The sequence below is a fragment of the Pelodiscus sinensis genome, chromosome 32, assembly GCF_052426305.1.
Source record: "Pelodiscus sinensis isolate ZL-2025 chromosome 32, ASM5242630v1, whole genome shotgun sequence".
NCBI lineage: Eukaryota > Metazoa > Chordata > Testudines > Trionychidae > Pelodiscus > Pelodiscus sinensis.
In genome coordinates this window covers 6,670,642-7,245,072 of record NC_143083.1, presented here as the reverse complement: position 1 = coordinate 7,245,072, position 574,431 = coordinate 6,670,642, and the positions used below count along the sequence as shown (strand labels likewise).

Sequence of the window (574,431 nt, the reverse complement as noted above, 5' to 3'; positions counted from 1 at the left end):
TGGGGTATATACCTGAGAATTCCCACAAGCCACCTTGTTCCAGCTAGCCACACCCCTCACCTGTGTCCCGCCTGTGTCCTGCCATTTTAGGGGGCACCTAGGGCATGGAACCATGGAACTGTGGCAAGGGTGGAATATGACGCTTCCACGGCTCATACATTACATCACCTCAACGTAGCTCATCAGTGTAGCTGAACCTCACAGCAGCTAACTGGTGGGAATGGGAGGTGGCGCGAGGTATATTTTTGCAAAGAATTTTATCAGAGGGATGTGATTACATGCCACGAGATTATACATTTCCTGGGGAGCAGTTCACTGGGTACATACGGGTTCATAGAAGGTCTTTCTCTATGTCCATGGTAGCTGTGACATATTAGGAGTATGGCTTGTATATAGGAGTACATGGATAGCTGTAGCCAGACAGCTGTGTAGCACTTTGTGGCTGTCACATATGAGGTATATGGCTAATATACATTAAGCAACTGCTATTATATGTTAAGGTGACTAATCTCACTCCTCTCACTGGCCAGAATTGCTGGCAATTTGCCGTACGAGTGACAGGGTAGACTCAACTTCACCATAGCCAAGTGTTAAGATCCCTGTTACCACAGACATGGCACTTAATGCAGTGCCGGAAGGCACCGAGATACTATGGTGGTGACGATGGTATAAGAACCAGAGCAGCCCAGTGCTCGGGGGAGTTTTTATTTCACTCTGTAAAGGCGTTTCCCTCCTTCCACTGTTCTTCAGCTTATTTAATTCCGCGCCCGGTGGTGAGCAGGGGCAGGCCCCACCCCACCCCTGCTGTTAGCCTGGCTGTCACACTTTCCATGGTCAAACACATTCAGAGCTGTCACCGGTACTCTAGCATGCCCCTGAATTCGGTGCCAGAGCGTAGGCCCCACTCGCTACTGAAGCCATAAGGCCCCGGCTATCACCACCCACCAACGAATGACAGTGAGGAATCTGGCCCCAGTCCTGCCGTTGAATGCAGCTTGTTCACACGTTGGGTATAAAAAGGCAATTTCATTAGTCTGCAGCCCTCCCTGGAAACCACAGTTGGCAGAAGCGACTGTTTTTATGAATAACACCCTGGCGCAATAAAGCCTGCAGCAGCCTGGGAGGGATGTGTCTATATATTTTTCAATTTGTCCCCTGTCATTCTTGGATTGGCAAGCTGGCAGCTTTCGGAATAGTTTGCATTTTGCACAGCATGTTCCATGACTCACCATCTAGCCTCTGCGTGCCTGGTGCATGGGCTGTGGCCAGAAACACAGTGTGTAGCGTACACCCACTGACTCACAAGTGACCCTCTGAGCGCCTGGCACACAGGCGGAGATCCGGATCATCTGTGCTGCACGCAGCATTGGTTCCCACTGCACCAGGCCCAATCTGACAGGGGCTCAGAGATTAAAATGCAGAAGAGAGATCTTTAAGAAACGGATCAGGCTGGATCAGCTTCCAACTGTCTTTATTTAATCCACACAGCTCCAGTTAGTTGGCTTGCTCGCGGCTTTTGTGGGGAGACAATGTGGCCTCTTTTAAAGTGCTTAATGAGAAACGGGAAAACAGGGAATGGAAAATGTTCACATGTGTTCCAATTCCCAGCACAGATTGTTTTGCTTCTCTAGAACCGTGTTTCTCAACCAGTGGTACAAGTGCCTTTAGGGGGACTCGAGAGAAGTCTGGGGAGTACGTCAACACCACTGAAATTTGGAGACAACAGAATTTTTGTTTTAAGTTTTACAGCGCTTTATTATTTTGTGCTTTTTACACCCAAAATGTCATTGCCCGCCTGGCTATGATTAAGTTATTTAAATAAATGGGTTGCAATGGCAGAAAAAAAATTGTGTGTCTGAAAGGTACTGAGGGTACTTATAATTTTTTTTAAAGAGGGTACTTTTTTTAAAGGGGTACGTTATTTAAAAAGTTTGGGAAACACTGTTCTAGATTAGACTACCCGCCAGTTTGCCTCTGGCATGGGCAGCCTGAAACTTCTTTGCCCTACGAAGCAAGAACTATCACTTGTTGCCATCGGTGGAGAGCCTACTTTCAAGTAGGAATAAGAGATTCTCCGGAAAAGGGCTTATTTTCCGGAGAATCTCATCTAGACTGGCGCTTTTCTCCGGCTTATCCCCAAGCCGGAAAAAAGCGGCAGCCATGTAAATGCAAATGCCGCGGGGGATATTTAAATCCCCCGCGGATTTGCAATTCCGACTGGTCTAATCTGCATCCCTTTTCTGGAAAAGGGGTGCAGTGTAGACACAGCCAGTATGTCTACACTGCATGGTTACTTTTGAATAGTTATTCTGAAATAATCTGCCTACACTGCATTCCTCTTTCGAGAGAGGAATGCAAATGCAGCTGAGCAAAATTGCAAATGAAGTGTAGATTTGAATTTCCTGTGCTTCATTTGCATAATTGCATCCAGGCACTATTTCGAAAAAAGAAACACAGTCTAGATGCATGATAGTGATAGAAATGTAGCCGTGTTAGTCTGAGGTAGCTGAAACAAAATACAGGACAATGTAGCACTTTAAAGACTAACAAGATGGTTTATTAGATGATGAGCTTTCGTGGGCCAGACCCACTTCCTCAGATCAAATAGTGGAAGAAAATAGTCACAACCTACATCTACCCTTCCCCACCTCTAATATCATTAACTCACAGGCATTCACCTTCCTTCCGCCCCCCTCCTCCCCGCATCCCCCTTCTGTTCTGAAATGTGATTTGTCCTTTTCATATTTGTTCATTTTTTTAATTGCATCCTTTGGTATATACGGTTGTGACTATTTTCTTCCACTATTTGATCTGAGGAAGTGGGTCTGGCCCACGAAAGCTCATCATCTAATAAACCATCTTGTTAGTCTTTAAAGTGCTACACAGTCCTGTTTTTTGTTTCAGTCTAGATGCAGTTATTCTGAAAGAAAACCCTTCTTTCAAAATTACCCTTAAACCTCATTTTATAAGAGTAAGGGTAATGTCGAAAGAAGGGTTTTCTTTCAAAATAACCGCGTCTAGACTGCGTTTCTTTTTTCGAAATAGGGTATTTTGAAATAGCGCCCAGGTGAGACATACCCTACTGCAGGGTAGCTTCCCTAATGTAGACATGCTATTTGGATTTAGAGCCCCAGGAGGCACTGCAGAGTAATTCGTTTGAATGGCCTGGAGGAGGAGCTATTTTGAAACAGCAGCAGCGGAGCATCTACACACACCTCATTCTGAAACAACAATTTCGGAGTAGGTGTTATTCTGTGTAGAATGAGGTTTACAGATTTCGGAATAAGCCGTCTGTTGTTTCGAAATAACGCTAGTTATAGACGCTCGCATTGTTATTTCAAAATAACGGTGCAGTGCAGGTGCACCCTAAGATCTCAAGCAAAAACATCCCTCCGTTACTTAGGCACTTTTACCTCTCACTGGCTCTCTTGAAAAGCAGGGCAGCATCACTGGCCTTCTGCAAGCCTGTACAGGGGGAAGCAGGTTTGGCCTAAGTTTGCTTCAGCGGAGCGAATGAGACTGCCTGAAAGAGCTCTGACTAGGCACCCTGAGCCTATCTTCTGGCTCTCGCCTTGCTCTCCTCCGCACTCCGCCCCATCTTTTCCCTGACAAAACAACCTGGAGCTGCTCCTGGGAACAGAATCCCCTCCTGGCTGGGCTAGCGCCCCCTGCTGGTGGATGCTGTGGCAGTTTCGCAGTCAAATGACCCTTCCAGCAGGGGTCGCAGTGTTTATTTCCCCACGCCGGGGGCACAGGAGTCCAGACTTGTCTTTAACAGAAAGAAAAAGCTTTCCGCCCCCCTGGGGCTCTTCTCCAGCCTGCCCTCAGTTGAGTCTGTTACCCTCTTGCTGGGCTCCCTACCCTTCTGAAGGGCTAGTAGGCCCCCTCCTTGTGACCCGTAAGGGAACCCCACCCACCCTCGACTCTGGATCCCAGCCCCAGGCCCTGTTCTGCACAGCTGAGGCAGGTCCTTTACCTGTGTTGCCTGGGCCACTTCTTGACTTGCCTCTTGACTTTCCCTCTGGGTCTCCCAGTTCCTTCCACAGGCTCCCCGCCTGGCTGCGGTTCTTAGCTTGCTTTCCGGCTCTGGCTCTCCCCTGATGAGTCAGGGCCCTTCAGGAGACTTCTTGCTCCCTTGGGTCTCTTTCCTCCAGCCCTTTCCCCAGCAGAGCCCCGTCACCACTTCCGCCTGGCTCCCTTTTATACTGGAACCACCTGGTTCCTTGGAGGGGAGGAAGGGCACGGGCTTGTTCTGTAATCAGGCTGGCCCCTCACGATGCTCCCTCCTTCTGGGCAGGCTCAGGTCCACTTTCTCCTCAGAGTAGGCCCTGGGGCTCTGTCCTGGGCCATTGGCCCTTGTTGCAGGTCCCATCCTCTCACTTGTGCTGTGCCCCTATCTAGTCCCACCCACCCCTTTGTAGGCCTTAGAGATGCCAAAGCAAAGAGCGCAACATTTATCATCTTCATATATTGCTGAAAAAGAGGAATGATGCTCCTGTCGTTAGGGGACCTGGGTGCAATCGTTGGCTTTGCCACAGGCTCCCTTGGGGAGCCTTTGCCAAGTCACTTCCTCTCTGTGTGCCTCCAGCCCCCATGTGTAGGGCTGATCCTCCTTGCCCCGTCTGCCTTTGTCAGTTCATTGCGGCAGGGACAGTCTCAGAATATGGAAACCACCAGGCCTAGCAGGGCAGTGGCTGAGCAGGCACTCCCAGAACACTGCTAATCAGTGCAAATTACTATGATTTCCAGCGCAGAAAGGGAGGCTGCTGGGTCCTTTGGGACTTGATCCTGCAAAGAGCCGAGCATGCTGCACTCCCATCACTTTCTGGACTCAGGCTGTTCCCGGGGACAAGGTATTTTACGAGCCCACTCGGTCGTCTTGAATAGGAGACAACTTTCCCCGTCAGCGCGCCGGAGAGACGTGCAAAGAGCAGCAGCCCTGCTGTAACTGTCTAGATGATCTCGCCAGACAGGAACAGCATCCAATTTCCTGAGCCTTTGTTTGAACAGCAAACAAATAAGATATGGGCCCTGCGGCTCCAGGAGCATCATCGTCATAAATATCGCCAGGCACAAGCGTCTCTGTTTCAAAAGCTAACTCTAAATAATGCCCCGAGCCTGAGCTGCACCCGCTGCCTGGGATACGGTCCCTCTCCATCAGCAAGTTAAAATGATAACAAATAAATTGCAAAATTATAGCTCCAGAATTAGCCTGTCACTTTGTGTCTAGGGCAGGCATCTATTGCAAAGCCTCGGAAGCAGATTCTGCTATTAGGAGATGGAAGTAGGGAAGATTAAAGAAGCACTTGCAGAAATATCTTTCCGTGTCCACATGTGTCTCATTGCTTGTAAAATGCAGCTTCTTTTCTTCTCTCCTTCCCATTTCTGTCTCCGTTTTCTGGCTTCGTGGTCCCCTTTGGCAACCCTGCACCTGCCTTGACTGCATAAAGGAGGAGGATGCTCCAACATTAAGGATGATCTACACTAGGGGCTGGAAGACTTGGGTGCAAGTCCCTACTCTGGCTCTGACATCTTGTGTGATCTTGGGCAAGTCACTTAAACCCAGATCCTCTGAGGTAGGTAGGCGCTTAACTCCCTTTGATTTCCGTGGGAGGTAGGTGCCTAAATTCCTTTGAGGAGCTGCACCTTAGCCTCTCCATTCCTCATTTGTAAGAGAGCAGGAGCGCTCTCGTACCAAGCGGGAGAGCGGTGGGGTAGGACCACGGGGGCCATGTCAGAACCGAAGGTCAGAGTCTCGCCGTGCCAGGTGCTGTACATACCTAGGGAAGGGCTGGGCCACGCACATAGAAATTGCAATGATTCAACTCAGTCAGTCCCAAATCCAGACACGCTGGCTGCATCTAGACTGGCCAGTTTTTCCAGAAAATCAGCCGCTTTTCCGGAAAAACTTGCCAGCTGTCTACACTGGCCGCTTGAATTTCTGCAAAAGCACTGACTTCCTACTGTAAGAAATCAGTGCTTCTTGCGGAAATACTATGCTGCTCCCATTCGGGCAAAAGTCCCTTTTGCACAAAACTTTTGCGCAAAAGAGCCAGTGTAGACAGCACAGTGCTGTTTTGCGCAAAAAAGTCCCGATGGCAAAAATGGTGATTGGGGCTTTTTTTGCGCAAAAGCACGTCTAGATTGGCACGGACGCTTTTCCGCAAAAAGTGCTTTTGCATTAAAGCGTCCGTGCCAATCTAGACGCTCTGTTCCGAAAATGCTTTTAATGGAAAACTTTTCTGTTAAAAGCATTTCTGGAAAATCATGTCAGTCTAGACATAGCCACTGGTAATAGCCACTCTGGGTTACGCGGGATACACCGATGAGACCACCTCATTCTGCCTGCAGAATGGGCCCAACAGCCCTCTCTCTTTCCAAACAGTAGGCAGGAAGGGCAGAAGGCTTCAGAGCCTGGAGCCAAAGCTCTCTGGAGTCAAAAGGCCCCGTCCATTGACGTCCGTGGCTTTGGATTCACTCCTATACAAGGATATTGCTTGGCAGAAGGACTTTCAGGCAAACCAGGCTTTAAACAAAATCCAACGTGAGAGGCAGCATGGTCTAGTGGAGAGGTGTAAAGGGCAGAGAGCTGGGGCCAGCCATCTCCATGTATTCCTCAGATGCACCTGAGGGAGAAGAGGACAGGTGTTTCCAAGAAGCTGCAGGAGGCAGGGAGGGAAGAGGTGTGCATGTGAGCATACATGAGCGCTTTGGGGTTCCTTGTGAGGAAGGCTGACAGCTTACAACAGGGGCTCAGTAATCCGTGTTCTAATCCCATGCCCAGCGGCGGATATAGGGCAGGGCGAGCGGGGCGGCTGCCCCGGGCATCGCGCTTCAATAGGCCCTGCACATGTGCCCCGCGCACGCTACTTCAGGTCGGCTGTTGCCGAGGTGCATGCGCAAAATGCTACTTCCAGTCAGCAGCTGCTGAGGTGCATGTGCAAAACGCTACTCCCGGTTGGCTGCTGCCAAGGCACATGTGCGAAACGCTACTCCCGGTTGGCTGCTGCCGAGGCACATGTGCGAAACACTACTTCTGGTTGGCTGCTGCCAAGGCACATGTGCGAAACGCTACTCCCGGTTGGCTGCTGCCGAGGCGCATGTGCGAAACGCTACTCCCGGTTGGCTGCTGCCGAGGCGCATGTGCGAAACGCTACTCCCGGTTGGCTGCTGCCGAGGCGCATGTGCGAAACGCTACTCCCGGTTGGCTGCTGCCGAGGCGCATGTGCAAAACGCTACTCCCGGTTGGCTGCTGCCGAGGCGCATGTGCAAAACGCTACTCCCGGTTGGCTGCTGCCGAGGCGCATGTGCGAAACGCTACTCCCGGTTGGCTGCTGTGGCGCATGTGCAAAACGCTACTCCGGGTTGGCTGCTGCCAAGGCGCATGTGCGAAACGCTACTCCCGGTTGGCTGCTGCCGAGGCGCATGTGCGAAACGCTACTCCCGGTTGGCTGCTGCGGCGCATGTGCAAAACGCTACTCCGGGTTGGCTGCTGCCAAGGCGCATGTGCGAAACGCTACTCCCGGTTGGCTGCTGCCGAGGCGCATGTGCGAAACGCTACTCCCGGTTGGCTGCTGCCGAGGCGCATGTGCAAAACGCTACTCCCGGTTGGCTGCTGCCGAGGCGCATGTGCGAAATTGTGCCGCCCTGGGCCCCGCAGCGCTGCCCTGGGCCCCGCAAAATTATCATCCACCCCTGCCCATGCTCATCTGCTGTGTGACCCTGGGAATGTCATTCCATTGCTCAAATGTCTGTTTTCCCCGCCCTCTGTCTGCAGGGGGATGGACCGTCCCCACCCCCCAAGTGCGCTAAGAAGAGCAGTGTGCGCAAAGGGCCAGGCGCCCCTTGGCGTGCAGTCCCATCGGAAACCCTAGCTGTGCACTCAGGCCTCTGCCGCTGCTAGTTTGGGCCTGCTCGCTGAGCCAGCTCCACCCCCCAGCCCTCAGCACCGCCTGGGGTGTGGTGCACAGCCTCCATTGGCGCTGCCCAGAGCACCACACAGCCCTCCAGCAGCGATTTAAGGGCCCTGGGTTCCAGGCGCTGCTGCAGTAGCAACAGTGGTGGCCACAGCACCAGGCCCTCCAGAATTGCAGGGCCCAGAGGCAATTCCCCCATTGCCCCCCTTGCACCACACCCTGATCTGGGCACTTGACTAAAGAAAATGACGGAGCAGGTTCCGTAAGGGGGAGACGCATCACCCCGGCGCCTCCTCCTGGGCACCTGGGAATTAGCTCCGTCCTGCTGAGGATAGCGCCTCCCGGTCGGCCACCTCACTCCCCGACCATGGCGTCCTCGTCTAGACACAGCCCTCTGGCCATGCCCCGCTCTTTCCCCTCCCTCTGGCAGGGCACCAGGCCTGGCCACGCGGGTTGGTGCAAACTGCAGTCCTGTCTAGCCATGCTGGCCGGCGGCTCGCTGCAGTTTGCACACTGGCCACGCCTCTCTGTGGCAACTGGGGCTGAGGGGATCCAGGCCAGTGCATGACTCTGGGTTCTGACTCAGGGACCCGAGAGCTGGCAGCCACCTATTGCTCCTCCTCCCCGTTCTGCTGCCTGTTTCTCTGGGCCACTTCGCCTGTAATCCCTGCCCTATTATCAGGGCCTCTGTCTAGCAGCCGATCAAGTTGGAGCTCCTTCTCTTTGCTCGCTCGCTCTCCAAGCAGCCAGTCCTTCTCCCTTGACCTCCAGGAAGTGACTGAGCTCTGCTCTGCTGAGCAGGCCTTTATATCTGGGCTGCTCCAGCAAGCCCTTTCCTCATTGGGTCTCTATGAGCTCTCTTCTCATTGGTCGGGTTCTGCACCACCTTTCCAAGGCTGCCTTAACCCCTCCTTTCCCTGGGTGGGGCAGCCAGCCCACCAGGGGTTCCCATTTGGCTTTATTTATTCGGGCTATTAATAAGCACGTGTAATCTAGTGGCTGTTCGGAATGGATGGGAGGGAGTGAAACTTATCAGAAGAGTGAAGCAGGCTGTAAAATAACGAGCGAAGGGCTCCCATCTCCATGAGTGACAGTAATTACCCCTCACTGCTGTGTGTGACGCTGAGTGGTACACGGTGGAATCAGCTGCTGAGATGCCGCACTCCTCAACAGTTTTGCCAATTTGAATTTCTTTTAAGAAATAAGCGCAGGATGTTTGCTTCCCCCCTTCCCCCCCATGCCTTGAAAGAGTTTTGTTTTAACTAAACAACATTTTACATTTCATGCAGCACCATCATGTAGCTCTCATTTGTTTTCCCTTTGCCGTGACAGCATGTGGCATTATTTTGATGAGAAGATTTTGCTGCCGTTAGAAACAGCTTTGTGCTTCCCCATCCCCACCCCTTTTTTTTAAATTTGTTGTTTCTTTGGAATGATCCCTTTTCTTGGGGAATGCTGAGGTTTTGGCACCTTACCCATCAGATCTCAAGGGACAGATCCTGACCTTTCTTATGGCCAAAGTAAATCTCAAGTAACTTCACTGGATGAAATTCACCAAAGCAAAGTGAATAGAAGGATGTGTCCACATAAGGAAATTGACCAACTTGGTATACCTGTACCAGAATAACTATTCTTCATGCATCTGACAAAGTGGTTTTCACCTATGAAAGCTTATGCCCTGTCAAGGGGGCAAGGCCCCCCCCATGCCTCAGTGCCCCCTGACTGTCCTCATCTAGCCCCTCTCAGGGCAAATTACAGTCTATATGGGTTGCTCATCATTGGCATCGGGGTTGTCTCTACTGCCCCGCTTACCTAAGCGGTCTCATGATCCGCCTCCAAACCAGGGTTTTGTCTCCAGCCCCTAGCCAAGGGGAGTCTTGGCTGGCTCTCTTCCAGCCTTTGCTGGCTATCCCCAGCTTGTCTCCCTCCTAGAGCTCCTGCTTCCTCTCCAGCCAGCCCTCCACTAGCTCTCCTCTAAGCAACCTGCCACTATTTGATCTGAGGAAGTGGGTCTGGCCCACGAAAGCTCATCATCTAATAAACCATCTTGTTAGTCTTTAAAGTGCTACATTGTCCTGCATTTTGCTTCAGCTACCCCAGACTAACACGGCTACATCTCTATCACTACTCTAAGCAACCTGTGCTTCTCTATTTATAGCTGTCAGCTGGGCTCTCACTTGCCCTAATGGCTTCAGCTGGGCTTTCCAAGCCACCCGGGCTTCTCTATGTAGCTGACAGCTGGGCTCTCATTAGTCCAACAGCTTCAGCTGGTCTCTCTGTTCCCAGCCCTGATTCAGGGCCTGAGTCCTGATCTTAAAGGGCCAGTGCAGGGCAGGCGCCCTGTCACATGCCCAAATAAATCTGTTAGGATACATCTTCCCAGCAGCGTTATTTCAGAATACACAGCAATTCTGTTATTTTGAAATAAACGCCTATTCCAAAATAGCTATTTCGGAAGAGCGGTAAGGTGGACGCTCCTCCCCCAGGCCAATCAAACTAATTGCTCATTACTAATTACTCTCCAGTGCCTCCTGGAGCTCTAAATCGAGGTAGCACGTCCACATTAGGGGAGCCCACCTTGGGCTAATTTTGAGACTTCCCTGTAGTGTAGCTATTTCAGAGTATTTCTTCCAGAATTGCTCATTTTTAAATAAGCGTGCAGTGTAGGCGTGCCCTTAGTCTTTAAGTAATTGCAGGACTCATTGTTTTTGAAGATACAACAAGTACGGCTCCCCCTCAGATTTATTCTTCCATAGCCGTTCTAGACTCATTTTCTATATGAATATTCTTACTGTGGAATAGCTACTGTGCTTGAAATTCACACCTTCCCTTATTCTGCTGCAACTTGCCTTTAGCGAAAACCCCTAACGCACTGAACCCTTCTCTCTAGCATTTTCTCTAGCAAGCAGACTTGCCTCCCAACACAGCACAGAAAGCCTGTGAATGCCATTGTTTATATCGCAACAGGACCTAGAGACCCCAACTGAAAATAGGCCCTCTCATTGCGGTAGGTGTTACACAAACACGCAGCAAGAGACAGCCCCCACCTCCAGAGTCTAAAGAAAGTGGGAAGTTGAACCAAAGGAAGAGAGGGAGTGTCTGTAATTGCAGACTCAGGAAGGTGCCAGCTTGGGAAGACACACCCACGTTGGCCATGCTAAGAATAGCAGTGTAGATGCAGGGGCATGTGCCCAGCAAGCTTGCCCGAATGCTGCCTGTCATAGTGCCTGGAGCGGTTCACGACCATGAGTGCCAGTCTCAGGGCAGCTGTCAAACAGCCCAGCAGATACCCCAGCTGGTGGTGTTTTCTATAATTAGATTTCACCAACCCCCATAACAAATGTCAACTCCTGGAGCACTGTAACAGTCCTGCCATGGAGACACAGGCCAGCTCTTGGGGCATTCCAGTCTAGCTACCACCCAGGCAAGCCGGGCTGAGTGATGGTTCAGGCTGCTCCCAGTCCCAAAAGCCCCGTCACTTTCCCCAGGTCAGTAACAAAAAGTGACCGACCTGTGGCAACTGGTCAGCTCTGAATGGCTTTTAGGGCCCTGAGGATCTCTGCTCCCATCCTTCCTTTCTGCTTTCTTTCATGGGATCAGCCCTTTGCACACGGCCTCTTCATGGGTGTGCAGGGGCAATTAGTAAAGTGTTTGTATTGCAATGTCCCACAATGGCCCATTTGGTTCTGTGAGTCCAGCCTGATGGGCAAGCGGTAACACCTTTCCTAGGGATTTAGCATTTTGCACTGGACAAAGTTTATTTCTGGTTTGATGACAGGGTGACATGTGAGGGGGGCTCGAGGGGCCATGTACCATGCGTAGGAGGGGCAAGGGCCAGAGCCTCTGGGCAGCCCAATGGACTAGCGGGGGCCGGATGCCTGCAGAAGGGGCACTCACCAGTGGTGGTGGGAAATGGAGTTCCACAGCTCTGTTCCCACAGCTGTCAGCTGCATCGCTGCGGGGAGGGGCGGGACCACACACTGCCCTCCCCGGAGCGAAGCAGAGTGGCACAGCCGGCAGCTGGGGGAGTTGAGCAGGCTGTGGCCATGTCACTCCACTTCACCCCCCCACCACTGCCAGGGAGTGCGGGGCCGCTGATCCCTGCTGCCGGCTCCTGGCCCCTGCTAGTCCCCGCATGGCATGGCGGGGCAGGTCCGGAGGAAGAGGAGGGGCGGGAGTGGAGCAGGGGCAGGGAGAGGCAGGGCCTGGGGCGGAGGGGAGTTTTCTCGGCTCTCCACTGTGCTAGATGTGACACAGGGAGAATCCCCATGGGGGCCCTTGTCATGTGGCCAATGCCCCCCCATGTCCTTCCCCACCAGCTGCCCCATTTGATGACTTCCATAGTTCAGGGCAAACGTTCTACAGCTCTTCGGCAGCACGTGAGTGTCACATCACCAGAAAGTCTAAACACTAAACACATCGGCTACGTCCAGACTGGCATGGTTTTCCGCAAATGCTTTTAACGGAAAAGTTTTCCGTTAAAAGCATTTGCGGAAAAGAGCGTCTAGATTGGCACAGACACTTTTCCGCAAAAAAGCCCCGATCGCCATTTTCACAAAACAAATCTGAGCTGTCTACACTGGCCCTTTTGCCCGAACGGGAGCAGCATAGTATTTCCGCAAGAAGCCCTGATTTCAGACAGTAGGAAGTCAGTGTTCTTGCGGAAATTCAAGCGGCCAGTGTAGACAGCTGGCAAGTTTTTCCACAAAAGCAGCTGTTTTTGCGGAAAAACTTGCCAGTCTAGATGCAGCCATTGTGAGAAGCTCAGGCCCCATCGTCCCCCGATACCGCAGGTGGAGCAGAACTTGCCAGTGCTTGGCTGAGCCCTCCAACCTTGGCAAGAGCTGGCGGCCGGTCTGCCTGCCTCACAGTGGGGACTTACCTGCGCAGCTGCACTAGCCTGGGTCACTCCACTGGAGCTGGATTGCTACAGAGACATTTCTGGAGGGAAGTGGCACAGGATCGAAAACCTAGACACCCAGAACTCGGATTCGGTGCCCTATTTACTAAACCACGTGGCGCTGCCTCTGAAGCACTGGGCCACTCATGTTAAGCACTTTCCCTAAATATTCTTTCAAGTTTCTGAACAAACTCTCTCTCGCTGACCTGGATCTAGTTGCCCTGCCCCATGCCCTGTCATTTGCACAAGTGCGATGGGGAGGTAAATGCTGCCCAATCAGAACAGCAGAGATTTACTCCAGGCATGGGCGGTGAGGCAAGGTAGAGCTGGGGGCGGGAAGCTCCCAGCCCCGCCCCCAACCCCACCCCTTCTGTCCAGGCCCTGCCCCCTCACTGGAGCCAAGCTGCCGCCCCAGCACCATAGTACCACAGGGCAATGGCGTGGCACACAGCCCCAGCCTCTTCGGCCCCAGAACACAGGGAGGGAGAAGGGCACTTCAGCCTCCCCAGCCCTGGAGGTCACAGGGAGGGCGGGTGCTCGGGGCAGCAACACTCTGCCCCCAGTGTGCCTACAGCAGGCGTTCTGGGGGCGAGTGTGGTTGGGGCCAGGCTGGTGATTTGGGGACGCAAAGCCTTCCCCCCACCTCGCGCACCCGCAGCCCATGACTCCAAGGCCCAGCTGAGTCTACCTGGAGGGCTTGTCGGTGTAGCTACATTGGCCAGAGGTGTGGTCTTTTCACACCCCACCTGATATCACTATGGTGATGACTTAGTAGTGTAGCCCAAGCCTCACCCACAGGGCTCTGCCCTGAGTGAAGGCTGTGAGCTTCCTTGCAGCAGTGCCCTGTCAGCATTGCTGTACTCCTGGCTAGACATGCAGCCCTAGCTGTATTCACCCAGCACTGCTTATGTTCCCAGGGTTCAGTTCTTCTCTTCCTTACCCCAGGGGCAAACTTGGGTCATTCCATTACCTTTGGGGCAAGTATTCCTGAACTACACCAGGGTGAACTGCAGAACCAGACCCCAAAGTCTGTCCCAGCAGCCATACGGGCCAACAGAAAATAAAACCCAGGGATGAGTTTCTATTAAATTGGTTGCTCCAAAGTCCTTTTTTGCCAGTTTTCTAGTGAACTGGTCTGCGGGCGGGAGATTCCAGTGAACCGGTCTGCGGGCGGGAGATTCCAGTGAACCGGTCTGCGGGCGGGAGATTCCAGTGAACCGGTTTGCGGGCGGAAGATTCCAGTGAACCGGTTTGCAGACAGGAGATTCCAGTGAACCGGTCTGCAAGCAGGAGATTCCAGTGAACCGGTCTGCGGGCGGGAGATTCCAGTGAACCAGTTTGCGGGCGGGAGATTCCAGTGAACCGGTTTGCAGACAGGAGATTCCAGTGAACCGGTTTGCGGGCGGGAGATTCCAGTGAACCAGTTTGCAGGCGGGAGATTCCAGTGAACCGGTTTGCAGACAGGAGATTCCAGTGAACCGGTTTGCGGGCGGGAGATTCCAGTAAACCGGTTTGCAGACAGGAGATTCCAGTGAACCGGTCTGTGGGCGGGAGATTCCAGTGAACCAGTTTGCGGGCGGGAGATTCCAGTGAACCGGTTTGCGGGCGGGAGATTCCAGTGAACCGGTTTGCAGGCGGGAGATTCCAGTGAACCGGTTTGCAGACAGGAGATTCCAGTGAACCGGTCTGCGGGTGGGAGATTCCTGTAAACCGGTTTGCAGGCGGGAGATTCCAGTGAACCGGTTTGCGGGCAGGAGATTCCAGTGAACCGGTCTGCGAGCAGAAGATTCCAGTGAACCCGTCTGCGAGCAGGAGATTCCAGTGAACTGGTCTGTGAGCAGGAGATTCCAGTGAACCGGTTTGCGGGCAGGAGATTCCAGTGAACCGGTTTGCAGGCGGGAGATTCCAGTGAACCGGTTTGCAGACAGGAGATTCCAGTGAACCGGTCTGCGAGCAGGAGATTCCAGTGAACCAGTCTGCGAGCGGGAGATTCCAGTGAATCAGTTTGTGGGCAGGAGATTCCAGTGAACCGGTTTGCAGACAGGAGATTCCAGTGAACCAGTCTGTGGGCGGGAGATTCCAGTGAACCGGTTTACGGGCGGGAGATTCCAGTGAACCGGTTTGCAGACAGGAGATTCCAGTGAACCGGTCTGCGGGCGTGAGATTCCAGTGAACCAGTCTGCGGGTGGGAGATTCCAGTGAACTGGTTTACATGCAGGAGATTCTAGTGAACCGGGATGTGCACCGGCCAATACAGCATCCATCTGCTCAGCTCCAGCTGAGCAAACACCCCCACCATGGGCCTGTGTCAATGTGAACTCAATTCTGAGGGCCTCGATAATGCTGAGGATAATGCTTCTCTTTTGGTGGGGAGAGATGTGGGGAAAGAGGTTGAAAATCAGCTCGGGTTTTTTCTATTTGAAATAGCAAGCCTTTAAATCCTTGCAAAGGAGCTTAGAGGAGGCCAAAGGTAGGATACGCGTTTTAAATTTTCTGGAGTCTCCTAATCATTAGCTGCATCCTCAGGGAATTAAATAACGTCAATCAACATGAATTATTCTTCACGGGAGCATCAGCAGTGCGGGCAATTTTCATTGTAACTTAAGCAGGAAATTGAAATATCAGCATCAGAGTGTGAAATGCGCCATTGCAATGAACTGTTCTTCATAAAGCAAGAGGAGAAATGTAAAGAAGATTACACACTATTAGTCCCAGTAGAATTTTGCTCCTAATCTGCCTTAAATTGAAAAATTGTTTGGACGAGTTAGCAGCTTTCCCCGGCTGTAAAATAAAGGGGGTGGTCGCAGCGAGATGAGAAGCAAGGGGATTTGAGATGTGTTGTGGCTGGCAGGATATATGAAAATAGTAAGCCTCATAATCGGCATCGTTAGGTACTTACCTGCACACCATGCCTGCAGCACCCTAGTATCCCAAACGCTTTCATGTATTTAGCCTTATAACAGTCATGTGAACTAGGGCATCCCATTTACTGGTGGGGAACTGAGGCCCAGAGAGACTAAATGGCTTGCCCAACATCTTACAGGAATTATGTGGCTGAGCAGGGACTGGACCCAAGTCCTAGAACAGTGCCCTCTTTCATTATTTTCCTTCTCTGGACCTGCCTATTTAAAAAATTTTAACTTTACTAGAAGCTATTTAACATCCACCGGAGTTACTGTTGGAAATGAAAATATTAAATCATTATGTGATAATGAAAACATCATCTGGCTATTTCCTAAATACAGAACGGGAATATTTGTTCAACATTTTTGCCTTTTTGTATTATTAGTGACAATTCTACCGTTTCTGTCTCATGATAGACCAGTACCATTGTTAGAATTCTTTTTGTTCCTACCATATTTGTAAAACTCCTTATTGTCCTTAATCCATTGGTCATAGATTTCTATGTCTTTTTGCTTCCCTTATCAATTCTCTATAATGTCTTGCTTCTAATTTATTTTCATTGCTGTCAGCTTCCCCTTCTTTTATCACATTTAAAAATATTATTTATAGTTTCTTTCACTTGCTCTCTAAACCAAGTTGGTTATCTATGTAGTGTGTCCTTCATTTTTGCTTTTGGGCATCTAGTACCATAGTGAACTAAAATGAATGACCAACCTGAGATGGCCTATGTTATTAAAATACCACAGCTCCGAATCATCCTCTGCCACTCAGGAGGAAAACTTTGCTACATCTGAGAAATACTAAGGGAAATTCACAGCATCCAGAGATCAGCTGGTCCATTTTCAGTTTGAGACACTAGAGATGGGCCATGAAGTGCAGATCCAGATCCCACCTCCCCCAAAGCCAGGGGAAGACACGCCTAAAATCATTCCCATCCAATCATTCCACATGCATCTGACGAAGTGGGTCTTTGCCCACAAAAGCTTATGCTCCAACACTTCGGTTAGTCTATAAGGTGCCACAGGACTCCTCGCCACTTTCCCATCCTTTTGTGACTCATCTCTATTTGGTCTCATCACTGTCTCGTCTTTTACGTTCTTCTGCCCGGGAACTGTCTTCCCATCCACATTTATTAGGATGCAATTGACTCAATTGACTTTGTTGAAGCATCTGTTTCTAGAAGGGCACTTTCCGGTGAGGACTCTGGGAACAGAGGTTACATCTTGTCTGCACAGGGAAAGTGGCATGTGCCATTTGGACAAGGAGGGGAACATAATGTTTGTGGGGCAAAATCCTCAGCTGGTGTAAATCGTGTAGCTCCATTGGCTTATCTCCATTGAACACTTCGAATTTTTAGTCACCATTTCCTCCAGTCAGAAGGGCCAACAGCTTCAGGGCAAGGTGAGGAGGAGGGCTTGGGCAGAAGTTGGGGGCTGGGCCTCGGCAGTCGTCAGTGCTGCCCGGAGTGCGCCACGCGTGCTCTGGCAGCAATTTAAAGGGTCCCAGGCTCCAGCCGCTGCTGCTGAAACAGTAGTCGTGGCGGCTGGGAGCTCTCAGCCCTTTCGTGTCGCTGAGCCCCAGGGAAGTGTCTCTCTTTGCCCCCCTGTCGGCAGGCCTGCTACCAGAGCAAAGGTGGGAGGGGGAATGTTGCCAAATAAGGAGTATAGCATATATCAAGATTGAATTTCATCTGCTGTTTTGTTGACCAGCCACCCTGTTTTGTGGATCCCTTGGGGTATGTCTACGCTGCCACCCTAGTTCGAACTGCAGGAGGAGTAAGGGTAGTTTGAATTAGGAGCTTTAATTCGAACTACCTAGTCCGTGCCGTGTGTAGTCGCGGGCAGGTAGTTCGAACTACGGGGCATTTAAAAATGCCGGTGCCCAGGAACATGCAAATAAAGCCCGGGATATTTAAATCCCAGGCTTCATTTGCAAGTTCGAATGCCTACATTAGCCACCCTTGTTCGAACTAGGATGGCAGTGTAGACATACCCTTGGTAACTTCGCAGTCTGCTCTGGGCTTAAGCAAAACGCCTTCTCATTTACGAACAGCCCTGGTCCCAGGATAAACCCCTGGGTAACCACAACTTCCCTCTCTCCATCCTGAATACTGGCTATGTATTCCTACCCTTCGTTTTCCGGTTGTTTAACCAATCCCTGATCCAGGAGAGGACCTTCCCTCTAGGGTGTGCCTAGACTACATGGCTTCGTCGACAGAGCCATGTAGATGAGTTTACTCGACAAAGGGAAATGAAGCGGCAATTTAAATAATCGCCACTTCATTTACATCAAAATGGCCACCGCGCTGTGCCGATCAGCTGATTGTCGGCACAGTGCAGTAGTCTAGATGGGGATCTGCCGACCCTAGAATCCTTTGTCATCAGATCCTGTAAGCCTCATTTCATGAGGCATAAACTCATCTTCATGGTTCCATTGACAGAGCCATGTAGTCTAGACACACCCTGAAAGTCTACGTACACTATTCCCACTAACTCAGCCTTGTCTGGGTGTTTGTTGACCACCTCACAGAATTCTACTAGATTGGCGAGGTGTGATTTCCATTTCCAAAAGCTGTGTTGACTCTTCTCCAACAAATCACGTTCATTTATGTGACTGATAATTTGTTAACCATCCATCTAATCTGCCATCATATTTATCTACCTGTCAATCACCTAAGCATTTATTCCACGATAACCAACAGAGGATGCCTTGGCATCTGTCTGTCTAGTGTGGTGACTTATATCCCACGTGTTCCTATAACACCCGAATGCCTTTCTCTCAATTGATTGCAAGTGCAGTGCGATATGCTGACAGGAATAAAGAATTGTGACCTTGCTGCTTCTGTCAATGAAATGACTCTTGAGCTTTAATTTTCCACCAAAGAGTCCCACAGAAACAACCATGCACCCATGGCACTGCCAGGCACAATGAAAAATGTCACCGAATTCAGAACTCACCGAGGAAAATCTCCATGCAGGGCTGGAGCGTATGTAATGCAGTATGACAGGACAAAAAAGGCGAGAGACAGAAAAGACTCAGGAGGAAGATTTTTATACTCTGTATTGAAAAAAGTGACTGAAACGCTGCAAGCACTCATCAGCTGATCATTTGTTATTGCTACACAATTGCCGCTACTTTTCTGCTTGCAAGACTACGAATGATTCCAACGCCTGTGCCTGTCTATCTGCTATCTGCTTATTAGACATGTTCATTCTGTTGCTCAAAACTTCAGTCTTCTCTTCCCAGGACTAAATATGCTCCATTGTGTTAACCTTTCCGCATAGGTCACGTTTTCTTAATCTTGTATCATTTTTGTTGATCTCTTCTGGACGCACTCCCATTTGTCCAACTCCTTCACAACAAGCGTGTTGTGATTTACCTCTTTAGACTTTGGTGTAAAGAGGTAAATCACAACACACTTGCCATGCTGATATTGATAACGGCACCGTGATACATACTGGAAAACAGAATCCCAACTATACATATAAAATGATGGGGTCTAAATTAGCTGTTGCTATTCAAGAAAGAGATCTTGGAGTCATTGTGGATAGTTCTCTGAAAACATCCACTCGATATGCAACGGCAGTCAAGAAAGTGAACAGAAAGGAATAGATAATAAGACAGCAAATATCATGTTACCTTTATATACATCCATGATAGGCCCACATCTTGAATGCTGCATGCAGATGTGGTTGCTCCATTTCAAAAAAGATATACTGGAGTTGGAAAAGGTTTAGTAAAGGGCAACAAAAACAACTTCCACATGAGAAAAGACCAGTAAGACTGAGACTCTTCAGCTTGGAAAAGAGATGTCAAAGGGGGGATGACAAAGGTTCATGAAATCATGACTGGTGCATGGAAAGTAAATAAGGAAGTGTTATTTACTTCTTCTCATAAGACAAAAATTAGGAGTCATCAAATGAAATTAATAGGTAGCAGGTTTAAACAAGTAAAAGGAAGAATTTCTTCACAGTCAACCTGTGGAACTCCCTGCCAGATGATGTTGTATGATGACCAGGACTTTCATAGACTCAGACTCATAGACTTTAAGGTCAAAAGGGACCATTATGATCATCCAGTCTGACCCCCTGCACGACGCAGGCCACAGAATCTCACCCACCCCTCCTAGAATAATCCTCTCACCTGTATCTCAGATATTGAAGCCTTCAAATACTTTGAAGACCACAAGATGCAGAGAATCCTCCAGCTGTGATCTGTACCCCATGCTACAGAGGAAGGCGAAAAACCTCCAGGGTCTCTGCCAATCTACCCTGGAGGAAAATTCCTTCCCGACCCCAAATATGGTGATCAGCTAAACCCTGAGCATGTGGGCAAGACTCACCAGCCAGACACCCAGAAAGTTCGCTATAGTAACTCCTATCATCCCTCCATTGACCTATTTCCCACTGATAATGAATGGTCAATTAGTTACCAAGATCAAACCATCCCCTTCATAAACCCATCTTGTTTAATCTTGAAACCAGATAGATCTTTTGCCCCCACTACTTCCCTTGGAAGGCCGTTCCAGAACCTCACTCCCCTAATGGTTAGAAACCTTCGTCTAATCTCAAGTCTAAACTTCCTACTAGCCAGCTTATATCCATTTGTTCTTGTGTCCACATTGGTATTAAGCTTAAATAATTCCTCTCCCTCCCTGGTATTTATCCCTCTAATATATTTAAAGAGTGCAATCATGTCCCCCCTCAGCCTTCTTTTGGTTAAGGTAAACAAGCCAAACTCCCTAAGTCTCCTTTCCTAAGACAGGTTTTCCATTCCTTGGATCATCCTAGTGGCCCTTCTTTGTACCTGTTCCAGTTTGAATTCATCCTTCTTAAACATGGGAGACCAGAACTGCACACAGTATTCCAAATGGGGTCTCACCAATGCCTTGTATAATGGCACTAACACCTCCTTATCTCTACAGGAAATACCTCGCCTAATACATCCCAAGACTGTATTAGCCTTTTTCACGGCCATGTCACAATGGCAGCTCATAGTCATCCTATAATCAACCAGGACTCCAAGGTCCTTCTCCTCCTCTGTTACTTCCAACTGATGTGTCCCCAGCTTATAACTAAAATTCTTGTTATTAATCCCTAAATGCATAACCTTACACTTCTCACTATTAAATTTCATCCTATTGCTATCACTCCAATTTACAAGATCATCCAGATATTCCTGTATGATATCCCGATCCTTTTCTGAATTGGCAATAGCTCCCAACATTATGTCATCCGCAAATGTTATCAGGACACTTCCACTTTTGGTGCCAAGGTCAGCGATAAAAAGATTAAATAAAATTGGCCCCAAAACTGATCCCTGAGGAACTCCGCTAGTAACCTTCCTCCAACCTGACAGTTCACCTTTCAATATAAGCCGCTGTAGTCTCCCCTTTAACCAGTTGCTTATCCACCTCTCAACTTCCATATTAATCCCTATCTTTTCCAATTTAACCAATAATTCTCCATGTGGTACTGTATCAAATGCCTTACTAAAGTCGAGGTAGATTAGATCCACTGCATTTCCTTTATCTAAAAAATCTGTTACTTTCTCAAAAAAGGAGATCAGGTTGGTTTGGCACGATCTATCTTTTGTAAAACCATGTTGTAATTTGTCCCAATTGCCATTAGCCTCAATGTCTCTAGCTACTTTCTCCTTCAAAATTTTTTCCATGATCTTGCATACTACAGATGTCAAACTAACAGGCCTATAGTTACCCGGGTCGCTTTTTTTCCCTTTCTTAAAAATAGGAACTATATTAGCAATTCTCCAGTCAAATGGTACAACCCCTGAGTTTAGAGATTTATTAAAAATTTTTGCTAATGGACTTGCAAGTTCATGTTCCAGTTCCTTTAATATTCTTGGATGAAGATTATCTGGGCCCCCCGATTTACTCCCATTAAGCTGTTCAAGTTTGGCTTTTACCTCGGATATGGTAATATCTACCTCCACATCCTTAGTCCCATTTGTTATGTTACCATTATCCCTAAGCTCTTCATTAGCCTCATTAAAGACTGAAGCAAAGTATTTGTTTAGATATTGGGCCATTCCAAGATTATCCTTAACCTCCACTCCATCCTTAGTAATTAGCAGTCCTAGTTCTTTTTTTGTTTTTTTCCTATTTATATGACTATAAAACCTTTTACTATTGGTTTTAATTTCCTTTGCAAGGTCCAACTCTACCTGACTTTTAGCCTCTCACTTTGTCCTTACATGCTCTAACCTCAATAAGGTAGTTTTCTTTACTGATCCCTCCCATTTTCCACTCCTTATATGCATTCTGCTTTTTCTTAATCACCTCTCTGAGATGCTTGCTCATCCAGCTTGGTCTAACACCTGCCTATAAATTTTTTCCCTTTTCTTGGGATACAGGCTTCTGACAGCTTCTGCAACTTTAACTTAAAATAATTCCAGGCCTCCTCCACCTCAAGATCCATAATTTCTTTAGTTCAATCAACTTCCCTAACTAATTTCCTTAATTTATTAAAGTTAGCCCTTTTGAAATCAAAAACCCTAGTCTCAGATTTAATTTTGTTTATCCTTCCATTTAATTTGAACTGAATTAGCTCATGAGCACTCGAGCCAAGGTTGTCCCCTACAACCATCTCATCTATGAGGTCCTCGCTACTCACCAAATCAAATCTAAAATATCATCCCCCCTTGTTGGTTCAGCAACTACTTGATGAAGGAATTCATCAGCTATCACATCTAGGAAAATCTGAGCCCTATTATTATTACTAGCACTTGTTCTCCACTCTATGTCTGGAAAGTTGAAATCTCCCGTGATTACGCAGTTTCCATGAGTATTTACTTCATTAAAAACATTAAAGAGGTCTCTATCCATATCCAAATTGGATCCTGGTGGTCTATAACACACCCCAAGCACTATCCCAAGGGAGGATCTGATAGTTTTCTTTCCCAATGTGATTTTTGCCCAAACAGACTCGCTCTTCTCTATTCCATCACTTTTTATTTCTTTACAATCTACCTCATCTTTGATGTACAATGCAACTCCACCACCTTTACCCTTATTTCTGTCTTTCCTAAACAGCACATACCCCTCAATACCTGTACTCCAGTCATGCCTAGTATTCCACCATGTTTTTGTTATTCCTATAATATCTGGTTTCACTTCCTGGACCAATATCTCTAGTTCCTCCTTTTTGTTACCTAGGCTCCTCGCATTGGTGTACAAACATCTTAATTTTTGCTGTTTGGCCTCATTCACATTCTTTACCCAATTTGGCACGGACATTGTACCTCCAATATGACCTATTAGACTAGTATTCACCCTACCCTTCCTCATGTACATTCTCCTACCCCCAGCTATATCCTTTCTTACTTCGTTTTCCTCCCTCTCAGTGTTAACATCCGGCGTAGAGATTACCTGGACATCTCCCAACCATCTCCCCCAAATTCCTAGTTTGAAGCTCTCAATCAGTTGAGCCAGCCTCCATCCTAGAAGTCTATTTCCCTCCCTACTTAGGTGAAGTCCATCCCGAGAGAACAGTCCTTTGTCCATAAATGCCTCCCAGTGACCATATATCCCAAAGCCCTCCTTATAGCACCACTGCCTAAGCCATCTATTGATCATCATAATCCTGTCACATCTTAGTTGCCCTTCTCTAGGAACAGGCAGAATCCCACTAAAGATCACCTGAGCCTCAATTTCCTTAAGCGTCCTCCCCAGCCTAGCATAGGCTCCCTTAATTCGTTCCAGCGAGAATCTAACCGTATCATTTGTTCCTACATGAAGGATGATCAATGGATTCCTTCCTGCTCCCTTAATAATCCTCTTCAACCTCAGTTCCACATCCTGTATCTTAGCACCTGGCAGACAGCACACCCTTCTATTCTCTGGATCAGCTCTGGTTACAGGCCTATCTATTCTTCTCAATAAGGAGTCCCCAATCACATAGACCTGCCTTTTCCTAGTGACAGTGCGATTCTCTGGTCTATCTCTTGGTTCCTCTGGCTACAAGTCATTGCTATTCTTATTTTCCCTTGGAATCCTCTTTAACCCATCCTGTATCCTCCTAATGCTCATTATTGGTGTTGTCTCCATTAACTCTTCCCCTTTATCTATGGGACTAGCCACTCTTCTCTTCTTCCTTACCCTTCCATCTTCATTATCTACCTGCTGTACCCCTTCTCCATTCTCCAGCTCCACATACCTGTTCTTGAGCTCTATTTTTCCTCCACTGACCCATCTTTTCCTCTGCCTGGTTCTCTGAGTCACATGCTTCCACTGTCCATTTTCTTCACCCAGCAGTCCCCCCTCTGAGGCCCTTGGTCCTGCTTTCATCTGCATATTTAAGCTTTCCCCTTCAGCCACGTCATGCCTTTGCTCCATCATCTGCTCAAACCCCCTTCTAAACTCGACTAGAGTTTCCACCTGCATCTCCAGTCCTCAGATCTTTTCTTCCATCAGCTCTAGCAGGCGGCACTTCATGCAAACAAAACTCCTTTCAGGTACCCCCTACAGAATCATGTACATACCGCAGCTACCACACCCAATCATCCTCCTTGTGTTCTCTACTACTTGGGCCATGGCCACTACTGCCTCTGGGTATGTCTACACTACCCCGCTAGTGCAAACTAGCGGGGTAATGTATGCATACCGAACGTGCAAATGAAGCCCGGGATTTGAATTTCCCGGGCTTTATTTGCATAAGCCGGCCGGCGCCATTTTTAAATGCCGGCTTGTTCAAACCCCGTGCCGCGCGGCTACACGCGGCTACACGCGGCACGGGCTAGATAGTTCGGACTAGCAAGCCATTCCGAACTATCTGTACGCCTCGTGGAATGACTTGCTAGTCCGAACTATCTAGCCCGTGCCGCGTGTAGCCGCGCGGCACGGGGTTCGAACAAGCCGGCATTTAAAAATGGCGCCGGCCAGCTTATGCAAATAAAGCCCAGGAAATTCAAATCCCGGGCTTCATTTGCACGTTCGGTATGCATACATTACCCCGCTAGTTCGCACTAGCGGGGTAGTGTAGACATACCCTCTGTGTTTTATCTACTTTCTCACCAAAATCCTATTAGTCTGGTGAACACCAAAACGGATCAAAACACCCCCTCCACAGCAAAAACAAACGCTAATCAAGTTCCAATATCCAAACTCCCTTTACAAACTCCCCTATTTACAGCTCTGTTTGCTGCTCCTGTGCTGCTGCAGCTATCTATGCCGCTGCCTGACTAGAAGGCTACCTTTATAGGACCCCTAATCAATTAAGCCCCGCCCCAATCAGGGCTCAGCTTCTCTCCCAGCACACTACCCCTATAAGCCTCTACACATACAAACCATACAAATACAAAACCAAATACAAACTTCTCCTCCAACAGAACTCCCACTCAATCTCCCCTGTTTACAGCTCTGTTTGCTGCTCCTGTGCCGCTGCAGCTATCTATCACATGGTTCAAAAAAGAACTAGACAAGTTCATGGAGGATAGGTCCATCAGTGGCTATTAGGGATGGTGTTCCTAGCTTCTGTTTGTCAGAAACTGGGAATGGGAGACAGAGGATGGATTACTTGATGATTCCCTGTTCTGTTCATCCCCTCTGGGGCATCCAGCAATGTAAGACAGGATACTGGGCTAGAGGGACCTTTGGTATTGCCCAGCCTGGGTCTTACTCAGTCTTACCCAGGCTTAGTGTGGAAGGAATTAGTGCATCAGATTTGTATAGCTATTTAGGTGCCCTCAGGTGCATATATGACTAGTGGGATTGTCAAATGTGCCTATGTGCCTAACTCCTGTGGTATTCAATAGCTTCTGACAATCCCACTTCATGATTGTCTCCAGCTCTAAACATTTTTTAAAAACTGATCCTTATACCTGTTGGGTTTCTAGTAAACAGCTGTTCTATTCCAACATCTAATGCACACTTGGGAGAATGGAAATCATTGTTAAAAATCACAAAATCTGAGCATGCCTGCCAACAAGCCCAAGAAAGATCAGATTTCACTTCATTACTGTTTCAAAAGAGAAAAAGTATTTTGGTTTGGTGTGGGAAAAAATAAACCTTCCAGTCTTACTTTGTGGTTTGTGAGGAAGCACAGAAGGTACAAATCCAATTTCTATAAAAGTCACCGGTGACCTTTAAGGGTAAAAGCTCTGAGAGAGGGAAATGATAAATTATGGCTATAGAGGACAACAATCGGGATGGTTTCAATTTCATTCTTAGTGGACACATGCCCACATTCCCAGACCCCCCACTGGTTCTGACTGCCTTCCAGGGGCTGACCAGTTCACCTGGCCTGTGCATTTCAGAAGTAAAGTAGCTGGCCCTGCTGCAGCCGTTGCTGTCTCTGTTCTGGAGACAGGAGCCTCGGCCCAGCTTCCCTGTTATCTGCACTTCAGTGCAATGAGGCTTGAAATTCCTGCCATGCTGAGCGGGTACCATTTTGCCCCCCTCTGCACGCTGCACGGGGCAAAGGACAGCTCTTCAGTGCTGAGGTCTGGCTCCCCCCTTATCAACTCTAGGTTCTCTTTTTAAATATTACCAAGCTCAAAATATCTTTGGACCGTAATGTTTAAAATCCAGCTGGAAAGGCAATATGGATGACTTGTGGCGAAGGGTCGTGATTTCCAGCACCATTTGGGGGCCATAGAATAAGCAAAGGTCCGAGACTACTTTTATTTTGTTTCTGTCTTTACTGTTAATAACCACGTTCATGTCAGGAGTAACAACATACCCAGGGATGCTTGAGTCTCTCTGGTTTAAACCTCATCCTGTGGCACCTTACAGACTAACCATCTGATGAAGTGGGTCTTTGCCCACGAAAGCTTATGCCCCTACACTTCAGTTAGTCTATAAGGTGCCACAGGACTCCTCACCGCTTTTGCAGATTCAGACTAACACAGCTACCCCTCTGATACTTGACACCAAAATATATAGAATCACGAGCTTTTGTGGGCAAAACCCACTTCATCAGATGAGTTGGATGTCTCCAATTCATCTGATAAAGTGGGTTTTGCCCATAAAAGCTCATGATTCTATATATTTTGGTTAGTTTTGGAGCCCTGGTCTGTACTAGGGAGTTATTTCGAAACAACAAGTGGAGTGTCCACACTACCAAACCCTTTATTTTGAAATAGGGGGCTGGTTATTTCGAAATAATAACTCCTGCTTTCCACAAGGACTAACTCAAAATAGTTATTTCAAAATAGTTATTTTGAAATAGTGTTAGTGTGGATGCTCCACTGCTGCTAGTTTGAAATAACTCCCCAGAGTCATTCAAAGTAATTACTCCCCAGTGCTTCCTGGGGCTCTAAGTCGAGGTAGTCCGTCCACATTAAGGATATGTCTACACAGCAGCAGGGGCGGCCCGTGAGCCTAGGTAGACCAGGAGGTCACGTAGGGCGCTGCTGGTCCGGGCGCCCCATGATTACGTCACGGCCATTGACGGCCATGCAAGTGGAGGTACCGATTGTGTCTTCTGCCTAGGGCGCCAGCTGCTACAGCTGGCCTCAGGCCTCTCCTGCACGGCAGCTTTATTTTGGAATAATGTCCATTATTGCAAAATAACTATGCGAGCAGCTACACAGCTAGCCCATTATTTCAAAACAATTGCAAAACAACGGGCAGCTTATTTTGGTGTTTGCACTAAGGATATTAAGGACTAGTTGACTATCGGATAGTCTGTCAACTAGTCGACTAGTTGATTCTTCTCTCCCCCTTGCTCCCTCTATGAGATAGAGATAGGTGGGGGGAAGGGGTACTTAAAAGCAGCAGTGAGGCACTGCTGAAATTCCATCAACTACTTGACTAGTCAATTAACTGCATTTTAACATTCCTAGTTTGTACACCTCATTCCGTGAGGAAAGATTAAAGAGACTGGGACTTTTCAGCTTGGAAAAGAGGAATCTAAGGGGGTATATGACAGAGGTATATAAAATCATGAGTGGTACGGAGAACGTGAATAAGGAAAAGTTATTTACTTGTTCCCATAATATAAGAACTAGGGGCCACCAGATGAAACTAATGGGCATCAGGTTTAAAACAAATTAAAGGAAGTTCTTCTTCACACAGCGCATAGTCAACCTGTGGAACTCCTTGCCTGAGGAGGTTGTGAAGGCTAGGACTAAAACAGGGTTTAAAAGAGAACTAGATAAATTCATGGAGATTAAGTCCATAAATGGCTATTAGCCAGTATGGGTAAGTAATGGGGTCCCCAGCCTCTGTTTGTCAGAGGGTAGAGATGGATGGCAAGAGAGAGATCACTTGATCATTACCTGTTCAATTCACTCCCTCTGGGGCACCTGGCTTTGGCCACTGTCAGCAGACAGGATACTGGGCTAGATGGACCTTTGGTCTGACCCAGTACGGCCATTCTTATGTTCTTACTGGGGAACCTGCATTGGACTCATTTCCAGGCTTCCCTGTAGTGTAGACGCGCTAGTTTGAAATAAGCTATTTTGGAGTATTTCTTCCGAAATAATCATGCAGTGTAGACAAAGCCTTAGGGAGCCTGCCTCCGACTAATTTCAAGGCTTCCCTGTAATGTGGACACGTTATTTCAAAATAGTTATTTTGGGAGTTATTATTTTGAAGTAAGTTATTTTGAAATAATTTCCTAGTGTAGACATGCCCTAAGGTGCCACAGGACTCCGCATTGCTTTTAAAATTACAGACTAACCTCTGAGATGGTTTAAACTTATGAGTTTTGAACTCGACCAAAAGGCCCTGCACTCACACGGTCTAACCTGGCAGAAGATTAATGGAGTAGTCGTGTCTAAAGAAATCGGCCTTTAACATTTCTGTGACACGGCAGGATTGTGGTCGTGGAGCCTCTATCTTACATTAACCTCTACCCTTGGCTTGAGTTTCCTAGTGCAGTACAGAGCCTGAAAATTGGTCTGAAATCTCCAATCAGTGCCGTGGAGCTTGGGGTCAAGGTCATTCTCAGGCCAGCACAAGCTCTGGAAGAGGCCAGGAGATACTCAGGGATGCATTTATGGTTTCTCTGAACTCGGATGCAGAATTAAACTCCTGCTGAGGGGGCTACTTTGAGCGAGGATTCCCATCTGACCTTTGCCCATGTTGGCATCTTCCGGCTGATGACTGGCAGCAGGGAAAAGCTCTGGAAAGTCTCTGAAGTATCACAGAAAAGCAAGTTTCTTTGAACTGGAGCAGCAACCTCTCCTAGCAGAGAGTTTCAGCAAAGCATGTAGGAGCGGTGTTCAGTAGAGTCCACTCCACTAGAACTCTGCTGAGGAAACTAGCACCAATTTAAATTGTGTCTCTTTCCTGCCTCTAGTCTACTCCCAGTTACATTGTGGCAGGCCAGGAGTAAGTCCACTAAGGCCATGTCTACACTGCGTGGGACGGTCACATTTATTATTTATTTAGCACCTGATTTTGTAAAGTCGAAGATGCACGTCCCCACTATGTATGAAGGCAGCTAATGTTGATTTTGATGGTGATGCATTGTGGGTAGCTTTCCCACAGGCCCTGTCACCAGTGTTCCCTCTAAGCTGGGGGCAGCACAGCTTTACAGGTGATTAATTAGCCCCGCCTAGTCAAGGCTCATGGCTCCATGCTTGGAGCTGACTGACTGGGCAGGGCTGATTAATTACCTTTGAAGCTGTGCTGCCACCCGTCTTAGAGGGAACGCTGCCTGTCACCCCTTTGCATTCTGGATTAGGCTCTCAGTGTCCAATGGGACCAAAACAGTGCAGCGGGTGTCCTTCTTCCACCATGCCCTGTGCATTCTTGGCATAGATATCAGCATTTCTTTTGCTGGTTCATAATTCTGCCTGAACAGATTTCTCTCCCCACACAGCAATCAGGTTCAGGATCTCCTGCATGCTCCATGATGAAACTCATTTGCAAGCCTGGGCATTCATAGTCAGGTGTGCTGCTGAGGTGTAGTGCCTGTGTGACGGCATGTCGGGGTTTTCCCGTCTCCTGCACCCCCGTAATGGCATGAACAGACTCTACCAGCCAGTAGAATAGAGGGAGTTTATTGCTTCTCCAGGATACAGCACAGCACAGATGTCATCTGGTTATAGGGCAGCCTAGGATGCCTCAGCCCCCCTCGAGATGGGGGAGACTGGGTCCCTAAATTCCAGCCCCTTTCCCTAGGCTGTCTCCTCCATGCTGCCAGACAGAAACTAACCAACTCACTTCCAGCCCTGCCCCCAGCCAGAGGCAGCATTCCCCCTTCCTTTGTTTCTCTCCCTGGGGGGTAGCTGGTCGGACAGGTTGAGAGACCCTTGCCTAGTGACTCATCCCCTGTCCTGCTGGGCCATGCTACAGACCAGTGGGGGTCACCCACAGCCCACTGCCCAGCATAGCAACCAGCAAGGTACCTCCCACTACGTCACAGCCTGCTATGAGGTCTGCTCCCCACGCTGGCCAAACAGGAAATGAAATTCAAACTTTCCGGGGCTTTTCCTGTTCACCTGGAGAGCCGCAGAGTTGAAAGTCCACTACCCTAAAGCCAACCATGCAGGAGCGGCCCGAGGCCGGCTGCAGCAGCTGGCGCCCTAAGCGGGGTGGCACAATCAGCACCCCTGCCTGCACTGCTGACAATGGCCGTGATGTCATCATCAGGTGCCCGGGCCAGTGGCACCCTAGGCAGCTGCCTAGCTCGCCTAGGCTCACAGGCTGCCGGTGCAACCATGTGAGATTGAATTTACCTTCACTCCTCGTGAAAAGCAGGAGTACCGAAATCGACTTTAATGGCCCTTAAAGGACAGACTTGCAGTGTGGACTCATTGTTTAGAAAATCGATCTCATGTGTCTACGTTCGACCTAAACGCCCAATGCAGACTAAGTCAGTTCCACATTTACACAGGTGCACCTGCAGATCAGAATTTAGCCCTGCGCTCTTGCTCTCGTTAATATCTCCTGTTCCCCATCACCAGCCCACCTGGGGTCCTGGTTCAGCCACCCTTATCCTACAATGCACTTATGAGGCCATGTGGAGCTTACAGCATGTGCTTGAGTCCAGCTAAAGCAGGCACTTTGGTGTTTTGTTGCACTAGGACTGACTTCGCACATGCCAGGTGGGGGACTTTATTTTCTCTCAGCAGAAACCTGTGCCATAATTTTCCAGGCAAGCCCTCCTGGAAACTGCAGTGCATCCACATGTGAGCCAAGAAGGAGACTGGTTCAGCTCCACCGCTGCCGTAAGGGGGTCACAGCCAAGCTGCCATGGGGCTGAGTACAGCGTGGTGCCTGCCATTCACACAGCCGCGGAGAAGAGAGGACTTTCCCAGCAGGGAGCTGTTTGGGGATGACCCCTGGATCCCTTTGCTGAGATTTAAGCCAGGCCCCATTGCTGGTGGCTGGAGCTGTGAGCCCAGGGAAGCGGAACTCACCACTCCGTGTTGCTGAAGTCGGCAGAGAGGGAGGTGTGGGAGAAACGAGGGCACAGGAGGGAGAAATTGTGCTGGCTGATGACTTGTGTCCTCCCCTTTCCACAAATGTGTTCAGTCAACATTGCTTCCCCCCCCCCCACCCCAACTTTCTGGAAGCTAAGCATATAGCATGGAAACCAGTGGAAATGCAGAAGCACTAAAAAGCCAGGCCCGTGGGTACCTGGTTCTTGCAAGGGAAGCAGGGAGGGGCACACAGAGGGGCAGGGAGGGGACACGTGGGGGGCACCCCATCTAGCCATTACAATTTTGGCAGGGATAGGAGGGTGCACCTCTCACATGCTGAGTTACCTGAGCCTACGATTACCCCTTCAACATGAGATGCCTGGATCAAGCCTCTGAGAACAACTGGCTTGGCGAGTGGAGGGGCCAAAGGATTCGCTGCTGCGAGGTTGGCACAAAGGATGGGGGGGGGGTGCCTTGATACAGGCCTTTCGTTGCAAGGCTCCTCTTTATTCTTGTAGCCACGACTCCTGGGTTATGTCTAGACTGCCCCCTCTTGCGCAAAAAAATATGCAAATGAGGCAAAGCGTGGAATTGCGCCGCGCCTCGGTTGCATAATTAATGAGGCTCCGTTGTGCAAAAAGGAGCCGTCTCTACACGGTTCCTTTTTGTGCAAAAAAACCCTCTTGTGCAAGAGCTGTTCTTCCTCTTTTTTTCAGGAAGAACGGCTCTTGCACAAGAGGGGTTTTTTTGCGCCAAAACGGAGCCTAATTAATTATGCAAATGAGATGTGGCAATATTCCACGCTTTGCCTCATTTGCATATTTTTGGCACAAGAGGGGGCAGTGTAGACATAGCCCTGGAGAAGTTACTGTGTGGGGACAGGTTGGCTGGCCAGAAACTTCCTGTTGACAGGTCTCTGGTCCCCACACTGCATTGATCTCATGGCCGCAGGCTCTCTGAAAGGAGAGGGCTAGAGGGACCCAGCCTGGCCCATGCAGCCTGCAGTGAAGGGGGATGAGTGGTACAGCTCCATAATGCAGCTCCTATCTATCACCAGTTACAGCTTGTTCCTGTGCAGCGGTTAATGAAATCAGCCAGACAGAGAGGAGGAAAGGAGGGAGCCTACAGATCTAGGCTTTAAGAAGCCCTTAGCACAGATCTTTGACAGAGATCCTGAATCCCAACGTTTCCATAGAGTGGATCACATCATAAAAGGATCACATTCTCTCGTCTATCTGCAGTCACTCGGCCTCCGTTTTCACCCCTCCTGTTCGCCATCACCTCACCTCCCAGCCACAGTCCCGGAATAGCCCTGGCGTTCTTCCATCAACAGGGCAGGGGCTTAAAGATAACCTCTGAGGGAACTCACACACACGAAGCCTGATGGGGCACTTGGAGAGGGTGCCCGAAGGCAGGCAGTCATCGCCTGTAAAATCCCTGGCTCGCCTGTACATCTCCCCCCCCCCCACCATCCATGAGTTCCTCCAGATCTGTGCAATCTTCAGCTGCACTTTCACTCTGTTTCAGAGGAAACTGCCTGCGCCTGGCAGATAATCCACGGACCTCACGCACCTGGGCCTTAGCTCCCAAGCTCCCCGCCACTCGCTCTTTCTGCACTAATTCCAACAGCTACACAGCTATGGGCGAAAGCCTGATGTCCTCAGACCAGCCGAGCTCCCCTGAGTTATGGAATCAAAGGGTACGGCTACACGCGGCACGGGGTTCGAACAAGCCGGCTTTTAAAAATGGCGGAGCCGGCTTTATGCTAACGAAGCCCGGGAAATTCAAATCCCGGGCTTCATTAGCAAGTGCGGTATGCATACATTACCCCGCTAGTTCGAACTAGCGGGGTAGTGTAGACGTACCCAAAGATCCTAGGTCAGACTCCCGGCTTTGTCCCTCAGTGAAAGTCGTGCAGTGGGATGTGCCCAGCCCAGGGAATAACATTTTGTGTCCTTAGGAATGGCTCTCTGCTCTTGAATCCCAGCCCTCGGTCTCATTGCTAGACTCCATGTCCCTTAACTACAGCATTGCCCCGGCAATTCAGGCTTCTCTTGCACGCCCAAAAGCTGGGTGTCCTGCCAAGGGGCATCATCGAAGGTTATGTCGGTTCCATAGTGCAGTTTGTTGAGGCTGCTTCTTTCTGTGGCAATGAATGCCAGTTCTGACAGCCGTCTCTCTGAGAGAAAGTAGAAGCCCATGGTTAGGTACTGGCCTCAGGATTAGGAAACCTGGCTTCGAGGCCTAGCTCTGCTACTGACTACCTGCATAGCTTTGGGTATGTCACTTAGCCTTTCAGCGTCTCAATTCCCCAGCTGGAAAATGGGGCTAATAGGCCTGTCTGGCCTCACAGGGATGTTGTGATTGGAGCGCCATATTAAAGATGGTGATAAATACATTAAAGACTGTGACATGCTCAGACACAACAGATGTGGGGCGGGGGCATAGATAACCTAGATGTACTGTGAGGGTATTTTTGCAGCATGGAAAGCTCCCTCATTCGCAACAGGACCGAGCCCCTACCCAACTCATTGCATGTACAAGTAGGAACTACCTAGCTGCCCACAACCGTTCCTGCTGCTTCTTGTTTGCCTAGACACCATGAAAGGGTTGGAGCCGGCTGCTGCTAACCAGAGATCCCCACGTCTCTAACACCAGAAATCCTGCCTGTTTATAATTAGCTTGCATGAATTATTCACCAGGGCCAGCGCGCCGTCAGCTCTGACAGTGGTAATCGTCCTGCCAGCAACATACGGGATTTGTCTTATTTGTGAAAATGATTCAGGCAGCATTTTCTTAAATAGAAAAAAATGACACACACAGTCTATGTCCACATACCAAGGGCCAAACAGAGCTGTGAGCTCACTCCAATGAAGCCAGGCATTCCAGCAATGCTGAATACATATCTCTGTCTGGGTTTTTTTTTTTTTTTTTTTGCTCTCATTCTACAAATACCTAGTGATACTGTTTGAGCTATTCCTTTGGTTCTGCTCTCAGATATTCCTTCTGCTTATCATAAGGGTCAAATCTACCCACGCCTGAGGGCCTGTCAATAGCATTTAAGTAAGACTTGATCAAGTATTTCTCTTGGAAGGACAATGCTTCCTCTTCTTTCATTCTTAAATACGGTGCGCGTGCCACCTTTATTCATTCATTGCAATAGCTGATGGTGTTTGGGAATGAGCAGGGCAGTGCAATATCTGACATAGCAATTAACACAGCTTCCACCCTCTGGCCTGGCTCTAGGTCATTACCGACCTGAGATAATTAGTTCCCTTAGAAAAAACAGCATAAGATGAACTGCATGTTCACCATTGTAAATCCACAGTCAATCAACTAACTTTGGTGGAGTCACCCCAGTTTGTAATCTGGTCCCATCAGCATATGCAAGAGGGTGGTATTTTTTGGCAGAGTTAATGATTTTTAGGCACCTAACTCGTAGTTGCCTTTGAAAAACCCGGCCTCCAGTGATGCTTTTAGGGCCAGATTCAGAATGAGTGCTGAGCTCTCTCTAATGATTTTTGTTTACAATAGCATGAACTGGGTCTGAATGCATCTTTGCAAATCAGTTTCTCCTGCTGCCCTTGGCTATGTCTAGACTGCAAGCGTCTTTCGAAAGCGGCTTTTTCGAAAGATACTTTCAAAAAAGCCTCTTTCGAAAAAAAGCATCTAGACTACAACAAGTCTTTTGAAAAAGCAAGTCATTTTTTCGAAAGAGTGCACCCTGGCAGTCTGGATGCTCTCTTTTGAAAAACCACGATTTGCATTACATAGCACCTTTTTTTGAAAGAGCACTTTTGAAAAAAGGCATTTTTCCTCGTAAAACAAGGTGTTCCGCGGTCGAAAAAACTGCTGCGTTCTTTTGATATACTTTCGAAAGAATGCGGTAGCCGTCTAGATGCAGGGGAAGTTTTTTCAAAAAAAAACCTGTAGTCTAAACACACCTGTACAGATGTCACCATGCCCCGAACAACAGCACAGCCAGCATCTGGCCCAATTGTGCACATGGGGTGAGAAATCACCATCACTAGCTCTGAATCCTAGATCTGAACAGATGGGATTAAGTACTCAGGTGGAAAACTCAACTCAGTGTCAGGCCAGAATAGCTTCTGACTAACAGTGTGGCCTAATAGGCAGACTACTAGACAGGGGATCAGAACACCTGAGTTCTTTCTAGCACTACATGGACCCACTTGACTTTGAGCAAATTACTGTTACTCTCTCTGCCTCAGTTTCCCCATTCATACAATGGGAGAATGATAGTAATCTCCTTCAGAATGGCATTTGTGATCTATGGAAGGTAAGAACGGGGCATGACTAGTATTAATATTGGTTTAAAATGACCTTGTTCTATTGAGCTCCAAGGAGGCACAGTGATTTCCTTCCACTGAGGATCTGGCCCAATGTTTTCAAAAAGGGCCTCTAATTTTGGGTGGCTTCAGTTTTGGGTGCCCCCATGTAGACAAGCTGGGTATCTCGGGGTGGATCCCTAAACTCTGAGGCACCCAAAATTAGTGGCCATTTTGAGCATATTATTTTTCCTTCCTCTCTCACCATGGCATCCATGTGTAGGGTTGCCAGGTGTCCAGTTTTTGCCCAGAAAGTCTGGTATTTGAGGCCTCCCTCCAGTAAAAAAAAAAAACCCAGAAAATACCAGACATGAAAAATGTCCGGTATTTTCTGTTTTTCTTGGACGGAAGGCTGGTGGGGACATTCTTTCCTTGCTGTGTTTGGCGTGGGGAGCAGGGGGATTTAAAGGTGCAGGCACTCTTTTTTTTTTCTCAATGACTTTGGTCCCCCGTTTTGTTTGGTTGGTTGGTTGGTTTGGTTTTTCTCAATCAATTTTATCCCTGCCATGTTCGGTATTTTCTGTGAAAGTATCTGGCAACCCCTATCCATATGCCATACAGTGAGGGAATGCTACACAGGGCTCCACACTCACAGAAACACAGTCCTGTACTTTAGACTCCGTGTGCATGCAGGTGAAGCTCCCATGGTCACCACTGGGCGTTTCGCCATAGTAGGCACAGAGTAAAAACTGAACGAGGGCCACCGAATGGGGCTGATGGATGACACATGGGGCCAGAGCCTCCGCTGTCCTAAATGACAGTAGCTCCGAGGCGCGAGGGCCCTGTGCTGATTTACACTAGCTGGCCATCGCAGAGCTAACGTCGGTCCTCAGCCGGATTCACACTGCTGTGGCTGAGAGCGGAGTTAGGGGGCGGAGACAAATGTCGGCAGGGCCCCAGGAGAACAGGGAAGAGCGGGAGGGTTCCTGGGGAGGGGGAGGAAAAGGTTTGCCTGGTTTGTAGGGGAGAGGCAGGGAGCAGCGAAGAAGGCGCCATGCAGGAGGTGAAGGGAGCGCAGCTGGCTGCTGAGTACTGGCGCTCAGAGATGCAGGAGAGGACCACGCGCCATAGAGCCATGAAGGGAACGGGATCTGCCCGCGGGGGAGTTATCGCTGCATGGGGGGAGCTGGGATATTTACAGGGTGGTTGTTTTCATCCAAGCGTTCAGGCTCCTGCAGCAGTTGCACCCCCAGATCACACAGCGAGCGCGGCTGGTTTTGCTGTTTTGATCCTCGCAGTGGTCCCGCCCCTGCCCGCCTGCTCTCTCTTTTGTATCGTTTAGTGCCTGGGAAGGTTGATTGTGTGAGGGGAGGGAAAGGGACTTTGATCAGCTCCTGAGATGTGGGCTCTGGGGGGTTTTCTGTATTCGCGAGCAGTCTGGGGGCGGGGTCTCTGGGGAGGAAAGGGGGAGTGTCATTAATTAGTTTTTCAGTAAAAGATTAGCCCAGGGCGACCTCTGGATTAGCAGTGATGAGCCTCTCAGCGAGCTGGCGGCTGTAGGTGGGGGTGGCATTTAAAAGCAGCGTTCTCTCGTGTTTGGAGCAGGGGACCGAGAATCAGGACTTGGGGGTTCCTGTCTTGACAGTCACTAACTCACCCCGGGGGCGGTGGGGAATGTAGTTTCCACCCTTCTCTGCTCTGTTGTTGCTTCCTCTATAAAACTGGGGTAGGGTCTTTGGACCCCACTGCTCTGAGATCCCTGGGTAGAAAGTGCACGGCGCCGCTCTAGGGTTAGCGGAATGTGCAGAGGGCGTCTCGGTGGCACTATAGGTCCTGGCACCCACATCCTCCCTCGTGCTGGCTGAGGGCCTTTGCCACCTATTGCTGAGCTGGGGGAGAAGTGGTAGCCTGGGTCTTCCCTGCAGCCTTGTGCTTTCTCGGGGTTAGTCTACACAGCTCTGCTAAACTTAACATAAGTTATTGTGTAGCATATGTCGAAAAAGCTTATTTCGAAATAGCTTATTTTTGGCACTGTCTACACAGCACTTATTTCAAGATAGAGCACTCTTCCCCTAACTTCCCTTACTGCTCAGGAAATGAGGTTTGCAGACGTCAGAGTAAGATGCCCATTATTTCAAAATAAATGTGAAATTTATTTTTAAATTTTAAATTTGTAGACATGCACTACATTATTTCAGCCTAACACGTTATTCCGAAATAACGCGGCTGTGTAGACACAGCCTTTATCTCTCTCCTTGACAGCGGGCGCTTGGTGGCCAGGCCCTGCTATGAGAAAACTGGCAAGCTCCTGGCACCATCTGCAGCTGCATGAGGTACAGCATTACTCACTGCTAGCAACCAGCATGCCCCGGACAGCCGCAGGTAACGGCAAAGCGGAACACACCTGTGCCACATGCAGATGCCGTGGCCGGTCGTGGAGTTAACGGGGTGCACATGAAGTGGCACATGAAGCTGAATGCAATGCACTGACAAACAGCAGCGAGGAAGAGCTGCTCTGAGAGGGACACGTCTGCTTCCCAACCCCCTCTGCTCCCTGACCCCTGTCCGAGGTCTGGCGCCGCTTGCTTGTACACAGCACAGGCTGACTGATGCTTCTGGCACCAGTTCGCGGCCTGGAAAGTCAGACTGAGTTCTCTAAAGTGCCCCACTGAAAAGGATCCAGGCTGGATTCTGGCCTCCACTCCAGCCCTTATGGGCTGCTCAGATTGCAGTGAGGTGGCAAAGCAATCCCCAGGTGCCGGTGCCAGGGACGGGTCAGGGTGGATGGGTGGAAGCAAGCTTGCTTGTCGCTCCCAAGAACTTGGGGGAGTCTGGTCTGCAGAGCATCTGAGGAGGTCCCTGGGCTGCTCCACTAACATTCAGGAATGGGGTGGGATGGGGGGGAGGGGAGCTGGTCTCTACAGTAGCCCAGAATCAGAACTGTGTGTAGTGCATGTGTAAATGGGGGGGACTGTAGGGGCTCTGGGAGTAGGAATGGGGATCGGTGTGTACAAGAAAGGGTCTGTGATGGGGTCTGTATGGGGTATGGATTCATGAGGGGTCTGTGAGGGATGTGGGGGTCAGTCAGGAGTGAGGCGTGTGTGAAGGAAGTGGGGGGTGAGTAAGGAGGGAGGGGTCTGTGAAGGATCTGGGGGTCAGTAAGGAGTGAGGGGTGTGTGAAGGAAGTGGGGGTTCAGTAAGGAGTGAGGGGTCTGTCAGGATGTGGGGGTCAGTAAGGAGGGAGGGGTGTGTGAAGGAAGTGGGGGGGTCAGTAAGGAGGGAGGGGTCTGTCAGGATATGGGGGTCAGTCTGGAGTGAGGAGTGTGTGAAGGAAGTGGGGGGTGAGTAAGGAGGGAGGAAGGGGTCTGTGAAGGATGTGGGGGTCAGTAAGGAGGGAGGGGTCTGTCAGGATGTGGGGGTCAGCAAGGAACTAAAGGCTTGGGTGGAGCATGGCAGGGTCTGTGAGGGCTGGGGAAGGTCAGTCCGTGTGGATGAGGGGTGTCTGTGTGCGATGTGTGGATGCGCCTGCATAGGCTGTGGGGTGGGACTCAACTTGCAGTGTGGGGGGGGGGGGCTGTGCAGCGTGGCTTCTCATGGCCCCAAGGCTCTCGGCCTCTCTCAGCCGCATGGAAATGCCAGCGCAATAGCAACAAGACGCGTTATTTAAAAACCTCCGCGCGTGACCCTGCAAGGAGCTCTGCACTCTGCAATGTCCCCCAGGAGGGCGTCACTGTTGCCGTGGTTGCTGGCGGGTTAACCTCCCTCTCACTGCAACACGACCCAAGCCAGGGACAAAGAGCAGCTGAGAAGGGGAGGAGGCGAAACCAGCACAGCACCCAGCTGAGAGCTGCCCCCATGGCAGCCTGGGGAACCAAAGCAGGGAGGGAGATCCAGTCAGTGCAGGATAAAGGGGGGAGCCACAGGTGGGGAGAAGCACCTAGGCCCAGGGTGGGGGGCCATTGACCCATGGAAAAATCAGTCAGGGGCCATACACGGGTGAGAAGCAAAAACAAAAAACAAAAAACCCAACTGAGAAGGAGAAAGACCCTCCCCACAATCCCCTCACACGCCAGAGCCTTGGAGAGGCCCAGGCTAATAGATTTTGTGTGTTCCAGCCCCATGCAGGTATGGGGAGGGTGGACCACCCGTGTGGGCTCCCCAGTGCTGGGGGGAAGGCCTGAGCCTTAGCGGCTGGATCCAGGCAAGCTGGGGGCCGCATCTGGCTCCCAGGCCTTAGGTTCCCCACCCCGATCTAGGGGCACTGCCTCTCAGCCTGCCTGGCCACTCTCCTAGCTTTTCCAGCCAGGTTAGTCTGTCGCCATGCCCACTGGTGGAGGGCACAGCATTTCAGACACAAGCCAGTGGGTGCATCTCTCCCTCTCTTGGAGCGTCTGGGGCAGACGTCACAAGCTGGGACGTTTGGGCCCCCAAGAGGGGACGGGGGTGCTGGGTCCCAGGCCAGTCCCTCTGCTCCACCATGCAGGTATCTGCCACCAAGGCTCCATGGAGCGAGGGACTTAGGATCTGCTGCATCTCTAGCCAGACACTTGGACGTGATCACAAAAGCCCGGTGCTTAGCCACCTCCCATTGGATTCCTAATGCCCGTATTGGGGTCTCAGTCAGAAGACAGCCCCATGCACCTTGCCAGGGTGTGGCATCAGCCCCATTCCCTGAAAGCAGGTCGATAATTCTTGTCGCGATCCAGGCACCGCGATGGGGGTGAATGCCAGTCAGACTGTACCTCCCGTCTACACAGACTCTTTGCTCCGGGCACCCCACCAGCAGCTCTAAGCATTCACGGCAATCACCACGCCACTGTCTCCAGTCCTAGCACTGGCCTGACCCAGCATCAGCTTCTCTTGGCCAGTGGCATCCCAGCTGGGGGTGCAAAGGCTGCACATTGTCCTCCAGGACACAGTAGGTGTCGCGACTTTATGGGTTCCCTGTCAGATTGCATAAAAGATTCCCTGGTCCTTGAAATATCAAGCGTGTGGACAGCCCAGGAAGACAGACATTGCTGAATCCAGACCAGGGCACAGGGACACCCTGTTCAGTAACATTAGGAGGAGCAAGCTGGGAGCTGGAGAACCAGAGGGTCTCTGAGTATCACATGGCAGCTGGGACTGACTCTCCCAGCCTGTGTAAGAGACACATGCTAGCTCTGCTCCTGGTAGTGCTCTCCATAGAGCTGCATGGACATTACAGGCAGGGCACACTGGTTAGTCACTCGCCCTTGGACCTGAGGAGAGGTGGGCAGGCTGGCCTTTGCCACAGCAGCCAACTCACTATATGACCTAGGAGGGTAGACAGAAAGAACTGGGCTTGTTTAGTATGGAAAGGAGAAGACTGAGGGTACGTCTACACTACAGCGCTAGTTCGAACTAACTTAGTTCGAATTAGTTAATTCGAACTAAGCTAGTTCGAACTAACGCATCTAGAACTAAAAACTAGTTCGAACTAGCGTTTTGCTAGTTCGAACTAGTAAGTCCACATTGAGTGGACTCTGAACAGGGCTTAAGAATGGCCGGAAGCAGTGCCGGCAGGGCATAAAAGGAGGACTTAGAGCATGGAGATGCTGTCTCAGGCTAGCCGAGGGCTGCGCTTAAAGGGTCCCGACCCCCACCCCGGACACACAGTTCTAAGGGGTGCCCCGCTTGCAAAGAAGTTCTGGCTTGGAGTGCCCTGAGTGCCCACACTGGGCACATCACACCACTCGGCCATCAGCCCGGCTGCACTTGCCGCAGGCTGCCATCTGGGGAGAGGGAGTAATTGGGGGGCTGCAGGAGAGCTTCCAGCCCCAGAAGCCCGCAGAGCCAGCCCAGTCCTCCCCATCGGGGGCTCGTACCCCATTCCTCCCTCACCTCCTTCCACTTACCCTTCCCTAGCCCCCCTTCTTATTGATGTACAAAATAAAGATAACGTTTCTTCCAACATTGACTCTGTCTTTATTGAACAAAACTGGGGGAGACTGGGAAAAGGAGGTGGGAGAGGGGAAGAGAAAGGCTGGGAGAGGGGAGGGCAACTAACATGATCAGGGGTTGGGAACCGGTCCCAGATGAAGAAAGGCTACAGAGACTGGGACTGTTCAGCTTAGAAAAGAGGAGACGGAGGGGGGACAGGATAGAGGTCTCTAAAAGCAGGGGTTGGGTGGAGAGGGTGCAGTCAGAAAAGTTCTTCATGAGTTCCCATCAAGAAGGACTAGAGGACACCAAAGGAAAGGAATGGGTATCAGGCTTCAAACTAGTAAGAGAAAGTTGTTCTTCTTCCCAAAAAAAAAAAAAAAAAAAAAAAAAAAAAGAGCAAATAGTTAACCTGTGGAACTCCTTGCTGCAGGAGGCTGTGAAGGCTACAACTAGAACAGAGTTTAAAGGGAAGTGAGATCAAGTCATGGAGGTTGGGTCCATGGAGTCCTATTAGCCAGAGGGTAGGAGTGGTGTCCCTGCCCAAAGTTTGTGGAAGGCTGGAGAGGGATGGCACGAGACAAATGGCTTGGTCACTGTCTTCGGTCCATCCCCTCCAGGGTCCCTCGTGTTGGCCGCTGTCGGCAGACAGGCTACTGGGCTAGATGGACCTTTGGACTGACCCAGGACGGCCATTGTAAGCTCACGGCTCAGAGTCGGGGGTCTCAGTGGACCCCCTTGATTTTCATGCACACCTGCTCCTGGGTGGCCAGGCTGGCAGCTCTCCTGCCCTAGACGGCCACTTTCCTGTGCCTAGTGCGGAGATCGTGGACGAGGTCCGCACTAGCCCAGGAAGGTGCCCGCCTCTTGCGGTCCAGGGCAAGCTCCCGGGAGCCGCCAGCCTGGTCCCGGCAAGAGGGGGTGGGCTGGGGGGCATCGGGTGGGTGGCTCTGTGCCGTGCCAGGTGCAGGGTCTGCTAGCTGGGTGCTGGCAGGCTTCCACCTGGCACGGGCACCGTAGCCAGACCGTGCCCCTTTAAGGGGTCCGGGGCCGGGAGGGGGGCATAGAGTTTCCCTGGTGTTGGCCAGAGTGGCCACCAGGGAAACCTGGGGAGGGCTAGCCTCCCACTAGTTCGAACTAAAGGGCTACACAGCCCTTAGTTCGAACTAGCTAGTTCGAACTAGGCGTTAGTCCTCGTAAAATGAGGTTTACCTAGTTCGAACTAAGCGCTCCGCTAGTTCGATTCAAATTCGAACTAGCGGAGCGCTAGTGTAGCACCTATTAAAGTTAGTTCGAACTAACGTCCGTTAGTTCGAACTAACTTTGTAGTGTAGACATACCCTGAGATGGGACATGATAGCTGCTTTCAAGTACCTAAGGGTATGTCTACACTACCCCCCTAGTTCGAACTGGGGGGGGGGGGTAATGTAGTCATACGGAGTTGTAAATGAAGCCTGGGATTTGAATTTCCCAGGCTTCATTTGCAAAAGCCGGCCGGCGCCATTTTTAAATGCCGGCTAGGTCGGACCCCGTGCCGCACGGCTACAAGCGGCACAGACTAGCTAGTTCGGATTAGGCTTCCTAATCCGAACTAGCTGTACACCTCATTCCACGAGGCATACAGCTAGTTCGGATAGGAAGCCTAATCCGAGCTAGCTAGTCCATGCCACGTGTAGCCGCGCGGCACGGGATCCAACCTAGCCGGCATTTAAAAATGGCGCCGGCCGGCTTTATGCAAATCAAGCCCGGGAAATTCAAATCCCGGGCTTCATTTGCAACTCCGTATGACTACATTACCCCCGCTAGTTCGAACTAGGGGGGGTAGTGTAGACATACCCTAAAAGGGTGACACAAAAAGGAGGGAGAAAAATTGTTCTCCTTGGCCTCTGATGACTGGACAAGAAGCAGTGGGCTTAAACTGCAGCAAGGGAGGTTTAGATTGGACATTAGGAAAAACTTCCTGTCGGGGTGGTTAAACACTGGAATAAATTGCCTAGAGAGGCTGTGGAATTTCCATCACTGGACATATTTAAGAGCTGGTTAAACAGACACCAGTCAGGGATGGTCTAGATGATGCTTGGTCCTGCCATGAGTGCAGTGGAATGGACTTGATGACCTCTCAAGGTGTCCTCCAGGTCTATGATCTTAGTTCTTTTCCTAGTGGACTGACATCCATATCACTGACATCCATATCACCAGTGGCACCATCAGAAGAGAGACTGAGGAGAAGGACCATAAAGAGTACGGGTGGGCCAACCAAGGCAGAGTTGAAGTACAGTGGCAGGGGAGGAAGTGGATGAGTTTCTGCTGTTGTTGCCTGTTCTGTCACTAGAAAAAGATCCAGATATTGCAGAAAGATCACTAGCCACTAGATAGGAATTTTTCAACAAAATGTTTTATGCTGCAAAAAATGTAGGTTTGTCAAAAGCAAAACTTTCAGAGGGAAAGGGGCCGTTCTGGCAAATTTCTCAACATGAAAATGTTTTTGGGGAAAAAAGGTTTTGTAATGGTCTAAACATCCCATCTTCCAGCTGCAACTCATCTTTTGTTTAGAAATGTAAGCTATATTAGAATGTTACTTTTTTAAAAAAGTTCAACATTAAAACAGCATGGTTTGAAATTATCAAAGTGAAACAGTTTGATTGACCTGAATCAAAATTCTATTAGATTTTTAGTTCATGAAACTTTGAGATTTCAATTGTACATCCCAATTTAAGATGGGGCAAAGTTTCAAAATTTTGCAGATTTTCACTGGATGGGACATCTCCCACCCAGCTCTCTTAGCCATGTCCACGCCTGCGTTTGCTAAAGCCACACACAGTGAGTAATATCACCCAGGCCTTGGTGTCACTGCACTCTCCGTTATTATCTCTGTCACTTTAATAATTGTACTTAGCACTAAGACACAGCTTCCCGAAGATGGACTGACTGAGCTTCTCAGTGCTGCTGTGAGGTGGGTGTATCATCCCCATTTAACAGACAGGAAACACTCAGGGAAAGGAATGAGGGAGCTGGCTCAGATTTTCAAAGGCTAACGGTGTTTTTGGGTGGCTCGACGTTGGGGTTCCCAATTTAAAACATCTGCAAAGGGCCTGGTCTCCAAGGGCAAGAGGGTGCCCTTCCTGGTAATCGATCCTATTGAGATGCCTCAGAGTAGGCACCTGAGCTCACCTTTGGCTCTACAGTGTAAGAACTTGGGAGCAGGGATCTTGCCTCAAAGGAATTTTAGGCTCTTAACATCCTCTGAAATGTGGGCCAATGGGGCCTTGCGCAGAACCCAGCCCAGTAGAATTGGTCCTGATTTGGAGCCTTTCTGCCTCTCTGTAAAGCAAATAATAAAACTGGGTAAAAAGGCCACAAGGCACATCAGTAATAGGGCTGGTCTAGAGCCAATGCATGCTGCTCGCTCTCAATCCACTGGGTCAGGCCACCCACTCCCATTCCTCCCTGCATTGTAGGTTGGTGCAGGCTTTCCCGAAACCGGACTCCAAGAGCCCGTGTAAACAAAAACACTCGATCTCTTTATAAACAACCCTTGGGAAATGTATCTTGCAAATGTTGTTTTGGAAATGAGAAGCGTTCAGCTGGAGCCAGCGATGGCATTTCATCCATCGTGCCCTCATTATATTTGTATCAGGAGTCACTAGCTCTTTGGTTAATTAACTTATTTATTTATTTTTAAATGACCATTATCTTTCCTTTCCAGCACAAAACAATTACCGGCACTGGATTGCTCTTTTCGGGGTGAGCTGCACGGCATTAAGTGGAGCGACGTTTAGCATTTAGACAGCACTTTTCATCTTCAAAACCCTTGACAGACGGTTAACTAGTCAAAGCGAGGTCCCAACCATTTGCGCTTGTTAAAGATTCCGGGGCACTTTTCGCTTGGAGCAGCTGTTAACTCCTGCGTCCTGGTCATATCCAGCTCCATTTATCGGAGCCTGACTCACAATCACCGTGTGCATCCCGGGCAGCATCAGCTGGATGTGTCATGATCAGGGGTTAGCATCACGTCAGTGGGGGTGCACATCCAAAGGACGGACTTAGCACTGTTGAGTGGAGGTAAGAGGGCGAAGGCTGGAATGCAGGTGAAAATACAAAGCCAGCTCCATAAGAGGGAATTAGGTGGCTAAGAAGCCCCCACGTTGTCAGAGAAATTGTTCCAGAATCTGCAGTAGGGCAGAGGGCCACAGGAGGAAGCTATGGAGCTGTGCGGCAGCAGGCATGCGTAGATTGCAATGCCCTAGGTCTGATCTCACTTTGGTCTGGGGCAAGCCAGGAGTAACTCCAGGGACAGCTGTGCAGTTGCAGCCCGTGTGGTCAGAATCAGGCCCCTCATGAGCAGGGAGATTCGCTCATTTCAGCCCTATTCTGCAGGGGAGAGAGAGGGCCAACAGAAAAACTCCAAAGCTGGAGTAAATTAGACAGTAAATGCAAATCTCCCAGTCTGACTCCCAGACAGAGCCAGGGAAGGCAAAGAACGGTTGATCTGATAGAGGCGTGGGAGTCTCTTTGGGCTCTTAGATTAACTGAACATTGCAGGTTCTATGCTGTGGCTAATGAGGGCTGAGTTATCCCAGAGTCAGTTGTTAATAACTGGAACTGTCTTGGTCGCAAGCTGGGTTTTTTTATTATTATTATTCGCTCCGGGGTGAGTTTCACTACCATTAAATTAAGTACTCAGTGGAGTTAGCTGCCACCAATGCGGTGTGCATGCCGGCAGGGGAGGTGGTGTTGGTCTTTGTAATATTGTTTCCTCATCCTGGGTCATTGGGAAATGTCTCCCTGGCAGCTGGAATTTTTAAAAAGCTGGTGCCCATATTGAACGGGCCCAAATGTGCCCCCAAGCCCTTGCGTTATTATTTATATATTGCGGTAGGACCTAGAGGCCCCAGCTGAGACCAGAGCTTTCCCGTGCTAGGTGCTGTACAGACATACCGTAATTCTATGGTATCTTGATTCTTATACCAGGCTCAGAGTAAGAGGCCTGCCTTCCCTGGGGAGCTCACAGAATGACCAGACAAGAGAAGGGACAGGAAGTTCTCATTCCTAGCCTCTGTACTTACAACTGGAGTTCAGTCTTATTGTCCCCGTCTATAGATGAGGAAACTGAGGCACGGAGAAGTGATGTGACTTGTCCAAGCTCTCCCAGAAGAGCAATGGCAAAGCAAAGACTAGAACCCAGGTGCCCTTGTGCAGCAGAACACCCTGCCTCTCATGCAAGCCTTCTAGTGGCTAGATGCTCTCTGCACAGGGGAAATGGCATGGGGAGGGGGGTTGTGCACATCACCCAAGGGATGCTACTGAGCGACAGCTTCCACTGCTTTAAGCATGGTGCTGCTATGTGCTGCTCCCACCCAAAATGCCTTCACCCCCTGTGCAAGTGGCTTGGGGCCGCAGACAGCCTGCAGGCTCAGGAGAAGGTACGCTTTCCTCTTCCTCCTTGGCTTCCCCCAGCATGCGGGGATGGAGCAGGCCAGCTGACGGAGGGGACAAAGTGGGCAACTGCCCTGGGGCCCAGCAATTCAAAAGGCCGCCAATGCCCCTACAGGAGCAGCAGTGGTGCCCGGAGCCGCTGGAGTGCTGTGCGTTGCGCTCCAGGCAGCGCTGAGGGCTGGGGGAGGGTGCCCTGTGGTCCAAGTGCTAAGAGCTGGCTGCCCCCGGTCTGCCCCTTCCACCGAAAGCCTCGCCCCTTCCGGGAGCAAGGAGCCGCCCCCACCCACCTTGCCTCGGGCCCCAGCCAGGCAGTTGGCTCCCCCAGTCGGGTGTATGGCCGGGGTTCTCCAGTGACCAGAGAGGTCCGGAACATGTTAGGCCTCAGTTCTGCAGCAGCAAGAGGCTTTCCTGCCCTGTGAGCCGGCCCTTCGCCTCCAAAAAGCCCTCCCAAGGCTTGTGGGGGCAGCGCTTCACTGCCCCGAGACTGAAAATGGGGAGGAAAGGCCACCTAGGCCCCTGGAGATCCAGGCTGGCAGCCAGCGGCCTTGGGATGGGAGAAGGGTGATAGCCACACTGCACTGTCAACCCAGGGCTTGTCCCTGAGTGCTTGCGGCCCAGTAGGGGCATTTCCCCCTCCCTCTGGGTTCCTCCCTCTTGCTCTCTCCATCAGTCCTCTCCCCTGTGTCTGCTTTCCCTGTGGGGCAGGGTTCCGGCCCACCCCTAGGGCTACAGGGTAGGGCAGCCCTTTAACTATCCCCACATGCTTCCTAGAAAATTTTCCCTAGACCTCCAGGGTTACCTGGGCCACAGGATAATAGCTCCTACTCCCCATGGCTGCAGCTAAGTGGCTTCCTTTCCCCAGAGATAAGCCAATGGGGCTTTACTAAATGTCTTTGCGCAAGGGAGTCAATAGGGTTACCAGGTAGCTTCAGAAAAAATACTGGACACTCTTGATGGGGGGAGGGAGGGAAGGGACAAGCTGGGAGAGGAGCGGGGTTGGCCAGGAGGAGGGGGGGACAGGAAACAGGGCTGGCGGGAGGGGGTCGGGGCAGCGGAGAGATCAGGGGGCCGGCAGGAAGCAGGGCTGGTCAGGTGGGGAGGGGCAGGGGCAGAGGGGTTGGCTGGGGAGATTGGAGGTGGGCAGCCCGTGGGAAGCAGGGCTGGTCGGAGGCATGGTCGGGGGCAGTGGGGCTGGCCGCGGGAGAACCAGCTGGCAGGAAGCAGGGCTGACTGGGAGGGGGCTGGGGGGAGTGGGGCTGGTCGGGAGGGATCGGGAGAAGCAGGGCTGGCCGGGAGGGGGCTGGGGGGAGCGGGGCTGGTCGGGAGAGATCGGGGGAAGCAGGGCTGGCCGGGAGGGGGCTGGGGGGAGCAGGGCTGGTCGGGAGGGATCAGGGGAAGCAGGGCTGGCCGGGAGGGGGCTGGGGGGAGCGGGGCTGGTCGGGAGGGATCGGGAGAAGCAGGGCTGGCCGGGAGGGGGCTGGGGGGAGCGGGGCTGGTCGGGAGGGGTCGGGGGCAGCGCGGCTGGCCGGGAGGGGGCTGGGGGGCAGCGGGGCTGGTCGGGAGGGGGGGGGGAGCGGGGCTGGTCGGGAGGGGTCGGGGGCAGCGCGGCTGGCCGGAAGGGGGGGGGAGCGGGGCTGGTCGGGAGGGGTCGGGGGCAGCGCGGCTGGCCGGAAGGGGGGGGGAGCGGGGCTGGTCGGGAGGGGTCGGGGGCAGCGCGGCTGGCCGGAAGGGGGGGGGAGTGGGGCTGGTCGGGAGGGATCGGGGGAGTGGGGCTGGTCGGAGGGGGTAATTGGGGGGACAGAATCGTCTGGCGGGGAGCGGGACTGACCTGGGCACATGCAGATCCGAGGGTGCGGCCTGTCCCACACATGGTCCCGGCAAAGCGCGAGCGAGTCCGGCTACGGCTCCACAATGTGCTTGACCAGCGCTCAGGAGCACGGGCAGGGCTTCTCCTCCTCCCCAAGGTGTCACTCCGACATCAGACACAACCAGAGGCTCCCAGCGCTGATCACGCTCCGCTTCCCAGCCTCTCCCCCCGCCCCCATCGGGCACCCAGCCGGAAAACCAGGAAATACCGGACATTGCGCATGTTCTGTATTTTCTGAATGTTTTTACAGGACAGAGGGCCCAAAAAACAGACTGTCCAGTTGAATACTGGACACCTGGCAACCCTCGGAGCCATCCACCAGCCTCCTCTGGACCTTTCTCCCCACCCACACGGGGAAGGTGGCTCACCCAGGCCTCTTTCTCCACTGCCCAGCCTCAGCCCATCTGCAAAACTGCAGCACCGCAGACCTCCACTGAACAGTCCTGGCTCTTGTGCCCAGTTACCCCCAGTGCCAGCTTATGAGTCATCCTTGGTGGCGAGGGGCTCCCTTGTGGTATTCATGTTACTTGTCTCCAGTGCTCCCAGAGGGCTATTCACAGAGTCTCTTCCCTCTCTCTGGGTCTCATGGGGTCCGAGGCTCCCTTGGAGGGGGGCTCATCCTCTGCAAAATCCTCAGTTAATTTGACTGCAGTCTCTACCATGCCATGCTGATGCCCCCGCATCCAAACCCCACATGCCATCTGGGAGGCCCTGCACAAGCTGCATGAGCGTCACTTGATCCATAATCTGCCCCGGCCTTTGGGGATCAGGCCTCACCCACCGCGTAGCCTTGTCTGTCCATTTCCATGTGCAGGCCCAGGGATTCACACGCCCTGTCCACCCGGACAAATCTGCAAACAATATTAAGCTTTTGGGTGTTCCAAACGGGTCTGGCAATGCCATCAAAATACACTGCCCCCTCCTTCGTCAGTCTGTTGTGTTCAAGCTGAATTTGATCTTTTGTCTCCTCTACCCTGTGCCATTTGCCAGCGTCTACCCCGTGCAAGGTGGGTGAAATACTCCACTCGGTCAGAACAATGGAGGTTTTGGGTGTGGTGTAAATCACAGCATGACGTGCAAGTCATTCAGCAATACTAGAATGGCCTGAACACAGCAGGTCTGTGTCTAGACTGGCTAGTTTTTCCGGAAAATCAGCCACTTTTCCGGAAAAACTTGCCAGCTGTCTACACTGGCCACTTGAATTTCCGCAAAAGCACTGACGATCTCATGTAAGATTGTCAGCGTTCTTGTGGAAATACTATGCTGCTCCCGTTCGGGCAAAAGTCCTTTTGCACAAAGCTTTTGCGCAAAGGGGCCAGTGTAGACAGCTCAGATTTGTTTTCCGCAAAAAAGCCCCGATCGTGAAAATGGCCATCGGGGCTTTTTTGCGCAAAAGCGCGTCTAGATTGGCCATGGACGCTTTTCCATAAAAAGTGTTTTTGCAGAAAAGCGTCCGTGCCAATCTAGACGCGTTTTTCCGAAAATGCTTTTAACAGAAAACTTTTCCGTTAAAAGCATTTCCGGAAAATCATGCCAGTCTAGATGTAGCCCAGCAGTAAGCATATTACCAGAGCCTTCACATAGCTTAGAGCAGTAGTCTGCGAACCGATCAACTTGCAGGTGGGCTGCAGGTTTGCCCCCCGTCCCTGCAGCGGGGAGCCCACGCTCAGGGGTGGCCCGTGGCTGTAGGCAACCTTGGCAGTTGCCTAGGATGCCGCTTTTAACACGGCGCCCAATGATGATGTCACGCCATTGAGGGCTATGGAGGCGGGGGCACCGACCACGCATTCCCCTAGGGCGCCAGTTGCCAGCAGCTCTCCTCGAGCCACTCCCGCCCACGCTGGTGCTCCAGCCCTGCCTTATGGGCTGGATCTGACTTACAGGGAAGGAAGTGGCTCTGCACTTCCCCGTCGGTTGAGGGAACAGCAGCGCAGGAAATTGCTTGCCTGGAGGCTTTCCCTGCTGCTCCCATTGGCTGGAATGATGGCCAATGGGAGCAGCAGTGGGCAGTACCTAGGATCAGAAAGAGAGCGTCATGGAGTCAGCTCCCCATTCCCTCATGCCCAGATCCCGCATCCCCATCCCCTTCATGCCCCCTCCTCTCGCTGAGACCCCAAATCTATATCCCATTCCTGAGCCCTCCCTCCCAGCCAGACCCTGCAGCTCCACCCCCTCCTGCCCTTTTGGTCATCATGGCTGGTGGTTTGTGGAAAATCTGTGTTGAGCAGGGTGGGCCGCAGGCCAAAAAGGTTGAGAACCACTGGATTAGAGGGTATGTCATGAGGCATAAGGGAGCAGTCGACAAAGGCTTCCCTTGTCGACCGATCCGCGTCTAGACTCCTGCACTGTGCCGGATCAGCTGGTTGTCGGCTCAGTGCGGCAGCCATTTTTATTTTAATGAAGTGGGGATTATTTAAATCCCTGCTTCATTGACTATGCCAGGTAAGCTAGTTTACATGGCTCTGTCGACAGAGCCATGTAGTCTAGACATACCCAGAGAGACCAGATTAGCTACTGGTAGAAGTGTCTTGATAGAATATTGAACAGCTGTGATAGCAATGAAAAAGATTAGAAATGCTCAAGAACGTACAAAATACAATAGCGGAAGGTAAATTTTCAAAAATGCCTGAGGGTATGTCTACACTACCATCCTAGTTCGAACTACGGTGGTTAATGTAGGCAACCAGAGTTGCAAATGAAGCCCGGGAATTTGCTGGAACGAGGTGTACCGGTAGTTCAGACTAGGAAGCCTAATCCGAACTACCTAGTTCGTGCCGCGTGTAGCTGCAGGCACAGAATCCAAACTAGCGGACATTTAAAAATGGTGGCGCCCGGCAATATGCAAATGAAGCCCGGGAAATTCAAATCCCGGGCTTCATTTGCAACTCCAGTTGCCTACATTAACCACCCTAGTTCGAACTAGGGTGGCTAGTGTAGACATACCCTAAGTGATTTAGGATCCTGTCTCACTGAAAAGTGGCTTAGCCACATTGGTGCCTAACTGGATGTTTTTGAACCTTACGCAGAATCCAGATACTGGAAGAAAAGATTAGCTAGAATGTCAAATTGATCTAACAGAATGAAGAGACTGCAAGATTTTTAGTTAAAATACATTAGCCAGAACAGCCCTTCTTCTGGTACAGTGGCTCGTCTGCTTATGGTTCTGGCCAAAACCAGCACATGTAGAGATGCTGGAAAATAGAACCACTTTTCCTCAAAGATCCTAAATCAGGCTGCTTTGGAATTTTGCCCTGGCATCCTTATTCCATCCAACCCTGTTTACTAATTTCAAGATGCAAAAAGAGAATGGGAAATGCTAGAAATTAGGAGTGACTATGCCTTAAGGGCTTTTCTAATCCAGACAGGGGGGTGTTCAGTTCTCAAATGCAGGCAGAGAGTGACCATGCAGTGCCAATTTTTTCCCCCTTCCTAAATTATCTGGCAAGTCAGCAGCTTGGCCGAGCTGACCCTTTAGGAGTATTGTTTCCAGAAGTGGTAATTTCCTCAAAGGAAGCTACAGTTAAACTTCTCGTAACAATTAACACCTGCTTTGGTTCGTGTTGCTGGATATTATCTTTAATTGAGAATGTAATTAAAATCAACAGTTTGCTTACACATATACATATATGAGAAGGATTTATTTTAAAATGGAAAATTGGGATGAGGATAGCTCGGTTGAGATGGGCCATAAAATGCTCAACTAACTGGAGTGAATGTAGTAGCTCTTGTAAATTCCACATGTAAACAGTTTAATCACCTTGTTAACACACTATTCAGCAATGACTTCCCTGAGTTGTGCTTTCCCAGAAATATTCATGCGCTCATGCATCACTTTAATAAACTTATCAACACATTCATAAGCCATTAATTAAACATTTATTAGTAATTATGCTTTGTTATCATTTAGTGTATAACTCCTTGTGTCATAAATTGAGCATCTCCCCCCCTTCCAACTCATTCCACTTCACCAGCCAACTCGACACTGATGGAACGGTACCATCTGCCCTTTGCCGATACACCAGCCTCGCGTTCCTCTCAAGTCTGACTCCACTCAGTGGGTGTAAAATAAGAGGGCATTAATTGGCAATGCATATTTCATCAGGAGGCCTTTGTGTAGCAATGTGCAAATGAGCTGATTGCAGTGAAAGGAAGAATTCTAATGGGTCACATTCACAGTTGATAGACGGATGTGTGTTGCGAGGTGGCAGACTCTGGCAAGACCACAGCAGCTCCTCTTTGCAAACGTTACGGGGTTTCCAGACGAGAATCATTGGCGAGGGTTGAAGAGAATATCATTAATATGACTATGTAGTATTTCTGTTAAATTAATGGAGATTGCTTATCTCCTAGAACTGGACGGGACCTTGAAAGGTCATTGAGTCCAGTCCCCTGCCTTCACAGCAGGACCAAGTACCATCCCTGACAAATTTTCGCCCCAAATCCCTAAATGGCCTCCACAAGGACTGAACTCACAGCCCTGGGTTTAGCAGGCCACTACTCAAACCACTGAGCTATCCCTCCCCCATGGGTGATGCTGTAGGTGCTTGGTGCATCAAATTAGTGTTTTGTCTTAATAGGGGACCGCAAGACTTTTGGGAGAGCGGCGTATTTTGGAGGGGGAGGGCTGAAGGTAAAAATGAGGAGCCTCGTTGCCATTTTCAAAAGTGACTTAGGACCCTGTGTATCACTGACCATCAATTAGAGGACTCAGATTGTCAAAGGGATTTAGGCACCAAATGCCTTCTGATTTCAATGGGAGTTAGAAGCTTAAATAGCATCGTGCAGCTGGGCCTCTGTGCCCGAGTCACTTTTGAAAATGGATCTGAGACCCAAATGAAAATGGTGCCTTCTGTGTGTACAGCACCTAGCACTATGTGGGCCCCCGTCTTGGATGGTGACCTCTCAGCACTACTGCGGTGCAAGTAACTGTGGTGCCTGAGGAGCTCATGCTGGGATCGGGGCCCCATTGTGCTGGGGGGGGGAGACAGGAGAGGGAATATAGTTCCCCTGAAATCATTGGCACTGCACCCATTTACACAAAGTGGGAATCCAGCCTTCCGAAGCGGAGGCAGCCAATGGCAGTAGGGCTGAGCAGAGAGTACAGGAACCCGGCGCATGCTCTGGGCGTGGATTCAGGTTTCAGTCTGATGGCAGTGACAACTCACAGGTTTTGCGTGGGAAATTCTGACGGCCCCGCAGCAGAAATCTCCCAAGGCCAACCGTTTGGGGGGAAGATTTCCAGGGTTTGCAAGTTTTTGCCTCCACCCAGACCACAGGCAGGCAATAGGTTTCTTCCCGTTTGAGAGCCAACCCGCAGTGCAAATGAGTCGCAGCGACAGGCAGAGATGGAGCAGAGGTTCAAATCCAACTTCTTTCCTTCCCTAAAGAGAAGGGCCAGCGTTTGGGGAGCGTTAGCCAAGCACCAGGTTCCAGGCATGACTGGGAGACTTAACCTCCGTGACTGATGAGAGGAATGCCACATTCAGAGCAGGCCCTTCCAGGCCAGAATTCAGGAATGCACTGGATGGGGACACCATGGATAATAAGGCCTAGCGGTTGTGCAGCACTTTCCACCTACAGGTCTCAACACACTTTACAAAGGGGGTTTGCACTGTGACTTTATTGGTGGGAGGGGACGTGACTCACCCAAGGTTCACTCTGTCCATTGGGCATCACTACTTCGCTTCATTGACTAAAACAACAGAGATAGGACGCTAGGGACCCAGCGGGAGTCAAAGAGTTTGTCCATATCCAACAGCCTTGAGAGGGAAAAAAATTCCTTTTCTGTCCATTACAACCTCACTCTGGCTTTTCTCCACCAGAAGGGACCCTACAAGGAATCCGAAAGTGGCCATGGCTTTGCTACTTATTCATGGTGCTTCAGATGAATTGGCAGGGAGCAGCCTGATGCTGCACTGGGTCGTGCGCTGTTTTATAAATTTTAATCCTCGCTTTGAATTTTCCAGCAGAATGGGTCTGCTCTACCTCTGGGCTGGAAGAAAGTTATTTTCGTTACCCTGGAAACATGGAGACGACAGCTCCATCATGCATCGGTGAGAAGGAAAGAAACAGGAGAGAAATGGATGATGGGAGAAAATATTAACAACGATAAACTCCATTTCTATACCAAAAAACCCACCTTCCTGCTGAGCAGCAAAGAGAGACTAGATCGGGAGACAGATCCTCTCTTCCAGAGATCAGGAGGTGGGGGTGTTTGGTACCTTCCCAGAGATGCTGGTTCTTCATATGATTGGGCCCACTGGGGCTACTTTGCTTGAGTTTGACGAGAAAGCCAGAGGTGCCAGATTAAATGTTAATAGTTCTTCCCTTCCCTGCAGCTGTGGCTTGTTATAAATATTTAATCTAGTGCCTTGTTTAAACCTGGGTGCTTTGCACACTGGGCACATCTGTGGATCAAAGATCCAGTCAAGGAAGAAGGGTCAAAGCTAGAAATCAAATTCACATGCCCCCTTTTGCCTTCTAGAGTAATTCAAGCAAGCCCTTACCTTGCCTCCCAACGATACCAGTGAGAGCTTCTGTCCTTAATAGAACAACCCGCCAGCTGGACCATCATCAGTAGGGAAAGAACCTGGGGTCTCTGGCTTGGCAGCCCAGGTGTCAACCACAGACAAACAGCCACCCCAATCTGGTATGTGGGTAACTTTCATCATATAAATAACCCCCAGTGAAGTCAAGAGGACTAGTCACATGCTCAGGCAGGTGCTTAGGTACCATACTGAATCGAGACCCTTATTAAGTGCAATTGACAGTAGCTGACTACCTCCCCCCCGAGCATGTCTCATGGACTCCAGGAGGAAGCAGGGTCCTCACTAGGGATGCAATAGTATAGTCAGTTAATCGATTAACTGATAAGCAAATGCGTATAGGTTAATGCTATAGACTACATGCACTTCCCCCCACCCCTTGCCAGTAAATTGGTTAGCAGGCTGGCCAGCAGCCCAGCTCAGTCCTGGCTTGCACTGGGTCCTGGACCTACCCCTGCTGTGGCTCTGCATTTGAAGTGTATTAGGAGCCAGGCAGGCAGGCAGCCCAGCTGTGTTCAGGCTTGTACCAGGTCTGGGAGCTCAGACCCCTCCCTCTTGGACAGGGGCTGCCCAGGGAATATAGAAGAGTAGACTAACCAATAAGAATTCATGAGGTTAATCGACTATTCAATTAACCGATATTTAACATCCCTAGTCCCCACAGGAAAAACACGGAAAAGCGTTGAGGTTAAGCTGCCAGTTCACTGCCCTGGCTTTCCGTCAGTGCACGAGGCACTCTCCAGAGAGGAGTCGTCACCTCCCCTGACCCATGGAGCCCAGAGTCACCTCTAGCATAGCCCTGTTCATTTAGGCTGTTTCCACTGATTCCCGTGGAGTTAGACTTGGCCCTCCTGGCTTTTGACCACAGCTTGGAAATGTGCATGGTGCACAGATGCAGCACGTGTACAATTGCTTCAAAGGCAAGAGGATGCTCTGTGAGTGACCTCCCCCCACCCGCCCCAGGCTCAGAGCTTCCCATCCACAAAGTCAATACATGTCCCACAGCTCAGTTCCTTCCAATTCTCCGGTGCACTTGCTCACACTAAATCCACTTTCCCTGCCTGTGATGGGAAAGCTCTTTAAAGACTGGGACCCTAGTTTCCCGCTTGTCTGTGAAGTCCCTGGCACTCCGCAAATAAACAAAGTAGAACTTCAAAGTTACAAACACCAGACGTACGAACGGACCTATCCACTACCCAGATCATTTGGACCCAGACGTATGCAATCGGGCCGTGTTAGGGCCTAGGCCTGTTCATTAGCCTGCCACAGAATTTGAGGGTTGACTTATATCTGAAACCACCATGCGCAAAGGCCAAAGACATGGTGATGTTGCTTCTGCCTAGTCAGATGAGTCCGTTAATACAATAATAACAGGTGAGAGCAGTTAGGGGAGAGCACACAATTGCACACAAAGGCAAAGTCAAGCAACAAGTTGGAGGCGGCAAATAGGCTTATGGGGAAGGGCTAAAACAGTGGACGGCCAAAGAAATACCTGTCTTTGGCAGTAGCATCCCTCACGTCTTATCCCTCCCGCCAGGTACCAGAGGCTGGAGGAAGAAAATGGAACCTGACTCTAAGTTGTAAGGGGGGAGGGGGCTGTGAACATGCATTTCAGGTATGGAGGGGGGAGGATGAGACTGTGAAACAAGGCTCTGCAGTGTCAGAGTTATGGGACACATTTGCTGGAAATCAACCCCAATACATATTGCAATGTCTGCACTTCAGACCTCTGGTCTTCTGCTTTCGGTCTGTGACAAGACCCAGGGGAGAGGGCATGGGAAAGCCCTCTACCAGGCAGCAGCAGAGACCAATGAGGGGGAAAAAAAAAAAAAAAAAAAAAGCAAATACTGTCCAGCCTGGTCCTGTGTTAAACATAAACTATTTTAAAAAAAAGAAACGTTTTACAAAAGATTCAGTGAGGTAAGGAAACTGTTGCTGTGCTTGCTTCATTTCAATTACGATGGCTAAAAGCAGCATTTTTCTTCTGCACAGGAAAGTTTCAAAGCTGTATTAAGTCAGGGTTTCAAAGAAGCGCCCTAATGTTTTGTTCAGAGTTAGGAACATTCAGTTACAAAAAGCCTCCGTTCCCACAGTGTTCATAATGCTGCAGTTCTGCTGCACACAGCAATAAGCTCCCCTCACAGAACTTCCTAACACAGAGTCTATGCCTCACTATCACGCCTCACTCCCCCCTGCAGCATCATTGCTTAGTCCTGCTCTTCTCTCTGCTCCCCATGTTTGCCCCCTCCCTCTCCTACTACCCCCTCTTATCCATGACTATTTTCTCCCTTCTCTTGCTCGGCTTTCCACTGCTCCAAGGAAAGCCCTGTCATCCTTTTCACAGTTTCAGCTCCCCTCTGAAGCAAGCGCAGGGTTTCATTTCCAGTGAGAAGATAACCACCCTACACCAAATACAAGTTGTTGGTTTTGTCGATATCCAAGGTGCTCAACACGCCAAGACACGTCCCTCTGACATGGAAGCCAGAGAGCAGCAGCAGACTGGATTTTAATTTGCCACTGCCATCTATGGGCTGTGTGGTTATTAGCAAAGCGATGCCGGCTCCTGAGCATATGAGCACATAGTTGTAAGTATTGCCCGCTCATTCCAAAAGGAAGCGTGCACGACCAGGACGGTTTGTTTTAACCCCGCAGCTATTGCTGGGTCAGCGTAGCTACTAAGCGGAGAAATGTAAGCAAGAGGCGCTGCTTTTTGGTCGTGTTTCAGGTGAACGCTGTTGGATTTTTGGCTGTCCCTGCCTTCCACAATCATGTTCATGCATCCAAATGTTATTACAGGATTAAAAGTTTGATAACTCTTTGCTTCACATGCCTCCTTGCCTGATTTTTTATGTGCCTCTCTCCCCACCTACTTTCCTTTTCTTCTCCTCCTGCACCTCTCCGTTCCGAATGTACCTTCTTTTTCCAGGGATATCTGCAGCCCGCTATGACATAGCATAGCTGGGAGGGCCCAACCCTGCTCACCATTACACCGGTGTGAATGAGCATTCTCTCCACTGGAGACAATGGACTGTGTTGGCCTGCACAAATCTTGGTCGTTCCATTGCAGACAGGGAAGCTATGCCAGTTTACACCAACTGTGGCTTGGGTCCAGTTGAGGTGTAAAATGGAGTGTGAATAAAAAGAGAATCAGACCCTTAAGAGTAGTTTCTGCTTTCTGTTACACTAGTGTTAATCTGGGGTCAGTCCACTGGAATCAGTGAAGTTACTCCAGATTAGAGATACAACCAATGAAAAGGAGAGGTGGCTTCCCCAATATCCATGAGCAGGCTGGAATGCCCCCCCTCTGGACATGGGCTGCTCTGACCGGGTTGGTGCTCCCCCCACCCCGATGACAGGCCCCATGGGGCTGGAGAAGTCCCCTGCCCATGGTGGGTGGGGCCCTGCTCCAGTCCCCATTGGTTAACTGGAATCGGCTTACCAATTCACCATTCTCATCCCTACTCCAGATTTACACCGATGTAATGGCGATCAGGATATGGCTGTTAGTGTCTAGCTAGTTGCACTGTTGCTATTGTGACCTGCAGTGTTTCAAACCCATGCTAGAGTGTAAGGGCCCTGAAGTCAAACTTCTCCCATCCTTTGGGACACAGGATTTGACCTCTGTATTTTCCAGACAGACATCAACCCAGTCAACACCCATCACAAGTAATTTTATGCCTTTTGCATGTCACTCTGTTCCACAAGGCTTGTGAAATAATGTATTTTATTGGACCAACTTCTCCTGGTGAGAGGGACAAGGCTGGAGCTTGAGCAGTCTTCTTCATTGGCAAGACATCAGCACCACATGGCGTGAATGTGGTCTTCCTGAGCCTAGAACACTTGTCCCTGTGGTGAGGGAAATGCCCAACACTGTAGCATTTAATTTCAGAAAGGGGAGCTACAAAAAACGGGGGGGAAGGTTAGTTGAACAGAAATGAAGAGGCACCGTGCCAAAAGTGAAATCCGTGCAAGCTGCATAGACAATTTTTAAAAACACCATCATAGAAGCTTAACTTAAAGATACGCCTCAAATTAAAAAGCGTATTAAGAGAATAAAAAACATGACACTATGGCAAACAACAAAGTAATAGAAGCAATGAGAGGCAAAAAGACATCCTTTAGAAAGTGGAAGTTAAATCCTACTGAGGACATTAGGGGTACGTCTAGACTACAGGCTTTTGTCAACAGAAGTTTTGTTGACAGATACTGGTGACAAAGCTTCTGTCAACAAAGAGCGTCTAGACTACATTCAGTTCTGTTGACAAAGCAAGCCGCTTTGTCGACATGACAGTGTAGACACAAAGGACAGTGTAGATGTAATAACACCTTCTGTCGACAGAATTCTGTCGACAAAAGGCGTTATTCCTCGTAGAATGAGGTTTACCACCGTCGACAAAACTGCCAAGTTATGTCGATGTTATGTCAACAGAACTCAGCGGCAGTGTAGATGCAGGTATAGTTTTGTTGACAAAAGTCCACTTTTGTCGCCAAAACCCTGTAGTCTAGACACACCCTAGGAGCATAAACCCTGGAAATGAAATGTAAAAATATCATTAGGAAGGCCAAAAAAGAATCTGAAAAACAGCTTGCCAAAGACTCAAAAAGTAATAGCAAAAAGTACATCGGAAGCAGGACATGTGCTAGACAATGGTATGGCCACTAGATGATCGAGATGCTAAAGGAGAACTCAAGGACAATAAGGACATTGCAGGAAAACTAAATGGATGCTTTGCATCGGTTGTCATGGCTGAGGATGTGAGCCAGTCTTTGTAGGTGACAAATTAGAGGAACTATTCCACATTGTACCAAATGACTGGAAGGTAGCTAATGTGATGCCAATTTTTAAAATGGGCTCCAGAGGTGATCCTGGCAATCATAGGATGGTACGCCTGACTTCAGTACTGGGCAAACTAGTTGAAATTATAGTAAAGAACAGAATTTTCAGACACATCGATGAACATAATTTGTGGGGGAAGAGTCAATATGGTTTTTGTAAAGGTATATCATGCCTCACCAATCCACTAGAATTCTCAGCAAGCATGTGGACAAGGGGGATCCAGTGGATCTAGTGTACTTAGATTTTCAGAAAGCCTTTGACAAGGTCCCTCACCAAAGGCAGGGGAGCCGACAGCCTCTGGGCCCCTAGGCAAGATGGACAAGAGGGGTCAGCTCTGCACTCCTAGAAGGGGAGGGGTCACAGGCAGAAGGGGCGGGGCCAGGACAGCCAGCCCTCCATGTCAATTGGAGCACCTCCTGAGCCCTCACAGCCTCCCCGAGTACATAGCATGGCACTCCAGTGGTGATTTAAAGGCCTAGGGCTCCAGTCATTCCTTCAGTAGCAGCAGCTAGGAGCCTCAAGCCCCTTTGAACTGCCAAACCCCAGGGCAACTGCCCCCTTTGCCACACACACACACACACACACACACCATCAGTGGGCCTGACAAAGTCTGTTAAGCAAAATAAGCTGTCATGGGATAAGAGGAAAGGTCATCTTATTAAATGGTAGCTGGTTAAAAGATAGGAAATAATGGGTAGGAATAAATGGTCATTTTTCAGAGGAGACCACTTCTATTCAATATATTCTTAAATGTTCTGGAAAAAGGGGTAAACAGTGGAGTGGCAAAATTTGCGGATAGCACAAAACTACTCAAGATAATTAAATCTCAGGCAGACTGCAAAGATCTACAAAAGGATCTCACCAAACTGGGTGTCTGGGCAACAAAATGGCAGATGAAAATTAATGTTGATAAATGCAAAGTAATTCTAACTATACGTATAAAATGATGGGGTCTAAATTAGCTGTTACCACTCAAGAAAGAGATCTTGGAGTCATTGTGGATAGTTCTCTGAAAACATCCACCCAATTTGCAGCGGCAGTCAAAAAAGTGAACAGAATGTTCGAAATCATTAGGAAAGGAATAGATAATAAGACAGAAAATATCAAATTGCCTGTATATAATCCATGGTACGCCCACATCTTGAATACTGTTTGCAGATTTGTTCACCCCGTCTCAAAAAACATATATTGGAATTGGAAAATGTTCAGAAAAGGACAACAAAAATGATTAGGGGTATGGAGCAGCTTCCATGTGAGGAGAAATTTTTCAGTTTAGAAAAGAGACAACTAAGGGGGATATGACTGAGGTGTATATAATCATGACAGGTGTGAAGAAAGTCAATAGGTAAGTGCTATTTACTCGTCATAAATCAAGACGTAGGGGTCACCAAATGAAATTAATAGACAGAAGGTTTAAAACAAACCAAAGGAAGTATTTCTTTATACGAAGCACAGTCAACCTGTGGAATTCCTTGTTATCATTCAAGACTACAACAGGGTTCAAAAAAGAGCTAGATAAATTCATGGAGGACAGGTCCATCAATGGCTCTTAGCCAATGGGCAGGGATGGTGTCCTTAGCTTCTGTTTGCCAGAAGCTGGGAATGGGCAACAGGGGATGGATCACTGGATGATTCTCTGGTCTACTCATTCCCTCTGGGGCATCTGGCATTGGATGCTGTTGGCAGTCAGGATACTGAACTAGATGGACCTTTGGACCGTTCTTATGTTCGTATGTCACCTGTTTTTCTAGAAACTTCTTTCTGGCATTAGCCTTGTCTAGGGGTCAAAGCAGGGAACAGAGGATCAGTGGGCGTGTTGTCTGACACCAAGACTATGTCTACTCTTGCGGTGTCTTGCGCAAGAACAGCCGTTCTTGCGCAAGAATCCGCAGAGCGTCTACACTGCCCATCCGCTCTTGCGCAAGTAAATGTACAGTACGGCGTGATAAGAGACAGCTCCTTGCGCAAGAGCTACGCAGTTTTCTATCAGGCTTAAGCTCTCTTGCGCAGGCGCTCTTGCGCAAGCGGGCAGTGTGGACGTTCGGCAAGTGCGTACTTGCATAAGAATTGGCCTCCACTGAAAAACACAGGTGGCCTCTCCGACACTCTGTTGGTTCCCCCTAATTGGCCCCCCCTTAAAGGCACAGGCACGGAGCACAGCCATTTGCCACATGCAGCCCGGGTAGCAGCCAGAGGGAGGAATGGCAGCTGCCCAGCCTCAGCCAGGTCCCTCAGACCCCACGGAGGAGCCACCCCAGAGCACCCAGCAGGTCCGAAGGGGCACCAAGCGGCAGGCTCCATGCTGGAGCACCGCTGAGGTGACTGCCCTCCTGGGCCTCTGGGGAAAGGAGGAGGCCCTTCGGGACCCCAAGTCCCAGAGGAGGAATGCGCACATTTTTGCCCAGATGGCCCAGGCGCTGGCCGCAAAGGGACACCTGGCCTGGACCCTGGAACAGGTCCGGGCCAAGGTGAAGAAACTGCGCCTCACCTACGTGTGGGGCAGCGAATGTAGGGGTGGCGGAGCCACTGCCTGTCCCCAGTATCACCACCTGCACCAGATCTTGGGGGACAAAGGGGCCAGTCCCCTGCTGGCCCAGGTGGACACGGCGGTGGCCACCCCAGTGGTCCAACCCAGGCCACCGGAGGAGGAGGAGGAGGAGGGAGACCGGTCCTCGGACGAGGAGGAGGAGGTGGCAGAGGACAGCAGCCAGACCTCACCATCCCGGCCCAGCACCAGTCAGGATGTGTCCCGGGCATCCTCAGAAGCTGGCGAGGGATTGTCTGGTGAGTGCAGTGACTACCATTCGCAAGTGTGCTGGAGAAGGGGGGGGGGGGAGGGCTACAGGGTAGAGGAGAGGTAGTGGCACGTGGCACAGCCTGGCCACATGCTGCGCAGAAGCATGCAGCACGTGCAACCTCGTACACCTAGGGTTGCCAGGTGTCCAGTTTTGAACCGGACAGTCCAGTCTTTGAGCTTTCTGTTTGGGAAACAAAATGAGAGGCTAAAAATGAGAAAATATACATGCCTGGGATTTTTTAACTAGGATGGAATGTCGATTGTGATGTAATGTCAAGTGTGTCCATCCAGCAACCCTACGTGCAGCCAGACCAAGTGGCACAGAGAAGCGGCAGCTCGCCCCAGCACGTGCCTGGGACCCCAGGGATTCCGCTCGACCAGATCGGGGGGAGGGGGAGGTTTGGCCAGGAGTAGGCCAGCCCCAAGGTTGCAGGCCTAACCCCACACAGCCTAAAGGGTGCTGCGCACAGCACACATCCATGGCCACCTCTGGGACACTGGAGCTTCCCCTGGGGAAGGCACAACAGGCCCCCCCAAGCACATGCAGCCCCCCGGGGGCTCCTGGGCCACCTTGGGACCCCCCCTCCTGCTGCCTCATTCCCCCTCACCAGCCACACCTGTCCCCGGGCATCGTGACGTGCTGGGAGGAGGGCACGGGGGCTCTGGAACACCATAGGGCAGGGCTCCCTGACCATGTTGCTCTCCTCTGCTTCTCCTGCAGTGGGACCCCCAGCCAGCGAGGGACCTTCCAGCCCCATCCCGCCAGCGCAAAGGATCCAGGGCCCATTTCAGTGCTCCCGGGACTGCCACCACCTGGTCCACTGCCCCGTCTGCGCGATTGAGCGCATGGAGCGCACTCTTACCCAGAAGATCCGCGCAGATGCGGAGTGGCAGGAGCGGGTGTGGGGCAGTACCTGGAGCACTGCGACCGTGTCTGCACTCTCCTGGGCACCATTACCTGCCGATTGGGCCCTGTGCAGCAGCCCAATGCTGCCAGGCCCCCCTCTGGTACCCCCAGCTCTCCGCCCACTTCTCCCCCTGCCTTGCCCATGCCCCCTCCTGAGGTCCCTCACCCTCGGCACCTCCTGGTGCAGCCTGCCCCAACCCGGCATGAGGGGCAGAGGCGCCCCCGCACCCATGGGGGTGGGAGAGGCCTCCATTCACAATCATGAGGCCCTCCCAGTTCAGGGTCCCCTCCTCCCTCCTCCTCCCAGTTCAGGGTCCCCTCCCCCCTCCCCACTCCCTTCCCCATGTAAATAAAAAAGTGCCTTATGTACAGCAAGTGCATTTTATTTATTGGGAGGCGAGGGAAGGGTGGCAGGAAGGGATGGTGATGGGAGCGGGAAGTGGGGGCACAAGGGCATCCCCCAAGCCTATTGTGGGTTGTGCAAGTCTGCCAGGCAGTGCTGAAAGGATGGAGAAGCTGACAGGCCACGTAGGCGGCGCTGTCAACCCAGCAGGACGCCTGCCTCAGCCTTCCGGAAATCAAACCACGGCAGGTTGGAGAAAGTGGACGGGGAAAGCGCCGCGGCGAGTCAATTACACGAAGGAAAACACGGCGTGAGAGGAAGGAACTTCTCTGCTCCGCCCTGTCAAAACAAACAGCAGACACCAGGAAGCTGACTTGAGCGGCAAAGCCAGGAATAGCAACCAGCTCTGTGAAGTGTGGCGGGAACTGCAGGGGCTGCAGCATGCTCTATGGCAGCTCAGCAGGGACAGCTAGGGGAAGAGCGAGGGAAAGGTGCCCAGTGATCAAGGCGCATCCATGAGGGATGGCGTTAGCTATCACCATGGGACATGGGATCCAGGATAGTATCACCCTGTGAGACCTGTCATCGGGGGATGCCGGAAGGAAACAGAAAGGGAGCGCACATCGGAGTCCAACGTGCATGAATAGAGGCCTCACTTAAATGTATATCCCAAATTAAAAAACACAGTAAAAGAACTAAAAAAGAGCCACCGTGGCTTAACAACCATGCATAAGAAGCAGAGAGAGATAAAAAGGCATCTTTTAAAAAGTGGAAGTCAAATCCTAGTGAGGACAATAGAAAGGAACATAAACACTGTCAAATGAAGTGTAAAAATGTAATAAGAAAAGCCAAAAAGGAGTTTGAAGAACAGCTAGCCAGAAACTCAAAAGGTAACAACAAACTGTTTTTTAAGTACATCAGAAGCAGGAAGCCAGCTAAACAGCCAGCGGGGCCCCATGACTATCAAGATACAAAAGGAGCACTTACAGACGATAAAGTCACTGCGGAGAAACTAAATGAAGTCTTTGCTTCAGTCTTCATGGCTGAGGATGTTAGGGAGATTCTCAGTACTAAGCCATCCTTTGTAGGTGACAAATCTGAGGACTTGTCACAGATTGAAGTGTCATTAAAGGAGGTTTTGGAATTAATTGATAAACTTAACGATAACAAGTCACCGGGACCAGATAACATTCACCCAAGAGTTCTGAAAGAACTCAAATGTGAAATTGCAGAACTATTAACTATATTTGTAACCTATCCTTTAAATCAGCTTCTGTACCTAATGACTGGAAGATAGCTAATGTAATGCCAATATTTATAAAGGGGTCTAGAGGCGACCCTAGTAATTACAGACCGGTAAGTCTAATGTCAGTACCAGGCAAATTAGTTGAAACAATAGTAAAGAATAAAATTGTCAGACACATAGAAGAACATAATTTATTGGGCAAAAGTCAACATGGTTTCTGTAAAGGGAAATCATGTCTTACTAGTCTATTAGAGTTCTTTGAAGGGGTCAACAAACATGTGAACAAGGGGGATCCAGTAGATGTAGTGTACTTAGATTTCCAGAAAGTCTTTGACAATATCCCTCACCAAAGGCTCTTATGTAAGTTAAGTTGTTATGGGATAAGAGGGAAGATCCTTTCATGGATTGAGAACTGGTTAAAAGACAGGAAATGAAGGGTAGGAATAAATGGTAAATTTTCAGAATGGAGAGGGGTAACTAGTGGTGTTCCCCAAGGATCAGTCCTAGGACCAATTCTATTTAACTTATTCATAAATGATCTGTTGAAAGAGGTAAACAGTGAGGTGGAAAAGTCTGCAGACGATACTAAACTGCTCAAGGTAGTTAAGACCAAAGCAGACTGTGAAGAACTTCAAAAAGATCTCACAAAACTAAATGACTGGGCAACAAAATGGCAAATGAAATTTAATGTGGATAAATGTAAAGTAATGCACATTAGAAAAAATAACCCCAACTATATATACAATATAATGGGGGCTAATTTAGCTACAACTAATTAGGAAAGAAATCTTGGAGTCATCGTGGATAGTTCTCTGAAGACATCCATGCAGTGTGCAGCGGCAGTCAAAAAAGCAAACAGGATGTTAGGAATCATTAAAAAAGGGATAGAGAATAAAACAGAAAATATCGTATTGCCCTTATATAATTCCATAGTACGCCCACATCTTGAATCCTGAGGTCTCCTCATCTCAAAAAAGATATACCGGCATTAGAAAAGGTTCAGAGAAGGGCAACTAAAATGATTAGGGGTTTGGAATGGATCCCATATGAGGAGACATTAAAGAGACTAGGACTTTTCAGCTTGGAAAAGAGGAGACTAAGGGAGGATACGATAGAGGTATATAAAATCCTGACTGGTGTGGAGAAAGTGAATAAAGAAAAGTTATTTACTTGTTCCCATAATGTAAGAACTAGAGGCCACCAAATGAAATTGATGGGCAGCAAGTTTAAAACAAATAAAAGGAAATTCTTCTTCCCACAGCGCACAACCTGTGGAACTCCTTGCCTGAGGAGGTCGTGAAGGCTAGGACTATAACCGGGTTTAAAAAAGAACTAGATAAATTCATGGAGGTTAAGTCTATTCATGGCTATTAGCCAGTATGGGTAAGGAATGGTGTCCGTAGCCTCTGTTTGTCAGAGGGTGGAGATGGATGGCAAGAGAGAGATCGCTTGATCATTACCTGTTCGATTTACTTCCTCTGGGGCACCTGGCATTGGCCACTGTCGGCAGACAGGGTACTGGGCTGGATGGACCTTTGGTCTGACTCAGTATGGCCATTCTTATGGTCTTATGAAGACAACCACAAGAATACACTCAGTCAGTGTGAGTCATTGGCTTCTCAGCCACTGGAGAATCATAAGAAAAGCATGAGGAGTGGAATCATAACGTTATCCACCCAACCATCCATCCGAGGGCCGAGAACCCTTTCTACCTGCCTGGGTGGTGGGTCTTGCTCACATGCTCAGCAGCTCATTGACTGGGAGTTGTGCGGTAAGGAAGCCATTTTCCCCCAGCTTAGTTGGTGGAGATCCTCTGCAGGGTGGGGTATGGATCACTACTGCCTTGGGGGCTGCAGGCAGCGTGGTCTGTCCTGCTCACTGCTTGTCGCACACTACAGGTTAGCCTCCCAAGGATTGAAATGTTTTAGTCTCAGGCTTCGTCTGAACTTTTGTGGTTCACAGGTGCTTAAGCCCTCCCATCAGGACAAAGGTTTTGCTGCCCCAAGGGGCAGTGCAAACGGCTCGGCTCGTGGTCAGCAGCTGCAGGCTCCTGCCAGCAATGTGATCCCCGCCCAGAGCAGCTTTGGTGAGGCCACATCTGGAGTATTGTGTCCAGTTCTGGGCCCCCCACTACAAAAAGGATGTGGACGCATTGGAGAGGGTCCAGCGGAGGGGGCTGGAGCATATGACTTATGAGGAGAGGCTGAGGGAGTTGGGTCTGTTTAGTCTGCAGAAGCGAAGAGTGAGGGGGGATTTGAGAGCAGCCTTCAACTTCCTGAAGGGAGGTTTCAAAGAGGATGGAGAGAGGCTGTTCTCAGTAGTGACAGATGGCAGAACAAGGAGCAATGGTCTCAAGTTGTGATGGGAGAGGTCCAGGTTGGATATTAGGAAAAACTATTTCACTAGGAGGGTGGTGAAGCACTGGAATGGGTCACCTAGGGAAGTAGTGGAGTCTCCATCCCTAGAGGTGTTTAAGTCTCGGCTTGACAAAGCCCTGGCCGGGTTGATTTAGTTGGGATTGGTCCTGCCTAGAGCAGGGGGCTGGACTTTATGATCTTCTGAGGTCTCTTCCAGCTCTATGGTTCTATGATTCTATGATAAGTGCCGACAAACACTGTTTGCTCTGCCTGACTCCTAGCGACACGGCCGTGTGGCCCAAAGCTGTGGTGTGTAGACAAAGCCGAACCGAAGTCATTGCGCTCAGGCGGGGTGTCTGGATGGAAGGTCATGGACACAAGTGGTCAGGCTAGAGCAGCGATGGGGAACCGTTTCTGGGTCGGGGGCCGCTGACCCTCAGAAAAATCAGTTGGGGGCCACACACCAGTGAGTAGCAAAAAAAACCCAAACAAACCCCCAAACCAGAAAACCAAAACCCTCACACTGACGTGGCCCCTGACTGAGGAGAAAGACCCTCCCCACATTCCCCTCACATACCAGAGCCTAGGGGGGCCCTGGCTAGTAGATTTTGTGTGCTCCAGCCCACGTGCAGTGCAGGCTCCACAATGCTGGGGGGAGCCCTGAGCCTCAGGGGCCACATCCTGCCCCCCGGGCCTTAGAGTCCCCCCTCCCCCCAGACTAGAGGATCTAATGACCCCTTGTGGCCTTACACTGTATGAAACCCTGAAATCAATAGTCTCCTCAAGTCCGTACACCAAGCTCAGGGAAAATAAGCTTTGTGCAGAGTATCTGAGAGCCAGTGGTGGAAGAGGAATTCTCACCACTCAAGAACCTGCTATCCAAGCCAGGTGGTCTGTGATTGATTTTATACCGCTCTCCTAGAGCCCTGCCCTACACGGATACAACATTTGTATCTGTATCCACAGACATGAGCTGTGGCTATCTGCAGTGACAGCCGCAGCTGCAGACACCCCTGGATATAAAGTGGATATCCACAAATTTGCCGGGATCATATAATCATAGAACCATAGAACTGGAAGAGACCTCAGGAGGTCATCAAGTCCAGCCCCCTGCCCAAGGCAGGACCAATCCCAAATTTGTATCCTTATCCACATCGATATCTGCAAAAATGATCTGTGGATATTTAGATCCACATCCACAGACCCGGATGCCCACGGACATGAAACCAATATGCACAGATTTGCAGGGCTCCACTCTCTCCCCCTGCAAACAGCTTGGCAGGGCTGGTCCAATCCAGAGAAAGAGGGAACGAAGTTGCCTGTTACTCCTGGGGACTTTCTCTGTGTTAGTCCGGCCCCTGCTGTTCATTCTTTGGGAAACCATCCAGGTCAACCAGCCACCACATGGGCAGCAGGTGTAAGAGGCTGGGGATGGCATAGCCCCGCCCACACTCTGCCCCCAGCCTCAGCCCAGTTCCCAGGTGGAGTCTGGGGCAGTGCGCCCTCCCCATGCTCTGGGGCCAGAGTGGATCATGTGGAAGCCTGGAGAGGGACCTATCCCTCTGATAAGGACTGGGCTTGGCTTCCCATGTGGGCAGGGTCTCCAGCATAAGGGGCAGAGCTAGGAGTTTGCCTCCCCCAGCCCTACATTCACCCACCACCCATGAGCGACCATCCAGCTTACACAGAGGACAGGACATTTACAGAGAAAACGTATAAAATAATACACGGGCTACCCACGTGCCAGGCTTGCCAGCTGCTGCCTGTCTTCCATTGGAGATCCTGGCAGGTCAGTGCATGCTGACACTTATTTAAAAAATAGTTTGGAGGCCAGACCTGAAACAGGTAAAATCCATCAATGCCCTGTTCCCCAGGGAGCAAAGCTTCAAAGGCTGGGAAACTGGCAAAGAGAGAGGGGGCAACTTTGCATGAATAATTCCAGGTGCTAACTCTGCAAATGAGAAGCACAACACTACATACCACATGGACTGATTTTTTAAAAGGCCCATTCATATTTCCTGTGCCTATGGGGTCTGGCACAGCACCGGAGACTAAGGCTTTTGACGAGTCCACACTTCTAAAAGCTCACATCTGTCCCCGGAGCCATTTGCTCTGCTGTCTGGCCACTGAGGCAGGGAAGCAGAGCGAGAGATATCCATCATGGCCTAGAAGCCGGGTTATATTTGGCAAAGAGATTGCTGCACGGAGAGTTTAAGGTGAGGCTGCAAGCCGGCTGCTAGAAAGATGATTGTTGAATCAAAGCCCCTCGTGTCAAAAAACACTGGCCCTTTATTAGAACAAGAGCCGCCGGTAATTAATAATCTCTTCCATTCATGCAGGGCCGTCTGTCCCCCAGGATTACACAGAGCAGTTAGGAGAATATTAACACCAGGCCTCCTTAGAGAACAGTAGCAGGGCAGCAGCTGCAGAAGCAAGGGGTGCGTAAGAAGAATGTCGGGTTAATCAGTCTCCTCCGAGCGGATGCCACAAGGTTCCACAAAGCCACGTGAGTGAATCTGAAGAGGAGCTTTCACATGCTGGCCACCACGTTTATTTGGACTGAAACAGTCTGTTCCCCAGCAGAACACAGCTCTTTAGACCCAGAAAACAGCAAAAACGGGGTTGAGACTTAGAACACACCATCCTTGAATGTGGTCCAGCCATTAGAGCCCCCAGCAGGGAGTTGGGAAGTCTGGTTTCTCTCCAGCCCCTTGCACTGGCACACAGTGTGACCCTGGGCAAGTCACTTCCCCGCTCTGAACCTCAGTTTCCCCACTGGAAACAATAATGCTCAACTGCTTAGGTCTATGGATGAAAATGCTACACATCATGAATGAAGGCCCAACTCCTGCCCCCCGTAAGTGGATAAGGCCCAAGTAATGGGCAGGAGGACTCCTGACCAGCACCCAGTGACTAAGGGGTTAAACTCAGCTAGCTAGCAAAGGTGTTGGCCAGGGGACCGGGAGAACCAATCGAGATAGAAGGTTGAAATTTGAATTGGATTTAGGTTCCCTGCCTGCCTTCTTTGGCTAGGTCTACACTGAAGCTTTTTCCGATTGCTATTCTGGAAGAGGCTTTTCCACCATTTGGCCCTGCCTAGATGGGGCCAAATGGCAGAAAAGCCTCCTCTTTTGGAGGAGCCCGTATTCCTCGTAGAATGAGGTATACAGGGCTCCCCGAAAGAGCGTGTTTGCTCTTCCGCTTTTTTTCGCAGAAGAGCCAACACATTCCTTGGACGCAGCAGAATTGCCTGCAGTATAGACGTACCCTTTGGCTATGTCTAGACTGGCCAGTTTTTCTGGAAAATCAGCTGCTTTTCCAGAAAAACTTGCCAGCTGTCTACACTGGCTGCTTGAATTTCCGCAAAAGCACTGACTTCCTACTGTCTGAAATCAGTGCTTCTTGCGGAAATACTATGCTGCTCCCATTCAGGCAAAAGTCCCTTTTGTGCAAAACTTTTGCGCAAAAGGGCCAGCGTAGACAGCTCAGATTTGTTTTCCGCAAAAAAGCCCCGATCGCAAAAATGGCGATCGGGGCTTTTTTGCGGAAAAGCGCGTCTAGATTGGCACGGACGCTTTTCCGCAAAAAGTGCTTTTGAGGAAAAGCGTCCGTGCCAATCTAGACGCTCTGTTCCGAAAATGCTTTTAACGGAAAACTTTTCCATTAAAAGCATTTCCAGAAAATCATGCCAGTCTAGACGTAGCCTTTGTGTGGGAAAGACAAAGCAGAAGTTGAGAGACAGAGAATGATTTAAACCCAGACAGGACTACCATGTTTCCAAAGAAGTTGGGGCATGGGAGTGGACTGAACAAAGAGAAATTTGTAAGTAAGTAAAGGGGAAAGTGACTCCAGTCATATTCAAGGTATTTTTTTCTTTGTTTTGTGGCATGGTTTGAACTGCTCTATGGCTGTGTCTAGACTGGCAAGTTTTTCCGCAAAATCATCTGCTTTTGCGGAAAAACTTGCCAGCTGTCTACACTGGCTGCTTGAATTTCCGGAAAAGCACTGAGGATCTCATGTAAGATCGTCAGTGCTTTTCTGGAAATACTATGCTGCTCCCGTTCAGGCAAAACGGGAAGTCTTTTTCTGAAAGACTTTTGCGCAAAAGGCTAGTGTAGACAGCACAGTACTGTTTTCCGCAAAAAAGCCCCGATCGCGGAAAAGCATCCTGCCAATCTAGACATGCTTTTCCGAAAATGCTTTTAACGGAAAACTTTTCCGTTAAAAGCATTTTCGGAAAATCATGCCAGTCTAGACATAGCCGATGTGACTTTCTGCCTACCCTCCCCATTTACTACCTTGCATTGTGCCCAGAGACTTTTTTCTGTGTTTTAGTCTAGCAACCAAGTCTGCTTTCTCGCGTTTATCTTTTGTAATAAAAATCATTTTTTTAAGGTGATGATTTGATTCTTGTGTCCTGGAAGGTCTGTCTGTTTGTGTGAGGGGTTAGCTACCAGAGACTGCAGCTTGTTTTTCTCTTTCCTTTTTCAAGCCTTTTTGGGGCAAAAGAGCTTGGGGTACCCGTGGGGATGATTTCAAGTGTTCACCCCTGGCTTTTAGGGATAAAAAAAACTATTGGTGGTGGCAGCGATTCCCCAAAATCTGTGTCTTAGGATTCTGGGGGAAAACATTTGGTAACCAGTGTCCATACAAGCAAGGTTGTGAAGCTCTCTTGCAGGCCCTCACCTTCTGCACTTGGCATGCCAGACTGAGGAACAGCCCAGACAGCCTGAAAGGCAACAGTGGGCTTCCACAGACCTGAAGGGATCATGGAGATCTCGCCAATACACACAAGGGACTGTGTTTTGTGTGGGCTCCATCTGAGAGTGCGGTGCCCAATCACTATGGTGGGTGGAGGTGTTATAAAATAATGTAGGTAATAAAATATAGATAGGTAATACAGGTAGGTAATAGAATAACTGACACTGAAACGGCCAGGTAAGATCACCTGCATCGGGCCTGGCAATTCGCTGAGCATTCTGGTGGTCACTAGCAAAATGAAATGTTGAGTCGCATTATCGTTTATCGCACTCACCCCTGCACCATCCGAACCTTTCCTCCCTTTGAACTGCAGTTGTACACAGCAACAAATCCACGCAGACGAAGTGGCCCAGCACCCCTTGCCTCGTTTCAAACATCCCAGCTTCCTCTTTGTCTTATGCACAAGCTGCAAAAATAGAGACCCATTTGATATCTATTTTAAGCTCGCTGCATCTCTGTAGCACTGCTTAGCAATTACATTTGCCGAAGTATTTCCCAATTAAGCCTCTGTGAAGTAAGTAGGCATTCCATTCCGCCCCACAGCGGGAGTGAAGCAACTTCTCTGAGGTCACACAGCAGGTCAGTGGCAGAGGCAGGACCAGATCTCAGACGCTCCTAGCTCCTCCACTTGGGTTTGGTCTACGCTACTGAGCTTTTAGACACAGCTCCAAGTCTGGCAGTAGAGGGCTGTTTTACAGACAAACCACCCCATGAGCAGAGTTTGCGTTGACTGGCCACCAACGAGCTGTTCACACTTTCACCCCTGGCCGCGGCAAAACTTCTGTCTATCGGGCGAGGGGAGACTTTGTCAAGTTTTGTCATTCAATTGGCTGTGGAGACATCTGGCATATTGTGTCCAGTTCTGGGCCCCCCACTATAGAAAGGATGTGGACGCATTGGAGCGGGTCCAGCGGAGGGTGACCCAAATGATTAGGGGGCTGGAGCACCTGATCTACGGGGAGAGATTTGGGCTTATTTAGTCTACAGAAGAGAAGAGCAAGGGGGGATTTGATAGCAGCCTTCAACTTCCTGAAAGGAAGTTCCAAAGAGGATGGAGAGAGGCTGTTCGCAGTAGTGACGGATGGCAGAACAAGGAGCAATGGTCTCAAGTTACAGCGGGGGAGGTCTAGGTTGGATAGTAGGAAAAACTATTTCACTAGGAGGGTGGAGAAGCACTGGAATAGGTTCCCTAGGGAAGTCTCGGCTTGACAAAGCCCTGGTGGGGTTGATTTAGTTGGGGTTGGTCCTGCCTTGGGCAGGGGGCTGGACTTGATGACTCCTGAAATCTCTTTCAGCTCTAGGATTCTATGACAAAGCGTCGGGCCCCATTTGCCAGACGTCACTCTAAAACTGTGTCTCATGGAGAAAGCTGAACGGGCGCTAACTGAACTTGTGTGAGAGCCACATGCCCCCACGACCCATTCAGTTTCCACTGGCAATTGTGCCCATGTCCCTAGTGGTGCGGCTGCCCAACACAGCTCACTGGGGGTATGTCTACACTACAAAGGCGCTACACTAGCAATCCGCTAGTTCGAACTTAATTCATTCTTCGAGGACTAATGCCTAGTTCGAATTAACTAGTTCGAATTAAGGGCTGTGTAGCCACTTAATTCGAACTAGCTGGAGGCTAGCCCTCCCCAGCTTTCCCTGGTGGCCTCTCTGGGCACAACCAGGAAAACTCCTCTCCTCTCCCCCAGCCCCGGGCCCTTAAAGGGGTAGACTCTGGCCAGACAGCACTTGACACAGCCAGCCCTGCCAGCGGTCTCTGCCCCGACCCAGTGGCCCCACAATGAGCCAGGGAGCCAGTGCCAGCGAGCCATCCCCTGCCCAGTCCCCCAGCACCCAGGGGCCATCCAGGGGCCGTAGACAGTGCACGCCCTCCTGGTCTAGTGCGGAGGTCATGGACCTCATTGAGGTTTGGGGGCAGGCCCCCAACCTCCATGATCTCCGCACTAGGTGAAGGAATGCGGCTGTCTATGGCCGCATAGCAGCCGCCATGGCCCGAAAGGGACACAGGTGCACCCAGGAGCAGGTGTGCCTGAAAGTAAAGCAGCTGCGTCAGGCGTACGCAAGGGCCACCAGGGGTGGCCCCGCAGCAGGGGCTGCCACCTGCCCCTACTTCCCCGCCCTCGACCGACTCTTGGGGGGCGGGGCGGTCCGTGCCAGCCCGGGGGACAGCAAGCCGCGACCAGAGGGACCTGACCCGGGCGCACCGGAGGGGCCACCGCAAGCAGTTCCAGCAGGGTCGTCCAGGGAGACCGTACCAGGTAAGTAGTTCAAATGAAGTAGTTTGGGGGGGAAGGCGGGAGGGAGACCAGAGACCATGCGCGTGGGCCATGCCTTCCATGGATCACGCAGACACCAGTGCATGTGCAAGCATGTGCCATGCCAACCTTGGGCAGGTGGCTCCAGCTGTGACACACCCAGGGGCCATGGCCCAATAGGCACATGCATGTGTGAAGAGACCTGACATGCTCCCAACCCCCGGGGTGGGACCCAGCAGGATGCTTTCCCTTCACATGTCCCCTCTACACGGAGGCAGGGGACATCTCCTCCCCCCACGCCGCCCCGGCCACACTATACATGGCACAGGGACATGGGTGCGGTCTTGGGGCAGCTCCCTGTCCCGGGGAGAGCCAGACATCCTGACCATGGCCTCTGTACAAGCACAGCAGCTCTGACGGTGCAGGGCATGGTCGCCCTCATGTCGTTGGAGGGTGGGGGGAGAGGGCTGGGCATCATCCGCTGCGTCCCCAGGGAGAACTGACCACTTCTCTTCTTTCTCTACAGCTGCACCAGCTGCTCATGCAGGGCGCACCATCCTGCCCAGGACATGCTCCCGCACCCGCGGCCTGCTCCGGCCTACCACCATGGAGCAGGAGTACTGGGACCAGCACCTGGGGTCCTTGCGAGCCCTGCACCGCACAGTGGAGGCCTGGATGCGGGCAGACCAGCAGCTCCGCTAGGAGCAGCTGGCTGAGGTCCGAGGGCTGAACTCAAACCTGCAGGCCCTGCTGCAGAGCATGGTGCCCCGTGCTGGTCCTGCGCCTGCTGCCCCCCCCAACTACTGTCCCTTCTCCCACTCCTGCCCCCCTCCCACCTCTTCCTCCTCAACCCCCACACCCTCTTCCTCAATGTCCACACACCCCCCCCCCCCCAACCTCCGCACCCTCCACCCCATCCCCCCGGGGACGCCGAGGCCCCCTCCCTCGCCATACTCGGAGGCTGTTGGCCCGGCGAGACCCCCACCCCAATCCCTGAGTTTCCCCTCCCCCTCCTTTCCCTTGCTTCCCCCTTCCAGCTCCCTCCTCCCAGTTTTCCCCCTCCCCTCTCCCACACTCTCTCCTGCCCTTTCCCACCTCCTTCCCCCCCCCCCCCCAGTTTTGTTAAATAAAGAGAGTTTCTATTTTTGAACGCATGTGTGCTTTATTTTGTACATCAGGAAGGGGGACTAGGGAGGGGTAAGTGGAAGGAGGTGAGGGAGGAATGGGGTACGAGCCCCCGATGGGGAGGACTGGGGTGGCTCTGCGGGCTCCTCAGGGTGGAAGTTCTCCTGCAGCCCCTCGATTGACCCTCCTCCCTGGGTGGCAGCCTGCGGCAAGTGCCACCGGGCTGATGGCCGAGTGCTGTGATGTGCCGAGTGTGGGCATTCAGGGCACTGCAAGCCAGGACTGCTTTGCTGTCCCTCATCAAGTTAGACAAGCGAGCGGGGAACCCCTGAGAACTGTCTGTCCGGGGTGGGGGTCGGGTCCCTTTAAGCACAGCCCTCGGCTAGCCTGAGACAGCAGCTCCACGCTCTAAGTCCTAATCTGATGCCCTGCTGGCACTGCTTCCGGCCATCCTTAACCTCGGTTCAGGGTCCACTCAGTGTGGACATGCTAGTTCGAATTAGCAAAACGCTAATTCGAACTAGTTTTTAGGTCTAGATGCACTAGTTCGAATTAGCTTAGTTCGAATTAACTAATTCGAATTAAGTTAGTTCTAATTAGTGTTGTAGTGTAGACATACCCTGGGTCTCCACAGTTCCCATTTCAGCTCTCTGAAGCTGTGGCTTGGGCGAGGTTGCACGTGGCCTCTGGACAGTCAATACTGAAGACGGTCTACAATTTAATCTTATTGAGTCAAAGCTTGGTCAACCAAAAGTTCCTGGACAGGTCATCATGTCCCACGCAGGAGGCAAAGTGCCATTTTGCCAATAAAGACTGGCTCCGTTCGGCCTCAGTGCGGGTAGAAAATACAAGATTGCCGACCCTGTAACCTGGTTCTCTGTTGCCCTACGGATTGGGCCTGACTCTTCATAGCCTTGCCCCTTGCCTCAGGGCAAAGCGACAGCACATGAGGAGAGTAGCACTTGACACACACGTCACACTCACTGCCCTGGGGTCAGAGCAGGGCAGCATCAGAGAATCCAACTCTGAAACAGGTGTAGCCAGACCAGCACCTCCTGCTCCCCCGCCCTCCAAGCCATCTGGCCACTCCTCTAGTTACTGGACCACCTCTGGGACTCAGAACCCGCAACAGAGGCAATTGAACTATTTCACTCCAGACGGTGTCAGGACTAAACCAAGGGGAACACAGCAACTCCATCTAATACAATTCATGCAAGTGAGCATGCTCTAGCTAGCACTGCAGTCTCTGAGAGATAAGCACACACAAACATAAGCAAGACGCAGCTTTTTCCCAACAGTTTCGAACATCACAGCTATTTACCCAACAGCTGGAATGGGACTGAGTAATTGACAACAGGTCCACAAGAGCTGTTGCTCTCCTTCCAAGGAGAAAGGGTGTCAGGAAAAACATCTCTCAAGATGGTTTCAGAGAACTGTGCCAAAGTACAGTCTATTCGCTAATCTTTTGTAACTAGCTGCTACAAAACACAGAGGTCGTAGTGACCCCTGCTGAATCATGACTTTTCCCAACTTTCAATAAATGTTCTAATACAAGAGGCATGGAGACCAAGGTTTTCTGTCTCCATTTTGTACTTGTCTGTCCCTTCCTCCCATTCTGATTAGCAGAAACTGTAGCCAGTTTTGACCTTGCTTCTGAAAGCCAGTCTCCAAGTTAACCCTTAGTTATGTGGTATGCTACTTTATTAATTCAGGGTGACTGAATGCACATAATATGGTGGCAGTTAGCTTGATTACATACACATCCCTCAAATACAGGGCAACACATGGTACAAGAGGAAGGTCTCCAATAGCCCATCTAGTGATCTGAAACTGCCAGAAAGGTGGCTAACTGCACCAATATGCTGGAACATTATCAACCAAACATTCAATGAAGGTGCCAACAGCTCTTTGTCTGTGTAGATTCCTGCGTTAGTACCCTTCCTCTCTAACTGCTAGCCTATGATACTTGTCTGCATCGTTTAACTATCTGATCTTTGGGTGCTTATAGATAACCAGTTCTGCCTGTTTGGTTTTCCCTTTGATATTCTCATACCCTCTGTTCCTTTTTTCTTGCCCCTTTCCATTTTTTCCTTCCCCTCCTCTCCCTTCTCCCCTATTTATTTTGGGTCTGCACATCCTAAACTCAATACTCCTGTCATCTGAAGAAGTGGGCTGTGCCCACGAAAGCTCATGATACCATCTACATTTGTCCTTTTCATATGTGTTTATTTTTTAAATTATATCCTTTGGTATATATGGTTGTGCCAATTTTCTTCCACTATTCAATCTGAGGAAGTGGGTCTGGCCCACGAAAGCTCGTCATCTAATAAACCATCTTGTTAGTCTTTAAAGTGCTACATAGTCCTGCATTTTGCTTCATCTACATGTTTTGTTAGTCTATAAAGTGCTACCAGACCATTTGTTGTTTTTTTAGGTGCACCAATAGGCTATGTCTACACAGCAGTGTTATTTCGGAATGACTGACAGAATGTCAAAATAATGCTGATCTGGAGGACTATTTACTCCGACTCCTGTAAACCTCGCTGTATAAACAGCGTCAAAAGTCAGAATAAGCTATTTCAACTAAAGCTACGCAATTAGGGTAGTTCAAGTTGCGTAACTTATTATGAGTTTAGCCCTGCTGTGTAGACATGCCCGTAGTGATGACTTTTAGGGGGACATGTGCCCACTGGAATTAGTCTGGGTTTTCCTTCATACCGGTCACCCATATGGCTATCAGACGGCAAAAAAACACTAGGCCCTATTCTCCTTCACTCTGCACCACCTGCAGTCATTCATACAATGCACAGCAGGTCTGAAGCGCTAATGCGCTGTTCCCTTTGCATTGGGGAATATGGTCGGACAAGGCACAGGACTATGGAGGTCTAGTATGACAAGGCATAAGGCTACGGAGAATGAGGCCTATTGAATCAGTCCTGGGACGGATCCCAAGGCCTTGTAGCCATCAGGCAATGCAACGCACGTACGCGTCAAGAGCTCTGAAATCCATCATATCACTCAAATGAAATACACTAAGCAACTTCTCCTGCCTATAAATACATGCACCACTGCTTCCCTGTCTTCACAATCCAGTGACACCCTTCCCCTCCATCAGCCCAGAAGCAAGGTACATTCCAGATGGCTCCCCCAGCCTAAAAAACTGCACTGCACAGCCGATTAAATTCTGCTTGTTGTAATTAAGCCCAACACAATTAGCTGTCAAGCAGGGCACTCATCTGTTTTATGTTGCAATCTCTTCACCAGGCCAGGCTGCTAGACAAGATTGTCACTTTTCTAAAAGATTTTCATTACTTATCCTGGGCTCCGTGTCAGACTATGAAATATAAAAGTGTACGCTGTAGCCAGCTCAGGGAAATTCTCATTTAATGTTCCACACAGTATTATGAAAGTAATGTACTCTGAAAATGAATGCATTTTGGAACATTTCGGAAGAAATGTAATTTGTCTGCTAAGTACTAACTGCATGTTCACGGATTTGCTGGGTTTTGCCCTCTTCCCCCCCTCCCCCATATGCCTTTCAGAAAGTTGGGGAGCTTTTCCTGCACTAAGGAAGAGAAACAGTTTGGCTCTTCTTTTGTTTTCCCCATCAATACCATGGCTGCAGAGCATTCTGTGTAAGAGCCAGGCACTGTCACATAAAAATCCCAACCTGCCAGAAAAGATATATACAGCTTGAAATGGAAAGGACAGAAAATAACTGAGGTCAGCGAGAAAAGAGAAACCTCTTTCTTTCCATGCCTTTAAGAATATAGACCAAGAAACCCTTTGCCACTACTCACAGCTAAACAACTGGCATCTATAGACAGAGAGGCAATTACAATTTCCCTACTTTGTTGAGACAATGAATTGTGCACATTACCAGTGTCAGAGACTAAGAGGGGTCAGACCCAGACAGTTGGCTAAGCTTCTCCCTGTCTGAAATTCAGATTTACAGTCAGGGAAAAGAACAACGGTTTCAAGGTCTAAAAAGCCTCTTCTCCTCCTCCCAAAATATATGACAGATTCTGGAGAGCCTCTGTATCCTATTCTAGTAAGGAGTGAGTCTATGTCTCCCTCTAGTGCCTGGTCCATGTAAGAGAATAAGAGCTTACTACTGCTGCTAGCTAATGGATTTGTTGCTTCACCTCAAGGACTAAATGCTTGTATTTTCAGCACTGAAAGTCTCAGGCTTCTAACCTCTCTGACGGCTCAAGCAAAAGAATGGTCGTGTGGTTAGACAAGAGGGTTGGAACAGAATCCAGAATGTTAAATGGTCTTTCAAAACCGAAGAGGAATGACTGCACATTCGTGGTAGGGTAGTAATTCGACATGACTGGGCATTTAGTTGGGACAAGAGAGCAAAGTGAAATACATGCAAATTGGGCTGACGCCAAAGGATTGGAAGGGAAGAGAATGAGGAAACAAACAGAGAATGACTATGAGAACTGGAGCCAGATCAGTCACAGATGCTCTGAGTGGACAGGGAGGGCAAATCTATCAACATCGACATTTATATCTCCTTTTAAATGATCAGAGCTAGGGCCACCAAATTTGGTATGCTTCTTCCTCTTCTCCTAGCTTAAAGCAAGGTCAGGGTTTGATTGTATGAGGACAAATGGAAGCCCCAGGAAAAGGACTGGGTTCCATAACATGCAAAGGGAGAGGCTGCTGTTCTGAGGAACTTGATACTGGGAGTGTCCACTGGGGACAGCCAGACCATCATGGGCATGGCCAACTGGTGCTCCGCCATCTTGTCTGCCAGCACACCTGGTACCCTCCCCCCTCCCTGGCCGGGAGACAGCCCACACCAGCCTCCCTGCCCTGGGAGGGACCAGGGGAGAGAGAAAGAGTCTCCACTATGCCTCCTACTCCAGGAGAGACACGGAGCCACCCCTCCACACCCCAGGAGGAACCAAGGGGAGGGACAGAGCTTTCCCCCAAATGCTAAGAGGGGCCGGGAGGAGAGAGCGAGCCCCCCTGTCTTAGGACAGACTAAGGGGAGGGAGAAAGCTTCCACTGGCCCCCGAGGACAAGCCAGCAGATTGAGTGCACAGTCCCCACAACTGTGGACCATCCCCGGGGAGAAGCCAGAGACCAGCCTTACTCCCTTCCCTCACTCCTGCACCCTCCATGCTCCCAGCCTCCTGCCCTGAGCCCCCCTCACAAACACACACATCTCCAAGGCCTGCCCTGACTTCTGCACCACCCCACACGCACACCACCAGCCCTCTGTCCTGAAGGATCAGGGCAACACTGGGTAAGTCTTCTGTGCTTTATACTCAGGGGGCAATTCTGATAGTTTTTTGAAACTTTGGGGAATTCAGGTGTGAACCCAGTCGTCACAGTTCGGGTCTATCCCAATATTGGGCTGAATCCCAAATCTCCCTTCGCCTCTATCCCCAAACACGAGGGTGCTGAGTTCACCACTGTCTCCACTGGGCCGTCTGCAACTCCCACTGACTTCATGTGGAGTCAAAGTGCTCAGTACCCTGGCCAGGTGGGCCCTTAGTGCCTACCCTCCCCGCGAATTAGTGCAACGCAGTAAAACAATTGAGCCTCGCGGGCCCCCATCTTTTCTGGCATTATCTGCGTCTACTGGCACTGCACAGGATGTGCTCTGCAAAGCCAAGGCATTTGGGGTGCTGCCCAGCTAATGCTAGAGAGGAAGCAGAGCCCAATGGTCAGGCCCTGCACTGAGAATCTGGACTCTCCTTGGCTGTTCTGCCAGACCCTGTTCTGTGGGGTTGTGTGTCTCCCTCTGTTCCCAAGACACAAAGGACGTGTGTCCGCTACGCTCCTCTGGCCCATTAGCTCAAGCTGTAGAGATTGGTGATTTTAGCTTCAGAGTCCCCCAGTTCATCCCCCGGTATCAGCTAACCGGGAGCGACTGCCACAACCGCTCCCCGTGCACAGGCATGATGGCAGGATCGGGGTGTTGTTTGAGGCCTCCGGCTGCAGTGGGCTAAGGACAAAAGGCATCCTCCAGGTGCCCATCCAGAGGCCTTCGGAGAGATCCCGGCATGCCTGAAATCAGACCACCGGTGGACACACAAAATCTACTAGGAGGGAAATTGGATTTTGTGTTACTCACCCATGCGGCGCTGTGTAGCGAGGCAGAATGGGCACCCTATGGGCAGTACTGAACCCGCCCCCCGCCCCTCACCACACATACCAGGGAGCACTCCCCCATGCTGGCATCACCAAACCCTTCCCTTCCCCACCCCCCTCACCAGACATACCAGGGTAGGACAAGGAGTCGAAAGGGAGGGCTCTGCAGCTCTTTTAAGCAGGAATCGGGGAAGGAGACAGACACCTCGCTCTCTGTGAGCTGAATCTGCCTCGCAACACCCTGCCCTGAAGGAGACAGCCGCAGAGGGAGAGTTGCTGGGATTTCCATCCAGGGTGGGCCCAGAGGATCTGTGGATCCCAGGGTACCGATCCCTGGGGATGCAGGAAGTAGCCCAGGGCAGCTGATGACTCTCCAGCTATGTGGCTGATGGCTTCTAGGTCAGCATGTTGCAGCTGGATCTCAGCTGACCCCACGGTGGACCATTCTACCCCCGGGAGAGCCCTGAGCTGGGATGCAGTGTTGTCAGATGTCCCCCTCCCCCTGCTGACTCCCCACCACAGGACAGGAGGCCTGTGAGAATCAACCAGCCATCAAGCTAGGATGCTAGACTTGGCTGGTGCCCCCTTCAGGAAGCCCCTAGATTGTGTGGGTGCCTATCCCTACCCGAACCCTGAACTGCATGCTTTATGGCAGCTGTAGCCCCAAGCTGCCCCACTCAAAGGGCAGAGTCCCACACCATGGCTGTGTCTACATTGGCGTGATTTTGCACAAAAGCAGCTGCTTTTGCACAAAAACATGCTGCCTGTCTACACTGGCGGGGAGTTCTCGCGCAAGAACCCTGACGCTCTAATGTGTGAAATCAGGGCTTCTTGTGCAAGAACTATGATGCTCCCGCTCAGGAATAAGCCCTTTTGCGCAAGTGTTCTTGTGCAAGAGGCCAGTGTAGACAGGCAACATGAATTTCTTGTGCAAGAAAGCCCGATGGCTAAAATGGCCGTCAGAGCTTTCTTGTGCAAGAGAGCGTCTACACTGGCACGGATGCTTTTGTGCAAAAGCACATCTCTTGCGCAAACGCGCATGCTAGTGTAGACGCTCCCTTGCGCAAATACTTTAATGCAAAAACTCTTGCGTCAAAAGTATTTGCGCAAAATCTTGCCAATGTAGACGTAGCCCATGTGTGTTAGCCGGCTTAAGCTACAGCCTGCTCTCTGCTCAGCACTCTCCCCCCCCCGCCCCTCCAAGGGCTATAGCTCCAGGTTGTGCAATGCTGCCAGCCCCAGCAAAGGGGCTGGGAGCTAAAGAGTACACGGTGCTCAGCCCTGCCCAAGGGCGGGCACCAGAGTTCCCTGCAAGCTGGGCATTTGTGCAGCCTCTCAAGGGAGAGTCCAGTGCCCCCCAGCAGATCAGCAGGGCACCCACAGCTCGATCTGCTGTTTCTCCTGGTGGTGCACATTCACACATGCTTCCGTGCATATCAAAAATGCATTCCACACATGGATAGGAAAAATGAGCACATGGATGGAAGAGATTAGAGGAACATTGGCGGGGACAAGAGCAACCAAGTATTATTTCTTGTTTGCCTCTGTTGGACGGGCCCAGACCTATGGACTACTTACGACAGCCCCCCAGCAGGGCCTGAACCAGAGGGTTACTGCCCAGTACATGAGGCAGGGCGGTCTCCCTCCCTCCTGCAAAGCGAGGGGTTACTGCAAGCACCCAGCACAAGGGTGCTCTGCCCAATGACCAGAGCTCCTAAGGGGGTTCGAATAACCAGCCCGTCAAGGCTCCGACCCCAGCGTGGCTGCAAAGCCGGGCTGCCCAAGGCATGCGCCCTCATTAGCATTCAACAGCACTGCCGGCGCACAGAAGGGAGGAGGAAAAACTCAGCAGAAGCATGAGACAGAGAGGAAATAAAAGCAGAGCAGGCGAGCCGGAAAATATGTTGTTCCTTAATTGAGCTGGGGAAGAAGGAGTGCAGGCGAACACAAGCCTGCGGGTCTCTGTTGATGAGAGCAGCCTTCCGGCGAGCTGGCTCAATTGGCCAGGAGCAACCCAGCTGCCCCCGGTCCACGTTCACCCAGCTGCCCCCCGGTCCACATTCACACTGAAGCAGAGCAGCTGTCGGCAAAACACGTGTGCACTCTCGGTGCTGCTGCCCGCCGCCGCTGCAAACAGCACCCGGCCCAGAGAGCGATGGGCCGAGAACTCTGCCACACAGGTGACCTCAGCTAGAGACGGACTCGCCCAGGGGCCTGGCTACAGGAGGGCAGATGCTCCTGTGGCTAAAGGAGCTCCGGAGCTCTGGAGTCCAATGCAGAGTCCCTGCTTAAATGTGGACAATTGAAATGGCTCTGTGCCTCAGTTTCCCCCACAGTAAAATGGGGATACTAGCAGTTCGAATTAGGATCTCTAATTTGAACTACTGGTACTCCTCGGTAGGATCAAATTAGAGATCCTAATTCAATCTACCTACTCCGTGCCGCGTGTAGCCGCGGGCACGGAGTTCGGACTAAGGGGGATTTAAAAATGGCGGCGCCCGAGAAGATGCTAATGAAGCCCGAGATATTTAAATCCCAGGCTTCATTTGCAACTCCGGTTGCCCTCATTTGCCTACCTAGCTCGAACTACCGAGCTAGTGTAGACATAACCATACAGACGCTGTGTGCAGGGATGAATTTCAACCACAATGGAGCTCTTAGCTCCTTTGATTGTAATAACCTTCAGCCACACAAGGCTCCGTGCTTGATCCTAAGCCCATACTGCCTTCTCCCCGCACGGCTCGGCATCCCACGAGAGTCCCCATCCACCGCCAGGCCTGGTGGCAGGTAACCCATAATCAGACTGGCTGTGGAAGGAATCGCCTGCTTTGCCTCCTGTAAGCTAGCTCTTGGCACCTGGAGCTGAGCTTGAGGGAGGATGCGCCAGCAGGAACCCCCCGTCGGTGGCGGTTTGTTGTTTTATTGCACGTAGCTTTGGACGGTTCTGCTGTGATCGCACTGACAAAAGTGCTCTATGCCTCAGATGGCCACGTGGGTCCGGCCTGCATAGGCGCGAGGGAATGCTCAGAGTATAGTGAAACTCTAGAGATGCAGAGATGCTCAATGACTTCTTTGTTTCGGTCTTCACCGAGAAGTCTGGAGGTGTGCCTAACGTAGTGAATACAAGCAGAGAGGGGGTAAGTTTAGAAGATAGGATACACAAAGAACAAGTTAAAAATCACTTAGGAAAGTTAGATGCCAGCAAGTCACCAGGACCTGATGAAATGCATCCCAGGATACTCAAGGAGCTGATAGAGGAGGTATCTGAGCCTTTAGCTATGATTTTTGAAAAATCATGGCAGACAGGGGAGATTCCAGAAGACTGGAAAAGGGCAAATATTGTGCCCATCTATAAAAAGGGGAATAAGAACAACCCAGGAAACTACACACCGGTCAGTTTAACGTCTGTCCCAGGGAAGATAATGGAGCAGGTAATTAAGGAAATCATATGCAAACACTTGGAAGGTAATAAAGTGATAGGGAATAGCCAGCATGGGTTTGTGAAGAACAAGTCATGCCAAACTAATCTGATAGCTTTCTTTGATAGGATAACGAGCCTTGTGGATAAGGGAGAAGCGGTAGATGTCATATACCTAGACTTTAGTAAGGCATTTGATACGGTCTTGCATGATATTCTTATTGATAAACTAGGCAAATATAACTTAGATAGGGCCACGATAAGGTGGGTGCATAATTGGCTGGATAACCGTAGTCAGAGAGTTGTTGTTAACGGTGCTAAATCCAGCTGGAAAGGGATAACAAGTAGAGTTCCTCAAAGGTCTGTTTTGGGACCCGTACTGTTCAATATCTTCATCAATGATGTAGATATTGGGATAGAGAGTACGCTTATTAAGTTTGCAGATGTTACCAAACTGGGTGGAGTTGCAACTTCTTTGGAGGATAGGGACATAATTCAAAATGACCGTAGCAAGTTAGAGAAATGGTCAGAGGTAAACAGGATGACGTTTAATAAAGAGAAATGCAAAGTGCTCCACTTAGTAAGGTACAATCAGTTCCATACATACAAGATGGGAAGCGACTGTCTAGGAAGGAGCATGGCGGAAAGGGATCTAGGGGTCATAGTGGACCACAAGTTGAATATGAGTCAACAGTGTGATGCTGTTGCAAAAAAAGCAAATATGATTCTAGGTTGTATCAACAGGTGTGTTGTAAGCAAAACTCGTGAAGTCATTCTGCCGCTCTACTCTGCACTAGTTAGGCCTCAGCTGGAGTACTGTGTCCAGTTCTGGGCGCCACATTTCAAGAAAGATATGGAGAAATTTGAAAGGGTACAGAGAAGAGCGACAAGAATGATTAAAGGTTTAGAGAACATGACCTATGAAGCCAGGCTTCATGAACTGGGCTTGTTTAGTTTGGAAAAAAGAAGATTAAGGGGGGACATGATAGCGGTTTTCAAATATCTAAGGGTACGTCTACACTACAACGTTAATTCGAACTAACTTAGTTCGAACTAAGCTAATTCGAACTAAGCTAATTCGAACTAACGCGTCTAGAACTAAAAACTAGTTCGAATTAGCGTTTTGCTAATTCGAACTAGCAAGTCCACATTGAGTGGACCCTGAACAGGGCTTAAGGATGGCCGGAAGCAGTGCCGGCAGGGCATCAGAGGAGGACTTAGAGCGTGGAGATGCTATCTCAGGCTAGCCAAGGGCTGCGCTTAAAGGGTCCCGATCCCCACCCCGGATAGACAGTTCTAAGGGGTGCCCCGCTTGCAAAGCAGTCCTGGCTTGGATTGCCCGGAGTACCCACACTGGGCACATCACACCACTCGGCCATCAGCCCGGTGGCACTTGCCACAGGCTGCCATCTGCGGAGAGGGGGCAATCGGGGGGCTGCAGGAGAGCTTCCACCCCCAGAAGCCCGCAGAGCCAGCCCAGTCCTCCCCATCGGGGGCTCGTACCCCATTCCTCCCTCACCTCCTTCCACTTACCCTTCCCTAGCCCCCCTTCTTATTGATGTACAAAATAAAGATAACGTTTCTTCCAACATTGACTCTGTCTTTATTGAACAAAACTGGGGGAGACTGGGAAAAGGAGGTGGGAGAGGGGAAGAGAAAGGCTGGGAGAGGGGAGGGCAACTAACATGATCAGGGGTTGGGAACAGGTCCCAGATGAAGAGAGGCTACAGAGACTGGGACTGTTCAGCTTAGAAAAGAGGAGATGGAGCGGGGACAGGATAGAAGTCTCTAAAAGCAGGGGTTGCGTGGAGAGGATGCACACAGAAAAGTTCTTCCTGAGTTCCCATAAAGAAGGACTAGAGGACACCAAAGGAAAGGAATGGGTAGCAGGCTTCAAACTAGTAAGAGAAAGTTGTTGTTCTTCCCAAAGCAAATAGTTAACCTGTGGAACTCCTTGCTGCAGGAGGCTGTGAAGGCTACAACTAGAACAGAGTTTAAAGGGAAGTGAGATCAAGTCATGGAGGTTGGGTCCATGGAGTAGTCTTAGCTAGAGGGTAGGAGTGGTGTCCCTGCCCAAAGTTTGTGGAAGGCTGGAGAGGGATAGCACGAGACAAATGGCTTGGTCACTGTCTTCAGTCCATCCCCTCCAGGGTCCCTAGGGTTGGCCGCTGTCGGCAGACAGGCTACTGGGCTAGATGGACCTTTGGTCTGACCCAGGATGGCCATTGTAATCTCAGGGCTCAGGGTCGGGGGTCTCAGTGGACCCCCTTGATTTTCATGCACACCTGCTCCTGGGTGGCCATGCTGGCAGCTCTCCTGCCCTAGCCGGCCACTTTCCTGTGCCTAGTGCGGAGATCGTGGACGAGGTCCACGATGTCCGCACTAGCCCAGGAAGGTGCCCGCCTCTTGCAGTCCAGGGCAAGCTCCCGGGAGCCGCCAGCCTGGTCCCGGGAAGAGGGGGTGGGCTGGGGGACATCGGGTGGGTGGCTCTGTGCCGTGCCAGGTGCAGGGTCTGCTGGCTGGGTGCTGGCAGGTTTGCACCTGGCACGGGCACCGTAGCCAGCCCGTGCCCCTTTAAGGGCTCCGGGGCCGGGAGGGGGGCATAGAGTTTCCCTGGTGTTGGCCAGAGTGGCCACCAGGGAAAGCTGGGGAGGGCTAGCCTCCCACTAGTTCGAATTAAGGGGCTACACACCCCTTAATTCGAACTAGTAAGTTCGAACTAGGCTTAGTCCTCGTAAAATGAGGTTTTCCTAGTTCGAACTAAGCGCTCCGCTAATTAGATTCAAATTCGAACTAGCGGAGCGCTAGTGTAGCGGCTATGAATGTTAGTTCGAACTAACGTCCGTTAGTTCGAACTAACATTGTAGTGTAGACATACCCTAAAAGGGTGTCACAAGGAGGAAGGAGAATATTTGTTCCTCTTGGTTTCTGAGGACAGGACAAGGAGTAATGGGCTTAAAGTGCAGCAGGGGAGGTTTAGATTGGACATTAGGAAAAAATTCCTAACTGTCAGGGTGGTCAAATATTGAAATAAATTGCCAAGAGAGGTGGTGGAATCTCCCTCTCTGGAGATATTTAAGAACAGGTTGGATAGACATCTGTCAGGGATGGTGTAGACGGAGCTTGGTCCTGCCTTGAGGGCGGGGGGCTGGACTCGATGACCTCTTGAGGTCCCTTCCAGTCCTATTATTCTATTCTATGATTCTATGAAACACAGGCTCTTTTAGGCAGTTCAACCCTTTCCTCCCTTCTCCTGATGGCACACGCCGGGATGAATGTCTGCCAGGCTGCTCTGGGGGATGGTTTCTATTTGCCTTTTAGTAAATTGTTGAGTGCTGGCATGAAGAGTCAGGGCCACGCGGCACAGTGATGAAGGACTCTAGCCCCAGAATAAACAGCAGAGCAAACATCCCTGCAAGCCCCCTGCCAATCTGACCTCACAAGTGGCGGCCGATGATGGCGGGGGAATTCCGTCTGCACGGCCTACTCACAAGACCACAATTCAGCACAGCGCATGCTTAGCTTTGGACACCTGTGGACTTCAATGGGGTTTATGCAGAAGCTTAAAGTTAAGAACATGCTTACGGGAACTTACTGCTGCTCTGGAAACCTGAAATACTGCTGTAATGAGGGTGATGCAAGAACCTGCATGGCACTGCCGCTCTTAATAGGGAGGGTTTCCTGGATTGGGGCCTTGGTCCTTAGCATCTCAGCTGAATGTTGCATTTGGTGCCTGTAGATCTTTTTTTTTCCAAGATGGTCCTCTTTTGACCAGGATCTGCATGGAGATGCCCTAAACTCATTTGACAGAGCCATCAGATGGGAATGATTTTTGATCCCCAACACTGACCGGTTAGTGGATTGGAGCTGATACTCTGCCAGCATCCTCAGCCACCAGCAGTTACAGCCACGATGGAAAATGTCCATGAAAGGGAGGCGGGGGAGGGGAAATGTTGGGCTAAACTGGAGGCGGGGGAGGGGAAATGTTGGGCTAAACTTTTCTGCCAAACCTTTCGACTTTCATGGGGAAGTATTTAGCTGAAAATAAAAAGGTTGGGTTTAAACAAACAAAAAAGAAAGTTAGAACTGTCCCTAGATAGCAGACACTTCCCCTGAAAACGTTTGCTGAGTCAAAAAATCTGATTTTCCCAGAAAACGTTCCACTCGTCCTACCTGAGCTGCCTTTTGCAGACTCTAAATCTAACTATTACTGCTCCTACCCCACCCAGGCAGCGCAGCAGGCCCAGACCTCTCCAGCAGCTCTCTTTGCAGCGTATTTGTCATTCAGGAGAGGAACCGGAGAAGGAAGAACGAGTCATCTGTCTTTGGTGGCAGCGAGCATGATTCTCTTCCCAGGCAGGTCCCCTCACCCACACTCTGACATTCTGCTGGCGATGTCCCTTGGGAAGCAGTACGCTCACTGACATGACCCGCAGCCGTGACCCAGCTACCTGCAGAGCTTGGGAGAGCAGGAGCCCTTGGAAACCAGCCAGGCCAGGCCAGACCTATTGTGGTTTCTTTGGTTGCATTTCGATTTGAGCTGCAGAGTGAGTCTTTGCCCAACGCCATGACTACAAGCCACCTGAGGGAGGTTAAAAAGCCCTCCCCCCCACACACACACATCCACACAAGTATGTCTACACTACAGAGTTTTTTCGGAAAAACGGACATTTTTCTGAAAAAACGTCAGTTACGTCCACACTGCCATCATGTTTTTTCAAAAGAAAATTGAAAGAACAGAGGGGTTTTTCCGATATTGGTAAACCTCTTCCTACGAGGAAGAAGCCTTTTTCTGAAAGAGCTCTTTCACAAAAAGGCGTGTGAGGCTGGGAAAGAAGGCGTTCTTTCGCGAGAAGGTGAAAGGAAAAAGCACAGGTGCCCTGGTGACCACTCCTTCCGTAGTAATCACAGCTTTCGTGCGAGAGGGGGTACATTCAGTGTGGACGCTATCTGTCTGACGCTTTGGCAGTGTGGATGCACTCTTTCAGAAGAAGCTTTTTGGAAGATCTCTTCCGAAAGAAGCATGCAGACTAGACATTGCCAAAGTGTATGACCAAGTATGACCAAGTTGCACAGCAGGATGATGGCCGCTGAGGTAGATCAGTTGCCCCCTAGGAACAAAGGAGTACAGACATTGCTGTATATTAGGTTTGTATGGGTGCAGAGTTAGAGACTGGCAGGCCAGTGTGCTGTAGAGGTACATCCCAGCTTTCAGTGCACTAACTGGACCTGCTACTATGCACTAAAAAGCCGGATTTAGGGATGTGCAAGCTTGAGGGGTGCCAGGCTTGGGATGCTGGTTTTGGTGTTAGCAGCAACAGGAGGAGAGGAAGAATATTTAAAATAACGTGTTTCAAGTATTCTGCATTTGCTTATAATTGGCATGAATAAATACAGATTTACAGATCCTTGCGTGCCAATTTATAGTCTGATATGACGGGGCAAATCATGCACGCAAATCATGCAGCAATGTCGTGAAATGTTACCTAGGGAGGGGGTAGAATCTCAAACCCTAGAGTTTAAGTCTCGGCTTGACAAAGCCCTGGCTGGGCTGATTTAGTTGGGGTTGGTCCTGCTTTTAGCAGGGGGTTGGACTCGATGACTCCTGAGGTCTCTTCCAGCCCTAGGGCTGCGTCTAGACTGTCATGATTTTGCGCAAAAGCAGATGCTTTTGCGCAAAATCTTGCCGCCTGTCTACACTGGCCGCGAGTATTTGCGCAAGAACACTGACCTTGTAATGTACAAAATCAGTGGTTCTTGCACAAATACTTGGACGCTCCTGCTCAGGGATAAGCCCTCTTGCGCAAGTATTCTTGCACAAGAGGGCCAGTGTAGACAGCCACATTAATTTCTTGCGCAAGAAAGCCTGATGGCTAAAATGGCCATTGGAGCTTTCTTGAGCAAGACAGCGTCTACACTGGCACGGATGCTTTTATGCAAAAGCAAATCTTTTGCGCAAAGGCACATGCCAGTATAGACGCTCCCTTGTGCAAATACTTTTAACGGAAAAACTTTTCCATTAAAAGTATTTACACAAAATCATGCCAGTCTAGACGCAGCCTAGGAGTCTATGATGCTATGAAATGGGCTACAAATGCAATGAAAAATAAAGTATTCAAAAGTTTAACAGGTGGGGAGAGAGCCAAAGATGCTTGATGCCTGGGGCACCTAGGGCCAGCCCTGAAAAAAGATACCTAGTGCACTGTGACCCACTCCTATAGGTCAATGAACAGGAGGGAATTTTTTGAACACATAGAAGGGACCACGTCCAGCTAGCACACAGCATGCTTGTGTGCCCTAGATCTACACTCCAGCTTGCCACGCACCAGCTCTCCATCTAGACAAGCCCTTAGATCATACGGGATGCTGGTTCATGACCGGGGCTCACGACCAGGGCTACTCCAATGCAAATAATAAAGTCATCAAGTTAAGGAGATTCCAAGATTATGGTTCCCCTGGGCTCCACTCCTTTGATCAGCACTCACCTCCAGAGCCTGCTCCCCCACTGGGGCTGACAGATTTGTCAAGTCCAGGGGTAAGGACAGGGGAGGGGAGCTGCGTGATCCCTACAAGGGGCAGTGAGTCAGGCAGAAGGGGCGGAGCTGGGACTTGCCTCTCCCAGGCAGCTCTCAATGCTGCTGGGAGTGCACCACATGGGGCTCTAGTGGCAATTTAAAAGTAGGCAACATCAGCCAGCCTGGCCCCACCCAACAGCCTCCTATGTCTTGCATGGCTCCACTCTTTACTGCCCTGCAGTCCCTCTCTGAATTCTTTCCCTCTCTCCCTGCAGCCCCCTTCCACTCTGGGCTTCCTCTCTTTCTAGTCCTGACATTCCTGTGAAGTTCTCACTCTACTCACTCCTCACTTTTGAAATGTTGCTGTGAAATTCTGGCCCAACTGTTGTAACCGGGGACTGGCCAGGGGAATTTTACTGCCTGATTCTCATCACACTGACACTTCTGTGAATCATGGGACAAAGCCACTAGTGTTACAAAAACAAGGCAAAATTTTGTGTGTGACTATTTTTTGGTGAAAAAACAGATTTGGCAACAGCGACATATTTCCCTATTTTACCAGATTTTTCATGTTGGTGGGGGGAGGGGGGGCGAGAGGATTCTGGAAAAGTTGAAAGTCTGTTTTCTTTTCTAGTTAAAGCACTAGGAACTTTTTCAGTTCAAAACAACTTTGATTTGGAGTCACCTTCAAATTGATTTTTAAAAATGCAAGCAAGGTAACAAGATGTTTAAATCTAAGTTAAAAATTAACTTTTATTTCCAACATTTTCAACAATAAAAAAGTTTTCAAGTCAACACAAAATCTATTATTTGTGCTGCTTGCGTAGTTACATCGGTTTTTACAACTGTGTATTTGCAATTATTTCAGCTGATCCATATGCTCTGGGCCATATAAGGTGTATTCAGAAGCGCCATTCATTGAAGGAGGCAAACTTTGTCTGACAATTTCCGTTTTTTAAAATCATAATATACGAGAGGCGGGAAAAGATGTATCAGAAAAGATCTATTTTATACTTCTCTTTGTGGTGAGGAGTTGGAGGGGAGACAACTCTTGAATGTTTTATTTATGGGAATGCTGCAAATTACCGTAATAAATTCCTTTACTAAGCTGTTTCAGCTACTAAAACAATGTTCTTTGTGGGTGAATAACTTTTAATTTGAATGTTCTAGTATTCAGCAGAGTGAGGTAATGGATTAGCAATTGCCTGAATTGCAAATGTCATCTTGGTATAATTAGGGTGATTATTGTTAACCAGTGGAGTTTAGTATTTATCTGTCACTGGGTGAGAGTGTATAACAAAGCCCCAATTAGTTATAAATGGTGGTGGGTGGTAGGAATAGAACACAGCCTCTGAATTGCTATTTTTGTTTTAAATTCATTTGACTGTTTATTTGATTTTAACCGTTCCCCGCGAGGGAGATCTCTTCTCAACAAAAGGGTGCGTGAATCAGGTGAAAACAGCAGACACGGTGTGTGCAAGGCTGTGAATTACACTGTCAGCGAGGTGGGTGCAAGCTGACATAGCAGTGGCTTCCCACTCGCAGAGAAAAGCAAAGATTTCTCCATCTAGAGCCGGCTGTTTCCGACTGGAGTGGTTCTCTCTTCCATTTCCGATTGTCTCAATGGGAGGATGAGAGAGACCCTTATCAATCTTCTCTGATATACTATCAAGATGACTCTCCACAGCTTCTGCTCCACTAATGACCCCAGCCTGTATCACTGATCAGCCCAATTATCTACTAAGTACCTTCCGGCTTTCTCCCTCATGGTGGAACTTACTGGCTAAGGCGATGAAAACAAAAGTAAGAACAAGCTGATTGCCCCCGCCCTGCCCCTTCCATCCAAACCCACGCACACGCACACACACACACGCATACACCCCTTGCCTGTGGGCCTGCAGTGGCTGTCAGCCCTGTAATGGACAATCCCCACAATGGACAATTATGGGCCAACCTGCCCATAGGGGAAATTTTCTCCTAACCCCAGGCAGTGCATGGCTAAAGCACGAGGGTTAGTATCTCTTATAAGTGCTCATGCAGCCTAATGTACCTGGACATCCTTATTACTCACGCACATTTCTAATCCTCTCTTTTAATCCCGGTAAACTCTTGGCTTGAATAACAAAGGGAGTTTTGCCAGAGCAAAGACAGATCAGATTCTCAGAAGTTACCAAGAGATTATTTTTTTTTAAAGAAGTAGACACAAAAAAAATGTCCCCAATGTTCCAGAGGCAAAAGCAGTCAGAGGAACATTGTAAGTTCAAGGTGAATACTTCTTCTTGGGGGTTTTAAGGATGTTCTTAACTGGAAACTGCTTTTTCCGATTATCTAAATGATGGATGAATCAAGTGTCCAGGGAAATGTTTCCGCAGCCAGGCACAAATGACAGAGGCAGCACTAAGCGAGGCCACCAAGGGGTGAGAAACAACAGAAAAAAAAAAAATCACAGAGCTGATAGGAAAATAAAAGACTCCATTCAACCGTCGTCTCTTTGGGCTGGATTAAGGAGGTTCCAGATCACACATTTTATTAAACTTAATTTAAGGCATTGATAAAGGGTTAATATCTTATTAATAGATGTTAATAATATGGTTAATCTAGGATCCAACAGATTGCAGTATTATACAGCAGTTGGGTTGTATCCCTTTAAATAATTTAGGAGCCTTCTACTGGGTCTCCTTGTTTTCTATTGCAGAAATCATCACTCCTTACTTCATTCATCTGAAGAAGTGTGTTATGCCCACAAAAGCTTATGATACCATTTACATTTTTTGTTAGTCTCTAAGGTGCTGCAAGACCATTTGTTGTTTTGTAAGTTTTTTCAATTAGTCTACATCTATACTGCAGTACTGTTTTGGGATATTGGAGATATCCTGAACTAGCTATTCTGCATCTTTTGAACGCGTCTGTTATTTCAAAATGTAACAGGCTTGCTATTCTGACATCCCTGTAAACCTCATTCCATGAGGAGTAAAGGATGTTTCAGACTAGAGATTTATTTCAAAATAAATGCTGTATAGACAGTGCCAAATTTAGAAATAAGCTATTTCTAAATACATTCAAAATAAGCTACGCAGTTTGTGTAGTGTAAATTGCGTAGCTTATTCCAAGATAAGGGTGCTGTCTAGACGCACCCTTAGGGTATGTCTACACTACCACCCTAGTTCAAACTAGGGTGGTTAATGTAGTCAATCGAAGTTGCAAATGAAGCCCGGGATTTAAATAACCCGGGCTTCATTTGCATCTTGCCGGGCGCCGCCATTTTTAAATCCCCGGTAGTTTGGACTCCGTGCCCGCGGCTTCATGCGGCACGGAGTAGGTAGTTCGAATTAGGCTAATTCGAACTACCATTACACCTCGTTCCATTACAAAGCCTAATTCGAACTACCTACTCCATGCCGCGTGTAGTCGCAGGCATGGAGTCCGAACTACCGGGGATTTAAAAATGGCGGCGCCCGGCAAGATGCAAATGAAGCCCGGGATATTTAAATCCTGGGCTTCATTTGCAACTTCGATTGACTACATAACCACCCTAGTTCAAACTAGGGTGGTAGTATAGACATACCCTTACAGACTAACACAGCTACCCCTCTGAGACTTCCTTAATAGAATAGCTATTAAGCATTTATTAATCCTTTATAAGAAACATGTAAAAGTATCCTTCCTGCAGTGTGTATTTGCTCTGGGCAAGGGGCAGACTCATGACAGAGGACTGCCAGCTCTATTATGGTTAAGATTAAAGTCCAGATTGCTGTTGAAATGCCAGAATGGGTTGGCTTTTCAGAATCATCCTCAGTCCAGACCAAGGCTCATGAATTCTCACCAGCCCCAGGGAGTTCAGCAAAGTCCCATTTCTCAGATACAAGCAGAAATCTCCAAGCAGAAATCTCCAAGCATCACCATGCAATTTCCTGATGGGCTGTCCCAGCAGGGCAGAGGAAGGAAACCCTGGAGAAAGTAGTAGTACTCAAGGGGCTTGTCCAGGCTGTTCCCCGCTTTGGCAATTTGAGTGCAGAAGGTGGAGGCCCACAAGAGACTTTAAAATACCCTGACACTAAAGGCTTGTGTTGAAACTCCACAAGGTCACACATTCCCTGGCCTTGGATTGTTATTGCTACCACCACCCAAGAGCAAAACCCTTTGAGAATTCGGGAAGGTACAGTTGGGAATTCTTTCCTGTGGGGTACCCTCAGCCTCTTTAACTCTCCCTCTGATGAGAGCTTGAATAAACTCTTAATATCTCCAAGCAGGTTAGCTTGCAGTCTTAGGCATGTGCACAGAGAAACTCCTGCCTTCTAGGACTCAGATCATGGAAAAGATTATTTTTATAAACAACAAAAACAGAAAACACACACAGTGAACCATTACGTGGCTGCTACAGAGAAACTAAAAAAAGAAGTATTCAAATACAGAGAATGACTTCCCTAGGATTCAGTTTGGAAAGCTACAGTGTAAGGGGGTAGTTATATGTGCTAAGCACAGAAAAGTCCAACAAACTCAAAATAAAGAAAATAACCTGATCGCATCTGACTAAACATTCCCTGTTCTACTCATATCTGTCGTTTCAACACTTAGTCCTTCCACAGATATGGACGGCACTGAATTCCCCATGCCTGGTTCCCTGGCTCAAGCATTAGCCCAAGTTGTGGGAAGTATCTTGGCACAGCACCTGGTTCCTAATGGGGGTAACTAGGTGCTCCCACAACACAAATAAAAAAAAAATCCATGTAATTTATTTGGACTGCTCCACTCCCCGGCCAGAGTGCTATTGCAGCAGGGTCAACCCCCAAGCCCAGCCTGCATGGGTAGGTGGTCCTGGAGGGAAAAAAAAAAAAAAAAAAAAAAAAAAAAAGGTGGGCCATGGCCACTGGGAAGAGGATTAGAACACGATCAAAGCAAAGCACAGGCAAGATCAAACAGGATTGCCTGGAGCTTGATGCAGGGTAGCAGCAAAGCAAGAGCAAAAGCTCTGCAGCTAACACATATGGACAGAAGCATTGAGTAGCAGTGACCAGCTGCTGAGTTTAAAAGTAGGCTGGCTGGCTCCTCTTAGCCAATCGGGCAGGCCTTCCACAGCCCAGCTGAGCCCTTATTAATCTGCCTGGGCTGGCTAGATCTCAGGTGAAGATCCCTATCCTGGAAGCCCCTATGTGAGGAGTCAGCTCTAGGCCCATTCACACCTCAGTCCCACATAGCCCCTATTTAAAGCCCAGTCTCTCTGGGTGTGTCTGCCTTGGGGCTGGGAGGTGTGATCCCAGTTCATGAACACACACCTGCCCTCACTGCACCCAAGCCAATGCCTCTAAAGAACAGTGCAGCTGCAGCAGCATGGCCAGCCTCTGAGTCTAGCAGGTACGTATTCAAGCCCCTGCTGCCATGGACACCCTGCTATTTGTAGGCACTAGCTCAAGAACAGCTAGAGCGGGCATGGCTGCTCCAGCTGGGAATCCTAGAATACTAGGACTGGAAGGGACCTCAAGAGGTCATCGAGTCCAGTCCCCTGCCCTCGTGGCAGGACCAAATACTGTCTAGACCATCCCTGACAGATGTCTATCTAACCTGCTCTTAAATATCTCCAGAGATGGGGATTCCACAGCCTCCCTGGGCAATTTATTCCAGTGTTTGACCACCTGACAGTTAGGAACTTTCCTAATGTCCAACCTAAACCTCCCTTGCTGCAGTTTAAGCCCATTGCTTCTTGTTCTATCCTCAGAGGCCAAGATGAACAAGTTTTCTCCCTCCTCCTTGTGACACCCTTTTAGATCCCACCTCAAACGCAGTGATTCCTTTCATCTTCATGTTACACACCATCCTCCCTGTGTAACAACCTACGTTGCCCCAGTGCCCTGTGCTGGGACCCAAGGCAGCAAAGCACCATCTATCCTCTCCCCATTGTGCAGAGCCAACCACAATCTCCTCCAAAGAGGGCTCTCGAAAGGTGGGTCTATTAAGGCGATTGTACCTTAAAACACCCAGCACAAATGGGAAGAGTGATGAGCAGCACACAGTCTGTTGCCGAGCATGGTATTGGCAACGGGAGCTTTACCAATAGAGTTAGACCTGTTCCTGACTGAATGCACCTCCAGCAAGACAGTGCAGGCCCTGCTTCCACTGTAAACATCTTAAAGCTTGTAAATGCTGCACCAGCCTACTGGGATCCCCATGACAGCTAAAACAAGCCCATAAACCCAGTGTAGTTCTGCAAATACATCCAAAGCTTTGCATTATTTACATGTATTCGGGGCTTACAATTTTGCAGAGATTTGCCTGTGCAAACAATTTTTTCCCCTCCCCCATAAACACTTTTCTGCTAGCCCTTCCAAGGAAGAACGCTCCCGACAGAGTAAGAAAAAAAAAAAAAAATCTATAAAATGTGTATGGAAATCGTCAACTAGAAGCATTTTGGTAGAAGAACAGGGCAGCTTTTTTCCCCTCTATTCGGCATCTATGGAAAGGTCAATACTGTCTCTATAAAACTTTCAGTGGTGGAGGTTTATTAACTATTATTCCAGTCAACTCAGATCCATTCCCTTTCCACGGAAAACCTGAGGTGTTTCTGAATAGGAAGGAGGCTTCATAAGGGGCCTTGTCAGAGCGAGACCCCAGTTGGGCTGATAGAACCCAGTTGTATTCCTGGTCATGGTAGTGTAAATCCAGTCTCGCCCTCTCTTGTGATTTTTATCCCCTGGCTCTTGAGATTTGGTGTTTTCCAGAGCCAGGACTCATGTGGTTATGTGAGATTTTCACAATACCCTAACTCCAGAGTGCTTCAATGGACTCATTGGTGGAAACTTAAGGTGGCTCCATTGAGTTCATTGGAGTTGCTCTGGATTTTTACACATGTAAATGGGAGCAGAATCTGGTTCTTTATCAGAATCTATAGGAGTCTGCTCCTGCTCCCATTGAGAGTTGGGCCATCGACTTCAACAGAAACAGGATCAGGCCCTCAGTGAGATACAAGCCAGAGCTTGGATATGGGCTCAGACACCTCAACGACACCAGCAATTAGGCCCAGCCTCTTCCTTGAGCCTGGAGAGGGAACAGAAGTGACGCTGATGAGCTGAGCGAGGGGGCTGACTCAGCAGTGGGAATCCCTTCGGTTTATTACACATCTCTGTGAATTAGGTGATAGAAACACCACGGCACCAAGAGGAGCCAGGCCTGCTTCTCCATTGATGGCCTGACCTTCCCTATTGACAGCAGCACAAACCAGGCCCAGGGAATTTGGAACTGGCCAACATCACACTAGGCAGCTCCTCTACCCACTACCTCAGCCTTGGAGCCCACAAAGGAGCACAGGATCTGGCCCCAGAAGTGAATACTGCTGGACCCCTTGGTCACAGGGACCATATTTGAACATCCCTGCGGGGTTGAGGGGGACACAACAGCAGCCCTACACTGTAGCATTTAATTTCCAAAAGAGGGAATACACAAACATGAGGAAGTTAGTTACACAGAAACGAAGAGGCACACAGCGCCAAAAGTGTCCCTGCAAGCTGCATGGACATTTTTTAAAGATACGATGCTAGACGCTCATCTTAAATATGTGCCCCACATTAAAAAACATAGTATGAGAACCCAAAAAGTGCCACTGTGGTTAAACAACAAAGTAAGAGACGCAACGAGAGACAGAAAGGCATCGTTTAAAACTGGTCACCAACCAGTCGATCGGGATCTCTGACAGGTGATCCTGACTGGTTTGGCTGGCTGTCCTTCCACCCACTCTCATGCTGCTCCTTCCCTCTGCCTTGGAACTGTCCCCTGGGAGCTTCCTGCTTGCTGTGCAGCGTGAGAGGGAGAAGAGGGGGGTGCTGATGTCAGGGTGTCCCTCCTTCCTCCCCTCCCCCCGTACCCTGTCTCCACACAGTGTGTGTGTGTGTGTGTGTGTGTCTGTCATTCTCACAAATACACACTGCCCTTCCTTCTCATCTCCCAACCCAACACATACATGGGGGTTGTTACTACTTTTACTGCTTGCAAAGTGGATTAGTTTTAGTTTGACTGGTCTGTGCATTTCATAACTTTCATTTCTCTCTTATGCTTACATTCAATTCTTTTGAGTAGTGAGTTCTAAAGTGCCTGACCTGTCATGTCTGGAGTCATTATCCCCTGGAGAGGGCTGGCATGTCCCTGAAGCCTCTGAGAAAGGCAGAGCAGGGGGTCTCCACTTGCTGTCCTTGCTTGCAGATGCTGCTCCTGCAATTCCCATTGTTCAATAATGGAGAACCGTGGCCAGTAGAGTTAGTGCCTTGTGGCGGGGCTCCTCCCCGTCCCCTTCTCCCTGAAATTAAAGCACTAGCAACTGGCCCAGAGGCCTAGTCTAGTAGCCGCAACAGGCCCGGAGGCCTAGTCCAGCAATTGCAGCAGGCCCTGAGGGGTTGGGGTAGGGGGTCCGGATCGGACCCCAACCCAGGGCCCTAATGATGGTGGGTGGTTCCCACCACTGGCTCAGCGGGGGGAGGGGTGGGGGAGTCCTCCCCAAAACGTGCTGAGCCCACCGGGGCTTTTCCTGCCCCGGGTTGCTTCCTACCCCAGCCTTGTGGCCGACGGAGGTCCCACCTGGCAATGCTGGGCTGGCGGCAGCGGCAACGTTAGCTGGTCCCGTCTCTGGGGCAGCAGCGCAGGGGGTGTCCCCTGCAGCGGGGTGGGCAGCCCCCTGGCATCGGCAGCATGTTCACCCCAGGGATGGTAGTAGCAATAGCGGTGGTCCCTCTGGCTCTGAGTCTGGCAGCCAGTCCAGCAGCAGGCCTGCAGCTTGGGCCAGAGCTCCTTCCTCCCCGGCAGTCTGCCCCAACTGAGCAGCCTGGCAGCCTTTTATAGTGAGGCTGCACTTCGAGCATGCCCAGTAGGGCTGTGGGGGAGGGGCGTGTTCTACCCAATAAAAGGGCTCCTCTCCCTCCTGCTCAGTGCGGGGCAGGTTAGCGCTGTCACATGCCTATAGAGGAGGGGAGGTACATGCCAGCTGCTTTCAGGAGTGATGCAGGGCGAGGGTAGGAGTGAGCCTGCCTTAACTCTGCTGCTCCATCTGCAGGACACCTGTCCTGCTACTCCCAGTGTTGGAGCTTGAACCCACAACCATAGGCTCCCCAGGCAAATGCCATGTCCCCTGGGCCACTCCAGACCCCACCCCATCAAAGGATCCCTTATCCTGTGTTGGCTGTCTGGTCATTCCCAGGGTGGGTGTGGGGGCAGTACCTGAGCTGCCAAGGTGGGACAGGACCCAAGTGAATGCTCTATCCCCTAAGCCACTCCTGAACCCACCCTACCTCCCCAGGGTCCCTTCTTCTGTGTTGTCTGCCTGGGTCACTCCAAGTGCAGGCAGGGGAGGGCTAGGTCTTGAGTTGCTGGACTTGAACATGCCATCTTGTGCTCCCCAGGCAAATCCCCTAAGCCACTGCAGAACCTACCCCCACCTCCCTACTTTCAGGGGTCCCTTATCCTGCTCCCATGCACAGGAGGCAGGTGCATCCCTGAGGAAGCCTTGGGGGGCAAAGGGGCAGCAGGACTTGAACTCACCACCCTGTGCTCCCCAGCTGTGAATATGCCCAAAACCTGGTCCATTCCAGGGCCCACCCCACTTCCCCTACCACTGTCAGCCAGTCTTCCTAATCTGGGAGCCAGCTCCATCCTCAGCCACTGCCTGAGTGGGCAGGAATCCAGCTCACCTCCCTGTGCTCCAGAGGCTGATGCCCTATCCCCTAGTATGCTCCAGAACCCACCCCACCTCCCTACTTTCAGGGGGTCCCTTATCCTCTTTTGGCTGTCTGGTCACTCCAAGGGGGGGGGGGACTTGAGCTGTATAGGGGAGATGCAACTGGAACCCACCACGCTGTACTCTGCAGGCAAATGCCTTAGCCCCTAACCCACTGCAGAACCCACCTCACCTCTCTACCTTCAGGTGGAGTCCCTTATCCTTCCTTCCTAATGCACAAGCCAGCTCCAGCCCTGAGGCAGCCTGTGTTGGCTGTCCAGCCGCTCCCAGGGTAGGAGGGACTTGAAAGCACCACCCTGCGCTCCCATATCCCTTAGGCCACTCCAGAACCCACCCCACCTCCCTACCTTCAGGAGTTCCCTCCCACATTCCGAACCCCTTGGCCCAAGACCAGAGCCTGCACCCCTACCCCGCCTGGTGAAGTGAATGAGATTCAGGGAGGAAGGGGGATGGAGTGAGCAGGGTGAGGCCTCGGAGAAGGAAGGAAGGAAGCCGAGCAAGGGTTTGAGGTAGATCTTACATTGCACTTACATTGAAAGAGTGATCTTGTGGTTAAAAAGTTTAGAGACTACTGGTTTAAGAAGTGGAAGTTAAATTCTTGTGAGGAAAAATAGAAAGGAGCATAAACTCGGGGCAAATGAAGTGTAAAAAATATCATTAGGAAAGCCAAAAAGGAGCTTGAGGAACAGCAACCGAAAACTCAAAAAGCAATAGCAAAGAAAGGTTTAAGTACATCAGAAACAAGAAGGCCACTAAACAACCAGTGGGATCATTATCCCCTATTCACATGTGGGAAACTGAGGCCCAAGAGAAACTAAGGCAAAAACCACCTAGCAGGTCTTAGGAGCACAGTTCCCAGTAAAAATAATAGGAATCAGATGGCCAAATCCTGGATTGAATCCAGACTACTACTTCAACACCGTTCTTCCTCTGTTGGACGCAACAGCCATGCTGAGGGAAAGGAGCATGGGGCAAGTTTAACCAGCAGGCAACAGGTTCTTCTGGGGTTCCTGTCAGAGCTGATTTGAGGGCTGACATCTCTGCAATATTTCAAAGGGACCGTGTAACACGCTGGAGATCCTGGGGCTAAGCCAGCCCCGACTGCAAAAGGAGACTCGCTTGAGAGGAATCGGAGGCACAGATATAAATGCTACAGGAGGGGCAGGCAGCCTGAGCCAGAAAGCTAGGCCTATGCAGTGGAATAAGCCCTCCATGGAGGCCTTGAACCAAGGGGCTATTATCATGGACCTTGTACGTGAGACACTGAGAACCGCTTTGGGCTACTGACCCCATTGTGAGGGAGAGCTGTCCCTCATTCTGAGAGAGATGACACCCCTCCCAAGGGCCCCTGAAAAGACAGAGCAGAGGGAGGGCCATTCAGAAAAATCATGAAGCGCATGGAGAGTGGCCACCCTGCTATAGGCCAGAATTAGAGCCACCAGATTCTCTCTGGTGCCGGTGAGACTGCTGGCCCCCTTGCACAAAGAGGGGGTGATGCAAATTATAATGGTGCCCAAATAAATACACAAGATATAGATCTTTCAGCAAACATTTGAGACTACATTGGAAGATTTGAAAAGTTTAAGCATTAGGTAGCTCCTCCAGTGGCCTAATGGATATTGTGTTAGCCTCCAGGTTGTGGGTTTAAGTCCTACAGTTACAAGTAGGGAGATGAGTTACCAGTTCCAGCAGAGGTGTGTAGCTGCTTGCAGCAACTAACGGGGGACCTGTGTGCAGAGCAAGAGGTGGCCCTGATGGAGAGGGGAGCTCTGCTGGTGCAACCTTTGAGTGGGCTAAACTTCAGTGTCTAAAATTGAGACAGACCCTCAACTCCCATAGAAAGTAACTGGAGGCCCAGGTTTCAGCCAGGATTGCTCAGTATCAGCCTCCCTACATTCAAGTACCTAAAGAAATGAATATAAATGACTTTCATAAAATCTTATGATGAAGAAACAAATCTAATTTTACAACATAACAGAACCATTTTATAACCCACAGCCATTGTCCTCACCGTTACAACGAACATAAAGAAAGAAAAGAAAACCCCAAAGTAAGATGTGAACAGTTCGGCTGCTGGCTCAGCCTCTCCCAGCTGACACAGGGCACCGGGCCCTTAGCAAAGCGGCTGCCCAGCCTGCTGGCTCATGGAGGTTCGACCCCAGCCACAGAGCCAGACCCTGTCGGAAAAGACCCTAGTTCCAGAAGCTTCTGGGTGCGGGGGGCGAAATCTGCCTAGCAGCAGTGACTCGAACACTACTCACTCCTCTCTCACACACACGCGGGTGAGAGTTGCTGGTATTTTTTTTGCTCAACAACGTTGGGAACTTTTATTTTTTGCTCAACCAATTTTTTGCCTGCTGTGTTCAGTATTTTTTGTGAAACTATCTTAAAGAGATGAAGCCCTCCTCCCCGCCCCCCCAGGCTGATCCCACTGGGGCAGAGCTCCAAACCCCAGCCCCAGTGTCTGTAACAGGGTTTGTTTATTGTAACAGCCTGCTGGCACCTGGATGACGGACTCCAGGGGTCCCCAGCACTCTCCGCCGGGTGGAGTGCATGGCACGCGAGGTGGGGGAGGAACGGGGGGACATGGCCATGGCAGCCCAGACACTGTTACAGACACTGGTACTGGGGTTTGGAGCTCTGCCCCAAGCGGGATCAGCCTTGGAGGGGAGGGCTGTGCGGCTCTCCTGTCCCTTGTGGCTTGGGCAAACTTGAGCCAACATTGCCCCCAGCCTGTAGGACAAGGTGTGGCTGGGGGCTGAGATCTGCCTGTTGGGAGGGTGATGGTGACTGGGAGGAGCTGTGCACTCAGGGGCTGTGTCTAGACTACATGCCTCTGTCGGCAGAGGCATGTAGATTAGACAGATCAGCAAAGGCAAATGAAGCCGCGATTTAAATGATCGCGGCTTCATTTACATTTACATGGCTGCCGCGCTGAGCCGACAAACAGCTGATCAGCTGTTTGTCGGCTCGCGCGCTAGTCTGGACGTTCCCCCTGTCGACATCAAAGCCCTTTGTCGGCAGCCCCGTTATTCCTCGTGGAATGAGGTTTACCGGGGCTGCCGACAAAGGGCTTTGATGTCGACAGCCATGTAAATGTAAATGAAGCCGCGATCATTTAAATCGCAGCTTCATTTGCCTTTGCTAAACAAACAAATCTACATGCCTCTGCGGACAGAGGCATGTAGTTTAGACGTACCCAGGGGTAGGGAGCTGGAGGGAGTTGTACTGCCTAGGGGGACAGGGAGCTGGGTGCTGCCGTGCAGGTGAGGTCCTTCATGGGTGAGATGGCAGCCAGGTGGCTTTTGCCCCCTGCACCAGGCTAATCTCAGCGTACCTCTATCTTCCCAACGGGATGGGGAATGCTAGTAATGATCATTAACGAGCCGGCCTGCTCAGGACTACAATTTACATAGCACCTCCAGCAATATAGCACCTCTTAGCACAATGCTGCTGCACGGGCACTGCACAGATCCGGGGAGTGAGGGGGGCAGAGGAAGTGAGCCCCCCAACACTGCCTCCCCACTGATAGGAAGGTGCCGCCTGGGTGACAGGAAGCATTGCCCGGCTGCATGTTTTTGAGGAGCTGTGTCTTCCGAAGCCCAGTGTGCACGACGCCGCTTGCATCTTGAGAAGCCAGACGGGACATTTTTTTCTCCTCCTGCTTTGCCTCTGCCACTCTGCTTTGATAATTTATTTTTAATAGTCCGGTTACAAATGAGATTGAAAAGGCAGCGCATTGCCCAAGTGCTGAGAACATGCATTTCTGAGTCATGTCGCTAGCTTCCCCTCATGCCTCCTAGGCCTCTAATAAACTACAAAGTAACATTAAGAAAACACTAAAAACTCTTTATCTGTTGAGATTCAGGAATCAGTAGAGTGAGCAGTCAATAATTAATTCTGCATATTTGCCATACATCACTGCAGGCAGGAGACAGGCAAGGGAGGCTGGGAGTTGAAACGCTCAGAATAAGGATTTCCAGATTCTGTCTGTTAATAAAGGAGGCAAAATAGACACATCCAGTGATACATGCAGTGTAAGGCCTATGCTGCCTTCCAAGTATGACATGGGGCAGCCAGAATTCCTGTGCTGCCCTTCAGGGCACCTGTAACTCCCAAACCTCTTTACTCTTTGCTGCCAGTTTCATACCCCTCAGCTCTTCACTGGGGAGGAGCCCTCTGGACACTTTCCCAATTCCAGTGCCCCAGCTGTCACATATTAAAAAACACACACACACAAAAACGCTTTAATGGTCCCTGGAAAACAATGGGCCTGATTCACTCTTGCCTCGCTCCGGTGTTACGCCAGCTTAGCTCCAGCTATTTCAAAGCTGAATGAACCCCTAGAACTTGACCTTGTAACCGGCTCTGGGCCTTTGACTCCCGATGGTGTTAGCAGGGAATAACTATACTCAGCACAGTAGCGATCAGAGACTGTCTCAAAGCCCATTACAGTTAATGGAATGACTTTCCTGGACTGGGTTGGGCTACGCAACAGAGGCAATTTGGCTTAGTGGGTGGAGTAATAGTCAGGGTCTTGGAAGACCTGGATTCTACTCTCTGCTCTGCTGAGTGACCTTAGGCAAGTGCCCTGTGCCTCAGTTTCCCCATCAATAAAGTGACCTCCTTTGTCAAGTTCCGTGAGAGCTATTCATGAAAAGTACTACATGAGAGCTTGATAATCATGAAAGCAAAATGGGGCCACCCCAGAGGTAATGCCAGAAAGGGAGGCATGCTTCTGGCCTCAAAGACTTATCGTCTGAAATATAGACATGGCATGAGGTCGGGCGAGAGAAGGGAGAGGAGTCAGAGATCCATGAGATGAGGTGGGTGCTTTGGTAGTTTCTGTACGAACACTCACTTGATGACGGGCCCTAGGCTGAGAACTGCCCACTGACCGTGGCAGAAAAAGAACCAAATCCAAGGGGGATCCACTTGTGAGCTGGATCCCAGCTGGGACCTGCGGTCTGAACCAAAGCAGAGGAGGGAAGCCGGGTTTGCAGTTAAGGCAATCACTGGTGACTCAGAAGACAGAGCTTTCACTCGGCCCTCGATTCTCTGTGTGACAAGGCACTTCAAGGCCAGACAGGTGCCTACTGGGATTTTCAAAAGCTCCTGTGCACCTAACTCCCATTGACACCAATGGGAAATGGGCAGCCAGATATCTTGGATGATTGGAGCCCTACTGCCCACAGAAAAGCATTGAGAAAATGTCTTTGACAATCTCCCCCATGGACCCTAAGGCCAAAAGGGTCCCATTGTAGTCATCCTGTGACTACACTGGAAAACCACAGCCATCAGCCCACCAAAGAATCGATTATGCACAATCAACTCGGGCCCCTCTGTCACACCCCCACCACCCTGCAATCCTCCCCTCTCCAGCTAGCCAGGTGTGGATGAGAAGTGACCCTGACCCAATGAAGATCAACCCAACGTGAAATGAAGACAGAAGTCAAGCCGGGGTTAAAAACACATACCTGGCGCTAATGACAGAGATGGTGCTCAGCTCTGTGGCTCTGAGTGGCTCTTGATGAAGGCAACAGCACCATCCAGGTAAATGGGGTAGTTAGCCTCAATGGCTTGGGCTAGGTATTCATGTATTAGCTTCCCCGTGTAGGTCAGATGTCTTCCCAAGGGGGTTTCTACTAATCTCCCGCTAAGGATCTCAATTATACACTCAACATAGATTAACAACAACAGGGAAAGCAAAAAGATAATAGAACAGTCAGAGCAAAAGGAAACCTCGGAGGAAAACACAGTGCACTTAGACCAGAACAAATAGCAGCGGATTCACAGGGAAAGAAAATCAATGCAGCTGATATTTATTACAGTCTTTATAGAGGGAGATGGGACTCCAAGCAGAGCCATTTAGAGTTCTGGTCCACTTGGGTCTAGTCATAAAAATAATGAGTGTGTGTTCAGCCTTTCATTATTGCTTCATGGCCACTACATTTTAATTAGGGTGAGAAAAAGAAACACCAGCTAATTCATAATTTAGTATCTGTTCTGCTGCAGGCGTCCGTTCAATCTTCCAAAGGCAACGGTCCCTTTCATTCAGATGGGATAGTTGTTGTTCAAACGGTCTTTTGATGCCACACATGAAGCGAAAACAAACAGCCCAGAGAAGGAGGGGGGAGGAAAGGAAGACAAACAACGCAATATGTAGAAAATCTAGCACAACATAACATCACGCAACAGGAGGCAAAGCCCAACATTAGTGGCTGTAATTCAACATAAGTTGGAGCAGACATCACAAAGGAAGAGCATTGCAACACGGTGTTCGGCACATTTGGTTCATCAAATCCATCCTGCCTCCATAAGCTGCCAATTCCTGAGTCTTCAAAGGAAAATGAACTCCCTCCCCACATTCACACATGCCTGCATGTGCAAATACACAAGCATGCACACGAATGCACATGCACAGATGTATGCCTCGGGTGCATTCAGGTACACACCTCTGCATATTAATGCATATGAAGAGATATATATGTGTGTGCACATGCATATACGTGTGTGCCGCTCCTTGCACACTCATACACATACACGGACACACATATGCAGGCACAAAGGCATGCATCCACATGCACACTAAAGCACGGATGATCAGCTTCTACCCGGAAACAGGAGATTTGATTGCCCTTATCTGCAAAAGCTATTATTGGTCATAAAATTATCCATTAGCCTGAATCTCTTGAAAGAGCTTGTGTCAGGGTCTTTGTCCCTGGGGATAGCATCTAGTACAATGCAGCTTTATTATGTAGCACATCCCTCATGCAAATAGTATTTCAAAATGCTGGATGGTATGAACATAAAACATCAGCAGGAGAGACGGCCGCTGCAGCTTACCCCTCTTCATCCACTAGCCTATGCTGGGCCCAACGTGAGGGGAGGGCAGGAAGGAAGGAAAGGAGGGATGTCCAGGAGGCTGAGGGGACATCATAACAATGTCATGCAGCAGAGCGGCAGCTTAATTCCTCCCCCAGGGTATGTCTACACTACAAAGTTAGTTCGAACTAACTTTGATAGGCGCTACACTAGCGCTCCGCTAGTTCGAATTTAATTCAAACTAATGGAGCGCTTCGTTCGAACTAGGTAATCCCCATTCCACGAGGATTAAGCCTAGTTCAAACTAGCTAGTTCGAATTAAGGGGTGTGTAGCCCCACTCTGGCCAACACCAGGGAAACTCGTCTGCCCCCCTCCCGGCCCCGGACCCTTTAAAGGGGCACGGGCTGGCTACGGTGCCTGTGCCAGGTGCAAGCCTGCCAGCACCCAGCCAGCAGACCCTGCACCTGGCACGGATCGAGCCACCCTGCCGATCCCCCCAGCCCTCCCCCTCTTCCCGGGACCAGGCTGGCGGCTCCCAGGAGCTTGCCCGGGACCGCAAGAGGCAGGCACCCTCCTGGGCTAGTGCAGACATCGTGGACCTTGTCCATGATCTCCGCAGTAGGCACAGGAAAGTGGCCAGCTTGGGCAGGAGAGCTGCCAGCCTGGCCACCCAGGAGCAGGTGTGCAAGAGAATCAAGGGGGTCCACTGAGACCCCCGACCCTGAGCCCTGAGCTTACAATGGCCGTCCTGGGTCAGACCAAAGGTCCATCTAGCCCAGTAGCCTGTCTGCCGACAGCGGCCAACCCTAGGGACCCTTGCAAGGCTGTGCTGGCGCATTCCCCAGGCTCCTCACCAGTGTTTCTATAGCTCCACAGAGACACCCAGGAGCAGATCGGGGTGCAATGGCACAAGCACAGAGCAGATATCTCCTTCTGCAGACTAGAGACCACTGCTAGGCCCCATCGCAGGCACAGATCTCTTACTGGTCTCTCCAGCCAGTTGGCTAATGGACTTCCATGCTGGCTGGACCCATTTTAAAGAGAAGGTAACTGAGGTCTAGAGAAAGGCAGCCCAAGACCACACAAGTCAGTGGCAGGGCAGGAATAAAACCCAGGACTCCTGCTCTAGTTCCATTCTTATGTTGCAGTCTCTGTGCCGACATTCCAGAGACAAGGAGCACTGAGGTCTGACTGATGCTGGATCAGGGATGTTTCCTATTCCCAGTACAGCCCAAAATCAAATTATTTTCATTAAGGCAGGGAGGGTAAGAAAAGCAGAACCGGAAAAGTCAATAGCTCCTGTCTGGCAAAGATAAGCCATGCAGGGCACGATATTACTTCTGATTCCGTTAACATGCCAAACAAAGAGAGCTGTAATTCCACCCCTTGTGCAAATCAGAGGAAATTACTCTTACCAGTGGTGCATAATTCAGGGGATATAAATCATTACAACCAGAGGGAACAGGTAACACCCAGTTATTCAATGCCATTTATAACGAGCCTGTTTGAAAGGTCCTCTGAGCTGGTCACTTCCATTCCCTTTTCCAGCGGAGACACAGAAAGGCTGTTTCTAAATTAATGGTAAGCCAGGAAAAGGTGCTGGGCTTTGCAGAGCCTTATACAAAATGCAGTGAACCAATATTTGCCCTTTCTCCTATTGTCACACCGGTGGCTGCAACCTGGCTAGACAGTGCGCCAGTGTGGCTGTGTGGTACCATTGGGCTAAGCCAGTGGTCCCCAACCTTTTGGGGCTGCCGGGTGCCCAAGGGCAGGGCCACTCACGCGCCGGGCACCTGGGGGCGTGGCCACTCATGCACCTGGGGGCGGTGCCGGCGCCACCCATGCGCTGCACTCCCGGGGCCAGTGCTGCTCCTGTGCACCCGCGGGCGCATGCCACAGGCCCGGGGATGGCGCCGCTCCTGTGCCACGTGCCCGGGGGTGGGACCGCCCATACGCCACACGCCCGGGGTCAGAACAGCCCATGTGCTGCATGTCTGGGGCCGGCGCTGTTCCTGTGCTGCGCACCCAGGAGCTGGCAGCACCCATACACCACATGCCCGGGGGCGGGGCTGCCCAAGTGCTGCACGCCTGGGGGCAGGGCTGCCCATACGCTGAGTGCCCAGGAGCCAGCACCGCCCATGCGCCACGTGCCCAGGGGTGGGGCTGGCCCCGATCACTCGGCGGGTGCACAGAAATGGCCCGGCGGGTGCCATGGCGCCTGCGGGCACCAAGATGGGGACCACTGGTCTAAACCTCATCAGTTGATGATGAGCTAAGTGGATTGCCCAAGGTAACACAGCAAACCAGTGGCAGAGCTGAGAATGGCACTGTGAAGTCCCGATGAACAGGTCTCTCTTCCATCTTCCCACAGTGCTCAGGAAAGACTCTGTAGAGTACAGAGAGGCACAAAACACTCTAAATATTTGCAAGAGTTTTGCTGAATAAATATTTCCCCTTCCCCTTCCTAAATAGTAGCAGATGCTACAGGGCATTGTTGTTGCCTTTGAATAGGCATGGCACAGCCATAGCTTCAGCCTTCCCCCCTCCCCACTCAAATTCATAGCCATGCCTGCACTGTCTCACAATGGAATTCTGAGTTACGTGGCACTATGGTCTAGGAGAGGGGTGGGCAATAATTTTTGATGTGGGCCACTCTAAGATTTCAGTAAGTGATCCAGTGCCAGACTTTTCAATGGAGGAGGTGCGGAGTCAGGGACAGAGCTTGGCTGCACAAGGGAGCTTTGGGTAAGGTTCTGGGGTGCAGGAGAGGGTGTGGGATTTGAGAGGGAGTTTGGGTGAAGGAGGAGTTTGTGACCTAGAGCAGGGGCTTCGGGTGCAGGGTCCAGGAAGGGGTGTGGATGCAGGAGGGAATACAGGATCTGGGAGGGAGTGGTGCAGAGGGTTTGGGTGGTGACCAGTGGCAGGAAGTTGTGGGGAGGAAGGAGCTGGAGTACCACAGGCAGGTTCTGCCTGGGAGGCATTTACCTAGGCAGCTCCCAGCCAGCAGCCCTGCATGACCCAGAGGCAGGCTCACTGCCTGCTGCAGTCTCAGACTGCTCAAAGTGGCTGGCTGCTCCCTGTGGCTCTCTGCTCTGGGAACCAGGGCAGAAGGGGAGGCTTCGCACACTGCCCCTATCTCCCAGCAAAATCTCTCAGCTCCTATTGGCCAGTTCCCAGTGAAGTGGCTGGCTGCTCTGTGCCTGCGGGGCAGCCTGTGAGCCAGATCTGGTGGCTTTGTCAGGATGAATCCAGTCCACAGGCCGTATCTTGCCACCCGTGGTCTAAGGCCTGGAGCAAGGGTATGCAAGCCACATAACCTGGGTTCTGGGCCCAGTTCTGCCATTGACCTGCTGTGTGTCTTTGGGCAAGTCACTACAACTCAGCTACTTCCCACTTGGTAACTAACGATACCTACAGGGCTGCTAATTAACAAGGAGGCAGTTATCGCTTCGTTACACCTGTGCAGCTTCACCGGGGTCACAAGAATTGTCTCATGGGATGAGAACAGCAGTCCATTGAGCCTGCCACACCACCTCTGACCAGAGCCAGAACCAGCCAATAGTGGGTGTTAACTGAAAGCAGAACTGGGCCCCATGTTTGCGAAGGGAGAACAAACCATTATTATTACAGAATTCTATTTGCTGCAAAAATCGGTCCATTTCCAAAGGGCCTCGGCTACTCTGTGGAATCTCTTCCAGTCTTCCATTTCCCCCTGCCGAGCCAATCATTTTGGGTTGCTCTGGAGGAGCTGTAAAGCAATCACAATGCCAGGCACCAAACAAAGAAGGAGAAATCTCCCAGCTTCGGGGAAGGAAGGGAAACCATGTCTCAAGCTGTTTCTCCATATGAGATGGAGAAAGCTGCAGCTCTCAGCAACCACCTGGTGCTTAATTGCCACTTAAAATAATTATCTTCAACCTTATCCCTAGGAGAAACAGCTATTCGCACAGAACAGACAGACAGAGAAGAGGGCCAGCAATTGCCTTCTTAAACCTCCTGCTGTGGCGAAAAAAAGAGAAAAAGATAACATCGGTCAATGCAACAGGTGAGTTACAGAGGCTGGGAAGAGACACAAACCGTCATACACGAGGTTACTGTATCAGTGCTTTTGAGGTGTATACGTGATGATGATGAAAGCTTTTCATTTGATGAGATGCATAGATTCCAAGGCCAGAAGGGACCATTTTGATTGTCTCATCTGACAAGAGCAGATCTTTTTTGAAAAACATCCAGTCTTGATAATTGGCTGAAGATCTACCCAGAAGAATATTTCTTATCCCTCCCTAGAAAAATAGGACAGCCGTACCAGCTTCCAGATAGACAAGGGAATGACTCTTGGCCAAGAGTGATACTGTTGTAAAGCCATTGGATCCGGGTCCTCAGTATGTGGGACTGAACCCACAGCCGTTGGAACATCAGTCTCTACCACATGAGGTAGAAAGCCAGCTAGCTCTTAGCTAAGGCAGTAGAGCCAATTTCACTCTCAGGGTGTGTCTAGACAGAGAGATGTAGATTAGGCATGTCGAAATTGCTAATGAAGCAGGGATTTAAATATTCCATGCCTCATTAGCATAAACAGGGCCACCACTTTTTTTTTAAACAGAGTTTTTTTGAAAAAAAAAAAGGCAGTCTAGTCGTGGATCTGTCGAAAATAAAGCCTTTTTCGACAGATCCTGTAAACTTCATTTTTTGAGGAATACAGGAGCTGTCGAAAAAGGATTTATTTTCAACAGATCTGTGTCTAGGCTGCCGGGGTTTTTTCAAAAAAACTCCATTTAAAAAAAACCGGCAGCCATGTTTATGCTAATGAGGCACGGGATATTTAAATCCTGGCTTCATTAGCGATTTCAACGTGCTTGATTTGCATCCCTGTGTCGACAGAGGGATGCAGTTCTAGACGTAGCCTCAGTGGTCTCCGTGCTTCTGGAGTCACAAGCTTGGAAAGTGACAATTTACTGCGACACAACAAAACAGGTACTTCTTCAGCAATGGCCCTGCAGGCTTAGCAATAGTAGACCATAGGACATGACACAACTGTCTAAGGATTGTCTATTCCTGCACCCTGTCTCCACCAATGGCCAGCACCATCTGCCAAGAGGAAAATGCAAGAACCACAGCAATGGGCAGTTTAATGAACCTAGAAGAAGCTACTCCTTAACCCCGGTTAATTGTCACCTTACTTACCCCTTGAATCATAAGAGTTTAACTCCTTCTGTGCTTCTTACTTCTTATGCCATGGCCCTGTGGATTGTCTCACCTCCCCGCTCACCTTTCCTTGGAACCCTTCCAAGTTCTTGGCTTCAAGGATGGCAGCCAATTCCACAGCCTTCCCCAAGCTGCTCTTCTCCCAGTGTGCTCCGCTCCAGAAGGAGCTTTCCAAAGGGAGAAAATCGAATTCTGTGCTCCAGCAGGATACTTTGGATTTCTGAGCTGTCACCTCACACGTACCTATCTTTTCTTTTTCCTTCTTTCTATTACCATAATCTAATCTAGCTATCATCACTGTCTCGTCGTCATGATACTCAAACACCTCTTTCCCCCAGCACTACATTCACTGTAATGTAATAAATACAGACTATCTTCCATGCTGGTGTATTGTAGGATTCACAATCAAGAACTGTCACCCTGGGCTTTATATTTAAAAAATTAAATTATTATGATTTCCGCAAGGAAATGCTTTAATTCACAGGTTGCCTGCACAGGCTTAGAAAGGCAGAGCAGATAATCAGAAAGTTTTCAATCATGCCGTCACTTTAAAAGAGGCTCTTTCAAGGGCAGCACTGGGTCACCAAGCCGTGTGCTCCAGACATTAATATCCCAAATGAACAGGATTGCCATTTTAAAAGAATCAATTTTTAGCAAATAACCTGTCACCCAGAGGAACCGCTTTCCTGGTCAGATGGTCTGTATCTAATAAGCTGTGGTCATTTTTTGGTTTGTTTCTCTCTTCTTCTTGGCCTAAATCCTCAGCGGTGAAAATCAGCATCCACCACCACTGATATCAATGGAGTGACAGCTATTTAAACAGCTGAGCACCAGCGCAGAATTCAGCCTTTGTTACAAATCAGGTTTAAAAAGATTCTTGGCAAAAAGAAGAAAACAAAAGTCTTCTTGCTCATTTAAATATCTCCAAGCAAGCACCAATGCATTGTGGGAATCATTCCAATGAGTTTTTAGAAGAGTAGAAACAATAACAATAATACAACAGTTAAACATGTTTAATGCATGGAGATAGTTAGGACACTGCTGGTTTATAGTTTGATTAACTGGTTCAGGGCTCATGCTGACTGGGTCTGATTCTGACTTCACTTCAGGTCCAATTCTGCCAGCATTTTGGGCCAGATACTGATCCCATTATTGGCAAGAATGGGATTATTTGTTGCTACCTGACTTAAGTGTGGTATGATATGGCCTCTAATCATGAAAGCCATTTGTACCATCTAAGTCCAAGGGACTTACACATGTGAAGTTACTCTATTTGAGGAGGTTTATTTGTCTGAAGGGGCTAATCAGCTGTCGGGATGCAGAGGCACTGCACTACGATAAATCAGGAGTAAATGCACTGAGGTCATTTGAATTATTAGAATGTGAAATCCAATAAGGACTACTAGATTAGGTTCTACACCCTTACTCACATTAAATACATGTTGAACTTCTGTGGTCTGGAACTCTCTGGTCTGGCAACATCCGTGGTCCAGAAGGACCACGGATGTTGCGGGACTAGAAAGCCCCAGCAGCAGAGGTTGCTGGGGGTTTGAAGCAGAGCCAGCTGGTGGATCCTATAAGGCAGCAGAACCCGCAGGGCACCAAAGCCTGCAGCTGGTGGGGCAGGGAAGCCAGAGAGGGTGGGAAGGTGGAGATAGTGGAGCAGCAGAGTCCACACCCAACGGGACTAGTGGGGCAGTGGAGCTGGGGAGAAGAGCCCTGATGGTTGGGGAGAGGAGCCCAATGGGGAGGTAACTGGCTCTGTGGACATGGGGAAGTCAGTGAATGCGATATACCTTGACTTTAGCAAAGCTTTTGATACGGTCTCCCACAATATCTTACCAGCAAGTTAAGGAAGTGTGGATTGGATAAATGGACTGTCAGATGGATAGAAAGCTGGCTAGACTGTTGGGCCAAGAGGTAGTGATCAAAGGCTCAATGTCAGGTTGGCCGTCGGTTTCTACTGGAGTGCCCCAAGAATCAGTTCTAGGGATGATTTTGTACATCTTCATTAATGACATCAGAACATAAGAACGGTTGTACTGGGTCAGACCAAAGGTCCATCTAGCCCAGTATCCTGTCTGCCGACAGTGGCCAACACCAGGTGCCCCAGAGAGGGTGGACCGAAGACAATGATCAAGTGATTTGTCTCCTGCCATCCTTCTCCAGCCTCTGACAAACAGAGGCCAGGGACACCATTTCTATCCCCTGGCTAATAGCCTTTTATGGACCTAACCTCCATGAAATTATCTAGCTTCTCTTTAAACTCTGTTATAGTCCTAAACCTTCACAGCCTCCTGTGGCAAGGAGTTCCACAGGTTGACTACACGCTGTGTGAAGAAGAACTTTCTTTCATTAGTTTTAAACCTGCTACCCATTAATTTCATTTGGTGTCCTCTAGATCTTCTATTATGGGAACTAATAAATAACTTTTCTTTATCCACCCTCTCCACACCACTCATGATTTTATAGACCTCTATCATATCCCCCCTCAGTCTCCTCTTTTCTAAACTGAAAAGTCCCAGTCGCTTTAACCTTTCTTCATATGGGACCCGTTCCAAACCCCTAATAATTTTAGTTGCCCTTTTCTGAACCCTTTCCAAGGCCAAAATATTTCTTTTGAGGTGAGGAGATCACATCTGTACACAGTATTCAAGATGTGAGCGTACCATAGTTTTATACGGGGGCAGTAAGATATTCTGTGTCTTATTTTCTATCCCTTTCTTAATAATTTCTAGCATCCTATTTGCCTTTTTGACCGCCACTGCACACTGTGTGGAAGTTTTCAGAGAACTGTCCACGATAACTCCAAGATTTCTTTCCTGATTTGTCATAGCCAAATTAGCCCCCATCATACTGTACATATAGTTGGGGTTATTTTTCCCGATGTGCATTACTTTACACTTATCCACATTAAATTTCATTTGCCATTTTGTTGCCCAATCACTCAGTTTGGTGAGATCTTTTTGGAGTCCCTCACGGTCTGCTTCTGTCTTGACTATCCTAAACAGTTTGGTATCATCCGCAAACTTTACCACCTCACTGCTTACCCCTTTCTCCAGATCATTTATGAATAAGTTGAAAAGGATTGGTCCCAGGACTGACCCTTGGGGGACACCACTAGTTACCCCTCTCCATTCTGAAAATTTACCATTTATTCCTACCCTTTGTTTCCTGTCTTTTAACCAGTTCTCAATCCAAGAAAGGACCTTCCCTCTTATCCCATGGCCATGTAATTTACACAAGAGCCTTTGGTGAGGGATCTTGTCAAAGGCTTTCTGAAAGTCTAAGTATACTATACCTACTGGATCCCCCTTGTCTGCATGTTTGTTAACCCCTTCAAAGAACTCTAATAGATTGGTAAGACATGATTTCCCTTTACAGAAACCATGTTGACTTTTGTCCAACAAATTACGTTCTTCTACATGCCTCACAATTTTATTCTTTACTATTGTTTCAACTAATTTGCCCGGTACTGAAGTTAGACTTACCGGTCTGTAATTGCCAGGATCGCCTCTAGAGCCCTTTTTAAATATTGGTGTCACGTTGGCTACCTTCCAGTCATTAGGTATGGAAGCCGATTTAAAGGATAGGTTACAAACCACAGATAATAGTTCAGCAATTTCCCATTTGAGTTCTTTTAGAACCCTTGGATGAATGCCATCCAGTCCTGGAGATTTGTTAACATTAAGTTTTTCTATTTGTTCCAAAACCTCCTCTAGCGGAGGACCTGGATGAGGGGATGGATTGCACCCTCAGCAAGTTTGCAGATGTCACTAAGATAAGGGGAGAGGTAGATACGCTGGAGGGCAGGGATAGGTTCCAGAGTGACCTGGACAGATTAAAGGATTGGACCAAAAGAAATCTGATGAGGTTCAACAAGGATAAGTGCAGAGTCCTGCACATGGGATGGAAGAATCCCAAGCTTTGCTACAGGCTGGAGACCGACAGGCTAAATAGCAGTTCAGCAGAAAAGGACCGGGGGCAGGGGGGGGGGGGGTTTACAGTGGATGAGAAGCTGAATATGAATCAACAGGGTGCCCTTGTAGCCAAGAAGGCTAATGGCATATTAGGTTGCATTAGGAGGAGCATTGCCAGAAGATCTAGAGAAGTGATAAGTCCCCTTTATTCAGCACTGGTGAGGCCACATCTGGAGTACTGCCTCCAGTTCTGGGCCCCCAACTATAGAAAGGATGTGGACACACTGGAGAGGGTCCAGAGGAGGGCGACCAAAATGATTAAGGTTCAGGAGCACATGACCTATATGGAGAGGCAGGGGGATTTGGGCTTACTTAGTCTGCAGAAGCGAAGTGTGAGGGGGGATTTGACAGCAACCTTCAACTTCCTGAAGGGAGATTCCAAAGAGGATGGAGAGAGGCTGTTCTCAGTAGTGACCGATGGCAGAACAAGGAGCAATGGTCTCAAGTTGCAGTGGGGGAGGACTAGGTTGGATATTAGGAAAAACTATTTCCCTAGGTGGGTGGTGAAGTACTGGGATGGGTTCCCTAGGGAGGGGGTGGAATCTTCATCCCTAGAGGTTTTTAAGTCTCAGCTTGACAAAGCCCTGGCTGGGATGATTTAGTTGGGGTTGGTCGTGCTTTGGGCAGGGGGCTGGACCCAGTGATCTGAGGTCTCTTCCAGCCCTAGGATTCTATGGTTATTCTCTGTCCTTTTCTTAATGATTCTCAACATTCTGTTTGCTTTCTTGACAGCTGCTGCTGCACATGGAATGGCTGTTTTCAGACAACTATCCACACTGACAGAATTCAGATCTCTAATTGCAGATGGAGGAGCTGAGACACAGAAGCTGACCTCAGGGAGCACGGTAGTGGTGTGACAGCAGCCCCATTTATGGCTTTCTCCAGAGCATTTCTGACCAGTGTCCTGATGGTAATATTAAAAACTATGATACACAGCAGTCAGATTCCTTACACCTTTCTCTAAAGCAGCTGGTACAGGCCACTTCAGGTGGTAGGACAGTGCATTAGATGGATCCCTGATGGGAAACAGCATGGAAGTTCCCATAACTCTATGGCTACATCTACACTGCACTGTTTGTGCAAAAAATATGCAAATGAGGCACAGCATGGAATAGCTCTGTGCCTCATTTGCATAATTAATGAGAGCTACTTTTTGTGCAAGAGGGGATTTTTGCGCAAAAAGGAGCCATGTAGACGGCTCCTTTTGGCACAAAAGCCTCTTGTGCAAAAAGCAGCCGCTCATTAATTATGCAAATGAGGCATCGCAATATTCCATGCTTCGCCTCATTTGCATATTTCTTGCGCAAAACAGTGCAGTGTAGACGCAGCCTCCGGGCTGATCTGTGGTGTGGAGAGAGATGGGAAGGACACAAACTTACATCTTAGGACAGCTCAGCTAAGCTTGTATCTGAAACCAAACTGAGTGCTTCAGATTAATCTCCCTAAGACTCTGAAAACACTTGCAATGCTACATCTACACTGCAGGCTTCTTGTGCAAGAACTGTTTGAGTTCTTGTGCAAAAGGTCTTGTGCAAGAGTGCATCCACACTGTCATGTGCTTTTGCTCAATAGATGTGCTTTTGCGCAAGAGCATCCATCCAGTGTGGACGCTCTCTTGCTCAAGAAAGCTCTGCTGACCATTTTAGCAAGAGCTCTTGCACAAGAGGGCTTATTCCTCATGGGGAGAGGAATAACTCTTGCACAAGACACCCTCTCTTCTGATGCTTTACTGTAAATTTACTTGTGCAAGAACAGTTGTGTAGTGTAGATGCTCCACAAGTTTTTGCATAAGAATGGCTGCTCTTGTGCAAAAAGCCTGCAGTGTAGATGTAACCCAGAGGTAACAGGGCTTATTTGCAGCTCTCAGTTTGGTGGGATTTATCTTCCTGAAAGGACTAATCAGCTGTCAGAATGCAGAGGCACTTGCTTACATGAAGGAAAAGTAAGAAATTGTTCAAATCTATTCAGATCAAGCAGCGTGATTTGCATTTCAGAGTCAGTGTCCACCAAACTAACAAATTCTGAGCGGGATCCTAAGCCTACATCCAGAGTCACTCCACCACAGTGAATGGAGTTGCTCCAGATTTATTCCAATGTAACTCAGAGTGACTATGGCCCTTTACATTTGGTGCAGAGGATGCCTTGATCTCCTATTTTCCATAATTCAGTCAGTTTTCATTGTGTACTGAAACAATCGAGACCAGATTCTGCTCTCATTTGCATTAGGTTAACTCCATTAATGTCGGGAGCATTACTCTCGATTTAAAAAGAAAAAATAGAACAGAATTTGATCCGCTCTAATTGAACATTTTTGTGGCTATTTCTGAGGTGAAATCCTGACCTCTCTTTTGCCATGGACTTCAATAGACCCAGAATTTCACACAGATTGCCAAGCTGCTCCTTAAACTGAGAGTTTAGATCCCTTCCTGGGGGTAAACAGCAGTAGTGGTGCTGTAGGGGTGAATTATTAGTACTTGCAAAGCTCCTTTGAAATTCTGAGACACGCAGGGCTAAAGAAATGCAAAATATTGTTTATAAATCTTTCTTCAGATAACAGATGATTATTATTTATGTCACACACCACCTAGAGAACCCGGCAGTGACTGAGGTCCCAGAGTGCCGGGTGCTGTACATATAGAGAACGAGATACCTGCCTGCCCTGAAAGCATTTACAACTTTAAAAGGGAGAGGGAAGTAATGGAAACAGAATGGAAGGTCACATAGCAAAGCTCAGTGGCAGTGCCAGGAACAAAATCCAGATTTGTTGATGCTTAATATAGGGCTCTGACCACTAGATCACATTGCCTTCTCATCTCTATGAATTGAAATATGGAGATGGGGCAAACTACACTCCTGAGGGCAAGGAAACCAAATGTTACAAACCTTGATCCCCTTTCCGCCACTTTGGCACAACAGGGCAGGCAGGTAAAATGGCCAGACCGTAAACAAGAATCAGGCTCTTCCTATTTAGGGTGAATCTCTCTAATGCAGCACCCCCAGGACCCTACGGGAGGCCAATATTGTCTAGCACCATCACCAACACTTCCACAGCTTATGAGGCACTGAGAAGACATTGAGGGGTAAATTAGAGCTAAATAACTGCACAGAACACAGAGAGCCAGGACTGGTGGCTGTCAACAAACTTTATGAGACTGCAGGAAACTTGGCCACACCCAGTGGACATCCAGCAACTAAAATCATGCCGGACCAAAGAGTGCCAGACTACAGAGGTTCAACCTATACTAAACTATTTTAAAAAGTCATTATAACGTCCAAGGGGCCTGGACTTTTAGCTCATGGCACATGCATTGTTTATAACCTAGATTACCGATGCTCCCTGTCACCTCTTACAAATCATTCTCCCTTGATGCCTTTTCCCTTCTTCCCGGCCCTTGTTCCGTTGTAACTGGAAATGTTTGGAGTGATATACTGATTCTTTGGTGGAGAAGGCTGGCTCTCTTTGTGTGGCAGCATTGCTGGGGATAGATTGGGTTATTACTTATAACTAGGTTAGCCCAGCAATGTTTCCAATCAAGTGGATTTACTCCTCTCCATTGAAGCTGCTTATTTCTCTGCTGGCGGGGAAAATAGGGCTATTTACAGGCATTTATGGCAGCTGTAAAGGCCTTTGCAAGCAGAAGTATGACTTACGGAGCTGTAGTTCTAGCAGGTCACTGAACCCGTCTCATCCATCTTGTTTCACGACCTCTTGCTCCTGTTCTCAGCACTCCTTTGCAAGCCACCATTTCAGCGGGATGCATACTGGGATTGCTTTCTACCGGAGGCTGACAAGAACTCTACAAGCCCAGCTAACCTTTAAACACTTGCTTCTGGCTGCCAGACATAATGAATGGGCCAAGAAACACAGGGCAGCCAATTTAGGCCCAAAGGAGGCTTTTACTGTGAAAATAACCTGCCTGATTTGCCAGAGCCTGCACCTTGCGCCCTCATGTAAGCCAATGCAAATCAGAGCCAATTCAGACACACTTTGCACTGATTTTGACCAGGTGTAAAGAGGGACATGGGATAACAGGGAAGAGCTGAAGAAATACTTCATCCATAGCCGTTCATTTTTGTTTCATTCCAATAAAGCAAGATTTGATTTTATTTATTACATCCATTTATTTATTAAAATATTCCTCCGCATATAAACATCTGAATTTAAACATTAGCACCACACATGTGAACACAGCAATGGAAATACAATAATATAATAATAACAAATGTAACAATAGCACTGATTAGGATATCAGAGAAAGGGTTCTATTGCGTACAAGAGAACTGTTGATAGATTCATTGAAAACATATCTCTCATATGACATAATTGGCATCACAGAGACTTGATGAGATAATACACATGATTGGAATATTGGTACTGAAGGGTACAGCTTGTTCAGGAAGGATTGGCAGGAAAAAAAAGGAGGTGGTGTTGTCTTGGACATTAAAAATGTATATATTTCGATTGAGGTTGAAATGGACATGGGAGACAAACTTGTTGAGAGAGGCTAAAAGGGGTAAAAAAAAAACCAAAGGTAATGTCATGGCAGGGTCTATTACAGACCACCTACCCAGAAAGAGGAGGTGGATTGGACTTTTTTTAAACAACTAAAAAATCATCCAAAGCACAGGAGTTGGTGATGGGGACTTCAATTACCCAGACATTTGGGGGAAAATAACACAGCAGGGCACAGATTATCCAACAAGTTCTGGGTATGTATTGCAGACAAAGTTTTTTATTTCAGAAGATGAAGAAAAGCTATTAGGGGGAAGCAGTTCTAGATTTGATTTTAACAAATAGGGAGGAACTGGTTGAGAATTTGAAAGTGGAAGGCAGCTTTGGTGAAAGTGATCATGAAATGATAGCATTCATGATTCTAAGGAATGGTAGAAGGGAGAACAACAAAACAGACAATGGATTTCAAGAAGGTAAAATTTAATAAACTCAGGGATCTGGTAGGTAGGTCTTGTGGGAAGCAAGACGAGTGTGAAGAAAAACAATTGAAGACACTTAGCAGTTTTTCAAAGGGACATTATTAATGGTGCAAGAACTAACACACTATTCCACTGCATAGAAAAGATAGGAAGAACAGCAAGAGATCACCCTTGTTCAACCAGCAGATCTTGAATGATCTAAAAATCAAAAAGGAGTCCTATAAAAAGTGGAAACTAGGTCAAAGTACAAGTATGTAGAGGCAAAATTAGAAAGGCAAAGGCACAAAATGAGCTCAAACTAGCTAGAGGGGAACAAAAAACATTCTACAAATATATTAGAAACAAGAGGAAGACCAAGGGCAGGGTAGGTCCATTGCTCAGTGAAGGTGGAAAAACAATAACAGAAAATGTAGAAATGGCAGAGGTGCTGAACAACTTTTTTGTGTCAGTTTTCACCAAGAAGTTTGGTGATGATTGGATTCTTACAACAGTGAATGCTGGAGAAAAGGAGTTAGATTCAGAAGTTAAAATAGGAACAGAGCAAGTTAAAATTACTTAGAAAAGTTAGATGCCTTCAAGTCACCAGGGCCTGATGAAACGTATCCTAGAATACTCCAGGAGCTCATTGAAGAGGTATCTGATCCGTCTTTGTATCTCTGAAAAGTCATGGAAGATGGGAGAGATCCCAGAAGACTGGAAAAGGGCAAATACAATGCCCATCTATAAAAAGGGAAATAAGGACAACACAGTGAACTACAGACCAGTCAGCGTAACTTTAGTACCAGGAATCATAATGGAGCAAATAATTAAGGAATCCATCTGCAAATATCTGGAAGATAATAAGGTGATAGGCAACAGCCAGCCTGGATTTGTCAAGAGCAAATCATGTCAAACCAATCTGGGTATGTCTTCACTACCCCGCTAGTTCAAACTAGCGGGGTAATGTAGGCATACCGCAATTGCAAATGAAGCCCGGGATTTGAATTTCCCGGGCTTCATTTGCATAAGCGGGGCGCCGCCATTTTTAAATCCCCACTCGTTCGAACCCCGTGCCGCGCGGCTACACGTGGCACAAACTAGGTAGTTCGAACTAGGCTTCCTAGTTCAAACTACCGTTACTCCTCGTGGAATGAACTAGCGGGGTAGTGTAGACATACCCCCTGATAGTTTTCTTTGATAGAATAACAAGCCTTGTGGATAAGGGGGAAGTGGTAGATGAGATATACCTAGACTTTAGTAAAGTATTTGCTACAGCCTCGCATAACCTACTTATCAATACTCTAGAGAAATACAATGTAGATGGGGCTATAAGGTGAGTACATAACTGTTTGGATAATTTCACAGGCCATGTCTACACTAGGAGATTATTTCAAATTTACTAAATTGAATTTCTGGGCACCCGGTATCACAAATTTGAAGTTCTGTGTCCTCACTATAGGGAAGAATCGAATGTAGTCCAAGGCAGGCTCCATTAATGTGGATGCACTACCTCAGACTCAGAGCCCCAGAAAGCACTCCAGAGAGCTGCAGGAGGCCTCCCAGAGGCCAATTCTAATTAGTTCTAATTAGTGGCACCGGAGCATCCACACTAATGTTTTGGACTTACAAGTTTGGGAATAGCATTATTCCTCGTGAAAAGCAGGACTAGAGGGTTTGAATTCCGTGGCCCCCTATTCTGGACTAACAGGCTTGTAGTGTGGATGACAAATTTGATCTTGGGGGTGTTATTTTGGACTAAGGTCCTAGTGTAGACCAGGACTCAGGTAATAGATATCAACAAATTCTGAGTCATGGGTAAGGTTTTGTAGGGGACAGTTTTGGAACTGGTTCTGTTCAGTATCTTCATCGATGATTTAGATAATTGCATAGAGAGTGCACTTATAAAGTTTGTGGATGTTACCAAGCTAGGAGGGGTTGCAAGTGCTTTGGAGGATAAGGTCACAATTCAAAATGATCTGGACAAACTGGAGAAATGGTCTGAGGTAAATAGGATGAAATTCAGTAAGGACAAATGCACATTACTCCACTTAGAGAAGAACAATCAGTTTCATGCATACAGAATGGGAAGGAACTATCTAGGAAGGAGTACTGCAGAAAAGGGTCTAAGGTTCACAGTGGACCACACTGCTGTGGGGGGGGGAAGCAAATATTCTGGGATGCATTAACAGGTGTGTTGTAAGCAAGACACGAGAAGTAATTCTTCCACTCTACTTTGCATTGATTAGGCCTCAGTTGGAGTATTATGTCCAGTTCCGGGCACCATATTTCTGGAAAGATGTGGAAAAACTGGAGAAAGTCCTGAGAAGAGCAAAAAAATAATTAAAGGTCTAGAAAACATGACCTGTGAGAGAAGACTGAAAAAATTGGGTTTGTTTAGTCTGGAAAAGAGAAGACTAAGAGACATTATGGCTTTCAAGAAGCTAAAAGGATGTTAAAAGAGGAGGGAGAAAAATTGTTCTCCTTAACCTCTGATAATAGGACAAGACGCAATGGGCTTAAATTGCAGTAAGGGAGGTTTAGGTTGGACATTAGGAAAAACTTCCTACCTGTCCGGGTGGTTAAGCACTTGCTTAGGGAGGTTATGGAATCATTGGAGATATTTAAGAGCAGGTTAGACAGACACCTGTGAGGGTGATCTAGATGGTGCTTGGTCCTGCCATCAGGGGCAGGGGTCTGGACTTGATGACCTCTCCAACTCCCTTCCATTTCTAGAGTTCTATGATTCTATCTGAGCATCACTGAGGTGCTGGTATTGTAGAGTGGTACCGGCAATTATACTATAGTATAGGTCTGCGACATACATGACAAAGCCCCGAAAAGCCACAACTATCTAATTTTTAGGAAGATAGCAATTTTGACCCAGGCCCACCTACATGTGTGGAGTGGGGGACAAAGAGGGCAATTGCCCATGGCCCTGGCCTCTGCAGGGGTAGCGGCAGCTGGGAACCGCACCAGGCTGAAATCGTCCAGGTGGGCCACAGGCATGGGTGCATGGGCAGTGGATGGAGCCCCTATGAATGATGCTGCACCCAACCCCACTCCTTCCACCCGCACCCTCCCTCTGTGGCCATAGTCACAAGATCTCCTCTTCCCCAGCCGGAGCCACACGCCCACCCCCATCTAGAGAATGTGAAGCATCCCTCCCTGCCCTAGCCAGAGAAGTCCCAGGTCAGCTGTAGGCTCCTCCACACAAAGAAGCCCTGAGCCCCTCCCCCGCAAGTCAGAGAAGTCCTGAAGCAGCTCTAGGCCTCCCTGCGTGGAGAAGCCCTGAGCACTACAAGCGGAGTCCTTGGCCAGCCATGGGGCCCCCTCCCTGGCCAGAGGAGCCCCAGGCCAGCCACTGCTGCACATCCCTTCCCTTCCACAGACCCAACCTGCTCGGGGGGAAAGTTTCCCTTCAAAGATGCTTTTGATATGCCCTATTCCAGTGCCAAGGCATCTGAACAGCAAGTATCACTGGGTTGGGTCTGGGGCAGGGAGGGGAGGGGTTTCCCTGGACAGGTGTGGGATAGGGCTGCAACCAGCCAGGAGGTCTTCTGATGAAGTGAGGGTCACTTGGGTTTTCTCTGGGGAGGGTCTGGCCAAGTGAGGGGAGTAAGGGGTCCATTGATTGTGCTGTCCTAGAGCCCAGAATTGCTGTTGATGGGCCTGTCTTGCTGGGTCTATTAAGTTTAGACCCACACACATTACTGAGGCACACAAGTACCTAAAGGCTGTCTTAAACAGCTCTACAACTCACTCCTGTAGACAGCAAGACACGCGGGCTTGGTTCTGTTTAACACTTCACAATGAGCAGCAGCTGAGTGGCACCCAAAAGCTAGCATAAATACTTATTTTTCATTGTTCTCCGCAAAGCTTTTATTCCACCATGCAAGTGCATTACTACTAGATCCTAGTTCTCCATTTCTGCAGGTAAAAGCAATCTGATGCAGATTATACTATGCAGGAGATACCAAAAGCCTTACAAAAGAAGGGCTGTCACCCAGAAGAACATCTACCCAGCCTCTGAGTGTTTTGGTCTCAGACGACTGAACGAACAAGCAGTGCTGCTCGGGGTGATCAACAGCACATAAAGTTGAGGATGGAGGAAATTTGGTCCACCACCAACAAAAATAGGTGACAGCCTTCCTGAGACAGCCTTACTGAGGTAACATGGCACAGCTGCCCTGAGTAAGACAGCACTTGTGAGGTAATGTGGCACAGCCCTGTGAGGTAATGTGGCACAGCTGCCCTTCAATGCCTGTGAGGCAACATGGGACAGATGCCTTGAGTGAGAGAGCCTCTGTGAGGTAATGCAGCACAGCTGCCCTCAGAAAGAGAGCCACTTTAAGGTAACATGGCATAGCCCTGTCAGGTAACATGGCACAGCCACCCTGGCTGACAGAGTGCCTATGAGGTAATGTGGCACAGCTGCCCTCAGCAAGAGGTAACTCTGAGGTAACATGGCATAGCCCTGTCAGGTAACATGGCACGGCCACCCTGGCTGACAGAGTGCCTGTGAGGTAATGTGGCACAGCTGCCCTCAGCAAGAGGTAACTCTGAGGTAACATGGCATAGCCCTGTCAGGTAACATGGCACGGCCACCCTGGCTGACAGAGTGCCTGTGAGGTAATGTGGCACAGCTGCCCTGAGTGAGATCCTGTGAACAAGCTAAGATGGCACAGGCACTGTGCTGTACTAAACAGTGCCTGTACGAGAAATTGCTGTATTCCCAGAGCCATCAATGCAATGTCACTGATTAGAAGGCAGGGTAGGAAATTAAACGAAGCAGATGAATTAAAGCCAAACTCTGCAGTCTGCATCTGTTCCTCCATTCCCTTTGGGTGCAACATTGATATGGCTTTAAAACGTAAATTTAGTGCTGAGGAAAGCTGCCAGGATGATGGACCTGGAGACTGGCCCTCAGTGTTTCCCTAACATGGGTAAAGCCCAGGCACGCAGCTGCAGTTCCAGCTTCCTAACAGCACAGCTCAGCCTGCCCTGGAACTGGGTGGGGCTGTCCTGCCTCGGCTTGTTCTCTCCCACACAGGGTTAGGGAGGGGGTTACCCAAGGCCGATGCTGCAGCTCAGAGCTGGAGGGCGTTGGACGCAGCAGCAGGATTCCCAATAACTCAATTGGTGATGTCGCAGCAACTGTCCAACCCCTGGTGACAAACACAATCCAGCACAAACATCCGTGGTGTACAGCGCAATCCGCCCAACACCTACAGCCCATGACGATACCGGCATGGAATGCAGATTGGAGCGTGCACACCCTCCAGCTCCTATCCTTTGCCTTGTTCACACCTGTAATTTACAAAGAACAAGGTGAAGATCTATTTCAAAGCCATTTACATAATAAGTATTTTTATGACATTAAGACATAATAACAATTTAACAAGCTAGTCTGAAGAGCCCAAACGGTTTCATAATGTATACAGAGGCACCATCCCCCGAATGAGAGCCATCTTGCCACCCAGGCAGAAAGGGGGAACTTAAACATACCTCTACATATTAATGAGGTCCTCCCTTATTAACTACCCCTGTATTTATAAACCCTTGGAGCCTAAAATATACAGATTATAAATAGTTGGATTGGCTGATTCTGTGAGCAGTTTCATGGTATGATCTCAAAATTTAGCAATGGTTGGGAGGGACAGGAGAGACTAGAAGCCAGAAGATGCAAAGAGGGAGGGAATGAATTAGTAGTAGGAGTGTCCTCCTGCCAGCTTTCCAGTCATCCAGCCAGTAGACGGCAATACAGTCTCTGTCCTCTAGCTTTTAAAAAACTCTCAAAGAGAAATGGCAACATGATAAGAACAAACGAACAAAAGAACGAAAGAAAGATCCTGTGCCTTAGCCAGCTATTTCCAAACACAGGTTACATGTGTTGCACCACAGGAAGGGGGAGGTTAATAGGCGTATCTCTCAGGCTACATCTACGCTGAAGGCTTCTTGCGCAAGAACGCATCCACACTGCCATGTGTTTTTGTGCAAGAGCACATCCACATTGCCACGGATGCTCTTGTGCAAGAAAGCTCTGCCATTCATGGACTGGCCATCAGAGCACCTGTGTTTTTTCTGATAGGGGTTTCTTGCACAAGAAACCCCTGGGCTGTGCCTAGACTGGCAAGTTTTTCCACAAAAAAAACTTGCCAGCTGTCTACACTGGCCGCTTGAATTTCCAGAAAAGCACTGATGATCTCCTGTAAAATCATCAGTGCTTTTCCAGAAATACTATGCTGCTCCCGTTCAGGCAAAAGTCTTTTTCTGAAAGACTTTTGCGCGAAAGGGCCAGTGTAGACAGCATAGTATTGTTTTCCGCAAAAAAGCCCTGATCGCGAAAATGGCAATCGGGGCTTTTTTGTGGAAAACCGCTTCTAGATTGGCCACAGACGCTTTTCTGCAAAAAGTGCTTTTGCAGAAAAGCGTCCGTGCCAATCTAGACATGCTTTTCCAAAAATGCTTTTAACGGAAAACTTTTCCGTTAAAAGCATTTTCGGAAATTCATGCCAGTCTAGACGTAGCTCTGGTGTCACGCCTTTTTTGCCCAAGAGCTCGTAGAAAGAGGAATAACTCTTGTGCAAAAAGCCCTGTCTTCTGACGATCTACTGTACTTTTTCTTGTGCAAAAACACGCTTGTGCAAAAACTCTGCAGTGTAGAGGTAGCCTAAGAAGCTTCACTGTTTTTCTTCCCATTCCATACTGTACCTTTCAGTGTTTCTGGATGGGTTTCACCCCGCCAGTGATCCAATCCATCTTTTGAAGGATGGCACCACACTGGTTCCTCCTGCTCTGAAGAAAGGCTGCAACTGCGTTTAAAACAAACTATTGTCAAACAGATCATAGATGTCATTCAAAGCCTAGCTCAGAAAACCATTAATACAGGCAGCTCCCTGCACCACCAGAGTTAATTCACTCCTTGCAGATATCCCCCGAGCTGCAAAAAGGCTTCCTGAGCCTGGTAATGCTGCCAGCTGTAGGCTCTGGGAATCTGAGCAGATCCCATAGCTAATTCAAGGCAGGTCCGTTTGGCTCCTACAGAGCAGAAGACTGTGGTTTAAAAGCCTGGGGAAGCAAAAATGCATCCTTTGCAATTCCAAACTTCAAAGCAACGGTAACATGAAACTAGGAGTCGATTTCTGAGTCAGGAAGGTCTCAGCCCTTTCCCCAATGAAAGTCTCTGTAGTATTATTTATGGTTGGACTTCTTGTGTGCTAGGCACTTTCCAGACATTGAAGATGGGGTTGGCACTGCTCCAAGAAGCTTACGATCTATGGCAGGGGTGTGGAAAATCAGCCAGAGGCCGCACACAAGTGAGAAGCAAAAAACCAAAACCAAAACCAAACCCTCACTGACGTGGCCCCTGCCTGAGAAGGAGAGACATGCCCCACATTCCCCTCACACACCAGGGCTTAGAGGGGCCCAGCCTAGTAGATTTTGTGTGCTCCAGCTCCGCTGGGGGTGGCAAGAGGGCTGGAGCACCAGTGCTGGGGAGGGGGCATGAGACTCAGGGGTCAGATCCAGGCAAGCCAGGGGCTGCATCCAGCCCCTGAGCCTGAGGTTCCCCACCCCTGGTCTACGGACAGTCACACATGTAGAGAGGCCACATGATGGAGTGGACAATGGTGAGACCAGCATTCTGTTCCTTGCTCTGTTGGACACATCTCTTACCCTTAACAGATGAGACAGTCAAAGAGTGGGAAGGGACTAGGCCGGAGCCGGGGAACATTTTTTGGGTAGCAGCTGCTGATCCACAGAAAAATCAGTCGGGGGCCATGCACAGGTGAGAAACAAAAACACAAAAACCAACCCTCACGGTCGTGGCCCCCAACTGAGAAGGAGAAAGACAGTCCCCATACTTCCAGGGTCTAGGGGGGTCCAGGCTAGTAGATTTTGTGTGCTCCAGCTCTGCGGTGGGCTGGTGAGGGGGCTGGATTGGCAGTGCAGGCTCCCCAGTGCTGGGGGAGGAGCCCTGAGCCTCAAGGGCCGGATCCAGGCAAGCCGAGGCCGGATGTGGCACCCGGACCTGAGGTTCCCCACTCCTGGATGAAACAGAGAAACAAGGTCTCACTACAGTACACAGCTATAGCAGTACAGGTACAGTGTTGCTCCTGTAGCGTACCACTTTCTACAGCAATGGAATGAGTTTTCCATTATTATAGGTAATTAACTCTCTGAGAGGCTGCAGCTAGCTCAGTGGAAGAATTCTTCCATCGACATAGCTGTGTCTTCGGTGGGGGCAGGTCAATCTAACCACATCACACTGGGCATGATATTTGTATGGACCTGAATAAAATAGCTAGGTCAACCTAAAGTTTAGGTGTAGACCATGCCTGAGTCTGGAAGCTGTTCAGTTCTGGGCAGTACGCCTGGCCAGTGCCTAGGAGGGCTGCTCAGGAAATGCTTTTTGCTCTGACAAAAAGAAATTCTGCCCCAAACAAACCGGGTATTTCTTTTTGTCTGGCCTTTGAGTCTTCACATTTTTGTTGATTTGGGGTCATCAAAAAAATAGAAAAAAAATCATTTGAGGTTGACAATAATAATTGGAAATTGACATTTCCTGCAAAAAAAATCCTCTTTTAGTTTTAGGAGTGGTTATGAATGAAAAGCTCTAGTGCCTGGCATCATAAGGCCTGGATCTGAGCTGGGCAGGGGGCAATGTAACACAGAGGAAAGTAGGTTTATGGGGGAAGAGAAACCAGAGTAGATTATACACAAAATATTCTCTCTTTATATGCGTTTATACCCACCTCACAAAAGCCATCTGCCCACCCTAGCTATGTGATTAGTCTCAGCATAGGTCAGGCAGAACTAATTCCCCGCCTCCCCCCCTCCCCCCCCCGAAGCCATCCCACTAGGTTGGACTTGAAACATGTTGGTAGGGCAACATGTGGGAAGTTTCCCTTTCAGAGCCCAGACTGGCACTGTCCTTTGGATAGATCAAGTCCATCAGGCTCCAGGGCTGTCAATCATTCACCTATCATCTACAGGTTGAACCTCTGTAGTCTGGCACCCTCGGGACCTGACCGGTGCCAAACCAGAGAATTTGCCAAACCACAGGAGGTCGATATTGTCTAGCAGCAATACCGACACTGCCACTGCTTGCTGGGCTCTTAGAAGACATTTCGGGGTAAATGAGAGCACAGAACACGGAGAGCCAGGGCTGTAAACAAACTGTATGGGACCGTGGAGAATTACAGAAAGGCAGAATTGTCATGAGCAGCAACTCACCAAGAGCTGGTCCTCAGGGCCAAGTCTCTTCCACCTGCTTCCCTTCCGCCTTCCTTACTTCCCCCATCTCTTCTTGCCTTGCCTCTGTTGCATGGCGTTATCTGAATAAGAAACAGGATGTTCCCAGCATGGCTCAATCAACAGCACGTTCCACAAAAATCAAGATGGTGGAGCCAGCCCAGCTAGCATGGGGAGAATTCAGAGGTAAGCCTCATTCTTTCACTGCTGATGGCAGGCTACTTGACTCTCTCTGCACTTGGCCTTCTCTCAACTGCCTTCCCCCGCTTCCCGTGGTGATGCCTCAAAGGGGCATGACCCCACTTCTGTCATCTCAGACTTGGTCCCCATTACCTTCCCCCTCACGACTAAGAAATTAATAGGCAGCAGGTTTAAAACAAACAAAAGGAAGATTTCTTCATTCAGCACACAGTCAACCTGTGAAACTCCTTGCCAGAGGATGTGGCGAAGACTAGGACTTTAACAGGGTTCAAAAAAGAGCTAAATAAATTCATGGAGGTTAGGTCCATCAATGGCTATTAGCCAGGATGGGTAGGAATGGTGTCCCTGGCCTCTGTTTGTCTGGAAATGGGTGACAAGAGAGGGATCACATGAGGATTCCCTGTTCTGTTCACTCCCTCTGGGGCATCTGGCATTGGCCACTGTCGGCCGACAGGATGCTGGGCTAGAGGGACCATTGGTCTGATGCAGTGTGGCTGTTCTTATGCCCAGCTGTGCGAGGGAGTGGTTCAGGGCAGTGAGAGAGGAGACCCCACACAGTCCTGAGGAGGGTGAGACTCACCCTGTGCAGAGAGCAGGACAAGATCTAGACACCAGAGAAGTCAACTCCACCCTAGTTTGAGAACTTCAGTGGAGCAGGGACCTAGGACTAGCCCACTGCACCGGAATTCCACCCACAGGCTGGTACTGCAACCTCGAGCCTGTCCTGGTTGTGGTGGAGAGGGGGAGGAAGGTGTGTGCATGCATGTGTGAGCAGTGGAGGAGGGGTGAATAGGATGGGTGATGAATATCCGTATCTGTGGCTCCACAGTCCCTGCCCTGCTACACCCTCAAATCACCCTCCATGCTGAGAGTCAGACAGCCCTGCACTGAGGCCCTGAGAGGCTACAGCTCTATCAAACTAGCAATCTGTGTCCATCCTGCTGTTCAGGTCCCTCTGCCCCCACAGGCCTTATCTTGCCACTGATTCATGGGCAAAACACTAGGTGACATCCCTGAGTGCCTGGCACTGCAGGGCCAGGACCCTGTGGGTTGCGTCTGCTGCAGTACTCTGAACCTCCAGTCAGATCTAGGAAAACTGCATGGACACGTGGAGTGCACAAAACGCAAGGGCCTTCCGAACCAGAGGCTGTTCCCATCTGGCAAAGCAAGATAGACGGATAGAAGAAAAAGCTCTAAAAGCAGATCTGTAGTTTGGCTCCAATATTATTGTTCTTGCTGTTGTTAGTGTGTGGAGGGTGGCAAAGCCAGTTTGAGAGAGGTAGCCGGGCGAGTCTATTTCAGCAAAAACAAGGAGGAGCCCTGTGGCACCTTAAAGACATTTATTAGGGAATGAGCTTTTGTGGATCAGAGCCCCCTTTGCCAGAGGCGTGACATGGAAACTTCACTGTGGCAGGGAGATACGCACATGCAAGGATGGGAGTGTTACATTGTTAGCGATGTGCTCCACAGAGCAATGTAACACTCACGTCTTTGCAGGTGTGCGTATCCTTGCCAACGTGAAGTTTCCATGTCATGCCTCTAACAAAGTGGGCTCCAGCCCACGAAAGCTGATGCCCAAGGAAATGTGTTAGACTGCCATAGGACTCCTCATTTTCTTGGCTTTTATGCAGAGACTGCTGTGGTGTACGGTGGGCATTTCATCGAACACGTAGGAAGAGAATTTTGCCTTACTGCATGGTGAAAGCCTTCCTATCTCCCCAGCTACCCCGGTGAAGTCTTACGAGGTCACAACTAGCAGAGAAAGTGGCCTGGAGCAGAGCCAGGAGCGGGGAAGCAGAGGAGGAGAATGATCATCGTCGAGATGGTTTTTTTTTTTTAATGAAATTCTGTGAGATTCCAGGGTTAAGTGGTTAGAGAGGAAATCCCTCCCTGTGCAGAGGCACCATGAGAACTGTGTGCTCCTTGAGCCTCAGTAAAATTACGCTCTGAACAGAGACGCAGTGTTCTCCAGCCGCCAGGGCCACTGGCCTCATAGTCCAGAAACTTGGATTCTCTTAGGTTCTACCAATGACCTACTTGGAGACTTCAGGCAAATTATTTCCCTTGGTGGTGCTTGTTTCTCCTTCCACTCTTGTCCAGGTAGCGCATTAGGGGCAAGATGCCTCTTGCCGTGTGTTTCTTCCCCTCCTCGCACAAGCAAGTCCTGATCTCAGTCATGTGACCATAGTGCAACTTGTGAGCATGCTGGCCCGCCCCATGGTAAATGAAGCTCTGGCTCCTCTGTGCATTGCTGGGGGAAGAGGCCCTATTGACTGAACCACAGAATGGCTTGGTCAAGCTTTTGAACACTACGGTCCAAACAAAGGTTCAATATCAGAGACCCAGCTGAGCCCTTTTCTGCCAAACTGCAGCCTTCTGTGAATGCTTATGGCTAAACACCCCCAGAAATCAGGAGCAGCCTGGGGGAAGTGCTGACTCAGCCATCTCTAAATGCCAGTTATCTACAAAAGTGTTAAAAGGGAGAGGATGAAAAACAGAGTCTTTTCCACTGTGCCACAAGTCCCTGGTGAAGGACACGCTGCTTGCAACATCCCCATTCATATTTATGGATATGAGACTGACTCACAAACCTGGCCATCAGAGCAACGCCACTTTGGGAAGTAATGTAGCTCTGCTTGGCTGGGGTCTCAGTACGTGGGGCAGGCAGGGGATGCTGGGATGTGCCGGGAGATCTGAAAAAAGTTGGGACTGATCTTTGGAGGGCAGGAACTCTATTAAACCAGCTCTGAATGCCTTGGGGTGGATGACAACCAGACTAAACTAGCCAAAGTCCCACACCAGGGCTACATCTACACTGATATGATTTTCCGAAAATGCTTTTAACGGAAAAGTTTTCCATTAAAAGCATTTTCGTAAAATCGCGTCTAGATTGGCAGGATGCTTTTCCCCAAAACACTTTTTGCAGAAAAGCATCTGTGGCCAATCTAGACACGGTTTTCTGCAAAAAAGCCCCGATCGCCATTTTCCCTATCTAACTGGCCCTTTTGCGCAAAAGTCTTTCAGAAAAAGACTTTTGCCCTAACGGGAGCAGCATAGTATTTCCTCAAGAACACTGACAATCTTACATGAGATCGTCAGTGTTCTTGCGGAAATTCAAGTGGCCAGTGTAGACAGCTGGCAAGTTTTTCTGCAAAAGCAGCTGATTTTGCGGAAAAACTTGCCAGTCTAGACACAGCCCAGGTGTTCTGTTATCCTGATATTCCACAGTTCCCAGGCAGACCCGGCTGCGTGTTCTTTATTCCCTGGTGCTCCCAGGGACCCAAGCCGGACCAATGCTGTAGCCGCCATCCCAGCGAAGCTGCCTGCTGTCCAGCACTGTCCCTGTATTCTCGGCTTGTTGCTTTGAGTGATACGGGGTTCATGAAAGATGGATTTACAAACCAGCCCGTCCCTGTTTGTACCCAAAACTCAGCCAAGCACTGACTCACAGAGGCTACAACCCAATGGATACTGAGTAAGAGCCTACACCCAGGACAATAATTACTGTTTATCCACACTGCGTGAACACCACCCGCAAATATCCACTGGCATCTCACAAATCTGTAGCTCAGAGTGACCCATGGATGGCATTAGCAGAACCCAATAGCCCTTCATGCTTGCTAGGAGTTCATGCCTAGGAGACCAGGGGTTACTGACTAACAGCTCTGATGCCCCTAAGATGGATACATAGCAAGGAGGGTTACAGATACTGATGACCCACCACGCTGTGCTTGCTTAGATCTCCAGGAGCTGGAAAATGATGATGAAATTCAAGGGACATAATATTATAAATGACCCCTTTTACAAAGAACTTTTAAAATTTGAGCCGTAACATGCCTCCGATAAGCATGAGGCCCAGTGGTGTGGGATGGCCAGTTAGAGGCACCACCTGAAAGGACGAGATCCTGGCTGCACTGCAGCACTGAATCTCAAACCCTCAACTGGTGCCAGGATTTCAAAGACAGGCAGCTCAGCCCTTTCTCACAATCAAGCCTCTTTGAAGAAGTCTCAGGCTGGACACTTCGGCAACCGAGTTATGCAAAACCACTGGACATTTTTGAAAGTTTTGGCTGAAATGTTCAAGAAAAAACAACCACCAGAAACCAAAAAAGGCTCTTAGGACTGGAGCTGAGGAGGAGGAAGAAGGGTACTGATCCAGATCAGCCTGAGTGCTCTGGGTCTGGAGATGAATCAAGGCTTTGAGGCAGGTTGGCACATGTTAAAATCTCATGAGTTTGCCTTAGCTCTGGCAGGAAATGGCTAAAATCTTGTGAGAGTGGCAGTTGTGGGATTTCAGGGGCTCTGACAGAGCAAACAGACCGATTCTGGCTGATCTCCAACCAGGCACCAAACTCTTAGTGGCAGGTGTGGCTCTGTGGATTTGAATCTCACCTTCTCTCACACCATTTAGTGAGGTTTGGATTCAAGGATCCGAGTGGGGAAGAGTGCGATTCAGCTCTGTTTTGTACAACACCTGCCCTACTATGTGCCAAAACGGTGATGGGCCAGTTCCGAAAAGATGCTGTTGTGGGGTATGAATTACACCTCCAACTGGGTGGTGGGAAAGTCTCTTTTCCACCGTGGCTCTCGAAAGAGCTGCCTTAGTGAGAGATGCTGAAAAGATTCTCTAATTCTACAGCACCCAGCATAGCCTTGTCTAATCTCACCGTGCTTCCTCACCAGTCCCGACATCTTAGCGCTGGCCCTTTCTGGTCTACATCCAGCTCCATAACACACTGGCAAGTGTGTAGGGCTGCACCCAACTTATATCATTGCAGGCTTGGCACCCTACTGACTTTCTGTTGCTGCGGACTTCAGACAAGACCTGTGCCAGCCTGGCGTACAGGCAGCTGGTAACTGGAGAAGGAAGGAGCGAGTTACTACAAAGTGGAATCATAGCTGGGCGGAGACGCAGCATTTCCTTGCTCTGCAAAACTTCCTTAGTCCAGCACGTTAATAGGATTCAAGAAGGGCTCTTTGCTCTCCCCTATTTAGAAGCTGGTCATGTTGTGAGGGATGGCAGAACCAGCTGGGCACAGGGATTGATTAGATCAGTAATTTCCACACACCCCTTCTCCCACTCCCCGCACAGAACCCGTGATTTTCAAAGAAGACTAAGGGATTTAGACACCGATTTTCCCATTGAAATTCCGGGGAAGCTGAGCTCTTTTTAGACCCCCTTTGCCAGTCTCAGAGTTCCAGCCAAGAATCACTTGAACATCCCTTTCTCCTCCATCCCCAGTTATCTCCCTGGAAACAGCACCCAGCTCCCTGCTTACCTCTCATGGCTGACAAGAAGCAGGACAGAGCCATTCTGGATTTTGGCCTCCCTGATGGTCTCCTGCTCCCCAAGCTGCCTGGAGTTATAGTAAAAAGTCTTCTTCCAGGAGGTGACGCCTTCCCGCACCAGATGAGCCCGCAAGTCCATGACTGTGTCAGTGGGCTTGACAGTCAGGGGCATCAGCAGGTCCTCATCGGCCAGGTGCACCTTGATGTGGTACCTCTTCCAGCGGGAAAGGCTCCTTCGCAGGGTTTCCATCCTCCCCGGCCTGGCAGGCTGGTCAGAAAAGCACAGAGGGACATCCAGCTGTGTTGGTAAAGGCTCTGAATGAGCTGCTTGCAGTCAACACCCTACACCTCTTGCCAAACCTGTTCTTCCCAGCCACCACGCTGCATGCTTCGCATTCCAGGGAAGAGCTCCTCGCAGAGACTGGCTTCCACAAAAACGTCCTGTCCAAAGCCTGCTGGCTCACGACCACTTGTCCGAATCATTTCCTGCACCACAAACGCCATCCAATTAACGTAACGCACCCTAAAGACTGACATTTGGAGACATGGGGTGGCTGGGTGCATTAAAGAGCTGGAGAGCTTTATAAGATCACGTCCACTAGTACTAAAATGCAGCCACCTCGAAGGTGGGATGCCGCAGCTGTTTAACAGTCACATTGCAACACTCCCTGGCTTAAATTAAGAAAAGACCCCTCCGATGGGGAGTAGATAGACAGGGTGTAATTAGACATGTGGAAATTTGGGCAGGACTTTAAAGCTAATACTTCATCCCATGTGAACAATGCAATGGAATCTTTAACCACCACCATGCTGTTTGCTTTACATCCCCCCTGAGACACTGCGTAGAACATGGATGTAGTAACATTCATCGGCTGCATAGGCTGTGCATTGCCCTGAGCTCCTATCACCACCATGTGGAATCAGCAAGATAAATAAGGTGATCATATTTCCCTACGTTGAATATGGGACACCTGATAAAATTACTCATATTTAAATTAATTCAACAGCAATCAACCAGAACTGAGCAGTACAAATGTGCAAATTAACGTCAAGTTGACTGAGTCCCCGTAAAACGTTAATACTGCACAGCGGGAGTCTCTTTATTTACCTGCTCTTTAAGGAAGGAAGAGGGGTTCCCCCTCCCCCCATACACCTCCCTCATGTGGGTGGGGAGACCAATCAGCCTGACTCTCCCTGACCAGCTCTCTCCACTGTCCTTGCTTGACTGCCCGCCAGGACATGCTGCCCTCTCCTGGGATTTGGAATCACGTCTTCCTGAGGCAACACATAGAAAGAGACGCACTCCACAGGAGGGATTTGGAGGAGTGGTGGGGCTGGGGTTCATGAAGAGGCATAGCAGGAAGAAGACCACAAGAGCAGGACTGATCGGTGGGCAGCAGAGGCAGCAAGTTGCCGGCTGGCACATGCTCACAATCCCCAGCCACTGCTGCTCACAGTGCACAGTCAGTGCCAGATGGAAACAGGACAGGGGCAGGACCCTGCTGGCTGAGAGCTAGCACACAGCAGAGGCTGTGCTGAGGGACAGTAGGAAGAGCAAATGGCCCCCCATGCTGCAGGTGTGCCGCACCACCAGCTTTGCACATCCACCATCATCATCAGGCACTGAATCCGCCACTCTCTGCTTATGGGTAGGTGCTGGCCAGCAGGGATCTAGCCAGCAGCAGGAGAAGAAAGAGAAAATAAGGGGCAATTTGTCCGTTTCTAAGAAAAAATCAGGACATCTTCAGGAGGGTTTAAATACAGGACTGTTTCTTTAAAAATGGGCTGTCTGGTCACCCTAAAGATAAACACCGCTTCCTGTTCCTTGCGGGTGCTCCCCTGAGTAATGATTTCCCTAAGTCCTGCTTAGCACGTGAGAAATGACAGCATCCCAAGGCTGCAGGAAAAAATGCACGTGAGTGCTGCAGGCAATACAGGCCACGTCTACACTAGACTTGGAAGGGCAGGTGAAAATAAGTAGCTGGAGTTGCCTTACCTTAAGCCAACTTTGGCGCCCTTTTCACAGAGGGGCCAATGGGAGCAAATGCTTCCGTCAGCTTTCCCTACTCCTCGTGACTGCCAGGAGTACCGGCACTGGACGGAGCTGCCCACAGCATTCAATTTAGTGGGACTTACCAAGACCCACTAAATCGAGCACCAGAAGATCAATCTCTGGCCCAGTAAGTATAGACATAGCCATATAGACCTAAACAAGAGGAAGGGGCGGGGAGGACATGCTGCCAAAACTATTTTGGCAGAAACACACACATTTGGCAACATCAAAACATTTTGCAAATTTATGTTAGTTTCACCAGATTGTTTCAAATATATATTTTTTTAATCCTAAAAAAATTCCAAACAAATGGAAACATTTTGATATTTTTGGTTTAAAACGACTTCCTCAATTACTGGCAAATTGAAAGATCCATTATTCATCCAGCTCTAATCTAAATACTGGTGGAAACAAACTGTTCCCTTCTATATCTAAATATATCACTGAGACAGAGGAAGTACAGTCAGCTATAGGAACCTATTATAATTGAATGATCATCAGGGCAGTTTGTGGCAGATATGGAGGCTAATGCTTTGAGAGCAAAGATCAGCTAGATAAGGAAGTCATGTATTTTCAAAAAGATCAGGTCATATTCTTATCTTATGTGCAATTTCCTGCAGCCATATTACATTAATTAATTCCTTGCGGCCATTCTTTTGTACGCAGAATAGTGTCTTTGGACCAAAGTACTGCAAGACTTTTACTTTCAAAGACTTTGCTTTATTGTACACAGCCAGCTTCTCTATGGAGCTTGGCTCCTGTTATATTCCTAAAGAATGGCCAAATATGGTCAGCACCCAGCATCTTCCATGGGAAACAATGGAGAATCTCCCTCTTCCTCTCTCTCTCACGCACCATCTCTCCCAATGAGCACACTGAAAATCCCAATTTCCTGATTAAGAACAATGGAGAATCACCTCCACCAGCACTATTGAGGATCATGGAAGTTGCTGAAAGACAGGCACTTTTGCCAATATAATTCAGGGACCGTGCTTTGATGGAAGCCAGGATGCCTGGGTCCGGTTGACAGCCATGCAACAGACTCACTGTGTATGCTTCAGTGTGTCACATCAGCACTCTGTGCCTCGGTTTCCCCATCCATAAAATGGGGGCAATGAAAACCTTCCTGGGAGCTGGGCAGTTCTTTTGATCACTTTGGATCAAATAGTAACAGCCCTTTTCACTTTAGCAGCCCTATAGGGCTGCTAAAGTGAAAAGGGCTGTTACTATTTGATCCAAGGTGCTCAAAAGAACTGCATCTTCCACTGGAAGGTTTCAAAGTGTTTACAATCATCAGGTTTTTAAAGCCCTAGCTGGGTTATTTAGTTGGGATTGGTCCTGCTTTGGGCAGGGGTTTGGACTAGATGGCCCCCTGAGGTCTCTTCCTACCCTGCTCTTCTATGGTTCTAAGATCATAAGCCTTAGAAACTGCCCCACAGCAGATCATTGAGTAAAGTCAGCATAAGATCACCAGTTCACAAAAGGGGAAACTGAGGCAGTGGGCAGTTAAAGCCATCTTTTCTAATTTGGGTGCCTCAAGCTAGGCAGCTCAACACTTACCTTGGCACCAGAACTAGGGGTCCAGGATTGGTTTGATTTGTAAAGACACCCCTGACATAACAGCTAAAATATGGATCTGGGATAAAATTCACCCCTGTGCAGAAAGTCCGGGGCCTCACCTCTGTAATGGGCGAGTTTTACCCTAGGGGCCAAATTCATCCTCGGTGTAAAGCCTTACACTCGGCTTGAGCCAGGACTGATCCACACCCCACTGGTGCCAAAGACAGACTCATTGACACGGATCAGGACTGGATCACTCCCCACACACCACCATGTCTGAACACTTTGGCCAGCACTATTTGCCCAGAAGGTGCCAAGGGAAGCACAAAGCTCTTTCATTTCCAAGGAGCCTGTCTGCTGTCAGCCACTTCATCCGATTCCTTCATCTAGCTACGTGGCAGCCTGACAACTGACAAATACCTTTCAGACAGCTCCGGTTTATTTTTAGAGCTGTTCTTTCCAATTGGGCTTTGGGTGTGTAGCATTAACTAGAAGGGGAAAGATCGCTGTGGAAGGAAAACACTCAATTACTATAGAGAACTTTCTGGGTATCTGGCTGGTGAGTCTTGCCCACATGCTCAGGGTTTAGCTGATCGCCATATTTGGGGTCAGGAAGGAATTTTCCTCCAGGGTAGATTGGCAGAGGCCCTGGAGGTTTTTCGCCTTCCTCTGTAGCATGGGGCACAGATCACAGCTAGAGGATTCTCTGCATCTTGGGGGCTTCAAACTATTTGAAGGCTTCAATATCTGAGATATAGGTGAGAGGATTATTCTGGGAGGGGTGGGTGAGATTCTGTGGCCTGCACTGTGCAGGGGGTCAGACTAGATAATCATAATGGTCCCTTCTGACCTTAAAGTCTATGAGTCAAGTCTATAATTCTAGTTGCTGGGGTTTATTTATTTCCACCTGCACGAAGTTTGTAAACTTCCCTAGGCTCCTTCACCAGCTCCTGCTATTGGGCATTTAATTTTGGGGAGAGGGCCAATATCCCAGCCTGTGAAAGCCGAGAGTGTGGCAGAGACATTGGGTGATGAAATATTTAAGCTCCGCAGCCCACGCTGGGCCATGTGAATGTCTAATGCCAGTTCCAATTAATTTTGAATTTTTCATTAAGCCATTATTAAAAGCAGAAGGACAGCAGAAATAAGGAGAATTGACTTGGGCAGTATATTAAGTACCTTAGTTTTGCCTGAGGATGTTTTATTATCTGTCTAAGGTAATTATTTCACAAGCTCCTGGTGGTTTGTGGGCTAAACAGAGGTACAGGATAAAGTTCTATGCTCTTCCCTCAAAGTTATTTAAATCTTCCTCCTCCACTCCCCCTGCTCGTGTCTGGCCTGTCACATCTGTCTGGAGGACAAGACAGGGAGTCAGAGCTCTGTGACTGTGTGGTAATACATAACCCCAGCGTTATTTACAAATCAAATCAAACCTTATTGACTTAAACTTTTTCCCATATTGAAGGCAAACAGAAGACGTGCAAACATCCAGAGAAACACACATTAGGAAAACAAGAAAAGCAATTTGAAAGCAGGCGGGCTATGAAATACAATATGTTTTTGAAATGAAACAAACCATCAATATTTGTGAAAGTCAGGCAGTCTCCTTGCTCCTGAAAGGAACTCATGCTCCTCTGTCATCATTTACAAAATGCCTAAAAAAGAAAAAATCCCCTGCAATTTGCAACTTCAACCAGAGTGAAGAATATGGCCTAGCTCTTCTACACTGTGGCAGTTTTTCGGAAGAGGAAATGCAAATGGAGCACTCATTTGCAAATCTCGCATTCTCATTTGCATATTCTCTTCCGATCCTTTTTGCGGAAGAGGTTTTTGCAATAAAAAGCTCTGTGAAGACAGGGCTATTTGTCGGAAAAACCCCGTTTTGTGCAAGGTCCCTTATTCTTCAAAAAATTAGGTTTACAAGATCTTGCGCAAAACGTGGGGTTTCCCTGGACAAAGCAGGCTCAGCATAAAAATGAATTTCAGACCATCTCCATAGCATTGGAAAGCCAGCAGCAAACCACCTGGGCATCAGTAAAGCAGGACCTAGTGAAGAGCATGACTAGCTAAAAAGCAAAGGGCCATATTCTCTGCTTTGTTATGGTGGTATAAATCCAGAGTAACTCCATCAGGTTCAGTGGATTATGCCAGATTTACACCCGTGGAATGTACAAGCAGAATTTGGCCATGCCAAGTCACTTATCTTGTTTCACCCCATGCAGAGGAAAAGCACAAGAACCATTCGCATCCTATTCAGACCTTTAGTGTTCGTGATACAGGGGAGTGTTTTATTCTTTCAGTTTAAAGTCATTCTTAAATGGTCACTAAACCTGAGCTGGCTCCTTGCACCAGGGTGAAATTCACCTTCAGAAATGTCATGAGAGGAATCACTGTATTGGATCCTTTGCCATCGGTGGCTGGAAAAACAAGAAGCTGCATGATACCCTAGTGATGCAATACTGTCCATAGTAGTGGTGATGGGGCCGGGAGAGGAGTCCCTATCTGACCCCTGTCGAGTTCAACCCTGAAGCATGACATCATGAGTATACCTACCTATGATGAGCTGTACAGGAATATCAGTATACAAATAGCATATTAGATGACGAAAACTTGGAACAAATGCAACCTCAGGCAGGTTGCCTGAAAGCAGGGCCTCCCCCCCCCCCCCCCACCCTGAGAGCAGAATTGGTCCCACTTTATGCTTTACAGAATAAAGCAAGAATAGAAAGTTACACTTCTACAGAGCTTTACGTATGAACATCTCGATATGCTTAACAAAGGCAGCTGAATATTGTAATCAGCTGGAAAATGTGCGCACAAACATGCATGTACGTGCCTATTGTCCTCTACTGCCCCCTACTGGATGGAATAAGAGTTTTCTTTAATAAGAGCGCTCAGTGCTGTGACCCTTGGAGGTATCAACAGGGGACTATCAAAAAGAAGTAGGAAAATGATCTTGCCTCCGTACACAGTAATGGAAAGACTGCCACTAAAATACGGTGCATGGCTTTGGTGTGCACGCTTTGCGAAGGTCGAGGAAATACTAGCGAATGTTGAAAGGGTGACTACAAAAATGATCCATGGGCTGTAAAACAAGCTGTGCCGTGCAAGGCTTAAGGAACTCAATTTATTCAGATTATTGACAAGAAAGTTGAGAGATTACATGACCATTGTATATTGGCACGTATACATGGACAAGGCATCTGATAGTGGAGGGCTTTTCAGCCTTGCTGACAAAGGCCCAACAAGGACCAACAGCTGGAAGTTGAAGTTGGATGAACTCAGACTTCAGATAAGAAGCAATGTCTAGCAGTGAGATAAATTACACACTAGGACGCCTTCCCATGGGAGGGGGAGACTTGTACTCCTGAACTCATGCTTCAGGGCTAATCTTTTCTCAAAGATATGCTTTCATTCAGCTTCTGGGAGAAATTCTGCAGCCTGTGTGGGAGGTGGGTCAGGATGGCTCATCACTATGCTCTCTTCTGGTCTGGTGAATCTACAGATCCCACTGTTCAAGTCCTTTCCTCGCACATCATAAAACCTGCAGCTCTGCATTAAGACAATAAATATTATGCATCAGGGCTTCAGGAAGCCACCCTAGGGGCCAGGAAGGACTTTTTTTCACCCCAATGCCTAAAGAATTCCAGGCTTCCCCCCCTCTCCCCACTTTCTCAGAAGCATCAGAGTTTGACCACAATTAGAAACAGGACCTAGGATGTGCTGGACTAGAGCTCCAGCACTTGTACAGAAAATGCCCCTTAGATGCTTGGATGATGGGCAGGGCTAAAAGTAACATATTTCTCATAAATGTGGCCTATTGCAACCCCTCCTTGTGGGGGGCTCAGAGCAGGAGTTAGAGGGGTTGTAACAGGACAGCACCTGTAAGAAAGTTAAGTATAGAGAGGGCTCAGGGCAGGGTGTGTGTGTGGGGAGGGGGATTAGGGCAGGAGACTGAGTGTGGGGGGGTGCAAGAGTCAGGAGAGGGGGATGGGAGGCGTGGAGGAGCTCAGGGCAGGAGGCTGAGTGTTTGGAGGGGTGGGAGTCAGAGGAGGGGGATGGGAGGCGTGGAGGAGCTCAGGGCAGGAGGCTGAGTGTTTGGGGGGGTGGGAGTCAGAGGAGGGGGATGGGAGGCTTGGAGGAGCTCAGGGCAGGAGGCTGAGTGTTTGGGGGGTGGGAGTCAGAGGAGGGGGATGGGAGGCGTGGAGGAGCTCAGGGAAGGAGGCTGAGTGTTTGGGGGGGGTGGGAGTCAGAGGAGGGGGATGGGAGGCGTGGAGGAGCTCAGGGCAGGAGGCTGAGTGCTTGGGAAGGTGCAGGAGTCAGGGAAGGGGGTTGGGAGCTCAGATCAGGGGATGGGGTGGAACTTGGGGCTAGGAGTGTGGCCACTGTGCGGCCAGCTGCCCGAGCACTGGGGCATGAGGGCTGGGGGTATTGTGGCTGTGCTGCCCAGAGTGTTGGCAGCATGAAAACGCCCCTCCCCCAGCCAGCTAACCTCTTACCAGTGTGCCACCCCGGCTTACTTTCACCTTTGCTGAGGAGTCTGACGCATGCTCAGGGTCTGAGTCTCTTGAAGACTGAGGGTATGTCTACACTACCCCGCTAGTTCGAACTAGGGGGGTAATGTATGCATACCGAACTTGCTAATGAAGCCCGGGATTTGAATTTCCCGGGCTTCATTAGCATAAAGCCGGCGCCGCCATTTTTAAAAGCTGGCTAGTGCGAACCCCGTGCCACGCGGCTACACGCGGCACGGACTAGATAGTTCGGATTAGGCTTCTAATGCAGCTTTATGCTAATGAAGCCCGGGAAATTCAAATCCCGGGCTTCATTAGCAAGTTCGGTATGCATACATTACCCCCCTAGTTCGAACTAGGGGGGTAGTGTAGACATACCCAGAAATAGGGTAAAGTCATTGAGCTCAATGGAGAAGGGGTGTACAGTGGCCTGTGGTATGCAGGAGGCCAGACTAGATGACCTTACAGTCCCTTCTGGCCTTAACCTCTGTGAAATGGGTCACAGGTCCCCTACGGCAAACCACTAACAGAGACTTTCCTTCAGCTCAATGGATAGGGACTTGGGCTTTGGGGTAGAAAGTTCTGAATCCAGCATAATGGCAAATAGGAAGCCAAAGAGAACGGTTCCTTACCTCGTAACTGTTGTTCTTCGAGACGTGTTGCTCATTTCCATTCCAATCAGGTGTGCACACACAGCATGCACGCGTTGTCGGAGATTTTCCCCCCAGCAGTACCCGTCGGGCCAGCAGGGAGCCCCCTGGAGTGGCGCCGGTATACCGGCCTCTGCCCACTCAGTTCCTTCTTACCGGAATACTCCGAAGAAGGGGAGGCGGGTGGGATTTGGAATGGACATGAGCAACACATCTCGAAGAGCAACAGTTCTGAGGTCAGGAACCGTTCTTTCTTCTTCGAGTGATTGCTCATGTGCATTCCAGTCAGCTGACCCCAAAGCAGGACCTGAGGAGGAGGGTCGGAGTCTCAAACTACCGCAGAATGGAGGACTGCCCTGCCCAGGGCGGCGTCCTCTCTGGCCTGATGTGACAGCGCATAAGGGTTGGCGAAGGTGTGGACTGAAGACCAAGTGGCAGCTCTGCAGATGTCCAGGATCGGGACCTGCACCGCGAAGGCTGTGGAGGAGGCCATGGCCCTTGTAGAGTGCGCTGTGAGGTGGGGGGCTGGAATCCCTGCCAGAACGTAGCACTTCCTAAGGCAAGCAGTGATCCAAGAAGAGACGGGCTGACCTCTTGCACGTTCCGCAATAGCCACGAAAAGTTGTGGAGATTTACGGAAGGGTTTTGTCCTATCTAAATAAAAGGCTAAAGCCCTCCTGACATCCAAGGTGTGCAGAACCTGCTCTTTCTCTGGTGCATGAGGCTTGGGGTAAAACACTGGTAGGAATATGTCTTGAGAGACGTGGAAAGACGACACCACCTTAGGCAAAAAGGCGGGGTGGGGACAGAATCTGTCTTTATCCTTGAACAAAACCATATGGGGGGATCTGACGTGAGCACTCTGAATTCGGACACCCGCCTGGAGGACGTGATTGCTACCAGGAGGGATACCTTGTAGGACAGGTGCAGGAGGGAACACGTTGCCAGGGGTTCATATGGGACCCCCATAAGCTTAGAGAGGACCAGGTTAAGATCCCACTGAGGGATGGGCTGTCGTACGTGTGGGTAAAGTCTATCCATCCCCTTGAGGAACCGGCTTATCATGGGATTCACAAACAGAGTCTTTCCCTTGTCTCCAGGATGGAAGGCGGCGATGGCCACCAAATGGACCTTAATGGAGGAAGAGGAGAGTCCCTGAAGTCTGAGATCCAATAGGTAGTCCAGGATCAGGGGAATAGGAGCCTTCCTCGGGGGAACCCCTCTGTGGGAAGCCCAGATGTAGAACCGCTTCCACTTGGCCAGGTATGTAGCCCTAGAGGAAGGTTTCCTACTACCCAACAGAACTTCCTGGACCCGAGCCAAACACTGGAGCTCTGCTGCTGTCAGCCACAGAGCTACCACGCTGTCAGGTGCAGCGAGTGCAGGTCCAGGTGACAGAGTCTGCTGGAGTCCTGGGGGATCAAGTCTGGGAGCCGTGGGAGGGTTATGGCTGGCTGAGAAGGGTTGAGAACCAATGCTGTCTGGGCCAAATTGGGGCAATGAGAATCACGGAATCCCTGAACTCCCACACTCTCAGGAGGACCCTGTGAACTAGCGGGAAGGTATACAGCAGGCCCTCGGGCCAGGGGTGGAGGAGTGCATCTCCTAGGGAGTCCCTGCCCAGACCCATGAAAGAGCAGAACCACGGGCACTTCTTGTTCTGCCTCGTGGCAAACAGATCCAGTTGGGGAAACCCCCACTCGCGGGCCACGTCCTTCCTGAGGGACCACGCGTGCCCAGAAAATGCCCTGCTTCGCCTGTCCGCTAGGACATTCTGAGAACCTGGGAGATACGGGGCCATCGGGTGGATATCCACCCCGATGCATAGGTCCCACAGGAAGATCACTTCCTGACACAGGTGGGGAGACCTGTTTGTTTATATACGACACCACCGTCATATTGTCTGACAGGATAAGGACTGACCTGCCCCTGAGGTGGGGAAGGAAAGCCGTACAGGCCAGTCTGACTGCTTGGAGTTCCCTGGCATTGATATGCAGGGAGAGGTTGTCCCTAGACCACAGACCTTGCATCTGCATGTCCCCGAGGTGCACACCCCAACCAGTGTCCTATGCGTCTGTGACAAGTCGGATGGTTGGTATCGGTCTGGAGAAGAGGACCCCTGTGCAGACCTCCCCCAATGAGTCCACCAGTCCAACGAGTGAAGGACAGTGTCGGGGACCGTTATTACTCTGTCCCACAGATGGAAAGTTGGGTTGTGGACTTGCGCCAGCCACATTTGTGGCTGAGAAGTCATTTGGGATGTGTGGGGGTCTCTGGGTGCGATCACCCCCTCTTGGTCCGAGAGGGGGGGTCAGCGAACCCTCACGCCCCCTCCTAGGGCTTGTTCAGTCCCTGGGGTCCCACTGAGGGAACCCCCGACAATGGGTGCGATCACCTCCTCCCAGTAGGGAGGAGGGGTCAGCGAACCCGGCGATAGTTACCCGCCTCTGCGGGACGGGGCGGCAGGCCCCCGGTTTAGAGTTTCCACTCGCTGGAGTTCCGCCTGGTGGCGTTCGTTCACTAAGGTCGGGGTAGGGGGATGTCCCCTTCGTGGAGGGAGGGGGACCCGGCCCCACCCTCTCTCCGGGTCCCAGTCTGGGGCCCTAAGCGACGGGGCTCGCTAGCGCCCCGACGCGGTGGACGAGGGGGGTAAATCCCTCCTCAACTCGTCCACCCAAGGTCGCCAGAAGCGCCCCGCCCCGGACTCCTTCCTCCCTCCGAGCGGTGCCCCCGAATCGTGCCCGCCGGCTTCGCACCTACCCTGGTTCGGGGTCCTGCGGTGGCTCACCTCCGGCAGCCGTCTCTGGGGAGCGCTCTGGGGTGTCGACTCGTCTCCGGCCGTCCCGCTCCCGCTGTGTGCGACGCGGTGGGGTACGCCCCTCGTCCGCCGTGGGGCTGAGGGACCGCCAAGGGCAGTGGCTGTCCCGAAGGCCTCGGGACCAGCGCCGGGCCGGCAGCCGCGGGGTATGTCGTCCGGGCTCCGTCCTGCCTCAAGGTCGGCCCCGGCGCTCCTGCCGGGAGCCTGCCGCCTTCTCCGGCGGCGGCCGGCCCTTTTGAGCCGGCCCGCCGCGGCAGCCACTCCCTGGGGCCCCGCCCCTTCCGGGCACGCCGCCGCGCGGCGCTCCGCCGCCCAGCTGGTCTGTTCCCCCCCGCCCCCGCCGTCCGGGGACGCGGGGAAGGAGTTAAAGCGGCGCAACCGGCGCAGGCGCGGGGGAAGTGCCCCCGCCCGCCGCCGCCTCCCGCTCGTACTGGGGGAGCGCCGGAGAGCCGGTTCCCCGGCGTCCGTCTCCGGGGGATCGGGGCTCTGGCCGCCCCGCCCCCCGACCAGTGACAGGCTGTCACACACACCCCCCCTTACCGCGGAGTCTCCCCCACCCTCCGTGGGTTCGAACACCCGCGAAAAAAAGTCAGCGTTTAGATGAGCTTTTCCCGCTCGATATTCTATGTCGAAGCGGTAGGGCTGTAATGCCATGTACCAGCGCGTTAGGCGCGGGTTCGAGTTTTTCATAGAATTTAACCACACAAGCGGGGCATGGTCCGTGATTAGTTTGAATTTATTGCCCCATAAATAATACCTTAGGGTCTCAATGGCCCATTTCACTGCCAGGGCCTCTTTCTCAATTGTGGCGTAGTTCCTTTCCCGTGGCAGGAGTTTCCGGCTCAAATAAAGGATTGGGTGTTCTTCTCCGTCGTAGTCCTGGGCCAGTACGGCTCCTACACCGCATTCGGATGCATCTGTATACAGAGAAAATGGTTTTTCAAAGTCAGGTTGCCTCAACACTGGGGCCTGGACTAACCTGCGTTTTAGCTCCTGAAAGGCCCGATCGGCTTGGGTCGTCCACTGGATCCTGTTGGGGTGTGCCTCTTTGGTCAGCTCCGTCAGGGGGGCTGCAATCGTGGCAAAGTCCGGTACGAATCGGCGGTAATATCCCGCCAGCCCTAGAAACCCACGTACCTGCCTCTTTGTTGATGGTGGTGGATAATTCCAAAGGGCTTCCACTTTGCCCAACAATGGTTTTAGGCGTCCCCCTCCCACGGTGTAGCTGAGGTATGACACCTCTCGTTGGGCGAAATGGCACTTTTTAGGGTTCGCCGTGAGGCCCGCCTCCTGTAGTCCCCGCATCACTGTTTCCAGGTGCTGGAGATGTTCTGGCCACGTCACACTATACACGGCGATGTCGTCAATATAAGCCGCTGCGTACCCCTTCATGGGCCTCAGCACCTGGTCCATCACCCGCTGGAAGGTCGCTGCTGCCCCGTGGAGTCCGAACGGCATGCGACGGAACTGGAACAGCCCGAAGGGGGTTGCGAACGCGGTCTTCTTTCTGTCCTGGGGGTTCAGCGGGATCTGCCAGTAGCCTTTGGACAAATCTAGTGTGGAAATATACTGAGCTCTCCCCAGGCACTCCAACAATTCCTCTACCCGCGGCATGGGGTACGCGTCGAATTGGGAGACACTGTTGACTTTCCGGAAGTCAATGCAAAACCTCACGCTCCCATCGCGCTTGGGGACTAATACGATGGGGCTGCGCCATTCGCTCCGTGACTCCTCTATTACTCCCCATTGCCTCATCATCTGTACCTCCTGCCGGACGGTGTCCCACACCTTCCGGGGGAGGGGCCTATGCGCTTCGCGGACCACCTGGTTCGGCTCGGTGTTGATGTGGTGCACTCCTACCTTGGCCGTCCCGGGGGTCGCCGTCAGCACGTGGCGGAAGCGGCACAGAAGTTCCTCTATCTGCGCCCGTTGATCTGCCGCGAGCTCTGGCCCTATTGACGGTGCCTCTCCCTCCGTCTGGTCCGCCGGGGAGGGGCCGAGATCTTCCTCCTGGTCCGCCGGTGCCACCAGGAGCCCTTCCTTGGCTACCCACTTTTTAAGAAGGTTTACGTGGTAGACCTGTGTGGCCCTCCGCCGCCCTGTCAGCCGTACCTCGTAATTCACGTCCCCCACCTTCCGCACTATTTCGTAGGGGCCCTGCCATGCTGCGAGGAGCTTGGATTCCCGGGTGGGGAGGAGCAGCAGCACCCGGTCCCCCGGCTCGAACTGACGAACCACGGCCGTGCGGTTGTAATACTGTGCTTGCCTTGTTTGGGCCCTCAGTAGATTCCACTTCGCATAGGCTCCGAGCCGTCGGAGTCTCTCCCGGAGCTGCAAAACGTACTGCACGGTTCCCTGACACCGGGACGACTGCGCCTCCCAGTCCTCCTTCAGGATGTCCAGAATCCCTCTGGGTTGGCGCCCGTACAGCAGTTCGAAGGGGGAGAACTCCGTGGAGGCCTGGGGCACCTCGCGGACGGCGAACATGAGCGCGGGCAACATCTGATCCCAGTCTCTCGGGCTGTCCTGTGCTACCCGGCGAAGCATTTCCGTCAGGGTGCGGTTAAACCGCTCCACCAAGCCGTCTGTTTGGGGGTGGTACACCGACGTCCGTAGGGTTTTAATTCTCAGGAGCGCGCACAGCTCCTTCATCAGCTGGGATGTCACGTTCGTCCCCTGGTCCGTCAGTATAGCCTGAGGGAACCCTACCCTCGCAAAAATCTTAATCAATTCGGTCGCCAAAGTCGGGGCCTTAATGTTGCGTAGTGGGATGGCCTCCGGGTACCGGGTGGCGTAGTCCACCACCACCAGGATGAATCGGTGCCCCGCCCTGGATGGTTCCAGCGGCCCCACCAAGTCCAGTGCCACCCTTTCAAAGGGGGTCCCCACTACTGGGAGGGGTATCAGGGGGGCCGCGGGGACGCGACCCGTGGCGACCTTCTGGCAATTAGGGCATGAGGCACAGAAGTCCCGGACCGCCCGGTACACTCCTGGCCAATAGAATCGGCGGAGCACCCGCGCCAAGGTCTTTTCCCGTCCCAGGTGCCCTGCCCAGGGGTTCGCATGGGCCAGGTCCAAGACCTCCCGTCGCCGGGGCTGCGGCACTACCAGTTGTCTGTGCTCCCCTTCCCCTTCCCCACCCGTTACCAGGCGGTACAGCCGGTCCTGGATTACCTGGAAGCGTGGGCCTTGCCGGCGTTCCTCGGCCTCCTCTGGAGCTCCGGCTTGCTCCCACGCGTACCGCAGGGTTTCGTCCTCTCGCTGCTCCTCGAGGAAGTCGGGGTCGGGGCCTCCGCCGCTCCCCGCGGGCGCCGTCCCGTCCAGGGCTCTGGGGTGCACGTAGGCCTCCTTCGTGGGGGCCCGTCCAGCTGGTGGGTCCATCCCCTTCCGAAGGAGCCCCGGGAATCCCGGCCAGTCTCGCCCTATTACTACGGGATGCGGTAGATTTGGCGCCTTCCCCACTCGCCAGACCCTGGCCGTCTGCCCATCTGCTAGGTGGACCCAGACCGTGGGGTAGGCCCGCACGTCCCCGTGCACGCACTTCATTTGGGTAGTCTCTCCCGTGGCCGGCGCCTCTGGGACGAGGTCTTCGCGAACCAAGGTAAGCGCCGACCCGGAATCCACCAGGGCCTGGAGGGGCTTCAGCCCCAACCAGATGGTCACCACCGGCCGGGACCGCCCTACCCGGGCCTCTGGTGGGACTGCTGATGACAGTGTGCAGTCCATCAGAGGGCAATCGCGTTTTATGTGCCCCTCCTGCCCGCACTGGTAACAGGCGGTGCGGCTTGCTGCCCTCCGGCCGTCACTCCCCAGCTCCTCACGGCCCCTTCTAACCTCCCCGGGAACCTCACCCGGCTTAGTGGGCCTCCCTCCACGAAGGGGACATCCCCCTACCCCGACCTTAGTGAACGAACGCCACCAGGCGGAACTCCAGCGAGTGGAAACTCTAAACCGGGGGCCTGCCGCCCCGTCCCGCAGAGGCGGGTAACTATCGCCGGGTTCGCTGACCCCTCCTCCCTACTGGGAGGAGGTGATCGCACCCATTGTCGGGGGTTCCCTCAGTGGGACCCCAGGGACTGAACAAGCCCTAGGAGGGGGCGTGAGGGTTCGCTGACCCCCCCTCTCGGACCAAGAGGGGGTGATTGCACCCAGAGACCCCCACAGGATGCATGAGAAGTCTGGTGTGTTGCACGACATACATGCACGCAGCCATTAGGCCCAGGAGACGCATACATGTCCTGGCCACGGTCACCAGAAAATTTCGGAGTCCCTGGATGGCGGATTCTATTACCAGAAAACAGAACCTGGGGAGCGAGGCCTTTGTTAAGTGGAGTCCAGGTTGGCGCCCACAAACTCTATTACCGGGGTTGGGGTTAGAGTCGATTTGTCCAAATTCAGGAGAAGTCCCAATTCCCCGAAGAGGTTTTGGACCACAGTGATGTGAGCCCGCACCTGGTTCTCGGACCATCCCCTTCGGAGCTGGTCATCAAAGTAGGGAAACACCTGAATGCCCCTTCTCCTTAGAGCGGTGGCCATGACTGCCATACATTTGGTAAAGACACAAGGGGCCATAGAGATACCAAAAGGGAGGGCTATGAATTGGTAGTGGCCATGCCCACAGTAAAGTGGAGGAACCTCCGATGGTGAGGGGCGATCGAAATGTGGAAGTAAGCATCCTTTAGATTGAGGGGCAGCGTACCAGTCTCCGGGGGCTAGCGAGGGGATTATAGATGCCAGGGTTACCATCTTGAACTTTGCTTTCGCAATGAAGGAGTTTAGGTCTCTGAGGTCCATTATGGGGCAAAAACCTCCCTTGGCTTTCGGGACCATGAAATAGCCCCTGCCCAGAAACCCGGTGGGAACCAGTTCTATGGCTCCCAGAGTGAGGAGATGGAGAACTTCCTCCCATAGGTCCCTGAAAAGGGATGGGGTTGGGGGGCAAAGAGGAGAGGGCTGAATGGAACGGGATGGCATATCCCCCTTCCACTATTTCCAGCACCCATCGGTCTGACATAATAGAATGCCAGGCCTGGAGAAAAGGGGATAAAGGATCCCAGAAGGTAAACAGGGAGACTGGTAAGTTGCCCTTGAGCATCCTGTCAAAATCCCTGGCGAGGGCCCGAGGGTTTGTTAGGGGGTCCCCGGCTCTTTTCCGGGGCGGGGCGGGGCGGGCCCGGCGCCTATTGTTCCTACCGTTGCCATTCCTGCTCCTGCGGTGGGAAAAGTCAGGACGTGGAGCTTGTGGAGGCGGTCTGGGGGCATTCCTGTCCGAGAACGAGTACCTCTGTGTGGCTGGTGTGTGCATGCCCAGGGATCTCAATGTGGCACACATGTCCTTAAGGCCATGGAGCCACTGGTCCATCTGTTCTGAGAACAGTGAGGGCCCCTCAAAGAGGAGGTCCTGGATGGAATCCTGGAGCTCCGGGGGCACCCCAGAGCCCTGTAACCAGGAGCTGCGGTGCAGAACTACTCCGGTGGCCATGGTGCGGGCAGCGGCGTCAGCCGTGTCGAGAGCTGCCTGGAGTGCTGCTCTGGAGATCGCTCTACCTTCCTCATGGAGGGCCTTGAACTCCAGACGGGAGTCCCTTGGGAGCAGGTCTGTAAATTTGTCCATGGAGACCCAAGTGTTGTACATGGTACCACAACAACAGGACCTGCTGGTTGGCAGGGTGGAGCTGAATGTCCCTGGATGTGTAGGCCTTCCTGCCCAAGAGGTCCATCTTTTTGGCCTCCCTGTTCTTGGGGGTGGCAGCCAGTTGCCCAGTTTCTCCCTCTGGTTGACCACTTGTACCACCAGCGATCCCGGAGGCAGGTGGGAGAACAGGTACTCGTTGCCCTCCTGAGGCATGAAGTATCTCCTCTCAGCCCATTTGTCAGTTAGGGGTATGGAGGCCGGGGTTTGCCAGAGGCCTTAGAGATCTTAGTCACCATCTTATTGATCGGAAGGGCCACTCTGGAGGGGGCATCGGACTGGAGGATATTGACTGTGGGGTCCGAATCCTTGGACACCTTCTCGGCCTGGACCCCCAGGCTGTGGGCCAGCCGGTGGAGGAGATCCTGGTGCGCCCTGGTGTCCATATAAGGCATCAATGGAAAGGTGTCCCCTAAGGTCTCGTATGGGGAGGATAACGATGACCCCTTCTGGGCCACCCCCACGGGGGCCTCCATCCATGATGGAGCTTGTGAAGACCCTGACACCAAAGGCAGTGGTGGCTGGCTCGGAGGGGCTCCGCTTCCCGATGGTCTTGGGGAGGCCTGACCAGGAAGTAGTGACTGTCCCAGGGTGGGGGATTGGACCGGGGGGGTCGCTGATGGAGGGGCTCGAGGACCCAAGATGACTTAGCACAGTCTGGAAGGATCCGCGTCCTGGCTCTGGTGATAGGCCCAGGGGGTCTAGAATGACCACTAGCCCAGAGCCTGCAGGGACCATGTTTGGTACAGCATCGGCACAGGGACTGGTTGTGCCCACTGTTGATGGTGGTGGGACAAGGAGCTGCGGTGCCACGAGTGTGACCGGTACCAAGAGCAGGATCTGAAGCCCCCTGATGACCAGGTTGACTCTGCCACTGACTCGGTCGAGTACCTGGAAGCCAACCAGGGTGGGGTCATCACAGGTTCCGATGAAATTGCTGGTGCCGGGACGTGTCTGGCTATCAATTCAGATTTGCCGCAGTGCCGAGAAGGAGGTGGTGGCATAGCTGGGCTCAGGGCCTGTGCAGAGGTAGGCGCCATGGAGCTGGGTGCCATGGATGGTGCTGCACAGTGGTACTGTGCTGATGCCAGGCCCAGTACCATGTCTCGTGCGGGATCCGGTGCCAGGACAGCTCCGAAGGTGGTGCCACGGTCAGTACTTGGGGCGGTGCCGAGGGTGCAGGCTGCGCCGGGTGGCATTTCCTGGCATCCAGCACCGCTGCCTCGAACGTCCTTGATGAAGGCCGGTGCCGGCCTTTCCCATGGCCTCTGGTAGGGGTCAGTGTCAGAGGGAGCAAGGGGGACAACTCAATCAGGACCCTGGCCATCTTGAAGGCCTCCTGAGTGAAGGGTTCTGGAAAGTCCTCAAGAGGGCTGGATTCAGTATGTGGGGATAAACGTCCACCCGACCGAGATGGTCCGGGTTTGGAGCTTGACGGTGCCACGTGCCCCACTGAACGATGCATGGAAGTCACGCACCTAGCAAGGGGATCTACCCATGTTGGGCCTTCTCTTCTTCTGCAGCACTGGGGACTGTGACAGGTGCCGAGGCCTGGGGTGCGTCGAAGCGTGCGGTGCGCTCTGGGAGACCGGTGCTGGGTCTGACGCTGGTGCTGGTCTTAGGGCTGCCTCCATAAGGGTAATCTTAAGGCGCGATTCTCTTTCGCGCTTCGTGCGGGGCTTAAAAACTTTGCAGATTTTGCAGGCTTCTGAAAGGTGGGCCTCTCCCGGCACTTTAGGCAGAATCAATGCGGATCACTGCAGGGCATAGGCCGGTGACACTTTTTCCAGGGCTTGAACCCTTGTGGTCTGGGCATGCCCCGCCATGGGTGTACGGCGCACGGTAGTGGCAAACGAACAACAGAACCAACAGTCTCTAACTCAATTTACAACTACTTAACGGTGGTTAACTGATAACAGGCAACAAATAACTGCTTTGCTTTAGCAGGAGCGGAGGGTTGTTCCAACCATTGTCTTGGTGGTAAGAAGGAACTGAGTGTGTGGAGGGCCAGCAGGGATATTTATCAACCGGTATACTGGCGCCACTCTAGGGGGCTCTCTGCTGGCCCGACGGGTACTGCTGAGGGAAAAATCTCCGACGCCATGTGCACGCTGCGCACGTACACCTAATTGGAATGCACATGAGAAATCCCTCAAAGAAGTTTTGTTTTAGGAGTAAGAGCCATGTTACATAGTGGGAAACTGAGGCACAGAAAGTGAGAGTGACTGGCCCAAAGTCTCTGGCAGACTGAGGCACAGGCTTGAAGTATCCTACTTCCTTCTCTTGCCAGAGTAGTAGATTCAGTTCCATAACATGTACAATGACAACATTCAGATGTTAGCCCAAAAGAAAATAAGCACTGGATTTATAATCCCTGCATTTTTACTGCACAAGGCCAAACTGGGGTAATAATGCAGATGAAATATCATTTGGTATGTTTATATCGTCATCTACTTCTTTGATTCCCCACCCTCAGCTCCACAGTGATGACAAACAAGCCAATGAGACCATCAAGCATACCAGGGTAGGGGAAGAAGAGAAGCCAGGGAAACAAATATAACAGCAATAATAATCCCTAGCCTTTAACTGGTGCTTTTCCTCAGTAGATCTCAAAGCACTTTACAAAGGAGGTTGGAATCATTATCCCCATAATAGATGGGCACAATTCTTAGCTTTTCAATAGCACCAACCACCATTCACCACCTGCCAGGCAGTTTTCCAGCTGCTGCTCTCTTGCTCTAGTATGATGTAAGAGCCAAGATGTTGCCACGGAGGGCAATCAGCTCTCTCTGGTTATTGACAGAGACCCTCGTCTGGGAAAGTCCAGCCAGATCATACAACTTTTCCGACCAAGCCCCTTTGTGGGTGATCATGTGGTTTGTCTGATTCCCAGAGCTTTGTAATCTCCTGCCTTGCCGTCAATAAAGCTGTAAGTAAGGATTTTCAGCAGTGTTTCTGGCTTGTGAGTTCATGGCTGGGAGCAGGCACACAGCAGGAATGAAGTTTGACATTCGATTGCCCTTATCTTGCTATGCATAACTACAAATGTTACTATCAATCCCAAAATTATCCAGTTCTTCCTCAAATCCAGACCCAGCATTTGATGCTGACCTGCTTCTGCAGCCAGTGCCAGAGCCAACAGCACTCCATGGGAAGATGCCCTTCCCTTTATTTCATCTAAAATGTAGCCTGCCAGCTACTGCATCAAATGCCCCCATCTCCTGTGCTATGGAGCAGCATAAATAATCATGACATGTAGTACAGTAGCAACTGCAGCCTCCAGATAGGATCACAGCCAGATTCTGCCTGGGGTTTTACACACAAATAAAACAGAAAGGTGTCTGCCCCAAACAATTTACAAACTTAACAACAGGCCTTGCTTTGTACAGTGTAATGCTCTCTTGGGACAGGGATCTGTTCATTACATAAACGGTCCCACATGTATTAGGGCTCCATTTACAAATATAAAGGACTAATAAAATATGAGTATTTTAATAAATAGTTAATTAACTGGTATAGATTTTTAGAGCCCAACAGAGTCAATAAACTACTGATAAGCACAGCTAATAGCCATCTGTTATACTTTTTACTAAACCTAGAGCAACTCAGGAAAAGTTCCATGAAAAATGACAAGTTTTCTGAATTTTTCTCCAGCCCAAATCAGGATGAAAAGCTAAATTCTCAACATGTTTCATGAACCAAAAATCCAGAAACATTTTTTACATCAATTGAAATGTTCCATGTCAATGAATTTGAAACATTTTGTTCAGCTGTAAAACATTCTTTTAAAAACACTATGGCAAAATAATGCACATTTCTAAATGAAAATTCATTGTGAGCTAAAAAACTGAAACATTTAATCCCAAAAATGTCAAAACAGGACAGTTTCAATTTTTTTTCCCCCAAAACAAAACCATTAATCAAAGCCAACATGCGCCTGTGCTAAGTTTTGATGTTGGCAAACTGGCATTTTCTGATGAAAAATGCTTTGTTGAAATATTTAATGATATTTAATGTTCTGTTCACGCCCTCTGGGGCACCTGGCATTGCCCAGTGTTGAAAGACAGGATACTGGGCTGGATAGGTTTTTGTTCTGATTCAGTGTAGCCGTTATGGTCTTAAAAATTCCCAACCAACTCTATTTCTAACTAACTAGGGCATGCACTGCTCATTTATGTAACATGCTTATAGCTGCTATTAACCACTTCTTAAAATTCATAAATCAGTAATAAATAGAACCTTAATATAAAGTGGGACTGAATAATCCCCCATGAGAATAGGTGGGTTTCCCTTTGCTTAGGACGTTTCAGGTCAGGAAGGGGAAGAATACTAGGAAATGCCCCACACAGGTCACAATGCTGCATTGCACATGATGCGCTCATTGTAAGTTCGATGAGAGAAGCAGATCACTAGGAAGAGATAAAGGCTAAAAGTCCCTGGCCGCGCTATAACATTGCTGAGTTAGTATGGATTTGGAGAGTGCTTGTCCCCCAGGGCTGCAGGAGTTTACTCTGCTTTAGTTTGGAAACTAATTCTCAGTGTGCCAACCTTCACTCCCCTTTGCACTTCCCCAAACAGACAAGTGATCAAGATCTCACCATCCCCAGCAAAAACAAACAAACATAGCATTCACTAAAAAGGAGGCCTCGTGCTGATCTTGTTCACCCTGATGCTGGTCAGGACTAGTTTTGCTGTAGTTGGTAGAGTTACAACCAAGGTGAACCTCAGTGTGAGATCAGAATCAAGCTCTGACCGTCCTCGCAACTTCCTTCGCCTGCTGCCTGGCATCAATATTGCATTGCGGGGGATTTGGGGAAATTGCACGTTGTGGGATTGAATTTAAAGCTAATAGCAGCAAAGGCAGAAAAAGGCCATTCCGAACCTGCTTTGAAAGAGCAAACTACTCTGTCTTCTGTGCACAGAGGACACCTGCAAGTTTACAGAGCAGGAGTTAGAGGATACTTGGTGGAATTTTCTGGTGTAGGGGTAAAAAGAAACAACCGTAGACTCAGAGGGGCTGGAGGAGACCTCAGGAGTTCAGCGAGTCCAGCCCCCTGCCCAAAGCTGAACCAGCTCCAATGAAATCATCCCAGCCAAGACATTGTCAAGCTGAGACTTAAACACCTGTAGGGATGGAGATTCCACCCCCTCCCTAGAGAACCCATCCCAGTGCTTCACCCTCTTAGTGAAATAGTTTTTCCAGCCTAGATCTACCCCACAGCATCTTGAGACCACTGCTCCTTGGTCTGCCATCTGTCACCACTTGAGAACAGCCTCTCTCCATCCTCTTTGGAACCCCCCTTCAGGTAGTTGAAGGCTGCTATCCAATCCCCCCTCACTCTTCTCTTCTGTAGACTAAACAAGCCCAAATCCCTCAGCCTCTTCTTGTAAGTCATGTGCTCCAGCCCCCTAATCATTTTGTTGCCACCCACATGTTAAATGATCTAGTCAAGCGCAGACAGTGACAAGGCTGAAAAATGGATCAGGGGGAAGTATTTTTCGCTGTTATTTGTTACTGTGGTTCTTTATAACTCTCTGGATTGGAGATTCATGAGCCTGACCAAGACAGAACCCCACACTCCATGGCTCAGCCAGCCGCAGCTACATGACTCACAGGCCTGCCAAGCCTGGGGGGTAGCTGAGAAACAAGGGGAACTGCAAAAGGTCTTGTAGTAACAACAGAAATATAAAGAAACAGTTCATCACTGGACAGTCTTGAAAATAACCTCCATGCCTGGAAATAACCTCCATACCAGGTGGAGAAGAAAGTTGCCCCAGCACCCAGGTCCCAAAGAATTTCTAGCATCTTGGGGTGGAAGGTTAAGGCTGTGCATTTCATCCACATGCATAACAGATTGAGAGATGCATTGGTCTTATAAGGTGAAGTGGGTTAAAGCATTTGCAGCTCTTCCAGCTATTCCACTGGCAGCAAACTGGTAATCGAGCAGTCCTGCTGCACAGGGAGGAAGTGGATCTGTTGAGCTGTGCTGCCATCCCATGGCCAGAAAGGAGCATAGCAGAAGTTCAGCCAATCTCAGAAATTAAGAACTGCGGCAGATTCATGAACAGGTTGCACCTCTATAAACCGGAACTCTCTAGTCTGACAACTTCCATGGTCCTGCCAGACCCCGGCTGCTCCAGGATCAGAGTCCTGGCACTGCAGGGGGCACAGGAGGACAGGGGACAGGAGCCAGGCACGTAGTTCAGCTGGACTGCAGGGAGGGAGGAGGGAGTCAGGAAGTCCATGGTGGGGGCAGATGTGACTTCCCATGGTCCAGCAAAATCCCTCCCTGGGAGCTGTCTGGACCATGGAGGTCGAGCCTGTACTCTACCCAAGGAAATCTTGCTCCCTGCAGTACTTTTCCGGGTGTTTTAGGACCTGACCCAAAGCCCCAGGGAAGTAATGGTCCTTCCTCTCTCAACAGGACTTTCTAGGGATTATGCAATGACAGTGTAAATCTTGGGCTCACACTGGAGCGTGGGCTCTGGGACCTTCCCCTCTCGCAGGAGTCCTAGATCCCCTCTCGCAGGAGTCCTAGCCCTGCAGCCCAAACCCTGCAAAGCTCAGTGAGCTGATCCAGGCCAGCCAGGGCTGTGCTGCCGTACACATCACAGCGCAGACGTACTCTCACAGCAGGGTAACAGAAGCCGCGTAAATACCATCGCTAGAAACAGAGGCAGCTAGCTGAGTACATGCCCAGGGAACTCCTCATGGCTAGATCTGGCTGTTGAGAGATTCCCTCTGCTAGTTAATCTATCATTCCTCCTCAGAAGATTCCCCTCTTGTCCCAGCCAAGAAAACCATATCCCTGCTTGCAGCACACACAATAGGCAACAGTCTGATCACAACATTTGGAGTCACTGAGAATCTCATTGTTTATATGACAGGTAGTGCCCAGAGACCTCACCCAAGATCACATCCCAATTATGCTAGGTCAGGGGTGGCCAACCAGTTTGACACTAAGGCTGTGTCTACACTGGCATGAATTTCCAGAAATGCTTAAAACAGAATAGTTTTCGTTATAAGTATTTCCGGAAAAAGAGCGTCTACATTGGCAGGCTACTTTTCCGGAAAAGCCCTTTTTCCGGAAAAGCATCTGTGGCCAATGTAGACGCGCTTTTCCGGAAAAAAGCCCCGATCGTCATTTTCGCAATCGGGGCTTTTTTCCGGAAAAGACTACTGGGCTGTCTACACTGGCCCTTTTCCGGAACAGTGTTCCGGAAGAAGAGGTTACTCACCTTTGGTGCAGTAACGATGGTTCTTCGAGGTGTGTCCCCGTGGGTGTTCCACGTCTGGTGTCGGGCTGGTCCCGGCGCCGCGAATCGGAAAGTGTCCGGAGCCGCGGTTTGAACCGCCGGTTTTAAAATTAATTACGCCCGGGTTACTTAGTTTTTCCTTTTTCGTAAATGGCAGATGTTAATTTATAATATTTTCTCAAGTTTCTCTGAGGTAGAGAGGAGAGAAGTAGAGCTCCGTCCGCGACCAGGGGCGGATGAGAGGAACTGGCGGAGACCGGGTCGCGGGTGGCTGTTCAAAGGCGCGAACGCTACTCGCGCATGCGCGACCCGGTCGGTTACAGCTATGGCAAGCTCCGATTCGCGGCACCGGGACCAGCCCGACACCAGACGTGGAGCACCCACGGGGACTACCCGAAGAAGAATAAGGACTTATGCCCGAGCGGCAGCAGCGTAGCTTTTCCGGAATAGCGGCTGATTTTGTACAGTAGAGCGTCATTGCTTTTTCGGAAATTCAAGGGCCAATGTAGACAGCTCGCAGCTTATTCCAGAAAAGCGGCTGATTTTCCAGAATAAGTGGCCCAGTGTAGACACAGCCTAAGAGTATGTCTAGACTACATAAACTAGTTTACCCGACAGTCAATAAAGCGTTCCACGAGGCATAAGGGAGCGGTCGACAAAGGCTTCTCTTGTCGACCGATCCGCGTCTAGACTGCCGCGCTGTGCCGGATCAGCTGATTGTCGGCACAACGCGGCGGCCATTTTTATTTTAATGAAGTGGGGATTATTTATATCCCCGCTTCATTGACTATGTCGGGTAAACTAGTTTACATGGCTGTCAATGGAGCCATGTAGTCTAGACATACCCTAAGAGCCAAAATAGCTGTGGATAGTAGTGCAAAGAGCTATGCATTCCTCCCCCAGTGCCAGACATCCCCCCCCGGTTCCAACCCAATGCACCCTCCCCTTCCCCAGAGCCAGGTACCCCCGCCCCCCTGCTCTAACCTAATGCACCCTCCCCTCCCCCAGAGCCAGGCACCCCCAGCCTGCTCTAACCCAATGATTTATTATTTTGATATTATGCCTCCTAGTTGCACAATTTTTACCTTTGAACTACTTCCACCACTTGAAATCATTGCCCTTCAAAATAATTAGCCATCAAGTGAAGCCAGTGGAAAAGAGAATCAGCGCCCCACATTTATCAAAGTACCACTCAGTTCACATTTTAGGACTCATGGGTGTTACGCAGAGAAGCCTATGTCATGGCAAACTCTCAGGCCGGTTCACTCTCAAGGGATGAGCGGTGGAGGATGGTTCAGGCTTGATTGAAATGTTTCATGCTCAACCGATCCTGTAGCTACAACACTCAATGGCGCAGGCATTTCCTGCCTTTCAGCAAGCATCGGAGGATCGCCTTGATCCCACTGGGAGTCCTAATAGGGCTTGCCGCAGCCATGGGTCCGTTTGTGCTTCAGGTTCTTTGGCTGATATTCATTCCCACGGGCCCTGGTGCGTATTTGCTGGTGGCTCTACGGTGACAGCTATGCAGGGCTGCTTTGGAAGATGCCTTCAGATCTAAGAGACAGGCTGGTGCTTGGAGGCCACCTCAAAGCATCCGAGAGGATGGAAATGGTCCTTGGCTGCAAGGGGCAGCCGGCGAGCAGCACCATGCTGGCACCCCGCAACATGCCTGAGTCTCACCAAAGCTGCCGCCACCGCAGCCATGCACTTCTCCCTCCAGGAGCTGGGGTGCATGCACAGAGCAGCCGTGAGCAGTCCGAGCGCACAGCTCTGAACAAGCCATAACCTTAAGAGTCGCATTTCGCTGAGCAAAAGAGCCACACGTGGCTGTGCTAGGTGATGTACAAACAGATTTCCTTTGCTCCCAGAGTTCACAGTCTAAAGACAAAGCAGAAAATGGAAGCCCATTGTTCTGGTGAGGTTGCAGTACAGAGATTAAAAGACTCACTAAAGATCACAAAGGGAGTCGGTGGCAGGTTCCATTCCTGGCTCTGAGTCCCAGTCCCTCAACCCCAAAATGAGTTAAAGTGATGGGCTAAATTCCCTGCACTGTATAGTATCTCCTGCTAAAATAAATCATGCCAGACACTCCAGCAGTGAAAAGAACAGGGTTGCACAACCACCTATAGGCAGGGCTGACCACTGGAGGCTGCCTAACCAGAGTATCACACTCCCTAGGGGAACTAGAGTTAAATCACAAGGGAGGATGGTGATGGAAACCCCACCTGTCCTTGCCATAAAGGCATGTCCCCTCTACTTGGGATATAAGCAGCATCTCTGACACAGCGGATGGAACCAGCTCAGTGATAAGGACACACAAAGTCCTGGACCCACAAGCTGATGACTGAGTCACTCCCAGCAGTCCTTCCCTCTCTCTGTACGGCATGGCTTGTTCTATTCATCAGGAGTATTGATGTGGGGGGGGGGGAGGGATTCGCTTTCCTGTGATGCATCAGATGTTGGCACTTACAGACAAGTTACCCAACCAGGTGGGCATCTCAGAAGATAAGTACGTGGGATTAACCACATCATGCCTTTTGAAACATCATCAGGAAGGCTTAAAGCCACAGGATCTCAGGGCCCTATTCAGAGGTACAGCGAGATTTCTGCTTGCTCACCAGATAAATCCCATTAGCTTCAGCCCAGGAGCATATAGGAAAAGGTCTGAACCAGATGTAGTGAGAGAGGTTTAGCAGGAAGAAGCCTAAGAATAAGCCAAGCCTAGATTTTATGTTTAGAGGAAATTACAGTTTTATGCTTTTGTTGTTTTTAATAGAACATTAGAGGTGGCAGAACTCAACCAATCAGAGTTTGGTGTTGGGATGTGTGAGCATGAATGAGAGAACTGATTATGAGAGGCACCATCTAAAACTAGGTATTCTTATATTGGGGAAACTGTCTTTATCTCCCTCTAATAGCTAGTACAGTTTAAATATTTATGATTGCTGCTGCCCCCATTAACCCACAGTATCTTTTAGTCTGTGCAATAAGGCTCAGACTGCTTTGAAGGTCTTAAGTTCAAATCTGTTTACTCCACTGGGGTTAAAGACTCATGCTATTTTGGAAGCAGGTTTGAATACCCAGCTACTAGAGGCCTAATTTTCGAGTGTGTAGTACACTGTGGCCTGAGTTTCTAACCAGTTCAGCACCTTTGAAAGCCAGACCTTAGCAGTGTTCACACAGTCAAACAGTCCTTAAGTGGCTGGGATTTGCTATGCCAGGAAAAACAAACCAAACCGTGAATGAAGGAATCATACAATAAAAGGCTATGGCTACACTGTAGCCTTCTTCTGGAAAAGCTTATGCAAATGAAGCATGGAGTGGAATATTGCCGTGCTTCATTTGCATAATTAAATTAGCAGCCACTTTTGCACAAGGGGCTATGTAGATGGCTCCTTTTTGCGTAAAACCCCCCTCTTGTGCAAGAGCCGTTCTTCCTGAAAAAGTGAGGAAGAACATCTCTTGCGCAAGAAGGGGTTTTGCACAAAAAGGTGCCATCTACACGGGTTTTTGCGCAAAAGCCTCTTGTGCAAAAGCAGCTGCTAATTATGCAAATGAAGTACTACGATATTCCATGCCATGCTTCATTTGCATAAACTTTTTCGGAAGAAGGCTACAATGTAGCCGTAGCCAAAGCTCTCCAATGCCACTGACTGCAAGCCAGGGAGGCTATATGTTTGCAAACGAAAACCCCATTTACTGAGTCCAGGTCACAGCAGGATGTAGCCCATCCATCCAAAACTCTAGGGCTACGTCTACACTGCTGGCTTCTTGCACAAGAACTTTTTGCACAAGAGCTGTGCTTTTGTGCAAGTGTCCATGGCTGTGTGGACGCTCTTGCACAAGAAAGCTCTGATGGCCATTTTAGCCATAGGGGTTTCTTGTGCAAGAGCTCTTGCGTAGTGGGAAAGAAACCCCTGTTGCCCATCCACACCTGCCTCTTTGTGCAAAAAGACTTATTCCTCATAGAAAGAAGAATAACTCTAGCACAAAAAGCCCTGTGTTCTTACAATTCACTGTACTTTTTCTTGCACAAGAACGCACTTGTAGTGTGGACGCACAGCAAGTTTTTGCATAAAACTGGCTGTTTTTACACACACAAAAGCAGTGTAGACGTAGACTAGAAGCATGGAAATAAGGGGAAAGATTTATGCATTCCTTTCCACCTTCAACACTGTGGTGAACTCATTGGTGAAATGTGGTGAAAGGCTCCCTAAGCCTTTCATTTCCAACAGATACTCAAAAAGCACTTCAACCTAGTAGAGGTGGTGTAACATGATTCACTGGCTGAAGTTGAAAATAGACAAATTGAGAGTGGAAATAAGGCATACATTTTAAATGGCAAGAGTAATTCATCACAAACAATTCACTAATTGTGGTCGACTCTCCATTTTTAAATCAAGATTGAATGTTTTTCTAAAAGATACTCTGAACCATTTTAAGGTGTGTTATACAGGTCAAAATAGATGATCACAAAGCTATCTTCTGGCCTCAGAATATATGAATGGTTCTATACTCCCTCCTACCTCCACCCCCTTTAGATACCAAAGTCTGAGTTGCTTAAACAGTTTCAAATCTATTCCCCCTGCATTCTTTTCAGCATTGCTAAAATTGTATATAGCCACATCTGTAAACTGATGTTTTTTAAATTTCTAAGTAAATTACATTATACCCACACTTACAGATCTGTTGTGCCAACTAGCTGAAGAAATCAATGGAGCCCTATATGGGATGAAATTGGATCACAGAGTTTAGAAAGATCTAACGACAGAGCAGGTATGTTAGGGAAGGGAAGGAAAGGGAAGGGAACCCCCCCTCCGGATTCATCAGTGAAAAATCAGTCTTCAAAATGGGGGTGATCAGTGGGTACACATTCAACCCCACCATTCAGCACCATCTGGAAACCCACTGCACTTCATTTATAAATGGAGCCACTTAACAGTGGGAGAAAGGTGGTTGTAGCATGTTATATGATTAATGCTTTCAGTTTGACTGGGTGAATTTAGTTTTTTTCCCCCCCCAGCTACATCAGAAACCTAAGAGCTAATCTTTTCTCCGTACTCTCGGTATCTAATTCACTCTACAAACTAATTTTGGGTAGATTTATAGAAGATTTTTCCCATTTAGATCTTCTCTGCTAACAGTGAAAAGGGCTAACGATAGTTAAGCTCTCCCTTCACCATGTGTCTTTACAAATTAGCAATATGCTCTGATCTTGCAACTAGCACTGCACAAGGTGCTCCTTGCACTCTCCGAGAACCCCATTGACTTCAAGGCGTGTTCAGGTGCCCACCTGTGCAGAACCAATTGTAGGAACAAGGCCTGGTTTTAACAATACATTCTTTCTTGCGCTCTGAACATCTATCTGTAGTCACGACTGCCATTCACTAGGGAAAAATCACAAGAGGAGCATGTCAATGGCCCTTTTCAATAGAGCCACTCATTTCTGCTTTTAATGAACTTGGTTTCCAGACCACGGAGAACTTGCTCAGCTATAAAGACTGGCTACTTCCTTTTCCTTCAAGGAAACTGAAAAGGGTTTTGCGGTGTTTGACTATGAGGAAATACTGGTAGACCGCTTATAACTCCTGCTAACTCAGTCATCCCGCAGGAGTGTCTCAATCCTAGCAAAATACACCAATTTTAAGGCTAGTGAGGCCTATGATCTATTCTGACCTATATAACACAAGCATGTTAGAGCAAAAGGCTTCAGAAATTAGAGCATGAGCTATGGCTCTAGCTTTTGTTTTTACTTGTAAGCACTTGGTGTTTTCCTCCTGCAGACACCTCGCATCAAAATAACAAGTTCCCTGCAGAACACATCAGCCTCCGATGTCAGTGATGACATGCCTGTTTATGGGAGTTTGGCCATTAGCATCGCCTCATCAGATCTCACTGCTGAGCAGGAGACCTGTTCAGTATTTGTCTGAGACACATCCAATAAAACCCAAAGGCAGATATTCAATCTGCAGAAGTCTCCAGGCCTCAATGCCTGACAGATATGCACCACTCCCAAAAGCTATGAGGGGGGCTGTGTATATGTAGTCAATACAGCCGTCAGCATAGGAACAAAGGCCTGTGGTTAGATATAGGGATGTTAAATATTGGTTAAATGAACAGTCAATTAACCTCATGAATTCTTATTGGTTACTCGACTATTCTATAGTACCCAGTGCACTCCAGCCCCACTCCTGAGAAACCCCCTGCCACGCAGCACTGCTGCCTCTGTATCATATCTGAAGGCCAGATGAAAAAAAAAATCCAGGAAGCTGAAATATATGGCAGGGACATTGTAAAGTACATTACATATTATTGGTAATAAAGGTTGTCTGTCAACTTTTAAGTTCAAAAAATATGAACAGGAACATAACACCAAGTATACATGTTGTGTCCAAATATATTTACAACTGATTTAGACCAACTGACATTAACTGAGATTTTACAATGTATTCATCGGGGGCCATAAAAGATAGATATTGCCAAATTACCTGTGGGGCCGTATTAAACTGGAACACAGGCCGCAATTGGCCCGCGGGCCGGACTTTGGACATGCCTGAACTACACTATTACATCCCTAGCTAGACAGCATGGTGTATTATCCTTCAAATTAAATAAAACAGGTGCCCTGCCTGCTTGTGGTTAAAGATGTCAGGGATTTTAAGAGCAGGAGTTATTCTTTACTTCAGTTAACGAAACTATACTGTTCACTGTGTACCAGTACACAGCTCTCTCAGGTACACACAATGTACAATTTCCTTTTGCTTTCAGAGAAATGGTTACTTCACAGTGGAGGTTTAAGGAAATTTGCATTTTTTATATTTCTCTTGTAATACAGAATGGTTGAAGACCATGAAAACAAAGAGCATTAGCTGTAAACTAATTTTATTTATGAAAAATGGAATGTTTCATTAACAGAAACTTAAGTGGTGTTTGAACAAGAACACATTTATTACAAAAAACAAACGAGTTCACATAGTTTAGAGTTACAATATGGCAGCAGATTTTTAATTACATAAACTCAAGGTGACCCTGGGTAATAGAATTCACCACTGTCACCATCTTGCATTCAGGAAAAGCTAAAATTTTTAGTAGCGGCGAGTGAAGCGAGGATCATTAGGTCTGTTTGTTCTGTCCTGGTCAGCAAAAGCTCCTTGCACTCCACTAGCCTGTATCACCTGGCTCTGGTTTCCACTTTGCACAAAGCCTCCACGCCTACGAACAAAGTCAAAAACTTTTTAAAATGTGTTTTAATCTTCATTGCAATTCTGAATTTGTAATATTGCTGTGATTCTGTAGTATTTACATTCTTAAAATTATTTTGTTCTTGAAACAAAATGCAACAAATAGAAACATGGAAACATTACTCAATTGATACAATTATGGCATGCATGCACACATGCAATTTAGAGAGAGGAAATAAAGGAAAGGGACCACAAATCTTTGATAAAGCTTTTTTACCCTGATATTCCTCCTCGATTTATCACATGGCCTGGTCCTGACTGACCAGGGATACCTCTATCACCACCTACAATTAAGGGAAAAGCATTTAAATATCCATACTTTTTAAAAAGCAACACCTTATTCCCAGAATTTTGCTTGCTTTCTTTGTAATGATTTTAAAGCTCAGCATGAATTTTAGCTAGCGCTGAAGTCCAACACCATGGAAAAAACACACATTGTTAAGCAGCAAGTGTACCTTGCCATCTCTCATGATCCCGTCCCATCAGTCCTCCATCCACACTGCCCTGCCATGAACGATCTTGATGCCCTTCTATCTTTCGACTATGATCTCTCCAGTCACGTCCATCTCTTTAAAAAAAATAAATAAATAAATTTGTAGGTGTGTCCTAAAGGTGACCAAAATAGAATACCCCATACACAAACTTATTAAAATCATTTACCAACCTATATCTACGCAAATTCTACATTTACAGTGGATAAAACAGAATGAGGAACTTGCTGAACAATCTTCATAACACAATAGGATTTTTTGTAATTACAATTTTTGTAATTGTTCTACAATCAGTTAATACCACTAACTATAGCACTCAATTCTTAATGACACAGAAGTACTAATAACATCACTTCAGCCAAGAGTAGCTGCATATCCACTATATATTCTAGAGAGCTTGTGCATGTATCTGTTCAAGAACTCCTCCTAAATGGAAAGAGGTAGGCCCACCAAGTTCGGTATACAGCTTCCTCTTATCATAATTTAAAGCAAGGTAAAGATCTGATTGTGCCAGGAAAATGGGATTGTTTCTCATAAAACCACAGAAGTGAGTCAGAATCACCAGGCGGGTGAAAGGGACTCGCTGGAGAGCCACACACACAAACGCCTGGACTGCCCTCAGCCCTGAGTCTCCTACCTCCTGGATACTCTCGAAGCCCAGCCCCGATTCATACAGGAACATGTTGCTAGCTGTTCCCCTTTGTCAGGAAGTGAGGAGAAAATGCAGATTCTGCTACATTCCTCAATCTGGCTGGGAAGTGCAGAGGGCAGATGAACCTAGACCTGCCCCAGATGGGGGACATGCACCCCTGCCACAGCTGTGCCTGCTGGAACACCAGCGGCTTGAGCAAGATGCTTCTCACCTGGTCCTAAGCAGCTGCGGTAAAGAGAGGGCTTGGGGTAGTCCTCTCTCTCCCGGGCAGCCTGAATACTGAACCCCTCAGCCTTTTCCAAAAAACAAAAACTGAGTTAGGTAAATCTTCTGGTTTTGCATTCAGAACAAAATAATGAAAAATCTGAATAGGTGGTATAAAAAAAATCTGGGATTTCAGATCAGTTCCATGTCCAGGTTTTCCACCAAGCTTCTAGCTTGCTTTCTATTTATACAACCTCAAATCCAGAACACCAGCCCTAAATTAGTCCTTTTTCAGGGAATTTCTGGAGCATGAGTAAAAAAACTGGATCTTATCTCTAGAAGAGAGAGTTTTCTCTCACAAGAAAACCACAATTACACTGTCAGAACAGCTTGCACAGCAGAGCTCTAGTCTCTTAATACCCAGAAGAACTGTGTGTAAAGTTCACTGCACATCCAGGAGAGAACAGACCTGTGATGAAACTATCTGGAGAGAGGATTTATACTTGTAAAACTGACTCCCACTGTGACCCTTCAGAAAGCTAATTTGAAGTTTCAAAGAGCACAATCACTGAGCACTGGTGAATGACTGTCCTCATTTACACATACTAACCGAGACTGTGGAGGTATCCCTCTCCCTTCGCTGATTCTTCTGTCAGACCCATAGCCACTCCAACTGTCCCGCGAGTCCCGCGAGTGACGTTCTGGTCCTCCATGGCGCTCGTCTGGATAATGCTGAAAAGAAAAACACATAGTAATGCTGTAATCTGACTCACAAATAGGTAAAGACTGGTCAACAGAATTTAGCCAGTGCCACAAACTAGAGTCAATAGAACAAGCATTTTTTACAGCACGATTCCATACAGTCTATCTACTACTGTGTACTCCTGTGAGCTCCTGGAACAGTATTTTTTCCTTCAAATAACCTTCAAACTCTTCACTGGTTCCCACCACTGTTCTAAGATTATTCTGTGTATTAATATTTCCGAGGAATGCAAATTTATTCCAATTCCTTTAATGATTTGCCTTTGCTTCAGTTCTCTCCCTCAGATTCAAATAACTTTGCGTGAACTATTCTTAGTTCAACTCTTCCACTATAGTGAAGTTTCAACAGAATTCTTAGATTTCCAACTTACCAATCCATCTTCTTCCTCCCCACTCTTTTTAAAAAAGATGAGATTTGTGGCATGGATATATTTGCCCCTCTGTATTATGTATATTTTTCATTTTCCACAGACCATTTTCCTATATTGCACACAATGAGTTCTTTGCTATTCGTGGACTAGGTGTCAGAATAATTACCATAACCATGTTACAATTACCAATAATGCATCTGACACCGATGACTAGAACATATCCCCTTTCACCAATTAGTCCCAACTTCAACTTAAATCATTTATACATGTGCTTTTTCCTAATTTAGGAAAACTACCATAGTTAACAACTGATTTATGCATTGCACATTCAGTGTTGGAAACTGGCTGTTTAATAAACAGCTGTTACATTTCATGCCAGTGGAAGCTGCATTTAAGCTCGTCACCTGCTGCTTAAATGAATCCTGGGATTGTGCCAAATGAAAGGAATTTGCACATTTTTATGAAGTAAACTTAACCCACCTGTCCATCTCGATCTGCCACTGCTCTTGAAACTTCTCTTCTGGGGAGGAAGAAAAAGAGCAATTCAGTAACAATGGATATATCTTCAAGTTAAATTATACTAGGGTTACCAATTAATCTGCAATAACATTTGGAATTTGTCACACTGAAGTATGAAAGTAGTCATACTTATTTTATTAGAAATATATTAGGAATTGAGAAACTGGTTTACCAAAGCAAACACATAACCAGGGCACTAAAATTACATGTGTCAATGCAACACAAGTGGCAATATCACTTAAGTCTGCCAAAGCGTCTGAGCAACAGTTCTGTATCAGATCTGATAGGAAAGAAGCGTTGGGACCAACAAGGATATAAAAACATGAAGAGCTGAAGAAATCACAGTGGCACAGATCCCATCAAAAACTCCTTCGTCAATTGCAGTTTTTAAAAAACCCTAACAGGAATATCTGGAGAACAACATTTTTACACTCCCCTTCCCCCACACCCACTTTTTTTTTTTTTTTTTTTTTTTAAAGGTGGGAGGAAGAGGTATACAAGTATTAGAGAGCCAATAAGGAGCCTGGCTCATGCTCTACCCTTCTATCGTTGACTTCAACAGTTTAAAAAAGAAAGCAGTGCCATTACTCTTGTGCCAAGAAGCTAGGATTTAGTTGTGATAATCCTGTACAGATGTTTTCTGGATTTCCACACACATTTTGTGAGATAGTACAGAAAATGGCTTTGTAGTGCTTATTCCCATGCCTTACACAAAGGTTCACTATGCTTTTCAAATCCACACTGGAAAACAATTTTTTCTGAAGTCTGACAATATTTGCAGAAGTAACATACACAAGTTTGTAGATACACATATAGCCATAAGAACACGCAAGTTCTAATGCTTACTGTTTTTGTACTATTTTATGAGGAAATAGCTAAAATATTTAATATCTTATCAGGTTTACTAATACAGGAGAGGAAAAAACCCACATTACTAACCTATCCACAGCATGATCTTGGTAGCGGCTACGATCCCTATGGTCATAATCATGGAAGCGGTCTTGGCGGCTGAAATCAGAACGGTATCTGTCATCCATCGCCATGCGCTTTGCCTCTGGCCAATAGGAGTCATCTCGTCTGTAAGAAAATGCATGTTTAATACAATTTGAAGCTATAATTTTTCCTTCTTGCTCTTTCTAAACCAGCTATCACTTAAATGTGGGTTAAGCTGAACATTCAACAGATTATTAAAATCCCTGAAATGCCAAACTGACTTCTCATTAGTTCCATCAATACTACACACATCTTAATCTCAGCATATGATGAAATGAGAGTAGAATGACTATTTAATCTTTCTGACATTTGTGTTTTATGATTCAGGTCCATAGTTACTACACTTCTTCACAATTTCCCTTGAGAGTCTAGTTTCTGTAGGAGTTAAAGGAATAACTAAGTGCTGTCATGTAATATTATGTACCTCATACCATAACTTCCAATTGGTTATTTTTTCATTTTTCCAGTAAAACTGGACTCAAAAGTAGGTGAACAAAGGGCAAAATTCACCCCTGGTATAGCCTCCCAGGAACACTTCACCAGAATTAAGACCAAGGCTGAGTTCGTCCCCAAATGACTAGATTTCAGGTATATCGTAAAAATCAGCTTTCAGAACACTTGAAATATGGGCAAAAGTATTTAAAAAACAATTTCCTCTGGTTCTTACCTAGAAAAGAGCGGCTTTAACGCCAATGGAGAAGATTCTCTCACCATTCTACAGGTTGAAGTAGATAAAAATGTGCATCACAGAATGGGGAGAAAGTTCCTTTTCCTCAAAAATCAGATGTAATTTTAATTTGTGTAGCTGCATTTAACACCCCATAGTAACAGATGCCTTAGAGAAGCATTAAATACATAATTGACTATGGCTGTTTGACTGCATTTTGTTTTATAATCTACTTTGAATGTGCATTTACTGCTTTTTGAGTTTATTAATACACATCTGGTATGTTTTGCTGATTGATGTTTTACATAAGCACAAATTAACCAGAATAAACAACCAAGCTACGAACAGTGGTGGTGCTCAGAAGTTTAACGTCTGTTCTAATAAAAGAATTTTCGCATAAAAAAAGTCTCTGATTATAGCAGGAATTTTAGGGCTGTAAACAAACACTACAATTTGGAATCTCAATGCAATCACTTACCTTCCATCAGTGTCGTATGGTCTTCTAATTGCTGATCGCCGTTCTTGCTCATAGCGCAGTTGTTCTTGCTGACGACGGAGCTCTTCTCTTTCTCGCTGTATGCGATCCTGTTCCCTCCTTCTTTCTTGTTCTATGTGCATCCGCTCTCTCTCCAGCCTCTCCCTCTCCAAACGCTCTCTCTCAAGCCGCTGTCTTTGAAATTCAAGTCGGTCACGCTCTCTCTGAAGCCTCTGTCTTTCATCCCGTTCATGAATGGCTTGAAGACGCTGCTCTCGCTCTCGCCGTTCTCTCTCTCTGAAATAGGGAAGTAGAGGTTTGTAATTTTAAAGGAGTACACCACATCTTGAAGTTAAATATTTTTTTTAAAGCTTCCCAGAACTGCTTCCACAACTAGCTCAATTTATTTCCTAAGCAAAAATCATGGACACTTACACACTTCTGGAAGAAAAGGTAGCAGGCATACAACACTCTGATAGAAGGAAAAGAGTAATTTTACTCTCCCTTCAAGATGAAAGTTCAATACAAAGATAAAACAAAGGTATTTTAGAAAAACTAAATGCAAAATTTCAGATTACCTGAGTATTACTTAATAACAAATAGATTCTACTTATGGGTCAAAAGATTTACTGCAGAATCCATTTATTGCTCATGAAATAAATAGCACTAGGAAAAAATATAGACCCAGAATAATGGAGAAAAATACAGGAGCCTAAATTTTGAAGTTGAATATAACAATGCATGAAGTGATAGCTCTAATATTAAGCTGTCATTTTCATAATAGACTGTGTCATCACACAATAATGATCTCTTGCTACTACATAAAATGCTGAGATTTTTCAAAGCAGGATAAATGACCCTGGGACAAGTTCTATGGCAATTTGTTCCTTGAATAGCAATAGGGATAAAAAGTGATTTTAACCAGAAAGGGAATTCATTTAATTTCTCCCTATTATACCAAATGATTCTCAGTGGTGCATTAGGGACAGTTCACTGCATCTACTGTATATTTGAGTGAGTTTGTTTGTTCAAGAACTCTCCCTAAATGTTAAGAGTTGGGGCCATGAAACTGGGTATTCAGCTAACTCTTACCATACTTAAAGCAACATATGGGTTTGGTTGTGCCAGGAAAATGGGATTGCTTCTCATAAAACAATACAGAAAAGAGGCAATCAATAGGCAGATTTGTCTGCCCCTTCCCCCACGTCTCCAAATCTGGGACTGCCCTAGCCCCAAGCCTCCCACCCCCTAGACACCCTTTAGGGAGGACAGGTGAGGGGCCTTGAAGCTCCCCGCCCCCAATTCATAGGAGAACACTGCTGGCCAGTCCCCTTCATCAAGGAGCAAGACGAAATTGCACAATTTTCTGCATTCCTCACTCTGACTGGGGAGTGCAGGGGGCTGACGAATCTGGACCTGCCCGAGATTTGGGGGGCGGGGGGGAAGGGGGGAATATGCACCCCTCCCCCGGCTGTGCCTGCTGAGACTGCAGCGGCCATGGAGAGGCCTCTCACCTGGCCCCAAACTGCTGAGGTGAGATCCTTTCTCCCCACAATAGCCTGCATACTGAAACCCTTATCTTCAGCCCCAACCTTCTTTTTATTTTCCAAAAAATAAAAATTAATTGAGCTAAGGACCCAAGCGAAGCCAGGTAAATCTTCTAGTTCTAAAAATTGAATACGCAATATAGTAGCCTCTACACTCAATTAAATAGTTAAACTGTACACTAAACCACTATGAACCACAAACCCATAAGGAGTCATTGTTTCTACAGACAATCTGTGATCAGAACAAGGAGCCAAATCTGAATTGCTTGAATTAATACTTAAATCAGTTTTAGTGACACATTTTACTCCTGAGGGAATGCACCTCTGAGCATGTGCAGAAACATGTCCCTTGAAGATTCTCTTTGCTTCCCAAAGAAAAGAAGCTAAGAGAAGCTGCACAAATGCTCACTCATCCCTCCACATCTGTTCAGGCATTCTGGAGAGAGATAAGCTATTAGGAGGGAAGGGGAGACAGGGAGATGGAGTTCTCCCTTTGCCTCCTCTTCATGGAACAGCTGGGGCTGGGTCATATCAATTCCCAAAAATCTCCCTTGGCTGCAGAACGCTCTGCACTGTGGGGAAGAGGGAGTCTAGGCACATGAGGTGAGGCTCGATGGGGTGGGGATTCCAGGTGCAGGAGACAGAGAAGGGGTCCTGAATGTTCAGTAGTCAGACAGGCAGAGTAGTTCCCTATGCAATGACTCTTCCCCCCACTTCCTGGCCCAAATGCTCCTCAGCCATATGGCCAGTTGGGGGGGAGGAGGGAGAGAATCACTGTATGGAAAGCTTAGTGAGGAATCCAGGCACTGGGGGGATATGGATGCATGCGGGTTAATTGAGCTGTTCTGGGTACAGGGAGAATGGGACTCTGCAGGGGACTCCAGGTGAGGTGGTTAGGGTTTAGCAGGGGAGCAGGAGTACGTGGGGCTCAGCGCAGGATCTAGATGCTAGGGGAATGGGGCTTGGTGAGTGTGTGTGTGTGTGGGGGGGGGTGGTCAGGGTGCAGTTTGTTGGAGCTCAGTAGGATAGGGAGGGCTCCCGATATTCAGGGTAGTGAAGACACTGAGCTCACCGGCGTCTCTCCGTTTCTCTGATTTCTCGTTCTCTCTGTCTCTGTCGCTCACGCTCTCGCTGTTCTTTGATTTTATCAAATGACAAAATATCTTGTTTCTCCTTGCTCTCTGACTTGCGATCCTGGCTCTTAGTACTCTGTGTTTAATCAAAGTAATACATGAACCAGAATATCAGTGTTTGGATTACATTTCCAGAGACCAGATAAGATAAATGCCCACAAAGACAACCACTATTATCCCCCCTTTCTTACCAGAGGGACAAATTAATTGTTGGCCCTTTGCAGGTGAACTAGATGGAAGAGAGCCATAGGAACTACCAATAATTTAGCTGCAATTTGGGGGGAGTAGGTCTGCTAGTTGGCATTGTCTCTGAAGCAACCCAAACCATACCATTTTAATGGTGTAGTGACGGACACTGCTCCCCACACTAAACGTCTAGGGCAGCAGGATGCCTTGTTTACACTAAATATGTACAACTGTCTGTAGCAGTAGGGAAGAAAGCTGTAGTATAAACAAGGCAAAAGCATTTACAGTTACAGTGTCAAATATCCTGGTTTACAAAGAACCACCACAGTTTTCAAAGTGCAAGTCAAATACTTTGCTGAGCTACAGGTTGGTTTAAATATTTTCAGAGATTTTTTTTAATTGAAATTGTACTTACTCTCTCTTTTGATGTAGTAGAGGTTTTCACACTAATAACTGGCTCTCCTTTAGATTTATCCATTATTACTGTTCTTTCAATTCCTCGACTTCCTAAATGAACCGAAAAAGACAAAAATTATTAAACTGTGCCAAGGACAACTTAGTACATCTTGGGGTCCTTATAAATATTACAAATGCAAAACTATGTTCATAGGGTTTTCTGAAGTGAGAAGCAAGAGGTTAACTTTCTTTAGTATAATATTTATATAAAGAAAATGGAGTATTAATAAAATTAGCACTTCAGAAAGCTTACTTTTGTTAACTTTGAGAAAAAATAGTAATGGAATATTACAGTAAGACTTCTGATGTTATCTGAAGAGGACAAGGATTTAAAACTGTGTATTTAAGTCCACTCAAGCCTCAAAATTCAGTTTTTTTCACACAATGTAAGTCACAAAACTAAGTTTCTCATTCAAAAGACACTCCATAAACTGCACCAGATTCTATACATATCAGTGAAACTAAACTAAAATTGCTTTCTGCTTATAACCAGAGGCAAGATTTTCACAGATCATAAAAAAAGATGAGGAAAAAAACCATACATTTTCATTTTCTTCACAAATTTTGTAGTTTTATAAATCTAAACCCTAAACCAAATTGCTACTCTGTGGAGAGTCTGACAAATAGCATGATGCTGTCTGAATTAGCTTAAACCATTCATCTTAATGGAGCATTAAATCTGTTGCTGAATATAATATTCTACATTGTAATAACTTCAGTAGAATTAATAAAGACTTCTTTAAACTAGCTGGGTCTTTTGCATTTTATACTACATGTGAGTTTTCTTACAATATACAAGTATAATAAATAAATCCTTTAAAAAAACCCTAAAGCATTTATCTACAGTAATCAAATTGCAAGTATTTTGAAGGACACTACACGTTTGCCACAAATATTTAGATTACAAGTTTAAATTACAAAGAGTCAGCAGTTCTCAAACATTTCCCTATTTGTACTCTTTTTAACACACAGGGTTTTGAGTACTCTGAAGACTTCTCCAGCACAGAGGAGAAAGAATTCTCCATGTTTTATCACTTTCCCTACACATTTCACTGGATATGGCATAATAATTTAATCTATGTTTTTTCACTTAGCTGTCCATATGAACCACATATGCAATATAGTTCTCTGCTTAAACAGCAGTTACTGTTACCTGATTTGCTAGTCCTAGAGCGACTGGAGGATGTAGTTCTCTGTTCATCTTTCTCTTTTCCTTCTTTTTCATCTTTTCCATCTCTCTCCGTTTTCTTAGTATCATCCTTTTTATCTGTCTTCTCATCCTTTTTAATACTGACAGACCTATAAATAAATTGAACTTTAATAGTACAGTATATAGGAACACAGTTATCTACACAAATCCACTTCCTGTGGATTTCTACACAAGCCATAAGAGCTATCCAAACACTGAAATTTTTTGCAGCATACAATTGCACATTTTCTGTCATTTAGCTCACTGAATATGAAAGCTAGAAAGAGCAAAGGAAATAAGAATGATAGGTGATTCTTTTTGAATGAATCTTTTCCAGATTGTTGTTAATTCCATTGCTACAACTCATACTTAGCCATTTAAAAAACAGACATCCATACAGATTGAAGTAGAATAGGATAGAAGGTTTTGCACACATTTTCTAACATAGAACACAGCTCAAGAAAGAGTCAGATAAGTAATAAGGATTTTGACAAGTAAATTAAATATAAAGTGTAGCACCTAAGAATACTGTGAACGGGAATGCCCTCAAATAATCATGCCCCTTGGAAAATAAATATTAGCAGACATCTCATGACCCATTCCAGCAGCCTTTTTTTAGAAACTGGGATTAATCTTTCAATGAAGCTGCCTAAATACAGGAAGATTTGAACGTTTAAAGAGCTGACCCAGTTCCATTAAGATTATAGGAAGACATTTTAATACCTCATTTGAGGACAAAAATACATTAAACCATGATAATTATGTTATCTATTCTAGTTTACATAAAAATGAACTCTATCTGGAGATACTACCAGTATAGGGCCCAAAACAATATGGTTACAAATAACTAGACTAAGCTAATATGAAAGAAAAACTACATTAGACAGTCTTTACTGCCATTGAGGATCCTTGGTCACCTTATCAGTCTCATGCACTCAGCATACAAACCCAGCACCTTCTTACAACATCCCAGAACACTACTTATCTCTATCTAGTATCCCTGATGGCCTGAATGATTTTGAAATGAAACAATCATTGTGATAATTGTGCAGTGTAGATGTAGCTTATTTCAGAATAAGTTTTCTGAAAGAAATACTCCAAAATAGCTTATTTTGAAATAGCACATCTACACTCCAAGAATGCCTGGACATTAATCTGAGACAGGCTCCCCTAATGTGGATGTGCTATCTTGATTTAGAGCCCCAGGAAGCACTGGAGAGTAATTACTTTGACTGGCCTGGGGAAGGAGCTATTTCCAAATAGCAGCAGCGGAGGCGTTAGTCATCATGGAATGAGGTTTACAAATACTGAAATCAGTCACATTCCACAAGTTCAGAAATTATCAAAGGCCTAAGAAAGGAAACGATCAGGAATTAGGGATGTTAAAATTAAATTAATCAACTAATAGAATAGTCAATGGAATTTCCATCGACTATTCAATTAGTAGATAAGGGAATGCTTCTACTTGGAAATATAGCAAGAGTCTACCCAGCTGTTGCTACATTTCCAAGCGGAAGTGCCACATGCAACCCCTGCAGGGACTCTTGTACATTTCAACGGTGGAACAATGCTGCTGCACCCCTGCTCCCTCCCACAGAACTGGAGCTGGGGGAAACTAGCTTTTCTGATAGAGGCAACTAGTATGTGGACTATCCAATAAGCTTTTGCTTATCAGATAGTCCATTGACTATTCTTGAAAGTAGGAATAAGAGATCCTCCAGAAAAGAGCTTATTTTCCGGAGGATCGCATCCAGACAGGCGCTTTTCTCCGGCTTATCTACAAGCCGGAAAAAAGCGGCAGCCATGTTAATGCAAATGCCGCGGGGGATATTTAAATCCCCCGCGGATTTGCCTATTCCAAAGTGCTACACTTGCATCCCTATTACGGAATAGGGGCCAATGTAGACACAGCCTTAATGTCTATCCACCTCTGTCTATACCTGTTCTGTGGCTCTGCTTCCTCTATAGGGCTGTCTAGACTGCAAGCCTCTTTCGAAAGAGAGCCTCTTTCGAAAGAGAGCGTCTAGACTGCACGCGGAACTTTCGAAAGAGCAAGCCGCTTTTTCGAAAGAAAGCACCCAGTGAGTCTGGATGTTCTCTTTCGAAGAAGCCCTATTTACATTCAAGAACGCCTTCTTTCGAAAGAAGCACTTTCGAAAGAAGGCGTTCTTCCTCATGAAATGAGGTTTACCGCCGTCGAAAGAAAAGCCGCGTTCTTTCGATTTAATTTCGAAAGAACGTGGCTGCAGTCTAGACGCAGGTGAAGTTTTTTCGGAAAAAGGCTACTTTTCCCGAAAAAACCCCTGAGTCTGGACACAGCCTAGGGGATCTAGTTAACTTAAAAAGTGAAAAAAATCTACCAGACCTATTAGCAAAACATTGAACCCATGAAAAGAGCCAGTCAACAAGTGGTAATGAAGCCATTTAACAGGCATTTGCCAACCACAAAATTTCATCAGTGTTTTGTTGAAGATTATAAAATCACATCATCTTCTCCCCTTCTACAAGTACCATTGGGCATGGGGCATCAATTTAATAATACTGCCTAGGGCCCCATAAATCCTAAGGATCTCTTTCTGCCTCAGGCTGCAGGTGAGCTTTTGTTTGTATGTGCAAAGGTTCATAAATCAGTTGTGTACACCTCAGGGAGTGCCTGTACTGAAGTAAAGCTTGAACCACTTTAAAAGAGTAAGCAAGTTGTAAGGATTTGTAAACAGAAGTATAACCTGCAACATCTAAGCAAGGCCAGATGAACTGGGATGTTAATTTAATATTTGGTGTGGTTACACAATTATTATCGGTTATAAGATTATTCGACAGTCCCAGAGTGCTCCCAGCCCCACTCCCAGGGAGGCCTCTGCCAGCCTACATTGCTGCCTCTGTATCAGAGGCAGCAGCATGGAGTGACAGGCGGGAGCTGGTCCATGAGGGGAGCAGACTGGCTCCAGCTTGGAGAAGTGGGAGAAGCAGCTCAGCTTCCCATATGTACCAGCTTGCACCTGTTCACCCTCCACACTACTGCCTCTCTATTAGAGGCAACAGCTCGGGGGAGGGGGGTGGAAAGGAAGGGGAGAGACAGCTCTGCAGGATCTGGTGCTTGTGGAGAGCTGGCTTATAATAATATAAGTTCATGGTAATTTTAATGACATTTTTATATTGGCAAAAGTCCTAGTGCTGATAGAGATGTACCAAAAAGCAAGCTTTTGCAAGTACAGTTTGTTTTATTTGAGAAACTGGTATAAGCTAAACTGGGAAAAGGACATTTCTGATAAAAGCTGCATTTACACTAGAAGGATTTAACAGCAGTTACATTAGCAAATCTTTTCCAATGTAGATTAGACATGAGACCCCTTTTCTGACATCAAAAAGATATCAGGGATGATCTTAAGACTGATTTAATGCCCCAACTTAAAAGTTAGCTGTATCATTAAGAGCAAGTTGTGTAACTAAGTCAGAAATATGTGGACCAGAATGACAAGACAGCTTTGAGGCCGTAAAAGCAAATGGAGAGTATTGAACTGAAGCAGACACACAAGTTTACATAAAGCAGAATCTATGAACTTTCAAATAAAGTAACTACTAGTTAAAAACTCTTGATATTTCCATTTCATGGACGAGGACTCCATGAAACAAGATTTACAGTGCAATAAAAATGCTTAATCTTCCTTGGTATCAATCAATACACACCTTCAATTGCAGATTGAAACATGTTTGGGTTGTTTATAAAAAAATAAACTAAATTGTTATTTTTTTGTTTGTTTTACAGTTGCATCCCACAAAAAGTTCTTTTAAAAAAAAACCTTTACTTTTCAGACTTGGAATCTGTTGAATGGTGTCTGTCTCTTTCCTTTTTCACTTCATTTTCTTTTTTATCTGAAGGTTTTTTCCCAGCTGGTTCATTTTTTGCCTGTAATTGCATGTGTCAAAAATATAAACAATTACAAATCTGAGGTCATTAATGTATACACATGAAAATTTTCATTATGATACCCATCTTGGAAAATTACCACTTACTTTTTCTACAGAGATCATTTTCCCATGTAACTCTGTTCTGTGGAGGTGACCAATACATTTGGTGGCTTCCTCAGATGTTGACATTGTAACAAAACCATAACAGCGAGCCCCAGGACTGCGAGCATTGGTCACCACTTTTGCACCAACCACCTTTAAGAAATGGTAATTTGTATTATTATTTCTGCAATATCTTCAACCATACAGTCTCTCATATTTAGACCCAGATTTTGCAATCAGAAGGGTCCACCATGATCACCTAGTCTGACCACATGCATATTGCAGGCCACAGAACCTCACCTACTCCAGTAACAAACCCTGTAACCCGGGGTAGAGAACCTAAGGCCCAGGGGCCACCTGGATCTGGTCCCCAGGGCTCAAGGTTCCCCCACAGCACTGGGGAGCCTGCGCTGGAGATCCAGCCCCACTGCCCTCCCGTGGGGTTGGAGGACACAAACATCTACTAGTCTCCCCTCCTCCGCCCCCAGGCTCTGCGGTGTGAGGGGAATGTGAGTAGTGTCTTTCTCCTGCTCAGTCAGTGGCCACATCAGTGTTTTTTTGCTTCTCACTTCTGTGCAGCCCCTGCTGATTGTTCTGTGCGTCAGCAACCCCCGACCCAAAAAAGGTTTCCCACCTCTGCCCTAACTTCTGCCCGAGTTAGTTAAATTATTTAAATTCTCAAATCGTGGATTAAAGATTTCAAGTTACAGGCTCCACCATTTACTTCACTGATACAATATACTTAGTACACAGAATAAAATGTCAATTATGCTACATGTACTAGGAACATTTGTTTTGCACTATTTCATTGAAACAAGATTTTCACTAGTTATTTGTATTATCAAAACATCTAGATGCTAAGAACCCAAGTGTGCCAGGTGCTATAGAGACATAAAAAGACAGTCCCAGCCCCAAAGAGCTTAGAGCATGTCCAAGAAACACATCTTCAATTGTCCAGATTTTGATAACATGTACATTTTAGGACAGAGGTGCACCCAATTTGGCCAGTAGTATTCTAAAAATGTTGGGCTAAGAAATATTTATCAAAGTGAAGTATAAATACTAACAATATTTCCCCACATTCCAATGAAAGTGCCATTGTTTCTGAAAAGACCAGACTTTAAAATTCTAGAGCGGTTTGTAGTACTGCTGAAAAAAGCAACCTTATGCTGGAGCTTCATCCTAGTGGCATCAAAATGAATACAAAGAATGCACTGTGCATAAAAACACTAAAATGTAGTGTGACATGATGACTGCAAAATGAACATCCTTTTTGTGGCACTGAGCAATATCAGTGCACTGCCTTAACACAACTATTAGCATGACATGGTTAATATACTTTACTTAAATAATATAAAAATTGTAAGGCATAAATCTCCACATGAACATAATAAATTTGTTTAATCCCATAACACAAGCCAACATAAAGATAACCTTTTCTGAAGAGATAAATGACACAAGTGTGAAAAATCTCAATGACTAATGCAAAAGGTAGGTCAAATAACTATGTTGCTCTGAGGTGTAAAAAATTTGCATCACTGAGAGATGTACTTAAGGCAACTTAACTTCCAGTATAGACCATGCTCGAGTCCCAGAAGAATTCTTCCATTGACCTAGTCACTGCATCTCATGGAGATGAATTAATCACTGCTGCTGGAGTCAGTATCTATACTGAAGCACTACAGCAGTAGTGTTTAAGTGTAGACACAGCTTTAGAGTTCCCCCTCATAGCAGTGGAGCCAAGAAATCCGTCAACTGACTTTTCAGAGCATCCCAGCTATTTTTTCCCTTTAAATGGGAAAAGCCATTTGGGCAGTGCCTGCTATTCCAGATTCTGCTTCCTTGCTGACATTAAAACATGTCAGGAGAAACCATGCTGTCAATGACTGTGTTTCTTATCGTGGCAACTGTGTAAGGGTCACCACCTAAGTGAATTCTCTGAGACAGCATTAATTTCCAGTAGAAGAACAAGGAAGTGAAGCAGTAACTATGATGTGGACTGTGGCAGATCTCTGGCTCCGGCCATTTCTATATTCGAACAGGCATGCCACCCTCTCATGGACATCTTCAGAGGGATCTATCATTACGACACCTTATTGTATATTTCTGAGAACATTTCAATACAGGACTGAACTCTCAGGGGAGATTTTTGAAGGCATACAAGGCAGCCAAGAGCCCATACAGAAGAACAGCCACACTGGGTCAGACAAAAGGCCATCTATCCCAGTATCCTGTTTTCCGACAATAACAAATGCCAGGTGCCCCAAATTGGCAATTCTATTTTCTAGCAGCTTAGCCTTGCAGCCACACAGACAGCTCACTCATTTTCCTCTTAAGATTTTATACAAGTAGGCAGAACACAGATTTTATCTCAACATGCTGTTTATTACGCAAACTATAGCTAGATTTTAAGTCACCATTTTCATTTGATTAAGTTGTTTAATTAAATGCAATTTTTTAACCTTTAAAAAGCACTCTATAAAAACCACATACCTTTCCATATTTGCTGAAAAGGTTCTTCAAGTCTGTAGCTCTTGTAGACGAGGCAAGTCCACTAACCCACAAATTTCTACCATAACTGCTACTTGTACGACCTAGTTCAAAAATAAATCACTATTGTATCAGAAAAACAGCACGGTGAAAAGCAATTGTTCCAGAAATTCCATTTCTTTTAGTCGAAGACCAATCTTAAAAATGCTAAGCTTTTAAATATATGCAATTTTACTTTTGCAGTTGAAACACTTGTTTTGACATGCAGAATAACAGAAGTACAAGAAATTTTCATCCACTGAGAGCCTGTTTGTACAGGCCAAACCTCTCTCTGCCAGACCACAGCTGTTGCTGAACCAGAAAGACCCAGTGGAGGGCCAGAGGCAGGTGCCCTGCGGGGGCTGGGAACCCTGCCAGGATGGCTGCAGAGAGAACAGCAGCTGGGAGCTCTGCCATGGAATTCCAGCTGAGCCAGCGGACAGGGCCTAGAGCACTGGCGGCAGGGCAATGATCTGCTGTGGCAGACTGGGAGCTCCAGAGATCGGGCTGTGGGCTGCTGTGGTGGGGCAGGCTGCACTGCTGCTGGGCTGCTTGCACATGCAGAGCTACCAGGAGGCTAGGCCAGGAGCAGAGCCTGGCTGGGAGGCTGGTGTCAGGGGGACAGAAATGACCTCTCTTGGTCTGGCAAAATCCCTCTTTCAGGACCACACAGGTTTTGAGGGTGCCAGACCAGGGAGATCCAACCTGTATTAGACAATGGAGAATACTGCTGGAGATAAATTTCTTTGAAGAATGCCAAAACTTTAGAAGTCTAAACATGAAGTATTACATAAAATTTCTATAAATCTTGTCTTTGTATTAACCAATAATCAAGAAGTTTGTATACATAATTACATTAAATCAAAATGGATACTAATATGAAATATACTACATTGTGTAAATAGCTTTAAATGGAATTAATGTTTGCCATGCACTAAAAGCTAATCTCAATTATCATAAAGCTCAAGAATTCATTTTATTGACAATCATGATTGGAAAATATCAGACGCTGAAGTAGGAAGCAACTTTTTACAGTCAGGATTATATCTTCAAAGATGCATCACAGTCCTATAATCACTTACACATGCACTGAATTTCACCTCTACAAGCAATCATTTTGATTTGAATAGGACTGCATTGTAGGAAAATTATGCCCACGCTAGGGATGTTAAAAAGCGGGGGAGGGGGAAGAGTTTATAAACGCATAACCACTGAAATGTGGGAAGTGCAGTTTTGCTGGTGCATGGAGCTGCCTGCTCCCAGCTTAAAAGCTGGTTCCCCGCCTTCTGCCCTGATACAGATGCAGCAGGGGTGTGGACCTGGTAACTGTGAGGGTTAACTGATGAGCTCATCAGTTAACCGTTTAAATAAACACATTATCACATCACTAGCACATGCCTGTTTGTAAAATCAGAGCTAAAAATGAAACTGAACTGTGTCCTCAATTACTTCCTTGGATCTTTGATGAATGTGGATGAAAAAGTAAGATGTAGCTTATAACATTTTTCCAAAATCAGTCTTAATTTCACATCATACCTTTCTCATCTTTTGAGATTGCCTTTGTGTCTGCATTCTCAACAGAGCTAAAGACAAAAAACAGTGTTATTCAAACAGGAAAAATAAAACGTGAAAATAACTCTTAATTGTGTGTGCTAGAATTCAATACCTACCAGAAAATTAGTTGTGAAATAAAAGACACCTTTGCAAACTTTTTCATATCTGATATTTGGGAAATCAGAGGTTTAAACAGACAATTAATTCTGTTTGCCAGAAGATAAAAATTAGGAAGAATTTAAGAAACCAACCTTTGAAGGTTGAGGAAAGGAAGGAAATCAAACCGTCAGTTAAAAATTGCACAAGAAGAAATAAAAGATTCTTTAGGAATAGACTACAATTTCATCAGTCTTGCTGGCCAATTGAAGGAAACAGCCTATTTGCATCACTTAATGACCAATAAAAAGATAGCATCTGGTCTAAAACTGAGAAAAAACAAACCTCTTTTTCAGATCACCGCCCTCATTGGCAGAGGACTCTTTAGTAGCTGATGATTCTTCTGAATTAGCTTTCTCTTCTGTTTTCTTGGCATCTTCTTTACTATCTTTGGTTTCAAGACCTGCATCTTTATCCGCTGTTTCCCCACTAGAGGCTTCCAGACCTTGTGATGGTTTGCTACTCTGATCACTTATGGTTTCTACTACTAAAGATTCAGAGTCCATTTTCTCTTCATCTATTGTCTGTTCACTTGTCTCCCCTTTTGCTACAACTACATGCTTTGCTTCCTTCCTTGAAAGAGCTTGTGCTGACTTGCTGTCCAAATCTAAAGCATCTTCTTCCGACTGACTGGCAGCAAGCGTGTCCTCTTCCTCTGCTAGCTTTTTGCCTGCCACGGCGTTACTTGCTTCTTGTGCATATGGCTGCTCCACTTCGGAAGTTTCTTCTGTAAGTGGTTCAGATTTACAAGTTTCCCCCAAAATGTCGAGTATTTTCTCATTTTCTACGGATTTAACAGGAATAGAATGGCACAAGATTTAATCACCAGGGAAATAATGCAATCACAAATGTGGAACTGGCATGGCTGCCACACTAACACCAAGAGAAGGTCTAAGCTACACAGAGATTGGAAAACCCTACTGTACACAATATTAAAAGTTCTAAACTATCTGCAGACTAACAAGCTAATATATTAAAGCCTGAAAGCTACATGGAAGAAAAATGCCCAATAAATTTAACACAAAACCTTCTGTCTGGTGCTTGACAGTCGTCTTCAAGTTGAGTTCTAGTTCTTCCTAAGTTAGCTTCCAAAGTCCAAGATGCTTAACTGACTGCATCATTTCTTTGATAGTTCAATTCCCAAATTCCTGTGAAATTCTTTTAGTAGAACAGTCCAACATGAAAACTGGAACATCTTCTGATGGTGCATGAGTATGTTGGCAGTCCAGAAAAGTGAATGATATCTGTATGGAATTTCCATGAAGAAACTCTGTCTTCCTTCTTCTGAAATCCAGGCCCTCTTAGCTCCCTACTATAGCATGACACTACCTACACTCCTCCACTGAAAATTACAGTTAATGTACTGTGTGATATCACAAGATCTGTTTTAGGTGCACAACCTTCAAGTTTTAATGCTTAGATTAATTAACAGTTATAGAGGTTTTAAAGCAACCATTTCATCACACTGAACATATTTCTCAAGCAAAGATGACACTGTCACAGATCTGGTGATATGACTGGGTTTCCAATCTCTATGATCCTTGTATGTTCTGCACTGTGCACCTTTAGAATAATGCACACTACAGTAATGCATTAAATAAAACAAACAGGGGCACAAAAGGAATTCGGTGCAAGAGTGAAACCATTTCAAAGCCTAGTTTTTTATTTTCTTTCCCCCAAAACAGTACCTGGCTCCAAAGGTAGTTCTTCAATTTCCTACAAGGAAAAATATATATATTACAAAACACTATTCTATATAAAGATGATGAACTTAGCTCAAATTATTTATGAAAGAAAACATGGAGAAAATTACTAACTTTTAACACTGTGAAGAGGTTAATTTTAAAACAATTCAATAAAATAATCATTTTTCAAGTAAGATTTTAAGGTAAATAATTGATATTTCATCAGTGGAAATTATAAATACAAACAGTGGTTTTGTGAGCATTCAAAGCATATTACAGTACAGACATGTCCATCATACAAATTATGGGGGAGGAGGAGAATCACAATAGCGCTATTGGTCAGCTGAAGTATACTGCAATGTTCACTCTAGCTCCTTTAAAATACAGGCAAACAAATCAGCAGACAACAGTTTTATAAATGCATGTACTTACTACAATTTTCCCAATACTATGTAACTATTACTAATTTGATTTGCCAAAGAACAAGGATCAAGACTTCGGAAAACCAGGCCCAGTGGTTCTGTTAATTTATAGGACATCCAATTATGGCAACAATTATCATTATATAAACTAGCTTATACAAAAGTCTGACAGTATATGAAATTTAGCCAAGTATATGACCTTTAAATAGACAGCAAATTATTTTGGAATACAGCATAAAAGTCTCAATTCTTCCAAACACCAAATGCAACATAGGGAAAGGCACTATACATGTTAACTGTGAATCACAAAAACAAATTCTAAGTTTTCTAAATATAAGAATTAGGTGTTTGTGTCCCCTCTCCCCTGAAACTAAGAGGTTTGTTTTTAAACACTTTATCCTGAATGTCATTACTGACATGAAATTTCAAATTAAAAAAAGAATTTACCTTCACTACGGTTAAATCAGATGAAGTAACATCTAAAATGTTAACAACGTCCTCGCTTTCTGCCTGAAAGAATAAATAGGAAATATACATCACTCTATGCAGAAGGCTCACCACATCTTTATTGATAATGAAACCTGAATGAGAAATTGTGAGGTTGGCAAAATATTTTATCTGATTTTTTTTCCAGATAACTGCTATTAAGCAAATATTTGTTAGCATCCCACAAAGCAACAAAGATGATGAAAATGATTAAGGATGACTGGATTTTTAAAAGAGGCAATGATCTCTCTCTTTTTTCCCCCCTCCAGACTCTGCTTAAGTCTGAGCTTTTTTAAAAAAAAATTTAAATGTCAACAAAAAATTCTATATGGCATTTTTCTTATTTGCCTTTCCTTTCAAACACAGATAAAGCAAGAAAGTCAACTTCTAAAGGAGGTGATCTAGTTAAATACTGCTTGGAAAATCTCAGTCTTCAGTTAGTTTTACCTTTGACAATATAATCAAATTGAACTAGTTTCTTATTTATTTCTGTTTCTAAAGTGAAACTCTCTGGATCCCCATAACTCAGTTTGGAGACAATGCATGTCAGAAATAACATCTGTACTTCCTATCTGAGGTTGGGAAATACAACAATACTTCATTGCTCCATTGTATGTTTCAAGTGAGTATTAACTTGAAGACTCATGAGAAAGTTTTATCTTCAACCACAAATGGACAAAGCTGAAATGGCAGTCCATTATCAGATAAGCACAGAAAGCCAGCATGAAAGCACTCCAAATGTCTGACTGCAATGCAAGCCCCAAAGCTAATAAAAAAAACCTTGAAATACATTGAATCAATGGGACACAATACACTGTGCAAATATGAAGTCAATCAACTACAGCATTTGGATCCCTCACTGCCATCCAAAACAAAGGAATAAAGAGAAAATGGGAATGTAAACTGAAGGCAAAATAGAGAATTCAAAGATTTAATAAAAATGATGCTTTTAGATTACTATCATCGTGGGTAGCAATGTGATGCATGCAAAAAAAAACCCTAAATATGTTTTAAAAATCAAGAATGCTCTTTCCAAAAACAGAAAAAACCCAATGTCCATACAAATTTAGATCCCCAAATTATTTTTACTATTATTTAGATAATGTGCACTATTTAATTTGAAAAAAGTTCTGATTTCACACATGTAAGAGATCCATACCATCACTACTGGTATTTCTCTTGATTCTTCTTTAATTTCTGACAACTGTGGAGATGCCTCCAAGATACCTACAGCATATTCTGTAGGCTGATCTGGAAGTTCTTTCATTTCTGCATCAGCATTTTCTTTACTATCAGACAGTGAGTCAAGAATATTATCAGCACTGTAATCCTCTCCGCAATCTACAGCACTGCCATTATCTATTTCAGCTTCATCTAACACACTAATATCCATCATGTCAATATCCTGCAAGTTATCCAAACTTGCTTCAATATCCTCCTGTAAAAAGAAAAAAAGTATATATAATAGTCATTGTGACTTGAATGCAGCACTATTATTTTTCACCTCATATGTGGTTTTACATACCTGCCCATCTCCAGAATCCTCTTCCAGTCCATTATCTTCAACTCCCTCCTCTTCTAGTCTACGTCCTAGTAACATTATCATTATTAGAATCATGAATTCATAAGTTGCCATTTTCAGACTCTGTCTTCCCAGAATAGGTACATAATCCAGTTTCTTACAGGCAAGATACATAGTTTATCTTATTTACAACGATTCTATAACTCTGAACACCACATTTTTGAAAATTACAATAAAAGGTCTGAATCTCTATATGAAGTAGTTTTTCCTGCAGGGTGACCAAATGACATCATCAGACTCTCAAGCCGCAAAAACAGCCAGAAAGAGGGGGGTTGGCAAGCATAACGAGCACAGTGCACAGCCTGCTGGTTTCACAAAATATAAGTTGTGTACCCTTACTACAATCATGCAGAGTCAAATAATGTGCTTAAATATCAAAGACCATTATTTATTTTCTAAAGTTCATTATAATGATCTGTCTAAATTTTCTATCAAAATTTCATTAACCATTTTGAATAATAGCATTAAAAGTAACACTCATTACAGAAACAACACTTCAGAACACATGAAAACAGACTGTAATAATTACTTACACATTTACAAGTGTATGTGTATTTTCCTCAAAGAATAAAAACACAGCAAAGAAAGGGAGAGAGGTTTTAGAAATAGCCTTTCGGCAAATTCTGCTCAAATATTTGTATCCTATTAACATATTGAAAGGTTGAAATCATGTCCTGTGTATATTCTGGGAAGGGAAATGTTATCTAAAATCTAAAATAAATGTATAAGTAAATTTAATGCAGCAAAGTGAAAAGTAACTCAAAGGATTGGCCTGAGCCAGGCACAGTATTGTTAGTTAGTAAAGGGTTAACCAGTTCATACTGTTGAAAGATCTCAGGAGGTCACTGAGTCCAAACAATCCCAACTAAATCTTCCTACCCAGGGCTATGTCAAGCTGGGACTTAAAACCTCTAGGGATGGAGATTCCACCACCTTCCTAAGTAACCCATTTCAGTGCTTCACCACCCTCCTAGTGAAACAGTTTTTCCTAATATCCAACTTAGACCTTCCCTGCTGCAACTTGAGAATTGCTCCTCATTTTGTCATCTGTTACCACTGAGAACAGCCTCTCTCCATCCTCCTTGGAACTCCCGTTCAGGTATCTGAAGGCTGTTACCAAATCCCCCTTCATTCTTCTATAGACTAAATAAGGCCAAATCCCTCAGCCTCCCCTCATAAGTCACATGCTTCAGCTCCTTAATCACTGCTCTCCGTTGGGCTCTCCAATGCATCCACATCCTTTCTGTAATGGAGGGCTCAGAATTGGATGTAATACTCTAGGTGTGGCCTCACCAGTGCTGAATAAAGAGAAATAATCACTTCTCTAGATCTGCTGGCAATGCTCCTTCTAATGTACCCCAACATGCCATTACCTTTCTTGGTTACAAAGGTACACCATTGACTCATATCCAGTTTCTCATCTACAGTAGTCCCCACGTCCTTTTCTGCTGAACTGATGCTTAGCCATTTGGTCCCCAGCCTGTAGCAGTACTTGGGATTCTTCCACCCAAAGTGGAGGGCTGCACCTGTCCTTGGTGAAACTCATGAGATTTCTTTTGGCACAATCCTCCAATTTGTCTAGGTCACTGGACCCTAACCCTCCACGACAGTAGATCTACCTCACCCCTTGCTTAGTGTCACCTGTGAACTTGCTGAAGGTGCAATCCATTCCCTCATACAGGTCATTAATAAAGATGCTTAACAAAACTGGCCACAGAACCAACTCTTGGGGCACTCTCCTTGATACCAACCACCAACCAGAGATCAAGCCATCGATCACTACCCACTGACCCCAATGATCTAGCCAACTTTATATCCACCTTATTGTTCATTTATCCATTCATATTCCTTAACTTGCTGGCAAGAATACTGTGGGAATCGTATCAAAAACTTTGCTGAAGTCAGAGTATATCGTATCCACAGTGCCTCCTATGATGAGGTAACTGGCTATTTGGTTGGTCAGGCATGACTTGCCCTTAGTGAATCCATGCTGACTATTCCTGATCACTTTTCTCTCCAAGTGCTTCAAAATGATTAAACCAGGGTTGGGCAAAAACATAGCAGTGGTTTGCCAAAGTTAGCCCCTGGTGAACCTTTCCTGGCCAATGGGAGTGGCAGGAAGTGGTGCGAAGACGAATACCGCTTCCTTCAGCTCCCATTGGCTGGGAATGATCTGCAGCCAATGGAAGCTGTGACTGTCAGTACCTTTCAGCCATGCAAGTAAATATAGCAGTGAGGGCCCGCCAGTAGCTAATGCTTGTGGATCATATCCACCCAAGACTGGTATTTGCTTACCCCTGAGTTAACCGGTCATCTGGTAAGCATCATCCTTACTAGGCAATGCTTACCGGGTAAGTGGTTAAGCAGTGGCCTCAAGGGGCTGCAGCAGCCCCTGCCTGCAGTGGGCCAACCCTCAGCAGGCCCTGCAGACTGCTCAGCCCAGACTCAGCATAGTCCAGCTGAAGCAACCCCGCAGCCTGGCCAGGGCTGATACGCTGAAGTGCAGACAGGGGCTGCAGGATCACAGTTAACCAGTTAAATTGTAATGTTTAACTTTTTAAATCAAATTTTACATCTCTAATTGTTGGGTGAGCCATTTGTATATCATTACCCACAACTCTACTTCTAATATTTTAACAATTTTATATGAGGCATTTAAATGGAAGATAGAAGTTTTGTAAAATCACCGTTGTATACAACGCTACTACTAAAACAGATGCTATCTTTATTATTTAAGCAGTAATAATGCCCACCCTTCATTTCAGAAATAAGAGACATTTATGTAACTAATCTCGCTATGTATTTAAAAAAAACTTCCTACAGGGCGACAGTGATGTCACGTCACATCGACCCAGCCCCCCGGCCTTAACAGAGTCCCCAGTAGGGGAAGAGGTGGTCGTGGCTCAGGATTCTCCTTCCCCCCAGGAAGCCTCTGGCTTCTCAGGCCGCTGACTGCCTGGAGCTCCAGCCTGGAATACCCCTCTCCCTCCGCACACAAAATTAGTGCACCAGCTTCCTGCGAGGCAGGGCAGAGAGGAGAAAACACTGAGACTCCGCACCAGATTCAGCTTGCAGAGAAGTGCACACACTTCTCCAAAAGCCGAATCCAGTGCAGAGAAGCCTCAGTCTTTTCTCCTCTCCCCACTGCCCCACAGGAAGCTGGCACTGGCATGCTAATCTGGCCGGGGGGTGGGTATGAGGTTCCCAGGCTGGAGCGCCAAGCATGGGTGGCCCCAGCATGCCTGCCCAAGGCAGCTGGAGACTGCAGCTCCCTGCTGGGTCCTGGAGCATCCGGGCCCCAAGCGCAGCGAGGAGCTGCTGCTGCCGCCCCTGGCTCAGCCCTTGCCTTCCTCTGGCAGCCAGAGGGGGGCCGAGGGGCCAGGGAGAGAGGATTAGGGGGAGGCCAGGGCTGGCTGATGGGGGGGTGGGGGGAGGGACTGGCAGGCAAGAGACCAGGAGGGAGGCTGGGGACGTGAGCCAAGTGGCCAAAGCTGTCTGCAGCCAGGCAGGGGAGGGGATGAGAGGCCAGGTTAGCACGGACCTGGCAGGGGTGGTAGAGAGGCAAGAAGCTGGCTGCGGCTGGGGGGGGGGGGGGGGGGGTGGCCAGGGCTGGCGTGTCTACCCCCATAGACTGGGGGTTGGAGAGTATGGTGAGTAGGGGGCACCGCCCCCTCGTATTTAATAAAATGTGCAATTTGTGAATGATGGATTTGGTATACCACACCACTTATTGTGTGAAACTCAGGCACATAATTATTGAAGAGGGTCAGCAACACAAGATTGAGCTACACTGGCATAAATAATACATTTGATCATACAGAGCTCCCATGTGCGCTATATTTAACTCAACCACATATTATTTAACCACAAATTCAGAAGTTATATAAACTCACAATGCCAAAATAAGGAGAAATATTTTTCAGAAGGAAAGCAGGGAAAGAAAAGATAGAAAAGCTAGACTTTGGTTTGTAGGTTCAAGATCAAAGAGGAAACCCCCCCCTCAACTCATTTGTACCTTTGCTGCTTCTCTTTGGTGTTTTCTTGATGGTTACCTCTGATATCACTGGAATTTCGTCAGGATTTCCCCCTTCATTCTCAATAGCCTATTGGAAACAGATATAAAGCCATTATTTTGTTTACAGAGCACTATTTTTCTTGGGTACTAAACTCACCAAGGAGAAAAATGCTATCATTATGCCTGGTAGAAACAGCTAGAACTAGATAAATTGGATGGGGAATATATAGATCAATGTTAATTAGCCTGGATAGGCAGAAATGGTGGCCTTAGCTTCTAGTAGTCAGAAGCTAGGAACCGGGTCACTTGATTTAAATCGCAATTTAAATCACCAAAAATTCAGACTTAAATTAAGTTTCCCACTGATATGTCTTCATGTGTTTTTTCAAACAGTGCAAATTGACAACTAAAACATGTTATTTACACCTCAGGACAGCATTTTACATCGTCTAAGATGTGTGTAATTTTTTTGGTAATTTAATTTAGGAAAAAGTACATAATATTCATTACCTTTGTCAAGCTGCACATGCAGCAGCAGTGTATTAGGAATGGTAAGAACTAAATCATACACCAAGGTGGGCAATAATTCTTGGGGGGAGGGGCACTTGCCAAATTTCTGAGGTGGCCCCGGGCCACCCCAGAAGGGGCAGGACCTCAGGCAGAACCAGGATACTCCCCATACTCCCCCACCCAGACTCTGATTGCCCTGAGGGTGGGGGACTGCGTGAATTCTTTGCACCCTGCCACATCTAGAGGGAACTGCCAGCTGTTCTGAACAGCGCTTCCCCATCCCCAGGTCTCGACTGGCCTGGGAGTTCCAGGGCGGGTCAAAGAGTAAATGTGAGCCCGGCTTTCTGGAATGCGAGCAACACCCCGTTCCCCCCTCCCGCAACCAGCCCATTGCCCACGTGGGCAGATGAATGACAGGGTCTCCGTTTCCAGGAAGTGAAGAACGAAAGCCACGAACGGCTTTTGTCCACCGAGCCCCAGCCGCCCCATCCCTACACAGCGCTGCGCGCACCCGGCTCCCCCCGCCCGGCCTCCTGTGAGGCATCGCGAACAATTCGCACCGCACAAGCCCCCGCGGAGGGCTGAGGCCAGACTCCGAGACCTCATTCAGGGGTTGCCACGAGCGGCGGCAGGAGCCCGGCAGCCCGAGTGCCGCCGCACGGAGACTCGAACACGAGGCCTGAGGCGGAGGTCGCCCGTGGCGCGAACCGAACGCGCCAGAAGCGCCGCAGGAGCCGCTTGCGCTGGGCTTGGAGTCACATGACTCCTCTCGCTCGCCGCTTGGCGCCATTTTGTCCACCCCGCCGCGGCCGGGCCCGAAAGAGCGCGCGCCGCCTCATCCCTAAGGAATGTCCCGCCCCCTCCCATACCCGCGCGCCCTGCCTCCCTCCCGCACCTTCCGCAGCCGCTCCATCAGGACGCTCTTGTTGCCGCCGCTGTCCAGGTTGCGGCGCTTGAGCTCGGCCCTCAGGTCGATCACCCGCAGCTCGCTCAGCCGCCGGGTATCGGGCTCCGAGCCGATAGGAGCCGCGCCACCCAGGGCAGACTCCCCCAGCCCGGCCGCTGACTGACCCTCCGCCATGACGCCGCTGCTCCGGTTCTCGCGCGGGACAGGAGCAGAGTGGAGCATCCAGAACAGCCGCGATTCCCGCACAAAATGGTGGGGATGAATCCCAGAGAGACACACGGAGGCCGCGGCGCAGGCGCACTAAGGACAGACTACCGGGCATGAGGGCTTCGCGCAATCGCCAAAGCTTCGACGGCCTGAAACGCCTCTCAACCTAGCGCATGCGCCCGAGCCTCCTCAGGGCCGCAGTAACTCGCATGCGCAGTCGGTATGCACAGAGATGGGCTGTAGGTACTGACCGTGAAGCGCCGCCCTTCTTTCTGGAAGCTACTGCGCCTGCGCGTACCCCCTTCCCTCCCGCCGCGCCTGCGCGCCGTGCCCCCTCCTTCCAGAGTGTTTCGGCCTCGCCATTTTGTGGTAGGACCGTAGCTCTTGCTTTCATTCCACTGAGGTTCGCGCGTGAGAGAACCGGAGCAGCGGCGTCATGGCGGAGGCTCAGTCAGCGGCCGGGCTGGGGGAGTCTGCCCTGGGCGGGGCCGCTCCCTCCGGCTCGGAGCCGGAGACCCGGCGGCTGAGCGAGCTGCGGGTGATCGACCTGAGGGCCGAGCTCAAGCGCCGCAACCTGGACAGCGGCGGCAACAAGAGCGTCCTGATGGAGCGGCTGCGGAAGGTGCGAGGCGAGGCTGCGGCGGGGGAGGGGGCGAGCTGGCGTAGTCCCTGTGGGTCCTTTGTTCCCCGGCTTGGGGCTTTGCTGGACGCATGCGCGGCCCGGGCCCGGCGGCGCTCTCCTCCCCTGGGAGGGAAAATGGCGCTAACGAGCTGCCCGGCTCCCCCGCCGAGCTGGGGCCTCCAAAGCGCGTCCCCCTCCCGTGCCCTCGTTCTGCCCCTGGGGCTGCCGACTGCCTCCGACGCCGTCCTCGGGTTTTGCCAGCTCCGACGCCAATACATTCCCTCGGGCTGGCGGCCTCCGACCTCCCTTCTCCGGGTCCCCTGCACCCACCCACCTCCGGCTTCTTTTCTCTGGCGTCGCTGCCGGGATCTGGGCTCCCCTGAGGCTGCGGGTGAGCGTTTGTATTCCAGTGGCACCTGTGCTGGGTTCTGTACGACCCATGGAGCGCGGGCCCTTGCCCCCAAAGTCTGACAGATTCAGTCACTTGATCTGTCTCCCTTTCCCCAATAGCATTTCATATACATGAGAAACAGACTCCTGAAAACAAGCCACAGCAAAAATGACTCTCTGTTTCCACTAGGCCATTGAGGAAGAAGGGGGAGATCCTGATGAAATGCCAATGGCTTCAGAAGTTAGTAATAAAAGAACACCAAAGAGAACTAGCAAAGGTACAGAACAGTCCAGGCTCTTCCTCCTGGTTCACAAGCATTTTCTGTTTAAAATGTAGTCTTGCTTTTCTTGCTTTTCCTAGTTTTCTGTAAGATTACTTGTTTTGTAATTTTGTTTTTTCATTCCAGAGTTTCTATTAGTTTGCAGCTGAAAGTATGCTGTCAACAACTGTTGTTACATGTTTAAGCTTAGCACTGTTTCCTCGTTCACTGATTGCATTATGAAGTTCAAATATGCCTCATGTTAGTAGGCCTTCAGTCATAAAGTGAACATGACCTTAAATTGCAAGTGTATTTTTGGTACTCATGACATGAACACAGGATTGCTTCAGACATAGGGCAAACAGCTGCTCTGAAAGCCTCCATGCTAAGATCTACTGGTCAGTCTTGATTTTTACTTACATCCTTGTTGTTAATTCCCTTTTCCCAATGATATTTGATGGTGGAGTTTTAATTTTTCAGAGAGGCGTTAAAGCCTGTATCATCGATTAATTGGAATTTTAAGTCAAACTATGGTTCTGGGCAGGGCTTTGGAGCGGAACGCAGAGCAGTGGAGCTGCAGGTTTTTGCCAAGAGCTGGAGCGGAGCCGGAGCACAGAAAATCTTGAATGCTCTAGGTTTTGTTTTGTTTTGTTTTCTCATTTTCAATCCAAAATGAATGATATTTTAGCAAGAAAGTCCTAAAGGCAGCAAAAAGTTTCAGATTGTATAACGATATTAACATCTACTTTGCATAACATGCTGCAGTTATTCTTGCTTCGGCTGAAATCAAAGTTTAATGTACAGATACAAAATTACAAAGTTTTTTGGCAAGTGCCGTGAAAAGTTTCAACCTTTGGCTGCATGTAAAACAACAATCCTGAAAAGTATGCAGCTCTGGTTACAAAAAAGGACCAGGAAGATGAGGCAAAAGAGAAAGCTGACACGGCTAAACGATGTTCATCTGGCTCTTGAAAAACTCCTGGAGAAAAAATTTTTTTGCGGACCTTCTTCTGAAAAGAAACCCAAAATTGAGCAAACAAAAATTGACTCGTATTTAAAGTCCTCAAAGGTTACAGTCACCATGGCTACCAATATTTTCTGTGAAGGGCTGATGGAAATGGTTTGCTTGAGGTCAACACCGCTCACTACCTTCAGGCTAAAGAAAAAAGGATTCCAAAAAATTGCAGGTGAAATGGGTCTGCAGCTTGGCGTTTCGACAGGGCACAATACGGTTTGTCATTTAGTTGTCAGCACAGCTGAGTCTGGTCACGAAGAGCTCAAGAAATCTTTGGAGCAAAAATTGTGCTACCTGAAAATGGATGCGGCAACCCATGGAAACAGAAATTTCCTTGCAATCCATGCTCAGTACTATGAAGAAAGAAAAGATAAAACTGTGGTAAAAACCTTGAACATAATCGACACTGAAGGGCATCACAATTCTACCTACGTGAAAAGTTAAGTAAAAGCTATTTTAGAAAAATTTGGGATCCGTGAAATGCAAGTGCTGAGCATCTGCGTTGACAATGGAGCAGGCATGACGTGTGCCATCAAAAATTTCGGTGAGGACAATGAAACCATTCCTACCTCTGAGAACAGGGATGTGGACAGCACTGAAGCTATTTTGCCTGAGGAAGGAACTAAAGGAATGGATGAAATCGAAGTCGTCATGGATGCTGCTGCGCAATGGGTTAATGACCCTAGCCTCATACTTCCAACATGGCTTCATGAGGACAACTCAAAAGTCCAACTGATGCGGTGTGGTATTCACATTCTTCAGTTGGCAATCTGGGATGGACTGAACAAAGAACATGTGAAGAAATTTCTGGCAAAAATTCAACAAGTCTTCAAACTACGAACCCCAAGTATTCAAAGTGTTCTGCTTGATCTACATGGAGTAACTCAATCATTGGATACTATGACTCACTGGGGTTCAACATTTGCGATGTTCAGAGCTTGACAGTTAGGGCACAGGTGAGTAGATTTTAGCCTGGTGCGGTCGCGCAGCACGGTCAGCGCATGCGCAGCGTGCCCAATCGCGCAGCTGGCGAGCAGGGCTCGCCGCCGCTTGTCAAGCCCTGATGATGTTGAACAACTAGCTGCTGCTGGAGGAAGAGAACTCAAATTAACAAAAGCTGAATGGGATGAAGTGAAGAACCTGACACACCTCTTGGCAAAACCAAACAACCGTGAGTCTTCAAGCTGTTGATATAACACCAGGAGTTTTAATGAAGGAATGGTGACAACTGTCAAAATTCTTGCAAGAAAATGGTGGACAAATTGCAGAAGGAATTTTATCCTTCATGCAGAAACTCAAAGAGAAGCTTTTTTACAATATTCATTTCCTTGCTGGAGTATGTTGACCCACGGGATCGGATGATTCTTACCTCAAAGGAAATACCAAAGGCAAAGGAAGGGCTCCTTGATATTGCTTGACGACTTGAAAAACAAAATCTATTGCTAGATTTGAACTCAGCAAAAGAGGTTGAATAAAATGAAACACAACGAAAGGGGGTCATCAGCAATCAAATTTGCGGTTTCGGAAGGTTCACCTCCTTCAGAAATAGCAGGCTGTTCTCAAACTTCCGTCTCCACTCTGAACTTGTTCAAGCATCCATCCCTGAGACGTCTTCAGCCATCACAGGGAAATAGAGATAATTCAAGCACCAATTCTTGAGAAGATGACAACTTCGAAAAGGAATCGGATAAACAAGAAAGGCGCTGACGAGTTTCTGTAATTCATAATATTAATGAAGCATTATTCGAGAGAAACTTTCAGGAAGATTGAGGTGATGGAGTCTATTGGTAGGCTAAAAGTTGTCTGTTTTTGAGGCCATTTACAGCTACCCACACCACATTCACGATGCCTGTAGAATTGGTTTGAGCATGCCAACAACTCAAGCTAATGTAGAGGGACTGTTTTTGGCTTTAAAGTTAATTTTATATGCTCTGCGGCAGGCTATGAAAGATGACTTGATTGCTGCAATAATTTTTTACAGATTAAATTATGAATTATTCTAGTTTGTATCATTATTGATGACATTTAAATTGTTTTAAAATGCTGAATAAAAATAATGTTTTTTCAAAATTACAGTGTGCGCTTTTTTATTTAGTTAAAAATTAATTTGAGTCGGAGAGTGGAGTCAGAGTGCAGAGCAGAGCTGGAGCAGTCACTATTGGTGCTGGAGTGGAGCAATTCATAAATTTGATTGCTCCAAATCCCTGGTTCTGGGAATAATCAGTCTGGGTATGTCTATACTCGCACCCTTTTTCGAGAGAGGGATGCAAATGCAGACGTTCAAAATTGCAAATGTAGCCAGGATTTAAATATCCCACATTTCATTTGCATATTTGTGTTATGGCGCTATTTCGAAATAACAGATGCTGTTAAGATGCGGTTATTTCGAGAGAAGGGTTTTCTCTCAAAACCACATCTTAACAGCATCAGTTATTTCGAAATAGCGCCATAATGCGAATATGCAAATGAAGCGCAGGATATTTAAATCCCGGCTACATTTGCAATTTGCAATTTCAAATGTCTGCATTTGCATTCCTCTCTCAAAAGAGGGTGCAAGCATAGGCATGCCCTACATAATTGTACAAATACAGGCAGATAAAATGGATCCTAAATGTAAAATTTATCTTAGTAGAGTTGATGTTTTAGAAATTCCTTCTTTTCTGAGAGGAGTTGGTTTACTCAATGGTATGTAGTTGCAAACCTCGGAAATTGGTTTTGGGGGGGACGGGTGTAATTTCTGAAATTGCTTACAGCTCATTTTAAAAGTTTGACTAGATTTCAAGTTGTTTTTGAGTTCATTTTGGGCCTCTTGCCTATGTAGCCATTGTGGTAGTACCAGAAAGTATAATTGACTATTTAACATTTATATTATCTCTAGAAGACTTACCCGGCATTGCTTGGGTCCTTTTGGTGGCTTTGGGAGTTGCAGGAGTCAGGGCAGGAAGTTTGGTGTGATGGGGGTACAGGAGTCAGGACAAGGGTTCAAGACAGGAGGCCGTGAGGAGTCAGGTGGTCACTGGGGTTCCTTCTGGGAGGGGGCTATGTGGCCCCTGCAGTGCTTTTGGGCAGGGGGGTGGAGTGCTGCCACTGCCTGATTCCCCTGGTTTGTGGCTTCTGCAGGGCAGTGGAACTGCTGGCTGGCAGAGTTCCTTCCACATCCCCCGTCTAGGGATGTAATGCTATAGTTGATTAATTGATTAAGCAAAAGCTTATAGGTTAATGCTATAGACGACACACATTTCCCTCTCCTTTCCCTGCCAGTAAATTTTTTAACAGGCTGGTTTGCGACAGGTCTGGGACCTAACCCTTCTGCAGCTCTGCATTTATAGAATCATAGAATACCAGGACTGGAAGGGACCTTGAGAGGTCATCGAGTCCAGTCCCCTGCCCTCATGGCAGGACCAAGTACTGTCTAGACCATCCCTGATAGACATTTATCTAACCTACTTTTTAATATCTCCAGAGATAAAGATTCCACAGCCTCCCTGGGCAATTTATTCCAGTGTTTACCCACCCTGACAGGAAGTTTTTCCTAATGTCCAACCTAAACCTCCTTTGCTGAAGTTTAAGCCCATTGCTTCTTGTCCTATCCTCAGAGGCCAAGATGAACAGGTTTTTCTCCCTCCTCCTTACGACATCCTTTTAGATACCTGAAAACTGCTATCATGGTCCGTCCGTCCCCCCCTCAATCTTCTCTCTTCTAAACTAAACAAACCCAGTTCTTTCAGCCTTCCTTCATAGGTCACGTTCTCTAGACCTTTAATCATTCTTGTTGCTCTTCTTTGGGCCCTCTCCAATTTCTCCATATCTTTCTTGAAATGTGGTGCCCAAAACTGGACACAATACTCCAAGAGTAGAGTAGAGCCGAAGAATTACTTCTTGTCTTGCTCATGAAGGGGGAAATCTCGCTCCCCTGGGGTACAGAGCCCCCAGAAGGGTCCGAGGCCGGAGGTCAAATCAGTGAGGCAGGAGAGAAACCTAGAAGAGAAAACTTTGATGCATGCATGCAAGCTGTCACTTCCAAGAGTGAAGCAGCAGCCCTGACAGACAGATTCAGGTATCCTATATACAGAATGCTTAGACAGTTCAGTTGTGGATTGTTCTTCTTTAACATATCAAAGTCTCAGCAGAAGTACTCTGAGACTTCTGATCACCCCAGGAGTGCTAGAAGTAAGTTTTTACAGTACACAAAGCCACATGAGAACTTGAGTGGAGGAGTCTACAAGGCAAACTGTGACAAAGATAAGGGTTTACATGACAAATTGTGACAGACTAGGAGTATCCATGAATTTGAGATAGTCATTTGTAAGGGTCTTTGATTAGAGTTAATTTGATTTCACTCTGATACAGGGAGAGAGATCTGGAAAACTTTTTAACCCTTACAGCAGTTTTCTTTCAGAGAGTTTTGATTTCTGCACAGTTCCCCCTTTGACACAATTGGAGTTATTTGATTTTCCCCACACTCACAACACACGTGTTAATGCATCCTAGCATCATGTTTGCTTTTTTGTAACAGCGTCACACTGTTGACTCGTATTTAGCTTTTGGTCCACTATAACCCGTTGATCCCTTTCTGCCGTACTCCTTCCTAGACAGTCGCTTCCCATTGTGTATGTGTATTTAAAGCGTATTAGGAGCCAGGCAGGCAGGCAGCCTGGCTCACGCTGGGTCCAGGATCTCTCTTCGTTTCAGGTCGGCATTTCAAGTGTATTAAGAGCCAGCCAGGCAACCCAGCTCAGTTCTGGCTCACGTTGGGTCCAGGAGCTCAGTCGTGTCCCGTCCCCCCGTTTCCCCAGACAGGAACTGCTGCTACCCTGCACTGCTGCCTCTTTCTCAGAAGCAGCAGCACAGGGTGACAGGCAGCTGGTCCATGAATTGAACTGGCTTTTAAACTGGCTACCCTCACAGACCAGCTCCCACTTGGCACCCAGTGCTGCTGCGTCTGATACAGTGGCTACTGGCCCTGCCCTCGGGAACTACAGAGTAGTCAACAAATGGATAAAATTTTATGAGGTTACTCGACTATTCAGTTAACCGATATTTAACATCCTACCTCCATCCAGTGCTGTGGCCAAGGGCAGGGGGGCAACTTACCTGGGCCAATGGCTGCAACATGGAGAATCTGGTCACTTTCTTTCTGGTGTTGCCTCCCCCCTGTGGTCACTCTGAAGCATAGCTGCTCCCCACACTTGTTGCCCCCTCTCTGTGTTACTCTTCAGTATAACTGTTGCCTATCATTTGCCTCCATTTCTGTGTTAGGGAAAACACTTTGATTCCTAGTACAGCCCGTTTTCCTGGCACAGCCAAAACCTTGACCTTTCTTTAATTTAGAGTAAGAGAAAGTTGCGTACCAAATTTGGTGGTTCTAGTTCTTACTGTTTAGGCGAAGTTCTTGAATAAACAGTGTCACTGATAGACTGACTGACACACACAAAGGCACAGACTCTAAAATGGGAGAGGAACCAAAGGCCCGGGCCTGCATGTAGCCTATGGCTTGCCAAGATCAGGGTTCCTTCCCAGCATTGGGGAGTCTGTACTGGTGCTTCTGCCGCACTGCACTCCTGAAGCACAAAAATCTACTAGTTTGGTGCCTCTCCTTCCCCCAAACTCTGGTGTGAGAGGGGAATGCGGGGAGTATCTTTTTCCTTCTCAGTCAGGGGCCATATGGGTGAAGGTTTGTTTTGGTTTTTTTGCTTCTTATTTATGTGCCCCCCCCCCCCCAACTGATTTTTCTGTGGTTCAGCACCCCCTGACCAAAAAAAGTTTCCCAACCCATGTTCTAAAAGATAGAAAGATTGATGTATTTGTGTAGTAACATAATTACACATGAATGGTGCCCTGAAGATCTTTAAATCAAAGGCTTTAAATCACTCTTTTAATCAATCTTTAAATCACTTCCACAAAGTGATCTCCTTGCAATAGTGGGATAGAAATTATAAACAGATAACGGACTAATCTGTTTCAGAGATGAAAAGGGCATAAACAGCGAAAGCTTAATTATTCATTAAGAATTTTAACTTTTGTAAAAAAGTTTATCTTTATAATGCCCTTTTATTGAGGTGTATTGGGATGAGAGAATGACGTAGAGAAATATAAAGGCACCTGGGATATGACTGTGCTACAGCAGCAGCTCATAGTAAGGATGAGCACATCATTAGATACATCATTAAAAGTGTTTTGTTTTTTTCCTGTTGATGCCGATCTCTCTCTCTCTCTGAGATGGTTGCTTGGTTAACCTCACCATGTCTGTATTGGGGGGTTAGGTCAGCCTACCTTCAGAGTTCATGGTATGAAGTCTTTAAAGCCCTGTATGACACAGCTAGGGCAGCCTAAGGTTTAGGTGTAGAACAGAAACTAAACACACTTCACTTCAAGTTGATGTCATGTAATGACATCGTAGAGATAAATACAGTCCAGGTTATCTGAAGCCCCAGAATCAGGGTCTTGAGTTTTTTCCAAAAATTAATCCTTAAGGTTGAATAGTCAGTTTAGCAAATAATGTGTGTATTCTGAAGAACATACTGCTTTTAATACTTAGAATATTGCTATTTTATAGGGCGAAAACCAGAAGAAGGAGTTGAAGACAATGGACTGGAGGAAAACTCTAGAGATGAACAGGTATGTGAAATCATGATGAAGATTAGAGTGCTGTTTTTTTAAGTCACAGTGAATATACCACTGTTCTTTTCTTTTTACAGGAGGATATTGAAGCAAGTTTGGATAACTTGCAGGATATTGATATGATGGATATTAGTGTTTTAGATGAAGCTGAAATAGATAATGGCAGTGCTGTAGACTGTGGAGAAGATTACAATGCTGACAATATTCTTGACTCGCTATCTGATGGTAAAGAGAATATTGATGCAGAAATGAAAGAACTTCCAGATCAACTTACAGAAAATGAGGTAAGTAACTGGCAAAATTATTTTTCACATATTTGAATTCTGAATGTTGTAGATGATATGTATCACTTCAGTGTCAGGAATAAAAAATTATACGTTCTCCACATCATCTCTGTAAATAATGTCGTTAAAATTACTTAGATTTTAAGTATTTGCTTATTCTACTTTATTCTAATTCTACATTCTCATTCTTGTAAATTACACTTTTGTATGACTGAGAGCTATATGAATGACTCAGATGTGCATTAATAAAATACAGGACTATGTAGCACTTTAAAGACTAACAAGATGGTTTATTAGATCGTGGGCCACGAAAGCTCATCATCTAATAAACCATCTTGTTAGTCTTTAAAGTGCTACATAGTCCTGTATTTTGTTTCAGCTACACCAGACTAACACGGCTACATTTCTATCACTTTTCAGATGTGCATTAATTGCACAGTATATTTTCACTGGGCTAACACAGAATTTTAAATATTTTGCTCACTTCAGGATTCTCCCAATATTACCTTTTGTCTATTTTAGGAATGCCAATTTGTAGTAACGTTACTACTCTTACATCTTAAATTCTACCAATTTGGCCTCAGCCCCTTAATCTGAAAGTCAAAATCTGTCAGACTTTTCCCTTTCAAAAAAGAAGTAAAGCAATGAGACATATCAGTGTTTAAAACAATCAAACAAATAAAGAAATTTTCTCCTCATATGAGTTTTGTGTGCAATTGTAAACTCATGTTTAAGTGCTAATGAAGAATTTCATTAAATTATTTTTAAAAATCCTGATGTTTTTCAGCATTCTTGCATAAAGTTTTACAGTTTGGGAGCAGAAGTTCCTCTGAATATTGGTGAATATTTATACAAATGCTACCTCCCTGGGAAAATCACATAAAAATAGTGTTGTTTCTTCTACCTTCCAGTCTTTTATTTATGTTTTTAATTTCTTAAATTTTTGTAAGGGGTGAAATAACTTCCATTTAATCTTTCAGGAAGACTGTGAAGAAATTGGAAATAATGTAGATGCTGCCTCATCTGATTTAAGTTTAATGAAGGTAAATTGAAAGTTTAGTTCTATTGAAGGTTATGTAGGCAATACTAGATAGAAAATTGCCAATTAATCTTTCAGCATAATAAAATTCAACTATTTTACTCCAACTGGAGTACTTGTTATAAAATATTGTAAATACTCAGTACAGTGGGGCCTCAGCAGGGCAGTGCCTACTTATTTTGAAGTCTGGAACACAATCTTTACTCGTATCTATAAACCTGAGAACATCTGCCAGTTGTGGTTGCTCACTTCCAGCAGTTATCATCCTCCACTATTTGACGTGAGTTGTAAATAAAAGTATTTTTATTTGGAAAAGCTTAACTTCCTTTTGTGAGAGCACCAAAAGAATTTAAATACCCCTGTTATGCATATTTTAAATAACTTTATTTTAGAGGAAAAAACCCCACCCCATTAATGCTAACATTACATCATCTGATTTTCATGTCACATCATTTCATTTTTTATCATTGTGAATTATAGTGGCCACTTTAGATTGAATTTCTATAATCTGGCACCATTGGGACCTAACTGGTTCTGAACCAGAAAATTTGTCAAACCATGGGAGGTCAATATTGTCTCGCAGCATTACCAATATTTCCACTGTTACCGAGCACTTAAACATTTAGGGATAAATTAGAGCTAAATAACAGCACAGTTAGAACCGTGAGAACACTGAGAGCTGGGACTGGTGGCTGTAAACAATCTGTTTGAGATCATGGGGAAATCGGCCACACTAGAGATGTTAGCGTGTTGTCGTTTACACAATTAACCAATACACCTGAGCTTATTAGTTAATCTTAACTACTACACACATTTCTCCCACACACACTTGCTGCCTCTGTATCAGAGGCAGGAGCATAGAAGGTGAGGGAAGTGGTACATGGGGGAAGCTGGCTTTCAAGCCGACTCCCTGTGAGTACCAGCTCCGCAGAGCTGCCACGAGCTAGTGGTTGCTCACCCACCCCTTGCGCAAGTTAAACATGTAAACACTGAAAAAATATCAGCAGTTACACGTTTACAAAAATAAAAATTTGCTAACATCCCTAGGCCACACACATAAGTGGATATCCAACTAACTAAAATGCTGGAACTAGGGATGTTAAATATTGGTTAATTGAATAGTTGATTAACCTCATGTATTTTTATCAGTTACTCGACTATTCTATAGTCCCCGGGGGTGGACCAGCAACCAGTGCACTCTGGCCCCATCCCAAGGACCCTCTGCCACTCGTTGCTGCTACCTCAGTTGTGGGGGCGCCAGATGGGAGCTGGTCCACAAGGGGAACCAGTTTAAAAAACAGCTCACGGTGCGGGGTGGCAGCAGCCCCTGTCCGGTGTGGGGGCAGTCTGAGCTCCCAGACCTGGTGCAAGCCAGAAATGAGTTGGGCTGGCTTCCCGCCTGGCTCCTAATACACTTTAAATGCAGAGCTGCAGCGAGGGCAGGTCCCAGACCCGGCGCAAGCCAGGACTGCTGGCCAGGCATGCTAAAAAATTTACTGGCAAGAAAGCGGGGGGAGGGAAATGCGTATAGTCTATAGCATGAACTGATACGCTTTTGCTTATCAGTGAATCGACTACACCAGAGCTACTCAACATGGAACCCTGTTTGTTTGCGGCCCGCAGTGGAGTTTGGATTTACGCGGGGCTCAACATGCGGCCTGCAGGTGGGAGTTCCCGGGGCTTCCAAAGCTGAGTAGCCTTGGGCTACACTGTTCCATCCCTAGCTGGAACATGGATGCTGCCGGATCAGTGTGTGCCAGACTAGAGAAGTTCAACTTGTACCTATGTGCAATGTTCTGCAGTGTCATTTTTGATGTAAACATTCTTTCTAACCTTTCATATTCTGAGGCTTTTAGCACTTTTGTGGATACAGTTTTTATCTGAGGGGTACAAAAAAAAGTATGCTCCTAACTGACAAGTTTCACTGACAAAAACCCCAGGTGTGGGAGAGGTGCGCTCCTACCAAGACAGCTACCACCACTAGTTAGAAATTGTTTAATTATACCAGCAAGACAGCTCTCCTACTGGCATGGAGCAGCTATACAAGATACCTTACAACAACAACATATCTGCTGTGGTACAGCTATGCAGTCATAAGGTCTATAGCATAGACATAGCCTAAGTTAGCTAGGAAGACGCAACAAATGTAGCTGAGCTCAGGCAGTTGTGGTTTATTTTGTTTTCATTTAAGCAAATACATATTATTTATATAAACATCCATGTGAAATGGTTCCAGGTAAGCCATTTGTCAATACAGTAACTGAATTGTTTAACTTGAAATAATCTTCTAAAATTCTAGTTTTGTTTGTAGTTTAGACTCAGTTTATAAGGTTTATAAAAAGTGTTTTGAATGTTTTCTTTTTCTTTACAGAAAATCGAGGCATTGCCGTTGGAGCCAGGTACTAGTAAAGACCAATATAATCCCATCTTTCCAACTAATACTTTTAAAAACACTAGTTACTTTAACAAAAAATGCAATGTTATAGTTTGCATTATTCCTGTGGTGGACAATACAGATCGTGCAAGGGTCATAGAGATTGGAAACCCAATCATATCCCCAGATCTGTGAAGTAATGTCTGTCATTTAAATATTGTCACTGACATAAAGCGATTATTTAAAAGTCTCCTAAATGGCTCTAGAAAAGTTAATTCCAGTTTAAAAGCCAAAGATTCTACATGTAAAACAGATCTTGTGATATCAGAAAGTACCTTAAATTCTTTAACAAGTAGAGCAGAAAAGGCAGTATAAAACCATATTAGGGATCTAAAATTTAAAAATTAGTAACTGGAAACAGAAGAAAGAAGACAGTTTCTTCATGGAAATTCCATACAGATTCTATTCACTGTCTGGACTGAAAATATACTCATGCACCATCAGAAGATGTCCCAGTTTTCATGTTGGAGTGTCTGCTAAAAGAATTTCACAGAAATTAGAAAATTGAACTTTCAGTGCATTGGTACATTCAGTTAAGCATCTTGGATTGTGGAACTTAAATTGAGAAGAACCAGAACTGAACGATTTGATGAAGAATGTCAAGGACCAGCCAGAAGGTTTTTGTTAAATCTGTGGGGGCTTTTTCTTCACTGTAACTTTTGGGCTTACTATAATTTGTTAGGCTGCAAATAGTTTAGAACTTTTAATATTGTGTATGTTAGGGTTTTCCAATCTCTGTGTAGCTTAGACCTTCTCTTGGTGTTAGTGTGGCAGCCATGCCAGTTCCACATTTGTGATTGCATTATTTCCCTGGTGATTAAATCTTGTGCCATTCTATTCCTGTTAAATCCGTAGAAAATGAGAAAATACTCGACATTTTGGGGGAAACTTGTAAATCTGAACCACTTACAGAAGAAACTTCCGAAGTGGAGCAGCCATATGCACAAGAAGCAAGTAACGCCGTGGCAGGCAAAAAGCTAGCAGAGGAAGAGGACACGCTTGCTGCCAGTCAGTCGGAAGAGGATGCTTTAGATTTGGACAGCAAGTCAGCACAAGCTCTTTCAAGGAAGGAAGCAAAGCATGTAGTTGTAGCAAAAGGGGAGACAAGTGAACAGACAATAGATGAAGAGAAAATGGACTCTGAATCTTTAGTAGTAGAAACCATAAGTGATCAGAGTAGCAAACCATCACAAGGTCTGGAAGCCTCTAGTGGGGAAACAGCGGATAAAGATGCAGGTCTTGAAACCAAAGATAGTAAAGAAGATGCCAAGAAAACAGAAGAGAAAGCTAATTCAGAAGAATCATCAGCTACTAAAGAGTCCTCTGCCAATGAGGGCGGTGATCAGAAAAAGAGGTTTGTTTTTTCTCAGTTTTAGACCAGATGCTATCTTTTTATTGGTCATTAAGTGATGCAAATAGGCTGTTTCCTTCAATTGGCCAGCAAGACTGATGAAATTGTAGTCTGTTCCTAAAGAATCTTTTATTTCTTCTTGTGCAATTTTTAACTGACGGTTTGATTTCCTTCCTTTCCTCAACCTTCAAAGGTTGGTTTATTAAATTATTATTTTTTTTTATCTTCTGGCAGACATAGTTTAAGAATCTGACTTCCTTTATTTCATGTCAGATTTCTTAATACAATTTTGCACAGGTGTCTTTTGTTTCTCAACTAGTTTCTGGTAGGTATTTTATTATAATTTAAAGTTAATTTTCCTTTTTTGTTTCCTCATTGAATAACACTAGTTTTTGTCTTTAGCCCTGAGGAGGACAGAGATACAAAGACAGTATCAAAAGATGAGAAAGGTATGTTAAAAAGGAGAATAATCTTCATTTTATGATTGATTTTGTAAAACCTGTATAATGTCTTTGCCTTTTTTTTTTTTTTTTTTTTTTTTTTTTTTTTTTGCAAAATAGATTATTGTAAACATGTATCATTAAAATCGGTGCCAGTGTTTTCATTGACTTAAATGATTGCAAGTTTTGCCTAATTGAGGCTGTCTGCAGTATGTAACCTTTTTTAAAAAACACTTAATGTGTACTATGGGAAAGCTTATTGTTCTAATTGTGTTCTAACAATATCAGTGACTGTATCCCACAAATTGTACCACTGACTTCAGAGAGAACCTTTAATATGTGACTCATTTATCCTTCAGATCAGTGATGGTGCATATGGACACCTCATTGAGCGAAGAGCCCTTTGTTATCTTCAGTTTGTTAATTTATTCCATATATTTATATATCTTCTACTTTGCTAAATAATAAGGGTTTTAGTAATTGCATATAAATATAAATTGCAATAAGTGTACATTTCCATGTCAGTCTTCAGATTTTGTTGCCCTCAAACATTCTTTTGTTTCTTCATGGAATTTCTTTGTGGATCCCTCTTACGTGGCATGTGTACACCATGTTCAAATGAAATTATGATCTTTCATCCAGGAGCTTCAGCAAGGCTCTATTGCCTGTTTTTATATCCTTATACTTCTATGTTACCTCCCCATTCAACGGTATATAGGGCACTTGCCTCTCCATTCAGTCTTGCCTCTCCAGCAATAAAACTGAACTGGGCAGTGTCTGCCCGCTGGCACCCTTTCTTCAAATCAGTTTTGTAAATAATAGTAAGTGCAGCAAGTTCTTTAAGGATACTTTTTTGTTCTATTGACAGTCTTAAGCATTTTCTTTACATTTTTTTCCTTCTGACTATTGCTTGCTCCCTCTTCACCAAATGGCTGAGCCTTAACCCTGTCATCAAATCAGATGGATTTACACCTAGAGCATCTGTCCATTAATAGAATATTTGTTTTATGAATAACATGTTCTGAACCATACGCTGACCTTTTTCTATGAGAACTCATCACTCCATACATATTTTTATCTTCTTGAAGAGTGTATGTAGGGAGCATTAAGAGCCTTTGATGTGGGATCTTTAAAGTAAGCTGTTTTGGGATAAAAAAGGAAATCCTCTCGTGGACTGGTAACTAGTTAGATAGGAAACAATGAGTAAGAATAAATGGTCTGTTTTCAGAATGGAGATGGTAAATATTGCTGTCCCGAGGGTCTGTCTTGAGTGCAGTCCTGTTCAACATATTCATAAATGATCTGGAATAAGGGATAAACAGTGAGGAGGCAAAATTTGCAGATGATGCAAAATTAATATAGTTGAGTCCTAAGCATACTGCGAAGAGCTACAAAGGGATCTCAAAAAACTGGGTGAGCGAGCCACAAAATGGCAGATGAAATTAAGTGTTAGTAAATGCAAAGTAATGCAAATTGGAAAACAACTCCAACTATACATATAAAATGATGGGGTCTAAATTAGCTGTTAGCACTCAAGATCTTGATATCATTATGGATAGTTCTCTGAAAACATCCACTCAATTTTCAGCAGCAGTCAAGCAAACAGGATGTTGGAAATCATTAGGAAGAGAACAGATAAGAAGACACTATACATTGCCTGTATATAAATCCATAAGATGCCCACTTCTTGAATATTGCATGTGGATGTGTCACTCATCTCAAAAAAATTGGAATTGGAAAACATTCAGAAAATGGCATCAGAATTATGAGAGGAGAGATTAATAAGCCTGCTTGAAAAGAGATGATAGATTCATTAAGGATGGGTCCATCGGTGGCTGAGAGCCAGGATGTGCAGAGATGGCATCCCTAGCCTCTGTTTGTCGGAAACTGGGAATGGGCGACGGGATGGGTTGCCTGGCAAAAGCCACTGTCAGAAGACAGGATGCTGAGCTAGATGAACCTTTGGTCTCACCCAGTATAACCATTCTTATGCCTTTTGTAAATAGGCACAGCACTAAATCTTATGAGAATGAGACAGCAAACTTTGTTCTGTACCTTCACTAGAGCCTCCAAATTGAGGTTAACCAATCCAGTCCATAGTATTTTATACGGGTTTTTTTTCTAGATTCCTATTCAGTAAAAGCATACCTTTTCCAGGCTGATTTGAGGCTGCCATGTCCCTCATCTTTAGTCTCGGGAAGTCATGCAACAACAGCAAGAATCTGATTAATTGTTAAGTCACCTGTCCTTATGCAACATTTCTTTCAAGGCTGGCTGAAGTCTTTTTTTTTTACCAACCTGTCAAATGCAAATGTTTTCCTCATGTTTCTAACTCATAGAGTAGTTTCCCTGGGCTGGTGGACCTATCCCTAGTTGATCTACAAAGGAGACACACTATTCTGCACTTCTCCCACAACAACAAAGATTACTAGTATCTCCATATCAGGTTTTTGGTCCGTTTAAACCACCTACAAATGCAAGCCATGTTGTCCTGGAAATACAGGCAGTCCCCGGATTACATGGATCTGACTTACATCGGATCCCTACTTACAAACGGGGTGAGGCAACCCCGCACTAGCTGCTTTCCCCCAGCAGACCAGGGAGACGCGAAGCTAGCGCCCTCCCCCCCGCCCCCCCCAGCAGACCAGGGAGTCGTGGAGCGGCTTTTCTCAGCAGACACGTCAGCTTGAGAATAAAGGACTGAGGGAAGTGAGGTGTGGGAGAATAAAACTGAGCTCTGGAGAAATGTTTGGCTAGAGTTTCCCCTACAGTATGTACCAGTTCCGACTTGCATACAAATTCAACTTAAGAACAAACCTACAGTCCCTATCTTGTACGTAACCCGGGGACTGCCTGTAGTCCTTACTTCATATCTGTGTTAAAACTCAAGGTGATTCGACAAGCTTATAGAACTTTTCTGCTGCTCCTAAAAAGAACCACAGTATGGTGGAAACTCTGTAAAGTAATATTTTATATCAGCAGGCAGGAGGGTGCCCAGTCATCCTCTCTTTGTCAAGAGAGAATCGAGCTATGGAAATTAGTGCCATCTTTACAAAATAACTACCACAGACAGACAAACATGCCTCAACATTCAGTACTCAGCCAATGACTAGTAGTTGCTGAAGGAAGCCATCCTCAATCCTCTATTCTGTAGATGCAGTCTCCCATGTTATGGGTGCTTGCCAACAAGAACATCAAATACTTATCTTTTTTTTCTCAGAGTGCATACTGCATGCAGATGTGTTATTCCATCTTAAAAAAGAGCTGAGGATCCTTCCAGTATTCTTTCCTCTGAAACTTAGAGACCCATGGTCAGTGGGACCCAAGATGTCCAGAAGATCATTGATAGATGTGCTCACTAGGTGTTTCTGAACCTTGCAGAAGTAGTGTTTATTTAGGGCGAGATCAGTCTTACAGGTCCCACCTATTCACCAGTTGAGAGTTGAGCCAATTACTGTTCGCATCAGGGAGGCTGTGGAAGCTAAAAATATAGGGGGGTTGTCTTCAGCTCAGTGAGGTGAAGGTTTGTAAATTCTTATCTGATTTAACTGGGTTTGTGGGGGGAAAGAGTGAATGCTTCAAAGAAATGCAGGGAATCGATATTTTAAGTGTTGATCCCAGTACTACTACTACTTTGGGTATAGTCTTCAGATTTCTCTTTCATCAACAACTGAGACCAGGAACCATTTAATCCTTTTATCTGTAAGGATTGCCTTACTATTGTTTGCTGACTAGGCTCTTGACTGGCAATATGTCTTTTCTTGTCCATTCTTCTCAAGCGCTGAAGAATCCACACTGTCTTAGGGCCGCACTCTAAAGACTGGAAAATCCTCTGAAATGAGATCAGTAGGGATTTTTTTATGTGTGCGTGAAGGTATAGAAGTGAACATAACATAAGAACATAAACCTTGCATTTAAATATTTACAACAACGATGAATTGGGACAGTCTATAAATCTACCAATGTTTCTATTGCATTCTAAAAGATTTTATTTTAAAAAATTAATGTGTTTCAAATATGATTTACAATATTTTTGTTTTAAATCTTTGAAAAAATATTGCACAGTCCTCTCTTTGAAGCAAGTGATAGTTAATAGATAACATTGAGGATTTTACATACAATAGTCATGAGGCTTAACTTTGCATAATTTATGAAGAGAGAACTCTGGCTTCTGCCTCAGTAAAATGTTATGTCAAGGAGCAGGACAAGCAGGAGTGTAATAGTTTTGTAATATTTCTTCACCTACCATCTTAACTGTTGCACAAATAGCACCCAACATGTAACTTTTATATGCTTTGTGAATTTACATATCCTGCCTTCATAATACAGAGCTACTTGATTTTGCTACTTGTATCCACTAGAGTGCTCACAGATGCCCAGAGTAGTGAGCATGCGGATCCTAAACATTCTAAGGGAGGCTCTGATACTGACTGACAGGCTATGTTTACCCATGTGGTTGACAGACTAGCCAGTTAACAGGTAGTTGCCCTACATGACTTATAGTCATTCGGGGAAGTATCTGTTGTGAATCTGTGTCTTGTTTACAGAAACAGGTTTTGAAATCTGCCAGTATGACAAAGAATGGCAGATGTTAAATTTAAACAGAAATGTTTTTGGGCAGTTCACCCAGACCCTGTGGAGAGGTTGATTATCCCACCAGAGAAGCTCAGACCAGAGAATTTATGGAAGATGATGAAATCTCTTGACAAGATAAAGAATATGGAAAAGTGGAGAGAGCATCAGAGCTTAAAGCTCAGGTGGTTGTGCGTGGTGGGTGGGTTTTTTGTTTTGTTTTAAACTTACCAACATACTGGAGAACAGCCTGTGTTCCGTGAGCAGATTACATGAAATAGTCCAAAAAATTCTTGGTGAAATGAAATATGCAGAATTAGATTCTTGTATGCAAAACCAGTTTTAGAAGGCTGTTGGCACGAAGCACTGCTAACCATACTGAGGATCGCAAGAGTATTAGTTGGATCAAGAAAAATGTTTCCCGTGCACAACTCTTGTTGGAAGTGAGAACCTATGGAGAAGAAATGCTGTGATTTGGAAAATAGAACTTTGTCAAGAGAAGAGGCTTTAGTAAAGCTAGCTGTCATTTGGTGAAGGAACTGGAACGAATATCAGCAGTTCTAAGAGACCAGAAGAAAAAATATCTCCAAACTGAGCAACTATTTGTTCATTTGTAGATAACTAGATCAAGATCTGCTCCCAGTTAAGGAGGACTCAGAAGGCTAAGGAAATTAAGCAAGTGGTACTAGGATTAATAAAAAGATAACATCAGTTATGGACAGCAAGGACATTTCATAGAGGGTGAAAACTTCCAAACCCAATTTAGTGCATTGACAGCTAATCCGATAATCAAAGCAAAGTAAACCTACACGTACATAGGGAAGAACAAGCGATCCCGTATGGCAGTAGCAGCCATGCAAGTCACTTAGTTTTCTAAGTCACTTTGACCCATAGTTTTAAAGACATTTAGGAATCTGGCAGTCAAAAATTCCACTTTCTCATAGCACAAATATTTCACAAATATAAGTGAGCTCCACAAGGACAAAATATCTCTAAGAGCTACAGTTACTTAAGGTGAGTAACCACCATTCTATTTAGTGAGTCTTCGTCTTTGTACTAAATTTTTATCATACATGTCAAAGCTTGTTATAACTGCAAATACTTTGAACTTCAAGGTACTATTCACTTTCAAGAAAGTCAGTGAAGGTAAATTTTACACTTTATATTTCAGTTGACAGTTTAAATGACTAAAGAATGTGAACCGGAATTGGTTTTTTAAATTATGGTGAAATAATGAGTTTTCTCTTTGAATTAGGTCGCACTAGTAGCAGTTCTGGTAGAAACTTTTGGGTCAGTGGACTTGCCTCCACTACTAGAGCTACAGACTTGAAGAATCTTTTTAGCAAATATGGAAAGGTAAGATTTTTGATCTTTTTACCCAGAACTGCCTAACAATATCTTCTCTTGGATTTTTCTATTTTAAAATATTTTAATTGAATACCAGTATCACAAATGACGTACAGATAATTGATAAGTAAATTATCAAAAATATTCTTGGTACACACAATAGAAAATAAAGTGTACTAATCTAAGCAATTTAAACTTTTGTATTTTATTCCTCACCCATACAAAAAATACGTTTTTTTCTTCTCCAGATCCTGGTTTGAATCAGTTAAGCTAATGGTTTTGTTACATATATTTCTATATTTTCTTTACTGTAGTGTCACCCTCATGGTCATTCAGCATGAACTTAATAATGCTAAGGGGATATATTTGAAATGGAATGAAATAATATTGGAATTTGCAGCCTTTTTTCTGGTGTGATGCATCAGAATGTCTCCAAATGTTCTTAAGTCCAAAGATTTTTTTGTCTAAAATTGACACTGATAACAAATAACACCCGAAAAAAGGTTTTATATGCTGCTGTTTAATGGTATGCTGAATTAAATTCTATGTTCCCCTGTTAAGAGAAATTGAAAGGGCTGATTTAATGGATGATGAATGCCAAAATTAGTGACTTCTCTCATTCTTGAGGGAATGTTTAAGTACTTTCTCAGAAATCCAGTATCATCTTTTAAAACAACATTGTCAGATACCGTGAGAGTATTTAAATGTTGTTTCACTGAAAGCAGAGGTAAGCACTTTCTGCAAATTTAACTTGAGGAGAAAACAAAACTTACGTTGTAGTCTTATGTTAAATCAAATTAAGCTGAGCTTGAGCAGCCCCCACTCACACTGCAGTGAGCCTGGCCTGACCGGAACAGCCTGCCGCACCACGTGAAGGGCCCTGCCCCACTCCTGCCTGTCCACATTTAAGTAGTTAACTGGTTAAACATAATGTTTAACTGATTAAATGGGATTTTTACATCTCTAGTATCAACATGGGTGGAAATTACACTTGCTTTCAACCATTGTTCCTCTTGTTGCTTGCCATCAGAACGATGCTGGTGACACCCAGAAGAACTAATTGATTGTACAAGATTATTTATAAATAGATTTCACTTTGCTTTTCACTAGTTGAACTTTTGCAACATTGTATTTAGAAAAATGGGTGCATGCTTGATTCCAAAAGATACTGGTTTTGTAATTTATTGCTTAAAAATAGATATTCAGGGTATGATAGGCTTCATTTTAATAGTTAAAACAGGTGAGGGAGAAAACAAACTAATTCTTTAAGTAAACTAAAGTAATACTTCAATAAACTAATACTTAAATGAACTCTGTGTTTTGTGTACTTGCATTAGAATGACTATATAATTGTCTTCTGTAAGGTTGTTGGTGCAAAGGTGGTGACCAATGCTCGCAGTCCTGGTTCTCGCTGCTATGGTTTTGTTACAATGTCTACAGCTGAAGAGGCAACAAAGTGTATTACGCATCTTCACAAAACAGAGTTACATGGGAAAATAATTTCTGTAGAAAAGGTAAGAGATAATTCTCTAAAAGATAGAATAACACCATTATGAATTCCTAAAATATTTCAATATTTCAACTGGTGTTTGCCAAATATAATTTCAGGCAAAAAATGAACCTGCTGGAAAGAAGCCTACAGAGAAAAAAGAGAATGAAGTAAAGAAGGATACAGTTATCAGTGAGAGGTATCATTCTATAGCTACTGAAAAATAGTTTGGTAGTTTTGAGACATTTTCTACTTTATATGGAAAAACAAAGCTATGTAATTGAGCATGGTGAATACACTGAGGTCTGGAGTGAGTCATGCAAAAATATTTTTCCATCAGAATTTATTAAAAAGCAATGAATGTCATTAAAATAGGAAAGGTACGATGATTTTTTTCTAAAAATTAAAATACTGTTTTGTTTCAGAATTTGTATTCTCAACATTATGTTGGATTCTGGTTTTCAGAAACAGCAACCAATGAAAACTTCGGCATTTGTAACTTCAAAAATCAATGTTAACAAAAATTGGCAGATGTTTTAGAGGTGTTTCAACAGAACTCAGTCCTGTTCTTGACAGATGTAAATTACTGTCCTCTTGTATTTTTGTTCTCATCTAGTCTGTTCTTGGTGTGTGTCTTAAATAATTTGAGGGGCAGTTTTTGGTTGGTTATTCTATATTGGAATATGTAAGATTTCTGGTCAACTGTATACAGTCAGAAATCAAACCTCTATATCTGATTATCTAGGAACTAATGAGACTTAAATAGCAAAAAAGAAACAGTTTTAAAAAAAAAACCCTGAAAATAAATTCCTGATTGAGCTACGTTGGACTTTCCTGATTAGACTTTGAAGTATCCTGATTAGTGTTGGGGTTGGGGAAAACCTTAAGAATTGGTTATTTTCATTGAATGCTAATTTTCCCTTCTATTCACTTAGAACTTTAGTCCCATTTCTTAATTCGATTTTCCAGTTCAGTGTTTTGACTCTCTGCTGTTCTACTGTAATGACTGTTCTTTCTGATCACTCACAGTAAGTGCAGATATTTCAGCTGTATGACTTGTTAGGCATATAAGGCCCATGTTTTGTCAGTCATAAATATTCTTATGCCAGCCTGCAAATGATAGCTTTTGCTACATGTCACTATTATAAACCTGTGGCTACTCCCCAGTTTGATCCATACATTAGTCTTTCCCAATTAGAGCTTTTTACACACAAGACATTCTCTCATGCCACAAGGCTACCTAGTGCAACTGTGATAACCGACAGTTGTAGATGAGATGTTCAAGTTTCTGTTCCCATGATTCATTCTCTTTAGTGCCACACTGCTTTTCATTTTAGGAATACTTAAGGAGCAAGAAGAGTTCAGTTGAGTCCTCGCCTTTAAATGTATTTTGAAGCATAACTCTCTTGTCAAATGCTGCTTAATAACTCGTTTTGGGTTTTGTTTAATTTAGCCCTCACTTCTGGAAGCTTTTAATTCCCTGTGAGACTTGCTTTTGTGTTCAGCAGCTGTGCTATAAAAATTCTATTAGATTTAACATTGGTTGCCATGTTTTCTCTCGGTATGTTTACACTTCCACAATAAGTTGACTTAAAGTGTGCAACTCCAGCTACATGAATAACATAGCTGGAGTCACTGTACCTTAGATCAAGTTACTGCAGAAGCTATGCTGCGGGGGGGTCAGTGAAAGAAACTCCCATCATAAGGTAGAGTACGAGGGTCAACTGGAGAGTGATCTTCAGTTGATTTGGCAGGGCTTCACTAGACATGCCAAATGGACTGCTGGTGGATTAATACCAGTGCACGAATCTTGGCTGTAGTGTGGATCTGACGTCTGGCGTTAGGCACTGTAGGGTGTATGTTTTCCTATTGTGTATAGTTCAGCTATCCTGATCTTATGGTAGGCCAAAATTCTTTGAAGTTGTATTGTTGGTGCTGATCTTTTTCACTCATGCCAACAAAAATTGGCATTTTCCAATATCAGTGTCATAGTACATACGCATCTATTCCAACTTAAACCAGTGCCTTATATGTAAAAGGATATTTACATCAGTCTGCTTTTTTGCTCAGACTTTCTGCACATTGATATTATTTGTCAGTGTGGTGTTGGCTTTTTCCCTTCACATTTAAATCTGTTTCTTTTGTATATACCTGGCAGTGTTAAAAAGGATGAAAAGGCTGACCAACAAGATGATGGTAAGAAAACAGAAGGAAAAGATGAAAAAGAAGAGAAGGATAAAGATGAGCTGATATCTGGATCATCAGATCAACTGAAGTCTACAAAATCAGGTAATTTGACTGCTGTTCTATTATACAACATTAAGCATGATTCATGTAGATGCTTACATTTGGGTCTTCCCAAAACAAATAATTTAAATGTTTTGTAAAATCTTTTGGGATTATAAAATGGAAGGCAGTGTTTTGTTTTACTGTTTTAACTTCTCTTATGTCTCCATGAACATGTACAGTGGGTAACTTAAACATATATATCTTAGCATATTAAATAGTAAATAAAATTTATCTGTAACTAGTTGGTAGAAATCTGATGGAAACTGCCAAAATCGCAAAACTTAATGGACATCTTGCTTATGGATTCTGTTTCTTTTTGGCATAAGAGTCATTATTGAATGATTCAGATTATTCTGACAAGTGCATTTTATATTTAGTATCTGTTGGTTTTAGAAATTGAAACATATATAATTAGGTATTTACTATATGCCTGATTATTTTCATGTCAGGTTGCATGTAAAAGTCTTATTAGGTATCTGCTCCTGGTGTTCCTCAGTTTATAAAGTAGCAAAGATAAACTAAAAATGTTACTTTATTTTATGGGAGTAAATTACACAACGTATTCATAAGTCACTTACGTGAAACCGCATTTTAAAAAGGGGGCTAATGTTTAATCATTACATTTTGAGGACTTCTAGCATTGAAAGTTGTAGTTTCCATTATAAGATGTAATCTGCCTTTTTGCGGTTTGTGTAGGAAGTAAAGGAGCAGAGAGGATAGTAGTAATGGACAAATCCAAAGGAGAACCTGTTATTAGCGTGAAAACATCAACTACATCAAAAGAGAGAGTAAGTACGTTCAAAATTCCCAGTAGTAAAATAGCTTTTAAAAGGCTGACATCACAAACCTCCAATACTGCTCTCAAGCTAAGACATGTTTCTTTTGTGAATTTAGTCTGCATTTATAAATTAATGCAGAGACTATAAATAAGCTCTCAGACATACCATTTGGACATTAGGAAAAGGTTCCTAACTGTCAGGATAGTCAAACACTGGAATAAGTTGCCCAGGGAGGTTGTAGAATCCCCATCTCTGGAGATATTTAAGAGTGGGTTAGATAAGTCTATCAGGGATGGTCTAGACAGCATTTGGTCCTGCCGTGAGGGCAGGGGACTGGACGCAACGACCTCTTGAGTTCCCTTCCAGTCCTAGTATTCTATGATTTGTGAAAGGAGGGGATGTTATGAGTGTTCTATTATATGAGTGTTGTTTGTGTTATCATAATTGTGTTCTTACAAATGCACTCCAGTTAGCCTTTATCGTGTTGTTTGTGTTATCATAATTGTGTTCTTACAAATGCACTCCAGTTAGCCTTTATCAACTTTTATATTTGCCATAGAGCCTTAAGAGCCAGGACCGTAAATCAGAAAGCAAAGAGAGACAAGGTATTGTGCCATTCGACAAAATCAAAGCACAGCGAAAAATTAGAGAGGCGGAACAACGCCGGTAAGTTCAATGGCAAAGTTGTTTGGAATTTTTTTCTTTGTAGAACTTTGGTGATTTACTCACTAGAGCTGGGTAAAAGAGATATAGTCCCTTCATCATTTGTATTTTAAGTATAGTTAATTTTTTTTATTTAGTTGAGCATTGCACATGCAGATATCTGCTATTAGATCACACACCGGGAAGCCACAAGCCACAGAAGAGACTGCAAAGCACTGAATGTTGGAATTATTTATATAATCTCTGGAGCTGAACATGCAGTGTGACATTGTGTGAAAACATTGCTTGAATTGTCCTCTTCTTCCTTTTCCATTTACTACCTCTGTTTAATGTTAAGTGTTCTCTGCTGTTTGGCTCAGGGTACACAGATTATCAGGCAAGAGCGAGGAAAATTCCCCAAAACAATTTCATCCTCAGAAGAAGAAACAATGAGGAGTCCTGTGGCACTTACAGACTAAACTGGGGTGGGCAAAAGGGCCACGTGCTCCTTACAGGGCCGGAGGAGGTTTTGCGCGCTCCCCTGCTCCCAGGCCAATCAGAGCCTGGGGGCGGAGGAGTGCGAGAAGCCTCCATCCTGGCCCTGCCCTATGAGGAGCATGCAGCACTTAGAAGTGCTGCCTGCTCCTGGCAGGGCAGGAGAAGACTTCACACACTCCCCTATCCCCAGGTCCTGATTGGCCTGGGGGCGGGGGAGCACACGAAGCCTCCTCCAACCCTGCCAGGAGCACGTGGCACTCTTACGTGCTGTGCAGGGTGGGGTCAGAGCAGAGGAAACTTTGTATGCGCTGTCTCCCCCAGGCCCTGATTGACCAGGAGGTGGGGGAGTGTGGGAAGTCTCCTCCCAGCCAGGGGCATGGACCCCTAACGGGAAGTGTGGGACAGGCAAAGGCACTCCCCACCCCCAGACCAATCGTGGTCTGGGGGTGGGGAACCCGGAAGTAACCTGGCCCTGCCCTTTCCACTCGAGGCCCCATCCCTTCCAGTGTTGCCCGGGGCTACTTCAGAAATTTTTGAAGTAGCCCCCAGGAAACAAATTATTGCCCACCCCTCGACTAAACAGATCTAAGGTGCCACAGGACTTATTTTTTTTGCAGATACAGACTAACCTGGGGTACCCCTCTGAGAACTGAGAAGGAAGATTTTGTCTCAAAATTATGCAGAGCTCCATACAGACCCATTCCATCCAGCAGCATGAACTTTTGGTTTCCTTTTAGATGACTCGCCTTGTCACAGCATTCAAAGTCTGCAAGTAATTTGAAATGTTAAAAAAGTTGGTTACGTGTGTATACAAAGTACAGTAAAACTCCAATACTCCGGCATCCTGTTGTCCAGCACTCCTGATACTCCGGCATCAAAATGTCAAGCTCTCCCATCCAGCTGATTAAAAAGCTGGCCGCTCAGTGCATATGCCAGCTGTACCGGGAAGGAACATAAGACTGGGGGGGAGGGGAGTGGGATCGGGTTACAACATGGAGAAGAGCGTTTTGCTTCAGCTAAGGGGAAAGGAGGGAGGGAGGGGGAGGAAAATTGGGTCCCGGCCAGCTGTTAAGCCGTGCAGCTGCCGATACTCCAGCATATTTGATAATCCAGCACCACCTAGGTTCCAAAGGTGCTGGATTATCAGAAGTCATCTGTATATGTTCATGTATACTACTACTAAACCCTTGTACTACAGTGGAGCATAGTTGTCTACAAGTCTCCTCCACTTGACTGTCTCTAGACAAAACTTCCAGCTAACTCCAGCTAGAAGTATCTGTATCATGTATTATATAAAAATGGTTTACTAACCATCCCTCAAAGTTGCTTTCTTTGTGTCCTTTCAATTCATAGAGGGACACAGTGCAGAAACTTATTTGTATGGTCCTTCTTTCATAGTGTTTTATAAAAGGATATAGGTCATACTTTGTCCATATTCTGAATTCGTCGATCTTTACTCCATCTTAATCCGTGCATCCATTTCCCACCCTTTGCAAACATCACAGCTAATCTGGGGAAGGATAGATCTGAGTAGGATTTAAAAAAACTCTTACATAATAGATTAGACTCTGAATTCAGTTTTAAACCTTCTTGATGGGAAAAGAGGGGGTTACCCACCTGTAAGGGGAGTTCTTAGCCTTTGCAGATTCACACTAACCAACCCTCCTTTCCTGCTTCTTCACAGTCCTGGGATATTTTGAGTTATAGGAATGAACTTAGGGCATTTAGGATCATGGTCCTTTGACCTCGCACCTAATGTTCAGATCTGTGAGGATGTGCATGCTTCTGCGGAGGTGATATAATTGAATTCCGGTTACAGGTGAGCATTAGTGCTGTTTACCTCATAGCCTGGTTAAAGGAAACTCACAACACAAATCTAGAATTACTGCAGTTCTTATTTTTAGGGTTCATTTTCAGTGTTGAAGGGTTAAACCTTTGGCCTTCTTTCATGCTATTTATATAGTACCCGTGAGCGTCGTGAGAGACAGCAGCATTTGCAAACCATACGGGAACGAGAAGAAAGAGATAGGCTTGAGATAGCTCGAGAGCGACTGCAAATTGAAAGAGAGCGTCTTGAACGAGAGCGGATGGAAAGAGAACGCCTGGAGAGAGAGCGGATGCACATAGAACATGAAAGGAGACGAGAACAGGATCGCATCCAACGAGAAAGAGAGGAGTTGCGTCGTCAGCATGAGCAGCTTCGCTATGAACAGGAACGAAGATCTTCATTGAGAAGACCGTATGACATAGATGGGAGGTAAAAACTACACAGACAGTGAGTTAATGATTTACCCTTTATTTATGCTAGCAGTCCTTAGATTCTCTCTTCCAGAAACAACCAAGAGAGCTGCATAGACAGACATTCATTAAAGGGCTTTTGTGTCAAATGTTCCATTAGATTCCATGCAAAACTGTTAGACTTAAACAGTTCAGACAGGAAACATTCTTTCAGTACATTAAATTGTTCATATAGTTACCTATAAGTGTTCACTCTGAATTGGAAAAAACCCTCCAAATATAGTAAATTAGAAGATCCATGTAGTCACATGAAATCTAGCTGAGTATGTATCTTCCTGTGTTGCTGATAGGAATCTCATTTTGACTGGAGTTAAAGCAGTCTGTTTTAGGGAAGTTAAATATCGAGTAATCGACTAAATGAATAGTCGATGCAGTTTGCATCGACTATTCGGTTAGTCAGTAGAGTGCTTCCACTTTTGCAGTATAGCAACAAACCTACAGCTGTTGCTACACTTCAAAGGCGAAAGAGCCACAACTCCCCTGCTGACTCTGGGCTCCATGCGGCACTGCCACTTTGAAATGCTGTCGGGAGCCTGTTGCACATGGTGTTTCAAAGTGGCAGCACCATGTGGAGCCCAGGTCAGCAGGGGAGTCCCCAGCTGATCCTGGGCTCCACACAGCACTACTGCTTTGAAGTACTTCCCCCGCTCCCACCACCACCACTGCCTCGTCTGTTTCATGAGGTCTTTGGGGAAGAAATAGACTGAGCATTTGTTCACAGCATGCTGTGGTGCAAAGCTACCTTGTGCTAGCCTGCCATGCAGCTGTCTCTCTGGACCCTGCTGCTGTCCACTAGGTTTCCTTGTAAGCTGCTAAAGGAGTAGATCAAAGCACAGTGGGAAACTTCTAGGGTGCAGCATCAGAATCTACATATCTAGTACGTGGCAGGTTAATTACCTGATAGATTTACATCCCAATGTGCCCTGCACCAATAGTTCACATTGGCTTTGTAACAGTTGGACTAATGACAGTAGAAAATCATAAAACAAGTGTAGATCTTGTTTCAGCACATGTAGAGATTAAGATAAAGATTGATATAGATTAAAGCAGTTTTTTTCTGAAACTCAAAGCAAAGATACCATTTTGGCAGATCAGACTTTAATGTAAATTATTAACCCACAGAATAGAAATTGGAATAATGTATTTCCTTAAAGTAGATTCAAAGCTGGCTCCCTGTGCATACCAGCTTCTGCATCCTTCTTTCCCCCTCACTCCCTCCTCCCCAGGGGCGAGGAGGGATGCATGTAATCACGGATGTTAACTAATGTGCCCAGACTCATTGGTTAACCATATAAATGGTTACAATTTCACATCCCTAGTTCACATATTGTAATTCATAACTTTCATTGCCTCAGTTGTGCTGTATTCCTTTCTTGTAGGGCAGGGGACTGGAGCTGATGACCTCTCGAGGTCCCTTCCAGTTCTATGATTTTATGTATGTCACCTTTCCTCATCTGTTAAGCTATGTCTGCACTACCAGGTTATTTTGTAATGAGCTCATTCCTCTTCACAAGCAGGAGTTATTTTGAAATAACAAGTTTGGTAGTGTGGATGCTCACGTTATTTCAAAATAAGGGGAGTTATTTTGAAATTACTCCCCAGTGTAGACATGCCCTAAGAAAATATCTTATCCTGTCACAATTATACTTATCTTAAAAAAAAAAAAAAAGTAGTAACTGAAAGAGAGAACGAACAGTAAAACCATTTTCTATTAACTCAATGCTGTATGAAATCTGTATTTTGTTGTAGACGAGATGACTCCTACTGGCCAGAGGCAAAGCGCATGGCGATGGACGACAGATACCATTCTGATTTCAGCCGCCAAGACCGCTTCCATGATTATGACCATAGGGATCGTGGCCGCTACCAAGACCATCCTATGGACAGGTTAGCGATTTGTTTTCCTACATTGTCTGAAATCAGGTAAAGGCAATACTATATGTTTAAATGTTCTGGACCATCAACTAAAAGCTTCCAGCAATCTTAGTTAAAATGCGGAGCATAGCATTACATGAAAAACTTAATGTAACAGGAATCATAAAGTCCCTGAAATAGCAGTGAGAGCACCCAGGATTTTTTTTCCCATGACTAATTGGTTTCTTTTGTATTTGTGTATTCCCAATGTTTCAAGTCAAAGTTGCAATGTTTTAAAAGCTTGTTTTAACAAGTAGACAAGATAAATGTCTTTATACAATGAATATTATGTTTACCTTCTTGTGTTGGGAGTGACTTCTTTTTAAACTGGCCAGAATGTTTCACAGTTTCCATGTTTGCATGTGGAATTTGATACTTTGTAAAGATTGAGAATCTGCAGTTACAACAGAAACTTGATCTCAGAAGCTGTGATAATATTGTTCTAAATACTTTGTATAAATTACAATTTAATAATGTTATTGCAAGACTCTGATGAGAATTGCTCCTTTTCAGGAGAGAAGGATCAAGAACAGCGATGGGGGATCGTGATGGGCAGGTGAGTTGTATGTGGATACTGGCCTAGAGTAGAATAAATAAACATAAAAGCACTTGAGTAATCTGATTACTGGTTCTATTTTGGCACACAGATACATCAGAGGTAATTTCACTGTCACTATGCTATACTGAGACACTAGTTAGTTGTGTTTAAAGTGTATCAAAAGGATGCATAGAAAATGCAAAGGCACAACACAGATAAAAGTGAGTAAGGAAGTAATTGGAAGACTTAATTCCACAAAGTAACATCCGAGTTAAACTAGGCCAGAATGAAATTGATAAAGTCTTGAAGTTGTTTAGAGGAAAATTTTTGCTCTGGTGTTGATGCTCCTTGATGGGTTTTCTGGGTACAGTTTATTGACCTGTGTGACGTAGTGGGGGGGAACTTGCTGGTTCTATGGGTTGGTGGTAACCCCACTAGCTGTAGGTCCTCCAGCTGACTGAGCACTCTGGCCGCCTCCTGGTTCAGTGCGGGGATGAGCTCCTGCAGCCAGTCAGCTGGGGGGACCCGTTGCAGTCCACAGGCCCTCTCAAAGGAGCTGAGGAACCCGTCTATCTCGCCCATGTCCTTCAGTTGGGCCACCACGAGCCTCTCCAAGCGTCTGGCAGTCCCAGGATCCTGGGGCCCATCCATTCTTGGCGCAGCCGGTGCCCCGCCGGTTCTCCGCTCTGCCATGGCCAACTCATGCTGTCGCTGCCTCTCTCGATCTTGGCGCTCCTTCTCTCGGTCCTGGCGGTCCCTCTCTCGGTCCTCTACTTCCAATTCCTTGATCCGCAGCTGGATCTCCAGCTGCCACAGCTCCGCTGGGCTGGCCCCTGCCCTAGATGGGCTACAGCTTGCAGGCCTCCTGGGGGAAGCTGTCTCATCTCTCCAGTGGGTTCCAGCACTTCTCCCCCTCTCTGAGCCTGACACACTCTCAGGAGGGGTCTGGCTGCTTCCCCTGGGGACAAGATCCTGACCCTGTGGCTGGTCATTCTCTTCCAGCTGGGCAATCAGCTGGGCCTTAGTTGCTTTCTGCACAGGCAAGCCCCTCTCTCTGCACAGCTTCACCAGCTCTGCCTTCAAGAGTTGGGCGTAGGCCATCTGCCCGCTGGTCCCCTCGGTGCAGACTCACCAGTCTAGTGCTGCAGCGCCCCACGATTCCCCGGAACCGCTTCGCTCTGTCTCCAGCATGCCTGGCTACCGGGCTCTTGCTTCTACTGCGCCTTGTTGCTCGCCGCTGGAAGCTTCATTCACGGGGTGCAGTGCATCCCACTTCTGACACCAGTGTGACGGCGCGATGGGGGTCCCCCGTCTCCTGCACCCCCGAAATGGCACGAACAGACTCCGCCAGCCAGTAGAATAGAGGTGGTTTATTGCTTCCCCAGTATACAGCGCAGCACAGATGTCATCAGGTTACAGAGCAGGCCTAGGATGCCTCAGCCCCCCTTGATATGGGGTAGGGGTCTCGGCTTCTAAACCCCCCAGCCTTTGCTGAGGCTGCTTCCTCCATGCTCCCAGACAGAAACTAACTCACTCTCCTCCAGCCCTGCCCCCCAGCCAGGGCAGCATTCACCTTCCTTTGTTCCTCTCCATGGGGGTTAGCTGGTCGGACCGGTTGAGAGGGCCTCTTTGCATAATGACCCATCCCTGTCCTTCTGGGCTGTGATACCGGCGGCAGCCAGTGGGGTTACCACCGACCCATAGAACCAGCAAGTTCCGCCCCCCCCCCCCCCCCCCCCACTATGTCACAACCTGCTCTTACCAACTTGAGGATCAGGTCCAATATGTCCCATTTGCCTTTCAGCATTATCCAGACGAGCGCCATGGAGGACCAGATCGTCATTCACGAGACTCACGGGATAGTTGGAGTGGCTATGGGTCTGACCGAAGAATGAGCGAAGGGAGAGGGATACCTCCACAGTCTCGGTTAGTATGTGTAAAGGAAGGCAGACATTCACTAGCACTTGAAACACTCATGCTTCTTTGAAACTTAGTCAACTTTTTGAAGGGTGATATTAGGGAAGCAGTTTTGACAGAGTATAAATCATCTCTCCAAATAGTTTCACTAATGGTCTCTTCTATCCTGAATGTACAATGGATTTACATAAGAACATAAGAACGGCCGTACTGGGTCAGACCAAAGGTCCATCTAGCCCAGTATCCTGTCTGCCGACAGTGGCCAGCACCAGGTGCCCTAGAGAGGGTGGACTGAAGACAATGATCAAGTGATTTGTCTCCTGCCACCCTTCTCCAGCCTCTAACAGAGGCCAGGGACACGGTTTCTATCCCCTGGCTAATAGCCTTTTATGGACCTAATCTCCATGAAATTATCTAGCTTCTCTTTAAACTCTTTATAGTCCTAGCCTTCACAGCCTTCTGTGGCAAGGAGTTCCACAGGTTGACTACACACTGTGTGAAGAACTTTCTTTTATTAGTTTTAAACCTGCTACCCATTAACTTAATTTGGTGTCCTCTAGATCTTCTATTATGGGAAGTAATAAATAACTTTTTTTTATTCGCCCTCTCCATACCTCTCATGATTTTATATACCTCTATCATATCGTTTTAACCGCTGTTTATATGGGACCCATTCCAAACCCCTAATTATTTTAGTTGCCCTTTTCTGAATCCTCTCCAAGGCCAAAATATCTTTTTTGAGGTGAGGAGACCACATCTGTACACAGTATTCAAGATGTGGGCGTACCACAGTTTTATACAGGGGCAGTAAGATATTCTGTGTCTTATTTTCTATCCCTTTCTTAATAATTCCTAGCACCCTATTTGCCTTTTTGACCGCCACAGCACACACTGTGGAAGTTTTCAGAGAACTATCCACGATAACTCGAAGATCTCTTTCCTGATTAGTCATAGCCAGATTAGCCCCCATCATACTGTACGTATAGTTGGGGTTATTTTTCCCGATGTGCATTACTTTACACTTATCCACATTAAATTTCATTTGCCATTTTGTTGCCCAATCACTCAGTTTGGTGAGATCTATTTGGAGTCCCTCGTAGTCTGCTTCTGTCTTGACTATCCTAAACAGTTAGGTATCATCCACAAACTTTACCACCTCACTGCTTACCCCTTTCTCCAGATCATTTCTGAATAAGTTGAACAGGATTGGTCCCAGGACTGACCCTTGGGGGACACCACTAGTTACCCCTCTCCATTCTGAAAATTTACCATTTATTCCTACCCTTTGTTTCCTGTCTTTTAACCAGTTCGCAATCCAAGAAAGGACTTTTCCTCTTATCCCATGTCAATGTAATTTACACAAGAGCCTTTGGTGAGGGACCTTGTCAAAGGCTTTCTGAAAATCTAAGTATACTATACCTACTGGATCCTCCTTGTCTGCATGTTTAACCCCTTCAAAGAACTCTAATAGATTAGTAAGACACAATTTCCCGTTACAGAAACCATGTTGACTTTTGTCCAACAAATTACGTTCTTCTACATGCCTCACAATTTTATTCTTTGCTATTGTTTCGACTAATTTTCCGGTACTGACGTTAGACTTACCAGTCTGTAATTGCCAGGATCGCCTCTAGAGCCCTTTTTAAATATTGGTGTCACGTTAGCTACCTTCCAGTCATTAGGTATGGAAGCCGATTTAAAGGATAGGTTACATACCACAAATAATAGTTCAGCAATTTCACATTTGAGTTCTTTTAGAACCCTTGGATGAATGCCATCCGGTCCTGGAGATTTGTTAACATTAAGTTTTCTATTTGTTCCAAAACATCCTCTAATGACACTTCAATCCGGGACAGTTCCTCAGATTCATCACCCACAAAGGACGGTGCAGATTTGGGAATCTCCCGAACGTCCTGAGCCTTGAAGACTGAAGCAAAGAAATCATTTAGTTTATCTGCAATGGCTTTATCGTCCTTGATTGCGCCTTTCATATCTCGATCGTCTTGGGGACCCACAGGTTTTTTAGCAGGCTTCCTGCTTCTAATGTACTCAAAAAACGTTTTATTTCTTTTTTTTTTGGCTACCTGTTCCTCAAACTCCTTTTTTTGCTTTTCTTATTACTTATTTACACTTGATTTGACAGTGTTTGTTTCTTTCTATTTATCTCACTAGGATTGGACTACTGCTTCTTAAAAGATGCCTTTTTGTCCCTCACTGCTTCTTTTACATAGTGGTTAATCCATGGTGACTCTTCTTTAGGTCTCTTGCTATGTTTTTTAATTGGGGGTAAACATTTAAGTTGGGCCTCTATTGTGGTGTCTTTAAAAAGTTTCCATGCAGCTTGCAGGGATTTGGCTCTAGTCACTGTGCCTTTTAATTTCTGTTTAATTAACCTCCTCGTTTTTGTGTAATTCCCCTTTTTGAAATTAAATGCCAGAGTGCTGGACTGCTGAGGTGTTCTTCCCACCACAGGAATGTTAAATGTTGTTATATTATGGTCACTATTCCCAAGCGGTCCTGTAACAGTTATCTTCTGGACCTGATCCTGAGTTCCACTCAGGAATAAATCGAGAATTGCCTCTCTCCTTGTGGGTTCCTGTACCAGCTGCTCCAAGAAGCAGTCATTTAAGCCACTGAGAAATTTTATCTCTGCTTCTCTTCCTAAGGTGACATATATCCAGTAAATATGGGGATAATTAAAATCCCCCATTATTATAGAGTTCTTTATTTTGGTAGCCTCTCTGATCTCCCTCAGCATTTCAATGTCAGTATTGCTGTCCTGGTCAGGTGGTTGATAATATATCCCTACTGCTAATTTCTTCTTATTGGAGCATGGAATTACTAACCATAGCGTTTCTGTTGAACTTGTTAATTCATTTACTATTTTTTATTTCATTTGATTCTACATTATCTTTCACGTACAGTGCCACTCTGCCACCCACCCGGCCTGCTCTATCCTTTCGATATATTTTATATCCCGGTATGTTTGTGTCCCACAGATTTTCCTCATTCCACCAGGTTTCAGTGATGCCTATTATGTCAATCTCCTCCTTTAATACGAGGTACTCTAGTTCACCCATCTTATTAATCAGACTCCTAGCATTTGTGTAGAAGCACTTTAAAAATTTGCCACTGCTTATTAGTCTGCCCTTCTCTGATGCATTGGATTCCTTTATATGCAGTTGTTTGTCTGCTCTGTCCCATGGTTTGTCCTTTCCCCTCCTTTCTTTCTGACTACAGCTTAGAGAATCTCTATCAATGGATTCTACTCTAAGAGAAAGTGACGAGGAGTCCTGTGGCACCTTATAGACTAACTGAAGTGTAGGAGCATAAGCTTTCGTGGGCAAAGACCCACTTCGTCAGATGCATGGGAATAATTTGAGAAAAATTTGCATAATTTGGGAAAAACATGCATCTGACGATGTGGGTCTTTGCCCACGAAAGCTTATGCTCCTACACTTCAGTTAGTCTATAAGGTGCCACAGGACTCCTCGTCGCTTTTGCAGATTCAGACGGCTACCCCTCTGATACTCTAAGAGAAGTCTCCATCCGATTTATGTGCCTCGAGATATCCGCAACCTTCACACCAGGCAGACAAGTGACCATATGGCTCTCCCGGTCATCACAAACCCAACTATCTATGTTTCTAACGATCAAATCACCCACTACTAACATCTGCCTCTTCCTAACAACTGGCGTTCTCTCCCCCTCAGAGGTATCCTCAGTGCGAGACGATACCGCAACATCCTCTGGAAGGAGGGTCCCATCTACAGGATGGTTTCCCTCTGTTCCCATTGACTGCTCTGTTCCCTTGAGACTTTCATTCTCTTAAGAGCACTGGGGCTCTGTGACGACGCGTCGGGATTTTCCCATCTCCTGCACCCTGAAATGGCATGAACAGACTTCACCAGCCAGTAGAATGGAGGTTGTTTATTGTTCCTCCAGCACAGCGCAGCACAGATGTAATCTGGTTACAGGAACTGAGGTTAAGAGGCCTCAGTGCCCCCCTTGAGATAGGGGAGTCCCAGCCCCTCTCCCCAGCTCCTTCTCCCCTGCTTTCCAGACAGGAACTCACTTCCCCTCTTCCAGCCCTGCCCACAGCCAGGGCAGCATTCCACCTCCCTTTGTTTCTCCCCATGGGGGGCCGCAGGTCAGACAGGTTTTTGAGTCACCTTTGCATAATTAGGTTTTCCCTGCTGGGTCTTGCTCCAGACAGCAGAGGTCACCACAGCCCAGCAAGTACCCCCACTACGTCACAGTTCTCCCCCCTCCGAGAGCGAACTGAGCAGGGTCACTCCGCTCGTGACCTAGGGAAGTTCGGGCCCCTCGCTACGGGACAGCGCGTCGGCGATGATGTTGGCGCTCCCCTTGACGTGGATCACTTCCATGTCGTAGTCCTGTAGGAGCAGGCTCCACCGCAGCAGCTTGGCGTTGGTCCCTTTCATCTGGTGTAGCCAGGTCAGGGGGCAGTGGTCGGTGAACACCGTGAAACGCCGGCCAAACAGGTACGGCTGCAGCTTTTGCAGGGCCCACACCATGGCCAGGCATTCCCTCTCTTCGGTCGCGTAGCTCCGCTCCCGGGGCAACAGCTTCCTGCTCAGGTACACGATGGGGTGACGTTCCCCTTTCTCGTCCGCCTGCATCAGCACCGCCCCCAGCCCGGTGTCCGAGGCGTCCGTAAACACGATAAAGGGCTTGTCAAAGTCCGGGTTTACCAACACTGGGGCCTTGGCCAGGGCTTCCTTCAGTGCACAGAGAGCCCTCTGGCACTGCTCCGTCCAGACCACCCTGTCTGGCCTCCCCTTCCTGCACAGCTCTGTGATCGGGGCAGCGATGGAGCTGAAGTTGGGCACAAACCTCCGGTAGTACTCCGCCATCCCAATGAAAGCCTGGACCTGCTTCTTGGTCTGGGGCACAGGCCAGTCCCGGATGGCCTCCACTTTGGCTGGCTCTGGCTTCAAGCAGCCACTCCCCACCTTATGGCCCAGGTAGGACACTTCGGCCATTCCAACCTTGCACTTCCCAGCCTTTACGGTCAGCCCAGCCTCCCTCAGCCGATCCAGTACCTGGCTGACCTGGGCCACGTGGTCCTCCCAGGACTGGCTGAAGACGCAGATGTCATCAATGTACGCTAGGGCACAGTTCTCCATTCCCCGCAGCAGTTGGTCCACCAGGCGCTGGAAGGTGGTAAGCGCCCCTTTGAGGCCGAAGGGCAGGACCAGGAACTCATAGAGCCCCAGCGGCGTGATGAAAGCCGATTTCAGACTGGCCTCCTGGACTAGCGGCACCTGCCAGTAGCCCTTGGTGAGGTCCAGGGTGGTGAGGTAGCGAGCTCCCCCCAGCTTGTCCAGGAGCTAGTTGGGCCTTGGCATCGGGTAGGCGTCGGACACCATGATGGCGTTGAGCTTCCGGTAGTCCACGCAGAACCGGATCGACCCATCCTTCTTGGGAACCAGCAACACGGGAGAGGCCCAGGGGCTGGAGGATGGCTGGATCACCCCCAGGGCCAACATGTCCTGGACCTCTCTCTCCAGGTCCTGGACTGTTTTCCCTGTGGACAAGATCCTGGCTCTGTGGCTGGTCATTATCTTCCAGCTGGGTAATCAGCTGGGCCTTGGTTGCTTTCTGCACAGGCAAGCCCCTCTCTCTGCACAGCCCCACCAGCTCTGCCTTCAAGAGTCGGGCGTAGGCCATCTGCCCGCTGGTCCCCTAGGTGCAGACTTACCAGTCTAGTGCTGCAGCACCCCACGATTCCCCGGAACCGCTTCGCTCTGCCTCCAGCATGCCTGGCTCCAGGGCTCTTGCTTCTACGGCGCCTTGTCGCTTGCCACTGGGAGCTTCATCCACGGGGTGCAGTGGATCCCGCTCCTGACACCAGTGTGACGACGCGTCGAGATTTTCCCATCTCCTGCACCCTGAAATGGCATGAACAGACTTCACCAGCCAGTAGAATGGAGGTTGTTTATTGTTCCTCCAGCACAGCGCAGCACAGATGTAATCTGGTTACAGGAACTGGGGTAGAGGCCTCAGTGCCCCCCTTGAGATAGGGGAGTCCCAGCCCCCCTCCCCAGCTCCTTCTCCCCTGCTTTCCAGACAGGAGCTCACTTCCCCTCTTCCAGCCCTGCCCACAGCCAGGGCAGCATTCCACCTCCCTTTGTTTCTCCCCATGGGGGGCCGCAGGTCAGACAGGTTTTTGAGTCACCTTTGCATAATGAGGTTTTCCCTGCTGGGTCTTGCTCCAGACAGCAGAGGTCACCACAGCCCAGCAAGTACCCCTACTACGTCACAGGCTCTCAGACTGGAGGTGGGACAGTACTACAGTGTCCCGGAAAGTCTCATCAGCATAGCTTTCTACCTACCTGAGCTCCTCCAGTTCAGCAGGGCAGGTAATCATACGTGTTACACTCGACGCAATAAACAGGCTAGCCTCCACTCTGCTGCTGGGCTTCTGTCTCCATATTTCTTATGAATAAGTTTAAGTATAAACTGAGCTTCTTATTAAATGTCTGGAATATAGATTATTATAAAATGTCTGGAATATAGATTATGTTTAAAGAAGGTCAGGAGTCATTAGCACCCTCTAACCTCCCTGTTAGCTGCTCCTATTCGCAAGCTTCCAGGTCACTGACTCACAGCTTATAAAGTCCTGATAGCCCCTCCCCCTAACTGAGGCTTAGCCAATTAACAGAGACTTCTAGATTTCAAACTTTTTGGAAGCTCCTTCAAACAAACCAGACAAACTCAAGCTTCTCTCGCTCGCTCTCTCTCTCCCCCTTCCCTTCCCTCCTCCCCCCCCCCTCCAGACAACCACTTACCACAAGGGTCCCATATTTACTCCTCCTTTACCTGGAGAACTCCCTGTTAGCTGCTCCTGTTCACAATGTGCACATGTACATTTCAGAGATCTCTAATAAGTAGTTGCTGTATACAGTGTTTTGCCTATATTCACAGTTCTCTTGTAAAGTTTCTTTTCAAGTTCAAATATGATTGACCCTGGTGCTCCTGAAATGTTTTGAAGAGGGAGTAAGCTACAGCAAGTGGACTGGATTTGGGACTGGTAAATGGAAGAGAAACCAAACTCTTAATGGAAAACACAGTATGGGACTAGGAATCTGACCCGTTTTGTTTAACTATCATGCCAATCTTAAGCATGAATTGAGATTTTCCAACTATATAATGGAGAACACTCAAAGGTAGTGAAATTATTCTTTTAATCTTTTATCACAGTATTAAGATTTACTGTGTATTTTACTTCTGTCTCATACATATTTATTCACCAGTTACACGGTGGGGTTTTACCTCTGATTTTCAGTTGAAATGGCAAGGACCAGCCTGGAAGGATATTTAGCTCCTTTCAGGGGAAAAAACAGTAAAAGTGCTTCCAAAGTTTTGTTAACTTTAAAATCAGATACTATTTGCTCTGAATAATCCCTCTGCAAAACACAGAATCCGAAGGCTGGAGGAGACCTTAAGAGGTCATCAAGTCCAGCCCCTTTCCCAAAGCAGGAACATCCCCAACTAAATCATCCCAGCCAGAACTTTGTAAAGCAGGGGCTTAAAAACCTCTAAGGATGGAGATTCCACCACCTCCCTAGGGAACCCATTCAAGTGCTTCACTACCTCCCTAGTCTAGTGAAATAGTTTTTCCTAATATCCAACCTAGACCTCCCCCACTGAAGCTTAAGACTATTTATTGCTCTTCATTCTGCCATCCGTCACAACGGAGAACAGCCTCTCTATATCCTTTTGGAATCCCCCTTCAGGTAGTTAAAGGCTGCTATCAAATCTCTCCTCTCTCTTCTGCAGACTAAATAAACCCAAGTCCCTGAGTCTCTCATACGTCCTGTGCTCCAGCCCTCTGCTGGACCCTCTCCAATGCCTCTACATCCTTTCTGTAGTGGGGGGCCCAGAACTGGACGCAATACTCCAGATGTGGCCTTACCAAAGCCGAATAAAGGGGAACAATCACTTCTCTAGATCTGCTGGCAGTGCTCCTAACGCATCCTAAAATGCCATTAGCTTTTTGGCTGCAAGGGCACACTTTTGACTTATATCCAGCGTCTCATCCACGGTAATCCTCAGGTCTTTTTCTGCTGAACTGCTGCTTAGCTGATCAGTCCCCAGCCTATAACAGTGCTTAGGATTCTTCCCCACTTGAAGCTGACAGCCAGCTAGACATGGAGCCATTGATCATTACCTTTTGAGCCAAACAATCTAGCCAGTTTTCCATCCATTTTACAGTCAATTTATTCAATCCATACTTCCTTAACTTGCTGGCAATAATATTGCGGGAGGCCATATCAAAAGCTTTGCTAAAGTTAAGGGATATTACATCCACTAACTTCCCCATGTCCACAGAGCCAGTTACCTCCTCATAGAAGTTAACGAGGTTGGTCAGGCGTGACTTGCCCTTGGTGAATCCATGCTGACTATTCCTGATCACTTTCTTCTCTTCCAAGTGCTTCAAAATGGATTCTTTGAGGATCCCCTCCATGATTTTTCTGGGGACTGAGGTGAGACTAAACAATCTGTAATTCCCTGGGCTGTCTTCCTTCCCTTTTTTTTAAAGATGGGCACTACATTTGCCTTTTTCCAATCATCCAGGACCTCCCCTGATTGCCACAAGTTTTCAAAGATAATGGCCAATGGCTCTACTTCAGCCCACTCCCTCAGCACACTCGGATGCATTAGATCCGCCCCTATGGATTTGTGTGTCCAGTTTTTCTAAATAGTTCTTAACCTGTTCTTTCTCCACCGAGGGCTGCCCACCTCCTTCCCATACTGTGTTGCCTAGTGTGTTAGTCTGGGAGCTGACCTTGTCTGTGAAGACAGAGGCAAAAAAAGCATTGAGTACTTCAGGATTTTCCAAGGTTCTCTGTCACTAGGTTACCTCCCTCATCTAGTAAGGGTCCCACATCCTCTTACTGCTAACATGCCTGTAGAAACTTTTCTTGTCTTTCACATCCCTTGCTAAGCTAGAATTCCAGTTGTGCTTTGGCATTCCTGATCACACCCCTGCATTGTTGAGCAATATATTTACACTCCTCCCTAGTCATCTGTCCAAATTTCCATTTCTTATAAGATTCCTCTTTGTGCTTAAGTTGGTCAAGGATTTCACTGCTAAGCCAAGCTGGTCACCAACCATATTTGCTTTTCTTACTGCGTATCGGGATGTTTGTGCTTGTGCTTTCAATGATGCTTCTTTAAAATGCTGCCTGCTCTCCTGGTCTCCTTTCCCCTTCATGATAGCATACCAGGGGTTCCTGCCCATCAGTTGTCTGAGGGAGTCAGTCTGTTTTTCTGGGGTGCAGAATCTGTATTTTGCTGCTCTTTCTTCCTTTGTCAGGATCCTGGAATCGACCATCTCATGATCACTACTTCACAGATTGTCACCCACCTCTACTTCCCTTATTAATTCCTCGCTGTTTGTGAGCAGCAGGTCAAGCTGCGCGTGTCCCCTGGTTGGTTCCTTCAGCACTTGTACCAGGAAGTTATCCCCAACATTCTCCAAAAACTTCCTGGATTGTCTGTGTATTAGTCTCCCAGCATGTCAGGGTGATTAAAGTCCTTCATGAGAACCAGGGCCTGTGATCTGGAAGCTTCTCTTAGTTGTCTGAAGAAAGTCTAGTCTACCTCCTCCACCTGATCTGGTGGTCTATAGCAGACACCAACTACAACATCACCTCTGTTGCTTCCGTCTTTAAGCTTAACCCAGAGACTCTCAATAGGCTTTTCACCTTCTATATACTGGAGCTCTAAGCAATCATACTGCTCTCTTACGTATAGTGTAACTCCTCTACCTTTTCTCTCCCACCTGTCCTTCCTGAACAGTGCTCCAGTCATGAGAGTCATCCCACCAAGTCTCCTTTATTCCAGTCCAATCATAGTTCTTTGACTGTGCCAGGACTTCTAATTCTTCCTGCTTGTTTCCCAGGCTTCTTGTGTTTGTGTGCAGACACCTTGGATAACTAGCTGATTGCCCTACATTCTCCATACGAATTGGGGGTCCTCCTCTGTTGCACCTTCCTCCTTGTGTTTTTTCCCAGTATCCCATTTCCCCACTTATCTCAGGGCTTAGGTCGCCATCCCGTGCCGAACCTAGTTCAAAGCTTTACTCGCTAAGTTTGCAAGCCTGCCCGCAAAGATGCTCTTCCCTCTCTTTGTTAGGTGGATCTCTTCCTAGCAATCTTTGTGCCAAGACATGACAACGTACGTTCAATTCTAATTACTGTATTGAGTTGGTCAGACTGGCCAGCCTGGATATTCGGAGAAGTCAATGGACATTAAGCTTTGTTGATTAAATAGGATTAAGGAAATCTTGTTTCCTCATTTGTAACATTAGGTGGCTTTTTCAGCAAGTTTATTACTACAGTATGGTGCAACAGATGATCATTGTGGATTCCAGATACGTTTGTGTCAATTATGTTAATATGTATATGTGCAGGGCTCAACAAACTGCGGCAAGAGCTATTCACCAGCCCCGAACCGCGCATGTGCCAGACCAGTACTGCGAATGTGCGCGGCGCCAGTAAATGGGGCACACAGAGCAACCAGCTGAAATCTACGCGCCACGGGCGAGTAGAAACAGCGGTTTGTCGAACCCTGTGTATATGAATGAGATGTTATGTTTGGCTTCATGTGCTGTTGAATTGGTAGGAAACATACCTAAATGATTTTTCTTTCTTTGACAGGGATGGACGTGACTGGGGAGATCATGGTCGGAAATTTGAGGGGCATAAAGATCGCTCTTGGCAGAGCAGCACGGATGGAGGAATGATGGGACGGGATCATGAGAGATGGCAAGGTACACTTCTTGCTTTGTCACTAATTGCTTCTACACTTCTGATGCTAAACATAGTGTTATTAACATTAAGAAAGCAAAACTGGATATAAGGAGAACTAGGGGGCTGTGCCCCCTGATCATTGCACTCGCCAACCCCCCTCGGCCACAGAGGCCCCGGGGCGGCTCTCTCCACTGGGTCGCCTGGCGGGTCTTGCCGGGCTGCAGCAGGCCCAGTTCTCTCTCCCAGGGGGGTTGGCTGAAGGCCACGGAGCTCTACCCCACCCATCCACCCACCCCGAGCATGGGTGAGGGGGGAAGCCACATGGCTTGCGGCTACCTGGAGTGCGGGGGAGGAAGGGGGTGTGGGTGTAAAGGAGGCTGCAGGATGCAGAGTGACTCATGACGTCACTCTGTCGTGCAGGAAAAGGTTTTTTTTTTTATATAGAGATGGAGATAATAAAAGGAAATGCTTGAACTTTTTTTTATTTCTAGGTAGTAGTAGAGGCAGACCAAGCCATGCCATGCATCGTGGAGGCCTGTCAGGGTAAGCAGCTTTATCCCCAAGGGTAATTGGGACTTGTACCTCCTATTCCAATTCCCTTCCCTCTGTAGCAGTCATTCCTTAGAATGTTTAAATTAATCAGTGAAATCTTTTGAGAGAATAAATATAATTTAGTGATACAAAGTATAATAATTCAAGAATGTTTTTGTCATTGATATAATGACAATGAATAATAAATCTTCTCATTTTATCTTCGTATGAATGAAAGTCCTACAAGAAAGAGTTGCAGTGAAAACATAAACACTCAGAAGAAAAATTAGTGTATGAATCTCTTTGTAGGCGTGGAGGCTTCATGCAGAGTGGCAACCAAGGCCAGATGATGCATGGTGGAGGGATGCAAGGGGAAGGATTTGCAGGCCAGGAAAGAGCAAACAGACCCAATGACCCTCGTTTCAACCGTCGCTACTGAATGTGTTTTAATTTTTTAATGTGAGATGGCAACAGAGCTGAATTCTCTCTTACCCCAGGTTACCTTAACTGTAACTGATGGGTTACCATAAATGTGTAATTTTTTTAAGCTGCTGCCACATTATATAACTCAATGCAATGTGAACTCCTTTGTTTTTGTAATGTGTTGTTCATATCCCCATCTAAAATGTTTGACAATGAAGCATTCCATTTTCCATTAAAAAAAAAGTTTACAGTTAACTGTCTTCTGTCTCACTGCTTCTGCAAATGCCAGAGTTAGAATTGTATCAAGATGTTGAAACTGACTGTGAGGTCACATGACAAAGGGGACTACAAATTTAAAAGGATTCTCTCACCAGCCATTTTAGGTAGCAAGAGAAACAGACTAGAGGGAAAAGAAAAAGTACTGGCTCTGAGGACACGGAGAAGACACTATAACCAAATTCCATGTCTCTTGGGATGGAGAGGAAATGGACAAGGATTTATTTGCAGTGTTTTGTTTTTCCACTAGATCTCTCCAAATCCCCTTGTGAGAATTGTACTGGAAAGAAGGCACTTTCATTCTGGAGGGAACACTGGATGTGGTGTCCCAAAGCAAGACACAGGACTTGTTTTCATAGGTTCGTCTGCACTGAAAAGTTAAGTCGCAGTAGCTCAGAAGTGGGGAAAAAACCCACATTCTAACAGCTGTGCTGACAGCTCTGTCAGTGGACGAGAGCTTGATCGTTGGAAGCACAATTGTTCATGGAGATGTTTCTTCGTCAGTAGAAAAACTTCTTCCATAGGGATAGGCTGCATCTATGCTATGAGATTATGGCCACACATCTGTCAATATAGTTGTGCCCATAGCCTCTGTAGTGTAGCAATCCTTACTCAAGGGATGCTCTCGTGACAGCTGGAATCCAGAGTTGGTCAGAAATCTGAGGAAATGAGCCCTAAGCTTAGCAGCTGAAATTGGAAAATGAGGGTAACAAAGGGGATTGCAAATAGTGGTTTTAATAGAAGAGAGAGGATCGCATAAGGGGGGAGGGAGTTGGGTTTCAAAGGTTGACTTGGGAAGGTTAAAATTTCTTTAAAATACCAATTTCCTTCTGTGCCACTAATAATCCCTGAGACAACTAACATGGAAATGTTGCTTATTTTCACAATACTACCTGCTAGGGATGGGAATGGTTTACTGCTTTTGATTAACTGATAGGCCTGGAGCAGCTCCCTGCCTGTTGCAGGCAGTGGCAGGGACCAGAGCAGCACCAGTCTGTGGGGGGCCCTAACACATTGAGGCCTTTTTGATTTTGTGTTTTTAGTGGCCAGAAGAATAACCTGTCTGCTGCAAACACCCAATCACAGAGTGACTGACTCAGTCCTGTGCACCTAGGATTTGTCAGCTGCCTCCCAGCTGGACTTGAGAAGGCACCTAGACCATATAAATGAGAGATCTAAAGGGGCAAAAGAGAGCGGGAGTTGTAAGGCAGGGAAGCTTGGGTGTCCTTGTTCCCAGTGCATGTCGAGATGGCAGGTGCCACCCCACACTCCCGTGGCAGTGTTGGACATGGGAGCTACACACCATTGGGATGAGGTGCACTGTACATCTGAGCTCTAGGATCGATAAATGAGGATACTGCAGTGTGGATGTCTCATCACGGTTGCAGTTACTGACAGCTTCCAAGAACTGGGAATCTGACATTGACATTTGCCCTGGACAGCACCTCACACCAGTGTGATCTCAGGACCTTTCTCTTGGGTCAGCAGGGGACTAACACCCACCCCATTTGCCCGCAGAGCCTGGCCAGCCCAATAGGGTCCCTCGCCTTCACTCCTGCCACGTCCCTTCTGCTGCCTTCTCTCCAGCTTTGTTCATAACCTTCTGCCACATCTCCCAGTGCCTTTTATGGAGCTCCCCTGCCTGGATGGTATCTTCAGCAGTATTCCCCTCTCTAACCATCTGGTGTCTTCCTACCCCTTAGCAAGCAGACTGGGATCCAGATAACCCTCTGTCTTTCCTGTCTGAGCCCCTGCCCTCACAGGGTTTCTTGTGATGCACCTCTCTGCCACCTTCCCTTAGTGGGATGGGGAGGGTCTTGTCTGTGCACAAGGCTCAGCTCCCTGGCTCACCAGCCATGACAACACCAGAGGCCGCCTCTGAGCCCATGCTCGCCTTGTGGTGTCTACAGGTCAGTGATAGGCACTATCCAGGCATGTCCATGAGCATCCAGCTGCTGTGCAGCTGGAAACTTGTGTTCATGGCTTCACTGCTTCAAAAGAAGCAGCCCTCCCTGGCTCTACCAGGTCACAGGCAGCATGTAGATGTGTTTACTGTTTGTTTAATGAAGTACGGAGATACTAGTGATAGTAAGTAGAAGCACTGGGGACAAATGGTCACGTAGTTTTCTATGTAAAATCAAAGCACGCATTCTAGAAGCTAGACTTGCTGAACGACAGAGCCCTGGGTGGATTTCGCATCCATATCTGCAAAACTGAACTGCCATTCATTGTTTTTTTTTTTTTTGTTTTTTTTTGAGTGCTTGCTCATCTGTATTCCAATTGAGGGGTGTGTGGGCTGCATGCATAATTGCCAGAAAGTTTTTATCCTAGCTTGGGGGTGGCCCGTTGGCCAAATCTGGCCCACCTAGCCGCTGGATCCAGTCTGCCAGCAGTCTGGAGCCTCAGGGAGGCTCCCTGTGTGCCCCACCCCCACCAGGCTGAGTAAAGTCAGCTGTGGGGCCCTGTTTCTCTTTGAACAGCTGAAAGCGGGGGGGGGGGGGGGGGGGGGTGACCACTCCCATTGGTCACTTTCTTCGCACACTGTCCTTCTCCACACCATTCCCCCGCTTCCCCCCCAATCTGGCTTGCAGTTGTTCATAGAAGCACATGGCCCTGCAGCAGGGGCATGGAAGGCAGGGAGTCTGCCCAAGAAACCTGCTGAGCTGCTAGCCAGGAGTCACCCAGGTATGTCTGACCAGTCTCTGCCTCTGGCACCCCAGACCCACCCTCCCCTCAATGCTCTTCCCCTTGTATCCCCTACCCCACATAATCCAAACCATGCCTCTCATCCTGCACCCATATCCCCTCCCAGATCCTGCATCCCAATTCCTTGCCCTGGGTCACAATCCAGGTCATGTACCTTAACCCCCTGCTCCAGGTCGCAAAGTGCTTTTGCGGAAAAGCATCCTGCCAATCTAGATGAGCTTTTGCGGAAAAGCATCCTGCCAATCTAGATGTGCTTTTCCGAAAATGCTTTTAACAGAAAACTTCCGTTAAAAGCATTTCCGGAAAATCATGCCAGTGTAGACGTAGCCCTTGTGTCTTACCTAACAGCCCTTCTTCACACTTCTAAGTCATGTCACAACTTATTCACATTTTACTGATGCACAATTGTGATTGCCTAGTGAATGGATCACTGAAGCTGTGTGTTGTATTCCTAGTGCAACCACTGGTCTGATGAGTGACCTTGAACAAGTCATGTCCTGCTCCATGCCTCAGTTTCCTGATTTGTAAAATAGGGCTAGTGATACTTCCTTTGTAAGCACTTTATGATCTACTGCTAAAAAGTCCTATCAAGAGCTGGGTGTTTGTAGAGTGTAGCACTTTGGTGTTTTTTAAGTCCTGCAGTTGAAGGTGAGAGGCATCCTTTTGTAATCAGGTGTTGGACACAGTCCAGAGTTCCTCAGGCACATCAGTGGACTTTATAGTTTATCTCCAACAGGAGAGTGGACACTGAGCATAATAAAATCAACGTACTCTAAATTGTTCCATGGGGTGGTTGATTTTATTATTTATACTGTTCACAGTCAGAAAAGAGTTACCCGTGTGTTTGCGATCTCAGCTGCACCCAAAGGTGGCGTGGTCAGAAGTCCCTGGTGCAGTGTCCTGACTGTTATCTTGATCTGTTCAATGATTATAACAATTTGGCTGCATGTATCTGCTCCCCTCGTATGTTGCACTGGCTTTGCACAGAGAGCCAACACAGCAGACTCCAAGAGAACCCCCGAAGACACACAATCAGATAAGAGATGAAGGCATCAGGCCAGGTTTATTGTAAATGAAGCGCAGGAATAGCTCCCTGGAGCAGATGCCTACAGTGATGCTAAGAATGTGTGCCGTGACAATGGACTCTGATCAGTCAGTGGTGGGATCTCTGCTGTCCCATCGGCTGCACAAGGACAACCTCCTTAAGGTGCATTTTTGTACATGGGTGCAAAAAAGTGACACATCACACCTGACACATCAGGTTGCTACCCTTGCACGTTACCAAGATACTGTTCCTTAGCTTGTACAAGGTGGGCCAATCAAAATATTGCTATTTCATCATGTTGTTTTAGAACCTGTGGTAAACCTGGGTCAGTATGTGCCTGTTATCTATGGGGAGTGTATTGGGAGCAAGATGTTTAACAAGGTGGTGTTCTGTTACCATCTCCCTGGCCTGTGCTTAGTACCTCTTAGTGCAGAAACACTCAGACCTATCAGCCCTATTCTTGCCAACTTCTGTGAGCAGGACCTGCCTTTAGCTCACAGCTTAACTTGGCTTTATATTAGCAAAGTCTTGACCATTGTGTAGGTCTCAGACATCACACCAGGCCTGTGGCTTATCTTTTAGGCCCTCATCTTACTACAGGTGAATCTCCAAAAGCCACTGCCATTTATAATTCTATTGAGCGTTTAATGCAGCTGGAAACAAGGAGTTAAATTCAAGATGAGAGCTTAGCTTAGTTTGTGTCCCAGATAGGGTTACTGGATGGTTTCAACAAAAATACCGGACACACCTGACATTATATCACAATCTACATTACATCTTATTTAGAAAATACCAGATATTTATATTTTCTCATTTATATTTTCTCAATTTGTTTCTCAAACAGAAAGCTCAAATACTGGACTGTCCGGTTCAAAACCGGACACCTGGCAACCCTAGTCCCAGAAGTTTGAGTAGACAAGTTGCATTTTCCGCCCGGTTCCATTTAATGGCCATTTTAGACTGGATACACACAAGTTATCTTTTACTTGGTCATAGTATCATAGAGCTGGAAGAGACCTCAGAAGGTCATCAAGGCCAGCTGCTCTAGGCAGGACCAAACCCAACTAAATCAACCCAGCCAGGACTTTGTCAAGCCAAGACTTAAACACCTCTAGGGATGGAGACTCCACTACTTCCCTAGGTAACCCATTCCAGTGCTTCACCACTCTCCCAGTGAAATAGTTTTTCCTAATATCCAACCTAGACCTCTCCCACCACAACTTGAGACCATTGCTCCTTGTTCTGCCATCTGTCACTACTGAGAACAGCCTCTCGCCATCCTCTTTGGAACCTCCCTTCAGGAAGTTGAAGGCTTCTATCAAATCTCCCCTCACTCTTCGCCCCTGCAGACTAAACAGACCTAACTCCCTCAGCCTCTCCTCAGAGGTCATATACTCCAGCCCCCTAATCATTTTGGTTGCCCTCCGCTGGACCCTCTCCAATGCATCCACATCCTTTTTGTAGTGGGGGCCCGGAACTGGATACAATTGTGACGTAGTGGGGGTATCTGGCTGGTTTCTATGCTGCTGGCTCTGGGGTAACCCCCACTGGCTGCCGTGGGTACCACGACCCAGCAAAACAGGATGAGTCACTATGCAAACGAGTATGGCCAGCCACCCCCCATGGAGAGGAACAAAGGAAGGTGGAATGCTGCCCTGGCTGGGGGGCAGGGCTGGAAGAGAGTTCGTGAGTTCCTGTCTGGAAAGCAGGGGAGAAGGAGCTGGGGAGGGGGACTGGGACTCCCCTATCTCAAGGGGGGCACTGAGGCCTCTTAGCCCCAGTTCCTGTAACCAGATTACATCTGTGCTGCGCTGTGCTGGAGGAACAATAAACAACCTCCATTCTACTGGCTGGTGAAGTCTGTTCATGCCATTTCGGGGTGCAGGAGACGGGGGACCCCCAACGCGCCGTCACAACAATACTCCAGATGTGGCCTCACCAGAGCCAAATAAAGGGGAATAATGACATCTCTGGATCTTCTGGCAATGCTCCGCCTAATGCAGCCTAATATGCCATTCTTCTTCTGGTAGTCCCCGTGGGTGCTCCACTTCTGGTGTCGGGCTGGTCCCGGCGCCGCAAATCGGAGCTTTACAGAGCTGTGTGGCCGGACCACGCGCGTGCACTCTCGTTTCGCACCTTTCATCTGCTGCGCGCTGTCCGGCTCCCGCCAGTTCTTCTCATCCGCCTTGGGTCACAGACGGAGCTTCTCCCCTTTCTCCTCAAAGTTTCCCCCTTCTCCCCTTCGGTTGCTTGCCGTGGGGAAAGTTCATAACTTTAAAACTTTAAAATATATAGCGCGTTTAGCCCCGTTGGCAGACACGGTGAAAAAAAAAGAAGAAACCGAGAAAGAGCAGTGCTATTTCATACAGTGTTGGCGTTTTTCTGTTGCCTGCTCTGGTTACCTGAAAAAATAAATAAATAAATAAATAAATAAAATATAAAGAAAGTAAAAGAGAACAAGAAGAAGAAAAGTGAGAGAGAGAAACCGGGGACGCATACAAGCGGCTGCACTTAGCCTGCGGTAACGTTCAGTCCCCAGAACTCAAAATGCCGGGCTCCCCTGGTTTCAAAAAGTGTGAAGGTTGTGCTGAGCCAATGCCGGTGTCAGACGGGCACTCGGCTTGTATCCGCTGCCTTGGGGAGACTCACATCCCCCAAAAGTGCACCCACTGTGCCAGCCTAACGACTAGAGCCCGCAAGGAGCGGGAACGTCTTTAAAAGAGATCCTGTTTGATAAGGCTCTCATGCCTTCCACTGCCTCAGGATCCTCTGCCTCGGACCCCACGGCTGATAAGCGGAAGGCTCCTTCTGAGGCTATGCCCTCATCAAAAAAGAGGAAAGCCTCTCCTGCTCATTCCCTGCCAGCTGCTCCGCAGTCGCGGGTAAGCGCAGGTGACAAGCCGGGTACTTCTCGTTCGAGGGTAACCCGTGCTCCATCAGTAAATAAGCCGGCCGGCACTTCAGAATCTCGACAGCCCCCGGCACGGGAACCTCACCCGGCACCGGAGCTTCTTAAAGAGACTGACGCAGCGGCACCAGCTTTATCGATGCCGGCTGCTGAAGTGCCTTTAACCACGGCCCCTCACAGGGAGCTGTCCTCAGCACCGGCAGGGGATCAGCGTGCCCCTCCTCAGGTGCCTGCTTCACAGCCCTTAACCCTTCACTCTCCAGGCTCTACACAGCCAGCAGCATCAACACATAAATCAAATACCCAGGGAATCTCCCGGTGTACCTCGCCAAGGTCTTATCACGAACCATCCCCTCACCGTTGTGCTTCTACGCACCACGCAAGAGATCATAGGCGTTATTATCACCGCAGTCTCTCATCTCGTCACTATTATGATAGAGAGCGTAGCTGTTCACACCAGAGATATTCTAGATCTTCTCCTGCGAGACGCTCACGATCACCAACTCATTCACCAAGAAGTACATATTATGTCAGGTATGACAGTACTTGATCTTCTAGACGCTTGTCCCCTGCAAGGTCTGACCGGCACTATACCCATCGTTATAGACCGGACTATGTTGAATCATCTCATCGCAGTCACTCTCGATCTCATCGCAGGTCTCCATGTTCCTGTAGGTCAGTTAGTCCACGCTCTGTGCGTTCGGAGATCTCCAAACATTCTCCGCTACGACGCCCCATACCTTCTCGTTCCCCCACACATCGATCACAAATGTCAGATCTAGAGGAAGGGCAACTCTCAGAAGCTGATCCGGATATGTCCCCTAATACCGGTTCACCACAGCCCTCTAGGGATGAACCGCTGTCCTTGGGCGAGAAGTCACCACCGGACGATCTTAAAGAATTCCAAGACCTGTTTAAACGTGTAGCGCAATCTCAGGAGGTGCAGCTCACTGAGTCTCAAGCTAAAGAACATAAGTTGTTTAAGAATTTACACCCTAAACAACAAAGAAAGATTGCACTCCCGGTAGATGATGCCATCTTGGAAGTGGCACAGGACATCTGGCAGACACCAACATCGATACCGCCCACCAATAAGAAAATTGATAAAAAGTATTTTGTCTCATCCAAAGGCCTGGATTTTCTTTTCAATCACCCTCAGCCGAATTCCCTGATAGTGGATGCGGTTTGCCACAAGAACAAAATGCCCCAATTTAAGAATTCCCTACCGGATAGGGAGACAAAGAAACTGGACCACTTTGGTCGGAAAGTTTACTCCTCCTCAACCTTGCTACTGCGGGTTGCCAATTATGCTGCTCTGTTATCGAACCATAACTTTGATAATTACTCTAAGTTACCGGAACTTATGCAACACCTCCCTGACAGTAAGAAGTCTCTCCTTAGATCGGTTGTCCAGGAAGGTTTCACCGCATGTAGAACAGCCCTTCAGATAGCCGCGGACATTGCCGACACAGCCGCTCGAGCGATGGCAACAGGCATTGCGATGAGGAGAGCTTCCTGGTTATTGTCAGCGGGAGCCCCTAAGGAGTTGAACTCCAAAGTGGAAGATTTACCCTTTGATTGCCAGAAGCTGTTTGCTTCTACTACCGATGAGATCCTCCATTCTGGCAAGGACTCTCGTATGACTCTCCGTTCTCTGGGGATGTACACGTCACCTTTTAAACGCAGACGATACTATCCCTTCCAGAGGAGATATGATTATTTCCCCTATAAGCAGCAGCAACAGCAACAGCAGCGTGGATCCGACCAGCCTAGATTTAGACAGTGCCCTCAACGTAAACATCAACAACAGAATCGCTCTGCTGCTTGGCCTTCCCAGAAGCAGCAGGTTTGACTCCCGTGCGGAGGACTCGAACATGTCTCCACCGGTCAACACACTAAAGCCTACAACCACCACCACCACCTTATTCCACCACCACCTGAGGCCATTTCTTCATCGATGGGCCACCATTACCTCAGACCGATGGGTCCTAGAGGTCATATCATCGGGCCTGACAATCCCGTTTGCTTCAATCCCTCCTACCACTCCTCCCACCCCATCCCTTCTCAGGGACCCATCTCATGGGGCCGCTCTTCGAGAAGAGGTTCTTCACCTGCTCGAGATTGGAGCCATAGAGAGAGTACCCGACAAATTCCGGGGCAAAGGGTTCTACTCCAGGTATTTCCTAGTTCCCAAAAAGTCCGGGGGATGGAGACCCATCCTCGATCTGAGGGGTCTAAACCGTTTTATCCGAAAGCAGCGCTTCAAAATGACCACCCTGGCCAAGATCATGCCAGCACTAAACAAAGGAGACTGGTTCGCAGTCCTAGATTTGCAAGACGCATATTTCCATGTAACGATACACATAGCGCACAGGCGTTTTCTCAGATTCGTAGTGGGCGACGACCATTTTCAATACAGGGTCCTGCCTTTCAGCCTCATTTCAGCCCCAAGGGTGTTCTCCAAAACACTAGCGGTAGTGGCTGCCCATCTTCGAAGGATAGGAGTCGCTATCTTCCCCTACCTCGACGATTGCCTCATCAAGGCACGCACCCAGTCAGAGGCACAGCACATGGTAGTCGCAACTCAGGAGTTGTTCGACTCCCTCGGCCTTATTGTGAACATTCAAAAATCACACCCACTACCAACACAAATTCTAAACTTCATAGGAGCGCGTCTCGACTCCCAGTCAGAAAGAGTCCACCTCCCACTCGAGCGTTTTCAATTAATACAAGACCTGATAAAAACAGTCTTGCAAGCTCCAATGCTCCCGGTACGTGTATATCTCCAGCTTCTGGGGCATATGGCTTCCACGACAATCATAGTGCGCCATTCAAGGCTACACCTCAGGTGTCTGCAGCATTGGCTAAGCATGGTGTACAAGCCTACGGACCACAGCATCCGCAAGACTGTGGTACTTCCAGTACATGTCAAGGACTCCCTATTATGGTGGACGAATCACAACAACATGTTGTCAGGAGTCCCATTCCATGCACCGCAACCGTCACGAGAGATAACCACAGACGCTTCTCTCATCGGCTGGGGTGCCCACATGGGCACAAAAACAGTTCAGGGTCGTTGGTCCACGACGGAGATGATGCTCCATATCAATCTTCTCGAGCTTCGAGCCGTGTTTCGTGCCTGCAAACACTTCAAGGTATACATAAGAGGCACTGTCACCAGGATTCTCACAGACAATGTAGTGGCAATGTATTACGTGAACAGACAGGGCGGTGCCCAATCCCGTTCACTTTGTGCAGAAGCGATCCGCCTCTGGAAATGGTGCATTCGAAACAACATCTCTATAGTCGCGTCATACTTACCGGGTGTGAGCAATACCACAGCGGATGCACTGAGCAGGTATTTCCCCCAGGACCACGAGTGGGTGATCCGCACAGATGTCCTCCGAACTCTCTTCCATCAGTGGGGGTTTCCGGCGATAGATCTCTTCACCACACGTGCCAACGCAAAATGCAGAGCCTACTGTTCCAGAGCGGGAGTGGGCCCTCACTCTCTGGGAGACGCATTCCTCCTTCACTGGGGCACATCACTCTTGTATGCATTCCCCCCTGTTGTACTCATTCCCAGAGTACTCGAGAAGATCGTGATGGACAGGGCACGAGTGATACTCATAGCCCCAGCGTGGCCCAGGCAGCCATGGTACTCAACTCTTTGGCAGCTCTCCGTACGAGCACCGCACCGACTACCTTGTCTACCGGATTTGCTGACACAACAGAGAGGCTCCCTGCGTCACCTGAAGCTGGATACTCTGCACCTCACTGCATGGATGGTACATGGTTCAGCGAGTCCGAGAATCTTTGTTCGGACCAGGTGAAGCGTGTTCTCCTGCACAGCAGGAGAGATTCCACCAGGAATCTTACCTGTCAAAGTGGTCCAGATTCGTGCGATGGTGTGCTCCTAAGCTTCTAGACCCCTTGCTTTCGCCGATGCATGTCTTATTGGACTATGTCCTCCAGCTACAGTCAACTGGACTCGCCATTTCATCACTTAAGGTCCATATAGCGGCGATAGCTGCCTTTCACTACCCCGTTGAAGGCAAATCAGTTTTTTCTCACCCCATGATGGCTAGATTTCTCAAAGGATTGGCTAACCTCAACCCACCATGGAGGCCTCCGCCACCTGCATTGAGTCTTGACCTGGTACTTGATGTCCTAACTAGGCCACCGTTTGAACCGTTGGCCACGGTACCACTACCGATGCTTACAATGAAGGTACTCTTTCTTCTGGCCATAACATCAGCACGTAGGGTGAGCGAGTTATCCGCACTAATGTCAACACCTCCATATACAGTCTTCAACCTGGAATCAGTGATACTGAGATCTCATCCAGCCTTTCTACCTAAAGTCTGTACGGATTTTCACATAAACGAACCAATTGTTCTGCCATGTTTCTACCCAAAACCGCATGCCTCTCAGCGAGACGCTCTCCTGCATACGCTCGATGTCCGTAGAGCTCTGGCTTTCTATATAGACAGAACCCGTACTCTACGTAAGACGGATCGCCTCTTCATTTCAACATCGGGGCCTTCTAGGGGCAAGTTCTTATCCGCCCAGCGCATTTCTAAACTGGTTGTCTCTTATATCACGACTTGCTATACTATCTGTAAGAAGTCTCTCACCTCGCAGCCTAGAGCTCACTCAACACGAGCAGTTGCTGCGTCTGAAAGGTGTCCCTTTTGTGACATCTGCCGGGCTGCGACTTGGTCTTCTACTTCTACCTTTTCAAGACATTATGCAATTGTTCAGCACTTCGCCTCTGACTCAGCAGTAGCCATGGCAGTGTTGCCTGCTCCTCAGAATACCGATTCCGAAACACGCGTTTAACCGAGATTACTGCTTCGGAGTCACCAGAAGTGGAGCACCCACGGGGACTACCCGAAGAAGAAAAGGAAGTTACTCACTTCGTGCAGTAACGATCGTTCTTCGAGGTGTGTCCCCGTGGGTGCTCCATGACCCGCCCTCCTCCCTGCTTCGGAATCTTGTCTTTCTGTCTTTCAGATAGGCGGTAAGACGAACTGGCGGGAGCCGGACAGCGCGCGGCAGATGAAAGGCGCGAAACGAGAGTGCACGCACGCGGTCTGGCCACACAGCTCTGTAAAGCTCCGATTTGCGGCGCCGGGACCAGCCCGACACCAGAAGTGGAGCACCCACGGGGACACACCTCGAAGAACGATCGTTACTGCACGAAGTGAGTAACTTCCTTTTAGCCTTCTTGGCTACAAGGGCACACTGTTGACTCATATCCAGCTTCTCATCCACTGTAACCCTCAGGTCCTTTTCTGCAGAACTACTGCTTAACTGGTTGGTCCCCAGTCTGTAACAATGCTTGGGATTCTTCCGTCCCAAGTACAGGACTCTGCACTTGTCCTTGTTGAACCTCATCAGATTTCTTGTGGCCCAAGTTCTTGCGGCTCAGTTCCTTCTCTGCCGTCTTCAGCAGCAGATGGAGCTCCCCTTCAGTCATCCTCTTTCAACCCGAAACAACAAAAATCATTAAATTCCCACTGTTTTTCTCTCATATCCGAGTTTTTATGCCTTCCTTTCCTGTTCATTTAATAAAAAAGTTTTCTTCGTTGTTCTTTCACTTCAAAATGGCTGGCTCTCCACACTTTAAACACAGCAACTCTTGTTACAAAGCCATGCCAGCGTCTGACACTGCATAAAGTGTCTAGGAGAGGCACATCTGGTGCAGAAGTGCTCCCATGGCTGGAACCTCACAGCCAGAGAGAGACAGGACCGCGCCAACAAACTGAAAACTTTCCTGTATGAGAAGTCGTTACAACCTTTGCGTGGGGACTCTCCCTCCAAAAACAAGGACATAGACAAGACCGGATGCATGGAGCAAAGTCATCCCTCTACCTCTTCTGACAAGGCAAAGGCAAATGCTCAAGTCTTTCCAGCTAAATCACTGCCCCCTGCACCAAGCTCATTTAGGGTGTATGAAGGCGACAAGCCACGGCACCACCTAAACAACCGGGGCCACACAAGAGGGCCCACTCTGAGCCCAGGCATAAGTCGTCAGCACTGGCAGCCCCGTCATCCATAGCGCCGACCAAACATCATAGATCAGCACTGAAGACGGCACCGGATGTGGCACCCGAGAGACCCCGCACCTACATGCCTCCTCCTAGGGTGCTGACGCTGACCCCATCCTCAGCACCATGACATAACTGAAAGACCATCTCAGACATTCTATGGCACAGATATCCTGTGATTCCTCATGTCGATGGGCAGGCCCCCTCAACGGTCCCTTTTGCAGGGCAAACATAGTCCATAGGCTCAGTTCCTAGCAAATGTCCCTGGATCAAAGTTAGGGTTGCCAGGTGTCCAGTATTCACCCGGACAGTCTGGTATTTTCGCCTCTTGTCCGGTAAAAAAATTCAGAGAATACCGAACACCTAAAATGTCGGGTATTTTCTGATTTTTTTTCCCCAGCCAGGATGCAAAAATGCCGGGCACCTGGCAACCCTACAAACACTCAGCGCCCTGCCTCTCCCCCAAGACTCCCCCTGGCTCCTAACATTCCCAGCCCCCACGCTTATCTGGTTCCGAAAATTAACCATGAGGAGTAACGTTAGTTCAAACCAAGGGGTTTGGTTCAAACTAACACGTCCCGGCGTGCACTTTCACTTTTGAAACAGCTGTTGATCGGAGTAACGTGCCAGCGAGATCATGCTAATGAAGCGTGGGATATTTAAATCACCGCTTCACTGACTATTTCGAATGCCTACATTTGCATCCATAGTTCGAACTAGGGTGCAAGTGTAGACATACCCCCAGAGTGAAGCACCCATGGGCCTATCACTTGAAGAAAAAAGGAGAGTTATTCACCCTGGGCAGTAACGGGGGTTCTCCGAGATGTGTGTCCCTTGGGTGCTCCACTACCCTCCCTTCTTCCCCTGCTTTGGAGCCTCTTTGGGGCTAGAACCAAGGTAGAGAAGGAGCAGAGGCCCTGTGCCATGCACACGCCTAGCAAACACCAGTGGCACAAGGAGATGCTACTGTGTATGTGTGGTGCGGTGGTGCACTGCTAGAAAAATCTCCGGTCTCTGGCACGAGGACGCATCAGCACCCACCGGGACACATCTTGAAGAACCCCCGTTATCGCTCAGGGGAGTAACTCTCTTATCCCTTCCCCCTTTTCTCTCCTGTCTATTGGGATCATAAGCACTTCGGGACAGGGCCAGTCTCACTGAGGGTGCCTAGCAGCATGTGCTCAGCTCTTTTTCCAGCACAACCACAGCAAACACGCTAAGGGCATAACCACGTCTCCTTGCTTAATTCTGTGTAGGCTTGGGGCTTGCCAGTGACTGGGGGGAGGCATCATTTTGCAGAAGCCAAAAGTGCAATGCCTTGAAAGGAGGCTGATTCTCAGAAGGGAGCCCCCGCACTTGGGAATCTGTGGCCCTCTCAGATGCCTTATGTTGGGCATCCCAAGGCAAAGACTCGCTTTTGGGACTCTGGACCAGCTGCATTTTAAATGTATTTACCCGCCAACCAAGCCTGGGTGTCCTGTGTGCTGGTGCCACCCTCGCTGTGGCCAGGGCTGGTCTTAGTGACTCTCCATAGACCCCCATAGGTGCAGGAAGGACCAGGGGGGGTTGCAACACCCCTGAATTGAAGTGGTTTCCATTATATCCAGGATTTACAGTTGGGTTCAATGGCCCCAGCACCCCCACTATACAGACTGTTCCCCCACCACTGCAGACCCAGCAGTGACTGGACACGTCTCCTTTCTGCTTGTTGCTCTTCCCTCCTCTATTATGACTGATGCATGGAACGGCCCAATGGGATTGCTAGGCTAAATGAGGGAGGCTAGACACACGCTGCTGAGAGAAGGGACAGCGCTGAAGGGTTTTCTGAAACTTCGGGGCTCGGTTCGCTCTGCTCCCGACGAAGTTAGTGGGAGCAGCCCGTGTGCTCTGAAACAATCTCGTCCCCCACATGCAAGGTGTGCAGCACAAACAGGCAAGTCTGCACAGGCAGGGCATGGGCGAGGATGCATTTCCCTGGAAGTGATGCCCTGGGGTGAAGAATCCTTCGCTTGGCGTGCCTCACAGGGCGCGTATCTCTGCCAGCGCCATGCTTGCTTCTCGGTGCTTTACTACTTTCGCTCTGTGCAGCATTGTTGCTTTTGCCAAGACGGGTGGCTCAGGTAGGCAAAATTTTGCTCGTTTGTGCTTTCTTTGCAGGCTGAGAAGTGACTGGAGCAGTGAAGGGATCATAATGCTGTATCCTTAGAGCAGAGAGGTTGCGGGCGGCAGCCTTGTTTGCCCTGGAGCCAAGCCAGATCCCCAGGATTACTTAGCTGAGGCTTATAACAGCCCCGCTGCAAGGGGGAAAGTGGTCTGCAAAGCTTAGGGCACGTGAGTGCCACCTGGCACTAGTGTAAATGGGGAGCAACACACCTGCAGCCCGTGATGTAAAACTGTGTGAAAGTGGCATAGGCGTGGGAACTAGGTTTGCGGGAGGGTGCTGTAGCACCTCTGGGCTCTCCACCGCCACCCCACGTGCCAGGAGCTCGGCTTCCATCCCCTTGCCAGCTGGCTTTGCTGCCAGCCCCATGCGCCAGGGAGTTCTGCCAGTGCTTGCCCATGGTCCTGGCTGCTGGACTGTGTACCAGGGCTTTGCTCCTGACCTCTGCCCCGGGGGAGGGGTGAACAGGGGTAAGGGCCCTGGATTTCACACACTCCCCTCCCCCACTTAAAAATGTCCCTGTTCCTAACGGCCTGTTGAGGCCCGTCCTCAGCACCTGATCTGAAAAATGCGCCAGCCTGACTCCCGCCTTGTGCCCTAGTGAAGTCGCCAGCCATGGCCCTGCCCCCTGGCATTCTGCATGAATCACCCAACTGTCTGCTCAGACTCTCCCCTCCGGCAGCTTGGTTCTTGTGTGAGAAGTGCTGGCAGCGATGTTCACCTCCCATCGCTTTAAATGGCAGTTAGGGGCCTGCAACCCTTTGGCGATCTGGGTCTCCACTCTGCTCGGGACCAGACCTCTCCTGGGGGGACAGGGAACGGAGACACCTGGCCTGATAATCAGTGAGAGCCCATGAACACGTCGCAGCGTGTGAATATAGCAAGGTGTGATCGCCAGGTGAACCCAGCTGCAAAAAACAATGCCCCCTCCCCCACTTCATTCCCAGCCCAACATTACTTAATAGTATCTAGAGCTGCCGCAAGCTCCTGTTTGCGCTGGGGTACCCGTGTGACTCCGTGTACTGGGGTCTTTGAAGAGGGAGAGTATGGCAGGGACCTTGTGGACGGGAAGGGGAGAATTACATTCAGGGATCACACACTGATGCTGAAACTTTGAGTGAGGTCACTGCAGCCTTTGTGCGGGAAAAAAAGCTTTGCTTGTGCAAGGACTGCAGCTGTGGTCAGCCAGCAAGTCAGGTTCATTATCCATGACAAGCCGATTTTTGTTGGAAGACCAGGTATAGGAAAGAGCTAGGTGTGTTCTGTAAGTCTCTCCTGGTTCTAACCCTGTATTCAACTAGGTCGCCTCACAGGCACTGCCATTATCACTACAGAGTCTCGCAAGCACTGCTGTCGTTACAAATGGGGAAACTGAGGCAATGAAGGCACATAGGAAATCTCTGGCAGAGCCAGGAACAGAAGGCAGGCCTGCTAGGGTTTGTCTCCACTGCACGAGGGAGCATGACTTCTAGCCCAGGCACATGCTAGCACGCAAAGAGTAATAGTGTGGACCTCGTGGCTGAGGCAGCTGCATCCGGGCTACCAAGCTGTGCTTGGATCCAGGGTGTCAGGAAGGCTTAGAATTGGGCAGCAGGTCTGAGCTCCAACCCATGTTGCAGTGTCCATGCGGCTATTTGTTAGCATACTAGCTTGAGCGGAGCTAACGTGAGTCGGTCTTCCCAGCCTGGCAGGCTTCCCTTAGTGCCCAGCGCTGTGTTTTAACCACCAGACCATTTCTTCCTCCAAAAGTAACAGAGCAAATGTAAACCTGCTACTGCCAAAACCTGCATTCACTCTTCTGTCTTCCTCCCTTTGCAGCAGAGAGTGCTGGATATTTACGGTCGTTCACAAAGTACCACGAGAGAGTGTCTTATGACAGAGCAGCTTTAGAATGGATGCATCAGAGGGCAAAAAGAGCCACAGAAGAGCATGACAAAATTGTTCATCTAGAATTTCAGGCATATCAGAGGTACCTTTATTCTGTCTCTTTAAGGACAGTGAGTGTATATGGGTAGAATCCTACTTGGGTTAAAGTCGCTGCCGTTTGCAAACCATTAATAAGCTGAAACCAAGCTGATCTGCTCTATATGGACCTACATGTCTGCTGCAGGAACTGAGATAACACATTTGCTCACTCTGCTTTGTTTTGGACTGTAGACATGGTATTATTATTACTGATCGCTTGTACCAGCACCAGCGTGATTACTTGCAGGCCCTTTGAATATATGGAGCAGGACCTATTTATGTATAAACCTATATACTTGGTGGTGCAAAAAAGGACATTACAGACTTCACTATGGTGCATGGTTTAAAACGGACGGACAAATTTCAACGTGATTTGTATATGTCGTAAGGAACATTTGACTTCTACAAAACAAGTGTCTGTACTTAGGTATTTTTAATATAATTGGAACTTTTAATCATTATTGTTTTAATAGGTAATAAAATAAATTGTCTAACTCTCCCGTACATGCGAAAAGAGCCTGGAGCAGCACCTATAATCAAGTGTGGGCCTGTACGTGGGGTAACCGACTGCACATACCTAATGCCAGCCATGTACCAGGGTAGCCCCTGGGAGCTCCGGTCACAAACCAGCACCCCTGAAGTTGTGTGACCAACTCTTCACCTTTTCACTTACCTTCCAGGACATTCAAGCTGAGATTAAGCAGGGACACAAGCGCCTTTGCCAGCGACTTTGAGGTAATGGGGATGGCCACCTCAGAGCCTGCAGATGTTTCTTTCGTTTACTCCGGTGTCTTGCAAGGTAAACATTAAACCCAGCCCTGCAGAATGAAATCCTGCACTAGGATGGCCAGAGCTGGGCACGCAGGCGAGGGGAACTCCAGGGCCCCTTCTATTTCAGGTCTTTTCACTTAGTAGTGCTGGTGGTTCAATGCTGCAAGCCCCTATCTGCTGCTACATGGGCTGAAACCCAGCAGACTCGTTCCACCAAAGCCACAGACAGCAATACAGGTCTCAATTGTACTAACAGCAATTTGGGGTCCTGATTTGATTATGCGTTGTACTGCCAACGTTCCCAGGCATTGGTGACTTGTAGTAGCACACGACCAAAATTAAATGGGGTGTTCCACTTGCCTCCCCCCCATTCCTCTGAGTGGCTCTCCCTGCAGCCACTTCCCGCACAGGAACCAATTATCCATGTTCCCAGGAGCCAGCCGACAGACTAGCAGTATGACATGGAGGTCTGAGTTTGGTCTGGCACAGCCTGGAGTGTCAGCAGTGGCTGGGAACATTGCCAGGTGCCCACACCATACTCAGGGCAGGGAGCCTTTTGATTGCCCGGTGGCCATTGTAGCAGGAACCTCCATGGCTCCAGCCACCAGAAGGGCATTCACAGTGATGAAGAGTCTTGAAAGAAGGGGTGGAACGGAGGGGGAAGGGTGGATTTGGAGCCTAAAGGGGGTCTAGGACCATGTGAAGCATTTGGATCCTAGCAGCTCAATGGGGCAGAATTCATCCGGGGCTGCAGTGCTGTGGATACGTGCATGTGCATGCACACTGCAAGCATGCAGCTTCTTGGGGTGCATGTCCACAGGGAGCAAGGAAGGGCTCTGTAATATCTTACCAGCCAATACTGCACTAGAGAGCCACTAAAACTGCCAGACAAGGAGCAGTGCTGGGGCCCTATTGCTGGGGAAAGACCCAAAGGCTGGAGTAGGCAGGGGCCGAGGGTTCCATATCCTCTTTGCTGGAGGATAGTTAATGTGACGCCAATTTTAAAAAAGGGCTCTAGAGATAATTACAGGCTAATTAGTCTAATTTCAGTACCAGGAAAATTGGTTGAAACTGTCGTAAAGAACAGAATTGTCAAACACATATGAACATAATTTGTTGGGGGAAAGGTTTCTGTAAAGGGAAATAGCGCCTCACCAATCTACTCCAATTCATTGAGGCGGTCAACAAGCATGTGGACAAAGGGGATCCAGGGAATATAGTGTGTTTAGATTTCCAGAGAGCCTTCGACAAGGTCTTTCACCAAAGTCTCCTAAGCAAAGGAAGCTATTGTGGGATAAGAGGGAAGCTCCTTCCATGGATTGGGTAAAAGATAGTAAACAAAGGGTAGGAATAAATAGTCAGTTTTCAGAATGGAGAGAGGTAACTAGTGTTGTCCCATAGGGGTCCATACTGGGGTCAATGCTGTTCAACATCTTCATAAATGATCTGGAGAAAGGGGTGAACATTGAGGTGGCAAAATTTGCAGATGATACCAAGCAGACTTTGAAGAGCTTCAAAAGGATCTCACAAAACTAGGTGACTGGGCAACAAAACGGCAGATGAATTTTAATGCTAATAAATTCAAAGTAATGCACATTGGAAAAAATAATCCCAACTAGATTACTGATATAATAGGCATCACAGAAATCTGGTAGCGTGAGGACAATTAATGGGACACAATCATTCCGGGGTACAAAATATATCAGAAGGACAGAAAGGTCGTGCAGGTGGAGGAGTGGCACTATATGTGAAAGAAAATTTAGAATCAAATGAAGTAAAAATCTTAAATGAATCAACATGTTCCATAGAATCACTATGGATAGTAATTCCCTGCTCTAATAAGAATATAACAGTAGGGCTCTATTATCGACCACCTGACCGGTACAGTAATAGTGACTATGAAATGCTAAGGGAGATTATAGAAAGGCTATCAAAATTAAGAACTCAGTAATAGTGGGGGATTTCAACTATCCCCATATTGACTGGGTACAAGTCACCTCAAGACAAGATGCAGAGGCAAAATTTCTTGATAAATTAAACAACTGCTTCGTGAAGCAGCTGGTACAGGAACCCACAAGGGGAGAGGCAATTCTTGATTTAGTCCTGAGTGGCATGCAGGATCTGTTCCAAGAGGTAACTATAACAGGACCGCTTGGAAATAGTGACCATAATATAACAACATTTAACATTCATGTAGTGGGAAGAACACCTCAGCAGCCCAACACTGTGGTATTTAATTTCAAAAAGGGGAACTATGCAAAAATGAGGAGGTTAGTTAAACAGAAATTAAAAGGTACAGTGACTAAAGTAAAATCCCTGCAAACTGCATGGACACTTTTCAAAGACCCCATAATAGAGGCCCAACTTAAATGTATACCCCAAATTAAAAATCGTAGTAGAAGAACTAAAAAAGAGCCACGGTGAGTTAACAACCATGTAAAAGAAGCAGTGAGAGATGAAAAGACATCTTTTAAAAAGTGGAAGTCAGATCTTAGTGAGATAAATAGAAAGGAGCATAAACACTGCCAAATTAAGTATAAAGATGTACTGTAATAAGAAAAGCCAAAAAGGAGTTTGAAGAACAGCTAGCCCAAAACTCAAAAGGTAATAACAAAACATTTTTTAAGTACATCAAAAACAGGAAGCCTGCTAAATAACCAGTGGGGCCCCTGGATGATTGAGATACAAAAGGAGCACTTAAAGACGATAAAGTCATTGAGGAGAAATTAAATGAATTATTTGCTTCAGTCTTCACAGCTAAGGATGTTAGGGAGATTCCCAAATCTGATCCATCCTTTGTAGGTGACAAATCTGAGGACTTGTCACAGATTGAAGTGTCATTAGAGGAGATTTTGGAATTAATTGATAAACTTAACAATAACAAGTCACTGGGACCAGATAGCATTCACCTAAGAGTTCTGAAAGAGCTCAAACATGAAATTGCGGAACTATTAATTATGGTGTGAAACCTATCCTTTAAATAAGCTTCTATACTCAATGACTGGAAGATAGCTAATGTAACGCCAATATTTAAAAAGGCCTCTAGAGGTGATCTTGGCAATTACAGACCGGTAAGTCTAATGTCAATACTGGGCAAATTAATTGAAACAATAGAAAAGAATAAAATTGTCAGACACATAGAAGAACATAATTTGTTAGGCAAAAGTCACATGGTTTCTGTAAAGGGAAATCATGTCTTACTAGTCTATTAGAGTTCTTTGAAGGGGTCAACAAACACGTGGGCAAGGGGGATCCAGTAGATATAGTGTACTTAGATTTCCAGAAAGCCTTTGACAAGGTCCCTCACCAAAGGCTCTTGCGTAAATTAAGTTGTCATGGGATAAGAGGAAAGATCCTTACATGGACTGAGAACCGGTTAAAAGACAGGAAACAAAGGGTAGGAATAAATGGTAAACTTTCAGAATGGAGAGGGGTAACTTGTGGGCTGTGTCTACACTGGCAAGTTATTCCGGAAAATCAGCTGCTTTTTCGGAAAAACTTGCCAGCTGTCTACACTGGCCGCTTGAATTTCCGGAAGAGCACTGACGATCTAATGTAAAATCATCAGTGCTTTTCCGGAAAAACTATGCTGCTCCCGTTCGGGCAAAAGTCTTTTTCCAGAAAACTGTTCCAGAATAGGGCCAGTGTAGACAGCACAGTAGTGTTTTCTGCAAAAAAGCCCCGATCGCGAAAATGACGATCGGGGCTTTTTTGAGGAAAAGCGCGTCTAGATTGGCCACAGACGCTTTTCCGCAAAAAGTGCTTTTCCTCAAAAGCGTCCTGCCAATCTAGATGCGCTTTTCCGAAAATCATGCCAGTGTAGACGTAGCCGTGGTGTTCCCCAGCGGTCAGTCCTAGGACCAATCCTATTCAACTTATTCATAAATGATCTGAAGAAAGGGGTAAGCAGTGAGGTGGCAAAGTTTGCAGACGATACTAAACTGCTCAAGGTAGTTAAGACCAAAGCAGACTGTGAAGAACTTCAAAAAGATCTCACCAAACTAAGTGATTGGGCAACAAAATGGCAAATTAAATTTAAATTGGAGAAATGTAAAGTAATACACACGGGAAAAAATAACCCCAACTATATATACAATATGATGGGGGCTAATTTAGCTACAACTGATCAGGAAAGAAATCTTGGAGTCATCATGGATAGTTCTCTGAAGATGTCCACACAGTGTGCAATGACAGTCAAAAAAGCAAACAGGATGTTAGGAATCATTAAAAAAGGGATAAAAAATAAGACGGAGAATATCTTATTGCCCTTATATAAAACCATGGTACGCCCACATCTTGAATACTGCGGACAGATGTGGTCTCCTCATCGCAAAAAAAGATATACTGGCATTAGAAAAGGTTCAGAGAAGGACAACTAAAATGATTAGGGGTTTGGAATGGATCCCATATGAGGAAAGATTAAAGAGACTAGGACTTTTCAGCTTAGAAAAGAGGAGACTAAGGGGGGATATGATAGAGGTCTATAAAATCATGAGTGGTGTGGAGAAAGTGAATAAGGAAAAGTTATTTACTTGTTTCCATAATATAAGAACTAGGGGCCACCAGATGAAACTAATGGGCATCAGGTTTAAAACAAATAAAAGGAAGTTCTTCTTCACATGGCGCACAGTCAACCTGTGGAACTCCTTGCCTGAGGAGGTTGTGAAGGCTAGGACTATAACAGGGTTTAAAAGAGAACTAGATACATTCATGGAGGTTAAGTCCATTAATGGCTATTAGCCAGGATGGGTAAGGAATGGTGTCCCTAGCCTCTGTTTGTCAGAGGGTAGAGATGGATGGCAGGAGAGAGATCACTTGATCATTACCTGTTTGATTCTCTCCCTCTGGAACACCTGGCATTGGCCACTGTTGGCAGACAGGGTACTGGGCTTTGGTCTGACCCAGTGTGGCCATTCTTATGTTCTTATATGTCTAAAATGATGGGGCCTAATTTAACTGTTGTCAATCTAGAGAGAGATCTTGGAATCATTGTGGATCGTTCTCTGAAAACATCCACTTGCTGTGCAGCAGCAGTCAAAAAAGCAAACAGATTGTTAGGAATCATTTTAAAAGGGATAGAGAATAAGACATAAAATATCTCATTGCCTCTGTATAAATCCATGATACGCCCACACCTTCAATACTGTGTGCAGATGTGGTCAGGGTCGACCTGAGCCATTTTGGCTCCCCGGGCTCTGGGCCCCAGGCGCGCAGTGCCACCCCTGGAGCGCACGGCACCGCATCTGCGCACAGGGCACATGTGCTACCCAGTCGGCCCAGCCACCGCCGATGGCGCGCAGCCTGGGGCCCACCCAGGGCGGGCTGCGCCTGGCCATGCAGGGCCCTGTGGCCGTGGGGGGAAGGGCGCTGCTGGCTGGTGCTGCGGGGGTTAACACGGCCACTGCCCCAGGTGGCCGCTGCAGTCTGCCAGGAGCCAGGCGCCCCCCGTAGGTTGGTGGCCTGGGCAGCTGCCCAGCTAGCTCACCCCTTAATCCAGCCCTGGATGTGGTCACCTCATTTCAAAAATATATATCTTAGCATTGAAAAAAGTTCAGAAAATGGCAACCAAAATTATTCAGGCTATGGAAGGCTGACGTTAATAAAACTGAGATTTTCAGCTTAGAAAAGAGATTAAGGGGGGTTATGATAGAAATCTGTAAAATCATGGCTGGCGTGGAGAAAGTAAATAAGGAAAAGCGATTTACTTGTTCCCATAAGACAAGAACTAAGGGTCACCAAATGAAACCAATAGGTAGCAGGTTTAAAACCAACCAAAGGAAGTGTTTCTTCACACAGTGCACAGTCAACAGGTGGAACTCCTTGCCAGAGGATGTGAAGACCAGGACTTGAACAGGATTAAAAAAAAATGATATAAAGTCATGTATGTATTGTCCATCAATGGCTATTAGCCAGGATGGGCAGGAATAGCGTCCCTAGCCTCTGTTTGCCAGAAGCTGGGAATGGGCAACAGAGGATGGATTGATGGTTCCCTCATCTGCTCATTCCCTCTGGGGCCCTAGCATTCGTCACTGTCGGCAGACAGGACACTGGGCTAGAGGGACCTCTGGTCTGACCCAGTCTGGCTGTTCTTAGGTTCTAATGTCAGTATCCACAGCAGAGGTTTCTGGGATGTTGATACTTTTGCTCCACACCCAGAATCCAGGGGCCAGCCCTATCGCAGACATTAACAGCTGATCTGTGTTATTAGCACCAGGCCCTTTTGTTACCCGGGGAACCAGGTAAAGCCTCCTTCTCATTGTCTCCATCTGGGTGCCTGTGGAACAGATGAGCCTGGTTCTTTCTGCCATGGCGCCATCGTCAATGGCCTTTTCGAGGGGTTTATCAGAACCAAGAACGGCACCTTCTACGTGGAGGCTTCCAGGGCATCTGCCAGCAATGAGACGTCTCCGGGCCATTCTCTCATCCACCGTGAGAGTGACATCGGTGAGCTCTCTCCTGGGCTTTGGCGCGACGGGTCAGAGTGAAACGCACTTGGGTCTCCCCTGCCGTCAGGGCCTGGTCCCTTTGCACTTCAGTCACAAGGCCTTTCCTCTCTTAGTCGCGAAGGGGATCAAACCCCTAGCCCAAGGCCATCTGCAGGCTGAGCACTTCCCCATTCTGACCACAAAACATTTTGAAAAAGTGATTTAACCCGGCCCCTGTGGCTGCCAGTCAAGGGGTTGGGGGTGGGACACAGGCACTCACCCGTGCACAGCTCACAGCAGCATCCAGGTCCCCAGTGCCCACATTGTCTCAGCTGCAGAGGGCGCCACTTGGTCCGGGAAGCCAAACCGTCTGCCTCCACTGCAGCGCGAACCCAGCTGACCAGGGAGCTGCCCGAACTGAGGCCCTTCTGCAGCCGGTGGGGGGCAGGGAGGGTGGGTTTCACTTTCGGTTCCCTGAGCAGGGGTGGGAGATCCCAGTGCAAGGGTACGGATGCTAGTGGGAGAGGGGCACTGTCTGGGCTCCTGGACACACCATGAGACACTATCAATGTGCATGTACTGGACTGCCAGCCCCAAGAGTTCAAAACTCATGCATCTGGCCCCCCACCGCCCATAAAGAGAATGGTGTCTTGAAATCACAGATAAAAATGCACTTGGGATCTTCTGTTCAAGGTCTTCGGCTGAACTTGGGGCATGTTTTCCAGCTTTTCTCCTCGAACTATGAGACCTAAAAAGTCTCAGAGGGGTCACCGTGTTAGTCTGTAACTTTAAAAACAATGAGTGGTCCTGTGGCATCTTAGGGCATGTCTACACTAAGGATGTTAAATATCGATTAATTTACTAGTCGATTAGTTGATGGAATTTCCACAGAACTCCCCAGCTGACCCCAGGCTCTGCGCAGCATTTCAAAGCGGCAGCACCGCATGGAGCCCAGAGTCAGCAGGAGTGGATCCTGCCGCTTTGAAATGCACAAGAGCCCCTCTTTTGTGCATTTCAAAGCAGAAGCACCCGTGTAGAGCCTGGAGTCAGCAGGACTTCCCTCTGGCCCTGGGCTGCACACGGCATGACCGTTTTGAAATTTACAAGAATCCCCATCAGGGGCTCTTGTGCATTTCAAAGCAGAAGTGCCCACATGGAGCTTGGGGTCAGCGGGGGACTGAGAGTTGTCTGCTGACTCCAGGCTCCATGCTGCACTTCCGCTCTGAAATTCTTCATGAAGCCTGGGTCAGCTGGGGACTCCTCAACTGACCCCGGGTTCCATGGAAATGCTGCACGGAGCCCAGGATCCACGGAAATACTGCACAGAGCCTGGCATTTCAAAGCGGCAGCGCCACATGGAGCCCCCGTATTCCGTGCAGTGCTGCTGCTTTTAAGTACCCCCCCTTGCTGCCACTATCTGATAGAGGCAGCAGGGGGAGGAGCGACTTGTTGACTAGCCTGTTGACTATCCGATAAGCGTTTGCTAGTTGTATGTTGTTAGTTGTATCTATCAGCACACAGTGATATTTCTTTGAGTAACACCTGAATTTCGGTTCTAGATTATTCTTCCTTCTTAGAAGATCCAGCCTCTGCTTTGTCAACTTGGAGAGCACACCAGGCCCTGCAGAATTTCCAACAGGAGCTCACGTTAAAGGTGAAATGAAATGGAAGGGAATCCTCTTAGTTGAAAATGAAATAAATGTAAGCAACGATTATGCTGCAAAAACCCCTACTGCCTGGGGCATTGATTGCTTTGAATTCACTGAACATGGGGACCGACAGCGTCCGTGGACCCCAGAGCAAGGTGTGGGGAGGCCGGCTCTGCGGCCCTGGAAGGAACATGAGGCCTTGGGCAGAAGAGGCAGGGTCGGGGCAGCCAGCTTCCAACGCCATTCAGATCACAGAACTAGGCCCCCTATCCTCGCAGGGCTGTGCAGGGCGTTTGGAGCGACTCCAGCAGGGATCAAATGGCCCAAGGCTCCAGCTGCTGCAGCAGCAGCATCTGGGAACCCCAGACCCCTTGGAATTGACGGGCCCCTGAGGGTCTGCTCTCCTCCCCTGCCCACCGTCGGAGGGCCTGACTAAATACAATGCCTGTGTAGAATGTAACATGATGGCATTCTAGGGGCTTAGCTGTTCAGAAGCCTGGGTCTCATTATGGTCTGTAGCTTCCCAGATAGAAAGAAACGTGAGGCTAATTACATGATCCCACATAAGAATGTGGGATCCAGCTCAGAACTCCCTCTGCATTTGGGAGGAGAGCTGGTTGGTTGAAAGGAAAATGGAAACATGCCCACATTTTTTGTGAATTTTTAGAATGTGCAATTTTGTCAGAAATTTGAAATTAAAATAAAAAAGCAAACTGGAAACAAAAAAGGGCGGGTGTGTTGGGGAGGGAGAGGGACACACGCCATCAACATTTTTTCTTGCTTCCCTGCCCCGCTTCAAAAGTTCCTTGAAATTTCAGAATGTGAAAGATTTCCATCAGCTTTCTTTGGGAGAATTAGTATGTGTGGTTGTGGGGTGGAGGGGAGAGGCAGTTGTTTGGGCCCATGATATTTACTTTAGTTCAGGCAAAAACTCTCTGGGGTCTTGAGTCAAATTATAACTCCAAAACACTGGGCCAGGTTTCATCAGGTTCATTTAATGTTCCATCAAGTTTTAGGTCAAAAGGGACCATCTAGTCTGAGCTCCTGTATAGAATAGGCCATTATATTTCATTCAGCTCCAAAACTGCACACGATAGTCAAGTCCAAAGCAGACTGTGAAGCACTTCAAAAGGATCTCACAAAACTACGTGATTGTGCAACATAATGGCAGATGAATTTTATTGTTGATAAATGCAAAGTAATGCACATTGGAAAATATAATCCCAACTATACGTATAAAACGATGGGGACTAATTTAGCTGTTACCACCTGAGAGAGATCTTGAAGTCACTGTGATAGCTCTCTGAAAACATCCATTCAATGTGCAGCAGCAGTCATAGCAAAAGCAAACAATGTAGGGAATCATTAAAAAAGGGGCAGAGAATAAAACAGAGACCATCTTACTGGCTTTATATAAATCCATGGTACGCCCACATCTTGAATACTGTGAGCAATGGTCTCAAGTTACAGTGGGGGAGGTCTAGGTTGGATATTAGGAAAAACTATTTCACTAGAAGGGTGGTGAAGCACAGGGATGGGTTCCCTAGGGAGGTGGTAGAATCACCATCCCTAGAGGTTTTTAAGTCGCTGCTTGGTCCTGCTTTGGGCAGGGGGATGGACTTGATGACTCCTGAGGTCTCTTCCAACCCTAGGATTCTATGTCAGTGAGTAGTCGACTACCTGATAGGCATAAGCTTACCGGGTAGTCGAGTGAAGTATCGACTACTCGCTGGTCCGGGACGCTGCGCCTCTGCATTTTAAATGTAGTAAGAGCCCGCCCAGCGACTTTTACCACATTTAAAATTCAGAGCCACGGCACGGGGGCTCTTGGAGCTGACACGAGCCAGGACTGCTCAGTCCCAGCTTAAGCTGGCTCCTGGAGCTACCTCCATTGCGGCTGAGTAGAGCAGCCCTTATTGACTAATTGACACATGATTAGCCAGATAACCGCAAAGTAACATCCTTAGGGCAGATGTTGTGGCCTCATCTCCAAAAAGAGACCCTGACACTGGAAAACGTTCAGAAAAGGGCAACAACACAGATGAAGAGTGTGGAACGGCTGCCTTGTGAGGAGAGATTAGTAAAATGGGGACATGTCAGCTTGGAAAAGAGATGCCGAAGGGGGGATAGGCGAGAGGTTCAGGGAGGGAGCGCGGGGGACTCGGTATGGCCGTTCTTATGTCCTCCTGAGTCCAGCAAGCTGAGAGCAAAGCACCAAGGCCCCAGCAGAACTAAATTGTTGCATGTCACGGGCAAAGGGCAGACGAGGCCAACGTGCGCCATTGCCCGACGACCCTGCAGTGGCAGGGGATTGCTTAGGTGGAGTATGCTCAGGTACACTAGCAAGCGGTCTGTGCCCCATGTGGCAGAGGGAGGCAAAAAGCCCTTACAAACAGACTTCATTGCAGTTTGCCAACCAGATAGATCTCTGGCTTCCATCAGACACCAGTCAAAGCGTGGGTGGTTTTCAGCTGAACTTGGCTCTGGAGTTGTTCTGAACCCAGGTCTTAGGACGGAAACCCAGAGGAGCTGGAGCAAATTAAAAGGTTAACATGAGTCCTCGGAAGGAATTTCCCCTCTGAGCAAACTTTGGCCTCTCCATTACCGTCCACTTGTGTTTGCGGCTGGTTCTGGCCTCACGCACGGGCAGGCCACTGACCTAGATGGACTATTGGTCTGATCCACTTGACCAGCGCCTGTGGCTTTGATTTAGAAAAGCAGCACTCTAGCAGAGCATTAATCACATATTGGACTTTACACACACACGCATCAATCCCCTTGACTTTGCTGAATCGGGGCCTACGTTCCTAACTGAACCTGCTGCCATTTTGTTCAACTTTCCCTGAGAATATTCCTATGGACTTCTTACCTCCTACCAAACAGGGAGAAACCTTGGAAAGGCAGAGGAGGAGTTTGGATCACTCTAGGACATCCTGCCTGCTACACCTTCAAGCTGATTACTTGTTCTACCAAAGATTTGGCACCACAGAAGCAGTGATTGCTCAGGTAAGAAATACGGTGTTATTAATTAATTAGTTTGCATTGATTTTCATTGTGTAATCCAAAAAGAACATTTGATGAATATGTTGTTATGCTGTATCAAATATTACTACTGTAATTTCAGTTCCCATCCATTCATGCACCACTGAAGTGCAGCCACCTCTGGTGGAAGAACATGCCAGCTGTTTAATAGTACACATAGCCAACACTCTGAAATGGGTTTGACCGCATCTTCAGTACAGTGGTTTTCCCACTGATGTAGGTGATCCACCTCTCCAGGAAGTGGAGGCCAAGTGGATGGAAGAATTGTGGTCTTAACCTAGCCATGTTTAAGCAGAGGTTAGGGTTAACTTAACTACAGTGACATTTTTCACAGCCCTGAGTCCTCTCACTAGGTTGATCTCATTTTTAAGTGAAGACCAGATCTTAGAGACGTGAGCTGTAGAACTAAAACTACAAAGCAGCAGCAATTTATGCTTGAGAGGTTTTTGTGGATTTCATAGGATCATAAAATATTAGAACTGGAAGGGACCTTGAGAGGTCATTGAGACTAGTCCCCTGTACTCATGACAGGACCAAGCACCATCTAAATCATCCCTGACAGGTGTCTGTCTAACCTGCTCTTAAATATCTGCAATGATGGAGATTCCACTTCCTCCCCAGGCAATTTATTTCAGTGTTTAACCACCCTGACAGGTAGGGAGTTTTTCCTAATGTCCAACCCAAACCTCCCTTGCTGCAATTTAAGCCCATTGCTTCTTGTCCTATCATCAGAGGGTAAGGAGAACACTCTTTTAGATACTTGAAAGTACTATTACTGCTATTACATCCCCACTCAGTCTTCTCTTTTCCAAACTCCACAAACCCAGTTCTTTCAATCTTCTCTCCTACGTCACATTTTCTAGACCTTTAATCATTCTTGTTGCTCTTCTCTGGACCTTCTTCAATTTCTCCACATCTTCCTTGAAATGTGGTGCCCAGAACTGGACACAATACTCCAATTGAGGCCTAATCAGCACAGAATAGAGCAGTAGAATGATTTCTTGTGTCTTGGTTACAACACTCCTGTTAATGCGTCCCAGAATGATGTTGCAACAATGTTACCCTATTGACTCATATTTAGCTTGTGGTCCACTTTGACCCCTAGATCCCTTTCTGCCGTACTCCTTCCTAGACAGTCGCTTCCCATTCTGTATGTGTGAGACTGACTGTTGCTTCCTACGTGGAGCACTTTGCATTTGTCCTTATTCAACTTCATCCTATTTACCTCAGACCATTTCTCCTATTTGTCCAGATGACTTTGAATTATGACCATGTCCTCCAGAGCACTTGCAATCCTTCCCAGCTTGAACTAAGGAGGTCTGGTCAGTTCCTGGCTCTTTTGCCAACTTCCTGGGTGGCCTGTGGCAAGTCACTTCATCTCTCTGGGCCCTTTCTCTAAATTCCTATCTCTAAAATGGGGATCATCGTCCTTTGCCTTGCCCATTTTGATTACAAGTGTTTAACACAACAGGCCCTGACTGTGAATGGGGACTTTTGGGGCAACTGCCCTAGAAATAAGATGACGTTTTAGGTATATTAACATCGGGGGACTGGAATGAGGCACTCATCTGCCCTGTAGGACTTGCTATAGCATTTTGCTAAAGTGCTTTTAATTAGATTGTGAACTAACTTTCCATAAAGCTGAATCTTTTTTCTGCCCCATCAGAGCAGAAACAATAAGATCATCTACCTGCGTTTTCCTTTCTGCTTTCGATCAGTTCACATGTGAGGAGTATAAAACTTCCCTGTCACCGCGTGCTTTTCATCAGCAGTTCTCAAAGGTTTCACAAAGGACATCAGTATCACGACCTCTGTTTCACAGGAGGGGAAATGGAGGCACCATGTATTGACATGGTGACCTAAGGTCATCTAATAGGCTAGTGGCAGAGCCAGAAATAATTTAAAAACAACAAACAGATCTTTTCAGTTGCACTCCAGGGCTTAGGGCACAAAAAGGTTTCTTTTTTTCCCTCCCAGTTATATTAACATTTCTGTCTTCCCCACAGATTTCTAGCTACATAAAAGCTGTGAATGCAATTTACGAAAACACAGATTTTAATGGTATCAGGAACATCGACTTCAAAGTGAAAACACTAAATGTAAGTTGGCAGGGCACTTGGGCTGGATTTGTTTCTGGACTTGATGACCTTCTGAGGTCTCTTCCTGCTCTATGGTTTCAAACTCCAATGCCAGCACAGATGGATTTCAGATTGAATTTTCTAGTGGGCAGCTTCCTGCTGCAGAGTGAACAAAAACTAGCATGAGGTGATTTGAAGGAAACAGGATGGATCGGGGCAGTGTTCCCTGTAAGCTGTGCGCTTGTTCAGGAGAAATTTAAATGCGGCCGGCTAATTAGCAGAGTGCCAACAACTAGGGTTTTTTGTTTCTCCTGGTGGTGCACATTGAAACATGCCTTGGTGCCCATAAAATTATTCTGCACATGGATGGGAAAAGTCTGCACATAGATGGAAAAGATCAGAATGAGGGTCCTTCACTCTCAGGTTGCTCATTCAAAACTAATTTAGGGTGGCAGTGATTACATTTTTCATTGGGTGGCCTCTATGAAAGGAGACTGTAGAAACAATCACCCCTGCTCTGCATCACAGGCAGTAACTGCCTGGCTCGCTCGTGTTGTGTCTACTCTGTAGATAATCCAGGAAGACGATCCTTCTGACTCACCTTTCATCAGCCCCGAAATGCTGCTGTTGCTGCACTCCGAGTCCAACTGGGCCACCTATTGCCTCTCCTACCTCTTCACTGACAGGGATTACAGTGGAGTTCTTGGGATTGCTTTTAATGGACAAGCCGGTAGGAAAGAGCTTTTAGGTTATTTGTATTAAGTTTTGTCCAATGGTAAGTGGTGGTCATTATGACTATCTACACTGACATTTTTTTCCACAGAAGATATGCAAATGAAGCTCTCATTTGCATATCTTCTGCCAATCCTTTTTGCGGAAGAGGATTTGCTAATAAAAAGCCCTGTGTAGGTGGGGCCATTTGTCGGAAAAAAACCCATTTTCGCAAGATCCCTTACTCCACAAAAAATGAGATTTACAGGATCTTGCAAAAAAGGGGGCAGTGTCGACATAGCCTTCGTGTTGCCAGGTGGTGATGTTATACATAGTCTTGCCTGGTTACAGAAATGTGGTGTTTGGTTTTGTGATATATTTGAATGTGGGAAAGCTGTTGCAAATAGCAAGAGAATTTCCTTTCTGAGTGTTTCAAACAAGAGTTGATTTTTGGGGCCGACTTGCTTGGGGCACTGTAGTTTGGGCAGGAAATTCTATCAGAAGCATTTCTGTGTGCTGTTTGTGACCACCTCTGTTCAAGGACAGGTGTCATAAATGGCACTTGGTAAGCACATGTCCTCTGCATCACTGAGTTCTCTCTTATAGGAAACCGAAAACCACTACTGCTGTTAGTATTAATGTAGTGCCTAAAAGCCCCACACATGAACATGAGCTAGATCAACGTACTCAGACTTGATCTTCTGCACCATCCCCCAGGCCCAGTGCTGTCCCTGGTCCAAGAGCTAAACACCTGCTTGAAATCCGACAGAGATTCAGGTGCTTCTGATTCAGGTGTTTTGCTCCCTGATTTTCCAGCTTGCATCCCCGAGAACCTCTGTTTTTCTTGTCTGTGTCAGGTGACTTGGGGGGAATATGTTCCAAGCACCGGAAATTCCAGGACAAGGAGCTTTCTCTCAACACCGGCTTGATCACACTGCAGACATATGGCCAATATTTGCCTCCTAGGCTTCTCCATATCACTCTGGCCCATGAACTTGGCCACAGCCTGGGCGCTCCGGTGAGTACAGCACCTGCATTACCCATTGGGAGTGACACTAAAAAGAAGAGCCGAACAGATGCTTGGTGGAGAAAACTGCAATAAATACATTGTATTTCCCAGGGATCGCAAAGCACTTTACAGATACAGGTCAACATCATTACCCGCTTTCTACAGGAAGGGAAACTGAGGCACAGAGCAGCTGCAAGCTCACTCAGGGATTCTGACCTGATGTGTGTGGTGGGGGTGGGGGTGGGGGTACTATCCAGAACCTTTTCTACTGGCTCACTCATTTCCCACAGGGCTGTTCCAAAATCCTATAGAGTCACTGGGTAGTTTTGGATCAGGCCCTAAATCAGGATACACCTTAGTTTTGGAAGTGTGTCTGAAAAAAACGCTGGGCTCTGAGCATCCTGAAACCTTGCAGTCTGGGCTTATTGCCTAGTTTTTTCAAACTCTTGCTTCGAGGAATCTGGATGCAATGCCAAATGGCCAGTGTTCAAATGCTTAGCACACCTCCAGGACGGGGTGTGGTTGGTGCTCTGTTCATTACATGCATATCAATGGATTGGTTTGTATTGCTATCAGATTGCTGTGGAATGAATGTGTTGGCTTGCGTGGTTTGTGATAGTTCTTAGGCATGTGTAAGAAACATGGAGTTTACACTGATGGATTTGCTGGGTTACTAGCTTGTGCCTATGTTTGGCAAAGCTAGGGTAGGTTTAAGCTATGCTTGTGTGGCTGCCTGTGGAGGCATTCAGAATAACTGAGTTCCAGATGCTGCCTTAATGATTTTACCCCATGGTTTAAATAACTAGCTCCCCTGAAGCAGAATTCAAGTCCCAGCACTGTAGACTCAGATTCCATGAGACAGATACGTTGACTTGCTGTGCTCTGCTGAGCTGTTCTTCCAGCTAAAATCCAAGCTCTTGCCTTGATCTCATGGAGTTTTTTGCATTCGCTGGGTCAGGATCTTCCTTGAGCATTTGTCCTCCCTCAGACCCCTCACTGATCCCTGACGTGCTGGAAAAGTTGACTGAAAAGAGCAACAGTTTGCAAATATCAATGATGGCAGTGGGTGGATGATGAAATTAGACAGTGTTGGGCTGCTGTGTTCTGCCCTAGCGGTGGCTGCATTTGGTGGAGTGAAGTAGTTCCTGTGCCGTTGGTTTATTATTGTAGCAGTGGTGATTATTCATTATACAACATATTATATAATATATTGTTAATATGCACGATAATTACATTAACAACAACAACACAGGGCCCAACTGAGATTAGAGCCCGGTTGGGTTAGGTGCTGAATATACCTACAGTCTAAGAATTTGCCTATCTCGGGATTTTATTCCAAGCATCTTCCACGTCAAATCAATAGCAACAGTCAAGTGCCTAGCAGACTTTGCAGAGTCTGGGGCATTTCTCCCTTTTAGGGTCATAACTCAGGGGTCTTGGGAGTGTTTTCTTGGGTTTTAGTAAATAATGGACAAGCTAAAGGGGGGGAAACTGAGGCACGAAGTGGGGAAGGGACTTGTCCAAGGTCACCTACCAGGTGTGAGCAGAGCCAGAACTGGAACCCAGGGCTAGGGTACTAGATGACACTGACTCGCCATATAAAGTCTGTGAAACAATTTGAGATGGGTCTATTACATATTAATTTCAGCAAAGGATTGTCCTGTATATTAACATATGGGCTGCCAAGGATTCTAACCTTGTATTTGTCTTCAGCCAATAGAAGCGGCTCAATCTCTGTTCCCGTATTCAAAGGGGCTGATCTTTTGTTTCAGCATGATGAGACTGAAGCATGTGCCCGTTTCAGCTTCGACACCACCTATGGGAATTACCTGATGTTCAGCCGCGCCACGGATGGACAGCAATACAACAACGACAAATTCTCCCCATGCAGCATTGAACACATTGGGAACATTCTGAGCACCAAGGAGGACCGGTGCTTTGTAGGCAAGACCCACTCGCCGTGTTTACAGTCTGCCCTTATTTTGCAAATAACTCACTGGTTCTTTGCACAGAGCGAAGCTAGCTCTTACTCTAGGGAGCAATTTATAATAAAGGGGTAGGTTTTGCTTCACCAGAGTTGGAGGCAGGTTTCACAGGTGGCACATTATTTGCAAAAACTGGAATTAGTTATCCTGGAGACGGACATAGATATCACAGCTATGGTGGGTGGGGAGTTCATGAATAGAATTGAATCGAATAGAATCATACATGTGTATGGAAGGGACAGAAGAAGACAGGTGTGCATAAGGATAAATAGATTCAGAGAAGACTTGAGTTATTTAAAATTAGGAAGGGTCCAGTGACAATTGTTTAGCTTCTCTTTTTAGCAGGAATAAGGGGTTATTCTGTGAAACTGACAGCTGGTAAATTCACAACAAACCCAAGAAAAGATTCCCTCTGACACACAATAAATAGTAGCGGGGTCTGTTGTACACAAAAAGATTTTAAAAGCACACAAAAAACTAGATTTCACAGCTTGTGGCGCATGTTTCATGGTTGCAAATTTCGCAAGACCCTAAGAGGGGACACAGGGGCCAACTAACAGAGGGATAGCTGTGTTAGTCTGGATCTGCAAAAGTGACAAGGAGTCCTGTAGCACCTTATAGACTAACAGATGTATTGGAGCATAAGCTTTCGTGGGCAAAGACCCACTTTGTCAGATGCATCTGACGAAGTGGGTTTTTGCCCACGAAAGCTTATGCTCCAATACATCTGTTAGTCTAAAAGGTGCTACAGGACTCCTTGTTGCTTTTGCAGGGGCCATCTAAGAAATTCTGCTCTTCCCCCAGACATACACATTGGCTATGTCTACACTGCAGTCTTCTCGTGCAAAAACTGTTTTGCGCAAGAGTTCTTGTGCAGAAGATCTTCCACAAGAGCGCATCCACACTGCCATGTGCTTTTGTGCAAGAGATGTGCTTTTGCGCAAGAGTGTCCATGTCAGTGTGGACACTGTCTTGCACAAGAAAGCTCTGATGGCCATTTTAGCCATAGGGGTTTCTTACGCAAGAAAATCATGTTGCCTGTCTACACTGCCTTCTTGTGGAAGACCTCTTGCACAAGAGGGCTTATTCCTCATGGGGAAAGGAATAACTCTTCCGGAAGAAGCCCTGTTTTCCGACGCGTTACTGTAAATTTATTTGCGCAAGAACATGCGTGCAGTGTACACACCCAGCAAGTTTTTGAGCAAGAACAGTTGTTCTTGCGCAAAAAGCCTGCAGTGTAGACATAGCCATCATCTTTAAGGCATTGTAATGGGACATCTGCCCCGCATGGGCTCTTCCAGGTGTTACACCCAGCCCTGGAGCTGTGGGGTACACAGCTGAGGCAATTAGCAGCCAATCACGGCTCAGCTAAGGTAGAATAAATAGGGACTCCTGGAGTGGCAGGGAAGAAACTCTTCCTCCAGCTGTGAAGCAGGAGGGACCTGGCTGCCTGGAAGGCTACAGAGGGTACCAAGATGGAGACAGAGCTGGGGAGTTCTGGCCCAACCCCACTCCTAGGCTGAAGGCCTGATATAGAGGTAACTGACTCTGTGGACATGGGGAAGTCAGTGGATGTGATATACCTTGACTTTAGCAAGGCTTTTGATACAGTCTTCCACAATATTCTTGCCAGCAAGTTAAGAGAGTATGGATTGGATAAATGGACTGTCAGATGGATAGAAAGCTGGCTCGACTGTTGGGCCCAACGGGTAGTGATCAACGGCTCGATGTCAGGTTGGCCGTCGGTTTCTAGCGGAGTGCCCCAAGGATCTGTTCTAGGACCAGTTTTGTTCAACATTTTTATTAATGACCTGGATGAGAGGATGCACCCTCAGCAAGTTTGCGAAAGATACTAAACTAGGGGAGAGGTAGATACGCTGAAGGGCAGGGAGAGAGTCCTGAGTGACCTAGACAAATTAGAGGACTGGGCCAAAAGAAATCTGATCGGTTCAACAAAGACAAGTGTAGAGTTCTGCACTTGGGACAGAAGAATCCCAAGCATTGTTACAGGCTGGGGACCGACAGACTAAATAGCAGTTCTGCAGAAAAGGACCTGGGGATTACAGTGGATGAGAAGCTGGATATGAGTCAACAGTGTGCCCTTGTAGCCAAGAAGGCTAGTGGCGCATTAGGAAGAGCATTGCCAGCAGATCGAGAGAAGTGATTATTCCCCTTTATACTGCTCTGGTGAAGCTACACCTGGAGCATTGTGTCCAGTTCTGGGCCCCCCACTATAGAAAGGATGTGGACACATTGAGGCTGTGACTAGACTGCATCCCTTTTTCGTAAAAGGGATGCAAATTAGATGTATCGCAATTGCTAATGAAGCAGGGATTTAAATCTCCCCCACTTCATTAGCATAAAAATGGCTGCCGCTTTTTTTTTTGGCACAGAGCTTTGCTGGAAAAAAGTGCCAGTCTAGACGCGGATCTTTCGGAAAATAAAGCCTCTTCCGAAAGATCCCTTATCCCTCTTAAAATAAGGGATCCTTCGGAAAAGGCTTTATTTTCCGAAAGATCCGCGTCTAGACTGGCGCTTTTTTCCGGCAAAGCTCTGTGCCGAAAAAAAGTGGCAGCCATTTTTATGCTAATGAAGTGGGGGAGATTTAAATCCCCACTTCATTAGCAATTGCGATACGTCTAATTTGCATCTCTTTTACGAAAAAGGGATGCAATCTAGACGTAGCCTGAGAGGGTCCAGCAGAGGGCAACCAAATTGATTAGGGGGCTCAAGCACATGACCTATGAGGAGAGACTGAGGGATTTGGGTTTGTTTAGTCTGCAGAAGAGAAGAGTGAGGGGGGATTTGAAAGCAGCCTTCAACTTCTTGAAGGGGGGTTCCAAAGAGGATGAAGAGAGATTGTTCTCAGTAGTGACCGATGGCTTTAGTAACAAGGAGCAATGGTCTCAAGTTACAATGGGAAAGGTCCAGGTTGGACATTAGAAAAAACTATTTCACTAGGAGGGTGGTGAAGCACTGGAACAGGTTCCCTAGGGAGGTGGTGGAATCTCCATCCCTAGAGGTTTTTAAGTCTTGGCTTGACAGATCCCTGGCTGGGTTGATTGAGTTGGGGTTGGTCCTGCGTTGGGCAGGGGGCTGGACTTGATGACTCCTGAGGTCTCTTCCAGCCCTAGGATTCTATGAGGGGCACTAGAGCTCCAAGGAGGCAGCAGGTCCACACTCCCTTCCTATGAGGTGGGGCTATTTCAGAGTGCAGTTTGCCCTGGGGATGGGGCTAGAGGACGACTGGCAGTGGGTCACCGGGGCAAAGTGGGTGTAGGGGTTGGGGTTCCGTAGGAGGGAAGGACCCAGAGTGCAGGGGCACTGCCACTGAGCAGCACCATGCCCGATGGGTGTTGTGGGCCGGGAGGGGGACAGGGCCTGCAGGAACTCAGAAGACCAATAACTGAGGGCGGGACACCAGTCAGCAAGGGGCGCTCTGAGGCGGAAGAGCTAATTCTCAAGGAGACAAGCAGGAGTCACGCCCTCGTTACAGGCCTTATTGGATATTGTCACCACGCATCAGGGGGCTGGCACTGCTAGACTAGCTGGTCCAAGGAGCTGACTTGGTACGACTGCGTACAGAGGCAGCCGTCTCCACAACTGTTTCCCTTTCTCAACTTTCTACCTGTTTTGCTCCTCCCTGGCAGAAACTGAGCGCCCCGTCTGTGGGAATCAACTCGTAGATCCAGGGGAGGAGTGTGATGTGGGGGACAGTTACTCTGATCCTTGCTGCTACGCTGCCAACGAGCCCAGTGGCATCCGGTGTAGGCTAAAGCCAGGAAAGCAGTGCAGGTAGGTGTCTGCTGTAGGGTTCTCCTCCTTTCCAGACGACTGGAGCCCTTCCAGGAGTCTGATTTGCCTGGCATTCTCCCCCCCCCCCCCCCCCTTCCACCTCACTTAAACTACTTGCTTACAAAATCTGACACAAATAGACAAGTCTCACAGCCACCGAAGGACTAAACAATTGCCAACTGTCTCATTTTCACTGCATGATTATAAAATAAATCAACTGTAATATAAATATTGTACTTACCTCAGTGAAAGGCAGGTAGAGCAGTATAAATGAGTCGTCATAGGATATTTTAGTTTGTATAGACTTTGTTAGTGCTGTAGCCTGTTATAAAACTAAGTAAACATCTACGTAAGCTGACGGACTCCCTCCCACCCAGGAAGACCCCTGCATACTCCTAGGAGCACCCCTACCACTGGCTGAGAACCACTGTACAGCGTGTGATCGATTGTTCTTTCTCCTCCCACGCAGACTCTGCAGGGAGCATTTGTTACAGTCATTCAAAAAATCCTTCCCCCCCACCCCATGGCAGTTGGCTGGAAATGCCACAGGTCACTTAAAAGGTGTGTTTTGAGGGGGTGGTCTTGCCCTCACTGGGCGCTGCAGGGAACCAGCTAGGTTAGTTACCAGAAGCATCCAAGAGGCAGCATGAATCTGACCCTTTGTTGGGATCTGACCCTGTGATTCTGCACAGCGTCTAGGCATTTTCAAACCCGTCAAGGAGGCCGCCTCACCCGGCAGAGCGCAGATGACTTCTCCCAAATGCCGTTCACTAGCAGTAACACACTAGTTCAGAAACCCCTCAGCGTTCCAGTTGCGAATGTGTCTCTCCCAGCCCTAGGATTCTGTGAACACCTACTGAAATCCATTTAGGTGCCTAAATACTTTGGAGGGTTTGGGTTGAAGCACCCTGATAGCGGGTCAGTAGTACTACTGGGTAGAGAATCCAAGAGTGCTGACAGCCCCACTCCGCCTCCCCCCGCTCTAACCATTAGTCTCCACTCCTCTTGCAAAACTGGGACTAGAACCCATCAGTCCTGGTTCCTAAGTTGCCCCTTCTCTAACTACTAGGTGTGACTCCCTTTGCAGCACTGGGCATTGCATCCTACGGTCCTGCTTTCCAGTGCCCCGAACTCAAACCACCAGGAAAATGTCACCTCTGCTAACCAAACCAAACCCACCTGGGGAAAATAGGAAGGGGAATGGCAGTTGTAAGGGTCTTGAGCACAGGCCAAAGCCAGGCAGACTTGGGAGCTGGGGTCGCGCTGTCATTATTCCACTCAAGTAACGTTGCTGGTCACTTGTGTATTTTCCTATCTCCCATTTCTTGCTCTTCCAGCTCAAGCCAGGGCCTCTGCTGCAGCCAGGACTGCATCTATAAACCCCACGGGGAGCTGTGCCAAGAGGAGACAGCCTGCACCTTTGAGAGCACCTGTTCTGGACTGGCAGCTGAATGCTCTGCGCCCCTTCCCAAAGCCAATTACACTCTCTGCAGCATGGGGACCCAGATCTGCTTAAATGGGGTTAGTCCACAGAGCCGACTAGAGCACTTCTGGGGCCAGATGCAGCTGGAGAAACTAAGAGCTGGAAAAGACCCAGGGTGATGCCTGGGCTTACTGTGTGATAGAGGCTGTGAGTTCGTCAGGGGCATTTTTAGTCAAAGTTGTGGACAGGCAATAAACAAAACCGCACAGCTCCTGACCTCTCCATGACTTAAGGCTCTGTCTATACTGCTTCCTTCTTGCACAAAAGCCTATGCAAATGAAGTGCAGATTAGCATATTGCCATGTTTCACTTACATAATTAGGGGCCATTTTTGCATAAGAGGGGTTTTTTGTGCAAAAAGGAGCCTCCTTTGCGCAAAAGCCTCTTGAGCAAAAACAGAGCCTAATTAATTATGCAAATGAAGTGTGGCAATATACTAATCCATCTTTCATTTGCATAGGCTTTTGCACAAGAAGGAAGCAGTATAGACATAGCCCCATAAATACCTTTGACTAGCTCTTGAGGGGAGGTTGCTGCTGTAGGGGGGGCAGTGGGGAGGCTGCTATGGGGTGGGCAGCTGTGGCACCAGCTACCAGGAGCCACCCAAGCAGCAGCTGCTCCAACTGCCCCAGGGAACTCTGCCTGAGCCGCCGTCAGTGCAGCTGGCTGCAGTGCACCCGAGTGGCTAGCTGCAGAGTTGCTCCAGCAGCGGCCAGTGTGGTGAGCCCTGGAGCCAGCCCCGGGGTCAGCCACACTGGCCCTTGCAGAAGTCATGGAAAGTCACGGAGCCTGGGTCTTCAGCAACCTCTGACAGAAACAGAGCCCTCTGCATGACTGACAAGCCTCAGTCCTTTCGTCCTTTCGTGCAGTCCTCAGTCCTTTCGTGCAGTCCTCTAATCATCCACAGGTCAGGTCCAGCACAGGCAGCAGGAATGCCAGCTTCCCCTATGTAAGGCTCAATTAGTCTGCGGAACCTTCTGCCACAAGAGATTCCTGAGGCTGAGTTCATCAACAGTCCCAAAGGTGGGACTGAAATTTTAAATAGCAGGAATTTCCAGAGCTACTGGACCTTGGGTGGGAATTAAACCATCCTGCATAAGGACATAAATCAACCTTCTAATTACTGAGAGTGAGGAACCAACATTTCCGTTGAGCAGGTTTTGCCAAAGTGCTTGCTGCTGGGTTTCGTGCACCTTCCTCTGACGTAGCTAGCTCTGGTCCCTGCTATAGAAAAGCCGCTGGGCTAAATGCACCCCATGTCTCATTCTGGCCAACCATTCCTATATAAATATCTCATGGATTGCTCTGCAGCTGGGGAGACCCTGCTTGTTCTGTGATGAAGAGAGGAATCCAAGCAACCAGCATCTTCCACTAGAAATTAGATCTAATTGGACTGGACTGGGGGAAATATCTGTTTTCCCCCCCTCATTAAATGGAACCAATATTTGCATGAAAAGCTCCAATTTGACAAATACCTGCTGGCCCAGACCCTCAGTGGTCCTGCTGAATTCCCATTCTTGATCCCTCTGCTCTGGACAAATCCCTCACGCTGGTAACCTCCCCCCACTGCAGAAATCCCATCACTTATTCCTTTCCTTGTATGATACATAGCTCTGCCTCGGATCACTCTGTGTCAAGCACGGCTTGGAGCAGTGCGACTGCCTCAGCACGTCTCTGCGGACAAAATGTCATCTCTGCTGCCAGCAGCTAGGTACGTGATTCTGTCTGGCCTCCCCAAGAGCCCTGGTGTGGCTTTTTCCAAGGGAAAGGAGCAGCCACCTGGGGCCGGGGAAGGACAAGGGCTGGGGGTGAAGTGTTCACCTCTATGCCACCAATGCACTGTAAAAGCCAGCAGCTCAGGGGAATGTCTTTGAGGATGCCCTGACCCAGTGACCTTTGCTGGCCGTAGCATGGCCCAAGAGGTTAAAAAAAATAGAAACCATAAAGCTTCCTTTTTTAATAGGATTACGGTTAGAATCATAGAACCCCAGGGCTGGAAGAGACCTCAGGAGTCATCAAGTCCAGCCCCCTGCCCAAAGCAGGACCAAGCCCAATTAAATCATCCCAGCCAGGGCTTGGTCAAGCCGGGACTTAAAAACATCTAGGGATGGAGATTCCACCACCTCCCTAGGGAACCCATCCCAGTGCTTCATCACCATCCTGGTGAAATAGTTTTTCCTAATATCCAACTTAGACCTCCCCCCACTGTAACTTGAGACAATTGCTCCTTCCTTGTTCTGCCATCTGTCACTACTGAGAACAGCCTGGCTCCATCTTCTCTGGAACCTCCCTTCAGATAGTTGAAGGTTGCTATCAAATCCCCCCTCACTCTTCTCTTCTGCAGCCTAAATCCCTCAGTCTCTCCTCGTAAGTCATGTGCTCCAGCCCCCAAGTCATTTTGGTGCCTCCGCTGGACCCTCTCCAATGTATCCACATCCTAGGTTCTCCAGGGTGCTCAGTGATCTATTTACATACAGCATGGACAGCTCTGGTGCACTGGTGTATGGCAGAATGGCCCTTGTATCCATGCTAAACCCTAAAGCTGTACCTTTCAAATCACCGCTCTAGGCCAGCCGGACACATGTGCCAGTACATCCTCTGCACTGATGGAGCATTATTTCAATGGCATGCTGATCCCACTGACCCCAGGCACTCCCTGCAAGGACAAGAGGGGCTACTGCGATAAGTTTCACGTCTGTCGGCTTCTGGATGAAGATGGACCGATAGCCAGGGTGAAGAACTCCATCTTGGGTTTCACTGAGCTGGAAGACGTATCAACCTGGATGAAGGTAAGCAGCTGCCTGAGAGTTTTGTTTTTCCTGGTCTCTTCCCCCTACTCCCAGAGAGAATAAGGCCCAGATTTTCAGTGAGAGTCAGGCCTAGGTCTGTGAATCTACAAGTCTGGGGGAGTGAGTGGTGAATACAAGGGGCTTGAGATCTGAGATTCCTATTGCTGGCTGACATGCCATCTTGCACAAGTCATGTGCATCTCCTCGGTCCCACACCCATTAAAAGGTGGTAACATCCTCCCGCACAAGAGTGAAGAATTGCTTGGGAATAACTTGGGTAAAAGCATGTCACTGTGGAAATGAATATGGGGGATATACCCTCAGGGCTTGGTTTTCAGAGCTCGTTGGCGCTTTCTGGGGTGCCAGGTGCGATAGGATTCTGCTCTGGTTTCATCCCTCAGAGACACTGGTGGGCCGTGCTCTTGATGATCCTGACTTTGCCAGCTGTGATGGCCATCACCATCTTCCTCTTTGGAAAGACGCTTGACAGTACAACAGGCAAGTCCCTGCTTTAAGCAACTCCTGTCCAGTCCAGTCCAGTCCAGTCCTTGCTTTCACAAGCAGCAGAAATGGCTCATTGTCAGCCATTGCTGTCCCCGAAAAGGTCAGGAGAAATACTGCCTCACATAGCTGGTACCTTCTGTTCAACTGACACCAATGTGAAAACAATTGTTGCCGGGCTATGCACACAACCAAGCACCACCAGAGGAGCCATGGGTAACTTTGATTTTTAAAAGTTCCCAATTAATATTAACGCTAAGGCTGCAATAAACCAAACTTAGTTGTCAGGTTTGAGCCTATAGGTCAGGTAAAGACAATGTAGTTTTGTAGAGTGAATGTCTCTTTGATGGAACCAAACTTCATTTAAAAGATGACAACAACATTAAGCAAACAGGTGTCCATTTATGTAGGTACTACTGTTCTGCTTATGTTCAAAGACAGAATGGTGTGTCCCAGTTCTGACTGAGCTTAGAAATCATAGAGCAGATGCTATGAGGAGGTCACCTACAATGGCATATTGCCCATCTGCAACAAATGTTAGAAAGTATTTCCAACAGCTGGAGATAGGACACTAGACGGGAGACTCTGCTACTACAGAGAATTTTTTCCCAGGTATCTGGCTATTCGATCTCTCGCATATACGCTGGATTATTGATTGCCATATTTGGGGCCACAAAGGAATTTTCCTCCGATCAGACAAGCAGAGGTCCTGGGGTATTCTGGCACATTTCACTTTGCAGAATACAGCAGAGAATCTGTTAAGAGGACTCAGATAAAGTCTCTACAAGTTCATCAAATATCAGATAATCCAGGGCCTTAATAAATGTGCTAAAAGCAGCATAGAACTTTTATGTAATTGTTCACAAGTGGATAGCTCAGCTGCCCAGGCACTTACAGTTGTTTCTGTGCAAGAAGTTCATAGTGTGAACTCCATTCTTTATGGCAATACTGAGTCAGAACAATGGCTCATCTAGTCCCGCATCCTGTCTTCTGACAGTGGACAAGAAAAGCCATCACACAAGATGCTCCTCCAGAGCAGAAGCAAACTAAGCCTCTTGTGGGTTTACCCCGAAGCAGTAGAGAGGGGCTCAGAAAAGAACATAAAAACAGCCATATTGAGTCAGTCCATCTAGCCCAGTATTGTTTTCTGACAGTAGCCAATACTAGGTGCCCCAGAGGGAATGAGCAGAATAGATAATCAGGTGATCCACCCCTTTCAGGTGCCCATTCCCAGCTTCTGACAAACCTCTCCTAGGGTCACCATCCCTGTCCATCCTAGCTAATAGCTATTGATGGACCTATCCTCCATGAATGTATCTAGTTCTTTTTTGAACCCTGGTCCTGGTCTTCACAACATCATCTGGCAAGGAGTTCCACAGGTTGTGCATTGTGTGAAGAAATACTTTTTTGTTTTAAACTTGTTACCTACTGACTTCATTTGATGACCCCTAGTTCTTGTATTATGGGAACAGGTAAATAACTTTTCCTTATTTACTTCTTCCACACTAGTTATGATTTTTGACCTCTATCATATACACCTTTATTCAGCTAATCTAAGCTTAAAAGTCCCAGGTCTTCTTAATTTCTGCTGCCATGGCAGCTGTTACATTCCCTTAATCATTTTTGTTGCTATTTCCTGAACTTTTTCCAGTGCCAAGACACCTTTTTTGGGATAAGGTGACCATATCTGCATTACAGATGTTAAAATGCAATTATCTGGGTAATCGTATAGTTGATACAATTTGAGCCTGGCGAGTTCTTGTATATTTCAAAAGCAGAAGCGTCAGCAGCTGTTTCCCCACTATACCTCTGCCTTCCCTGCTTCCCCATGGATATTGCGCTTCTCCCCTCCCCTGCTGCCTCTCTCTGATAAAGGCTACTCAACTATCCAATAAGCAAATGCTTATCAGATAGTCAACTAGTCACTAACATCCCTAATCTGCATGTAGTATTCAAGATGTGGGCAAACCATGGATTTATATAGAGGCAATAAGATGAGGTCTGTCTTATTCTGTCCCTTTCTTAAAAATTCTTAACATTATTTGCTTTTTGACTGCTGCTGCACATTAAGTGGATGTTTTCAGAGAACTATCCACAATGACTCCAAGATCTCTCTTGAGTTGTAACAGCTAATCTAGTCTGTCATTTTGTACATATAGTTGAAATTACTTTGCATTTATCAACATTAAAAATTCATCTGCCATTTTGTTGCCCAATCACCTAGTTTTGTGAGATCCTGTGGAAGCTCTTAAATCCAATCTGGACTGAACTATCTTGAGCAGTTTTAGATCATCTGCAAATTGTCACCTCACTGTTTATCCCTTTCTCCAGATCATTTATGAATACGTTGAATAGAATTGGTCCAAGTGCAGACCTCTGTGGGACACCTCTCCCCATTCTAAAAACTGAACCTTGCTCCTAATATCTTATTAGCAGGATTCAGAATGTAGATATAAATCCAAGTTTTCACCACTCCTTGCTTTTGGCCATAGGCCATGTGTCAACAGGGGAAATTGTAGATGTTAATTCATCAATGGTATTACCCCTTGGTTACCTAACAATAGGCAAGCTGCTCTACAAGAATCATCAGTGACAGGTTTTGCACTTTTATCTTTTATATAGAAGAGAAAAATTTGAAGTACACGGTCAGTGAGCAACCTGAGAACAGGCAAACAATATACTGGGAGCATGAGGAGCACTACCTTGAAATGATCCACCAGGAATATGAGACCATAATATAGCAAAAGCATGTCATCCTGAACCAGATTTGCTCTTAAAGGGGAATCACCATCCAGAACATGAGCATCACATTTGAGCAGCTTTTCCCAAAGAACTCAGCTCCCATTTAGGCATCTAAAAGAAGTGATGAGCATGGTTGAAAAATATGAACATCCAGCAGCTGCTGCTGAAAATTCAGTAGCCCCAGTCAGGACTCCTAGATCTACTTCTAGCTACTGGAACGAGGTGCTTTATGCATAAAGATATTTCTTGTTCTGTCACTGACTTGCTGAGGTACCTTTGCCAAGTCCCTTCACCTGTCTGTGATTCTTCTTTCTGCCTGCTTCAAAGATATGGGGAGAGCTAATGCATTTATAGATCCGTTATTAGAAAGCAATGGACAATGTAAAGCATTTACAGATCAGGTATTAGAAGCAACAGACAAAAGATGTGAAACATTTGCTGCTGCTTTTACTGGGGCAAATACACAAAATGATTTATCACATTTTCAGATAAAGAATTTCACATTAACTATATTGTGACAGTTCCCTAAGCTTTATGAAAATTGGCTTATAAACATAAATATGCATATTTTGAAGATGCTTCAGACAATACCTCATCTATCACTTTTCACGTTAATCTGCTCTATATATTTTTGTGCATGTATCACTCTTGTATGTGAAGTTAGAAATATGAAGTGATAATCTGTTTCTAGTTTTAAATGTGCTAGTGAGAGCCGTTGTTGGTACCCCAAAAGCCAAATGGCTTGGTGATCAACTCAACTTGTAAACAGCCTTGTTTGTCCTGTAAGTCCAGACATGTTGATCTAGAAAGACATGTCACCATACCACCTGATACTGGAACCCAGAGGCTCTTACAGTAGCCATTAGGTGCTACTGTAATAAAATGAACAATAATTGCAGAGCCTGTATGGTAACACAAACCGAGATGCAAAGGGAATTGAGTCTTTTATTGGAGCCTTTGCATGGTTGAGCTGCCTTCTAGTGGTGTGTATTACATCTCATCCCAGAGACAGTAGTATAGAGGTAACAGCTCAAGATAACATCCAAGTTTTTCCATGGGAAGGGGGTGCCATACAAAAGACTCTCCCGAGTGAGAATCTATTAGCCTGTCTTCAGCTGGCTTTTGAAACTGCCTGGCACTCCCTAAGAGGATACAAAGAACTTTGTAGAGCTGGAGGCCAGTCAGAGTAAAAGATTTTGACTCTGATTTGAAGCCAATATCAAATAAAAATTGCTGTTTAGGATCAGAATGTGTATGTAACAAGTTTCTTACTGAATAAGAATTAGCTATGAGTTTTCTATTCATTTTAATTTAGTAACTTACTTTGATCTGTTTTCACTTACAACCACTTAAATCCTACTTTTCTGTATTTAATAAAGACACTTGTTTACCATCAGGCCCAGTGTAAATAATTGTTACAGGAGAGAGGACTGTGCATATCTCTTTCAGTGATAAAGGGAGCTTACCTTATGATCTTTTCCCATATAAAAGTTTTACACAGAGAAAGACAGATTTGGAGGTTTTCAGTTTCCTGAGTGCTGAGCCCACAGAACTGCATCCTCCCAGAGTGGAAATAGTTCAGGAACTGCATTGCTCTGCAGGGAGGTGGCCACCCTAAGTTTGTGCCCTGCCTGGGGGAGAACAGAGGATCTGGCTCAGCAGGACAGGGTGGTGGGGAGCCCGAGAGAGCAAGAAGGCAGGCATCAGTAGCATGATCAGCACACTGAAAATCCCAAGGGGACACCAGCCATACTACAGAGCTATGTCTACACTACAAGGTTTTTGTGCAAAAAACGGCTGAACTTCCACACCTCACAAGTGCTTTTTTGAGCCCTCCCCCCAAAATACAATAAATCGACAGGATAGAGACCTTTTTCTGGGAGAGTTATTCCTCCCCCCACAAAAAATAACTCCTTTTTGCGCTACAGCTCTTGCGCAAAAAGGCATGTGTGGACGTGCCGTAGGGTCATTGTCAATGGCAATCAGAGTTTTCTTGTGCAAGAGTGTCCATGCAGTCTGGACACTCTTGCGCAAAAGCACATCGCTTTTGCAATGCACTTTTGAGGTGTTGATGCACTTTTGCTCAAGAAGTTTTTGCAGAAGATCTCTTCTGCAAAAAGCTTCTTGTGCAAAAACCCTGCAGAGTAGAGAAAGCCCAGGGCTACGTCTACACTGACACCCTTTTCCGGAAATGCTTAAAACAGAACAGGTTTCCGTTATAAGTATTTCTGGAAAAAGAGCGTCTACATTGGCAGGATACTTTTCCGGAAAAGCCCTTTTTCCGGAAAAGCGTCCGTGGCCAATGTAGACGTGCTTTTCCAGAAAAAAGCCCTGATCGTCATTTTTGCGATCGGGGCTTTTTTGTGGAAAACACTACTGTGCTGTCTACACTGGCCCTCTTCCGGAACAGTTTTCCGGAAAAAAAGGCTTTTGCCCGAGCGGGAGCAGCATAGTCTTTCCGGAAAAGCAGCTGATTTCTTACAATAGATCGTCAGTGCTTTTCCGGAAATTCAAGGGGCCAGTGTAGACAGCTCGCAGCTTATTCCGGAAAAGCAGCTGCTTTTCCGGAATAAGTGGCCCAGTGTAGACACAGCCCAGGAGTAAATCTACTGAACTCTATTGTGAGGCTATAAGAAACCATTATGATCAATAGATTCAATGTAACAAAAGTAGTGGAGAGGTGTCCTGAGAAGAGCATTGCAAAGCTGATTTTGCCACTTTTATTCATGATAGATCACACAGATGATCCATGCTGCAAGATCAAAAAGATTCAGTATTGGAGTGACACAGCCCAAAATAATGTGTCCAAAAAATCCACACCTTAGTCTAATAGTTTAACAAGCTTAGGGCAGTAAAAGGTAAAAGCCCCCTTCCTCCCCCACTGAAAAGAGTTCTACAGCAATGTGCAGAACTTGTTCTTGGGACAGATCTTTTTATAATGTATGTGGCTGGTTAATTGTCTGGGGTTTTTATTTTTAGTGACATAGAACTGAAATAGTTGGCATACTTTCTAGTGGATGAAGTTTTCTGATGGTCTATTTAGACTGTAAGCTCTTTAGGGCAGAGTGTATGTTTGTGTACAGCATCAACATAACAGGGCTCTGATCTCCTGTGTGGCCTCTAGGTGCTACTGTAATAAAAAGAACAATAATTGCAGATCTTGCATGCTAACACCAATCCAGATGCAAAGGGACGTGCCAGAGTCTTTTATTGGAGCCTTTGCATGATGGATGAGCTGCCCTCTAGTGGTGTTTACTACATTTCATCCCAGACACAGTAGCATCAAGGTAACAGCTAGCGTCTGAGAGAACGTTCACTTGATGAGGCCCTTCATGTACTTCCAGCCATCCTGGGTGTATTCCTGGATCTTCCTGGGAGCCACAGATAGAGCAGACATAGTGGCCTGAACTCCTGTAAGAAAAATAGTGGAGAGATGTTCTGAAAAGAGCATTACAAAGCTGTTCTTCATGATGGAACACACAGATCTCACCAGGTGAGATCTATGCTTATGAAGGAAGCTTTTTGACAAACCAAAACATGAATAATTCTTGACTCTATTGAGGTTTTACTGTCTCATCTGTCATCAGTGGACACTGAGATGGGGAAATCTGTCCCACACCACCAACTCTAAAGGATGGTTTTGTGGTTAAAACACAGCATCAATATTGGGGAGATCTAGGTTTTATTTTTGCTCTTCCCACAGACTACCTTTATGAAACCTTGGGCAAGTCACCAGTGGACTGGAGTTTTCCCATTTGTAAAATAAGGAAATTTAGCTATATTATCATTTGCTAAGTATCTACAGATGTTTTGAAAAGCTCAGATAAAATTGCTAGAGAAGAGTAAAATATTATCTTAAGGTGGTACAGGATTAAAGGGAAACATCTTTCCTTTTCACACTAGTATAGCAGGGCAAAAGTTGAGATCAACAGTACTAAATATCCTTATACAACATGCCAGTTGTGTTTATAAACTCTTCAATCCTTAATCAGAGACAGGACTTTTCAGGAGTAAAATTCATCATAGTATCTCTTTATACTGCTACCTCCATGACTACTCAGTTTTGCTGTCTTAAATTAGCTCCTGCATATGTAAAAATAAAAGTCCCTAGCTCTTACATGGCATTTTTCATCAATAGCTCTCAAAGTGCTATACAAAGGAAATCAGCTTCATGATCCCTACTTCACAGATGCAGAAACTGAAGCACAGACAGGTAGGCCATGGTTACCCAATAGGCCAGTGGCAAAGCCAAGAATTAGAACCCAGATGTCCCAAATTCCAATCCAGTGCTCTGTTCGCTAAGCCATGCTGCCTCTCCTCCTTTTATCCTTCAATCTAATGGACCAGCACTCTGGGATACATTTTTTGACTGAAAGTAGCTTAAACAGTAAAGGGTCAAATCTTACCTGTGTTCCAGGTTTCAGACACAGAAAAGTCAAATTTTGGAGTGGATGGAACCTTGGGGAAAAGAGAGAGAGAAAATGTAGAGAAAATTCAGAAGTGTTTGTGCACGCTAGCTAGCTACACAACTGCTAAAGAGGGATAATGCCAACCACAAGCTACCATAAACTCCCTGGACCATCTTGGGCAAATCACTTAAGCTCTGACTCAGCTGTCAAACTGAGCCAAAGGGTAACATTTACAAAAGTAGCTTAGGCACTTAAGCCACTAAGGTGACTTACAAAATGATACATATTCTTCTTTCCTAAATCAAGGATTGGGGAGAAACGTTGTGGGGCGCACAGGGCCAGCGGGGGACTCAAGCAGTCCCCCGCTGGCCCCGTGCTTCCTGCAGTGCTTTCACCTTTGAAGTGGCAGTTCAAAGGCAGAGGTGCCCTTATTGACTAATTGAATGGTCGATGCAAATTGCATCAACTATTCAGTTACCCAGTAAATCTAAATTTAACATCCCTACTGCTCGCTCTGGGCTCCTGGCCACAGCCAGGTCCAGGCTCCCAGCCCCTGCTGGCGCCCAGAGTCCAGGCTGTGGGATCCCAGCTGCTGCTGACCCTGTAGGTTCCGCGGTATTGACCACCACAGGCAGTGCTGGTGCCACAGGCTCCGTATCACAGTTTAAATGGTAGGAGGAACCAATAAGCATCAGCTTATCAGTTAACTTTTTAAACTTATATCCCTAATTTATATACAACTTGATTAATATTAAGCAAAATGGCAGAAATGGATCTTTAAGAGGGAGGATCAATGCATTGATGTTTATAAAGTGCTTAGAGATCCTCAAATGAAAGATGGCTGAGGCATATCAGTTATAAAAATCCCTCCCAGATCAAATTTTCATTTTCTTTCCTCTTGTCCTTTGCAAGTTCTCAATAAGTTTAAAAATCTATTCTCCTTCAATTCCCTTGTATTAAAATAAATAAAAATAAGTCTGGCTCCACTGAAAATGACCTAACATCCATTGACAACAATAGAGCCAGGATTTTATCCCCCCACTTTCCCTTCCACCCTCATCAGCATGAGAATTTGCTAACCAGGTTTATTCGCATAGCCCTTACCTCCCAACCTATGTAATTTGCCCATTCCTGTACAGCTGGAGGCACTGCTGAGCGAGCCTTTTTGAGGGCATCTGCCCCTCGATTGCCATTCCCCAGCAGCCCCTGATCAAATGCCACGTACACAGCAGCTCCTGCCAGGCTTCCTTTGATGACAAACCTAAGAGGGAATGAGAAGCCAGGGAAGTCCAGTTTGCATTACTACAGAACAGTGCTTTTCAACCAGCAGATTCCGACCCCCAGAGGGGATCACATAAGGCAGGGGTGGGCAATAACTTTTTGCTGGGGGCCACTTAAAAAATGTGGGCCTGGGGAGCATGCAAAGCCTCTTCTCACCCTGCCAGGAGCATGTGGGGCTTCTAAGTGTTGTGTGCTTCTCACAGGGTGGGGGAAAACTTTGCGCATTCTCCCACCCTTAGGCCCTTAGGGTATGTCTACACTACCCTGCTAGTTCGAACTAGCGGGGGTAATGTAGTCATCCGCAGTTGCAAATGAAGCCCGGGATTTGAATTTCCCGGGCTTCATTTGCATGAAGCTGGCCGGCGCCATTTTTAAATGCCGGCTAGTTCGAACCCCGTGCCGCACGGCTACACGCGGCACGAAGTAGCTAGTTCGGATTAGGTTTCCTAATCCGAACTAGCTGTACTCCTCGTAGGAAGCCTAATCCGAACTAGCTACTCCATGCCGCGTGTAGCCGCGCGGCACGGGGTTCGAACTAGCCGGCATTTAAAAATGGCGCCGGCCGGCTTCATGCAAATGAAGCCCGGGAAATTCAAATCCCGGGCTTCATTTGCAACTGCAGATGACTACATTACCCCCGCTAGTTCGAACTAGCAGGGTAGTGTAGACATACCCTAATTCCCCTGGGGGTGGGAGAGGAACAGGGCCTCCGTGGGCCAGATCAATCCACTTGGCAGGCTGAATCTGGCCTGCGGAGGCCCTTTTACCCAGCCCTGACATAAGGGGCTCGTCTACATTGGCCCCTTTTCCGGAAGGGGCATGGTAATTTTTGAAATCGCAAGAGGGAAATGCGCGGGGGATTTAAATATCCCCCGCGGCATTTAAATAAAAATGTCCGCCGCTTTTTTCCGGCTTTTAGAAAAGCCGGAAAAGAGCGTCTACACTGGCCCCGATCCTCCGGAAAAAAAGCCCTTTTCTGGAGGATCTTATTCCTACTTCAAAGTATTCTCCTTCAAAGTAGGAATAAGATTCTCCGGAAAAGGGCTTTTTTTCCGGAGGATCGGGGCCAGTGTAGACGCTCTTTTCCGGCTTTTCTAAAAGCCGGAAAAAAGCGGCGGACATATTTATTTAAATGCCACGGGGGATATTTAAATCCCCCGTGCATTTCCTTATTGCGATTTCAAAAATTACCATGCCTCTTCCGGAAAAGGGGCCAATGTAGACGTAGCCAAGGGGTTGAGGGAAATATGTAGGGGGAGGGCTATTATAAGGCATTAACATTTTATTTCAATCTAAAGCGAAGAAAATACAGTGCTCCCACTTCCCACCACCCTTACCCTTGAAGATCAAATATGCCACACACAAAAAAGATTATTGATGCTTTTTTGCTACTTTTAAAAACTCTCATAGTAAATGTAAGGGGGTCATGGAAATCCATTTTTAACAAGGGTTCCTATTGTATCTCACTAATAAGATCTCAGATTACATGGTAGAAATATCTCTCTATAATGCTGTGAATTACATTGCAATAAGTATCTCATGCCAACCCCTTCTGAATTGTCTCTTTAGGACTCCTACAGAGTATTGGATGTGCAAAGGATACAAGCATGGACAACTAGCGTTGACCCTGCAAAGGGAGATGGAGAGACTTTGGCCCCATTTGTTTCTTTAAAATTGATGAGAGGCCTGCAGGATGTATTTTTTAACAGAGGGAAGTGGAGGAGTTATGCCTCATTTTTTAACCTTATAATCACAGATTCTGTCTAATCTACTAGGGATGTTAGATAGCGGGTAATTAAATAGTCATGTAACCACATAAAATTTGAGTGGGTACATGACTATTTGATAATTCCCAAAGGGTGGGGGTGGCAGCCAGTGCACTCCTGGCAAGCCCCCTGCCACCCCATCAGAGCCAATGGGATGCAGAGCAGCCTCTGTCCACGTGGAGCTCAGACCCACCAGAGACTAGGGATGTAAGCGACTAGTTAACTATCGAATAAACATAAACCGGTTCTCCAAGCATTGTCGGGAAGGGGGAGGAGGTAAGAGAAGAGAGGCAGAGGCATAGCTATAGCTGGGATGGGCACCTTTGGGGGTTACCTTGTCCTACCTTCTTATACTAGAGCCAGCACTATCCCTGGGGCAGCCCATGTTGGCTGTCTGGCAGTACCCAGGAAGGGCCGAAGGGGACAGCATTTTGAACCCACCACCCTGGCTCCTCAGGTGAGTGCCTTTTCCCCTAAGACACTCCACATCAATGGATTCTTGGCTCACTCCTGCTCCCCCAGGTGCCACCTCTGCTTTTTAAATGTATTAAGAGCCTGGTGGAGCTGCAGCGGGGTTAGCCCCCGGGGCACACAGAGGGGAGTGAAGGGGGTCAGTGGGGCAACTGGGCGAGGGGTTTTAGAGCCAGACTGAAGGAGGGAAATGGGGACGTTGGCGGGGTTGCGGGGAGATGGGAGGAAGGGAATCAGATGGGAGAGGTGGGGGAAGGAGACTGGAGGGGTGAGGGGCAGTTGGGGGAGGCTCAAGGCGGCAGTAGGGAGAAGGGACAGTTGGGAGGAGAGAAGAGAGCTGGGCAGTGGAGGGTGAGTGAGGGGGCGGGGACCAGTTGGGGGAGGCTGAGGAGCAGGGGGGCAAGTTGGGGGGAGGGCAGTTGAGGAGCAGGGGGGGAGGGAGGCTGAGGAGAGGGGGGCGGGGGGCGGGGAGCCGTTGGGGGAAGACTGAGGAGCAGGGGGCAGTTGGGGGGCGGGGGGGGGCAGTTGGGGGGAGGCTGAGGGCGGGGGGAGGGGGGGTGGGGAGTTGGGGGGGCGGGGAGCCGTTGGGGGAAGACTGAGGAGCAGGGGGCAGTTGGGGGGGGCGGGGAGCCGTTGGGGGAAGGCTGAGGGAACGGAGAGGCAGTTGGGGGGGGCGCTGCGGAAACCCGAGACGGGTCACTTCCTCACCTGACGACGGGGAAGACCCGCGAGGAGGCCATGAGGGCGTCCTAAGGGCAGGAGCGCGCAGGCGGATCCGCGCCGCACAGGCCTTCGGGCGATGTAGTCTCCGCTCCCCGCGGGTGCCTCAACCGCCTGGTCACGTGGGCAGTACGGACGGGTGGGGCCATTGTTACTGGCACAAAGCCCCTCACTCAACCCCGCCCCCAGCAAGCCACGTGAGCAGGTCCCACATACTTCCGCCTCGGTAGCTGTCATGGCGGCCAGGCTGGGTTCAGCTGAGGGTGAAGGCAGACACGTGATCTCCCTATCTCCTAAGGTCACCCTTGTGCAGACAGGTGGGTCTGGCTCTGGCCGGGGCGGGTCCAGAGGGGGGTGGGGTAGAGGAATGGAGGTGGGGGCAGGCACGTGCCGGGCACCGAGCAAAGTAAATACCAGCGCTGGGGGGTCCCGCGGCTGTAACGCTGCTGCTCCCCAGCCCCGGTGCCGGCAACAAGCTGCCCCCGCAGCGCCTCCCGCGCCCTGTAGTGCGGGGCTGGGCTGGGCTTTTGCTTTCCGCGCGTGTCGGAGGGGGGCTGGACTGGGCTGGCTCTGCAAAACCAGCGCGAGTCTGGGGGCACCTTAAAGTCCAACGTGTTTAGGGCATAAGCTTTGCTGGGCTGCAGCTCGTGTCGGCAGATGCGGGCGGCTGCTGATGGGAGCTGCAGCCTATGGAGACGCTTATGCCTTAATACATGTGCTCGTCCTTAAGGTGCCACCGCGCTCGCGTTGGGTTGCAGATCGTATCCTTAAAGGAGGAGTAATGAGTAGCCCCCCCTCCCACACCCTCTCCCCTCCACACGCTTCTCTGCCATAGCACTTCGCCTGTGCCTACGGCTTTCCATCCCACGGGTGCTTAGTGGGACATGATACAAATGTAATCCTGTCGACATTTTTTTCTTGGGATTTGGAATCCGATTTAAATGCTTACTTGGGGCGGGGGGGATTGGAGCTGGTGAATTCACTTGACTGTGTTGACGAATTTTTTGCATTTATTTTGCATGTCAGGTTTGATATGTTTTGAGGCTTGTGTGGGAATTTGTGGCACTGTGTAAGGTACACCTTGTTGTCCGTTCTCAATCTAATGTTGTTAGATTTTTCAGTTCCTGGGTAACACGTGGAGTTGTGCTGATTCTGCAGTTTTTGGCTAGGCTGGCCCTTTAAAGATAGACATGAATTTTAATCCTGTTCGTTCAAAACAGACAGGTATAGACACGATGCACTAAGGTTTCATAGATCATTATTTTGGAGAGATTGAGAGAGTAAGAGAATACTAGGGGGCTGTGCCCACCTGCCTGCCACATTTGCCAACCTCCCTCTCCCCCCCCCCATGCCCCCGGTCACTTCATTCTCCAACCCTCCCCTGCCACTAAGCTCTTTGTGGCTACTACATTCAGCAAACTGCCCCCCCCCCCACCCCCCGCATGGCCACTAAGCCTTACCACCAGCCTGCTCCTGCACCCTTCCTTGCTCCTGCACCCTCCCACCAGGCCAGACACCCTAACCCCCAGCCTGCTCCTGCACCCTCTCTCCTGGCCAAACTCTGCACCCTCACCCTCTCCTGCACACCACCTTCCGCCCTGATCCTGCACTCCCATCTCTGTCCCACTCACTGGCAGAGACAGGAGGGGGGCACACAAGGGAGAGAAGAGGCCACGTGTTTCCCACCTCCCCAGCGCCCCAGAGCAACAGGGAGGGTGGGCACTGGGGTCAGCAACACTTCACCCCCAGAATGCCCGGAGCAGGTATTGTGGAGGATAGAATGTGGGCAGGGCCATGCTGCTTCCCCTTCTCACTCTGCTGATGACATGATGATGCAATTCTGTCGTCAGGCAGGAAAAACTTTTTTATATATAGAGAAAGAGAAATGCTCCCCCCCCCCCATATCAGTGATAAATCAAGCAAGTTAATGGCATCTGATGTCCTGCATGTTATGAGATTTGTAGGTCTCAGTACAGTTCTCTGTGGATAAGTATCTACATGACTAAGACCATCTATAGTCTCAAAGCTTACATACTAAAGTGCTTAGGTAGATCAATGAACACAATATATAGGCCAAGAGAAGGAGGGCTGAGAGGATAGATAACCACCCTTTAAGCTGTTTGGGAACTTGAAGAATGGTTGTGTAGCTAATGCACAGGACAGAGAGTCAGAACTTCTGAGTTCTGTTGCCAGCTCTGACCTTTCTCACTCTGTGCCTCAGTTTCTCCAGTCTGTGAAATGGAAATCATGATATTTACTCTACTCTCAGAGGAGGCTGCAAAACCAGATTCTTTAACTTTTGAGTTGCTGTGTACTATACTACAGGTCTGTTTCTGATCTCTCTTCACATTTGCCAAGATATGACTGCACTGACTTTAAAATAATTCCTTCTTATTTACTCTGGACTAGGAAAGTTCAGAATTGGGCCCTGCATAACCCAAACATTTAATTTAATTGCAGTTGGCTGTTTTAAGTGTCCAGCCGCTTCTAGCTGCAAACCAAGTACCGCTTACCTAGAAATAATCTTGATATCAAAAGGTCAGGCCAAACAGCTGCATGATTTGCAAGTCTTGCTAATCAGAAGAGTAGGGAGGTGACAATGTATACATTTAAACTGAGGCAGTAAGGGGAAGGAGCAGGAGCCAGTGCTGGGGAGGGGGGGAGCTGGCTTAAAAGCTGGTTCCTCCCAGCACCATCTCTGTGAGAGGCAGGAGAGGCAGAGGGGCAGTCCCGGCTCGTGCTGGGTCCCAGATGCTACGCCTCTGCTTTTTAGATGTAGTAAAAGCTGCATTTAAAAGGCAGAGCTGCAATGGTCTGGGACCAAATGCTAGAAGTCTAAATAGTAAAATGGGTGAACTAGAGTGCCTAGTTTTAAAGGAGGATGTTGATATAATAGGCATCACAGAAACTTGGTGGAATGAGGACAATCAAAGGGACACAGTCATACCAGGGTACAAAATATATCAGAAGGACAGTGCTGGTGGGGGAGTGGTGCTATACGTGAAAGAAAATGTAGAATCAAATGAAGTAAAAATCTTAAATGAGCCAAAATGTTCCATAGAATCTCTATGGTTAGTTATTCCATGCTCCAATAATAAGAATATAGCCTTAGAGATGTATTGTCTCTCCCTGATCAGGACTGTGATAGTGACTATGAAATGGTAAGGGAGACTAGAGAGGCGTATCAAATTGAAAACTTGATAATAATGGGGGATTTCAACTCTCCCCATATTGACTGGCTACACATCACCTCAGGATGGAATGCAGAGAAAATTTTTTGATACCTTAAATGACTGCTTCTTGGAGAAGCTGCTTGTGAAACGCACAAGAGGAGAGGCTATTTTTGATTTAGTCCTAAGAGGAGCATAGAAAGTGGAATCTGAAGTGGCGAAGTAAATATAACTGAACCACTTGGAAATAGTGACCATAATGTAATAAAATTTAACATCTCTGTGGTGGGAAAAACACCTTAGCAGCCCAACACTGTGGCATTTAATTTCAGAAAGGGGAACTACACAAAAATAAGGAAGACAGAAATTAAAAGGTAAAGTGACAAAAGTAAAATCTCTGCAAGCTGCATGGAAACTTTTCAAAAACACTGTAATAGAGGCCCATCTTAAATGTATACCCCAAATTTTAAAAACACAGTAAGAGAAACAAAAAAGTGCAACTGTGGCTTAATAACCAGCTGAAAGAAGCAGTGACAGATAAAAAGATATCTTTTTTAAAAGTGGAAGTCAAATCCTAGTGAGAAAAATAGAAAGGACCATAAACTATGTCAAATTAAGTCTAAAAATTTAATAAGAAAAGCCCAAAAGGTGTTTGAAGAACAGCTAGCCAAAAATTCAAAAAATAATAGTAAAATGTTTTTTAAGGACATTGTCGCGAGAATCACAGGTCCAATGATGAATACCCAAGGGGGGGAAGGACAGAACCAGGTGGACAGTTTTATCAAATAAAAATTATTTATTTATGACAGTGGTGAATTTATAGTATTTATTCTAAGATTTTTAATAGACCGCCTTAATAATTAATTTACAGTATTTATTATATTTATTCTATGATCTCTAGTTAAATGTGTCAGAGAGATAAGGATGGGAATGGCCAGGGGAATAGTTTGTAATCTTAAAATATCCAGCTACACTAATTAAATAACAGTGATAACTACAAACTCTATGTACTATCCAAAAACAACTACAACACTAAGCTTATACAACAAGAAAAAATCAAATCACACATGAAACATTTCACAGATATCGGTTCGGTTGTGAAGGCCTTAGTTACGCCCGAGAGTCGGGGGAGGTGGCTGGTCGGTTGATCAGGCTGGCAGCGCTTTGAAGTATACGGGAAGGCACACGCACGGTGGTACGTGTGTTGTGAAGACCTCCTTGAGCGAACTGTCTCCAAATCTGCACATCGCTTTCCTTGCTTGCATATTACCATATATGGCCCAATGGTCACCAAGTGGGGGGGGGTCTGTGTCCCAAGGGTTGGGCCGAAACTGTGCAGGTTTCATGCGATCAGGTAAGCCCCGCAGTTCTCACGCCAAGGTGACGGGTGGGAGAGTCTGAGACTATTTTCCCCTTTTCACACCTTCCCTTTTTCTAAAGGCAATGGTATGCAGGAAGGGTGCGGCCGGTTTCTCTCAAGGAGTACTGCAGCCCATTATAGCAAGAGCCGCCTGGCCAAACTTTTTTACTGGGGGGGGCAGTTTCTTTTCTCGAACAGACATCAGAGGCAGGAAGCTGGCTAAACAACTACTGGGGCCCTTGAAAGATCGAGATGCTAAGGGAACACTCAAAGATGATAAAGTCCTAGCAGAAACGCTAAATTAATTCTTTGCTTCAGTCTTTACAGCTGAGGATATTGGGGAGATTGGCTCCAGTTTGGGTTTCTTTTTAGGTGACACATCTGAGGAATTGTCAGATTGAGGTGTCATTAGAGGAGGTTTTGGAACAAATTGATACATTTAACAGTAACACGTCACCGGGACCAGATGGCGTTCACCTAAGAGTTCTTAACTCAAATGGGATATTGCAGAAATATTAACTGTGGGTTGTAACCTATTCTTTAAATCAACTTTCATACCTAACGACTGGAAGATTGCTAACATCACACCAATATTTAAAAAGGGCTCTAGAGGTGATTCTGGCAATTACAGACCGGTAATTCGGACGTCAGTACCAGGCAAATTAGTTGAAACTATAGTAAATAACGAAATTGTCAGGCATGTGGATGAATATAATTTGTTGGGGGAGAGTCAACATGGTTTCTGTAAAGAGAAATCATGCTTTACTAAACTGCTAGAGTTCTTCGTGGGGGGTCAACAAACATGTGGACAAGAGGGATCCAGTGGATATAGTAGACTTAGATTTCCAGAAAGCCTTTGAAAAGGTCCTTCACCAAAGGCTCTTAAGTAAAGTAAGTTGTCATGGGATAAGAGGGAAGGTCCTTTTGTGGATTGGTAACTGGTTAAAAGACAAGAAAGAAAAGGTAGGAATAAATGGTAAGTTTTCAGAGGAGAGAGAGGTAACTAGTGGGGTTCCCCCAAGGGTGTGTCCTGGGACCCATCCTATTCAACTTATTTATAAATGATCTGGAGAAAAGGGTTAACAGTGAGGTGGCAAAATTTTCAGATGATACTAAACTTCTCAAAATAGTTAAGACTAAAGCAGACTTTGAAGAGCTTCAAAAAGATCTCACCAAACTAAGTAATTGGGCAACAAAATGGCACATGAAGTTTAATGTTTATAAATGTAAAGTCATGCACATTGGATATATATTTGGGATTATTTTTTCCAATATGATGGGGACTAATTTAGCTACAACTACTCAAGAGAGAAATCTTGAAGTCATTGTGGATAGTTCTCTCAAAATATCCACTCAGTGTGCAGCGGCAGTGAAAAAAGCAAACAATGTTAGGAGTCATTAAAAAAGGAATAGAGAATAAGACAGAAAATATCTTAATGCCTCTATTATAAAATCATGGTATGCCCATATCTTGAATACTGCGTACAGATGTAGTTGCCTCACCTCAAAATCATATATTGGCATTGGAGAAGGTTCAACAAAATGGCAACAAAAATGATTAAGGGTTTAGAATGGGTCCCATATGAAGAGAGATTAAAAACACTTGGACTTTTCAGCTTAGAAAAGAGGAGACTAAGGTGGGATATGATAGAGGTCTATAAAATCATGACTGGTACGGAAGAAGTGAATAAGGAAAATAAATAAGTTATTTACTTATTCCCACAATATAAGAACTAGGATTTACCAAATGAAATTAATAGGCAGTAGGTCTAAAACAAACAAAATTAAGTTCTTCTTCACTCAGCATACAGTCAACCTGTGGAACTCCTTGCCAAAGGATGCGGTAAAGGCTAGAACTTTAATAGGGTTCAAAAAAGAGCTAGATAGATTCATGGAGGTTAGGTCCATCAATGGCTATTAGCCAGGATGGGTAGGAATGGTGTCCGTAGCCTCTGTTTCTCTGGAGGTGGGTGATAAGGGAGGGATCACATGAGGATTACCTATTGTGATCCCTCCCTCTTGGGCATCTGGTATTGGCCCCTGTCAGCAGACAGGATACTAGACTAGATGGACCTTTGGTTGTTATGACCCACCGTGACCTGGGCCTCAGCTGTCCTAGCTCACACCCAGTCCCAGACTGCTGTGGCTCTGCCTTTTAAATGTAGTAAGAACATTTGAAAAGCAGAGCCACAACGAACTCCATTATCGACTAATTGAGTAGTCGATGGAAATTCCATTGACTACTTGATTAGCTTCCTAACCACTATTTAACATCCCTAACGGTTACATGTAGGTTCCCCTTCCCATGCTGCTGCCTCTGTATTGGAGCCTGTGGGGGAGAAGGACAGGTGGGAGCCGGTGCTTGCAGGGAGCCAGCTCTGATACGGAAGCAGCAGCATGAAGATGGGGACAGGCAGCTCCAAAGGAGCTGGTACTTGTGGGGAGCTGTCTTAAGATTATGTAAATGTGAAAATTTCAGCTGAAAATTTCAGAGGTTACACATTTGCTTAAAAAAAAGAAGCCTTTTTAACATCCCTAATGTTTAGACTGGGGATCTTGGTCTTTAGTGCTCCTAACGTATAAGTGGTGGTGGTGTTATAACTAGAAATGCTTTAATAATACAAATACTTTTTTATTTTAGAAAATTAACTCGGTAGGGATTACTCCTAGTAACCCAATAAAAGATACTGTGAGTAATGTGCTTTGTTTAAGTTAGCTATAAAAAAGTAGTACAAATAAATACCTTAGAAGTCCAAGGGAGTTTATTTTTGGGCAAGAAGCTGAAACCCTCAAGTCCCCAGTGGGAAGGAAGCTGGCCATCGACTCTCTGCTATCACTTCTTTTAAACCATTTCAGACTTTGGAAGTTGTATCTTGGAATGTTCTAAAAACCTTTTGCTATAACATAAATGTGTGTGTGTCTGCGCACATGCAAGAACGTAAGATTTAATAAAAAGGAGTTTTTAAGTAAAAGCATTCTGGTTTGTATAAACCATGTATCAGACAGAAACACTGTGTTCCTATTGATTTATTCCTGATACTGCCTGGGGGGCGGGGGAAAAGTAGTAACATAACCACTGCTTTGGGTTCTGAAACTCCAAATAGCAAATTGGCAAACTAGTGTGGAGAGTAAGGGAATGATTGATACAAATGTTTGTTTGTTTGCTTGCATACGCAAGGCACTATCGTTAGCTTCGCTGATTTATAGAATGCATCTGATTTGTCAAAGATTTCTTTGTCCTTAGTCCTCGCAGTTCAGAGTAAAAGTGTGTCAAACACCATTTTACAGAGCAGGATCAGTTTCTTTGAGGAGACCCTCCTAGGAGGATTGCCATGTAACAGCAGAGCAGATCGCACATTCAAGCCCGTTAGGAAAGACGTATGAAATAGTCTCAGAGGAACAGCCGTGTTAGGTGAGTCTTGAGGCTTGAATTTCAGATCACTTTGGGATCTAATATGGGGCAGAAGATCCAGATCCAGGAGTGGAAGCTGATCTAAAGATCAAGTCCAACCTGGCATAGCTTTAGGGCAAGGTGCTGTCCAAGCCAGAGTGAAGGGGGGCAGCTGGAGTACGGAGGGCAGGGGAGGTTAGTGTGGGATGATCTCATATTGACAGTGCTTTTGATCTCACATCTATAGGTTTAACTCCATTAACTTCAGTGGTGTTGCTCTTGATTATTCCATTGGAAATCAGAGCAGAATCGGGCCCTGATGAGCAGGCAGTGCCTGTTCAGATAATGCTGTCAGATCTGCAGGTGCAGGAGGGTCTGTGCGGGTGACACCCCCAATCTCATGCAGGAGAAGCTAAAATGCTCCCACGATGTTTGTCTCTCCGGTTGCCTGGTCCTGACTCAGAACTCCAGGGTGGCAATAACTGGGCACTCAGAATACAGTAAAACTCCATTAGTCCGGCATCCAATGCTCCGGGACTCCTGATGGTCCGGCACCATCAGGAACCCGGAAGTTCTGGGGCAGCTGAACAGGCTTCCCTCGTTCAGCTGCTGCTGAAACTGACCAGCAGCTGAATCAGGGAAGCTGGGAGCAGAGCAGCTGGGGTGCTGCCGGGTTGGTCTTGTAGTGCTGCCCCTCAGGGCTGCGGGACCAACCTGGCAGCACCCCAGCTGCTCTTGGGGACACCTGGGGCAGAGCAGCTGGAGTGCTGCCGGGTTGGTCCCACAGTGCCAAAGGACGGTGCTGCGGGACTAACCCGGCAGGACCCCAGCTGCTCTGCCCCAGGGGTCCCCAAGTCAGCCGCTGCTGAAACAGATCAGCGGCTGATTCCAGGAAGCCCGGGGCAGAGCTGCTCTGCCCCGGGCTTCCTGGAATCAGCCGCTGATCTGTTTCAGCAGCGGCTGACTTGGGGTCCCCTGGGGCAGAGCAGCTGGGATCCTGCCGGGTTGGTCCCGCAGCGCTGAGGGGCGGCGCTATGGGACCAACCCAGCAGCATCCCAGCTGCTTTGCCCCAGGCATCGGGATTCAGCCGCTGCTAAAACTGACCAGCAGCGTCAGTTTCACCAGCAGGTTGAATCCGAACGCCTGGGGCAGAACAGCTGGGGTGCTGTGGGGTTGGTCTCCTAGCGCCGCCCCTCGGCGCTGCGGGACCAACCCAGCAGCACCCCAGCTGCTCTATTGCAGGCATCCCCAATTCAGCTGCTGCTGAAACTGACCAGCAGCGGCTGAATCAGGGACGCCTGAGGCAGAGCCGGACTATCGTGAGGGGGGGGCTATGAGGGGTCTGGGGTGGCATCCCCTCCCACCCCACTCCAAACCCCTCATAGCCCCCCCTTCTGATAGTCCGGCATATCAGATAATCCGGCACCCCCTGGGTCCTAAAGGCGCCGGATTATCGGAAGTCTACTGTACTTTCCTTTTTCATGTTGGTTTTAACCAGGGCATATCACAGACTGCTCCCTCTCCGCATGCCTCCAGCTATTCCATTATTGGAGCCACCCCCCTCTAGCTGTTGTTGCTCTGGACTTTGGGGCAGGGAGGGAAGTTGCGCACTCTGGGTCAGACACTCAGCTGCTATAAATCAACTCTCAAAAGCTTATGGCCGAATAAATGTGTTAGTCTGTTTCAGCAAAAATAAGGAGTCTGGTGGCACCTTAAAGACTAACACAACTCCCCCTCTGAAACCTGCCCCCATGCAGAGTTCTGATTTCCAATGCCAGTTTACACTAGCTTGGGCTCCAGCACAGAATTTTGAGCCTGGAGGCCAGGGACTCAGTCGAACAGTTCTGCTGGGGCAGGCAGGGCAAACCCAACAGTTGTGCCGCCCCACTGCTTCCTTTCCTGTGAGCTTCTAGCCACACCAGGACTTTGCTTCTTGCATGCTTGTTATCTATGGTCGGTCTTCTGGTTGTAAGGAGCCTTATCAAAAATGTATCAAAGGTCCCGGTTTTAGCCTGGCTTATCCAAGGGCCATATCTTAAATGAATTAGACCTCAGGAAAGCGCACGACTTGCACTGCATCTAAAGAGGGACTCAGCCCTGCAGTGGTGGGCTCAGGGTCCTACGAATTTACACCATGGAAAGGCTCGCAGCTGCTCCTTTGATCAGCTGGGCCCTGTCCCACTTCTCTGCCTCCCCAGCCTGTTAGCTGCCATTGGAGACTTGCCTCGCCACGTCACACACTTGCCATTGTGCTGTTCACACAGGCCAGTTTGCTGTACATGGGGCAGTGGTTGACTGCTTGAGAGGCTGCACTCGCACTAAGGCTCTTTTCCCCCACGACTTCTGGGAAGATGGTCCTACCTGGGAAAGTGCTTTGTACTGTTGGGATTCTAGCCGGGCTCCTGGCTTTCTTCTGGAGAGACACCTTTAACCCAGGTAGGTGGAGAGAGGAAACAGCCAGAGATTGGAAAGGGGTTTCCAGGGGTGCTGGTATCATTGGTATTGGTGTGCGGGGAGCTGAGGGCCATTGAATCAAACTGTAAACCAGAGGTGGGCAATGGATAAGGCCCCTGGTTTGCCTTGAGACTTGGGGCTCATCCCTCCCCCCAGAAGTGTGAGCCAGCCCTGGTTCTCCAGCCACACAGGGGACACTGGGTTGGCTTGCACTTGGATCAAGACAGGGCCCAGATTGGGCCTGCGGGCTCTTCCTGGCAGGAGCTAGGAAACGGCTCTGCATGCTGCAGGCACCACCTCCCCCTGCTGCTCCGATTGGTTGGGAATTGCATCCAGTGGGAGTGATTGGGGGGGGGCAGTGCCTGCCGTGAGTGCTTCCTTGCCCAGACCCCACTTCCCCACCCCTTCCCATCCAGACCCGGTACCCTCACTCCCAGCCTGGTCCTGTACCCTCCCTCCCAGCCCCCAAGCCCACTCCTGCATAGGAATGTAAAAGCGTAATCAAGTCGACTACTCGCATTTCCCCCTCCTCCCCTGCCTCTAGATCAGAGGCAGCAAGGGGGAGGGGAAGCAGGAGTCAGCTTAAAAGCCAGTTTCCCCCGGTGCCATCTCTGTGGAGTGGGGGTGGGTGGGAGGGAGGAGAGGGGAGGCAGAGGCAGAGGCACAGCAGGGAGCATGAGCGGAAACTGAGGCTTGCGTCCGGTCCTGACAGCTGCGCCTCAGCCTTTGAAATGTAGCAGGAGCCACAGGCGGTTCTTACTACATTTCTAAGGCAGCAGTACAGCAGGGATAGCAAATTCCCCCTTCGCCCCTTATCGACTAATCAAGTAGTTGATGGAAATTCCATCAACTACTCAGTTAGCTGATTAATTGAAATTTAACATCCCTAGTCCTGCACCTCAGCCTTCCCAGATCCTGTACTCCCTCGCAGACCTGTTCCTGCACCCTACTTCCTACCCATACTGCCCACCCAGATCCCACATGCCTACCCTTAGGCTGCTGCCTGGCAGCCCTCTCTCTCTCACACAGAACCCCTCATTTTTGGCCCATCCCCAGAGCCTGGGGGCCCACAAAATCAATAAGCTCCAGGTCCCCAGAAGAGCCTTGGTTGGTAAACTCTGAGCCTTAACAGTAACCCTCCGCCCCCCCCCCCTCCAACTCCCATTCCGTGGAGCTGGAGCTGGAACTTGAGGGGGGAGGTGTATTTTTTTTTTTCCTGCTTCCTAGTTGGGGGCTGCATCTGAGGTTTTTTTTTCTTTACTTTGGGGCCAGGTCATTGAGGGCTGTGGCGGGGGGTTGTTTTTTGGGGGGGGGCCTTGCTTCTCATGTCTGAGTGGCCCCGAGTGATGTTTCTGTGGGTCAGTGGCCCCCAACCAAGAAACAGTCCCCCTCCTCTGCATAGACCCTGTGTATAATGGAAACAACTTCATGTCACATGGTTTTGCAGCACCCCTAATTCCAGGACCTATGGAGGCCGAAAGGAGGAGGGGAATTAGGGTTGCCAGATGGTTTCAACAAAAAACCGGACACACTTGACATTACATCACAAACTACAATCTCAATTCTATTTTCTCAATTTGTTTCCCAAACAGAAAGTTCAAATACTGGACTCTCCGGTTCAAAACCAGACACCTGGCGACCCTAAGGGGAATTGTTCCAAACTGTGGCCTGGGCAATTCTTGCATGTGGTCTAGAGAGTTGGCTGCTCACTCTGGGCTGCCCCTCGTTGCTTCCACCTGCAGGGAGGAACTTTGAGGTCTGCAAAAGAAGCTAGGATAAAGAAAGAGCCGACCTAGCTGCATTTCTTGGGGGCATTGCTAGACACTAGACCGGGGTGGACAAGAGGGCCTCCGTGGGCTGGATCTGGCCTGCCAAGTGGGTTGATCTGGCCTGCAGAGGTAGTGCTGCTCTCCCACCCCAGACCAGTCAGGGCTGGGGATTGAGGGAAGTGCGTGCAGTTTCCTCCACCCTGCTACATTCCTGCAAGGAGGGCAGGAGGAGATTTCCTGCGCTCCCCCACCCCCAAGCCCTGATTGGCCTGGGGGCAGAAGGAGGAGTGCACAAAGTCTCCTCCCACCACCAGGCATATGGGTGCCCAGGAAACACCTCAGGGGGAGAGGCGGCGGGCCAAAGACTTTACCTGCTCCCCCACTCCCACACAAATCATGGTCTGTGGGTGGAAAGCAGGGAAGTGTTCTGGCCCCGCTACTTCTGGAGTTACCCAGGGCCACTTCAAAAATTTCTGAAGTGGCCCCCCAGCAAAAAATGATTGCCCACCCCATACTAGACAGAGGACAAGTAGTATGGTCTAAGGGGTAGGCCACTGGACTCTGACTCAGGAAAGTTGGGGTCTGTTCTAACTTTGCCAGTGATCAACTTTATGACCTTGGCATGTCACACAACAAACAGACAAGCTCTTAAGTGTGCACACATCTGAACATTCTGATGAATCTCACACCCCACCATGTACATGTTTCAAGCTTCCTAAAATGGGAAGAAAATAAAAATTTCTATTTGAATACATTTAAGACCATTAATAATTGTAATTCCTCCAATTGTTCTTTCACTAACACCTTTTTGTGCTCTCTACCCATCCCCACCCCCAAGACAGCATCTCTGGCGCCCGAGTTCTCCTGACCGGAGCCAGCACTGGGATCGGAGAGCAGATGGCATATCATTACTCCAAATTTGGTGCTGAAATAGTTCTGACTGCCAGGAGAGAAACGCTGCTGCGGAAGGTCAGAGCCGCCTCACACAGTAGAAGGCAGAAGGGGTGAAGCTATGGGCATTTAAAAAAAGTAGAATGTAGGTCTGGTCAGACATTTTCCACCAAAACTGTCTCTTGACAGAAAATGGAGGAGGGGGTGGGGTTGGCTAAATGAATGTTTACGTGGAAAGTGTCTGCTTTCCAGAGAAAATGTTGATTTTGGTTTGTTCTGGGAAACACTGCCAAACCAAAATCGCTCAATTCTGAAACGCGACGCCAGTGCCTTTTGGGAGCTGTGGTTTGTGTTCCTCATGCTTTCATTCTTGTGTACGGGCCACACTTCCATTCCCATGATGCAGTGCCACTATACGACTGCCATGATTCACCACATCTGCTCACCAGGAAGCGTTGCTGTGGTGCATCATGGGAGATGAAGTCTAAGAGGGAGCCCAGCCTATAGAGGAGACATGGAAGTACGAGGCACTTAGATTGCAGCCTTATGGATAAGGCACTGGGGCAGCATTTCAGAATTGAAATATTTCCATTCTCAGGCCTAATATTTCACTCAACTCAAAATTTTCTTTGGAGAGGTAAAAAAAAAAATTCATTTTCCAACCTGCTCAAATAATACAAATTCATCCATCTCTGGAGTTCAGAAATCATGGGAGAATAGGCCCAGTGTCAGGGTCTGAAGGGTTGGGGCTCTGAGAAGAGGAATGGAAGTACAGTGCATTAGGATTGGGCTCACCCAAAACTCTTGAAGTGTCATTTTTGGGCTTCATTCATATTCGGGCCATTACACTGCTCTGACAATGCAAAGGGGCCTCAAAATACTTCAGGCCGCTTTGCCATGTCACTGCCTGAGGCCTTGTCTGCGTTTGAGGGTTATTTCTGATTAACTTGGGATATGAATTTAAAACAGAACAGCTATCCTGGTGTAGTTTTTCATGTAGACATTCTTATTCCGGGTTAAGGTTTTAATATGAAGTGTTATAATTATTCCTTGGTTAAAGGAAATCACTCCCCTTTAGGTTGAATGGATGTAAATGTGTATAACTTTGTTCATAGTCGGCACTTATTGACAATGGCATGAAAACTGAGAGGTGAATGCTGTAACAGCCTCTTGCTTCTCCCCACCAAAAAAAGTATACTTAGATCTGTTTGTTATTCCTCGAGGTGATGGAGAAGTGTCTGCAGCTAGGAGCAAAGAAAGTCTTTTACATCCCGGATGATATGTCTTCTCCTCAAGCCCCGGAAAGGGTGGTGCAATTTGCTTTGCAAAAACTGGGTGTGTATTGAACTGTCTGAAGAATGACTGATACTGGGGGAGGACAGGTGTCACTCTGAAAGTCAGGCTCAGGACTACAGCAATTCCAGGTGTCCCATGGCTAGAGGTTGCATCTGTCTTATTTTGAATGGCCTGGTCAGAAAGGTTCCCTGAAAATACCAAATTCTGATTCTCGTTTACTCTGCTCCACTACTGTGCCCTTGAAGTGGGGATGCACATTCAAATCCCTTGTACCCTTCCAGAGCAGCATTAAGGGGCCTTGCCTCAAATGCAATCAAACCCTCTGTCGTTGAGGGGCATTAACTAATTAACCAGGAAGGAGGCCAGTGTTGTTTTCCTTGTTTGACACGGAGAAACTGAGGCAAAGTGCAGTTCATGTCACTGGTTCGAATTCATGTCTATGGTAGCTATATAGAAACCAGCAAGATTAGATCTGACAAACCTGGCCTGTGTGGAGAATGCTGTTCCCATGTAGGCTGTGTGTGTGTAAGGAGCTCTCAGTCCAGTTCTTAATGGACATGTGTCCCCTCCCAGCCCAGCTAGCCTCAGGTGCAGCTCAATGGTAGCCTCTGCCAAGAGACCAAGGACTGATGGGCTGTGGAGACTTGAACCTCTGGGAGTGGGTCTCTCTGAATTGAGGAGGAATTCAACAGGTGGGACAATGCCAGCAGATGTTCCCTGGGCCAGGAGGGAAGCCGTGCTGCACAAGGCAGGAGCAGGCTTCAGCAGTGGGCTCTGTCCTCCAGGGATGCCAAAGCTAGAAAAGAAGGATGGTCCAGTGGTTAGAGCACTAGCCTAGAATGCAAGACACTTGAGTTTAGTTCCTTGCTCTGCCACAGCTTCCCTTGATCACCCTGGGCATCTCACTTGGTCTCTCTGGGGCTCAGTTCCCCATAATGCCCTGCTCCACAGAGTTGGAAATGTAAATACATTAAAGAGATTGCAAGGTGCTCAGACTCTGCTATTGGGGGGCTCGTGTAAGTCCTTTAGAACCACATGAAGGCCTTTCTCTGGTTTAGCTGTGGATCATACCTGGCCCAGCAGCTCTCCGGCTGTGTCACACCTCCCACGGATAACCCAAGTCCGAGTAATCAGAACTGGGAGCTGCCTTGAGCAGGCTCCAGCTGGTGGAACTTTTCCCGCAGCCCAAAGGAAAGAGCAAGCTGGTTTGCTTCCACCTTTATGGAGCATCTCCTGGATAATTCCACACCTGACCCTCTCCCCCATCCTTCTCTGCTGCTTGCAGGGGGACTGGATCACCTTGTGCTGAACCACATTGGCAGCACCCCGTTCCGGATGTGGGAGGGGGATGTGGAACACACCCGCTGGCTCCTACAGGTGGGTTTCTGCAGCAGCGAGCGCGCTTTCCAGGCTCAGCCTGGCTTTGACAGGCATGGGGCAAATTCAGTCCTGGGCCAACTCTACCCAAATGGGGCCCCATGAGACATTCTGTTTACTGTTGCCAGTGCCCAGGGTTGCCATCCGTGTTGGTTTTTTTCCTACCAGTATTACTAAAGTGACACCACATAAAGCCAGGGCACGTGAAATAAGGTGCAGGCTGCTGGGCCACAGCACTGAGTGAGAGACCGGGCGCTCCCTCTGCAACCAATCAAAGCGCTGCTACGGTTCAGTTGGCACCTCCCACAAATTCTAAGTACACAAGCGCAGTTCGCAAAACTGCCCTGTTCCAGGAGTGTCTTGGTTACGACAATATTGTGGCCCCCTGAGATGAAGGAGGGCTGCAAGGAGGTGATCTGGTTAGTTTATTGCTACTCAGCCGCCTCTCTGTCTGTCCTGCTCTATCCGGTTTCTACAGCATCCATCAGTGTAGTACTGTGGTCCCCAACCTTTCGTGGCTGCCGGGCATCCGGGGGTGGGGCCGCCCACGCGCCGCGCTTCCGGGGGTGGAGCCATGTATGTGCTGCGCGCCCAGGGGTGGGGGCCACCCACGCGCCCTGAGCCTAGAGCCAGCACCGCACATGTGCTGCGCGCCCGGGGTAGGGGCCACCCACGCTCCACGCGGCCAGGTGTGCCGTGCGACGGGGGCAGGGCCAGCCCAGATGTTTCGGTGGACGCACATAAATGCCATGGCGCCCGCGGGCAGCACGTTGGGGACAACTGGTGTAGTAGCTAGTGAGGGTGTGTAGCATGGCATTGGCTCCTAGGACCCTGCCTAAGAGTCATGGCTTTCTAGTCAATCACTTCAGTGCGTATCCAGCTATTGTGCCATATACAGATGGACTTATGCCAAGTAAGGCCTAAGTGTGGTTTAAAGCAGTGATGCAAAAGCCTACAGGTCTTTAGCCAAACTAGCCAACTCCTTAGGCCTAAACACGAGCTCAGTAAGTGACCCTGCAGCGCAAGATCGAATGGTGACCTCAGCAAGTGGTGGTGTACTGCCGGTGGGTAACAGCAAGAGGCCAGTTACAGATATTTTCGGTCAGGAAGAGCGGCAGATGTCTAAGCACAAGATTGCCATGGTGACAGACTGACGTAGCCCCTGTCTATTTGAGAGAGTGTCTGTCTATCTCCTCAGTCTAGAGCCCCAGAGAGGTGCAGCTTTTCCCTGGATGCGTTGTACAGCAAACCAAGCACTCCAGGCCTTTCCTTTCGTGCCCTCTGCACTGGCTGGGTGACCCCATCTCCAGTCCTCCTGCTACGAACAAAAGTTTCATTTTGGCCTTTGCTGCCAACCTACTGTTCCTTTCATGTCTCATCTCCTTTTGTGCCAGGTGAATTTTCTTAGTTACGTGGCCTTGGCCTCTGCAGCTCTTCCCATCCTGGCTGAGAGTAAAGGATCTCTGATTGTGGTTTCTTCCCTCACAGGTCAGTGCTTGACACCTGCCCAGAGCTGTAGTTGATAAAGCCCACAGTCTCTCCATGCAATGCCTCGGCTTGACTCTGAAGGAGTTGCTAAGACCTGCCTGTGGTGGGAATGGGACTTTGGCCCTTGCCAGGGCTTCTTTGGATCACACCATTTCATGTTCCTCTAGCACCGTGGTCACCAACCCATCGATCGCGATCGACTGGTCGATCACAAGGACTCAACCAGTCGATCTTGAGGCATTCGGGCACCCTCACCCCCCATTTCCACCCACCCCCGAGAAGCCCCACTACCTACCTCTAGTGTAGTGCCGGCTTCCCGCGGGGTGGACAGAAGTCCTGTCTGAAGCCCACGTCACTTCCGGGGGTTCCGGAATTGCGCAGGCTGCTCCCCTCCCACAGCTCTGTTGTGTGCTGGGGGAGGGGGCGTTAGCCCTGGAGGAGGAGTGCAGCCCCTTCCCTGCGCCACTGGTGCCGGAAGGGTGAGTCGAGCGCCATGGGAGCAGGGGTCAGCCCCGGGGTTTGGCCTGGGGCAGGCATCCATGGGGGTTTGGCCATGCTGCTGGGGGCGGGGGGGCGAGGGTTGGCCCCGCCGTGGGAAAGAGGGTTGGCCCTGGGGCAGGCGTCCGTGGGGCGTTGGCTGGGGTAGGTGGGGGGGAGAATCCTGGGAGGAGGTGATAGCAAGGGACTCTCTGCCCCCACTCCCCCCCGTCCTCTCCCCACTCCCCAGCCTCAGAAACCTGTCCCCACTGGCACCCTGTCCAAACAGGCTCCCTGCCCTTCTCAGAAATAAAGACAATGCAGAAACTTTTTGTTTGACATAGCATTTTATTTGAAAATGAAGCCTGGCCAACAAACCCCCATCTGGCCACAGCATCATGACACTCCTGCACCCCCCTTTTCCCCAGACTGTACATTTCAGCCTATCATACACTGAAACCCCTTGCCCTGAGCCCCTCACATACCCCAACCCAAATTTCTGAACCCTCACATCCAGAAGTCTGTGACTTACGTAGTACCCTAACCCTACATCTGACCCCAGCACTGCCCGGCCTGGAACTCCCTCCCCACCCAGCGTTCCCTTCTCCACTTCCTCCTGCATCCAGATTTCCTCCCAGAGCTTGCACCTCTCACCCCTTCCTGCACCCAAATCTCTCATTCCCACCCCCGGAGCCTACACATCCTGTCTCAACCCAGCGAGGGTAAGGCTAGACTGCAGGAGTTTTTCAGGATTCTGGAGATACCCTAGAAAAACTCTTCCGCATCCAGGGGTTTGTTTGTTCTTCCACTTCTATTAGTAGAAGAGCAAACATGATCTTTTGGTCACCCCTATATTCTTCTTTCCACGAGGAATAAGGGGGCTTCCGAAAGAAGGGGTTTTTCTGACATTTGGTCAAGTCTAGACAGGCCAAATGTTGGAAAAACTTCTTCCTACAGAAGAATTGGAGGGGAGGGGGGGAAAGCAGCAGTGTAAGGGATTGGGGATAGCAAGTGATGGAGAGGAAGAGAACAGAGGGCGGGGCTTCAAGGAAGGGGCGGGGCTTCAAGGAAGGGGCGGGGCTTCAAGGATGGGGCAGCAGATCTTGGCGTGTTCTGTCATTTAAGAAGTGATCTTGGCTGTAAAAAGGTTGGAGACCACTGCTCTAGCACTCCCCACCTTCCGAGCACTCCTCCCAGGGCATATATACTCGCCCGCACCAGTAAAATGCAGCCACCCCTCTGGCATGGGAAGGCAGCAGCCAAACTAGCACACGAGATATTTTGGCCAAGAGTGTGACCTGATTGCTACAGGGGCAACCCAGACAGCAAGGAATCCTTTTCCCCGTGTCTGATGAATGTTCTGGTGCATTATGGGACTACATGTTTCCATCTTCTAATGCATTCGGTACTGAGCATTGCTGATATGAGGCTCAATAGCCTGATGGACTGTAGCAAATTCTCTGTTCCTATGTGATTTTTTTTTTCCCCCCCCCCAATGGGGTTTCCCCCAGCTGTGCCTTCACCTTCTGTCATGCTCTGCCAGTGGTTTCACTTGGTTTCCTCTTTTCTTGTTTTCCTTTCTAGGGAAAGTCTCCACTCCCTTCACAACCTCTTACTCCGCCACCAAGTTTGCTCTGGATGGATTCTTTGGCTCCCTGCGCCATGAGCTTGCCATGCAGAAGCAAGATGTGTGTATCACACTCTGCATCCTGGGGCTGATCAACACTGAAGTGGCTTTGGAGAAGACGAGGTGTGTGCGCTTCCGAGCGGCTGTTCACAAGTGTGCAAGAGAATGGTGTGAAAATGTTTACATGTGTGAGACTGCAAACATGTGCGTGAGTGTGCAAGAGTGCATGTGTGGAAGGGTGGACCTGGTTGGCATCTTTCTCTCCTGAGATGTCCATTTGCAAGGAGCAGGCCAGCGTGGTGATGGTTGGGGTTGTGTGACTTGATGTTTGTTCCCTTCCAGGGACAAGGTGTACCTGAGCGCCTATCCAGCTGACGAAGCTGCACTCGCTATCATCCAAGGGGGAGCCACCAGGGCGCGGGAGGTGTTCTACCCATGGTGGCTGGAGCTGGTGTGCCGCCTGCGGGATTGGTTCCCTGACCAGAGGGATGTTGTCATACAGAGCTTCTATAACTACACCAGCACCTGAGTGGTGCTGAGCAACCATTCCCTTCACCCTGCAGTGACAGGTGCAAGGCCTTCCCTCCCACTGAGGTCAGATCATTGTCTTCAATGGGAGCAGGATTTGAACCTGGAACAAGAAAACATCAGGGAATCCTTGGCTTAGGGTCCAGTAGCAACCTTAGCGCTGACCCCTCCTCTGTCCCCATCAACCTTAGCTCCGACTCTCTTCCTCCATTCATGTCAATGTCTGACCCTCCCTCCTCCCCGTCAGTTAGTCCCCGACCCATTTTCTGTCCCCAGCAACCTTGGTTCTAGCCAGTGTTCCCTCTAAGCTGAGCACTTGGGCGGTCACCCAGGAGAGATTCAAATACCGCCCAGCTGATTAGCAGAGCGCTCGTGGCTGCAACGTGTTTCTGTTAGTCGGGTGTATTTGTACATACCCTGGTGCACAAAACAACATTTATTCTGTACAATGATGGAAAAATTTAGAGGGAACCTTGGTTCTGACCCCACCTCTATCCCATCAACCTTAATTCTGACCCCTCCCCCCATCCACGTCTGAATGCCCCTTCCTCCCCATCCACCTTAACTCTCTGCCCTCCTCCGTTCATGTCAGTTTTAACTCTTTGCCCATCCTGCTCCCTGTTCATAGTCTATGCATGGTCGAAAGGCCTCGTGCTGCCATCTGATCGGCACCACCTCAGCAGCCCTTGCTACATTGTCTCTAGCCTCTCTGGCTTCATCTGTTCATTGATATGGGTAGGAAACTCCCCCCCACCCCCCGCTCCAGCCCAAGATCTTCCAGGGCTAAGGACTCCCCACTTCTCCAGTGCAGCATCCTCCCTGCCAGAAACTCACCTGACGTTCCTACCCCAAGGATAACTTCCCCCATAGGAGGCAGACCTTTCTAGTGGGATAAATTCTTGCGCCCCTTGCTGGGTTTCCAAGGGCCCTGGGATTGGTGAGCTGGGGGCTTGGATGCCTTCCAGGAGGGATATGTTCACCAACCCCAGAGCGGCTCCAGTCAGCCTCCATACTCCTTCCCCTCTTAGCCAATAAGACATGGGCACTAGTCCAGAAATCCCCCTTGCGTGCGAGTCAGGTGGCTTCCCCTTTTGCCACTGGGCAAGGAGAAAGTTCTATGTTAGGGGCTGGGGGTTTGCTTGGGGGTCTCCCCCTTGCCTGGTTGACCAGAGCAACAGGCAAAGATGATACTCACAGCTCTTGCCCCCGGTTGGCAGGTGGGATGTGGAAGAACCAGTGGGTCCCACATGCAGGGGCGGCCCTAGACTAGCTGCCAGCAACTGGCGCCCTAGGCGAACCAGGCAATTGGCGCCCCCACCTCTAAACCCCTCAATGATATTGCGCCACCATTTGGCGCCCCATTTAACTTGGTGCCCTAGGCAACCGCCTAGTTTGCCTATATGGACAGGCCACTCCACGTGCCCGCAGCCCCCCCACCCAGTTCAGGGTGCAGCCAGCACACCCTTCCCAGCTGCGCCTGACCCCAATTCAGGTGGAGTCTGAGGCCTGGTTGTCAGCAGTGCCAGCCACCCACAGCTGTTCTCGAATCCAGTGGATTTTGTGGGTGATCAGCCCTTCTGCCTGCTGCAAAGCCAGTGTGAATGGGGCAAGGCAGCCTGGCTCCCACAAGGTGGCAGTAATTAGCAGCTGCTGAACCCGTGCTGTGGACAAGGTCAGTTCAGTGGCTTGGTGGGGGGGGTTCCGGACATTCAGGGAAACTCCAGGAACTCATGTATTGCTCTTAGTCTGGCAGCTTCATGGTAGCAAAGAACTGGGCCGCAGATGGCTCTGCAGGGCCTGGTGTTTAGAAGTCAGGTAGCCGATAGTGCACAGGTAACAGTTGTCCAATAAACGAGTTGTTCCCGTGTGAGCCGAGTGGTGTGAGATTGGTGTGTGCACTGCATGGAGCGGGAGTGCTGGTGAACCGCTGGGGCCTCCACTGTTCCCGCTCAGGGATGGGCCTGCGCAGCCGCGCACCAAACATTCTTCCCCCCCCACCTCTTCTGGTGGCTGTTCCAGCAGGCAGGGCTGGCTGAGACAGCCGTGGTAAGGGAGCTGCTGTGGCACTGGGCCAGGACATGCTGCGGCCACGCAGCAGGGGAAGGGGAGGCCTGCTCTGGTGGCCAGGGCTGCCATGTGGCGGGGGAGGGGAGAGGCTTCCCAAGAGATGGGGAAAGTAAAAACCGAGCAAGCACGAAACGCTGCCACCACAGAATTCTGCTGGCTGCCATGGGATCAGGATTTGCCTCCAAGAATTGCAGGGATTGTTTTGAATGTGGGATTGGAGAGAGGAGTTGAATCAGAGAAATGTAGGGCTGGAAGGGACCTCAAGAGGCCACCTAGTCCAGCCCCTGGTGCTGAGGCAGTGTTCAGTACACTGGTCCCAAAAGTTAACAATCCAACCAGAGCAGAGGCAAATTGTTATTGCTCTGTTGAATGGAGTCCTGGGGAGATCGAGTGACTTACCCAAGGTCATACAGGGAATCTGTGGCAGAGCGAGGGATCAGCCTCCCCAGGGCTTCCCCCACCTTTCCTTTAGGTTAATGTCTATGTATTTAATTCATTGCTTTTCTTTCATTATTAATGAGCTTCCCTCAGTGAACCCAAATGTGTTCTTCCTGCATGCACTAGGGCACTCCTTTGCTCCAAAGTGATTTTTCAACACTCCTCTTTCTCCCTTTGCAGTTAAGGCCTGTGTCAGCAAGGCCAGTTTGGACACTGATTTAGTTTGACTAGAATGAGGGTCCACTAAGCCATCTGGCTGGTAGAAACTGCACCTCCCGTCAATTCGCCAGAGTATTTGAAGGGAGTGTAAGTATTTTGGCTAGTAATAGGCACCACACCTATTAGTGGCTCAAAGGACTGCATCCCCAAACAGCTGCTAGGCATTCACACTCTCAGGGATTAACATTTAATTCTGTGCTCTAAAAGATGTTTTATTCATAGGCTACTAGCACCAGTTTTCCAGCAGAGTAGCTGACAGGTCTATGGCACTAGCAGCCAGCTGGCTAACAAATGGCCTTGACTTGCCAAGAAAGCGTAAAGCTGGAGCCGTAGCTGAGGTGGAATTCTGTTCCAGCAGTGCTTTTACTGTGCCCTGGTCTACTTGCCTGCCCTCTTTTCCTAAATACTCTCCCCAGGTGCACTCAGCTGGGCTTGGTGGCTGGAAGTTGATTAAGATTTGTTAATCGATTGTTACTATTTTGTTTTGTTTTCAGTAACCAATATTTTACATACCTTTTTTTTTTTTTTTTGGCAGTTTTAGTATGTACTTAAAATCTGTGCTTTTTAGCATGGTGCACAACTAGGCTAGCAACGAACACAAAAAGCAAACCAAGTATTTTACCAACTTCCCACTGACATCATGACTGAGTCGCTGTTTGCAGGCTTCTTGGAGACGTCAAATGCTAAAATCATTTTCCCCGTAAACACACTTCCCCTTCTGCAGCAAGTTTCACCTATTCTAGTCTTGGCCTCCAGTACAATTGTAATCCTGCCCTTCCATGGGTTGCATTGGTCCCCCAGGACCTTGGAGGCCACTTGAAACCCCCTTTCCCCCCCACACTCCCCCGAGAAGCCAGGCCTGGCAGGAGGCATTTTCTACAAAGCTGGATCCAAACCCCACAGAAGTTTCTGGGAGTCTTTCCGCTGACTTCAGTGGGCTCAGTGGTGCTGCCATTTGCCCACCTCACCCTGCTCAGACGTGTAATGATGAGAGCCTTCCTGCAGCTTCTGGAGTGTGTGGTCAGCATCTCCACGCACTGCAACATGCCTGCGCTGGGAGTGAGTTTTCCTCCTTGCTGGCCAACAGCAACTCTTCTGTGTCTGTTTATTTTGGTCTCTGCAGTGGATTTGAGGCCCTGGGCTGGCAGGTATTTCAAAGAACTGGAGACGGTGCCTCCATCACCAGCAGCAGCTGCGGACGGTGTCCAGCCTGCCAGCAGCTTTCCCCTTTGCTGCTGTCCCCCTCTTCCAATACAGCAGCCATGGTAGGGCCTGATCCTGATCCCATTGGCAGAACGTCCATTGACTCCAAACAGAAGCCAGAATAGGCCCTCAGGGCCCAGCCTTGCAACATGCGGCACTTCCTCAATTCCCGCCCACTTGGGTGCCTCACATCTGTTAGGGGCTTTCCCTTTACCCCCTCCCTGGTGCTTGTCATCTCAGCTGCCAGCAGCAGACCAGCAGTCCACAGTGCAGATGTTTATTGGGGTTTAGTTTCCAAGCTCTTCACTCCAGTCAGGTCTTCCCCCTTCTCTCCTCCACCCACAGCGCTACACACCCATAGAAGCCTTTCTCACCCTGAGCGCTGCATGCTGACGAAGTGCTCTCTGCACTCGTCCCAGGGGCATTTACCCTGTGCCCCTGCTTAGTGCCCACACGGCAGATCTTTGCCTGTATCCCACTTCCCTGGGCCCATTCCATTCCCCCCACATCTTTCTTAGCAGGCCCAAATTGCCCTGTGGTGCACAGCCCTGCTCATACCCCTTACAAGGTATGGTCGTGTTCCCGTCCGGAGGGTCGGGAGTCATGGTCTTCATCCTACCCATTTTTTATCTCATGGGAGGGGTAAAGTATAAAGTTGTTCTGTGGCCAGGGACAGATATTTCTTTGGCATCTCATGTGGTGGTGTTCCACCCCCGCTCCAATCCCTCTCCCTCCTCCTGACTGGTTGCTTGACCTTGCCTCGAAATAGGAATTGAGGCACCGTCTGCCTCTGCGCTGTACTCCCCCCATACCCTGCTCCATCTCTTATCTTGCTGTCCCCCTGCTTGTGGGCAGATTAACATGCTGTCTTTGTTCACTCATCTTAGGACACGATGTACAAGTTTCAAAAGTCAAACCCTGACTTCTGTCTCAGGCTAACAATCCAGCTGATGTGCTACCTCTGCCAGATGATGATGTCAGAGGGAGCTGAGAACCTCTGCTGGGTCAGAAAAATGTCCCTCCTCCTGCTGAACCAATAGCAAATGACACACTCCACTGGGGAGAAAATTCCCAGTTCCTACCCTACTGGGATGATAGCGCCAGGCCAGAGCAACTTTCACCCCTGCTAACGACAAGCGACAGCTACAACATTTGCTCTAGCTTGGGTATTTGATTGTTGCCAGGCATTTTAATGGCTCAAGTGATAACCTCTACCCCTTCCTCCACCAAAATTGAAACTCAGAATCCTAGTGACAGAGAGAGACAGAGGGATCCCGACAAGGCACAGCGAAGAAGGAATAAAAACTCACTAGACAATTGCTTCCTTCCCAAAATAGTTCAGTTTTTGTATCCTCCATCACTCATGTATCCCTCCTCTTGTTTCCACCTCCCCACCAAGTTCAGAATGTAAATAAAAACAGAAAGCCTGAACATCCATTGATGTAAACTGAGGCAAGTCTCTTGACTTCAGTGGAGCTTTACTGAGCAATGCCCGCTTGGATTTGGCCCCAAGAAACTTTTTGCCTAGCATCGGTGCTGGAAAAAGTACTCAAAGTTACTTGAGTAAAAGTACTGCTACTCTGGAAAAAATGTAATTAAGTAAAAGTCAAAGTCTCCTTGTGGAAAACTGCTGGAGTAGAAGTACAAGTGTCGCATCTGAATTGTACTCAACTATGCAGAAGTAAAAAGTAACCATCCTATGGAGATCTATGGTTAACCGCATGAGTCATCCTAGGGCACCTCCTCACCCACACAGCCAGGAGCTCGCATTCCCATTCGAGCCTCATGGTTGCTGTGCAGCCGCAAGGCTGCAGCAAAAGCTCCAACTTCCCACTTGGCGGTGCGGGGGTGGGAGGTGAAGAAAGCACCGATCTTCCCTGCCAGGCCTGGCTCGTGGAGAGAGGCAGATCAAGAGAGCTGTGACGCTGTAGCACCAACTCTGGCTTCCCACTCGGAGAGAGTGGGGGGAGATGGGAGGCGCTCCAATGTGTAGGGGCCAGGGCGGACGACATGGAGCCAAGCACAGGACTCTGCACCGAGATGCTGTGGGTGGCCAAGGAGGCCTTCCACAACGGCAACTTCGAGCTGGCGGCCAAGATCTATGGCTCGCAACTGGCTGAGCTGCTTCAGCCCGAGCAGGACCTCTGCCTGCACCAGGGGACATGCTGACCCACGTCCACTGCATGGCCGAGGCCCTGGAAGCCTACAGTGCTGCTGCCCAGCTGGCCTGCCTGTGGCCCGAGGAACTGTGGCAGCTGGCCTAGAGCCTGGCACTCTGCCTGAATAAGAAGGCCCTGCGCCTGCTGTCCTGGCCCGCTGGCAGCCTCAAGAGAGCAGGCGAGGAACTGGGTGACCCCACCTGCAGCCGACCACCAGCACTGCTCAGTTGCCCACTGTGCTGTGCGAGCTGGTGACTCTGCACTGCGGCTGCCAAGCCCAGCTACTGGAGGGGCTGCCGTCGGCTCTACCAGCCGCCACCAGACCCTGGATCAACGTGGTGCTGCCGGAGCTCAGTCCCCCCTCCTCCCCACCCTGCTGGGGGAAGAGCAGCATAGTGATGCGCTGTCCAGAGGCTTTCCCTGCTGCTGCCACTGACCCACCACTGAGAATGGTGTGTGGGAGCAACAGGGGCACAAAGCCAGGGAAGCACCCCCCCGCCATGCCCAGACCCGTGCAATCCCACCTCACTCACCTCTCCCTCCACCAAGACCCCACACCCCTACCTTGCTCCTACACCCTCCTTTGCCCTGCTCCCTCCCCTCTGGCCAGACACCCCACTCCCTGCCTGCTGCACCCCATCTCCCACCCACCTCTTGCTCAGATCCTGCACCCCTTTCCTGCAGAGGCCCAGATTTCCCCAGGGGAGCAACCTCACCACCCCCACACTCCTGAGTCCAGCAGTGGTGGCTTCCCAAGAGGAGATGATTTGTATCCCTGGCTGCTGGAGGAGCGGGGTCAGGGTGTAGGGGGGTGGTGAGTGTCACTTGCTCCTGCACCCGGCAGTGCTGTCCCTGGGAGCAGGTGCTGCCTCAGGCGTGCAGGCATGCCCATGTGCGGCACTCCTAAGTGTGTGTTTGTGACCACATCCCCAGACTCCTTCTTGCAGTGGGGGGCTCTGGACGTGTATCTACGTGCATGGATTGCGGTGTGATCCCCAGGCCAAGAAGGCAGCTGTGTCCTGCACACTGAACCTCTCATTTTTCTCCCCACCCCAGAGCCCGGAGGGGGGGGGGGGTCCACAAAATCTACTAACTCTGGAACCCCAGAAAAGTAAATCTGGCCACTGAGAAGCTCTGAACCTCCAACCTTCCTGTCACTTCTCCTTGCCCCGGGAGGCTGGAGCGCCAGAGGAGCGAGGTGTCACAGTTGGGGGCCAGACCAGTGAGGGTTGGGGGATTTGGGAGTTTTTTTGCTTCTCACTTTTGTGGTCCCCAACTGATTTTCCTGTGGGTCAGTGGCTCCTGACCCAAAAACGATTCCCCACCCTGACCATAAATAAAGAAAACACGGAAACCTTTTGTTTTGGACATAAATTAATATTTTACTAATGTGGCCCTCGATCCTGAAGGAACCCCCTTCTGAAGACCACAGCGAGGCCACAGAAGCCTGTGTTTGCTTGATTACTGATAATGGTGACAAGTGCCAGGCCCAGGGTGACTGGTACTGATGGCGTGGAGACTGGAGTCAGACCACAAGTGGGAAGGAGAATGTTTCCGCAGCCTCGGCTCCTTGGATAAGTGATGAGATGACAATCGGCAGGAAGGGGGCTATTGCCCCTCTCTTGGTGATCCACATCAGGGTGACGGTGGCCATGATCATGGAACCAGTGACTGATGGCGAGCACCAGACAACCCGGACAGCGGCTCCGGTGCTTGGCGACTCATATCCAGACAGCTCAGATGCCAGACAGATTCCACAAGGAGAGCCCAGAGTTGAACGCTCCACGGCTACGGCCAGACTGGCATGATTTTCCGCAAACGCTTTTAACGGAAAAGAGTGTCTAGATTGGCACGGATGCTTTTCTGCAAAAAGTGGTTTTGCGAAAAAGCGTCCATGCCAATTTAGATGCACTTTTCCGCAAAAAAGCCCTGATGGCCATTTTTCGCAATCGGGGCTTTTTTGCACAAAACAAATCTGAGCTGTCTATCCTGGCCCTTTTGCACAAAAGAACTTTTTTCCGAATGGGAGCAGCATAGTATTTCCGCAAGAAGCACTGATTTCAGACCGTAGGAAGTCAGAGTTCTTGCAGAAATTCAAGTGGCCAGTTGCTTTTGCAGAAAAACTTGCCAGTCTAGACGTAGTTTGACTCGCAAGGATGAGAGTTCTGGCAGATGTGGCACTTACCTGTGACATGTACCTCCCCCAAGCACTTGAGACAGGGGGTCACTAACAGGCATCAGCCCGTGGAGTCTGCACTGTGGCATTCAAGGGACAAAGTCTCAGCTGGACAACTGAACACTTAACAGGTGCTTACCACTGAGAACAACCATATACAAGGCCTTAAGGCATGAAGTCCAAGACAGAAACTCATTAGCTGTTGCCAGGCGAGGCAAGGCCCTCTCACTAACTACAACAGGCGGGAGGGAGGGGAGAATGAACTGAGGGGGCGTAGGGCCAGCAGTGCCTAATATACCAGCGCATGTGCTGGGCACCACAGTTGGCCCTATAGATACCCCTAATACAAAAATCTCCAATGTTCATGCATGTGAATGTGCACACACCAGTATGGACTCAACATGAGCAAGCATTTGATAAAGAAACGTTTACTTTTCAGTGAGAGGAGAAATAATCCCTGAATCATTTCAGAATGGGTCTGAGTAGTCCACTAGCTTCAAAAATACTTCAGACTCAAAATAAATTTGCATTATATGATTTTCGTAACTCTGTCCAGAGATATTTTATATCCATATCATTATTAAAACATTAAAATGAATTTAAACATTGTGAGGTTCGACAGAGCAATAAACACCCTTCTGTAGTGCATATTGCTCTCCTTTTCCTTTTCAATGCCATGTAAGTGCAGCTACTGAGCTTCCATGTAGTAGCTTCCAGCTCCTAGGGTTGTATTTTAGGTTCTCTGCTTTGGGATCCAGTTCTGTCTGACACAATTCCCTTGATGTTAGTGCTGCATAGGGCCAGTTTTTACCATACAAGGCTCTGGATAAGGATCCTGCCTTGCCTGCTCCTCCGGGATAGATCCAATTTCTAATCAGAGAGAAGTGCTGCTGCCCCTGTTTCCCATGCTGTTTCTCTGTGTCTGTTTCATGACATCCAGTCAGTCACCGTCCCCTGAAATGATCAGACCATGTAACAGCAGAACAGCATCTAGTACAGGGGGACAGAATATATAATCAACATATAATTTAATCACTGCACAGGTGTACAACAATCACTATTTGTAATTAGTTATGCAATCAGTCTCACATTTAATGACAAGAAGTGCAGAGTCTGAGGAATTCTTCAAGAAGTTTTTGGAGCTTATTTTACAGTAATATTAGCTCATTTTTTCACAGATTTATAGAAATTCTCTCCCAATTAATTATTTACATCACTGTTATTTGACTTTGCCTGCCAGCTTCCTTTTCCTTCGCACAGTTCTCTTCACCCAGCAAGCCACTGCAATTATACTCACTAATAAAGCCAGCTGGATTCCAATGATCACCCCAATGGGATGAACCCTTATATTTAGCACACCTGTTACAGAAGGTGACCACCCATTGGCTATGTCTACACTGGCATGATCTTGCGCAAGAACTCTTTTGCAGAAGAGTTCTTGTATAAAAACTCTTCCAGAAGAGAGCGTCTACACTGGCATGTGTGTTTGTGCAAGAGATGTGCTTTTGCACAAGAGCATCCATGCCCACGTAGACGCTCTCTTGCGCAAGAAAGCTCTGATGGCAATTTTAGCCATCGGGCTTTCTTGTGCAAGAAATTCATGTTGCCTGTCTACACTGGCCTCTTGCGCAAGAACAGTTGTACAAAAGGGTTTATTCCTGAGCGGAAGCATAAGAGTTCTTGCACAAGAAGCACTGATTTCATACATTAGAACGTCAGTTTACTGGCACAAGAACTCGCGGCCAGTGTAGACAGGCAGCATGTTTTTGCGCAAAAGTGGCCGCTTTTGTGCAGGATCGCGCCAATGTAGACACAACCTAATAGTTTAAGATATGCAGATCCAAAAACTCAAAACTCCGGTCATCTGAAGAAGTGGGCTGTGCCCACGAAAGCTCATGATCCCATCGACATGTTTTGTTAGTCTATAAAGTGCTACCAGACCATTTGTTGTTTTTTAAGTTTATCCTGTACAGACTAACTCTGCTACCCCCTGAAGTACCCTAATAGTGTTTCCCACCAGGAGTGATATCCTGCATCTGTGACAGTTTTTAGTACATGAGTAATTTCTGCACTATTATGCTGCACTTCACTATGTATTGTTCTCCTGTCTATGTAATATACTGTAAGGCTGTGTCTAGACTGGCCAGTTTTTCCGGAAAATCAGCCGCTTTTCCGGAAAAACTTGCCACCTGTCTACACTGGCCGCTTGAATTTCCGCAAAAGCACTGACTGTAAGAAATCCATGCTTTTTGCAGAAATACTATGCTGCTCCCGTTCGGGCAAAAGTCTTTTTCCGAAAGACTTTTGCGCAAAAGGGCCAGTGTAGACAGCTGAGATTTCTTTTCCGCAAAAAAGCCCCGATTGCGAAAATGGCAATCGGGGCTTTTTTGCGGAAAAGCGCGTCTAGATTGGCCATGGACGCTTTTCCGCAAAAAGTGCTTTTGCGGAAAAGCGTCCTGCCAATCTAGACGCTCTTTTCCGAAAAATCATGCCAGTCTAGACGTAGCCTAAATGTGAATGTAACATAGGATGGATTAACAATTTCATCACAGTCCTATTCATACCTAAGGTTACAGGTGTTACATTGTGATACAACTCTGGTTTAAACTTCAAGTAGTTTATAGTCGATACAGGTACATAGTATCCAAAATCACAACTCTTAATCTTTGTAATGTTGCAAAAATATCTATTTGAAACATATAAGAGGAAAGAAGCAAAATGGGATAAAGAACACTAGAACTGAAATTGATTGTTTATAGAAAACAAATAATAAAAAACCTCCAAAGTCTTTTCTAGAGACATGAATATTGGATAATGTCTCTTATTCAAACAGCTGTTAGTGTTCTATTATTCAATTCCGAATTTAGAATGATGATCACTTTCCTGCATTAGAGAAAACACACAGGAGAGAGAGACAAATTAGGTTAATAAAGATGGGGGGAAATGCAGTTCAGGACACGGGGGGACTGGTCGATCATGGGACAGATGCTTTGGTATTTGGAGGTCAGCCATGAGAGCTAGTGCTCTGGAAATAGGCTCTTCTCCCCGGACAGAGACATTATCGATTCTAGCTGGTTATGTCAGGTCCCTCTCCTTCATTCTTCCTTCCCAGGGTGGGCAGAGTTCAATGGGCCATCTCATCATATTGTACTGGTGCTATGCTATACAGTTGATTTCAGAATCTTCCCAGTGTAACTTGCAAGGGACTGGCCCTAAATCTAAACCTAAACCTTTGCTCCCATCATGCTGGAATCCTGCAGTTCTCCCACTAATGAGCAGGTCCCCAAGCTAATGCTGTGTGAGAGAGAGGGAACAGGCAGAAGATGGGGGATGCAGAAAATGCACAGCGGAAGGGAAAACAAAGAAGGACCTCAGATGTATCAGAACCTTGGTCTACACTAAGAAGTTATTTTAAAATAACTCCCCTTATTTCGATATAACAGGTGGAGCGTCCACACTACCACGCCCGTTATTTCTAAATAAAGGGCTGGTTATTTTGAAATAATAATTCCCGCTTTCCATGAGGAATAATGCTTATTTTGAAATAGCAGCAGTGTGGACGCCCTGCTCCTGCTATTTTGAAAGAACTACTCCCCAGAGTCATTCGAAGGAATTACTCCCCAGTGCTTTCTGGGGCTCTAAGTCAAGGTAGAGCATCCACATGAAGCCTGCCTTGGCCTAATTTTGAGGCTTCCCTGTAGGGGGACACACTATTTCAAAACAGTTATTTTGGGAGTTACTATTTCAAAACAAGTTATTTTGAAACAATTTCCTAGTGTAGACATGCCCTGCCTGGGCTTCTCCCCAGTGCAGCATGATGATCAAGCTCCCCACTAAAGTACCAACATCTGGTATTGTGATAACAATCCTTCCACCACAGCTGAGGTGATGGTAAAAAGCATTCCCCTGTTTGCATCCAGCCTCTTTTGAAGGCCCAAAAAAGGGAGCCATGAGCTAGGTAGCCCATCTTTTCATTATTTTGTCCACAAATTAGGCCTAATTCCCAATACACCAATTTTTGGATCCCAAGGTTTCTGACTTTTTACTCATCTTGTTGACTGCTTATAAGACATAGTCTATGAGTGGTATCAGCAAACCCTTTTTATTTATGTTAATTCAATCTTTGTTTATGAAAAATGCGGCTCAAAGGAGACAGTTCTCTCACGTCTCACTCACAGCGTACATCCACTATGTGCCTTACTCAGGTAAGTCTGTCCCACAATCCTTATCCACAGCTTACCATAGCCTGGAGCACAGAGGGATCATTGTTTAACATATTACCCTCATTTGAAAGTGTTATGTATATACAGTGAATGATTTCCTACGCTCACAATTCAGTCCAATTAGAAGCAATTTTTCTCCAGAACACTGAAGTGTCTATTCAGTGAGAATTATTTCTCCACCAAATTACAATTTAATTCAGTTAAACAAAAGTAAAATTCATTTAGTGAAATTTCTAATCATTCCTGGCCACTGGGAGCTGCAGGGGGACATGCCTGCGGACATTCAACAAAGAGTCTTGGGGCCCACCACTGGATTACTCTGGTGGGCCACTTGCCAAGACTGCTGAACCCTGTTCTAAGTTAGTAAAAAAATAATCAGTACATGAGCTCACTCCAGTGGGGACAAACTTTTGTGACTCAAGTGGCTTAACAAGGATTCCCAAACTAGTTCACAAAACACTTGCTATCTACAACGTGTTGGCTGGCCACGTAATACTGGCTTCTTGTTACTGACTGCCATGTAACATTAAAGATCATTTAACACTTGTTAGGTGGTAAAAGTCTCAGAGGTGTTACTCTGCAGTACCTCTAAAAATCTGGGGATCATACTGGAATATGAATCAACGATGTGATGCAGTGTAAATAAAAGGCTGAAATTCTAGGGTATGCTGACAGAAATGTGCTATGTAAGGCACGGGAGGCAGCTGTCCTCCTCCACTCAGCCGTGGGAGGCCTTAGTTGGAGCACTGTTTCCAATTCTAGGCACTGTACTTCAAGAAAGATGTGTAGAAATTGGAAAGAATCAAGAGGAGACCATCAAAAACAATGGAAGGTTAAAAAACTGGGGATTGTTCATTTTGAGAAAAAACAACTGAGTGGGGACCTGATGACAGCCCTTAACACATCTGAAGAATTATCAAGTTATTTGCTGTTCTCCGTGTCCACTGAGCACATTGCTGCTTGTCCCACTTTTAATCTGCAGGAAGGAAGGAAGATTTAGGGTTATATATTAGGAGCAGGCTTCCAAGGGAGGTTAAGGAATCCCCTTCACTGGAGGTTTTTATGAACACATTAGACAAATTCCAGCCAGGGATGTTCTGGTGTACTCAGGCCAACCTCAGTGCAGGCAAGGGGTAGGACTTGATGAGCACTCAAGTCCCTTCCAGCCCGTCATTTCTGTTACAGTCCAGAGGGTCATGAAAGCAGAGAGAACTGCATGAAATAGTTTGCTTACATGCCATCCCCGTCTGTGGGAGAGTTTGAGAATCCCTCCTGTCTGACAAAAAAAGGGCCTAAATGTACTTTTGTCTCCTGAACATTAGATGGTGCCACAAGAGTTGCCCCTGGGGAAACAGCACCTCTGTAACACACACTTTATTAATATACATCAACAGTAAAACTAAAGGAAACTTTCCCTCAATCATATCCAAAGATAATAGCTTATGAATGGAATCAGATGGACAAATACTAGTAACATTTCAGCTTTATAGCATCATGTCCCAAATGAATTTAAAATATGTATTATTCCCCTAAATATTCCCCAAAATGGCAGTTAGGCACCAAACTAAAAACTAAAGCTTATGAACATTTGGGGTTATTCCTGCTTTGGATAGAGAGTTGGACTCGATAACCTCCTGAGGTCTCTTCCAGGCCTAGGATTCTATGATCCCCAGCTTGAGTACCAAATCTGCTCTCTGTTACATATATAAAATGTCAACTGCAAGATTATTTATAGAAATCGTATCAGGCTAACTGAAATCAAAATTCAGGACTCCAAGGGTACGTCTAAACTACATGCCTCTGTCGGCAGAGGCATGTAGGTTTGTTTGTTCAGCAAAGGTAAATGAAGCCGCGATTTAAATGATCGCGGCTTCATTTACATTTACATGGCTGCCGCGCTGAGCCAACAGCTGTTTGTTGGCTCGCCGCTAGTCTGGACGTTCCCCCTGTCGACATCAAAGCCCTTTGTCGGCAGCCCCGGTAAACCTCATCCCACGAGGAATAACGGGGCTGCCGACAAAGGGCTTTGATGTCGACAGGGGGAACGTCTTCATTTGCGGCTTCATTTGCCTTTGCTGATCTGTCTAATCTACATGCCTCTGCCGACAGAGGCATGTAGTCTAGACACAGCCAAAGGGTTTATGATTTTCTGTCTCTAGTTTTGTTATGCATTTCATCACATATCACACACACGTTATCTTTTTCTCATAAGATACATGTTTTTATTACAGGTTTGACCTACCTAGTCTGGCACCCTGGTCCCAAATGAAGGAATTTGCCAGACATGGGGAGATCCCCTGCTACTGGCCCCTGAGTCTGCTGCCAGCTCCACTTCAGCTCCAGGCAGCTCCCCCTACTGCCAGCTCCGATAGGCTGCCAGCCAGCCCCAGCCCCACTGCTGCCACCAGCCTTGGCACTGCTGCTGCCACTGGCCCCGCTGCAAGCTCCAGCAAGGTTGCTGAACTGCCAGATGCTGGCTGGCTCCTGCTGACACCAGCCCTCCTGCAACTAAGCTCCTGGCCTGGGGGGTCTCTAATCCAGGAACATCAGGACCATGGATGTTGTTGGACCAGAGAGTTGTGCTTTTGGGAGGTTCAACCAGTAGTTTGTCTTCCATGTGCAGTCATTGTCTGAAATGTTCTGTGCATGAACTTCTTTCAGTTTCTAAGTCCATAAGAAACCTTCCAGTTCCTCCAGATGTTATTCTGCTTGCTTCCTTGCTACATATGGGAAGCCAGACCATTTTCCATAACCCTGTAGACTGTAAAACTGGTCTACAAACACCCAGAGCTGCTAATGAGCTTTGTTTTGAGCTTATGTGTTCATATGTCAACACCTTTGCTTATGTCAGAAGGTTAAAAATGGAAACATTTTTTTCCTTTAAGAAATCAGAGCCCCAAATAAGGAGATGACTGAGCGCTGAAGATTCCCCTAGAGAATCGCTTCCAGCTTAGAAAACTGCACAGGAAAGTTGGGAGGGGAGGGGACAAAGATTTGGGCTGCATCCAAAATATTGAGTAAGGATCTTTGAGACTTTAAAGCTAACTACAACCATTCACGGATTCACTGCCCTGTATGCCTAGAGCAGTGCTCTACTACTTTCCCACTTCTTTTTACTACAAGTTTGTTCTTGCAAAGCTTTCCTTCCCTGGTGTGTGAGAGACACAACTCCATCCTCCAGCAAACATGGAAGCCATCAAGAAAAAGATGCAGATGCTGAAGCTAGATAAGGAGAACGCAATTGATAGAGCTGAACAGGCTGAAGCAGACAAGAAAGCAGCTGAGGACAAGTGCAAACAGGTGAGAGAGAATAAAAACATTTGTATATTGACATAGTGGAGAAAACTGCAATAAAATATTGAGACCGAAAGAAGCATAGTTTAGGGATGGTGAGAAAACAGAAAAATATTGTTAGGTTTCCTCTATTTTTCTGTTTACCCTCTTTTGAAGTATTTTGCATTTTGGTAATATACTTCATGCCTGCAGATGGGACAATCTGTCAACTTTTCTTATTTGCTCATCTGTTTTCATTTGGGACTGTGAGGTCAGCACCATTCCTAGACTAAGTGTATTTCAAAGAGTTCCTTTTTTGAATCCTACATGATTCCTCATTTAATTTCCTTGAGCTTGCATCTTCCTAGATGATATCAGATCAGAGCTTTGTAGTTTAGACAATGACGCACAGTGGTAGAACTGTCAGATTTTTTCCTAGGCAATGCCTGATCGTGAATTAAACCTAATCTTGAGGCAAAATTCATGCAGACCACCTAACTATTCCTCAGCGTGAGACATGTGCTTCATTTGAGAGCCAAGTGAGCATGACCAACTACTCCAGATAGCATGGTTGGATCTCTGTTACTGGGAATAATCAGAAATACTGAATCCTGAACCTGAGGAAACAGAAGTTATTTGTATGAACAGATATGATGTAGGATTCCAGAAATACATTGCTAATGCTGTACTTGGGATTTTTTAAATTGGTAGAGTACACAAATCAAACTGCAGCTGTCTCATGCAGTGAGATTTAGCTCTAATTCAAACATTTTGAGTCACTGGGTGTCCTTTGTTACTTAAATCTCTAGAAAGGAGAAATTTACATCTCTAAACAAAAAGAGATCATCATAGGCCAAAAGCATTCTAAATAAAATGTGCTTTATAGTTTAGACTAGAGACATTAAAATATTTTCCACGCACATGAAGCCATTGCTAAATGTGATCGGCAGAGGGTTACAATCCCTCTTTTTGTATCTCAATGCACCCATGACTGGGGTTGGAGTGCAGGCACCATACCAATACTAACAAGGATTTTATACTGACCTTTACATTCACATCAAATACAGCACTTCCTGCAGAGTTTCAGCTTTTTTAGCTTATTCCTTTTTATATTCCAGACTATAATTTCTACAAGTGACAAGTCCAGAAGGTCAGTACTACTTAAGGCCCACCCGTTTCACCCCAAAGACCAGGCATAAAACAATACAACCCTGAATGAACACAGAAAGTTGAAAAATAACCATAGCTGAAATGCTTCATAAAGTCTGTTTTACACAAATTCTGATAGACAAGAGGGAAAGCACCCTTTATCTGAAAATGATAAGGGAGATACACAATCCCAGTTGTCCCTATAAGGTTGCTTAAAATGGATTTGGGAAAAAAGGAGAGATAGTGGATACTCAAGCTTTCACATCTCTAAAGCTTTTCTTGGCTCAGTAGTTTCTGAAATAAACAGCTGAATGAAAAAGTAAAAGAATTAATATGAGAAGGAAAAAGCTGCTTCTAAATGGAAATAATTAACTGAATTTTAATTGGCATTATACTTAAGTTTACATTATTTGCTGTAAAAATAATTTTTACCACCTTGGTCCATGTTCCATCAATCTAAAACTCATAATACTGTAGGTAGTGACCTGGTAAGACCTGAATTAAAAAATATAAAAAATAGATTATGCTCTCTGACTTTAAAGAGGTGAAAAAATCCAATTATTCATCATTTAGAATATTAGTGATATAACAGGAGTGCTCAAAATATTCTAAATACTGTATATCAACTGTATGTATGTACATTATGATCAACTAATTAGATTGTATTGCATACTCTCCCCCTCCCCCACATCCCTACTTCATTCAGTGCACAAGATGAATGGTGCTTAGTGAATGGGTTGTTATTCACTATTTTCTTGCATCCTCATAATTATGTGTACCCAAATCCTGCAGTGAATTATTAATGTCCCTGTGATATTTTCTATGGTGCTCTCCCTAGAGCAGTCAGAATACCCATACTCCATCTCAACACAATGCCCAGGTCTGGTCTAAGGATGTTAAGGACTAGTCGACTAGTCAATTCTCCCCCTCTTGCTGCCTCTATCAGATAGAGGCAGCAAAGGGGAGGGAAAAGGGGGTATTTCAAAGGGGCAGCTCCACACAGCTGAGCCTGGGCTCAGCCATGTGGGGCTGCCCCTTTGAAACACCGAGGCAGCAGGGGCTCTTGTACATTTCAAAGGAGGAATGCGTAAGTGCCTATCGACTAGTTGAGTAGTCGATGGAAATTCCATTGACTATTTAACTAGTCAATTAACCGATATTTAACATCCTTAGTCTGGTCACACACAAAAGTGCTGAGGGGGTGATATATCGTCAGTTACTCCGTGGGGATGGAACACATGGAGTCAGATCAGTGGCCAGAGGCCTGAGCATGCTCAGTGATGATGGAATCTTGGGGATTTTTAGCTGCTAAAATCAGCATGTGCATACTGTGATTTTTTTTTCAAAGACTTATCGCCAAATTTGGGTGGCTTTTCAGTGGGACTGCAAAAGGTACATTCCTGAGTCTGACACAGAGGCCACCCACACTACCAAAGCTTAAGTTCTTGTTTTGAAACATGGGGTGCTACAGCTGCTCAAATAAGAGGTCAGCATTTTTAATAGGGGCACAATGATGTATTTTTCCATATTCTCATTCTCTGAAGCAGCTGAACTGTTTTGGCTGAAGTGTTCCTGAAAAGTTCAGCCTTCAGCATGCAAAATTTCATCCCAAACAGTTAAACTTTGGCAAAGTGATAAGCAACAAACCCAAAGATTTATGGCAGAAAATTGTTGGAAGCTGTGAACGAAAAAGAAGCGAGAAAATATAAACCAAAAAGCATGCCCAATAGTAGCCCAGTGTGGAAAATCTGAGAACAGGGCCCACCACTCTTACATCAGCAGAGTCTGAGAGCATAGCCTGAGATAGCAAAAATTCTCTTCTCAGTGACAGCAATATTAATCCAGAAGAACTCCCTCTCCTTTGCAGTTCCTCTTGAATTACAGTGGTCTAGTCTAACAGAGCAAAATGTATTCCCAGCATGCACAGAGCAAAGATGGAAATGACCATTGTGTCACTCTAAAGTGACCTGTCAGGCAGACTCAAGGAATACCAATGACAAGCTTTGGATGGAACAAAGTCCAGAGTCCCCTCTGCTAGAAAAAGGGTGCATATGAGGGGCCTTTATGCACAGGAGATCTGAAGGGGAGGAAACTGAACAGCTGAATGGAAGAATCCTGCTAAGGAAAAATATGTATACACAGTATCCATCTTGTGTGTCTGAGTCTTGGGGTACTTATATGCCCCCATCACTATAATATTAGAGAGCTTATTAAATTGTCTTCAATATATGGGGAACTGAGGCCCCAAGAGATGACTTTGAGGGGTGTAGTCAGGGTTGGACTATCCCCTACTTGGCATCCAGGGCCAGCCCAGCTTTCCTCCAGCTCCAGCATTTGCCCTGCTCTGCCCACCACTCCAGTCTAGAAGCAGGGCTGAGGGCTTTCCCTGCTCTGCCTGCCCACCTGGCACTCCCGTCAGGGAGGTGGGGAGGAGTGTGGAGGTTTTACCCCTGTGTCCCGACCCCACGCCCCAGCTGGAGCATCGGGCAGACAGGCAGAGTAGAACAAGCCCTCATGCCCTGACCCCACTCCCTGGATGTGCCCTGGGACTCAGGCGGTCCCCTTGCCGGAGAGTCCGTTGTCCCCCACAATGCTGGCTGGAGGGGTTGGGGAAGGTGGTCCCAATCCCTCCTGTTCCCCTCCTCTAACCCCATTATTGCCCACCCAGCCCCCGAAATTGAGGCCCACCCAAATGTCCTGTCCTGGCTAGACCACTAATGGCAACTATGGTGCTTCTGAATAGATTTTTTATTTGCTTTGTTTTGTCATTTTTATTAGGAGGTTTGGTAAAATTGTTGGATTTGGGATTTTTAAAATTGTAGTTTTTAATATTTCCCTAGGACATTTAGAGCATAAAATGGAGTGTAATGATCACCTAGCGAGTTAGGCCCTGGTGAGCCACCGCCATTCTATTTCCCTACAGTTTCACAGGTACAGGTGCTTGCAGCGCCCATTGGCTGAGGATCGCCATTCCCAGCCAATGGTCGCTGAGGGAGACATGGGCTGGGACACCACTTCCCACTTTTCCCATTGGCTGGGAACGGCGATTCACAGCCAACCGGAGCTGCAATCACCCGTACCAGTGGCGGTGCAGGTGTCTGCTAGCGGCTAACTCTGGTGAACCAGATCCAGCCCACAGGCCGGTATTTGCCCATCACTCAGCTACCCAATAAACTGAAGTCAACTAGCGTATCTTTTTAAAAGTCATCCAGTTTTGATTTAAAGAATACCAAGGATGAAAATCCACCATGCCCCAAATCTCTTTTAATGGTTAATAACTTTCATTGCTAAAAGTTTGTATCTTATTTCTCATTTGAAATTTACTGACTTCAATTTACAGTTGCTGGATCATGTGATAGCTACATCTGCTGTAGTCAAGAGCCCGCTATTAGCAAATATCTTCTCCCTCCCTGTACTTATAGACCATGATTAAATAATTAGCTAACCTTTTTTTGATAATCTAAATATCTTGTGCTTCTTTAGAGAGCAACATAGTATAAACCTCACATATTTGTGAAATCTCTAAACTAGACTTTATAACAACATTAACTAGCATGTATCAATTGGCAATAAGAAAAGGGGGGGGACACTAGCAAAGACAGCCTTTACACTGTGATCATTAAGTTCATTTTCCAGACCACAAATCATTGTTGTTGCTGTCCTCCAAAATGTTCTCAAACTTTGCACCTTTCTGTTTAAAAAGTGTGGAGAAAGTATTCCAGTCGTAATGTGACTAGTGCCATTGACAGAGATAGTATCATCTTACTCCTGATCAATATTCCCATTAATATATCCTAGTATCAGATTAGCCCTTTTTGCCAAAGCATCAGGCTACTTTGAGCACAAGTTCAGAAATGTATAATAATGCGCATATTCAACATGTTATTCAAAATCACAAAGATATCCTCTAGACTACAATTAAAAAAGTAAAAGAACTCCACTAAAAATGAATTTAAAACCTCCCTTTATGTGTATGTTAACTGTTTTAATAGATTAAACTTATACAGGGATGAGTTATAACTTATACCATTCTCCCCAGTGTATTAACGATTCCCAGGAGAGAACAGAAAAAGGTGGTGAGTTCAGTGACAGATCAGACAGGCTGCAGGCACACCAGCTATGTTATCAACAAGAAGTGTCCTGATAACAGAAATTCTCCAAGGGGCAGGGGGCAATTTGTCATCTGGCTGTCTCCCAGCAGGATATAAATAGCATCTTTTTAGAATGCAGCCTGGATTTATATGGTATAGTTGAGTGATAATGAGATAAAATGGAACATAACTTGGATGACCCATACCTCCCTCCTCTAATGGAGAACCATCTGTGGTTTAAAGGCCCGAATCTTTAGGAAAACAATGTTATGACAATCAAAGCTAACAAAATAACTGTACCTCGGTGCGTGGACAATACCTTTAGAATTTAGATTTTAGATAACACATTTGTCCTGATCATATTCAATGTATGTCAAACAGTACCTCGATTTATCAAGTGAAGTGTAGCAGTGCCTGCGAAGGGAGATATGGACACTAAACTCTCCTCTATTTAATACCTGAACTTCTGTAATTCATTCGCTACCTCATGCATCTGTAAAGGAGATAATAATAGACAAATGTGTTGTATTTACATATGAACCAAGCCAGCTATAGCCTATTAATAAAGAGCAGCACAGTCGAAAGAATAAGACTTTAATCAAGGGTACGGCTAGACTGGGGGGGGGGCGAGAGGGGGCTGGATACAAGAGGTATCCCAAAAGAACTCCACCATGTCCAGGGAACATGTTTGCTCTTCTGCTTTTTTTTATGGAAGAGCAAATGCACTCTTTTGGAAGCCCCTGGATTCCTCGTTCTACAAAGATGGGGGCTTTCAAAAGAGGTTTTTTTTTTTACATTTGATCCAGTGTAGATGGGCCAAATGTCAGAAAAGCCTCTTCCGACAAAAGTATCCGAAAAAGCTATGCAAAATGCAGAGCGCATTTTGCGTAGCTTTTTCCTACAAACAGATGTAGTCTAGACGTACCGTAAAGGACAAACATAGAATTTATTTTTTAATAACATTTCAAATTTATGTTTAATAAAAAATCTCCCTGAACTTAGGTACACTGGGCACAGTGCATTTTTCATATGAATATGAATTTTTCTTTATTATCATAAGAACCAAAGGTCCATCTAGCCCAATACCTTGTCTTCCAACAGTGGCCAATGCCAGATGCCCCAGAGGGAATGAACAGAACAGGGAATCCTCATGTGATCCCTCTCCTGTCACCCATTTCTAGATACAGTGGCAGTACTGTAGGTAGAATTCCAGTGATGGGGACAAGTTTGGCCCGGCCTTCCCTGAGGAGAAGCATGCTGTGCTAGCGTTTTTATTTTAGACCAGGGCAGGATAAAGAGGTTTCTCTATTCCTGGACATATGGAGTCAGATTCTCAACTTGTGTGCACTATCATAGCTAAATTGAAATATATGGAGTCATGGCTACTTACAACAGCTGAATTATAGGATCATAGAAATGTAGCACTGTCTCTGCGCTGAAGCAGGCCCAGGTACATCTATTCCAGACCATCCCCGACAGGTGTTTGTCTACATTTTCTTAAAAGCCTCTAATGACAGGGATTCCACAACCTTCCTTGAAAGCTAGTGCTAGTGCTTCATTACCCTTATAGTTAGAAAGTTTTTCCTAATATCTGATCTAGATCTCTCTTCCTGCAGAGAGGACAGCAGAGTATGATACTCTTTATAACAGCCCTTAACATATTTGAAGACTTATTAGGTCACCACTTTGTCTGGAAATGCACATTTTAAATATTTCCCCCCCTTGGTGAGGTTTTTGGTTTAGAAACATGGGCATAGCATGGTTTCTGAACTCCATTGTGTGGATGCCAAACAGCCTGCTCAACAGCCACATTAGGTAAAACTGTGCATGCTACTTGGCATCTAAACAACTGAAGTTACATAGGGACTTTGAAAAACCCACAATTAGATCTCTCTCCACAGCATCACTTTAACATCTTACCGATGATTTAAAACAAAGAGTAGGGAGATGTCTTTGGCTAACCTTGTCAATAAGCAGAGCAGCCAAAATGTTCACAACTTACTTTTCTTTCTCAAAAGGTAGAGGATGAGCTGATGGCACTGCAAAAGAAGTTGAAAGGAACTGAAGATGAACTGGATAAATACTCAGAAAATCTTAAGGATGCTCAGGAAAAACTGGAACAGACTGAGAAGAAGGCAACAGATGTAAGTACCTGCATAGAATGAAGATGTGTAACTTACAAGCAATGGTAGATTTTACAGCATAAACTGGTTGAATATTTGATGTATTGCAGTAGTTTGCCCAAAGGAAAAAAGGAGACACAATTATGTCATGGTTGAGATATGTAATTCCCCACCCCCACAAAAATTTGATATAGGTTGTCTCTGATGACCTGGATTAAGAAGCTTCCTGCTGATCCACTAGCACAAGAGTATCCTAAAATTGCTTAATTATTCCCAAGAGATGCACCCCTGTATAGTATCATCAACTAGCTGCCCCGCCCTGTTATTGGCACAAGGTACATGGTGGGGTCAAATTAACTGTCTCCAACCTTCAGGTATCCCCATATACCTGATTCTTGTTACAGATTGGAATCCTGTTTCATTAACATTGCATCTTAAAATGAAAGCATCCGTTGAAGGAGGCTACCAGCCCTGGATTGCTAACCAGGTCTTTTTGATCAGAGGCTTTTGTATGCAGTCTGCACATTCAATAGATAGTACTCAAGAAAAGAACCAATGAAATGCTAAATCACTTGTGATTAGAAAAATCTAGTTACCAAACTGCGTTAGGAAAATAGGAGGCACTCTAGTTCTTGTCATACAAAAATCCATCTGCCAATAGTTATTATTTGCTTTTTTCCAGTCTGTGTTTTAATAAAATATGGTTCCCTTCACTCAGAAATAATCATTTTGTCTTGAAGCATGCATTCCAAGATTGCTGCATACCTTACTCTACTGCCTTGTTTAGCCTAGTTGTGAGTGTTCCAAGTGACTGGGACTTTAACTACTTCTCAGACTATTCAAGAGTCTTTAAAGAGACTTACTTGTTAGGAAGTGTTTCCTGGTATTTTAATCTTAATTTGTATTGATCACTTTCAAACCATGTCTGCTAGGTAAACCCTCTCCCTTGTCTCCTGTTTGCACCTTCAGACTCCCTTAATTATTGTTGCCCCCAAGATATCCATATTAAGTACCTAAAATTGTTCCTCCAGCCAACCTGGTAATATTTAGTTTATCTCCTCTGAAATCAATTTACATTAATGAAATGCCTCCAGTGTGGGAGCAGTTGCCATCCTAAGAAGTTGGAGATTTGAATCCTAAAACCGCTGCTCTCTGCTGGCACGTCCCCTCGTAGGAGGGACATGAACAATGGGGGGTGGGGGTTGGTTTGCAGTTCGGGCCTGGAACAGCCCCCACAAGGTAGGAGCACCACTCAGCTCTGCTCCAGGTCCTAGCTGCCAGCTCCACTCTCAAGTCCAGCCTTGGCCACCTTACCCCCTCTGTATCCCCTCTCCCAGAGCAACGGCCCTGCTTCCAGCCATGGGAAGGGGCACTGAGGGGGTAAAGATGGGTGCAAGGTAAGAAGTTTGGAGACCACCATTTTAGACTAACAAGACATATACATATTTCATTACATACAGTATTTTCCTTCCAGATTATTACAGCAGCTACGTGATTTAGAAAAACCTATTAATGTAGCAGGAAGTGTATGTGCTTTTTGATAAACATGCTTTTAGATTATGGCAAAAATATATGGTCTCATTTTATAGGAAAAGTTTGTTAACTCCCCCCTCTGCCAAGATCACTATATTGTCTGGTATTTTTCAGGCCTTTATGCAGAAAACAAAAAACAGAGGATGGATTAAAGAGCAATAAGTCAAACTGATGTCACATTTAAAAAACACATTTGCACTGTCCTTCATGGGTAAAGTGGAATTTCAGAATGTCAGTTTTGGGTTGATAAAATATTTAAGTGACCACACAAAATGGAAATGTGACTTTCCACATCCCAGCTTAATAAAAGCTAAACCATAGTGATAGGCCTTGAATCTCACAAGTGAAAGTTGATGCCATTGGAGAATCCTTCCGAAAGTTTCTGGCTAGTCACAAGAGGCATCTGGGAGGCTATCAGTTAGTGATCTGTCCCTTTGAATATTCAAGCCAGAATGGGTTATCTTAGGCTATGTCTAGACTGCAGACTTCTTTCGAAAGAGCCTCTTTCGAAAGATCGCGTCTAGACTGCAGGCGGATCTTTCGAAAGAGAAATCCGCTTTTTCGAAAGAAAGCACCCAGAGAGTCTGGATGCTCTCTTTCGAAGACGGCCTCTTTACATTGAAGAACGCCTTCTGCGTTCGAAAGAGGAACTTTCGAAAGAAGGCGTTCTTCCTCGTGAAATGAGGTTTACCGCCATCGAAAGAAAAGCCGCGTTCTTTCGAAATAATTTCGAAAGAACGCGGCTTGAGTCTGGACGCAGGGGAATTTTTTTCGGGAAAAGGCTACTTTTCCCGAAAAAACCCCTGAGTCTGGACACGGCCTTTGATAGTAATAGGACTCTGTACTGCAAGATGCCTACTACATTTTTTCACAGTGATGGGAATTCTGTATTCTTTTACATGCAAGAATTGCATAGTGACAGGGGTCCTGACAGCAGGAAGAGTTCATCAGGCCAGCTCCCCCAGTTTCCATCACTGGCCCTACACTGTTTCCCTGTCTCCTGTCCTTCTCCCCCCCCCACCCCCCCCACCCTCAGAGAGCTATATAGAAATGGTTGAAAACGAAGTAGAATTATTTTTTGAAAGTTTCTTCCTGTGCCGCATGCACTTAAAACAAACGAATAACATTCTCTGGCTGGCTCCCAGACCATCCCCTGGCCTATCCCAACTTCTGAGCTTTGTGAGATGTACAGCCAGTGGAGCCCCTAATGTATGAAGAAGCCGCTTGAACTGAATTCCATTAGCAAGCCGTCCAAAGCTAGGATTAGGATCTTTGAGAAGGCCACAAAAATAAACCAAATGTGGAATTTCTGGACTGAGCTATCTGGGAGTTAGAAGATTAAGAAAAAAGTTCCAGCTAGATTTCTACATATAGAACTTCCCATCTCCCACAGTACACTTAGTTGAAACATTTTTTTCTTGTTAAACAGATTTGTAGTGGTTAATTCAGAGTGATGAACAAGAGGTGTGGGTGTATGTAGGAAAAAACTTAAAAAGCATCTCTTCCTAGAGTTCCATGCATATAAATAGTGAAAATGAAGTTATCAGAGGGGATTGTTTTGCATTATTGCTGTCTAGCGAGTTGGGTTTTATTTAACTAGTGCTGTATGACTGTTTTGCATAGGCTGAAGGTGAAGTGGCAGCTTTGAATCGGCGTATCCAGCTGGTGGAAGAGGAGCTGGATCGTGCCCAAGAACGCCTGGCCACAGCCCTGCAGAAACTGGAAGAGGCAGAGAAGGCAGCAGATGAAAGTGAGAGGTATGCATCCAAGGCTACATCTAGACTGCACTCAAAAATCGAAAAAATGCAAATTGCATATCTTTTTTCAATTTAATTTCAAAAGACGCTAATTCGAAATTTGGCGTGTCTACACAGCACCAAATTTCGAAATACAGTGCTCTTTTGAGCCATCCCTTATGCCTCATAGAAGAAGGTTTACAGGGACGACAAAAGAGCACATCTGTTATTTCGAAAAAAATCAAAATAGTGGACGCATTCCTTGGACGTGGCGTTGCTATCTCGGGATACTTCCGATATCCCGAAATAGCAACGCAGTCTAGATGTACCTGAAAAGAACTATATAGATGAGTGACTTACATCAGAAAATCCCAGTAGTGGGATATTTTAAGTCTTTGTAGGCTTTAGAGACTTGGTGCACTTTAGTTCCTTCTCCCACTCACATATAGTACTATGAGAAATAAGGGACACAATCAGAAGAGTGGTATTGATCCTGTAACTGGTTACTAAGTTGTTCCCATTGGACATTTCCCCGTTTTATCCAAAAAGTGAGAGGACTTGCAATATATCATCATCCCCCCCCCCCCCCCCCCCGCTGTCCACTTTGGGGAAGCTAGACTTCCTCAGGGCTGTATTCTCCCTTGTCCTGTTCCTCTCTAACCCCACTTTTTTCTCACTATTGTAATTGGTGTCCCATTTTGCTTTAACAAAGTTTGTTACCACTACTGGGTAAAACTTTACCTCCTGAGCAGCATGCACACACCTAGGCTATTATAATAATAATTAAACATAAAAGTTCATGAATTTACAACTGAGGTTGCTGAGTGCAATTCAAGAGAGTACGTACCATTGAATGCGTCACAAACTCAAAAGGAACTCTCAAACTAATGCTGCTAAGAATCCTGATGCAAGTAATTCAAACAGAAGAATTCCCAATTGATAGCCCCAAAGAAGTGTTTAACTTTGCCACTCCAATTTCTATTGAAGACAGATGACAGATTTTAGGGGGAGTAGAGCTGAGCCCTCAGCCTTTATAGTATTGTTACTACTTGACCTTCAATATATACTTATTCAATGTCTAAATTGCATAAAACTTTCTATTAGAACTGTTTTCAAATGCCTAAAACTTGGACAACTGATGATGATTTAGACTGAAAGCTTCCAGGTTGGTTACTGCCTCAGATTGAAAGTTGAATCATTTTTGCTCCAAGTGTATTCAAGAATGAGGACAGTGAAATCTAGTGATATTAAATAGCATCTCTGATTGGTTTAACACTCTCATGTCTCCAAAGTTTGGGATAGAAACTTTAAAATCGGTAGCAGAGTAGTCCTGAGATTGGAGAGGCATTTTGTTTTCTACATGACAATATATTCATATTTTTGCGAGTTACAAGTACAGAAAAATAATTCACACATACACAGTATAACCTATGATAGGCTTGCTTTTCATTTTCTGAACATTGCAACTGCATGGCATGGGCTTCCAGAGCTTGCTGAGCTTTCTGTATCATATGCATACAATATATACAGCATTTGAGTTGGCTCCTGTTTGGAGTGCTAACTGCCTTCCCCCCTCAGAATATTCATTGATCCAAGCCAGGGGTGGGTAACGGAGGCTAGTGAGTGGGCCCCATGAGCAGCACTCCATCTCAGTGGGCTGTAAGATTGTAACCAAGACTGTGTGCCAGGATAAGGTAGTTTTGCTCACTTGCATATATACCTAGCATTTGCAGGGTGTGCAGATTGAACTGTAGCAGTGCTTTGATGGACTGTAGAGTGAGCAGAGTTCATAGTCAATGTGAGGAATCAGCATGCGCCTCACTTAATGAACCCTTGATTACATGCATGTTACTTTAGTAATACTGGTAGGAAAAAAAACCTACATGGACGACAATCAGCTGAATCCAGCAACCCTGCACATGAGCAGTGGTAAACAAAATGTCTCGCAGGCCACTCCTAAAATCCTGACAGGCCAGAGGTGACCCACCACTTAGCTAAGCTGAAGAGCATTGGACTGTGTGGCAAGAGATCACACATTCTAGTCTCATGTCTTCCATTGATCAATAATGCTTCTGTGTACTTACAGCGGGGGGTGGGGAACTAAGGCCCAGGGGCCGGATGTGGCCCCCGGCTTGCCTGGATCCAGCCCCCAAGGCTCAGTGCCCCTCCACAGCATTGGGGAGTCTGTGCTGGGTCTCCAGCCCACCCTATCACCCAATTGCTCCTGCGGTGCTGGAGCACACAAAATCTAGCCTGGGCCACCCTAATCTCTAGTGTGCGAGAGGAATACGGGGAGTGTTTCTTCTCAGTGGGAGACCACATTAGTGAGGGTTTCTTTTTTGTTTTGTTTTGTTTTGCTTCTCACTTGTGTGTGGTCCCTGACTGATTTTTCTGTGGGTCAGTGGCCCTCGACCCAAAAAAGGTTCCCCACTCCTGACTTACAGCGTTTTATTATTGGGCAACTCCTCAAACACCTAGCTTTTGAAGCAGATACATATTAACCACCCTATTTTGCAGAAGAGGTAATTGCAGAAGAGGCTATGATATTGTACAAGTAACTAATGGCAGCTTTGGTAATAGAACCCAATATTCATGCTCTTAACCACAATGCATTTTATAATGAATATGCCAAATCTAAGTGTTTGACTATGCTGTTTGTGCAGATACTTGTAACATACTTTTGCCTATCCACAATTTCCCACCTAGGGAAATAGAATTCAAGATTATATTGCTGTCTAGAAATTAGCTATGTATTCCACTGGCAGAGAATGTTACATATCTCCTTCTAGTGGCCACCCTAGTAGGACACTCCAACATCTAGGCTGTGAAGAAGGGCCTATAATCTGTTGCGACGCCACACTGGGCTGCTCCTAACCAATTGGCAGCCCCAGGTGACCACCAGGGAAAATTGGTTGAGGAAAAAGAAAAGGGCTGAAATGCGGTTGTGGCCCCTTTAATTGTCACATGTCCCCAGCAGGCTTCCATCTGGCTTTTTTTTTTCCTTGAAAATGGCTAAAGTGCTAAAGGCCTCTCCCATCAATAGACTATAGAAAAGATTGCCAAAGTATAAGGGCCTAGTTGGTTAATTTATGGCAGAGGGACACTGATCAGATATATATCCTTTACCCAAACATCTCAGGCAGAGAGTATGGTATTTTGAGAACAGAACACTTATTTTGAAGGAGGGTTTTCTTCAACTTGGTGCCTCTTGCTGGATCTGCTATCTGGAAAAGTAATGGAGTTTCAAGAATCACAGCTGAGCTCTGAATTCTATGTGCATATGAGTCTTGATGGCAGTCATGCTGGAACAAATATAATGGTGGGGTGCTGAAAGCCACCAAACAAAACTGTAAACCCTATAGATGAGTGTTTCTCAACCAGTGGTACGAGAACCCTTAGGGGTGGGGTACTCAAGAGAAGTCTGCAGGGGGGGGGGTGACAAGTGAAATTTGGAGAAAACTGAATTTTTTTTAAGTTTTACAGCACTTCATTATTTTTGTACTTTTTACACCCAAAAATTTAATCGCCCACCCGGCTACGATTAAACAAATATGCTGCAATAGTAGAAAAAAAATGTGTGTGTCTGAAAACTAAGTACTAGGGGTACTTATAATTTTTTTTTAAAGAAGGGGTACTTTATAAAAAAAAAGGTTGAGAAACACTGCTATAGATGATGGAAATCACTTTAAACTAGGGGGTGGTGCCGTACCCCTCAACACCTGTAGTTACAGCACAGCAGGAGCCAACAGCTATTGCGAAGCCCTGGGGGACGACATGGGAGGGGGACTGGTTCCATGCCCTGGAAGGGACGGGGTCTCGGGCGGAAGGAGTGGGGCTGCGGCAGCCAGCCCTCACCGCCACCCAGACCACAGCATGTGCTCCTTTCCAGCCCTCAGAGCCATGCGGAGCAGCAGTTTGGTGCCAATTCAAAAGGGGGCCAAAGATCCGGTTGCTGCCGTAGTAGCAATGGTAGCAGCCGGAAGCCCTGGGCCCCTTTGAATTGCCGACCCCCAAGGCAACTGCCCCCTTTGCCTCTCCCTGTCAGTGAGCCTGTTCCAGCATCCCCACTTCCTGGCTTCCCAGCTCAGCAGGCGAGAGTCTAGAAACTTCATTAGTTGCTGTGAAGGGAAACATTGGATCCAACAGATTTAGCATTGGCCTTTGATAGTAATGGCCCGCAAACTGCTGTAAAAACGTTTCTCAGCACCTATACACAAATTTGGCCTGAAAAGTCTATCTTGGATAAATACTTTTCCTCTGTAAAGCCACAGAGAAAAAGTATTTACCTATTTTATTTCTAGCTTTTTCCTCCTACAAAATTGAATAAGGTTTTAAAAAGAAAAGTTCCTATTGGTATCTCTCAGATATGTTTGTTTATTTGCTTGTATCATTCAATCTACTTAAAGTTTCTTGAGCTTTCTCTAAATGGAAGCAGCACAATAAATTAAGGAAGAATCCTGTGTCATTCAATAGCTACAAGCACTACTAAATTCAGACAGTCTGTTAAGTAGAGATTCATGCCAACTAGTTTTATCAGAAACTTTGTTAGCCATTAAAAACATGACCGGTTGGTTTGGGTTCAGTAGTTAGATATTAAGACGTTCACATCAGGGCCTATTAGGCAAAATGTGAACTGGTTTGGCTGGCTTGTAGTTACCCCGCTCTCTCTAAAACAATCCATTTTGCTTCCTTATCTAGAGGTATGAAGGTTATTGAAAACCGAGCAATGAAGGATGAAGAAAAAATGGAAATTCAGGAGATGCAGCTGAAGGAGGCTAAGCACATTGCTGAGGAGGCTGACCGCAAATATGAAGAGGTAAAAGAGTCCTGTAAGGAAGCAGCAGGTGCTATATGCTTTGGTGGGAACATTTATAAAGAAAGAGTCTGGAAGAACTCCAAACAGTCATATGCTCTGTTTAATGCTATTTGTTTGTGCATTTCCCATACAATGGTATTACAAGTTTGGAATATATTTGTGGGCACAGCAAGGTCACAAAGATGCAGTTTCTAACAGATTGACACTTAACATGAAACAAGAAACCTTCAGGGCTTTGGTTCTTTGCAGGGAGAAAATGGGGGAAATAATTCATCTCTTTCTCTCTCTCTGCAGGTTGCTCGTAAACTGGTCATTTTGGAGGGTGAACTAGAACGAGCTGAGGAACGCGCTGAGGTGTCAGAACTGTGAGTGGCTGTTCAGAATGGTTCTGCTCGTACATAAATAATTTTGGAATATCAAACTAGAGATGGAAAGACTTTATTAGGTCCACTGGTCTGCGGATGGTGAGGGGGTACAGTGGACAATTGCCCTAGGTCCAGCAATTCAACAGGGCCCAAGACTCCTGACCCCTGCTACTGCAGCAGCGGCTGGAACTCCAGGCCCTTTAAACCAAAGCACCAGGCAGCACTGTAGGGCTGGAAGGGGAAGCCAACTCCCCATCCTGTCCCTTCCACTCAAGAACCCACCTCTTGCAGAAGCACAGAGCTGGGCCCTCCCATAGCTTACCCAGAGACCTGGCAGTTCTCTCAGGGTATGTCTACACTACCCTCCTAATTCGAACTAGGAGGGTAATGTAGGCATACCGCACTTGCAAATGAAGCCCGGGATTTGAATTTCCCGGGCTTCATTTGCATGAAGCCGACTGGCGCCATTTTTAAATGCCGGCAGTTCGAACCCCGTGCCGCGCGGCTACACGTGGCACGGAGTAGCTAGTTCGGATTAGGCTTCCTAATCCGAACTAGCTGTACTCCTGATTCCACGAGGAGTACAGCTAGTTTGGATTAGGAAGCTTAATCCGAACTAGCTACTCCGTGCCGCATGTAGCCGCGCGGCATGGGGTTCGAACTGCTGGCATTTAAAAATGGCGCCGGCCGGCTTCATGCAAATGAAGCCCGGGAAATTCAAATCCCGGGCTTCATTTGCAAGTGCGGTATGCATACATTACCCTCCTAGTTCGAATTAGGAGGGTAGTGTAGACATACCCTCAGTTCCCTTGTTAGGTGGGAGAGGAAGGGATCTCCACAGGATCACATCCCCTAACCTTGGCCTGCACAGTATGTACAGCCTTCACTCCAGGTTTTCACAGAAGCATCACTGTGGGATCCATGTATTGTATCTCATTAATATAAAGGCTGCCAGTGTTTAGAGCTAGTCAGAGATGGAATTTCCTGCAGAATATTTTTTAAAAGCTTTAGGCCCCTGCCATTCAGGAATTTCAAACGAAAATCACAAATGTAAAAAAACCTCTAATGGGAAATCTATTAGGCCTAGAGCTTGGCATACTCATGAATGGTATGGAGAATGTGAATAAGGAAACATAATTTACCCCTTGCTATAATGTAAGAGCCAGCAGGGTCAAATCAACAGGCAACAGGTTTAAAGAATAAGGAAATACTTCTTTACACAATGCAGTCAAACTGTAGACCTTGTTGCCATGGTTGTTTTGAAGCCCAAAAGAATAACTAAGCTAAAAAAAAATTAGATCAGTTCATGGAGGGAGGTTGGGTACAGAAGGGGACTGGCATTCAGGAGGGGGTGCAGGGTCTGGGAGGGAGTTTGGATGCAGGAGAGGATTCTGGCCTGAGGGAGGGTGTAGGCGGGGGTACAGGGTCTGCGAGGGAGTTGTGCCTTGGAGCAGGGGGGTGCAGAGGGTGCGGATGGTGACCTGGGGGAGAAAGTTGGGGTGCAGGAGGGGCTGGGGTGCCAGGGGCAGGCTCTGGCTGGAAGGCACTCATCTAAGCCAGCAGCCCTGCAGCACCCCAAGGCAGGCTAGGCTCCTGCCTGCTGCAGCCCCACTTGAAACTGCAGGCTGCTCCCTCCACTGGCTCTCAGTTTTGGGAGAGGAAAGAGATTTGTGCTGCTCCCATCCCACAGGCCACTCTCTCAGCTCCTATTGGCTGGTTGTTTCCACCCATCAGGAGCTGGGAGATTGGCTGGGATCTGTTCCTATAGGCCGGTAGTTTCAGGCCAATTGGAGCTGAGGATTGGGCTGGGGGAGGGGAGATCACACAAAGCTTTCCCCACCCTGCAGAGCAGAGAGCTACAGGGACTTGCGCTTTAAACCGTGTAGCTGCCTGCCTGAGGGTTCTGGCACCGTGGTCCATGGGCCAGATCTGGTGGCTTGGTGGGCTGGATCCAACACCTGAGCTGTATTTTGCTCAGCCCTGGGTTAGGTGGACCATTGGTCTGACCCAATATTGTCATTTTTATGTTCTAATTAAATTCCTGATACAATTAACAGAAGACACCTGTTCACAGAAGAGAGTATGGAGTGCTAAGATTCAAGAAAGACTTTTTTGTTCTGTCACGAATGCCTACCAAGCTATATTTTGCTACAAACTCTATTAAACACAATCTGCATTTTGGGCAACCATTAGTGCCAAGCTTAGTGCACTGAGGGTATCTGACAAATTGGCTCATATTTTACTTGATTAGTCCATTTGGAAACCAAACATAATGCATGGAGAAGAAATGATCTGATCACCTTTGTCTTTGTGCAGAAAATGCAGTGACCTTGAAGAGGAGCTAAAAAATGTCACTAACAACCTGAAGTCCCTGGAGGCTCAGTCTGAGAAGGTTGGTTCTTCCTGGTTAAGAACAAAGGATGCATAGGGTCAGCAAGAAAAATGGAGGGTTGGCGATACAAGTTTACAGCAATCACAAAAAAAGAGGAATTTGAAAATGTGTCATGCTTTTTATATTGATTAACTAATGAATCATTGGAAGAATTCATGTGTATCATGAATCAGATAGCAAAAAGCAAGTCCATTGGTTTGTGGTAGGGCTTGTGACAATCTAACGGGGAATCCAATTGTGTGGAATTAGCACATGGATCCCTTGTGCTATGCAACATATTAGACCCAGGGATGTTAAATGTAGACTAATTAATTAATCGAATAGTCGATGGGTTTTCCATTGACTATTCAATTATTGTATAAGGGTGCCTCTGCCTTTGAACTGTAGGAAGAACCCTACCAGGCTCTTGCTACAGTTCAAAAGCGGAAGCCTTGCAGGGAGCATGGAACTTCCTTTTAAGATGTACAAGAGCCCCATTAGGGGCTTTTAAGAGCAGGCAGCAAGGTGTGGGGGAAGCGACTAGTCTCTTACATCCCTAATTAGACTCAAGTTACGTTACAAGACACACCTATTTACGCAGCATTGTGAGGCTATGTTAACTGATTGTTAAATCTAAGTTTTCTAGCTGGGGGAGCAGGGGTCAAGCAACTGAAGAGGGAAAGAAACAAGGATTTGAATGGAAAGGGTGAGCTTACCTGTGCATTGCCCATTTTTCTACTGTTTGTAGTTGGGAGAGGTTTATTTTTTCAGGAGGTGCGGGGTTGTTTTTTAGTGTGGGGATATGAGAGGGTATATTTATTTATTAATAGTTAATACCCTTTAGGGGCTTTTGGAGTGAACTTCGCATTTATGTTTTTTTCAATACTGAGTTCTGGGGAATGCACAGATTGTACAGGGCATTAATACAGGTTTAACTACACATTACCCAAACTTTTTGCTTTTGAATCTGTTTGCTGGCATCACTTAAAAGTTTTCTAGCACACAAGACTAACAGGGCAGGAATCGTATTAATTATTGTATCCTTTAGAAGTTGTATTGTATTACTGGACAGGTATACTGAAATTCACATGATCCCCATCCTGAGGAACTCAGACAGAACTTTACAAATGATGAGACATGCTGGATAAAGTGTAGAGGAAAAGTACAAAGCAGACAGCTGGTGGGGTGTTTTACAAGAACTACAAAATTGGGGGATGGGAACCAACCTTACATCCACTTCTTGGTTTTTATGATAATTTAATTCAAGTATCTGAGTACCAGAATGGGTGCAGATACTGAGACTAAAGGTAGAACTGTAGTCCAAATAATTGACTTTTGAGGAGGGATTTGAAAATAAGTCGTTTGGTGAAGAATAGCTTGTTCCCAGGGAATGGAATTACTTCAATATATATATATATATATATATATATATATATATATATATATATATATATATATATATATATATATATATATATATCCATCCATCCATCCATCCATCCATCCATCTTTAACACACCACCACCACCGTCCAGGATAGAAAGCATAGTCTCCAAGCAAAAGACAAACCATTCTGAATTTTATTTAAACAATGGGATAACAAGAAATCTACAGAAAGACAGTTACATGGTTGCATCTTAGAAACAGGATGATAATAGTTAAGAAAAGGCATTTTAAGACAGGAGGCTACTACCTGCTAACAGTAGCTTAACAAGATTGTCTGCGGCATTAATTGTCCTGCCAGTTCCCATAACAGATTGTTCGCTCTGTTTTCACAGTACTCTGAAAAAGAGGATAAATATGAAGAAGAAATCAAGGTTCTCACTGACAAACTGAAGGAGGTGAGACAATCTATCTCAATACATTTGCATTTCATCGGAGATTGTTTCTTGTCCAGTATCCAAGACTTTTTTTCTGTATATCTTTTACCAGGCTGAAACACGTGCTGAGTTTGCAGAAAGAACAGTTGCTAAACTGGAAAAGAGTATTGATGATCTGGAAGGTATGAAATGACTTTTAAAATTGTTACTGTTTTCATAAGTTCTATTAGTTTCAAACTGAGAAACAATTCATTGTACTAATCTATGTACTTTGTAGATTATCTGGAAAATCTTTATACTACTATAATTACCTGTAGTTAGACCATTAAATAGAGTTGTGCTATACAGGCAGTCCCCGGGTTACGTACAAGATAGGGACTGTAGGTTTGTTCTTAAGTTGAATTTGTATGTAAGTCGGAACTGGTACATATTGTAGGGGAAACTCTAGCCAAACATTTCTCCAGAGCTCAGTTTTATTCTCCCACACCTCACTTCCCTCAGTCCTTTATTCTCAAGCTGAGGTGTCTGCTGAGAAAAGCCGCTCCACGTCCCCCTGGTCTGCTGGGGGGGGGGGGGAGCGCTAGCTTCGCATCTCCCTGGTCTGCTGGGGGGAAGCAGCTAGTGCGGGGTTGCCTCACCCCGTTTGTAAGTAGGGATCCGATGTAAGTCGGATCCATGTAACCCGGGGACTGCCTGTAATATTTACTTTTTTCCTCAATATTCCCCCCCCCCCCAAAATGCATCCATTTGTTATTACTATAGAATCATCTGCATTTGTGGATGGCCTATAGCCCTGATTAAGAAATGAATATTTAAAAATATGTCTGAACTCTTAATGGGACAGAATGTTAAACTGAACATTAACCCCCCCCCCCACACACACACACTCCTACAGAATTCTATTCCATAAAACCCTTGTCATAGGGCAAATGTGTCCCCTGCTGAACTTAAGATCATTTTGTCCTGATTAAGCCAATCAGTGGCACTCACTATTATTAGGCTAAATCAGTTATCTCAGATGAGTTCTACAAAAGTTGTCCTATAAACTGAAAGCAAGGCACGTGAGATTCATATGTGCAGACGTATTGTTCCTTAATGTGTTTGGTTACTATAAATTGCTTGAATACATTCTTCAAAACTTAGTTCTCTGAGGAAAATAGTGGAGATGTGAGGGCCACATACTGGTCTGCAGACATATGCGTGGGTCCAAAACCAAACTAGATTTCGGCATGGTTGAAAATGTATTCCAACCCAAAAAGGACAGGGTTGCTTATTTCTATCAGTTGATTCGAACAACACATTTTCCTGCCATTATTCTGTCAGGCTCTATATTTATCTAATTTAGGGATGCCAACTCTCCCGGACTGGACACCACTGCCGCAAATGGTGTCTGGTCTGTTCGGTCCTAAGAGCTGGCAACCCTAATCGAATTATAAAACAGTGAAGAAATAAAATCCTTGTTTGGTAATTCTATGTCTATGACAAGGACAATTTCATAGCAGAATAGAATGAGAAAACAAAGTCTCAGTTTAATTTTATATTTACATTGAAAAGTCACCTGAAATTAAGGGTGAGGAACTTTTAATAGATAACCCTAGTTGAAAGGAAGACTGCTCATATTTCCTGATCTCTTCACTTTTGCTCATAAGCTCTGATACTCTTAATAAACGTCACATCGGGGAATGGACAAAAATTAAAGCGTCTGTCAAGCAGGGTAGAAGCATATAAGAAGCACCAAAAAATAGTTAAAGCTGTCTAGAAAACAGGGGGTGATGGCATGACATTTAGTTATCAAAGTTACTCGCCCCTTCTCTTCCAAAAAAGGAATGATTAAAACTAAAAGCTACTTTTAGCCAACTATTTGCATCTTTATATACCAATTGCATCTAATCAAGGGGCCACTGTACTCAATTTACAAGAATCAATTATATCCTGACTCATTTGTGACCACTAGGAAGCGCTGGCTTCTCAATCTTTTCTAAAACATGGCTGAAAAAATGTTATTAAACTGAAACGCCTGACATTTGGGCAGTTAGTTCATGTGTATTGCTTCTGCCTTATATTTTAATGTTCTCTTCTTTACATGTTTTCTTCTCATCTTTATTTTCCACTGTGCATCCTCATTTGCTGCATTCCGTCTGTTCTCCGTATTCTCTACTCTGCGGACTGTTTTCCTGCATTTCTTGCTGAACTCCTTGCCTTGGGCCCTTCAACCTGTAGATGAGCTGTATGCTCAGAAGCTGAAATACAAAGCTATCAGCGAGGAGCTTGACCATGCTCTCAATGATATGACCTCTTTGTGAACATGTTTCCTCTTTCGGCTTTGCCTTGGTGCACTAAGATTCTGCCTTAATACCATCTCTTCTGTGTAATTCCTAGTATTAAGCCCTTCAGTCTTCTTCTGTAAAAACTGAATTAAATAAAACCAAGCTACCTTGATACCTGTACATTCTCTGCTTTTTTCTTTGCCATGATTAATGACATAACTAATGTCCTTTTATAACGTGTTTGGTCAGATTTTAGCAGAGCCCTGTTATTCTCACTAGGGTTCTTGTAAGAGCATTAGGTTCATTGCACTCAGATGGCTTTGTTTAAAAAAATTCAGTTATTAGTTAAAATTTTAATTGAACGATCACATAAATTGAAAGAAAGTTCAAATAAAGTGGCACGTAGGACACAATAAAAACAAATACAAATCCCACAGCTAGTACTCATTACTACCGAGGAAGGCTTTAGACTAGGTTCGTTGGGGGGACGGTGACCTAAGCCCTGAGGTAAGTGGGGAAGTGGGATACTGGGAAGGAACACAAGGAGAAGGTGCGAGGACCCCTGATTCATACTAAGAAGACAAGACAGAGCAATCAGCTAGTTATCTAAGTTCCCAACCGCTGGGCCGCAGGTCTCTGGCTGCCGGGCTGTGGTGGCTCTGGGGGCTGGGGTGCACCGCTCCCGCTCCGGCTGTTGGGAGAAGCATGTCCTGCCCCTTCACTCAGCCAACTAGCGCGGGCAGGGGCAAGGCCTGCCGTGCAGAGAGTCGCTCTTCAGCAGTGGGAAGGAGACTCCACCCTGCCCGGCACTGTTTGGCTGAGAGAAGGGGGAGGATATGCTTCTTCCAACAGCTGCGGCAGGAGGGGAGGCACGGACATTGTACCCCAGCCTCAGCCCTGCTGCGATGCAGGCAGCAGGGCAGGGCTAGGCAAGAGGGATGGGGCAAGCACCTGGGGCTCCATGACAGGGGTGGGCAATAATTTTTGGTGGGGGGCCACTGCAAGATTTTGGTAAGTTGTCAAGGGCTGCACTTTTCTGTGGAGGGGAGGGGAGGGTCTAGGGTGGAGGTTGAGTGCAGAAGGGCGCATAGGGTAAACACAGCAGCTGCGTGTGCCTGAGGGTCCCGGCAGGGTGGTCCACGGGCCAGATCTTGTGGCTTGGCGGGTCAAATCCTGCCCCTGGGCCATATTTTGTCCAGCCCTGCTCCAGGGGCAGGGCTAGTACTGGAGGCTGAGCTAGTAGTAGGGGGCTATGGGTAATATTGGAGGCTGGCTCTGGGGGAGTCTCTTGCGGGTTGGATGCAGGGGACTCTGGGGTCAGTGGCTGGCACTGGGGGGTAGTGAAGGGGTAGAGGGCTCTAAGGGTTAGGGCTGGCACTGGGGCTTGAGCTTTTGGGGCTTGAGCTTTTGGCAGACCGGCAACATTTTATTTGCATATTCATCATTTTCATGAATATGTAAATATGCAAATAAAAATGTTGCTGGTCCACCAAAAGTTTGTGAATGGGTTTGCTGGTCCCAGGTATCAACAAGGTTGGGAACCCCTGATCTAAGGTGTCTGTACACGAACACTTAGAAGCCAGAGACTGGAGTGACGTCTCACATGATTGGAGCACTGCCATAGAGGAGTATAAACCAGAGGTCGGCAACCTTTTCAAACCTAAGAGCCAAACTACATCAAAATTCAGAACAAGTGGTCAACAAAGAGCCGTATTTATTTGTCCTTTAGGCTCCTAATGGAGCATTGGGCCTCCACAGTCATTTGTATGACTGATAATATACAACTTAATATTATTGATAATTGACATAATGATTAATATTAACATAAATGAAACATTGTACTCACAGACTTTATTTAATGGGACTTCTGCTGCTGCATCTTTTCGCACATTTCTTTGAAGTTTACATCATAACTGGCCAAATCCAACTTCATTCAGGCTGTCTTGTGTCACTCTTATGGTGGGGGCTGGAGATGTGGGGGTGCAGGAGTCTGGGTTGGGGTGTATGTGGGGCTCAGGGCAGGGGATTTGGGTGTATGATGGACTCAAGGCACAAGATTGGGGTGTGGGAGGTGCAGGAGTGTTATGACAGTGGACGGAGGATGTGGGGGTGCAGGAGTTTGGGCATGCGGGGGTTGGAGGGGCTCAGGGCAGGGGATTCAGGTGTATGATGGGGTCAGGATTGGCGTTTGTGCAGGAGTGCTATGACGCTGAGGCCAGATGGGGGCTGGGCCCCAACTGGGAGCTTGTTGGCCAGGTTTCATTTTTAAATAAAGTAAATTATGTCCATCACAAAAGGTTTCAACATTGTCTTTATTTATGACAGAAGTGAGGAACATTTTTGTGGTTGGGGGCCACTGACCCATAGAAAAATCAGTCAGGGATCACACAAGTGAGAGGCAAAAAAAAAAAAAACAACCCTCAACCCTCACTGATGTAGTCCCCAACTGAAACACCTCACGCCCCTGATGCTCCAGCCAAATGGTGGGGGGAAGAAGCAGGGAGGACTGAGGTTCAAGGCCTGAAACCAGATTTACGCTTCTGAGGTTCCAGGGTTAGTGGATTTTCTGGGCAACCCTAGGCTCTGGGGTGGGGCCAAAAATGAGGGATTAAGTGTGCCGGACTAAGGATGTTAAGTATCGTGTAATTTACTAATCAAATAGTCAATGCATTTTGAAACACAGCAGCATTTCAAAGAGGCAGTGCAATGTGGAGCCTGGGTCCCCCCCTTGCTGCCTCTGTCTGTTAGAAGCAGCAAGAAGGGGGGAAGCAACTGGTCAACTGTCCAATAAGATTTGCCTATCGGATATTTGACTAGTCCTTAACATCCATATGTGAGACAGGACTGCCAGTGAATGGGATAGAGATGAGCATACAGCGTCTGGGCAGGATGTAGGGTTCAGGAGAAGGCTGGGAGGACAGTATCTGGCCAGAGGGAAGGGGCATGAGCGGCCTGGGGGAAGGCTGTCTGGCCAGGGGGGAGGTGGAGGCAGGCTGTCTGGCTGGGGGCAGGGGCCAGGAGCAGGCTGGGTGCAAGATGAGTGAGGAGGTGAGGTGTGGGATTTGGGCATAAGGGGGCACTTATTTGCTTTCACACCACGTTGCAGGCACTGTGTAACATGGCCTTGCACTGTTCCCATTAAGCCTTCATGAAGGATTTGCAAGGGAAGCCTCCAGGAAGGGTGTCCCGGGGAAGGAAAATGGCAGTGCGCACGGAGCCATTTTTAGTTCTGCTTGTTCCCCACACACTGTGGGAAGAAAAAGGGGCATGCAAGGAGCCATTTTTCACTCTGCTTGTTCCCCACACACCGAATCCGGGGGGGAGGCTCGGGGCTCTCTCCCCCTCCACCCCTGCAGGAAGCCAGTGTTGGCATTCCAATCTTGCAGAAACGGTAAGGCTATAGTTCCAGTTCTGGCTCCCTGCTGCCAGGGGAAGCTAAGGGGGGGCTGAGTTGGGGCTCCAGAAGAGCCATTTCTGGTTCCCTAGTGAGCCACAGGTTGGAGACCCCTGGTATAAACTGTTCAAGAAGGTTTATACACAAGAATTAAATTCGAACTAGCGGAGCGCTAGTGTAGCGCCTATTAAAGTTAGTGCGAACTAACGTCCGTTAGTTCGAACTAACTCTGTAGTGTAGACATACCCCTAGTGACTGATGATGTGGGGAAAGTTGAAGAATTCAATGCTTTTTTTGCCTGGTTTTCATGGATGAGGTCAGCTCCTAGACTACTGCATTAGGCAACTCAGTATGGGAAGAAGGTGGGCAGCCCATGGTGAAGAAAGAACAGGTTAAGAACTATTTAGAAAAGCTAGACATACACAAATCCATGGGACTGGATTTAATGCATCTGAGTGTGCTGAGGGAGTTGGCTGATGTAATTGTAGGGCCATTGGCCATTATCTTTGAAAACCTCATGGTGATCGGGGAAGGTCCTGGACTATTGGAAAAAGGCAAATGTAGTGCCCATCTTTAAAAAAAGGGAAGGAAGACAATCCAGGGAATTACAGATTGTCTAGTCTCACCTCAGTCCCCAGAAAAATCATGGAGGGGATCCTCAAGGAATCCATTTTGAAGCAGTTGGAAGAGCCCCATGTCGATAGAGCCAGTTATCTTGACATAGAAGGAAATCAGGTTGGTCAGGCAGGACTTGCCCTTGGTGAATTCATGTTGATTATTCCTAGTCACGGGGAAGTCAGTGGATGTGATATACTTTGACTTTAGAAAAGCTTTTGATATGGTCTCCCACATAATTCTTGCCAGCAAGTTAAGGGAGTATGGCTTGGATGAACGGACTGTAATAGGGGTAGAAATCTGGCTAGATTATAGGGCTCAACAGGTAGTGATCAACAGCTCAATGTCTGGTTGGAGGTTTAGTCTCAAGCGGTCAGTTCTGGAGCTGGTTTTGTTCAACATCTTTATTATACCATCAGCAAGTTAGCAGATAATACTAAAAATAGGGGGAGAGGTAGGTAAGTTGAGGGCAGTATAGGGCACAGAGTGACCTAGTCAAATTGGAGGATGGGGCCAAAAGAAATCTGAGGATCAACAAGGAGAAGTGCAGAACTCTGCACTTGGGACAGAAGAATCCCAAGCACTGCTGCAGGCTGGGGGCTGACTAGAAAGCATTTTGACAGAAAAGTTCAGCAGAAAAGGACCTGGGGATTACCATGCATGAGAAGCTGGATATTGAAGGGGAAATCTCGCTCCCCTGGGGTACAGAGCCCCCAGAAGGGTCCGAGGCCGGAGGTCAAATCAGTGAGGCAGGAGAGAAACCTAGAAGAGAAAACTTTATGATGCATGCATGCAGGCTGTCACTTCCAAGAGTGAAGCAGCAGCCCTGACAGACAGATTCAGGTATCCTATATACAGAATGCTTAGACAGTTCAGTTGTGGATTGTTCTTCTTTAACATATCAAAGTCTCAGCAGAAGTACTCTGAGACTTCTGTTCACCCCAGGAGTGCTAGAAGTAAGTTTTTACAGTACACAAAGCCACATGAGAACTTGAGTGGAGGAGTCTACAAGGCAAACTGTGACAAAGATAAGGGTTTACATGACAAATTGTGACAGACTAGGAGTATCCATGAATTTGAGATAGTCATTTGTAAGGGTCTTTGATTAGAGCTAATTTGATTTCTCTCTGTTACAGGGAGAGAGGCCTGGAAAACTTTTTAACCCTTACAGCAGTTTTCTTTTAGAAAGTTATGATTTCTGCACAGTCTCCCCTTAGACACAATTGGAGTTATTTGATTTTTCTCCCACAATTCCCCCCTTTAATACTCCTATTGGAGTATTACTCAAAGTTATTTTAGACATTCTTAAGTATTCTTCTTTTGCTAGGATGAATTCTTATCTTAGAGGGAGGTTTTCTTTATCAGTTGGGTAAATGATCCACTGCCCATTCACCCCCAGATCTTTACCAGTGCCAATATTGCTTTTAAAACATAAGGGAAACATAAGGGAAGCATTCCCTGATGGATGTAATGCTTGAGTAAGGGGAATCTCTGAGGCAATCAGATTTTTATGCCAAATCTGCCTGTCCCCCCCCATGACTATGTACTTCTGGCACAGTGTTATCATTCTGGGCATCTACCCACTCCCGCTCTCCTGCACAGTACTGACTACCAGTAGATCTGAATTTTAGGGGTCTGGTCCACAGGGAGGCAGGAGTTGGGATAAACTGTAATGGTAAAAGGCCTTCAGAGCCTTCTATAAGCTGTTCACATATCCAACAGTCACTTGTATCACTTGTATTGGTGAGGGACACAACCTTTTGCAGGGCTTCCCAATAAGGGTGGGGAAAGTTATATACTAAGGCTATTCTGACTACTAAAAGAAGGAAAACAATCCCCATCTTATAGTATCTTAAGTCTCTAAAGTAGAAGGATAATAATAATATAGTAATTATCTAGCAACTAGCAAAGCAGTCTCTTTAACTAAGCTTAATCAGTTAGTATTGTTTGGCTTGCCTCTGCAGGCACTCTTCGAGATTTCGTAGTCTCTTAGTTCACTCAATACTGGAATGGATTTCCCTTTGTGAGAGCTACAGGGCGCCAGGCTCACCTGTAGGTCTTTGCTGGTACAGTCCTACCTCTCAGGTTGTACCTCGAAGCTCCTGGTGGAGGCCGGTTTGGTAACAGTCTGGTTTGAGAGTCTGCCGCCTCGGTCCGCTGAACCTCGTCCTCAGGTGATTCCTCCAGGAAGGGGTCCTGGGTGACGGGGTCAATCAGCTCTGTTGGATCTGCAGTTCGGCGTACATGACCTGCGTGGATCTACGAGGGGCCCTCCTTCACCTTTACTGCTGTGTGGGTGATGAGCAGCAATTGGAACGGTCCTTTCCACCGGGCTGTCAGGGAATTTTTTTTGCGATGTTCCTTCACGAACACGTAGTCGCCTGGTTGGATGTTGTGGCACGGCACATCAGTAGGTGCTGGGAGGGCTTCCTTTACCTGCAGGTGCAAGCTCTCCTAACCGTCATTTTATGTCTAGGTTTCTTCTTTCTGTGTGGCTGCTAGCCTGTGGGCCTCCTGCAACATTAAACTGCTTACAAATCACACAAGAATTAGATATTCTTGAGAGCTTCTAGGTGCACGCCTGGGGCGTACCATTGTTTTGGGATTTGTGAGGCCACCCCCCTTTTGCTCATGTGTGTCATTTGATGAGACACCTGAGCAAGCTGCCGTGTGAGAGATTTTTGGGGCGACTGGGCAGCCAGCTGGGGATAAGGAGCAGCCTGCTTTCTCCCAAAGGTTTTTCTCTGCAGGTTGAGCAGCTTGCTGTAGTTCTATCAGGTCCTGCAAAGAAACAGGGAGAGAAAGAGAGACCAGAATCTGAAAGGGAGCCAGAGGTCCATGTGCTGCTGCATGTCTGGCGGCTGCATCAGCATTCCCATTACCCAGAGAAACAGGATCAGTGGCACCTGTGTGGGCCGGGCAATGGGTAATAGAGAGGGATGTGGGTAGCTGAATAGCATCAAGGAGTTGGGAGATAAGGGGACCATGAGAGATAGCAGAGCCAGAAGAGGTAAGGAAACCTTGTTGTTTCCAAATTTGTCCTGTGGCATGACAGACAGAGAAAGCATACTTTGAATCAGTATAAATGGCAGCAGACTGTCTGGACGCTAAAAGGCAAGCACGAATTAAAGCGATGAGCTCAGCAGCCTGAGCTGATTTTGATTCCTGGAAGAGAAAAGAACCTTTAAAACATCATTATCTGAGACCACTGCATATCCAGCCTCTACTTTACCAACTGCATTTCTTTTACATGAGCTATCAGTATACAATACAAGATTTGCATTTTCCAGCCGTTGAGCAGACAAATCTTGGGGAGGCTTTACACAGTGCTCAAGCAATTCTTCACAGTTATGGGTATGTGCTTTACCATTAGAGGGTAAAGGAGAAAAAGTAGCTGGGCTAAGTACATTACATCTTTGAATTACCACATTTGGGAAAGAGAGGATAACATTCTCATACAGGGTTTGTCTCTGAACAGATAGGTGCTGAGTGCGGTATCGCTGTAAGAGAGCAGAGACAGCATGAGGGACCTGTAAGATAATGCTGTGGCCTAATGTGACAGGTTGGGCCTTTTTAAAGTAATTCAGCAGTAGCTGCAACTGCCCTTAGACAAAGTGGGAACCCACGGGCTACTGAGTCCAGTGTTGCAGAAAAATAAGCTACTGGACGAGGTGTGTGTCCAAGGGGTTGACAGAGAGCTCCAGCTGCAATTCCATCCTGTTCATGACAAAACAAAGTAAAAGTCTTGCTATAATTAGATAAGCCCACTGTGCAGAAGAGTTTTAAGGGAAAGGAAAGCAGATTCACATTCTGGGGACCAGGTCACTGGGTCAGGAGCTAAGTCTAAGAGTAGAATAGTAAGGGGTTTGGTGAGTTCAGAAAAGTTAGGAATCCATTGTCTGCAATATCCTGCAGTACCCAGAAATTTGTATACCTGACTTTGGTGAAAGGGTGAGGAATGAAAAAAAACTTGAGATTCGCTCAGGTGTTAACTGGCGGCCATCTCCTAAAAGTAAATGTCCTTAAGTACTGAACTCTTTGTTTTACAAATTGCAATTTGGCTTTGGAAGCCTTGTGAGCCTTTTCAGCATGACACTTTAACACATATGAGGTATCAGTTTTACATCTTTTCTTACATCTTTTCTTAGTTTTACTAGCAATTAACACATCATCAACATACTGAACTAACACAGAACTGCAGGGAAGAGAGAGAGAATTCAGGTCAGCTTTTTAAAAACTGAGAAAACAGAGTAGGGCTTTTACAATAACTTTACAAAAACATGTCCAGGTTAATTGATTACCCTGAAAGGAAAAGGAAAAGAGAAATTGGGAATTCTTATGCACTGGAATACAAAAGAAGGCAGAACATAAATCTATTACAGAAAACCAGGTTAGGTACTACTGGAAATCTAGGGATTACAAACTTATTAGTGGCTCTTAGGTCTTCTACAAATCTATAGATGTGCTTTTTCACAGGTAGTATAGGTGTATTACATGGTGAAGTTGTATAAACAAGTATCCCTTTTTCAAGGAGGGAAGAGATTACAGGCTTAATGCCCTCTTGTGCCTCCCTAGCCAATGGATACTGGGGTACCCTTGGGAAAGGCTTGTTGTGTCTGTATGTTATTTGCACTGGTGTTGCAGAGGCTAGCAACCCCACTTCATTCACATGGGCTGCCCACAATGTCTCTGGGATTTCTGAGAGGTCCAGGAGGGGTGTATGTCCTGAGGTCTCATCAGATTCCTCTGAGAGTAGTAATGCCATCAAATTTGGAGCCTGATAGGGGGAAAGGTCAACAAATATCCCTTCCTCTCTACAGAGAAGGTTTGCACCCAATTTACACAACAAGTCACGTCCCATAAGGTTTACAGGAGAAAAGGGAGATAACAGGAAAGAATGTTCAGCTGACAAGGGTCCAAAGCGGGTGGGGGTGCAGATGGCACATCTGGGGAATCAAGCTGTTTAGAGAAGCCAATTCTTGCTGCAGCTTTTCAATAGAATCTTTTTTGCTAGCCATAATGCTCTGATTATTTTTTTTACTGCCACAGGCACCAATATTCCATCTGGTTAGGATGTTTTTCCTCGAGGAAAACTCTAAGATAAGCAAGCTTTTGTAAGTCAAAGTTCTAGTTGCCATTTATTCTGGGAATTCCCCTGAGTATAGCCATTCCAAATGCTTAATAATTCCTTAAGTCTCCTTAGTTTCAAACCTGCAGGCAATTCCTAGCTGACTGATCATCTGAGACAAGGGAGTCCCAGGCTGTGAGAAACCTTTTCCCTCAGTCGGAGACAGACTTGAGGGAGCAATCTTATCCATGTTAGCACTGTCTTGTCCAAGGACAGCGCAGGAGCCCAACAGTACTACCCTCTCCAAGGATAGTACAGGCGTCCAGCAACACTACCCTCTCCAAGGATAGTGTGGGAGTCCACACAAACTGTAAGCTTCACTCACACTCCTTATGTGCCGGGGGAAACTGCCCTTGCTTTCAGCAGCTGTGCAGTGACACTGACAGCACTGGTGCGGCTGCAGTCCCCCTCCGGACTTCACTCACTCAAAACCATGTGCTTGGACTCGCCACCAATCAGTCAGCAACAACAACAACAACAACAAAATCCAACCCCTATTTGGCTATACCCAGTGTTTTCGTTTTAAGTTTCCCTCAAGCCTCTTAACAAAAAAAATTTTTAAGTAAAAGATGACTCTTACCGCCAGCTGGTGACGAGAACAGGGAGGCGGACCGGGGGATTTTAAATGGATCCCTTACCCTCCAGATGCGCGCTGTAGTCCGTTCCCATTCCCCATCATCAGCCTTTCCAACTGGAGTTCCAAGCCATCCCACTTCTGACACCAAATTGAGGGGGAAATCTCGCTCCCCTGGGGTACAGAGCCCCCAGAAGGGTCCGAGGCCGGAGGTCAAATCAGTGAGGCAGGAGAGAAACCTAGAAGAGAAAACTTTATGATGCATGCATGCAGGCTGTCACTTCCAAGAGTGAAGCAGCAGCCCTGACAGACAGATTCAGGTATCCTATATACAGAATGCTTAGACAGTTCAGTTGTGGATTGTTCTTCTTTAACATATCAAAGTCTCAGCAGAAGTACTCTGAGACTTCTGTTCACCCCAGGAGTGCTAGAAGTAAGTTTTTACAGTACACAAAGCCACATGAGAACTTGAGTGGAGGAGTCTACAAGGCAAACTGTGACAAAGATAAGGGTTTACATGACAAATTGTGACAGACTAGGAGTATCCATGAATTTGAGAGAGTCATTTGTAAGGGTCTTTGATTAGAGCTAATTTGATTTCTCTCTGTTACAGGGAGAGAGGCCTGGAAAACTTTTTAACCCTTACAGCAGTTTTCTTTTAGAAAGTTATGATTTCTGCACAGTCTCCCCTTAGACACAATTGGAGTTATTTGATTTTTCTCCCACAATTGAGTCAACAGGGCGCCTTTGTAGCCAAGAAAGTTAATGGCATAGTAGGGTGCATTAGGAGGAGCATTGCCTGCAGCTATAGAGAAATGATTATTCCCTTTTATTCAGCACTGGTGAGGCCACATCTGGGCTACTTTCAAGTAAGAATAAGAAATCCTCCGGAAAAGGGCTTATTTTCCAGAGAATCGCGTCTAGACTGGCGCTTTTCTCCGGCTTATCCCCAAGCCGGAAAAAAGTAGCAGCCATGTAAATGCAAATGCCACGGGGGATATTTAAATCCCCCGCGGATTTGCAATTGCGACTCGTCTCATTAGCATCCCTTTTCCAGAAAGGGATGCCAATGTAGACGTAGCCCTGGAGTATTGCGTCCAATTCTGGGCCCCCCATTATAGAAAGGACGTGGACGCATTGGAGAAAGTCCAGCGGAGGGCAACAAAAATGATTAGGGGGCTGGAGCACGACTTACAAGGAGAGGCTGAGGGATTTGGGCTTATTTAGTTTATTGAAGAGAGGAGTGAGGGGGGATTTAATAGCAGGCTTTAATATCCTGAAGGGGGGCTGTTCTCAGTAGTGACTGAAGGCAGAACAAGGAGCAGTGTTCTCAAGTTGCAGTGGGGAAGGTCTAGATTGGATATTAGGAAAAACTATTTCCCCAGGGAGGTAGTGGAATCTCCATCCCTAGAGGTTTTTAAGTCTCAGTTTGAGCAAGCCTTGGCTGGGATGATTTATTTGGGGCTGGTCCTGCTTTGGTCAGGATTCTGGACTTGACAGCCTTCTTAGGTTTCTTCCAACTTTATGATTATTTCAATAGGTAGTAAGGTGCTTTTTGATTATTTCCTGGGCAGCCATTACAATAGTGAGTGCAGTATACAAAGAGGAAATGTGCAAAGACCCAACTAGGGGCAGCAACAACCGATCCTTATGTTTACAGTGAGATCACCTGTTCCTGTCCTCTTTATTGGTAAAACCAAACCCATACTACAGAGTAGGCTGCTCTATAGTGAACTAGAAATCTTCAAAACATGGGGGGTTAGTCTACTCAACATTTATATACGTGCTATGCTGTTGATGCCCCTTTGTGCACTGCTTCAAAAGAAAAGCACCAAGAACTGGGATGTAAACTGATGAAACTGTCATCTACTATATATTTGAGAGTGTTTGTGAGCAAGTCTGTCTGTCCATCTGTTTGTTCAAGAATTCCTCCTAAACCATAAGAACTAGGACCACCAAATTCAGTATGAATCTTCCTCTTATTGTAGCATAAAGCAAGGTCGGGGGAGGGGGGGGCGGCTGCATAAAACCATACAGAAAACAGATACATTTCCAGGCAGGTGAAAGGGGTTAACTGAGGGTTCCCCCCACTAGTCGACTATCTGATAAGCAAATATTTATCAGATAGTCGACATGCTAAACAACTAATCGCTTCCTGCCACCCTTGCTGCCTCTAAAAGAAAGAGGCAGCAAGTGGAAGGGAAGTGTGTGTGTGGGTGGGGGGGGGGGGTGGTTGGGAGGGATGGACTTAAAAGCAGCAGTGCCGCTTGAAGCCTGGGGCCAGACCGCAGGCTCCATGCGGCGCTTCCACCTTGAAATGCCACATGCAGCCTGGGGTGTCAGCATAGGCCGGGCTCCCTGTGGTGGGGAACCTGGGGAAGCTGATCCTGGGGCTGCAGCTTTGAAATGCCACAGGTGTCAGGTTCCCCACAGCATTTCAAAGCAGCAGCGCCACATGGAGTCCAGGATCAGCTGGCTCCGTGTGGGTGCTGCCGCTTTGAAATGCTGCGGGAAGCCCAGTGTCAGGCTGCATGCAGCATTTCAAAGCAGCAGCACCACTGGGTGTCCAGGATCAACTGGAGTCTGCAGCTGATCCTGGGCTCCACATAGCGCTTTCGCCTTTGAAGTGAAGCATCAGCCCTAGGGCTGTTCGTACACTTCAAAGGCTGAGGCGCCTTATCGACTACTCAAAGTCAGTGCAAACTGAATCAACTATTTGATTAGTCAGTTAGTCGATATGTAACATCCTTACCCACCACTCCCATCTGGGACTGCCCCTGACCAGAGCCACCCACCCGGCACCATTTAGAAAAGAAGGGGGAGACTGCAGCTCCCCACCCATTCATACAGGGACATTGCTGGCTATTCCCCTTCATCAGGGAGCACCGTATCCTCTTTCTTATCTTAAGAGGCCAAATTTTACTGGTCTGTTTTGTGGTGCCAGTTCTTACAAGCAGGTTACAAGTTAATTTACACTTGTAAGAGAGGAAGATAGCTAAATTAGGACTGCCGGATGTTCTTGTTGGGCAGGAGATTCCTCCCCCTGCGGACAGTTGTGTGTTCGTATCAATATGGGTTAAGTCAAGGGCACAATGTACAGCCTCTTAGTTTGACCACCCTCTTATCTCTGCTTACTGTTGGTCATGGTCACTGAGCCAGCATATCTAAACCTCTTGCTTCAAGGTTTTCAAAGAATATGCTGTTTTCCTGCTCTTATGTGCCCTGCATGGTTTCAAGCAGACAAAGATGGATGTAAAATGGGGGTTCACGTCTGGCTACATTCCACCCCCTGATACGACACACCACGTCCCAGGATACAAGATGGCGGTGATACCAGCACCTCTTGCCCACCTTGGGGGAATCTAGAAGTGCCCAATGGCCGGAATAGAAGGTTCAGGATCTAGGAATTGGCTAGGGTCTTTTCCTAGTGCCGTATATCGAATGTGCACAGAAAAGATAGCTGCATTAACTAGGCATTACACAATACATAGAGTTATGCAGAAAATGATTACAAAAATTACAGTGGTTAGAGCAGTGGTTAAAATAGAGTGTAGAAAAGGAGTTAGGGAAAATCTCAGCTGTTGGGCTAACCAATTTAACCATGAGATGTTTACATTCTTAGTTACAGCATGTCTTACCCCATACAGTCCGTTGCCACTTTCCTTGCCTCCCCCCAAAGTTATTTTGAGGATTGAGGTGGTCGCTGTCCATTGGAAGATGTCGCTCTTGTTCCACTAGTTGTTTTGGGCTGAGAGGGACTGTTGGAAATAAGCCAGGACACTCTGGATGCAGGTGAAAACAAGCGGAGGATTTATTATACATCAGCTGATGGAGTGATACGCAGGGGTTACCCTGGTGAACACTGGTTAATTAACACAATACAATAGATTATATAGTCAGCAGGTGGACGGAGGAAAAATGATTTGATAGGTCTAGCAGCAAGACGAAATGAGCACATAAGCCAATAGAACTACTAAAGATTACATAATATCTCCGCCCATTGCAAAGTAACAGCTCGTTAATTAATATACAGGTGGTTATTGTTTAAATGCCAAAACATGTCAGCAAACAGTAATAACATTTTAGTCTGCATAGATGATGATGTTGCTATAGCAGGCGGGTATGGCCTTGAGTTGGTGCAGCACTTGGTTCTCAGGCTTATTATCTAGGAGTGAAGCAAGACAGTTTAAGCAAATTTTATGAATGTTATCTTAAGCAAAATGTGTTACGTTACCAACTGAGACCCAGTTCGAGTGTTTTAGAACGTGGTTGCTATGGTGCCCAGGGTCTTTTACTGTCTGCAGTTCTTATCCTGACTGTGGTGTTCCCAGGCCTTAATCCTAGAATGGAGTTATGCTGTTTAGAGGCCTACTAGCACATTTAGGGCTGCCTCAGTTTACCCTACAGTTCCCTCCTTTTGACCTTAGGGTTCCCTGACCCGCCAGGTCAAATACAGTAATTTCAGGGTGTTTATTTTACGCTGGAAGCGACAGCACAATATCAGTACCAGTATGAATGTTATGATTGAAACTTCCCACATAATTTGGCAAAACACTATCTAAATTCACTCCTAGGGAATTTCTTCACCGGTGAAGGCGCTGCCCATGATTTAGGTTTGACCTCTACTGCCTGGCTCAGAGGCACTGCTGCTTGTAAGTTACATTTCTTACCATAGGGAGGATTTCTTTTTGCTTTTCTGAGCTTCAATTTTATCCTTCAGGGCTTTAATTTCTTTTCTGTTAATCTGTTAAATGCTTACAGGTCCTTGGACCATGATGCACATACATATAGTGGGTGCCTTTCTGCAGTATGCTTAGACTAATCCCCATTCATTTTAGTTATTCAGGGGAGTATTTTGTCCACTCCTTGTTTGTTCAGTGGCTTATAGGAAACTAAATCTACACACTCCAAAGAAGGGGTCTTCTGTGTCTAGAGTGTCAGACCTTATTAGCAGCTTATGAAATAAGGGGAGTCGTCACTCCCTCACATATCCGCTTGGCCTCAAGGTTAGGCTGACCTCCCCTTGCATTTAAGACCTTGTCAGCGGCATTCACTCCTCATACATCAATTTGCATTCATTCAGATGAGTGATTATAAATGTGGTTTTTAACATACTATCAGTAGGAGAAATAGGATTATCTCTAGCAGGAAAAGGAGCACTCCTTGGGATTGAACAAATAATGACAGGGTATGACATACAAACACACAACACGTGGTCCGGAGAATGCAGAGGTTCAGCGGATCACACTTTCCAGCTGTAACAGCTACAGCTCACCGTCCGACCTTCCCAGTCCCTCCGGACAGGCGCTGGGTTCTTTCTCTTCCAGTCCTAGACTTGGGTGCTTTGGCTCCCAATCTGGCTGGGCTTAACTTCCAGCTCGGGCTCGGGCACCTTGCTCTCGACCCGGCTGACTTATGGAGGTTGCGCACGGCTTTCCTCCCTGCTTCTGCTTTTTGGTACCTCCTCGGGGAGTCCACACACGACTTAACTGTCCCTCTTTAGCTTCATCTTTCAGACGTACTCTTAGGGATCAGCCTTTTTCCCCGAACTTCCGTGTGGGGGCTTATACCATACGGTCTTCTCTTCTTGTAGCGCCTCTTGGTACCTTCACAATTACTAGCGGGGATTTGCACTATGCGAGAGTGTGTACGTTAAGTGCCTGTTGGGGGGCGTCCGTCAGGTCTTACAATGTTACGTGCAATGAGAGAGTGGGTCACCAGTTCGTGCTGCCTGCCGCCTTGCGTACTTGGCCAATCCCGAGCTTAACGTACGGCTCAATCACTCCCTGGTGATTTATCCAGTCTCTCCGTAACGAGCCCCTTAGTTCTAACAGTACACAACCCTCTTGTGCTCGTCCCCTGTGGGGGGGTTAGATGTTCCTCCCTCCCTCTTTCAGGCCTGCCTCATATACTTGGTTCACCCTCATCCAGGTATCTCATGCCTCAAATGGGAACGGAACCAGGATGTGTCTGAAGGAAACCAGAGACGTCAACCCCTAGACCTAATGAGGTGGTAAATTAAATATACTCACCTCTCTTGGGTTTCAGTCTCCAGCTCCCGATCAGCTCACAAGCCTGAATCCCGGACGAGCCCCCAAATTGTTGGAAATAAGCCAGGACACTCTGGATGCAGGTGAAAACAAGCGGAGGATTTATTATACATCAGCTGATGGAGTGACACGCAGGGGTTAACCTGGTGAACACTGGTTAATTAACACAATACAATAGATTATATAGTCAGCAGGTGGCTGGAGGAAAAATGATTTGATAGGTCTAGCAGCAAGACGAAATGAGCACATAAGCCAATAGAACTACTAAAGATTACATAATATCTCCGCCCATTGCAAAGTAACAGCTCGTTAATTAATATACAGGTGGTTATTGTTTAAATGCCAAAACATGTCAGCAAACAGTAATAACATTTTAGTCTGCATAGATGATGATGTTGCTATAGCAGGCGGGTATGGCCTTGAGTTGGTGCAGCACTTGGTTCTCAGGCTTATTATCTAGGAGTGAAGCAAGACAGTTTAAGCAAATTTTATGAATGTTATCTTAAGCAAAATGTGTTACGTTACCAACTGAGACCCAGTTCGAGTGTTTTAGAACGTGGTTGCTATGGTGCCCAGGGTCTTTTACTGTCTGCAGTTCTTATCCTGACTGTGGTGTTCCCAGGCCTTAATCCTAGAATGGAGTTATGCTGTTTAGAGGCCTACTAGCACATTTAGGGCTGCCTCAGTTTACCCTACAGGGACAAACTTGATTTCCAGTCTAGTAGAGGAGTCAAGTAAGGTGTTCTGGTACAGCAGTAGCAGTTGGGATGAGGAAGAAGACCTTGGTGAGTTGGAGTACCATGTCTTGCTTCAGCTTAGGTTTTCTTTTCTATAGTTCAGTCTATAACAACAGCGATTACAAGCGCTGCAACAGCAAGTGGTATATATACAAAAAGTTCATCATGGTTTCTTGGATCTACACTAGCGCTGGGAGGGATACATCTCACTGGAGCACTGTTCAGGGCCATTGCCTCAGTATCCTGTAATAAAACAAAAAGTTCGCTGGTCTTGGATACAATCCAAGCCTCAGTAATGGTTATTGGTGTTAGCCCAGCGTGTGCATTGTTCCAGACTCCTTTTCCCTTGTAGGAGTTCAGTATGTGGATTTGCATTCTAAACTGGGGTGTTTGATTACCACAGTGTCTTCAGGTGCATATTTAAAATCTTTGAGTGGTACAGTGGGGCTAGGAAAGGTTCTCTCTGTAGGGAAGGAATCTCTTACTGATTGGACTGCCCGTAGGAGTCTGCCGATTGTTTAATCTTTGCACCACAGTATTTAATCTGTTTTCCTATTTGCCATCTCTTGATCCTTTGGGTCCTCATGGATTCTTTACTTCCCCACTCCCATGGGTAGGCACGGGGGAGATGGGGACTTACCACCATAAAGGCTGGGTGGTTAAAGCTATCTTATGCTTTAATACTGGCCTCCTAATTCTTTAATTTAGTTCTATTAATTAACAATCTAATTAGTCTCTGGTCCAAATATCTGGTTAGATCTAGTGAAGTGGACACAGAGCTGGACAGATCTTTCAAACAATCCAGGATCAGTCGGTTAGCTTGGCTGGTGTCTAGGCCTTTACAGGCAATGGATATTACTGCATCTACCAGCCTGGATTCTATACAATTTCTAGGCTATGACATAAGTGTTGCTGACAGAGTTTCCAGGCTCAAACCAATCTGTGATGGTATCTGCTAAGCCCTGTCGTTGCCCAATTAGGAAATTGCTAATGTGATTAACCAGTCTAGCACACACCTGGTCTATACCAGTGTGGAACATCACCAAGGTAAGGACCAGTGACAATTGTCCTGGTTCTGGAACAGGGGTCTGTTCAGGGCATGATGCACAATTGGGAGGCTCTATTTTGTCCTCAAGGACCTGGTTAATAATACGGCAAGTTAGCAATGGCCATTGTTTAACAAATGACAGCCATGCCTCAGGGGTTACCTTTGTTTGGGCTTTAAGTGGTAAGCCCCAGTGGGAGTCAGTAGGTCTAACTTCAGTGGCCTGATGTTAGTGTTTAGCTTCTTTCCCACAATATTCCATACAAACTTTAACTCAGAGGACTGTGTATTCTTTGTCCTTGTAGTGTTCATGTTGTTACAATAAACAAAATGATTCTGTGTGAATGAGGGGCGGCCCAAGGCCGTGTATTCTCATTGCTATGTATGTGACTTGAAGGAGGTTACGTTGACTAGAGTCACTGTTTTTCTTATAGGATCAAGCATGGTTCACAGATGTTTAATTGTTAACCCATGCAATTCCATAATTCTTGAGGCCTTTTAAGGCATCAGGCACCAGTGAGTAGCAGAGCAAGTAGCTGTTATTGCAATGGTGAGGTTACTAGTTTCCTCATTATTGTGGGTATCTTTACTTAAATATGCTGATGTCCCACTTGCCCATGTTTCTTATAGATTTCTTATTATCTCTGGTGCTCTAGAGCTATTAAAGCAAAACCAATCCGGTGGGGGAGAGGGCTGGTACCTCACTCCCAGTCTTTCTGTTCAACGTGATGCACTCCTTGCTTCTTTCTAGTTTCTTCTTTATTTACCTGTGGAGACATTGTTAACATTCTCCTAGTCTAAACAATTACCAAACTATTATCCTTTCACAGAATTTAAAGTTGCCAATTGACTAAGTTTACAATTGCCAATTGATTGGGCCCAATTATTATTTTTGTTGGTTTAAATGAATGCTTCTGCTTTACTCAAAGTATCCTTTCATTAAAACAATATCTTACACACAACAATATTTGCAATTCGTATTACAATTAAGACACACAAGACAAACTTGGACAGAACACAAACTTATTGTGTCATGACACAGAACCATGGTTTTTGTTGTTGTTTGTTGTTTTTCTTCAGCTGGCACCAGCGCTTTCTGATGATCTGAAAGACAAGAAAACATCTCTATCCCCATTGGGGTGGCCTATTATAACTTAAAATACTGCCTAAGATTTGTTAGGGGAACCTGTTACAGCTAGTTTCTTAGCACTTCTATGGGCGAGTGAGCTACAACTTTCCTAGAACAAGGGCGCTTTATCGGTACTCGTGACCTTCCACTCCCATGAATTACCTTAGAGTTGCTAGCCTTCCCCAACAGTGGCATGCCTCAGTTTCCCTCTTGTACCACAGATCAGACTTAATGTATGAAGCTATAATGCTTTTCCTTAGCACAAGGTGTTGGTTGGCCAGTTTCTGTTCCTGCAAGCAAAAAGCTTTTATTTTCTTAAAAAGAATAATATGTACAATGTTACAGGCTTACTTATGAGGGACAGTTGGTTTCAAACCTCTTCAGAACAGACAGGCAGTCTGCACCTACTTACAACCTTGGATCTGAGAGCAAGCCAAAAGTATTATCAACTCAGCCTTAAACAGAGACACAGTGAAGTTTCAGAGTTTGGATTCTTAAAACAATAACTTGATTTTCTTGGAGAGCAAATTTAACCTTAAAAGTTGAATTCTTAACAGAAGCACTAACCAATTTGTGCATTGTCTGTTTGCAATTTTAAGCAAGAGGACATTGTCCAAAACAAAATAAAACTAGTTCATTTGAAACCCACAAAATAAAGTTACAATATATAGAGCTCATTCTTTTATGCAGTTAACCAATTAAGTTTCAGTATAATCCCTAATTTTTCTTGCAGATTTAACAAAAGTGTCTGTAGACAAATGTTTACGTTTGATTGTTTCTTTGCCTAGATGGTGCTTAAGAAAGAGACTGCAAAGAAACGAGGTGTCATTTTTAAAGCAGGTTTCTCTTCACATATTACAACAATCGCTTAATTCCTTCCACACTCCCACGGAGTCCACCTTTTACTTTCACATGCTTTTTCCTCTTAAGATACAACCTGATTTCTGCTAAATGACTTTTCCCAATGACACAGGTTTGTTCAGTATTAATTTGGTAAGGAGGGTGGGCTTAATGATTAGTCCCTCACACCTTCTGATTCCTTTTAATAGATAAATATGACTGTGTATTATTGCAGTCAGCTATTACTAATTTTAAACTTCACAGTACAGGGTTTTCATAACATCTATGCTGCAGCAGAGTCTGTGGTGTAAATAGAGTACTCATCTTTGGACAGTCATTTTCTTTTGGGCTATTCCTGGTGGCAACTCCTTTCCCTCCAATATGGGCTTAATGATTGGGAGAGGAGTGTGAAGTGTTATGGCTTGAGCTTGGGTTAGCTCCTCTGTTTCCTTTAGTGCTGTGTAGGCTGCCAGAAGCACTTTTTATAAGGCAAGTAATTTGACTGTGACCCCTGCCATAACTTTGAGCCAAACTGTATGGGATGGCAGGGTACCGCTTCTCCTTCTTGCCATAAAGCATAGAACATCCCTGTGTTTCCCACAGTGAGGTACAAATGAAATGGGGCATTCGGGTGAATCGGACCCATAGACTGATAAGTGCATATCTTGTTATCAGCTGTCTCAGAGCTTCCTCATGAGAGGGGGGGCTCATTCCCATCGAGCATGCTTCCTGAGCAAATTATACGGGGAGTAGGTACAAATTAAGATTCCCCGTTTTTCCAAATCTTTAATTAGTTCACAGACCGGAGCCATAGCTTCGGCTGGAATGCTGTCTTGTTTTATCTTAGTTACAGTGGAAGGCGGGAGAGCGGGGGTTTGAGCCAGCAAAGTTTTAAAGCCAGCTCCAAAAGCTCATTTTTTTTCCATTAATTACTTTCTCCTTCCCCTCTCTAGCCTCAGGAGGAGCTGTTCCCGTAGGTGCTCCATGTCCTTATTTAGGGTTCGCACCCGGGTATCCAGGTTCTGGCATTGCTCCCAGAGTTCGTAACTCTCTCTCTGCACTCTGATAAGCTCTGTTTCTAACTTCCAGTAGCTAGTACAGGCTGCTTGCCACACACCCTTTAACAGCCAGATGCAAGCGCCTTTCTCTAAAATCTCTTTATCCCATTTAGGGTTGCCCCATCCCTCTCGGGCAAACTCCTTTTCTATACAGCTAAAATCCATGTCAATCGTGACAGGCTTCACGTTGCTGTATATGAACCAATAACACAATCCTGCCGACTACGCCAATTCTGTCAGCCGACGGTCAGGGCAGTGTGTGTGTGTATGCTTCCGAGAAAAGGTTTAACGTCCGTGTCCTTACTGCTAGGACCGGGGTCCCATCGCAGAGGGTGGCCAGCAGGCCAACAGATGCCCCGTTATATAGGAAGAGCTTATTACACCTTAGATTTTAGCTGCTAGAACACAAAGTTCCTTCGCAGTGGGCAGCCTAGGAAAGGCTGAAAAGGTGCCCCAACAGATCTTGTCACCTGGGAGTGACACAGATCCAAACGCCCAAGCTCTCCCTATGTCTGTCCCTTTTATGACCAGCTGAAGTTCTTTTAAATTGTGCTTGGTTCTGTTACAGCAACTGAAGGAGTCAGGTTAAAGCTTAAACAGTTACAGGTTTATTAAAGAAGCTTATAAATCATATGGTTACAATGGCTATTGCTCTATTTCTTAAATGCTAGCAAATATATATATATATATATATAGGTCTTAACAATGATTACAGGAAAAAGGTAAAGATAGAAAATAGAAATAATGGTACCAAGTGACAGCTTAATCTTTAAAGAGCTCTAACACTATGTATATATATATACTTAAGCAAAGGACCACATCCAGGTACAATTTTTACCCCTTTTTCAACTCCAGCGTGTCAGGCCAGGGCCGGTCTCTCAATTCGTAGGAAAGACGAATACGAGGTGGGCGTCCCCTTGGAACCTCGGGAGATCAAACACCTAACCCGACCAGCAGACAGATGATAGATTGACACTCAAAGCAAGTGTGCTGCTGGACTCATCTTTATACCCCTGGGGGCCCGTATCCTCTTTCTTATCTTAAGAGGCCAAATTTTACTGGTCCGTTTTATGGTGCCAGTTCTTACAAGCAGGTTACAAGTTAGTTTAGACTTGTAAGAGAGGAAGATAGCTAAATTAGGACTGCCGGATGTTCTTGTTGGGCAGGAGATTCCTCCCCCCACGGACAGTTGTGTGTTTGTATCAATATGGGTTAAGTCAAGGGCACGATGTACAGCCTCTTAGTTTGACCACCCTCTTATCTCTGCTTACTGTTGGTCATGGTCACTGAGCCAGCATATCTAAACCTCTTGCTTCAAGGTTTTCAAAGAATATGCTGTTTTCCTGCTCTTATGTGCCCTGCATGGTTTCAAGCAGACAAAGATGGATGTAAAATGGGGGTTCATGTCTGGCTACAGCTCTGTAATGAAATACCTATAAAAGACTGGAACATGTTTTAGCTTGACCCTTTTAAATCACTCAGACTATAAAAGACGACAGGAGTTGCATTAGTACTTTGTCTGACACGTTTTGAATGCTCTCGAGGAATTTCAAAGCATCACTCAGAGGCAATTGAGGTAAGAGTGAGTTTTTGCAAGAACTGTCAAACTTTTGGATTTGGTTCAGATTTGCAGTTTGAGTTGTGACTTCACTATAGTTCTCCACAGTAATGTAAGGAATAGGATGCAACAAACATAACCGTCAGGCCCGGGCTTTGGGCAAGGCGAGCGAGGTGGTCACCTTGGGCCCTGCGCTGCCAGCCTAGGGCCAGCCTAGGGCCCCGCACACTCTTTGGTCGGACCTGATAACAGTGAGCTATCACTATAACCTGAGTCCGTGCCCACTGCTGTACTGTGACTCTCCACGTCTCTCCTTGGGTTCACGAGGCAGTTCAATTAGTTATTTCAGCCTTGAGTTGAGAGACTCAAGTGCTGCATAGTCCTGTCTTTTGTTTCAGCAAGACCAGACTAACACGGCTACATCTCTATTACTATTGAGTCGAGAGCTTTCGGTACAACCAAAGGTGAAGACAGCAGACAGCGCTCGCATTGACTTTGGAGGAGCCAGGCTTCCATCTCCTTAGCAGCTGTGGATCACCATGATGTAATATAGACATGGAGATGAATTATGTGAAGGACAATGATCATAGGACTGTGTTTGTCAGTGCAAGACTACAACCATTTTAATGCAGGGTCAGATTCTGACCCAGCCTTGCATAGCCATGCTAGAGATTAAGTGGTGTGAGAGGCTTCCTCCAAGTTTTCATACACCACCACCTCCCCCCTGCTCTTCTGTATGACATTAGTGTTCCCACCCAGTGGTGCCTGGTGCTCCCTGCAAGCAAGTGAGCTTGGAGAGATATAAAACCGCAGGGAAATACTTGGCTTTGCCTTTGCCAACACATGCACCAGCCAGCAGTGTTGAGCCAATGTGGGAAGGGAAGTAAGTCTAGCCACATCAGGACTGTAACAATGTGCTGCATCCAGGCTTCTCCAGGGTAGTCCAGGACTGCACAACCTCTTTGGCAGGAATCGAGGCTAAAGCTCAGCTTTGTAGTCCACATCTTGCTCCTATTGCCACCAACTCTGTGGCTGGACAGAGCACCGAAGAGAGCACGGAATTCATTCTTCCCCAATACATCTGATCTCTAGTACAGTATATAGGTATCCCAGGTTTCCTACCTCTTTTCTGGTTTAAACTGAAGCTCCACTAAAATCCCTGAATTAGGAGAATATTTTAGCTTGTGCTTATGTGCTTTTCTGAGCCAAGGCCTAACTGAGGAGTATTTTGGTCATGATTTCCCAAGAACTCAGTCCTAGCTGCCATGTACAGTTTTACTTCTATTGCACATTCCAATTTCTCAGGAAAATAAGACAAAAAACCTGTATGTAAAAGATTTCTATGTTGATCCTAACCTAATCTTCTGATCTGCTGCCCAGGGAAGCAGATTATAAATAGTCTAATCCTAGTCAATCATAAAGCGATTTGTGTCGAACTAATGAAGCTTACAAAATAAAGCCCCTTATCACAAACACAAAATGATTTATTCAAACTGCATTACAACCTTTTTAATCTCCAATAATTAAAACTGACTAAAGCAAGCAATTATTATTAATTTGAATAATCAGTTAAAATCTTCATGGCAGTTTTGTACAAACTAACTTGGTCCAATTTTTAACAGCTGAGAAGCAGGTTAGATAATAGGAATGCTGATTATTCTCATACTATTATATTGAAATATCTTTGTTCAAGTATTCTCATTTTCTGTGGGTGACTCAACAGAAACAATGAGAGTACAGCATGGTGAAGAAACTAATCTACCTGGGTATGTCTATACTACAGCACTAATTCGAACTAACTTAGTTCGAATTAGTTAATTCGAACTAAGCTAATTCGAATTAGTGCATCTAGACTTAAAAACTAGTTCAAATTAGCGTTTTGCTAATTCGAACTAGCATGTCCACACAGAGTGGACCCTGAACTGAGGTTAAGGATGGCCGGAAGCAGTGCCGGCAGGGCATCAGATTAGGACTTAGAGTGTGGAGCTGCTGTCTCAGGCTAGCCAAGGGCTGTGCTTAAAGGGACCCGACCCCCACCCCGGACAGACAGTTCTCAGGAGTGCCCCGCTTGCAAAGCAGTCCTGGCTTGGTGTGCCCTGAGTGCCCACACTCGGCACATCACAGCACTCGGCCATCAGCCCGGCTGCACTTGCCGCAGGCTGCCATCCAGAGGGGGGGTCAATCAAGGGGCTTCAGGAGAGTTTCCACCCCGAGGAGCCCGGAGAGCCATCCCAGTCCTCCCCATCAGGGGCTCATACCCCATTCCTCCCTTACCTCCTTCCACTTACCCCTCCCTAGCCCCCCTTCCTGATGTTCAAAATAAAGGACACGTGTGTTCAAAAATAGAAACTCTCTTTATTGAACAAAACTCGGGGAGACTGGGAAAAGAAGGTGGGAGAGGGGAGGGCAACTAAAATGATCAGGGTTTGGAACAGGTCCCATATGAAGAGAGGCTAAAGAGACTGGGACTTCTCAGCTTAGAAAAGAGGAGACTGAAGGGGGATATGATAGAGGTCTATAAAAGCACGAGTGGTGTGGAGAGGGTGCATAAAGAAAAGTTCTTCATTAGTTCCCATAATAGAAGGACTAGAGGACACCAAGTGAAATGAATGGGTAGCAGGCTTCAAACTAATAACAGAAAGTTCTTCTTCACAAAGCAAATAGTCAACCTGTGGAACTCCTTGCTGCAGGAGGCTGTGAAGGCTAGAACTAGAACAGAGTTTAAAGAGAAGTGAGATAAAGTCATGGAGGTTGGGTCCATGGAGTGCTATTAGCCAGGGGGTAAGAATGGTGTCCCTGGCCTCTGTTTTGGAAGGCTGGAAATGAATGGCACAAGACAAATGGCTTGGTCATTGTCTTTGGTCCATCCCCTCCAGGGTATCTAGTGTTGGTCGTGGTCGGCAGACAGGCTACTGGGGTAGATGGACCTTTGGTCTGACGCAGTACGGCCATTCTAAGCTCAGGGTCAGGGATCTCAGTGGACCACCTTGATTTTCATGCCAACCTGCTCCTGGGTGGCCAGGCTGGCAGCTATCCTGCCCTAGACGGCCACTTTCCTGTGCCTAGTGCGGAGGTCATGGATGAGGTCCATGATGTCTGCACTAGACCAGGCAGGCGCCCGCCCCTTGCGGACTTGGGCATGCTCCCAGGAGCCACCAGCCTGGTCCCGGGAAGAGGCGGAGGGCTGGGGGGCAGCGGGTGGCCAGCTCGAGCCATGCCAGTTGCAGGGTCTGCTGGCTGGGCGCTGGCAGGCTTGCACCTGGCACGGGCACCGTAGCCAGCCCGTGCCCCTTTAAGGGCTCCGGGGCCGGGAGGGGGGCAGAAGAGTTTCCCTGGTGGTGCCCAGAGTGGCCACCAGGGAAAGCCGGGGAGGGCTAGCCTCCCACTAGTTCGAATTAAGTGGCTACACAGCCCTTAATTCTAACTAGTTAATTCGAACTAGGCGTTAGTCCTCATAGAATGAGGTTTACCTAGTTCGAATTAAGCTTACTGCTAGTTCGAATTAAGTTCGAACTAGCGGTTTGCATGTGTAGCGCCTATCAAAGTTAATTCGAACTAACGGCTGTTAGTTCAAATTAACTTTGTAGTGTAGACTACCCCCTGTGTTTCCACAAGCCACTTTAAGGAAAAGGATGACTTTTGTATTTGCATTTCTTTTCAGTTTTTCTTTTCCTTCTGGCAAGAAACAAAGTTCCTGTTTATCAAAACAGAAAACTCATATTTTAAAATATATGTAAGTGTTCCTATGCTCAGTGCTACAACACTCAACTGACTTAGGAACCAAAGTCTCATTTTAAAAAGTGATGCAGGGTTTTGGACTTGCATGTTGCAACACTGAGCAAAACAGCAACTAAATAATTTTAAAAACCTATGCCCAGGGCCAGATGAAGGCATGGGTGAGCCGGGCAGCTGCCCAGGGCACCAACCGATGGGGGGCGCCTGATGGCAGCTGTAAGGGGTATGCGGCGTCGCTTATAGCTGCCATCAGGCACTGCGCACCTGGCTCCCGCATAGCCGGCCTACCCACATCCCCGCGGCACCGGCCAACAGCACCCTTTCCCCCACAGCCGCGGGGCCCTATACGACCCGGCACATGCAGCGACGGCTGAGCCGGACTGGGCCGCGCTTGCGCCGTGCGCCCCGGGGGCAGGCCCCACGCGACGTGCCAGTGGCTGTGGCTGTAGCCGGGCCGTGCATGCGCCGTGTGCCCCAGGGGCGGGCCTGCACACCCTAGGAGGGCAGGCCCGCTCCCCACGGGAGGGCCCGCACATGCGCTGTGCGCCCGGGGGCGGCACCGCATGGCCATGCCCGGGGCTCCAGAATGCCTTGGGCCAGCCCTGCCTACGCCTATACTCCTTAACTAGTTTTACAATGGGTCTGTAATACAGCTGAATAGACAATAAGTAATTCGGAGAAATGCAGCTGCTTGCTGTGGAATTAATATACTTTAAAATGTTTTCCCCACCCCATACTTCATATGGCAGATATAAATACATGGTATTGAGAAAGACTGCTATTTGATGGAGATAAATTATATTTATTAATTAACATTCAATGAGTTAAGGTAGGATAAGTATGTTTGTTCTTTGTGTAAAAGACATCCACATGGGACTTTCTATAACTGAAGATAAAAGAAGAATTTCCATTTATCTTTTCGATGAAGTGTAAAAATTGAGGCCATGTTTGCTGAGATTTTCAAAGTGCACCAGGCTGTTCTTGGATATATTAAAATCAATATATATGCATTATAATACTATTAGCCATAATCACTGTATAGAAGAGCTGCCCAATAAATCCAGATAAAGTATTTTTCTCATCTCAAACAAAAAATCTAAGGGTATGTCTACACTGCAAAGTTAATTAGAAATAGCTGTTATTTGAAATTAACTTTAATAGCATCTATACATGCAAAACACTATTTCAAATTTAATTCGAAATAGTGGAGCACTTAATTCGAATTTGGTAAACTTCATTCTATGAGGAGTAATGCCAAATTCGAAATAGCTAATTCAAAATAAGTGCTGTGTAGCCACTTAATTAGAATTAGCTGGCCTCCAGCCCTTCCCAGTGTCCCCGGGTGGCCACTCTGGACCAAACCAGGAAAACTCCTCTCCTCTCCCCCAGCCCCAGAGCCCTAAAAGGGGTAGACTCTGGCCAGACTGCACATGCCAAATCCAGACCTGCCTGCAGTCTCTGCCCCTGACCCAGTAGCCCCACCATGAGCTGGGCAGCCAGTGCCAGCGAGCCATCCCTGCCCAGTCCCCCAGCACCCAGGAGCCAGCCAGAGGCCGTAGACACTGCGCTCCCTCCTGGACTATTGCAGAGATCATGGACCTCATTGAGGTTTGGGGACAGGCCCCCAATGTCCATGATCTCGCACTGGACGGAGGAACGCGACTGCCTACGGCCGCATAGCTGCCACCATGGCCCAGAAAGGCCACAGGCGCACCCAGGAGCAGGTGTACCTGAAAATTAAAGAGCTGCAGCAGGAGTATACCAGGGCCACTTGGGGCAGCTCCTCAGCAGGGGCAGACACCTGCCCCTACTTCGAGGCACTGGACCGCATCCTGGGGGTTAGGGGGTAGCGAGCCAGGACCAGAGGGCCCTGACCAGGGAGCAGAGGAGGAGTGGCCATGGAGGGTGCCAAACCGGCCGGACCCCCGAGCTGTCCCAGCAGTGGAGTCACCAGGGGTCGTCTGTGGAGGCCACACCACGTAAGTGCCATCACTGTCCCATTCCCGGGGGGTGGTGAGGGAGACTAGGGACCGCGTGCGTGGGCCTTGCTTACCATGGATCATGCAGCAATCTCTGCACGTGTGAGCATGTGCCGTGCCACCCCGGGTATGTGGCTCCAGCTGAGTGACACACAGGGGCTGTGGCCTGATAGCCACACACGTGTGTGAAGAGACCTGACATGCTCCTGACCCTGGGGCGGGACACAGCAGGATGCCCTCCCTTCACAAGCCCCCTCTAACATCTCCCCCCCACCTTACCCACACTATACACAGCACTGGGGCATGGGTGCGGTCTCGGGGCAGCTCCCACTCCCGGGGATAGCCGGACATTCCGACCATGGCCTCTGTGCAAGCACATTGGCTCTGACAGTGCAGAGCACGGTCATCCTCACCTCGCAGAGGGGGACTGGGCTTCACCCACTGTGTCCCCAGGGAGAACTGACCACTTCTCTTCTTTCTCCACAGCCGCACCAACTGCATATGCAAGGTACCCCACCCCTCCCGGGACATGCTCCCGCACCCAAGGGCTCCACGGATGACCGCAACATGGCAGGGGTACTGAGAGCAGCAGCTGGGGGCCCTGTGAGCTCTGACCCACATCATGGAGCAGCGGGCACAGGAAGAACAGGAGTTCCAGAGGGAGCTCCTTGCCCAGGGTCGTGCCATCAGTATCCATCTGCAGACCCTGGTGCAGAGCATGCTGCCTCGTGCCGCTCCAGCGCCTGCTGCCCCCCGAGCTACTGTTCCTCCTCCCACTGATTCTCCCATCTCTCCCTCCTCACCCTCCTCCTCAATCTCCACACTCCCCACCTCAACCTCCGCACACTCCTCCCCATCCTCCTGGGGACACCGAGGCCCCGCACTCGCCGTGCTGGGAGATATGTGGCCTGACAAGACCCCCACCCCTGAGCACTGAGCTTCCCCTACCTCTTTCTCCCCTTGCTTCCCTCCTCCCAGTTTTCCCCCAACCCTCTCCCACCCTCTCTCCTCCCATCTCCCGCCTCCTTTCCCCAGTCTCCCCAGAGGTTCATCATCCCCCCCCAGTTTTGTTCAATAAACCCAATTTCTATTTTTGAAAAAAGTGTATTTTATTTGACATCAGGAAGGGGGGCTAGGGAGGAGTAAGTGGAAGGATGTGAGGGAGGAATGGGGCATGAGCCCTTGGTGGGGAGGACCGAGGAGGCTCTGAGGGTTCCTCGGGGTGGACGCTCTCCCTCAGGGCCTCCTGGATCCTGACAGCCCTCCAGTGGACCCTCGGATGGCAGCCTGCAGCAAGTGCAGCCGGGCTGATGGCAACGACCCCACGAGACGCACCATGTGGCCGAGTGTTGTGGTGTCCCAAATGGTGTCCCACTCAGGGCACTCCAAGACAGGACTGCTTTGCTGTCCCTCATCGAGGTAGACAAGCAAGCGGGGAACCCTGAGAACTGTCTGTCTGGGGTGGGGGTAGGGTTACTTTAAGCACAGAGCTCAGTTAGCCTCAGGCAGCAGCCCCACACACTAAGTCCTAACCGGCTGCCCTGCCGGCACTGGTTCCGGCCAGCCTTAACTTCAGTTCAGGGTCCACTTAGAGTGGACGCGCTACTTCGAAACAGCAAAACGCTATTTTGAAATAGTTTTTGTGTATAGATGCGTTATTTCGAATTAGCTTAATTCAAATTAACTATTTCGAATTAAATTAACTTGAATTAACGCTGTGGTGTAGACATACCCTAAGTGTGTTGAGAGGGGAAACAATTGGGTTATGAAGGTTTTGCTTCTTCAACCAAGAATACGAAGAAAATGGATTCTTTCATTCTTGGTATATGAATCAAATACATTACTTTCATATGTGCTGATAGAATATCCATAAAGTCTCAAACATAGCCTTGCAAAAAGTTAAGATCCAGTTCTTCATTTTAATTCAAGAAATGCCCTAGATTTCCTACCCAGGTCAGCCTTGTGGTGGTAGCAAAGATCACATTCACTTAATAACATTAGATTTTACAGAAAAAAAAATCTTTCCTCTTCCGTTTTTGACCAGATCATACTGCATTGCACACGCTGGAAAAAATGGTGTTTGAATGCTCGGTGTGGATATAGATTCAAGGTATTAGACATGTTTGCAGAATGATCTTTCAAAGGATATTTATATGCCCTGTAAAATAAAAATTGGGAAATCCAGTAAGAGGCCTTTTAAGATGATTAGTGTACAGATAGAAGACAGAGGTACCAAGTTTTAAGTGTTTCATGTACTACATTGGCAAACAGGATGTATATAAGCAAACAACACAGCTATGCAGGGGCAAGATCAGAAAGGCAAAGTCACAAAACAAGCTCAATCTAGCTAGAAGCATAAAGGATAACAAAAAGACATTCTATAAATATATAAGGAGCAAGAGGAAGACCAAGGACGGGGTAGGCCCACTGCTGAATGGAGAGAGAGAAACAATAACGCTATGTCTACACTGTCGGTTTTGCCAGCAGTGAGTAAGCAAATGAAGCACAGATTAGCATATTGTCACACTTCATTTTGCATAATTTATACGAGACTTTTTTTACGCAAAAAAAAAAGTAGTGTGGACAGGGGGTTTTTTTTTGCGGAAAAAGGGTTTTTTGCACAAAAAATCCCCGTCCACACTACTTTTTTTGCACAAAAACCCTTTGTGCAAAAGGGGCTTGCATAAATTATGCAAATGAAGTGTGTGAGATGCTAATCTGCACTTCATTTGCATACTCACTGCTGGCAAAACAGTCAGTGTAGATGAAGCCTAACAGGAAACTTGGAAATGGCAGAGGTGCTTAATGACTTCTTTGTTTCGGTCTTCACCAAGAAGTTTGATGATGATAAAGGGATGCCTAACATAATGAATGCTAGTGGAAATGGGGTAGGTTTGGAAGATAAAATTTTTAAAAAAAGTTAAAAATTACTTAGAAAATTGAGATGTCTTCAAATCACCAGGGCCTGATGAAATGCATCCTAGAATACTCGAGGAGCTGATAGAGGAGGTATCTGAGCCTTTAGCTATCATCTTGAAAAATCATGAAGTCAGGAGAGATTCCAGAAGACTGGAAAAGGGCAAATATAGTGCCCATCTATAAAAAGGGAAATAAGAACAACCCAGGAAACTACAGACCGGTCAGTTTAACTTGTGTGCCAGGAAAGATAATGGAGCAAGTAATTAAGGGATTCATCTGCAAACATCTGGAAGAACATAAGGTGATAGGTAACAGTCATTCACACTCATTCTTTGATAGGATATCAAGCCTTGTGGATAAGGGAGAAGCAGTGGATGTGCTATACCTAGACTTTAGTAATGCATTTGACATGGTCTTGCATGACCTTCTTATCAATAAACCAGGCAAATACAACTTAGATGGAGCTACTATAAGATGGGTGCATAACTGGCTGGATAACTGTTCTCAGAGAGTAGTTATTAACGATTCACAGTCATGCTGGAAAGCATAACAAATGGGGTTTCCCAGGGATCTCTTCTGGGACCGATTCTGCTCAATATCTTCATCAACAATTTAGATATTGGCATTCAGAGTGTGCTTATTAAATTTGCAGCAAGGAGGGGTTGCAACTACTTTGGAGGATAGGGTCATAATTCAAAATCTACTGGGCAAACTGGAGAAATGGTCTGAGGTAAATAGGATGAAGTTTAATAAGGACAAATGCAAAATACTCACTTAGGAAGGAACAATCAGTTTCACACATACAGAATAGGAAGTGACTGTCTAGGAAGGAGTACGGCAGAAAGGGATCTAAGGATCATAGTGGATCACAAGCTAAATATGAGTCAACAGTGTGATGCTGTTGCAAAAAAAGCAAACATGATTCTGGGATGCATTAACAAGAGTGTTGGGAGCAAGACATGAGAAGTCGTTCTTCTGCTCTACTCTGTGCTGAGGCCTCAATTGGAGTATTGTGTCCAGTTCTGGGCAGCGGCGGATATAGGCAGGGCGAGCAGGGCAGCTGCCCCGGGCCCTGTGCTTCAATAGGCACTGCGCCAGCGCCGGGGCGGACTGGCCCAGCGGGATACTGGGAATTTCCCGGTGGGCCGTCCGCAGAAGGGCCGGCTGGTGGCTGCTGGAGGAGAAGGGGGATTGTGATGGGGCGCCGCAGCCCCTTACTTTAAATTCCCTGGCGCTAGCCAGTATGGGCCATGTGGGCCCGAGGGAGCGCATGCACGGCATGCTGAAACGCCGTGCAACAACTGAGAGGGGAGACACCTGAGCGTGGCGTGACATCACAGCCCGGGACTTTAAAACCACGTGGCCCAGCGTTGCACTGCTCGGTTCAGCATGTGGTCTGGAGTCTGGGCTGGGGTTGCGGCCGCCCTGCAAACTGAAAGGCAGAAGGTGGATGGCAGAGGAAGGGGCTTGTGCTGAGGGGAGGGGTGCAGGTCAGGAGAAGAAAGGGAAAAGCACCAAGGCTGCATCTAGACTGGCAAGCAGCTGCTTTTGCAGAAAAACTTGCCAGCTGTCTACACTGGCCACTTGAATTTCCGCAAGAACACTGACTTCCTATTGTCTGAAATCAATGCTTCTTGCAGAAATACTATGCTGCTCCCGTTCTGGCAAAAGACCTTTTGCGCAAAAGGGCCAGTGTAGACAGCTCAGATTTGTTTTGCGCAAAAAAACCCCGATGGCGAAAATGGCGATCGGAGCTTTTTTGCGCAAAAGCGCGTCTAGATTGGCATGGACGCTTTTCCGCAAAAATTCATTCATGCTAAAATTCGACACTCTACGCGGGGGGCTCAACAAAGACTCTGGCTATCTAACCCACTACCAAGATAGCCTCCCCAATTATCACCATTAGCTCACAGACATTTACTCTCCCCCCCCCCCGCATTCCCCTTCTGTTCTGAAATTTGATTTGTCCTTTTCATATGTTCATTTTTTTAAATTGTATCCTTTGTTATATATGGTTGTGACTATTTTCTTCCACTATTTGATCTGAGGAAGTGGGTCTGGCCCACGAAAGCTCATCATTTAATAAACCATCTTGTTAGTCTTTAAAGTGCTACATAGTCCTGTATTTTGTTTCGTGCCAATCTAGATGCTCTTTTCCACAAATGCTTTTAACAGAAAACTTTTCCATTAAAAGCATTTGCAGAAAATCATGCCAGTCTAGACATAGTCCAAGGGACAGCGTGGAGGAGAGAAAAATGCCAGGGGGCCAAGTGGAGACAATGAGGAAAAGGGCAGGAGGGGAGGTGTCAGTGGGAGGGGGGACAGGGTGATGCTGGGAGAGGAGAGGGTAAGGGCATTGGGTGCTAAAGGGGGGAGAGGGAGGTGCTGAGAGAAGGTTTGAAAGGAGGGGTGGGCATGAGGAAGGCGGGGATGGAGCAAGGCATGTGTGAGGGCACACACAGGGGCATGAGGTGAATGGGGGCAGAGGGTTGTGAGGGTGTGGGCATCAGGGAAAAAGAGGGCAAAGGGGGCAGGGGCAGTGAAGGAACGGGGAAGCACCAGGAAGGTGCAGGGCTAAGGGAAGGTGCAGGTGCCAGGGGATTCTGGGGGTGAAGTAGAAGGGCAGACACCTGCAGGGGAGGGACCTGCACTAGAGGAGAGAGGCAGGACAGGTGTGTAGAGGGTGGTGTTAGGAGAAGGGATGAGGAGGGGTAGTTCACATGATCAGAGTGAGGCTACTGGAGAAGTGGGCACAGGGGGGATGCCTTTTTTCTATTTTTTCTCCAAAGGGGGGCTCCATGAAATTGTGCTGCCCTTGGTCCTGCAAAACTCTCATCCGCCCCTGGTTCTGGGCACCACATTTCAAGAAAGATGTGGAGAAATTAGAGAAGGTGCAGAGAAGAGCAACAAAAATCATAGAATCAGAGCTGACAGAGACCTCAGGAGGTCATTGAGTCCAGTCCCCTGCCCAAAGCAGGACCAACTGCAACTAAATCATCCCAGCCCATCATCCCAAAATGATGAAATGTCTAGAAAACATGAACTATGAGGGAAGGCTGAAGGAATTGGGCTTGTTTAGTTTGGAAAAAAGAAGACTGAGGGGACAGGATAGCGGTTTTCAGGTATCTAAAAGGGTTGGGGGGAGGTGAAGATTTGTTCTCCTTGGCCTCTGAAGATAGGACAACAAGCAATAGGCTTAAACTGTAGCAACGGAGGTTTAGTTTGGACAGTAGGAAAAACTTTCTAAGTGTCAAGGTGGTTAAACATTGGAATAAATTGTTGTGGAATCTCCATCGCTGGAGATAAATTTAAGAGCAGGTTAGACAGACATCTAATCAGGGATGGTCTAGATGGTGCTTAGTTCTGTTGTGAGAGCAGGGGACTGGACTCAATGACCTGTCGAGGTCCCTTTCAGTTCTAGTATTCTGTTTTAGGTATGAAAAATCATTCTTCCACTCTACTTTGCACTGATTAGGCCTCAACTGGAGTATTGTGTCCAGTGTCCAGTTCTAGATGTCACATTTCAGGATAGATTGGACAAACTGGAAAAAAAAGTTCAGAACAAACAAAAATGATTAACTGTCTAGAATGTGAGAGAAGAGTGAAATAACTGGGTTTGATTAGTCTAGAAAAGAGAAGACAGAGGGGACATGATAGTTTTTCAAGTACATAAAAGGTTGTTAACAAGGAGAAGGGGTGAAGAGTTATTTTCCTTAATCTTTGATAGGACAAGCGATGGGTTTAAACTGCAGCAAGGGAGGGTAAGGTTGGATATTAGGAACAACTTCTTAATTGGCCAGGTGGTTAACCACTGGAATAAATTCCTAAGGAAGCTGTGGAATCTGCATCATGCTAAATTTTTAAATACCTATCAGGGCTGGTCTAGTTAATATTTAGCTCTGTCTTGCGTACAGGGGACTGGACTAGACGATCTCTTGAGGTCCTTTCCAGCCCTATGATTCTATATTCCCAGCCCTATGGGCCCTGCCAGAATCTTTAAAAATCTCTTGCCTTTTTAGGCTTCTTCTTAAAAACTTTCCAAAGTCACAGATTCCCTAACCTTAGGTGGGATGCTGCCACCACCCAAGTGCAAAACCGCTTTTTCTGAATTCAGGAAGACTCACTTGGGAACTTCGTCCCATGGGGTACCCCAACCTTTTATCCTCCCCCAGGAGAGAGCTTGAAAACAAAGTGTAATTTCTAACAGCTAACCTCTCAGTCTCAGGCATGTGCTCACAGACCCTCCTGCTTTGTAGGACACAGGCATCAGATCATAGCCTTAAAAAAGGTGATTTTATTAACAAAGCAAAAAAGACTTTTGATGAAGCATACTCGGTTGCCAGATGTTACAGAGCAATTGAGAAAACAGATTAAAACACAGAGAATTACTTCCCTGGGATTCAGCTTGTTACAGTATACGGAGGTTGGAGGGAACACATGGACTCTGAGCACAGAAATAAAATTAATTAATTATTTTTTTTTAAAAAAAACAACAACCCTGATCACATCTAACTACACATTCCCTATCTACTCACATTTCTTCTCCCCAGGTTCTGTCCTTTGTAGACATAAATATTGCTACTGGACATTTCATGTCTGGCTTCCAAGATTCATTCCATCTCTCCCAAAACCACACAAAGAACTGCAGCAGGCACATCTCACTTTCTTCCCATTGGCTCTCCTGGCTCCCTGCCAACACTTCCTGGATACCCCTTGTTCTGGATTTAACCCTTTAGTTACTGAATGCTGGGATGTGTAGAAAGGGTAGGGTACCCTTCCCATCCATCACATCCCCCCGCAAAATCAGAGTAGGTGCTGGGCAGGCTGGTCCACACTAGCTGTGATTTTTTTCCTGGAGGCCTAGGAGAAAACATAGCTAATATGATACACGTATATACTAAATTCAATACTGAATACATGAAAACTAAACAAGATTCCTCATATTCATGGAATACAGTGATGGAGATTACAATTTTAACAATCTGAGTCTGGGAAACTCACAGGAGTATATCGACCACTTCGTTAGAAGCTCCTGAAATGCACTGTAAGTCTTGAAGAGCCAAGTTCCACTGAAGGAGTTTCTTGTTAGTTTCTCTGACTGTGTGAAGCCACTTCAGAGCAGAATAGTTGGTCTGCAGATAAAAACGCCATTCCCAAATACATGGGTGTAGCTTCTCTAGAGCACACACAATGGAGAAACATTTCCTCTCAGACACACCAGTGGCTTTCCTTCTAAGAGAGCTTCTTACTGAGGCTACAACTACACTGCAGATTTCTTGAGATGTGCTTTTGCAAGAGCGCATCCAGACCACATGCAAAAGCAGATTCCCCATTCCATTTTGGAAGCAGGACTAGTGGAGAGGCCTATGCAGTCTCAGCAGGGCAGATTACACCCATATCTAGCATGTCCTTGATTTCATTTTCTATAGCGGTTTTGGCCTGAAGGAGCGCCTACTGAAGGGAAAGGTAAGGGGGGGGAGTGTTGAAGAGGTAACCCTCTCCACAAGCCTCGGCCAAGAGCAGTGACAGAAAATCAAGGAACTGTGCACTAGCGTCATGCCAATGTTTCCTGCTAGCCCAGGGCAGATTGTTAAACCATTTCCAATTATTTTGCTACATATACCTTTAACACAAATCACTCTCACTCCAAAAGTCACAGGTTTGATCCCCATATCTGTCTGAGGAATAATGTGTGTTAAGTTGGGTGGTAGTTGCAACAAAATTAAGTAAACATCAGTTATGGCAGTTCCCCAAATAAGAGCAAGAGGGTGTGCTTATGTAACCATGACCATGTGGACTTGAACCTGGGACCTCTGAAGCTTGGTATAGGAGCCTCTACAGCTTGAGCTATAAAGCCAGATGGCTTCCAGCCCATGCTGTAGAGGTCTCGTTATTATCTGTTGCTGTGGTCTAGGTGCCACTGCATGGGACAGCAAACCAGCCTAGGTGCATGGGTTACAATTAGGCTACATCTACACTGCAGGCTTTTTGCGCAATAACAGGTGTTCTTGCGCAAAAACTTGCAGAGCGTCTACACTGCAGGCGTGTTCTTGCAAGTATGTTCTTATAGGAAAGCATCAGAAAAGAGGGCTTCTTGAGCAAGAGTTATTCCTCTCTCCATGAGGAATAAGCCCTCTTGCACAAAAGCTATCGTGCAAGAAGGCAGTGTAGACAGGCAACAGCGGGGTTCCTTGCACAGGAAACCCCTATGGCTAAAATGGGCACCAGAGCTTTCTTGCTCAAGTGTGTGTTCACGCTGCCATGGACACTCTTGTGCAAAAGCATATGGCAGTGCAGATGAGCCCTTGCACAAAACATTTTTCACAAGAACTCTTGTGCAAGACAGCTCTTATGCAAGAAGCCTTGCAGTGCAGACATAGCCTTACAGTAGTGGAATATACAGAACACCACATGTGAATTGCAGTCATGGTGTAGCCTTGTGGATTTTAAGTTATGAGAAGTAATATCTTTTACTGGACCTAATTCTATTGGTGGAAAGTCCATGCTTTCAAACTACATAGTCCTGAATAAGTTACAAACTTAGAGCTCTGAGTATCTTTCCTAAACAGATGTTGGCCCAATAAAAAATTGAAAACAGTCAACTTGATTCTGCAGTAAAATGAGACTTATTGCTAAGCATCTTTATGCTAGATACAGGCAGTCCCCGAGTTACGCGGATCCGACTTATGTAGGATCCACAGTTACGAACGGGGATTTTCTCGCCCCGGAGGACAGGAGCGGCGGGATGCCTGGTCCCGCCGCCCACCTCCTCCGGAGCGAGAAAAGCTGCTCCCCATCTCCCTGGTCTGCTGGGCGAGCCAGCAGACCAGGGAGACGGGGAGCAAAGCGGCGGAGGACCCGGGGCCAGACCTGCGGCCGCTTCCAGATCAGCTGGAAGCGCCGCGGGTCCGGCCCCAGGTCCTCCGCCGCTTTGCTCAAGCGTCTCCCTGGTCTGCAGACCAGGGAGACGCTGAGCAAAGCCGCGGAGGACCCGGGCTGGACCGCCGTGCTGATCTGGAAACGCTGCGGTGCGGCCCGGGTCCTCCGCCGCTTTGCTCCATGTTTCCCTGGTCTGCTGGGGAGGGACACAGCTAGTGCCCCACCCGCCAGCAGACCAGGGAGACGTGGAGCAAAGCCCAGGGCCTGTGGTAGAGCAGGTGGGGCGCTGCCAGTTGGTCCCGCAGCACCACTCCTTGGCGCTACTGGACCAACCCGGCAGCACCCCAGCTGCTCTGCCCCAGGAGTCCTGATTCAGCCGCTGCTGATCAGTTTCAGCAGTGGCTCAATCAGGACGCCGGGGGCAGAGCAGCTGGGTTGGTCCAGTAGCGCCGAGGAGCGGCCGCGCTACTGGACCAACCCAGCAGCACCCCAGCTGCTCTGCCCCAGGCATCCCCAAGTTAGCCGCTGCTGAAACTGACCAGCGGCTGACTACAGGAAGCCCGAGGCAGAGTTGCTCTGCCCCGGGCTTCCTGGAATCAGCTGCTGATCAGTTTCAGCAGCAACTGACTTGGGGATGCCTGGGGTTCTTAAGTTGAATCTGTATGTAAGTCAGAACTGGTGTCCAGATTCAGCCGCTGTTGAAACTGATCAGTTTCAGCAGTGGCTGAATCTGGATGCCAGTTCCGACTTACATACAGATTCAACTTAAGAACAAACCTACAGTCCCTATCTTGTACGTAACCCGGGGACTGCCTGTACTAAGTTATCCTGTGTCGCTCTTCTGAAATGTTTTTCCAACAAAGAACTGGAAATTAAGGGGGAAAATAATTTAAAAGAAAAGAGTTAAGACCAAACCAGAACTTACCCAATTTCTTGCCCCTTTTCTCTAGTGAAAAATGCCCTATTTTTTACTTAGGAAGCTGTATGCATGAAAGATGAACAGGACCAGCAGAAACCAAAGGAAAGAGTTCTGCTCATTTCATAAGAAGTTTATTTATTCAGTGTTCAGGGTCCTGTACAATAGAGTAAAAACAAATACTACATAAACATAACAGCTTTTAATACACAAAAATGAAACTCAATGAGTGCATTTTACGAAAGGCATTGTCACAGTGGTCATCCTGAAAAACCTTGAAACAAATGTTTACAGGTGTGTTTTTAGAAGTCGGTATGAATGTTAGAGACCAAGGTCCCACTAAATCCCTGACAGACATTCTACTCGGTGTATATAATTCCGGCAGCCTAAGCTGGGAGACCAGCCGACCAAATTCATACACACATATATAAACTGAAGAAATTAGTCCTGGAGTAAGTCACCTTGGAGTAATCAGACTGCAATGTACCCACCAGCATTTATTTGCATGGGTCTTTGCAATGTCTAGGGATCATTACAAACGTTCGTATGCCTTGGTCAGTTCTCATAACTCCCTATAAATGTCCAGTTGAAATGAAAATCACATTCCAAGCAGCTCTTTGCCAGTCTCTTCTCCAGTGTGCCACCCACTTTTTCAAGTCCCACAGAAAACCTTCAAACCATGGTGGCTTTTGGGCACTATCATCAGCCAGAAAAAGTAAGAGAGAAGAATACCCTAACAGAAAACAGGAGTTGTTAGTGAGATGACTATCATCCTACCTAAAGGAAGACACCAACTGTTTCTCAGCAACTGCAAGGAGATTAAAATAATCCATAGGATTCATAAGTCCAACACTGAAAAGCCTGGTGCTGGCTCTGATGCTGCTAAACATTTAGTGGACATCTAGGTGACAAAAGGTTAAAAAGCAACCTCACTGAAAGATAGGGTATTGAAAAAACATCTGTGACATCTGGGTGGGCCAATTTGAAAATACACCAACCGTCCTCGATATCTCGTGATAGTCACTGAATGAAGCCAGGGAAGAGAATGTCTTTGAGTTTGTTTTCAAAAAGAAGGTTTATTTCTGTTACGCCAATCCTCAATTAGAGTAACTGCTGTATTTTAATTACACCTAAAGCTTTGCTGCAAGTGTGTTAAATATATGTTTGAGTCTCTAATGAGTTCTTTAATTTTTTACAAAACTGGACACATCACAAATATAGATTTATCCTTCATAGATAAAAAACTGGCATAAACAGTAGCTGTTGAATGTGTTTCTTAATGAGGTTTTTGTTGTTGTTGCACAGTGCTTCTTCTGGACATGTTTTTTCTAGAACAGCAATTTAATTATGAAAGTGCTAGTGAAAGTATCCAGCGACATGCTATATTTATCCAAGACTTGTGAAAGTATTACAAGCTGCATGTAGCATTGCCAATGTTTAGCGGCACTTAAGGGAAAGCATGAATCCTACTACAGTATAGATTAATTATACATTTACTATCTTATGTTAGAATATCAGCCTTGCTTAAACTGATCTAATTTTTACGTCACGTTTATACACCTTAGATGTACACTGGTGACAGCAACTTCCTGAGTTTGAGCAAAAATATCAATTGTTAATTAAGTACAATAGAATCGTCATAAAGAAAACTCTTGATTCTAAGGTAGATATGTAAACAGATGCAAGCATCAACATATGCAAGGGACATTCATATACAAAAGTTAATTTACATTATAAAGGACATTAAGAGCTAGAATAATGAAAAGTGAAGATTACAACTCCATCTTCTCTTTCAAAGTGAATACTCCCCTTCACCTTCCCAAATCAAGCCAGATAACTCTAGCATGGGATGCCATGTAATTGCAGACTGCACAGCATATTGGACTGCCCACTATTTTACAGCTATGAGTCAAAGAATTATACCGACTGCAACACCCAGCTTCCACAGGGTATAAGGATGGAGGCTGAACATTCTACATTCACTGCTTTAAGACAGAAACTACACATTTAAATGTATGTGAGAGCAAGTCTCGACCGTCAAACTATTTTCCACCATTCTTGCCCTTAAACCACTCTCAATGGCTAAATGTATTCCTGTAACATTTTAAAAATGTTTATTTATCCTACCATTGTAGCACTGACTGTCTACCCTATACTTCTGTATTAACTATACTGAAAAATACCAAGGACTTTTCGTTTGTGTATGTAGCCATGAACTAAATTATTTTACTCTAGAGAAATCTTCCATTCAGCATGCTTGCCAAGTCCTCATATTATAAAATCCTCACTTGATTCTAGTTGGAATATTTATGGTACATGCAGATGGCTTCATGAACAAAACTAGCTCAGTTTAATATTCCAACACTAAATAAAGGGTAGCTGACTGTACAGCCCCCCCCCCCAAAAAAAGAGCCATTTAAAAAGTTACATGCTAAGTGCAAGAGAAGGAAGTTTTGGTTTCTTTTTGTATTCAGTTCCATCCAAAAGCCTGAGCTCATACATGCTTGCAGGAGAATTGATTACTAAAATATTGTATAATGTATGCAAGCTTTGACACTAGTGAAAGCTACTGTAAAGAAAAGAGGTTGGAACATATTCACACAGACTTCAAGGAAACAGAGTTCGGGAGTAAAGACTCATTAATTTTAAAATGAGCTTTAATTTATTTTTCCCTTAAGTGCAGTTGTCAATGTAAACAAAACATGTTACAATTCCAGTGAGTTGTAGGACATTGCCGATATGTTCATTCTCTTCAAATATGCTCTTTTAACATTATGCCAGTTACCTGACGGAAAGAGCAGCTTCTAAATAGCATACACTTGTTGGCTTCTTTTCAAATCTAACTAACTAAAATCAGTTTTACAACCTGTAAAGTGAAAGCTGCATTAAAAGATCTTAAAATTGCTTGGCTGTTAAATTTTATATATTGGAGTATGTTGTGTCTGTGTGTATCAAGTGTACATACATAGAAGAATATTTTCTTTAAGGGTCACCACAAGTTTCCTGTACCGCATTATTTGCATTGCCATAAATAGTTGAAACAGTTCACTGCTACTTAAATCTAAGCAATCATGGCACAAGAGCAAGAGAAATCTCAGTCAAAAAAGAAAGCCAGTCTTCAGAAAGTGGCAACATATGGAGTGTACAATTTCATAAAGGAGCAATGCAATACATTTGTTTTCACAAGTTAGAAATAGCCCCTAAGACATGAAAATTTATGCTATGAAATTAAAAACAATCTATGGGACCCATGTGCTATTCAGCTATATCATGACTTTTGAATAAAGTAGTCTATATATTTGAACCAGAGCCTACAACAGATCATTTGCACAAGAATATAAAATAAATTTCTCAATTTAAAAGATGCCTAGATAATCCACAAATATATTATGCATGGTCATCCCTCACATGGGAAAAATAAAGTTTCTCCCTCCAAAACTCCAAGAATGTATCATATTTACAGCACACTTTGGTTCTCTATAAAAATAGATATTTAATTTCTGATGAGGCATTGTGTTTCAATTCATTTTAACTGGTGTCTAGAATGCTGGAACTGAACTAGTGATGTGCAGACAAGAGATTTTTTTTTTCCCCGTGATAGCCAAAGGACAGATAAGCAGAAAGCTTCTACCCATTTGAAAGCTACAAGTAACTCTTGTTTAAACAAGTCTATTTTTGTTGTTTTGAAGTGATTGTGCTAGATGTATCAATAGACATTTATGTGCATGTGTATTATGTACAGATACCATTAGTTTATTAATGTTTGCATTTCAGTGTAAAGTCATTTAGAGTTATTTTGACCATAACTTAATTTTTCTACTTTAGACACATTACAGATATAAACCCCATCCCAGAGAGCAAAGCTGGTCAGGAAAGGTGCTATTGCAGGTCACTTCCGATCTGTATCCCTTCCCTAAACAACACATATGCCAAGTAGAAGGTATGACAGAAAAATATTAAACTTTTTTCATCTCCAAAACTGAAGAGTCTGACAGTTATTAAAATAAGTTTCTCAATCTTATTCTGGTGTGGCCACAGCGTGACAACATATTGAAAGTGTTAAATCCACAGATAGAGGAAGTCTCACTCAGGACAGGCACAGTCCAGTTCGATTGAGCAAATGCTCAGAATAAGGCAGTGTCCCTCACAGAAGAACACATCGGAAAAAGCTGCTTTTCTTTTGTTGGTCTGGTGTGATTTTGACTCCCTGGTTGCTGCCTTGTGGGCTATTGCCCTCCTAAAGATGCAAAGAATTTTTAAAAATATACATATAAAAAGCTAAATTGACTGCAAGATTACTTTACTTTTGAGCTGGATTCAAAAACCACCAAGGTCATCAGGAATTTTTCAATTGGCTTCAATGAGTTTGGGTCAATGTCTATAGCAGGCCAACCCCTTCACCTCCAACTCCTTCCCCCCCCTCAAAAAAACCCCACACCATCACCATCTCCCCCCCCCCCAAAAACAATCAATAAAAAGTGAATTCTGATAAATGGGGCTCAATTGTGAGCTGTGCATATTCTTTATACTTGTACTGGATTCAAATGCCTGAGATGAAAGTATCCACAACTTTTATGTTAGTCTCATTAAAATATCGGAGTCATTATCAAGACCTAAATATGACAGTTATATCTGCACACAATTCTGTATGTCGCATCACGGTTGTTATCAAAAGCCTATATAAGAATTTGTTTCAATAGAGATTGCACAATGCTTCTTCATTAAGTTTGTTTAATAAATAAGACCAAAAATACCCCAGCAGTCTCATCAGTTGCAAAAAGAAATTTTTAGAAATAAACCAGGTGAAACATGAGTTAGTGATAAAAATCCCAGAAACTAGTCCCATAAACTAGAAAATCTTAATAGTCTGGAGTACACAGGATCTGCTACAGACCAACCTTATGCAAGAGTGAGGAATTTCATTCATCAGTTTAATTCCCACCAAGATTTCAGTAGAACAATGCAGGAGTTGTCAATGACTTCAGAACATTTCTATTTAAAAACTCTCAATTATGATTTCAGCTATGGGAATTAGTCCTCTGTATACAAACGGCACCCAGGGAGTTGATTAGAAAATGAAGAGAACATTTGTCATCACCAATGTGTCTAAGTGGAACAGCCTGCAAACAACGCATATTCTAGTCAACTTAATACTATTTTTTAAATCCCACAACAATCAGTGAAAGTTACTCACCAATTTCTTGTCCATTTTTGCTTTGATATCTCTTGCAAGAGTGAAAAATGCCTAAAGTAAAGCATATTTAAAACTTGTGTTTTATTAGCTACCTTCACATATGCAAGTTCATTGAAAAAAAAAAAAAAGCTGCTTTTTTTAATTGAAAAAGAAGTGGTACCAATTAATGCTAAATTTTCAGCTAGGAGGTGTGACCTACCACTCGGAAACCTTTAACAGCTTAAAAAAGGACTCAAGTTCAGACAGTCTCTCACTCACCAGAATCACTCACATGGACCCACTGATCTAGATAACAGATTGACCTGATGTGTAAGAAACACTGAAAACTAATACAAGCTGAAGTGCAGATTACTACATGGAAAGGTATATAAGCTCATGTTGGCCACTACCTCAAGGCAATCGATCAGCAGCCAAGGAATCTGCAGCAGGACAAAGAGACACCACCTGATCCTTGAAGGACAAAGTGAGATATCTTTCTCTCTCACTCTCATACAGCTTCATACCAAACCATTCATCAAGATGGACAGAAGACATCTTAATAAGCAGAGACTCAGTAAATCCATATAAGATCATACAAAATTTTAAACAACTTTTATAGAGAAACGTGCCCTTTGCAAAGACACTTCGATGAGACAGTCCAAGTTAGCTAAAAACCCACTGCAAATAACTGTGATTTAAATAAAATCATCTGCATTATGAGAAAGAGAGATTTTGGTACTCACATTCTCTATGTTAATATTTGCTTTTGCACTGGTCTCCATGAATTTAATTCCAAAACCAATAGCTAGCTGAACAAAAAATAAAGGATTAATTATATCACACAGGTGGCTATAGGCAGAGCCCTGAATAAAAATTGATTCTCATTGTGCGGGACCTGCCATAGAACTGATTAGTGAGTTTGGCAAAGTGACAGTATTAAATTGAAATTCAGATACCACAGCATCTTTTAAAAGTTACAAATATTTCTCTTTAACCAAACTGGGCTTTATTAAAATGCTAGTTACATTACACTGATTTAACTTGAAGTCTTATTTAAAAAGAAAATTAAAAGATTGTATTGAAGGTAAAATTTGCATATTTTTGCACAGCACTCAATAATCCCAACAAGATACCTACACAGACAGTGAGTGAGACACTGCATCCCATATTTTAGACAGTGATATTATTATATGGTGCATGTGAGGGGTCACTGAAAAAGTTGTGATTTGCTGAATATGATCATCCTACTTGTATGCATGTTCCATTTTTGTACATGAAGTTATGAATATTGATTATGTATCTGCATTTCAAATGCAGCTGCACCTTGGTACCAGCCACCAGACAAGATGCTTTCAGTATAGATAAGTGGGAGGGGGAAGCACCAAGTCAGGGTAATGGGCAATTAGGAAAAACAGGCCTTAGGAGAAACTTATTTCCCACCTGGTAAGCCTCCCTTTTACACTTCAAACAGCCTGCAAGTGAGGGTCGCTATGCCTCTAAAGGGGTATATGATCAGGTCACTTGGTGTTGGATTCCATCTTGGGATATCCGTGTTTTCCCACAAACTGGTCTGGGAACCAAGCTTTGAAACAAAGTTTCCCACCATACGTGAAAGCTGTACAAGGCAGGGAGTGGCATGATTCTTCACTGCTAACCCAAAAGGAGTCCTGGAAACGACGACAGAACAATGATTGAATCGGGGGTTGTACTGTACCCAGGCTAAAGGGATTTCAAACCTGTTTATGACAGACCTGAGGATTCCAAGCAGTGAAGTAAGTGCAGCTTGCCCCTTAAGACTCCGCAGTCTGCTCTCTCATTTTACGGCGAGAATCTGCCTATTCTTACTGATTTATTTAGTACATTAAGCTTAGTTTGCATTTATTTGCTAGATAATTTGCTTTGATCAATTTGTTATCACTCATAATGACTTAAATCTACCTTTGTGGTTAATAAACTTTTTTTTGCTTTCTCTAAACTAATGAGTTGGAGAAAAGTGCGTGGGAATCATAACAGGCTGTTGCATATTCCTCTCCATGTTGGCAGGGTCTGTGTGAGACTTTTAGGAGATTACGCTGCACAGGACAAGACAGCGTAATTTGGGGTTTACACTCTAGAGGAAGTGCACTCCTGAGGAACTGGGCGTTCTAGTTATAGCATTCCTATGCAGGAACTAGTCAGAGAGCCTGCATGTAACTGCAGCAAGGTGTCCCCCTACCTGTATGTATGCAGGGGAAAGTGCAGGCTAGAGTGCTTTGCAGCTTGTCACAGCAGTACAGTGTGAGAAGGAGCCAAGTCTGGGGCCAGAGGGGCTCAGTTCAAGGTGGCACCCCTGGGGGAACCCATCAGATAAGAAACAAGTGAGAAGAAACTACATAACAAAAAGAACAAGAAAGATGAGCATGAAGTTTTACTATTTGTAGGAATCTAAGTGCCTGCAAGCAGTTTTGCTCGGGTGGATCCCTGTACCTTTACAGATCTCTACTGTTTTTCATTAGGAATGAGCAGGTCTGCCTCTTCCAGCTTTAGGTGTCATTGTGCCCCATTCCACTGGCCTTCAAGCAAAAGCAGGACTTCCAAATCATGTACATTTTCTTCCTTTTTCTAAAAAAAGCTTGTTACCCCCACTTAAAGTCTCTTCTCCCAACAGTTGGGGACTAAGGCTTCATTATATAGGATGCTCTCTCCTCTTTCATATAGTTGAAAAATGGCATGTGTATGCATGCGGGGGGGGGGGGGGGGGGCAGAAGGGGAAGAAGAGGAGAGGATTTCAAAAGGGAAGAGAATTTGTGGTATGTTCCTACATTATAACACAACATTTTTAAATAGTGCTGTAAGAGTTTAACCGGTTAACGAATAAGCTGGAGCTTATCGGTTATGGGAAACAGTTAAAATATGAAGAGTTTCTCTCCCATCTGGTGAACCTCCCTGTGAAACACACATCAACTGATAAGTTTCCGGAAGTATTCCAGAATTGTTAAAATTTTAACTCATGTGATAGAGGTCAATGATACATAATACAATGTAGTTCTCACTGTGACAGTCTGGGGGGATATGTCTGTGTCAAATTATGACCTCGGTTTTGTGAATGTCATTTAAGCATTGTAAACAGTGGATCAGAGTGTTCATGTCATGTCTGAACATGTAGCAGACAGACTATGACAGCACAATCAAAGACCAGCAATACTGAATGCCTCTCTCCTATTGGAACAACGGGTTGTTTTTTTTTAATAAACAGGTCAATTGAATTTGGAACTTCATCAGAGGAACTTCATGGCCAACAAGAGGGATTGAGGGTAGGTGTAGACTGTAAAGGTGTGTCTAGACTACCTGGCTCCATCGACCGAGCCATGTAGATGAGTTTACTTGGCAAAGGGAAATGAAGCGGTGATTTAAATAATTGCCACTTCATTTGCATCAAAATGGCCGCTGCGCTGTGCCGATCAGCCGTTTGTTGGCACAGAGCGGCAGTCTAGATGGGGATCTGCAGACGAAGGGTTCTGTGGCCGACAAATGGCTGATTGGCACAGCGCAGCGGCCATTTTGATGCAAATGAAGCGGCGATTATTTAAATCGCTGCTTCATTTCCCTTTGCCGAGTAACCTCATCTACATGGCTCCATCGATGGAGCCATGTAGTCTAGACACACCCCAATTGCTGGATATATAACTGCATCAGAAGATATTCCAAGCTAGCTAGATGGTCTGGGAAACAATTGTTCCAGGAGCAATGAGAGCTGTGGAGGCAGAGCCTCCAGGCAAGGAAGGAATCCATTTTGAGACACTTGGATGAGAGGAAAGTGATTAGGAATAGTCAGCGTGGATTCACAAAGGGCAAGTCATGCCTGACCAATCTGATTAGCTTCTATGATGAGGTAACTGGCTTGGTGGACATGGGAAAGTCAGTGGATGTGATATACCTTGACTTTAGCAAGGCTTTTGATACCGTCTCCCACAGTATCCTTGCCAGCAAGTTAAGGAATGTGGATTGGATAAATGGAAGGTAAGATGGATAGAAAGATGACTAGAAGGCCGGGCCCAGCGGGTAGTGATCAACGGCTCGATGTCAGGATGGCGGTCAGTTTCTAGTGGAGTACCCCAAGGTTCGGTTCTAGGACCGGTTTTGTTCAATATCTTTATTAATGACCTGGATGAGGGGATGGAGTGCACGCTCAGCAAGTTTGCGGATGACACTAAGCTAGGGGGAGAGGTAGATACGCTGGAGGGCAGAGATAGGATCCAGAGTGACTTAGACAAATTGGAGGATTGGGCTGCAAGAAATCTGATGAGGTTCAACAAGGACAGGTGCAGAGTCCTGCACTTGGGACGGAAGAATCCCAAGCATAGTTACAAGCTGGGGACCAACCAGTTAAGTAGTAGTTCTGCAGAAAAGGACCTGGGGGTTACAGTGGATGAGAAGCTGGATATGAGTCAACAGTGTGCCCTTGTAGCCAAGAAGGCTAATGGCATATTAGGTTGCATTAAGAGGAGCATTGCCAGCAGATCAAGAGATGTCATTATTCCCCTTTATTCGGCGTTGGTAAGGCCACATATGGAGTATCGTATCCAGTTCTGGGCCTCCCACTACAAAAAAGATGCGGACGCATTGGAGAGGGTCCAGCGGAGGGCAACCAAAATGATTAGGGGGCTGGAGCTTATGACTTATGAGGAGAGGCTGAGGGAGTTGGGTCTGTTTAGTCTGCAGAAGTGAAGAGTGAGGGGGGATTTGATAGCAGCCTTCAACTTCCTGAAGGGAGGTTCCAAAGAGGATGGAGAGAGGCTGTTCTCAGTAGTGACAGATGGCAGAACAAGGAGCAATGGTCTCAAGTTGTGGTGGGAGAGGTCCAGGTTGGATATTAGGAAAAACTATTTCACTAGGAGGGTGGTGAAGCATTGGAATGGGTTACCTAGGGAAGTAGTGGAGTCTCCATCCCTAGAGGTGTTTAAGTCTCGGCTTGACAAAGCCCTGGCCGGGTTGATTTAGATGGGATTGGTCCTGCCTAGAGCAGGGGGCTGGACTTGATGACCTTCTGAGATCTCTTCCAGTTCTATGATTCTATGATAAGGAGATGGGTTGATGAGAGAATATGATCTTGGTAACTAATTGACCGTTCATTTTCAGTGGGAAATATGTCAATGGAGGGATGATAGGAGTTACTATAGAGAATTTCTGGGTCTGGCTGGTGAGTCTTGCCCACATGCTCAGGGTTTAGCTGATCGCCATATTTGGGGTCGGGAAGGAATTTTCCTCCAGGGTAGATTGGCAGAGACCCTGGAGGTTTTTCGCCTTCCTCTGTAGCATGGGGCACAGATCACAGCTGGAGGACTCTCTGCATCTTGGGACCTTCAAAGTATTTGAAGGCTTCAATATCGGAGATATAGGTGAGAGGATTATTCTAAGAGGGGTGGTTGAGATTCTGTGGCCTGCACTGTGCAGGTGGTCAGACTAGATGATCATAATGGTCCCTTCTGACCTTAAAGTCTATGAATCTATGAGAGCATTGGGCACATGGGAAAGCTGTCTCTGATGTGGCTTAGGGGGAGGAGGGGTAGAGGAATGGCAGTTTGCAGAGCCACTCCCCCCGCCACCACCAGGAAGGGCTGGCCTAGAACACAGAGGTTTTATGGGCGGTGGGGGCCCCTCCTCCATAATTACATTGCCCAGACCAAAGGGGCTTAGAAGAACATGGGATTCAATCAGAACAGACCAGTGTCTATGCAAAGAGTGGAGTGGGGGCAGGTTCTGAGACTCACCTTCTCTCCTTGCTCTCTTGAAACTTGTCTTTTGTCATTCACATCACATTTGTTTCCAAGAATCATCTTTTCAACATCTGGGGATGCATGCTAAGATGGAAACGGGCACAAAGTTAAGATAAATTCTTTGCAGAACATTTGTTGGCTTCATGCTTGCTAAGTTTACTTCTAATATTATCTCTTACAAGGGATTATACTATGCACTGAGTTCTGACTGCATGCCAGGAACATACAACTTACCTCACACTCTTCTCTTTCGCCCATTCTCCCAAAGCTATAGTGCAACCAAGGCAGTGAATTTTCATTAATTACAGGAAAAATAGTTTACCATACCATAAAATCCAATGCTACCATTCAGAACCGCAATGCTTATTAGTGTATAATCTATTTGATGAACAGCAAAAGTTTCACTGCCCCTCAGATGCCAAGTGACCCACAAAAAAAGGAAACTGGTCTTTTACTTAGAAAATATAGCCGGTCGGTCCCCGAGTTGTAAACGGTCGACTTACGACCGAAACGGTCGTAAATGGCGGACCCCGAGTTACGAACGTAATCCACGCTTACAAACAGCGGTCATATGTAACTCAATGGGGTCTGACTTATGAAGAAACCGAGTTACGACCATTTACTTGGTCCGTAACTGGTTCGTAAGTCGGAGAGAGGCTGTATTAACTTTCAGTTGTCTATTAACCTTACAGAAAGTTATCCACACTGTTGCTTCACACTTATCTCAGATAATTATGGTGCTTTCTGTATCTTGTCTTGTATACCTGTGATGGGATACAATCAACCCTACATCGGCAATGCAGGGGTTAAACAAGAGGCCCTACCACCTCATCCTTGCTAGGCATGCTCAGAGTGGAGTAAAAATATAAAGGATGCAGTTCAGTTGACACAGAAACTTCGCTTTGTTATGACAATGGGAGTCAAGAGAAGAGAAGTTCAATACTACTTGTAGGACAAAGTAATGTGGTAACGGAGCTGAACATGTTCTACAGTACTTTACTTTCCATTATAAAATACACATTCAAGTTTCTCTCTCAACTTCTCTCTACCCTTCATTGTTTTTTTTAATATCAACAAAGTTTATAGACAGAGACCTAAGATTGTGTTATCTTCCAGTTTGTAGAGATCAGTATCTCCTCTAATATGTTATGTTCCCATGTAAAACAAATTGTGTTATATACACCAATATGGTGATGATGTGCAACACATAACCTCCATATTGGTGCACATAACAAAATTCATTTTGCATATGGACAATCTGTTGGGTGGAGCTGAGGGGTTCAGAGTGTGGGAAGGGGCTCAGGGGAGGAGGTTGGGGCTGGAGTGTGGTATCTGGATAGCAATTAGGGTGTAGGAGAAGACTCAGGGTTGGGCCGTGGGGTCTTGGAGGAAGTTAGGATGCTGGAGCAAGCTTGGGGCTGGGGCAGCTCTTATTTAGTGGTGGAGGGGAAGAGGTGGCACTATGTTGCCCTGTGCTCACCTGTAGCCACTGCCTCCTGCAGCACCCACTGGCTGTGATCCCTGGCCAATGAGAGCTGTGGAGACAGAGCTTCCTGGCACTCAGACGCAGCTTCAGGAAGGCCTGTCCCAGAACACAGGGACTTTATGAGTTGCTGCTCAGGGCCCCTAGGCTAAGGGCTCTGTGCCTCTAAAGGCCCTTTCTTAATCCGACCCCAGTAGGGCTGCCACGACAGCTCCTTGAGTCCCTGCGTCATGCTTACCAGGTGGCTGTACAGCCACACAGCTTAGTGGGAACCTTGGTGGTGATTCCAGAGAAAAGCGTCATGACTGCACATTGTAAGAACAAATAACCTCTGAACACTAAGCACTGAGTTACCTCTACAATTGTTCAATATATGCAGAGAGTCACCTACAAGATTAAGTAACTGTTAAAGCATTGGCAGCTTTCATGCCGAACACTTTCCAGGGAGTTAAGACTCCAAATTGGACAATATCTTGTACCTGCAATTTATTGGTGTCACTTAATGCTCACAAAGGGTGTCACTTAATGCCTTTGATGTTGACCGCGGAGTGTCCAGACTAGCGCGCTGAGCCGACAAACAGTTGATCGGCACAGCACGGCAGCCATTTAAATGTAAATGAAATGGCGATTATTTATATCGCCGCTTCATTTTCCTATGCCGGGTAGCCTAATCTACATGCCTCTGTCGCCAGAAAAGACTACAGTTCGTGAAGTCTGCTCTTACATTTGGGCATACTGAATTGCTACTGATTAATAAATTTCCGAAGATATTACCAGTCTGGAGCTTCAAACGAACAATGCATCTCCAATCCACATTAAAAAAAATTTCACACAACTTAGTGGCAAATATAACAGTTCTATACCATTTTGATTTTCATTATTTGCATCAGGATAGTATTTTTAATACTCAAGATTTTTGTAAATAAAATGGGAAATTACCTCTTCAATATTCCTGACCCAATTCCGAATGTTTTCGAAAGATTTCTCATTGGTTATGTCATATACCAACATTATGCCCTAAAGATTAACAAACAAACAAAAAACAAAGACAACTTAATTTTATCTGACAACTGATTCTATAATCATTACAGAGATGCCAAGCAAGAAGAAAAAAAAATTCTGAAAGGCTTACATTAAAAAAAAAAATCATTAAAACTCCCAAACTCCACATCAACTTATAATATGAAGCCACTTGCACATGGAAGCAACTGCTGAAAGGAATCAAAAAGCCAAACAGTTTTTTAACTACAGGTTGGACCTCCCTTGCCCAGCACCCGATTTTCCGGATTAGAGGAGGTCCCTTTCCTCATGGCCCATGCTGCCCCCCGAACTAGGGCTCCAGCCTGGCCCCACTGCTGCCCCAGTCTCCTGGGGCTTTCTAACTGCTGCCAGCTCCACGGCTGCCAGGGCCGGAGCTCTGCAGCCTCTTGGCTCCACGGCTGGGTTTGGGCCTGGAGCTCCAGAGCCACCGCTGGGACCACAACTGCCAGCCATGCCATGTGTCTTACCCCACCGGGGGGTGAGTCAACCCCCGATATTGCACTCCTCCCTGTTACTGGGCTCTGCTGTCCAGGAATATTCATGGTTGCACTGGACCATGGATATTGCCGGACCAAAGAGTCCCAGTTAAGGGAGGCACAACCAGTATTTAACTTGGATTAAATGTATTGCATATCTGTAGAATACCAGAATCTTTGAGATATACTGTAACCTATGTCTTAGCAAACCACACATGTTATTTGTTTATCTGCCTCCAACATGCACATGCATTTTTTTTTTTTAAATTAGCAAGTCATACTGGACTCCCACAACAGCTGTTGCTGCTGCAGTGTAATTTGAACTTAGAGATGGGAGCACAGGTCTTACCAAATATCTTGCCAAGCGGAGTTCAAGTTCTGAAGTTCATTAGAGTTTAGAAATGATTATGCTTCACAGTAAAACTGGAATGGTTTCACTTTCTGCAGAACATTATAAACAGATTTAAAACTAAAAAATTTCAGTTACATCATGCCTACCATTGCTCCTCTGTAATATGCAGTTGTGATTGTTCTAAACCGTTCCTGCCCAGCTGTGTCCCTAAAATAATTAAGCACATCCAATTAGTGCATGCAAACTACTTGAATACATTCTGAAATTAAGGTCATTAGAGAGAATTCCATTAAGTTTTACAGTGACTTTTTAAAAACCAACAAATCTACAGCTTTATTTTCATAGACTGCAAAGCCAGAAGGAACTATTATGATCTAGTGCCACAGTTCTCAAAAGAATGGATTCAAAAGCAGATTAATGGGGTCACCAGGACTGGATTACACTGCCCAGGGCCAAAGTGGGGCTCAGATTACAGGCCATCCACTCATGGCAGTGGGACTCAAGCTTTGGCTCTGGCTTCCCCACCAGGAATGGCAGGGCTTGGATGGGTTCAGACTTTAGTCCTCCTTCTGCCCAGCAACATGTAGTAATTTTTGTTGTCAGAAAGGGAACCATGGTGCAATGAAGTTTGAAAAACCCTAATACAGTCCAACCTCCTGAATATCACAGGCCAAGGAACTTCCTCAAAATAATTTCTAAAGCAGATCTTTCGGAAAAATATCCAACCTTGAGTTTAAAACAATGATGGAGACTCCATCGCAACCTTTGTGGTAAATTGTGCCAATGGTTAATTACTCTGTTAAAAACTTACAGCTTATTTCCATTCGTCTAGCTTCAACTTCCAGGCATCGGCTTGTTTATACCTTCTTTTGCAGTAGTGAAGAGCCCAATGTTAGCTCCTCAAGTAGACAGATTAATCAACTCACCCATTAACCTTCTCGCAAGCTAAATAGATCTCCTTGAGACAGAAGAGTGACCAAACAGCAAGTATGAAAAATTGGGATGGAATGGGGGAATAACTTGTGCCTATAGAAGATAAAGCTCCAAATACTGAGACTGTCCATTGATCCTTAAGAAAAAATATAAGCACAAATATGGAATTGGGGAAACTAGCATGGCTGAAAAGGATCTGAAAGCCATGGCAGATCACAATCTCAATGTGAGCCAGAAATGTATGTTGTTGCAGAAAAAGCAAATGCAACTTTAGGTTGCAATAGCAGCAGAATAGCATACAAGTCATATGATGCAATAGTACCATTTTACTTAGTGTTGATTAAACCTCAGCTGGAGTATTGTGTCCAATTTTGGTCACCAATGTATTTGAAAGGAGGCGGAAAAAATAGAAAGGATCCAGAGGCAAGCACCAAAGATGATTAAAGAGATGGAATGCAAGGCATATGAGCAAAGACTGAAATGTTTAGTTTGCAAAAGACGAGATTAAGGGGGGGAATCTGCATGATCTTCAGGTACTTGAAAGGCTGCCATAAAAAGATGGAGAAAAGTTGCTATCTTTTCTCCAGAGGCAATGGGTTCAAATCACAGCAGATTTAGATCAAATTACAAGAAAAACTTCCTAACTGTTAAGGCCAGTAAGACAATGCAACAAATTGTCTCAGGAAACTTTTCCAAAGGAGGCTGGATAGCCATCTGTCTCGGATGGTTTAGACCTAAGAAATCCTGCATCAAGCTTGGAAAGGGGGTTGGACTAGATGAGCCTTGTAGTCCTTCCAACTCTATGATTTTTTACATATACATTTCAAGACGGGATTAGGTATTAGATCTTTTGGCCACAGCATCACACTGAAAGCCTGTAGTTATTCACCACAATTTCCAAACCTTTTTCAGTCTATGCGTCCCTAGAGAGTCTGGTATGCATTTTTTATTCCTAGATATCTATATTTATATGTAGCCATATTAAAATACTATTATTTGCCTGCATGCAGTTTACCAAGTGTCTCTGAATTGTTATTTATCACACTCCTATTATTTGTCATCAACAATCTTTCAGTGTTTATGTTTTCCTCAGATCACTGATAAGAACGTTAAATAGGATAGGGCTAAGAATTGAGCCATAAGAATGGCCAGGACTTGACAAACCCTGGCAAGAACTGTGCCAGATCAGCACTGCGCATGCACGAAGTGCCGGTGAATGGGGTGCATGGAGCAACCGGCTGAAACGTACTCGCCATAGGCGAGTAGATTCAGTGGTTTGTCGAGCCCTGAGAATGGCCATGCTGGGTCAGGTTAATAGTCCATCTAACCCAGCACCCTGTCTTAACAGGGACCTATGCCAGGTGCTTCAGAGGGAATGAACTCAACAGGTAAGCGATCTGTCCTCTGTTTTCTATTCCTGGATTCTGGCAAACAGAGGCTACGGACACTTAAGAGAACGGTGGCTAACAGCCATTGATGGACCTAGTCTCCATATAAACTTATCCAGTTCTTTATTGAGCCCTGTTCTTCCTGGCCTTTACAACATCCTCTGACAAACAGTTCCGCAGATTGACTGTGCATTGTGTGAAGTAGTACTTCCTTTTGTTTTAAGCCCCTTATCTATTAATTTCATTTGCTGACCCCTAGTTCTTGTGTTATCCATACAAGACTCCACTGTTTCTCGTGGAAACACTCTCTCTTGACCATTTCCCCCATTTACATCAATTAACCAGCATTTAATCCATTTAATGGATGCCATGTCAATTTTATATTTTTCTTAATTTTTTTAAATCAAAATCTCATGTAGTACCAATTCAAATGGCTCACAGAAGTCTAGATATATGACAGCAATTTATTACCATTATCTACAAAACTTGTAATCTCCGAAAAAAGATATCAAGTTAGTTTGGCAGGATCTATTTTCCATAAACTCCATCTTAAATAAACTCAGATACTATGATCTCAACAAGTAGAATTAGGGCAAAAACCCTATGTCAGTATCACCACTCAAAATGTTAACGGTGAAGACATTAGGAGGTATTAGTTCATGTCAAAACATCTGACCTTAAGTCATATAGCTTTAAAAGAAAATGCTTACCATATCTGCAGTTTAATTCTCTTGCCATCTAGCTCTATGGTTCTAATCTTAAAGTCAATACCTGGGGGGGAAAAGAATCTACATTCATTAAGATTTCCAGTAAAAACCAAGTTAACACTTTTTTCCCTTTAATTTTCCATAAGAAGGCACCTATTCCATTTTGTTAATTGATTAGATAGGATGTGAATTCTGAATGACCATGGCATTCTTAAAAACATTCACAAATGTCTTGTTGATAACAGACCTACTCCTAAACCAGCAGACATTCGTTTCAATAAATAACAACCCTTTCAGTACAGTCGCTACAGCAGAACCAGAATGTACAGTTCAATGTAACTTCAAAAAGCAGTATCCAGGTCAATACAGCATTATGTCACATGAGCTTGCTAGAAGTATCATCTAATTACATTTCTCTTTTCTCAACTTTAGTAGACTATTAGAGAATTCATTTTCGCAGCAGAGTAGTCTTTTCTTATTAAGACACCATGTCAAAGACTTGCATCTGTAATAATAAAACACTTCTTAAAAGTCTTATTATGACTAGAAAATAAAATCAGATTTCAGGGCAACGGTTTATTTTTCAAGTCCATATGTAATTCTACAGATGTTTGTTTATATACCATCATTAGTTAAGGTCACATTGCCCTCCCCACTCATTTTCTAAGGTATGAAACTCAACTGCTATGCAAAAAGAAAAATTAAGTATCAAAGTGCAATACAGGCAGTCCCCGACGTACGCGGATCCGACTTATGTCGGATCCGCACTTACGAACAGGGCTTTCTCGCCCCGGAGCTCACAGGCAGCGGTCAGCCACCTCGAGCTCCGGGGCGAGAAAAGCTGCTCCCGGTGCCCCTGGTCTGCTGGGGACCGTCTCCAGCAAACCAGGGGCACCAGGAGCAAAGCGGTCCGGCGCCAGAGCAAAGCCTCAGAGGCGAAGCACCCGCCGCTGCCGCTTTGCTCCCTGTGTCCCTGGTCTGCTGGGGGGGGGGGCGCAGCTAGTGTGCCCCCCCCAGCAGACCAGGCTTTTGTTGTGGACCCTGGGGCAGAGCAGCTGGGGCACTGCCGGTTGGTCCCGCAGCGCCACTCTGGGCACTACTGGACCAACCCGGCAGCACCCCAGCTGCTCTGCCCCAGGCGTCCTGATTCAGCCGCTGGTGGTCAGTTTCAGCAGCGGCTGAATCAGGACACCTGGGGCAGAGCAGATGGGGTGCTGCTGGGTCGGTCCAGTAGTGCCGAGGAGCGGCGCTCCTGGAGCAACCCAGCAGCACCCCAGCTGCTCTGCCCCAGGCGTCCTGATTCAGCCGCTGCTGAAACTGACCAGCGCTGACTACAGGAAACCTGAGGCAGAGTTGCTCTTCCCCGGGCTTCCTGGAATCAGCTGCTGATCAGTTTCAGCAGCAGCTGACTTGGGGACACTTGGGGTTCTTAAGTTGATTCTGTATGTAAGTCAGAACTAGCGGTCAGTTTCAGCAGCGGCTGAATCTGGTCGCCAGTTCCGACTTACATACAGATTCAACTTACGAACAAACCTACAGTCCCTATCTTGTACGTAACCCGGGGACTGCCTGTATTAGGCATTCCTTCAGACTGTTTGGTGAAGACCGAAACAAAGAAGTCATTAAGCATCTCTGCCATTTCTCAAGTTTCCTGCTACTGTTTCTTTCTCCTTACTGACCAGTGAGCCTACCCTGTCCTTGGTCTTCCTCTTGCTTCTAATGTATTTATAAAAAGTCTTCTTGTTTCCCTTTATTCCCGTAGCTAGTTTGAGCTCATTTTGTGCCTTTGCCTTTCTATCTTGCCCCTGCATTCCTGTGTTGTTTGCCTATATTCATCCTTTGTAATTTGTCCTACTTTCCATTTTGTATAGGGCTCCTTTTTTATTTTTAGATCATGCAAGATCTCGTGGTTAAGCCAAGGTGGTCTTTTTCCATATTTTCTATCTTTCCGACGCAGTGGAATAGCTTGCTTGGGGGACCAACCGGCAGCACCCCAGCTGCTCTGCCACAGGCGTCCAGAGAAAAGCCTAGTCTGCTGGGGGAGAGGGGGCGTACTAGCTGCGCCCCCCCCACCCCAGCAGACCAGGAAGACACGGGCGGCGGACCGAGACGCACCGCGGTCCCGCCACCTGGGTCCTCCGCGACTTTGCTCCCAGTCTCCCTGGTCTGCTGGAGACCAGCAGACCAGGGAGACGGGGAGCAAAGCCTCTGAGGACGCCGGCAGCGGGACAGCCGTGGGGCGTCTGGGCTGTCCTGCTGCCGGCTTCCCCCGCGGCTTTGCAAAGCCTCGGGGAAGCCGGCACAGAGCAGCCCAGGTGCGCCTGGGGTGCCCCGCTGCCCGAGCCCCCCCGCCGCTTTGCAAAGCCTCGGCGAAGCTGGCAGCGGAGCAGCCCAGGCGCGCCTGGGGTGCCCCGCTGCCCGAGCCCCTCCCCTCCCCCCCGTGGCTTTGCAAAGCCGCGGGGAAGCCGGCAGCGGAGCAGCCCAGGCATGCCTGGGGTGCCCCGCTGCCCGAGCCCCCCCGCCGCTTTGCAAAGCCTCGGCGAAGCTGGCAGCGGAGCAGCCCAGGCACGCCTGGGGTGCCCCGCTGCCCGAGCCCCCCCCCTCGGTTTTGCAAAGCCTTGGGGAAGCCATCAGCGGAGCAGCCCAGGGAAGCCCGGGGGGGGGGGGGATTCAGGGGGCTGCCCCGCTGCCCGAGCCCCTCCGTGGCTTTGCTCTGCGTCTTCCTGGTCTGCAGACCAGGGAGACGCAGAGAAAGCCCCAGAGTACACTGGCAGCAGGACCGCGAGGTCCCGCAGTCCGTGTACTCTGGGGCAGCCCCGTTCGTAACTGCGGATCCGACATAAGTCGGATCCGTGTAAGTCGGGGACTGCCTGTATAGTGAATGCTGGTGGGAAGGTGATAGGTTTAGAAGATAAAATAAAAAAAGAACAAGTTAAAAATCACCTAGAAAAGTTAGATGCCTGCAAGTCACCAAGGCCTGATTAAATGCATCCTAAAATACTCCAGGAGCTGATAGAGGAGGTACCTGAGCCTCTAGCTATCATCTTTGGAAAATCATGGGAGACAGGAGAGATTCCAGAATACTGGAAAAGGGCAAATATAGTGCCCATTTATAAAAAGGGAAATAACCCAGCAAACTACAGACCCATTAGTTTAACTTCTGTGCCAGGGAAGATAATGGAGCAAGTAATTAAGGAAATTATCTGTAAACACTTGGAAGGTGCTAGGGAACAGACAGCATGGATTTGTAAAGAACAAATAGTGTCAAACCAATCTGATAGCTTTCTATGATAGGATAATGAGTCTTGTAGATAAGTGAGAAGCAGTAGATGTGGTATACCTAGACTTTAGTAAGGTGTTTGATACGGTCTTGCATGATATTCTTATCAATAAACTAGGCAAGTACAACTTAGATGGGGCTACTATAAGGTGGGTGCATAACTGGCTGGATAACCGTACTCAGAGAGTAGTTATTAATGGTTCTCAATCCTGCTGGAAAGATATAACTAGTGGGATTCCGCAGAGGTCTGCTTTGGGACCGGCTCTATTCAATAACTTCATCAACGATTTAGATATTGGCATAAAAAGTACACTTATTAAGTTTGCAGATGATAACAAGTGGGGAGGGGTTGCGACTGCTCTGGAGGTTAGGGTCATAATTCAAAATGATCGACAAATTGAAGAAATGGTCAGATGTAAACAGGATAAAGTTTAATGAAGACAAATGCAAAGTGCACCACTTAGGAAGGAACAATCAGTTTCACACATACAGAATGGGAAGCGACTGTCTAGGAAGAAGTATGGCAGAAAGGGATCTAGGGGTTATAGTGGACCACAAGCTGAATATAAGTCAGCAGTGTGATGCTGTTGCAAAAAAAAGCAAACATGATTCTGGGATGCATTAACAGGTGTGTTGTGAGCAAGACACAAGAAGTCAATCTTCCGCTCCACTCTGCGCTGGTTAGGCCTCAGTTGGAGTATTGTGTCCTGTTCTGGGCACCGCATTTCAAGAAAGATGGAGAAATTGGAGAGGGTCCAGGGAAGAGCAACAAGAATGATTCAAGATTTAGAGAACATGACCTATGAAGGAAGGCTGAAAGAACTGGGTTTTAGTTGAGAAAAGAGAAGACTGAGGGAGAACATGATAGCCATTTTCAGGTATCTAAAAGGGTGTCATAAGGAGGAGGAAGAAAACGTGTTCATCTTGGCCTCTGAGGATAGAACAAGAAGCAGTGGGCTTAAACTGCAGCAAGGGAGGTTTAGGTTGGACATTAGGAAAAACTTCCTAACTGTCAGGGTAGTCAAACACTGTAATAAACTGCCCAGGGAGGTTGTGGAATCCCCATCTCTGGAGATATTTAAGAATAGGTTAAATAAATGTCTATCAAGGATAGTCAGGACAGTATTTGGTCCTGCCATGGGTCAGGGGACTGGACTCCATGACCTCCCAAGGTCCCTTCCAGTCCTAGTATTCTATGATTAGGCCTGGTCTACACTAGGAGTTTAGAAATTTGACCTTATTTGGCTAAATTCTACCTAAACAGTGAGTTCACACAATTAAGTCTGTCTCCTGGAGAGCAGTAGAAAGTCTCAGGAAAGTCTGAGTTTCAGTGCCCATGTGGCGAGTGTTACGAGCACACTTGGCCATGAGTTCTAGCTCCCAGAGGCGAAGAAGAGCACCAACATGGAGCATGAAGACATCTTGGACCTCACTGAGGCATGGGTAGAAGAATCCCATTCTTTCGGAGCTTTGAATCAGCAAGAGAAAAACCAAAATCTATGTGAAGATCACAAAGTGCATGGTGGAGAAAGGATACCTCAGGGATGTCCAGCCATGCCATGTTAAAATAAAAGAGCTGAGGCAGTTCTACCACAAGACAAAAGAGGCAAATGGACAGTCCAATGCATCAGTGCCACTTCTATGACCATGTGGATCCAAGGGGCGGGGGGGAACCTGAGCATCTTCCTAAACCAGACTGCGGAATCCTCTGAAGGCATTCAGGGCAGCAGTGTGGAGGTCAGCACAGTTATAGATGAAGGAGGGTAGCCATCTGATGAATGGCGAGAGCCACAAACTTTGTATAATCTTGCAGACAATCCTCCTCCTCTCAGGACATCTCAGGCTATGGCTACACTCCCGGCTTCTTGCCCAAGTAATATGCAAATGAGGCTAAGCATGTAATAACGCCGAGCCTCATTTGCATACCTAATGAGCCACCATTTTTTCAGAAGAGGCTCTTGCGCAAGAAGGAGCGTCTACACTGCCCCTTCTTGCGCAAGAAAAACCCTCTTGCACAATACCGTTACACCTATTACTTTTCAGGAAGAACAGCATTGCGCAAGAGGGTTTTTCTCGCGCAAGAAGGGGCAGTGTAGACGCTCCTTGCACAAGAGCCTCTTCTGAAAAAAAATGATGGCTCATTAGGTATGCAAATGAGGCTCGGTGATATTCCACACTTAGCCTCATTTGCATATTACTTGTGCAAGAAGCCGCAAGTGTAGACATAGCTTCAGAGTCAGGCACTGATCCCGGGGAAAGTACATCTGGTGAGTTCACATTTTTTTTCCTTGCTAGAAGAGGGTTAAGGCAATTGGGTGTGATGCACTCTGTGCCTACACGGCACAGGGGCCTAAAATAGTTCATTAAACGTGTCTGTAGATGGAGTGGGAATCCTCCCTGCAGACCTCCATGAAACTCTCAGATCCTTCTCACAAGGTTTCTGGGGAGTCAGGATGTGAAAGGGTAATCAGTTATTGATGGGGACTGCAGGGGGCCCCACTGTGTACTGGGGCTGCTCCAGCAGGGGCTGGGAGCCAGGTGCTGGGGGCAGCCCCAACCCCCACACAGGCCTAGGAGCCAGCAGCCAGCCCAAGTGCCGATCTGGGAGCCCTGCGGGGTGGGGGCTAGGGATGTACAGGAGGCCCCTGCTTTACGACGGCCCAATTTATGACCCCCCCACACCTACAACCTTTTCCATAAGTGTGGAAGGGACCACAATCCCCCAACTTACATCCTCGGCCCCGCATTTACAATGGTGTACGCCGCCGGTTGTAAATGTGGGCTCAAGTTATGACGCCCCCAACTCACAATGCTATTCCCGGAACCGATTGCGTCGCAAGTCAGGGGCAGCCTATATTGGTGTAGCCAGTTAAACGATTAATTGATAAGAGGATGGTTATCAGTTAATGCTACTGGCTACATGCGTCTCCTGCCCCTCACGGCTCTGCCAGTACATTTTTTAGCGGGTTGGCCAGCAGCTTAGCTCAGTCCCAGGTGCTACCCCCGCTGCAGTTCTGCACTAAGAGTTATTGCATCCCTCAATGGTCGGACACCTTCCCATAACCAAGACAGCTGGTGGTCTGGTGTGATTGCAGCACAAAGCTTAGCAGCATAAGGCCCAGGTTTCTATCCACAACAGCTCCCTATCTCTCTCTGAGATTCGTTACAGCGGGAACAGGGAGCTTGCTATGTACTCCCCCAGCTCCAGCAGCTGTCCAGCTTGCACAAATCTGCAGGCGAAAATGGACAAGGGAAGACATGTTTAAGGAGCAAACAGAGCAGAGGAATACACTACTGGAGATGTGAGCAGAGAGCCAGAAAAGGAGAACATACAGGGAACTGCAAGCGAAGCACCAGGACTATGGCTTTCCCTCCCTGACGGCTGTGATGGAGCTCATGGAAGCGTGCTGGAGAGGACCCCCGCATACAGTGAAGATCAACCTTCCCTCTTCACCCAGATCTGTAGCCTCCGCCACTGGGAGTCCTGGCACATGGGGGCGGAGGAGGGAGAAGGGATTGGAACACAAGGGCAGCCTCACAATCAACCTTCAGGGAAGCACCACAAAGCCAAAGGTTGTCCTCCTTTGCATTTCTAATTCTCCCCCTCCAGGTCCCACCACAGACTCCTTTTCTGTCCCTGCTGTTTTCCCTAAATAAAAGTGCATGATTTCTGAACAAGAGTCTCTTTATTGCTTGAACTGCAGGGATGGGGTGGGGGATTACAAGCAAACACACTGAATGCAGAGGCACTTTGTTGAGAGGAACGTGCATGACTTTTCAAAACTGGCCATTCCTAAAACTTTCTTTCAAAGCCCAGTGCTATGCTATCCTTATCGCCCTGGTGTCTGGCTTCTCAAAAATCTCTGGGGAGGCACTCTGCCTCAGCCCCCATTCCTCCCAGATCGCTTTCTCGATTGCTCTCACTAATATTATGGCACACATAGCAGGCTGCCACCACAAAGGAAATGTGTTCACTGAGGTCTAACCTAGCCAGTAGACTCCTAACCCTTCCCTTTAAACTCCCAAAAGCATCATTCTGCATTTGCTCAGCCTGTACTTAATCTATTGTTTACTGCTTTCTAGGCTGCCCCTGTACGGCAGCATGAGCCACAGGAGCAAGGGTTTGGCTGGGTCCCCCAGGATCACTATTGGCACTTTCACCTCTTCGATTCCCATTTTCTCATCTGGGAAGAGTTCTAGCCTGCAGCTTTCTGAAGAGGCAGGAGTTCCTAAAGATGTGTGTGCCATGCGCACCTTTCCCAACTATCCCCTGTAGACACTGAAACGGCCCTTGTTAAGCCACCAGTGGCTCCAGCACATGCATTGCAGTTTATATAGGTCGGGGACCCAAGATGGGAACGTGCATTCTGTCTATTGCCCCACTGGAGCTAGGGAACCCAATCATGGCTATGCCCTCCACGGTGGTATCCATGTTTCCCAGAGTCACTACCCTCCCTTTCAGAATGGTGTTGATTGCTTTGGCTACTTGCATAACAGCAGTCCCCACTAGGGTTGTAATAATGTAGCTGATTTAACCTACAGACAGTCCCCGAGTTACGCGGATCCGACTTATGTCGGATCCGCAGTTACGAACGGGGCACTTCCTCTCCCTGGTCTCGAGCAGACCAGGGAGAGGAAGCAAAGCGGCGGCGGAACGCGCGGCCAGCTGACAGCCCAGACGCGTCTGGGCTGTCAGCTGGCCGCGCGTTCTGCCGCTCTGCTCTGCTCTGCTCCGCTCTGCTCCCCCTCCCCCTGGTCTGCAGACCAGGGGGAGGGGGAGCAGAGCGGAGCACGCGGCCAGCTGACAGCCCAGATGCGTCTGGGCTGTCAGCTGGCCGCGCGTTCTGCCACTCTGCTCTGCTCCGCTCTGCTCCCCCTCCCCCTGGTCTGCAAACCATGGGGAGGGGGAAGCAGAGCGGAGCACGCGGCCAGCTGACAGCCCAGACGCGTCTGGGCTGTCAGCTGGCCGCGCGTTCCGCCGCTCTGCTCTACTCTGCTCCCCCTCCCCCTGGTCTGCAGACCTGGGGGACGGGGAGCAGAGCAGAGCAAAGCCCCGGAGCCCGAGGGCAGCAGGATAGCCACCGCGCGTCTGGGCTGTCCCGCTGCCCGCGTGTTCCGCCGCTTTGCTCCCCGTCCCCCTGGTCTGCAGACCAGGGGGACGGGGAGCAAAGCAGAGCAAAGCCACGGAGCCCGAGGGCAGCAGGATAGCCACGGCGCGTCTGGGCTGTCCCGCTGCCCCCGTGCTCCGCGGCTTTGCTCCGGACGCCTGTAGTACAGCAGCTGGGGCGCTGCCGGTTGGTCCCGTAGCGCCGCTCTGGGTGCCACTGGACCAACCCAGCAGCACCCCAGCTGCTCTGCCCCAGGTGTCCCCTAGTCAGCAGCTGCTGAAAATGACCAGTGGCTGACTACAGGAAGCCCCTGCCCCGGGCTTCCTGGAATCAGCCGCTGATCAGTTTCAGCAGCAGCTGACTTGGGGATGCCTGGGGTTCTTAAGTTGAATCTGTATGTAAGTCAGAACTGGCGTCCAGATTCAGCCACTGTTGAAACTGATCAGTTTCAGCAGCGGCTGAATCTGGACGCCAGTTCCGACTTACATACAGATTCAACTTAAGAACAAACCTACAGTCCCTATCTTGTACGTAACCCGGGGACTGCCTGTATAAGCTTTTGGTAATTGGTTATGCTATAGACTACATGCATCACACACACCTCCACCCACAAGTAAATTTTTGAGGAGGCAGTCAGTAGCTCGATTCAGTCCTGGCTTACACAGGGTCCAGGATCTACCCCAGCTGCGGCTCTGCATTTAAATGTGTTATTAGGAGCCACCCAGCTTGCGCTAGGTCCAGGAGCTCAGTTACCCCCACCTCAGGACAAGAGCTGCTGCTAACTGGCACTGCAGCCTCTGATACAGCTGGTTTTTAAACTGCCTCCCCTTGCAGACCAGCTTCTGCCTGGCACCCCACACTCCCGCTTCTGAATGGCAGGGGGCTTCTCAGGAGTGGGGCCAGAGTGCTGTGGCTGCCAGTCCTCACCTCCAGGAACTATAGAATTGTAGCGTAACATAAGAATTCATGGTTAGTCAGCTATTCAATTAACCAATATTTAACATCCCTAGCTCCTACTGTAGATTTCCCTACTCTGAATTGATTCCCCACTGACTGTTAAATGTTTGGTGTTCCAGAGGGCAATTGCCACGCACTTTTCTACGAGTCTCACAGGGCAGATGAAAGCAATGTTGCAAAAGTTCCCTGAAAGTGGCCTTGTGCACTAATAAATTTTGCAGACATTGCTGATCATCCCATACCTGCAGCACTATGTGCTCCCACCAGTCTGTGCTTGTCTGATGGCACAACTGTATCAGACACTGTATTAGATACCACTGTATCTAAAGGATCGAATGCCAGCAGCATTTCCAATTTACTCAATGCAAGGGCTTGCCTGAACAACATGTCCATGGCACCCCGAGATTCCTCCTCGTTTTCTTCCTGAAATGATGTGCATACACTCTCGACATACTCTTCCATTGGGTGCACTAAGGTAGACATCAACATCACAATGCTCTGATGTGCAATGGGATTCACGGGGGGGGGGGGGGGGGAGCATGCTGGCGCTGCTATGGTGTCTGTGTGGGTAACCAGTGCTAAAAAGGATGCAAAAAGACTGTTTCCGGTTGATTTCAAGGAAAGGGGGGAGGGAGTAGTCGAGTGCATTATGGAACACTGACACCATGAACCCAGAACCACCTGCTGCACAATTTTAGTCCCAGTGTGGACTGGAAGCAAAGTGGCACAGGTACGGAGGGATAGCTACCCACAGTGCATTGCTCTCAAAGTTGATGCACTACTTTGAATACATTGAATGCTTATGGACAGCATCCATAGACATAGACCTTTGACTTTATGAAATCAGGTTGTAAGAATTCAACCTTAAATTCAACCTTATCTCATAGCATAAACGTGGCCTTAAAAGTTTAAAGCACAGCAATGGCAACCAGCTTTAAACTGAAAGTGTGGCCACTGGCAGGAGTGTTAGGAGAAAACAGTCCCAGCACTCTACGTAAACCCCTCTGCCAGGGAATTAGGTAACATAGCCTGGTTCACGCTGGTGTATGCGGCAGAAGTGGGAGGTGCCCTGAGCAAGAAAGTCACAGTGCTGTAAAATGCCAACACAGACTTGGCAGTGCTGACAGTGGTAAAGTCTACACTGGCAATTGTACAGCTCTGAAGCTTGCATCACTCAGGGCACGGGTGTAGGTGTTTTTACCCCTCCAGCGATGCAAGTTTCTGCGCTGTGAAACGGCAGCTTAGAGGACTGTCCCGGCAACAAGTTTAAGACACTGTCACCCCCGCAGGCCCTGGCTAAGGTGTGAAGAAGCGGGCTGTGCCCATGAAAGCTCATGACACGAGACGTTGTGAGTCTCGACGGTGCTGCAGGACCCTTCGCTGCTTTGTCAGTTTTTCCTGACCCGGCCTCACTCGGCTCCCCTGTGAACTTCGCTCGGGTGTCCAAGTCAGTCACCGAGGCGGCTCCGGGAGCGGCCCCTCCCACTGCGGACAGCGCCTGGGCCTGGCGGAGCTCGCGCCAGCTCCCAAGCGACGGGAGGCCGCGGCGGGGGGGGGGGGGGGCGGAAGCGCGGCACAAGCTCGCGCGCCCGATCTGTGAGGGGCCGAGTGTGCGGGGTAACCCGGCGGCTATTTCAGGGGCCGCGCGCGGGAGCCACGAACCGCCCCGCGGGCCGCGGGCCGCGCGCCGGCCGGCCGGTCCCCCAGAGCTCGCCGGCACCCGTAGCCACCGCGCCCTACCCCCACGCACCGATGGTGGAGATGAAGGTGGCGTTGAAGGCATCCTCGGAGAAGCGGAAGAGCGCGCAGGTCTTGCCCACGCCCGAGTCCCCGATCAGCAGCAGCTTGAAGAGGTAATCGTAGGTCTTCGCCATGTTCCCCCCGGGCCCCGCCCCTGCCGGAACTTCCGCCTCTCGCGCGGCCCCACAAGCTGCAGGGTCTGCCCCTCAACCCCACTTCCGTGTGCTTATTGGCTCGCTCCGGCACGCGTCATCTCTCGTCCCGCCCGGCCATCGCTCGATCAGGAAGAGCACAGAGCGAAAGCCCCATTGGTGAGGCGGCTTGCCGAGCGTGTAACTCGCTTGTTGATTGGTGGGGTGCCCTTGCCGGGTGGGTGAAGCGGGCGTGGCCAGGGGTCGTTGGGGGCGCCGTGCGCTGAGCCTAGGGGCGGGGTTGTTTCAGGAGGCGCCGCCAGGAGCGCGCGACCCAGGGGGGAGCGGGCGGGTCTTGTCCCTGCGGTGTCCTGGCCGCCAGCAGTCTCCGCGGGCCCTGTCGGGCGCGCGCGCTAGGCTGAGCTGGGGCGGGGTAGCCCGGACCCGTCCCGGGGGCGGGGCTTCGCCCGGCTCTGTGCGCTGGAGAGTTTTCTGGGGGCCTTGCAGGAGGGCGCTGGAAGTAGGGAAATGGGTCGAACTTGCCCGTTCCCATGAGTCTTCCGGCGTTTGTGAGCCTGTTCTCACCCTAAGGGGCTGTGTCTAGACCCGCAAGTTTTTCCACAAAATCATCTGCTTTTGTGGAAAAACTTGCCAGCTGTCTACACTGGCCACGAATTTCCGCAAAAGCACTGGTGATCTCATGTAGGATTGCTTTTTCCGGAACTGCTGTGCTGCTCCCGTTCGGGCAAAAGTCTTTTTCCGAAAAACTTCTGCGCAAAAGGGCCACTGTAGACAGCTCAGATTTGTTTTGCATAAAAAAGCCCCGATGGCGAAAATGGCGATCGGGGCTTTTTTGCAAAAAAGCGCGTCTAGATTGGCCACGGACGCTTTTCCACAAAAAGTGCTTTTGTGGAAAAGCGTCCTGCCAATCTAGACGTGCTTTTCTGAAAATGCTTTTAACAGAAAACTTTTCCGTTAAAAGCATTTCCGGAAAATCATGCCAGTGTAGACGTAGCCACCCTGAACTAAGGGACTACGTCTAGACTGGCATGATTTTCCACAAATGCTTTTAACGGAAAAGTTTTCCGCTAAAAGCATTTGCGGAAAAGCGCGTCTAGATTGGCACGGACGCTTTTTGCGGAAAAGCGTCCGTGCCAGTCTAGATGTGCTTTTGCTCAAAAAAACCCCGATCGCCATTTTAGCCATCGGGGCTTTTTTGCGCAAAACAGTACTGTGCTGTCTACACTGGCCCTCTTGTGCAAATGATTTGCGCAAGAGGACTTTTGCCTGAACGGGAGCAGCATAGCATTTCTGCAAGAACACTGATAATCTTACATGAGATCGTCACTGTTCTTGTGGAAATTCAAGTGGCCAGTGTAGACACCTGGCAAGTTTTTCCACAAAAGCAGCTGATTTTGCGGGAAAAACTGGCCAGTCTAGACACAGACAGGGTGTGAAGTATCCTGTAATTCACTAATCAAATAGTCCATGCATGTTTGCATAGTCTGTTCCTTACTCGCTAGGGAGGTGCCGCCCCTTTGAAACACCCCTGCAGCATTTCAAAGGGGCAGTGCTGAATGGAGCCCAGGATCAGCGAGGGGGGGGGCGGGGAGCGACTAGTCGACTATCCAATAAGCATTTGCTTATGGGGTAGTCACTAGTCCTTAGCATCCTTTGGCTGAACCTAGAGCTGGGGAAGGTAAGCCTCCAGCCCTCTCCCTTCTACCAGAGACCCCCCACCCCTGCTGCTCAAGGCCTCCACGGCAACTAACCCCCCCCCCCCCACACACACACACACATGCACACCCCGAAGCATGGGCAACCCATGACTTCCCTGTGGCTGCTATCCCAAGCACAGGCAGCTCCTTCCTCTGTCGATGGCCACCTCTGCTGCATAGGCAGCACATCTCTCTGGGCCCCCTAAAGTATAGGTGGCTTTCAGCCCTGACCTCCCCTGAGCACAAATGGCCTACAGCACTTGCCTTTTCCATCCCTTCCCTCTCTCCTCTCCCCTCCTCCCATAGAACATGAGGCGCAGTCAGAACACGGCCCCATCTTCAGAAAGGCTTGGGAGCCATGCTAAATGGGGGCAGGAACTGGGGGTGGGAACAGCCTAGCTGTTTGGGAAGGAATTGCCTTCCCCTGCCTCTTAAACCTACCACCTATCCCTGCTCCTATTCCATTTTTATACTGGAGGAATCAGTCTGCAGCATGTTGTGGGCTTCATTGTCAGGTAGGAATAAGAGATCTTCTGGAAAAGGGCTTTATTCCGGAGGATCGCACCAGTCTAGACGCTTTTTTCCGGCTTTTCCCCAAGCCGGAAAAAAAGCGGCGGACATGTTTATTTAAATCCGCGGGGGATATTTAAATCCCCTGCGGATTTCCCTATTCTGACTTACCTGCTTTGCATGCCTTTTCCGGAATTTGGGGCCAGTGTAGACGTAGCCAGTCAATCTCCATACCACCAATGATAAAATGTTGCTTTTTCCTCTCTTTTGGAATGCCACTTCTGTAGTCTTTTGCCAGCCTGGAGTGACTCTGAAGATGGTAAGATGTTTTATTGCCTTCAATTCTGCTTCATCTTCCCACCCCAGCATGCTGAAAATGCACTGTGTGGCGGATTTACGGGTGCGAGCACCTCACGCCCCCTCTTCTCGGCTTAGAGTAGAGCCAGGGGCGGGGCTCCGTGGACCCACCGCCTTCTTCGTTCTCCTTGTCCCCAACCCCAGGGCTTGTTGGCAGGGTCGATTGTGGAAGGGGGTGCGATCACCTCCCGACCAGGGGTGGCCAAGAGGGCTCGGCGAACCCCGAGTTCAGGCCCCCTCCTCCAGCCAGAGAGGGGGGGGTTTGGTCGTGGCGTCTCTGGGGAAAGGGGGTTGGGGTCCTGACCCATGTCAGGTTCTGCGGCTGGTGCCGTCTACCCTGCTTCCAGCTCTTGAGAGTTGCAGGGAGGGTGGGGGAGTGGGGGACCCGGGCCCTCCCTCACCACTGGGTCCCAGCCAGAGGCCCTAAGTGGGGTAGGCGTCTAAACGTCGCCCTCCACGGCGGATGGGGCGGCAGCCCTCAACTCCTCCGCCCACGGGCGCCAAAAGGGCCCTGCCTCGGGCTCCTTCCACTCCCCGCTTGTCTGCCCCGGCGATGGGGCTGATCGGGGTGCACTCACCACTCCGAAGTCTCCGGGTGCGTCCCAGTGCGAGCCGCCAGCTGCTGACTCCGTCCTTCCTGGTCGCCCCGGGGGCCGAGCCCTTGGTGCCCCTGGAAGCCAGGGTCGCCGCCTCCTCGCTCCTGCCCCCCTGTCCGTCTGCCCGGCCGCCACCTTTATGGGCGCTGGGGAGTGACGTCCGGGCGTTCCGCCACGTCCGTGCGCCGCCGCCGCCCCCGCCCTTGCCCCAGCATGGGCCCGTGCCCCGTTCAGAGCCGCCAGCCGGGGCGGGCGGGCTGGCTGCTTTCGCGCGGTCCGCGCCCTCCCCCGCTCCCGGCGGGGTGCCCCGGGTTGGGCTTGCCGCTGCCCCAACTCCGGGGCTGCGATGCCGGTCGGCGCGCCGCTTGCGGCGCGCGGTTTCTCCCGAGGAAGGGGGAGTCCCGCTCCCTCCTCTAGTGCGGACCCCGCCGGGTCCGTCACACACTGCAAGATAAAAGTTCTGCAGGAGTTGTTCAGAGTGAGCATCTCTGAAACCCTGACTTGTCTAGGCTTTGCATTCTGTCCCACTTTGGGGTAATGTGCCTTATAAAATGCTAAGATCACTGAAAGCATAAAACGTGAACCAGTTTTTTAATATTGTCTTGTATTCAGTGAACCAAGTCTTTCAGTGAATAACTATTTTACAATATTTTTTTATTTAAATCTTGTTTGACTATGAGGAGCACTTTACAATAATTGTAAAGGGAGACAGGCAGCCTAGTGAGCTATTAATATATATGTGCAGTAAACAGCCAAGGAACTAAACTTCCCCAGTGCAGCCATTTAAAGTCCAGAGAAGCTCCTAGTTTTGTCCACAATGGCAGCATCTAGCAAGCCCCCACAACAAAAAAGTATTCAGTTACCCCCTCCCCATGCTGTTATTTAATGGAGCACCAGACTTACTCATAGAAATCCCCTCCTACCAGGTGTCCACCTGGCTTTCAGAAGCTGCATGTTCACTGGAGTCTGCTTCATACTTCTGTGTGGGGAAGAGATCGTGGTTTTCAGAGCTCTCTTCCTTCTCCTACTCAGAGTCCTGGTCAATCTTGGGCACTGCCAAAAGGGATGACTGCAGACCCATGACAAATGAGGTTCAGTGGTGGCCTCATAGCAAAAATCTGGTCAAGATGATGCCATAACAGTAGAGGACACACACATTCATCATTCATTTCAGTATGAATCATAGGGTTGGAAGAGACCTCAAGAGGTCATTTAGTCCAACCCCTTGCTAAAAGCAGGAGCAATCCCAACTAAATCATCCCAGCCAGGGCTTTCTCAAGCCAGGGCGTAAAAGCCTCTAGGAATCGAGAGTCCACCACCTCCCTAGATAACCCATTCCAGTTCTTCACCACCCTCCTAATATCCAACTTAGACCTCCCCTACTGCAACTTGAGGCCGTTGTTCCTTGTACTGTCATCTGTCACCATTGAAAAGAGCTTATCTCTATCCTCTTTGGAACACCACTTCAGGTATTTGAAGGCTGCTGGCGAGGAGCCCAGCTCTGAACACAGAGCCATTGCCAGCAACAATGCAGAAGTAAGGATGGCATGATATGGTATTGCCACTCCTACTTCTGTGCTGTTGCCTTTAGAGCTGGGCCTTTGGTCAGCAGCCACCAATCTATCTGACCAGCTCTGAAAGCAACAATGCAGAAGTAAGGGTGGCATATCTTGGTATTGTCACTGTTCCTTCTGTGTTGCTGCTGGTAGGGTGCTGCTTTCATAGTTGAGTGCCTGACCAGAAGCTGATGCTTTCTGGCCATGCTATTCTGAAGGCAGTGCAAAAAGTAAGATTATCAATACTGAACTCTCCCCACAGTAACCTTGCAACTCTCCCCACAGTAACCTTGCAACTCTCCTCCAACCCATTTTTGGGTCAAGACCCCTGATTTGAGAAATGCTTCTCTCCCACGTGAAATCTGTATAGCACATGGTGAAAGTACCCAAAACAAGATTTCAGAGGGAGACCAGCTTTCACATTTTGTGGCATGTTTTTCATAGATGTGAATTTGGTAGGGCCCTACTTATGTCCAGTGATGCCATATGCACACACCTCAAAACTGAGAAGTATTTTGATTGTGATCAGAGGCATTAGCTTGCTGTTAGCTCAGGGGTGGGGTAGGTTCCCCTGGCTTGCCTGGATCTGGTCCTTGAGGCTCGGTGCTCCCCCCAGCGTTGGGGAGCTGGGGCTGGAGCACACAATCTACTAGCCTGAGCCCCCCTAAGATCTGAATGTAGGGAGTGTCTTTCTCCTCAATTGGGGGGCCACATCAGGGAGGTTTTTTGTTCGTTCGTTCATTTTGTTTCTCACTTGTGTGTGGTCCCTATCCAAAAAAGGGTCCCCACCTGTGCTTTAGCTGATATTTCTGTAAATTCCTTGGATTATTTCTCTGTTTTCACTAGTGTTCGCAACTCCTTTGAGTGCAGTAGTGTTACTTCCTCTTTAATAAGATCAAACCAGAGGTGAAAGGAAGCGGGTGTGCCCTGGCATTCAGCTCTGGCAGGAGCTGGCTGAGCTGGGGCAAAGGCCAGCAAGGAGCTGTATAAAGAGCTGGCAGGGACCCAGGTTGCAATGGGACAGCACCTGTAAATTACTTTCACCGCTGGATCAGAACTAACAGATCCTGTAGTTTTTCACAGGAGACTTTGCTATTTACAACTGTTTAGGGATCCTCCAGACAGTACAATCCATGTAACATTGTCCTTGATTGACATGCAAGTATCAGTAGAAATATCTGTAAATTACTGGACACTATTAAATGAATATCAGACAATGGGCATCATAGTCACATTGCAATTCAACTTTTGATTCAGTGTCTCAAAGCTTTACTCAAAGTAAAATCTGCTTGGTCAAGAAAAAAACTAGCTACAATCCTTCCATTCAAGGAGTAGCAGATGGATTTAAATTAAAATATTAGTTACTAGAAGATTTATCTGGTGTTGTTTGGGTCCTTAACTCATTTGTTTTTCTTCGTTTAAATCATTGCTCTGTGGTGGAACTGGGGAGGAAGGTTCAGCATGCAGGCTTCCCCAGGGAGAGAGGACAACCCCAGCCCTCACGGCTGCAGCTTGGGGCCAGGTGAGAAGCACCTCTCCATGGCTGCTTTAGCTCCAGCAGGCACATCTGGGGAAGGAGTGTATGTCCCCAAGCTGGGGCAGGACCAGCTTAATCTACCCTCTGTGATTCCTCAACCAGATTGAAGAATGGAGCAAACTGTGCATTTTATACCCAGGGGTATAAAGATGAGTCCAGCAGCACACTTGCTTTGAGTGTCAATCTACCATCTATCTGCTGGTCGGGTTAGGTGTTTGATCTCCCGAGGTTCCAAGGGGACGCCCACCTCGTATTCGTCTTTCCTACGAATTGAGAGACCGGCCCTGGCCTGACATGCTGGAGTCGAAAAAGGGGTAAAAATTGTACCTGGATGTTGTCCTTTGCTTAAGTAGATATATACATAGTGTTAGAGCTCTTTAAAGATTAAGCTGTCACTTGGTACCATTATTTCTATTTTCTATCTTTACCTTTTTCCTGTAATCATTGTTAAGACCTATATATATATATATTTGCTAGCATTTAAGAAATAGAGCAATAACCATTGTAACCATATGATTTATAAGCTTCTTTAATAAACCTGTAACTGTTTAAGCTTTAACCTGACTCCTTCAGTTGCTGTAACAGAACCAAGCACAATTTAAAAGAACTTCAGATGGTCATAAAAGGGACAGACATAGGGGCTACGTCTACACTGGCCCCTTTTCCGGAAGGGGCATGTTAATTTCAGCTATCGTAGTAGGGAAAAAGCGCCCTTTTCCGGAGGGTCTTATTCCTACTTTGAAGTAGGAATAAGAGCCTCCGGAAAAGGACGATTTCCGGAAGATCGGGGCCAGTGTAGACGCTCTTTTCCGGCTTTTCTAAAAGCCGGAAAAAAGCGGCGGACATTTTTATTTAAATGCCGCGGGGGATATTTAAATCCCCCGCGGATTTCCCTACTACGATAGCTGAAATTAACATGCCCCTTCCGGAAAAGGGGCCAGTGTAGACGTAGCCAGGGAGAGCTTGGGCGTTTGGATCTGTGTCTCTCCCAGGTGACAAGATCTGTTGGGGCACCTTTTCAGCCTTTCCTAGGCTGCCCACTGTGAAGGAACTTTGTGTTCTAGCAGCGAAAATCTAAGGTGTAATAAGCTCTTCCTATATAACGGGGTGTCTGTTGGCCTGCTGGCCACCCTCTGCAATGGGACCCCGGTCCTAGCAGTAAAGACACGGACGTTAAACCTTTTCTCAGAAGCATACACACACACACTGCGCTGACCGTCGTCTGACAAGAGCTGCTAAGGATTTATTGCAGAATAAACGTCTGGAATGTTTCCTTATATGAGTTAGTAAAAGTCACATTAGTCATATTCTCTCATAGTAGAAGCCAACATTTTATTGAAATAATTCCAGATAGCTGAGGCTCATTAGCAAAAGTCTGGATCCCTAGGAGTTTTTTGTCATTTATTGCTTTTGCAGTGTCCTCCTGTAACCTTTTCAGCACATCTTAAGCTATGAAGGCTTGTTATCTCTGATGGCATCTGGCAGATGTGCAGGTTTTTTGCCAGTGTCTCTCTAGCTGTGAGGTTGTTATACTTCTGACTAAATATTTATTAAAACTGACTATATCATTTCTACTTCTAACAGCCCTCCACCTTGGCTGGTAAAGGGAGAAGAGGCCCTGGAATGGATTAACAGGCCATCCTGCGTGTGGCATAAGGACCTGATGGAATGGGATTTTTCTTTTTTATCAAAGGGTATGTCTACACTTGCCTCCTACTTCAAAGTAGGGAGGCAAATGAAGCATACCGAAGTTGCAAATCAAGCCCGGGATTTAAATATCCCACACTTGATTTGCATGTTCCCGGCCGGTTGCCATTTTAGAAATTCACTAGCCCGGAGTAACTGCCCGTGTCTACACGCAGCAGTGAAATGGGAGTCCAATTTAAACCCCCTAATTCGAATTAGCTGGTAAACCTCATTGCAGGAGGAATACCAGCTGTGACGGCGCATTGGGGGTCCCCCGTCTCCTGCGCCCCGAAATGGCACAAACAGACTCCACCAGCCAGTGGAATTGAGGGTGGTTTATTGCTCCTCCAGGATACAGCATAGCACAGATGTAATCTGGTTACAGGAACTGGGGCTAAGAGGCCTCAGTGCTCCCCTTGAGATAGGGGAGTCCCAGCCCCCCTCCCCAGCTCCTTCTCCCCTGCTTTCCAGACAGGAACTAACTCTACCTCTCCCAGCCCTGCCCCCAGCCAGGGCAGCATTCCACCTCCCTTTGTTTCTCCACATGGGGGGTAGTTGAACAGAGTTGTTAGTTTCTCTAGTCCGTGCGGAAGATTTTTCACACATTTCTGAGGCAATACCAGAAACATCGAGATAAAGCGTCTGGTAAGTAGAACTGCTCTAGCGGAATATTGTATCCAGCTGGTCACAGTGTTCGAATGGCCCAGGGTGCAAACATCTCAGCTACAACTAAAAATCAATTCCTACTAACTTCTTCTATGAGGGACATTGCCTACAGGGCTAGATATTCAGAAAATCGTCTCCTGAAACATAATGAGCAGTGTTGTTCCTATACCAATGTCTCGAGGTGATATGTATGTAAACTGAGTTGCTGCGGTGTGTAGAACGGAAGGCAGGATTTTCACGCATTTCACGCAAGTTGAAGATACTGTGGAAAAGTGTCTTGCAAGCAAAACTGATATGGGGAATGGTAGACGCAGCTCGTCAGTTTTCTAAAGACCACAGTGATAAACACGAAAGGTCTTGTTGAAAACGCTTTTCAAAAGCGGGATCATGGAGCAAAATGGAGCACCAGCTTGTGAAAGTCATCTTGTCAGTGGCAATGAACGACTGCATTTTGCTCTGTGCAATTCAGTTCTGCACATACCTCGTAGCTGAGATGCGTTGTTGTGTTCGCCAGAACCGGGGGAATGCTTTTCACACATTTCTGAGTTACATCAAGTGATTGGGGGGAGGAAAAACGGAATCGTAACCAAAACTGACATAGGGGAATGTGGACCGAAATGTATGCAGCTAGATAAAGTGTTTTAATGCACATTCGACCAATTCCCATACCTTTCGCTGGAAAAAAATCTCCGAATCAAGACTCATGTAGTGCCTGTGACAACTTTCAGTTCAGCAAGCATGAAAACTTTACTTTTTCTCTCTACGTGAAGGTGCCATATAAATCATGGGCTTGACCCGAGTTGTTGCGGTTTCTGTAGCGTCTGGCAAGTTTTTCACGAAGTAATGCAAGAAATGGTTTGAAAAATCCTCTCGTTATCAGAAGTGCAGTAGGGGAATGTTGAATGAAGTGTTTCTAGCTAGCCACAGTTTGTTAAGTCCCATATAGGCGAAATCCCTACAGTTTGCTGAACTTATCTTCAGATGTGGGCTCATGCAGAGCTTCTGAAAGCTTTCTGTTGCGGGAAAATAAAAGCTTTCATTTTTCCGCATGTACGCCAGTCCCACCCAAAAGATGTAGTTGAACAGAGTTGTTGGTTTCTCTAGAGAGCGCGGAAGGCTTTTCACACATTACCAGAAATATCGAGAGAAAGCGTCTGGTAAGCAGCAATAATCTAGCGCAATGTTGTATCCAGCTGGTCACAGTGTTCGAATGGCCAGGGTGGAAACATCTCAGCTACAGCTAAAAATCAATTCAAATCAACTTCTTAGAAGTGCTATAGGGGAATGGTGAATGAAGTGTTTCTAGCTAACAATAGTGTGTTAAGTTCCATATACGTGATCTCCTTACAGTTTGCTGAACTAATCTCCAGATGAGGGCTCATGCAGATCTTTTGAAAGCTTTCCGTTGCGGGAAAATGAAAGCTTTCAGTTCTCCCCATGTATGAGAGTCCCACCCAAGAGATGTAGTTGAACAGAGTTGTTGGTTTCTCTAGACTGCGCAGAAGGCTTTTCACACATTTCAGAGGCAATACCAAAAACATCGAGAGAAAGCTTCTGGTAAGCAGCACTGATCTAGCGGAATGGTGTATCCAGCTGGTCACAGTGTTCGAATGGCCCAGGGTGCAAACGTCACAGCTACAGTTAAAAATCAATGCCTTAGTAGTGCTAAATGGCACTGTTGAAGGAAGTGTTTCTACCTAGCCACAGTTTCTTAAGTCCCATATAGGCAAACTCCCTACAGTTTGCTGAACTTATCTCCAGATGAGGGCTCATGCAGCGCTTTTGTAAGCTTTCTGTTCCGGAAAATGAAAGCTTTCATTTCTCCCCATGTATGACAGTCCCACCCAAAAGATGTAGTTGAGCAGAGCTGTTGCTTTCTCTAGACCGTGCGAAAGACTTTTCACACATTTCAGAGGCAATACCCGAAACATCGAGCGAAAGGGGCTGGTAAGCAGCACTGATCTATCGGAATGTTGTATCCAGCTGGTCAAAGTGTTCGAATGGCCAGGGTGGAAACTTCTCAGCTACAGCTAAAAATCAATTCAAATCAACTTCTTAGAAGTGCAATAGGGAAATGTTGAATGAAGTGTTTCCAGCTAGCCACAGTTTCTTAAGTCCCATATAGGCAAACTCCGTACAGTCTGTTGAACTTGTCTCCAGATGAGGGCTCATGCAGAGCTTTTGAAAGCTTTCCGTTGCGGGAAAATGAAAGCTTTAATTTCTCCCCATGTATGACAGTCCCACCCAAGAGATGTAGTTTAGCAGAGTTGTTGGTTTCTCTAGACCGCGCGGAAGGCTTTTCACACATTTCAGAGGCAATACCAGAAACATCGAGAGAAAGCGTCTGGTAAGCAGCACTGATCTAGCGCAATGTTGTATCCAGCTGGTCACAGTGTTCGAATGGCCAGGGTGCAAACATCTCAGCTACAGCTAAAAATCAATTCACATCAACTTCTTAGAAGTCCTATAGGGGAATGTTGAATAAAGTGTTTCTAGCTAACCCTAGTTTGTGAAGTCCCATATAGGCGAACTACCTACAGTCTGCTGAACTAATCTGCAGATGAGGGCTCATGCAGAGCTTTTGAAAGCTTTCCGTTGCGGGAAAAAGAAAGCTTTCATTTCTCCCCATGTATGACAGTCCCACCCAAGAGATGTAGTTGAACAGAGTTGTTGCTTGCTCTAGACCGCGCGGAAGGCTTTTCACACATTTCAGAGGCAATACCAAAAACATCGAGCGAAAGCTTCTGGTAAGCAGCTCTGATCTAGCGGACTGGTGTATCCAGCTGGTCACAGTGTTCGAATGGCCAGAGTGCAAACATTTCAGCTACAGCTAGAAATCAATTCAAATCAACTTCTTAGAAGTGCTATAGGGGAATGTTGAATGAAGTGTTTCTAACTAGCCACAGTTTCTTAAGTCACATATAGGCAAACTCCGTACAATTTTCTAAACTTATCTCCGAACGAGGGCTTATGCAGAGCATTTAAAAGCTTTCCGTTGCGAGAAAACGAAAGCTTTCATTTTTCCCAATGTATGAGAGTCCTACCAAGAAGCTGTTGTTGAACAGAGTTGATGCTTTTTCTAGAACGTGCGAAAGGCTTTTCACACATTTCAGAGGCAATACCAGAATCCTCGAGCTAAGGTGACTGGAAAGCAGAACTTATCCAGCTGCATGTAGTATCCAGCTCATCACAGTGTTCGAATGGCCAGGGTGCAAACATCTCAGCTACAACTAAAAATCAATTCAAACCAACTTCTTAGAAGTGCTATAGGGGAATGTTGAAAGAAATGTTTCTAGCTAACCCTAGTTTGTTAAGACCCATATAGGCAAACTCCCTACAGTTTTCTGAACTTATCTATGGATGAGGGCTCAAGCAGAGCTTTTGAAAGTTTTCCGTTGCGGGAAAATGAAAGCTTTCATTTCTCCCCATGTATGACAGCCCCACTCAAGAGTTGTAGTTGAGAAGAGTTGTTGGTTTTTCTAGACCGTGCAGAAAGCTTTTCACAAATTTCTGGGACAATCACAGAAACCTCTATATAAACGTCTGTTAAGCAGAACTTATCTAGCGGAATGTAGTATGCAGATCATCACAGTGTTCGAATGGCCCAGGTGACAAACATCTCAGCTACAACTAAAAATCAGTTCAAACCAACTTCTTAGAAGTGCTACAGGGGAATTTTGAATGAAATGTTTCTAGCTAACCCTAGTTTGTTAAGTCCCATATAGGTGAACTCCCTACAGTTTGCTGAACTAATGTCCAGATGAGGGCTCATGCAGAGCTCTTGAAACCGTTCCGTTGCGGGAAAATGAAAGCTTTCATTTCTCCCCATGTATGACAGTCCTACCCAAAAGATGTAGTTAAGCAGAGCTGTTGGTTTCGCTAGACCGTGCAGAAAGCTTTTCACAAATTTCTGGGACAATCACAGAAACCTCTATATAAACGTCTGTTAAGCAGAACTTATCTAGCGGAATGTAGTATGCAGATCATCACAGTGTTCGAATGGCCAGAGTGCAAACATCTCAGCTACAACTAAAAATCCATTCAAACCACATTCTTAGAAGTGCTATAGGAGAATGTTGAATGAAGTGTTTCTAGCTAGCCACAGTTTCTTAAGTCCCATATAGGTGAACTCCCTACAGTTTGCTGAACTAATGAGGGCCATATAAGCAAACTCCGTACAGTCTGTTGAACTTGTCTCCAGATGAGGGCTCATGGAGAGCTCTTGAAACCTTTCCGTTGCGGGAAAATGAAAGCTTTCATTTCTCCCCATGTATGACAGTTCCACCCAAAAGATGTAGTTGAACAGAGTTGTTGGTTGCTCTTGACCGCGCGGAAGGCTTTTCACACAGTTCAGAGGCAATACCCGAAGCATCGAGAGAAAGCGTCTGGTAAGCAGCACTGACCTATCGGAATGTTGTATCCAGCTGGTCAGAGTGTTCGAATGGCCAGGGTGCAAACATCTCAGCTACAGTTAAAACTCAATTCAAATCAACTTCTTAGAAGTGCTATAGGGGAATGTTGACTAGTGTTTCTATCTAACCCTAGTTTGTTAAGTCCCATATAGGCGAACTCCTTACAGTTTGCTGAACTAATCTCCAGATGAGGGCTCATGCATAGCTTTTGAAAGTTTTCGGTTGCGGGAAAATGAAAGCTTTCATTTCTCCCCATGTATGACAGTCCCAGCCAAGAGTTGTAGTTGAACAGAGTAGTTGTTTTCTCTAGTCCGCGCGGAAGGCTTTTCACACATTTCAGAGGCAATACCAGAATCCTCGAGCTAAGGGGTCTGGAAAGCAGAACTTATCCAGCTGAATGTAGTATCCAGCTGGTCACAGTGTTCGAATGGCGCAGGGTGGAAACATCTCAGCTACAGCTAAAAATCAATTCAAATCAACTTCTTAGAAGTCCTATAGGGGAATGTTGAATAAAGTGTTTCTAGCTAACCCTAGTTTGTTAAGTCCCATATAGGCGAACTACCTACAGTTTCCTGAATTAATCTGCAGATGAGGGCTCATGCAGAGCTTTTGAAAGCTTTCCGTTGCGGGAAAAAGAAAGCTTTCATTTCTCCCCATGTATGACAGTCCCACCCAAGAGATGTAGTTGACCAGAGTTGTTGGTTTCTCTAGAGCGCGCGGAAGGCTTTTCACACATTTCGGAGGCAATACCAGAAACATCGAGAGAAAGCGTCTGGTAAGCAGCACTGATCTAGCGCAATGTTGTATCCAGCTGGTCACAGTGTTCGAAAGGCCAGGGTGGAAACATCGCAGCTACAACTAAAAATCAATTCAAATCAACTTCTTAGAAGTGCTATAGGGGAATGTTGAATGAAGTGTTTCTAGCTAACCCTAGTTTGTTAAGTCCCATATAGGCGAACTACCTATAGTTTGCTGAACTAATCTGCAGATGAGGGCTCATGCAGATCTTTTGAAAGCTTTCCGTTGCGGGAAAAAGAAAGCTTTCAGTTCTCCCCATGTATGACAGTCCCACCCAAGAGATGTAGTTGACCAGAGTTGCTGGTTTCTCTAGACTGCGCGGAAGGCTTTTCACACATTTCAGAGGCAATACCAAAAACATCGAGAGAAAGCTTCTGGTAAGCAGCACTGATCTAGCGGAATGGTGTATCCAGCTGGTCACAGTGTTCGAATGGCCAGGTTGCAAACATCTCAGCTACAGCAAGAAATCACTTCAAATCAACTTCTTAGAAGTGCTATAGGGGAATGTTGAATGAAGTGTTTCTAACTAGCCACAGTTTCTTAAGTCACATATAGGCAAACTCCGTACAGTCTGTTGAACTTGTCTCCAGATGAGGGCTCTTGCAGAGCTTTTGAAAGCTTTCCGTTGCGGGAAAAAGAAAGCTTTCATTTCTCCCCATGTATGACAGTCCCACCCAAGACATGTAGTTGACCAGAGTTGTTGGTTTCTCTAGAGCGCGCGGAAGGCTTTTCACACATTTCGGAGGCAATACCAGAAACATCGAGAGAAAGCGTCTGGTAAGCAGCACTGATCTAGCGCAATGTTGTATCCAGCTGGTCACAGTGTTCGAAAGGCCAGGGTGGAAACATCGCAGCTACAACTAAAAATCAATTCAAATCAACTTCTTAGAAGTGCTATAGGGGAATGTTGAATGAAGTGTTTCTAGCTAACCCTAGTTTGTTAAGTCCCATATAGACGAACTCCCTACAGTTTGCTGAACTAATCTCCAGATGAGGGCTCATGCAGAGCTCTTGAAACCTTTCCGTTGCGGAAAAATGAAAGCTTTCATTTCTCCCCATGTATGACAGTCCTACCCAAAAGATGTAGTTAAGCAGAGCTGTTGGTTTCGCTAGACCGTGCAGAAAGCTTTTCACAAATTTCTGGGACAATCACAGAAACCTCTATATAAACGTCTGTTAAGCAGAACTTATCTAGCGGAATGTAGTATGCAGATCATCACAGTGTTCGAATGGCCAGAGTGCAAACATCTCAGCTACAGCAAGAAATCACTTCAAATCAACTTCTTAGAAGTGCTATAGGGGAATGTTGAATGAAGTGTTTCTAACTAGCCACAGTTTCTTAAGTCACATATAGGCAAACTCCGTACAGTCTGTTGAACTTGTCTCCAGATGAGGGCTCTTGCAGAGCTTTTGAAAGCTTTCCGTTGTGGGAAAAAGAAAGCTTTCATTTCTCCCCATGTATGACAGTCCCACCCAAGAGATGTAGTTGAACAGAGTTGCTGGTTTCTCTAGACTGCGCGGAAGGCTTTTCACACATTTCAGAGGCAATACCAAAAACATCGAGAGAAAGCTTCTGGTAAGCAGCACTGATCTAGCGGAATGGTGTATCCAGCTGGTCACAGTGTTCGAATGGCCAGTTGCAAACATCTCAGCTACAGCAAGAAATCACCTCAAATCAACTTCTTAGAAGTGCTATAGGGGAATGTTGAATGAAGTGTTTCTAACTAGCCACAGTTTCTTAACTCACATATAGGCAAACTTCGTACAATTTACTAAACTTATCTCCGAACGAGGGCTTATGCAGAGCATTTACAAGCTTTCCGTTGCGAGAAAACGAAAGCTTTCATTTTTCCCAATGTATGAGAGTCCTACCAAGAATCTGTTGTTGAACAGAGTAGGTGGTTTCTCTAGACCGTGTGAAAGGCTTTTCACACATTTCAGAGGCAATACCAGAATCCTAGAGCTAAGGGGTCTGGAACGCAGAATATATCCAGCTGAATGTAGTATCCAGCTGGTCACAGTGTTCGAATGGCGCAGTGTGCAAACATCTCAGCTACAACTAAAAATCAGTTCAAACCAACTTCTTAGAAGTGCTACAGGGGAATTTTGAATGAAATGTTTCTAGCTAACCCTAGTTTGTTAAGTCCCATATAGGTGTACTCCCTACAGTTTGCTGAACTAATGTCCAGATGAGGGCTCATGCAGAGCTCTTGAAACCGTTCCGTTGCGGGAAAATGAAAGCTTTCATTTCTCCCCATGTATGACAGTTCCACCCAAAAGATGTAGTTGAACAGAGTTGTTGGTTGCTCTAGAGCGCGCGGAAGGCTTTTCACACATTTCAGAGTCAATACCAAAAACATCGAGAGAAAGCGTCTGGTAAGCAGCACTAATCTAGCGCAATGTTGTATCCAGCTGGTCAGAGTGTTCGAATGGCCAGAGTGCAAACATCTCAGCTACAACTAAAAATCCATTCAAAGCACATTCTTAGAAGTGCTATAGGGGAATGTTGAATGAAGTGTTTCTAGCTAGCCACAGTTTCTTAAGTCCCATATAGGTGAACTCCCTACAGTTTGCTGAACTAATGAGGGCATATAGACGAACTCCCTACAGTTTTCTGAACTAATCTCCAGATGAGGGCTCATGCAGAGCTCTTGAAACCTTTCCGTTGCGGGAAAATGAAAGCTTTCATTTCTCCCCATGTATGACAGTTCCACCCAAAAGATGTAGTTGAACAGAGTTGTTGGTTGCTCTAGACCGCGCGGAAGGCTTTTCACACATTTCAGAGGCAATACCCGAAGCATCGACAGAAAGCATCTGGTAAGCAGCACTGACCTATCGGAATGTTGTATCCAGCTGGTCAGAGTGTTCGAATGGCCAGGGTGCAAACATCTCAGCTACAGTTAAAACTCAATTCAAATCAACTTCTTAGAAGTGCTATAGGGGAATGTTGACTAGTGTTTCTATCTAACCCTAGTTTGTTAAGTCCCATATAGGCGAACTCCTTACAGTTTGCTGAACTAATCTCCAGATGAGGGCTCATGCATTGCTTTTGAAAGTTTTCGGTTGCGGGAAAATGAAAGCTTTCATTTCTCCCCATGTATGACAGTCCCAGCCAAGAGTTGTAGTTGAACAGAGTAGTTGTTTTCTCTAGTCCGCGCGGAAGGCTTTTCACACATTTCAGAGGCAATACCAGAATCCTCGAGCTAAGGGGTCTGGAAAGCAGAACTTATCCAGCTGAATGTAGTATCCAGCTGGTCACAGTGTTCGAATGGCGCAGGGTGCAAACATCTCAGCTACAACCAGAAAGCGTCCGGTAAGCACTGATCTAGCGCAATGTTGTATCCAGCTGGTCACAGTGATCGAATGGCCAGGGTGGAAACATCTCAGCTACAGCTAAAAATCAATTCAAATCAACTTCTTAGAAGTCCTATAGGGGAATGTTGAATGAAGTGTTTCTAGCTAACCCTAGTTTGTTAAGTCCCATATAGGCGAACTACCTACAGTTTGCTGAACTAATCTGCAGATGAGGGCTCATGCAGAGCTTTTGAAAGCTTTCCGTTGCGGGAAAAAGAAAGCTTTCATTTCTCCCCATGTATGACAGTCCCACCCAAGACATGTAGTTGACCAGAGTTGTTGGTTTCTCTAGAGCGCGCGGAAGGCTTTTCACACATTTCGGAGGCAATACCAGAAACATCGAGAGAAAGCGTCTGGTAAGCAGCACTGATCTAGCGCAATGTTGTATCCAGCTGGTCACAGTGTTCGAAAGGCCAGGGTGGAAACATCGCAGCTACAACTAAAAATCAATTCAAATCAACTTCTTAGAAGTGCTATAGGGGAATGTTGAATGAAGTGTTTCTAACTAGCCACAGTTTCTTAAGTCACATATAGGCAAACTCCGTACAGTCTGTTGAACTTGTCTCCAGATGAGGGCTCTTGCAGAGCTTTTGAAAGCTTTCCGTTGCGGGAAAAAGAAAGCTTTCATTTCTCCCCATGTATGACAGTCCCACCCAAGACATGTAGTTGACCAGAGTTGTTGGTTTCTCTAGAGCGCGCGGAAGGCTTTTCACACATTTCGGAGGCAATACCAGAAACATCGAGAGAAAGCGTCTGGTAAGCAGCACTGATCTAGCGCAATGTTGTATCCAGCTGGTCACAGTGTTCGAAAGGCCAGGGTGGAAACATCGCAGCTACAACTAAAAATCAATTCAAATCAACTTCTTAGAAGTGCTGTAGGGGAATGTTGAATGAAGTGTTTCTAGCTAACCCTAGTTTGTTAAGTCCCATATAGGCGAACTACCTATAGTTTGCTGAACTAATCTGCAGATGAGGGCTCATGCAGAGCTTTTGAATGCTTTCCGTTGCGGGAAAAAGAAAGCTTTCATTTCTCCCCATGTATGACAGTCCCACCCAAGAGATGTAGTTGACCAGAGTTGCTGGTTTCTCTAGACTGCGCGGAAGGCTTTTCACACATTTCAGAGGCAATACCAAAAACATCGAGAGAAAGCTTCTGGTAAGCAGCACTGATCTAGCGGAATGGTGTATCCAGCTGGTCACAGTGTTCGAATGGCCAGGTTGCAAACATCTCAGCTACAGCAAGAAATCACTTCAAATCAACTTCTTAGAAGTGCTATAGGGGAATGTTGAATGAAGTGTTTCTAACTAGCCACAGTTTCTTAAGTCACATATAGGCAAACTTCGTACAATTTTCTAAACTTATCTCCGAACGAGGGCTTATGCAGAGCATTTACAAGCTTTCCGTTGCGAGAAAACGAAAGCTTTCATTTTTCCCAATGTATGAGAGTCCTACCAAGAATCTGTTGTTGAACAGAGTAGGTGGTTTCTCTAGACCGTGTGAAAGGCTTTTCACACATTTCAGAGGCAATACCAGAATCCTAGAGCTAAGGGGTCTGGAACGCAGAATATATCCAGCTGAATGTAGTATCCAGCTGGTCACAGTGTTCGAATGGCGCAGTGTGCAAACATCTCAGCTACAACTAAAAATCAGTTCAAACCAACTTCTTAGAAGTGCTACAGGGGAATTTTGAATGAAATGTTTCTAGCTAACCCTAGTTTGTTAAGTCCCATATAGGTGTACTCCCTACAGTTTGCTGAACTAATGTCCAGATGAGGGCTCATGCAGAGCTCTTGAAACCGTTCCGTTGCGGGAAAATGAAAGCTTTCATTTCTCCCCATGTATGACAGTTCCACCCAAAAGATTTAGTTGAACAGAGTTGTTGGTTGCTCTAGAGCGCGCGGAAGGCTTTTCACACATTTCAGAGTCAATACCAAAAACATCGAGAGAAAGCGTCTGGTAAGCAGCACTAATCTAGCGCAATGTTGTATCCAGCTGGTCAGAGTGTTCGAATGGCCAGAGTGCAAACATCTCAGCTACAACTAAAAATCCATTCAAAGCACATTCTTAGAAGTGCTATAGGGGAATGTTGAATGAAGTGTTTCTAGCTAGCCACAGTTTCTTAAGTCCCATATAGGTGAACTCCCTACAGTTTGCTGAACTAATGAGGGCATATAGACGAACTCCCTACAGTTTTCTGAACTAATCTCCAGATGAGGGCTCATGCAGAGCTCTTGAAACCGTTCCGTTGCGGGAAAATGAAAGCTTTCATTTCTCCCCATGTATGACAGTTCCACCCAAAAGATGTAGTTGAACAGAGTTGTTGGTTGCTCTAGAGCGCGCGGAAGGCTTTTCACACATTTCAGAGTCAATACCAAAAACATCGAGAGAAAGCGTCTGGTAAGCAGCACTAATCTAGCGCAATGTTGTATCCAGCTGGTCAGAGTGTTCGAATGGCCAGAGTGCAAACATCTCAGCTACAACTAAAAATCCATTCAAAGCACATTCTTAGAAGTGCTATAGGGGAATGTTGAATGAAGTGTTTCTAGCTAGCCACAGTTTCTTAAGTCCCATATAGGTGAACTCCCTACAGTTTGCTGAACTAATGAGGGCATATAGACGAACTCCCTACAGTTTTCTGAACTAATCTCCAGATGAGGGCTCATGCAGAGCTCTTGAAACCTTTCCGTTGAGGGAAAATGAAAGCTTTCATTTCTCCCCATGTATGACAGTCCTACCCAAAAGATGTAGTTAAGCAGAGCTGTTGGTTTCGCTAGACCGTGCAGAAAGCTTTTCACAAATTTCTGGGACAATCACAGAAACCTCTATATAAACGTCTGTTAAGCAGAACTTATCTAGCGGAATGTAGTATGCAGATCTTCACAGTGTTCGAATGGCCAGAGTGCAAACATCTCAGCTACAACTAAAAATCCATTCAAACCACATTCTTAGAAGTGCTATAGGGGAATGTTGAATGAAGTGTTTCTAGCTAGCCACAGTTTCTTAAGTCCCATATAGGTGAACTCCCTACAGTTTGCTGAACTAATGAGGGCCATATAAACAAACTCCGTACAGTCTGTTGAACTTGTCTCCAGATGAGGGCTCATGGAGAGCTCTTGAAACCTTTCCGTTGCGGGAAAATGAAAGCTTTCATTTCTCCCCATGTATGACAGTTCCACCCAAAAGATGTAGTTGAACAGAGTTGTTGGTTGCTCTAGACCGCGCGGAAGGCTTTTCACACATTTCAGAGGCAATACGCGAAGCATCGAGAGAAAGCGTCTGGTAAGCAGCACTGACCTATCGGAATGTTGTATCCAGCTGGTCAGAGTGTTCGAACGGCGCAGGGTGCAAACATCTCAGCTACAGTTAAAACTCAATTCAAATCAACTTCTTAGAAGTGCTATAGGGGAATGTTGAATGAAGTGTTTCTAGCTAACCCTAGTTTGTTAAGTCCCATATAGGCGAACTACCTACAGTTTGCTGAACTAATCTGCAGATGAGGGCTCATGCAGAGCTTTTGAAAGCTTTCCGTTGCGGGAAAAAGAAAGCTTTCATTTCTCCCCATGTATGACAGTCCCACCCAAGAGATGTAGTTGAACAGAGTTGCTGGTTGCTCTAGACCGCGTGGAAGGCTTTTCACACATTTCAGAGGCAATACCCGCAGCATCGAGAGAAAGCATCTGGTAAGCAGCACTGACCTATCGGAATGTTGTATCCAGCTGGTCAGAGTGTTCGAATGGCCAGGGTGCAAACATCTCAGCTACAGTTAAAACTCAATTCAAATCAACTTCTTAGAAGTGCTATAGGGGAATGTTGACTAGTGTTTCTATCTAACCCTAGTTTGTTAAGTCCCATATAGGCGAACTCCTTACAGTTTGCTGAACTAATCTCCAGATGAGGGCTCATGCATTGCTTTTGAAAGTTTTCGGTTGCGGGAAAATGAAAGCTTTCATTTCTCCCCATGTATGACAGTCCCACCCAAGAGATGTAGTTGAACAGAGTTGCTGGTTTCTCTAGACTGCGCGGAAGGCTTTTCACACATTTCAGAGGCAATACCAAAAACATCGAGAGAAAGCTTCTGGTAAGCAGCACTGATCTAGCGGAATGGTGTATCCAGTTGGTCACAGTGTTCGAATGGCCAGGTTGCAAACATCTCAGCTACAGCAAGAAATCACTTCAAATCAACTTCTTAGAAGTGCTATAGGGGAATGTTGAATGAAGTGTTTCTAACTAGCCACAGTTTCTTAAGTCACATATAGGCAAACTCCGTACAGGCTGTTGAACTTGTCTCCAGATGAGGGCTCTTGCAGAGCTTTTGAAAGCTTTCCGTTGCGGGAAAAAGAAAGCTTTCATTTCTCCCCATGTATGACAGTCCCACCCAAGACATGTAGTTGACCAGAGTTGTTGGTTTCTCTAGAGCGCGCGGAAGGCTTTTCACACATTTCGGAGGCAATACCAGAAACATCGAGAGAAAGCGTCTGGTAAGCAGCACTGATCTAGCGCAATGTTGTATCCGGCTGGTCACAGTGTTCGAAAGGCCAGGGTGGAAACATCGCAGCTACAACTAAAAATCACTTCAAATCAACTTCTTAGAAGTGCTATAGGGGAATGTTGAATGAAGTGTTTCTAACTAGCCACAGTTTCTTAAGTCACATATAGGCAAACTCCGTACAGTCTGTTGAACTTGTCTCCAGATGAGGGCTCTTGCAGAGCTTTTGAAAGCTTTCCGTTGCGGGAAAAAGAAAGCTTTCATTTCTCCCCATGTATGACAGTCCCACCCAAGACATGTAGTTGACCAGAGTTGTTGGTTTCTCTAGAGCGCGCGGAAGGCTTTTCACACATTTCGGAGGCAATACCAGAAACATCGAGAGAAAGCGTCTGGTAAGCAGCACTGATCTAGCGCAATGTTGTATCCAGCTGGTCACAGTGTTCGAAAGGCCAGGGTGGAAACATCGCAGCTACAACTAAAAATCAATTCAAATCAACTTCTTAGAAGTGCTATAGGGGAATGTTGAATGAAGTGTTTCTAGCTAACCCTAGTTTGTTAAGTCCCATATAGGCGAACTACCTATAGTTTGCTGAACTAATCTGCAGATGAGGGCTCATGCAGAGCTTTTGAAAGCTTTCCGTTGCGGGAAAAAGAAAGCTTTCATTTCTCCCCATGTATGACAGTCCCACCCAAGAGATGTAGTTGACCAGAGTTGCTGGTTTCTCTAGACTGCGCGGAAGGCTTTTCACACATTTCAGAGGCAATACCAAAAACATCGAGAGAAAGCTTCTGGTAAGCAGCACTGATCTAGCGGAATGGTGTATCCAGCTGGTCACAGTGTTCGAATGGCCAGGTTGCAAACATCTCAGCTACAGCAAGAAATCACTTCAAATCAACTTCTTAGAAGTGCTATAGGGGAATGTTGAATGAAGTGTTTCTAACTAGCCACAGTTTCTTAAGTCACATATAGGCAAACTTCGTACAATTTTCTAAACTTATCTCCGAACGAGGGCTTATGCAGAGCATTTACAAGCTTTCCGTTACGAGAAAACGAAAGCTTTCATTTTTCCCAATGTATGAGAGTCCTACCAAGAAGCTGTTGTTGAACAGAGTTGATGCTTTTCTAGAACGTGCGAAAGGCTTTTCACACATTTCAGAGGCAATACCAGAATCCTCGAGCTAAGGGGTCTGGAAAGCAGAATATATCCAGCTGAATGTAGTATCCAGCTGGTCACAGTGTTCGAATGGCGCAGTGTGCAGACATCTCAGCTACAACTAAAAATCAGTTCAAACCAACTTCTTAGAAGTGCTACAGGGGAATTTTGAATGAAATGTTTCTAGCTAACCCTAGTTTGTTAAGTCCCATATAGGTGAACTCCCTACAGTTTGCTGAACTAATGTCCAGATGAGGGCTCATGCAGAGCTCTTGAAACCGTTCCGTTGCGGGAAAATGAAAGCTTTCATTTCTCCCCATGTATGACAGTTCCACCCAAAAGATGTAGTTGAACAGAGTTGTTGGTTGCTCTAGACCGCGCGGAAGGCTTTTCACACATTTCAGAGGCAATACCAAAAACATCGAGAGAAAGCGTCTGGTAAGCAGCACTAATCTAGCGCAATGTTGTATCCAGCTGGTCAGAGTGTTCGAGTGGCCAGAGTGCAAACATCTCAGCTACAACTAAAAATCCATTCAAACCACATTCTTAGAAGTGCTCTAGGGGAACGTTGAATGAAGTGTTTCTACCTAACCCTAGTTTGTTAAGTCCCATATAGGCGAACTCCCTACAGTTTTCTGAACTAATCTCCAGATGAGGGCTCATGCAGAGCTCTTGAAACCTTTCCGTTGCGGGAAAATGAAAGCTTTCATTTCTCCCCATGTATGACAGTCCCATCCAAGAGATGTAGTTTATCAGAGTTGTTGATTTCTCTAGACCGCGCGGAAGGCTTTTCACACATTTCAGAGGCAATACCAGAAACATCGAGAGAAAGCGTCTGGTATGCAGCACTGACCTATGTTGTATCCAGCTGGTCAGAGTGTTCGAATGGCCAGGGTGCAAACATCTCAGCTACAGTTAAAACTCAATTCAAATCAACTTCTTAGAAGTGCTATAGGGGAATGTTGACTAGTGTTTCTATCTAACCCTAGTTTGTTAAGTCCCATATAGGCGAACTCCTTACAGTTTGCTGAACTAATCTCCAGATGAGGGCTCATGCATAGCTTTTGAAAGTTTTCGGTTGCGGGAAAATGAAAGCTTTCATTTCTCCCAGCCAAGAGTTGTAGTTGAACAGAGTAGTTGTTTTCTCTAGTCCGCGTGGAAGGCTTTTCACACATTTCGGAGGCAATACCAGAAACATCGAGAGAAAGCGTCTGGTAAGCAGCACTGATCTAGCGCAATGTTGTATCCAGCTGGTCACAGTGTTCGAAAGGCCAGGGTGGAAACATCGCAGCTACAACTAAAAATCAATTCAAATCAACTTCTTAGAAGTGCTATAGGGGAATGTTGAATGAAGTGTTTCTAGCTAACCCTAGTTTGTTAAGTCCCATATAGGCGAACTACCTATAGTTTGCTGAACGAATCTGCAGATGAGGGCTCATGCAGAGTTTTTGAAAGCTTTCCGTTGCGGGAAAATGAAAGCTTTCATTTCTCCCCATGTATGACAGTCCCATCCAAGAGATGTAGTTTAGCAGAGTTGTTGATTTCTCTAGACCGCGCGGAAGGCTTTTCACACATTTCAGAGGCAATACCAGAAACATCGAGAGAAAGCGTCTGGTATGCAGCACTGACCTATCGGAATGTTGTATCCAGCTGGTCAGAGTGTTCGAATGGCCAGGGTGCAAACATCTCAGCTACAGATAAAACTCAATTCAAATCAACTTCTTAGAAGTGCTATAGGGGAATGTTGACTAGTGTTTCTAGCTAACCCTAGTTTGTTAAGTCCCATATAGGCGAACTCCTTACAGTTTGCTGAACTAATCTCCAGATGAGGGCTCATGCATAGCTTTTGAAAGTTTTCGGTTGCGGGAAAATGAAAGCTTTCATTTCTCCCAGCCAAGAGTTGTAGTTGAACAGAGTAGTTGTTTTCTCTAGTCCGCGCGGAAGGCTTTTCACACATTTCAGAGGCAATACCAGAATCCTCGAGCTAAGGGGTCTGGAAAGTAGAACTTATCCAGCTGAATGTAGTATCCAGCTGGTCACAGTGTTCGAATGGCGCAAACATCTCAGCTACAACCAGAAAGCGTCCGGTAAGCACTGATCTAGCGCAATGTTGTATCCAGCTGGTCACAGTGTTCGAATGGCCAGGGTGGAAACATCTCAGCTACAGCTAAAAATCAATTCAAATCAACTTCTTAGAAGTCCTATAGGGGAATGTTGAATAAAGTGTTTCTAGCTAACCCTAGTTTGTTAAGTCCCATATAGGCGAACTACCTACAGTTTCCTGAATTAATCTGCAGATAAGGGCTCATGCAGAGCTTTTGAAAGCTTTACGTTGCGGGAAAAAGAAAGCTTTCATTTCTCCCCATGTATGACAGTCCCACCCAAGACATGTAGTTGACCAGAGTTGGTTTCTCTAAAGCGCGCGGAAGGCTTTTCACACATTTCAGAGGCAATACCAAAAACATCGAGAGAAAGCTTCTGGTAAGCAGCACTGATCTAGCGGAATGGTGTATCCAGCTGGTCACAGTGTTCGAATGGCCAGGTTGCAAACATCTCAGCTACAGCAAGAAATCACTTCAAATCAACTTCTTAGAAGTGCTATAGGGGAATGTTGAATGAAGTGTTTCTAACTAGCCACAGTTTCTTAAGTCACATATAGGCAAACTCCGTACAGTCTGTTGAACTTGTCTCCAGATGAGGGCTCTTGCAGAGCTTTTGAAAGCTTTCCGTTGCGGGAAAAAGAAAGCTTTCATTTCTCCCCATGTATGACAGTTCCACCCAAAAGATGTAGTTGAACAGAGTTGTTGGTTGCTCTAGACCGCGCGGAAGGCTTTTCACACATTTCAGAGGCAATACCAAAAACATCGAGAGAAAGCGTCTGGTAAGCAGCACTAATCTAGCGCAATGTTGTATCCAGCTGGTCAGAGTGTTCGAGTGGCCAGAGTGCAAACATCTCAGCTACAACTAAAAATCCATTCAAACCACATTCTTAGAAGTGCTATAGGGGAACGTTGAATGAAGTGTTTCTACCTAACCCTAGTTTGTTAAGTCCCATATAGGCGAACTCCCTACAGTTTTCTGAACTAATCTCCAGATGAGGGCTCATGCAGAGCTCTTGAAACCTTTCCGTTGCGGGAAAATGAAAGCTTTCATTTCTCCCCATGTATGACAGTCCCACCCAAGAGATGTAGTTGACCAGAGTTGCTGGTTTCTCTAGACTGCGCGGAAGGCTTTTCACACATTTCAGAGGCAATACCAAAAACATCGAGAGAAAGCTTCTGGTAAGCAGCACTGATCTAGCGGAATGGTGTATCCAGCTGGTCACAGTGTTCGAATGGCCAGGTTGCAAACATCTCAGCTACAGCAAGAAATCACTTCAAATCAACTTCTTAGAAGTGCTATAGGGGAATGTTGAATGAAGTGTTTCTAACTAGCCACAGTTTCTTAAGTCACATATAGGCAAACTCCGTACAGGCTGTTGAACTTGTCTCCAGATGAGGGCTCTTGCAGAGCTTTTGAAAGCTTTCCGTTGCGGGAAAAAGAAAGCTTTCATTTCTCCCCATGTATGACAGTCCCACCCAAGACATGTAGTTGACCAGAGTTGTTGGTTTCTCTAGAGCGCGCGGAAGGCTTTTCACACATTTCGGAGGCAATACCATAAACATCGAGAGAAAGCGTCTGGTAAGCAGCACTGATCTAGCGCAATGTTGTATCCGGCTGGTCACAGTGTTCGAAAGGCCAGGGTGGAAACATCGCAGCTACAACTAAAAATCAATTCAAATCAACTTCTTAGAAGTGCTATAGGGGAATGTTGAATGAAGTGTTTCTAACTAGCCACAGTTTCTTAAGTCACATATAGGCAAACTCCGTACAGTCTGTTGAACTTGTCTCCAGATGAGGGCTCTTGCAGAGCTTTTGAAAGCTTTCCGTTGCGGGAAAAAGAAAGCTTTCATTTCTCCCCATGTATGACAGTCCCACCCAAGACATGTAGTTGACCAGAGTTGTTGGTTTCTCTAGAGCGCGCGGAAGGCTTTTCACACATTTCGGAGGCAATACCAGAAACATCGAGAGAAAGCGTCTGGTAAGCAGCACTGATCTAGCGCAATGTTGTATCCAGCTGGTCACAGTGTTCGAATGGCCAGGTTGCAAACATCTCAGCTACAGCAAGAAATCACTTCAAATCAACTTCTTAGAAGTGCTATAGGGGAATGTTGAATGAAGTGTTTCTAACTAGCCACAGTTTCTTAAGTCACATATAGGCAAACTCCGTACAGTCTGTTGAACTTGTCTCCAGATGAGGGCTCTTGCAGAGCTTTTGAAAGCTTTCCGTTGCGGGAAAAAGAAAGCTTTCATTTCTCCCCATGTATGACAGTCCCACCCAAGACATGTAGTTGACCAGAGTTGTTGGTTTCTCTAGAGCGCGCGGAAGGCTTTTCACACATTTCGGAGGCAATACCAGAAACATCGAGAGAAAGCGTCTGGTAAGCAGCACTGATCTAGCGCAATGTTGTATCCAGCTGGTCACAGTGTTCGAATGGCCAGGTTGCAAACATCTCAGCTACAGCAAGAAATCACTTCAAATCAACTTCTTAGAAGTGCTATAGGGGAATGTTGAATGAAGTGTTTCTAACTAGCCACAGTTTCTTAAGTCACATATAGTCAAACTCCGTACAGTCTGTTGAACTTGTCTCCAGATGAGGGCTCTTGCAGAGCTTTTGAAAGCTTTCCGTTGCGGGAAAAAGAAAGCTTTCATTTCTCCCCATGTATGACAGTCCCACCCAAGACATGTAGTTGACCAGAGTTGTTGGTTTCTCTAGAGCGCGCGGAAGGCTTTTCACACATTTCGGAGGCAATACCAGAAACATCGAGAGAAAGCGTCTGGTAAGCAGCACTGATCTAGCGCAATGTTGTATCCAGCTGGTCAGAGTGTTCGAGTGGCCAGAGTGCAAACATCTCAGCTACAACTAAAAATCCATTCAAACCACATTCTTAGAAGTGCTCTAGGGGAACGTTGAATGAAGTGTTTCTACCTAACCCTAGTTTGTTAAGTCCCATATAGGCGAACTCCCTACAGTTTTCTGAACTAATCTCCAGATGAGGGCTCATGCAGAGCTCTTGAAACCTTTCCGTTGCGGGAAAATGAAAGCTTTCATTTCTCCCCAGGTATGACAGTCCCATCCAAGAGATGTAGTTTATCAGAGTTGTTGATTTCTCTAGACCGCGCGGAGGGCTTTTCACACATTTCAGAGGCAATACCAGAAACATCGAGAGAAAGCGTCTGGTATGCAGCACTGACCTATGTTGTATCCAGCTGGTCAGAGTGTTCGAATGGCCAGGGTGCAAACATCTCAGCTACAGTTAAAACTCAATTCAAATCAACTTCTTAGAAGTGCTATAGGGGAATGTTGACTAGTGTTTCTATCTAACCCTAGTTTGTTAAGTCCCATATAGGCGAACTCCTTACAGTTTGCTGAACTAATCTCCAGATGAGGGCTCATGCATAGCTTTTGAAAGTTTTCGGTTGCGGGAAAATGAAAGCTTTCATTTCTCCCAGCCAAGAGTTGTAGTTGAACAGAGTAGTTGTTTTCTCTAGTCCGCGCGGAAGGCTTTTCACACATTTCGGAGGCAATACCAGAAACATCGAGAGAAAGCGTCTGGTAAGCAGCACTGATCTAGCGCAATGTTGTATCCAGCTGGTCACAGTGTTCGAAAAGCCAGGGTGGAAACATCGCAGCTACAACTAAAAATCAATTCAAATCAACTTCTTAGAAGTGCTATAGGGGAATGTTGAATGAAGTGTTTCTAGCTAACCCTAGTTTGTTAAGTCCCATATAGGCGAACTACCTATAGTTTGCTGAACTAATCTGCAGATGAGGGCTCATGCAGAGCTTTTGAAAGCTTTCCGTTGCGGGAAAATGAAAGCTTTCATTTCTCCCCATGTATGACAGTCCCATCCAAGAGATGTAGTTTAGCAGAGTTGTTGATTTCTCTAGACCGCGCGGAAGGCTTTTCACACATTTCAGAGGCAATACCAGAAACATCGAGAGAAAGCGTCTGGTATGCAGCACTGACCTATCGGAATGTTGTATCCAGCTGGTCAGAGTGTTCGAATGGCCAGGGTGCAAACATCTCAGCTACAGATAAAACTCAATTCAAATCAACTTCTTAGAAGTGCTATAGGGGAATGTTGACTAGTGTTTCTAGCTAACCCTAGTTTGTTAAGTCCCATATAGGCGAACTCCTTACAGTTTGCTGAACTAATCTCCAGATGAGGGCTCATGCATAGCTTTTGAAAGTTTTCGGTTGCGGGAAAATGAAAGCTTTCATTTCTCCCAGCCAAGAGTTGTAGTTGAACAGAGTAGTTGTTTTCTCTAGTCCGCGCGGAAGGCTTTTCACACATTTCAGAGGCAATACCAGAATCCTCGAGCTAAGGGGTCTGGAAAGTAGAACTTATCCAGCTGAATGTAGTATCCAGCTGGTCACAGTGTTCGAATGGCGCAAACATCTCAGCTACAACCAGAAAGCGTCCGGTAAGCACTGATCTAGCGCAATGTTGTATCCAGCTGGTCACAGTGTTCGAATGGCCAGGGTGGAAACATCTCAGCTACAGCTAAAAATCAATTCAAATCAACTTCTTAGAAGTCCTATAGGGGAATGTTGAATAAAGTGTTTCTAGCTAACCCTAGTTTGTTAAGTCCCATATAGGCGAACTACCTACAGTTTCCTGAATTAATCTGCAGATAAGGGCTCATGCAGAGCTTTTGAAAGCTTTACGTTGCGGGAAAAAGAAAGCTTTCATTTCTCCCCATGTATGACAGTCCCACCCAAGACATGTAGTTGACCAGAGTTGGTTTCTCTAAAGCGCGCGGAAGGCTTTTCACACATTTCAGAGGCAATACCAAAAACATCGAGAGAAAGCTTCTGGTAAGCAGCACTGATCTAGCGGAATGGTGTATCCAGCTGGTCACAGTGTTCGAATGGCCAGGTTGCAAACATCTCAGCTACAGCAAGAAATCACTTCAAATCAACTTCTTAGAAGTGCTATAGGGGAATGTTGAATGAAGTGTTTCTAACTAGCCACAGTTTCTTAAGTCACATATAGGCAAACTCCGTACAGTCTGTTGAACTTGTCTCCAGATGAGGGCTCTTGCAGAGCTTTTGAAAGCTTTCCGTTGCGGGAAAAAGAAAGCTTTCATTTCTCCCCATGTATGACAGTTCCACCCAAAAGATGTAGTTGAACAGAGTTGTTGGTTGCTCTAGACCGCGCGGAAGGCTTTTCACACATTTCAGAGGCAATACCAAAAACATCGAGAGAAAGCGTCTGGTAAGCAGCACTAATCTAGCGCAATGTTGTATCCAGCTGGTCAGAGTGTTCGAGTGGCCAGAGTGCAAACATCTCAGCTACAACTAAAAATCCATTCAAACCACATTCTTAGAAGTGCTATAGGGGAACGTTGAATGAAGTGTTTCTACCTAACCCTAGTTTGTTAAGTCCCATATAGGCGAACTCCCTACAGTTTTCTGAACTAATCTCCAGATGAGGGCTCATGCAGAGCTCTTGAAACCTTTCCGTTGCGGGAAAATGAAAGCTTTCATTTCTCCCCATGTATGACAGTCCCATCCAAGAGATGTAGTTTAGCAGAGTTGTTGATTTCTCTAGACCGCGCGGAAGGCTTTTCACACATTTCAGAGGCAATACCAGAAACATCGAGAGAAAGCGTCTGGTATGCAGCACTGACCTATGTTGTATCCAGCTGGTCAGAGTGTTCGAATGGCCAGGGTGCAAACATCTCAGCTACAGTTAAAACTCAATTCAAATCAACTTCTTAGAAGTGCTATAGGGGAATGTTGACTAGTGTTTCTATCTAACCCTAGTTTGTTAAGTCCCATATAGGCGAACTCCTTACAGTTTGCTGAACTAATCTCCAGATGAGGGCTCATGCATAGCTTTTGAAAGTTTTCGGTTGCGGGAAAATGAAAGCTTTCATTTCTCCCAGCCAAGAGTTGTAGTTGAACAGAGTAGTTGTTTTCTCTAGTCCGCGCGGAAGGCTTTTCACACATTTCAGAGGCAATACCAGAAACATCGAGAGAAAGCGTCTGGTAAGCAGCACTGATCTAGCGCAATGTTGTATCCAGCTGGTCACAGTGTTCGAAAGGCCAGGGTGGAAACATCGCAGCTACAACTAAAAATCAATTCAAATCAACTTCTTAGAAGTGCTATAGGGGAATGTTGAATGAAGTGTTTCTAGCTAACCCTAGTTTGTTAAGTCCCATATAGGCGAACTACCTATAGTTTGCTGAACTAATCTGCAGATGAGGGCTCATGCAGAGCTTTTGAAAGCTTTCCGTTGCGGGAAAAAGAAAGCTTTCATTTCTCCCCATGTATGACAGTCCCACCCAAGAGATGTAGTTGACCAGAGTTGCTGGTTTCTCTAGACTGCGCGGAAGGCTTTTCACACATTTCAGAGGCAATACCAAAAACATCGAGAGAAAGCTTCTGGTAAGCAGCACTGATCTAGCGGAATGGTGTATCCAGCTGGTCACAGTGTTCGAATGGCCAGGTTGCAAACATCTCAGCTACAGCAAGAAATCACTTCAAATCAACTTCTTAGAAGTGCTATAGGGGAATGTTGAATGAAGTGTTTCTAACTAGCCACAGTTTCTTAAGTCACATATAGGCAAACTTCGTACAATTTTCTAAACTTATCTCCGAACGAGGGCTTATGCAGAGCATTTACAAGCTTTCCGTTGCGAGAAAACGAAAGCTTTCATTTTTCCCAATGTATGAGAGTCCTACCAAGAAGCTGTTGTTGAACAGAGTTGATGCTTTTCTAGAACGTGCGAAAGGCTTTTCACACATTTCAGAGGCAATACCAGAATCCTCGAGCTAAGGGGTCTGGAAAGCAGAATATATCCAGCTGAATGTAGTATCCAGCTGGTCACAGTGTTCGAATGGCGCAGTGTGCAGACATCTCAGCTACAACTAAAATCAGTTCAAACCAACTTCTTAGAAGTGCTACAGGGGAATTTTGAATGAAATGTTTCTAGCTAACCCTAGTTTGTTAAGTCCCATATAGGTGTACTCCCTACAGTTTGCTGAACTAATGTCCAGATGAGGGCTCATGCAGAGCTCTTGAAACCGTTCCGTTGCGGGAAAATGAAAGCTTTCATTTCTCCCCATGTATGACAGTTCCACCCAAAAGATGTAGTTGAACAGAGTTGTTGGTTGCTCTAGACCGCGCGGAAGGCTTTTCACACATTTCAGAGGCAATACCAAAAACATCGAGAGAAAGCGTCTGGTAAGCAGCACTAATCTAGCGCAATGTTGTATCCAGCTGGTCAGAGTGTTCGAGTGGCCAGAGTGCAAACATCTCAGCTACAACTAAAAATCCATTCAAACCACATTCTTAGAAGTGCTATAGGGGAACGTTGAATGAAGTGTTTCTACCTAACCCTAGTTTGTTAAGTCCCATATAGGCGAACTCCCTACAGTTTTCTGAACTAATCTCCAGATGAGGGCTCATGCAGAGCTCTTGAAACCTTTCCGTTGCGGGAAAATGAAAGCTTTCATTTCTCCCCATGTATGACAGTCCCATCCAAGAGATGTAGTTTAGCAGAGTTGTTGATTTCTCTAGACCGCGCGGAAGGCTTTTCACACATTTCAGAGGCAATACCAGAAACATCGAGAGAAAGCGTCTGGTATGCAGCACTGACCTATGTTGTATCCAGCTGGTCAGAGTGTTCGAATGGCCAGGGTGCAAACATCTCAGCTACAGTTAAAACTCAATTCAAATCAACTTCTTAGAAGTGCTATAGGGGAATGTTGACTAGTGTTTCTATCTAACCCTAGTTTGTTAAGTCCCATATAGGCGAACTCCTTACAGTTTGCTGAACTAATCTCCAGATGAGGGCTCATGCATAGCTTTTGAAAGTTTTCGGTTGCGGGAAAATGAAAGCTTTCATTTCTCCCAGCCAAGAGTTGTAGTTGAACAGAGTAGTTGTTTTCTCTAGTCCGCGCGGAAGGCTTTTCACACATTTCGGAGGCAATACCAGAAACATCGAGAGAAAGCGTCTGGTAAGCAGCACTGATCTAGCGCAATGTTGTATCCAGCTGGTCACAGTGTTCGAAAGGCCAGGGTGGAAACATCGCAGCTACAACTAAAAATCAATTCAAATCAACTTCTTAGAAGTGCTATAGGGGAATGTTGAATGAAGTGTTTCTAGCTAACCCTAGTTTGTTAAGTCCCATATAGGCGAACTACCTATAGTTTGCTGAACTAATCTGCAGATGAGGGCTCATGCAGAGCTTTTGAAAGCTTTCCGTTGCGGGAAAATGAAAGCTTTCATTTCTCCCCATGTATGACAGTCCCATCCAAGAGATGTAGTTTAGCAGAGTTGTTGATTTCTCTAGACCGCGCGGAAGGCTTTTCACACATTTCAGAGGCAATACCAGAAACATCGAGAGAAAGCGTCTGGTATGCAGCACTGACCTATCGGAATGTTGTATCCAGCTGGTCAGAGTGTTCGAATGGCCAGGGTGCAAACATCTCAGCTACAGATAAAACTCAATTCAAATCAACTTCTTAGAAGTGCTATAGGGGAATGTTGACTAGTGTTTCTAGCTAACCCTAGTTTGTTAAGTCCCATATAGGCGAACTCCTTACAGTTTGCTGAACTAATCTCCAGATGAGGGCTCATGCATAGCTTTTGAAAGTTTTCGGTTGCGGGAAAATGAAAGCTTTCATTTCTCCCAGCCAAGAGTTGTAGTTGAACAGAGTAGTTGTTTTCTCTAGTCCGCGCGGAAGGCTTTTCACACATTTCAGAGGCAATACCAGAATCCTCGAGCTAAGGGGTCTGGAAAGTAGAACTTATCCAGCTGAATGTAGTATCCAGCTGGTCACAGTGTTGGAATGGCGCAAACATCTCAGCTACAACCAGAAAGCGTCCGGTAAGCACTGATCTAGCGCAATGTTGTATCCAGCTGGTCACAGTGTTCGAATGGCCAGGGTGGAAACATCTCAGCTACAGCTAAAAATCAATTCAAATCAACTTCTTAGAAGTCCTATAGGGGAATGTTGAATAAAGTGTTTCTAGCTAACCCTAGTTTGTTAAGTCCCATATAGGCGAACTACCTACAGTTTCCTGAATTAATCTGCAGATAAGGGCTCATGCAGAGCTTTTGAAAGCTTTACGTTGCGGGAAAAAGAAAGCTTTCATTTCTCCCCATGTATGACAGTCCCACCCAAGACATGTAGTTGACCAGAGTTGGTTTCTCTAAAGCGCGCGGAAGGCTTTTCACACATTTCAGAGGCAATACCAAAAACATCGAGAGAAAGCTTCTGGTAAGCAGCACTGATCTAGCGGAATGGTGTATCCAGCTGGTCACAGTGTTCGAATGGCCAGGTTGCAAACATCTCAGCTACAGCAAGAAATCACTTCAAATCAACTTCTTAGAAGTGCTATAGGGGAATGTTGAATGAAGTGTTTCTAACTAGCCACAGTTTCTTAAGTCACATATAGGCAAACTCCGTACAGTCTGTTGAACTTGTCTCCAGATGAGGGCTCTTGCAGAGCTTTTGAAAGCTTTCCGTTGCGGGAAAAAGAAAGCTTTCATTTCTCCCCATGTATGACAGTTCCACCCAAAAGATGTAGTTGAACAGAGTTGTTGGTTGCTCTAGACCGCGCGGAAGGCTTTTCACACATTTCAGAGGCAATACCAAAAACATCGAGAGAAAGCGTCTGGTAAGCAGCACTAATCTAGCGCAATGTTGTATCCAGCTGGTCAGAGTGTTCGAGTGGCCAGAGTGCAAACATCTCAGCTACAACTAAAAATCCATTCAAACCACATTCTTAGAAGTGCTATAGGGGAACGTTGAATGAAGTGTTTCTACCTAACCCTAGTTTGTTAAGTCCCATATAGGCGAACTCCCTACAGTTTTCTGAACTAATCTCCAGATGAGGGCTCATGCAGAGCTCTTGAAACCTTTCCGTTGCGGGAAAATGAAAGCTTTCATTTCTCCCCATGTATGACAGTCCCATCCAAGAGATGTAGTTTAGCAGAGTTGTTGATTTCTCTAGACCGCGCGGAAGGCTTTTCACACATTTCAGAGGCAATACCAGAAACATCGAGAGAAAGCGTCTGGTATGCAGCACTGACCTATCGGAATGTTGTATCCAGCTGGTCAGAGTGTTCGAATGGCCAGGGTGCAAACATCTCAGCTACAGTTAAAACTCAATTCAAATCAACTTCTTAGAAGTGCTATAGGGGAATGTTGACTAGTGTTTCTATCTAACCCTAGTTTGTTAAGTCCCATATAGGCGAACTCCTTACAGTTTGCTGAACTAATCTCCAGATGAGGGCTCATGCATAGCTTTTGAAAGTTTTCGGTTGCGGGAAAATGAAAGCTTTCATTTCTCCCAGCCAAGAGTTGTAGTTGAACAGAGTAGTTGTTTTCTCTAGTCCGCGCGGAAGGCTTTTCACACATTTCAGAGGCAATACCAGAAACATCGAGAGAAAGCGTCTGGTAAGCAGCACTGATCTAGCGCAATGTTGTATCCAGCTGGTCACAGTGTTCGAAAGGCCAGGGTGGAAACATCGCAGCTACAACTAAAAATCAATTCAAATCAACTTCTTAGAAGTGCTATAGGGGAATGTTGAATGAAGTGTTTCTAGCTAACCCTAGTTTGTTAAGTCCCATATAGGCGAACTACCTATAGTTTGCTGAACTAATCTGCAGATGAGGGCTCATGCAGAGCTTTTGAAAGCTTTCCGTTGCGGGAAAAAGAAAGCTTTCATTTCTCCCCATGTATGACAGTCCCACCCAAGAGATGTAGTTGACCAGAGTTGCTGGTTTCTCTAGACTGCGCGGAAGGCTTTTCACACATTTCAGAGGCAATACCAAAAACATCGAGAGAAAGCTTCTGGTAAGCAGCACTGATCTAGCGGAATGGTGTATCCAGCTGGTCACAGTGTTCGAATGGCCAGGTTGCAAACATCTCAGCTACAGCAAGAAATCACTTCAAATCAACTTCTTAGAAGTGCTATAGGGGAATGTTGAATGAAGTGTTTCTAACTAGCCACAGTTTCTTAAGTCACATATAGGCAAACTTCGTACAATTTTCTAAACTTATCTCCGAACGCGGGCTTATGCAGAGCATTTACAAGCTTTCCGTTGCGAGAAAACGAAAGCTTTCATTTTTCCCAATGTATGAGAGTCCTACCAAGAAGCTGTTGTTGAACAGAGTTGATGCTTTTCTAGAACGTGCGAAAGGCTTTTCACACATTTCAGAGGCAATACCAGAATCCTCGAGCTAAGGGGTCTGGAATGTATCCAGCTGAATGTATATCCAGCTGAATGTAGTATCCAGCTGGTCACAGTGTTCGAATGGCGCAGTGTGCAGACATCTCAGCTACAACTAAAATCAGTTCAAACCAACTTCTTAGAAGTGCTACAGGGGAATTTTGAATGAAATGTTTCTAGCTAACCCTAGTTTGTTAAGTCCCATATAGGTGTACTCCCTACAGTTTGCTGAACTAATGTCCAGATGAGGGCTCATGCAGAGCTCTTGAAACCGTTCCGTTGCGGGAAAATGAAAGCTTTCATTTCTCCCCATGTATGACAGTTCCACCCAAAAGATGTAGTTGAACAGAGTTGTTGGTTGCTCTAGACCGCGCGGAAGGCTTTTCACACATTTCAGAGGCAATACCAAAAACATCGAGAGAAAGCGTCTGGTAAGCAGCACTAATCTAGCGCAATGTTGTATCCAGCTGGTCAGAGTGTTCGAGTGGCCAGAGTGCAAACATCTCAGCTACAACTAAAAATCCATTCAAACCACATTCTTAGAAGTGCTATAGGGGAACGTTGAATGAAGTGTTTCTACCTAACCCTAGTTTGTTAAGTCCCATATAGGCGAACTCCCTACAGTTTTCTGAACTAATCTCCAGATGAGGGCTCATGCAGAGCTCTTGAAACCTTTCCGTTGCGGGAAAATGAAAGCTTTCATTTCTCCCCATGTATGACAGTCCCATCCAAGAGATGTAGTTTAGCAGAGTTGTTGATTTCTCTAGACCGCGCGGAAGGCTTTTCACACATTTCAGAGGCAATACCAGAAACATCGAGAGAAAGCGTCTGGTATGCAGCACTGACCTATGTTGTATCCAGCTGGTCAGAGTGTTCGAATGGCCAGGGTGCAAACATCTCAGCTACAGTTAAAACTCAATTCAAATCAACTTCTTAGAAGTGCTATAGGGGAATGTTGACTAGTGTTTCTATCTAACCCTAGTTTGTTAAGTCCCATATAGGCGAACTCCTTACAGTTTGCTGAACTAATCTCCAGATGAGGGCTCATGCATAGCTTTTGAAAGTTTTCGGTTGCGGGAAAATGAAAGCTTTCATTTCTCCCAGCCAAGAGTTGTAGTTGAACAGAGTAGTTGTTTTCTCTAGTCCGCGCGGAAGGCTTTTCACACATTTCAGAGGCAATACCAGAATCCTCGAGCTAAGGGGTCTGGAAAGCAGAACTTATCCAGCTGAATGTAGTATCCAGCTGGTCACAGTGTTCGAATGGCGCAAACATCTCAGCTACAACCAGAAAGCGTCCGGTAAGCACTGATCTAGCGCAATGTTGTATCCAGCTGGTCACAGTGTTCGAATGGCCAGGGTGGAAACATCTCAGCTACAGCTAAAAATCAATTCAAATCAACTTCTTAGAAGTCCTATAGGGGAATGTTGAATGAAGTGTTTCTAGCTAACCCTAGTTTGTTAAGTCCCATATAGGCGAACTACCTACAGTTTGCTGAACTAATCTGCAGATGAGGGCTCATGCAGAGCTTTTGAAAGCTTTCCGTTGCGGGAAAAAGAAAGCTTTCATTTCTCCCCATGTATGACAGTCCCACCCAAGACATGTAGTTGACCAGAGTTGGTTTCTCTAAAGCGCGCGGAAGGCTTTTCACACATTTCAGAGGCAATACCAAAAACATCGAGAGAAAGCGTCTGGTAAGCAGCACTGATCTAGCGCAATGTTGTATCCACCTGGTCACAGTGTTCGAAAGGCCAGGGTGGAAACATCGCAGCTACAACTAAAAATCAATTCAAATCAACTTCTTAGAAGTGCTATAGGGGAATGTTGAATGAAGTGTTTCTAGCTAACCCTAGTTTGTTAAGTCCCATATAGGCGAACTACCTACAGTTTGCGGAACTAATCTGCAGATGAGGGCTCATGCAGAGCTGTTGAAAGCTTTCCGTTGCGGGAAAAAGAAAGCTTTCATTTCTCCCCATGTATGACAGTCCCACCCAAGAGATGTAGTTGACCAGAGTTGCTGGTTTCTCTAGACTGCGCGGAAGGCTTTTCACACATTTCAGAGGCAATACCAAAAACATCGAGAGAAAGCTTCTGGTAAGCAGCACTGATCTAGCGGAATGGTGTATCCAGCTGGTCACAGTGTTCGAATGGCCAGGTTGCAAACATCTCAGCTACAGCAAGAAATCAATTCAAATCAACTTCTTAGAATTGCTATAGGGGAATGTTGAATGAAGTGTTTCTAACTAGCCACAGTTTCTTAAGTCACATATAGGCAAACTTCGTACAATTTTCTAAACTTATCTCCGAACGAGGGCTTATGCAGAGCATTTAAAAGCTATCCGTTGCGAGAAAATAAAAGCTTTCATTTTTTTTTCCCCATGTCTGCCCGTCCTACCAAGAAGCTGTTGTTGAACAGAGTTGTTGCTTTCTCTAGAACGTGCGAAAGGCTTTTCACACATTTCAGAGGCAATACCAGAAACCACGAGATAAGGTGTCTGGAAAGCAGAACTTATCTAGCGGAATGTAGTATCCAGCTGGTCACAGTGTTCTAAAGGCCCAGGGTGCAAACATCTCAGCTACAGTTAAAAATCAATTCAAATCAACTTCTTAGAAGTGCAATAGGGAAATGTTGAATGAAGTGTTTCCAGCTAGCCACAGTTTCTTAAGTCCCATATAGGCAAACTCCGTACAGTCTGTTGAACATGTCTCCAGATGAGGGCTCATGCAGAGCTTTTGAAAGCTTTCCGTTGCGGGAAAAAGAAAGCTTTCATTTCTCCCCATGTATGACAGTCCCACCCAAGAGATGTAGTTGACCAGAGTTGTTGGTTTCTCTAGAGCGCGCGGAAGGCTTTTCACACATTTCAGAGGCAATACCAAAAACATCGAGAGAAAGCTTCTGGTAAGCAGCACTGATCTAGCGGAATGCTGTATCCAGCTGGTCACAGTGTTCGAATGGCCAGGTTGCAAACATCTCAGCTACAGCAAGAAATCAATTCAAATCAACTTCTTAGAAGTGCTATAGGGGAATGTTGAATGAAGTGTTTCTAACTAGCCACAGTTTCTTAAGTCACATATAGGCAAACTCCGTACAGGCTGTTGAACTTGTCTCCAGATGAGGGCTCTTGCAGAGCTTTTGAAAGCTTTCTGTTGCGGGAAAAAGAAAGCTTTCATTTCTCCCCATGTATGACAGTCCCACCCAAGACATGTAGTTGACCAGAGTTGTTGGTTTCTCTAGAGCGCGCGGAAGGCTTTTCACACATTTCGGAGGCAATACCAGAAACATCGAGAGAAAGCGTCTGGTAAGCAGCACTGATCTAGCGCAATGTTGTATCCAGCTGGTCACAGTGTTCGAAAGGCCAGGGTGGAAACATCGCAGCTACAACTAAAAATCAATTCAAATCAACTTCTTAGAAGTGCTATAGGGGAATGTTGAATGAAGTGTTTCTAACTCGCCACAGTTTCTTAAGTCACATATAGGCAAACTCCGTACAGTCTGTTGAACTTGTCTCCAGATGAGGGCTCTTGCAGAGCTTTTGAAAGCTTTCCGTTGCGGGAAAAAGAAAGCTTTCATTTCTCCCCATGTATGACAGTCCCACCCAAGACATGTAGTTGACCAGAGTTGTTGGTTTCTCTAGAGCGCGCGGAAGGCTTTTCACACATTTCGGAGGCAATACCAGAAACATCGAGAGAAAGCGTCTGGTAAGCAGCACTGATCTAGCGCAATGTTGTATCCAGCTGGTCACAGTGTTCGAATGGCCAGGTTGCAAACATCTCAGCTACAGCCAGAAATCACTTCAAATCAACTTCTTAGAAGTGCTATAGGGGAATGTTGAATGAAGTGTTTCTAACTAGCCACAGTTTCTTAAGTCACATATAGGCAAACTCCGTACAGTCTGTTGAACTTGTCTCCAGATGAGGGCTCTTGCAGAGCTTTTGAAAGCTTTCCGTTGCGGGAAAAAGAAAGCTTTCATTTCTCCCCATGTATGACAGTCCCACCCAAGACATGTAGTTGACCAGAGTTGTTGGTTTCTCTAGAGCGCGCGGAAGGCTTTTCACACATTTCGGAGGCAATACCAGAAACATCGAGAGAAAGCGTCTGGTAAGCAGCACTGATCTAGCGCAATGTTGTATCCAGCTGGTCACAGTGTTCGAAAGGCCAGGGTGGAAACATCGCAGCTACAACTAAAAATCAATTCAAATCAACTTCTTAGAAGTGCTATAGGGGAATGTTGAATGAAGTGTTTCTAGCTAACCCTAGTTTGTTAAGTCCCATATAGGCGAACTACCTAAAGTTTGCTGAACTAATCTGCAGATGAGGGGTCATGCAGAGCTTTTGAAAGCTTTCCGTTGCGGGAAAAAGAAAGCTTTCATTTCTCCCCATGTATGACAGTCCCACCCAAGAGATGTAGTTGACCAGAGTTGCTGGTTTCTCTAGACTGCGCGGAAGGCTTTTCACACATTTCAGAGGCAATACCAAAAACATCGAGAGAAAGCTTCTGGTAAGCAGCACTGATCTAGCGGAATGGTGTATCCAGCTGGTCACAGTGTTCGAATGGCCAGGTTGCAAACATCTCAGCTACAGCAAGAAATCACTTCAAATCAACTTCTTAGAAGTGCTATAGGGGAATGTTGAATGAAGTGTTTCTAACTAGCCACAGTTTCTTAAGTCACATATAGGCAAACTTCGTACAATTTTCTAAACTTATCTCCGAACGAGGGCTTATGCAGAGCATTTACAAGCTTTCCGTTGCGAGAAAACGAAAGCTTTCATTTTTCCCAATGTATGAGAGTCCTACCAAGAAGCTGTTGTTGAACAGAGTTGATGCTTTTCTAGAACGTGCGAAAGGCTTTTCACACATTTCAGAGGCAATACCAGAATCCTCGAGCTAAGGGGTCTGGAAAGCAGAATATATCCAGCTGAATGTAGTATCCAGCTGGTCACAGTGTTCGAATGGCGCAGTGTGCAGACATCTCAGCTACAACTAAAAATCAGTTCAAACCAACTTCTTAGAAGTGCTACAGGGGAATTTTGAATGAAATGTTTCTAGCTAACCCTAGTTTGTTAAGTCCCATATAGGTGTACTCCCTACAGTTTGCTGAACTAATGTCCAGATGAGGGCTCATGCAGAGCTCTTGAAACCGTTCCGTTGCGGGAAAATGAAAGCTTTCATTTCTCCCCATGTATGACAGTTCCACCCAAAAGATGTAGTTGAACAGAGTTGTTGGCTGCTCTAGACCGCGCGGAAGGCTTTTCACACATTTCAGAGGCAATACCAAAAACATCGAGAGAAAGCGTCTGGTAAGCAGCACTAATCTAGCGCAATGTTGTATCCAGCTGGTCAGAGTGTTCGAGTGGCCAGAGTGCAAACATCTCAGCTACAACTAAAAATCCATTCAAAGCACATTCTTAGAAGTTCTATAGGGGAATGTTGAATGAAGTGTTTCTACCTAACCCTAGTTTGTTAAGTCCCATATAGGCGAACTCCCTACAGTTTTATGAACTAATCTCCAGATGAGGGCTCATGCAGAGCTCTTGAAACCTTTCCGTTGCGGGAAAATGAAAGCTTTCATTTCTCCCCATGTATGACAGTCCCATCCAAGAGATGTAGTTTAGCAGAGTTGTTGATTTCTCTAGACCGCGCGGAAGGCTTTTCACACATTTCAGAGGCAATACCAGAAACATCGAGAGAAAGCGTCTGGTATGCAGCACTGACCTATCGGAATGTTGTATCCAGCTGGTCAGAGTGTTCGAATGGCCAGGGTGCAAACATCTCAACTACAGTTAAAACTCAATTCAAATCAACTTCTTAGAAGTGCTATAGGGGAATGTTGACTAGTGTTTCTATCTAAACCTAGTTTGTTAAGTCCCATATAGGCGAACTCCTTACAGTTTGCTGAACTAATCTCCAGATGAGGGCTCATGCATAGCTTTTGAAAGTTTTCGGTTGCGGGAAAATGAAAGCTTTCATTTCTCCCAGCCAAGAGTTGTAGTTGAACAGAGTAGTTGTTTTCTCTAGTCCGCGCGGAAGGCTTTTCACACATTTCAGAGGCAATACCAGAATCCTCGAGCTAAGGGGTCTGGAAAGCAGAACTTATCCAGCTGAATGTAGTATCCAGCTGGTCACAGTGTTCGAATGGCGCAAACATCTCAGCTACAACCAGAAAGCGTCCGGTAAGCACTGATCTAGCGCAATGTTGTATCCAGCTGGTCACAGTGTTCGAATGGCCAGGGTGGAAACATCTCAGCTACGGCTAAAAATCAATTCAAATCAACTTCTTAGAAGTGCTATAGGGGAATGTTGAATGAAGTGTTTCTAGCTAACCCTAGTTTGTTAAGTCCCATATAGGCGAACTACTTACAGTTTGCGGAACTAATCTGCAGATGAGGGCTCATGCAGAGCTTTTGAAAGCTTTCCGTTGCGGGAAAAAGAAAGCTTTCATTTCTCCCCATGTATGACAGTCCCACCCAAGAGATGTAGTTGACCAGAGTTGCTGGTTTCTCTAGACTGCGCGGAAGGCTTTTCACACATTTCAGAGGCAATACCAAAAACATCGAGAGAAAGCTTCTGGTAAGCAGCACTGATCTAGCGGAATGGTGTATCCAGCTGGTCACAGTGTTCGAATGGCCAGGTTGCAAACATCTCAGCTACAGCAAGAAATCAATTCAAATCAACTTCTTAGAATTGCTATAGGGGAATGTTGAATGAAGTGTTTCTAACTAGCCACAGTTTCTTAAGTCACATATAGGCAAACTCCGTACAGTCTGTTGAACTTGTCTCCAGATGAGGGCTCTTGCAGAGCTTTTGAAAGCTTTCCGTTGCGGGAAAAGAAAGCTTTCATTTCTCCCCATGTATGACAGTCCCACCCAAGACATGTAGTTGACCAGAGTTGTTGGTTTCTCTAGAGCGCGCGGAAGGCTTTTCACACATTTCGGAGGCAATACCAGAAACATCGAGAGAAAGCGTCTGGTAAGCAGCACTGATCTAGCGCAATGTTGTATCCAGCTGGTCACAGTGTTCGAAAGGCCAGGGTGGAAACATCGCAGCTACAACTAAAAATCAATTCAAATCAACTTCTTAGAAGTGCTATAGGGGAATGTTGAATGAAGTGTTTCTAGCTAACCCTAGTTTGTTAAGTCCCATATAGGCGAACTACCTACAGTTTGCTGAACTAATCTGCAGATGAGGGCTCATGCAGAGCTTTTGAAAGCTTTCCGTTGCGGGAAAAAGAAAGCTTTCATTTCTCCCCATGTATGACAGTCCCACCCAAGAGATGTAGTTGACCAGAGTTGCTGGTTTCTCTAGACTGCGCGGAAGGCTTTTCACACATTTCAGAGGCAATACCAAAAACATCGAGAGAAAGCTTCTGGTAAGCAGCACTGATCTAGCGGAATGGTGTATCCAGCTGGTCACAGTGTTCGAATGGCCAGGTTGCAAACATCTCAGCTACAGCAAGAAATCACTTCAAATCAACTTCTTAGAAGTGCTATAGGGGAATGTTGAATGAAGTGTTTCTAACTAGCCACAGTTTCTTAAGTCACATATAGGCAAACTTCGTACAATTTTCTAAACTTATCTCCGAACGAGGGCTTATGCAGAGCATTTACAAGCTTTCCGTTGCGAGAAAACGAAAGCTTTCATTTTTCCCAATGTATGAGAGTCCTACCAAGAAGCTGTTGTTGAACAGAGTTGATGCTTTTCTAGAACGTGCGAAAGGCTTTTCACACATTTCAGAGGCAATACCAGAATCCTCGAGCTAAGGGGTCTGGAAAGCAGAATATATCCAGCTGAATGTAGTATCCAGCTGGTCACACTGTTCGAATGGCGCAGTGTGCAGACATCTCAGCTACAACTAAAAATCAGTTCAAACCAACTTCTTAGAAGTGCTACAGGGGAATTTTGAATGAAATGTTTCTAGCTAACCCTAGTTTGTTAAGTCCCATATAGGTGTACTCCCTACAGTTTGCTGAACTAATGTCCAGATGAGGGCTCATGCAGAGCTCTTGAAACCGTTCCGTTGCGGGAAAATGAAAGCTTTCATTTCTCCCCATGTATGACAGTTCCACCCAAAAGATGTAGTTGAACAGAGTTGTTGGTTGCTCTAGACCGCGCGGAAGGCTTTTCACACATTTCAGAGGCAATACCAAAAACATCGAGAGAAAGCGTCTGGTAAGCAGCACTAATCTAGCGCAATGTTGTATCCAGCTGGTCAGAGTGTTCGAGTGGCCAGAGTGCAAACATCTCAGCTACAACTAAAAATCCATTCAAAGCACATTCTTAGAAGTTCTATAGGGGAATGTTGAATGAAGTGTTTCTACCTAACCCTAGTTTGTTAAGTCCCATATAGGCGAACTCCCTACAGTTTTCTGAACTAATCTCCAGATGAGGGCTCATGCAGAGCTCTTGAAACCTTTCCGTTGCGGGAAAATGAAAGCTTTCATTTCTCCCCATGTATGACAGTCCCATCCAAGAGATGTAGTTTAGCAGAGTTGTTGATTTCTCTAGACCGCGCGGAAGGCTTTTCACACATTTCAGAGGCAATACCAGAAACATCGAGAGAAAGCGTCTGGTATGCAGCACTGACCTATCGGAATGTTGTATCCAGCTGGTCAGAGTGTTCGAATGGCCAGGGTGCAAACATCTCAACTACAGTTAAAACTCAATTCAAATCAACTTCTTAGAAGTGCTATAGGGGAATGTTGACTAGTGTTTCTATCTAACCCTAGTTTGTTAAGTCCCATATAGGCGAACTCCTTACAGTTTGCTGAACTAATCTCCAGATGAGGGCTCATGCATAGCTTTTGAAAGTTTTCGGTTGCGGGAAAATGAAAGCTTTCATTTCTCCCAGCCAAGAGTTGTAGTTGAACAGAGTAGTTGTTTTCTCTAGTCCGCGCGGAAGGCTTTTCACACATTTCAGAGGCAATACCAGAATCCTCGAGCTAAGGGGTCTGGAAAGCAGAACTTATCCAGCTGAATGTAGTATCCAGCTGGTCACAGTGTTCGAATGGCGCAAACATCTCAGCTACAACCAGAAAGCGTCCGGTAAGCACTGATCTAGCGCAATGTTGTATCCAGCTGGTCACAGTGTTCGAATGGCCAGGGTGGAAACATCTCAGCTACAGCTAAAAATCAATTCAAATCAACATCTTAGAAGTCCTATAGGGGAATGTTGAATAAAGTGTTTCTAGCTAACCCTAGTTTGTTAAGTCCCATATAGGCGAACTACCTACAGTTTCCTGAATTAATCTGCAGATAAGGGCTCATGCAGAGCTTTTGAAAGCTTTACGTTGCGGGAAAAAGAAAGCTTTCATTTCTCCCCATGTATGACAGTCCCACCCAAGACATGTAGTTGACCAGAGTTGTTGGTTTCTCTAGAGCGCGCGGAAGGCTTTTCACACATTTCGGAGGCAATACCAGAAACATCGAGAGAAAGCGTCTGGTAAGCAGCACTGATCTAGCGCAATGTTGTATCCAGCTGGTCACAGTGTTCGAAAGGCCAGGGTGGAAACATCGCAGCTACAACTAAAAATCAATTCAAATCAACTTCTTAGAAGTGCTATAGGGGAATGTTGAATGAAGTGTTTCTAGCTAACCCTAGTTTGTTAAGTCCCATATAGGCGAACTACCTACAGTTTGCTGAACTAATCTGCAGATGAGGGCTCATGCAGAGCTTTTGAAAGCTTTCCGTTGCGGGAAAAAGAAAGCTTTCATTTCTCCCCATGTATGACAGTCCCACCCAAGAGATGTAGTTGACCAGAGTTGCTGGTTTCTCTAGACTGCGCGGAAGGCTTTTCACACATTTCAGAGGCAATACCAAAAACATCGAGAGAAAGCTTCTGGTAAGCAGCACTGATCTAGCGGAATGGTGTATCCAGCTGGTCACAGTGTTCGAATGGCCAGGTTGCAAACATCTCAGCTACAGCAAGAAATCACTTCAAATCAACTTCTTAGAAGTGCTATAGGGGAATGTTGAATGAAGTGTTTCTAACTAGCCACAGTTTCTTAAGTCACATATAGGCAAACTTCGTACAATTTTCTAAACTTATCTCCGAACGAGGGCTTATGCAGAGCATTTACAAGCTTTCCGTTGCGAGAAAACGAAAGCTTTCATTTTTCCCAATGTATGAGAGTCCTACCAAGAAGCTGTTGTTGAACAGAGTTGATGCTTTTCTAGAACGTGCGAAAGGCTTTTCACACATTTCAGAGGCAATACCAGAATCCTCGAGCTAAGGGGTCTGGAAAGCAGAATATATCCAGCTGAATGTAGTATCCAGCTGGTCACACTGTTCGAATGGCGCAGTGTGCAGACATCTCAGCTACAACTAAAAATCAGTTCAAACCAACTTCTTAGAAGTGCTACAGGGGAATTTTGAATGAAATGTTTCTAGCTAACCCTAGTTTGTTAAGTCCCATATAGGTGTACTCCCTACAGTTTGCTGAACTAATGTCCAGATGAGGGCTCATGCAGAGCTCTTGAAACCGTTCCGTTGCGGGAAAATGAAAGCTTTCATTTCTCCCCATGTATGACAGTTCCACCCAAAAGATGTAGTTGAACAGAGTTGTTGGTTGCTCTAGACCGCGCGGAAGGCTTTTCACACATTTCAGAGGCAATACCAAAAACATCGAGAGAAAGCGTCTGGTAAGCAGCACTAATCTAGCGCAATGTTGTATCCAGCTGGTCAGAGTGTTCGAGTGGCCAGAGTGCAAACATCTCAGCTACAACTAAAAATCCATTCAAAGCACATTCTTAGAAGTTCTATAGGGGAATGTTGAATGAAGTGTTTCTACCTAACCCTAGTTTGTTAAGTCCCATATAGGCGAACTCCCTACAGTTTTCTGAACTAATCTCCAGATGAGGGCTCATGCAGAGCTCTTGAAACCTTTCCGTTGCGGGAAAATGAAAGCTTTCATTTCTCCCCATGTATGACAGTCCCATCCAAGAGATGTAGTTTAGCAGAGTTGTTGATTTCTCTAGACCGCGCGGAAGGCTTTTCACACATTTCAGAGGCAATACCAGAAACATCGAGAGAAAGCGTCTGGTATGCAGCACTGACCTATCGGAATGTTGTATCCAGCTGGTCAGAGTGTTCGAATGGCCAGGGTGCAAACATCTCAACTACAGTTAAAACTCAATTCAAATCAACTTCTTAGAAGTGCTATAGGGGAATGTTGACTAGTGTTTCTATCTAACCCTAGTTTGTTAAGTCCCATATAGGCGAACTCCTTACAGTTTGCTGAACTAATCTCCAGATGAGGGCTCATGCATAGCTTTTGAAAGTTTTCGGTTGCGGGAAAATGAAAGCTTTCATTTCTCCCAGCCAAGAGTTGTAGTTGAACAGAGTAGTTGTTTTCTCTAGTCCGCGCGGAAGGCTTTTCACACATTTCAGAGGCAATACCAGAATCCTCGAGCTAAGGGGTCTGGAAAGCAGAACTTATCCAGCTGAATGTAGTATCCACCTGGTCACAGTGTTCGAATGGCGCAAACATCTCAGCTACAACCAGAAAGCGTCCGGTAAGCACTGATCTAGCGCAATGTTGTATCCAGCTGGTCACAGTGTTCGAATGGCCAGGGTGGAAACATCTCAGCTACAGCTAAAAATCAATTCAAATCAACATCTTAGAAGTCCTATAGGGGAATGTTGAATAAAGTGTTTCTAGCTAACCCTAGTTTGTTAAGTCCCATATAGGCGAACTACCTACAGTTTCCTGAATTAATCTGCAGATAAGGGCTCATGCAGAGCTTTTGAAAGCTTTACGTTGCGGGACAAAGAAAGCTTTCATTTCTCCCCATGTATGACAGTCCCACCCAAGACATGTAGTTGAACAGAGTTGGTTTCTCTAAAGCGCGCGGAAGGCTTTTCACACATTTCAGAGGCAATACCAAAAACATCGAGAGAAAGCTTCTGGTAAGCAGCACTGATCTAGCGGAATGGTGTATCCAGCTGGTCACAGTGTTCGAATGGCCAGGTTGCAAACATCTCAGCTACAGCAAGAAATCAATTCAAATCAACTTCTTAGAAGTGCTATAGAGGAATGTTGAATGAAGTGTTTCTAACTAGCCACAGTTTCTTAAGTCACATATAGGCAAACTCCGTACAGTCTGTTGAACTTGTCTCCAGATGAGGGCTCTTGCAGAGCTTTTGAAAGCTTTCCGTTGCGGGAAAAAGAAAGCTTTCATTTCTCCCCATGTATGACAGTCCCACCCAAGACATGTAGTTGACCAGAGTTGTTGGTTTCTCTAGAGCGCGCGGAAGGCTTTTCACACATTTCGGAGGCAATACCAGAAACATCGAGAGAAAGCGTCTGGTAAGCAGCACTGATCTAGCGCAATGTTGTATCCAGCTGGTCACAGTGTTCGAAAGGCCAGTGTGGAAACATCGCAGCTACAACTAAAAATCAATTCAAATCAACTTCGTAGAAGTGCTGTAGGGGAATGTTGAATGAAGTGTTTCTAGCTAACCCTAGTTTGTTAAGTCCCATATAGGCGAACTACCTACAGTTTGCGGAACTAATCTGCAGATGAGGGCTCATGCAGAGCTTTTGAAAGCTTTCCGTTGCGGGAAAAAGAAAGCTTTCATTTCTCCCCATGTATGACAGTCCCACCCAAGACATGTAGTTGACCAGAGTTGTTGGTTTCTCTAGAGCGCGCGGAAGGCTTTTCACACATTTCGGAGGCAATACCAGAAACATCGAGAGAAAGCGTCTGGTAAGCAGCACTGATCTAGCGCAATGTTGTATCCAGCTGGTCACAGTGTTCGAAAGGCCAGGGTGGAAACATCGCAGCTACAACTAAAAATCAATTCAAATCAACTTCTTAGAAGTGCTATAGGGGAATGTTGAATGAAGTGTTTCTAGCTAACCCTAGTTTGTTAAGTCCCATATAGGCGTACTACCTACAGTTTGCGGAACTAATCTGCAGATGAGGGCTCATGCAGAGCTTTTGAAAGCTTTCCGTTGCGGGAAAAAGAAAGCTTTCATTTCTCCCCATGTATGACAGTCCCACCCAAGAGATGTAGTTGAACAGAGTTGCTGTTTTCTCTAGACTGCGGGGAAGGCTTTTCACACATTTCAGAGGCAATACCAAAAACATCGAGAGAAAGCTTCTGGTAAGCAGCACTGATCTAGCGGAATGGTGTATCCAGCTGGTCACAGTGTTCGAATGGCCAGGTTGCAAACATCTCAGCTACAGCAAGAAATCAATTCAAATCAACTTCTTAGAATTGCTATAGGGGAATGTTGAATGAAGTGTTTCTAACTAGCCACAGTTTCTTAAGTCACATATAGGCAAACTTCGTACAATTTTCTAAACTTATCTCCGAACGATGGCTTATGCAGAGCATTTACAAGCTTTCCGTTGCGAGAAAACGAAAGCTTTCATTTTTCCCAATGTATGAGAGTCCTACCAAGAAGCTGTTGTTGAACAGAGTTGATGCTTTTCTAGAACGTGCGAAAGGCTTTTCACACATTTCAGAGGCAATACCAGAATCCTCGAGCTAAGGGGTCTGGAAAGCAGAATATATCCAGCTGAATGTAGTATCCAGCTGGTCACAGTGTTCGAATGGCGCAGTGTGCAGACATCTCAGCTACAACTAAAAATCAGTTCAAACCAACTTCTTAGAAGTGCTACAGGGGAATTTTGAATGAAATGTTTCTAGCTAACCCTAGTTTGTTAAGTCCCATATAGGTGTACTCCCTACAGTTTGCTGAACTAATGTCCAGATGAGGGCTCATGCAGAGCTCTTGAAACCGTTCCGTTGCGGGAAAATGAAAGCTTTCATTTCTCCCCATGTATGACAGTTCCACCCAAAAGATGTAGTTGAACAGAGTTGTTGGTTGCTCTAGACCGCGCGGAAGGCTTTTCACACATTTCAGAGGCAATACCAAAAACATCGAGAGAAAGCGTCTGGTAAGCAGCACTAATCTAGCGCAATGTTGTATCCAGCTGGTCAGAGTGTTCGAGTGGCCAGAGTGCAAACATCTCAGCTACAACTAAAAATCCATTCAAACCACATTCTTAGAAGTGCTATAGGGGAACGTTGAATGAAGTGTTTCTACCTAACCCTAGTTTGTTAAGTCCCATATAGGCGAACTCCCTACAGTTTTCTGAACTAATCTCCAGATGAGGGCTCATGCAGAGCTCTTGAAACCTTTCCGTTGCGGGAAAATGAAAGCTTTCATTTCTCCCCATGTATGACAGTCCCATCCAAGAGATGTAGTTTAGCAGAGTTGTTGATTTCTCTAGACCGCGCGGAAGGCTTTTCACACATTTCAGAGGCAATACCAGAAACATCGAGAGAAAGCGTCTGGTATGCAGCACTGACCTATGTTGTATCCAGCTGGTCAGAGTGTTCGAATGGCCGGGGTGCAAACATCTCAGCTACAGTTAAAACTCAATTCAAATCAACTTCTTAGAAGTGCTATAGGGGAATGTTGACTAGTGTTTCTATCTAACCCTAGTTTGTTAAGTCCCATATAGGCGAACTCCTTACAGTTTGCTGAACTAATCTCCAGATGAGGGCTCATGCATAGCTTTTGAAAGTTTTCGGTTGCGGGAAAATGAAAGCTTTCATTTCTCCCAGCCAAGAGTTGTAGTTGAACAGAGTAGTTGTTTTCTCTAGTCCGCGCGGAAGGCTTTTCACACATTTCAGAGGCAATACCAGAATCCTCAAGCTAAGGGGTCTGGAAAGCAGAACTTATCCAGCTGAATGTAGTATCCAGCTGGTCACAGTGTTCGAATGGCGCAAACATCTCAGCTACAACCAGAAAGCGTCCGGTAAGCACTGATCTAGCGCAATGTTGTATCCAGCTGGTCACAGTGTTCGAATGGCCAGGGTGGAAACATCTCAGCTACGGCTAAAAATCAATTCAAATCAACTTCTTAGAAGTGCTATAGGGGAATGTTGAATGAAGTGTTTCTAGCTAACCCTAGTTTGTTAAGTCCCATATAGGCGAACTACCTACAGTTTGCTGAACTAATCTGCAGATGAGGGCTCATGCAGAGCTTTTGAAAGCTTTCCGTTGCGGGAAAAAGAAAGCTTTCATTTCTCCCCATGTATGACAGTCCCACCCAAGAGATGTAGTTGAACAGAGTTGCTGGTTTCTCTAGACTGCGCGGAAGGCTTTTCACACATTTCAGAGGCAATACCAAAAACATCGAGAGAAAGCTTCTGGTAAGCAGCACTGATCTAGCGGAATGGTGTATCCAGCTGGTCACAGTGTTCGAATGGCCAGGTTGCAAACATCTCAGCTACAGCAAGAAATCAATTCAAATCAACTTCTTAGAATTGCTATAGGGGAATGTTGAATGAAGTGTTTCTAACTAGCCACAGTTTCTTAAGTCACATATAGGCAAACTCCGTACAGTCTGTTGAACTTGTCTCCAGATGAGGGCTCTTGCAGAGCTTTTGAAAGCTTTCCGTTGCGGGAAAAAGAAAGCTTTCATTTCTCCCCATGTATGACAGTCCCACCCAAGACATGTAGTTGACCAGAGTTGTTGGTTTCTCTAGAGCGCGCGGAAGGCTTTTCACACATTTCGGAGGCAATACCAGAAACATCGAGAGAAAGCGTCTGGTAAGCAGCACTGATCTAGCGCAATGTTGTATCCAGCTGGTCACAGTGTTCGAAAGGCCAGGGTGGAAACATCGCAGCTACAACTAAAAATCAATTCAAATCAACTTCTTAGAAGTGCTATAGGGGAATGTTGAATGAAGTGTTTCTAGCTAACCCTAGTTTGTTAAGTCCCATATAGGCGAACTACCTACAGTTTGCTGAACTAATCTGCAGATGAGGGCTCATGCAGAGCTTTTGAAAGCTTTCCGTTGCGGGAAAAAGAAAGCTTTCATTTCTCCCCATGTATGACAGTCCCACCCAAGAGATGTAGTTGACCAGAGTTGCTGGTTTCTCTAGACTGCGCGGAAGGCTTTTCACACATTTCAGAGGCAATACCAAAAACATCGAGAGAAAGCGTCTGGTAAGCAGCACTAATCTAGCGCAATGTTGTATCCAGCTGGTCAGAGTGTTCGAGTGGCCAGAGTGCAAACATCTCAGCTACAACTAAAAATCCATTCAAAGCACATTCTTAGAAGTTCTATAGGGGAATGTTGAATGAAGTGTTTCTACCTAACCCTAGTTTGTTAAGTCCCATATAGGCGAACTCCCTACAGTTTTCTGAACTAATCTCCAGATGAGGGCTCATGCAGAGCTCTTGAAACCTTTCCGTTGCGGGAAAATGAAAGCTTTCATTTCTCCCCATGTATGACAGTCCCATCCAAGAGATGTAGTTTAGCAGAGTTGTTGATTTCTCTAGACCGCGCGGAAGGCTTTTCACACATTTCAGAGGCAATACCAGAAACATCGAGAGAAAGCGTCTGGTATGCAGCACTGACCTATCGGAATGTTGTATCCAGCTGGTCAGAGTGTTCGAATGGCCAGGGTGCAAACATCTCAACTACAGTTAAAACTCAATTCAAATCAACTTCTTAGAAGTGCTATAGGGGAATGTTGACTAGTGTTTCTATCTAACCCTAGTTTGTTAAGTCCCATATAGGCGAACTCCTTACAGTTTGCTGAACTAATCTCCAGATGAGGGCTCATGCATAGCTTTTGAAAGTTTTCGGTTGCGGGAAAATGAAAGCTTTCATTTCTCCCAGCCAAGAGTTGTAGTTGAACAGAGTAGTTGTTTTCTCTAGTCCGCGCGGAAGGCTTTTCACACATTTCAGAGGCAATACCAGAATCCTCGAGCTAAGGGGTCTGGAAAGCAGAACTTATCCAGCTGAATGTAGTATCCAGCTGGTCACAGTGTTCGAATGGCGCAAACATCTCAGCTACAACCAGAAAGCGTCCGGTAAGCACTGATCTAGCGCAATGTTGTATCCAGCTGGTCACAGTGTTCGAATGGCCAGGGTGGAAACATCTCAGCTACAGCTAAAAATCAATTCAAATCAACTTCTTAGAAGTCCTATAGGGGAATGTTGAATAAAGTGTTTCTAGCTAACCCTAGTTTGTTAAGTCCCATATAGGCGAACTACCTACAGTTTCCTGAATTAATCTGCAGATAAGGGCTCATGCAGAGCTTTTGAAAGCTTTACGTTGCGGGAAAAAGAAAGCTTTCATTTCTCCCCATGTATGACAGTCCCACCCAAGACATGTAGTTGACCAGAGTTGGTTTCTCTAAAGCGCGCGGAAGGCTTTTCACACATTTCAGAGGCAATACCAAAAACATCGAGAGAAAGCTTCTGGTAAGCAGCACTGATCTAGCGGAATGGTGTATCCAGCTGGTCACAGTGTTCGAATGGCCAGGTTGCAAACATCTCAGCTACAGCAAGAAATCAATTCAAATCAACTTCTTAGAAGTGCTATAGGGGAATGTTGAATGAAGTGTTTCTAACTAGCCACAGTTTCTTAAGTCACATATAGGCAAACTCCGTACAGTCTGTTGAACTTGTCTCCAGATGAGGGCTCTTGCAGAGCTTTTGAAAGCTTTCCGTTGCGGGAAAAAGAAAGCTTTCATTTCTCCCCATGTATGACAGTCCCACCCAAGACATGTAGTTGACCAGAGTTGTTGGTTTCTCTAGAGCGCGCGGAAGGCTTTTCACACATTTCGGAGGCAATACCAGAAACATCGAGAGAAAGCGTCTGGTAAGCAGCACTGATCTAGCGCAATGTTGTATCCAGCTGGTCACAGTGTTCGAAAGGCCAGGGTGGAAACATCGCAGCTACAACTAAAAATCAATTCAAATCAACTTCGTAGAAGTGCTATAGGGGAATGTTGAATGAAGTGTTTCTAGCTAACCCTAGTTTGTTAAGTCCCATATAGGCGAACTACCTACAGTTTGCGGAACTAATCTGCAGATGAGGGCTCATGCAGAGCTTTTGAAAGCTTTCCGTTGCGGGAAAAAGAAAGCTTTCATTTCTCCCCATGTATGACAGTCCCACCCAAGACATGTAGTTGACCAGAGTTGTTGGTTTCTCTAGAGCGCGCGGAAGGCTTTTCACACATTTCGGAGGCAATACCAGAAACATCGAGAGAAAGCGTCTGGTAAGCAGCACTGATCTAGCGCAATGTTGTATCCAGCTGGTCACAGTGTTCGAAAGGCCAGGGTGGAAACATCGCAGCTACAACTAAAAATCAATTCAAATCAACTTCTTAGAAGTGCTATAGGGGAATGTTGAATGAAGTGTTTCTAGCTAACCCTAGTTTGTTAAGTCCCATATAGGCGAACTACCTACAGTTTGCGGAACTAATCTGCAGATGAGGGCTCATGCAGAGCTTTTGAAAGCTTTCCGTTGCGGGAAAAAGAAAGCTTTCATTTCTCCCCATGTATGACAGTCCCACCCAAGAGATGTAGTTGAACAGAGTTGCTGGTTTCTCTAGACTGCGCGGAAGGCTTTTCACACATTTCAGAGGCAATACCAAAAACATCGAGAGAAAGCTTCTGGTAAGCAGCACTGATCTAGCGGAATGGTGTATCCAGCTGGTCACAGTGTTCGAATGGCCAGGTTGCAAACATCTCAGCTACAGCAAGAAATCAATTCAAATCAACTTCTTAGAATTGCTATAGGGGAATGTTGAATGAAGTGTTTCTAACTAGCCACAGTTTCTTAAGTCACATATAGGCAAACTTCGTACAATTTTCTAAACTTATCTCCGAACGAGGGCTTATGCAGAGCATTTACAAGCTTTCCGTTGCGAGAAAACGAAAGCTTTCATTTTTCCCAATGTATGAGAGTCCTACCAAGAAGCTGTTGTTGAACAGAGTTGATGCTTTTCTAGAACGTGCGAAAGGCTTTTCACACATTTCAGAGGCAATACCAAAATCCTCGAGCTAAGGGGTCTGGAAAGCAGAATATATCCAGCTGAATGTAGTATCCAGCTGGTCACAGTGTTCGAATGGCGCAGTGTGCAGACATCTCAGCTACAACTAAAAATCAGTTCAAACCAACTTCTTAGAAGTGCTACAGGGGAATTTTGAATGAAATGTTTCTAGCTAACCCTAGTTTATTAAGTCCCATATAGGTGTACTCCCTACAGTTTGCTGAACTAATGTCCAGATGAGGGCTCATGCAGAGCTCTTGAAACCGTTCCGTTGCGGGAAAATGAAAGCTTTCATTTCTCCCCATGTATGACAGTTCCACCCAAAAGATGTAGTTGAACAGAGTTGTTGGTTGCTCTAGACCGCGCGGAAGGCTTTTCACACATTTCAGAGGCAATACCAAAAACATCGAGAGAAAGCGTCTGGTAAGCAGCACTAATCTAGCGCAATGTTGTATCCAGCTGGTCAGAGTGTTCGAGTGGCCAGAGTGCAAACATCTCAGCTACAACTAAAAATCCATTCAAACCACATTCTTAGAAGTGCTATAGGGGAACGTTGAATGAAGTGTTTCTACCTAACCCTAGTTTGTTAAGTCCCATATAGGCGAACTCCCTACAGTTTTCTGAACTAATCTCCAGATGAGGGCTCATGCAGAGCTCTTGAAACCTTTCCGTTGCGGGAAAATGAAAGCTTTCATTTCTCCCCATGTATGACAGTCCCATCCAAGAGATGTAGTTTAGCAGAGTTGTTGATTTCTCTAGACCGCGCGGAAGGCTTTTCACACATTTCAGAGGCAATACCAGAAACATCGAGAGAAAGCGTCTGGTATGCAGCACTGACCTATGTTGTATCCAGCTGGTCAGAGTGTTCGAATGGCCGGGGTGCAAACATCTCAGCTACAGTTAAAACTCAATTCAAATCAACTTCTTAGAAGTGCTATAGGGGAATGTTGACTAGTGTTTCTATCTAACCCTAGTTTGTTAAGTCCCATATAGGCGAACTCCTTACAGTTTGCTGAACTAATCTCCAGATGAGGGCTCATGCATAGCTTTTGAAAGTTTTCGGTTGCGGGAAAATGAAAGCTTTCATTTCTCCCAGCCAAGAGTTGTAGTTGAACAGAGTAGTTGTTTTCTCTAGTCCGCGCGGAAGGCTTTTCACACATTTCAGAGGCAATACCAGAATCCTCGAGCTAAGGGGTCTGGAAAGCAGAACTTATCCAGCTGAATGTAGTATCCAGCTGGTCACAGTGTTCGAATGGCGCAAACATCTCAGCTACAACCAGAAAGCGTCCGGTAAGCACTGATCTAGCGCAATGTTGTATCCAGCTGGTCACAGTGTTCGAATGGCCAGGGTGGAAACATCTCAGCTACGGCTAAAAATCAATTCAAATCAACTTCTTAGAAGTGCTATAGGGGAATGTTGAATGAATTGTTTCTAGCTAACCCTAGTTTGTTAAGTCCCATATAGGCGAACTACTCACAGTTTGCGGAACTAATCTGCAGATGAGGGCTCATGCAGAGCTTTTGAAAGCTTTCCGTTGCGGGAAAAAGAAAGCTTTCATTTCTCCCCATGTATGACAGTCCCACCCAAGAGATGTAGTTGAACAGAGTTGCTGGTTTCTCTAGACTGCGCGGAAGGCTTTTCACACATTTCAGAGGCAATACCAAAAACATCGAGAGAAAGCTTCTGGTAAGCAGCACTGATCTAGCGGAATGGTGTATCCAGCTGGTCACAGTGTTCGAATGGCCAGGTTGCAAACATCTCAGCTACAGCAAGAAATCAATTCAAATCAACTTCTTAGAATTGCTATAGGGGAATGTTGAATGAAGTGTTTCTAACTAGCCACAGTTTCTTAAGTCACATATAGGCAAACTTCGTACAATTTTCTAAACTTATCTCCGAACGAGGGCTTATGCAGAGCATTTAAAAGCTATCCGTTGCGAGAAAATAAAAGCTTTCATTTTTTTTTCCCCATGTCTGCCCGTCCTACCAAGAAGCTGTTGTTGAACAGAGTTGTTGCTTTCTCTAGAACGTGCGAAAGGCTTTTCACACATTTCAGAGGCAATACCAGAAACCACGAGATAAGGTGTCTGGAAAGCAGAACTTATCTAGCGGAATGTAGTATCCAGCTGGTCACAGTGTTCTAAAGGCCCAGGGTGCAAACATCTCAGCTACAGTTAAAAATCAATTCAAATCAACTTCTTAGAAGTGCTATAGGGGAATGTTGAATGAAGTGTTTCTAACTAGCCACAGTTTCTTAAGTCACATATAGGCAAACTCCGTACAGGCTGTTGAACTTGTCTCCAGATGAGGGCTCTTGCAGAGCTTTTGAAAGCTTTCTGTTGCGGGAAAAAGAAAGCTTTCATTTCTCCCCATGTATGACAGTCCCACCCAAGACATGTAGTTGACCAGAGTTGTTGGTTTCTCTAGAGCGCGCGGAAGGCTTTTCACACATTTCGGAGGCAATACCAGAAACATCGAGAGAAAGCGTCTGGTAAGCAGCACTGATCTAGCGCAATGTTGTATCCAGCTGGTCACAGTGTTCGAAAGGCCAGGGTGGAAACATCGCAGCTACAACTAAAAATCAATTCAAATCAACTTCTTAGAAGTGCTATAGGGGAATGTTGAATGAAGTGTTTCTAACTAGCCACAGTTTCTTAAGTCACATATAGACAAACTCCGTACAGTCTGTTGAACTTGTCTCCAGATGAGGGCTCTTGCAGAGCTTTTGAAAGCTTTCCGTTGCGGGAAATAGAAAGCTTTCATTTCTCCCCATGTATGACAGTCCCACCCAAGACATGTAGTTGACCAGAGTTGTTGGTTTCTCTAGAGCGCGCGGAAGGCTTTTCACACATTTCGGAGGCAATACCAAAAACATCGAGAGAAAGCGTCCGGTAAGCAGCACTGATCTAGCGCAATGTTGTATCCAGCTGGTCACAGTGTTCGAATGGCCAGGTTGCAAACATCTCAGCTACAGCCAGAAATCACTTCAAATCAACTTCTTAGAAGTGCTATAGGGGAATGTTGAATGAAGTGTTTCTAACTAGCCACAGTTTCTTAAGTCACATATAGGCAAACTCCGTACAGTCTGTTGAACTTGTCTCCAGATGAGGGCTCTTGCAGAGCTTTTGAAAGCTTTCCGTTGCGGGAAAAAGAAAGCTTTCATTTCTCCCCATGTATGACAGTCCCACCCAAGACATGTAGTTGACCAGAGTTGTTGGTTTCTCTAGAGCGCGCGGAAGGCTTTTCACACATTTCGGAGGCAATACCAGAAACATCGAGAGAAAGCGTATGGTAAGCAGCACTGATCTAGCGCAATGTTGTATCCAGCTGGTCACAGTGTTCGAAAGGCCAGGGTGGAAACATCGCAGCTACAACTAAAAATCAATTCAAATCAACTTCTTAGAAGTGCTATAGGGGAATGTTGAATGAAGTGTTTCTAGCTAACCCTAGTTTGTTAAGTCCCATATAGGCGAACTACCTACAGTTTGCTGAACTAATCTGCAGATGAGGGCTCATGCAGAGCTTTTGAAAGCTTTCCGTTGCGGGAAAAAGAAAGCTTTCATTTCTCCCCATGTATGACAGTCCCACCCAAGAGATGTAGTTGACCAGAGTTGCTGGTTTCTCTAGACTGCGCGGAAGGCTTTTCACACATTTCAGAGGCAATACCAAAAACATCGAGAGAAAGCTTCTGGTAAGCAGCACTGATCTAGCAGAATGGTGTATCCAGCTGGTCACAGTGTTCGAATGGCCAGGTTGCAAACATCTCAGCTACAGCAAGAAATCAATTCAAATCAACTTCTTAGAATTGCTATAGGGGAATGTTGAATGAAGTGTTTCTAACTAGCCACAGTTTCTTAAGTCACATATAGGCAAACTTCGTACAATTTTCTAAACTTATCTCCGAACGAGGGCTTATGCAGAGCATTTACAAGCTTTCCGTTGCGAGAAAACGAAAGCTTTCATTTTTCCCAATGTATGAGAGTCCTACCAAGAAGCTGTTGTTGAACAGAGTTGATGCTTTTCTAGAACGTGCGAAAGGCTTTTCACACATTTCAGAGGCAATACCAGAATCCTCGAGCTAAGGGGTCTGGAAAGCAGAATATATCCAGCTGAATGTAGTATCCAGCTGGTCACACTGTTCGAATGGCGCAGTGTGCAGACATCTCAGCTACAACTAAAAATCAGTTCAAACCAACTTCTTAGAAGTGCTACAGGGGAATTTTGAATGAAATGTTTCTAGCTAACCCTAGTTTGTTAAGTCCCATATAGGTGTACTCCCTACAGTTTGCTGAACTAATGTCCAGATGAGGGCTCATGCAGAGCTCTTGAAACCGTTCCGTTGCGGGAAAATGAAAGCTTTCATTTCTCCCCATGTATGACAGTTCCACCCAAAAGATGTAGTTGAACAGAGTTGTTGGTTGCTCTAGACCGCGCGGAAGGCTTTTCACACATTTCAGAGGCAATACCAAAAACATCGAGAGAAAGCGTCTGGTAAGCAGCACTAATCTAGCGCAATGTTGTATCCAGCTGGTCAGAGTGTTCGAGTGGCCAGAGTGCAAACATCTCAGCTACAACTAAAAATCCATTCAAAGCACATTCTTAGAAGTTCTATAGGGGAATGTTGAATGAAGTGTTTCTACCTAACCCTAGTTTGTTAAGTCCCATATAGGCGAACTCCCTACAGTTTTCTGAACTAATCTCCAGATGAGGGCTCATGCAGAGCTCTTGAAACCTTTCCGTTGCGGGAAAATGAAAGCTTTCATTTCTCCCCATGTATGACAGTCCCATCCAAGAGATGTAGTTTAGCAGAGTTGTTGATTTCTCTAGACCGCGCGGAAGGCTTTTCACACATTTCAGAGGCAATACCAGAAACATCGAGAGAAAGCGTCTGGTATGCAGCACTGACCTATGTTGTATCCAGCTGGTCAGAGTGTTCGAATGGCCGGGGTGCAAACATCTCAGCTACAGTTAAAACTCAATTCAAATCAACTTCTTAGAAGTGCTATAGGGGAATGTTGACTAGTGTTTCTATCTAACCCTAGTTTGTTAAGTCCCATATAGGCGAACTCCTTACAGTTTGCTGAACTAATCTCCAGATGAGGGCTCATGCATAGCTTTTGAAAGTTTTCGGTTGCGGGAAAATGAAAGCTTTCATTTCTCCCAGCCAAGAGTTGTAGTTGAACAGAGTAGTTGTTTTCTCTAGTCCGCGCGGAAGGCTTTTCACACATTTCAGAGGCAATACCAGAATCCTCGAGCTAAGGGGTCTGGAAAGCAGAACTTATCCAGCTGAATGTAGTATCCAGCTGGTCACAGTGTTCGAATGGCGCAAACATCTCAGCTACAACCAGAAAGCGTCCGGTAAGCACTGATCTAGCGCAATGTTGTATCCAGCTGGTCACAGTGTTCGAATGGCCAGGGTGGAAACATCTCAGCTACGGCTAAAAATCAATTCAAATCAACTTCTTAGAAGTGCTATAGGGGAATGTTGAATGAATTGTTTCTAGCTAACCCTAGTTTGTTAAGTCCCATATAGGCGAACTACTCACAGTTTGCGGAACTAATCTGCAGATGAGGGCTCATGCAGAGCTTTTGAAAGCTTTCCGTTGCGGGAAAAAGAAAGCTTTCATTTCTCCCCATGTATGACAGTCCCACCCAAGAGATGTAGTTGAACAGAGTTGCTGGTTTCTCTAGACTGCGCGGAAGGCTTTTCACACATTTCAGAGGCAATACCAAAAACATCGAGAGAAAGCTTCTGGTAAGCAGCACTGATCTAGCGGAATGGTGTATCCAGCTGGTCACAGTGTTCGAATGGCCAGGTTGCAAACATCTCAGCTACAGCAAGAAATCAATTCAAATCAACTTCTTAGAATTGCTATAGGGGAATGTTGAATGAAGTGTTTCTAACTAGCCACAGTTTCTTAAGTCACATATAGGCAAACTTCGTACAATTTTCTAAACTTATCTCCGAACGAGGGCTTATGCAGAGCATTTAAAAGCTATCCGTTGCGAGAAAATAAAAGCTTTCATTTTTTTTTCCCCATGTCTGCCCGTCCTACCAAGAAGCTGTTGTTGAACAGAGTTGTTGCTTTCTCTAGAACGTGCGAAAGGCTTTTCACACATTTCAGAGGCAATACCAGAAACCACGAGATAAGGTGTCTGGAAAGCAGAACTTATCTAGCGGAATGTAGTATCCAGCTGGTCACAGTGTTCTAAAGGCCCAGGGTGCAAACATCTCAGCTACAGTTAAAAATCAATTCAAATCAACTTCTTAGAAGTGCTATAGGGGAATGTTGAATGAAGTGTTTCTAACTAGCCACAGTTTCTTAAGTCACATATAGGCAAACTCCGTACAGGCTGTTGAACTTGTCTCCAGATGAGGGCTCTTGCAGAGCTTTTGAAAGCTTTCTGTTGCGGGAAAAAGAAAGCTTTCATTTCTCCCCATGTATGACAGTCCCACCCAAGACATGTAGTTGACCAGAGTTGTTGGTTTCTCTAGAGCGCGCGGAAGGCTTTTCACACATTTCGGAGGCAATACCAGAAACATCGAGAGAAAGCGTCTGGTAAGCAGCACTGATCTAGCGCAATGTTGTATCCAGCTGGTCACAGTGTTCGAAAGGCCAGGGTGGAAACATCGCAGCTACAACTAAAAATCAATTCAAATCAACTTCTTAGAAGTGCTATAGGGGAATGTTGAATGAAGTGTTTCTAACTAGCCACAGTTTCTTAAGTCACATATAGACAAACTCCGTACAGTCTGTTGAACTTGTCTCCAGATGAGGGCTCTTGCAGAGCTTTTGAAAGCTTTCCGTTGCGGGAAATAGAAAGCTTTCATTTCTCCCCATGTATGACAGTCCCACCCAAGACATGTAGTTGACCAGAGTTGTTGGTTTCTCTAGAGCGCGCGGAAGGCTTTTCACACATTTCGGAGGCAATACCAAAAACATCGAGAGAAAGCGTCCGGTAAGCAGCACTGATCTAGCGCAATGTTGTATCCAGCTGGTCACAGTGTTCGAATGGCCAGGTTGCAAACATCTCAGCTACAGCCAGAAATCACTTCAAATCAACTTCTTAGAAGTGCTATAGGGGAATGTTGAATGAAGTGTTTCTAACTAGCCACAGTTTCTTAAGTCACATATAGGCAAACTCCGTACAGTCTGTTGAACTTGTCTCCAGATGAGGGCTCTTGCAGAGCTTTTGAAAGCTTTCCGTTGCGGGAAAAAGAAAGCTTTCATTTCTCCCCATGTATGACAGTCCCACCCAAGACATGTAGTTGACCAGAGTTGTTGGTTTCTCTAGAGCGCGCGGAAGGCTTTTCACACATTTCGGAGGCAATACCAGAAACATCGAGAGAAAGCGTCTGGTAAGCAGCACTGATCTAGCGCAATGTTGTATCCAGCTGGTCACAGTGTTCGAAAGGCCAGGGTGGAAACATCGCAGCTACAACTAAAAATCAATTCAAATCAACTTCTTAGAAGTGCTATAGGGGAATGTTGAATGAAGTGTTTCTAGCTAACCCTAGTTTGTTAAGTCCCATATAGGCGAACTACCTACAGTTTGCTGAACTAATCTGCAGATGAGGGCTCATGCAGAGCTTTTGAAAGCTTTCCGTTGCGGGAAAAAGAAAGCTTTCATTTCTCCCCATGTATGACAGTCCCACCCAAGAGATGTAGTTGAACAGAGTTGCTGGTTTCTCTAGACTGCGTGGAAGGCTTTTCACACATTTCAGAGGCAATACCAAAAACATCGAGAGAAAGCTTCTGGTAAGCAGCACTGATCTAGCGGAATGGTGTATCCAGCTGGTCACAGTGTTCGAATGGCCAGGTTGCAAACATCTCAGCTACAGCAAGAAATCAATTCAAATCAACTTCTTAGAATTGCTATAGGGGAATGTTGAATGAAGTGTTTCTAACTAGCCACAGTTTCTTAAGTCACATATAGGCAAACTTCGTACAATTTTCTAAACTTATCTCCGAACGAGGGCTTATGCAGAGCATTTACAAGCTTTCCGTTGCGAGAAAACGAAAGCTTTCATTTTTCCCAATGTATGAGAGTCCTACCAAGAAGCTGTTGTTGAACAGAGTTGATGCTTTTCTAGAACGTGCGAAAGGCTTTTCACACATTTCAGAGGCAATACCAGAATCCTCGAGCTAAGGGGTCTGGAAAGCAGAATATATCCAGCTGAATGTAGTATCCAGCTGGTCACACTGTTCGAATGGCGCAGTGTGCAGACATCTCAGCTACAACTAAAAATCAGTTCAAACCAACTTCTTAGAAGTGCTACAGGGGAATTTTGAATGAAATGTTTCTAGCTAACCCTAGTTTGTTAAGTCCCATATAGGTGTACTCCCTACAGTTTGCTGAACTAATGTCCAGATGAGGGCTCATGCAGAGCTCTTGAAACCGTTCCGTTGCGGGAAAATGAAAGCTTTCATTTCTCCCCATGTATGACAGTTCCACCCAAAAGATGTAGTTGAACAGAGTTGTTGGTTGCTCTAGACCGCGCGGAAGGCTTTTCACACATTTCAGAGGCAATACCAAAAACATCGAGAGAAAGCGTCTGGTAAGCAGCACTAATCTAGCGCAATGTTGTATCCAGCTGGTCAGAGTGTTCGAGTGGCCAGAGTGCAAACATCTCAGCTACAACTAAAAATCCATTCAAAGCACATTCTTAGAAGTTCTATAGGGGAATGTTGAATGAAGTGTTTCTACCTAACCCTAGTTTGTTAAGTCCCATATAGGCGAACTCCCTACAGTTTTCTGAACTAATCTCCAGATGAGGGCTCATGCAGAGCTCTTGAAACCTTTCCGTTGCGGGAAAATGAAAGCTTTCATTTCTCCCCATGTATGACAGTCCCATCCAAGAGATGTAGTTTAGCAGAGTTGTTGATTTCTCTAGACCGCGCGGAAGGCTTTTCACACATTTCAGAGGCAATACCAGAAACATCGAGAGAAAGCGTCTGGTATGCAGCACTGACCTATGTTGTATCCAGCTGGTCAGAGTGTTCGAATGGCCGGGGTGCAAACATCTCAGCTACAGTTAAAACTCAATTCAAATCAACTTCTTAGAAGTGCTATAGGGGAATGTTGACTAGTGTTTCTATCTAACCCTAGTTTGTTAAGTCCCATATAGGCGAACTCCTTACAGTTTGCTGAACTAATCTCCAGATGAGGGCTCATGCATAGCTTTTGAAAGTTTTCGGTTGTGGGAAAATGAAAGCTTTCATTTCTCCCAGCCAAGAGTTGTAGTTGAACAGAGTAGTTGTTTTCTCTAGTCCGCGCGGAAGGCTTTTCACACATTTCAGAGGCAATACCAGAATCCTCGAGCTAAGGGGTCTGGAAAGCAGAACTTATCCAGCTGAATGTAGTATCCAGCTGGTCACAGTGTTCGAATGGCGCAAACATCTCAGCTACAACCAGAAAGCGTCCGGTAAGCACTGATCTAGCGCAATGTTGTATCCAGCTGGTCACAGTGTTCGAATGGCCAGGGTGGAAACATCTCAGCTACGGCTAAAAATCAATTCAAATCAACTTCTTAGAAGTGCTATAGGGGAATGTTGAATGAAGTGTTTCTAGCTAACCCTAGTTTGTTAAGTCCCATATAGGCGAACTACCTACAGTTTGCGGAACTAATCTGCAGATGAGGGCTCATGCAGAGCTTTTGAAAGCTTTCCGTTGCGGGAAAAAGAAAGCTTTCATTTCTCCCCATGTATGACAGTCCCACCCAAGAGATGTAGTTGAACAGAGTTGCTGGTTTCTCTAGACTGCGCGGAAGGCTTTTCACACATTTCAGAGGCAATACCAAAAACATCGAGAGAAAGCTTCTGGTAAGCAGCACTGATCTAGCGGAATGGTGTATCCAGCTGGTCACAGTGTTCGAATGGCCAGGTTGCAAACATCTCAGCTACAGCAAGAAATCAATTCAAATCAACTTCTTAGAATTGCTATAGGGGAATGTTGAATGAAGTGTTTCTAACTAGCCACAGTTTCTTAAGTCACATATAGGCAAACTCCGTACAGTCTGTTGAACTTGTCTCCAGATGAGGGCTCTTGCAGAGCTTTTGAAAGCTTTCCGTTGCGGGAAAAGAAAGCTTTCATTTCTCCCCATGTATGACAGTCCCACCCAAGACATGTAGTTGACCAGAGTTGTTGGTTTCTCTAGAGCGCGCGGAAGGCTTTTCACACATTTCGGAGGCAATACCAGAAACATCGAGAGAAAGCGTCTGGTAAGCAGCACTGATCTAGCGCAATGTTGTATCCAGCTGGTCACAGTGTTCGAAAGGCCAGGGTGGAAACATCGCAGCTACAACTAAAAATCAATTCAAATCAACTTCTTAGAAGTGCTATAGGGGAATGTTGAATGAAGTGTTTCTAGCTAACCCTAGTTTGTTAAGTCCCATATAGGCGAACTACCTACAGTTTGCTGAACTAATCTGCAGATGAGGGCTCATGCAGAGCTTTTGAAAGCTTTCCGTTGCGGGAAAAAGAAAGCTTTCATTTCTCCCCATGTATGACAGTCCCACCCAAGAGATGTAGTTGACCAGAGTTGCTGGTTTCTCTAGACTGCGCGGAAGGCTTTTCACACATTTCAGAGGCAATACCAAAAACATCGAGAGAAAGCTTCTGGTAAGCAGCACTGATCTAGCGGAATGGTGTATCCAGCTGGTCACAGTGTTCGAATGGCCAGGTTGCAAACATCTCAGCTACAGCAAGAAATCAATTCAAATCAACTTCTTAGAATTGCTATAGGGGAATGTTGAATGAAGTGTTTCTAACTAGCCACAGTTTCTTAAGTCACATATAGGCAAACTTCGTACAATTTTCTAAACTTATCTCCGAACGAGGGCTTATGCAGAGCATTTACAAGCTTTCCGTTGCGAGAAAACGAAAGCTTTCATTTTTCCCAATGTATGAGAGTCCTACCAAGAAGCTGTTGTTGAACAGAGTTGATGCTTTTCTAGAACGTGCGAAAGGCTTTTCACACATTTCAGAGGCAATACCAGAATCCTCGAGCTAAGGGGTCTGGAAAGCAGAATATATCCAGCTGAATGTAGTATCCAGCTGGTCACACTGTTCGAATGGCGCAGTGTGCAGACATCTCAGCTACAACTAAAAATCAGTTCAAACCAACTTCTTAGAAGTGCTACAGGGGAATTTTGAATGAAATGTTTCTAGCTAACCCTAGTTTGTTAAGTCCCATATAGGTGTACTCCCTACAGTTTGCTGAACTAATGTCCAGATGAGGGCTCATGCAGAGCTTTTGAAACCGTTCCGTTGCGGGAAAATGAAAGCTTTCATTTCTCCCCATGTATGACAGTTCCACCCAAAAGATGTAGTTGAACAGAGTTGTTGGTTGCTCTAGACCGCGCGGAAGGCTTTTCACACATTTCAGAGGCAATACCAAAAACATCGAGAGAAAGCGTCTGGTAAGCAGCACTAATCTAGCGCAATGTTGTATCCAGCTGGTCAGAGTGTTCGAGTGGCCAGAGTGCAAACATCTCAGCTACAACTAAAAATCCATTCAAAGCACATTCTTAGAAGTTCTATAGGGGAATGTTGAATGAAGTGTTTCTACCTAACCCTAGTTTGTTAAGTCCCATATAGGCGAACTCCCTACAGTTTTCTGAACTAATCTCCAGATGAGGGCTCATGCAGAGCTCTTGAAACCTTTCCGTTGCGGGAAAATGAAAGCTTTCATTTCTCCCCATGTATGACAGTCCCATCCAAGAGATGTAGTTTAGCAGAGTTGTTGATTTCTCTAGACCGCGCGGAAGGCTTTTCACACATTTCAGAGGCAATACCAGAAACATCGAGAGAAAGCGTCTGGTATGCAGCACTGACCTATGTTGTATCCAGCTGGTCAGAGTGTTCGAATGGCCGGGGTGCAAACATCTCAGCTACAGTTAAAACTCAATTCAAATCAACTTCTTAGAAGTGCTATAGGGGAATGTTGACTAGTGTTTCTATCTAACCCTAGTTTGTTAAGTCCCATATAGGCGAACTCCTTACAGTTTGCTGAACTAATCTCCAGATGAGGGCTCATGCATAGCTTTTGAAAGTTTTCGGTTGTGGGAAAATGAAAGCTTTCATTTCTCCCAGCCAAGAGTTGTAGTTGAACAGAGTAGTTGTTTTCTCTAGTCCGCGCGGAAGGCTTTTCACACATTTCAGAGGCAATACCAGAATCCTCGAGCTAAGGGGTCTGGAAAGCAGAACTTATCCAGCTGAATGTAGTATCCAGCTGGTCACAGTGTTCGAATGGCGCAAACATCTCAGCTACAACCAGAAAGCGTCCGGTAAGCACTGATCTAGCGCAATGTTGTATCCAGCTGGTCACAGTGTTCGAATGGCCAGGGTGGAAACATCTCAGCTACGGCTAAAAATCAATTCAAATCAACTTCTTAGAAGTGCTATAGGGGAATGTTGAATGAAGTGTTTCTAGCTAACCCTAGTTTGTTAAGTCCCATATAGGCGAACTACCTACAGTTTGCGGAACTAATCTGCAGATGAGGGCTCATGCAGAGCTTTTGAAAGCTTTCCGTTGCGGGAAAAAGAAAGCTTTCATTTCTCCCCATGTATGACAGTCCCACCCAAGAGATGTAGTTGAACAGAGTTGCTGGTTTCTCTAGACTGCGCGGAAGGCTTTTCACACATTTCAGAGGCAATACCAAAAACATCGAGAGAAAGCTTCTGGTAAGCAGCACTGATCTAGCGGAATGGTGTATCCAGCTGGTCACAGTGTTCGAATGGCCAGGTTGCAAACATCTCAGCTACAGCAAGAAATCAATTCAAATCAACTTCTTAGAATTGCTATAGGGGAATGTTGAATGAAGTGTTTCTAACTAGCCACAGTTTCTTAAGTCACATATAGGCAAACTCCGTACAGTCTGTTGAACTTGTCTCCAGATGAGGGCTCTTGCAGAGCTTTTGAAAGCTTTCCGTTGCGGGAAAAAGAAAGCTTTCATTTCTCCCCATGTATGACAGTCCCACCCAAGACATGTAGTTGACCAGAGTTGTTGGTTTCTCTAGAGCGCGCGGAAGGCTTTTCACACATTTCGGAGGCAATACCAGAAACATCGAGAGAAAGCGTCTGGTAAGCAGCACTGATCTAGCGCAATGTTGTATCCAGCTGGTCACAGTGTTCGAAAGGCCAGGGTGGAAACATCGCAGCTACAACTAAAAATCAATTCAAATCAACTTCTTAGAAGTGCTATAGGGGAATGTTGAATGAAGTGTTTCTAGCTAACCCTAGTTTGTTAAGTCCCATATAGGCGAACTACCTACAGTTTGCTGAACTAATCTGCAGATGAGGGCTCATGCAGAGCTTTTGAAAGCTTTCCGTTGCGGGAAAAAGAAAGCTTTCATTTCTCCCCATGTATGACAGTCCCACCCAAGAGATGTAGTTGACCAGAGTTGCTGGTTTCTCTAGACTGCGCGGAAGGCTTTTCACACATTTCAGAGGCAATACCAAAAACATCGAGAGAAAGCTTCTGGTAAGCAGCACTGATCTAGCGGAATGGTGTATCCAGCTGGTCACAGTGTTCGAATGGCCAGGTTGCAAACATCTCAGCTACAGCAAGAAATCAATTCAAATCAACTTCTTAGAATTGCTATAGGGGAATGTTGAATGAAGTGTTTCTAACTAGCCACAGTTTCTTAAGTCACATATAGGCAAACTTCGTACAATTTTCTAAACTTATCTCCGAACGAGGGCTTATGCAGAGCATTTACAAGCTTTCCGTTGCGAGAAAACGAAAGCTTTCATTTTTCCCAATGTATGAGAGTCCTACCAAGAAGCTGTTGTTGAACAGAGTTGATGCTTTTCTAGAACGTGCGAAAGGCTTTTCACACATTTCAGAGGCAATACCAGAATCCTCGAGCTAAGGGGTCTGGAAAGCAGAATATATCCAGCTGAATGTAGTATCCAGCTGGTCACACTGTTCGAATGGCGCAGTGTGCAGACATCTCAGCTACAACTAAAAATCAGTTCAAACCAACTTCTTAGAAGTGCTACAGGGGAATTTTGAATGAAATGTTTCTAGCTAACCCTAGTTTGTTAAGTCCCATATAGGTGTACTCCCTACAGTTTGCTGAACTAATGTCCAGATGAGGGCTCATGCAGAGCTCTTGAAACCGTTCCGTTGCGGGAAAATGAAAGCTTTCATTTCTCCCCATGTATGACAGTTCCACCCAAAAGATGTAGTTGAACAGAGTTGTTGGTTGCTCTAGACCGCGCGGAAGGCTTTTCACACATTTCAGAGGCAATACCAAAAACATCGAGAGAAAGCGTCTGGTAAGCAGCACTAATCTAGCGCAATGTTGTATCCAGCTGGTCAGAGTGTTCGAGTGGCCAGAGTGCAAACATCTCAGCTACAACTAAAAATCCATTCAAAGCACATTCTTAGAAGTTCTATAGGGGAATGTTGAATGAAGTGTTTCTACCTAACCCTAGTTTGTTAAGTCCCATATAGGCGAACTCCCTACAGTTTTCTGAACTAATCTCCAGATGAGGGCTCATGCAGAGCTCTTGAAACCTTTCCGTTGCGGGAAAATGAAAGCTTTCATTTCTCCCCATGTATGACAGTCCCATCCAAGAGATGTAGTTTAGCAGAGTTGTTGATTTCTCTAGACCGCGCGGAAGGCTTTTCACACATTTCAGAGGCAATACCAGAAACATCGAGAGAAAGCGTCTGGTATGCAGCACTGACCTATCGGAATGTTGTATCCAGCTGGTCAGAGTGTTCGAATGGCCAGGGTGCAAACATCTCAACTACAGTTAAAACTCAATTCAAATCAACTTCTTAGAAGTGCTATAGGGGAATGTTGACTAGTGTTTCTATCTAACCCTAGTTTGTTAAGTCCCATATAGGCGAACTCCTTACAGTTTGCTGAACTAATCTCCAGATGAGGGCTCATGCATAGCTTTTGAAAGTTTTCGGTTGCGGGAAAATGAAAGCTTTCATTTCTCCCAGCCAAGAGTTGTAGTTGAACAGAGTAGTTGTTTTCTCTAGTCCGCGCGGAAGGCTTTTCACACATTTCAGAGGCAATACCAGAATCCTCGAGCTAAGGGGTCTGGAAAGCAGAACTTATCCAGCTGAATGTAGTATCCAGCTGGTCACAGTGTTCGAATGGCGCAAACATCTCAGCTACAACCAGAAAGCGTCCGGTAAGCACTGATCTAGCGCAATGTTGTATCCAGCTGGTCACAGTGTTCGAATGGCCAGGGTGGAAACATCTCAGCTACAGCTAAAAATCAATTCAAATCAACTTCTTAGAAGTCCTATAGGGGAATGTTGAATAAAGTGTTTCTAGCTAACCCTAGTTTGTTAAGTCCCATATAGGCGAACTACCTACAGTTTCCTGAATTAATCTGCAGATAAGGGCTCATGCAGAGCTTTTGAAAGCTTTACGTTGCGGGAAAAAGAAAGCTTTCATTTCTCCCCATGTATGACAGTCCCACCCAAGACATGTAGTTGACCAGAGTTGGTTTCTCTAAAGCGCGCGGAAGGCTTTTCACACATTTCAGAGGCAATACCAAAAACATCGAGAGAAAGCTTCTGGTAAGCAGCACTGATCTAGCGGAATGGTGTATCCAGCTGGTCACAGTGTTCGAATGGCCAGGTTGCAAACATCTCAGCTACAGCAAGAAATCAATTCAAATCAACTTCTTAGAAGTGCTATAGGGGAATGTTGAATGAAGTGTTTCTAACTAGCCACAGTTTCTTAAGTCACATATAGGCAAACTCCGTACAGTCTGTTGAACTTGTCTCCAGATGAGGGCTCTTGCAGAGCTTTTGAAAGCTTTCCGTTGCGGGAAAAAGAAAGCTTTCATTTCTCCCCATGTATGACAGTCCCACCCAAGACATGTAGTTGACCAGAGTTGTTGGTTTCTCTAGAGCGCGCGGAAGGCTTTTCACACATTTCGGAGGCAATACCAGAAACATCGAGAGAAAGCGTCTGGTAAGCAGCACTGATCTAGCGCAATGTTGTATCCAGCTGGTCACAGTGTTCGAAAGGCCAGGGTGGAAACATCGCAGCTACAACTAAAAATCAATTCAAATCAACTTCGTAGAAGTGCTATAGGGGAATGTTGAATGAAGTGTTTCTAGCTAACCCTAGTTTGTTAAGTCCCATATAGGCGAACTACCTACAGTTTGCGGAACTAATCTGCAGATGAGGGCTCATGCAGAGCTTTTGAAAGCTTTCCGTTGCGGGAAAAAGAAAGCTTTCATTTCTCCCCATGTATGACAGTCCCACCCAAGACATGTAGTTGACCAGAGTTGTTGGTTTCTCTAGAGCGCGCGGAAGGCTTTTCACACATTTCGGAGGCAATACCAGAAACATCGAGAGAAAGCGTCTGGTAAGCAGCACTGATCTAGCGCAATGTTGTATCCAGCTGGTCACAGTGTTCGAAAGGCCAGGGTGGAAACATCGCAGCTACAACTAAAAATCAATTCAAATCAACTTCTTAGAAGTGCTATAGGGGAATGTTGAATGAAGTGTTTCTAGCTAACCCTAGTTTGTTAAGTCCCATATAGGCGAACTACCTACAGTTTGCGGAACTAATCTGCAGATGAGGGCTCATGCAGAGCTTTTGAAAGCTTTCCGTTGCGGGAAAAAGAAAGCTTTCATTTCTCCCCATGTATGACAGTTCCACCCAAAAGATGTAGTTGAACAGAGTTGTTGGTTGCTCTAGACCGCGCGGAAGGCTTTTCACACATTTCAGAGGCAATACCAAAAACATCGAGAGAAAGCGTCTGGTAAGCAGCACTAATCTAGCGCAATGTTGTATCCAGCTGGGCAGAGTGTTCGAGTGGCCAGAGTGCAAACATCTCAGCTACAACTAAAAATCCATTCAAACCACATTCTTAGAAGTGCTATAGGGGAACGTTGAATGAAGTGTTTCTAGCTAACCCTAGTTTGTTAAGTCCCATATAGGCAAACTACCTACAGTTTGCGGAACTAATCTGCAGATGAGGGCTCATGCAGAGCTCTTGAAACCTTTCCGTTGCGGGAAAATGAAAGCTTTCATTTCTCCCCATGTATGACAGTCCCATCCAAGAGATGTAGTTTAGCAGAGTTGTTGATTTCTCTAGACCGCGCGGAAGGCTTTTCACACATTTCAGAGGCAATACCAGAAACATCGAGAGAAAGCGTCTGGTATGCAGCACTGACCTATGTTGTATCCAGCTGGTCAGAGTGTTCGAATGGCCGGGGTGCAAACATCTCAGCTACAGTTTAAACTCAATTCAAATCAACTTCTTAGAAGTGCTATAGGGGAATGTTGACTAGTGTTTCTATCTAACCCTAGTTTGTTAAGTCCCATATAGGCGAACTCCTTACAGTTTGCTGAACTAATCTCCAGATGAGGGCTCATGCATAGCTTTTGAAAGTTTTCGGTTGCGGGAAAATGAAAGCTTTCATTTCTCCCAGCCAAGAGTTGTAGTTGAACAGAGTAGTTGTTTTCTCTAGTCCGCGCGGAAGGCTTTTCACACATTTCAGAGGCAATACCAGAATCCTCGAGCTAAGGGGTCTGGAAAGCAGAACTTATCCAGCTGAATGTAGTATCCAGCTGGTCACAGTGTTCGAATGGCGCAAACATCTCAGCTACAACCAGAAAGGGTCCGGTAAGCACTGATCTAGCGCAATGTTGTATCCAGCTGGTCACAGTGTTCGAATGGCCAGGGTGCAAACATCTCAGCTACAGCTAAAAATCAATTCAAATCAACTTCTTAGAAGTCCTATAGGGGAATGTTGAATAAAGTGTTTCTAGCTAACCCTAGTTTGTTAAGTCCCATATAGGCGAACTACTCACAGTTTGCGGAACTAATCTGCAGATGAGGGCTCATGCAGAGCTTTTGAAAGCTTTCCGTTGCGGGAAAAAGAAAGCTTTCATTTCTCCCCATGTATGACAGTCCCACCCAAGAGATGTAGTTGAACAGAGTTGCTGGTTTCTCTAGACTGCGCGGAAGGCTTTTCACACATTTCAGAGGCAATACCAAAAACATCGAGAGAAAGCTTCTGGTAAGCAGCACTGATCTAGCGGAATGGTGTATCCAGCTGGTCACAGTGTTCGAATGGCCAGGTTGCAAACATCTCAGCTACAGCAAGAAATCAATTCAAATCAACTTCTTAGAATTGCTATAGGGGAATGTTGAATGAAGTGTTTCTAACTAGCCACAGTTTCTTAAGTCACATATAGGCAAACTTCGTACAATTTTCTAAACTTATCTCCGAACGAGGGCTTATGCAGAGCATTTAAAAGCTATCCGTTGCGAGAAAATAAAAGCTTTCATTTTTTTTTCCCCATGTCTGCCCGTCCTACCAAGAAGCTGTTGTTGAACAGAGTTGTTGCTTTCTCTAGAACGTGCGAAAGGCTTTTCACACATTTCAGAGGCAATACCAGAAACCACGAGATAAGGTGTCTGGAAAGCAGAACTTATCTAGCGGAATGTAGTATCCAGCTGGTCACAGTGTTCTAAAGGCCCAGGGTGCAAACATCTCAGCTACAGTTAAAAATCAATTCAAATCAACTTCTTAGAAGTGCTATAGGGGAATGTTGAATGAAGTGTTTCTAACTAGCCACAGTTTCTTAAGTCACATATAGGCAAACTCCGTACAGGCTGTTGAACTTGTCTCCAGATGAGGGCTCTTGCAGAGCTTTTGAAAGCTTTCTGTTGCGGGAAAAAGAAAGCTTTCATTTCTCCCCATGTATGACAGTCCCACCCAAGACATGTAGTTGACCAGAGTTGTTGGTTTCTCTAGAGCGCGCGGAAGGCTTTTCACACATTTCGGAGGCAATACCAGAAACATCGAGAGAAAGCGTCTGGTAAGCAGCACTGATCTAGCGCAATGTTGTATCCAGCTGGTCACAGTGTTCGAAAGGCCAGGGTGGAAACATCGCAGCTACAACTAAAAATCAATTCAAATCAACTTCTTAGAAGTGCTATAGGGGAATGTTGAATGAAGTGTTTCTAACTAGCCACAGTTTCTTAAGTCACATATAGACAAACTCCGTACAGTCTGTTGAACTTGTCTCCAGATGAGGGCTCTTGCAGAGCTTTTGAAAGCTTTCCGTTGCGGGAAATAGAAAGCTTTCATTTCTCCCCATGTATGACAGTCCCACCCAAGACATGTAGTTGACCAGAGTTGTTGGTTTCTCTAGAGCGCGCGGAAGGCTTTTCACACATTTCGGAGGCAATACCAAAAACATCGAGAGAAAGCGTCTGGTAAGCAGCACTGATCTAGCGCAATGTTGTATCCAGCTGGTCACAGTGTTCGAATGGCCAGGTTGCAAACATCTCAGCTACAGCCAGAAATCACTTCAAATCAACTTCTTAGAAGTGCTATAGGGGAATGTTGAATGAAGTGTTTCTAACTAGCCACAGTTTCTTAAGTCACATATAGGCAAACTCCGTACAGTCTGTTGAACTTGTCTCCAGATGAGGGCTCTTGGAGAGCTTTTGAAAGCTTTCCGTTGCGGGAAAAAGAAAGCTTTCATTTCTCCCCATGTATGACAGTCCCACCCAAGACATGTAGTTGACCAGAGTTGTTGGTTTCTCTAGAGCGCGCGGAAGGCTTTTCACACATTTCGGAGGCAATACCAGAAACATCGAGAGAAAGCGTCTGGTAAGCAGCACTGATCTAGCGCAATGTTGTATCCAGCTGGTCACAGTGTTCGAAAGGCCAGGGTGGAAACATCGCAGCTACAACTAAAAATCAATTCAAATCAACTTCTTAGAAGTGCTATAGGGGAATGTTGAATGAAGTGTTTCTAGCTAACCCTAGTTTGTTAAGTCCCATATAGGCGAACTACCTACAGTTTGCTGAACTAATCTGCAGATGAGGGCTCATGCAGAGCTTTTGAAAGCTTTCCGTTGCGGGAAAAAGAAAGCTTTCATTTCTCCCCATGTATGACAGTCCCACCCAAGAGATGTAGTTGACCAGAGTTGCTGGTTTCTCTAGACTGCGCGGAAGGCTTTTCACACATTTCAGAGGCAATACCAAAAACATCGAGAGAAAGCTTCTGGTAAGCAGCACTGATCTAGCGGAATGGTGTATCCAGCTGGTCACAGTGTTCGAATGGCCAGGTTGCAAACATCTCAGCTACAGCAAGAAATCAATTCAAATCAACTTCTTAGAATTGCTATAGGGGAATGTTGAATGAAGTGTTTCTAACTAGCCACAGTTTCTTAAGTCACATATAGGCAAACTTCGTACAATTTTCTAAACTTATCTCCGAACGAGGGCTTATGCAGAGCATTTACAAGCTTTCCGTTGCGAGAAAATGAAAGCTTTCATTTTTCCCAATGTATGAGAGTCCTACCAAGAAGCTGTTGTTGAACAGAGTTGATGCTTTTCTAGAACGTGCGAAAGGCTTTTCACACATTTCAGAGGCAATACCAGAATCCTCGAGCTAAGGGGTCTGGAAAGCAGAATATATCCAGCTGAATGTAGTATCCAGCTGGTCACACTGTTCGAATGGCGCAGTGTGCAGACATCTCAGCTACAACTAAAAATCAGTTCAAACCAACTTCTTAGAAGTGCTACAGGGGAATTTTGAATGAAATGTTTCTAGCTAACCCTAGTTTGTTAAGTCCCATATAGGTGTACTCCCTACAGTTTGCTGAACTAATGTCCAGATGAGGGCTCATGCAGAGCTCTTGAAACCGTTCCGTTGCGGGAAAATGAAAGCTTTCATTTCTCCCCATGTATGACAGTTCCACCCAAAAGATGTAGTTGAACAGAGTTGTTGGTTGCTCTAGACCGCGCGGAAGGCTTTTCACACATTTCAGAGGCAATACCAAAAACATCGAGAGAAAGCGTCTGGTAAGCAGCACTAATCTAGCGCAATGTTGTATCCAGCTGGTCAGAGTGTTCGAGTGGCCAGAGTGCAAACATCTCAGCTACAACTAAAAATCCATTCAAAGCACATTCTTAGAAGTTCTATAGGGGAATGTTGAATGAAGTGTTTCTACCTAACCCTAGTTTGTTAAGTCCCATATAGGCGAACTCCCTACAGTTTTCTGAACTAATCTCCAGATGAGGGCTCATGCAGAGCTCTTGAAACCTTTCCGTTGCGGGAAAATGAAAGCTTTCATTTCTCCCCATGTATGACAGTCCCATCCAAGAGATGTAGTTTAGCAGAGTTGTTGATTTCTCTAGACCGCGCGGAAGGCTTTTCACACATTTCAGAGGCAATACCAGAAACATCGAGAGAAAGCGTCTGGTATGCAGCACTGACCTATCGGAATGTTGTATCCAGCTGGTCAAAGTGTTCGAATGGCCAGGGTGCAAACATCTCAACTACAGTTAAAACTCAATTCAAATCAACTTCTTAGAAGTGCTATAGGGGAATGTTGACTAGTGTTTCTATCTAACCCTAGTTTGTTAAGTCCCATATAGGCGAACTCCTTACAGTTTGCTGAACTAATCTCCAGATGAGGGCTCATGCATAGCTTTTGAAAGTTTTCGGTTGCGGGAAAATGAAAGCTTTCATTTCTCCCAGCCAAGAGTTGTAGTTGAACAGAGTAGTTGTTTTCTCTAGTCCGCGCGGAAGGCTTTTCACACATTTCAGAGGCAATACCAGAATCCTCGAGCTAAGGGGTCTGGAAAGCAGAACTTATCCAGCTGAATGTAGTATCCAGCTGGTCACAGTGTTCGAATGGCGCAAACATCTCAGCTACAACCAGAAAGCGTCCGGTAAGCACTGATCTAGCGCAATGTTGTATCCAGCTGGTCACAGTGTTCGAATGGCCAGGGTGCAAACATCTCAGCTACAGCTAAAAATCAATTCAAATCAACTTCTTAGAAGTCCTATAGGGGAATGTTGAATAAAGTGTTTCTAGCTAACCCTAGTTTGTTAAGTCCCATATAGGCGAACTACCTACAGTTTCCTTAATTAATCTGCAGATAAGGGCTCATGCAGAGCTTTTGAAAGCTTTACGTTGCGGGAAAAAGAAAGCTTTCATTTCTCCCCATGTATGACAGTCCCACCCAAGACATGTAGTTGACCAGCGTTGGTTTCTCTAAAGCGCGCGGAAGGCTTTTCACACATTTCAGAGGCAATACCAAAAACATCGAGAGAAAGCTTCTGGTAAGCAGCACTGATCTAGCGGAATGGTGTATCCAGCTGGTCACAGTGTTCGAATGGCCAGGTTGCAAACATCTCAGCTACAGCAAGAAATCAATTCAAATCAACTTCTTAGAAGTGCTATAGGGGAATGTTGAATGAAGTGTTTCTAACTAGCCACAGTTTCTTAAGTCACATATAGGCAAACTCCGTACAGTCTGTTGAACTTGTCTCCAGATGAGGGCTCTTGCAGAGCTTTTGAAAGCTTTCCGTTGCGGGAAAAAGAAAGCTTTCATTTCTCCCCATGTATGACAGTCCCACCCAAGACATGTAGTTGACCAGAGTTGTTGGTTTCTCTAGAGCGCGCGGAAGGCTTTTCACACATTTCGGAGGCAATACCAGAAACATCGAGAGAAAGCGTCTGGTAAGCAGCACTGATCTAGCGCAATGTTGTATCCAGCTGGTCACAGTGTTCGAAAGGCCAGGGTGGAAACATCGCAGCTACAACTAAAAATCAATTCAAATCAACTTCGTAGAAGTGCTATAGGGGAATGTTGAATGAAGTGTTTCTAGCTAACCCTAGTTTGTTAAGTCCCATATAGGCGAACTACCTACAGTTTGCGGAACTAATCTGCAGATGAGGGCTCATGCAGAGCTTTTGAAAGCTTTCCGTTGCGGGAAAAAGAAAGCTTTAATTTCTCCCCATGTATGACAGTCCCACCCAAGACATGTAGTTGACCAGAGTTGTTGGTTTCTCTAGAGCGCGCGGAAGGCTTTTCACACATTTCGGAGGCAATACCAGAAACATCGAGAGAAAGCGTCTGGTAAGCAGCACTGATCTAGCGCAATGTTGTATCCAGCTGGTCACAGTGTTCGAAAGGCCAGGGTGGAAACATCGCAGCTACAACTAAAAATCAATTCAAATCAACTTCTTAGAAGTGCTATAGGGGAATGTTGAATGAAGTGTTTCTAGCTAACCCTAGTTTGTTAAGTCCCATATAGGCGAACTACCTACAGTTTGCGGAACTAATCTGCAGATGAGGGCTCATGCAGAGCTTTTGAAAGCTTTCCGTTGCGGGAAAAAGAAAGCTTTCATTTCTCCCCATGTATGACAGTCCCACCCAAGAGATGTAGTTGAACAGAGTTGCTGGTTTCTCTAGACTGCGCGGAAGGCTTTTCACACATTTCAGAGGCAATACCAAAAACATCGAGAGAAAGCTTCTGGTAAGCAGCACTGATCTAGCGGAATGGTGTATCCAGCTGGTCACAGTGTTCGAATGGCCAGGTTGCAAACATCTCAGCTACAGCAAGAAATCAATTCAAATCAACTTCTTAGAATTGCTATAGGGGAATGTTGAATGAAGTGTTTCTAACTAGCCACAGTTTCTTAAGTCACATATAGGCAAACTTCGTACAATTTTCTAAACTTATCTCCGAACGAGGGCTTATGCAGAGCATTTACAAGCTTTCCGTTGCGAGAAAACGAAAGCTTTCATTTTTCCCAATGTATGAGAGTCCTACCAAGAAGCTGTTGTTGAACAGAGTTGATGCTTTTCTAGAACGTGCGAAAGGCTTTTCACACATTTCAGAGGCAATACCAGAATCCTCGAGCTAAGGGGTCTGGAAAGCAGAATATATCCAGCTGAATGTAGTATCCAGCTGGTCACAGTGTTCGAATGGCGCAGTGTGCAGACATCTCAGCTACAACTAAAAATCAGTTCAAACCAACTTCTTAGAAGTGCTACAGGGGAATTTTGAATGAAATGTTTCTAGCTAACCCTAGTTTGTTAAGTCCCATATAGGTGTACTCCCTACAGTTTGCTGAACTAATGTCCAGATGAGGGCTCATGCAGAGCTCTTGAAACCGTTCCGTTGCGGGAAAATGAAAGCTTTCATTTCTCCCCATGTATGACAGTTCCACCCAAAAGATGTAGTTGAACAGAGTTGTTGGTTGCTCTAGACCGCGCGGAAGGCTTTTCACACATTTCAGAGGCAATACCAAAAACATCGAGAGAAAGCGTCTGGTAAGCAGCACTAATCTAGCGCAATGTTGTATCCAGCTGGTCAGAGTGTTCGAGTGGCCAGAGTGCAAACATCTCAGCTACAACTAAAAATCCATTCAAACCACATTCTTAGAAGTGCTATAGGGGAACGTTGAATGAAGTGTTTCTACCTAACCCTAGTTTGTTAAGTCCCATATAGGCGAACTCCCTACAGTTTTCTGAACTAATCTCCAGATGAGGGCTCATGCAGAGCTCTTGAAACCTTTCCGTTGCGGGAAAATGAAAGCTTTCATTTCTCCCCATGTATGACAGTCCCATCCAAGAGATGTAGTTTAGCAGAGTTGTTGATTTCTCTAGACCGCGCGGAAGGCTTTTCACACATTTCAGAGGCAATACCAGAAACATCGAGAGAAAGCGTCTGGTAAGCAGCACTGATCTAGCGCAATGTTGTATCCAGCTGGTCACAGTGTTCGAAAGGCCAGGGTGGAAACATCGCAGCTACAACTAAAAATCAATTCAAATCAACTTCTTAGAAGTGCTATAGGGGAATGTTGAATGAAGTGTTTCTAGCTAACCCTAGTTTGTTAAGTCCCATATAGGCGAACTACCTACAGTTTGCGGAACTAATCTGCAGATGAGGGCTCATGCAGAGCTTTTGAAAGCTTTCCGTTGCGGGAAAAAGAAAGCTTTCATTTCTCCCCATGTATGACAGTCCCACCCAAGAGATGTAGTTGAACAGAGTTGCTGGTTTCTCTAGACTGCGCGGAAGGCTTTTCACACATTTCAGAGGCAATACCAAAAACATCGAGAGAAAGCTTCTGGTAAGCAGCACTGATCTAGCGGAATGGTGTATCCAGCTGGTCACAGTGTTCGAATGGCCAGGTTGCAAACATCTCAGCTACAGCAAGAAATCAATTCAAATCAACTTCTTAGAATTGCTATAGGGGAATGTTGAATGAAGTGTTTCTAACTAGCCACAGTTTCTTAAGTCACATATAGGCAAACTTCGTACAATTTTCTAAACTTATCTCCGAACGAGGGCTTATGCAGAGCATTTACAAGCTTTCCGTTGCGAGAAAACGAAAGCTTTCATTTTTCCCAATGTATGAGAGTCCTACCAAGAAGCTGTTGTTGAACAGAGTTGATGCTTTTCTAGAACGTGCGAAAGGCTTTTCACACATTTCAGAGGCAATACCAGAATCCTCGAGCTAAGGGGTCTGGAAAGCAGAATATATCCAGCTGAATGTAGTATCCAGCTGGTCACAGTGTTCGAATGGCGCAGTGTGCAGACATCTCAGCTACAACTAAAAATCAGTTCAAACCAACTTCTTAGAAGTGCTACAGGGGAATTTTGAATGAAATGTTTCTAGCTAACCCTAGTTTGTTAAGTCCCATATAGGTGTACTCCCTACAGTTTGCTGAACTAATGTCCAGATGAGGGCTCATGCAGAGCTCTTGAAACCGTTCCGTTGCGGGAAAATGAAAGCTTTCATTTCTCCCCATGTATGACAGTTCCACCCAAAAGATGTAGTTGAACAGAGTTGTTGGTTGCTCTAGACCGCGCGGAAGGCTTTTCACACATTTCAGAGGCAATACCAAAAACATCGAGAGAAAGCGTCTGGTAAGCAGCACTAATCTAGCGCAATGTTGTATCCAGCTGGTCAGAGTGTTCGAGTGGCCAGAGTGCAAACATCTCAGCTACAACTAAAAATCCATTCAAACCACATTCTTAGAAGTGCTATAGGGGAACGTTGAATGAAGTGTTTCTACCTAACCCTAGTTTGTTAAGTCCCATATAGGCGAACTCCCTACAGTTTTCTGAACTAATCTCCAGATGAGGGCTCATGCAGAGCTCTTGAAACCTTTCCGTTGCGGGAAAATGAAAGCTTTCATTTCTCCCCATGTATGACAGTCCCATCCAAGAGATGTAGTTTAGCAGAGTTGTTGATTTCTCTAGACCGCGCGGAAGGCTTTTCACACATTTCAGAGGCAATACCAGAAACATCGAGAGAAAGCGTCTGGTAAGCAGCACTGATCTAGCGCAATGTTGTATCCAGCTGGTCACAGTGTTCGAAAGGCCAGGGTGGAAACATCGCAGCTACAACTAAAAATCAATTCAAATCAACTTCTTAGAAGTGCTATAGGGGAATGTTGAATGAAGTGTTTCTAGCTAACCCTAGTTTGTTAAGTCCCATATAGGCGAACTACCTACAGTTTGCTGAACTAATCTGCAGATGAGGGCTCATGCAGAGCTTTTGAAAGCTTTCCGTTGCGGGAAAAAGAAAGCTTTCATTTCTCCCCATGTATGACAGTCCCACCCAAGAGATGTAGTTGACCAGAGTTGCTGGTTTCTCTAGACTGCGCGGAAGGCTTTTCACACATTTCAGAGGCAATACCAAAAACATCGAGAGAAAGCTTCTGGTAAGCAGCACTGATCTAGCGGAATGGTGTATCCAGCTGGTCACAGTGTTCGAATGGCCAGGTTGCAAACATCTCAGCTACAGCAAGAAATCACTTCAAATCAACTTCTTAGAAGTGCTATAGGGGAATGTTGAATGAAGTGTTTCTAACTAGCCACAGTTTCTTAAGTCACATATAGGCAAACTTCGTACAATTTTCTAAACTTATCTCCGAACGAGGGCTTATGCAGAGCATTTACAAGCTTTCCGTTGCGAGAAAACGAAAGCTTTCATTTTTCCCAATGTATGAGAGTCCTACCAAGAAGCTGTTGTTGAACAGAGTTGATGCTTTTCTAGAACGTGCGAAAGGCTTTTCACACATTTCAGAGGCAATACCAGAATCCTCGAGCTAAGGGGTCTGGAAAGCAGAATATATCCAGCTGAATGTAGTATCCAGCTGGTCACACTGTTCGAATGGCGCAGTGTGCAGACATCTCAGCTACAACTAAAAATCAGTTCAAACCAACTTCTTAGAAGTGCTACAGGGGAATTTTGAATGAAATGTTTCTAGCTAACCCTAGTTTGTTAAGTCCCATATAGGTGTACTCCCTACAGTTTGCTGAACTAATGTCCAGATGAGGGCTCATGCAGAGCTCTTGAAACCGTTCCGTTGCGGGAAAATGAAAGCTTTCATTTCTCCCCATGTATGACAGTTCCACCCAAAAGATGTAGTTGAACAGAGTTGTTGGTTGCTCTAGACCGCGCGGAAGGCTTTTCACACATTTCAGAGGCAATACCAAAAACATCGAGAGAAAGCGTCTGGTAAGCAGCACTAATCTAGCGCAATGTTGTATCCAGCTGGTCAGAGTGTTCGAGTGGCCAGAGTGCAAACATCTCAGCTACAACTAAAAATCCATTCAAAGCACATTCTTAGAAGTTCTATAGGGGAATGTTGAATGAAGTGTTTCTACCTAACCCTAGTTTGTTAAGTCCCATATAGGCGAACTCCCTACAATTTTCTGAACTAATCTCCAGATGAGGGCTCATGCAGAGCTCTTGAAACCTTTCCGTTGCGGGAAAATGAAAGCTTTCATTTCTCCCCATGTATGACAGTCCCATCCAAGAGATGTAGTTTAGCAGAGTTGTTGATTTCTCTAGACCGCGCGGAAGGCTTTTCACACATTTCAGAGGCAATACCAGAAACATCGAGAGAAAGCGTCTGGTATGCAGCACTGACCTATCGGAATGTTGTATCCAGCTGGTCAGAGTGTTCGAATGGCCAGGGTGCAAACATCTCAACTACAGTTAAAACTCAATTCAAATCAACTTCTTAGAAGTGCTATAGGGGAATGTTGACTAGTGTTTCTATCTAACCCTAGTTTGTTAAGTCCCATATAGGCGAACTCCTTACAGTTTGCTGAACTAATCTCCAGATGAGGGCTCATGCATAGCTTTTGAAAGTTTTCGGTTGCGGGAAAATGAAAGCTTTCATTTCTCCCAGCCAAGAGTTGTAGTTGAACAGAGTAGTTGTTTTCTCTAGTCCGCGCGGAAGGCTTTTCACACATTTCAGAGGCAATACCAGAATCCTCGAGCTAAGGGGTCTGGAAAGCAGAACTTATCCAGCTGAATGTAGTATCCAGCTGGTCACAGTGTTCGAATGGCGCAAACATCTCAGCTACAACCAGAAAGCGTCCGGTAAGCACTGATCTAGCGCAATGTTGTATCCAGCTGGTCACAGTGTTCGAATGGCCAGGGTGGAAACATCTCAGCTACAGCTAAAAATCAATTCAAATCAACATCTTAGAAGTCCTATAGGGGAATGTTGAATAAAGTGTTTCTAGCTAACCCTAGTTTGTTAAGTCCCATATAGGCGAACTACCTACAGTTTCCTGAATTAATCTGCAGATAAGGGCTCATGCAGAGCTTTTGAAAGCTTTCCGTTGCGGGAAAAGAAAGCTTTCATTTCTCCCCATGTATGACAGTCCCACCCAAGACATGTAGTTGACCAGAGTTGTTGGTTTCTCTAGAGCGCGCGGAAGGCTTTTCACACATTTCGGAGGCAATACCAGAAACATCGAGAGAAAGCGTCTGGTAAGCAGCACTGATCTAGCGCAATGTTGTATCCAGCTGGTCACAGTGTTCGAAAGGCCAGGGTGGAAACATCGCAGCTACAACTAAAAATCAATTCAAATCAACTTCTTAGAAGTGCTATAGGGGAATGTTGAATGAAGTGTTTCTAGCTAACCCTAGTTTGTTAAGTCCCATATAGGCGAACTACCTACAGTTTGCGGAACTAATCTGCAGATGAGGGCTCATGCAGAGCTTTTGAAAGCTTTCCGTTGCGGGAAAAAGAAAGCTTTCATTTCTCCCCATGTATGACAGTCCCACCCAAGAGATGTAGTTGAACAGAGTTGCTGGTTTCTCTAGACTGCGCGGAAGGCTTTTCACACATTTCAGAGGCAATACCAAAAACATCGAGAGAAAGCTTCTGGTAAGCAGCACTGATCTAGCGGAATGGTGTATCCAGCTGGTCACAGTGTTCGAATGGCCAGGTTGCAAACATCTCAGCTACAGCAAGAAATCAATTCAAATCAACTTCTTAGAATTGCTATAGGGGAATGTTGAATGAAGTGTTTCTAACTAGCCACAGTTTCTTAAGTCACATATAGGCAAACTTCGTACAATTTTCTAAACTTATCTCCGAACGAGGGCTTATGCAGAGCATTTACAAGCTTTCCGTTGCGAGAAAACGAAAGCTTTCATTTTTCCCAATGTATGAGAGTCCTACCAAGAAGCTGTTGTTGAACAGAGTTGATGCTTTTCTAGAACGTGCGAAAGGCTTTTCACACATTTCAGAGGCAATACCAGAATCCTCGAGCTAAGGGGTCTGGAAAGCAGAATATATCCAGCTGAATGTAGTATCCAGCTGGTCACAGTGTTCGAATGGCGCAGTGTGCAGACATCTCAGCTACAACTAAAAATCAGTTCAAACCAACTTCTTAGAAGTGCTACAGGGGAATTTTGAATGAAATGTTTCTAGCTAACCCTAGTTTGTTAAGTCCCATATAGGTGTACTCCCTACAGTTTGCTGAACTAATGTCCAGATGAGGGCTCATGCAGAGCTCTTGAAACCGTTCCGTTGCGGGAAAATGAAAGCTTTCATTTCTCCCCATGTATGACAGTTCCACCCAAAAGATGTAGTTGAACAGAGTTGTTGGTTGCTCTAGACCGCGCGGAAGGCTTTTCACACATTTCAGAGGCAATACCAAAAACATCGAGAGAAAGCGTCTGGTAAGCAGCACTAATCTAGCGCAATGTTGTATCCAGCTGGTCAGAGTGTTCGAGTGGCCAGAGTGCAAACATCTCAGCTACAACTAAAAATCCATTCAAACCACATTCTTAGAAGTGCTATAGGGGAACGTTGAATGAAGTGTTTCTACCTAACCCTAGTTTGTTAAGTCCCATATAGGCGAACTCCCTACAGTTTTCTGAACTAATCTCCAGATGAGGGCTCATGCAGAGCTCTTGAAACCTTTCCGTTGCGGGAAAATGAAAGCTTTCATTTCTCCCCATGTATGACAGTCCCATCCAAGAGATGTAGTTTAGCAGAGTTGTTGATTTCTCTAGACCGCGCGGAAGGCTTTTCACACATTTCAGAGGCAATACCAGAAACATCGAGAGAAAGCGTCTGGTAAGCAGCACTGATCTAGCGCAATGTTGTATCCAGCTGGTCACAGTGTTCGAAAGGCCAGGGTGGAAACATCGCAGCTACAACTAAAAATCAATTCAAATCAACTTCTTAGAAGTGCTATAGGGGAATGTTGAATGAAGTGTTTCTAGCTAACCCTAGTTTGTTAAGTCCCATATAGGCGAACTACCTACAGTTTGCGGAACTAATCTGCAGATGAGGGCTCATGCAGAGCTTTTGAAAGCTTTCCGTTGCGGGAAAAAGAAAGCTTTCATTTCTCCCCATGTATGACAGTCCCACCCAAGAGATGTAGTTGAACAGAGTTGCTGGTTTCTCTAGACTGCGCGGAAGGCTTTTCACACATTTCAGAGGCAATACCAAAAACATCGAGAGAAAGCTTCTGGTAAGCAGCACTGATCTAGCGGAATGGTGTATCCAGCTGGTCACAGTGTTCGAATGGCCAGGTTGCAAACATCTCAGCTACAGCAAGAAATCAATTCAAATCAACTTCTTAGAATTGCTATAGGGGAATGTTGAATGAAGTGTTTCTAACTAGCCACAGTTTCTTAAGTCACATATAGGCAAACTTCGTACAATTTTCTAAACTTATCTCCGAACGAGGGCTTATGCAGAGCATTTACAAGCTTTCCGTTGCGAGAAAACGAAAGCTTTCATTTTTCCCAATGTATGAGAGTCCTACCAAGAAGCTGTTGTTGAACAGAGTTGATGCTTTTCTAGAACGTGCGAAAGGCTTTTCACACATTTCAGAGGCAATACCAGAATCCTCGAGCTAAGGGGTCTGGAAAGCAGAATATATCCAGCTGAATGTAGTATCCAGCTGGTCACAGTGTTCGAATGGCGCAGTGTGCAGACATCTCAGCTACAACTAAAAATCAGTTCAAACCAACTTCTTAGAAGTGCTACAGGGGAATTTTGAATGAAATGTTTCTAGCTAACCCTAGTTTGTTAAGTCCCATATAGGTGTACTCCCTACAGTTTGCTGAACTAATGTCCAGATGAGGGCTCATGCAGAGCTCTTGAAACCGTTCCGTTGCGGGAAAATGAAAGCTTTCATTTCTCCCCATGTATGACAGTTCCACCCAAAAGATGTAGTTGAACAGAGTTGTTGGTTGCTCTAGACCGCGCGGAAGGCTTTTCACACATTTCAGAGGCAATACCAAAAACATCGAGAGAAAGCGTCTGGTAAGCAGCACTAATCTAGCGCAATGTTGTATCCAGCTGGTCAGAGTGTTCGAGTGGCCAGAGTGCAAACATCTCAGCTACAACTAAAAATCCATTCAAACCACATTCTTAGAAGTGCTATAGGGGAACGTTGAATGAAGTGTTTCTACCTAACCCTAGTTTGTTAAGTCCCATATAGGCGAACTCCCTACAGTTTTCTGAACTAATCTCCAGATGAGGGCTCATGCAGAGCTCTTGAAACCTTTCCGTTGCGGGAAAATGAAAGCTTTCATTTCTCCCCATGTATGACAGTCCCATCCAAGAGATGTAGTTTAGCAGAGTTGTTGATTTCTCTAGACCGCGCGGAAGGCTTTTCACACATTTCAGAGGCAATACCAGAAACATCGAGAGAAAGCGTCTGGTAAGCAGCACTGATCTAGCGCAATGTTGTATCCAGCTGGTCACAGTGTTCGAAAGGCCAGGGTGGAAACATCGCAGCTACAACTAAAAATCAATTCAAATCAACTTCTTAGAAGTGCTATAGGGGAATGTTGAATAAAGTGTTTCTAGCTAACCCTAGTTTGTTAAGTCCCATATAGGCGAACTACCTACAGTTTGCTGAACTAATCTGCAGATGAGGGCTCATGCAGAGCTTTTGAAAGCTTTCCGTTGCGGGAAAAAGAAAGCTTTCATTTCTCCCCATGTATGACAGTCCCACCCAAGAGATGTAGTTGACCAGAGTTGCTGGTTTCTCTAGACTGCGCGGAAGGCTTTTCACACATTTCAGAGGCAATACCAAAAACATCGAGAGAAAGCTTCTGGTAAGCAGCACTGATCTAGCGGAATGGTGTATCCAGCTGGTCACAGTGTTCGAATGGCCAGGTTGCAAACATCTCAGCTACAGCAAGAAATCACTTCAAATCAACTTCTTAGAAGTGCTATAGGGGAATGTTGAATGAAGTGTTTCTAACTAGCCACAGTTTCTTAAGTCACATATAGGCAAACTTCGTACAATTTTCTAAACTTATCTCCGAACGAGGGCTTATGCAGAGCATTTACAAGCTTTCCGTTGCGAGAAAACGAAAGCTTTCATTTTTCCCAATGTATGAGAGTCCTACCAAGAAGCTGTTGTTGAACAGAGTTGATGCTTTTCTAGAACGTGCGAAAGGCTTTTCACACATTTCAGAGGCAATACCAGAATCCTCGAGCTAAGGGGTCTGGAAAGCAGAATATATCCAGCTGAATGTAGTATCCAGCTGGTCACACTGTTCGAATGGCGCAGTGTGCAGACATCTCAGCTACAACTAAAAATCAGTTCAAACCAACTTCTTAGAAGTGCTACAGGGGAATTTTGAATGAAATGTTTCTAGCTAACCCTAGTTTGTTAAGTCCCATATAGGTGTACTCCCTACAGTTTGCTGAACTAATGTCCAGATGAGGGCTCATGCAGAGCTCTTGAAACCGTTCCGTTGCGGGAAAATGAAAGCTTTCATTTCTCCCCATGTATGACAGTTCCACCCAAAAGATGTAGTTGAACAGAGTTGTTGGTTGCTCTAGACCGCGCGGAAGGCTTTTCACACATTTCAGAGGCAATACCAAAAACATCGAGAGAAAGCGTCTGGTAAGCAGCACTAATCTAGCGCAATGTTGTATCCAGCTGGTCAGAGTGTTCGAGTGGCCAGAGTGCAAACATCTCAGCTACAACTAAAAATCCATTCAAAGCACATTCTTAGAAGTTCTATAGGGGAATGTTGAATGAAGTGTTTCTACCTAACCCTAGTTTGTTAAGTCCCATATAGGCGAACTCCCTACAATTTTCTGAACTAATCTCCAGATGAGGGCTCATGCAGAGCTCTTGAAACCTTTCCGTTGCGGGAAAATGAAAGCTTTCATTTCTCCCCATGTATGACAGTCCCATCCAAGAGATGTAGTTTAGCAGAGTTGTTGATTTCTCTAGACCGCGCGGAAGGCTTTTCACACATTTCAGAGGCAATACCAGAAACATCGAGAGAAAGCGTCTGGTATGCAGCACTGACCTATCGGAATGTTGTATCCAGCTGGTCAGAGTGTTCGAATGGCCAGGGTGCAAACATCTCAACTACAGTTAAAACTCAATTCAAATCAACTTCTTAGAAGTGCTATAGGGGAATGTTGACTAGTGTTTCTATCTAACCCTAGTTTGTTAAGTCCCATATAGGCGAACTCCTTACAGTTTGCTGAACTAATCTCCAGATGAGGGCTCATGCATAGCTTTTGAAAGTTTTCGGTTGCGGGAAAATGAAAGCTTTCATTTCTCCCAGCCAAGAGTTGTAGTTGAACAGAGTAGTTGTTTTCTCTAGTCCGCGCGGAAGGCTTTTCACACATTTCAGAGGCAATACCAGAATCCTCGAGCTAAGGGGTCTGGAAAGCAGAACTTATCCAGCTGAATGTAGTATCCAGCTGGTCACAGTGTTCGAATGGCGCAAACATCTCAGCTACAACCAGAAAGCGTCCGGTAAGCACTGATCTAGCGCAATGTTGTATCCAGCTGGTCACAGTGTTCGAATGGCCAGGGTGGAAACATCTCAGCTACAGCTAAAAATCAATTCAAATCAACATCTTAGAAGTCCTATAGGGGAATGTTGAATAAAGTGTTTCTAGCTAACCCTAGTTTGTTAAGTCCCATATAGGCGAACTACCTACAGTTTCCTGAATTAATCTGCAGATAAGGGCTCATGCAGAGCTTTTGAAAGCTTTACGTTGCGGGAAAAAGAAAGCTTTCATTTCTCCCCATGTATGACAGTCCCACCCAAGACATGTAGTTGACCAGAGTTGGTTTCTCTAAAGCGCGCGGAAGGCTTTTCACACATTTCAGAGGCAATACCAAAAACATCGAGAGAAAGCTTCTGGTAAGCAGCACTGATCTAGCGGAATGGTGTATCCAGCTGGTCACAGTGTTCGAATGGCCAGGTTGCAAACATCTCAGCTACAGCAAGAAATCACTTCAAATCAACTTCTTAGAAGTGCTATAGGGGAATGTTGAATGAAGTGTTTCTAACTAGCCACAGTTTCTTAAGTCACATATAGGCAAACTTCGTACAATTTTCTAAACTTATCTCCGAACGAGGGCTTATGCAGAGCATTTACAAGCTTTCCGTTGCGAGAAAACGAAAGCTTTCATTTTTCCCAATGTATGAGAGTCCTACCAAGAAGCTGTTGTTGAACAGAGTTGATGCTTTTCTAGAACGTGCGAAAGGCTTTTCACACATTTCAGAGGCAATACCAGAATCCTCGAGCTAAGGGGTCTGGAAAGCAGAATATATCCAGCTGAATGTAGTATCCAGCTGGTCACACTGTTCGAATGGCGCAGTGTGCAGACATCTCAGCTACAACTAAAAATCAGTTCAAACCAACTTCTTAGAAGTGCTACAGGGGAATTTTGAATGAAATGTTTCTAGCTAACCCTAGTTTGTTAAGTCCCATATAGGTGTACTCCCTACAGTTTGCTGAACTAATGTCCAGATGAGGGCTCATGCAGAGCTCTTGAAACCGTTCCGTTGCGGGAAAATGAAAGCTTTCATTTCTCCCCATGTATGACAGTTCCACCCAAAAGATGTAGTTGAACAGAGTTGTTGGTTGCTCTAGACCGCGCGGAAGGCTTTTCACACATTTCAGAGGCAATACCAAAAACATCGAGAGAAAGCGTCTGGTAAGCAGCACTAATCTAGCGCAATGTTGTATCCAGCTGGTCAGAGTGTTCGAGTGGCCAGAGTGCAAACATCTCAGCTACAACTAAAAATCCATTCAAAGCACATTCTTAGAAGTTCTATAGGGGAATGTTGAATGAAGTGTTTCTACCTAACCCTAGTTTGTTAAGTCCCATATAGGCGAACTCCCTACAATTTTCTGAACTAATCTCCAGATGAGGGCTCATGCAGAGCTCTTGAAACCTTTCCGTTGCGGGAAAATGAAAGCTTTCATTTCTCCCCATGTATGACAGTCCCATCCAAGAGATGTAGTTTAGCAGAGTTGTTGATTTCTCTAGACCGCGCGGAAGGCTTTTCACACATTTCAGAGGCAATACCAGAAACATCGAGAGAAAGCGTCTGGTATGCAGCACTGACCTATCGGAATGTTGTATCCAGCTGGTCAGAGTGTTCGAATGGCCAGGGTGCAAACATCTCAACTACAGTTAAAACTCAATTCAAATCAACTTCTTAGAAGTGCTATAGGGGAATGTTGACTAGTGTTTCTATCTAACCCTAGTTTGTTAAGTCCCATATAGGCGAACTCCTTACAGTTTGCTGAACTAATCTCCAGATGAGGGCTCATGCATAGCTTTTGAAAGTTTTCGGTTGCGGGAAAATGAAAGCTTTCATTTCTCCCAGCCAAGAGTTGTAGTTGAACAGAGTAGTTGTTTTCTCTAGTCCGCGCGGAAGGCTTTTCACACATTTCAGAGGCAATACCAGAATCCTCGAGCTAAGGGGTCTGGAAAGCAGAACTGATCCAGCTGAATGTAGTATCCAGCTGGTCACAGTGTTCGAATGGCGCAAACATCTCAGCTACAACCAGAAAGCGTCCGGTAAGCACTGATCTAGCGCAATGTTGTATCCAGCTGGTCACAGTGTTCGAATGGCCAGGGTGGAAACATCTCAGCTACAGCTAAAAATCAATTCAAATCAACTTCTTAGAAGTCCTATAGGGGAATGTTGAATAAAGTGTTTCTAGCTAACCCTAGTTTGTTAAGTCCCATATAGGCGAACTACCTACAGTTTCCTGAATTAATCTGCAGATAAGGGCTCATGCAGAGCTTTTGAAAGCTTTACGTTGCGGGAAAAAGAAAGCTTTCATTTCTCCCCATGTATGACAGTCCCACCCAAGACATGTAGTTGACCAGAGTTGGTTTCTCTAAAGCGCGCGGAAGGCTTTTCACACATTTCAGAGGCAATACCAAAAACATCGAGAGAAAGCTTCTGGTAAGCAGCACTGATCTAGCGGAATGGTGTATCCAGCTGGTCACAGTGTTCGAATGGCCAGGTTGCAAACATCTCAGCTACAGCAAGAAATCAATTCAAATCAACTTCTTAGAAGTGCTATAGGGGAATGTTGAATGAAGTGTTTCTAACTAGCCACAGTTTCTTAAGTCACATATAGGCAAACTCCGTACAGTCTGTTGAACTTGTCTCCAGATGAGGGCTCTTGCAGAGCTTTTGAAAGCTTTCCGTTGCGGGAAAAAGAAAGCTTTCATTTCTCCCCATGTATGACAGTCCCACCCAAGACATGTAGTTGACCAGAGTTGTTGGTTTCTCTAGAGCGCGCGGAAGGCTTTTCACACATTTCGGAGGCAATACCAGAAACATCGAGAGAAAGCGTCTGGTAAGCAGCACTGATCTAGCGCAATGTTGTATCCAGCTGGTCACAGTGTTCGAAAGGCCAGGGTGGAAACATCGCAGCTACAACTAAAAATCAATTCAAATCAACTTCGTAGAAGTGCTATAGGGGAATGTTGAATGAAGTGTTTCTAGCTAACCCTAGTTTGTTAAGTCCCATATAGGCGAACTACCTACAGTTTGCGGAACTAATCTCCAGATGAGGGCTCATGCAGAGCTCTTGAAACCTTTCCGTTGCGGGAAAATGAAAGCTTTCATTTCTCCCCATGTATGACAGTCCCATCCAAGAGATGTAGTTTAGCAGAGTTGTTGATTTCTCTAGACCGCGCGGAAGGCTTTTCACACATTTCAGAGGCAATACCAGAAACATCGAGAGAAAGCGTCTGGTATGCAGCACTGACCTATCGGAATGTTGTATCCAGCTGGTCAGAGTGTTCGAATGGCCAGGGTGCAAACATCTCAACTACAGTTAAAACTCAATTCAAATCAACTTCTTAGAAGTGCTATAGGGGAATGTTGACTAGTGTTTCTATCTAACCCTAGTTTGTTAAGTCCCATATAGGCGAACTCCTTACAGTTTGCTGAACTAATCTCCAGATGAGGGCTCATGCATAGCTTTTGAAAGTTTTCGGTTGCGGGAAAATGAAAGCTTTCATTTCTCCCAGCCAAGAGTTGTAGTTGAACAGAGTAGTTGTTTTCTCTAGTCCGCGCGGAAGGCTTTTCACACATTTCAGAGGCAATACCAGAATCCTCGAGCTAAGGGGTCTGGAAAGCAGAACTTATCCAGCTGAATGTAGTATCCAGCTGGTCACAGTGTTCGAATGGCGCAAACATCTCAGCTACAACCAGAAAGCGTCCGGTAAGCACTGATCTAGCGCAATGTTGTATCCAGCTGGTCACAGTGTTCGAATGGCCAGGGTGGAAACATCTCAGCTACAGCTAAAAATCAATTCAAATCAACATCTTAGAAGTCCTATAGGGGAATGTTGAATAAAGTGTTTCTAGCTAACCCTAGTTTGTTAAGTCCCATATAGGCGAACTACCTACAGTTTCCTGAATTAATCTGCAGATAAGGGCTCATGCAGAGCTTTTGAAAGCTTTACGTTGCGGGAAAAAGAAAGCTTTCATTTCTCCCCATGTATGACAGTCCCACCCAAGACATGTAGTTGACCAGAGTTGGTTTCTCTAAAGCGCGCGGAAGGCTTTTCACACATTTCAGAGGCAATACCAAAAACATCGAGAGAAAGCTTCTGGTAAGCAGCACTGATCTAGCGGAATGGTGTATCCAGCTGGTCACAGTGTTCGAATGGCCAGGTTGCAAACATCTCAGCTACAGCAAGAAATCACTTCAAATCAACTTCTTAGAAGTGCTATAGGGGAATGTTGAATGAAGTGTTTCTAACTAGCCACAGTTTCTTAAGTCACATATAGGCAAACTTCGTACAATTTTCTAAACTTATCTCCGAACGAGGGCTTATGCAGAGCATTTACAAGCTTTCCGTTGCGAGAAAACGAAAGCTTTCATTTTTCCCAATGTATGAGAGTCCTACCAAGAAGCTGTTGTTGAACAGAGTTGATGCTTTTCTAGAACGTGCGAAAGGCTTTTCACACATTTCAGAGGCAATACCAGAATCCTCGAGCTAAGGGGTCTGGAAAGCAGAATATATCCAGCTGAATGTAGTATCCAGCTGGTCACACTGTTCGAATGGCGCAGTGTGCAGACATCTCAGCTACAACTAAAAATCAGTTCAAACCAACTTCTTAGAAGTGCTACAGGGGAATTTTGAATGAAATGTTTCTAGCTAACCCTAGTTTGTTAAGTCCCATATAGGTGTACTCCCTACAGTTTGCTGAACTAATGTCCAGATGAGGGCTCATGCAGAGCTCTTGAAACCGTTCCGTTGCGGGAAAATGAAAGCTTTCATTTCTCCCCATGTATGACAGTTCCACCCAAAAGATGTAGTTGAACAGAGTTGTTGGTTGCTCTAGACCGCGCGGAAGGCTTTTCACACATTTCAGAGGCAATACCAAAAACATCGAGAGAAAGCGTCTGGTAAGCAGCACTAATCTAGCGCAATGTTGTATCCAGCTGGTCAGAGTGTTCGAGTGGCCAGAGTGCAAACATCTCAGCTACAACTAAAAATCCATTCAAAGCACATTCTTAGAAGTTCTATAGGGGAATGTTGAATGAAGTGTTTCTACCTAACCCTAGTTTGTTAAGTCCCATATAGGCGAACTCCCTACAATTTTCTGAACTAATCTCCAGATGAGGGCTCATGCAGAGCTCTTGAAACCTTTCCGTTGCGGGAAAATGAAAGCTTTCATTTCTCCCCATGTATGACAGTCCCATCCAAGAGATGTAGTTTAGCAGAGTTGTTGATTTCTCTAGACCGCGCGGAAGGCTTTTCACACATTTCAGAGGCAATACCAGAAACATCGAGAGAAAGCGTCTGGTATGCAGCACTGACCTATCGGAATGTTGTATCCAGCTGGTCAGAGTGTTCGAATGGCCAGGGTGCAAACATCTCAACTACAGTTAAAACTCAATTCAAATCAACTTCTTAGAAGTGCTATAGGGGAATGTTGACTAGTGTTTCTATCTAACCCTAGTTTGTTAAGTCCCATATAGGCGAACTCCTTACAGTTTGCTGAACTAATCTCCAGATGAGGGCTCATGCATAGCTTTTGAAAGTTTTCGGTTGCGGGAAAATGAAAGCTTTCATTTCTCCCAGCCAAGAGTTGTAGTTGAACAGAGTAGTTGTTTTCTCTAGTCCGCGCGGAAGGCTTTTCACACATTTCAGAGGCAATACCAGAATCCTCGAGCTAAGGGGTCTGGAAAGCAGAACTGATCCAGCTGAATGTAGTATCCAGCTGGTCACAGTGTTCGAATGGCGCAAACATCTCAGCTACAACCAGAAAGCGTCCGGTAAGCACTGATCTAGCGCAATGTTGTATCCAGCTGGTCACAGTGTTCGAATGGCCAGGGTGGAAACATCTCAGCTACAGCTAAAAATCAATTCAAATCAACTTCTTAGAAGTCCTATAGGGGAATGTTGAATAAAGTGTTTCTAGCTAACCCTAGTTTGTTAAGTCCCATATAGGCGAACTACCTACAGTTTCCTGAATTAATCTGCAGATAAGGGCTCATGCAGAGCTTTTGAAAGCTTTACGTTGCGGGAAAAAGAAAGCTTTCATTTCTCCCCATGTATGACAGTCCCACCCAAGACATGTAGTTGACCAGAGTTGGTTTCTCTAAAGCGCGCGGAAGGCTTTTCACACATTTCAGAGGCAATACCAAAAACATCGAGAGAAAGCTTCTGGTAAGCAGCACTGATCTAGCGGAATGGTGTATCCAGCTGGTCACAGTGTTCGAATGGCCAGGTTGCAAACATCTCAGCTACAGCAAGAAATCAATTCAAATCAACTTCTTAGAAGTGCTATAGGGGAATGTTGAATGAAGTGTTTCTAACTAGCCACAGTTTCTTAAGTCACATATAGGCAAACTCCGTACAGTCTGTTGAACTTGTCTCCAGATGAGGGCTCTTGCAGAGCTTTTGAAAGCTTTCCGTTGCGGGAAAAAGAAAGCTTTCATTTCTCCCCATGTATGACAGTCCCACCCAAGACATGTAGTTGACCAGAGTTGTTGGTTTCTCTAGAGCGCGCGGAAGGCTTTTCACACATTTCGGAGGCAATACCAGAAACATCGAGAGAAAGCGTCTGGTAAGCAGCACTGATCTAGCGCAATGTTGTATCCAGCTGGTCACAGTGTTCGAAAGGCCAGGGTGGAAACATCGCAGCTACAACTAAAAATCAATTCAAATCAACTTCGTAGAAGTGCTATAGGGGAATGTTGAATGAAGTGTTTCTAGCTAACCCTAGTTTGTTAAGTCCCATATAGGCGAACTACCTACAGTTTGCGGAACTAATCTGCAGATGAGGGCTCATGCAGAGCTTTTGAAAGCTTTCCGTTGCGGGAAAAAGAAAGCTTTCATTTCTCCCCATGTATGACAGTCCCACCCAAGAGATGTAGTTGAACAGAGTTGCTGGTTTCTCTAGACTGCGCGGAAGGCTTTTCACACATTTCAGAGGCAATACCAAAAACATCGAGAGAAAGCTTCTGGTAAGCAGCACTGATCTAGCGGAATGGTGTATCCAGCTGGTCACAGTGTTCGAATGGCCAGGTTGCAAACATCTCAGCTACAGCAAGAAATCACTTCAAATCAACTTCTTAGAAGTGCTATAGGGGAATGTTGAATGAAGTGTTTCTAACTAGCCACAGTTTCTTAAGTCACATATAGGCAAACTTCGTACAATTTTCTAAACTTATCTCCGAACGAGGGCTTATGCAGAGCATTTACAAGCTTTCCGTTGCGAGAAAACGAAAGCTTTCATTTTTCCCAATGTATGAGAGTCCTACCAAGAAGCTGTTGTTGAACAGAGTTGATGCTTTTCTAGAACGTGCGAAAGGCTTTTCACACATTTCAGAGGCAATACCAGAATCCTCGAGCTAAGGGGTCTGGAAAGCAGAATATATCCAGCTGAATGTAGTATCCAGCTGGTCACAGTGTTCGAATGGCCAGGGTGCAAACATCTCAACTACAGTTAAAACTCAATTCAAATCAACTTCTTAGAAGTGCTATAGGGGAATGTTGACTAGTGTTTCTATCTAACCCTAGTTTGTTAAGTCCCATATAGGCGAACTCCTTACAGTTTGCTGAACTAATCTCCAGATGAGGGCTCATGCATAGCTTTTGAAAGTTTTCGGTTGCGGGAAAATGAAAGCTTTCATTTCTCCCAGCCAAGAGTTGTAGTTGAACAGAGTAGTTGTTTTCTCTAGTCCGCGCGGAAGGCTTTTCACACATTTCAGAGGCAATACCAGAATCCTCGAGCTAAGGGGTCTGGAAAGCAGAACTGATCCAGCTGAATGTAGTATCCAGCTGGTCACAGTGTTCGAATGGCGCAAACATCTCAGCTACAACCAGAAAGCGTCCGGTAAGCACTGATCTAGCGCAATGTTGTATCCAGCTGGTCACAGTGTTCGAATGGCCAGGGTGGAAACATCTCAGCTACAGCTAAAAATCAATTCAAATCAACTTCTTAGAAGTCCTATAGGGGAATGTTGAATAAAGTGTTTCTAGCTAACCCTAGTTTGTTAAGTCCCATATAGGCGAACTACCTACAGTTTCCTGAATTAATCTGCAGATAAGGGCTCATGCAGAGCTTTTGAAAGCTTTACGTTGCGGGAAAAAGAAAGCTTTCATTTCTCCCCATGTATGACAGTCCCACCCAAGACATGTAGTTGACCAGAGTTGGTTTCTCTAAAGCGCGCGGAAGGCTTTTCACACATTTCAGAGGCAATACCAAAAACATCGAGAGAAAGCTTCTGGTAAGCAGCACTGATCTAGCGGAATGGTGTATCCAGCTGGTCACAGTGTTCGAATGGCCAGGTTGCAAACATCTCAGCTACAGCAAGAAATCAATTCAAATCAACTTCTTAGAAGTGCTATAGGGGAATGTTGAATGAAGTGTTTCTAACTAGCCACAGTTTCTTAAGTCACATATAGGCAAACTCCGTACAGTCTGTTGAACTTGTCTCCAGATGAGGGCTCTTGCAGAGCTTTTGAAAGCTTTCCGTTGCGGGAAAAAGAAAGCTTTCATTTCTCCCCATGTATGACAGTCCCACCCAAGACATGTAGTTGACCAGAGTTGTTGGTTTCTCTAGAGCGCGCGGAAGGCTTTTCACACATTTCGGAGGCAATACCAGAAACATCGAGAGAAAGCGTCTGGTAAGCAGCACTGATCTAGCGCAATGTTGTATCCAGCTGGTCACAGTGTTCGAAAGGCCAGGGTGGAAACATCGCAGCTACAACTAAAAATCAATTCAAATCAACTTCGTAGAAGTGCTATAGGGGAATGTTGAATGAAGTGTTTCTAGCTAACCCTAGTTTGTTAAGTCCCATATAGGCGAACTACCTACAGTTTGCGGAACTAATCTGCAGATGAGGGCTCATGCAGAGCTTTTGAAAGCTTTCCGTTGCGGGAAAAAGAAAGCTTTCATTTCTCCCCATGTATGACAGTCCCACCCAAGAGATGTAGTTGAACAGAGTTGCTGGTTTCTCTAGACTGCGCGGAAGGCTTTTCACACATTTCAGAGGCAATACCAAAAACATCGAGAGAAAGCTTCTGGTAAGCAGCACTGATCTAGCGGAATGGTGTATCCAGCTGGTCACAGTGTTCGAATGGCCAGGTTGCAAACATCTCAGCTACAGCAAGAAATCACTTCAAATCAACTTCTTAGAAGTGCTATAGGGGAATGTTGAATGAAGTGTTTCTAACTAGCCACAGTTTCTTAAGTCACATATAGGCAAACTTCGTACAATTTTCTAAACTTATCTCCGAACGAGGGCTTATGCAGAGCATTTACAAGCTTTCCGTTGCGAGAAAACGAAAGCTTTCATTTTTCCCAATGTATGAGAGTCCTACCAAGAAGCTGTTGTTGAACAGAGTTGATGCTTTTCTAGAACGTGCGAAAGGCTTTTCACACATTTCAGAGGCAATACCAGAATCCTCGAGCTAAGGGGTCTGGAAAGCAGAATATATCCAGCTGAATGTAGTATCCAGCTGGTCACAGTGTTCGAATGGCGCAGTGTGCAGACATCTCAGCTACAACTAAAAATCAGTTCAAACCAACTTCTTAGAAGTGCTACAGGGGAATTTTGAATGAAATGTTTCTAGCTAACCCTAGTTTGTTAAGTCCCATATAGATGTACTCCCTACAGTTTGCTGAACTAATGTCCAGATGAGGGCTCATGCAGAGCTCTTGAAACCGTTCCGTTGCGGGAAAATGAAAGCTTTCATTTCTCCCCATGTATGACAGTTCCACCCAAAAGATGTAGTTGAACAGAGTTGTTGGTTGCTCTAGACCGCGCGGAAGGCTTTTCACACATTTCAGAGGCAATACCAAAAACATCGAGAGAAAGCGTCTGGTAAGCAGCACTAATCTAGCGCAATGTTGTATCCAGCTGGTCAGAGTGTTCGAGTGGCCAGAGTGCAAACATCTCAGCTACAACTAAAAATCCATTCAAAGCACATTCTTAGAAGTTCTATAGGGGAATGTTGAATGAAGTGTTTCTACCTAACCCTAGTTTGTTAAGTCCCATATAGGCGAACTCCCTACAGTTTTCTGAACTAATCTCCAGATGAGGGCTCATGCAGAGCTCTTGAAACCTTTCCGTTGCGGGAAAATGAAAGCTTTCATTTCTCCCCATGTATGACAGTCCCATCCAAGAGATGTAGTTTAGCAGAGTTGTTGATTTCTCTAGACCGCGCGGAAGGCTTTTCACACATTTCAGAGGCAATACCAGAAACATCGAGAGAAAGCGTCTGGTATGCAGCACTGACCTATCGGAATGTTGTATCCAGCTGGTCAGAGTGTTCGAATGGCCAGGGTGCAAACATCTCAACTACAGTTAAAACTCAATTCAAATCAACTTCTTAGAAGTGCTATAGGGGAATGTTGACTAGTGTTTCTATCTAACCCTAGTTTGTTAAGTCCCATATAGGCGAACTCCTTACAGTTTGCTGAACTAATCTCCAGATGAGGGCTCATGCATAGCTTTTGAAAGTTTTCGGTTGCGGGAAAATGAAAGCTTTCATTTCTCCCAGCCAAGAGTTGTAGTTGAACAGAGTAGTTGTTTTCTCTAGTCCGCGCGGAAGGCTTTTCACACATTTCAGAGGCAATACCAGAATCCTCGAGCTAAGGGGTCTGGAAAGCAGAACTTATCCAGCTGAATGTAGTATCCAGCTGGTCACAGTGTTCGAATGGCGCAAACATCTCAGCTACAACCAGAAAGCGTCCGGTAAGCACTGATCTAGCGCAATGTTGTATCCAGCTGGTCACAGTGTTCGAATGGCCAGGGTGGAAACATCTCAGCTACAGCTAAAAATCAATTCAAATCAACTTCTTAGAAGTCCTATAGGGGAATGTTGAATAAAGTGTTTCTAGCTAACCCTAGTTTGTTAAGTCCCATATAGGCGAACTACCTACAGTTTCCTGAATTAATCTGCAGATAAGGGCTCATGCAGAGCTTTTGAAAGCTTTACGTTGCGGGAAAAAGAAAGCTTTCATTTCTCCCCATGTATGACAGTCCCACCCAAGACATGTAGTTGACCAGAGTTGGTTTCTCTAAAGCGCGCGGAAGGCTTTTCACACATTTCAGAGGCAATACCAAAAACATCGAGAGAAAGCTTCTGGTAAGCAGCACTGATCTAGCGGAATGGTGTATCCAGCTGGTCACAGTGTTCGAATGGCCAGGTTGCAAACATCTCAGCTACAGCAAGAAATCAATTCAAATCAACTTCTTAGAAGTGCTATAGGGGAATGTTGAATGAAGTGTTTCTAACTAGCCACAGTTTCTTAAGTCACATATAGGCAAACTCCGTACAGTCTGTTGAACTTGTCTCCAGATGAGGGCTCTTGCAGAGCTTTTGAAAGCTTTCCGTTGCGGGAAAAAGAAAGCTTTCATTTCTCCCCATGTATGACAGTCCCACCCAAGACATGTAGTTGACCAGAGTTGTTGGTTTCTCTAGAGCGCGCGGAAGGCTTTTCACACATTTCGGAGGCAATACCAGAAACATCGAGAGAAAGCGTCTGGTAAGCAGCACTGATCTAGCGCAATGTTGTATCCAGCTGGTCACAGTGTTCGAAAGGCCAGGGTGGAAACATCGCAGCTACAACTAAAAATCAATTCAAATCAACTTCGTAGAAGTGCTATAGGGGAATGTTGAATGAAGTGTTTCTAGCTAACCCTAGTTTGTTAAGTCCCATATAGGCGAACTACCTACAGTTTGCGGAACTAATCTGCAGATGAGGGCTCATGCAGAGCTTTTGAAAGCTTTCCGTTGCGGGAAAAAGAAAGCTTTCATTTCTCCCCATGTATGACAGTCCCACCCAAGACATGTAGTTGACCAGAGTTGTTGGTTTCTCTAGAGCGCGCGGAAGGCTTTTCACACATTTCGGAGGCAATACCAGAAACATCGAGAGAAAGCGTCTGGTAAGCAGCACTGATCTAGCGCAATGTTGTATCCAGCTGGTCACAGTGTTCGAAAGGCCAGGGTGGAAACATCTCAGCTACAGCTAAAAATCAATTCAAATCAACTTCTTAGAAGTCCTATAGGGGAATGTTGAATGACGTGTTTCTAGCTAACCCTAGTTTGTTAAGTCCCATATAGGCGAACTACCTACAGTTTGCGGAACTAATCTGCAGATGAGGGCTCATGCAGAGCTTTTGAAAGCTTTCCGTTGCGGGAAAAAGAAAGCTTTCATTTCTCCCCATGTATGACAGTCCCACCCAAGACATGTAGTTGACCAGAGTTGTTGGTTTCTCTAGAGCGCGCGGAAGGCTTTTCACACATTTCGGAGGCAATACCAGAAACATCGAGAGAAAGCGTCTGGTAAGCAGCACTGATCTAGCGCAATGTTGTATCCAGCTGGTCACAGTGTTCGAAAGGCCATGGTGGAAACATCGCAGCTACAACTAAAAATCAATTCAAATCAACTTCTTAGAAGTGCTATAGGGGAATGTTGAATGAAGTGTTTCTAGCTAACCCTAGTTTGTTAAGTCCCATATAGGCGAACTACCTACAGTTTGCGGAACTAATCTGCAGATGAGGGCTCATGCAGAGCTTTTGAAAGCTTTCCGTTGCGGGAAAAAGAAAGCTTTCATTTCTCCCCATGTATGACAGTCCCACCCAAGAGATGTAGTTGAACAGAGTTGCTGGTTTCTCTAGACTGCGCGGAAGGCTTTTCACACATTTCAGAGGCAATACCAAAAACATCGAGAGAAAGCTTCTGGTAAGCAGCACTGATCTAGCGGAATGGTGTATCCAGCTGGTCACAGTGTTCGAATGGCCAGGTTGCAAACATCTCAGCTACAGCAAGAAATCAATTCAAATCAACTTCTTAGAATTGCTATAGGGGAATGTTGAATGAAGTGTTTCTAACTAGCCACAGTTTCTTAAGTCACATATAGGCAAACTTCGTACAATTTTCTAAACTTATCTCCGAACGAGGGCTTATGCAGAGCATTTACAAGCTTTCCGTTGCGAGAAAACGAAAGCTTTCATTTTTCCCAATGTATGAGAGTCCTACCAAGAAGCTGTTGTTGAACAGAGTTGATGCTTTTCTAGAACGTGCGAAAGGCTTTTCACACATTTCAGAGGCAATACCAGAATCCTCGAGCTAAGGGGTCTGGAAAGCAGAATATATCCAGCTGAATGTAGTATCCAGCTGGTCACAGTGTTCGAATGGCGCAGTGTGCAGACATCTCAGCTACAACTAAAAATCAGTTCAAACCAACTTCTTAGAAGTGCTACAGGGGAATTTTGAATGAAATGTTTCTAGCTAACCCTAGTTTGTTAAGTCCCATATAGATGTACTCCCTACAGTTTGCTGAACTAATGTCCAGATGAGGGCTCATGCAGAGCTCTTGAAACCGTTCCGTTGCGGGAAAATGAAAGCTTTCATTTCTCCCCATGTATGACAGTTCCACCCAAAAGATGTAGTTGAACAGAGTTGTTGGTTGCTCTAGACCGCGCGGAAGGCTTTTCACACATTTCAGAGGCAATACCAAAAACATCGAGAGAAAGCGTCTGGTAAGCAGCACTAATCTAGCGCAATGTTGTATCCAGCTGGTCAGAGTGTTCGAGTGGCCAGAGTGCAAACATCTCAGCTACAACTAAAAATCCATTCAAAGCACATTCTTAGAAGTTCTATAGGGGAATGTTGAATGAAGTGTTTCTACCTAACCCTAGTTTGTTAAGTCCCATATAGGCGAACTCCCTACAGTTTTCTGAACTAATCTCCAGATGAGGGCTCATGCAGAGCTCTTGAAACCTTTCCGTTGCGGGAAAATGAAAGCTTTCATTTCTCCCCATGTATGACAGTCCCATCCAAGAGATGTAGTTTAGCAGAGTTGTTGATTTCTCTAGACCGCGCGGAAGGCTTTTCACACATTTCAGAGGCAATACCAGAAACATCGAGAGAAAGCGTCTGGTATGCAGCACTGACCTATCGGAATGTTGTATCCAGCTGGTCAGAGTGTTCGAATGGCCAGGGTGCAAACATCTCAACTACAGTTAAAACTCAATTCAAATCAACTTCTTAGAAGTGCTATAGGGGAATGTTGACTAGTGTTTCTATCTAACCCTAGTTTGTTAAGTCCCATATAGGCGAACTCCTTACAGTTTGCTGAACTAATCTCCAGATGAGGGCTCATGCATAGCTTTTGAAAGTTTTCGGTTGCGGGAAAATGAAAGCTTTCATTTCTCCCAGCCAAGAGTTGTAGTTGAACAGAGTAGTTGTTTTCTCTAGTCCGCGCGGAAGGCTTTTCACACATTTCAGAGGCAATACCAGAATCCTCGAGCTAAGGGGTCTGGAAAGCAGAACTTATCCAGCTGAATGTAGTATCCAGCTGGTCACAGTGTTCGAATGGCGCAAACATCTCAGCTACAACCAGAAAGCGTCCGGTAAGCACTGATCTAGCGCAATGTTGTATCCAGCTGGTCACAGTGTTCGAATGGCCAGGGTGGAAACATCTCAGCTACAGCTAAAAATCAATTCAAATCAACTTCTTAGAAGTCCTATAGGGGAATGTTGAATAAAGTGTTTCTAGCTAACCCTAGTTTGTTAAGTCCCATATAGGCGAACTACCTACAGTTTCCTGAATTAATCTGCAGATAAGGGCTCATGCAGAGCTTTTGAAAGCTTTCCGTTGCGGGAAAAAGAAAGCTTTCATTTCTCCCCATGTATGACAGTCCCACCCAAGACATGTAGTTGACCAGAGTTGTTGGTTTCTCTAGAGCGCACGGAAGGCTTTTCACACATTTCGGAGGCAATACCAGAAACATCGAGAGAAAGCGTCTGGTAAGCAGCACTGATCTAGCGCAATGTTGTATCCAGCTGGTCACAGTGTTCGAAAGGCCAGGGTGGAAACATCGCAGCTACAACTAAAAATCAATTCAAATCAACTTCGTAGAAGTGCTATAGGGGAATGTTGAATGAAGTGTTTCTAGCTAACCCTAGTTTGTTAAGTCCCATATAGGCGAACTACCTACAGTTTGCGGAACTAATCTGCAGATGAGGGCTCATGCAGAGCTTTTGAAAGCTTTCCGTTGCGGGAAAAAGAAAGCTTTCATTTCTCCCCATGTATGACAGTCCCACCCAAGACATGTAGTTGACCAGAGTTGTTGGTTTCTCTAGAGCGCGCGGAAGGCTTTTCACACATTTCGGAGGCAATACCAGAAACATCGAGAGAAAGCGTCTGGTAAGCAGCACTGATCTAGCGCAATGTTGTATCCAGCTGGTCACAGTGTTCGAAAGGCCAGGGTGGAAACATCGCAGCTACAACTAAAAATCAATTCAAATCAACTTCTTAGAAGTGCTATAGGGGAATGTTGAATGAAGTGTTTCTAGCTAACCCTAGTTTGTTAAGTCCCATATAGGCGAACTACCTACAGTTTGCGGAACTAATCTGCAGATGAGGGCTCATGCAGAGCTTTTGAAAGCTTTCCGTTGCGGGAAAAAGAAAGCTTTCATTTCTCCCCATGTATGACAGTCCCACCCAAGAGATGTAGTTGAACAGAGTTGCTGGTTTCTCTAGACTGCGCGGAAGGCTTTTCACACATTTCAGAGGCAATACCAAAAACATCGAGAGAAAGCTTCTGGTAAGCAGCACTGATCTAGCGGAATGGTGTATCCAGCTGGTCACAGTGTTCGAATGGCCAGGTTGCAAACATCTCAGCTACAGCAAGAAATCAATTCAAATCAACTTCTTAGAATTGCTATAGGGGAATGTTGAATGAAGTGTTTCTAACTAGCCACAGTTTCTTAAGTCACATATAGGCAAACTTCGTACAATTTTCTAAACTTATCTCCGAACGAGGGCTTATGCAGAGCATTTACAAGCTTTCCGTTGCGAGAAAACGAAAGCTTTCATTTTTCCCAATGTATGAGAGTCCTACCAAGAAGCTGTTGTTGAACAGAGTTGATGCTTTTCTAGAACGTGCGAAAGGCTTTTCACACATTTCAGAGGCAATACCAGAATCCTCGAGCTAAGGGGTCTGGAAAGCAGAATATATCCAGCTGAATGTAGTATCCAGCTGGTCACAGTGTTCGAATGGCGCAGTGTGCAGACATCTCAGCTACAACTAAAAATCAGTTCAAACCAACTTCTTAGAAGTGCTACAGGGGAATTTTGAATGAAATGTTTCTAGCTAACCCTAGTTTATTAAGTCCCATATAGGTGTACTCCCTACAGTTTTCTGAACTAATCTCCAGATGAGGGCTCATGCAGAGCTCTTGAAACCTTTCCGTTGCGGGAAAATGAAAGCTTTCATTTCTCCCCATGTATGACAGTCCCATCCAAGAGATGTAGTTTAGCAGAGTTGTTGATTTCTCTAGACCGCGCGGAAGGCTTCTCACACATTTCAGAGGCAATACCAGAAACATCGAGAGAAAGCGTCTGGTATGCAGCACTGACCTATCGGAATGTTGTATCCAGCTGGTCAGAGTGTTCGAATGGCCAGGGTGCAAACATCTCAACTACAGTTAAAACTCAATTCAAATCAACTTCTTAGAAGTGCTATAGGGGAATGTTGACTAGTGTTTCTATCTAACCCTAGTTTGTTAAGTCCCATATAGGCGAACTCCTTACAGTTTGCTGAACTAATCTCCAGATGAGGGCTCATGCATAGCTTTTGAAAGTTTTCGGTTGCGGGAAAATGAAAGCTTTCATTTCTCCCAGCCAAGAGTTGTAGTTGAACAGAGTAGTTGTTTTCTCTAGTCCGCGCGGAAGACTTTTCACACATTTCAGAGGCAATACCAGAATCCTCGAGCTAAGGGGTCTGGAAAGCAGAACTTATCCAGCTGAATGTAGTATCCAGCTGGTCACAGTGTTCGAATGGCGCAAACATCTCAGCTACAACCAGAAAGCGTCCGGTAAGCACTGATCTAGCGCAATGTTGTATCCAGCTGGTCACAGTGTTCGAATGGCCAGGGTGGAAACATCTCAGCTACAGCTAAAAATCAATTCAAATCAACTTCTTAGAAGTCCTATAGGGGAATGTTGAATAAAGTGTTTCTAGCTAACCCTAGTTTGTTAAGTCCCATATAGGCGAACTACCTACAGTTTCCTGAATTAATCTGCAGATAAGGGCTCATGCAGAGCTTTTGAAAGCTTTACGTTGCGGGAAAAAGAAAGCTTTCATTTCTCCCCATGTATGACAGTCCCACCCAAGACATGTAGTTGACCAGAGTTGGCTTTTCACACATTTCAGAGGCAATACCAAAAACATCGAGAGAAAGCTTCTGGTAAGCAGCACTGATCTAGCGGAATGGTGTATCCAGCTGGTCACAGTGTTCGAATGGCCAGGTTGCAAACATCTCAGCTACAGCAAGAAATCAATTCAAATCAACTTCTTAGAAGTGCTATAGGGGAATGTTGAATGAAGTGTTTCTAACTAGCCACAGTTTCTTAAGTCACATATAGGCAAACTCCGTACAGTCTGTTGAACTTGTCTCCAGATGAGGGCTCTTGCAGAGCTTTTGAAAGCTTTCCGTTGCGGGAAAAAGAAAGCTTTCATTTCTCCCCATGTATGACAGTCCCACCCAAGACATGTAGTTGACCAGAGTTGTTGGTTTCTCTAGAGCGCGCGGAAGGCTTTTCACACATTTCGGAGGCAATACCAGAAACATCGAGAGAAAGCGTCTGGTAAGCAGCACTGATCTAGCGCAATGTTGTATCCAGCTGGTCACAGTGTTCGAAAGGCCAGGGTGGAAACATCGCAGCTACAACTAAAAATCAATTCAAATCAACTTCGTAGAAGTGCTATAGGGGAATGTTGAATGAAGTGTTTCTAGCTAACCCTAGTTTGTTAAGTCCCATATAGGCGAACTACCTACAGTTTGCGGAACTAATCTGCAGATGAGGGCTCATGCAGAGCTTTTGAAAGCTTTCCGTTGCGGGAAAAAGAAAGCTTTCATTTCTCCCCATGTATGACAGTCCCACCCAAGACATGTAGTTGACCAGAGTTGTTGGTTTCTCTAGAGCGCGCGGAAGGCTTTTCACACATTTCGGAGGCAATACCAGAGACATCGAGAGAAAGCGTCTTGTAAGCAGCACTGATCTAGCGCAATGTTGTATCCAGCTGGTCACAGTGTTCGAAAGGCCAGGGTGGAAACATCGCAGCTACAACTAAAAATCAATTCAAATCAACTTCTTAGAAGTGCTATAAAGGAATGTTGAATGAAGTGTTTCTAGCTAACCCTAGTTTGTTAAGTCCCATATAGGCGAACTACCTACAGTTTGCGGAACTAATCTGCAGATGAGGGCTCATGCAGAGCTTTTGAAAGCTTTCCGTTGCGGGAAAAAGAAAGCTTTCATTTCTCCCCATGTATGACAGTCCCACCCAAGAGATGTAGTTGAACAGAGTTGCTGGTTTCTCTAGACTGCGCGGAAGGCTTTTCACACATTTCAGAGGCAATACCAAAAACATCGAGAGAAAGCTTCTGGTAAGCAGCACTGATCTAGCGGAATGGTGTATCCAGCTGGTCACAGTGTTCGAATGGCCAGGTTGCAAACATCTCAGCTACAGCAAGAAATCAATTCAAATCAACTTCTTAGAATTGCTATAGGGGAATGTTGAATGAAGTGTTTCTAACTAGCCACAGTTTCTTAAGTCACATATAGGCAAACTTCGTACAATTTTCTAAACTTATCTCCGAACGAGGGCTTATGCAGAGCATTTACAAGCTTTCCGTTGCGAGAAAACGAAAGCTTTCATTTTTCCCAATGTATGAGAGTCCTACCAAGAAGCTGTTGTTGAACAGAGTTGATGCTTTTCTAGAACGTGCGAAAGGCTTTTCACACATTTCAGAGGCAATACCAGAATCCTCGAGCTAAGGGGTCTGGAAAGCAGAATATATCCAGCTGAATGTAGTATCCAGCTGGTCACAGTGTTCGAATGGCGCAGTGTGCAGACATCTCAGCTACAACTAAAAATCAGTTCAAACCAACTTCTTAGAAGTGCTACAGGGGAATTTTGAATGAAATGTTTCTAGCTAACCCTAGTTTGCTAAGTCCCATATAGGTGAACTCCCTACAGTTTGCTGAACTAATGTCCAGATGAGGGCTCATGCAGAGCTCTTGAAACCGTTCCGTTGCGGGAAAATGAAAGCTTTCATTTCTCCCCATGTATGACAGTTCCACCCAAAAGATGTAGTTGAACAGAGTTGTTGGTTGCTCTACACCGCGCGGAAGGATTTTCACACATTTCAGAGGCAATACCAAAAACATCGAGAGAAAGCGTCTGGTAAGCAGCACTAATCTAGCGCAATGTTGTATCCAGCTGGTCAGAGTGTTCGAGTGGCCAGAGTGCAAACATCTCAGCTACAACTAAAAATCCATTCAAAGCACATTCTTAGAAGTGCTATAGGGGAATGTTGAATGAAGTGTTTCTACCTAACCCTAGTTTGTTAAGTCCCATATAGGCGAACTCCCTACAATTTTCTGAACTAATCTCCAGATGAGGGCTCATGCAGAGCTCTTGAAACCTTTCCGTTGCGGGAAAATGAAAGCTTTCATTTCTCCCCATGTATGACAGTCCCATCCAAGAGATGTAGTTTAGCAGAGTTGTTGATTTCTCTAGACCGCGCGGAAGGCTTTTCACACATTTCAGAGGCAATACCAGAAACATCGAGAGAAAGCGTCTGGTATGCAGCACTGACCTATCGGAATGTTGTATCCAGCTGGTCAGAGTGTTCGAATGGCCAGGGTGCAAACATCTCAACTACAGTTAAAACTCAATTCAAATCAACTTCTTAGAAGTGCTATAGGGGAATGTTGACTAGTGTTTCTATCTAACCCTAGTTTGTTAAGTCCCATATAGGCGAACTCCTTACAGTTTGCTGAACTAATCTCCAGATGAGGGCTCATGCATAGCTTTTGAAAGTTTTCGGTTGCGGGAAAATGAAAGCTTTCATTTCTCCCAGCCAAGAGTTGTAGTTGAACAGAGTAGTTGTTTTCTCTAGTCCGCGCGGAAGGCTTTTCACACATTTCAGAGGCAATACCAGAATCCTCGAGCTAAGGGGTCTGGAAAGCAGAACTTATCCAGCTGAATGTAGTATCCAGCTGGTCACAGTGTTCGAATGGCGCAAACATCTCAGCTACAACCAGAAAGCGTCCGGTAAGCACTGATCTAGCGCAATGTTGTATCCAGCTGGTCACAGTGTTCGAATGGCCAGGGTGGAAACATCTCAGCTACAGCTAAAAATCAATTCAAATCAACATCTTAGAAGTCCTATAGGGGAATGTTGAATAAAGTGTTTCTAGCTAACCCTAGTTTGTTAAGTCCCATATAGGCGAACTACCTACAGTTTCCTGAATTAATCTGCAGATAAGGGCTCATGCAGAGCTTTTGAAAGCTTTACGTTGCGGGAAAAAGAAAGCTTTCATTTCTCCCCATGTATGACAGTCCCACCCAAGACATGTAGTTGACCAGAGTTGGTTTCTCTAAAGCGCGCGGAAGGCTTTTCACACATTTCAGAGGCAATACCAAAAACATCGAGAGAAAGCTTCTGGTAAGCAGCACTGATCTAGCGGAATGGTGTATCCAGCTGGTCACAGTGTTCGAATGGCCAGGTTGCAAACATCTCAGCTACAGCAAGAAATCACTTCAAATCAACTTCTTAGAAGTGCTATAGGGGAATGTTGAATGAAGTGTTTCTAACTAGCCACAGTTTCTTAAGTCACATATAGGCAAACTTCGTACAATTTTCTAAACTTATCTCCGAACGAGGGCTTATGCAGAGCATTTACAAGCTTTCCGTTGCGAGAAAACGAAAGCTTTCATTTTTCCCAATGTATGAGAGTCCTACCAAGAAGCTGTTGTTGAACAGAGTTGATGCTTTTCTAGAACGTGCGAAAGGCTTTTCACACATTTCAGAGGCAATACCAGAATCCTCGAGCTAAGGGGTCTGGAAAGCAGAATATATCCAGCTGAATGTAGTATCCAGCTGGTCACACTGTTCGAATGGCGCAGTGTGCAGACATCTCAGCTACAACTAAAAATCAGTTCAAACCAACTTCTTAGAAGTGCTACAGGGGAATTTTGAATGAAATGTTTCTAGCTAACCCTAGTTTGTTAAGTCCCATATAGGTGTACTCCCTACAGTTTGCTGAACTAATGTCCAGATGAGGGCTCATGCAGAGCTCTTGAAACCGTTCCGTTGCGGGAAAATGAAAGCTTTCATTTCTCCCCATGTATGACAGTTCCACCCAAAAGATGTAGTTGAACAGAGTTGTTGGTTGCTCTAGACCGCGCGGAAGGCTTTTCACACATTTCAGAGGCAATACCAAAAACATCGAGAGAAAGCGTCTGGTAAGCAGCACTAATCTAGCGCAATGTTGTATCCAGCTGGTCAGAGTGTTCGAGTGGCCAGAGTGCAAACATCTCAGCTACAACTAAAAATCCATTCAAAGCACATTCTTAGAAGTTCTATAGGGGAATGTTGAATGAAGTGTTTCTACCTAACCCTAGTTTGTTAAGTCCCATATAGGCGAACTCCCTACAATTTTCTGAACTAATCTCCAGATGAGGGCTCATGCAGAGCTCTTGAAACCTTTCCGTTGCGGGAAAATGAAAGCTTTCATTTCTCCCCATGTATGACAGTCCCATCCAAGAGATGTAGTTTAGCAGAGTTGTTGATTTCTCTAGACCGCGCGGAAGGCTTTTCACACATTTCAGAGGCAATACCAGAAACATCGAGAGAAAGCGTCTGGTATGCAGCACTGACCTATCGGAATGTTGTATCCAGCTGGTCAGAGTGTTCGAATGGCCAGGGTGCAAACATCTCAACTACAGTTAAAACTCAATTCAAATCAACTTCTTAGAAGTGCTATAGGGGAATGTTGACTAGTGTTTCTATCTAACCCTAGTTTGTTAAGTCCCATATAGGCGAACTCCTTACAGTTTGCTGAACTAATCTCCAGATGAGGGCTCATGCATAGCTTTTGAAAGTTTTCGGTTGCGGGAAAATGAAAGCTTTCATTTCTCCCAGCCAAGAGTTGTAGTTGAACAGAGTAGTTGTTTTCTCTAGTCCGCGCGGAAGGCTTTTCACACATTTCAGAGGCAATACCAGAATCCTCGAGCTAAGGGGTCTGGAAAGCAGAACTGATCCAGCTGAATGTAGTATCCAGCTGGTCACAGTGTTCGAATGGCGCAAACATCTCAGCTACAACCAGAAAGCGTCCGGTAAGCACTGATCTAGCGCAATGTTGTATCCAGCTGGTCACAGTGTTCGAATGGCCAGGGTGGAAACATCTCAGCTACAGCTAAAAATCAATTCAAATCAACTTCTTAGAAGTCCTATAGGGGAATGTTGAATAAAGTGTTTCTAGCTAACCCTAGTTTGTTAAGTCCCATATAGGCGAACTACCTACAGTTTCCTGAATTAATCTGCAGATAAGGGCTCATGCAGAGCTTTTGAAAGCTTTACGTTGCGGGAAAAAGAAAGCTTTCATTTCTCCCCATGTATGACAGTCCCACCCAAGACATGTAGTTGACCAGAGTTGGTTTCTCTAAAGCGCGCGGAAGGCTTTTCACACATTTCAGAGGCAATACCAAAAACATCGAGAGAAAGCTTCTGGTAAGCAGCACTGATCTAGCGGAATGGTGTATCCAGCTGGTCACAGTGTTCGAATGGCCAGGTTGCAAACATCTCAGCTACAGCAAGAAATCAATTCAAATCAACTTCTTAGAAGTGCTATAGGGGAATGTTGAATGAAGTGTTTCTAACTAGCCACAGTTTCTTAAGTCACATATAGGCAAACTCCGTACAGTCTGTTGAACTTGTCTCCAGATGAGGGCTCTTGCAGAGCTTTTGAAAGCTTTCCGTTGCGGGAAAAAGAAAGCTTTCATTTCTCCCCATGTATGACAGTCCCACCCAAGACATGTAGTTGACCAGAGTTGTTGGTTTCTCTAGAGCGCGCGGAAGGCTTTTCACACATTTCGGAGGCAATACCAGAAACATCGAGAGAAAGCGTCTGGTAAGCAGCACTGATCTAGCGCAATGTTGTATCCAGCTGGTCACAGTGTTCGAAAGGCCAGGGTGGAAACATCGCAGCTACAACTAAAAATCAATTCAAATCAACTTCGTAGAAGTGCTATAGGGGAATGTTGAATGAAGTGTTTCTAGCTAACCCTAGTTTGTTAAGTCCCATATAGGCGAACTACCTACAGTTTGCGGAACTAATCTCCAGATGAGGGCTCATGCAGAGCTCTTGAAACCTTTCCGTTGCGGGAAAATGAAAGCTTTCATTTCTCCCCATGTATGACAGTCCCATCCAAGAGATGTAGTTTAGCAGAGTTGTTGATTTCTCTAGACCGCGCGGAAGGCTTTTCACACATTTCAGAGGCAATACCAGAAACATCGAGAGAAAGCGTCTGGTATGCAGCACTGACCTATCGGAATGTTGTATCCAGCTGGTCAGAGTGTTCGAATGGCCAGGGTGCAAACATCTCAACTACAGTTAAAACTCAATTCAAATCAACTTCTTAGAAGTGCTATAGGGGAATGTTGACTAGTGTTTCTATCTAACCCTAGTTTGTTAAGTCCCATATAGGCGAACTCCTTACAGTTTGCTGAACTAATCTCCAGATGAGGGCTCATGCATAGCTTTTGAAAGTTTTCGGTTGCGGGAAAATGAAAGCTTTCATTTCTCCCAGCCAAGAGTTGTAGTTGAACAGAGTAGTTGTTTTCTCTAGTCCGCGCGGAAGGCTTTTCACACATTTCAGAGGCAATACCAGAATCCTCGAGCTAAGGGGTCTGGAAAGCAGAACTTATCCAGCTGAATGTAGTATCCAGCTGGTCACAGTGTTCGAATGGCGCAAACATCTCAGCTACAACCAGAAAGCGTCCGGTAAGCACTGATCTAGCGCAATGTTGTATCCAGCTGGTCACAGTGTTCGAATGGCCAGGGTGGAAACATCTCAGCTACAGCTAAAAATCAATTCAAATCAACATCTTAGAAGTCCTATAGGGGAATGTTGAATAAAGTGTTTCTAGCTAACCCTAGTTTGTTAAGTCCCATATAGGCGAACTACCTACAGTTTCCTGAATTAATCTGCAGATAAGGGCTCATGCAGAGCTTTTGAAAGCTTTACGTTGCGGGAAAAAGAAAGCTTTCATTTCTCCCCATGTATGACAGTCCCACCCAAGACATGTAGTTGACCAGAGTTGGTTTCTCTAAAGCGCGCGGAAGGCTTTTCACACATTTCAGAGGCAATACCAAAAACATCGAGAGAAAGCTTCTGGTAAGCAGCACTGATCTAGCGGAATGGTGTATCCAGCTGGTCACAGTGTTCGAATGGCCAGGTTGCAAACATCTCAGCTACAGCAAGAAATCACTTCAAATCAACTTCTTAGAAGTGCTATAGGGGAATGTTGAATGAAGTGTTTCTAACTAGCCACAGTTTCTTAAGTCACATATAGGCAAACTTCGTACAATTTTCTAAACTTATCTCCGAACGAGGGCTTATGCAGAGCATTTACAAGCTTTCCGTTGCGAGAAAACGAAAGCTTTCATTTTTCCCAATGTATGAGAGTCCTACCAAGAAGCTGTTGTTGAACAGAGTTGATGCTTTTCTAGAACGTGCGAAAGGCTTTTCACACATTTCAGAGGCAATACCAGAATCCTCGAGCTAAGGGGTCTGGAAAGCAGAATATATCCAGCTGAATGTAGTATCCAGCTGGTCACACTGTTCGAATGGCGCAGTGTGCAGACATCTCAGCTACAACTAAAAATCAGTTCAAACCAACTTCTTAGAAGTGCTACAGGGGAATTTTGAATGAAATGTTTCTAGCTAACCCTAGTTTGTTAAGTCCCATATAGGTGTACTCCCTACAGTTTGCTGAACTAATGTCCAGATGAGGGCTCATGCAGAGCTCTTGAAACCGTTCCGTTGCGGGAAAATGAAAGCTTTCATTTCTCCCCATGTATGACAGTTCCACCCAAAAGATGTAGTTGAACAGAGTTGTTGGTTGCTCTAGACCGCGCGGAAGGCTTTTCACACATTTCAGAGGCAATACCAAAAACATCGAGAGAAAGCGTCTGGTAAGCAGCACTAATCTAGCGCAATGTTGTATCCAGCTGGTCAGAGTGTTCGAGTGGCCAGAGTGCAAACATCTCAGCTACAACTAAAAATCCATTCAAAGCACATTCTTAGAAGTTCTATAGGGGAATGTTGAATGAAGTGTTTCTACCTAACCCTAGTTTGTTAAGTCCCATATAGGCGAACTCCCTACAATTTTCTGAACTAATCTCCAGATGAGGGCTCATGCAGAGCTCTTGAAACCTTTCCGTTGCGGGAAAATGAAAGCTTTCATTTCTCCCCATGTATGACAGTCCCATCCAAGAGATGTAGTTTAGCAGAGTTGTTGATTTCTCTAGACCGCGCGGAAGGCTTTTCACACATTTCAGAGGCAATACCAGAAACATCGAGAGAAAGCGTCTGGTATGCAGCACTGACCTATCGGAATGTTGTATCCAGCTGGTCAGAGTGTTCGAATGGCCAGGGTGCAAACATCTCAACTACAGTTAAAACTCAATTCAAATCAACTTCTTAGAAGTGCTATAGGGGAATGTTGACTAGTGTTTCTATCTAACCCTAGTTTGTTAAGTCCCATATAGGCGAACTCCTTACAGTTTGCTGAACTAATCTCCAGATGAGGGCTCATGCATAGCTTTTGAAAGTTTTCGGTTGCGGGAAAATGAAAGCTTTCATTTCTCCCAGCCAAGAGTTGTAGTTGAACAGAGTAGTTGTTTTCTCTAGTCCGCGCGGAAGGCTTTTCACACATTTCAGAGGCAATACCAGAATCCTCGAGCTAAGGGGTCTGGAAAGCAGAACTGATCCAGCTGAATGTAGTATCCAGCTGGTCACAGTGTTCGAATGGCGCAAACATCTCAGCTACAACCAGAAAGCGTCCGGTAAGCACTGATCTAGCGCAATGTTGTATCCAGCTGGTCACAGTGTTCGAATGGCCAGGGTGGAAACATCTCAGCTACAGCTAAAAATCAATTCAAATCAACTTCTTAGAAGTCCTATAGGGGAATGTTGAATAAAGTGTTTCTAGCTAACCCTAGTTTGTTAAGTCCCATATAGGCGAACTACCTACAGTTTCCTGAATTAATCTGCAGATAAGGGCTCATGCAGAGCTTTTGAAAGCTTTACGTTGCGGGAAAAAGAAAGCTTTCATTTCTCCCCATGTATGACAGTCCCACCCAAGACATGTAGTTGACCAGAGTTGGTTTCTCTAAAGCGCGCGGAAGGCTTTTCACACATTTCAGAGGCAATACCAAAAACATCGAGAGAAAGCTTCTGGTAAGCAGCACTGATCTAGCGGAATGGTGTATCCAGCTGGTCACAGTGTTCGAATGGCCAGGTTGCAAACATCTCAGCTACAGCAAGAAATCAATTCAAATCAACTTCTTAGAAGTGCTATAGGGGAATGTTGAATGAAGTGTTTCTAACTAGCCACAGTTTCTTAAGTCACATATAGGCAAACTCCGTACAGTCTGTTGAACTTGTCTCCAGATGAGGGCTCTTGCAGAGCTTTTGAAAGCTTTCCGTTGCGGGAAAAAGAAAGCTTTCATTTCTCCCCATGTATGACAGTCCCACCCAAGACATGTAGTTGACCAGAGTTGTTGGTTTCTCTAGAGCGCGCGGAAGGCTTTTCACACATTTCGGAGGCAATACCAGAAACATCGAGAGAAAGCGTCTGGTAAGCAGCACTGATCTAGCGCAATGTTGTATCCAGCTGGTCACAGTGTTCGAAAGGCCAGGGTGGAAACATCGCAGCTACAACTAAAAATCAATTCAAATCAACTTCGTAGAAGTGCTATAGGGGAATGTTGAATGAAGTGTTTCTAGCTAACCCTAGTTTGTTAAGTCCCATATAGGCGAACTACCTACAGTTTGCGGAACTAATCTGCAGATGAGGGCTCATGCAGAGCTTTTGAAAGCTTTCCGTTGCGGGAAAAAGAAAGCTTTCATTTCTCCCCATGTATGACAGTCCCACCCAAGAGATGTAGTTGAACAGAGTTGCTGGTTTCTCTAGACTGCGCGGAAGGCTTTTCACACATTTCAGAGGCAATACCAAAAACATCGAGAGAAAGCTTCTGGTAAGCAGCACTGATCTAGCGGAATGGTGTATCCAGCTGGTCACAGTGTTCGAATGGCCAGGTTGCAAACATCTCAGCTACAGCAAGAAATCACTTCAAATCAACTTCTTAGAAGTGCTATAGGGGAATGTTGAATGAAGTGTTTCTAACTAGCCACAGTTTCTTAAGTCACATATAGGCAAACTTCGTACAATTTTCTAAACTTATCTCCGAACGAGGGCTTATGCAGAGCATTTACAAGCTTTCCGTTGCGAGAAAACGAAAGCTTTCATTTTTCCCAATGTATGAGAGTCCTACCAAGAAGCTGTTGTTGAACAGAGTTGATGCTTTTCTAGAACGTGCGAAAGGCTTTTCACACATTTCAGAGGCAATACCAGAATCCTCGAGCTAAGGGGTCTGGAAAGCAGAATATATCCAGCTGAATGTAGTATCCAGCTGGTCACAGTGTTCGAATGGCGCAGTGTGCAGACATCTCAGCTACAACTAAAAATCAGTTCAAACCAACTTCTTAGAAGTGCTACAGGGGAATTTTGAATGAAATGTTTCTAGCTAACCCTAGTTTGTTAAGTCCCATATAGATGTACTCCCTACAGTTTGCTGAACTAATGTCCAGATGAGGGCTCATGCAGAGCTCTTGAAACCGTTCCGTTGCGGGAAAATGAAAGCTTTCATTTCTCCCCATGTATGACAGTTCCACCCAAAAGATGTAGTTGAACAGAGTTGTTGGTTGCTCTAGACCGCGCGGAAGGCTTTTCACACATTTCAGAGGCAATACCAAAAACATCGAGAGAAAGCGTCTGGTAAGCAGCACTAATCTAGCGCAATGTTGTATCCAGCTGGTCAGAGTGTTCGAGTGGCCAGAGTGCAAACATCTCAGCTACAACTAAAAATCCATTCAAAGCACATTCTTAGAAGTTCTATAGGGGAATGTTGAATGAAGTGTTTCTACCTAACCCTAGTTTGTTAAGTCCCATATAGGCGAACTCCCTACAGTTTTCTGAACTAATCTCCAGATGAGGGCTCATGCAGAGCTCTTGAAACCTTTCCGTTGCGGGAAAATGAAAGCTTTCATTTCTCCCCATGTATGACAGTCCCATCCAAGAGATGTAGTTTAGCAGAGTTGTTGATTTCTCTAGACCGCGCGGAAGGCTTTTCACACATTTCAGAGGCAATACCAGAAACATCGAGAGAAAGCGTCTGGTATGCAGCACTGACCTATCGGAATGTTGTATCCAGCTGGTCAGAGTGTTCGAATGGCCAGGGTGCAAACATCTCAACTACAGTTAAAACTCAATTCAAATCAACTTCTTAGAAGTGCTATAGGGGAATGTTGACTAGTGTTTCTATCTAACCCTAGTTTGTTAAGTCCCATATAGGCGAACTCCTTACAGTTTGCTGAACTAATCTCCAGATGAGGGCTCATGCATAGCTTTTGAAAGTTTTCGGTTGCGGGAAAATGAAAGCTTTCATTTCTCCCAGCCAAGAGTTGTAGTTGAACAGAGTAGTTGTTTTCTCTAGTCCGCGCGGAAGGCTTTTCACACATTTCAGAGGCAATACCAGAATCCTCGAGCTAAGGGGTCTGGAAAGCAGAACTTATCCAGCTGAATGTAGTATCCAGCTGGTCACAGTGTTCGAATGGCGCAAACATCTCAGCTACAACCAGAAAGCGTCCGGTAAGCACTGATCTAGCGCAATGTTGTATCCAGCTGGTCACAGTGTTCGAATGGCCAGGGTGGAAACATCTCAGCTACAGCTAAAAATCAATTCAAATCAACTTCTTAGAAGTCCTATAGGGGAATGTTGAATAAAGTGTTTCTAGCTAACCCTAGTTTGTTAAGTCCCATATAGGCGAACTACCTACAGTTTCCTGAATTAATCTGCAGATAAGGGCTCATGCAGAGCTTTTGAAAGCTTTACGTTGCGGGAAAAAGAAAGCTTTCATTTCTCCCCATGTATGACAGTCCCACCCAAGACATGTAGTTGACCAGAGTTGGTTTCTCTAAAGCGCGCGGAAGGCTTTTCACACATTTCAGAGGCAATACCAAAAACATCGAGAGAAAGCTTCTGGTAAGCAGCACTGATCTAGCGGAATGGTGTATCCAGCTGGTCACAGTGTTCGAATGGCCAGGTTGCAAACATCTCAGCTACAGCAAGAAATCAATTCAAATCAACTTCTTAGAAGTGCTATAGGGGAATGTTGAATGAAGTGTTTCTAACTAGCCACAGTTTCTTAAGTCACATATAGGCAAACTCCGTACAGTCTGTTGAACTTGTCTCCAGATGAGGGCTCTTGCAGAGCTTTTGAAAGCTTTCCGTTGCGGGAAAAAGAAAGCTTTCATTTCTCCCCATGTATGACAGTCCCACCCAAGACATGTAGTTGACCAGAGTTGTTGGTTTCTCTAGAGCGCGCGGAAGGCTTTTCACACATTTCGGAGGCAATACCAGAAACATCGAGAGAAAGCGTCTGGTAAGCAGCACTGATCTAGCGCAATGTTGTATCCAGCTGGTCACAGTGTTCGAAAGGCCAGGGTGGAAACATCGCAGCTACAACTAAAAATCAATTCAAATCAACTTCGTAGAAGTGCTATAGGGGAATGTTGAATGAAGTGTTTCTAGCTAACCCTAGTTTGTTAAGTCCCATATAGGCGAACTACCTACAGTTTGCGGAACTAATCTGCAGATGAGGGCTCATGCAGAGCTTTTGAAAGCTTTCCGTTGCGGGAAAAAGAAAGCTTTCATTTCTCCCCATGTATGACAGTCCCACCCAAGACATGTAGTTGACCAGAGTTGTTGGTTTCTCTAGAGCGCGCGGAAGGCTTTTCACACATTTCGGAGGCAATACCAGAAACATCGAGAGAAAGCGTCTGGTAAGCAGCACTGATCTAGCGCAATGTTGTATCCAGCTGGTCACAGTGTTCGAAAGGCCAGGGTGGAAACATCTCAGCTACAGCTAAAAATCAATTCAAATCAACTTCTTAGAAGTCCTATAGGGGAATGTTGAATGACGTGTTTCTAGCTAACCCTAGTTTGTTAAGTCCCATATAGGCGAACTACCTACAGTTTGCGGAACTAATCTGCAGATGAGGGCTCATGCAGAGCTTTTGAAAGCTTTCCGTTGCGGGAAAAAGAAAGCTTTCATTTCTCCCCATGTATGACAGTCCCACCCAAGACATGTAGTTGACCAGAGTTGTTGGTTTCTCTAGAGCGCGCGGAAGGCTTTTCACACATTTCGGAGGCAATACCAGAAACATCGAGAGAAAGCGTCTGGTAAGCAGCACTGATCTAGCGCAATGTTGTATCCAGCTGGTCACAGTGTTCGAAAGGCCATGGTGGAAACATCGCAGCTACAACTAAAAATCAATTCAAATCAACTTCTTAGAAGTGCTATAGGGGAATGTTGAATGAAGTGTTTCTAGCTAACCCTAGTTTGTTAAGTCCCATATAGGCGAACTACCTACAGTTTGCGGAACTAATCTGCAGATGAGGGCTCATGCAGAGCTTTTGAAAGCTTTCCGTTGCGGGAAAAAGAAAGCTTTCATTTCTCCCCATGTATGACAGTCCCACCCAAGAGATGTAGTTGAACAGAGTTGCTGGTTTCTCTAGACTGCGCGGAAGGCTTTTCACACATTTCAGAGGCAATACCAAAAACATCGAGAGAAAGCTTCTGGTAAGCAGCACTGATCTAGCGGAATGGTGTATCCAGCTGGTCACAGTGTTCGAATGGCCAGGTTGCAAACATCTCAGCTACAGCAAGAAATCAATTCAAATCAACTTCTTAGAATTGCTATAGGGGAATGTTGAATGAAGTGTTTCTAACTAGCCACAGTTTCTTAAGTCACATATAGGCAAACTTCGTACAATTTTCTAAACTTATCTCCGAACGAGGGCTTATGCAGAGCATTTACAAGCTTTCCGTTGCGAGAAAACGAAAGCTTTCATTTTTCCCAATGTATGAGAGTCCTACCAAGAAGCTGTTGTTGAACAGAGTTGATGCTTTTCTAGAACGTGCGAAAGGCTTTTCACACATTTCAGAGGCAATACCAGAATCCTCGAGCTAAGGGGTCTGGAAAGCAGAATATATCCAGCTGAATGTAGTATCCAGCTGGTCACAGTGTTCGAATGGCGCAGTGTGCAGACATCTCAGCTACAACTAAAAATCAGTTCAAACCAACTTCTTAGAAGTGCTACAGGGGAATTTTGAATGAAATGTTTCTAGCTAACCCTAGTTTGTTAAGTCCCATATAGATGTACTCCCTACAGTTTGCTGAACTAATGTCCAGATGAGGGCTCATGCAGAGCTCTTGAAACCGTTCCGTTGCGGGAAAATGAAAGCTTTCATTTCTCCCCATGTATGACAGTTCCACCCAAAAGATGTAGTTGAACAGAGTTGTTGGTTGCTCTAGACCGCGCGGAAGGCTTTTCACACATTTCAGAGGCAATACCAAAAACATCGAGAGAAAGCGTCTGGTAAGCAGCACTAATCTAGCGCAATGTTGTATCCAGCTGGTCAGAGTGTTCGAGTGGCCAGAGTGCAAACATCTCAGCTACAACTAAAAATCCATTCAAAGCACATTCTTAGAAGTTCTATAGGGGAATGTTGAATGAAGTGTTTCTACCTAACCCTAGTTTGTTAAGTCCCATATAGGCGAACTCCCTACAGTTTTCTGAACTAATCTCCAGATGAGGGCTCATGCAGAGCTCTTGAAACCTTTCCGTTGCGGGAAAATGAAAGCTTTCATTTCTCCCCATGTATGACAGTCCCATCCAAGAGATGTAGTTTAGCAGAGTTGTTGATTTCTCTAGACCGCGCGGAAGGCTTTTCACACATTTCAGAGGCAATACCAGAAACATCGAGAGAAAGCGTCTGGTATGCAGCACTGACCTATCGGAATGTTGTATCCAGCTGGTCAGAGTGTTCGAATGGCCAGGGTGCAAACATCTCAACTACAGTTAAAACTCAATTCAAATCAACTTCTTAGAAGTGCTATAGGGGAATGTTGACTAGTGTTTCTATCTAACCCTAGTTTGTTAAGTCCCATATAGGCGAACTCCTTACAGTTTGCTGAACTAATCTCCAGATGAGGGCTCATGCATAGCTTTTGAAAGTTTTCGGTTGCGGGAAAATGAAAGCTTTCATTTCTCCCAGCCAAGAGTTGTAGTTGAACAGAGTAGTTGTTTTCTCTAGTCCGCGCGGAAGGCTTTTCACACATTTCAGAGGCAATACCAGAATCCTCGAGCTAAGGGGTCTGGAAAGCAGAACTTATCCAGCTGAATGTAGTATCCAGCTGGTCACAGTGTTCGAATGGCGCAAACATCTCAGCTACAACCAGAAAGCGTCCGGTAAGCACTGATCTAGCGCAATGTTGTATCCAGCTGGTCACAGTGTTCGAATGGCCAGGGTGGAAACATCTCAGCTACAGCTAAAAATCAATTCAAATCAACTTCTTAGAAGTCCTATAGGGGAATGTTGAATAAAGTGTTTCTAGCTAACCCTAGTTTGTTAAGTCCCATATAGGCGAACTACCTACAGTTTCCTGAATTAATCTGCAGATAAGGGCTCATGCAGAGCTTTTGAAAGCTTTCCGTTGCGGGAAAAAGAAAGCTTTCATTTCTCCCCATGTATGACAGTCCCACCCAAGACATGTAGTTGACCAGAGTTGTTGGTTTCTCTAGAGCGCACGGAAGGCTTTTCACACATTTCGGAGGCAATACCAGAAACATCGAGAGAAAGCGTCTGGTAAGCAGCACTGATCTAGCGCAATGTTGTATCCAGCTGGTCACAGTGTTCGAAAGGCCAGGGTGGAAACATCGCAGCTACAACTAAAAATCAATTCAAATCAACTTCGTAGAAGTGCTATAGGGGAATGTTGAATGAAGTGTTTCTAGCTAACCCTAGTTTGTTAAGTCCCATATAGGCGAACTACCTACAGTTTGCGGAACTAATCTGCAGATGAGGGCTCATGCAGAGCTTTTGAAAGCTTTCCGTTGCGGGAAAAAGAAAGCTTTCATTTCTCCCCATGTATGACAGTCCCACCCAAGACATGTAGTTGACCAGAGTTGTTGGTTTCTCTAGAGCGCGCGGAAGGCTTTTCACACATTTCGGAGGCAATACCAGAAACATCGAGAGAAAGCGTCTGGTAAGCAGCACTGATCTAGCGCAATGTTGTATCCAGCTGGTCACAGTGTTCGAAAGGCCAGGGTGGAAACATCGCAGCTACAACTAAAAATCAATTCAAATCAACTTCTTAGAAGTGCTATAGGGGAATGTTGAATGAAGTGTTTCTAGCTAACCCTAGTTTGTTAAGTCCCATATAGGCGAACTACCTACAGTTTGCGGAACTAATCTGCAGATGAGGGCTCATGCAGAGCTTTTGAAAGCTTTCCGTTGCGGGAAAAAGAAAGCTTTCATTTCTCCCCATGTATGACAGTCCCACCCAAGAGATGTAGTTGAACAGAGTTGCTGGTTTCTCTAGACTGCGCGGAAGGCTTTTCACACATTTCAGAGGCAATACCAAAAACATCGAGAGAAAGCTTCTGGTAAGCAGCACTGATCTAGCGGAATGGTGTATCCAGCTGGTCACAGTGTTCGAATGGCCAGGTTGCAAACATCTCAGCTACAGCAAGAAATCAATTCAAATCAACTTCTTAGAATTGCTATAGGGGAATGTTGAATGAAGTGTTTCTAACTAGCCACAGTTTCTTAAGTCACATATAGGCAAACTTCGTACAATTTTCTAAACTTATCTCCGAACGAGGGCTTATGCAGAGCATTTACAAGCTTTCCGTTGCGAGAAAACGAAAGCTTTCATTTTTCCCAATGTATGAGAGTCCTACCAAGAAGCTGTTGTTGAACAGAGTTGATGCTTTTCTAGAACGTGCGAAAGGCTTTTCACACATTTCAGAGGCAATACCAGAATCCTCGAGCTAAGGGGTCTGGAAAGCAGAATATATCCAGCTGAATGTAGTATCCAGCTGGTCACAGTGTTCGAATGGCGCAGTGTGCAGACATCTCAGCTACAACTAAAAATCAGTTCAAACCAACTTCTTAGAAGTGCTACAGGGGAATTTTGAATGAAATGTTTCTAGCTAACCCTAGTTTATTAAGTCCCATATAGGTGTACTCCCTACAGTTTTCTGAACTAATCTCCAGATGAGGGCTCATGCAGAGCTCTTGAAACCTTTCCGTTGCGGGAAAATGAAAGCTTTCATTTCTCCCCATGTATGACAGTCCCATCCAAGAGATGTAGTTTAGCAGAGTTGTTGATTTCTCTAGACCGCGCGGAAGGCTTCTCACACATTTCAGAGGCAATACCAGAAACATCGAGAGAAAGCGTCTGGTATGCAGCACTGACCTATCGGAATGTTGTATCCAGCTGGTCAGAGTGTTCGAATGGCCAGGGTGCAAACATCTCAACTACAGTTAAAACTCAATTCAAATCAACTTCTTAGAATTGCTATAGGGGAATGTTGAATGAAGTGTTTCTAACTAGCCACAGTTTCTTAAGTCACATATAGGCAAACTCCGTACAGTCTGTTGAACTTGTCTCCAGATGAGGGCTCTTGCAGAGCTTTTGAAAGCTTTCCGTTGCGGGAAAAAGAAAGCTTTCATTTCTCCCCATGTATGACAGTCCCACCCAAGACATGTAGTTGACCAGAGTTGTTGGTTTCTCTAGAGCGCGCGGAAGGCTTTTCACACATTTCGGAGGCAATACCAGAAACATCGAGAGAAAGCGTCTGGTAAGCAGCACTGATCTAGCGCAATGTTGTATCCAGCTGGTCACAGTGTTCGAAAGGCCAGGGTGGAAACATCTCAGCTACAGCTAAAAATCAATTCAAATCAACTTCTTAGAAGTCCTATAGGGGAATGTTGAATGACGTGTTTCTAGCTAACCCTAGTTTGTTAAGTCCCATATAGGCGAACTACCTACAGTTTGCGGAACTAATCTGCAGATGAGGGCTCATGCAGAGCTTTTGAAAGCTTTCCGTTGCGGGAAAAAGAAAGCTTTCATTTCTCCCCATGTATGACAGTCCCACCCAAGACATGTAGTTGACCAGAGTTGTTGGTTTCTCTAGAGCGCGCGGAAGGCTTTTCACACATTTCGGAGGCAATACCAGAAACATCGAGAGAAAGCGTCTGGTAAGCAGCACTGATCTAGCGCAATGTTGTATCCAGCTGGTCACAGTGTTCGAAAGGCCATGGTGGAAACATCGCAGCTACAACTAAAAATCAATTCAAATCAACTTCTTAGAAGTGCTATAGGGGAATGTTGAATGAAGTGTTTCTAGCTAACCCTAGTTTGTTAAGTCCCATATAGGCGAACTACCTACAGTTTGCGGAACTAATCTGCAGATGAGGGCTCATGCAGAGCTTTTGAAAGCTTTCCGTTGCGGGAAAAAGAAAGCTTTCATTTCTCCCCATGTATGACAGTCCCACCCAAGAGATGTAGTTGAACAGAGTTGCTGGTTTCTCTAGACTGCGCGGAAGGCTTTTCACACATTTCAGAGGCAATACCAAAAACATCGAGAGAAAGCTTCTGGTAAGCAGCACTGATCTAGCGGAATGGTGTATCCAGCTGGTCACAGTGTTCGAATGGCCAGGTTGCAAACATCTCAGCTACAGCAAGAAATCAATTCAAATCAACTTCTTAGAATTGCTATAGGGGAATGTTGAATGAAGTGTTTCTAACTAGCCACAGTTTCTTAAGTCACATATAGGCAAACTTCGTACAATTTTCTAAACTTATCTCCGAACGAGGGCTTATGCAGAGCATTTACAAGCTTTCCGTTGCGAGAAAACGAAAGCTTTCATTTTTCCCAATGTATGAGAGTCCTACCAAGAAGCTGTTGTTGAACAGAGTTGATGCTTTTCTAGAACGTGCGAAAGGCTTTTCACACATTTCAGAGGCAATACCAGAATCCTCGAGCTAAGGGGTCTGGAAAGCAGAATATATCCAGCTGAATGTAGTATCCAGCTGGTCACAGTGTTCGAATGGCGCAGTGTGCAGACATCTCAGCTACAACTAAAAATCAGTTCAAACCAACTTCTTAGAAGTGCTACAGGGGAATTTTGAATGAAATGTTTCTAGCTAACCCTAGTTTGTTAAGTCCCATATAGATGTACTCCCTACAGTTTGCTGAACTAATGTCCAGATGAGGGCTCATGCAGAGCTCTTGAAACCGTTCCGTTGCGGGAAAATGAAAGCTTTCATTTCTCCCCATGTATGACAGTTCCACCCAAAAGATGTAGTTGAACAGAGTTGTTGGTTGCTCTAGACCGCGCGGAAGGCTTTTCACACATTTCAGAGGCAATACCAAAAACATCGAGAGAAAGCGTCTGGTAAGCAGCACTAATCTAGCGCAATGTTGTATCCAGCTGGTCAGAGTGTTCGAGTGGCCAGAGTGCAAACATCTCAGCTACAACTAAAAATCCATTCAAAGCACATTCTTAGAAGTTCTATAGGGGAATGTTGAATGAAGTGTTTCTACCTAACCCTAGTTTGTTAAGTCCCATATAGGCGAACTCCCTACAGTTTTCTGAACTAATCTCCAGATGAGGGCTCATGCAGAGCTCTTGAAACCTTTCCGTTGCGGGAAAATGAAAGCTTTCATTTCTCCCCATGTATGACAGTCCCATCCAAGAGATGTAGTTTAGCAGAGTTGTTGATTTCTCTAGACCGCGCGGAAGGCTTTTCACACATTTCAGAGGCAATACCAGAAACATCGAGAGAAAGCGTCTGGTATGCAGCACTGACCTATCGGAATGTTGTATCCAGCTGGTCAGAGTGTTCGAATGGCCAGGGTGCAAACATCTCAACTACAGTTAAAACTCAATTCAAATCAACTTCTTAGAAGTGCTATAGGGGAATGTTGACTAGTGTTTCTATCTAACCCTAGTTTGTTAAGTCCCATATAGGCGAACTCCTTACAGTTTGCTGAACTAATCTCCAGATGAGGGCTCATGCATAGCTTTTGAAAGTTTTCGGTTGCGGGAAAATGAAAGCTTTCATTTCTCCCAGCCAAGAGTTGTAGTTGAACAGAGTAGTTGTTTTCTCTAGTCCGCGCGGAAGGCTTTTCACACATTTCAGAGGCAATACCAGAATCCTCGAGCTAAGGGGTCTGGAAAGCAGAACTTATCCAGCTGAATGTAGTATCCAGCTGGTCACAGTGTTCGAATGGCGCAAACATCTCAGCTACAACCAGAAAGCGTCCGGTAAGCACTGATCTAGCGCAATGTTGTATCCAGCTGGTCACAGTGTTCGAATGGCCAGGGTGGAAACATCTCAGCTACAGCTAAAAATCAATTCAAATCAACTTCTTAGAAGTCCTATAGGGGAATGTTGAATAAAGTGTTTCTAGCTAACCCTAGTTTGTTAAGTCCCATATAGGCGAACTACCTACAGTTTCCTGAATTAATCTGCAGATAAGGGCTCATGCAGAGCTTTTGAAAGCTTTACGTTGCGGGAAAAAGAAAGCTTTCATTTCTCCCCATGTATGACAGTCCCACCCAAGACATGTAGTTGACCAGAGTTGTTGGTTTCTCTAGAGCGCACGGAAGGCTTTTCACACATTTCGGAGGCAATACCAGAAACATCGAGAGAAAGCGTCTGGTAAGCAGCACTGATCTAGCGCAATGTTGTATCCAGCTGGTCACAGTGTTCGAAAGGCCAGGGTGGAAACATCGCAGCTACAACTAAAAATCAATTCAAATCAACTTCGTAGAAGTGCTATAGGGGAATGTTGAATGAAGTGTTTCTAGCTAACCCTAGTTTGTTAAGTCCCATATAGGCGAACTACCTACAGTTTGCGGAACTAATCTGCAGATGAGGGCTCATGCAGAGCTTTTGAAAGCTTTCCGTTGCGGGAAAAAGAAAGCTTTCATTTCTCCCCATGTATGACAGTCCCACCCAAGACATGTAGTTGACCAGAGTTGTTGGTTTCTCTAGAGCGCGCGGAAGGCTTTTCACACATTTCGGAGGCAATACCAGAAACATCGAGAGAAAGCGTCTGGTAAGCAGCACTGATCTAGCGCAATGTTGTATCCAGCTGGTCACAGTGTTCGAAAGGCCAGGGTGGAAACATCGCAGCTACAACTAAAAATCAATTCAAATCAACTTCTTAGAAGTGCTATAGGGGAATGTTGAATGAAGTGTTTCTAGCTAACCCTAGTTTGTTAAGTCCCATATAGGCGAACTACCTACAGTTTGCGGAACTAATCTGCAGATGAGGGCTCATGCAGAGCTTTTGAAAGCTTTCCGTTGCGGGAAAAAGAAAGCTTTCATTTCTCCCCATGTATGACAGTCCCACCCAAGAGATGTAGTTGAACAGAGTTGCTGGTTTCTCTAGACTGCGCGGAAGGCTTTTCACACATTTCAGAGGCAATACCAAAAACATCGAGAGAAAGCTTCTGGTAAGCAGCACTGATCTAGCGGAATGGTGTATCCAGCTGGTCACAGTGTTCGAATGGCCAGGTTGCAAACATCTCAGCTACAGCAAGAAATCAATTCAAATCAACTTCTTAGAATTGCTATAGGGGAATGTTGAATGAAGTGTTTCTAACTAGCCACAGTTTCTTAAGTCACATATAGGCAAACTTCGTACAATTTTCTAAACTTATCTCCGAACGAGGGCTTATGCAGAGCATTTACAAGCTTTCCGTTGCGAGAAAACGAAAGCTTTCATTTTTCCCAATGTATGAGAGTCCTACCAAGAAGCTGTTGTTGAACAGAGTTGATGCTTTTCTAGAACGTGCGAAAGGCTTTTCACACATTTCAGAGGCAATACCAGAATCCTCGAGCTAAGGGGTCTGGAAAGCAGAATATATCCAGCTGAATGTAGTATCCAGCTGGTCACAGTGTTCGAATGGCGCAGTGTGCAGACATCTCAGCTACAACTAAAAATCAGTTCAAACCAACTTCTTAGAAGTGCTACAGGGGAATTTTGAATGAAATGTTTCTAGCTAACCCTAGTTTATTAAGTCCCATATAGGTGTACTCCCTACAGTTTTCTGAACTAATCTCCAGATGAGGGCTCATGCAGAGCTCTTGAAACCTTTCCGTTGCGGGAAAATGAAAGCTTTCATTTCTCCCCATGTATGACAGTCCCATCCAAGAGATGTAGTTTAGCAGAGTTGTTGATTTCTCTAGACCGCGCGGAAGGCTTCTCACACATTTCAGAGGCAATACCAGAAACATCGAGAGAAAGCGTCTGGTATGCAGCACTGACCTATCGGAATGTTGTATCCAGCTGGTCAGAGTGTTCGAATGGCCAGGGTGCAAACATCTCAACTACAGTTAAAACTCAATTCAAATCAACTTCTTAGAAGTGCTATAGGGGAATGTTGACTAGTGTTTCTATCTAACCCTAGTTTGTTAAGTCCCATATAGGCGAACTCCTTACAGTTTGCTGAACTAATCTCCAGATGAGGGCTCATGCATAGCTTTTGAAAGTTTTCGGTTGCGGGAAAATGAAAGCTTTCATTTCTCCCAGCCAAGAGTTGTAGTTGAACAGAGTAGTTGTTTTCTCTAGTCCGCGCGGAAGACTTTTCACACATTTCAGAGGCAATACCAGAATCCTCGAGCTAAGGGGTCTGGAAAGCAGAACTTATCCAGCTGAATGTAGTATCCAGCTGGTCACAGTGTTCGAATGGCGCAAACATCTCAGCTACAACCAGAAAGCGTCCGGTAAGCACTGATCTAGCGCAATGTTGTATCCAGCTGGTCACAGTGTTCGAATGGCCAGGGTGGAAACATCTCAGCTACAGCTAAAAATCAATTCAAATCAACTTCTTAGAAGTCCTATAGGGGAATGTTGAATAAAGTGTTTCTAGCTAACCCTAGTTTGTTAAGTCCCATATAGGCGAACTACCTACAGTTTCCTGAATTAATCTGCAGATAAGGGCTCATGCAGAGCTTTTGAAAGCTTTACGTTGCGGGAAAAAGAAAGCTTTCATTTCTCCCCATGTATGACAGTCCCACCCAAGACATGTAGTTGACCAGAGTTGGCTTTTCACACATTTCAGAGGCAATACCAAAAACATCGAGAGAAAGCTTCTGGTAAGCAGCACTGATCTAGCGGAATGGTGTATCCAGCTGGTCACAGTGTTCGAATGGCCAGGTTGCAAACATCTCAGCTACAGCAAGAAATCAATTCAAATCAACTTCTTAGAAGTGCTATAGGGGAATGTTGAATGAAGTGTTTCTAACTAGCCACAGTTTCTTAAGTCACATATAGGCAAACTCCGTACAGTCTGTTGAACTTGTCTCCAGATGAGGGCTCTTGCAGAGCTTTTGAAAGCTTTCCGTTGCGGGAAAAAGAAAGCTTTCATTTCTCCCCATGTATGACAGTCCCACCCAAGACATGTAGTTGACCAGAGTTGTTGGTTTCTCTAGAGCGCGCGGAAGGCTTTTCACACATTTCGGAGGCAATACCAGAAACATCGAGAGAAAGCGTCTGGTAAGCAGCACTGATCTAGCGCAATGTTGTATCCAGCTGGTCACAGTGTTCGAAAGGCCAGGGTGGAAACATCGCAGCTACAACTAAAAATCAATTCAAATCAACTTCGTAGAAGTGCTATAGGGGAATGTTGAATGAAGTGTTTCTAGCTAACCCTAGTTTGTTAAGTCCCATATAGGCGAACTACCTACAGTTTGCGGAACTAATCTGCAGATGAGGGCTCATGCAGAGCTTTTGAAAGCTTTCCGTTGCGGGAAAAAGAAAGCTTTCATTTCTCCCCATGTATGACAGTCCCACCCAAGACATGTAGTTGACCAGAGTTGTTGGTTTCTCTAGAGCGCGCGGAAGGCTTTTCACACATTTCGGAGGCAATACCAGAGACATCGAGCGAAAGCGTCTGGTAAGCAGCACTGATCTAGCGCAATGTTGTATCCAGCTGGTCACAGTGTTCGAAAGGCCAGGGTGGAAACATCGCAGCTACAACTAAAAATCAATTCAAATCAACTTCTTAGAAGTGCTATAAAGGAATGTTGAATGAAGTGTTTCTAGCTAACCCTAGTTTGTTAAGTCCCATATAGGCGAACTACCTACAGTTTGCGGAACTAATCTGCAGATGAGGGCTCATGCAGAGCTTTTGAAAGCTTTCCGTTGCGGGAAAAAGAAAGCTTTCATTTCTCCCCATGTATGACAGTCCCACCCAAGAGATGTAGTTGAACAGAGTTGCTGGTTTCTCTAGACTGCGCGGAAGGCTTTTCACACATTTCAGAGGCAATACCAAAAACATCGAGAGAAAGCTTCTGGTAAGCAGCACTGATCTAGCGGAATGGTGTATCCAGCTGGTCACAGTGTTCGAATGGCCAGGTTGCAAACATCTCAGCTACAGCAAGAAATCAATTCAAATCAACTTCTTAGAATTGCTATAGGGGAATGTTGAATGAAGTGTTTCTAACTAGCCACAGTTTCTTAAGTCACATATAGGCAAACTTCGTACAATTTTCTAAACTTATCTCCGAACGAGGGCTTATGCAGAGCATTTACAAGCTTTCCGTTGCGAGAAAACGAAAGCTTTCATTTTTCCCAATGTATGAGAGTCCTACCAAGAAGCTGTTGTTGAACAGAGTTGATGCTTTTCTAGAACGTGCGAAAGGCTTTTCACACATTTCAGAGGCAATACCAGAATCCTCGAGCTAAGGGGTCTGGAAAGCAGAATATATCCAGCTGAATGTAGTATCCAGCTGGTCACAGTGTTCGAATGGCGCAGTGTGCAGACATCTCAGCTACAACTAAAAATCAGTTCAAACCAACTTCTTAGAAGTGCTACAGGGGAATTTTGAATGAAATGTTTCTAGCTAACCCTAGTTTGCTAAGTCCCATATAGGTGAACTCCCTACAGTTTGCTGAACTAATGTCCAGATGAGGGCTCATGCAGAGCTCTTGAAACCGTTCCGTTGCGGGAAAATGAAAGCTTTCATTTCTCCCCATGTATGACAGTTCCACCCAAAAGATGTAGTTGAACAGAGTTGTTGGTTGCTCTAGACCGCGCGGAAGGATTTTCACACATTTCAGAGGCAATACCAAAAACATCGAGAGAAAGCGTCTGGTAAGCAGCACTAATCTAGCGCAATGTTGTATCCAGCTGGTCAGAGTGTTCGAGTGGCCAGAGTGCAAACATCTCAGCTACAACTAAAAATCCATTCAAAGCACATTCTTAGAAGTGCTATAGGGGAATGTTGAATGAAGTGTTTCTACCTAACCCTAGTTTGTTAAGTCCCATATAGGCGAACTCCCTACAGTTTTCTGAACTAATCTCCAGATGAGGGCTCATGCAGAGCTCTTGAAACCTTTCCGTTGCGGGAAAATGAAAGCTTTCATTTCTCCCCATGTATGACAGTCCCACCCAAGACATGTAGTTGACCAGAGTTGTTGGTTTCTCTACAGCGCGCGGAAGGCTTTTCACACATTTCGGAGGCAATACCAGAAACATCGAGAGAAAGCGTCTGGTAAGCAGCACTGATCTAGCGCAATGTTGTATCCAGCTGGTCACAGTGTTCGAAAGGCCAGGGTGGAAACATCGCAGCTACAACTAAAAATCAATTCAAATCAACTTCGTAGAAGTGCTATAGGGGAATGTTGAATGAAGTGTTTCTAGCTAACCCTAGTTTGTTAAGTCCCATATAGGCGAACTACCTACAGTTTGCGGAACTAATCTGCAGATGAGGGCTCATGCAGAGCTTTTGAAAGCTTTCCGTTGCGGGAAAAAGAAAGCTTTCATTTCTCCCCATGTATGACAGTCCCACCCAAGAGATGTAGTTGAACAGAGTTGCTGGTTTCTCTAGACTGCGCGGAAGGCTTTTCACACATTTCAGAGGCAATACCAAAAACATCGAGAGAAAGCTTCTGGTAAGCAGCACTGATCTAGCGGAATGGTGTATCCAGCTGGTCACAGTGTTCGAATGGCCAGGTTGCAAACATCTCAGCTACAGCAAGAAATCAATTCAAATCAACTTCTTAGAATTGCTATAGGGGAATGTTGAATGAAGTGTTTCTAACTAGCCACAGTTTCTTAAGTCACATATAGGCAAACTTCGTACAATTTTCTAAACTTATCTCCGAACGAGGGCTTATGCAGAGCATTTACAAGCTTTCCGTTGCGAGAAAACGAAAGCTTTCATTTTTCCCAATGTATGAGAGTCCTACCAAGAAGCTGTTGTTGAACAGAGTTGATGCTTTTCTAGAACGTGCGAAAGGCTTTTCACACATTTCAGAGGCAATACCAGAATCCTCGAGCTAAGGGGTCTGGAAAGCAGAATATATCCAGCTGAATGTAGTATCCAGCTGGTCACAGTGTTCGAATGGCGCAGTGTGCAGACATCTCAGCTACAACTAAAAATCAGTTCAAACCAACTTCTTAGAAGTGCTACAGGGGAATTTTGAATGAAATGTTTCTAGCTAACCCTAGTTTGCTAAGTCCCATATAGGTGAACTCCCTACAGTTTGCTGAACTAATGTCCAGATGAGGGCTCATGCAGAGCTCTTGAAACCGTTCCGTTGCGGGAAAATGAAAGCTTTCATTTCTCCCCATGTATGACAGTTCCACCCAAAAGATGTAGTTGAACAGAGTTGTTGGTTGCTCTAGACCGCGCGGAAGGATTTTCACACATTTCAGAGGCAATACCAAAAACATCGAGAGAAAGCGTCTGGTAAGCAGCACTGATCTAGCGCAATGTTGTATCCAGCTGGTCACAGTGTTCGAAAGGCCAGGGTGGAAACATCGCAGCTACAACTAAAAATCAATTCAAACCAACTTCGTAGAAGTGCTATAGGGGAATGTTGAATGAAGTGTTTCTAGCTAACCCTAGTTTGTTAAGTCCCATATAGGCGAACTACCTACAGTTTGCGGAACTAATCTGCAGATGAGGGCTCATGCAGAGCTTTTGAAAGCTTTCCGTTGCGGGAAAAAGAAAGCTTTCATTTCTCCCCATGTATGACAGTCCCACCCAAGACATGTAGTTGACCAGAGTTGTTGGTTTCTCTAGAGCGCGCGGAAGGCTTTTCACACATTTCGGAGGCAATACCAGAGACATCGAGAGAAAGCGTCTTGTAAGCAGCACTGATCTAGCGCAATGTTGTATCCAGCTGGTCACAGTGTTCGAAAGACCAGGGTGCAAACATCTCAGCTACAGTTAAAACTCAATTCAAATCAACTTCTTAGAAGTGCTATAGGGGAATGTTGACTAGTGTTTCTATCTAACCCTAGTTTGTTAAGTCCCATATAGGCGAACTCCTTACAGTTTGCTGAACTAATCTCCAGATGAGGGCTCATGCATAGCTTTTGAAAGTTTTCGGTTGCGGGAAAATGAAAGCTTTCATTTCTCCCAGCCAAGAGTTGTAGTTGAATAGAGTAGTTGTTTTCTCTAGTCCGCGCGGAAGGCTTTTCACACATTTCAGAGGCAATACCAGAATCCTCGAGGTAAGGGGTCTGGAAAGCAGAACTTATCCAGCTGAATGTAGTATCCAGCTGGTCACAGTGTTCGAATGGCCAGGGTGGAAACATCTCAGCTACAGCTAAAAATCAATTCAAATCAACTTCTTAGAAGTCCTATAGGGGAATGTTGAATAAAGTGTTTCTAGCTAACCCTAGTTTGTTAAGTCCCATATAGGCGAACTACCTACAGTTTCCTGAATTAATCTGCAGATAAGGGCTCATGCAGAGCTTTTGAAAGCTTTACGTTGCGGTAAAAAGAAAGCTTTCATTTCTCCCCATGTATGACAGTCCCACCCAAGACATGTAGTTGACCAGAGTTGGTTTCTCTAAAGCGCGCGGAAGGCTTTTCACACATTTCAGAGGCAATACCAAAAACATCGAGAGAAAGCTTCTGGTAAGCAGCACTGATCCAGCGGAATGGTGTATCCAGCTGGTCACAGTGTTCGAATGGCCAGGTTGCAAACATCTCAGCTACAGCAAGAAATCAATTCAAATCAACTTCTTAGAAGTGCTATAGGGGAATGTTGAATGAAGTGTTTCTAACTAGCCACAGTTTCTTAAGTCACATATAGGCAAACTCCGTACAGGCTGTTGAACTTGTCTCCAGATGAGGGCTCTTGCAGAGCTTTTGAAAGCTTTCCGTTGCGGGAAAAAGAAAGCTTTCATTTCTCCCCATGTATGACAGTCCCACCCAAGACATGTAGTTGACCAGAGTTGTTGGTTTCTCTAGAGCGCGCGGAAGGCTTTTCACACATTTCGGAGGCAATACCAGAAACATCGAGAGAAAGCGTCTGGTAAGCAGCACTGATCTAGCGCAATGTTGTATCCAGCTGGTCACAGTGTTCGAAAGGCCAGGGTGGAAACATCGCAGCTACAACTAAAAATCAATTCAAATCAACTTCTTAGAAGTGCTATAGGGGAATGTTGAATGAAGTGTTTCTAGCTAACCCTAGTTTGTTAAGTCCCATATAGGCGAACTACCTACAGTTTGCGGAACTAATCTGCAGATGAGGGCTCATGCAGAGCTTTTGAAAGCTTTCCGTTGCGGGAAAAAGAAAGCTTTCATTTCTCCCCATGTATGACAGTCCCACCCAAGAGATGTAGTTGAACAGAGTTGCTGGTTTCTCTAGACTGCGTGGAAGGCTTTTCACACATTTCAGAGGCAATACCAAAAACATCGAGAGAAAGCTTCTGGTAAGCAGCACTGATCTAGCGGAATGGTGTATCCAGCTGGTCACAGTGTTCGAATGGCCAGGTTGCAAACATCTCAGCTACAGCAAGAAATCAATTCAAATCAACTTCTTAGAATTGCTATAGGGGAATGTTGAATGAAGTGTTTCTAACTAGCCACAGTTTCTTAAGTCACATATAGGCAAACTTCGTACAATTTTCTAAACTTATCTCCGAACGAGGGCTTATGCAGAGCATTTACAAGCTTTCCGTTGCGAGAAAACGAAAGCTTTCATTTTTCCCAATGTATGAGAGTCCTACCAAGAAGCTGTTGTTGAACAGAGTTGATGCTTTTCTAGAACGTGCGAAAGGCTTTTCACACATTTCAGAGGCAATACCAGAATCCTCGAGCTAAGGGGTCTGGAAAGCAGAATATATCCAGATGAATGTAGTATCCAGCTGGTCACAGTGTTCGAATGGCGCAGTGTGCAGACATCTCAGCTACAACTAAAAATCCATTCAAAGCACATTCTTAGAAGTGCTATAGGGGAATGTTGAATGAAGTGTTTCTACCTAACCCTAGTTTGTTAAGTCCCATATAGGCGAACTCCCTACAGTTTTCTGAACTAATCTCCAGATGAGGGCTCATGCAGAGCTCTTGAAACCTTTCCGTTGCGGGAAAATGAAAGCTTTCATTTCTCCCCATGTATGACAGTCCCATCCAAGAGATGTAGTTTAGCAGAGTTGTTGATTTCTCTAGACCGCGCGGAAGGCTTCTCACACATTTCAGAGGCAATACCAGAAACATCGAGAGAAAGCGTCTGGTATGCAGCACTGACCTATCGGAATGTTGTATCCAGCTGGTCAGAGTGTTCGAATGGCCAGGGTGCAAACATCTCAACTACAGTTAAAACTCAATTCAAATCAACTTCTTAGAAGTGCTATAGGGGAATGTTGACTAGTGTTTCTATCTAACCCTAGTTTGTTAAGTCCCATATAGGCGAACTCCTTACAGTTTGCTGAACTAATCTCCAGATGAGGGCTCATGCATAGCTTTTGAAAGTTTTCGGTTGCGGGAAAATGAAAGCTTTCATTTCTCCCAGCCAAGAGTTGTAGTTGAACAGAGTAGTTGTTTTCTCTAGTCCGCGCGGAAGACTTTTCACACATTTCAGAGGCAATACCAGAATCCTCGAGCTAAGGGGTCTGGAAAGCAGAACTTATCCAGCTGAATGTAGTATCCAGCTGGTCACAGTGTTCGAATGGCGCAAACATCTCAGCTACAACCAGAAAGCGTCCGGTAAGCACTGATCTAGCGCAATGTTGTATCCAGCTGGTCACAGTGTTCGAATGGCCAGGGTGGAAACATCTCAGCTACAGCTAAAAATCAATTCAAATCAACTTCTTAGAAGTCCTATAGGGGAATGTTGAATAAAGTGTTTCTAGCTAACCCTAGTTTGTTAAGTCCCATATAGGCGAACTACCTACAGTTTCCTGAATTAATCTGCAGATAAGGGCTCATGCAGAGCTTTTGAAAGCTTTACGTTGCGGGAAAAAGAAAGCTTTCATTTCTCCCCATGTATGACAGTCCCACCCAAGACATGTAGTTGACCAGAGTTGGCTTTTCACACATTTCAGAGGCAATACCAAAAACATCGAGAGAAAGCTTCTGGTAAGCAGCACTGATCTAGCGGAATGGTGTATCCAGCTGGTCACAGTGTTCGAATGGCCAGGTTGCAAACATCTCAGCTACAGCAAGAAATCAATTCAAATCAACTTCTTAGAAGTGCTATAGGGGAATGTTGAATGAAGTGTTTCTAACTAGCCACAGTTTCTTAAGTCACATATAGGCAAACTCCGTACAGTCTGTTGAACTTGTCTCCAGATGAGGGCTCTTGCAGAGCTTTTGAAAGCTTTCCGTTGCGGGAAAAAGAAAGCTTTCATTTCTCCCCATGTATGACAGTCCCACCCAAGACATGTAGTTGACCAGAGTTGTTGGTTTCTCTAGAGCGCGCGGAAGGCTTTTCACACATTTCGGAGGCAATACCAGAGACATCGAGCGAAAGCGTCTGGTAAGCAGCACTGATCTAGCGCAATGTTGTATCCAGCTGGTCACAGTGTTCGAAAGGCCAGGGTGGAAACATCGCAGCTACAACTAAAAATCAATTCAAATCAACTTCTTAGAAGTGCTATAAGGGAATGTTGAATGAAGTGTTTCTAGCTAACCCTAGTTTGTTAAGTCCCATATAGGCGAACTACCTACAGTTTGCGGAACTAATCTGCAGATGAGGGCTCATGCAGAGCTTTTGAAAGCTTTCCGTTGCGGGAAAAAGAAAGCTTTCATTTCTCCCCATGTATGACAGTCCCACCCAAGAGATGTAGTTGAACAGAGTTGCTGGTTTCTCTAGACTGCGCGGAAGGCTTTTCACACATTTCAGAGGCAATACCAAAAACATCGAGAGAAAGCTTCTGGTAAGCAGCACTGATCTAGCGGAATGGTGTATCCAGCTGGTCACAGTGTTCGAATGGCCAGGTTGCAAACATCTCAGCTACAGCAAGAAATCAATTCAAATCAACTTCTTAGAATTGCTATAGGGGAATGTTGAATGAAGTGTTTCTAACTAGCCACAGTTTCTTAAGTCACATATAGGCAAACTTCGTACAATTTTCTAAACTTATCTCCGAACGAGGGCTTATGCAGAGCATTTACAAGCTTTCCGTTGCGAGAAAACGAAAGCTTTCATTTTTCCCAATGTATGAGAGTCCTACCAAGAAGCTGTTGTTGAACAGAGTTGATGCTTTTCTAGAACGTGCGAAAGGCTTTTCACACATTTCAGAGGCAATACCAGAATCCTCGAGCTAAGGGGTCTGGAAAGCAGAATATATCCAGCTGAATGTAGTATCCAGCTGGTCACAGTGTTCGAATGGCGCAGTGTGCAGACATCTCAGCTACAACTAAAAATCAGTTCAAACCAACTTCTTAGAAGTGCTACAGGGGAATTTTGAATGAAATGTTTCTAGCTAACCCTAGTTTGCTAAGTCCCATATAGGTGAACTCCCTACAGTTTGCTGAACTAATGTCCAGATGAGGGCTCATGCAGAGCTCTTGAAACCGTTCCGTTGCGGGAAAATGAAAGCTTTCATTTCTCCCCATGTATGACAGTTCCACCCAAAAGATGTAGTTGAACAGAGTTGTTGGTTGCTCTAGACCGCGCGGAAGGATTTTCACACATTTCAGAGGCAATACCAAAAACATCGAGAGAAAGCGTCTGGTAAGCAGCACTAATCTAGCGCAATGTTGTATCCAGCTGGTCAGAGTGTTCGAGTGGCCAGAGTGCAAACATCTCAGCTACAACTAAAAATCCATTCAAAGCACATTCTTAGAAGTGCTATAGGGGAATGTTGAATGAAGTGTTTCTACCTAACCCTAGTTTGTTAAGTCCCATATAGGCGAACTCCCTACAGTTTTCTGAACTAATCTCCAGATGAGGGCTCATGCAGAGCTCTTGAAACCTTTCCGTTGCGGGAAAATGAAAGCTTTCATTTCTCCCCATGTATGACAGTCCCACCCAAGACATGTAGTTGACCAGAGTTGTTGGTTTCTCTACAGCGCGCGGAAGGCTTTTCACACATTTCGGAGGCAATACCAGAAACATCGAGAGAAAGCGTCTGGTAAGCAGCACTGATCTAGCGCAATGTTGTATCCAGCTGGTCACAGTGTTCGAAAGGCCAGGGTGGAAACATCGCAGCTACAACTAAAAATCAATTCAAATCAACTTCGTAGAAGTGCTATAGGGGAATGTTGAATGAAGTGTTTCTAGCTAACCCTAGTTTGTTAAGTCCCATATAGGCGAACTACCTACAGTTTGCGGAACTAATCTGCAGATGAGGGCTCATGCAGAGCTTTTGAAAGCTTTCCGTTGCGGGAAAAAGAAAGCTTTCATTTCTCCCCATGTATGACAGTCCCACCCAAGAGATGTAGTTGAACAGAGTTGCTGGTTTCTCTAGACTGCGCGGAAGGCTTTTCACACATTTCAGAGGCAATACCAAAAACATCGAGAGAAAGCTTCTGGTAAGCAGCACTGATCTAGCGGAATGGTGTATCCAGCTGGTCACAGTGTTCGAATGGCCAGGTTGCAAACATCTCAGCTACAGCAAGAAATCAATTCAAATCAACTTCTTAGAATTGCTATAGGGGAATGTTGAATGAAGTGTTTCTAACTAGCCACAGTTTCTTAAGTCACATATAGGCAAACTTCGTACAATTTTCTAAACTTATCTCCGAACGAGGGCTTATGCAGAGCATTTACAAGCTTTCCGTTGCGAGAAAACGAAAGCTTTCATTTTTCCCAATGTATGAGAGTCCTACCAAGAAGCTGTTGTTGAACAGAGTTGATGCTTTTCTAGAACGTGCGAAAGGCTTTTCACACATTTCAGAGGCAATACCAGAATCCTCGAGCTAAGGGGTCTGGAAAGCAGAATATATCCAGCTGAATGTAGTATCCAGCTGGTCACAGTGTTCGAATGGCGCAGTGTGCAGACATCTCAGCTACAACTAAAAATCAGTTCAAACCAACTTCTTAGAAGTGCTACAGGGGAATTTTGAATGAAATGTTTCTAGCTAACCCTAGTTTGCTAAGTCCCATATAGGTGAACTCCCTACAGTTTGCTGAACTAATGTCCAGATGAGGGCTCATGCAGAGCTCTTGAAACCGTTCCGTTGCGGGAAAATGAACGCTTTCATTTCTCCCCATGTATGACAGTTCCACCCAAAAGATGTAGTTGAACAGAGTTGTTGGTTGCTCTAGACCGCGCGGAAGGATTTTCACACATTTCAGAGGCAATACCAAAAACATCGAGAGAAAGCGTCTGGTAAGCAGCACTGATCTAGCGCAATGTTGTATCCAGCTGGTCACAGTGTTCGAAAGGCCAGGGTGGAAACATCGCAGCTACAACTAAAAATCAATTCAAACCAACTTCGTAGAAGTGCTATAGGGGAATGTTGAATGAAGTGTTTCTAGCTAACCCTAGTTTGTTAAGTCCCATATAGGCGAACTACCTACAGTTTGCGGAACTAATCTGCAGATGAGGGCTCATGCAGAGCTTTTGAAAGCTTTCCGTTGCGGGAAAAAGAAAGCTTTCATTTCTCCCCATGTATGACAGTCCCACCCAAGACATGTAGTTGACCAGAGTTGTTGGTTTCTCTAGAGCGCGCGGAAGGCTTTTCACACATTTCGGAGGCAATACCAGAGACATCGAGAGAAAGCGTCTTGTAAGCAGCACTGATCTAGCGCAATGTTGTATCCAGCTGGTCACAGTGTTCGAAAGGCCAGGGTGCAAACATCTCAGCTACAGTTAAAACTCAATTCAAATCAACTTCTTAGAAGTGCTATAGGGGAATGTTGACTAGTGTTTCTATCTAACCCTAGTTTGTTAAGTCCCATATAGGCGAACTCCTTACAGTTTGCTGAACTAATCTCCAGATGAGGGCTCATGCATAGCTTTTGAAAGTTTTCGGTTGCGGGAAAATGAAAGCTTTCATTTCTCCCAGCCAAGAGTTGTAGTTGAATAGAGTAGTTGTTTTCTCTAGTCCGCGCGGAAGGCTTTTCACACATTTCAGAGGCAATACCAGAATCCTCGAGGTAAGGGGTCTGGAAAGCAGAACTTATCCAGCTGAATGTAGTATCCAGCTGGTCACAGTGTTCGAATGGCCAGGGTGGAAACATCTCAGCTACAGCTAAAAATCAATTCAAATCAACTTCTTAGAAGTCCTATAGGGGAATGTTGAATAAAGTGTTTCTAGCTAACCCTAGTTTGTTAAGTCCCATATAGGCGAACTACCTACAGTTTCCTGAATTAATCTGCAGATAAGGGCTCATGCAGAGCTTTTGAAAGCTTTACGTTGCGGTAAAAAGAAAGCTTTCATTTCTCCCCATGTATGACAGTCCCACCCAAGACATGTAGTTGACCAGAGTTGGTTTCTCTAAAGCGCGCGGAAGGCTTTTCACACATTTCAGAGGCAATACCAAAAACATCGAGAGAAAGCTTCTGGTAAGCAGCACTGATCTAGCGGAATGGTGTATCCAGCTGGTCACAGTGTTCGAATGGCCAGGTTGCAAACATCTCAGCTACAGCAAGAAATCAATTCAAATCAACTTCTTAGAAGTGCTATAGGGGAATGTTGAATGAAGTGTTTCTAGCTAACCCTAGTTTGTTAAGTCCCATATAGGCGAACTACCTACAGTTTGCGGAACTAATCTGCAGATGAGGGCTCATGCAGAGCTGTTGAAAGCTTTCCGTTGCGGGAAAAAGAAAGCTTTCATTTCTCCCCATGTATGACAGTCCCACCCAAGAGATGTAGTTGAACAGAGTTGCTGGTTTCTCTAGACTGCGCGGAAGGCTTTTCACACATTTCAGAGGCAATACCAAAAACATCGAGAGAAAGCTTCTGGTAAGCAGCACTGATCTAGCGGAATGGTGTATCCAGCTGGTCACAGTGTTCGAATGGCCAGGTTGCAAACATCTCAGCTACAGCAAGAAATCAATTCAAATCAACTTCTTAGAATTGCTATAGGGGAATGTTGAATGAAGTGTTTCTAACTAGCCACAGTTTCTTAAGTCACATATAGGCAAACTTCGTACAATTTTCTAAACTTATCTCCGAACGAGGGCTTATGCAGAGCATTTACAAGCTTTCCGTTGCGAGAAAACGAAAGCTTTCATTTTTCCCAATGTATGAGAGTCCTACCAAGAAGCTGTTGTTGAACAGAGTTGATGCTTTTCTAGAACGTGCGAAAGGCTTTTCACACATTTCAGAGGCAATACCAGAATCCTCGAGCTAAGGGGTCTGGAAAGCAGAATATATCCAGCTGAATGTAGTATCCAGCTGGTCACAGTGTTCGAATGGCGCAGTGTGCAGACATCTCAGCTACAACTAAAAATCAGTTCAAACCAACTTCTTAGAAGTGCTACAGGGGAATTTTGAATGAAATGTTTCTAGCTAACCCTAGTTTGCTAAGTCCCATATAGGTGAACTCCCTACAGTTTGCTGAACTAATGTCCAGATGAGGGCTCATGCAGAGCTCTTGAAACCGTTCCGTTGCGGGAAAATGAAAGCTTTCATTTCTCCCCATGTATGACAGTTCCACCCAAAAGATGTAGTTGAACAGAGTTGTTGGTTGCTCTAGACCGCGCGGAAGGATTTTCACACATTTCAGAGGCAATACCAAAAACATCGAGAGAAAGCGTCTGGTAAGCAGCACTGATCTAGCGCAATGTTGTATCCAGCTGGTCACAGTGTTCGAAAGGCCAGGGTGGAAACATCGCAGCTACAACTAAAAATCAATTCAAACCAACTTCGTAGAAGTGCTATAGGGGAATGTTGAATGAAGTGTTTCTAGCTAACCCTAGTTTGTTAAGTCCCATATAGGCGAACTACCTACAGTTTGCGGAACTAATCTGCAGATGAGGGCTCATGCAGAGCTTTTGAAAGCTTTCCGTTGCGGGAAAAAGAAAGCTTTCATTTCTCCCCATGTATGACAGTCCCACCCAAGACATGTAGTTGACCAGAGTTGTTGGTTTCTCTAGAGCGCGCGGAAGGCTTTTCACACATTTCGGAGGCAATACCAGAGACATCGAGAGAAAGCGTCTTGTAAGCAGCACTGATCTAGCGCAATGTTGTATCCAGCTGGTCACAGTGTTCGAAAGGCCAGGGTGCAAACATCTCAGCTACAGTTAAAACTCAATTCAAATCAACTTCTTAGAAGTGCTATAGGGGAATGTTGACTAGTGTTTCTATCTAACCCTAGTTTGTTAAGTCCCATATAGGCGAACTCCTTACAGTTTGCTGAACTAATCTCCAGATGAGGGCTCATGCATAGCTTTTGAAAGTTTTCGGTTGCGGGAAAATGAAAGCTTTCATTTCTCCCAGCCAAGAGTTGTAGTTGAATAGAGTAGTTGTTTTCTCTAGTCCGCGCGGAAGGCTTTTCACACATTTCAGAGGCAATACCAGAATCCTCGAGGTAAGGGGTCTGGAAAGCAGAACTTATCCAGCTGAATGTAGTATCCAGCTGGTCACAGTGTTCGAATGGCCAGGGTGGAAACATCTCAGCTACAGCTAAAAATCAATTCAAATCAACTTCTTAGAAGTCCTATAGGGGAATGTTGAATAAAGTGTTTCTAGCTAACCCTAGTTTGTTAAGTCCCATATAGGCGAACTACCTACAGTTTCCTGAATTAATCTGCAGATAAGGGCTCATGCAGAGCTTTTGAAAGCTTTACGTTGCGGTAAAAAGAAAGCTTTCATTTCTCCCCATGTATGACAGTCCCACCCAAGACATGTAGTTGACCAGAGTTGGTTTCTCTAAAGCGCGCGGAAGGCTTTTCACACATTTCAGAGGCAATACCAAAAACATCGAGAGAAAGCTTCTGGTAAGCAGCACTGATCTAGCGGAATGGTGTATCCAGCTGGTCACAGTGTTCGAATGGCCAGGTTGCAAACATCTCAGCTACAGCAAGAAATCAATTCAAATCAACTTCTTAGAAGTGCTATAGGGGAATGTTGAATGAAGTGTTTCTAACTAGCCACAGTTTCTTAAGTCACATATAGGCAAACTCCGTACAGGCTGTTGAACTTGTCTCCAGATGAGGGCTCTTGCAGAGCTTTTGAAAGCTTTCCGTTGCGGGAAAAAGAAAGCTTTCATTTCTCCCCATGTATGACAGTCTCACCCAAGACATGTAGTTGACCAGAGTTGTTGGTTTCTCTAGAGCGCGCGGAAGGTTTTCACACATTTCGGAGGCAATACCAGAAACATCGAGAGAAAGCGTCTGGTAAGCAGCACTGATCTAGCGCAATGTTGTATCCAGCTGGTCACAGTGTTCGAAAGGCCAGGGTGGAAACATCGCAGCTACAACTAAAAATCAATTCAAATCAACTTCTTAGAAGTGCTATAGGGGAATGTTGAATGAAGTGTTTCTAGCTAACCCTAGTTTGTTAAGTCCCATATAGGCGAACTACCTACAGTTTGCGGAACTAATCTGCAGATGAGGGCTCATGCAGAGCTTTTGAAAGCTTTCCGTTGCGGGAAAAAGAAAGCTTTCATTTCTCCCCATGTATGACAGTCCCACCCAAGAGATGTAGTTGAACAGAGTTGCTGGTTTCTCTAGACTGCGTGGAAGGCTTTTCACACATTTCAGAGGCAATACCAAAAACATCGAGAGAAAGCTTCTGGTAAGCAGCACTGATCTAGCGGAATGGTGTATCCAGCTGGTCACAGTGTTCGAATGGCCAGGTTGCAAACATCTCAGCTACAGCAAGAAATCAATTCAAATCAACTTCTTAGAATTGCTATAGGGGAATGTTGAATGAAGTGTTTCTAACTAGCCACAGTTTCTTAAGTCACATATAGGCAAACTTCGTACAATTTTCTAAACTTATCTCCGAACGAGGGCTTATGCAGAGCATTTACAAGCTTTCCGTTGCGAGAAAACGAAAGCTTTCATTTTTCCCAATGTATGAGAGTCCTACCAAGAAGCTGTTGTTGAACAGAGTTGATGCTTTTCTAGAACGTGCGAAAGGCTTTTCACACATTTCAGAGGCAATACCAGAATCCTCGAGCTAAGGGGTCTGGAAAGCAGAATATATCCAGATGAATGTAGTATCCAGCTGGTCACAGTGTTCGAATGGCGCAGTGTGCAGACATCTCAGCTACAACTAAAAATCAGTTCAAACCAACTTCTTAGAAGTGCTACAGGGGAATTTTGAATGAAATGTTTCTAGCTAACCCTAGTTTGCTAAGTCCCATATAGGTGAACTCCCTACAGTTTGCTGAACTAATGTCCAGATGAGGGCTCATGCAGAGCTCTTGAAACCGTTCCGTTGCGGGAAAATGAAAGCTTTCATTTCTCCCCATGTATGACAGTTCCACCCAAAAGATGTAGTTGAACAGAGTTGTTGGTTGCTCTAGACCGCGCGGAAGGATTTTCACACATTTCAGAGGCAATACCAAAAACATCGAGAGAAAGCGTCTGGTAAGCAGCACTGATCTAGCGCAATGTTGTATCCAGCTGGTCACAGTGTTCGAAAGGCCAGGGTGGAAACATCGCAGCTACAACTAAAAATCAATTCAAACCAACTTCGTAGAAGTGCTATAGGGGAATGTTGATTGAAGTGTTTCTAGCTAACCCTAGTTTGTTAAGTCCCATATAGGCGAACTACCTACAGTTTGCGGAACTAATCTGCAGATGAGGGCTCATGCAGAGCTTTTGAAAGCTTTCCGTTGCGGGAAAAAGAAAGCTTTCATTTCTCCCCATGTATGACAGTCCCACCCAAGACATGTAGTTGACCAGAGTTGTTGGTTTCTCTAGAGCGCGCGGAAGGCTTTTCACACATTTCGGAGGCAATACCAGAGACATCGAGAGAAAGCGTCTTGTAAGCAGCACTGATCTAGCGCAATGTTGTATCCAGCTGGTCACAGTGTTCGAAAGGCCAGGGTGCAAACATCTCAGCTACAGTTAAAACTCAATTCAAATCAACTTCTTAGAAGTGCTATAGGGGAATGTTGACTAGTGTTTCTATCTAACCCTAGTTTGTTAAGTCCCATATAGGCGAACTCCTTACAGTTTGCTGAACTAATCTCCAGATGAGGGCTCATGCATAGCTTTTGAAAGTTTTCGGTTGCGGGAAAATGAAAGCTTTCATTTCTCCCAGCCAAGAGTTGTAGTTGAATAGAGTAGTTGTTTTCTCTAGTCCGCGCGGAAGCCTTTTCACACATTTCAGAGGCAATACCAGAATCCTCGAGGTAAGGGGTCTGGAAAGCAGAACTTATCCAGCTGAATGTAGTATCCAGCTGGTCACAGTGTTCGAATGGCCAGGGTGGAAACATCTCAGCTACAGCTAAAAATCAATTCAAATCAACTTCTTAGAAGTCCTATAGGGGAATGTTGAATAAAGTGTTTCTAGCTAACCCTAGTTTGTTAAGTCCCATATAGGCGAACTACCTACAGTTTCCTGAATTAATCTGCAGATAAGGGCTCATGCAGAGCTTTTGAAAGCTTTACGTTGCGGTAAAAAGAAAGCTTTCATTTCTCCCCATGTATGACAGTCCCACCCAAGACATGTAGTTGACCAGAGTTGGTTTCTCTAAAGCGCGCGGAAGGCTTTTCACACATTTCAGAGGCAATACCAAAAACATCGAGAGAAAGCTTCTGGTAAGCAGCACTGATCTAGCGGAATGGTGTATCCAGCTGGTCACAGTGTTCGAATGGCCAGGTTGCAAACATCTCAGCTACAGCAAGAAATCAATTCAAATCAACTTCTTAGAAGTGCTATAGGGGAATGTTGAATGAAGTGTTTCTAACTAGCCACAGTTTCTTAAGTCACATATAGGCAAACTCCGTACAGGCTGTTGAACTTGTCTCCAGATGAGGGCTCTTGCAGAGCTTTTGAAAGCTTTCCGTTGCGGGAAAAAGAAAGCTTTCATTTCTCCCCATGTATGACAGTCTCACCCAAGACATGTAGTTGACCAGAGTTGTTGGTTTCTCTAGAGCGCGCGGAAGGCTTTTCACACATTTCGGAGGCAATACCAGAAACATCGAGAGAAAGCGTCTGGTAAGCAGCACTGATCTAGCGCAATGTTGTATCCAGCTGGTCACAGTGTTCGAAAGGCCAGGGTGGAAACATCGCAGCTACAACTAAAAATCAATTCAAATCAACTTCTTAGAAGTGCTATAGGGGAATGTTGAATGAAGTGTTTCTAGCTAACCCTAGTTTGTTAAGTCCCATATAGGCGAACTACCTACAGTTTGCGGAACTAATCTGCAGATGAGGGCTCATGCAGAGCTTTTGAAAGCTTTCCGTTGCGGGAAAAAGAAAGCTTTCATTTCTCCCCATGTATGACAGTCCCACCCAAGAGATGTAGTTGAACAGAGTTGCTGGTTTCTCTAGACTGCGTGGAAGGCTTTTCACACATTTCAGAGGCAATACCAAAAACATCGAGAGAAAGCTTCTGGTAAGCAGCACTGATCTAGCGGAATGGTGTATCCAGCTGGTCACAGTGTTCGAATGGCCAGGTTGCAAACATCTCAGCTACAGCAAGAAATCAATTCAAATCAACTTCTTAGAATTGCTATAGGGGAATGTTGAATGAAGTGTTTCTAACTAGCCACAGTTTCTTAAGTCACATATAGGCAAACTTCGTACAATTTTCTAAACTTATCTCCGAACGAGGGCTTATGCAGAGCATTTACAAGCTTTCCGTTGCGAGAAAACGAAAGCTTTCATTTTTCCCAATGTATGAGAGTCCTACCAAGAAGCTGTTGTTGAACAGAGTTGATGCTTTTCTAGAACGTGCGAAAGGCTTTTCACACATTTCAGAGGCAATACCAGAATCCTCGAGCTAAGGGGTCTGGAAAGCAGAATATATCCAGATGAATGTAGTATCCAGCTGGTCACAGTGTTCGAATGGCGCAGTGTGCAGACATCTCAGCTACAACTAAAAATCCATTCAAAGCACATTCTTAGAAGTGCTATAGGGGAATGTTGAATGAAGTGTTTCTACCTAACCCTAGTTTGTTAAGTCCCATATAGGCGAACTCCCTACAGTTTTCTGAACTAATCTCCAGATGAGGGCTCATGCAGAGCTCTTGAAACCTTTCCGTTGCGGGAAAATGAAAGCTTTCATTTCTCCCCATGTATGACAGTCCCATCCAAGAGATGTAGTTTAGCAGAGTTGTTGATTTCTCTAGACCGCGCGGAAGGCTTCTCACACATTTCAGAGGCAATACCAGAAACATCGAGAGAAAGCGTCTGGTATGCAGCACTGACCTATCGGAATGTTGTATCCAGCTGGTCAGAGTGTTCGAATGGCCAGGGTGCAAACATCTCAACTACAGTTAAAACTCAATTCAAATCAACTTCTTAGAAGTGCTATAGGGGAATGTTGACTAGTGTTTCTATCTAACCCTAGTTTGTTAAGTCCCATATAGGCGAACTCCTTACAGTTTGCTGAACTAATCTCCAGATGAGGGCTCATGCATAGCTTTTGAAAGTTTTCGGTTGCGGGAAAATGAAAGCTTTCATTTCTCCCAGCCAAGAGTTGTAGTTGAACAGAGTAGTTGTTTTCTCTAGTCCGCGCGGAAGACTTTTCACACATTTCAGAGGCAATACCAGAATCCTCGAGCTAAGGGGTCTGGAAAGCAGAACTTATCCAGCTGAATGTAGTATCCAGCTGGTCACAGTGTTCGAATGGCGCAAACATCTCAGCTACAACCAGAAAGCGTCCGGTAAGCACTGATCTAGCGCAATGTTGTATCCAGCTGGTCACAGTGTTCGAATGGCCAGGGTGGAAACATCTCAGCTACAGCTAAAAATCAATTCAAATCAACTTCTTAGAAGTCCTATAGGGGAATGTTGAATAAAGTGTTTCTAGCTAACCCTAGTTTGTTAAGTCCCATATAGGCGAACTACCTACAGTTTCCTGAATTAATCTGCAGATAAGGGCTCATGCAGAGCTTTTGAAAGCTTTACGTTGCGGGAAAAAGAAAGCTTTCATTTCTCCCCATGTATGACAGTCCCACCCAAGACATGTAGTTGACCAGAGTTGGCTTTTCACACATTTCAGAGGCAATACCAAAAACATCGAGAGAAAGCTTCTGGTAAGCAGCACTGATCTAGCGGAATGGTGTATCCAGCTGGTCACAGTGTTCGAATGGCCAGGTTGCAAACATCTCAGCTACAGCAAGAAATCAATTCAAATCAACTTCTTAGAAGTGCTATAGGGGAATGTTGAATGAAGTGTTTCTAACTAGCCACAGTTTCTTAAGTCACATATAGGCAAACTCCGTACAGTCTGTTGAACTTGTCTCCAGATGAGGGCTCTTGCAGAGCTTTTGAAAGCTTTCCGTTGCGGGAAAAAGAAAGCTTTCATTTCTCCCCATGTATGACAGTCCCACCCAAGACATGTAGTTGACCAGAGTTGTTGGTTTCTCTAGAGCGCGCGGAAGGCTTTTCACACATTTCGGAGGCAATACCAGAAACATCGAGAGAAAGCGTCTGGTAAGCAGCACTGATCTAGCGCAATGTTGTATCCAGCTGGTCACAGTGTTCGAAAGGCCAGGGTGGAAACATCGCAGCTACAACTAAAAATCAATTCAAATCAACTTCGTAGAAGTGCTATAGGGGAATGTTGAATGAAGTGTTTCTAGCTAACCCTAGTTTGTTAAGTCCCATATAGGCGAACTACCTACAGTTTGCGGAACTAATCTGCAGATGAGGGCTCATGCAGAGCTTTTGAAAGCTTTCCGTTGCGGGAAAAAGAAAGCTTTCATTTCTCCCCATGTATGACAGTCCCACCCAAGACATGTAGTTGACCAGAGTTGTTGGTTTCTCTAGAGCGCGCGGAAGGCTTTTCACACATTTCGGAGGCAATACCAGAGACATCGAGCGAAAGCGTCTGGTAAGCAGCACTGATCTAGCGCAATGTTGTATCCAGCTGGTCACAGTGTTCGAAAGGCCAGGGTGGAAACATCGCAGCTACAACTAAAAATCAATTCAAATCAACTTCTTAGAAGTGCTATAAGGGAATGTTGAATGAAGTGTTTCTAGCTAACCCTAGTTTGTTAAGTCCCATATAGGCGAACTACCTACAGTTTGCGGAACTAATCTGCAGATGAGGGCTCATGCAGAGCTTTTGAAAGCTTTCCGTTGCGGGAAAAAGAAAGCTTTCATTTCTCCCCATGTATGACAGTCCCACCCAAGAGATGTAGTTGAACAGAGTTGCTGGTTTCTCTAGACTGCGCGGAAGGCTTTTCACACATTTCAGAGGCAATACCAAAAACATCGAGAGAAAGCTTCTGGTAAGCAGCACTGATCTAGCGGAATGGTGTATCCAGCTGGTCACAGTGTTCGAATGGCCAGGTTGCAAACATCTCAGCTACAGCAAGAAATCAATTCAAATCAACTTCTTAGAATTGCTATAGGGGAATGTTGAATGAAGTGTTTCTAACTAGCCACAGTTTCTTAAGTCACATATAGGCAAACTTCGTACAATTTTCTAAACTTATCTCCGAACGAGGGCTTATGCAGAGCATTTACAAGCTTTCCGTTGCGAGAAAACGAAAGCTTTCATTTTTCCCAATGTATGAGAGTCCTACCAAGAAGCTGTTGTTGAACAGAGTTGATGCTTTTCTAGAACGTGCGAAAGGCTTTTCACACATTTCAGAGGCAATACCAGAATCCTCGAGCTAAGGGGTCTGGAAAGCAGAATATATCCAGCTGAATGTAGTATCCAGCTGGTCACAGTGTTCGAATGGCGCAGTGTGCAGACATCTCAGCTACAACTAAAAATCAGTTCAAACCAACTTCTTAGAAGTGCTACAGGGGAATTTTGAATGAAATGTTTCTAGCTAACCCTAGTTTGCTAAGTCCCATATAGGTGAACTCCCTACAGTTTGCTGAACTAATGTCCAGATGAGGGCTCATGCAGAGCTCTTGAAACCGTTCCGTTGCGGGAAAATGAAAGCTTTCATTTCTCCCCATGTATGACAGTTCCACCCAAAAGATGTAGTTGAACAGAGTTGTTGGTTGCTCTAGACCGCGCGGAAGGATTTTCACACATTTCAGAGGCAATACCAAAAACATCGAGAGAAAGCGTCTGGTAAGCAGCACTAATCTAGCGCAATGTTGTATCCAGCTGGTCAGAGTGTTCGAGTGGCCAGAGTGCAAACATCTCAGCTACAACTAAAAATCCATTCAAAGCACATTCTTAGAAGTGCTATAGGGGAATGTTGAATGAAGTGTTTCTACCTAACCCTAGTTTGTTAAGTCCCATATAGGCGAACTCCCTACAGTTTTCTGAACTAATCTCCAGATGAGGGCTCATGCAGAGCTCTTGAAACCTTTCCGTTGCGGGAAAATGAAAGCTTTCATTTCTCCCCATGTATGACAGTCCCACCCAAGACATGTAGTTGACCAGAGTTGTTGGTTTCTCTACAGCGCGCGGAAGGCTTTTCACACATTTCGGAGGCAATACCAGAAACATCGAGAGAAAGCGTCTGGTAAGCAGCACTGATCTAGCGCAATGTTGTATCCAGCTGGTCACAGTGTTCGAAAGGCCAGGGTGGAAACATCGCAGCTACAACTAAAAATCAATTCAAATCAACTTCGTAGAAGTGCTATAGGGGAATGTTGAATGAAGTGTTTCTAGCTAACCCTAGTTTGTTAAGTCCCATATAGGCGAACTACCTACAGTTTGCGGAACTAATCTGCAGATGAGGGCTCATGCAGAGCTTTTGAAAGCTTTCCGTTGCGGGAAAAAGAAAGCTTTCATTTCTCCCCATGTATGACAGTCCCACCCAAGACATGTAGTTGACCAGAGTTGTTGGTTTCTCTAGAGCGCGCGGAAGGCTTTTCACACATTTCGGAGGCAATACCAGAGACATCGAGAGAAAGCGTCTTGTAAGCAGCACTGATCTAGCGCAATGTTGTATCCAGCTGGTCACAGTGTTCGAAAGGCCAGGGTGCAAACATCTCAGCTACAGTTAAAACTCAATTCAAATCAACTTCTTAGAAGTGCTATAGGGGAATGTTGACTAGTGTTTCTATCTAACCCTAGTTTGTTAAGTCCCATATAGGCGAACTCCTTACAGTTTGCTGAACTAATCTCCAGATGAGGGCTCATGCATAGCTTTTGAAAGTTTTCGGTTGCGGGAAAATGAAAGCTTTCATTTCTCCCAGCCAAGAGTTGTAGTTGAATAGAGTAGTTGTTTTCTCTAGTCCGCGCGGAAGGCTTTTCACACATTTCAGAGGCAATACCAGAATCCTCGAGGTAAGGGGTCTGGAAAGCAGAACTTATCCAGCTGAATGTAGTATCCAGCTGGTCACAGTGTTCGAATGGCCAGGGTGGAAACATCTCAGCTACAGCTAAAAATCAATTCAAATCAACTTCTTAGAAGTCCTATAGGGGAATGTTGAATAAAGTGTTTCTAGCTAACCCTAGTTTGTTAAGTCCCATATAGGCGAACTACCTACAGTTTCCTGAATTAATCTGCAGATAAGGGCTCATGCAGAGCTTTTGAAAGCTTTACGTTGCGGTAAAAAGAAAGCTTTCATTTCTCCCCATGTATGACAGTCCCACCCAAGACATGTAGTTGACCAGAGTTGGTTTCTCTAAAGCGCGCGGAAGGCTTTTCACACATTTCAGAGGCAATACCAAAAACATCGAGAGAAAGCTTCTGGTAAGCAGCACTGATCTAGCGGAATGGTGTATCCAGCTGGTCACAGTGTTCGAATGGCCAGGTTGCAAACATCTCAGCTACAGCAAGAAATCAATTCAAATCAACTTCTTAGAAGTGCTATAGGGGAATGTTGAATGAAGTGTTTCTAACTAGCCACAGTTTCTTAAGTCACATATAGGCAAACTCCGTACAGGCTGTTGAACTTGTCTCCAGATGAGGGCTCTTGCAGAGCTTTTGAAAGCTTTCCGTTGCGGGAAAAAGAAAGCTTTCATTTCTCCCCATGTATGACAGTCCCACCCAAGACATGTAGTTGACCAGAGTTGTTGGTTTCTCTAGAGCGCGCGGAAGGCTTTTCACACATTTCGGAGGCAATACCAGAAACATCGAGAGAAAGCGTCTGGTAAGCAGCACTGATCTAGCGCAATGTTGTATCCAGCTGGTCACAGTGTTCGAAAGGCCAGGGTGGAAACATCGCAGCTACAACTAAAAATCAATTCAAATCAACTTCTTAGAAGTGCTATAGGGGAATGTTGAATGAAGTGTTTCTAGCTAACCCTAGTTTGTTAAGTCCCATATAGGCGAACTACCTACAGTTTGCGGAACTAATCTGCAGATGAGGGCTCATGCAGAGCTTTTGAAAGCTTTCCGTTGCGGGAAAAAGAAAGCTTTCATTTCTCCCCATGTATGACAGTCCCACCCAAGAGATGTAGTTGAACAGAGTTGCTGGTTTCTCTAGACTGCGTGGAAGGCTTTTCACACATTTCAGAGGCAATACCAAAAACATCGAGAGAAAGCTTCTGGTAAGCAGCACTGATCTAGCGGAATGGTGTATCCAGCTGGTCACAGTGTTCGAATGGCCAGGTTGCAAACATCTCAGCTACAGCAAGAAATCAATTCAAATCAACTTCTTAGAATTGCTATAGGGGAATGTTGAATGAAGTGTTTCTAACTAGCCACAGTTTCTTAAGTCACATATAGGCAAACTTCGTACAATTTTCTAAACTTATCTCCGAACGAGGGCTTATGCAGAGCATTTACAAGCTTTCCGTTGCGAGAAAACGAAAGCTTTCATTTTTCCCAATGTATGAGAGTCCTACCAAGAAGTTGTTGTTGAACAGAGTTGATGCTTTTCTAGAACGTGCGAAAGGCTTTTCACACATTTCAGAGGCAATACCAGAATCCTCGAGCTAAGGGGTCTGGAAAGCAGAATATATCCAGATGAATGTAGTATCCAGCTGGTCACAGTGTTCGAATGGCGCAGTGTGCAGACATCTCAGCTACAACTAAAAATCCATTCAAAGCACATTCTTAGAAGTGCTATAGGGGAATGTTGAATGAAGTGTTTCTACCTAACCCTAGTTTGTTAAGTCCCATATAGGCGAACTCCCTACAGTTTTCTGAACTAATCTCCAGATGAGGGCTCATGCAGAGCTCTTGAAACCTTTCCGTTGCGGGAAAATGAAAGCTTTCATTTCTCCCCATGTATGACAGTCCCATCCAAGAGATGTAGTTTAGCAGAGTTGTTGATTTCTCTAGACCGCGCGGAAGGCTTCTCACACATTTCAGAGGCAATACCAGAAACATCGAGAGAAAGCGTCTGGTATGCAGCACTGACCTATCGGAATGTTGTATCCAGCTGGTCAGAGTGTTCGAATGGCCAGGGTGCAAACATCTCAACTACAGTTAAAACTCAATTCAAATCAACTTCTTAGAAGTGCTATAGGGGAATGTTGACTAGTGTTTCTATCTAACCCTAGTTTGTTAAGTCCCATATAGGCGAACTCCTTACAGTTTGCTGAACTAATCTCCAGATGAGGGCTCATGCATAGCTTTTGAAAGTTTTCGGTTGCGGGAAAATGAAAGCTTTCATTTCTCCCAGCCAAGAGTTGTAGTTGAACAGAGTAGTTGTTTT

General features: G+C 46.4%; 9 protein-coding genes across 29 annotated transcripts; 4 read left to right on the top strand and 5 right to left on the bottom strand.

Annotated features, from left to right (window-relative positions):
* Window positions 1-121,592: 121,592 nt before the first annotated feature.
* Window positions 121,593-131,744, bottom strand: LOC102458225 (uncharacterized). Its single transcript, XM_089774968.1, is given in 4 exon segments — window positions 121,593-126,659; window positions 126,662-127,710; window positions 129,115-129,215; window positions 131,638-131,744. Coding segments are annotated over 2 exon segments (771 nt in total). The 5' UTR covers window positions 127,257-127,710; window positions 129,115-129,215; window positions 131,638-131,744; the 3' UTR covers window positions 121,593-126,483.
* A 5,387-nt stretch (window positions 131,745-137,131) lies between these two features.
* On the bottom strand, window positions 137,132-137,747 carry TINCR (TINCR ubiquitin domain containing). Its single transcript, XM_089774969.1, has one exon. It carries the CDS (start codon window positions 137,393-137,395, stop codon window positions 137,132-137,134), a length of 264 nt encoding a protein of 87 aa, XP_089631095.1. The 5' UTR covers window positions 137,396-137,747.
* Window positions 137,748-168,554: 30,807 nt separating this feature from the next.
* LOC102462048 (scaffold attachment factor B2) lies at window positions 168,555-196,799 on the bottom strand. Of its 4 annotated transcripts, none has more exons than XM_075903085.2 (21): window positions 196,421-196,799; window positions 195,016-195,103; window positions 190,944-191,008; window positions 190,578-190,856; window positions 189,380-189,442; window positions 188,514-188,541; window positions 187,111-187,609; window positions 186,652-186,698; window positions 185,080-185,180; window positions 182,590-182,739; window positions 182,382-182,482; window positions 178,540-178,685; window positions 177,346-177,437; window positions 176,684-176,820; window positions 174,068-174,361; window positions 172,869-173,006; window positions 171,891-171,930; window positions 170,888-171,009; window positions 169,386-169,498; window positions 169,148-169,214; window positions 168,555-168,901 (listed from the first exon to the last, which is right to left on the bottom strand). In XM_075903085.2, the coding sequence occupies exons 1-21, from the start codon at window positions 196,652-196,654 to the stop codon at window positions 168,775-168,777; spliced, it is 2,931 nt and encodes a 976-aa protein (XP_075759200.2). In that variant the 5' UTR covers window positions 196,655-196,799; the 3' UTR covers window positions 168,555-168,774. The 4 variants fall into 4 exon arrangements, with proteins under 4 accessions (XP_075759200.2, XP_075759201.2, XP_075759203.1 ...); XM_075903086.2 differs by having other exon boundaries at window positions 190,650-190,856; XM_075903088.2 differs by lacking the exon at window positions 196,421-196,799 and adding an exon at window positions 196,086-196,330.
* A 135-nt stretch (window positions 196,800-196,934) lies between these two features.
* On the top strand, window positions 196,935-241,371 carry LOC102457986 (scaffold attachment factor B1). 3 transcript variants are annotated; one of them, XM_075903089.2, is made up of 21 exons: window positions 196,935-197,261; window positions 197,842-197,929; window positions 205,483-205,544; window positions 205,625-205,831; window positions 206,812-206,874; window positions 209,242-209,269; window positions 210,160-210,658; window positions 211,058-211,104; window positions 216,923-217,023; window positions 218,379-218,528; window positions 218,623-218,702; window positions 220,662-220,792; window positions 221,489-221,580; window positions 222,131-222,237; window positions 224,675-224,968; window positions 226,759-226,896; window positions 227,437-227,479; window positions 229,266-229,387; window positions 240,070-240,182; window positions 240,654-240,705; window positions 241,003-241,371. In XM_075903089.2, the coding sequence occupies exons 1-21, from the start codon at window positions 197,076-197,078 to the stop codon at window positions 241,130-241,132; spliced, it is 2,733 nt and encodes a 910-aa protein (XP_075759204.2). In that variant the 5' UTR covers window positions 196,935-197,075; the 3' UTR covers window positions 241,133-241,371. The 3 variants fall into 3 exon arrangements, with proteins under 3 accessions (XP_075759204.2, XP_075759205.2, XP_075759206.2); XM_075903090.2 differs by having other exon boundaries at window positions 197,047-197,261; window positions 240,932-241,017; XM_075903091.2 differs by lacking the exon at window positions 196,935-197,261 and adding an exon at window positions 197,274-197,652.
* Window positions 241,372-253,111: 11,740 nt separating this feature from the next.
* Window positions 253,112-287,209, top strand: LOC102461827 (disintegrin and metalloproteinase domain-containing protein 10-like). The gene is made up of 16 exons (XM_025180195.3): window positions 253,112-256,224; window positions 258,084-258,234; window positions 258,911-259,029; window positions 265,287-265,445; window positions 266,986-267,080; window positions 269,959-270,081; window positions 272,124-272,216; window positions 272,766-272,925; window positions 273,764-273,924; window positions 275,688-275,859; window positions 279,551-279,695; window positions 281,033-281,216; window positions 282,790-282,889; window positions 283,747-283,967; window positions 284,369-284,465; window positions 287,091-287,209. The coding sequence occupies exons 1-16, from the start codon at window positions 256,152-256,154 to the stop codon at window positions 287,207-287,209; spliced, it is 2,172 nt and encodes a 723-aa protein (XP_025035980.3). The 5' UTR covers window positions 253,112-256,151.
* Window positions 287,210-290,401: 3,192 nt separating this feature from the next.
* MICOS13 (mitochondrial contact site and cristae organizing system subunit 13) lies at window positions 290,402-296,109 on the bottom strand. Of its 2 annotated transcripts, XM_075903117.2 has the most exons (4): window positions 295,846-296,004; window positions 292,724-292,880; window positions 291,617-291,668; window positions 290,402-290,621 (listed from the first exon to the last, which is right to left on the bottom strand). In XM_075903117.2, the coding sequence occupies exons 1-4, from the start codon at window positions 295,875-295,877 to the stop codon at window positions 290,524-290,526; spliced, it is 339 nt and encodes a 112-aa protein (XP_075759232.1). In that variant the 5' UTR covers window positions 295,878-296,004; the 3' UTR covers window positions 290,402-290,523. The 2 variants fall into 2 exon arrangements, with proteins under 2 accessions (XP_075759232.1, XP_075759230.2); XM_075903115.2 differs by lacking the exon at window positions 292,724-292,880 and having other exon boundaries at window positions 295,846-296,109.
* Window positions 296,044-330,805, top strand: HSD11B1L (hydroxysteroid 11-beta dehydrogenase 1 like). 6 transcript variants are annotated; one of them, XM_075903099.2, is made up of 9 exons: window positions 296,044-296,174; window positions 303,676-303,799; window positions 306,044-306,215; window positions 308,845-308,971; window positions 310,117-310,228; window positions 311,475-311,566; window positions 312,961-313,054; window positions 315,116-315,281; window positions 330,403-330,805. In XM_075903099.2, the coding sequence occupies exons 4-9, from the start codon at window positions 308,900-308,902 to the stop codon at window positions 330,803-330,805; spliced, it is 939 nt and encodes a 312-aa protein (XP_075759214.1). In that variant the 5' UTR covers window positions 296,044-296,174; window positions 303,676-303,799; window positions 306,044-306,215; window positions 308,845-308,899. The 6 variants fall into 6 exon arrangements, with proteins under 6 accessions (XP_075759214.1, XP_075759211.1, XP_006110569.1 ...); XM_075903096.2 differs by having other exon boundaries at window positions 308,841-308,971; XM_006110507.5 differs by lacking the exon at window positions 330,403-330,805 and adding an exon at window positions 315,501-322,857 and having other exon boundaries at window positions 308,841-308,971.
* Window positions 330,806-331,338: 533 nt separating this feature from the next.
* Window positions 331,339-428,838, top strand: LOC102456979 (tropomyosin alpha-1 chain). Of its 5 annotated transcripts, XR_012896720.2 has the most exons (11): window positions 331,339-331,471; window positions 338,703-338,828; window positions 341,964-342,097; window positions 346,775-346,892; window positions 347,187-347,257; window positions 349,574-349,649; window positions 351,407-351,469; window positions 351,561-351,630; window positions 426,988-427,055; window positions 427,173-427,384; window positions 428,655-428,838. XR_012896720.2 is itself a non-coding variant. In XM_075903103.2 (10 exons), the coding sequence occupies exons 1-10, from the start codon at window positions 331,358-331,360 to the stop codon at window positions 427,215-427,217; spliced, it is 885 nt and encodes a 294-aa protein (XP_075759218.1). In that variant the 5' UTR covers window positions 331,339-331,357; the 3' UTR covers window positions 427,218-427,685. The 5 variants fall into 5 exon arrangements, 4 of the variants coding, with proteins under 4 accessions (XP_075759218.1, XP_075759220.1, XP_075759219.1 ...); XM_075903103.2 differs by lacking the exon at window positions 428,655-428,838 and having other exon boundaries at window positions 427,173-427,685; XM_075903105.2 differs by lacking the exons at window positions 426,988-427,055; window positions 427,173-427,384 and having other exon boundaries at window positions 428,655-428,832.
* LOC102456567 (ras-related protein Rab-8A) lies at window positions 356,013-420,844 on the bottom strand. Of its 6 annotated transcripts, none has more exons than XR_012896724.2 (10): window positions 420,676-420,843; window positions 409,584-409,644; window positions 406,699-406,759; window positions 405,623-405,700; window positions 403,195-403,284; window positions 398,188-398,253; window positions 397,466-397,516; window positions 372,550-372,677; window positions 371,959-372,025; window positions 356,013-369,932 (listed from the first exon to the last, which is right to left on the bottom strand). XR_012896724.2 is itself a non-coding variant. In XM_075903110.2 (10 exons), the coding sequence occupies exons 1-9, from the start codon at window positions 420,797-420,799 to the stop codon at window positions 369,489-369,491; spliced, it is 720 nt and encodes a 239-aa protein (XP_075759225.1). In that variant the 5' UTR covers window positions 420,800-420,844; the 3' UTR covers window positions 356,013-367,591; window positions 369,459-369,488. The 6 variants fall into 6 exon arrangements, 5 of the variants coding, with proteins under 5 accessions (XP_075759225.1, XP_075759224.1, XP_075759227.1 ...); XM_075903110.2 differs by lacking the exon at window positions 371,959-372,025 and having other exon boundaries at window positions 356,013-367,591; window positions 369,459-369,549; window positions 420,676-420,844; XM_075903109.2 differs by lacking the exon at window positions 371,959-372,025 and having other exon boundaries at window positions 356,013-369,549; window positions 420,676-420,844.
* Window positions 428,839-574,431: the final 145,593 nt, after the last annotated feature.

Excerpts from the sequence above, each read along its gene's own strand:
- LOC102461827 (XM_025180195.3), top strand. The coding sequence starts at position 256,152 with ATGCTTGCTTCTCGGTGCTTTACTACTTTCGCTCTGTGCAGCATTGTT. Across the intron at positions 272,926-273,763 it reads TGCTTTTAATGGACAAGCCG|GTGACTTGGGGGGAATATGT; the intron begins GTAGGAAAGAGC and ends TGTCTGTGTCAG. Across the intron at positions 279,696-281,032 it reads AAGCCAGGAAAGCAGTGCAG|CTCAAGCCAGGGCCTCTGCT; the intron begins GTAGGTGTCTGC and ends TTGCTCTTCCAG.
- LOC102457986 (XM_075903089.2), top strand. The coding sequence starts at position 197,076 with ATGGCGGAGGCTCAGTCAGCGGCCGGGCTGGGGGAGTCTGCCCTGGGC. Across the intron at positions 197,930-205,482 it reads ACCAAAGAGAACTAGCAAAG|GGCGAAAACCAGAAGAAGGA; the intron begins GTACAGAACAGT and ends GCTATTTTATAG. Across the intron at positions 210,659-211,057 it reads GGCGGTGATCAGAAAAAGAG|CCCTGAGGAGGACAGAGATA; the intron begins GTTTGTTTTTTC and ends TTTTGTCTTTAG.
- LOC102462048 (XM_075903085.2), bottom strand. The coding sequence starts at position 196,654 with ATGCTCCACTCTGCTCCTGTCCCGCGCGAGAACCGGAGCAGCGGCGTC. Across the intron at positions 187,610-188,513 it reads AGAACTACCTTTGGAGCCAG|AAAATGAGAAAATACTCGAC; the intron begins GTACTGTTTTGG and ends TTAAATCCGTAG. Across the intron at positions 182,740-185,079 it reads TTTTCAGCAAATATGGAAAG|GTGGTTGGTGCAAAAGTGGT; the intron begins GTATGTGGTTTT and ends CATTTCTTAAAG.
- MICOS13 (XM_075903115.2), bottom strand. The coding sequence starts at position 296,094 with ATGACAGCTACCGAGGCGGAAGTATGTGGGACCTGCTCACGTGGCTTG. Across the intron at positions 291,669-295,845 it reads CGGGTCTTCCCCGTCGTCAG|GTTCCATCCACTCCAAAATT; the intron begins GTGAGGAAGTGA and ends CTTTTCCCCAAG. Across the intron at positions 290,622-291,616 it reads GTCTGAAACCTGGAACACAG|GAGTTCAGGCCACTATGTCT; the intron begins GTAAGATTTGAC and ends TTTTTCTTACAG.
- TINCR (XM_089774969.1), bottom strand. The coding sequence starts at position 137,395 with ATGGAAACCCTGCGAAGGAGCCTTTCCCGCTGGAAGAGGTACCACATC.
- LOC102456567 (XM_075903109.2), bottom strand. The coding sequence starts at position 420,799 with ATGGCGAAGACCTACGATTACCTCTTCAAGCTGCTGCTGATCGGGGAC. Across the intron at positions 405,701-406,698 it reads CATATTACAGAGGAGCAATG|GGCATAATGTTGGTATATGA; the intron begins GTAGGCATGATG and ends GTTAATCTTTAG. Across the intron at positions 398,254-403,194 it reads CAAGAGAGCAAGGAGAGAAG|CTAGCTATTGGTTTTGGAAT; the intron begins GTGAGTCTCAGA and ends TTTTTTGTTCAG.
- LOC102456979 (XM_075903103.2), top strand. The coding sequence starts at position 331,358 with ATGGAAGCCATCAAGAAAAAGATGCAGATGCTGAAGCTAGATAAGGAG. Across the intron at positions 342,098-346,774 it reads GCAGCAGATGAAAGTGAGAG|AGGTATGAAGGTTATTGAAA; the intron begins GTATGCATCCAA and ends TTCCTTATCTAG. Across the intron at positions 347,258-349,573 it reads CGCGCTGAGGTGTCAGAACT|AAAATGCAGTGACCTTGAAG; the intron begins GTGAGTGGCTGT and ends GTCTTTGTGCAG.
- HSD11B1L (XM_075903097.2), top strand. The coding sequence starts at position 306,131 with ATGGTCCTACCTGGGAAAGTGCTTTGTACTGTTGGGATTCTAGCCGGG. Across the intron at positions 311,567-312,960 it reads ACACCCGCTGGCTCCTACAG|GTGAATTTTCTTAGTTACGT; the intron begins GTGGGTTTCTGC and ends CTTTTGTGCCAG. Across the intron at positions 315,282-330,402 it reads GTGGCTTTGGAGAAGACGAG|GTTTGACCTACCTAGTCTGG; the intron begins GTGTGTGCGCTT and ends TTTTTATTACAG.